Raw genomic sequence first — 453,381 nt, forward strand, 5'->3', positions numbered from 1 at the left:
CCATTTAAAAAGTTACCAGAACGCCACAAAATATCCCCATTTAAGGAATGCATTGTAGGTGCTGGGAGCATGAGAAACAGTAGTATGGAGTCGCACAAACAGAACTACTGTATGCCGCTCTCTAATGTTTCTGATCTTGGTGAGAATAGAAGCCCCCTGCCCGATCCTTGATTGTACTTCTTTCCTAGGTTATTCTCCATAACAAACAATAGGTGGATGCAAGAGGAGGATGTTGCAAGTTTGGAGAGCGCATTAGAACACCAGTAAATGAAGGGGTTGACTGGTTAAAACAGCACGCCTATTTCGCAAAGTATGGAGATTGAAAAGGATGATTTGGGTGCACACTCAAAACTGGCGTCTATGAATCTGGAGGTGACAGCATCATCAGCCTCCTCTGTGCTAGACATAATGTTGATGATTCAAAAAACATTGCAAGGAATTTTTGAGATGACTGTTCTAAATAATGACATCTTAAAATCTTACAAAATGCAGTTGCAGTTCATTGCAACAGAGCAAAAAAATATTAAGGAATGTCGTTCTGAATTAGGAAGGCCAGGAAATGAAAATTCGATTGCCACCCCCCTAGTCGATCAAGGGTCTGTTGAAGGGGGCGCCACAAGGGGAGAGATAACAACAGTTTATATCTCAAAATACCCAATGTTGATTAAAAGAATGGGGGAGTCCACCTTGTATAGGCAATGCATGCCACACACAAGAAGAATAAAGGGGCATATTATCAAAAACGGTGTTAAAATTATCGGCAGTTTAGAAAACTGCCGCTAAAGCGGCGATAATGGGCTTGATAATATGCACTGGAGACTTCCAATAGAAGCCCATGTTCCCACCAGAACATGGACTTCTATTGGAATTCTCAAGAGCATATTATAAAGCCCATTATCGCAGTTTTTTCTGCTGCTAAACCGACGATACTTGTTAATGCCTTTCTTGATAATTTGCCCCAAAATGTGCCCCTAAGAAGAGCAAAAGAAAATATGTAAAGGGAAACGAGAGGGTGAAAGGGCTGAGAAAGGGAAAATATCCTTAAAAGAAGCCTAAAAAATAAAGAGTGAAAATCCACAATATGGAAACAAATAAAAATAAGCAGCAAGTAGAAAATAAGGCCCCAAGTACGCAAAAAAGATTAAGCTAACAGAAGGTTGTTTTACCTTCCAAAAGGAAGAAACCAGGAAATCATGAAAAAGGGGCAAGGAAAGTAGGGAGTGGTAGGGTAGGCAAGCCAACATGGGTAGGGTATAAAATAGAGGAAGGAGAATGGAAGAGGGGGGTAAATGAGGAAAAAGCCATAGATCAACAGGGGTGGAAAGATTGGTAGGTACCCACCTAAGGGTATATCTACAACCCACTCATAGGGCAAGGGGAGGTAAAAGAAGGCAGAAGTTATTTCCCTTAAACCTCCCTGACTAAATGTCCTACCCTAAAAACTTTGGCATCATGGGATATAAGACAAGTAAAATAAATTAATAAAATTAAATCCGGTATTTGTTAAGTGCAAACTAATCACCTCTAAGGGTCTCAAGACGCTTGGGGCCGTTGCGGAGATTAAGTGAGCTATTGCCCAGTGTCACATAGTGCTGAGCAGAGCTGCTGCCAGCGCCGGGGATCGAACCATGAGCCCCACGCTTTGGAGTCAGCCACTCTGGCTGCTGCACCACACCTCTCCCAAAACAAAAGAAGGGAAGGAGGTTAAAAAAGTTTTATTTTATTTGGAAATAGTGAAAGACACATTTGTGAAAACAGAAGAGAAGGTGTTAAGTGAAGAAATTAAATTGGTACCAGAGAATGACATATTAGATGAAGTTCACCCAAACAACCCAATTCTGTAGCAAGCACCATGCAGGATTAGGGAACAACCAAGTAAGCATGGTCGAACAAGGGAATAGGCATAGAAGGTGGGAAAGAAACAGAAAAGACGGAAAACTAAAAGTCACAGTCCCACAGTACTCGTTCGAAGAAGCGAGGAATGGAAAGGGTGCAGGAAATCAATATGCGTTCTTAGCCTCACCTGCCTATAATGAGTCAGGGTGGCTGAGCGAGCTGTACTAGGAAAGAAAGTGGTCGCACAGCCTATACTATCTTGGAATGTGTTGGGTTTAATAAAAAGGCAATGTCTAGTTGTGTTTAAAGAAATTACTGAATTATGTACATCATATTTACAAGGAACATGGCTGTACGTCTAACCTGTTTTGGATGAGTTTTTGCAGATCAATGACAAAACAGAAAAAGGGCGTCAAAGATGCACTCCAGGGGGGCTGCTCACTCTGATCTCAACAAAGATTGCACGAAAAATAACATAACGAATGTAAAAAAGTAAGTGGTCTGCAATCTGCTAAGTGGAGGTGTATAATAAGGAAAAGGGTTATGACGGCCTGATCATAATCAATATATATATTCACTCATGGAGTGCGGAGGATTTTGGGTCAGAGATAAGAATCTTCAAGGAGGATCTAGTATGGGTTAGCACAAATTATTATAAGGATATGATCATATTGTTGGGAGATCTCAATCATAAATTGGATCCGAGGAATAGCGACCCTTGGTCAAAGATACCCTATATGCATATCGTATTAGACCTGCAAGTATCCAAACATGTAAAACTATAATGAGCAAGGCTGCTTTGGTAAAATATCTGGGTCAAATAGGAATGTTCAGTATAAATGGCTGCACTAACTATTCCAAAGTCATCCTGTGCTCTGGGCACCCCCAACTTTTTTGCTGACTGCTACTGATGGTAACTGATTCTGACTGACCCTGGGCCCTGCCAAACCAGGCCCAGGGCCAGTGCTATGCTGAAAGAGACACTTAGAATACAGTGAAAACACCTACATACACTAGGGTACACTATGGGCTAGGGTACCCCTATGATTGACATGACCTCTCCTACAAGGCCGTATTACATAATAGGGCAAGGGTGTTGAAACCACTCCAGTAGTGCTAGTGCCCAAATCTAATCCATAGGGGGACCCAAGGAGTTAAGGTGCTGTGTGGACTACAGACGATTGAATGCAGTCTCACAGACAGATGCTCATCCGGTAGCTAGAGCAGATGAGCTCTTTGATAGGTTAGGGGGTGCTAAGTACCTGAATACTTTTGATTTGACTTCAGGTTACTGGCAGTTTACTCTCACAGATGGAACAGAGGAGAAGTCAGCACTCTCCACCCCAGAGGGATATTATCAGTTCAAGGTAATGCCCTTTGGCTTAAAGAATACTCCTGCCACCTTCCAAAGGTTATTGAACAAGGTCTTGTCTGAGTTGAAATAATTCAGTGCAGCTTATCTGGATGATATATCTGTATACAGTTCTACCTGGTGGACTCACTTAAGCCACCTGAGGGAAGTGTTTCAGGCCATGCAGCAAGCAGGCCTGACTATTAAGGCAAGTAAGTGCCAAATAGGCAGAGTTTTGTGGTATACCTAGGCCACCTGAAAGGCTGAGGCCATGTACAGCCTCTCCAAGCCCATATTCAAACTATTTTGGATTGGACAGCTCCTGTTACCCAGACTAGGGTCAGGGCATGTCTTGGACTGACAGGGTATTGTAGAAGATTTGTTAAAAAGTTTGGGACCGTTGTGGGGCCCCTAACAGAACTCACTTCTAAGAAGAGGCCCTAAAAGGGGGATTGGACCTTAGAGTGGCAGAAGGCCTATTGACACTGAAAGCTGCTGTGTGTTCAGCACCAGTGTTGCTGGCCCCTGACTACACAAAAACATTTGTGGTTCAAACAGATGCTTCAGATCAAGGGATTGGGCAGTGCTGTCCAGCTAAATGTAGAAATCCTTGATCAGCCAGCTGCCTTCATTAGCAGGAGACGTCTTCCCAGAGAGCAGAGGTGGAGTGCCATATAAAGAGAGGCTTTTGCTGCGTTTTGGTCCCTGAAAAAGCTGAGACCATATTTATTTGGGACTCATTTTCTTGTTCAAACTGAGAACAGATGGCTCATGCAGATGAGAGGGGAGAATCCCAAGCTGTTAAGGAGGTCAATATCCTAGAGGGAATGGACTTTACAATGGAACACAGACCTGGGGTTGCCCATGCAAATGCTGATGGACTTCCCAGGTTTTTCCACTTAGCTGATGAGTACTACCAGGCTTTGGATTAGTAACCCATCACCTTTCATTGGGGGGGGGGCTCTCTTGCAAAGTCATCCTGTGCCCTGGGCCCCCCCCAACTGTTTTGCTGACTGGTACTGGTAGTAACTGACTCTGACTGACTCTGGGCTCTGCCTTACCAGGCCCAGTGCTATGCTGAAAGAGACATTTAGAATACAATGAAAACACCTACATACACTAGGGTACACTATGTATTAGGGTATCACTGTGATTGACTTGACCTCTCCATAGGGCCCTAGTACATAATAGGGCAGGGGGGTTGAAACTACCCTGGTATATAATAGAGGCCAGCTGCCCTTTCTGCACTGGCATGTGGGCACTGCTGAAGCCTGAGGTCAATTTAAAAGCAGGCTTGCATTGCAGGACTGCTTTTAAAATGCAAGGTGTGCCCAAAGTCAACTTTGGTGTTTGGGGCACTTAGAAATTGATAAATGACAATATGTGGACATATTAGGTACCCCCAAGGTCTCCCCTAGGCGTCTCAGGGATGGAGAGTCATGTATTCATAAGGAAGGCCCTTAAAAAATTAGTTTTAGATGCCCTAGGTTAAGTGAATCACATTGTGGTAACGTCCTTCCCAAAATTGACCTTTGTGGACAGGAGTACTGTGGAGTGAGTATCTGCAATATTTTTACATATTCAGTACCCCTAAACTCTCTCTCAGGTGTTCCAGGGGTGAGGGTTGGGTAGATATAGGTATTTTTATATGTCCTGGCTTTGGAAAAATGGCTCAAGTCATTTTACCCATTGCAAAACCCCTGCCACATAGGTTAACATGGAAAGAAATTATTAACTAATAATTCCTGCTAGGAGAATGGTATTGATGTATCCAACAATATGGTATTGTTGAATTTCTCCTAAAGTGTACAGGTTAAAAGGTATTAGACTTTTTTGTCTGTAAGTAAAAATTCTGCCTTCCAGTGGTCTGCCCTGATTGGTTACAGTTAAGTGGAGTAGCCTGGATGAGAGCTTCGAGGGACTCCGGAAGAAAAGTTCCAGGAAAGTTTTTAAGTCAGAAGGTAAAAACTTTGACCAAACCTACATTGAGGGGTAGCAACGTACTCTCCATCGTGGTTGGTCTGAATCTTTGACTTTGTTCAGGTCTAGCGCAACCAGATGTCCCAAAAGATGCTATAGGTTTCTATGTGCTTATAGTGCTAAATCATTAAAAATTCATATTTCCAGTTCCCTACATTGGATGTTTTTTGTTTTATTTTCATTTAAAAGATAAAAATATTTCTTAAGTTTATAAATTGGTGTTGTTTTTTATTGTGTGTTGTGTCTTAATTACTTACTAAATTGGTGTTTTTAGATGCTTTACATACCTGTCTTTGAGGTAAGCCTGCCTGCTTGCAGCCAAGCTACCAAGGATTGAGCACGGGAATAATTTTCTAAGACCTGTATTGAGCCCTATATTGTGCTAGTGGCCTTATTGCCAGTGGTAAATGCATATCTGCCACTGCTAATAATCAACTTTCCACCACTAACTTAGACAGTACTGCTAGACAGACCGTGAGGATTGATAAGCAATCGTTTACAATTGATTATATTTTTTTTTACACCTGTTTTTTTTTAAAAGTGCAATATATAGGATAATGGATGGAAGTGACCACTATGCCCTGCACCTGGAAATAATATCAGATGGAACCATCTCTAAAAACAAAAGGTTGTCCCCTTATAGGTAGAATACCCAAAATGATTAACCTTGTGGATTTCAGAAGAGCATCAGCCGGGGCTGCCCAACCTACAACAGAACTACGAGGCGATACAGTGGGAGAATATACCTGAAAACTTCATACCTTGGCATGTGATATAATCCCCCAGGTGGTAGTATGTCTAGAGGTGAAAAAAAGTCTGTAATGGACAAGCAAGAAGGAGCCGGTGTATGTGTACAAAAAAGGAATCTATAGATTCATAGGTAATGTAGAAACCTAAAAAGCCAGATAAGGAAATGGGAGAAGAGCTTGAAGATAAAATGTTATCACAAAATAGGCTCCCAGCTCCTCAGTGCCTAGCGGAGATGTAAAAAACTAATAGTTGATAGGAATAGTTTTTGGGGTTCTTAACATCCTCTTTTTTATATATGGGCCTTATCATTGTGCCCTTTCAGCTGTCTGGGATCTGGCCAGTTGCTAATATTTCTGGAAAACTAAGTCAAAATAATTTAGCCTCCAATCTACCTTCTTTTTGATTATCACAGCTGGCAGGTTATTTGGCCCGCTGTCCTGGTTAGTTGTAGTATCCCTATGGTGTCTTTAATGATCTAGAAGTAGAAATATGTCTTAATTTCCCCTGCTACAACAGCCAATTCCTCTCTTTCTTTTACCTTCTCCTCACATCCAGCTCTATACATATTGTTTAGGTGTTTTACTGAGCCGCTTCTTCTAACGCACACCTCAGTGACCCACGTTCCTTTAATGTACCATTCTGCACCAGCTGCCAGAACTTTCACATATTTTTCATTTTTATTGATTTCTGCATGTTTGCCCAGTAACTCGCCTTAAAAACCCTTTAATAATTACCCTCCTTGACCTATGCGAAAAACAGTTTGTTTAAAAGTGATCTTGGGGAGGCTCAAAGAATGGACAGCTTAAAATATTCCCAATAGGACAGGGAGGGTTCCTGGGCCATTCAACCACAGGGATGTATGACATTACAATGCATGCTTTTACCACGCATGCCTTTACAACGCGGTTTTTACAAGGCATGCCTTCACAACGCATAGTGCTTTGGGGCGCTGGATAGTGAATTGTTTAATTTAATATTCCAACTCCAGTCCCCGTGGATAGTAGGGAAGGTGTTGGATAGTAAATTAAAGCTATTCCCTATCCTAGAGCGCCTCCCAGTGCAATGCATTGTAATGGTTTGCGTTGTAAAAGCTGCGTCGTAAAGGCACTGCGTGGTAAAAGTTGCGTTGTAAATGATGTTTCCCAACCACAGATCACTGCTTTACCTTATGGGCCCTCATACTGACGTCTGTGGCACAAAGGGATAATTTTTCTGCTGCTTGGCATAGTTACTGTTGTAGTATAGTTCCGATATTCCCAATAGGCTCTGCGCATTGGAATAATATATCCTATAGATTTGATGTAGGACTTAGGTCGACTGAGTCTCTATCGAATATATTAGACTTAATTGTGAGTGCCAGCTAGCTCAGAGGTCACTAGAAACTTTCTCGAATTCACAAGAAGGGATTAGTTTCTGACAACCGCATAAACATGACAACTTTGTTTACCCAAGAATAAAACTGATCTTCAGAGTCGTGGAAACAATAGATAGATATTTTACTCAGTCAATCATTCACGCTTTCTTTCATCAGAGGTGCAGAGAAATAGTGAGACGGGCGTTTTCAATAAAAGTATTTATTGAACAGTCTTCTTTCTTCTGCAAGTAAAGTGAACTGCTACAATCGTAATACTGGTTGCAAAGTATAATGCGTACAGTAAGAAGAGTATTATAAAATAATACTGTAAAAGCATTGTATGGCTCCTAGACCATAGATAAATACATACATAAATAGCAAAGGCTAGAAGTATTCAACTGGTGCTTCTAAAATACGCCTACCCCAAATGTACCTGACCTAAGTCTAGTACGAGGGAAGAAGTAAGTGAGGTGTAGCATAGGTTTAGTCTGTTTTTGCCAAGAATCTAACCAAGATTTCTCTTAATGTCGAATCAGCTCCATACCTTGGTTTTAGAATGAAGGAGATCTGGTATCTCTGTCTCAGGACTCAATTTCCCAACACCCCGCAAGGGGAGCTTGGAAACACTGGAGCTGGATTCTCCGCGAAAGAAAGGCAGCCTCTCTGTCAGTGCGTCAGCTGGAGGGTCGTCTTCCTTCGGCACTTGCTATAGCGAGCTGCATCGGGCAAGTTGATAGTCGAGCTGCTCCGAACCACTGTGTCTTTGCTAGGGCAGGTGTAGGCATATTTATACCTTGAAGGGGCCAAGTTTGACGTAAAGTCGGACATAATAACGTCATCAAAGAACCCCAAGGGAATGGTAGTTCTTTGAAAACGCCATGATTTCTAGGACAAATCAATATTCAAGTAAGGGGAGGTCCCTGACTGCTGAAGCCGAGTTTTCCAAGAAATAGTTGTGGCTTTTTGGAACTAGTGGAAGTAGCCATGCCTGTATTTGGACTGGATGGGTTCTGTCTAAATATGGGCAGGATTTCTATGCCTATATAAGGGCAATGTGAATTGTACCTATATAAGGGCATGAATCGGTAATTTACGCTTGATTCTAAAATGCTTCACAACACTGTATGTGGACCATCTTGTCATTATGGATATGACTGAAATAGGCTGTTAGAAATTAGGGGGCTTATTTACAAACCTTTGCTCCACCGGTGCGTCACTTTTTCCCATATTAAAAGTGATGCACCGGTGGCACACAGGGCTTGTAAATACGCCCCTGAGTCTCTGTTTGGCAGAAAATTGCACCCTGTCCAAGTAGGGACCACAATCCAAGTCAGGGTAAGCTAGATACACACTTTAAATTAACCTGTGCTCACCTTCTAGTAGCTTGGCACAGAGCAGGCAGGCTTAACTTAAGAGGCAATGTATAAAATATCTGTGCAACACACACTCACAGTAACATGATAAAAACACCACAAAAAGACTCCACGCAGATTTAGAACAATAGAGAATATTTATCCGAGTAAAACAAGACAAAAACAACAAAAATCCAATCAGCAGAAGTCAAGATATACATTTTTAAAGAATAAATGCAAAAATGGTGCGTAGATGTGGCTAGCGGACATTAGGTTGTTTGGGGTTGTGAGGGACCGGTAGAAATCCAAAGTTCAGGCAGACTGTGATAGAGGACACGACAGCTACAGGACCCAGACAGGTCCCGCTAAAGAAATACATTAGCCGGAGCAAGTGTCGATGTCAAGAGCCTACTGCGTCATCGTCGAGCCGCGCCGACCAGGCTGTGAATCCGCTGTCATCGATCAGACTCTGCGTCTAAGGACGATTCGGCACAATGTCTTATACAGTCTGGATGATGTGTCCGTTTTCGCAGAAATCAGCAGCAGAACCCACGTCTGAGGGGGCTCCTCAGTCAAGGGTAGGACTCACAGTGGCAGAGTCCAGCAGCAACAGCAGGATAGAAGGAAGTCTTATGTGTCCCGAAGACTTCAGAAAACAGGAAGCAAACCAGCAAGCACTTGGAGTCACTCTGAGCTTAAGTGAGATGGATCCGTCCTTGTCCTTAGCGGGGTAGAGATCAGCAGGCAGAGATGCAGTTCCTCAGAACAGTCAGTCAAGGCAAAGTGGCAACCCTTACAGCACAGTGGTAAAGCCTTCCAGCAGGGTTCTTTCCAGGTCCAGTAGTGTACTGATTTGGTAGGGTCAGTGCCCCAGTACTTATACCCAGGAGTGCTTTTGATATAGGGGGTGACTTAAAAGGAGCTCTCTCAACTGGACAAATATTCCTTTCAATCCAGTCCTGTCTGCCAGGCTATCTGTGGGGGGTGAATCAGTGCTTTGTGGGTGGACAGGACATTACCTATCGAGGTGTATCAGCCCCTCCCATTCCTCCCTGCCCAGAAAGACCCATCCAAATGCAGATGAATGCAGATGAGTACTCAGAACGCAGATGAGCCTTAACATCCTGTATGTATGGCTGTCTAGAGGGAATTAACAAAGTGTAGCTGTCACCCAGCCCAGACATGTATTGAGAACAAGCTGCAGGCACACAGAGCAAAGTTAAGAGCAGAGAAACGTCAGCTTTCTAAAAATGGTACAAAAGGGGGTGGTGATGGACGGAGCATCTGAATCAATCAAACACTCACACCCAGTCAAAAGATCTGGGTTTAATCCATCACCCTTCTTTAGCCCACTCTGCCACCCCAGTTCAGACATGGCTATATGCAAATCAGTCTGACCCTGTGCCTCATGGGAACAGTCCAGTCCGAACTGCCAAACCATGTCTTCCCTGGACCAGAAACAAGCTTCCGAGGACCGGTTTCTGGCATTCCAGCCGTCTTCAGCCCGGCTTGCTTGAATCCAGTGCCAAAGTGAGCAAGGGACTCACGTCTGAGCATACCCTGCCACACTTATGGCGGCCAAAAGCGGTACAAAAGGGGGTGGTGATGGACGGATCATCTGAATCAATCAAACACTCACATCCAGTCAAAAGATCTGGGTTTAATCCATCACCGTTCTTTAGCCCACTCTGCCACCCCAGTTCAGACATGGCTATATGCAAATCAGTCTGACCCTGTGCCACATGGCAACAGTCCAGCCCGAACTGCCAAGCCATGTCTTCCCTGGACCGGAAACAAGCCTCCAAGGACCGGTTTCTGGCATTCCAGCAGTCTTCAGCCCGGCTTGCTTGATTCCAGTGGCAAAGTGAGCAAGGGACTCACGTCTGAGCATACCCTGCCACACTTATGGCGGCATGAGACAGGCTTGAAAGGCTACTTGTGTGGGTGGCACAATCAGTGCTGCAGGCCCACTAGTAGCATTTAGATTACAGGCCCTGGATATATGGTATACCACATTACAACAGCGTTATAAGTAAGTTAAATGTGCCAATCTTGGATATACTAATGTCATCATCATGTTTTAGGGGAGAAGCACATGCATGTTAGCACTGGTTAGCAGTGGTAAAGTGCTCAAAAGCCCTAAGGCCAAACAAAAATACAGCAAAAAGTGGAGATAAACTGTCCAAAAATTGTAGGAAGACCACCTAAGGATGACAGGTCCAACATAGGCCTATTGAAGTAATGGGATGTTTTTATGAAATATTGTAACACGAAAAAAAGTGTGGTAAACTTGGATACAATGAAAGTGATGGGGTTTGGAACTATGTGGTCAAATATAAATGCCACCTACATACTAGTAAACGAGAGACAGTTGACAAATATAAATACCTAGGAGTATGGTTTGAAAAGAAACTATTGTGGAAAGAGCTCATAGAATCATTAAAAAACGGAGCTATGGCCTCAGTCAGTGGTTTTAAAAAATGTAACAAAGATTACTGTGGTATGGCTTTAAGACATGTGCTAAAAGCCTTTAAAGCCTTTGGGTTGCCCACAATTCCACCACAGAGTTGAACTGTTCAATCTAAGTGGAAAGTGGGATTGGGAGTGCAAAGAGGGTACAAAAAGCCTGTTGTCCTTACCCATGACAACAATGATACAGGCTATAAGGATGGAAATGGCTTTACCCTCTTGGAGCCTCTTGTCTGATGCAGAGGTGGTGAGATTCTGGCTTTGCCTAACAACAGTTGATAGACAAAAGGCAGCGATACACTGTAAAAATTAGATCACATACAGCAAACTGAATTGGGTCAATGGAGTCAGAGAAAACCTGGGAGACTAGGACTGAGTATAGATAGACAAGATCTGGTTATGAAGACTACGAAGGGGGAAGTTCGCACTTTAACTATGACTGTAACCTGAGAACAAAACATGGGTTATTTTAAGGGTAAGTCATTCACCCAATTCTTATATGACTAGTGACAAAATGAAGAATGGCTCCTGTATGTAGAGACATTACCCAACCCCAAGATTAGATATTAGATACTAAGGTTAAGAACTGGCCTAAATCCCTGCTATGTACGCAACAAGATAATCAGCATTTGCAATGCAATCGGTCTTGCCTTTGGGGCCTTATAAGTATTTAGCTATGCAGCACATTTTTGCAGGAACAGCAACATTTACTGTTGTACTGTGCACTAAGCAGTGAAAGGGCACAGTACCACAGCATGTCACTAGGTGTCCCTTGGGACCTCGTTTGGTGACATATGGTACTGCACCCTGCAACATGAATAGAGAAAGGATATGGTGTAGCGGTGAGAGCTGCCGACTGTGGAGCTGGGGATCCGTGTGTGAGTCTGGTGTCGGCTCAACATAAATTAAAGCTAGCAATTTAAAATAAGGATAAGAAATCAATGCAGCGGTCTCGGAGGTGGGGGCGGGCAAGCAGTGTTCTGCGAGAAGGGTGGAGGGAAGAGATTAAATGAGGGCACTCCACTGCAAATCATGTGAAAATTAACCAAACGGGGTGGAGATAGGAGATTAGCAAAACAAGCAGAGGCCTCAGAGGAATGGTGGGGGGCAGCAAGCAGTGGTATGGGAGGGTGAGGGGGAATCACAGGGATATTAGGGGAGGGCAATCAATTAAATGAATGGCTTTGACAGGATGGAAGACAGAGTTGGCCTAGCCCGGACTCAAACTTGAGAATTACAGACCACTGCTTTGCGCAGCAGTGAGCGTTTAACTCACTAAGTCATGCTGGAGGCTTTGGGTTGTTATGCTAGATCAAACATAATGGCAGTAGATCAAACATAATAACAGTTAATCTCTTTACAGTCTTTACAGTCAGTTTAGTTGCAATTTATATGAACACTTATGTACAAGAAGTGAACCAGATGAGAGTCTGAAGATGTCAGAAGACCAATCTCTACTCTGAAAAAATGCAGCAGAGGCACTATAAATCAAAGCTATATATTTACACTGTGATGTTATTGCTAAATTCAGGAACAAAATCGCATTCCGAAGAATAACATATACAGTGGCTTAAAACTGTAGAATATTCTTTGTCACAATAGTTCAGTGTCACGTTTTACATCATGTTGGTTTCAGACTGTGTACATTATGTATGTATGTACATGTTATTTCTACAGCGTGAAACTTGCCAAAAGGTAGCAAAATATGGCTGGGTACACTGATAAGTAGATGGTGTGATGCCACTGGGAAATCATTTATCTTTTTCTATACGTTGCTTTTACACATCACTGCTTTCTGGGATTTGTAGTTTTGGTTCTTTTTTTAATTATTCCAAATAGACCAGCCCATCTGATAACAATGTTAGATAAAAGCAAAGCCCAGAAATGGAAAAGAGGTATCCCGCTGACATGGTACCAGCGTGTTACCCCGAAAAAAGGGTTTGACAACTCCTAAAAGAGATTGCTTTATCATGAATACTCTCAGAGAACATGCCCCAACAAAAAAACTAAGCCATCTATGGAGTGCTAGAGTAGGTGGGTTATATATTACCAGGGCTGTCTTTAGAGCTGTTGCCACCCGGTGTGACAATGCTTGTTGGCACCACCCCCTTTTGTACCGGCACCACCCAATAACCTTATCCTTCACACAATTCCCTCACTACCACCCTCCAATAGTGCCCTTCATGTCCCCGAAACCACTCTCTCTCACATATTGTTTTATAGCGCTACTTCACCAGAGTAGGGTGTCAGAGGCTTTACATCACACACACATTGTACAGAGACAATGAATCATAGGTGTGTAAATAAGTCTCTAGGAAATGTTAAATACAACAAAGTGGACTAAAAGGTGCAGGCGTCACATGCCGTCCATACTGGTAGGCCGTGTGTGTTAAGAGTGCTTGTTCTGGAGAAGCACAAACTTATGATTTAAAGCCTAATATCGCTGGTAGGAGTTGACTTTACTACTAACGATTGATTTTCACCTAAATTAACCTCTTTTAGCAACATTAGGATAATGAAAGATACAGGAAAAAAATATTAACGCTCTAACCTGCACCCATGTTAGCTGTCAGAAAAAATCGTGTGTCCCGCATCAGCAGCCATCCTGTACGCCACCACTCGCTCTCGCGGCAATACTCCAGGAGCAAGGTCCAGGTAACAACAGGGGAGGTAATTCGAGAGGTACATGTCCTTTTTTATCCAGGCGAGGGAACTCACAAGGACGCTGGAGAACCAGATACCAGCTAAGGTTCAGGGGCAATTTTCATCAACCACAGACCCAACAATATCCTACACCTCAGATCCAACAATACCCTCCACCTCCGAATTACCCTCAAACACACAATGCATACCCCAATCAGGATCAATACCTGGTAACCAGACATGCACAGTACTGGCGAGACTAAGGGAAATGCCTTTTTTCAATTTAAGTAGTAATCCATTAGATCTTCCTACAGAGACTCTATTGATGAAAGGCCTTTCTTTTGTACCGCATAGCAAAATCAACAAATTTGAACTCTTTAAAGATCTTTTGATCTTTTTTAGAAAAATTAGGCTTCAAAATTTCTTTGAAGGTACAAATGAGAATCTGGTAAAACCAGAAAACAGATCTGGCCTTAAGCTACAGTCGACCTTTCTTCCTACCTTAGAACAGGTGGCTCCTGAAATAGCCATCTTTGAGCAGGTTGTTTTTAATAAACTTACAGCGGCAACCAAATATATCCCACCACCTATTTTTAACATCACACGCGAAGAACATCTAGCACTTGAGGCACTTAAACAAAATAACAACGCAATAATGAAATGCCGTGACAAAGGTGGTGGGATAGTTGTCCTTGACAAGGATCAATATATCTTGAAGATGGAGAAATTACTTCACAATGACTTACATTACATGCCTATACACAGAGACCCCACTAAAAGAGTACAAATGAGTATTCTTCAAGCACTCAAAAGGAATCTTATTTGTGAAAAAGAGTGGCAATTCCTCAATATACAACGGCTCAAAATGGCAGCAATATATGGAATCCCCAAGATTCATAAAGACAGTAGTGATCCTCCGCATAGACCAATAGTCACAATAATTGGTTCAGTAACCGAGCCTTTATCGAAGTATGGTGATACCTTCTTAAGACCATTTGTTTCACAGATTCCCTCCCACATCAAGGACACGAGCGAGATCATAAATGTAGTAGAAAATTTGCAATTTAATGCAAATATGCAATTGTTGGTCACTATGGACATAGAGGTCCTTTACTCTAACATTCCTCAGGCAGGAGCAATGGAGGCAGTATCTTGGTTTATGGAAACATACAACATTGACTGCCCCAGATCATTTGTCCTGGACTGCCTACGTATAGTTTTAACTGAGAACACATTTGAATTTAACAGGTCCCTATTCAAACAAACAAAGGGTGTAAGCATGGGTGCTTCCTGTGCGCCAACAGTGGCTAATATATATATGGCCCTCTATGAGTCACAATTTGTGCACAATGAAATTGCTCCGTTCAGTGAGTCTGTGAAATCATGGTCTAGATATATAGACAATGTCCTTTTTATATGGACATCAGATTCAAAATAGCTTTCCACGTTCGTTTCTTGGCTTAACTTATACAACAATAACATCTACAACTACTTCTAGCAATAACAATGTGGAGTTTTTGGATATAATTATCCAAAATAGAGAGAACCGCTTAGAAGTAAACTTATATGTTAAGCCTACAGCTCATAACACTTTGTTACATTTTACTAGCTTTCATCCTGAGACACAAAAAAACAGCATTCTGTTTGGTCAGTTCCTGCCTTTGCGCAGGAATTATACCACAGTACAGGATTTCGACACAAAAGCTGAAGAAATGAAAAATAAATTCCTAGTGCGTGGATACCCAAAACGCCTCCGACGGGATTCGTACAAATGGGCGAGATTTTTCGATAGACAGCACTTACAACTCGTCCCAAAGAGACCAATTCTAGATTGTATTCGAGACTAGACATTCAACCATAAATACAAAGATGCGGAATAAAATTAACATGAATTGGCATATTTAAATGCAACTAGACCGGAAAATAGCGTGTTACAAAAACCTCTATATGCGTAAAGGGAAAATAGGAACCTCAAGGATCTTGTTGTACGTTCCAGGATGCAGACCTAATTGCCAAATTTCATTACCGATCAGGCCTTACCTACTGGAAATTATCAGTGCCTTTCCTGTGTGGCTTGTGAATTTGCTATTGAAGCTAGGCAATTTTCCTTTAACAACGTGAGCCTGCAACCCAAGACCTTAACTAATTGTAGAACAACCAACGTAGTCTATTTTTTGATATGCCCCTGTAATAAAGGCTACATGGGTGAAACAGCACAAATGATGTCAACCAGACTATCGGAACATAGGTCAGCAATCCGCACACAAAAAGTACACGCCCCCTTGGTGAAACACTATATGGAGGCTAAACACAGTGCAGATGACATACGTTGGCTCATTTTGGAGAAAATGCGCACAACCTCTGGCACTATAAGTACAAATCTATGTAAATGTAAAGAGGTATATTGGATTTTTATATTGAACACCTACCTGACCGGGATGAATAATGAAATACCCTGGGATCAGGTATTGAAATAGAACTGTGGATGAACCCTGAATATTGGAAGGTATAGCTTGCACGACAAGGCTTTGTTGGCACTTCGCTATACTGATACACATTTATAAGCTGTTACACAGTTTGACTATCATCAACAAGGTTTGTTGACTATCGAGGAGCTTTTTTATAAGATTTTCTGTACATTAAATATTATTTTTGCACAAAATATGCAGCAGTTACATAATACAGGAGGAGCTCACTCGGCTGAGTGGTATAATTAAAACTGGCTCCCCTGTTGACCCTTTGAGGCCTCCACAATTCAGAGAGTCCTTTTGTATCTTCTTGGCTCCCCTCTGACATATAATCAATGCCTCCTTTTCCACTGCCATTGTACCTGCACTTTGGTAACAGGCATGGGTGTCTCCCATTCTCAAGAAACCAACATTGGACCCATCCAAACTGGAAAATTTCAGGCCTATTTCCCTGCTCCCTTGGGTTGCTAAGGTTGCAGAGGCACATGTTAACAACGTGCTCACTCAACTTCTGAAATCCAATGAGATTCTGGATAGTTCTCAGAACGGGTTCCGCTTGGGACATAGGGGCATATTATGATCGCGGACGGACTTGAGTCCGTCCGCGATCACCGAGGAGGAGGGAACCTCCGCATGGGCATGCAGAGTTCCCTCCTGTCCAATTAGGATGTGACCGCCACCCTGGCGGTCACATCCTGTATTTGTAACATTGCGGCGGGTGCGGCTTCAAGCTGCACCCGCCGCAATGTTACAAAAGCATACATTGCATTTGTATGCAGAAAGCGGCAGGCACCGCGCGGTGCCTGCCGATTTCTGCATACAAATGCAGGGGGTACCATAGGTACCCCCCATGTGCACCCCCCCACCCACCTTCACCCAGTGGGCCCGCTACGGACCCCGAGGTGAAGATCCGCATGCTTTTCCTCGGCGGAGAAGCCGCCGCAGAAAAGCATGTGTACTCAGCCATTCTAATATGTCTGGCGATGTCACCGCCACCATATTAGGCCTTTTCCGCCGCAGTTGTAAGCCAACCGCGGCGGAAAAGTGGCGGACTGAAACCAGGACCCACCAGCCATCCTAATGTGACGGTGGGTCTTTGGTGGGTCCGCAGAGGATTTTCCGCATCCTCCGGGCCGGCGGTGGCTTCCGCCGGCCCGGAGGATGCGGAAAATCCTCCATCCTAATCTGCCACATAGTACGGAGACTGCTCTCCTGGCCACTACTGAGCACCTGCGGTCCATTCTTGATGCCGGTCAAATTGTGGCACTTATTTTGTTAGATCTTAGTGCCGCCTTTGACACGGTATTGCATGACATCCTGCTACAGCGGCTTGCAGGAGCTGGAGTGAGCAGGTCTGTTCTGAAATGGTTCAGATCTTTTCTGACCGGAAGATCCTTCAGAGTGTCCGCACATCCGTTTCTCTCTCAGGCCCACCCCAAGGCTCAGCTCTGAGCCCAGCATTTTTTAACCTTTATGTCCAACCCTTAGCAGCTGTCGACAGGCAATGGGACCTTGTGATGGTCTCATATGCCGACGACACGCAGCTGGTGGTCACGTTGGCGGAAGGGTCGTCTCCTAATGCCTCCAGGTTTCGAAAGGGGATGGCGCTGTGGCCCGTTGAATGGCTTCCAACTGTTTGCAATTCAATGCCAACAAAACTGAGGTTTTGTTGGTTGGGAAGCATGCTCTAGTCTTTGGAACGAGCAGTGGTGGCCAGATATTTTGGGTGTAGTCCCCACGCCTAAGACTCTGGTTAAGAATCTTGGAGTGTGGGTGGACTCATCCCTGAGTTTTAGAGACCACACTAGGAAAGTTGCCGGCACTTGTTTCGGCCTTCTGCGGGGTCTTAGACCCATTTTGAATTTTTTTTACCCTTCCACTCGTCAGCTGGTGATTCAGGCTACTATCCTTTCATGCCTTGATTATGCCAGCTCTCTTCTACTTGGAGCTAATAAGGCCGAAATAGTCCAGATGCAACGTGTCCAAAATGCGTCTGTTAGAGCTTTGGTAGGCCTCCCGCGAGGCAGTTTTGCTGCAGAGACCATATGGAGACTTTACTGGCTTTCCTTTGAGAAACGGATCCAATTTAAGGCTTTGTGCCTTTCTTTCAAAATGGTTAAATCCTCTAGTCCCAGCCTGTTGAGCAACTTGCTCACTTTCTATGTTCCTACACGTAGGCTGCGCTCGGCCGGACAGCAGTTGGTCGTTGTCCCGCGGGTTAAGCGCTGCCGTGCGGGAGGTCGGTCCTTCCGTTACTTGATAGCCAAGCTGTGGAACTCTCTGCCGGCGCAGATCCGTGGTATGGATTGTTTATTTGCTTTTAGGAAAGCTGTCAAAATTTTCCTTTTATCCTTTAGCCTATTCTCTGTTAGTTTTACGGTTCTCGCTTCTGTATACACCACACTCTGTAGATGCAAGCGCCGGGACGCCCCTTCGCTGGGGCAGCTGTGCGCAATACAAGCCACACTAACATAACATATATCATCTATAGTTAATGACTAGTCCTTATATGGTTATATCATTTCCATATGTTCCTGACATATCCACACAATAAACTTCTCAGTCATATAATCCTTATACCTTTGAATTGTAAAAATATTAACCCTTCTTCTTCGTTAAAACCCTTCTTAAGATGGCCACCACGGACGTCTTTCCCCTTTTTTTTCCTATTCTTTTAACATAGTTACCTGGTTCCGGGTCGCGTAGGCTGCATTTCCCCGTTGAGGCGCGCTTTTTTGCCAGCCTCTGGTATATAAATACCGAGGAGCACTTGGCCTCCTATGTTGCTGACCGGAATGCTGCGGGGACTTTTTTGCTTGGTTTGCGTCGCGTTGACCATTTAGGAACGGACCATCTGAACATAAGCGCCAACAGCTTTCAAATAAACGGTAAGCTGCCGTAAACCTAAGACACATCGTTTTTCTCTGTACGCTAGCAGCTTTTCAATCGCCATCTCCGTAAATTTTTGTACATTTTAATTCTTTCCCGGTTTGCCATTCAGGGTCAAGGGCAACTGGGTTCATTACCGGTTTGCATGCGTTTCACCAGTCTGTTCAAAGTATCGTTAAAGATGGCTTAGAACTATGTCTTTGGTAAGTAGTTACCCACAATCGCCATTCTATGTAAGTTCTCATCGTGACACTAATTTTATATACTGATTGGGGCCGTTTTTTGGTTTACAGAGTAATTGACCGACACATTATCTGCATAATTGAACCTGTCTTTGAGCAAAAAAATCTTTTTTTGCATACATCAGGTATGATTTCAATTAGCTTATTATTCCTTTGTGTAAATATTTTAAAGACCTATTTATTGCTACAAAGGTAGTCAGGGTTGGCCTAGATATGAGTATTACTTTAATTTTACACCAACCAGAACATTGAAATCACATAGATGACTATAAGACCACCAAACAGTATCTGAAGTAGATAATGCTCCAGAACTGATATCTTGACAATATTAGTATCGGTTCGTCAATATCAATTACTGATCCCTTCTTTGTTTTAGAGTTTCAACATGCTTCTCTAAGCCCATATGAGCTGAGACACTGAACACTGCTTCATACTGATGAATTTTCTTGGATCATCTAGACAGGTTCCAATAGGATTTTGAGGTAACAAAACATTCCTAGGCAATGTGGTCGTACTATTTAGTGAAAGCATAAGACCATCATCCCACTTTATTCTGTTCTTTGTTAATATAGGTTTGGCATCAATACAGTGGTTGTATAATAACAGTTGGCCCCTTATTTCATTACGTTCGCAGAGCTTTCTGTAATTATGATATGGTACTATTGTTTGTCCTTCTTTTTTATTTCTCTCTTCCTCTTTTTTGACTTTTTCTCATCCGGCTTTCCCTACATTCCCTTGATCCCACTTTAGTCAGAAGCTTAATAGATAGAGGATATTCAGAGTTAATTCATGTGGTGGTGGATTTGTGGTGTTAGTGACTAATTGGCACAGACCCTCCACTTTGAGTCCACCGGCTCTCGCGGCAATACTCCATGGGAATTACATTTTGAGAAAAGGTGCCACATACACCCACCATTAGATATTTGCAGGCTACAATTTTTTAAGGACACATACAAAAGCCAATCTAAAGGGGGGAGGAGTCAGACCACCACAAAGTACCTACTACAAATTGCCTAACAGCACAAGCGCTGTATTGGCTTGATTAAAAACGGCACTGACAGATGCGCGGGGAAACTGCACTTGTGGGTTATCAGTTAAATGTGATTGCCTGCATATCCTTTCGAACTGTCTAAAGGCGCTGTTGATATGAAAACATTTTTTAAAGCCACTCTTTGTAAAGTATGACATTCAGGATTGGATCCAAGCAGCTGGTTTTTAGGGCTCGGGGCGGAGCTCCGAGATCCTATTGTTAAAAAAAAAAAAAAAAAGTTTCTTTAGGGCTCGGGAAAGATACATTCCTTAGTGCGCGAGTTTTTTTGTATTATCTGAATGATGATTGGTCCTCGCGGTGATGTATTTTTAGTAGTCTTGATGCGATTGTGCAGATGTAATTGTCGGCGCCATTTTGGGCATTTTCTGTGCGGTTACGTGCTCGGCAGTGCATTAATTTTAATTAGGAGCTGTCAGGGTGGCCGTGTAATGCATTCCAGATGGTGTGCGCGCGTTCACCATAGAGCAGTGCGTTTGTCGGGCGCGCGTCCTCCTCACTTGCACACAGGCATAGCGAATCAGTGTCTCAAACACTCTTGATTTAACCAGGGGACTCATGATCTCTTTATAGTCAAAATTATTTTATTTTGTCTTTCTCCTTGTTAAATCTCTCCACTCAATACATGTTAAGGAAGAAATTAAATTGCCTCGATGTTATTTACCACATTTCAAAGGTTATCATTTATGAATTTCTTTTCATCTGGTGTTTTCGTAAAGCACTACACATACCTCCCAACAGTGTCCTCAGGCGATGTCTGCATTTCTGCTGCTGATGGTGTTTTTTGGAAGGGGAAATAGCGAAATATAGACATTTTGGGATCACTTGCTGAAAGAGTTGTAATCTGAGTGTGATGGTTTCCTTTTCTTATTGACTTTTTATGGCGGGAGCCAAAAAAGGTATCATTAAATACAGAAAAACAATATATCAAGGCGCGCAAAATGTGCACCTCTGGAGACCCCAGCTTGTTCTCAAACACCCAATATTTATTCAGTATATTGTGCACAGCCCCAGCTCTGTGTGGCACACGTCTCCCAGTCTCCGCAGGCGCTGGGACTTCCTTTTGTTATGAACTCGCTTTCCAATACATCCGGCTGCTAGCCCGAGGCGCTCCTGCGCGAGAGTCACCTGTCAGACAAAATTGCGGCTCAGCTTGCATTTCCAAATGAAAATTATTGGGAACACCTTTATATTAAGGTTTCGGGAAGGAAAGCAAGAACCGGTTTAACATTAATTGCAAACCTTCCCACCCCACTGACCCCGGCCCCCGGCAATGCCCGCACAAACACGATGACATTGGGGCGCGCACACACATGAAATATAGGCACACAGGTACATGCACACATTTTTTTTCGTTTCATATCCCAAATAAATGTAGCTCACCGTTTTCACCCCAACACAGTGGGTCCCTCAAAACATCCCATTTTAAAAATAGATTTTCTCAGATTGACAGGGAACAAAGAGGTCCCTGGGATTTTGCCTTGCGTGGTCAAGTCAAGACATTGTGTTGGAAAGCGCTGTTACTCGGTACGACACAACAATGTGAGTGCAGAGTGAGTGTGCAGAGTAGTGAGTAGTGAGTGCAGAGTGAGTGTGCAGAGTAGTGAGTAGTGAGTGCAGAGTAGTGAGTGCAGAGTAGTGAGTAGTGAGTGCAGAGTAGTGAGTGCAGAGTAGTGAGTAGTGAGTGCAGAGTAGTGAGTGCAGAGTAGTGAGTAGTGAGTGCAGAGTAGTGAGTAGAGTAGTGAGTAGTGAGTGCAGAGTAGTGAGTAGAGTAGTGAGTAGAGTAGTGAGTGCAGATTAGTGAGTAGTGAGTGCAGAGTAGTGAGTAATGAGTAGAGTAGTGAGTAGTGAGTGCAGAGTAGTGAGTAGTGAGTGCAGAGTAGTGAGTAGAGTAGTGAGTAGAGTAGTGAGTAGTGAGTAGAGTAGTGAGTAGAGTAGTGAGTAGTGAGTAGTGAGTAGAGTAGGGAGTAGTGAGTAGAGTAGTGAGTAGAAAGTAGTGAGTAGAGTAGTGAGTAGTGAGTAGAGTAGTGAGTGGAGAGTAGTGAGTAGTGAGTAGAGTAGTGAGTAGTGAGCAGAGTAGTGAGTAGTGAGTGCAGAGTAGTGAGTAGTGAGTAGTGAGTAGAGTAGTGAGTAGTGAGTAGTGAGCAGAGTAGTGAGTAGAGTAGTGAGGTGAGTAGTGAGTAGTGAGTGCAGAGTAGTGAGTAGTGAGTAGAGTAGTGAGTAGTGAGTAGAGTAGTGAGTAGAGTAGTGAGGTGAGTAGAGTAGTGAGTAAAGTAGTGAGTGCAGAGTAGTGAGTAGTGAGTAGTGAGTAGAGTAGTGAGTAGTGAGTAGAGTAGTGAGTAGAAAGTAGTGAGTAGAGTAGTGAGTGGTGAGTAGAGTAGTGAGTGGAGAGTAGTGAGTAGTGAGTAGAGTAGTGAGTAGTGAGCAGAGTAGTGAGTAGTGAGTGCAGAGTAGTGAGTAGTGAGTAGAGTAGTGAGTAGAGTAGTGAGTAGTGAGTAGAGTAGTGAGTAGTGAGTAGTGAGTAGTGAGTAGAGTAGTGAGTAGAGTAGTGAGTAGTGAATAGAGTAGTGAGTAGTAAGTGCAGAGTAGTGAGTAGAGTAGTGAGTAGTGAGTAGAGTAGTGAGTAGAGTAGTGAGGTGAGTAGAGTAGAGTAGTGAGTAGAGTAGTGAGTAGAGTAGTGAGTAGAGTAGTGAGTAGAGTAGTGAGTAGTGAGTGCAGAGTAGTGAGTAGTGAGTAGAGTAGTGAGTAAAGTAGTGAGTAGAGTAGTGAGTAAAGTAGTGAGTAGTGAGTGCAGAGTAGTGAGTAGTGAGTAGAGTAGTGAGTAGAGTAGTGAGTAGAGTAGTGAGTAGAGTAGTGAGTAGAGTAGTGAGTAGTGAGTAGTGAGTAGTGAGTAGAGTAGTGAGTAGAGTAGTGAGTAGTGAGTGTAGAGTAGTGAGTAGTGAGTAGAGTAGTGAGTAGTGAGTAGAGTAGTGAGTAGTGAGCAGAGTAGTGAGTAGAGTAGTGAGGTGAGTAGAGTAGAGTAGTGAGTAAAGTAGTGAGTGCAGAGTAGTGAGTAGAGAAGTGAGTAGTGAGTAGAGTAGTGAGTAGTGAGTAGAGTAGTGAGTTGTGAGTAGAGTAGTGAGTAGAAAGTAGTGAGTAGAGTAGTGAGTAGTGAGTGCAGAGTAGTGAATAGTGAGTAGAGTAGTGAGTAGTGAGTGCAGAGTAGTGAGTAGTGAGTGAGTAGTGAGTAGAGTAGTGAGTAGTGAGTAGAGTAGTGAGTAGAGTAGTGAGTAGTGAGTAGAGTAGTGAGTAGAGTAATGAGTAGTGAGTGCAGAGTAGTGAGTACAGTAGTGAGTAGAGTAGTGAGTAGTGAGTAGAGTAGTGAGTAGAGTAGTGAGGTGAGTAGAGTAGAGTAGTGAGTAAAGTAGTGAGTGCAGAGTAGTGAGTAGAGAAGTGAGTAGAGTAGTGAGTAGTGAGTAGAGTAGTGAGTAGTGAGTAGAGTAGTGAGTAGAAAGTAGTGAGTAGTGAGTAGAGTAGTGAGTGGAGAGTAGTGAGTAGTGAGTAGAGTAGTGAGTAGTGAGCAGAGTAGTGAGTAGTGAGTGCAGAGTAGTGAGTAGTGAGTAGAGTAGTGAGTAGTGAGTAGAGTAGTGAGTAGAGTAGTGAGTAGTGAATAGAGTAGTGAGTAGTAAGTGCAGAGTAGTGAGTAGAGTAGTGAGTAGAGTAGTGAGTAGAGTAGTGAGGTGAGTAGAGTAGAGTAGTGAGTAAAGTAGTGAGTGCAGAGTAGTGAGTAGAGAAGTGAGTAGTGAGTAGAGTAGTGAGTAGTGAGTAGAGTAGTGAGTAGTGAGTAGAGTAGTGAGTAGAAAGTAGTGAGTAGAGTAGTGAGTAGTGAGTAGAGTAGTGAGTGGAGAGTAGTGAGTAGTGAGTAGAGTAGTGAGTAGTGAGCAGAGTAGTGAGTAGTGAGTGCAGAGTAGTGAGTAGTGAGTAGAGTAGTGAGTAGAGTAGTGAGTAGAGTAGTGAGTAGAGTAGTGAGTAGTGAGTAGAGTAGTGAGTAGTGAGTAGAGTAGTGAGTAGTGAGTAGAGTAGTGAGTAGTGTGCAGAGTAGTGGGTAGTGAGTAGAGTAGTGAGTAGAGTAGTGAGTAGTGAGTGCAGAGTAGTGAGTAGAGTAGTGAGTAGAGTAGTGAGTAGAGTAGTGAGTAGTGAGTGCAGAGTAGTGAGTAGAGTAGTGAGTAGAGTAGTGAGTAGGACATCACAGGCAGCAGCTGTGCAAGCTTCTTACACTCACAAGGAGACCACAGGCAGCTGAGGTGCAATCTTCTCCCACTCACAAGAACGACATCACAGGCAGCAGCAGTGCAAGCTTCTTACACTCACAAGGAGACCACAGGCAGCAGAGGTGCAAGCTTCTCACACTCACAAGAAGGACATCACAGGCAGTAACGGTGCAATATTCTCATACTCACAAGGAGATCACTGGCAGTACACACCACATGAACACACTCAATAACACATAGCAACAATACATTGGCATTTACAATGCCATTAACTCAAACTCAAATAAATCCGAGCCCGATTGCATTTCTAATGCTTGTTTAACTGGTAGGAGAATCCTGGATGTGACGTGCACCTTGGGGAGATTTATGGCTGCTGTGAGGGAATTGTTTTCCCAGTCTTATAATGTATATTAAGGTATCCAGGGCTAGTGTTTTTAGTCATACACAGCATTTGAGACACATTCTTATCTATTGTTAAATGAAGTAACATTTCTTACTTTTATAGTATTTTATAAAGTATTTATCAGGTTTGTGATGTGAAGTATTTATGGTGCGTGGGGCATTTCGTCTATCTAATGTAAAACAAATCAGGATTTTATATTTTTATATTCTGTACATTGTTTTTACTGCTGTGGAAGACCATGGTCTAAATAAACATTATTTTTGACTGACTGACAAAACTGTCAACCGGTATTGCTAGGCAAGTAAGGTAGGCAAAATCACTGTTTTCATTTTCAAATACATCATTGGATTCAGTTTCCTAAACCCTTGTTTGTTTTCATTTTTCCTTTAAGTAAAACACCATGCATTGAAGAAAAAAAAAGTTTGCTTTATTAAAAAGCAGTCACAGACATGGTGGTCAGCTCACGCCAGCATGCCACCATCCCTGTAATGCTATCATTCCTAATGGGTCACAAAATGTGACCTGCCTCAATAATATCCATGAGGTAGGTAGATTTGGGACCCATTAGGAATCGTAAACCATCGGTAAGAATGGCAATTATGAAATCACAGTTCCTACATTCCGTAAATGTGGCTCCAAATTCCCCGAATTGTTGTTGTGTTCCTTGAAAAGCGGAAACCCAACCAAAGCCTGAAAAAATGCGTCCTTTAGTGTGTGTGCATATATATTCTCGATTCCTGGGGTAAATCTGTGAACCTTTTCCACTGGCACAGAGCAAGAGGAATATGTCAGTTGGAGAAGGTAAAATGGCATGGGAATGGTATAGTAATCCGGGCGGCACTTTGCGCAACTCCCATGTTGGGCTAGTGGCAGGAGGAGAGGCAAGGAGTGGGTTACACACACACCTTTGCTCTCTGCTATTGGCATGGGACTGGTCTCCAATGGGTTCGGGGAGTGGCGGTCGTTGAATATGGAGTCAGGACAGGCCAAGGTAGAGTGTTGTCTGCTTTTCCTATAGCATGCTCTGGGTGATAGAATTAGAATAGGGATAGAACCCAACACCAGGCTTTGCCATTACCCAGGATTGTCCTTCCTTTGAGGCATGGGAGAAGTATTGAAAGGGGATGCAAAGAAAGGCTTTGCCTAGTTGAAGGGGGATGCAGTCTACTCTGCCTGTGCCGGTGCAAGTGTTGGGTAGGGAGTTTCCATGTCTGTCATGTGCCACAGCCTCTGGCCTGGGGCTCTACACCTGGCCAGGTATACACTTGCACTAGGTCTTGCTGCCTGGGATGAGTAGGGGAGTCTGACCGGTGCTGCAGCTGTCAGATGTGGGCCAGTTTTAGCTCCTGCCCTCAACCCCCCCCCCCCCCCCGCTGTTTAACTGGGTGTGCATGCCCAACCACGGAAACCATTACTGGTGTCTTTGAGCCTGTATTTAATGGATCTGTACTTTGCAGAACTGGTAATTGTGGGCAAAAGACACCAAGCCCTTTGGAGTTACCGCTAAAGGTGGAATTCTGCCTTTCAGGCCCCTAGTCTAGTGTTAAATACAGCCAGGGCTCGAGTCGGCGGTACACGTGGGTGGACGGCGTCCGCCCACTATTTTCACAGTGTGGATGCCGTCCACCCTGCCAAGAAGTTGTGCCCCAATAAATAATATGCTGAATGCGTCCTGGTGTTATTTGCAAACACGGGACACATTCAGCAGCGCCTGCACGTTGTTGTCTTATTCGATCACAAAAATGTGCAGGCTAGGACTGGGCTTTCTTAGTTTCGACTCCTGCTGGGCCCAGATCAAAGGCCCAATTTGAGGGGTCATCAGGTCTCCTTTTGTTGGAGTGTCTTGGCTGGCAGCATTCAGGAGCTTCGAACTTAGAAGTAAAAGCAGCAGAGGGGAAACAAAGGCTCACACCTTGTTAGTACTTCACACATACTTGAGAGGCAGCTTTTCATTTTGTTCAGTCCCTGTTTACAAGATATGCATGTGCTGTAAGAATGTCAGATGCACTGGTCTTTCCCTGTATTTACTCAAAATAAATGTTATTTATATAGTGCTTACTACCCCTGAGGAGGAGTTGAAATAATTTAAGTACCACTATTATTCCTGTAAAGCACAATGGGTAGAGGAATTTGTGCTGACAAAAGGCTACATTGTTTTATGCATAGCGTTCAAAAGTGTAAATCTTCTGCCTCGATCAAGAGGGTTTGCGTGTATACTCGAAATGTGCTCCAATGTACTCATGATAGACCTGCTAAATGTATATTTGAGGGCCCAAGATCTGATGTCACTTCTTATGACTGCGGGTGAATGTTTTGCCATTGTGCAACATTCCGTCCAACAATTGTTGTTTTTGCATTTGTCACCCCGAGTGGAACGGGTATGCTCAGATGTGAGTCCCGTGCTCTCCATGCCACTGGAATCAAACTATCCTGGCTGATGACGGCTGATAGCCAGAAACCGGTCCTAGGATGCTTGATTACGGTCCAGGGAAGACATGGCTTGGCAGTTCGGGCTGGACTGTTCCCATTAGGCACAGGGTCAAGACTGATTTGCATATGGCCATGTCTGAACTGGGGTGGTCTGGTGAGCAAAATAACAATGGATTAAACCCAGATCTGTGACTGGGGGTGAATGTTTTGCCATTGTGCAACATTCCGTCCATCAATTGTTGTTTTTGCACTTATTATGATGCCACTTCCTTTGATGTCACGTGCCGTGATGTCACACGCCGCGATGTCACATGCTGTGATGCCACTTGCTTTCTGATTAACTAGGTTAGTCCCCCCACATCTTTTTTTAGGACTTGTGCCCTGAATACAGCTTAATGCAATAGAACCATGTAACTATTGCAAGCCATTCACCCGGCATGCTGAGATAGGAGAGCCTTGGAACCGTAGACATCAAAAAGGATTAGCTTACATAGTGGTGATCAAGGTCATACGGCATTGTTCTGGGGTACAGGACATTTTCCTTCCTTCCCCTTTTTACTTAATGGCCTCTCCTCCATGAAATATGTGGGAATGAGATGTAAACTATGTGTGCTCCCTCTGGTATGTCCCATGACCATTCAAGATTCACACCTCTTGCTATCTTTTGTCACAGATCTGATACATAAAACATCAATAGCATTCAGATTCCTATTAGCCTCCTCACCTTTCATCACTTATGTTTTTTTTTTTACTGTTTCCCTTCTACCAAAACTGTTTGCCTTTTGAGCTCAGGCTCATACGTCATAAGGTTTGGGTGAAGCTTACCATCTCCTCTTAAAGTGATGAGTAAGTCAATTGCAGAACATGTCTTTTTACCTCTATTGTGCTCTCTGGTGTTGACCAGCATTTTGTGGACTCCTCTTGTGTAGGCGTCACCTGCCATTATAACCCGAGTACCACAAGAAGGCTATAAGACGGTTCTGAGAACTTCAGGCACTCCGCTGCAACTCCTCTGCAATTAATTATTTCAAATAAATGCTGGAGAAAATAAGCGTCTGTCTCAGATGGGCAGCAGGTTGCCTACATAAGCAGGGCAAAGATGATTGGCATCCAGCACCCCGTGGGAACGGAAGGCCATTCCAACAACTGCGTGCATCACGGGCATCTGCGTCACTGTAGGACAGGTTCTGACACTCCCTTCTTTAACTTCTTCTGCAACTTATCCATTATCCTGGTGCCAACATGGAAAAGCCTCAAAACTCAATGAAACACATTCCTGGGTGGAGTAATAGCCCTTTGAGTTTGTTTGTCTGTAAGTGTAATAATGTAATAAAGAAAGCACATGTATTGGATTTGAAAAGGCCCGTCTTACAGATTTATTCAACCCTCTGTTTATGTTTACTGACTTCGAGGAACGTAAAAAGACAGCTGCACTGCTCTTGCCAGAGTTACACAGCTACAGTACTCAAGTGACCTGACATTTGATGATTATTGTCTGTAAAGCTACATCTGGTAGGTAACTCATGTTGAAGAATAACATAATAATCAGACTGAACCTAGACCTAGACCTAGAAGCCAAGGTTAACACCAGAACCTGGGCTTCTATGGGAATTCACATGGGCATATTATCAAGCCCATTATCGCCGCTTTAGCGGCCGTTTCCTGCCGATAAAAGCGGCGATAATGTATCACCCTTTCTTGATAATATGGCCCTACCTCTTTTGGATAAATCTTGGACTATGTTTGGTGGTAATTAACTAGGACTGCATTTTTTAAGCACTGTTCCGGAGTGTGTTCGATCGTTGTGTGAAGTTTTTCCCCGCTCAGCGTCATGGCAATTTGTTATGTTATGCCTGTCATTGCAGATGATTTATCACAATATGTACTGAACAATGTGAACAAACGTATTCATATTATTGTCGGACACACACCATGAAAAAGTTCCATGATGAGAACACTGAGGGGCATATGTAGAAAGAAGTTGCGGAGTGAGGCGTTACCTATGATAGTTTAACGCCTCACTCCGCCGCTTCAGAAATGCGGGGCTACACCATATTTACCAGACTATGGTGCATCCTTGCGTTTCCCCCTGGCTGGCGCTACATTTAGCTGCCTAGCGCCAACACAGGCATCCTTGCACGATAGTGCTAGGGTGTCTGCGTGCAGGCGAAGATTGTTTTTGTTAGGAAGGTGTCCCATTTTACACATAAATAATCCTGAAATTTCATTTTGTCACTTCTATGTGTGCTGTTTAATGCAGCACACATGGGGCCTTATTTATGAAGGACTTGCGCCTCCGGTGCGTCACTTTTTCCCATTTTAAAAGTGACGCACCAGTGGTGCAAGGCCTTCATAAATAAGGCCCCTGGAATTTACAAATGTCATTTTTTCTTAAAGATTGATCATGTGCAGGCAGGGTCACCTTCCTACACATAAACAATCCAAGGCGTTTTGCTTTTTCCATGTGTGCTGCACAAGGGAGCACACATGTAAAAAGCAAAAATGAGGACAAATAAATAATTTCTCCTCGTTTCGCCAAGTTAAGACCAGGTTTTCCCTGGTCTTAATTTTGGCGCTGCCTCCTATTTACGGCAACCCTGTAAATAGGGGGCGCCTCAAAATCAATGGGTGTTGCTGTGGAACTCCCACCACAGCACCCATTGCTCACCCCTTTCACGCTAGGCATAGCATGAAAGGGGTCCTTATTTACAAGGCAGGGTTAAACCACGTTAAGGGGCTTAACGCTGCCTTGTAAATAAGGCGAAGCTCCTATCACCATAGGAACGTCCTGTAAAGTGACGTTCCTGTGACAATAGGGGCTTGTACATATACCCCAATTTTTTTATGCGGTATTTAAAACATATAGGGCCAGATGTAGGTAATTCCTATTTACCGACTCCTAAATACCGACTCATACCAAATCGGTATTTAAGAGTCGGTAAACAGGAGGGAGGCAGATGTAGGTAAAAAATTACCGATTCTGTAAGAGTCGGTATTTACCGATTTGTAAATACCGATTCAGTATTTCACATTGATTCCTATGGGCCTTGAAGCCCATAGGAATCAATGTGAAATACCGATTCAGTATTTACAGATTCGGTAAATACCGAATCCTGCAAGGGTGCAGGGGGTGTCACTTTGACACCCTCTAGCACCCCAAGTACAGGCATGTGTGCCATGCGGCACACATACATGCCCTAAGGGCATGTCTGTGTGTCACATGGCACAGGTGTGCATGCACAGATGTGCATGCACACCTGAATTCGGTATTTTACCACCCAATAGGATTGGGTGGTAAAATACCGACTCTTAAGGGCCTGTGGCACTCTTAGGAGTGTCACCTACATATGGATTTACAGAATCGGTATATTTACCGATTCGGTAAAATACCGAAGTGGTAAATTTACCGAATCGGTAAATATGCCGATTCTGTAAATTCAGACCCACCTACATCTCAAAAGCCAAATACCGGTCGTAACGGCTGAAATCGGACGTTACCGACCGGTATTTGGCGACCTACATCTGGCCCATAGAGGGACAGCAATTTAGAGACATTTCATTGTTTACCCTCGGAGAGAGGTTTTTAGATTTTCAAAGAAATTTGACCAATCATCTAACAAACAACAAGAACATATTCTATTCAAATGGCACACCTTTCTTATCTGAGGTAGTAACCTTTAACCGTGATCAAAACCAACTCTGAAAATAGTGAGAATTTGCATATGGACAATAATAACAATGATGTTACTAAAACAGCCAATCAGACACCAGACAAGGGCCCAAAGTTCCACCAAACAGCCATCCATCAAATGTTAACATAGATGGTGTGGTAATGTGAGCTGATGGAGGAATAAGTACGTTTTTTCCCCGTGGGACATACTTTTGTCATGTCAATGAAACTATATTACATTTTATGTGGAGCTTTTTTAATTAATGTATGTATTCGGGTGTGCTCTAAAAACACCTAATCCATTATTTGTTGTAACTATAAAGTTCCATATGTCATGGACATCTTGAGAATTTGTTGGGCCTGGGGCAATATATATTTGGGGCCCACAAATTGGAATATAAATGTATTTCACCTTTTCGGCTAATTCAAGGCCCCATGTCAATCGATAGTGAATTATATGGTACAGATGAAGTGGCCTGCTATCTGACTGCCAAATAGTACCTAAAGAAGACGAGAGCAAGCATTGATTAAGCCATTTCTGTTGAAGATTGAATCAAGATTTTGCAGCAACATTTTATGTGGAATTCAGTGTCTAATCTGCTTGTTATTCCCATTGTAGGAAAAATATGACTTATTAAATTTGTATTGGACTGGTGAATAATATTGAAATAAAACATATGGACATAGTGCTTGAAATTGTAGCTTTAGTTAGGGAAGATATGTGATCACTTATACCCCCTTCACTACTGTCTTTCTTCCTACAATGGTGAAGATCAAAGTTCTGCTCTGAGGATTTTGTCCATTGCATTGGTTTAAGTTTACCAACTTTCTACTAATTTTCTTTCCCCTGTTTTTTCTATTTGCTGTTTATATGCTCTCTGTCTTTCACACAAACTTCTACAGGACAAAGGCCCCCCCCCGTCCTAAAAAAATTCATAAGGCCCTATAAAGCCTCAAGATCCCTCCGATCCGACCATGAATACCTCATCACGATCCCCAGAGTGAAGAAGGTTCGCACGGGTGGAAGGCGTTTCTCTGTCAACACAGCCCGCCTTTGGAATTCCCTTCCCCGCGATCTCAGGACGGAACCCGACTATCTCCGATTCAGTAAGCGGCTAAAAACTCATCTGTTCCCCTGAGTCACTTTTCCTCCTTATGCCCCTGTTACCCTCTAGCTTGTTAGGATCTTAGTGCTGGGATACTTACGGGTGACTACGCACTTTACAAAACCCAATAATAATAATAATAATATGTGGGCACTTATTGGGCAGGAAATGTATCTGTGACCCTGGTGATTAAGAGAAATGGGACTAGGCAGCATCAAGGTATGACCAGAAAACAGTTTTGTGAGAGACGCAAAGTAGTGGGAGTAGGGGGTAGAGGTAGAGATGATGTTGAAAGATATGTGAGGTAGGGAGGGATGAAAAGTAAATAGAGAAAGGTGTGGAAGCCAAATGCAGAGATAAGGAGAGGTAGAAAAAGTAAGATGTAGGTAGAGAAGTTAAAAATAGGTAAGGTTTTGAAGTGTAGTAGAAATAGATCGAGCTAGGGAGAAGGAAATATAGACAGAGGCATAATAATAATAATATTAATAATGGGAGTCTTATAATGCGCAAAACTTAACCCCGAAGGGCATCAAGGCGCAGGTAACAGACAGAAAATCATAACAAAGTAAGAGGGTGCTATAGTCATAGTTAATTAATTAATAAGCCAGGGAGAAAAGCCATGTCTTCAAAAGTTTACGAAAAATCACCAGTGAGGGTTGGCTAGACAGTTCAGGTGGGAGAGTGTTCCACAGCTTGGGCACCAGTAAGGAGAACGCTCTTCCTCCCCATCTCACCTTATTGAATCTCGGGACGGTGGGCAGGTTTTTAGTGGATGAGCGAAGTGGTCTATTGGGGATATAGGGGCTGACTAAGGATTTAATCCCTTCAGACCCTGGTCCAAATACCGCCCTGTGGGCAAGACTGAGGAGTTTAAAAGAAAGTCTGGCCTGAATTGGCAGCCAATGAAGTTCTTTTCTCATCTTGGTGGCAGATGAACGCCTAGGCAGATAGAGAACCAGTAGCGGCGGCGTTTTGAACCACCTGGAGTCGCTGACTCAATTTCTTATTAATACCACCATACAGTGCGTTACAATAGTCGAGCCTGGAAGATATCAGGGCGACCGTTGACTGCTTACGTGCCTCGGGGGACAAATAGGGGGCGATCTTTTTTAGTGTTCGAATAATAGTACAGCATGTGGCCACTGTTTTATTGACCTGACGGTCGAATGAGAGGGCAGGGTCAATTATGACACCTAGATTCCTGGCTGCCTGTACCGGTTGGGGACATTCCCCTAGAGAGACAGGCCACCAGTCATCATTCCACACTTCATGGCTCCCACCAAAGACCAAGACCTCAGTCTTCTCTCCGTTTAGTTTAAGATGGTAACGTATCATCCATACCGACACCTCTTCCATACATGCTCGAAATTTAGGAGCAGAGTCTTGTGTCGGTCGGGAAGTGGAGACAATGATCTGAGTATCAGCGGCATATGAGAGTACCTGATACCCAAAAGATCTTATAATTTTAGCAAGAGGGGTCAGATAGATGTTGAATAATACAGGGCTCAGAGCCGAGCCCTGTGGGACCCCACGTTGCACCGCCTGGGAGGGGGATAGAAATGTTCCCAATTTTACTCTTTGCCGTCTCTGGTGAAGAAAAGAGGAACGGAGATTCAGAGCGTTGTCCTCGACCCCTATCACCCTCAACCTGTCAACCAAGATTGAAGGGGACAGGGTGTCGAAAGCTGCTGTTAGGTCTAGCAACACCAGCAGAGCGGTTCGACCTTTGTCAACTTCCGCTCTGATGTTGTTGACTACCACCGTGAGGAGTACAGTACTCCAAGCGGTGAGGTAGAGAGAGAGGTGATGTAGAAACAGAGGTGAATTAGAGGAAGGCAACCCAGTGAGAGGTAGACAGAGAGATTTGAAGAAACGCACAGAGATGAAATGTAGGGCAAAATATAGAAGTGTAAAAAATTGGCTCAGGTACAGAGCAGTGGGAGGAAGAGAAAGGTAGAAATAAGAATGAAGGGTAGAAAGCGATATCTGTTGTAGAGCGAAATGAGGAACCTGTGAGACATATCTGAATTAGAGAAAGAGAAGTGAGGTTTACACAAAAGTAGAGTGTTGTGAGAGGAAGAGATGGTGAGGTAGATATATCTATAAAGAAAAAGGTTGAGATAGTTGAGGTAGATGGGCTGAGTTGAAATGGAGAAGAAGGTCTGGAGAGAGACATGTTTGTGTGATAAAGAGAGAGAGAGGAGCTGATAGAGAAAAAGGGTCAGGGATAAGGTAGTAGAGACATTAATAGATAGGTGAAGTAAAGATAGAGATAAGGCTGTGTGAGCAGTTAAGTAGATGAAGGAGAATACAGGGTGGTCTGATAGAAAAAGAACAATGAGCTACAGAGGTATGAGGTTGAGAGAAGGGATATAGAGTGATAGATATAGAAGTTAGGTACAGAGGATGATAGTGTGGCAAGGTCATGAGAGAGAGAGTTGAGGTACACAGAAGTAACATAGAGAGAGCTGAATGAGAGAGAAAGAGAATGAAGATACTTAGAGACGTACCTATGTACCTATAGAGAGAGAGAGTTTAAGAGAGAGGGTTAAGGTAGAAGAGGCAAGTAAGGAGAGAGAAATGACACAAAAAGATTTTTCAATTTAATTGCTGACACTATCGGCCTGAGAGTACCAGTTTTAAGACTGAAACAACAATATGGCAACCCACTATTCCCCAAGGAACTGGGTATACTCAATAACAAAACATAGGTGATCCTTGAGGAATCATTCAATTGTAACTCATTATTTTAGGAGTCGTCAGATAAGATAGAGAGTAATTCATCAGGCATTTTTCCTGAAAGCCGCCCAGATAAATTGACAGAATACCTGCGCTTTTTTTGCCTATTTTAAAATCGCCTTGAACCTTTGATTGAAGAAACCAGACCTGTCAGCACTCCATTGAAAGATAACCATCGGGTTGTCTCTCCCAGATGCCCGGACTGATTGACTCAGGACTTCAATCTATATTCGCCCCTAACTTTTATTGATGTTTTGTCCCCCTCTCTGTGTTACATCATCGTCGCCCTGACGAAGGTGTGGCCCCCCTGGGCCGGACACCGAAACGCTGCGTTGGCGTTTACTCTGTGAGCAACAGGATTGTTATTTTCACCCTCAATCCTACCTGTGTTCCCTGCCCCCACCTTTGCCCTGCTGGATGATCCATTTGTCACCCGGTCATCTATTTCATCTCCTGGCGTTTATGTAATATTGTGACTACATGTGGAGTTGTGAATGAGAGTTGCTGTATGTGTATGAGTGAAGAATGTATCTTTATGAGTGAGATTGAACGGTAGATGTGGGACTGTTTATTTTGATGTATGTGTTTTATATAAAGTGTACATACTGGAATGATTTCAATATCTATTTAATGAAATGACGCATAACATTTTTTTTGTAGCATTTTGCCCTTAATCCTTAACTTTAAGAAAAAAAGGAGAAAAATGAAAAATAAATAATACAAATAATGGTTTATATATCATGTTGTTGGCTTTTTTGACCTACTAGTGGGTTGTTTCGTTTTCTTGTTTAAAACTAAGGACCCTTCATAGGGCCTAATATAAAATAACTTAGGCAGGGCTCTCCTCTGTTTCATTGTTCATGTAGTTTTTCCCCCGCAAACCTGCCTACATTCGTTTTTAGGGGGGCCCCATTCTGCCTGAACATATTAACTTCTGTCTTAGTTCATATAGAATACACAGTAGTATCTAACACCTTTTGTTCTACAGTATGGACAGTACATGAAATCAGCCATACATTGCAATCAATTCATTGTTTATGTTCAGTTCATTATGTTTCCTCAGATAACTATATAAACAAAAAGGTGTAGTAGCGTCGACGTTTCGGTTTATCATTTAAGGTCTATCAAATCCACGAGACCATCCTCAGGATGATAACGTTGCACCATGAATCTAACATAAAACATACAATATCTACATATTCAGAAAACATATTTAGAAAAAACCTTGAGTTCAAAAGAGTATTGTCTGCTTATTACTCAATAGGAAAATAGAGTGCACCCTCTATGTACATAGTCACCACATGCCAGAACGTTTAGCCTCAAGAGCCAACACTGTATATGCTCATGCAGATCACCAAAAGAAGGTGGCCAGTGAGTTGCATAGGTCTTGCGAAGGCGGGATGTTATTGGTGTTGGAGCTGGGGTTGGAGAGTTCCTTCACAATGTTGAAGAGCTCTTTGCTGTTGTGTGCGTTATTATCTAGATGGTCTTTGAATGAGGCCCTCTTGGCGGCTCTGATGAGTTGATGGTGTCTGCGGGTGGCGTTTTTATGGGCTGTGTAGCTGTCCTGTGCTCGTTCGCAGAGCCAGTTCTTCTCCAGTTTTCGGCATGTTCGTTTGGAGGCCTGGAGGTCTTCGGTGAACCAGGTGGCTTTCTTGCAGGTGTGGCTGTTGGAGGATGTCTTGAGCGGGGCAAGGGTGTTGGTGCAGTTGTCGATCCATTGTCTGAGGTTGCGGGCGGCGGTGTCCGGGTCGGTGGAGTCGGCGGGTGGGTTCTGGGCGAGGGTGGTGGTTAGCTGTTCTTCAGTGGCTTTGCTCCAGCGGCGTCGAGGCATCTGTTGGGTGCGTTGGTGCATGGTGGGCTACCTTAAGGTGAAGTGAATGCAGTGGTGGTCGGTCCAGTGGGGTTCGGTGGGGTGGTTGAAGGTGACGTGGGGGCTTGCGGTGAACATGGGGTCAAGCATTTGTCCAGCGGCGTGGGGGGGTGTTGTCACGAGCTGTCTGAGTCCAAGGTTTGTGAGGTTGTCGATCAGGGTGGTGGAGCTGGTGTCGTTGTTGTTCTCGAGGTGGAAGTTTAGGACCCTGAGGAGGATATAGTCCGTGGAGGCAAGGGTGCGCGTACTGATGAAGTCGGCGATGGAGTGGCTGAACTGTGGTCGGGGTTCGGGAGGTCTGTAGACAAGGGTTCCTCTGAGGGTGGTGTTGGGGTCGGTGTGGATCTGAAAGTGCTGGTGTTCGGCGGTGCACCACGCAATCTTTACATGAACTTACAGAGGTGGGTGCGTGCTAACCAGCATAGGATATGTACTGGAAACATACCATTCTAGAGGAATGTGTGAATTGCTTGGAGAAATAAAAACATTGATTCATGTGAGTGCCTGCTTCAAGGAGGCATTATTTTTTAAGCAAGCTCAGTCTGGTTGTATTGCTAAATAAGAGTTTGCATCAAAAGCCATGGGTACTTGCTCTAATCCACTCAAGTTACACACAACTAACAGCCAGTTAATGCAAAGCAGCATAAAACAATAGTTGCACTGAGACACTGATAAAAGGGCATCTTTTCAGCACAAATACGTTTTGGGCTACACATTACATTCCCTTGCAAGAGTATGAGCTTCTTGGCATCAACTTGTGTAACTGTGCCCTGGCCCAAACTCTTAGTAAATATTGCCCTAAGTTTCAGTTAAGCATGCTCAACTGTTAAATTAGAAATAAAAACAGATTTTTGCGAGATTATAGCAGGAAGTGCAATTGTCTCAATCACTTTACGCAGGAGCCCTTTGGAAGATGGGGGTTCTGGACAACTGACCACTTTGCCCATGCCTTAAACCATCTCTGCATGCTATAAGCTAGTTTAATTATGCAGGTGTTAATGAATGGTATAACCTCTGATGAGGATATTGCTTTTATTTCATCCAGATTGCAAATATATACCATGTGCTTTATTGTGTTTTTTTACTTTGCAAAGGCTTTTGATTAAATTGCTTTGTGAAAATATAATGATTTTAGGAGTTATATTGGAGGGATTCACTTTCTGTCAAATTTACAGGCGCATCCCTGGGTTAGGAGCATAGACATTCGAAAAGGAACTCGAGCAAGTTGCATCTTTGCATTGACCCTGTTTAATATAACTCAGTGATTTAAATGCTTTTTTTACTTCTTGCCAGCATAAGATGAATGCATTTAATTATGTTGTTGATGCTTTACTATGCGATCAGGCAGCCATATGCTTACAAAGTAAGTTAGAAGCTCTATGTATGTATTCAAAACTTTTTTTAAATAAATATTTAGAGCAAGAATATAATTTGTGGGAAAATTATATGCAAGGGTTGTTGGAAGATGAATGGGTGCTATTCAACAGAAAATGTAGAAATATATTTGCATTGCTTTCAAGAGAAACTTGACATTGGACAAAGCTATTGCCAGAAAGAAATAGCAAGTGCAGGTTACAGGAAGTGTTTTCTATCATTTCAGTCACAAATTTTAAAGATATTCTGTGCATCCTTTGGTTGATCCGTACCACTCTAAGTCAATCCATAGTGACCCAATGGGGTTTCATCCATCAGTCTATTCATTGACTTACATAAAGGTATACATAATATCATTGCAGTCAAAATCTTACCTGTAGAATAAAATATCAGGTCTCTCAGGGCGGCTAGTTAGGTCTAATAATCACATGGTAAATTTAGTACAAGAGCGTCTAACATTTATCAAGAAATAACTACATGATGTTGTGCCTACTTAAAGCATATTTTTAGTTTTTGGCTGAATTGTTGCAGAGTAAATCTGAAAACTGACCCCTATGATGAGTTTAAAATTAAAACCTCTGCTGCTATAAAGAGTCAATCAATCAATCACAGGTTTGTTAAGTGCGACTACTCACCTGTAAGGGTCTCAAGGCGCTGAGGAGGAGGGGAGGTGCAGGTTCCAGTCCATCAAGGAGGGGGTCTGTTGAAGAGCCAGGTCTTGAGGTTTCTCATGAAGATGGGGAGTGATGTTGTTTCCCTGAGGTGGAGCAGTAGGGCGTTCCATGCTCTGGCTGTGAGGAAGGAGAAGGAGTGGTCTCCTAATCTGGTCTTTCTGCCATGCGGAATCACTGCGTAGGAGAGCTGGGCTAATCGTAGGGTTCTTTGGGGTGCGTGGAAGTTGATTAGGCTGTTGAGGAATGCTGGTCTGGTGTTGTGAAGGGCTTTGTGTGCATGGATGAGGATCTTGAAGGTGATTCTAGCCTCAATGGGGAGCCAGTGGAGTGTGCGCAGGTGTTAGGAGATGTGGCAGTGTCATGGTAGATTGAGAAGCAGTCTTGCAGTGGCGTTCTGGAGGATGTTTTGTAGCTTGAGGGTGAGGTTTTTGTTTATTCTGGCATAGAGTGCATTGCGGTAGTCAAGTCTGCTGGTGACAAGGGCGTGGGTGATGGTTTTTCTGTGCCTGAGGGGGATCCATTTGAAGGTCTTACATAGGAGGTAGAGGATGTGGAAGCAGGAGGATGTGATGGAGTTGATCTGGTGGTCCATTTTGAGCTCGGAGTCTAAGATGATTCCAAGGTTGCGTGCGTGGTCGGTGGGTGTTGGTGGGTTAACGAGGGTGGGGGACCACCAGGTGTCGTTCCAGGCATTGGGGTGTGTGCCCATGATGAGAACTTCTGTTTTGTCTGTGTTGAGTTGTAGGCAGCTGCTTTACATGCATTTGGCAACAGCTTCCATGCCTCCTGGAAAGTTGAGTTTGGCTGTGTTGGCTTCGTTGGATAGGGAGGAGATGAGTTGGGTGTCGTCTGCATATGAAACAATGTTGAGTCTATAGGTTCTGATGATGGGGGAAAGAGGAGCCGTTGAAGAGTGTTGGGCTGAGGGAGGACACCTGGGGGACTCTGCAGGTGGTTGGTGTAGGGTCCGAGAGTTAAGGGGGAGTCTGGCCTGCTGTATTCTGCCAGAGAGAAAAGAGTAGATCTAGTCGAGGCCTTGCCCCGGATACCTGCGTCATGGAGTCTGCGTATTAGGGTGCGGTGGGATACCATGTCAAAGACCGCTGAAAGGTTGAGGAGGATGAGGGCTACTGTTTCTCCTTTGTCCAGTAGGGAGTGGATGTCGTCTGTTGTGGTGAGGAGGGCGGTTTCTGTGCCTCGGTTTTTTTCTGAAGCCAGATTGTGATGGGTCGAGGATGTTGTGCTCCCCGATGAAGGTGGCGATTTGGCTGTTGATGGCTTTCTCAATGACTTTCGCTGGGAACCGGAGCAGGGAGATGGGTATGTAGTTTTTTAGGTCAGTGGGGTCCACCGAGGGCTTTTTCAGGAGGGGGTTGATCTCGGTGTGTTTTCTGTCATCAGGAAAGGAGGCTTTCACCAGGGTGTGGTTGATGGTGTGGCGAAGTATGGGTGCGATGGTGTCGGCGGCTCTGTTGAAGATGTGGTAGGGGCAAGGGTCGGTTGGGGCCCTGGAGTGGATTTACTTCGTCGTCTTCAGTGTGTCTTTGGTGATGAGGGCTGTCCAACTGCAAATCGTAGGCTTCAGGGTGTAGGGTTGGCTGGTGGGGGTTCCGTGTGTTGGTTGTCTTCGTCGAAGTTGTTGTAGATGTTCTTAATTTTGTGGTGGAAGAAGGTGCTGAGTTTGTTGCAGAGGTCTTGTGAGGGGGGAATGTCTGTCGACTCGCTGGTGGGTTGGGTGAACTCCTTGAGGATGTTGAAGAGTACCTTGCTGTTGTGTGCATGTGTGGAGATTCTGTCTTCAATTGCAGTTTTCTCGTGTTTCTGATGAGCTGGTGGTGGTGGCGGCTTTGAAGTTGCTGTAGGCTTCTGTAGATTTGGAGTTCCTCCAGGTCTTCTCGAGGGGGCGGCAGGTGTGCCTGGATTCTCGGAGTTCGGGGGTAAACCATCTGGCCTTCTTGGCGTGTGTGTTAATGTTCTTCTTGAGGGGAGCTATGGTGTTGACGCTTTCGATGATCCATCTGTTTAGAGTTTGAGCAGAGGTGTTGGGGGTGTCGTCTTCCACGGTGGTCAGGGTGGAGTTGCTGAGTGATGAGGTAAGCTGGTCATCAGTGATTTTGGTCCAGTTTCTTCATGGGAGCAAGTGCTGGTGTCTGTTGATGGTGGGTGTTCTGAAGGTGAAGTAGATGCATCGATGGTCTGTCCATGGGAGTTTGGTGGTGTGGCTGAAGTAGATGGAGTATCCTGTTGTGAAGAGGAGGTCGAGGGTGTGTCCTGCTGAGTGCGTGGGTACGGTCATGATCTCGCTAAGTTTAATGTTGTGGAGGTTGTCCAGAAGGGATGTGGTGTTGGGGTCTAGTTGGTTGTCGAGGTGGAAGTTGAGGGCTTCCAGCAGGGTGTAGTTGGGGGATGCAATGGCATGTGGGAAGATGGTGTCCGTGATGGAGTTGGCGAATGGTCCGTGGGGCCCAGGGGGTCGATAGATGAGGGTTCCCCAGAGGGTGGTGGTAGGGCTGACCAGTCTTTTGAAGTGCAGGTGTTCCATCAGGTCTGTGGGCTCGTTGGGGAGTGTGCTCAGACGGAGGGTGGATTTTAGGACAATGGTGATTCCCCCTCCCAGGCAGGTGGGGCGGTTCTTCCTGGAGATCTTGTATCCTTGAGGAATGGCAATAGCGATGTTTGGTCCCAAGGTGGTGTTGGTCCAGGTTTTTGTGAAGAATGCTACGTCTGGGGTGGTGCTGTCGAGGAGGTCCCAGATTTCAGTGGTGTGATTGTGGAGTGATCTGATGTTGAGGAGGATGCATTGTAGGGTCTTCGGTTCGGGTGTTTTCTTGCGGGCTGGTTGTGCTGGGTCCGTGTTTCTGGCGATGCTGCAGGTGTGCTGGCAGCATTGACAGCTGAAGTGGGTCCGTGGGTGATGCAAGCGTGCAGTTGTTTTTGTGGCCTAGGTTGAGTGTGTGGAGTGCCGCTGGGTCATAGCATTGGCATTGCAGAGGTCCAGGGACCCTGGCGCTGGTCGCGGTCGGGTTATAGCCTTCGGCGCACAAGTGTCGCGCCCGCTGCGCACGCCTGCCATTAAGTAGGGGTTGGGGAGGGCTGGACAGCTAGGACCCGGGAGTGAGGAGGGGAACTGGATCAGGCCTGTCACGCTGGTCGTGCTGGGGGTGAGGGGCCACTGGGGCAGCAGTGGCATGGAAAACAGGCAGAAGAGGGAAAAGAGAGGAATAAAGGTGAAATAAAGCAGAAAAGTGAAAGAAAAGTGGAGGAAAGCGATACGAGAGTGAAAGGGAGAGATTGAAATGAGGCTAAAAATGAGTGAATCGGAGAGGAAAATCGAACCGAGAAAAAGGAGACAGAGGTCCACTGACCACCAGGGATGAGGCGCAGGTATAACCTGCGGGTGGATGAGGGCCTCGAACACCAACACTTGAAAGTGCAGGGGCTCAGGGGAGGCCTCACTTAATGGTGAAGCTGCGAGGGTGGGAGAGCAATTTCACTGACAATGAGTCAGAGGTAATGCTCTAAGAAATTTTTTTGGTTAATAATTCAAATACTATTCAGTGGTGTGGTGAGTTTTGTATGGGCAATTGTAACATCTGTTAATATAAATTTCTAAAGTGTTCCACAAAAATTCCAAAACTCTTAAGGATAAGATGAAATCAGTTTCGAATTTTTGAGCTATTTGGATCTTGCAAATGTGCACCTCATAAAATGTATTTGTGAGGACTATGTAATAGAAACAATGAATCACTGAATCAATTGCTAAGAAATTGTGTCATTGAACGAATTTAAAAATATGTGCTTGTTTTTCAATCAAGCAGAAGCAACGTAGAGAATTTCAACTTGATTTTTGAGATGTAATCACAAGAAGGTTCTTGGGTGCTTAATTAATTATTTGGGCACTGCCTTTAACATTTTAAAACTTAAATAATGTGTGTATTTCAAGAGGTTTTATAATCTAAAAAAAAAATATTCACAAAAAAAATAAAAACACTATCACAATGTAAGTCAAGATAGGGGTTTGCATTCAAAATCTAAGTTTCTTCCAAAACATAATTACATTTATTTATATAAAATAATGGTTAAATAAGATTTATAGACTTTGGATTGATTGATCAGATCCACACAAAACAAATTTAGCAATCTCAGTAAGATGTAGGTGGTGACCCTTGAATCAATAAAAGCAAAGCCTAACATATAGGGCCTTTTTTTGATGTTGGGCAGATACAACTATTGCGGATACGGGTCCAACCCACATCCAAATCAGATTGCCGAATTTTGATGCAACTCCAAAAGTCACCTTCCTACAGGCTTTCCATGTCTGAAAGCCCAGCATGGAAACCCTCACAGCAAACCGACATTGTAAAATGCCGTCCATTAGGATTACGTGCCAGTTCGGATGGCAACCTTGAGCCATTCTGAAGCCAGCCTGAATGTCATGAGGGTTTCAAAACCAACAGCCTCCATTGTAATGAGGCTGTGGGTTTCGAAACTGCAATGAGGCTCGGAAAGCCTCCAAACTCAGTTCGGAGGCTTTCCGAGCCTCATCATAATTAGGCCCACAGTCAGTCAGTCAAAGAAAACTGTATTTGGTTATCATAACCATAAAGCAAAATACTGAAGATAAAAATAATTGATTAAAAATATTTACAGCATTTTTTTAAATGGATTACGTATAAAAGCATTTCGAAGAAATTTATTTTTTTACAATTCATGTGTTGACTTCCAACTCGTTTGTAGCCTATCTCAAAGTATTGTCCACTATTCATAGGAGATTGTCAATCCAGGTGAGTAGCTTAACCCCTCGACAGAATAAAATAGTTGATTTCCCCCCCAGACAGCAAGTTACGGTTTGTCTACAAGTACGTATATTAAGTTCTTTTAAAATTGGTTTTAAAAGTCTCATTCTAGCTTCTTTCACTATGGGACAGACACACATCAAGTAACTTAAAGATTCGGTATGATATCCACATAAACGGTAAGTTGAATTTTAGAATTTTCCTTTCCATGATAATCGCAAATCCTTGGTTTCATATTCTCCAAACCGATACAGTATAAAACTCCTTTTTAGGAACAATCGAAAATGTGTCACTAAGTAGGCTTGCGGTTTTGGTTTGACATAAGAGTTCATAACTGAACAGGAGTGTTTGCGTTTTACCAATAATCTTTTGTCTTCAAAAAGGGAGCGATTTTTTGCAGCACTATTACCCTCTTTATTGAATGCCGCCCTTTCCATCTTACTATCCCATGCCTCTTGTATGTCTAGTGCAGCCAATGCTGATCGTAAGTATTCGCCCCATAGTTGCGATTTTCTCAAATCAAACTGTGTTTTTATTTTGGTCCAGCAAAGATTGTTTAGTGAACCAGGATCTGCGGAACGAAGCTTCCAGCATAGTTTTACAAAAACTGATTGACGCTGGAATTCCTGATTTTGTAGACCGAATTTCCAGACAAATCTTTGCTGGTGATGCACTTTTGGAAGGTTGAAAATAGCTTTATACACCTTTACCTGAAGTTCATTTAATACTTCAAATTCCCAGCCATGCCATATTTCCAAACCATATGCGAGTGCGGGAAGTAGTTGTGAGGCCATTACTTTCAAGAGGTGACTGTATGATGGACAATTTTTTGTTTCAATTGTTTATAAGCAAAGATTGATGTTTGGGCCTTTGCTTTTATTGCTCTTTTCTGTATAGTGAAAGACATATCACGGCCCAAATTAATCCCCAAATACTTATATGTACTGACTTCCTCTATTTGTTTGTTTTTGGCAAACCACGTCAATTTTCCTCGATTAGGTCCTGCTAATTGCACAACTTTTGTTTTTTCTTATTTATCTCTAATCCTTGCTAGTCAAAGTATGTAATCAGGTGGTTAATGACTCTTAGTAAGCCGAAGTTTGGCTTAAGACCACAATATCGTCTGCGTATTGCAGATACTGTATGTGGTCTTTTTACAACTTTGGAGGAAGACCATTTATGTTAGACAAATAAACTTGCAAGTTTGCTAGGTACAAATTAAAGAGGCTTGGGGCCAAAACGCAATGTTGTTTCAGCCCATTGTAAATATTTATTTTGGAGGATACAATACTACCATCTCCCAACTTCACCCTAGCCCAGGTTTCGTTGTGGAGGGCTACTATGGCATTGATTAGTTGTTGTGGAAGTCCCCATTCTTTCAGTTTCATCGAGAGTCATTCTCTTGGGACTCTGTCAAAAGCAGATTTAAGATCTATAATACACGCAAAAAGTCTTGTGTTCTTTTGTACTGCTTTTCCCATGAGAATTGCTAACGCGGCTAGATTCATATTTGTGCCCATTCCTTTTCTGAAACCAGTTTGATTTTTGGGGATTATACCTTTTAACTCTGTCCATGCTTGCAGCTCTTTGCCTCCACATCCATCAGGGCAACAAGCCTATAATTAGGCCCACTGTTGTTTAAGAAGCTAAAATGGGCAGAACTGAGGAAATCTTAAAATCTGAAGATTATTATTGGACTGAAGGGATTCTTCAGATATCTAATTTAATCCATTACCAGAATTGCAGAGCAGTATGTCCCTATTTTATTGTTAATGGCATGACAAGGGGCCTTTTAACCAGGATGTGTTCAAGTCTCTTGTGTCACAGGCAGTCATCCCAATTTTTTACATGTAACCAACTTATACAGTTGTCCCTTCTCAACACACTCCATTACCTCAGGTCTATTTTAACCGCTTAACCGTGGTGCGAATTCTGCTGTGGTGGTTTTAATGAGTGGGCGGGGCCGCATCAGCCAATGGACGTGTGCAGCACTACGGAGGTAGTGCTCACAACGGGCTTTGGCTGACGGGAGCACTAAAGGGGTTACCTCATGGAGAAAATAAAAGAAGATTTGTAATTTTGAAGTGCTTCACCTATATGTATTTTTATACTGATTATCAGGGTTATCCTGAATCAGTTAATTGACACTTAATTGGCATAATATGGCAGAATAGAGACTAGGGGGCAGATGTAGCAAACGTTCATGCAGGGCAGTGCAGCAAGCCACCTGCATGAAAGGGAAGGGGCAGGAACGAGCTGTATTAAAAATTATACAATGCATTCCTGTCTGTTCCTTGTGCTCGCTTCCTTTCGGCTGCTTAGCACCAATGCAGGCACCTTTGTGTGGTGGTGCAATGACGCTTGCCTTGTAGGCAGCACAGTTGTTATGCACTGAGGGTTGTGTTGTTGCACAAAAACAATCCTCAGAGGCATATTTCTCCTTGTTGCACCTCCCCTTGGGAGAGGTTGCATTTTGACGCACTCCCATGTGTACCATTGTTGTTAAATCTGGAAATGAGCCAAAATCCATAGGTGGATGCATGGGAACACCCATGCTCCAACCATTGAATGCCTCCCTGTGCCAGAGTAACACAACGCAGCGAGTTGTGCCATGTTGCACTATTTCAGAATTATAAAGTCATGCAGGGCGTGCAAGTTGGTCTTGCTTAGCTTTTTTTATTTTTACTCAGCACCGACATAGGATACAACACATTTGCCATTATCATTTCAACAATACATGTAATCCTTAATATGTCTACAAAGTGCAGATGTGCATAAGCGGAATATTCCAGTATATTTTCAATAAAGTGCGAGAGTGTTAAATTTAGCAGCTGGCTGTTCAAAACATTTGTTCCTTGATATGTCCGGAAGATGCATATGTACTCAAAAAAAGATAAACAAATATACGCTCAATAAAGTGTACTAAAGAAGCTACATAGTATACAAGCCATTCATCATTATCATTTCAACAATACATTAGATCCTGCATATGACTACAAATTGCAGATGTGCATTAGTGAAATTATGCGCTATACTTTCAATAAAGTACAGGAATGTTAAATCTAGCAGCCTTCTGCTCAAAACAATAGATCCTTAATATATTCAGAAAGTGCATATGTGCTCGAAAGTGCCACTGTGCTTTGTTTAGAAGCACATCATAAAGTGCATCTCATTAGGTTTCATTCATGATCTCAGCCAGAGATCATCTTTTTAAGAGTAAATTGTTTACACATTGATCTAATATGGAGACTTCAATATTTCTATATGCTATATGCCTTATTAGCTCATCGAGGATATCAAAAACTACTACGTGGAATCCTGCCCTATTGGTTTTCAATCTCCTTCATAAATTGCCAGGAGGCGCTAAATCTTTTGAGACCACCAACCCTTCTTGCATATCCCTTCTTGAACTTTTGAGTAGGACTCATTTTGTTATACCATTCATGAAAGGTTGGTGCTCTATTTGTCTTCCAGTTTTGCAAAATCAAAGAACAGGCAACTTTAGAGGTAATAGTAATAAATATATCAACGTCTTTTCTCAATACTTGATTTTGCCTTTGTTTTCAGAACCCGAAGAGTAGCACACCTGCATCAGGCTCCTTCCGTGTGTTTAGTCTCCTGCTTAAGGCATCAAATATTTGTTCCAAGAACAGTGTAATCTTGGGACAGGTAAAAAATGTATGCAACCAATGCCCCCTTCCCCCAAGTGCTTACATCGAAAGTATCGATCTTCCAACTCCGGATACAATTTGTGTAGGGCTTTAAGAGTATAATATGGCATCCATCGAGCTAAAAAAGACATTCTGTTGAAGTTCGCATCTCTTAAGGTCTTATTTCCTAATTTTGAAATCACCTGCCATTCCGCCTCAGAAAGGGTTGTCAATGTAATCTTTTCTAAAAAAAGGTTTTGTCAAGTGTCACTCCCCTTGGCTCCATAGTAGCCTATATCAATTTCCTTCCCCCTTCATCCTTGTCCTAAACAGGGCATTCATTATAAGTGAGGAGATGGAACTCATTTGACTATTACATTTTCTTACAAAATGTACTATCTGCAAGTACCCAAAATAAAGAAGCTTGCAGCAGTATCGGCATCTTGCTTGGAGATTCTGCCAAGATATATTATTTCCTCCATCCCTAAAATGTCCTAATTCTTTAAATCCATTTATATACCAATCCCTCATCTGGCTATTTGGTGTTGGTAGACCCAACGCCTGACCTTCATTTAGCTGCAAATACCCATACCCAGTAGTTTGTCCTTTTGAGGCGCAAAATGTTTGAAGTCACCAACAATACCCCTGAAGTGGTTTGCATCTTGCTTTTTTTGGGCCTTTTGCAGTCTTTATAAATACCGGCAACTGTGATTCCCACCTCCGGCACCATCTTCTCCATAAAAAAATAATCCTGAGATCCCTTAGCATGTATAATTCGAACTAATCCATCTAGAAGGGCTGCTTCATAACATGAATACATATTAGGTAATGCTAATACCCCCTGACTAACATTCGGCTGAAGCACTGGAAATTCAACTCTTGGAGCCTTTTTATTCCAAATAAAACACCCAAAAAGTATATTCAATACCTTAAAGTATGCCCTATAAATGTTGATTGAGAAATTAGTGAAAAGAAAAATCAACAAAAGTAGGATAGACATTTTTATCGGATCTACGCGCCCTGTCAACGTAAAAGGGGGAGATATGGCCATCTATCCAATAAATCCTTGATCTTTCTCATCATCATTTCATAATTCAATCTATAAAGTTCTGCAAATTGATTAGCTACTTTTATCCCTAAATAATTAACTGGTTGATTATTATAAGGCCTGTTGCTGAACATTTAAAGGGAGTATACTGAGAGAGGCATTAAATAAAAGCAATTCTGTTTTCTATAAATTATATTGTATCTCCCAACTGCTTGAAAACGATCACATTCTGACAGTATTTCTTTAATATTTTGTCCTTCTGGCTTGAGGTACAGTATTACATCATTCACAAATAGTTTGACCTTTGACATTCCCGGAATTGGTGCCTCAATACCCATATTGGCCCTGATGCTAATGGCCAAAGGTTTGATAAAAAAGGTACATATTACAAGAGAAAGGGGACAACCCTGATGAGTTCCGCGACGTGCGGTCGCAGGCTTTCTGACTCTCATCATAATTAGGCCCTAAATGACTTGCATTATACAGAAGTTCCTGGGAATTATATTGAAGAGCAGTCAATTGAAATACTCTATGACACATTTCTTGTCTTATATAGAATGATACTTAATCGAAGAGAAATCTGAAGCTTCAGTGACATTAACTTAGACAAATTTAAAACAATTGGCTGCCCATTGCTGCATCAGAATTTTGTTTCTTCGGTATTGAAGTACACCTCACTTGGGAACACATGAACAAAACCTTTCATTTTATTGGCAGTTTTATATCTTCAATTATTTTTTTTGTCAATTGTAATACTACCCGTGTGATGGGCATAATTGTTTTTTATACAAATTATCTGTGATGACTGCCTTGTTATGTGGTAGAGTTTTGAAACACTGCAAAGAAAAATGAACGCACATTCTCCTATTCATTATCACACATATCACTCTTGCATTGTGTATTTTATGTTTTTGGTGTTGAGAATATGCCACCAGCCATTAGAGGAGGCAACAGGGTGCTCAAATTTCACCAACTTGGGATTTGTTTGAACACACAACTGTTTTGGAGAATGTAATTTAAATCAAGACAACGAGATGTATGTGTTTTTTATGATTACTATATTTATTTCTCATCTTCAAATAAAAATTAACCATTTATGATTTATTAATAAGCGCTGTGTGAATAGTGTAACAATTATTCATTCATTTTCAATTAACTGTGAATATGGAAACATTTATCATGCCTACCCAAGTGCATTTAAAGCATACATTAACTGAAAAGATGCTGTGAAGAAAGTATAGCGAGATAAAATTTGAATAGACATAATATCACGAGTGTGCAAAATTCCTAGTGGTTTGTTTTAAAAAAATATACAAAATCATTTCCATTATGCAAGATTTGCATTGCCCTTCTACAATTCTGAATTGTTAAGTACCCAAATCTTCATAGCACACGCGATTCTGTTGCAAACCTTTTTATGACATTCTTATGATCTTTGATGCATTGCTCAGAAGTCTAAAGAGATGCACCAATTAATCCCATGCTTTTCAGGACAGGTCTTTCAATAGTTGTCATGTTGATTAAGAAGGTGTTCCATTATGTGTTGTTTATCATTTCACTCACACAGTTGCATAGAAAGTTCTGTTGTAATTTTTCACCTTTGTGTTCTTTAAACATTATGACATCCTGCAAATAAACATTTGACTCTTTGATAGATTAGGAAGCAAAATTGTGATGTTTACGCTGAGAAACAAGGTGTGACATTTTTTGTCTTTTACTAAAGAAGCTTTTTTTTTAAGGAATGTAACTACTATGTATTTCACCAGAGTCTTCATTTAAGATGACTGTTTCATAATGATCTGTGAAATTTAGTCACTGACAAATATCATGTTGAATTCATATTGGTATGATTCTTACTTGTTCTTAAAGGAAATAACTATGTTTTCTTAGCTATTTTAGACTATGTGCCTGAATTGTAAGCAATGTGGCCTTAATTCACAAAAAAGGTATGTATCTATATAAGCTGAAACATCTGCTCCTGTGTCAGATTTATGATTTTCAGGTGATACAGAAAATGTTGTTATATCCTGAAGCTCCATGCCACTTCTTCTGTTTTGGGAGTATGTCTTTGTAAAAATTAAATTTTCCACCATGCAAATTCATCCTATTGCCTGTAGGGTATATAAGGAGCAGTCCATTTGGACTGCATGAGTTTCTATTTTTCTCCACAGTCAGCCTGCAATGCACGAGTGTTTAAAATCTTTTAATGCATAGAGGGCTGGAAGACAGATTCTAATTCTCTATGTCAGATTGTTGCTACTCTCTATTGGCTGTTCATCCCTTCTTGACTTCAACCTAAACTTCAGGTTGCTTTACATACAAAATGCAAAAACCTTTTTAATGTTCTTTACAACACAGGTCATGTATCAAATATCCACTCACTTTATGAATATGTAGTGATCATTGTTGGTATGTACCCTTTGTCCTCTTTAAAAAGACCCAAAACGCTTTTACATTATTATCATAATTTTGATTTCTAAGAAGCACCACAGCTATTTACCACAGTATACTTGATATTCTAATTGATTGCTGCATCATGCCGCTATGCACTTGTTGCCTGATTTGACTGTTGTTTAATACTAATTAGACTCATTTGCTAATGGCTATTTAAAGGAGCCATGAATATCTATAAATGTAGACATGTAAATGTCCAACAGAGATCACATGTGTTATTGCTGCCCAGGTGACCTTAGGGTACAAATAGAAAGGTCTACTCTTTAAAACCTGTTTTGAGTTTACCTGGAGACAATCAATGTTGTTCAGAAACAGTGGAACAAATAAAACTGCAAACTTCATATAGCATCCCAATAGAGGTCGAACAATATTCTCAATAGTAGCAATAAGACATTTTCAATGACATCACTTTGACTTGCTGCCATATAATATCATCAACTTTTAAGATGTGGCAGTGTGAAGACAGGTCGAAATTACGCACAATAGTGTGAGGAAATGACAGATCAAGCTATACAATGTCATCAGTAGACTGTGATGGAATTTGACACAGCCATCACCAGTTAACTAAGAGTTTTGCTGCTGCTTGAAAACTTTGCATGTCACAACATCGTTACATACTTTGCTTAAAGTAGTAGTGAATGATGCAAAACTTTGGAAGCCGATTAGCCATCCTTTTGCTCAAATGGCTACTAATGAAAGCAACCTTGAAAACAATGTTAACAAAATAGTTAAAATACATTATGCTATTAACATTAAAGAAGTGTATCCTCTGAGACAACAAAACACAAAATGATACATTCTACTTAACTTGCAAACATAGCATTGCAACAGATACTCTGCATCCTGTATCTGTCCTATAAACATTTGCCAGCTCTAGCAAACACAACTCCAATGCAATTTTCACAAAGGATTTTCACAAGAATCAAATTAGAAAACAATCCTTTTTTTCTAGCGATCCTAATTAGTTTTCAAACTGATACAAATATGGTACTGAATAGCCCTATTAAGCTAATGAATGTGCACTGAAAACAATAAGAAAAGCTTTGTATTATCAATGTCCATGTCTCCAGTGGGTTTGATCTATCTGATCTACCTCAAGAGGTAATTTCATTCTGTTTGAGAACAACTGTACCCTATGTAAATGCAAATTTCTTATTTGCCATCTTCAATTAGTCTAGTGTTTTATGGCTCAAATACAAATCAAATAACTGCTATTGGAAGTGAAATATACATGTATACAAAACCACCATGAAACCACAGTCAATACATGTTTACATTTCTTTTTTGCAAAGGTGTTTTTTTCAAAGATATAGTTTCAAATCCATCCTCATATCCCCTCCATCCAATGCTCTCTTTCAGCCATCGTGTCCTTCACAGCGAAGAGCTCTCCATGGCTTAAATATTCATCACAAACTACCAGTTTGTGTGGCTGGGGACCCCAAAGGAAAAAATGAAGACAAATGTTCTCCAAATTTTTTCTCCTCATTCAAAGCACTGTTGACGCTTGTCTACAACGTGCAGAAATGTGGATAGGATACAGCCCTTCTGTGGAAAGACAATATGAAAAAAAATCATATGACCGAATATCCAAGACAAGGTGTGCATTTTTAATTTTTTTACATCTGACCAAAGAAAGTCACCTGGTGCTCTATGGATAAACCTACGAAAATGACAATTGGAAGACAACTGATCAACATGACACTTGATACTTCACAAGCTATTATTTAAAAAAAAAAAAAACAATTGGCCTGATTCCGAAAATGTTTTTTGGCATGTTGTGAGAAATTGGGTTACTGGTTGAGGGGGGTAAAACCCTACTGAAATAGCAGTTACAATCCTTGTCAGGGTCAGGCACACATAAATCCCAAATTAACCTGTGCTTAAACCTATGGTAGCTTGGCACAGAGGATTCAGGCTTAACTTAGAGGAAATATGTAAAGTATTTATGCAGCACTTCGAACAGTATTAAAGTGAAAGCACATCACAAGAAAATTCCCACCCCAATTTAGAAAAAAATTAAAACAATTGAAAAAATAAATCTAGGCCAAAATGACAACAGTCCAATCAGTTGAACCAGGGAGATGAATGTTAAAGATTTAAGTAAAAAGAGTGCCAATAAGCCCAAAGCTCCACTTGCAACTATCTGCTCATGTGAGACCAGGAGAAAGTCACAAGTTCAAGCAGACCACGATGGAGCAAGGGCTTTCTTTGGCGCAAGCCTTAGCCAACAAGAAATCCCATTTCTAACAGTGGCTGTCTAGGAAGAATACACAAACTGACAGCTATATCGAGTCATGTGACCAAGAGACAGGCTTCAGGCACTAATTAGCTAAAGGAAGGACAATAAGTGTCAACTTTTTAAAAGTAGCATTTTTTTAATTATAATTGAAAATCCAACTTTACCATAAGAGAGGATTTTTCTTTACAATTCCAAAGACACCAATCATGCTCTGGTTACCTGTTCTAGTTTGAAAGTGGCAACGTATTCAGTGAAATAAGGTAACCACAATGTTATCCTATGGAGGAGGAGGAGGACGGCCTTGCAGCAGTGAAAAACAAATTTAAGAGTTTGACACTACTAGGACATGTACAACTCAAAGGTGCATCTCCAAAATTTTAAATGCACTGCACCCTACCCTCTAGGCTTCCCAGGGCCTACCCTAACGTATATGTATTTAAAAGGAAGGTTTGAGCCTGGAAGTTTAAATCCTGCACACACAGGCTGCAGTGATATGCCTGATACATGTTTAAAGGGGCTACTTAAATAAATGGCACAATCAGTGCTGTAGCATTTCATTAACAGGTACATGTGGTACCACTTTACTGGGGTCTTACAAGTAAATTATATATGCCAATTGGGTGTAAGCCAATTCTACCATGTTTAGATGAGAGAACATATACAATTTACCATTGGCTAGCAGTGGTAAAGTGCACAGAGTCCTAAAACATGATCAGAAATTATGGAGGATGAAGGCAAACGTTTGGAGATGACCCTGCAGAATGGGCCATGTCCACCACACATAAATCATATTGAGAGCAAAAAAAGAAGAAAGTTACAATTCAGATGCTTAAAAGAAGGACCACCTTATCCTGCATGCAGAGTTGCCATTCACAAGCAGTGTTCCCTGCAACGTGCGCGCGTGCGCTCCCGCACACCTCAGTGACCTTGAGCGCGCACTGGCCTTAGTAAGGCGCGCACATACCGGGAGATTATTCGCACTGCCGCTTTTAAAACACGAGCGGCGTGAAAACCAGTAATTTTCAGGTTTTGGGGATGCGGTTCATAGCAAGTGGCTCTTGCCCTTGCTACATTTCTTTCCTAATGGGCCACAGCTGTGGGCTGATTGTGGGCCATTGTGAAAATATGTGCTAATTGCAGCACAGTAGGGTGCTGCAATTAACAAGAATACTTTTGCACGTGCCCACAATCAGTCTTCACTGCGCTCCATTAAGAGAAGATATGGCATCAAGTTAAAAAGCATGACGTGTAAAGCACACGTCGTGCTTTTGGGCTTGCTGCATTTCTCGGCTGAGGGCTGATTATGGGCACTTGTGAAAGTATTCCTGTTAATTCCAGCATCCTACTGCACTGCAATTAACAGGAACATTTTCACAATGGCCCACAATCAGCCCGACGCCTTGCTCTATGTGGCACTCCAGTTAGTGCCACCACAGAGGCTGCTGGACAGTCTCAGCTTGGTGGTGCCTGCTGCCTGATAGGTCATGCCACGTGAGTCCGGGCTGAACATGGCTGCCGGAGTTTATTTACTGCTTGCAGCCTCTCATAATGCTGGCCCCAACAGTACCCAGAGGAAGAGTTTTAAAAGTTTCACCAGTGCTAGTCAGCGCTGCCCAGCCCTGCAACCTTAGCAGTCAGCTTAATCCTCTCAACAGTCTCAATTAAAGTAGGAATTGTTGCCTTATGGCCCATTTAGATCTTCTCAAGGAGCCTTTCAACGTTATTTAACTGCTTGTTAATAATTTCCTCCTAAGATTTGAGGTTCACAAAGAACTGAGAGATCCTGACCATGCAGACCCACAAAACTGAAGCTAATTTCCAAAATCATGTATTAGGCATGCTTATTAAAAGATCCGCCTGCAGAGAAATATCAGCTTTCAAAGAAAAAATAACCTTTTCATAGATTGCCAAAGTGGATTGTGTACTGGCCCAGCAGTGAAAAAGCATTGAGAGTCACACAGAATAATACTAACTACTGTTGACTCAAAGTAAGTTGTGTCATTACAGCTATTTGATCTTTATTCTGCAGTTGACACAGTTCACATCACCCTATGCTTTTACCGACTCTTAACAACATGGGAGTACTAAGAACTGTCCCGAACCAAAATGACTTTCCTCGCTAGTGGCATAAAACAAAATGATGGGGACCCTGCAGAATGTGATGAGTGGTTCCAGAGACTCCCACATCTCACCACTCTTTGTGTGTTTTTAATTGAATGGGGGCCTTTGAAAGGGGGGGCTGCACCACTGGGACTACAGAGGCCTTCATTACACCCCCATTCTTCACTGATGGATCATTGATTTTTTTACTGCCACCCTTTTCCTTGGCACTGTCCTGACATGTTCCCCCTAATGATTGGGGGTTAGCCCGGTGGATCCCCTAAGTCCCTAAAGATAACTGTGACATTCTCAGAGAAAAGGGGGAGTGCTCTTCTGAGTACCCTCTGATCAGGTACATAATACACCTGAGAAAAGATGAGACCACCCCACACTCTAAGAAGCTTCCGGAGGCGCTTCGGCACACTTTCACCCTTATGCCATGCATTGCTTTAACACACACTACAGAAGGGATTCTAAAAGAGTCCTGGGCAAAACCACTAATTCCTTTTGGAGATGTGCTCTCATTAACCCCACGAGTGTCCTCCAGCAAGTTACTGCCCGTACCTCCAAGGGATCAAAGTGAAGTGGTACTCTTGTCCCTTCCTGGGTGTGTCCAGAGATGCTGTCACTCACTCTAGTTCTGCGCGATCACTACATGTCTACAGACTTGCTCGCTTAGTCTCGTGCAGCTAATGTACTCTTTGCTGCAAAAATATTACTAAACCTTGTGCTGGTCGTAAGAGAATAAGGAATAACCCTCACAACCCTCAGCAGTGCCAGCTAAAGAGCTACTCTCACCCTCCTCTTATGCCACCTGCACTAGTAACGACTGAAGGGGTGCTCTCACAGCCCTCACTCGCGACTCCTGACAAGGTGTTCTTACACTCCTGTGCTAGTACCGACTGGAGAGTTGCTCACACGTCCCACGCCTCCCTGACGAGGTGTTCTTACACTACTCCACCCCTGTAGAAATACCGACTGGAGAGTTACATACACACATGCTCCCATTAATGCCCTCCATTGAGGTGGTATATTGTCCACACAGAGATACAATGCCGCCGATGTGCTGCAAGCGGCTACAAATGTGCTACAGGCCTCAAAGCCAAACTGCAGCTTGCTGAAGTGGCTGCTTGATATACCATTCACACTCAAAGGGCGCAACACACCTCGACGAAGCGCATCGCTGGAGGAAACCTTCCCCTGTGCCTAGAATGGAACCTGTAGTCACCGGTAGAAATATGGGACAAAAGGATGCGTGGGCATCACAATATGCTGCTGGAACGACCGCCGATTTGATCCTCTCTCGCAAATGGAAAAACATGCAGAGAAGAAAAAACAAAAAGTATAGTTAAGGGCCTTCGCCGGAGGCCCGGACCCATTGAGGGCGGTTACCCAGCTGGGGAGCGGCAAAAAAGAGAGGCCGTCCTTGCTGCTCACCAGCCTTCTTGTACCCAAGTGTGGGGTAGAGCAACACCGGTTACGACCGGTTTGCCCAAGCACGTGGACAGAAAGCACTAATAAGCAGTTTTAAAAGTGTTCTGGAGGTGATCTATGAGTGACTAACACTTAAAGTAAACATATACAAAAATGACATGTTCCAAAGAATAAATTACATTTTCTATTCAGTCCTATTTATTATCAGATCCAGGCCTTTGCAGATTCTTTGAATAACAACCAATGGCCATTTTTTTTTTACTGGAAAAGGTATCAATCCTTGGGTGAGTTACCTGGCTGCTGCTTTCCACCAGTGCCTAAGAGCAGCTCAGCTTTATCTTCAGTCTTGAGCTGCAGTGTGTTTTGGTGCTTCAGCCAGGGAGGAAGGAAAAAGTCTATAGTTGCAATTTAAAGATGTGTCAGAGCACATGAAGAGCCATAGGCAGTTCTCCTCACGGTTTCTTGCTCTGGCTCACAGCAGTTTTTGCTTCTTACAGGGCCCCTTGCATGCTGTTTTATAGGGGCCCAGCTGCCAACCCAAGCAGCTTCAATTCCTTCTATGGTGATGCTAGTGAAATGAAAACATCCTGCATAGTCTCAGTCACCGACGTTGACAACAATGTGAAGTCCTGTAAGCACGCACACAGTACATTGCCACTGTGCCTGCAGCCAGCACCACAATAAGAAAAACAATGTTTAATTTGCCCAACACTTAGTTCATAGTTGTATCTCAGTTTTTACTGTGGATGACTCTATTCAGTAATTCTGTCAAAGGTGGATGTATTCGGCTAAACGTTAAGATTTGGTGCTAGAATACACACCCGGTAATTCATCAACTCGTGTTCTAAAGTTTACAGTGGCGATAGCAAGTAGGGCATACTACCGTACCCTGTGTATGGCTTAATGATTTGACGTTCCTCAATAGGCAGCTGGGAACTTCCAAAGAAAGAATATCATGCACGTTCCTAAAATTAAATTAATTTGATTGTGACTGGTATACTGTGACTGACAGTGACTGTGTTCGTTCTGTAGTTCTTCTTCTTCTTCCCCTCTGCAGCATGACTCTCCACTTGTGATGACGGGCCCTTTCACTGCTGTCTCTTAACTGCATGATGCAGCAGTGCACTCTCCCTCGCCCAGTGGACTCCAGTCGGCCGCCGAGGGCTGCTTAGAAATAATTTGCTGGTGTGACCAATAATTTAGCTCCTGTGCCACTTGACAGAGCGGGCAGCCTGGACAGGTTTGAGCACCATCACGCTTTACACATTGTGCTTTTGGGCTTTCTGCATTTCTTAAGTAACACATGCTTTAGAAATCTCTGCTGAGCCAAGTGTGCCGCCCAGCTGGTAATTTTCTGCACTTTCCATATCTGCATCTAGATATATAATGCAACAAGTAACATTACACCTACAGCAGTAAAATCTTATGATGGTACCACCACTGGAGTCTCGTGCTTTTTTAGACCCGAAGTGTTCTTGCCTCTGTAACCAATTCATGACATGGCGTGTGTATCCAAATTTCAAACCTGTCTTAAGGCCCTTAGGGCCTCATTAGGATGACGGGCGGACTTTGCCCGCCCGTCATCCCATCGTAAATCGGGCCCCCCCGCCATAAGGTCGGGGGTCCCGGGGTGCTATTAGGATGTGCCTGCCACAGTGGCGGTCCCATTTCCTGGGGCGCTGGCGGGCGGACGAATAGACCCCTACTTTTTTTTGTATGGAAGACATTCCAGCATGAGAGAATCAGTGTCTGAGAAACAGAGGTAAGGGGGATGTTGAGTGAACTGGGGGAATACTCCTGACCTATGGCAGGCACAGCTGGGCTGTTTCCCACACAAAGAACATGTTGCCCCTAAAGGTTGGGACATACAGTGGTTTGTAAACTGCAGCCAAGTGTTTGCATGGGGATCGAACACAGAGATTATGGATGGTGTGCAAGTAGGAGAGCTCAGAAATGGGGCCTTGCCAGAGAGCATGAGGAGCTTACAAGGCAGGAGGTTATCATGGTGGGGCAGGGCACATGCAGTGAACGGAGGCTCAGTAGATGGCTGCCAAGTATTGTCAGATGATCCATTGTACCTTATACCCTCTCACTGCTGCAGGAATAGTTTCCTATCGGCTAACTTTTTGTTGCAACATTTCTGTACAATAATTAAGGGGCATATTAGCAAGAACCTCGTTAAAATTATCGTCATTTTAGCGGCAGGAAACTGCTGCGAAAACGGCAATCATGGGCTTGCTAATATGCGTTATAGAATTCCAATAGAAGCCCAGGTTAGATGTGCAGGACATAGAGTATATTAGCAAGCCCATTATCGCCGTTTTAGCGGCAGTTTCCTGGCGCTAAAACTGTGATAATTTTAATGAGGTTCTTGCTAATATGCCCCAAAGTTCTGACTGTGCAACTTCTCACACTTCTACTGATATGGAGCAGCACATTCTATTGGGAAGACACTTTTGGGTGGGAGACATAAAAAATGTAGATTTCTAGTAGTTCATTAACCGCTTCCGTGCGGCGCGTTAGCGTTGTGCTGGACATTCCAGAACAGGGCGCGGTCGTGACGGAACCGTTCCGTCATCAGCACAGCTCAGCCGTAACTGATGACGGAACGGTTCCGTCACCAGCATCGAAGGGGTTAATATACTGTTCCTGATTAAGTGGTCGATTAGGATGGCGGACAGACTTGCGTCCGTCCGCTACCCCTGAGGTGGAGGGACCGTCCGCACGGGCAGCGGCGTTCCCTCCATGCCAATTAGTACAAGGATCTGGGCCAAAATCAAAAACAAACGATGGATTTAGGCCCAGATCCTTGTACTGGGGTGAATGTATGACATTGTTCTACATTCTGGGAAAGACATGGCTTGGTAGTTCGGACAGGACTGTTCCCATGAGGCACAGGGTCAGAGCTGATTTGCATATAGCCAGTGTCTAACCCAGGGTGGTGTGGAGTGCAAAAAAACGATGGATTTAGGCCCAGATCCTTGTACTGGGGTGAATGTGTGACATTGTTCTACATTCTGTCCATCAACTGTGTTTTTTGCAATTTTCACCCCGAGTGGGCTGGGTATGCTCAGACGTGAGTCCCAGGCTCTCCACACCACTGGAGTCAAGCTATCCAGGCTGATGAAGGCTGATAGCCAGAAACCGGTCCTTGGATGCTTGATTCCGGTCTGGGAAAGACATGGCTTGGTAGTTCGGACTGGACTGTTCCCATGAGGCACAGGGTCAGAGCTGATTTGCATATAGCCAGTGTCTAACCCACGGTGGTGTGGAGTGCAAAAAAACGATGGATTTAGGCCCAGATCCTTGTACTGGGGTGAATGTATGTCATTGTTCTACATTCTGTCCATCAACTGTGTTTTTTTCGTTTATTGAGGGACATAAATATAATGGGGTTGAATAGGATGGCGGTCAGACTTACATCCGACCGCCATACTAGTGGGAAATGGGACCGCCCGACAAGCTATCAGCAGTCCGCCACCTGGAGTGACCTCCTTCAAGGTGGTCCCACAGTGTACATTTTGTATTGCGGTGGGTGCTGCGGGTAGCAGCATATGCCACAGTACAAAATATGCACCCCATGCATATCCCTGGACTATGTGGCAGGCACCATGCGGTGCCTGCCCAATGGTGCAGGGATACCCCATGGACCATGTTGGAGTGCCAGAGAAGAAGGAAGGCCGGATATGGGCCCCCAAGGTCCCTTTCCGCCTGCCGTTTGCCTGCCTTTTCATTGCAAGAAACGGCCGGCGGAAAGTGACATTATAATCCCTATGGCGGTGCCTGGCAGGCACCACAACCGCTGTAGAGATAAAAGTCCCTCCGACAGACCAACGGAACCCATGAGCCTGTAGGATCCATGGCGGTCAGTCTCTTCAACCTCAACCATCAGCTCGCAATCCTAATGTGTCAGGCGTCAATCAGTATTACGATGGCGGTGGGACCGCCACCAACGGGCTGTTGGTGGTGGTCCCACAGTCATTGTAATCAGGCCCGATGTTTCGGTTTATAGGACGTTTTAATAATATTGGCTTCATGTATGACTGAAATGGAAGGTGGAAAAAGGCACAGGTATTACCTCCGAAACTCCAAGGAATCAACTGCATTTAAGGGGGATCTGTCATCACTGTAAACTGCAACATTATCCATCTACAGTTCTGATGCATTTCGCTAATGCCATGTAAAATAGAGAAAAGACATTGATGTTCATTCCCCGACTGATCAGTGTTGTTGCTTCGCTTATGTGATAACACAAATGCGTTATTACACGGGCTGAAGTAACTTAACAGAGGGGAATTATATCACTGGGAGAACAGGCAAAGCATTTGCACCTTTGAAGAAGTACATATATATTGTTAGCAATGAGACTAGAAGATAGAAATGAGTGCCACACCTAAGTCCTCTTTAATTAAGTTGGGGGCCCAGAATGCATACAATTTGATTTGATTTGATTGATTTTGCTTTGATTTATAATTTTATAGAGCGGCGAATGCCCATGGGCGTCTTGGCGCTGTGATAAATCAGAGAGTGAGTTCTGGATCGACAGTACAGAGTCTAGCAGGCAGAAAAGAGCCAGGTTTTCACTGCTTTTCTAAAGGAGAACAGGGATGGGCTGTCTTTAATATGTTTGTTTATGTTTATGTTTTTGAGATTTTTATTGCGCGCAAATACCCGAGGGTGTCTCGGCGCATATCGGACTTCCTGAGATGAAACTACCCTAAAATCATTGATCGAATAACCACGTTTTCAGGAGTTTTCGGAAGATAGTGAGGGTTGGACTGGATTTGATGGGCAGAGGAAGGGAATTCCACAGCCTGGGGGTGGCTACCAAGAAGCGTCTATCTCCCCAGCTGGTAGTTCTGGTACGCGGAACAGCAAGAAGATAGGTGCTGGCAGAACGAAGAGATCTTTGTGGGGCATAGATTCGGAGAGCATCTTTGAGGAACCTTGGTCCAGAGTCATGAATGGCTTTGTAGGCGATACAAAGTGCCTTAAATTTTATACGACTCTTAACTCGTAACCAATGCAGATGGTGTATGGACATGGAGGTGGGGCGGCGACTGGGGATATTAAGCAGAATTCTGGCTGCAACATTTTGCACAGACTGCAATTTAGATAGAATCTGTTCTTGTGCGCCAAGGAAAAGGGCAATACCATAGTCCAATTTTGACAAAACAAGCGTGGTAATCAATGTTTTCCCTGCTCCTGGAGGGAGATATGGCAGTAGTTTTTTGATCTTCCTTAGCATGAAGAAAGATGAGGAGACCACCGCGTTCATGTGGTGTTTAAACAACATCTTCTCATCGAACACAACACCGAGATTTCTGACCTTGGCAACCGGGGGTGGTCCCATGTCACTGGGCCACCAGCTGGAAGACCATTCTGGTGCAAGATTGCCAGAGGTCATAACCTCTGTTTTGTTCGAGTTTAACTTCAAGCAATTGCTTGACATCCATGAACTGATGGTCCTCATTCCATCCTGAAATCTTGCGGCCACAGCTGGTCCATCTTTGTGTATCGCCAACACCAATTGGGTGTCATCCGCATAGGTGGTTAAGCGGAGACCCTGTGCTTTAATGACTCTCGCCAAGTCTGCCACATATATATTAAATAATGTGGGGCTTAGCGAAGAGCCCTGCGGCACCCCACACGGGAGGGTGAAAATTGGCGAGTAAAAGGAGCCCAGTTTTACTGCCTGGGTGCGATTAGCCAGAAAGGAGGCAATGAGGTCCCTGGCACAGTGGGTCACCCCCAGGGATGTGACACAGTCGATCAAGATGGAGTGATCGACCGTGTAAAAGGCGGTGGAGAGATCTAGAAGTACCAGGACCGCTGCCCCGCCATGGTCCAGTATAGTCCTAATCTCATCCGAGGCCTTTATCAATGCCATCTCAGTCCCATGGCCCTTCCTGAAACCAAACTGGGTGTCATCTGGGAGCTGATGGCAATCGATGAAACTCGCCAGCTGTTTATTCATAATGGCTTCGAATATTTTAGCCGGAAAAGGAAGGCAAGCAATCGGTCTATAGTTGACTGAATCTGAAGGGTCCAGGGAAGGCTTCTTTAGCAAGGGCTTGATGACCGCAGTTTTCCAGATTTCAGGGTATATACATGTTTGGAAGATGGAATTACACAGGTCTGTGAGAGGGGAGGTGATAGCCTCATTTAAGGCGCTCAGAATGGAAGGGGGACATGGATCTAAAGGAGACCCCGATTTAATAGAGTTGATTAGCATGCTAATCTGATCTGTCGTAGTCAAATGGAAATTAGGAAAAACGGGAGTGAGAGGAGGGGGCTGAGGAAGAATTTCAGCATGGTCCGGGCCCATTGAAGGGGAGAAGGATGAATAAATGTTCATGACCTTGGTGAGGAAAAAATTTGCCAGTGTGTTACAGAGGTCTTGAGATGGTTCAATTAAAAGCCCTGTCGGGGGATTGGAGAGAGACTCGACGATTTGAAAAAGCCTTCTAGAGGAGTTCTGGGAAGACTCAATCTGATCACAAAAGAAAGCACTTTTGTGCTTAATGATGGCCTTCTTATATAACGCAAGCGCATCTTTATAAGTTTGTTAATCTGGGATGCTATAGGGCTTGCGCCATCGCCTTTCCAAATTCCTACAGTACTGGCGTTGTAGCCGAAGATCATCGGTAAACCATTGGGCGGATGGTTTAGCCCGGTTGGGATTAACGGATTTAGCCGGGGCTACTTTATTGATGGCGTCCAGAATCCAGTCCTAATATCTATTAGACAACAGGATAGAATTTAGTGATGGCTCATAGGAGGAATCATCCAGAATTTTGGACAGAAGAGGAAAATCTATGTTTTTCCAGGCTCTGGTAATGATGGGGGTACGGGAGATTTGTTGCGGGGGATTGGAATTGTGGGCCAGAATGGTAAAGATGATTGACGAATGGTCAGACCATACTACAGGAAGAACTGTGGTCAGTGCGATATTGGGATTGTTGGTGAAGAGGTCATCAAGTGTGTGTCCTGCCTGATGAGTAGGGGTTGCAACCAGCTGCTGTAAACCTACAGACCAGACCGTAAATCTGAAATCAGTTGGGCGGTGTCTTTATCCACAAGGACTTCCAGATGGAAATTGAAGTCCCCCAACATGGTATAGTCCGGATAGCCCAAGGAGAGTTCCGTAAGATCCCCAAGGGTTGACAAAAAACCGATGTGTGGACCAGGGGGGCGATAGATAAGAATTTCCTTAAAGACTTGGTTGTGATTCAGTATGATGGAAAAGGTACAGGCTTCACAATTCATTCTGGGAATGGCTTCGATTTTGATTTGGAAAATCATTCTATAAATGATGGCTAAGCCACCACCTCTCCCCGTGGTTCTGTCCTGTCTTACCGCGCAATAACCCTCGGGACTGGCCGCGCAGAAGTCCGGGCCGGAAGCCTCATCGCCCTAGGTTTCAGTTATAAATAGGATGTCCAGTTCCTGACTCCCGATCAAATCTCGGATGTCTAAACTGTGTTTCGGGAGGGAGCGGGTGTTAAGAAGGGCCAGACGAAAGTTGAGCTTGGGTCTGGAGTAGATACTAAAAGCAGACGGAGTGGGGCGGGGGAGAGTATATTTACAGCCAGGACATGTGACGGGGACAGACATGAGACAACTGAGGGGTGACAAGGTCTGACAGCGCAGATTAGTAGTAGGGGTATTAAATTCTCGTAGCTGAGTTGCGGAAAATCGGATGGAAGTGGTGTGGATATCTATGTGACCAGGGCCAGGGGGGGTGGCCCTGGTCCCGGTCCAGGACGGACGGGCCCAGACGGGCTTGCCTCTGGCGCGCCTGCGGCGCGCCAGAGGCGCGCCCGCTGCGCGGGCGAGGAGAGGTATCCATTTTATGGTGTCCGGGCCCCCAATCGGCCGAACACTAGAGCGCTGTCGTCACCCACAACTAAGATGGCGGCCGCAGTGAATGCCAAAGGGGAACGAGGTCTGTAAAGTCTGTGGAAGCCCTGAATCGGCTCCTCAGACACCCTGATGTTCCGTGCAGGAAGCGCCCAGCAGGTGGGAAATGCGGCGTGGGGAAAGTGATCAAAATTTTAAATAGTTCGAGTAAGCGCTGTTAGGCAAAGAGATGACAGTTAAAAACACAATGTAAGCAAGTAGTCTGCAATATTAAAAATCTAGTTCCCTACTCCCGGCTTCCGCCTCAGGAGTCTCGGTAGTGAATGGGGAATGAAATGACAGACGCTCTTTTATGGTGTCCGGGCCCCCAATCGGCCGAACACTAGAGCGCTGTCGTAGCCCACAACTAAGATGGCGGCCGCAGTGAATGCCAAAGAGGAACGAGGTCTGTAAAGTCTGTGGACGCCCTGAATCGGCTCCTCAGACACCCTGATGTTCCGTGCAGGAAGCGCCCAGCAGGTAGGAAATGCGGCGTGGGGGAAGTGAACAAAATTTTAAATAGTTCGAGTAAGCGCTGTTAAGCAAAGAGATGACAGTTAAAAACACAATGTAAGCAAGTAGTCTGCAATATTAAAAATCTAGTGCCCTACTCCCGGCTTCCGCCTCAGGAGTCTCGATAGTGAATAGATAATAGAGATTGGGAGAAGGTTCAATACCTTTCAACTCATACATGCAATACACTCCTAGGAAAACATGTTTCCTTTAACATGTCTGAAATCAAAACCATTCCATTACTTTACCATTCTAAGATACTTACAAAGACAAAAACCAGTGGGTCAAATAGCCATTGTGGCAATCACATCACAGAACAGACTCCCGTTTGCCCGCTGCCACACTGAGTGAAGTTATTGTTTTTTGCAGGCGCTGTAACTGCCGTGATAAAAGGTCTGGAAAACAAGACAATATACTAATAAACAAACATTCATGTAAGGAAATATACAAGGAAGTACTGTGAAGATATTTTACTAATATAAAATGCTTTCTGCTCTATCACTTCTACTGATAACAAATAAAAATAACTAGAAGTAACACGCCAACAGATGAGCAAATTTAACTTGAAAACAATTTGACTGTTTCAATTACAATTGCAGATGGTCTGCAGGTTAAACCTTATGGTCTAACTGAATAATCCAAGAACAGTTCTCCTGTTGTTCTCGGATCCAAAATGCGAGATTACAAATTGGGTGGAGGGCTATTCACGGGTGGGATTATAACTGATCCAATGTTCCTGCACCCAGACTTCCCAGGTTCAGGAACTTTGAACTCCATTTTACGGGCCGGCCAGATGTAAATACAAATGTAGTATATAGTCTTACACATAAAATTTCATATCATGTTACCCTTAACTCTATGAAAGAGAAGGCCATGAATGTAGTAATATTAACTAATTTGAGCATCTGTTGTTGTTTCATTATGTTACACTTTAGGCATTTTTACTTATTGTTATGAAAAATGTTGCATGGCTGTAGTGCAAGTTGTGGATTGTGTATCCCACCGGACACTCAACGTTCGGTGCTTTTTCAGTTTTAAATCAAAACTCTAACTGTTCTATGTATTTTTTTATTTAATTTCCGAGGTTTTAGAGACATTAAAGTGCTATAAACAAAGCAAACTGCAACTTCTTTTTAGCCTTGTTTTTTCAGTTAATATCAATTTTTTTAATCATATACTACAGTCACCTTCTATGAGAGCATGATGTCCTCCATGGGCATGCATCCCCATCTGTGCTGGACCTTCAGCCATGTTCCAAGTGGGTTGGCGGTAGGGCCTCAACCCGCTTCTGGCTGTAAACCCTGCTGCGCATGGCCTTCAAGAACATGCAGTGGAACAGGCCGTGCAGCCAAACTGCCGTGGGTGGCCACCCTGCACTGTACATGATGGCCTGGGTACAGCCAGGAAATGTGGCCTACACTCCATGGACTGCAAACCCCCACTTCACAGGGACTTCAGCCCATGCAGCAGAGTCGACAGTTGGGCCTGGCTGTTATCCAGGGCCTGTGTGTTTCTCCGGCTGCTGAATGACTAGTTTGTGAGAAAGGATTTCACAACATTTTTATGGAACAAAGCCATTGCAATATAAATATAGGCCAGCACAAGGACCTACTTTTAGTTGTCTTGTTTTCCAAGTTGACTTGCTGAGAACTGTTTCTTTCTTCAGGTGGGTTGTTCTCACAAAGTAGTGTAGCTAAACATTTTAGAATCTTTTACTTTTAGGTTGTTTCCTGTTTTGCTGGATACATAATGTGAGCCATTAGCTACTTGACCACTTGCCCTATTAACTTGCAGAAGAAAGGCAAAATATAAATGGCTAGGGTCTAAAAGAAGTGGCAAACTCCAATGCTGATGTCCTTTAAGGTATAAACACTTAACTGATTGCTTAAAGAACAGTTTATTTTGCAAAAGAGTATCTCATAATTTCACATTGGCTGCAACAGATGGTGTTTCTACTACCTTTGGGGAATAGTATTGTGTTTACATACCTGTCAATTCTTTACAAATATTTGAGCAGATTACTAATATTCAGTATAAAGTTAAGAATGTGAATACTATCAGTCATAAGTTAGAATGATGATACTTTTGGTCTGGATGACAAAGTATATATGGGCAGGGCATTAGGCATTGATGATGTTGAATGCTGTTCTTATGATTCTTGTCATATTTCTCTTTTTATATTATATTATGAGCCTGCAAGGCCACAATTAGACGTTTTACTTTAGGCAAGGAACTGTCTTTTCTGCTGCTAGCACTACTAGATGATAATGTACACAATTTTCAGGGGATAGATGATGGTGAAGGAAAGACGGTGTTTAATGGGATGGATGCTGAATTTTATACATGTATTTTGGGTTGGGCTGTGGATAACAAATTGAGGGATTGTCAGATAAACATGAATTGCACACCCTAATGCATAATTAATTTAACGTAGAATAGCCAAGCTTTCTTTGCAATACTGAAGCCTGTTAATTGGCTGTCCCATCTCATAGCCAAGGTAAGGAGCAGTCTTCCCATCTGAAAGCGTGAGTTTAATGAACCTGTAGCAGTTTCAGAAACTACGGGGCCTATTCACAAATTGCATTTTGTATTATTATTTATTAGTACTTTACTTATACTACTAAAGTGATACAAAATGCTATTCACAAACTTGCAAGTGTAACTCTCCTCCTCCACCTCTCCTATATTTTCTGAGGGACTATCCTCACACATGTAAGTTTAATACCAAGGGGCCGATTCTGATCTCGCTCGGAAGGGCACCGAATGCGATCCGGACGGAAAAAGGTACGAGCCATATGTGTGTTTTCCGCCCGACTCGTGCATCTGTACAAGTGAGCAAGTACGGTGCGTGCAACGTGAAATTAACTGACCGAGTCTTGTCCGGGTCCGAACCGCTCCGTATGTCTCATCCGTAAGTAAACTGTGCCGTGCAATGGATGCGATTTAAGTCCGAGCTAATACGATGCACGCGTCGGACAGCCGGTGCGAGATAAAGTTTCCGGCTCGCAAAAGTCCAGGAAGTTGCCTTTGGGGGTCCGCGTCGGACCCCCTGTCACCCGTAGCCTTACAACTTGCACACAGGGGGAGACCCAAGGGTCTCCCCAACACAGGCTTGTATGGTGCGGAGGGCACCGACGCGTACCCACTATAGGGGGTGCCCTTGTGTGAGACGAACCAATTCAGTCAATGGGAGCCCATATACGCGTCGTACAACTGGCTCCCATTGACTTCTATGGGAGTCCGACTGAACCGAGTCCGGCGGCATTGTACTCGCTCGGTCAGACTGCAGGACTCCGGCTCGGTCGGAAATCACTCCAGATCGGGCTCGGTCGGAGAGCTTTGAGACCCAGATCGGAATCGCCCCCAAAGTAGCAAATGTGAGAGGGACCAGGTAGAGTGGCCGGAATAAAGGAATAAATACTTATTAATAAATGGGAGGGGTTGTGGAACGATCAAGGAGTGGTTTATGGAGGGTTAGCTAGAGGTTTAGTGAGGGACATGCACCCACCCACAAAAGAATAAGACTATTGCTATTAATAAACTGTACTTCTAAAGTTACTGTAGGCAAAAAGAGAACCAAAACAGTAGTAAATTACTCCAGCTCATAGCTGGAGTACGTCCAATTCCCCACTTGGACAACGATTGGTAATGAAACACACTTCATACAAAATAATGGAGATAGGCGCTTAAAAAAACAAAAAAATGTTAAATTAAATTAAAATAGTTACAAATATAATTAAGTATTATTTAATGTTAACAGAAACCCAAAAACAATATTAAATATTTTATTATGAAATATTTCAACAACTCTTTTTAAATAATGCATTATTGTAACATTATTTTGTATTTGAATTAAATTAAATTACTTTGAATAATTATATGCATTACTTTTAATAATTATTAATGTATTAGAAAACATTTCCTGGTTTTACTTTAAATCAGAAATTACATCTCCACTTAAACTTCATTAAAACATTTTTATTTGATTTAATATATTTAACTTATTTAAAGAATTAATTGAACATGTAGTAATTACTGCCTTTTTATGTTGTTCTACGTTTAAAAGAAATAAATACAATTGATTTATATTTATATTTAAAATAACAATATTTTTACATATTTATTTTGAGTTAAATAAACTATTTTACTTTTCCCTATACTTTACCATAGGGGGACTGCGCAGTCAGGGTAGAGAGCTCCCTATAGCAAAGTTTAGGGATTTTTTTTAAACTATTTTATAAATTAGAAAAAAATATATTCATATTAAATACTAATTTAAATTAATGTTATGTATTTATTCTATTTAAAGCACACAATAGAAAATGCTACAGCACAATTAACTTAATTTTGATTTACAACTTAAATTAATATAAATATAATAAATTAGATAAACATTATTTTTCTGAAGTTCAAATTAAGAAATAAACTCTTGCTTTATATAAAAACATTATTGTGCATTAATTAATATTAAAAGTGATGTTTAGAATTAATCCAAAACATAGCAATGTTTTATTACAATTTAATCTTACATTAATTTTTAATAAAAAACATGGTTTTAACTTTTTTAGAATTAAATAATAATTGTTTCATTTTGTACATTTAGATGATTCAATTGTATTGAATGTTGTTTCCTAGTGGGTTTTATTTTAAGTCCATGTCACCATTATTTTCCATGGGAAGGAGTTTCCGTATCAGTTGTTGGCCAGGTGATGAGCTGGACTTACTACAGTTGTATTTTTTTTGTCAGCAGTAACTTACACTAGTAAGTTTGGCTCTGCCCTCTTTTTAGGGGATGGAGACGTGTAAGTCTACACTTTTTTATAACTTTACGCTTGGATTTTGTGGATAGCCAAAAGTATTAAAGTTACTTAAAAGGGTAGAAATAAATTGCACGTGTACATTACTCACTATTGTAAGTTACCTTCATAAATAGCCCTGAAAATAGGCACATTGACACTTGATGAGGCTGTTTGCTTTGCTTTTGAATTCTCTTCCTCCGATAATCTCATCCCAGCTCGTAATTGTTAGGATAGTGAAACATATGTACATGTTATGGATTCAAGGAACTTCAAAAAAGCTCGACTTATGCCTGGAGGTCGCAGGCGGTGTGGCCTGAGCACACCAGAGTAGTATTGCAGTGCTGGAGAGAGGCTAATAAACTCCTAGGATGGGCAGACACACTGAAAGGGAGAACCCCACTGTGGCTAGGTGAGCAACTGCGAGAGGTGACTGCTTTAACAGGTTTCAAGGGGTGGAAGTTAATTGGCATTGAGTACTTAGGTGACGTCTAGATGGGGGATTCCCCCCACTCCTTTGATTACCTCCAAAGGGTATACAACCTACACCAGTCTCAAAGATACGATCATATACGACTCCTACATGCCCTGCGATTTCACATACAAAGTGGTACGTCCATCCCGGAATACTCCCTGATGGAGAATAGATTGTTACTGGACCCCATTATGGAGAAATCCACATCTAACCATCTATCGTAAATTAATAAGCAACATACCCGACCCTCTGACGACTTTTAGAGCAGCTTGGGCCAAGGATCTTGGCAGTCTCGACGATGAGGAATGGCAGGATGCTCTAGAGAGTCCTCGACAAAATTGCAATCCATTCAAGGTTCAGACTGGTGCAGCTAAAAATCCTTCACCGCACCTACTATCCCAGCATGCACCTTTATGCATGGGGCAGGAGTCAATCGGTGTCATGTGTAAGGGGCTGTCAACAGGAGGGCACCTTCTTTCATATATTATGGGAGGGTCTGGAAATCATTCCCATCTGGACGAGGGTCACCGACACCATGACTGAGGTGGTGGGGCAGACTGTTCCGATGGCTTTTATTGATGATTAAAGGGGACACTGACTGGTCTAGGTATGTGGAGATATGGCTGGCCCTGGCAGCGGGGTGGTGAAACAAAATAAAATACTGCCAGGTGGTGCAGATACCCCTGCGATGGGAGGAATGGAAGCGGGAACTTGACTGGTGATAAAGGGCTGAAGAAACTGCATTCAAAAGCAGGGGGTGTACTAACAAATGGAAGAAAGTGTGGGGGCCCTGGCAGAAATACAGAGAATCTGTGGTAGTCATGGAGGGGTGAGGGAGATGGTAATTGTTGATTGTCCTTGCTGCTCCCCAACGATTCTTTTCTTGTGAATTCTTGAGTTATTTCCCAATATGTTATATAGATATTGTTTTGAACTGAGTGGTCTCACGAGTATTGTTAATAAAAAGATTATTAAAAAGCTCGACTCCTTAGCTGAAGCTCGGGGAACCCTGCTCCAATTCTCTGTGATTCGAAGCTTTTAATAAATGTGTTTGCATACTCAACCAACAACTTTTTTTTTTTAGTTTCTTTGATATGGTAAAGGGTTCTTTGTTAATTATAAGTGAGAAAACGGAAATCATTCCATATTTCAAAAATGTCCTATTCCACCATCAGAGTTGATATACAACTGCAATAAATGATTGTTCAAGTAAAAACATTGGACTTGTTTTAGTTATCTCCCAGGTTTCAAGTAAATAATGAAAAAGGCTGAAATTAGAATTGTCTACATACTGTTTTTTGTTGACCTTCTTAAGAAGCCCAGAGTCCGAACAGGATGTGTGCTTCCCCCTCTGGGTTGACTGGCCTGGAGAGCTGCAGTTGCAAAACTCCTCATGAGCCATGCCTTGGTTTGCAGAGGAGTGGATCCCTCCATTGATTTGCACATCCTTATTAGACCCATCCCCAGACGTTCCCTCCTCAATATCAATGCTGGGGGCTTCGTGGCTGCTGTTTATTTGCACAGAGTTCTTTTGTGTGGAGCTGTTCTTAACAGAGTTTTTTGGGGTGGGTACATTATGCACTGGGCTATTTGAAACATTGTCATTTTGTGGAGGGCCATTTTGGCAATTGTCACTTTGGACTGGAGTCACATCAGCAGATCCAGCTTGACCAGGCTTGCTTTGGGAAATGCTCTTGGGGGCACCATCATTTGCAGGAATGTTCGTTTGACCAGTGTTTGGTTGACTGGGGCTCGCTCGTGGAGCATTCCTTTGAAGAATTGTGGCTTCACACATTCCCTTCTGGATGAGGCTGGCTGAAGCAGTACTGCTTTGGACATGATTGTCATTAGCGGTATTTGTTTGGCCGGAGCTGGTTTGAGCAGCACTCTTTGGCACTGGACTGCCACCAGGAGCACTTTTGTTTTCAGTGGAGACCTTTTCAGTCTCACCCCCTTGGCTTGAACTTTTCTGCGAGATATTTGTTGTAAATGAGCTTTTTTGTCCAGCACTGATTGGCGGAAGTTCCTTTTGGAAGCAGGTCTGTTGGGGTGCTTCTTTTTGCACAGAACATGTTCCCATTGTTGTCTTTGGAGGAGTTGCTTGTGTAGGCAACACAGTGGTTTTTGTTGGACTCAACCTGTTGTTTTCCTGACCAGATCTGTCTTCACTGGTGGTATCTGGAGTATTGGGTCTTGTCGCTTCTGACACTTTGATTGTAGGGAATCCATTCTTCACTTCCGCAATAGGTGCGAGACCGTTATTGGAGCTGTTCATGTGGAGCTTTTTCATGTGGTACACTACTGTTGCAGCATTGAAAGCTTGCTGTGAATGGAACAGAATTCTATTAGTAAGAGCCAGCACCTGATCACTCATTGTTTAAAGAAATATTTTTTTCAGACAGATAATTAAGTGAATTAAGATTATATGTGCATTTGAAAGAGCACCAGCCAGATACATAAACCCAGTCTTGTAAAAAAGCATATAGTGCTTCATTTACCGCCATTTAACACATTTCAGGAGGTGCTAATGTGCTGCATTTCCTTTTGAGGAAGGAAGGCACCCCCGTCTCTTAGCAGCGGAAATCAATATTTGTAGTTTGATCATGCAGACCACACTGACTGAAGCTAAATGAAAGGGGGGAAAGCGGGGGGTGTGTGCCTCTTTTCCTGAGGTGCAAAATAGCACTTAAGTGCAAATTAGCACTGTCCGAAAAGGTTAAGGAATCAGTGCTCTGTGGGCTATACTCAATAATTACTTTCAGCTTTCCTTCCCCATTCCTTCCCTCATGGCCTCCTGCCTCACTCCATCCGGCTCTGCCCCTCACTTCCTTTTTCCTTTTTTCTCCACTCCCCTCTGCTTCTCTTCCTTCTTCTTTGCTCACATCCAAAATGCCATTCTTCTTCAATTCTCCTCCTGACTCTTTCCCTCTTTTTTGGCCTCCCTCCCTCCCTTCTTTTCTCTATTAACTTCTCCCTTCTTTGGCAGCCCCAACTCTTCTTCCTCCAGTTACTTCCTTTGATCCTGTTTCTCTATCCGTCTCTCACTATAGGCTACTCACTTCAGGTGACGTGTGTCATTAAGACACAGTTGACAGCAAGCAGCATTGTCCCTGTGAAGAGGGAGTGGTTCACTGTGTATCAATCGGCAGTAATGCTAATGAATAAATAAAAGTACTTTCGACAGGTTATCGCAGAAGATTGTAGATTAGCTAGTACAGTACAGTGAGTGGTAATGGTAAACTGCCACTGGTCATCCTGTGCCAGTGTTCAATTACCACCGGAAAAAGAAACAGCAGAAGCAAACCTAAATAGCTGCTTTCATAATTTGGAAAAGATGTGGCCTAAATTATTGCTCTAATAATTTAGGACTAGAATGATCTCTGGTGTCAGGCAAGCGTGGTGCACTATACTCAAATATTGCTTCCCCTCAGATACTGTTAGATACATTTTTCATGAACTACTTAACTCTGGCATGCTGGTCCTCTTTCTTTCCAAAATCAGGTTTTTCTGCGCATTTCTACTGTCTTACCAGATGAAGACCCGGTCGTAGTTCCACTACAGGTGGTTGAAATTTTGATAAATTAACATCGAGCGACTTTAGAGATGACATTGTTTCATCTTTCTTTTCTCATTGATTGACACATTACTAATGTTCATACAATATAATACAATCTCATAACTCATCATTCTTTTAAACGATGTATATCTGAGCAAATACACAGGCTGCAATTTCACAAGACTGGGTTTATCTTAGGCGATATATATCTGACTTGATCAAGTATGACTAATATGCAATATTACATGCTTCTGAGCTCAAATCACTCTACTATCTCCTGGAGTCCCTACGCTGGAATAGGAGGTGCGATTTTCAGTTCTGGCCAAGCCATGTAAACAGATTGTGTGCAACTACTTTTGATTTATTTATCTGCTCACATTTGGTGCAAAGAATGGAGGTACTTTGAATGAGGCTAAACACTACCAGTAAGAATGTGATAAGAAAATTAAAATAGTGCCCATTAAAGAGTGAATATCACCATGGTCGAGACAATACTCAGCCTCCTGCTCTACTCCCTAAAATGTGATATAGTGGGAATGTTACTGGCCTTGAACCCAGCAGTCCTTTGCAATTCTGGTTTGCCTACGTTCTTATATACTTTGTTTTCGAGCAATCACTTTCTTCAGGTGCATTTTTCCCTTAACTGTTATTATGTGAGAACGTTAAAACAGGCTAAAAATAGGTAATGAACACCAAGGCATTTTCTTTTTTTTCCTTTTTTTTTTTTTAATTTCTGTATTTCTTTATTGTATATAAAAAATATATATGTACAGGGAGCAAGGAATATACATGAGTGGAGGAAGAAAGTAGACGGAAGAAAAAAGGAAAGGGAAGGAAAAAGGGAAAAAAAAGGGAGGGTGCCGGGGGGGGGGGGGAACACCAAGGCATTTTCAACAGGACAAGCACCCAGCGTGTGTTTTCCTTTTTTCTTCATATTCTCATGGCCAGCTGAAGGATAGCTGGCATGTAATGACCACAGGGTGCGCCATTTTCTTTGTAGAAAGAAGCACCGTAACACATGATCTCAGGGTCTGTATTTGCTCGTACATTATGATTACAGTAAACATGTGCATGAATGGTAAACTTCCAACACATCCCAGAGCGGGACAAAATAGATTTAAAATTTTGTGAAGTCACTTGGGGCCATATTATCAAGAAAGGGCGATACATTATTGCTGCTTTTATCGGCAGGAAACTGCCGCTAAAGCGGCGATAATGGGCTTAATAATATGCCCTTGTGAATTCCCATAGAAGCCCAGGTTAACACCAGAACCTGGGCTTCTATGGGAATTCACAAGGGTGTATTACCTAAGCAGAGGCGTTTCACAAAGGGATGTAAATGTGCGTAAAACAGTATTCCTGTAGTATTCCTCCCTATATTCATGAATGCTATTGTGACTCGTCTCCTCAGTCTTCCGGGGCTCTCTGACAATGAACTCAATCTGGCTAAGGTAATGACTTTTGATTTAGGGCCACTTCCCTGTGGGTTCAGGGCCCCTTAACAACGGATTTTCAAATTTCTTGGTACTACTAGACCCGCTCAAGGCAAATGGGTTCTAAAGCCTCTTGTGCAAGAAACATTCTGTGTTGTAGGTCTACCTCCCAACTTTTATGCCAGCAAATGCTAACCCTTCACGCTCTCCTCCCCGTTCAGTGTCAGGGCTGGGAAGTGGTGCTAGTCTGCTGGACATTTACTAGCCAGACCTTTGTTTTACAGGCTCCTGCTTGATGACCTACTTGGGCAGACGAATCTGTCTTTGTCAAGGGATTCACTAGTCAATTAGCCTGTATCATCCAGGGAGGAGAAAAAGTAGGATATTTAGCATCCTGGAAGAGGCGTGGTCAGTGTGTCAGGGGCCCTAGTGCAAGGAAGGAAATTGGCACCCTGGCTACTGTTTTAACTCTGAAATACAACACTAATCAGGGTTTAGTGTGCCACTCAATACTCTGGGCTCCGGTGTCACTGCACCTGCAACACCAATGGAAGCTATGCCCCTGCATCCTGCACCAGAAAAAATGAAAGACTTCTAATGTGGGAAAATTCTGCAGAAATCCGGATGGTTTGTCACCCTAAGCTCCACCGCATATCATCATATTAAATTTGAGTTTTACCACACTACAGTAGGATTTGTGTAATGATACCCCTGTGACAGCCTAAAATAGTTGCTCCATTGGAAGGTTCTCAGAATCCCCCTTAAGCGGGACAAATAAAGCACAATGTACCTTCCATTTGCGTCTTGCATAGTTCTTCTTGATTTGTGCACTGACAGATCTGTAGATGTCGCGATTTAGTGCAGTGTTTCCAGCGATCCTGAAAAGGTTAAAAAACAGGATAATCCAATGAAAAGTTAATCTGGAGGCGGGATGAATGTTAGACATTTATTCTATAAGTGACATCCAGAACTAAATTAATGTCAGAAAGTCATGCTAACACGTTTGTCTCTATTCACACAACCATTTTAAGATTTGGTCTTAATGGTTAATTAATTGACTATACTGCCATATCTATTGCCATTTTAAAAAAAAGATATTGAATGCAGTATTCTCATTGGCCCATCTAGTTATGGCTTTCTGACTTTATGTTGCACCGTAAATGCATCTGGCCATTGCAGGTAGCTTAAGGGCAGATTACTGTTTCCTGTGCTTTGTAAATTTGCTCCATTGGCAGGCACGTTTGGACTTAAAGCTGCAACAAAGTGTTGTTTTGCACTGGTCATTTGGGCCTAATACTGTCTTCACATGTCCGTTGTGTATCAATATCAGGAGTGGGCCCCTTATGACCCCACTATACCTGGGCATGAAACAAACTAAATGTCAATGTGGTATACCATTTGAAAAGATCATATATCAATTAATGCCTAAAAGAATACTTCAATTACCTAACAGCATAAAAGTATGCTTTTAGAGTATATCACTTATTTTACTTATTGGTGGCGTAATAATCTTACCTTTTGGTATTGATACCTGGAGTTTGAGTTAGGATTTACAATTAAACATGAAATGAAACAAAAAATTTGAAAAGGAAAACAATCATCGAAATTTCCACACAAAAAAATTAAGTTAACAGATAGAACCTTGCTTTAAGCTTCCCAATGGTTTGCACAATGCGACTGCGCGTATTATTTGTTATGCTCTCGACATAGGATTGTCAGCACAACATTGCACAAAAAAAAAGTTACCTGCCTTGGGTGCAAACGTGCAGGGTACATGTGCAATTTATGTAATCTGGTACGAAGTATGCTAAACCATCCTGTATGAGAACATGCATTGCATTGTCCAGCTTCTTGCTTGGAAATGTTGTGTGCAATGAACTTGACTCCATTTAAACAAATGTGTGCACTACTATTGTAATTGTGTACTCCTATTAAATATTTAATGCTCATGCCATTCATACCTGGTTTATAGTGTGACTTTCTAACCAAACTTTTACTGATATCAAAAAGACTACAACACTGGATAACTTTTTTACTTCTGTACATATTTAGTTTTAGTATAAAAAAAACATGGGAGTACATCATCATATCAACATATGTCGGTCTATTCAAGTGCCTGATAAGGTCAGGAGCCTTCTTCAGGGTGTTCTCTTGCTGTATATCTCTAGCTTTCTAATATATGAGTTGGATAATTCGAAATAGATGTGAATGGTTTGATGCAACCTTCCCACTCTCATAACAGAGTGATGGTACTGGAAGACCCTACTTAGGGCAGTTAATGGTTTATGAACACCAAGAGGAACACTTCTCTGAAGCACACATTTATCAAGGATGGGTACAGGTAAATTTACCTAACTTTCCTCGTTTTGTGCCTAAACTTCCACAACTGGTCAAGTCCGTTGAGGGGCATTTACCTACCTCGAGGTGAAGGGATACCAATGATAAAAACATGCCACGATAATGTGGGTGAGGAGTCTCCTTCCAATATTTTAATGTTATTTGGATATGCTTGTAAGACCTAAAAGACAGTATATTATTAATTAGGAGCCATGTGCCTATGAGGTTTACTCTGTGACACTATATTCCAATTCCCAAAGTGTTTTTTATCTCTGCTCTATTTTCTCCAAGTGTATATTGATTTTAAATAAGAGTCGGGGATTTTATTGTGGCTATCAAATCAGCAGAGAAAATTATAATCTAATTAGAGCCTTTTCTGTATTTATTCAGTCACAATTGCCTCCAAAGATAGAACTGCATCTCCACATTTTGCATCCTCATGTTGCAGTGTCTTATAGGAAATGTGTACACTGAGTATAGCCAGTATTAAATCCTACCACATACCTACACGCAAACACTATTGTTGGAATTAAAGTTGCTAGAGGCAAATTAGCAAGAACCTCGTTAAAATTATCACAGTTTTAGTGGCAGGAAACTGCCACTAAAACGGTGATAATGGGCTTGCCAATATGCGTTATAGAATTCCAATAGAAGCCCAGGTCAGATGTGCAGGACATCTAACCTGGGCTTCTTTGCTTGAAACGTGCCTACAGGACACCGGGCCGGTCGTGAGAGTCGGTCACAGCTCTCTGCCTCTGTAGCCACTTGTTTCCAGCAGCAATTCACAAAGGCTGGTGAAGTCCACTGGTCCTGGGACTTCGGTCAGGGGGCAAGCTCTCTTCCAAGCCCTTGGAGATCTTTTCACAATATGAAAGAAAAGTCCACAAAGTTTTTTCTCCTCTCTTTAGCAGTCAGGCAACCACTGCAGGCCAATCCCCCAAGCTGCACTTCAGCTTGGGAATAGTCTCTCCTCAGTTCCTTCAGGTACCTTCTCCTCAGCAGAGGTTTTGTCTTGTAAGTCCAGAAGTGATCTAATTTCATGGGATCAGGATCCCAATACTTATATCCCAAAATCCTTTGTTCTCTGAGGTGAGAGGGAACTGTGCCCAGTTCAAGGCAGTTCTGAAGCACTCTGTTTTCCAAACTTCTCCTTACCTTTCTCAGCACAGGGCAGGCACATTAGACGCCCCACAGGAGGTGGAGCCAGCATTGTGGAAGGCAAGTATAGTCCTGGAGCACTTTGTTGACAGTCTTCCTCCTTTTCTTTCAGTGTGCAGGGCAGAGACATCAGACGCACCACAGGAGGTGGAGCCAGCATTGTAGAGGGAAGGCCCAGGTCTATTCAAGTCCCAGGTGCAACTCCTCCCTCCCATCTAGATGCAGATCTCCCTATTCACCACCGAGCAGCCCCAGCCTGTCTCCTGGAATTCCCAGCCCTGTCACACAAAAACCCAGACAAGGAATACACAACCTCGCAGAGGCAGGCTCAAATGGTTAGGCAAGCAAATACCTACTTTCTAAAAGTGGTATTTGCAAACACAGAATGTTTAAATAAACTTCACTAAAAGATGTATTTTATTATTCTGAGTCCAGGCATACTAAACTTAAATTTCTACCATGTTCTCTGTGTCTGCTAGGATTATAAACTTGTAACAATCCAGCAGCCCATTCTGGCCTATGGAGAACAGGTAGCCTTGCAATAGTGAAAAACGAAAATGGCTGTAATTCACTATCAGGAAATACCACACACACCAGGGCTTGTCCTACCTTATACTTACAATGCACCCTGCCCTTGGGCATACCATAGGGGTGACTAATATGAAGGAAAGGGAAGGTTTATGGACTGGCAAGTGGGTGCACTTGCCCAGTCAGCATGACAGTACCAGACTGCATGCAGGCTCTGCAATGGCAGACCTTAGACACATTTTACAAGGCCGCTTCTGTGGGTGGCACAACCAGTGCTGCAAGCCCACTAGCAGCATTTGGATTTACACGCCCTGGGCACACTCAGTGCCCTGTACTAGGGTCTGACAAGTAAACCGAACATCCAATCATGGCACAGCTAATCAATACATCAATTTACAGTAGGGAGTACTCGCACTGTAGCACTGGACAGCAGAGGCACAGTGCCCAAAGCATTTAACACCAGCAAAAACACATGCGGCACAGCAAAAAGTGGAAGGGAGACCAACGCCAATGGCCAGGGCTGCCAAATGTTCAATTATCGCTGGGATTCCAGCGATAATTAAACAACATTTGGCGCTATGTAGTTGATAGGGCAGGGCAGACTTAACCATGATATCCACCTTCCATTGGATATCATGGTCAAGTCAGACTAAAAGCAGGCGTAAAGATAGTAGTGATAACCGCGGTTAGCGCTACTTTTCTTATCGCTATGCTTGTTAGCGTGCCAATTGATAATTGGAGAAATGTCGGTTAGCGACATTTCTCCAATTATTTTGGGGAGGAACGCCCACTTTGCATCTCATTAGATGCAAAGCTGGGCATTGAGGTAAATGGCGTTGAGGCATGGAAACACGCGTTAGCTTGTCCATGCTGATAGGGCATTAAAATTAATGCCGCTTTAGCTGCAAAATTGCCTCTAAAGCGTCGATAATGCCCTTGCTGATATGCCCCTTTGATGGCAGAGGTAGCAGAAACAGAACAGGGAGGATGTCGCGGCATGTTAACTATAAGAGGGGGAGCCCCCAAATGTATTGCCTCATGCCAGGTATCACTGTGTGAGCTGCATCATGAGTTATGAACCAGCACTTCTTGTAAACTGTATTTGTATAGCGCCTACTGTCCCTGATGGGGCACTTTATTTCTAGTGCCCTTCAGTCTGTAGTATTTAAGATCAGTCCATTCCTTCATGATTCCAAATGCTCTCAGTATGCAATCCTTCCTATGTTTTCATCTTGATTCAAGAGGGCTCGGGTCCAAGACTATTCTGTAACCCAGCATGTGGTGCTCGTGCATACATTAGAAGCCGACGCCAGCATGTGTGCTAGAAACAGAGTGCCCACGCAAGGCCATGAGCTAATGCGAGCTGCAGGGTGCTCTGCCAAATATTACTCAATGGCAGGCTTGAAACCATGATCTCGATCAATACATCTGTCTCCCAAGGGAGCCTGACAGAGGGGGCTATTCATAGCTCAGATACAGATAACGCCTCCTGAAAATAAGGCATTACTGCAGCGTGACCCAGGCTTTCTTGCCCACCAGTGTGCCATGGGGAATAACCAGTGTCAGCTTTCTATCGCACTTTAAAACCACAAATCCGCTCTTTCCAATTTGTTTTCTCCTTGTAAATACCTCCAGGTAATACAGGGAGTGACTTCCGTGTGCAAATACCCCAAGCAAATGTTATTCAACTCAGAATCTGAAATCTAGCACAAACAAAATGTGTGCACAAATCTGAATTCTATATGGCACACAGAATGTACACATAAGTGACAAAGGTCCAAATGCATGAAAAATATGGACCAGTCATCAGATTTTAAGGTCTATATGAGTAAAACATGAGGAAGGCTGTTGGAGGGCCATTAGGCTGCCAATCATCTTCCCAAAGCAAGTAACATGTGTCAGGTGTTTTAATTATTAATACAAATGAGGCATAAAACATACCAAGTGTAAGCCTCTCTGTTCTTGAAAGGAGATACAATTGTGAGCAGTTCGTAGTCTTTCTTGTAACACAAACTGTGGAACAGTTCCTGGTCTGGTAGGAAAAACAGTTATCATGCATGCATTTACCACAAATGCCTTTACCATGCATGTAATACAATACATTGACCTCCACCACATGTTGCATTATTTTAGGTGTTGAGCATGCATGATTCCTGGTAATAATATATATATATATATTATATATATATAAATAAACATATATATATATAGGTACGCGTCATGGCGGCACAGCACGAAAAATAAAAGAAAATTTGCGCTGAATAAGAGGAGTCTGTGCCTTTTTTGATTAGGCGCTCAGGGAAACGAACAAGAAAAGGAGGACTGACCAGATCATGTATATATATATATATATATATATATATATATATATATATATATATATATGTATATATATATATATTCACTAACTAACTATAACTTACACTGCTGCAAAGCGTGTATATATATATATATATATACATATATATATATATACACGCATTGCAGCAGTGTAAGTTATAGTTAGTCAGTGAATTTCTAAGGTTTTATAAAATCTACTTCCTATCTATATCGTTCCTGTAACCTTTGGCTTTTTAAGCAAATTACTTTAGTTTTTCAACTAGTAGCTGCATTTGCAGAGTGGTGGAGAAAGGTAGCGGGCCTCCGACCAGCTTTCATTAATCCCATCTGTGAGACTTACTGGAGGTAATATGAGGGGATCTTGGCCCCCAAGGACCCTCAGCATCCAAGGGGACTTCTTTCCCCAACTAGTAATGCACCAGGAGGCACATCTGCAGTGTGGTGGAGAAATGGCGTGCGGCCTCTGAGCAGTTCTCAGCAATCCTGCTGTGTAGGACTTACTGGAGGTAACAGGAAGGTTTCTTGCTTCAGAAGGACTCTCAGTATCCAAAGGGACTTCATCTTCCAGCCAGTAGTGCACCAGAAAGTGTGTTTGCAGAGTGGTGGAGAAAGGGGCGTGGCCCCCAAAGACTTCTCAACAATCACACTGTGTTGGACTTACTGGAGGTAACAAGAGGGGTTCCTGGCGCCCAAGGACCATCAGCATCCAAGGGGACTTCCTCCTGCAACCAGTAGTGCACCAGGGGGCACATTTACAGAGGGGTGGAGAATGGGGCATGGCCCCAGATGACCTCTCAGCAATCCTGCTGGATACTTACTGGAGATAACAAAAGGGCCGTTTGGCCCCCAAGAACACTCAGCAGCCAAGGGGACTTCATTCCCCAAACAGTTGTACTCAAAGAGGCAAGTTTGCCGCGTTGTGGAGAAAGGGGGCGGGGCATCCGATTACCTCTCAGCAATGCCCCTGTGTGGGACTTACTGGAGGTAATAGGAGTAGATTGCCCCCAAGGGCCTTCAAGAGCCAAGGGGACTTCATCTTCCAACTAGTAATGCGCCAAGAGGCACGTTTCAGAGTAGTGGTGAAAGGGTTGGGTCCTTCGGTGACTTGCAGAGCGAGCATTATTTTCAATATTTTTTGTTTTATTAGGGAAAGGGGAGCAGCATGGCCCCCCTTTCCTAAGCCGCTTTCATCCCCAGGAACCCCATCCTTCAGAGCCAGGCCTTTTTGAAATGTGAGATGGGGCAAGGTGGCCGCATCCACCAGGGTCTGGCCTTTTAAAAATGTTGTAATACCTTTAGGGGAGGGGGGCTGAGTGCCCCCCTCCCTGGGCCAATTTTACCCCGGGGTACCCCATACCCTGGGGCTCAGCCTTTCTCAAAAGGAGGAGGAGGAGGACCAGGTGGCTCCCCTCAATGGGCCAATTTCGGCACTAGGATCCCATTGCCCGGGACCCGATCATGTCTGCTGGGTGCCCCCAGGGCACACAGTCACAACTGGTACTGTGGGAGGAGCCTGAAGGGCCCCAAGGTCCCAGATGGCTTCCTGCCTCCTGCAGTAGCTGGCATTGCTGTCACGGACAGCGCTCCAGGAAAGGCTGCTCCTTGTGTGTGAAAGCTCTTCTGCTCCACTTCCAACAACCAAGAGCATTTTAATGCTCTTGCTTGCTGGATGCAGAACGTTTACTGTGGCTTGGCGACAGGAGTAAAACTCCCAACTAGCCACAGCTAACAGCAATGTCCTCGGGGTGGGTACCCCAGGACGTAGCAGGAGCCACCCCAGGAGCTGGTGGTCCCAGGGTCATCTATGGCTCTAGGAAGGGGGGCCAAGCTGTTCCATTCCTTTCTTATTGATAGGGCCTGTGACAGGGAGGTAGCAGACCCAGTGACTGAGAATGGCTGAGAATGGCCTGATAGGGAGCAGCTCAGCCCTTGTCTGACTTTTTTCAAAAGAAGATGGTCCAAAGGAAGTGGTTGTCCCCGGGCGGTCCACCGTTACAAATTAATCATGGCCCCAAGGTGGTGGTGCTCACCGGGGCCAGGAGAATCTTAGAGGCCACCAAAACACTGAATTAGTCCCATGGAAATGGTGATCCCCAGGATACGGGGGTCCAAGAGGCCCGTATTTAAAAACAAATAAGCCACGGGGAGTTGATGGTCCCCAGGGCAGCGTGGTAGGCCGCACAGGCCTTCCCTGAATTCATTTGTACAAAAACCCTGGGAAGGAAGAATACAGTTGATGGGGAAACATGGCGCCCGCTAGCTGAGCGGTGGTGCGTGTTCTAGCTCTGTGCTCCCCCTTCCCTGCTAACATTCCTTTGAGGGTGCTACGAGTGCGCTAGATGGAGCACTGAGTGAGTTCATACCTCTATGGACCTCCGTGGACTTCTGGGGATTGCCGAAGGTTGTCAGATGTGCCGCAGACTTCTCCGCTCCCTCCAAGCCTTCCAGGCTCCTCACTTCTGCCGCGTTGGGCCACCGCTTCCCTGGAGCTGAGACGCGGTCGCAGAGCGGCGGCGCGCGGTCTCCTCCGGGGCACTTCGGGCAGGGGCAGAACAAGCGACATTGGTGAATTCTTCTCGCAGAAAGCAGCTGGAAACAGGAGCTTGGATACAACTTGTGAATGCTCCCCCAGTAAACAAGGGGAGAGCAGCTAAAGACAGGAGGGGAGTCAGAAGTGGAGAAGCAGAGGCTGAAGTAGAAAGTGAAGGTGGTAAGAGCGAGCTCTCTCCATTAAGGAGGAGTCCTTGCGTTTCTATTTTTGTTTCTGAGTCTGAGAGCGACCTCGAGATTAAGCCTGCCACACGCAAGAAAGGCAATACTGCCAAGTATCACGCATCAGCCGTGACGCTCACGCATTTCAGTGCGGTGATCCGCATCACCGCACTGAAATGCATTGTCACGCATTTTGCCACCTGCCAGAGCGTGCCACGGACGGCACCTGGCCACGGGCTCTCTGGTGCTCCGAGAGGCCCGAGAGACTTGCTGCTTGCTCTGGAGGAAGTAGGCAGAACGGCGGGGGACTCATCAGAGTCAGTGGTGTGCAATACAAGACTCGAGTCTCTGATGGCCGGGCCGCGCAAGCCACTGCAGCACCTCACCTGGTAGCTGAGGCGGGTGAATGAGACTATGGCTACAGTAAGTATTTCAAATTGTCCGCCCATCTCTGACGTTCGATGATCGTTCATTTTGGTGATGTAGCCGCTAGTTGTGCCCCACAGATTACTGCCATGAGTTTCAAAGATACGACGTATCTTTAGCTATTTTATCTAAGGGTCCATTGGTGGCTTGTGCTAATATAGAGGCCATGTTTGAGCGGAAATTACGATATTGAATCCTCCATTGTCAGCTTTGAAAATTGCGGTTCGAAGATGCTTTTACAATGGCGTGCTTTGGAGCGACTTTAGAAAGACTTGAGACAACTAATTGTGCTTTTAATAGAACAGACAGCAGAACACCTGAAAAGTAAGCCCGTCTACCCCAGACAGGAATGGGTGCAGACACTGAAAGTCAGTGAGTCAGCTGAGCTCAGCTGGCCAGCGAGACCGGAGTGAGTGGCTGCGCTGGGAGGGGACAGGGGGTGGGGGGCGGCACAGGACGACTCACGAGTGGCCAGCACTGAGCAGGCTGGATGAAGCAGAAGACACAGGCAGAGTGCATATCGTGGCTGGGCAGCAGTGCAGTGAGTGACCAGTCGCGTCGTCACTATCAGTCTCTGCACCCTTCTAAGTAAGCGATTTAAAGTCCACGCCGGTGTCAGTATGTATAGCACATGCATCATGCTTGCACAATTACAGGCACTACACAGCAAGAGATAAAAGTAAATGTGGCAACTAAATGTGGAAACGAAAGACACCCTGTGCTTAATGAGGTAGCACTGACTGACTGATGCAGGTGTAATGTTTAGGTAGCAAAATCTATATTAGCAATTATGAGCAAGGCTGTCAAGATGGTACAAAAATCTCACTCTAAAAAACAGCACGTTCTACAGACTTTGAAACCGGAAGCAAGTAATGTATTAAAGACTAGAGTAAGATGTCTAAGCAACATCACTTTCCATTCTCGCCCGGCCTTCTTAAAGAGTTTCCATCATGCCATCCTTTCTCTTAGTCCTACTCTCAATACGGTACTTCGGCACAGTGACCAAAATCAGTTACGATTGATAAGAGAGGGATTTATTAGCTAGGGTAGGGCACATGGCTCACCTGTGACGTTTACCTATGTTGTTTTTCCTTCTTTTTCTTTTCACATACGTACTTCTTCTGTGTATTCTGGTAGCCTCTTCCTTTATCTCTCAATTTCTTCTCCCTTTATACTGCCCCCACCCCCTTTTTAAACTAATTTATGCTTTTTCCCTTCCGTGTTATAATACCCTCTTCTCTCACACCTCTCCTTTTTTCTCTCATACTCTTGTTCTGTTGCTCTCATTGCCTACTTTAAGGGTAAATGAGGTCATAGATCAAAAAACCTTGGTAGAACAGGTGATGCCGGTTACAACAGTGACAGGGAAAGGTTTCCTTGGTAACTCTGTTCTAGTGGGCTTGGGTTTGCAGTGATAGGCATGGAGCTGGTGTCAGATGTTGAATATTGGATGTTTAGGTGTAGATAGGTTGTGAAAGACTTTGAATTGGTGACCTAAAGCCTGAGCTAGCGTTCAACTCATGAGGGCTTCATGGGTATGCATTAGTTTACAGTACAGTCCGGTTACAGGAGGGAGCAATAGGGTTAGTGTCCTTCCATTTCTGGTGCTCTGCAACAGTTTCAAGAAGTTCTTGGAGTTTCTTGTTGCTCAAATGGCTGTAATTTCTGATATTTAGAAGTTTCACTCATCTTCATTGCATGATTTTTGCTCGTGAGACAGTGTCTCTCATAGGGGTCGATTCCGATTCGGGAAAAAAACCGTCCATACGATTTGTATCCGGAGCCCTCTCCGTACGAATCGTACCCGTCCGTCCGAGTCGCGAAGTACGATCCGTATTCCGTGAATCCGTCCGAATCGTCGCGATCCGTACGTATTGCATGGCTAAAACCGTGAACCGTACGACTCGTACACATACCGTACGACTCGTACACATGCCGTACGACCCGACAGGTACAATCCGGACCGGGGTATGAGGACGCAATTCGTACAGTCCACGTCAGGTAAGGGCGAGTCGTACGGAAAAGCACACAAACACATACACACCGTACGGTCCGTACCCCCCATAATCGCAGGGGTACGCACCGTACCCCTGCGATCATGGGGTGTACGAGCCGTACCCCCATTGTACGATCGGTGTACGAGCCGTACCCCCATTGTTCGATCGGTGTACGAGCCGTACCCCCATTGTACGATCGGTGTATGAGCCGTACCCCATGTACGATCGGTATACAAGCCGTACCCCCATTGTACGATCGGTGTACGAGCCGTACCCCCATTGTACGATCGGTGTACGAGCCGTACACCGATCGTACAAAGGGGTACGGCTCGTACACCGATCGTACAATGGGGGTACAGCTCGTACACCAATCGTACAATGGGGGTACAGCTCGTACACCGATCGTACAGTGGGGGTACGGCTTGTACACCCCATGATCGCAGGGGTACGGTGCATACCCCTGTGATCATGGGGGGTACGCACCGTACCCGGGGGGCTGTTCCGTACCTGTTTCGGCGCGAACTCTGCTTTTACGGCTGTTTTCTGCTCCCGTAGAAAAAGGGTAGTAAGGTGCGTACCCGACACGTATCGTACTTGCTGGGTCGTAAAAACCAGCAGCGAACCGTACAGATGTCGCGTACAGCGGGTTCCGAGGGAGAATCGAACGGAGATTAGAGTCGTACGGTGTCTTGTACGACTCGTACGGAGTACGGCTCCTGGTACGAATCGTACTTCATCGTACGTACGGGACATTTACAGGTACGATTCGTACGGGGGAAAAACGCTCCTTACGACGATTCAGAGCGCTTTTTACCGGATCGGAATCGACCCCATAGTCGTTGAAATGTCACTAAAAATTTCACTAACATTTTTAAAATGTCACTCATGGCAATCTGAAACCTTGGCAGCTATGGAGAGGCGGTAGAGGAGGTAGAAGCAAAGGGAAATCCGATAAGAAATCGGAAAAAAAAGGGCTTGTCGGCCTGGTAGGTGCTTTGGAGCAGGGTAAGGGAGCACAAGGTGATCTAGCTGTTACAGAACTCACAACAGTAAAAGGAGTACAGCATCAGGAAAATCTCCGGGTGGTACATGATACTGCACATGTTACTGCATTTCAAAGTTATCAAGTAAAGGGAAGGTTAGTTAAGGGGGTCAGAAGTAAAGGTGCTGTTAAAGCCCTCTTGAGGGACCCCTCGAAGGTTAAGGTTAACCCTTTCTTACGCTCCTTTTTTAGAGTGCAACTCCAGATTTTGACCGTTACAAGCCAAAAGCCACCTTTGGAACAGCACCGTCTTCCATCTCTGGTGACAAGTCCTGTATCCTCTTAATCCTCTTCCGGTCCGATGCCTAATTTGGTAAACTCTAACACGCCTGAGTCTATTACATCAAACCCTCCTGTAACCGCTATGGCACTACCTGTGCCCCCCTCTTTAGTCCCTTTAAGTGAGGCACATACCCCCGAAATTTCAGCAATATCTGACCCACTTACTGCTTGTTCCTCAGAGGAAGGTATATTAATGGCAGATGGAAGGGGGGATGGCTAAAGCACGATTGGAAACTCGATAAAGCCCTCTTTCTGTCAAAAAATGATATAAAACAGGGGTTCGCAGTCTCCGAGGAGAATCAGTCCGAGATTAGGGCAGTGTGTGACGTACTGGAGAAGAAAGTGGACCTACTGAATTTAAGGACTGAGACTCTGGAGGGCTCCGTTGAGCACCTTAAAGCTAATCTTGGGTCAGCAGAGGCAAAAATACAAGCACCACGCAGAGACGGAGACGTCTTGCGGGAGAGAGTGGAGTCAATAGAGAACAACTCACGCAGAAATAATCTTTGCCTCTTGAAGATTCCGGAGGGGAAAGAAGGAAGTGATATAAAGTCATTCACAGTGACTTTGCTTAAGGACTCTCTGAACCGTGAGAAGTCAGTGGGCTTCTTAGAACAGGATATCCAGAGGATCCATAGAGATCCATTTCGACTGAACCCCGGTAGGGCAAAACCGAGAAAGATTCTTATCAACTTTCTCACCTACACTGTCAAAGAAAAGATCTTGAATTTGGCACTTAAAGCTAAAACATTAAAGGGTTCAGATTTCCTATTTGAGGTGCGGTCAGATTTGTCGAAAGTAACCTTAGAACGCCAGTGGGAATTGGGCCAGAGGATATATACGTTTAGATCTTTGGGGGCCACATTGCAGATGAGATTCCCGGCCTTTCTTAAAATCATGCACAATAACAACATGTATAACATCGGATCCCCGTATGAGGCAGATGAGCTGCTGGAATCTCTAAGGGATGTTTCCCGTGATAAAGATTGATCCCATCGACTGATAATAGGAGTACATTAGCTCATCCTATTCTGCCTCTCTTAGTTCCCTCACAAGTATGAACCTAAATCTAAAACTTTAAAACAAACAGGGAAAAACAACAAAAAAGAAAAAACATATAAAAACATAATCACAATTTAAAAGGAAAAGGGTGGTGGGATTGAAATATACGGCCAGATCTGGTATACACTTAATATTCAGTGTTTCGTTAGCACTTAGTACATATTTAATTCACGCTTTAGCACACCATAATATAGTTTAATGGGTGGGGGGTAGGGGAGTAGTAGCAGAGTAGGGCACAAATTTGACCATACATCAGGTCAAAGGGATGGGTTGCCCAAGGGGTGGGGGGGCACGGGGGGTACTAGAGCAAAAATTCCTCATTTGTTGATATCCAACTAAGTTTTAATATGCATATTATGCATGAAGCTTAAGCTCTATGGGGATATAATCCTAGGATTTCAGGGGTTTGGGCAGATGTTAGTTAAGGGTAAATGGAGCCTAGAAGCAGAGTGTGCCTGTGGGATGACAGTGAAAGTGGCGAGTGTGGTTCCTCCATGACCCAGTTACAGTTTTTGTCCTGGAATGTTAATGGTCTGCGCACAAAGAGTAGAAGAGTTAGAATCTTGCAATATTTAAGGGACTCTCCGGCGCAGATCATAGCTATCCAGGAACAATCACACCTTCTAAAGACGGAGACAGCAGAACTATTAAAAAAACAGAAATGGGTAGATATCTTTTTCTGTACAGACCAATCTGCAAACATTAGAGGAGTGATGTTTTTATTTTTAAAAAATGCAAAGGCGCAATTATGGAAAGTAGGGAGGATTCTAGTGGAAGATGGATCATACTGAAGATGCTATTAGGGGAAATGCGAATTACTTTAGTGGCCTATTATGGCCCTAATCAGGATGACCCATCGTGCCTAAAAATCAGATTGGGCTCTCAGATTTATGGAGGGAACGTGCAGGGGACCAACCAGGGGTCTCGTTTATCAATCTAAAATATAACCATAAATCAAGAATCGACTATGCACTCGTCAGCTATAGCCTTAAGGCTTTGGTTAAACATATTGAATATCTGCCATCACATCTATCGGATCACTCTGCTATAGCTTTCAGTTTATTACCTATTCAGCAACAACAGTCCAGATCATGATCATTTGACCGTACTATTTTATTAGTGGAGGATGAAATTGAGTTCCTTATAAGTGAGACCAAACAGTTTCTTGAGCTGAACTTAAATCCAGCAAATATCTCAGTGGTCTGGGATACACTGAAGGCTTTTTGGAGAGGCTGTATCACAAACATGGCCTCTTACAGAAAAAAGAAATTTAATAATGAGATTAAGAGGCTAGAAGATGAAATGAATAAAATACAACTTAATTTAAGCTTCCAAACAGGTATAGACCCGACGGCTGACTTGGAAAAGTTGGGTTCCCTCAAAAAACAATTGGAAGATATTCTACAAGAGAGAATTGCCCGTAGATTGGAAGTTAGTAAAATCTCCCATTTTGAATTTGGGGAAGTGCCAGTAAGCTGCTTGCTTGGAAAGCAAAATCAGATCAAGCACGTAACCACCTAAAACAGATCATGGTGGAAGGCGAATCATCACCCCGGCTATCTAATCAAGAAATAGGGAAGGTTTTTTGTAACTTTTTCCAGTCTATTTATAGCAACGACACGTGGGAAGACTCAGTATTAAGAAAAGAATGGCTTGATAAGGTTTGCCTCCCCTACCTTACGATCGATCAACAATCTGGTCTGGATAGAGAAATCAGTGAAGAAGAAGTCAGGCAGATAATTGACCTCTCTAAAAGAGGTAAGGCAGGTGGGCCAGATGGCCTCCTAGGTAGTTATATTGTTCACTTAAAGATATAGTTATTCTTGTCTTGGTGAAACTCTTCAAATCTATATTCTTGAAGGGAGAAAATCCTCCAGGATCGTGGAGTGATGCCACAATCGTGCTAATATTAAAACCTGGCAAATCCCCCACTGATTGCGGCTCTTATCGCCCCATTTCTCTACTAAATAATGATTATAAACTCTTCGCCACCATTCTTTCCAAAAGGTTGTGGGGAGTCATGGACAACATCATTCATACAGATCAAAAAGGTTTTATCAAGTGGCGACAACTAGCAGACCTTACTTATGATCTCATAGGAGCAATTGACATCGCATCCACATTTACCCTCCCTCTGGCGGTTTTAACATTAGACGCAACCAAAGCCTTTGATAGGGTTAACTGGACCTATCTGTCTGATGTAATGAAGAAGTTTAATCTAGGAAGAGGATTTTGTTGGGTGATTGAATTGCTGTATAAATCCCTGACGGCTAGACTACTTGTTAACTGGTCACTGACAGATTCTTTTATCATTACCAGGGGAACCCGGCAGGGCTGCCCCCTCTCCTGTTTAACCTATACATAGAGCCGTTTCCACAGGTTCTTAGAGAAGACCGTAACATTTTCTCTTTTAAATTTGGAGAGTGGGAGAGGAGAGTGGACCTGTATGCGGACGATGTCCTACTATTTACAGCTGACTTAGACTCAGCTTTCTCGGCGGTCATTTCACGTGCGGAAGAATTTGGCAACATTTCGGGATACGAAATAAATGCCAATAAGACTGAGGTAATGGCATGGAATATGAATATAACACATCACCATATAACTTCCACTATGAGATATTTAGGAATCACAATAACTCAGGACATTGGGAAGATCCCCGAACTTAATCTTGATCGTATGTTCAAAATCTGCCCAAAAAAAAATGAAATCCTGGGCTCACCTGCCTTTATCAATCTTGGGCAGGATAAACCTAATTAAAATGTCAATTTTGCCCAAGATAACATTTCTTTTTAATTCCATCCCACTTACGTTTGATATGAAACAACTAGCGAAATGTCAAGGGGAATTAAATTCATTTGTATGGAAATATAGAACTTCCAGGTTAGCTTGGAAAAAGCGTAGGCGGAAGAGGGAGAAAGGAGGATTGGCATTGCCTGACCTGCAATACTATGCATGGGCATTCCAATTGTCCCACTCCAGAATGCTGCTCAAAATGCCCAACACTACATCTGTGAGAAAAAATGTTTAGGACCATGCTAAGAGGAGTGGGATTGCCGGAAGTGGGCTATATGTTTAAGTTTGGGGACCAGAAATTCTTTAAAAAAGTTAAACTGAAGGTCCTCCAGTCGATAGCCCGAAGTTGGTCAGCAATAAGAAGAAGAGTAGGGTTGGGATCCTTCTCAAAGGGTGCACCTTTACGGGATTCTCTGGGCACTCCTGCATGTCTCCAAGATAGTTTGAGTACCCCTCTGAAGGATGCTGGGATCCTAACATGGGGGGACCTGTTGGAGGGGGCCACTTTGCCCTCATGGGAAGTTCTCCGAGACAAAGTGGGGCCCGGTCTCTCTAAGTTCAAGTACTATCAAATGAACAGCTGGATACAATCACAGGCCAAGCGAGATACATCATTAGAGAAGGTGAGCCACTTAGAAGAACAACTAGTGGAAAAACCGGCAGGCAAAAAGGAGATCTCAAATTGGTATTGGGAGATTGAGGAGGAAGCAGATGGAGAATTCAGTCTTGCCGATGAATTGTGGGGAGAGAAGATGAATAAGCAATGCGAGTCGATCTGGATGGACTCTTTCAACACACTCAACAGAATAGTTAAACCTGCCTGGCATAGGCGTAACCACATCTTTACAGCTCATAGAGCATATCTCTCCCCACTTAAGTTATCGAAATATCCGACGGGTAGAGTATGTAATAAATGTGGTGTTCCAGGAGCATCGGACATACATATGTTCAAAGACTGCCCTCCCATTAGCCACTTTTGGGACTCTGTTTTTAAAACCTTGGAATCTATCCTGAAGGTCTCACTGTCTATCAGTTTGTCATTAATCATCTTCGGACTTGATGATAACATCATGGGCTCCTCAAGATCTTTACTCTTTTATGCAATGTTGCTTGCAAGAAGGCAAATTTGTATACACTGGGTTGATTCAATCGCACCGACCCACTCAGAATGGCTGACCTCTTTGTATGAAGTATTTAAGGTCGATCTGGCTAGATCCTGCAATAATAACAAACTTGCATTTTGGGATCTATTGAGGCAGTGGAGATAGGTGTCCGGGGTTTTTGTTTTACTCCCCCGGGTCCGATGATTATGCCTTCGATGCGCCACAGACTATCGAAAAAGGGTCTCCCACTATATTGTATTGGTCCGGCTGGTTGGCAAAACCTAGATGGAGCAAAAAAAACTTCTCCCCCACGTTCTTCTTTTTTTTTTCCTTTTTCTCTTCAGTGGGGTTAAGGCAAATGAGGACAAAAAAAAAACCCTGGGAAGGTGGTGGTCCCCAAGGCATTAATAAGCTCCAGGACAAGGGGCACATGCTCCCCCCTCCTTTACTACCAACATGCCCCAGGTACCTGGCCCACCCGGGAGCTGATTACTACAGAAACACTAAAGCCTGTGCCTCTTTTTTTAAACCAAATCCTGCAAATTCATGAATTTTGTGATATTTTTGTGGTATTTGTGGGTTTCAGCTCAAGCCGAGTCCCAAGATGGCTGTCAACCCTACCTGGTTAAAGTGTTGTCATCCAATCACAGCTCTGCATTTCCCTGCACAAGATTGTCTTTTTCACTAAATATCTTTGAACACAGATATAACAAACTTTTTTTTAGTTTCTCAAAAACTACTGAATACATTTATACCAAATAACAAAAAGCACAATCTGTGTAACCAAATCTACATTTCTACTAACCTAAGAGTAATTCTGTTTAGTGGTTATGGCTGGAGTCGTTTTGACAGGTCCTATAGGACTTAACATTTCAAACACACCCTCTTTTGAATCCCTTTTTTCTCAACTCCTGCTTCACAAATCACCCAGAAACTTTCCATATGCAACAAATGTCACAAGAGCACTTTTTAAGGAAGATTTTGTGAAGATTCGTCAAACGGCGCCAAATATACAGGCAAGTCAAACAACACTTTTCCGATGGAAACATGGTTATAATTATGACTCTCTACTGGTGACTGCCAGTAGGTGATATATATATATATTTAGATATATTTATAAAAAATAAATATGTATAAATGAATGTATTCATATATATTTATATATATATATCTATCTATCTTATATATATATAAATATTTACTTAAAAAACAAATGTTACATGGTCGTTATAGTTAGGAAATAGCATTTAAAAAACATTACTAATTAACTGAAAAAAACCTAAGGTTATAAGGACGTTATAGTTCAGAAATAGAATAAAGAAACCTTAGAGATTCACAGAAAAACTAAAGTTAAAGGGATGTTATAGTTAGACTCACATTTAACTCGTAAAAAAATAGAAGCTTTTAGCAGTTATAGTTACCTGATTTGCGCTGCGGCCCTACCAAACATATTATGAGTTTCCTCTCTGCCACACTTTTTATGGCGGTACGACCACCATGAAACTACAGCGGTCCATGCCGTGCAGGTGCTGCCTTTGACGTTCCCTTTGCATTGGCTATTTCATAGGCGCTGTGCTGGTAATGCCAAAGAACTGCCCGCCAGACCAGGAGAAAAATCCAGATCTGGCGGGCGGTTCCTACATGGGTTTTGCGGGGTGGGAGTCCCTGCTCCCTCACTGCCATACACATAATAAGGCCATATATGCCTGTATGACAGGATTTGTGAGTGGCTATATTGGCGAGCGAGTGGGCTGTATCGGTGAGTTAGTGGGTGTGTGAGTGGCAGTATGAGTGAGTGGATGTGTGAGTGGCTCCATGGATGAGTGATTGGTTGAGTACAGGCATGGGTCTGTGAATGGGTATTTGAAGGTTTGAATGGGAGTGGGTGTATGAGAGGTTCTCTGGGGTGTGAGTGTTTTTGTGAGTGATTCTGTGGGTGATATTATCAGTGATGTCATTTGAGATGTCAGTGATGTCATAAGTGATGGCACTGACCGTGTCATTAACTATGTAATATGTGAGGTCATAGGCAGTGCATTGTGGGGGCGTACGTTATTCTTAGCTCAGATAACTATAACTGCTGAATTTCTCTGTTTTTGTATGAGTGAAATGTGAGCCTCACTCCAACATCCCTGTAACCTTTGTTTTTTTCAGTACATTTCTAAGGCTTTTTTTATTCTATTTCCTAATTATAACGTTCTTGTTACCTTTGATATTTTCAGTGAATTCTGAAAGTTTTTACATTTTATTTCCTAACTATAACATCCCTGTACCCTTTGTTTGTTCAGTGAATTCCTAAGGTTTTCAAATTGTATTTCCTAAGCGAAACCTGTAACCTTTAATAGTGAGTGCTTGAGTGAGAGCATGACTGTCTAAGTGGGTGTGTGAGTGAGTGCATGAGTGAGTGTCGCAAAGGGTGTGTGAGTCTGTGAATGGGTCTTTGAGTGAGTACATGAGTCTCTGAGTGGGTCAGTAAGCGAGTGCATGAATTTATGAGTGGGTCTGTGAGTGAGTGCATGAGTCTCTGAGTAGGTCTGTGAGTGGGTGTGTGAGTGTTTAAGTGGATCTGTGAGTGGGTACATGAGTGTGTCAGTGGGTCTGTCAGTGACTGCATGAGTCGCTGAGTGGGTCTGTGAGTGAATGCATGGTTCTGAGTGGGTCTGTGAGTGGGTACGTGAGTGTCAAAGTGAGTCTGTGAGTGGGTGCATGAGTGTGTCATTGGGTCTGTGAGTGGGTGCGTGAGTCTCTGAGTGGGTCTGTGAGTGGGTGTGTGAGTGTCTGAGTCCTCTATGCTTTGCCCTCTTCTGCTCTGTTTTGCCTTTTCTACCTATTTTTTTGTCCTCTGTTTTGCCTTTCCTGTTCATTTGTTCTGCCTTTGGTTTGCCCTCTTCTGCTCTGTTTTGCCTTTCCTGCTCGTGTTTCTATCCTCTGTTTTGTCTTTTCTTCTAGTTTTTCTGCCCTCAGTTTTGCCTACCCCACTCATTTTTCTGCCCCTGTTTTATCTTTCCTGCTCGTTTTTCTGCCCTCTGTTTTTCCACTTAAAAGCCCCAGGGATCACCACCTTCCTGGGGCTTTACTGATATTAAGGAGGGGGGCCGTGGGGAATCCCTCCATTTATCTCCAGGAGACCAGGGGACTGCCTCCTCCCATAGACCCCGCCATTGGGGTTTTTATATGCTCCAGGGACCACCACCTCACCGGGGCTAACTTAATATTATGTTGCGGCTGTTAGGACGCCCTGAGGCTTCAGGGGCCATCTGCAAGGGCCAAATGCGTTCATTAAAGTGGAGGGGGCACACGGCCCTCCTCCCTGGGTTGATTTGGGCCCTGGAACCCCATCCCCTGGGTCCAGGCATTAAAAAGTATTTTTTTTAAAGATGAAGGGTAGCCATTTGGCCCCTCTTCCCAGGATGATTTCGGGCCCGCTGACACCATTGCCAGGCAGCACACCAACACCAACGTGTTTCGACTACAATGTCTTGTTCACGGTTAGGTGGGTACTTTTTTGGTGCAATCAAGTTTAGACAGTACAAGAGAGATAGTAGCTTGGACCTAGTGTGGAAATCTTAGGTGGGGGAAGATGCGCCACAGAGTTTTCATAGTATCGAAGCTTGATCTTGCTAGCTTGTCTACTTGGGCATTCATTGATAATTTGGTGTTCACAGTAATTTTATGGTTTTGTACTTCCTTAGTCCCAGATCATCAGGCCAAGTGCAGAGTGGGGAATAATTTCTCCAATCACCACATTTGAGTATTTCAGTTTGGGAAGCTCTCTAATCAGCCGTGGCCCATAGAGGGAGTTCCGTGGGGCAGACAGGCGGGGCGAGGGAGGGGCAGGGTGGCGGATGGTAAACACCGGAATATGGATGATTGCAGGTAAGTAAACAGTAAAATTAATAAAACAAATTTTGTAGCGCGCCCTGCGTTGGAAAATGTGATGCAGGACGCGCTATTCAATTCGTTTTTATTAATTTAATTGTTTACTTACCTGCAGCAATCATCCATATTCCGGTGTTTACCAATCCCCCACCCTGCCCCTCCCTGCCCTGACTGTCTGCCCCACAGAACTCCCTCCACGGGCCGCGACTGTCTCTATTTGAGATAGCTCTGACTACCCACTGATCAATGTCTCTTCGGCAACTGAAGATTTTTGAGTTTCCAATGTCTTTGGGGCTATCAGAGTATTTGTGTGCTATCTGCATAGTGAGCTGAAGTTCATTGATCGTTGCCAGTAATGGTTTCACATAGATATTGAAAAGCATGAGTGAGATAATAGATCCTTAAACGACCCCTGCATTTGTGAAGTATGGATTGGATGAGAAAAGGGGACTATTGCGGATTTGTGTTCTATTTTGAAGGTAGGATGTGATCAAGTTGAGAGTAGTCCCCTCATGCTTCATACAGTCTTTGGATTAGATATGTGTGGGCATTTAAATGATTAACTATTATTGGCATCTTCTTGTCACTTTGTGGAAACAGAAAAAGTGAGCTTTTCAAAGATAATAATTAATGCGAATAGCTCACTTGGTTCAATTCCCTTTAGAACATACTAGTCTCATTTAACACTACCCACTTCTAGGATGCAGCATTTCTCTGAAACTAGCTTTGTCACAGTTCAGCATCTTAGCAACCTATTCACAATGTCCAAAAACCTCTTTATCCTATTGAACTTTTAACTGCTCACCTACAATGCTTAAGTGGATCTGCAAAGGATTCTTGGAGGGTGTGGGGGTGATAATGAGTTTCCAATGCACGCTCGGGCATTTGAATAAATTACTAACTGAGCGTTTGTTTAAAGTTATCAAATCTTGGCTCAATCATTTAGAAGGCAATTTTCCTACAACGCCAGAGCATTATAAATAAACAAGCGACTGCAATTTAGGACCAATTGCCTCTGCGAAAGGACTCCTTATCTTTTCATGGCTTCACTGGTACAGTCAGAAAGAAGCTTCAATGTTTCCGGCATAAATGCACACTTTGTCCCGAAAACATGAAGCCAGTGACAGGAAAATTGTTCCAGTGTTCTAGCGAGCTAATTTGTTCCATATTTGCTTGGTAGCTGTTAGTGCTGCTCGAATGCTCTGGCTGATTTTAAATGCTATCAAATTGTGCCTACAATTGATTTCTACAGCACTGTTTTCCACATCTTCTCACAGATACAAGTTTTTTTTGTTCTTAGATTTGCTCTTTTTGACTTTGAGAGAAGTGGTGATGTCATGCGTAAGGTAAACACTCATGAACTTGCTCCTTTAATGCTCTTGCTGTGGCCCCAGGGCAGTGATCAGGGCAGCGAACTTGGAGATTGTTTATGTGCAGGCAGGGTCACCTTCCTGAACATGAATAATCCATGGCATTTTGCTTTTACCATGTGTGCTGCACAAGGCAGCACACATGAAAAAAGCAAAAATGAGGAGAAATATCTTACTTCGCCAAGTTAAGACCAGGTTTTCCCTGGTCTTAATTTTGGCGCTGCCTCCTATTTACACTGCCCTTGTAAATAGGGGGCAGCATCCAAAACAATCGGTGTTGTGGTGGAATGCCCACCGCAATACCCACTGCCCACCCCTTTCACACTAAGCATAGCATGAAAGGGGGCCTTATTTACAAGGTAGCGTTAAGCCACTTACCATGGCCTTGTAAATAAGGTGAGGCCCCTATCACAATCACAACATCACTGAAAGTGGCATTGTGATGGTGATCAGAGCTTGTATATATGCCCCTTGGTTTGACTCATCACTCTTAGGTACCAAACCATGCCCCTTATTACCATGCCCCATATCAAGAAGATGGAACTATGGGAGTTTATATCCTAAGACCGGGTTTGCATTTTAAGGTGGATTAGTAGTGAGATGGAGAGCTGTATGTGCAATATCAGGCTGTTTAGTGTGGTTATAAATAAGGTGAGGCAGTGAAATTCAACTCTAGTGCTCTAGCGGAGTTGGATTTAATTCAATGCGATATATGAAAAAGTATCTATGTTACAAAATATCAATGTTTGTGCTTCCATTGTTTTTATTTTATTCTTTGTGGAGATTGGCTTCTCTTTCTATATGTAATATTATATTATGCAGATTTGTAGTGCGAACCCTAGAGGGTATGCTGGCACTGAGGAGGCGTGAGGTTAGGCACATCTAGGGCCTAGTAGGGCTGTTCGAAAAGTCAGGTCTTCTGCTTCTTGCAGAATTAAAAAAAAGTGAAGAAGAGGCTCTTTTGTGTTGCAGCAGGTCATTCTGAACGATGTAGGAGAAGATATGGAGGACTTGCTCATACCTCTCATTCACGCTGATGGCTGCTGTTTGCACTGTGGATGAACCTTTCTGGTGAAGTGGAAAACTGACAGAGTACAGCCTGAAGGATGTACCTATGCATCTACACAGGGTTGACAATGTGCTCAAATGTGCCAATTACTTATTTAATTGAAATCTAGTGTTTACTTGCACTGATCAGCATCATGTGCCCTTTCTGCAGTGTCAACTGCTTCTCCTAACTTCCATCTTTTGTTATTTGCCAAATTTATGAACTCACTCACTGTCCTTGATCCCCACTCACTGCCTTTACATCATTCACCCAGTCGTGCGCTCATTCTTTATTCTGGTCATCCATCCATGACAAAATGATTCAACCATTACTTCCTCTTCCCCAAATACTGCCACTTTCCCCATACTGCTCCGCTCACTGACCCTCACCAGCATAAACCTGCATGCAACTGCCATATCTATTTCACCCATACGTGTATTCTTATACCCTCAAAAAACTATCCTTCTTCATCCCTCTAGGCACTCAATCTCTCACTTATTCACCTACCCATGCAATGGGGCCAATTCATAAAAGCTTTTAACTGCTCCTGGCTATAGCAAGTGTAAAGTGAGTCAGAAATGAATGACACGCCTTCTCATATTTGGCGGCTAAGCTATGGAACAGCCTGTCCTTGGAGCTTAGGAAACTGGACTCTGAATCTGGGTTTAAAAAGGACCTGAAGACTTTCCTTTTTAAGCTAGATGAATTGGGAGTCAACCATTACCCTACTGTTTAGGGCCGGGATGCCTCTTTGAAGCAGCTGTTCACGCTATCGAAGTAGTATTTCATTCATTCAAGGGAAGTAGTAATACAGGAGTACTTTTGTATGTACTCTTACAGACCTTTGTGACTCTGCGCCAAAATGTCCTGTACCTTATTAGTAAAATGGCAAAGAGGGAACATCTTTTTCTATTTGTACTAATTGTATGTGAATATTCCCTGCATTTTCCCATAATATTCCTATTTATATGTTTGCATGTAATTCACAAAATATGTCAGAATAGGTAAAAGAATGTGTTACAGGAATACTTCACATGCTCATAAATGTCTTGTTCCTTAGATGTCCTAAATGTCAGTTAATCCAACCATAAACTTTAATGTGGGCTAATTAACATGTGAATGGGACTTAAAACAACCACTAGCTGACGGAACTGATATATTGCCTCTGTTTCTGTGTATAGATGGTAAAATTGTGCAGCCAGTGCACGCCACAGCTCAACATCACCAAACGTTGAGGTGTTTCCTAGGCACCAGTTTGTCCATGAGAATCACATGCTGTTGTTCTCACACATATGCACTTGCAGAAGCACAAAGTCCTGCAGCTTGCGCAATTTAAGTGTGCTTTGGGGATGCTGCAGTGATGACTTCATACCTTCAGATGAGTAGTGGAGTGTTGACCCCAACTATTCTTAAGCTAGGTACCAGTGGAGCCTGTGCTATGATTGATATTGCATGTCCATTCAAATGTTATAGAGCCATTGATAAATTAGGTTACAAATAAAAGAGCCCAACATTTAGAATGCCATTGGACTCTGCATTACTCATTCACCCAGCCATGCACTTCATCAATCAATCAATAAGGAGTTCGGCCAATCATCCGATAGGGTATCCAGGTGCTTGCAGGTTTGGAGGCTTATTTGAACAGCCAGGTCTCGAGGGCCATTTGGAATTATGAAAGTGAGTTGATGGTTCAGAGTTGCGTGGGGAGGCTGTTCCAAGTCTTTGCTGCAATGTGCGAGAAGGAGCTTCCTCCATTTCTGCTTCAGTAGAGGCGGGTAGCATGGGCAAGAGAGAGGGAGGCAGAGAGTAGTTTTCTCAGTGAATGGTGGAAGTTCAGTCAGTGGTTAATGTAGGTGGGTCCTTGGTTGTGTAGAGCCTTAGGTGTGAGGGCCAGCAGCTTGAATTAGCATCTCTTCAGTATGGGGGGCCAGTGGAGTTGCCTGAGGTGAGGTGAGGTGTGATGTTAGTTCATTTGGGAAGGCCGAGGATGAGTCTGGCTGCTGCAATCTGTATGGTCTTAAGTCTCTGTAGGAGGTGTGTGGTGATTCCTACTGAGAGGGTGCTGCTATAGTCCAGTCGGCTGGCGATAAGGGCCTGTGTCGCTGTGCATCTCATGTATAGAGGTGGTGAAGATCTTACGTAGCATGTGCAGACTGAGGAAGCAGGCGGAGGACATGGCGGTCTTCTGTCATTTCAATTTCATGGTGAGCTTTCTGTAAATGATGATTCTAAGGTTTCTGGTGTGGTTGGAGGGAGTGGGTGCGGGTCCTAGGTCTGATGGCAAACAGGAGTCATTCCATGTGTTGCTGCTGTTACTGAAGTTCAGTACTTCTGTCTTGTCTGTATTCAGCTGCAGGCAGCTATTCTTCATCCAGTCAGCAATGCTTGTGATGCATCTGTGGAAGTTGGTTCTGGTGGTGGTGGGGTTATCAGTAAGTGAGAGAATGAGCTGGGTGTCATCTGCGTAGAAAATTATGTTGAGACATTGCAATCTGATGATGTTGGCCAGTGGGGTCATATATGCCCTGGGGGACACTGCAGGTGATCTCCTTGTGTGTGGAGGTGAAAGGTAGGAGGCAAATCCTCTGGGTTCTTCTGGTGAGGAAGGATGTGATCCATCTGAGTGCAGCCCCTTGGATGCAAATGTGATGATCCTTGTAGTGGGATACAGTGTTGAAGGCTGTGAGAGGTCGAGGAGGATCAGAGCTGCTGTTTCTCCTCAGTTGAGGAGGGTTTGGATGTCAACGATGGCTATGATCAGGGTGGTTTTGGTGCTGTGATTGCTGCAGAAGCTGGATTAGAAGGCATCAAGTAGCTGGTTCTGCTCCGTAAGTTGGTTGTTGATTTTCTTTTCCAGTACCTTCATTAGGAATGGAAACTGGGAGATTGGACAGTAGTTTTTGAATTTACTGGGGTCGGTGGAGGGTTTTGTGAGCAGTTGTCTGATTTTGGCATGTTTCCAGGTGTCTGGAAATGTTCCGGTGGGGATAAAGGTGTTGAGCAGGGGTGTAGTAGAGGTTTAAAAAAGTCTTGAAGCCTGCCCTGTCAGAGTTGTCCTCGCTGACCCGCCATCTCCTCTCCAGCTGTTTGCTGTCTCGTTTTGCTGTTCTGAGTCCTTGGTTGTACCAGCTGGCTCTTCTGGAGGATTTTCTCTGGATGTTGCTCTTGATAGGGATGATGCTGTTCGCGCAATTGGTGATCAAAGCATTGAAGTTCTTCACTCCCTCTTCGGCGTTGGGGGTGGTAGTAGGGTTGAAGGTGTTGAGCGCGTCCATCCAGCTGGTCTCCAAGATTTTGCCCCAACTCCGGTGGAGGCGCTGGTCATCTTGGGGGCAGCTTTTTGGGGCTAGAGATGATGGTGTGAATAATGGAGTAATCAGCCCATGTAAGTACTGTGATGTGCCTGTATTTGATTTGGTTTCTGGAGGTGAAAATGGGGGTCCAGTATGTGTCCTGCAATGTATGTAGGGTTGTGGCTAGATTGGGTCAATCCAAGGCTGCTAATATTTTCGATAAGTTGTGCAGTGTTATTGTTGTTGGGCTCATTGATATGGAAATCGACTAAGTCCTTGGAGTCTAAGGCAAGGGGTGCAATGAAGTCTGCAATGGTGTTGTAGAAGATAGAGTGTGGCCCTGGGTGTTGGTATGCGAGGCTGTCTTGCACTGTATGGTCGATTTGTGTATGATGGCTGTTCCTTTTCCTGGCTTGTTGGTGCGGTCCTGATGAGTGATCACTGTGGCAATGTCTGTGGCGGATGAGGGGCTGAGCGAGGTCTCGGTGAGGAAGACGATGCAGAATGCGAGGGTGTAGATGACGTCCCATAATTCGGTGGAATGTTTACATAGTGAGCGTGTGTTGAGAAGGGCACATGCGAGTAGATGTTTTTGTTCAGGTGGTGTCTGGGGTGTGTTTAGGTTGGGGCTGGTCGGTAGGCTGGTGTGTGTGCTGTGGAAGATGAAGTGACAGTGGGTGCAGGTGAAAGATCCTACTGTGGAGGGTGGGTCAGCGATGGGTGTGTTTGTCCAGGGTCGAGCTTGTAGAACTCAGCAATAGTGTATCTTCGGGGGGGGGGGCAGTGGGCAAGGGGTCATGGCACCTGACCTGGCATGGTGCAGGCACAGATGGGTGTATATGAGCTTGCCTTTGGTGGCGAGCAGTCCGCCCACTGCAGAGATCCACTGCAGGGTCACGTTGTGGCCTGTATTAAGTAGGTCATGGGTTAGACGGGAAGAATTATGTTAATGCTATTTATGTGAAATTATTTTATAATTCATTTTTTTCTCTTTGGTCATGTAGTTGTAGATTCTTTTCTTTGTTTTATTTGAGTTTATTTATTGTGGGTTGTTGGTTTTGTAGGAGGTTAGGGTTGGAAGAATTTTTGTAATTTCTATTTTATCATTTTTAATAGCTTATTTTATAAATTGAATTTAATTATTTAATTAATTGTGTACATTTTTTTATTTATAAATAGTGAAATAGATCGATAGTAAATAAGAACTGAATTGTTTCACCTGTTAATTAGATTGCTGAATATGCAAATTAATTAATTTTTAAAAAATGAGCCTTATATTCTTTAAATGAATTATGCTTTGATATTTTATATAATATTTATTTTGTATTTTTTATTAATTGTGTGCTAATCATTTTTTGTCAAGGATTTTTTTTCTTTTTTGTGGGTTTTTGGAGCAAGGTAGTAGGGTGGAAAGTGTTTTAAATATAAAGATATATGGATATATATATATATACTTCAATGTTTTAATTTTAAATAATTTTTCATTCTTTTAATTCAATCTTAATTTTCAAATAATTATCTCAATTATCTAAAGTTAAAAAGAATATATATATTTAGTATATTTGTTGAAATTGGAAATTTAGGAGTGGGAATAATAAATCTGACCCTTACTGTTGGAGTTGGCCATTTCTGCAGGGTCATACCTAAGCTTTCCGTTTTACCCTTCGGCTTTCTGAACCTGTTTTTGTTAGCTTTTAGGGCTCTGAGCACTTCACCACTGCTAACCAGTGCTAAAGTGCTTGTGCTCTTTCCTCTAAACATGGTAGAATTGACATACACCCAATTGGCCCAATGAATTTACATGCACTTTCTTGGTAAACTACATGTGCCCAGGGCTTATAAATGAAATGCTACTAGTGAACCTGTAGAACTGATTGTGCTACACATTTAAGGTGCCCGTTAAACATGTCTCAGGTCTGCCATTACATTCTGTGAATGCAGTTTTAAACTGTGATCCCTACCTGGCAAAATAAAACTTCTGCCAGGCCCAAACCTTCCTTTTTAACACATATAAGTGAGACCTAGGGTAGGCACTGAACAGCTCAGAGGGCAGGTGTGAAAAACTCTTCAGTTTGTTACAAAGACCCTGCCTGAGCACTCTCACAAAGGGGGTTGGCATTAGCCTATTGTGACCAAAGGCAATCTGGGGCCAGGGAAGGGAGGCAGGAAAACCCCAACTCTTCAGTACACTTCTGCACCTGTTGTAGACTCTGCCATGAAGGACTGTTGTGCTGCTGAAAGGGCTGCTATTCTGCTGGAATGCTGCCCTAAAGCATTGTTTTCCCTGGTCTTCATTTTGGGCTGCCCCATATTTATGCCAACCTTGTAAATATGGTGCAGCATCAAAATCAATGTTTGTTGCAGCAGAACACCCACCGCAACACCCAACGGTCCACCCCTATCACGCTAAGTATAGCGTGAAATGGGACCTTATTTGCAAGGCAGCGTTAAGCCACCTTTAGTGGCTTAATGCTGCCTTGCAAATAAGGTGAAGCCTGTATCGCCACCACAGCATAAAAAAGTGATGTTATGGTGGTGACAGGGGCTTGTAAATATATCACCAAAATACAGAAGGGCGCACATGGATGGGACCTCACCAGCTCCTCTGAATAATGTTTTTCCAGGATGTCAGTGCAGTCTCCATCTTCTCCGAATATCTATGAAATCTAATTCTTTTGTTAACGTTCTTTAGCTCCGTTTCCCTTTCTCCTACTCTCTTCCTCCGCATCCCATGGGTTTCACCTCAGGTGAGGAGAAGGGGGGGGTGTGTGTTCAGGGGCCGGTCACTGCTCTAAAGTAATCTAAAGTAAGCAACCAGAACCTGACCGGTAAACCCTAAAGAGCCCCTCACCCTGATGATCAATGGGAGGCTCGGGACAAGACATTGAGGAGAAGGGTCCTGCGAAATTTAGATCTGCCCAAGTGACTTACTGTCTGATGAAAGGCTGGTCCTGTGTCTGAGACATGGAGGGGTTTAGTGTGAATGGACTCCTATTGAACACTAGTGTTGTTTGCAATTGTGTTTATTGGCAGTGTTATAAATTACATGGAGAAGAATGGCATGTAAATGCAGCATTATGTAAAATGGTATGTAGAGATGACATCATAATAAATTAGGAGATTTTGAAATTCAACTCAAGTGCTATATAAGTTGGCTTTACATCTAGCAATATAATATGATATATTAACCCCATTACTGGGAGATAAAAGAGTGTTTTCATACCTGGGCTCTCGTATTTAATCTCACTTTTGTAACAGATGGATTGTAAAATCCATGCTATTTTAAGAAGGTGCATGCATATTACTGAATCTCTATCTAGTGTGTGAACTAGCACTGACGTTTCAAAATGGCAGAGAACATTATTTCACTGAACTTATCATTACTGCTTACGCAAAGGGGATGCCAGGTGTTAACAATTAATCATTTAATGCCAACGTAAGTAGTGAAGGGGATTGCATATAAGTGGCATAGCCCGTGATGTCCCAGACAGGAGATTTATTTTCTAATAAGTTTCCCAAATTGGGAACATTGTTATTGTTCTCCTCTGCCTCTGCTTTTACTGATCTAGAAAATTGGTCATTTTTACCATCAGTCTGAAAACAATTAAAAACTATTATTATACAGTATATTAAAGGACTGGACGATTAAGTAACTGAGTTTGTGATGCCCTCACTCAGTCACTCAAAGGCACCTTGGCACACACAGGAATATCTCCCAGGGACCTGTACACACTGCTCTTTTGTGAGAGGTGAGCCAGGGGACATGGCGAGTGTCTGCACGAACATGCATTTCATCAACAAGTGTGGGCTCCCCGGCTCGCCATTGCTCCTCTTACCAGGGGTGCTTCAGGGCCTTCTCACAGGTGAACCTTTTCTTTGGGTCTTTTGCCAGCAGATTACTGATGAAGTCCTTAGCTGCAAACATAAAAAAGGACAACAAATATGAATGTTTATTGATGTTAATGTTCTTACAGATACATCTATGATTACAAATCACAATTTAAGTGGAAAAATAACAAGCATTTGAAAAGTGAATAGGGCTGCCTGCGTTGGTCTCAAGCCTTTTGGCTTTGTCATCGCTTGTTTTATATTGTTATGGATTTTGCAAAACTTTACTGTTGACGAAGCTGTAAATCAAAGCCAAAGGAAATGATGGACGAAGTGTTGACAATACAAGCACTCACCCCCAGTCAACTGATCTGGGTTTAATCCATCACCACTCTTTAGCCCACTCTGCCACCCCAGTTCAGACATGGCTATATGCAAATCAGTCTGACCCTGTGCCTCGTGGGAACAGTCCAGCCCGAACTGCCAAGCCATGCCTTCCCTGGACCGGAAACAAGCTTACGAGGACAGGTTTCTGGCATCACAGCCGTCTTTAGCCCGGCTTGCTTGAATCCAGTGGCAAAGTGAGCAAGGGACTCACGTCTGAGCATACCCTGCCAACTTAGGGTGTACAAAGAAAAAACGGTCCTGGGAAGCTTGATTCCGGTCCAGGGAAGACATGGCTTGGCAATACGGGCTGGACTGTTCCCATGAGGCACAGGGTCAGACTGATTTGCATATGGCCATGTCTGAACTGGGGTGGCGGAGTGAGCTAAAGAACAGTAATGGATTATACCCAGATCAGTTGACTGGGGGTGAGTGTTTATATTGTCAACGCTCCGTCCATCACCACCTTTGGTTTTTCTTTGACGAAGCTGTAAATCCCAAAAATACATTGTTTAAATAGAAAAATATTTTTGGTCTCAAAATCACAAATTACCAAAGTAGTCTGCCACTTATGGGAACTACTTTGTGTATGTATGGAATGGCTAAATGCCTTCACTCCCAGCGAAGATAGCCAATTGCTGAAGTGGGCTGACCCACTGCCCATGCTGTATGCTGTAATGGGCAGAAGAAAAATGACATGCGTGGGGCTCGATGTGTCACAATGTTGTATTCCAGTTCATCATTTTAGAACCGTAGAACTCAGCAGTAATGCCACTTAGAATGTGTGTGGGCATCAATCAAATGGCCATTATCCTCCCAACGTCTACCTTGTAAAAGCATAGACTGTCTCTAGAATCCAGAGAGGGCATCTTCTAGTGTTGGACACATTTTTTGATTTCCCCAAACAAAGCCAATAGGTGATGATTCTGGAATGATTTCACTTGAGTATGAGAGAACACTCAAGAAAGAATTTGAATTTGAATTTGAATTTTAAAATATTTATAGAGCGCTCTTATACCGGGTCGGTTTCATGGCGCTGGATAGCCGAGGGTCAGTGAGAGGCGGGCTAAACTACAGCGGATCTGGAGAACAGCAAGGTCTTCAATTGCTTACGGAATTCCAAATAAGAGGGAGACATCCTGAGAGCGAGTGGAAGTGAGTTCCAAAAAGATGGAGCCAGCACTGCAAATCTCGCTCCCCCGGCCTTTTGTTTCCTGAAGCGTGGAACTGACAGGAGGGCCAGATGAGAAGAGCGAAGTTCTCTGGACGGGAGATAAGGGGAGATGGCTTCGCACAAGAAGGCGGGGGCGGTCCCAGCTCTAGCCTGGTAGGTGATGCATCCCAGCTTGAAGAGCGCCCGCTCCCTCACGGGAAGCCAGTGGAGGGACTGCAGCAAAGGGGTCGTATGATTGAACCTGGAAAGCCCAAAAATCAGGCGGGCCGCCTGATTTTGAATCAGTTGGAGTCGGCGGATGAGATAAGCCGGTGCACCGTTCAAGATAACGTTCCCATAGTCAAGGCGCGAGAGCACCATGGCCATGAGAATGAGTTTGAGTGCGGAGGCAGAAAAAAAACGTGAAACCCTCCGGATAATACGGAGGGAGAAAAAACAAGCAGACACAACAGAACTGGTCTGAGTATGGAGGGTGAGCAATGGGTTGATGAAAATACCCAGAGTTTTGACTTTGGGAGCTGGGAGAGGGGGAGGACCAAGTGAATGGGGCCAGAAGAAAGGGGGCCAGGGACTGCAACCACCCCCCGTCAGGACCAGTTCGGTCTTGTCCGGGTTTAATTTGAGGTGGTTGCAGTTCATTCACCCTTGGATAAAAAGCATAACCTTCTGGAAATTGGAAGACGAGGCAGGGGAAGACGAAAGGTTAAAAATGAGTTGGAGGTCATCGGCGTAATTAAACACCGAGACCTCCATCTGCTGTAAAGAAAAAATGAGGGGTGAGATGTATAAATTAAATAGTAAAGGGGATAGGGAGGAGCCTTGTGGGACTCCACAGGTCACCCTCCTTGGAGGGGCCGTGAAGTTAGCAAGATGTACGGCCTGCTCCCTGTCGGTCAGAAAGGAGCGGAGCCAGGCGAAGGCCGTGCCCCCAATGCCCGCCGCTTGGACACGGGTTAACAAGATGTCGTGGTCCACTGTGTCGAACGCGGCGGACAGATCTAACAGGACTAGGGCCTGTGGTCGGCCGGTGTCAATCCCCTCCCTTAATTGATCCATCACCGACACCACTACCTTCTCGGTCGAATGCAGCGGGCGAAAGCCCGCCTGACGGGCGGAGAGGCAGCCCGTAGATTCGACAAAGGAACTGAGAGACCTGGTGACATGAGCCTCTGAGACCTTCGCGAGGAAAGGGAGAAGGGAGATAGGGCGGTAGTTGGAGGGCAGGGAGGGGTCCGCCCCTACCTTTTTCAAGATAGGGATGATGACTGCCGACTTGTGAGCAAGGGGGACAGTGCCAGTGCTGAGGGAGTGGTTAATGAGAGTAAGGGGAGGAGAATGACAGTAGGAGAAGAGCTTTTTTAGAGCGAATGCAGGGCCAATGTCCTGAGGGGAGCCCGATTTGATCCGGGCCAGGAGGGGGAGTAGGGAATCTCGGGTGAGGAGGGGAAACTGAGTGAGTGCGGGAATAGGGAGATTAGGGGAGGCGAAGGGAGGTGTCGGAGGCAAGGGGGGGATATTGGCCTTGATAAGGGCAATCTTCTCGAAAAAATAAGAATTGAGGGAGTTACAAAGGGTTTGAGATGGGGGGATTTTAGGGGTCGCCCTGTCGGAAGCGGCAAGCTCATGAACAGTGGCGAAGATCTCCTTTGATTGGTTATCTGCTGTCAGGATTCTACCGGAAAAATACTCCATTTTGGCTTTTAGTATATCTGCGAGTGGCGAGCTTTTTGTCCCTTAAGGCAGGGGTAAACCATCGATTGGCCGCATGGGCCCGTTTAATGGCCACTCTCTTAAGGGGGACGGTGGAGTTGCACGCCTTAAGCAGCCAGTTGTTTATGGCAGAGAGCTGAGTAGGCAGGGAAAGGTCGTTTAGCTCCGGACTGGTTGCCGCGAGAGAGGAGCAGACCGCGGGGAGGACCGCCTTATCCCACTTTCTGGCCCAGATGTTTTTGGGCAGGGGGGGTTTGGGCGGCCGTCCGAGGTCGGCGGTAAAGGAAATGAGGGAGTGGTCTGACCAGGAACACGGAGAAATGATTGGGAGATCCATGGGAATGTTGAAGGACCAGATTTGGTCAAGTTGGTGACCTTTGATGTGAGTGGCCGTACTGAGCTGAGGGAGGAAGTTTAGGCTGGTGAGCAAAGCCGTAAACTCCTTGGATCTTAAGTCTTCAGCTTGGTCGTTCGGCCAATAGTTCAGATCTCCGAGTAATAGAATAGCGGAGTTGTTCACCATGAGAGTGGCCAAAAGGTCCTCAATAGCAGGTAAGAAGTCAGGGGTGGGCTGAGGCGGACGGTAAAGGAGTACACAAGTTAAAGGTACCCCAAAAGAAATAGAGCGGACTACTAAGCAGTCCACAGCCGGGATCACAGGGGACGGAAGGGTTTGGAAGAGGAAGTCCGTCCGGGTGATTAGGGCCACCCCCCCCCCAGTCTTCCCCCCTATGCGGTCCCTCCTGATGGCCGAGTAAGTAGGAGGCAGAATGGACAACAGGCTGGGTAGCGAATCGTCCCTGAACCATGTTTCCGTAATGAATAACAGGTCAGGCTGGCGTGAGTCGAGCAGATGGAATAGCTCGAGTTGATGCCCAACCGCAGACCTGGTGTTGAGGAGGATCGCAGAGGTGCCGGATTTAGGGTTGTCAGGGGTGCAAAGGGAGGTGTTGTCAGGGCTGGAAGGTGGGCTACTAAGGGTGGAAGGGGAGTGAAAAAGCTGTGGGGAAGGGGAGCAGGGGCACGGAGGAACAGGGTCGGAATTACGTAAGCCAAGTGAGGCGATGCGTACCAATGCAGGGGTAGGCGGGGAGCGGGGATGCCAGAGAGAGTGAAGCATCGCCGAAGAGTACCTAATGGGAAAATGGGCATGGAGACCGGGCCCGGGCCCCGGCCAGCCGCGGACGGGCGCAGACGGGCTTAACTCTGGCGCGACTCCGGCGCGCCTACGTCGCGCCCGCTGCGCTCGTCCGCTGCGCTGACGCGTGGTGGCCATTTAAGTAGTGATGGGATCAGGGGGGAGTGGCTGAGATGTTCGAGGCCAACTGCCCAACCCAAAATGGCGCCCACAGTCGCCGGGGGTCGCCGTTAAGCGGCCAGCCCTCGGTGGATTGCTGGCTTTAGGGAGGTTATCGGGAAGCGAGTGGCGGCTAATAATCAGCAGGGCCACTGAAAAGATTAAAAAAAGCAAATACCGCTGCTCGTGATCAGCAGGGCGGAAGGGGAGTGAAGATGCAGCTAAGATGCTCGTATTCAGCAAGGTGAGTCAAGTATTAAAATAAAATGCTCGCGCTCCAGCAGATGCGCGTTAACCCGCTGCCACCGGGCTACTAGCTATCGCTGGTGCAAGGGTAGGGCGGATCCTAAGTAGTGATGGGATCAGGGGGGAGTGGCTGAGATGTTCGAGGCCAACTGCCCAACCCAAAATGGCGCCCACAGTCGCCGGGGGTCGCCGTTAAGCGGCCAGCCCTCGGTGGATTGCTGGCTTTAGGGAGGTTATCGGAAAGCGAGTGGCGGCTAATAATCAGCAGGGCCACTGAAAAGATTAAAAAAAGCAATTACCACTGCTCGTGATCAGCAGGGCGGAAGGGGAGTGAAGATGCAGCTAAGATGCTCGTATTCAGCAAGGTGAGTCAAGTATTAAAATAAAATGCTCGCGCTCCAGCAGATGCGCGTTAACCCGCTGCCACCGGGCTACTAGCTATCGCTGGTGCAAGGGTAGGGCGGATCCTAAGTAGTGATGGGATCAGGGGGGAGTGGCTGAGATGTTCGAGGCCAACTGCCCAACCCAAAATGGCGCCCACAGTCGCCGGGGGTCGCCGTTAAGCGGCCAGCCCTCGGTGGATTGCTGGCTTTAGGGAGGTTATCGGGAAGCGAGTGGCGGCTAATAATCAGCAGGGCCACTGAAAAGATTAAAAAAAGCAATTACCGCTGCTCGTGATCAGCAGGGCGGAAGGGGAGTGAAGATGCAGCTAAGATGCTCGTATTCAGCAAGGTGAGTCAAGTATTAAAATAAAATGCTCGCGCTCCAGCAGATGCGCGTTAACCCGCTGCCACCGGGCTACTAGCTATCGCTGGTGCAAGGGTAGGGCGGATCCTAAGTAGTGATGGGATCAGGGGGGAGTGGCTGAGATGTTCGAGGCCAACTGCCCAACCCAAAATGGCGCCCACAGTCGCCGGGGGTCGCCGTTAAGCGGCCAGCCCTCGGTGGATTGCTGGCTTTAGGGAGGTTATCGGGAAGCGAGTGGCGGCTAATAATCAGCAGGGCCACTGAAAAGATTAAAAAAAGCAATTACCGCTGCTCGTGATCAGCAGGGCGGAAGGGGAGTGAAGATGCAGCTAAGATGCTCGTATTCAGCAAGGTGAGTCAAGTATTAAAATAAAATGCTCGCGCTCCAGCAGATGCGCGTTAACCCGCTGCCACCGGGCTACTAGCTATCGCTGGTGCAAGGGTAGGGCGGATCCTAAGTAGTGATGGGATCAGGGGGGAGTGGCTGAGATGTTCGAGGCCAACTGCCCAACCCAAAATGGCGCCCACAGTCGCCGGGGGTCGCCGTTAAGCGGCCAGCCCTCGGTGGATTGCTGGCTTTAGGGAGGTTATCGGGAAGCGAGTGGCGGCTAATAATCAGCAGGGCCACTGAAAAGATTAAAAAAAGCAATTACCGCTGCTCGTGATCAGCAGGGCGGAAGGGGAGTGAAGATGCAGCTAAGATGCTCGTATTCAGCAAGGTGAGTCAAGTATTAAAATAAAATGCTCGCGCTCCAGCAGATGCGCGTTAACCCGCTGCCACCGGGCTACTAGCTATCGCTGGTGCAAGGGTAGGGCGGATCCTAAGTAGTGATGGGATCAGGGGGGAGTGGCTGAGATGTTCGAGGCCAACTGCCCAACCCAAAATGGCGCCCACAGTCGCCGGGGGTCGCCGTTAAGCGGCCAGCCCTCGGTGGATTGCTGGCTTTAGGGAGGTTATCGGGAAGCGAGTGGCGGCTAATAATCAGCAGGGCCACTGAAAAGATTAAAAAAAGCAATTACCGCTGCTCGTGATCAGCAGGGCGGAAGGGGAGTGAAGATGCAGCTAAGATGCTCGTATTCAGCAAGGTGAGTCAAGTATTAAAATAAAATGCTCGCGCTCCAGCAGATGCGCGTTAACCCGCTGCCACCGGGCTACTAGCTATAGAAAGCACACATCACTGAAATGTATCCTCCAGAAGCTCTGTGTTAATATGACCCTCTTGGCCTCGAACAAAACATGTGCTAAGACCTCTAATAATCTCATATATTAGGGGAGTTTAGTAAACTGTCACGTAAGCAGGTAAGGGGAAACGATGAATGTGCACTGGATGCATGCATACCATCCCTGAAGGTATAAGTAGGGCATGCGATCATGAACCCTCCGTAGGGCATAATGCATCACATTGATACGACGGCTGCTGAGAAACCATACAGTCATGAGAAAGGCCACAATATTGCAGAAATGCACACTCCATACAAACAACACCGCAGCGTGGCATACCAATGACAGGTGTGTGCTATCCAAATGCAGGTTGTGTATTTATAACATGATATAAAAGTGCTGCCAATACTAAAAGCCCATAAGCTCTACTAAAGCAGGAGATTTCCGCTCCTTGAGGACGAGGTAAATTGACCTTAATGTATGCAAGTATGACTGGCTTATGTTGTGTGAACCATGCTACAAAGCAGCACGGTGCTATGCGGAAAAGAATGAGGAAGGGGGTGAATTAAAATGTGTTTAAGATAATTGGACATGCATCTCCACCCTTGCTGGTGGTGAATCAAGAACGGGTAAACAAGTTAACCTGTTTCTTTTATACTATCTTTCCTCAAAGTTAATCTTCCATTAAGATTCTTTACAAATTGGGGATAGTCAAAGTTGTACTTTAGAAACAGTCGGTCTCGTTGGGTCAGTGTCCCTCAGGCAGGGCCACTAGAATTCTGTGGCAGGAGAGGGACACATTACGTGGCAGGGTTAAGTAAACTATGTGGCGTAAGGCAGCACATTTTTTGATAGCATAACTTCATTATTTTGTACTTTTTACATTTGTTCACACTGTCTGGGCATTTGGTGCACCTCCTTTGTACCAGTTGAACACCCAAATATAGCAACATGCAACAAAAATTGACCAGTCAACCTTTGCAAAGGGCCTTCCACTGTGCGGAAACACGTCACTGTGTCTAGTAACCTTTGAGCCGTTTGAGCTAGAAACAACATTCTTTTTTAGGTCTCGCCTGTCGATGCGCATGCGCATCGAGCAAGCGAGACTATAGGGGCTCATCGACTCTTTATCTAACTTGCAAGGAATCGTGGCGATTCCTTGCAGTGCCCGTGACTTTTAAGCTCAATGCGCATGTGCATTGAGCTTAAAAGCGCGTGCACAGCCGCCCGCATTCCTCCGACACCTTTGAAGTGAAGCTTAGCTTCACTTCAAAGGCCCGGCTTCTTCACACCCACATGCCGCTCTGCCCCGCTCCGCCCCCTCCCCTGAGTCAGCACTGCAGAGAAAGCCGCCTCACGCTTTGAAGCCTGTGCATCGGCCATTATCTTTCGCCTTCCTTCTCGCTCACTTAAAATGGCTTTCCAGTCACCACGGGTGGCGGCAACACGAAGCGCAAGTCTTTTGTTGCTTCGAACGAGATATGCAAGTAGCCAGCCTGAACGCCTCACCCCGGATTCCTCTGTTTGTACACGCTTGATATATTTTATTCCTGCAGTATTTGTTAGGCTTCGGTGGGAGAAATGACACTCATTTCGCGTACACAAATGTTTTTTTGAATCTGAGCATATTTATACAGAAGCCCTTGTGTTGTATGGAAATGAGATTAAACGTGTATTACCACCTCCGAACCTTATTGTTTTTATTCTTTTCTATTTGCCTCGTACAACGCATTTTGCACCTTCAATACAAGAACTATCGCATATGGCTACACGTCTAGGCAGGAGGAGTACATGATTTCGAGAATGCCCTATTAAACTGCATTATTTTGGCGTATACCATAAAATCGGTGCAACTCCCACGGTCTGACTACCAGTTACAGTCCCCAGGGGGTTATTTCTCCATAAGACCCTAGTACTGTTCGTGGTCTTTGCAGTTGTGTCGCACGTGCATTCGGCTTCTGTGTACGACTCCGGCCTCAGTCTCTACCTGGGGGAGGGGGTGGGCTGGGCAGCTCGGTTCTCCTGCCTGTGAGCGTCGCACGAACTATGCTTGTCGCAGCTCTACACAATGCTTGTCGCAGCTCTACACATTTCACGCACCGGGCGCCACGTGTTTGAGTATATCTCACGCACCCTGAATCTCGTACAGGCATGGTACCGGTGTTCACCTCACACACTTTGTTTTTGAGAGTCACACACAACACGCTTATGTTTCCGAGTATCTCACACTATTCCTGCGTCTGTGAGCATCTTCCATGTTATTTTTTTCATTTATTTTATTTAATGCGATTTTATATAGCGCGAATATTATCCAAGGTGTCAGAGCGCTTTACAGGGGCATCACAGGCACACACCAGGCGTCTCGAGAGCGTCGGACTCGCCCATACTCGGCGTCTATCTCACACCCGTGTGTGTGAGCCTCTCGCGCTCTGAGCGGTTCACACGCACTGTACACGCTCGTATTCTCACACCAGGGTTACCCTGTGTGGTAAAATCACACACAGGGCTCGTTTGTTGGCACCTCACACCAGTTTCCCATGTTAAACGATCTTTTCCCACCTCACACTTCTGTGTTTCTATTCCTTCTCCACCTTCCCGTGTGTGAGGAGCCCCACGCATTACATACAAAATGCTTCATGTGTTTGTCTCCCACATACTTGAGTTTGTTGTGCTTGTGTTGTGAGCATCTCATGCACTGCTCTTTTGTGACCTCGTGCGGTGTACTCGCTTGGAAATGTTTCTCACAGTTTTCAAGTATCTCCCTCGGGCTCTCGTGCTGTGTTCATCGCAAACACCACACTTCTGAGTACCACCCACACACAGCCACCTCGTTCTGTATATCAAACTATGCTCATCATTGTGCATTTCCCGCTCCACATCAGGGCTTCTCGCGCGTGTACCTGTATCTCACACACGCCCGCGCATCCTAGCATCTGGCATGCTGCAAGCTTTTCATATTTGTAAGGTTCTCGCACCGTGCGTCTCCTTTTGCACCTCACTATGATACAGGCGTGAGGCGTCTCATAACTCACTCACCCTCACTCACACTCACTCACACTCAGTCACTCTCACTCACACTCAGTCACCCTCACTCACCCTCACTCACCCTCACTCACCCTCAACCCCTCACTCACCCTCACTCATCCTCACTCACCCTCAACACCTCACCCTCACCCTCACCCACCCTCAACCCCTCACCCTAACTCACAATAACCCTCCCTCACCCTCACCCTCACTCACTCTCACTCTCACTCACCCTCAACACCTCACTCACCCTCAACACCTCACTCACACTCAACTCCTCACTCACCCCCACCCTCACTCACCCTCAACACCTCACCCTCACACAGTGCAATAGGTCTCACAGGATTTTTAGTTAAAGCTTTTACAAATGTTTATTGCTTTTTTGATTTGTAATTCTTTAGCATTGGCTACAAAAAATAAAAATGCAAAAGATTTACAACAAAAAACCCATAAACAATTCTAAATGCACTAACTCTAATGCTGCGAGACCTATTGCATTTCCAATGCTTGTTGTTAAAACCTGCAGGTTATGCAGCAGGTGATGGATTGTTTGGCAAATGCAGCAAATCTATAATTATGCGAAAATCGCCACAGCTGCACTATCCCGTAATTTCAGGCACCCCGCCCTCCGGGTACCTTTTTCGCCCTTTAACTAAGGAAAATATTCCCAGATCAGTCCAATATTGGAAGAAGAATTTATAGATGTTAACTGGGCTCTTCAAACAGCCCTGTGGCTTGTTATTAAGTAGATAGTTGAGACTCTGTTACACACTCTCGCCAAATGTGTTAATACATCACCCAGAAGAGAGTTTATGCAAGCCTTTTAAAAGCATGGCTGTAATCTACAATTTACTTTCCATCCTGGTATGTGTATGTAAACATCCTTAAGTATTGCGCATAGGTAAATCTTTGAGGAGTTAGAGTGTGGTGATCTGTCAGGGCTTGCTGAAGAAGTGTTGCTCCCTTCCTTTCCAATATAATAAGGTGTGTTGCCTTTGACCGCTATGAATCGAAGAGATGTCGTATCACCTGCAGTGTGCGTAGAGGGTTATGTTGCCCTCCCATTATGGCTATTTTGAATGTGCATCGGCTGCTTCAACTTCAGGCACTACAGTTCTACCTATGTATGAATATAATACATAGGTGATTTTGATCTAATATTAGAAAAACATCATATGGTGCAAGGTGAGATACAGTTGTGGATAAGATTCATTTTTTCAGTTTCAATGACACGCAAACCGAGTATCTGCTCTACTCAAACCCATACAAACTGGGTCAGTAAGAGTTACCCATTTATCCAACCCATCAAACATATTGATAGATTCATGTCCAAAGTCAAGACTCTGGGGAACTCATTTATGAGGCCTTGCGTCAGTTTTGCGCTTCCGATGCGTCACTTTTTGTGACGCATCGGCGGCGTAAAACATGCCTCCTGTTGCGCAATATTTACAAAGTGACGCATCTAAGCAGATGCGTCACTTTGTAAACCCCTGTGCTACATTATACCTGCATCAGGTATAATGTATGCAGAGGGGGCGTTCCCCCACAAAAAGCCTCGTAATAGTGACGCAGTGAAATCTATGAGATTTCACTGCGTCACTTTTAGGACGCTGTTGCGTCAAAATCTTGCGCCTGCCTCACAGCAGGCGTAAGACTGACGCAAGCCCTTTCACATGGGGCTTTCCCCATGTGAAAGGACGCATTGCTGGAGTTGCGTCACTTTTGTGACACACCCCAGCAATGCGTGACTTTTGCGCTTACAGATACGTCAGAAATACTGACGTATCTGTAACTCCTTGCGACATGATGCGTCATACTGTAAATATGATGCATCAATCATGTCGCAAGGAGTGCGCACTGAGAAGTGACGCATCGCTGCTTTCCCGCAGCGATGCGTTATTTCTCATAAATGAGGCCCTGGGTATTTACTTGGAATGCATCCTGTCTATGAATGTGCAGGCCAATGCTGTATTTTACTAACTCCATAGTTTACCATCTCAAGCGGTTCACTTGATCCTAAGATTATTTAGCAAAGAGGATGTGGGAAGGATGTCCCGCGGTGGCCAGCGCTGGGGACTCGGGAGCTGGGGTCTCGGGTTCGGGTCTTGGCATTGGTGTAACATCCTGTGATTGTGGTCAAATCCCGTGATTTCCCCGTGCCCATTGACAGTGCCTTAATACTCTCAACCATTTATGTGCGTTTGTCGGCCAACGGCTGTCGCAAGCACTACCTCGGTGGTGCTGCGCACGTCCATTGGCTGACGCAGCTCCGCCCACTTAATGGAATGCCGCCGTGGTTAAGGCATTATGGGTGATAAGCCGCGCTATATAAATCTATAAACAAACAAATACAGCTGGAGCAGTAGCAAGTACCAAGACCGACTATTTCAATGGCTTGCCAGAATGATGATCCAAAATCAGGTGGCTATGATTGTCCTTCAATGCCCATAAAAAACAGCAGTTTTGTGTAAGCTCTTTTTGGGCTATAAGATGTCTAATTTTAACTGTAAGGTTTTGTCCATGCCCTGTGCATATATCGTGATTTGCAGGTCATAAATGGTGATGGCTGTTTGGCCAGTTTCTCCTCTTAGTCACCAATGTTTGGTTAACCTGTCAGCCAAACAGAGGAAAAAGGTAATGAGGTTTTAGTCATATAGTCTTTTCACCTTTACACTGTTTTTTCACAGTTTATACACCTTCCAAGACATGGAGTGCTTAAGGATTGCAATTGATTTAGATTTTGGAGTGGTTGAAGAAGGGAATATCCACTCGTCCGGCTAGGGCTCAAAATATCTTTTTGGCAAGTTTTACTTCTCATCTGGCTGAGAGTTAACTTCTATTGTCAGTTGGCTCTCATACAGTGCATAGTTCCTTTCCATGTTCCACAGGAGCACAGATTGAAATGACAATGTGTGCTCCTTGCTTTCAATATACTTCTTCCTCCACATCCTGGCTGTTCTCTGGATGAACCACCAAAGTCTTCCCTGGAAACACCCCAGATTATAGCGCAAAAAGGCTTCTCTAATCCTAGCCATATTCCTTCATTCACCAGCTCTTTAATCCAAAGAGGGACCATGGCACTGATTGAATGACTGATCATCTGTTAGCAAAGCTTAAAGTTGACCAGGCAGGGTTAAAGAAATAAAAGAAAATAGAGGCACAACAGATAATAAAAACATTCTTTTGTTTATACTGCTTCATATTGTTGTAAATGACAGGTGTTACTAAATGGCTTCATGTCTCCCAGAAAAAAGACTAATTTCCACATCTTCTAAACTTATCTTACAAAACACTCTAACCTGGGTCCCTAGTAGACTAAAGTGCATGGAAAAGGAGCTCCCAGAATGGTTTTGTTGAAAAATAAAAGCTGCCTACTCCTCGTGGCATCCCCAGAGCCTCTGAGTAATCTAGTACCCCAAGACTAGGCCAGGGGCACCCAAGACTTCCAAAACACCACTATTCAACACAGAAACATTATCTAAACCAAGCAATTGCTGCATCCTTTCATCATTTCACAATTGTTCCACTAACTAAGCACTCTGATGTTTGTGTAATATAGCATGATTTTTTTATTTTTTATTTTACAGAGTTTTAAGTAGCGCAAACTTGACCCGAATCGGGTCTCAGAGCGCTTTACATAGCACCAGTTGCATTACATGTGGACAAATTCGTTTTTTGTTAGGCACAGGGAGATTAAGTGATTTGCCCAGAATCACAGGATGTTCAGCGTCATTGCCAAGACTCTAACCCAGTTCCCCAGATTCGAAGTTGACCGCTCTAGCCGTTAGGCCAACTCCTCTCCCAATGGCACCAATAAATTAAAGATTGGATGGACATTGGAAAATGGGGGCAAGGAAAGCAAAATTATGTCAGAATTATCTTTGAATGATTACTGGAAACACTTTGTTAAAAACTGAGATGCAACGTGTTTCAGTTTCTTCAAAAGCAGTTGTGCGTACTTGCGTACACAGAGCAAGTTAAACAACTTAGCCAAGCCTACTGTCAGGTTTTCAATTGGAGATCTTGACTCACCTTAGTACAAATATTGGTGTGCAACTTGGTAAATTCTCTCTTCAAACATAGTAACGTTTTTTTAAAAAGAAAAGGTGAATAAAAATTACACACAAACGGTTTACTGGACGAAATCTTGCAAGAACTCAGCTTTTTTTAATGGAAAACCTGCAAAAAGAAATTATGGGAGTAGTTTCCTCAAAAAGAAAAAAAATGTCAGACAATTAGCCACAGATTGAGCTTTGTGAAGGTAAGACGCCTCAAACTAAACATTTGGCAGCAAAATGAAACTTGAACAGGTCTCTAAAGGTACAGTTGTCATATGGCCTTCCTTTCCCTAGCAATCTAAATGGTAAATGGTATTAGCAAAGTACCCAACCTGCCATTAGCATTAATGCAATGGAACTAGGATCTTCAGCTTTCGTGCATTATCTCCGCGAGTGAGAGGTTTGATGGACATGTTGGCAGGTAGTATGCTGAGTGTCTGATTTGACAGTGTGTGGGACCATGCTTTCCAGTGTTGATGGCAGGAAAGCTTTTCTTCATGTTCAAGAACCAGTTGCTGATGTCTCCGTCCGTGTCACTAACGGGCAGTGTCTCCATGTTACTGTGCCCTTGTGTCTGTACCACTGTCCTGTCATGTGTCAGTTTCTTGATGTTTGTCCACTTATGTCACAGAGTACATGTTCCATGTATAAGGCTATAAGTTTCATTCTGTGGCAATAGGGTGCTCTTGGAGACTCCCGATGGCAGGGAAAGTCTGATGTCCTGGGTGCAGTTATTGGAAGAAAATTGCTACAGGGGTTTGAAGCCATGGGGTATAGAACAGGAATGTTCTTTGTTCCAGGTGTAGTTTATATGTGGGACACAACTGAGGAGATGGGTAAGGAGTAAATGGCGTAAGCGAAGCGGAGGCGAGGTGGAGAGACATTTCTCAAGGAGTGGAGGTGCTTGCCTGGGTTTTTAGGATGACATTGAAGACGATAAGCATCACCAAGACTTTATGTTCAACCACCTTGCACGGTGCTAGTCGAGGCCCAAAAGCTGACCACAGGAAAGGGCATAGTACTCTCCGTTCCCACATAATGTTATTTCGTTTTTTTTTGGTTCAATTTTAAGTGTTTGAGGGTCTCAATGAACCTTTATGTTCCCATATCCATGCCCCGTTGTCCCTGTGAGCCAATTACCATATTCTTTCCGGTTTTCGAGGTCATTAAACTTTTTTTATGTCAGTGAAAAAAGACTCGACCTATCACTAGAACTATGGAACAACACAACGCACCTCGGTCTTGGGCTCCGAAATATTAGCAGTCATCTTGCCTCAGCACAATTCAAACAAAAAGTGCATAATACCTATATTTTTCAAATGATGTCTGTTGCGTGTCTGGGGGAGGATTTTTGATTTGTGGTGAGAGAACATCTGGGCGAAACCAGACTTGGCCACACTCCACCCACTAATTAGCGCAGCACTGCTGATCAATTAAAAAACCCATTGTCGAGCAGCGACCGCTGGCATTTACGGGAATGATAATATTTAAAAACCAATTGCGCCGCCATTAGTGGAAATGATCAGCTACTGTTAATTGCCATTTTAGGAGAGTGAAGATTGCAGTCAGTGCGACTGGCAGTCACGTGGTGCACGTGGTACTGTCGGCGAAGCACAAGGCTGCTCACAGCAATAAGCAACACATTAAAGAACTGAGACGTGTTAATAACAAACAAGTCATTCGACTGGAACATCAATAAATTGCCCCGTGAGCAATGGCTGGCGCGCATTCAGATTTTTGTAGAGCTATTTTGCCGACAGCACCACTAGTACACATTGCAAAATGATTATCAATGTTTCTGTGAGTCTTTCGAATAAAATTTGAACGCCATTTCAGGCTCTGCTTTTTCTTAGGTTGTAAGCTTGTCGCGGGACGAAAGACTTTTGTTACGAAATAGCTTCCTTTATGGTGCTTGCAACTTACAAAAGTGTAAATCGATGTCGGGAGTGGACACCCAGAGCCAGCACATTTCCATTCCCTTGACTGCTGTTGATAGGGCAGAGTTTTCCTGCTCACAGGCTAAACTCTGGCCCATTCAAACGAATATTCTTCGGTTTCTGTAGCAGTATTTTTAACTTCTTTGCCGTTCTGGGAATCACTACTCATTCATTTTCCATTAATTTCATATGTCTTTATTTCGAATATTTCATCATAAAAGACGCTCCCATAATAAAATGCATCATAAAAACACACATCAATTTAAAAAAAGAACATACAAATAAGTTGTATATGCACTTAATAGCATAATATACTAACATTGCAAAATGAATTTTCTACTCCTTACAGTACAATCAAATCGGGGCTACATAAAACCAATCCATTGCTTACTGTTTGGCCCTGATGATCCACACCCATCCTAAGAATTTTGCTACAGTGATTACAAGAGGTTCACTCGTATCGGTCCTAATGATCCTTAAAGCTTCAAACCCTACCCTTGTACCCATGTTACTGCAAATAGGTTTAAGCCATTTTAAAATATGTGGCCGATAGACTCCTTACGGTCAATGCACCAGCGACAGATTTCAGCCTCCTGGCCCTTCCATTTATTTTGTAAACATTCTAGTTGGGAGAGAGCCAACCCTTAACTGGTGGTATAGTTTCCTATCGCTGGACCTGGTGATGGAATCCCAATAGTCTTCTAGAGAATGATCGATTTTATGCTCCAGAAACAAACCGGACAAGGAGGTGGCTGAAAGTTGTCCAATAGGTTTCTGGCGGACTGTTATCCAATATAGGCTTTTAAAAGATTTTTTTGATGGGAAAGGATTGTTGGCGGGATCAGTCCACAGATTACCCAAACCCATGGTCTCTAAGAGCAGTCTAACTTTTTTGAACCATAGAATGTTACCCGAACCCATGACAGATCTAACGTCCATAATTGCTTTAGCAAATAGGGCCAGTTCGGGGGTGGTCCAGATCCTCCTCCATAGGGCCGCTGGCTTAAAGGGAGCAATGTAATCAATTGAGTGGCAGCCCAGATCCATCAATAGCGGCTTCATGGGACTAGAGCGGGAAAGGCCTGTTAAGTTCCGTAAGAATTTGTTCTGGACTTTGACCAGCGAGGAGAGGTCCGCAAAACCCCAGAGGTCCGCACCGTACAGGATCGCTGAACCTATCCTGGAATGATAGATCTTAAGAGCTGGGCCTATCCTTTTGGTCTGAGACGATCTCTGTTCTTTGACCAGGCACCCCAAGAGCTGGGCAAACTTGAGGGATAGAGTATCAATCTAGGGCTTCCAACTTAGTTTGCTCTCTAAAACAATCCCCAGATAGATGACATTAGTCTGCTCTAACTTTGTATTGTTCATCATGACATGGCCAATCACTGGTCTACTTTTTCTAAGGATCATGAATTTAGTTTTGGTTACGTTGACCTGCAGATCGTGATCATGGCAAAATTCCTCAAATTTGTTCAGGGCCGCCTGCAGGCCCACCTGTGTCTGCGATAAAAGAAGGGTGTCATCCGCAAACATAAGTAGCGGAAACTTGGTGCCACCCAAATGCTGAGTAATATTGCACAACCCTGTTGATAAGTAACAAAAACAAGGTTGGCGCTAGAACGCACCCTTTCCTGACACCCGAGACACTGCAAATCTATTTGTAACCTGCCCTTGCTTAACCCAGCGGACTTGTGCAAAATTTGCCTCATTTAACTTAATTACAACATTCAGAAGCTCCTGGGGAATCCCCATATTTCTTAAGGCCCCCCACAATTTCTCCCTGGGTGGGACACCCCCGCGCCGCACGGCCACCAGCTGATGCGTGTGCCCCTCCGCTGTGCGCTGCCTCGCTGCCTGTTTTGACTGCATTTGTGCTTGCTTTGATTTCTCTTGTCTTTGCCCTTGTTTTGCGCTACTTGTAATTTGTGCTTGTATTTTTTATCCCCTAGTCTTTTTTGGCCCGTGTTTAGCGTCTTTTGTTTGGAATTTGTGCCTGTTTCGCCGTCCCCTGTCCTGTTTCCCGCCTCCCTCGCCGCCCCCGCTTCCCGCCACCACTTGCGACCCCGCCCCTTTTTTCCTTGTGTTCCCTCCCCGCTCCCGCCTCCCAGCTGACCCGCCCACCCGCGCACTTGGCCTTAAAAGGCGACCGTGCGGCACAGGTAAGTGTGACCCACTTGTGGGACACCCCCGCGCCGCACGGCCACCAGCTGATGCGTGTGCCCCTCCGCTGTGCGCTGCCTCGCTGCCTGTTTTGACTGCATTTGTGCTTGCTTTGATTTCTCTTGTCTTTGCCCTTGTTTTGCGCTACTTGTAATTTGTGCTTGTATTTTTTATCCCCTAGTCTTTTTTGGCCCGTGTTTAGCGTCTTTTGTTTGGAATTTGTGCCTGTTTCGCCGTCCCCTGTCCTGTTTCCCGCCTCCCTCGCCGCCCCCGCTTCCCGCCACCACTTGCGACCCCGCCCCTTTTTTCCTTGTGTTCCCTCCCCGCTCCCGCCTCCCAGCTGACCCGCCCACCCGCGCACCTCGCCTTAAATGGCGACCGTGCGAACGCGCAGCGGTCACGCGCAGCGGGCGCGCCGATTGTGCGCCGAAGGCGCGCCAAAGGTAAGCCCGTCTGCGCCCGTCCGCGACCGGATCGCGACCAGCGCCAGGACCCCTGGCCCCCACCGACGGAAGCCGACCCGACGAACCTACAGCGCCGCCGACCTCATCGCACTCAACACCGGCCGAATCCCAGGATGTCACCGAGCCGCCCCGAAGCACACCCACGGACCCTTCAGCTGCCACGCCTGCAAGTTCACCTGCATCCGGACCTTCCCTGCACCCGCCAAGCCGAACTCCAGCAGCACCCACCTCAAGTGTATCCTGCTCAACACCCGCTCCGTCCACAGACACGCCGTAGAACTCTGGAACCTGCTCGACACCACCACCCCCGACGTTGCCTTCATCACCGAGACCTGGATGAACGCCTCCTCAGCCCCAGACATCGCCATCGCCATCCCAGAGGGCTACAAGATCACCCGGAGGGACCGAAACGCCAACCAGACGGGAGGAGGCATCGCCATCATCCACAGAGACACCATCCGCATCACTACCAACACCGATGACACCCTCACCACCGCTGAACACCTGCACTTCCAGATCCACACCAACCCGAAGACCACCCTCAGAGGCACCCTGATCTACCGACCCCCGGGACCACGCACACGATTCAGCGAGGACATCGCCGACTTCATCAGCCCGCACGCTCTCCCCTCCGCCGACTACATCCTCCTGGGGGACCTCAACTTCCACCTGGAGAACAACAACGACCGCAACACCATCAGCCTGCTCGACAACCTCGACAACCTCGGACTCAAGCAACTGGTGACCACCCCCACCCACCTCGCCGGACACACACTCGACGCCGTCTTCTCATCCAGCAAAGACGTCACCTTCAGCCACGCAACAGGACTCCACTGGACGGACCACAGCTGCGTCCACTTCACCTTCAGAAGAACGACGATCCACCACCACCAGCAACAGGTTGCTCGAAGAAGCTGGAACAAGATCACAGCCGACCAGCTCACCGCTTCCCTGAGCCAGCACCCTCCCGCCAACTCAGCGAACCCCAGCCAGGCCGCCGACAACCTCACGAAATGGATCAACGACTGCGCGGACGAACTCGCCCCTCTGAGAACCCCACCCAGCAGATCCTGCAGCAGAAAAACACCATGGTTCACCGACGAACTCAAGAGCTCCAAGAAGAACTGTCGAGCCCTCGAGAAAGCCTGGAGAAGGGAACCAACGACGGACAACATGACCACCCTCAAGCTCGCCACCCGGAAACACCACCAACTGATCCGCGCCACCAAGAAAAATGCATACAAGGACCGGCTGGACAACAACGCACACAACTGCAAGGAACTCTTCAACATCGTGAAAGAGCTATCCAACCCCAACGCCGGAAACAACGACATCACCCCGTCGCAAGAACTCTGCAACTCCCTCGCGTCCTACTTCCACAACAAGATCACGGACATACACAACAGCTTCAACAACCAACCAACGCAAGCCACAACCGCAACGACGCCACCCACCACCACCCTCCGCACCTGGACCCCGATCAGCACCGAAGACACCATCCGCACCATGAACTCCATCCATTCCGGATCTCCGACTGACCCCTGCCCTCACCACGTCTTCAACAAAGCCGACGCTGTCCTCGCACCCCACCTGCGGGACATCATCAACACCTCCTTCGACTCCGCCACCTTCCCTGAGAGCTGGAAGCACGCCGAACTCAGCGCTCTCCTCAAGAAACCCACAGCAGACCCCACCGACCTCAAGAACTACCGTCCCATCTCGCTCCTCCCGTTCCCGGCCAAAGTCATCGAGAAGACCGTCAACAAACAGCTGGCCGCCTTCCTCGAGACGAATGGATCCCTCGACCCCTCACAGTCCGGCTTCCGAGCAAACCACAGCACCGAGACCGCCCTCATCGCCGCCACCGACGACCTTCGAACTCTGATGGACAACGGAGAAACAGCGGCCCTCATCCTCCTGGACCTCTCCGCGGCTTTCGACACTGTCTGCCACCGCACCCTAATACAGCGCCTCAGCAACAACGGAATCCAGGAGAAGGCACTGGAATGGATCACCTCCTTCCTCGACGGAAGAACACAAAGAGTCCGCCTACCACCGTACAAGTCAGAGGCCACCGAAGTCATCTGCGGCGTCCCTCAAGGATCCTCACTGAGCCCCACCCTCTTCAACGTCTACATGAGCCCCCTCGCGGCCATCGCACGCCAACACAACCTCAACATAATCTCCTACGCCGACGACACCCAGCTGATCCTCTCCCTGACCAACGACCCCGCCACCGCCAGAGCCAACCTGCACGAAGGGATGAGAGACGTGGCCGAATGGATGACGACCAGCCGCCTGAAACTGAACTCAGACAAGACGGAGGTCCTCATCCTGGGCTCCACGCCCTCCGCCTGGGACGACTCCTGGTGGCCCCCCGCCCTGGGCACCGCACCCAAACCGACAGACCACGCACGCAACCTGGGCTTCATCCTGGACTCCTCCCTCTCCATGACCAGACAAGTCAACGCCGTCTCCTCGTCATGCTTCAACATCCTGCGCATGCTACGTAAGATCTTCCAGTGGATCCCCACCGAGACGAGGAAGACGGTCACCCAAGCCCTCGTCACCAGCCGACTGGACTACGGCAACGCCCTCTACGCCGGAACCACTGCAAAACTCCAGAAGAGACTCCAGCGGATCCAGAACGCCTCGGCGAGACTCATCCTCGACATCCCCCGACGCAGCCACATCTCCGGACACCTGAGAGATCTGCACTGGCTCCCGGTCAACAAGAGAATCACCTTCCGACTCCTCACCCACGCACACAAAGCCCTACACAACCAAGGCCCGAGCTACCTCAACAACCGGATCAACTTCTACACTCCCAAGCGCCTCCTCAGATCAACCAACCACGCCCTCGCCGCCGTCCCCCACATCCGAAGAGCGACAGCAGGAGGAAGATCCTTCTCCCACCTGGCCGCCAAGACCTGGAACTCACTTCCGACCAACCTGCGCCTGACCCAAGACCACCTCTCCTTCAGGAAGAAGCTCAAGACCTGGCTGTTCGAGCAGTAGCGGCACCCCCCCCCCCTCCCAGCGCCTTGAGACCCTACGGGTGAGTAGTGCGCTCTACAAATGACCTGATTGATTGATTGATTGATAGGTCAAATGCTGACTTAAGGTCAACAAAAACGGCATAGATAGTGCCACCTCCCAAACTGACTACTTTCCAGTAAATCAATAGGAACCTGAAGACCTGCTCGATGGTGCTTATGCAAGATCTGAAACCAGCCTGTAGGGGCGACAATATATCCTCAAGCTCAATCCAGCTCTGAATTCTTGCCAGGACCATCCTGGCAACAATTTTCTGATGTACGTTGTTACAACGCATGCTTTTAGCACGCATGCTGTAACAACGCGGTTTTTATAACGCATTCTTTTACAACGCATAACAGAAAGGGTGTTGGATAGTGAATATTTTAATTTACTATTCCAACACCAGTCCCCGTTGACACTAGGGAAGGTGTTGGATAGTAAATTAAAAGTTTTCCCTATCCTTGAGCGCCCCCCAGAGTCATGCGTTGTAATAGAATGCGATTTAAAAACCGCGTTGTAATAGCACTGCGTGCTAAAAGTTGCGTCGTTAACGACGTTCCCCACAATTTTCTGTATGAAGTCGATCAAGCTGATCGGTCGATAGTTCCCTGGAATGGAGCGATCCCCCTTCTTGTGTATTGGCAGGATCTCAGCTCCTCGCCATGAATCCGGGATGCCTGCCCCCTTTACAATTGCATTTCCCAGGAATACAATGTAGGGGACCCAATTTTTTAGATCATGCTTGAAGAGATCTGCTGGGATACAATCCATTCCAGGGGCCTTTCCACAGGGAAAGTTTTTCAGGGCTTCCTCAACTTCTCTACAGTCAAATGTTATGGCTTTCGTGGTGGGCATAGGACAGAGGTCATAGGGGAGGTGATAATTGTTCAAGTCCAGCCCAGAGAACTGGGACTCAAAATGCTCAACCCAGACCTCGATGGGGACATGGTTTGTGGGAACTTGAGAATGGTGGGTATTTCCCCATTTAACTATATGCCAGAACTTAGTCAAATTTTTCAGCTTGCTGGCAACAAGAAGTTCTTGCCAATGTTGATTGTCCCAATCTTGTTTGGCCCGGTTCCGTACTTTACGATAGTTAAGCATGGCCTTCCTAATATCAGGCATAATTTTGGACCTGATGGCTAACGCCAATATACCATAAGATTCCCGGTATGATTTGTTATACCATGACTTACTCATAGGTTGGCCAGTAAATTTTTGGGGTTTGCTAGGTTTGGAAAAGTGGGATTTATGTTCATTAAATAGATCTTCATGTAGTGAAGTTATTTTCCCATTAGTGTCTTCCTGGGTTGGAAGTGAGCGCAAAACTCCCAGAGTCTGTGTTACCTTTAGCCTAATCTCTTCCAAAGCCCCCGGGGTCAATAGCGATCCTCGCCCAACGCACCCTGCGTAAATCATTAGTAAGTAGGGCGTCAGCGGTGGCTATCTCAGTTTGATTGTTACGCTTAGAGCCTCCATTTAGTTGTAAACTCACTACAAGAGGATTGTGGTCGCTCTCAGGGCGATCCAAAATCACCATGTCCTCCAATATGAACCAATACTCTATCTTAATGAGGATGTAGTCTATTCGACTTTTATGTAAGCCATTGTCAAAGGTTGCCCTTCCAATTTTATCTGAGATAGACCGTCCATTTGCCGCCCTAAAGCCACGCTCTAAGCAGAGACCCATCCACTGGAGGGCGGATTCAGTCCATTTCTTGTTGGGCTTAAGGTCAAGGAGAGGAATATTCCACCGGACATCCTCCTCTATCAGGAGAGTTTCCCCTTCATGATTTAAAGGCTCAAACGAGCAGTTGAAATCCCCTGCAATTATTATGTTGCTGTCAGGCCTAACAGAATCCAAAAATGTATCCAGATCCAAAAAGGTGCCAGAGCCACGCCCGCCAGGCTGTCCTCTAATATACACGTTTACAATGAGGATATCTTGTAGGTCTGGCCGATGCAGGTTTATAACTAGAAGATCCGGGCGGTCTACTGCAAGTTCTGAAGGTCTAAAATGAATAGTTTGCCTAACACAGATAGTTAAACTCTCTGAGGGTCTGCCTTTTGTCCCTCTGACTGCCGCTTTGTGAAAATTAAGGTACCCTGGGCGATAGATAGGATCCACTGCCCAATTCTCCTGGAAGACCAATATATCATGTTTTTCCACCAGATCTGACCACTCTACTATAGATGTTTTGCACTTCAAGTCTGCAATGTTCCAGGAGACCAAAGTAAGTGTATGTGTATCACTCGCTAAGCAAGGCTGTGGGGAAGTCGTGGCCTGTTGGGGGTCCATGTTATTGATTTTGCCCAAACTGGAGCACCCATGCTCATAGAGCCTAAAGGCCGTATTCTTATGCTCTCCTTTTTTCATCTTGGCTACCCCTGCTATCGCCTCTACCAGGTTTGACCTGGAATTTATACAGGGCGGATTTAGCACATGGGAACCCTCCGGTGTGTCATATCCAGGTGAAGCACCGATACTTTTTGAAATCTGGGGAGGGACTTTATTTGGAACCTCACAGCCTATACCAAGTGTCGCCCTGTTAGTGCTACTACTGATTGGTAACTCAGCCCAGTCATTATTTCCGTTCGCCTTATACCAGTCAGCGCTATTTCCCCTGTGGCTTGGACCCAGTCAGTCCACCCCTTCCAAGCCACATATTGACTCAAATCGATTAATCAGGGGGAGGTGGAACTCCTGTCTACATGCAGTAAATGGGCGTCTTGATATCGTTTCATACCTATTATACTGAGTAGAGGTCAGACCACAAAATGAACTGGGATAGAAATAGTTCAAATCAAGGGTATGTATTCCACTAGCACATTTTCGGAAGTGCTATTGGCTTTTGTGTGGTACTCTTCTGCCACTAGTGCTGAGAGCTGCATAGACGAGATGGTTCTGTAGGGCCCTGAGATTCCCAGCATGTAGGAAACCTATTAGCGAGGCCACCCTGTCTCATTGTAAGTGGCCAATGGTTCTAAGCCCAGAATCAGCATCTCACTGTGTAGCAGTGCTCGTTCCAGTACCTCTTTGTTTCTGTCCCTATGTCTCCCTGTGCCAGTGTTAGTGTCGCCCTGGCCATGAGTCAGTCAAAGTGAAATCCTGCCTCAGTGTCCAGAGTCATCACTGTCTCACATGACTTACAATATATATTCATCAGCCACATCAGGAAGACCGGTCAAAGCCTTCTACTGGGATGCGTAGGCCTTCAAACGGTATTCAGCTGCATTTCCTATTATGGATCTCAATATCTTTACCACCTATGTTTACATTGACTGTATATATGAGTTTAGATTTCAGAATTTCCCCTCAATGAGTTTCATTTAGTTTGTTGGTAGTATTTCACCTGTGAAGAGCTATGAATATATTTTCCTATTTATTTTCCAAAGAAAAGAGAACTGCATCTGTGGGTGAGTTTTCATTTTGTTGCCTGACTAGTCTACTATTATAAAATGTGTTGTGTACTACTGCTGTTTTGGATTGCAGACAGAGGTATGGCACCAGTGAATATGTCCTTTGCCTTTTTTTCTCTGCAAGTAACAATGGAAACACTGTGGATTACTGTGTATGCTGATCATCTATAAAGTGCATATCACACACACCATTATTCTTTAGTTCTTACATTTCTCGAGCAATTTTTACCACCACAACAATATGCAATTTATAAACTTCTCAATGTTATTATACCGATTCAGCTCTCTCTTATCATATTTAAACATGCATTCTGCAGGTTTGATGGTTGAAACATATCTAGGCAATAGAGTCTCAAACCACTAAGCTCCAATGCCATCTATAATAAGCACAGGCGGAAAACTCACAGACTCTATCCTATGATAATGCGTTTTACATGTCTCAAAGGTAGTGGTACAACTTTCTTCCTTTTTCATCTGTGACTTCCCGAATTAGATTTTATATTCCTTCCATCTTGTCTCCTCTGTTTCTGCCGCAACTATAATTCTGAAGCAGGAAAGATTCCACTTACCTGACTTGGAGATATCATCCCAGAAAGGAGATTCAAATTCATAGGATCCATCTCGGATCTTCTCAAAGAGTTTTGACTCTGTTTCTTCATAGAATGGGGGATAACCACACAATCTGGGGAGGTCAAGCAGATGACAGAGGATCAGTTAAGAAATACGGCTTCACTAAATAATTACAGTCCAAGACAGTAGAAGACTGGGATAAGTTGGAGTTGGGATCAACTGCGGAACAAAGATAAGAACAAAAAAGTTGCTGGCCTGTGGGCTTTCCAATTTGGAAATTTCAATTAAGTTACATTTATCTTAACCAATTTGGCAACATTAAACTCATGTCAAGTTTTTGCCATGGATTACAGCAAGCTTCAGATTGTATCTTCTTGAAGCAATTTGCAGAGGATACCAATTAGAATATTGCCCATCCTTCTTGAGGAAAGAAATAGGGGAATAAAAATAATTTGGATGGCAGCGGCTGATACTTACAAGATGTAGGTTATGACTCCAATGGACCAGCAATCCACAGCCTTGCTATAGGGCTTTTGGGCCAGCACCTCTGGAGCTAAATCAGAAACAGAAAGGAGACATTAAGCCAGCTACAGCTAAGGGAGGTCTAGTATATACGTGAAAATGAGCTTGTGTGGGGAGGGCTGGCGGTAGAATCAGATAACTTAACATAATGTAGAATCAGATAACTTAACATAATTGAGCTGTTAATGAAAGTAAAACATAGAAAAATAGAGAAGTACTGCATCTTTTGATGGACAAGTTGAAGAAAATAGAAGTCTCCCTAACCTCTCCAGACAATCCATGAAAGCTGTGACACCTTCGAGAAATTCAAGACCTCTTGATCATCTCTCAGCATTGTGACCTAATCAAAAACACTCATCGCCATTCTGAAAGCAAAACCATGATCTCATTCACTTGATCCAATTCCGTCAACTCTTCTCAAAGAGAAAGGTGTACGTACTAGACACACCTGATTACCAATTTCCTATCACATTGCACAGTCCAAGACTGTCTAGAAATAAGGCAGAATAGAACCCTTTAGATCCAAACAATATCAGCTAGGTTTCCAACTTATGCTTCCTTGAGAATGCCCTGGAAAGAAAACTGGAGGTTCAGCTCAGTCTCTGCATAGCCAATAATGACCCACCTGATGAGCTTCAATCGGAGTTCATTTCGAAATGCAGCACAGAACCCGCAAATCTAAAGGCAGTCACCAATGCAGTTGGCAACACAGACAAAGGAATGACTGTCTCCTCAAACTGCTGCACCACTTGACAGCATTCAATACAACAGATCACTCTACTCTACATGAAATTTCCCAGGATAGAATAAGGTCGAGGGGATCAGTTCTCAAATGGTTATCACCAGACCCCAAGAACAGACCTAAACCTGCAAAGCTGGCAACTCTGTCCAACCCTTCATCATTCCAACAAGGTGCCCTACAAGGCTCCATTTTCTTTCCCACTCTTTGCAATTTATATATGATACCACCGGTCTCTTTCCTGAAACACTCAAATATCAAGAACCACAATAATGTGGATGAATTGCAGCTTTATTTCCAAATTTAATTTGCAATTGATACTGAAAAACACAGCCCAAGATCTAGATGACATACAGTTATGGATGAGGAAACACCACACAATTTGAAATAGAGTTACTTTTGAAGGCTTCCTCATCCAAGGCAAATTTAATGTATGCTCTGTGCTGAACTGCCACTATACAATTGTGGAATGTGCCAGATCACTAGTGTTCTTCATGGACAAGAGTTTGAATTTGAAACCAGCCTTTCACTAAAGGAGGCCACAACTAGAATATTGGCATGGTGACATGGCTGGGCCATAGCAGCCCGTTTTGCTCAGAAAGCAGCACCATAGCCCCCAGCTTTAAGGTGACTCCCACGGGGTGCAGGGCCTCGGCCTGCAACCAGACGCCGTGCACCCAAGGTGGACTTGTTGGGGGCCCCCAAAGATGCTTTCCGGGGTAAACAGTCATAATATCGATTCCAAAATATAGAATGGACATAATATCGAAGTAAAAATATAGAATGGACAAAATATCGAATGGACACAATATAGTGGTTAAAAATATCGAATTTAAGGTAAGTAATATCGATTTTCAAAATATAGAAGTCAAAATATCGAAGTATACCATATAGGCATTAAATATATCGATTTTTTAAAAATATCAATTTTTTTAAAGTGTTTTGTATGTTAGTATATGTGTGAAAAGTGTATATTAATTTTTGTAATGTATGTTTAATGTATTTTAAGTAATGAATTTTATATTATTTAATTTTTGCGGGTTGTGGGTTTATGGGGAATAGGGTGGGAAGTAATTTAATTATAATTAATTAAAAATTAATTTTTAGCAATTATTATTAATTTTTAATTACATTTTGCTTTCTAGTTCTGTAGCGGGTTGTGGGTTTATAGAGGAATAGGGTGGGAAGTAATTTAATTGGAATTAATTAAATATTTTTATTTATTTATTGGTATTCATTTTGAATTTATTGTTATTTTTTAATTGGTAATTAATTTTTATTAATTGCCAATTAATTTGTATTAATTGATTAATTGTTAATTATGTTAATTTTCTAAATTTATTTTCTGTAGCCGGTTGTGAATTTATAGGGGAATAGGGTGGGAAGTAATTTAATTGTAATTAAGTAAATAATTTTTTTCATTTATTGGTATTGATTTTAAATTTATTGTTAATTAATTTTTAATTGGTAATTAATTTCTATTAATTGGCAATTCATTTTTATTATATGGTAATTATTTTGTATTAATTAAATATTTGATAATTATGATAATTGTATTAATGTATTTTCTGTAGTGGGATGTGGGTTTATAGGGGAATAGGGTGGGAAGTAATGTAATTGTAATTAATTACATATTAAAAATACTTTTTGTGTATTGATAATTAATTTACTGTTAATTTTTAATTGGTATTACTTTTTATTATTAATTAGTTTTTGTTATTGAAAATTAATTAGTTGTTAAATAATTATGAATAGGTTATTAATTTTTAATAACTAATATGTAGTTGTATTTCTAATTAATTATTACATAATATTAAATTGGTTATTAATTTCAAATAATGTTTTATTGGTATTGATATTTAATTAATTTTTAATAATATATTAAATCATTACTTTCCCTACTGTTAAACTCACTGGAGTGGGAATAGTAATTTTCACCCTCCCGCTATCCAACGCTTTCCCTACTGTTGCACTCTCTGGAGTGGGAATAGTATTTTTTACCCCTACGCTATCCAACGCTTTCCCTACTGTTGCACTCTCTGGAGTGGGAATAGTAATTTTTACCCCTACGCTATCCAAAGCTTTCCCTACTGTTGCACTATCTGGAGGGGGAATAGTAATTTTCACACTCCCGCTATCCAACGCTTTCCCTACTGTTGCACTCTCTGGAGTGGGAATAGTATTTGTTACCCCTACGCTATCCAACGCTTTCCCTACTGTTGCACTCTCTGGAGTGGGAATAGTAATTTTTACCCCTACGCTATCTAATGCTTTCCCTACTGTTGTACTCTCTGGAGTGGAAATAGTAATTTTTATCCTTCCAATATCCAACGCTTTCCCTACTGTTGCACTCTCTGGAGTGGGAATAGTAATTTTTACCCCTACGCTATCCAACGCTTTCCCTACTGTTGCACGCTCTGGAATTGGAATAGTAATTTTTACCCTCCCGCTATCCAACGCTTTCCCTACTGTTGCACTCTCTGGGGTGGGAATAGTAATTTTTACCCTTACGCTATCCAACGCTTTCCCTACTGTTGCACTCACTGGAGTGGGAATAGTATTTTTTACCCCTACGCTATCCAACGCTTTCCCTACTGTTGCACTCTCTGGAGTGGGAATAGTAATTTTTTCCCCTAGGCTATACAAAGCTTTCCCTACTGTTGCACTCTCTGGAGTGGGAATAGTATCTTTTACCCCTACGCTATCCAACGCTTTCCCTACTGTTGCACTCACTGGAGTGGGAATAGTATTTTTTACCCCTACGCTATCCAACGCTTTCCCTACTGTTGCACTCACTGGAGTGGTAATATTAAATGTTACCCTCCTCCTACGGTAAAATATTGTAAATTTTTTATTATTAACTTAAATTAATTATATCTTAATTTTAAGGTTATTGGAGTATTTTTAAGTATGTTTTAGTTAATTATATTTATTATTTCATTAATTTTAAATTACTTTAAGACATTTTAAAAAATCGATATTTTGACTGGCTATAGTTTTTACAGACTATATTTTGGATTCGATATTTTTGTACTTACCTGTTTGTAGATAGGAATTCGATATTTTGGCATTCTATATTTTGGTGACTATATTTTGGTAAGTCTATATTTTGTCATTCTATATTATGTCAGTGATCCACTTTTCGACATGGTTTCTATGTCAGACGGACCAACATGGAAACCATGTCGGAAACCGTCATAGTAATCTCAAGGGCAGCAAGGCCGGTCCTTGAGATCACCTGATGCACTTCGACTGGCGGACGAGCTCGCGCCAATCCAAAGCCAGCTGGAATGACCAGTTGCATTTCTTTCCCACCCTCCATCAAAATGAGGAGGTCGGAATTCGACCAGCACGATGAACCACATCGTAATCAGACCCCAAATGTTCTCATTTACCTATAGATCAGTCAGCCTAGGTTTGTGACATGCAGGAATGCTACAAAGTTTATTTTCTGAGCGTTTACGTTTTAATGTTCTTTCCATGAGTCACTTACCAACATATCCAGGAGTGCCGCATGCTGTGGACATGATTCCATTTCCTTCCATTTTTGATAACCCAAAGTCAGTGATCATTATCTTGGAATTTTCTTCTGGCGTAAGGTAAAGCAGATTTTCTGGCTGTGTGAGAAAGTGAATTGGACTTAAAGCAAAGCACAAAATAGTGGTCACTGCATTCAGCTACCTGCAGGGAAAATGAGGCCATCTCTAGAAATAGGAGCCGTATCCCAAGTGTCATTGTCCCAAATTGAAAGCGAGAAAGTTCCCTACAGGTGGCATAACCTAACAAACGACAGGGTTTTTTCCAGGCTTAGAGCTCTTTCAGTAGGAAAGGCCTCTTGTAGAGTGAGTTTTTTTACTGCATTTCAGTGGGATATAGTTTTGATTTGGGGGTCTACTTCTGCAAATAATGGTACAATAGCACCTTAAGCCATTTACAATGCTACAAACATTATAATGCATGAACATGTCCCACTCCTGTAAAATATGCTCTTCAAGCAGGGGTTCAAAAAGGGGGGGTGGTGATGGACAGGGTATCTGAATTAAGCAGAACACTCCTACCCAGTCAAAAGATCAGGGCTTGATCCATCACCGTTTTTTAGCTCACTGCACCATCCCAGTTCAGAACCTGGCTACATGCAAATTAGTCTGTCCCTGGCCCAGTGCATCATGGGAACAGGGCAGACCAAACTACCAAGCCAATTCTTTACTGGAAACCGGCCCCTGGAAGCTTGTTTCCTTTCCAGTGAAGAATTGGCTTGGTAGTTTGGTCTGCCCTGTTCCCATGATGCACTGGGCCAGGGACAGACTAATTTGCATATAGCCAGGTTCTGAACTGGGATGGTGCAGTGAGCTAAAAAACGGTGATGGATCAAGCCCTGATCTGTTGACTGGGTAGGAGTGTTCTGATTAACTCAGATACTCTGTCCATCACCACCCTCTTTTTGAAATTCTTCAAGCAGGGGTGGCTCTTCCGCAATGGCAGAGGAGCGTCACCCCACTGCCTGGCTCAGGGTCAGCAAACTTAAAATAAAATGATATTCTAGCATCTTTTTATTTTTCATTTGCCAGCTCTGAGCCAGTTTGTGCAGGGAGGGGTGGGGCAGGGGGGAGTGCTATGTGCACTCCCTAAGTGTGCATAAGTGTTTGTCTGGCCGTCTCAGGTTGACCAAAACACACATGTGAACTTAGGTTTCTCCAGCCCGGCTGCATTGAACAGCAGGGCTGGAGAACCCCCACAGACTCCCTGGCCTGAGCAGAGCGTCATTTCAGCCTGCTCAGGCCAATCCGGTGCTTCTGTACTAGCAGGAGAGCAGCACAGGGATTGGAAAGGAGTCTGTGATATGGTGGTCCCAGTACCTGCTGGGACGAGGAAGAGAAGAGGAAGCGCGATGCGGGTGGCGGCCGGCACCTTACAGTAAGTTTAAAAAAAGTATTCTATGTGTCCCGCCACACTCCATCTCCCGCGTTCCATACTCCTGCCTCACTGTGCTTTCTTTATAGCGGCTGCCACTGTCTTCAAGTGGCTAAGAGTCATCTGTTTCCCCTACCTTTTGGTGAATCTCCAGATATCAAAATCCATCTGTGTATTACAGGACATATGCCATTTATGAATGGAATGCCACTTTTCTTTCATAAACATCATAAAATCAGAAAATGAAATATTTTCCTCGAGAGAGACCATTCAGATAAAACATTGGAAGGAAAACGTCTTCGTACATTTTGTTTTCATTTCTATTCCTCTGTTCATCATGTGTTCACCAATTCCACAGACTCTCAGTACTGTTTGCTTCATTATTGCCAGTTGTTTAACCATTTTTAGATTTAGCTACTTATATATTTAGATATGGCTCCAGTCATTAACACCAAAACATACAGACAGAGGAATTTGAGTCAGCTCCATTCAGCCACTAGTGTTTAGGGCAGAGGTCTTCAAACTTTTGAAGGTTGAGCCCCCCCCAGCTGAATTTTTAAAATGTCGCCCCCCCCCCCCACCACCTGACAGAAATTTCTGGAATCTGGTACACTACATAATCGACCGCCACCTGCATATCCCGGGCCATATTCAGCAAATAATGTTCAAAACAATGAGTGTCTCCTCCTTCTCCATGAATTCCCTCACTACCACTCACCGACAATGCACCTCATCTCTCTATGGCACCTTTCTGGTAAACATATCATTTTTTTTATAGTACTACTCTTATTTCCATCATACTCAGGGGCATGTGTACAACCCCCTATAGAAACCACACCTTCACTTTTTACGACGTGGTGGCGATAGGGGCATTGCCCTATTTACAAGGCAAAGTTAAGCCACTTAACTTGGCTTAACGCTGCCTTGTAAATAAGGCCCCCTTTCATGCTATGCTTAGCATGAAAGGGTGGGCAGTGGGTGTTGCAGTGCGCGTTCCACTGCAACAGGCACTGATTTTGATGCTGCGCCCTATTTACAAGGGAAGCGTAAAAGGGAGGCAGCGTTTAAATTAAGAAGAGGGAAACCCTGGTCTTAAGCTGGTGAAACTAGGAAAAATGCATTATTTCTCCTCATTTTTGCTCCATCCATGTGTGCTGCCTTGCGCAGCACACATGGAAAAAGCAAAATGCCTTGTATTTGTAATCTTAAAAAAAAAAATGTGATTTCCATGTGTGCTGCATTAAGCAGAACACATGGCAGTGTGACAAATGGCATTTAAAGATTGTTTATGTACAGGAAAGTCCCCCTTCTGTACATAAACAATCTTTCCCCTGCATGCAGACACCCTTGCACTATGGTGCAATGGTGTCTGCATGGGCGCTACACTACTAAGTGTAGCGCCAGCGCAGGGGAAACGCAAGGCTGCACCGTATTGTTGTAAATAGGGTGCAGCCTTCCGTTTCTGAAGTGACGGAGAGAGGCCTTAACCCATGACTGTTAACGCCTCACTCCGCAACTTCCTTGAACTTATGCCCCTCAGTTCTTTGATCTGCATGGTACACCTTCTTTGTAGCAGGCACATTAACCCTCTGTGCTGTAAGGGTGGCAGGAATGCTCATGTGAGTGCACAGTGAGGTATGCGACAGTGTGAGAGTAGGGTAAGTGGAGTGACTGCAGGGTAAGTGAGGTGACCATATGAATTTTGGTGTGCATGTTAGTGCAGAGTGGGACTAATGAATGCATGGTTAGTGATGGGCTTGTTTAAATGAGATTGCAGATTGAGCAGTGAGGGGGACAGGTGAGTGAAGTGTCACATGAGTGCAGGGTGGGTAGTGTGCTTGTGTGGCTGCAGGTTGAGGTACAGGGAAAAGCGCGCAAGTGCATTGTGAGAGGAGTGATCACTGAATGCAGGGTGAATGGTGTGAGTGCATGGGGGTCAGTGTGAGGGAATTGCGATCACTTTGAGTGCAGAGTGAGCATGAAAGTGAAGGGCGAGAATGAGGAATGAGGAGTGAGTGTAATTATGAGTGACATTTCAACAACTATGAGTGACACCTCGCGCGCAAAATCAAGCAAAGAGGAGAAGGGAAACATATAAATATCAGAAATTACACCCATTTAAGCAATGAGAAACTGTAAGAACATCTCAAAATGGTGCAAAGCACCAGAAATGGAAGGGCAACAGTCCGCTGATTTTGGGACTCAATAGTCAGCCCACGCAGGGCACTGGGCAAGACTCAGAAGAGTGAAGACTAGATGCCAAGTTTTGAGATTGCTTATATGAGACATTTTCATGGTTTCAGTGTACTTGTCACATTCTACTACTAAATTCGTGATACTGAGTGACACTTTCTCACAAGTAAAACTAAGGAATTAAGTCCAAGTAAAGAGCTAAAGTGTCGTAAGTGTGAACATCTAATCAATACCCTTCACATGCATTTCTACCTTGGAAACACTCATACGAATGGGGACAAGCACGTTGAATTTATGATCTTGGAAGTGACATCTTCAGAATGTAAACATTCTCTTTTTAATTTGGGTTGACATGTGTGTTCAGTGCCCAGTTTCTATGTACATAAATCACACGTGCTAAGGGTTTTTGGACATTGTTGCTACCTGCCATCCTTTTTTTTCTGTTTAATATGGCCCACTTCAGAAATCAGTATGATCTCTCTGCGCTACTTTATTAGCGAGAAAACTGCCACTAAACTAACAGCCTGATTCATGTAGGTAAATTGCACTCGAAAAGGGCCAGATTCTGAGAATCTGGCCCTTTGCGAGTGCGATTTTTGCATTTGGTATTCATGATACCAAATGCAAAAATCGCTATTTAAGAAGTCGCATATTTGCGTGGAATGGCATTTAAGGAATCTCTAATAGAGATTCCTCAAATGCTATTCATGACACAAAACAAAATAGCGATTTTGGACTTTTGGGGCCGCTATTTACCGACAGGTCAGACCTGTCGGTAAATAGCAAAAACTCAGAAAAATGCTTTTAAAAGCATTTTTCAAAGTTGCATGTAGCACACACACATGTCCTTTGGACATGTGTGTGCGCAACACTTGTCCAAAAGTGCATTTTAGGGGTGCTACAGGGCGTCCTTTGGACACCCCTGGCACCCTTAAAATCGCTATCTTAGTTGCGAGTAGCAAATTGCTACTCGCAATTCCCCATTCATTCCTATGGGCCTCTTGGCCCATAGGAATGAATGGGGAGTATTTGCGAGGAGCAAATTGCTACTCGCAAATAAAGAACATGTAGGAATCGCTATTTAAGTAGCAATTCCTACATGAATGCCGTTTTGCGTGTCCTCAATAGCGAATCGCTATGATTCGCTATTAGGGACACGCAAAACGGCATGTACATGAATCAGGCTGATAATGCTGATCTCTGCCACAAAAAACATTATTCACTAGAATTAGCTTGGCATTTGTATTGTCTGAAAACGTCTGGAAAACAAGGAATTCAGCCTCACTGTCCAGTGGTTTTAAACCCATGTTATTTATACAAAAGTACAAGTTCCACAAGTAAAAAAAAAACGATCTCTGTGAGAAAAGTAACTCACAGGTATCATCAAACCTCATAAAATACAGTTTGCGAATATTATTATATTATATTAACATAAACATTTATGGGACTCATAGGGCTTCAGCTTCTCCCCCCCGCCCCCCTTTTCCCATTGTGTGTGTCAGCCCGGGCTCAGACACCTTCCCGGGCGCGCACACAGCCCCACCCGAGCTCTTCACAGTCTTTTAAAGACCATTCACTTGTTCACGAGGCTTTGATGGTTTTCACCCCTTCTTAGGGCCCCTGCCACTCCACTCTGCTGTTTGCTTGAAGAATCAGCCCCCTGACATTTGACTCTAGGTTGGTGCCCCTCTGCCAGCTGTGAAGCAGAATTGAGGACAAAGGTGAGATTCCAAGGTGGAGTGCGCGCCCCCCCTGAGACGGTGTCGCGCCCCCCCAGTGGGGCGCGCCCCACAGATTGAAGAACTCTGGTTTTAGGGCAACTCTATACACTTGCTTCAAAAAAATGGCATTCACATTTTGCATGAGGCCAGAGGTGTATTTCAAACTCACTATCAGCTATTGACTAAAAAGTGCTTCCGAATGCAGAGCATGGACAGTTCAGCAAAAGTCAATACAATGAAAAGAAGGCACACCTGTGCTCTAAAATGTGTTTCCTCATGCTTGTTCATGCTGCAACCAACTACATTTGCACCAGATGTTGATTTTTCAATTAAATGTGGTTTTGTTGCTAATGTGATTTGTGCTCCTTAAACGTTTGGACAGTCTTGCCTACGATGCACCAATGACACTTTTGCACCATGCAATTTTTACAACCCTTAATGTGATTTTAAAGATAAATGTAAGTTTGCACCTATATGTGATGTTGTTCTTACCGCAATACTGCTTACTTTGCAACAAGGATGATGTCATACCAAAAAGTAATTTTCACCTCAGGCTGATTTTTACCCTAGCTCCTAAATATAATTTTTGTATATAAAAGTGATTGTGAGTTACAAAAGAGTTACACCGTGCATTGCAATTTTGAACCTTCAAGTGTTGTCAAATTAATGTGAGGTCATATTAATTTGCACCTTTTATACATAATGTGATAGCTTATTACCACATTGTATTTATGTACTGATGCCCCCAAAATTTAAATTGTGGTTGTGCCATACTGAATCTGCTTCTAAAGATTAATAGCGCACATGTTTTTCGTATGGTCTTATTATGGGAACCAAACCTACAAAAGACCTTCAAATTAGACATTATAGTGCATGTTAGACCTGGCACCACTGGCATGGGTCTCCCTTCCATTTTTGCTGTTGCCTCCTGTGTTTTGGCTGTGTGTTGGACTCCATTTTGCTGGTCTAGATGCTTTGGGTACTTTGCCACTGTTGTTCGGCGCCATAGTGCAAGTGTTCCCATTGTAAATTACTGATATGGATTGGTGTTTCCATGATTGGCTATTTGATATACTAGTCAGCCCCTAGTATAATGCACTGTGTGTGCCCAGGGCCTTTAAATCAAATGCTGCTAGTGGGCTGCAGCACTTATTGTGCAACCCACAGAGCCAGCTTGTAAAATGTAACTCTAGCCTGACATTGCAGAGCCTGTGTGAAGTCTGGGACTTCCATGTCTACTTGGCAAGTGAACACACTTGCCAGTCCCTTAACTTTCCCTTTTCTACATGTTATCCACCCTTGAGTTAGGCCCAAAGTACCCCTGTGGACAGGGTGCAATGTATGTAAAAGGTAGGACAGTCCTGGTGTGTGTGTGGCATGTCCTGATAGTGTACTACTGCCAATTTTGTTTTGCCTGTTCACATAGGACAGAATGGGGAGATTGTTTATAACATCTTTTAAACATAACTGGCCCAAGGAACAAGGTGGAAAAATAAAGTTTCGTATGCCTGAACTCAGAATGTTAAAATTCATCTTTTAGTAAAGGTGATTTTTACATTCCGTGTTTGAAAATACTACTTTAAAAAGTAGGTATTTTCTTGCCTAACCATCCAGTGTGCCTCTGCTAGGTATGTGTATTGCATGTCTGGCTTTTGGATGACAGGGGCTGGAGAGGGGTTGTGGCTCCAGAAGTCTGATGAGTCAGGGCTGGGATGAATGGACCTGGGCTGCATTTAGAATGGGGGGAGGAGATTTCCTTTTCACCTGAATGGGCATGGTCTGCCTTCAACAATGCTGTCTCCACCTCCTGCCAGGAAGCTGCATCAGTGAGGACAGAACTGGTTTTGGCCGGGTACAGACACTCTCTGCCTTCAAAGAACAAATAATGTTCGGTGGAGCAAAAGAGGCTCCCAGACCCCAGACTTTTAAATCACTTCTGGGAAATAAAGAGGAACCTTAGCCAAGGAGAAGAGCCAGATAAGCTGAGGAGGAATACTGCCCCTGTGCTATTTGCTGTCTGGGGCTGGCCTGCAGTGGCAGCGTGCTTCCAAGGAAAGGTGAAAAAGGACTTTGCAGTTTGCTTTGTCACCTGCTTGAAGAAAAGATCTCCAAGGGCTTGAAACTGAGTTTGCCTCCTGTTCTGAAATCTCAGGGACACAAAGACGTAACCACCAGATCCCCTGAAATTCCTAGCTGGGAATCCCAACTTGCAAAGTGTGCCTGCTGCTGTTTAGGACTAAGTATGGGCGAAATTTGTGAATTCGCGGTCCGCGAATTCGTGCGAAATTGCAAAAAAAGTCTGCGAGTTCGGGAATTTTTCCGCGAACTCGGGATTTTTGTGCCATTTGCACAAATATGTGACCACGTGTTCCTGTAACTTTGCCAGCGTGCCAAAAGGCGCCGAGATCCCTTGAGTGAGCTGGCCATTATAGTGGGGACCGGCGGAAAGACGTTTTATACCGCTAGTGTGTGGTGGATGGGGCCAAACGGGCGGGGTTTCTATGCGAGTTCACATGCATCTTGTTTATAAAGGGTCAGAGACTGAGCAGAGCAGCAGATGAGGAGAAAGCAGCCTCCTGGTCACAGGAGCTACACGGGGATGGTGCTCGGGAAACTCATGGATGCAAAAATACGTTTGGCACAGGACCCCAGAATCCTTCAGATGTCCAAGATAGCTCTGCTGCGCGTGTTGGTAAAAAGCCATTCTGATTCTGCTCAGTGGGTTCAGGCGCATGCAGCTGCTGCTGCTGGACAATGTCCCATCTCATACTAAACTGCTCCGTACAGGCATATGCTGGCGCTGGGCAGTGGCATGGGGGTGCTCCAAGCCTGTTACATGCGCATACCGTTGCCAGGGGGGACACGTGTTTATTGGTGCTGTGTAGCAAGTTATGACTTCACATTTTGACTGCACCAGACAGTGGTACCACCTAAACGGATCAGGAGCATCCAGGCACCAGACTTCATGGTGCAAGAGCATAATGGTGCTGTGCGGCACGGGTATATATGTACTGGAGGCAGGGGGACACTTAGCACAATGTGTGCTCACACTCAGAAGGCTCCCAGGCAATTGAGCACAAATGATTCTCACACTGAGAGGGCTCCGGGGCAGTTCAGCAGCACGGGGGCTCACACCCACTGAGCCCCGGGGCAGTTCAGTAGCGCGTGGGCTCACAACCCCTGGGCAGCTCAGCAGCGCTGGGGCTCACACCCACAGGGCTCCCGGGCAGTTTAGCAGCGCCACCCTATGGTTCATCACTGCCACCCTCTGGTTGAGCACCGCCACGTTCTGGTTCACCACTGCCACCCTCTGGTTCATCACTGCCACCCTCTGATTCACCACTGCCACCCTCTGGTTCACCACTGTCACCCTGTGGTTCATCACTGTCACCCTCTGGTTCATCACAGCACCCTCTGGTTCACCACTGCCACCCTCTGGTTCATCACTGTCACCCTCTGGTTCATCACTGCCACCCTCTGGTTCATCACAGCACCCTCTGGTTCACCACTGCCACCCTCTGGTTCATCACTGCCACCCTCTGGTTCATCACTGTCACCCTCTGGTTCATCACTGCCACCCGCTAGTTCACCACTGCCACCCTCTGGTTCACCACTGCCACCCTGTGGTTCATCACTGTCACCCTCTGGTTCATCACTGCCACCCCCTGGTTCACCACTGCCACCCTCTGGTTCATCACTGTCACCCTCTGGTTCATCACTGCCACCCTCTGGTTCATCACAACACCCTCTGGTTCACCACTGCCACCCTCTGGTTCATCACTGCCACCCTCTGGTTCATTACTGCCACCCTCTGGTTCGCCACAGCCACCCTCTAGATCATCACTGCCACCCTCTGGTTCATCACTGCCACCCTCTGGTTTGCCACTGCCACCCTCTGGATCATCACTGTCACCCTCTGGTTCATCACTGCCACCCTCTGGTTCATCACAGGACCCTCTGGTTCACCAGTGCCACCCTCTGGTTCATCACTGCCACACTCTGGTTCATCAGTGTCACCCTCTGGTTCACGACTGCCACCCTCTGATTGATCACTGCCATCCTCTGGTTCATCACAGCACCCTCTGGTGTCACCGCTGCCACCCTCTGGTTCATCACTGCCACCCTCTGGTTCATCACAGCTCCCTCTGGTTCACCACTGCCACCCTCTGGTTCATCACTGCCACCCTCTGGTTCACCACTGCCACCCTCTAGTTCACCACTGCCACCCTCTGGTTCATTACTGCCAACCTCTGGTTCATCACTGTCACCCTCTGGTTCACCACTGCCACCCTCTGGTTCATCACTGCCACCCTCTGGTTCACCACTGCCACCCTCTAGTTCATCACTGTCACCCTCTGGTGCATCACTGCCATCCTCTGGTTCATCACAGCACCCTCTGGTTCACCACTGCCACCCTCTGGTTCACCACTGACACCCTCTGGTTCATCACTGCCACCCTCGGGATCACCACTGCCACCCTCTGGTTCTTCACTGTCACCCTCTGGTTCATCACTGCCACCCTCTGGTTCATCACTGGCACCCTCTGGTTCATCACAGCAGCCTCTGGTTCACCACTGCCACCCTCTGGTTCACCATTGCCACCCTCTGGTTCATCACAGCACCCTCTGGTTCACAACTGCACCTTCTGGATCATCACAGCACCCTCTGGTTCACCACTGTAGATTATGGGCAGAAAGCACACCTGCCCAGCCTCAACTGGGGGCTGGTTAATGTGTCACTGAATTTGAGCTTCAAGTCCGGCACCTGCTTCCTTATCTGTAAGTGCTTCCTGTTGTGGTTTAATTTTTGTGACAGCCTGGAGCATTGTGCCATACTTGTAACTTTTCTCTGACCCTGGTTCGAGGGTCAGAGCAGGGTCAGAGAATAGTTGCAAGTAGGCAACAACTCTGGAGGCGCCGCTCAGGAAGCACTTACAGGGTTACAGCAGGTGCCCAAGTTGAAGGGAATTTCTTTGTAACCATTTTGTAAATGGTTACAAAGAAATTAGCTTCAACTTGGGCACCTGCTGTAACCCTGTAAGTGCTTCATGTACTTCAGTTTTTGAAAATCCGTCCCGAAGGCGATTTTGCAGATTTTTCTGCAATTTCTCGAGATTCGTGGACCACGAAATTGCAGAAAATCCTCAAATTCCGCGAACGGAACGGATTGTACGCCCATGCTTATTTAGGACCTCTGGAGACTGTTTGTCGCTGGGAGCTGGAAAATCAACGCAACATCGAAGAAGCATGATGCACCCGTACCTGTTTCTGATGCATCACCGAAGAAACCGTCGCAGCGCCTGCCGCGGCTTGAGAAATCTCTGCAAGATGCATCGGGTGTAACGATCTCCGAAGTCTGAGATCGCCGCACTGATTCCGATGCAAGCCTGCTGTGCGGCAGCACGAAACCACACATCGTACCATATCAACGCTTTGCATCGAGGCATCAAGGCTGTTGCATCATTGGGGGCCGCAGTAAGAAACAGACGCATCAACTCCCCATGCAGTAAGAAATCGATGCATCACCTCCCATGCGCTGCAGTAAGGAACCGACGCATCACCTCCCCTTCGTGCAAGGAACCGACGCATCACCTTCCCTGCTGCCATTTTGTTTGTTTTGCGTTACGTATCTAAGGTACTTTTGAGAAAAGTGCCACATTTACAACTTGCATTGAACTGAACTATTTCTACCATTTGAAAGCCTTATTTTTAATACTGCATTGTGGATTTTTGTCGTTTGGTCTTGTTTTGGTTTAGATACAGATTACTTATTTTTCTAAACAGTGTGGTGTCCATTTGTGGTGTTTTCACTGTATTACTGTATGTGTTCACACATGCTTTACACACTGCCTCTGAGATAAGCCTGTCTGCTCGTGGCAAGCTACCAAGGGGGTGAGCAGGGGTTATTTTAGGAGTGTATCCTCCTTACCTTGACTAGAAGCAAGGGTCCCTATTTGGACAAAGGTACAAACCATTGCCAACTAGATCCCAATTTCTAACAGTGCATATAACAAAACCGTACAGGTCCTTGTCTGCTCTGGTCTGCCCAAAACTGCCCTTTAGTACCACAAGCATGCCTCCCAATAGCCAACTTGGAAGCCTTAATTAGTGACAAATACCATACTCTCAGAAAAGGATCCTTTAAAAATGACCTTCCTTTTCTTTTAACTAAGGGCATAACCTCCTGGGTACACTGGCTGCTTTTTTCTTAGACTTAAAGAACACCTCTGTTTTCCCTTATGGGAGAACCACTGATAACTCTGCCTAAGTTCTCTATGATTTCAACACCACACGTTCTCCGTCCTCTATTCCCTCATATCCCCACAACCACCCATAGACATCAGCAAATAAAACCAGACAGAAAAATGCCAGCAAAAATAAAGGTAGTCAGTACCATCACTTGGAAAAAAAAACTATAATGACGCAAGCCAGAAAAGTGTAAAAGAACAAAGCCACAGACTTCCTGGTACCCATCACCACCCCTTGTTACAGGCTGCCTCTGTCAACAACTCTCAATCAAGTCAAGCTACACCAAAAAACCAGTGTGCATACTTACTGTCCACATAAGGACTTGGCTACCCATAGGCATGATTCAGATAAGAGCCATTTGTCACCTCATAACAGCCACATGCTACCGACCAGAGAACAAATCTCTTATCGACTCACCAAAATCAGTTCCTTTACATCAAATCAAAGTTGTATGAGTTGATACCAAGTCTGCAAATCTAAACACTCTCCCACAAGCACCCTTCTCCTAGGACTGTTCCACTAAACCATCCTGTTACACTTAACTCAACATACCTACTTCTGATGAAATCAGCATTCACACCAACCCCAATACTTCAGAGCATTCCTAAACATACCACATACTCGAATACTTTGTGATCACAGTTCCCACGAGACATCCTACCTCCAGAGCTAGACATCCTAACAAAATATAGGATCACTTTGTCTAATGAAGGATGAGGGTCTCTGGTTTCTAATGCTTCTTTCATTACTGCCATGCTGCTGTGTTACTACTAGGATAAAACATTGTCTACCACAACATAACAGAATAAACTAGTAGTTGGTTGCCTCTATCCACATGCAGCCTCTTAAATATTAAACGCAAAGTGATTAACTAAATGAACTCCTCCACATTCCAATATCTCACTGTGCAGATCCCAACATGAACCCGACATTTCTGTGCAGAACAAAATAAGTTGTATTGCTAGTTTCCTTGTCTATAGCACTGATTACCTTTCTTCTTCTTCTGTTCAGATTTGCCTGAGAAATTCCAAATGAGAATGGAAAAAAGACAAAGCCACCAACACATGCTTTCTCATGTTCATCATGTTGAACAACTACCTATTACAACATTTCATCTTCAGAGCCCACAGTAATTTTCCTACCCTGGTTCTCATTTTATAACGTAATATCACATACAAAACACAAAATCTCTCATATTGGTTTGGTAAAACTACTTCTTCATTATTTTTTAAATCCTCTCTATGTAGAACCAGAAATCGAAATTGTAGACTCCAAAGACTTCAAACACATTGACAATAACATATTGCACAACCAGTGGCATTTATGCATGCCTATGTGTGCATGTGTTAGCACATTAAATCCAACACGCTTGGCTTTGCCAATGCTTGTCTATAATATCTTAGTTTAGCAATTGAGCCAAAATTAACATTTTCAACTACATGTTATGCAAATCGAAGTGCCATGATCCCTTTTAAAAAATAAGATATTGATCATTTGCTCAATACTAGTCTTGGGACACTGGAGTATTTTTGTGTGACTTACCTTTAAATCTCGGTGAACTATCCCACTGTCATGAAGGTATTTTACTGCATCTAGCACTTGGCGGATGACATCACTGGCATCCTTCTCTGTGTAAACTCCACGTTCCAAAATCCGGTCAAAAAGTTCTCCCCCTGAAACTCTAGAGACAGAAAAGACTAGGATAAAACCTTTCGAAATGAATGCCTGTGTCAAGCTTCTCAACCTCTTTTTGACTAGTCCCATGCCTTTATTTTACAACTATTTGTTCTTTACTGCGTTGTGGAATTGCTTACTCTTAGCAAATCAGCATGATAAACTGAGATATGTATGTATGTGTGTATGTATGTTTGTATGCTTTATTCGTATAAGAAAAATCTAGCATACAGGCAGTGCGGCCAAATAGGAAAGAAACAGTCAAGAAGTGATTGAAGTAGAAACTGGGTATTGAGACTGCCAAACTGTTACTTTCCTGTCATGTAACGTAGAGCCGTATTTTCAGTTCTTTTCTAAACTAGATCAGGCTTGGGGTGGTCGTAAGAAATGCAGGGTTATTGTTACAGATCCAAATTATAGGGTAGAGTTGACTAGATTATGCCGCAAGAAAATGCAAATTATGCTGCATGATGAGTCACATTCTGTAGCAGTATTATTTTGCCTATTTAATACATATTAATACTGTATGGGAAATAGTTGAACCCCTTTGGTACCAGTTTAAGACCAGAATACAAAAATCAGCATCTGAAAGGTTTTAAGTGAACTTTTTCTAAGGGGCTTCCACTTTATGGAAGCCATGTGTGGCACTTTATAAGTAACGTTAGATCCATTTAAGCTATAAACATGTTTGGTGAAATCTTCAATTCATGCAACAGATTGTAGACTATGAGGTAAGTGTGGAAAATCTAGAATTATTCTGAAAACTCAGTGGTCCTGCTTATAATGCTGTATTCGCTTGATACCGTCAACATTTACAAAGTTCTCCACTCAACACATTCTGACTAAATACACAGCGGACAGGCAAGAATCTGAGAGAACTTTGTGACCTTTGAACACAAGTCACTTTTGGGGTGATGTGGCAATTGCATAAGAAGGCTACCCCAATATTTCCAACCCATTGCTGCTGCTGGATTTCCACTTTGACACTGACAGTGACAAATGTGTTCACTGAAGTTGCCTGCCACGCCCTGAGTCATGGACCATGTCATTGCCACATCCACAGGGCTTCGCATTAAATGAGAGAATCTTTGTCTATTGCAGATGTTAGCTGTGAACATCTCTACCCGTGGACATTTGGTGTTCCTGTGGAGGTTGACCTGATGTTGAACAACTTTTTAAAGAGTGGATTGTTACATGTAAAGGATCTAGGGGTAGACACCGATGGTTGCCACTAGCTCTACCAGTATAGACGTGTGCATACTATCCACCTTCACACTGTATGCAGAAATGACACTTCAGGTACTCACAGTTGCATGACGAGGTAGTAGTGGCTCGAGCTCTCGTAGATGTCCTCCAGAGACACAATGTTTTCATGTTTGACTCTGTGAATCAAGAAACAAACACACGGAAGTTATTTAGCACCTCCTACCCCAAGCTTACGCCCTTGCATTGCCTCATTTTGCCCTTGCTGTCCATGGTCTCAGCAGTCATGCAGTACAGGCAGAATTATAAAGTTAACACGGTTTTGTAAGTCCTGTTTACTCTCTGTAGGCTTCACTACTTGCACTTCTCTTAGTACACCCGTAAATACGAGACTTCTGAACTAGGAAGGTGTAATGGGTCAATTCTGTGATCTCATTGGGGGGGGGGATCAAAAGGTAAGTGATGTGTCTTGTGCTACCCTTGGCATTTTGGTGAAGCTTTGTGGCCAGATGTGAAACCTCTCTTATTCGTAGAGACGCTGCACGTTACATACAGAAATTAGACAAATTGACAAGCTAAGATGGAATTTTCTATGTTATGGAGAAATCCTTCCTGTGTCATCAATGGTGTGTCGCTTTCTAAGTACAATGTACTGGTACTGGTACATACAGTACAGAACCCTCCCAAAAAGCCCAACGTGTAATAAATAAACTTGGACTGTGCGATTGGTGGTCTCTTCTGGATGCATTTCAGTCTGCAGGCATTAAATTACTTTTTGCACGGCTAAAAATCAATATTAATTTCAGAGTTTAACAGAGATGCTACAGACCGCTTAACGCAAGTGTGGCTTTTTAATTTAACAAAGAACCTCTCTGCTCCTTAGAATTTTGAATTACCATAATCCACTCTCACAGCCTCTTCTCCATTGAAACATACAGGGCTTAGCTATCAATAGTGCAGCGGGTGCAGTGACACTGGGGCCCAGAGGTGTGAGGGGCCCTCTGCACCTTATTCACACTGCAGGGCAGAGCCATAGCTACAAAGATATAGTGCTGCTGCTCTCTTCCTCAGCGCTGGCGTTCATTGAGCCTGGCTTGCACCACTCGTGTGGTGTGAAAGATTGCAAGCACTGATATTATCTCTGACGTATCCAATTGCCTGTGCCTTCTCTACACATATAGCATGGCAGCTGACGTCCCACCCCATTCACCCACGCTCGCCCCCACTGCTGTTCACACTCACTTCTTGAGCACTGCAATCTCGTTCTCCAGGCTGGTGTCTCGCATGTTATGAGACTTCTTGATGCACTTGAGAGCAAAGAGCTGTCCAGTGGTCCTCTCCTTCACGAGGTACACTTCCGAGAAGGCCCCGCTGTGAGAAGGAGAACAACAAAAATGATAAATCTCTCCAATCTCCATTGTATCGTTGACATAACACAATGATGCACTAAAACAGCGGTTCCTTTTAACACCACATTGAACTGTACTATGTTTATCTCAGATCTCTGTTTACATTCAAAAGTAATGCATTTGCTGTCAACAAATCTCAGCAATAAATGAGGAAAAGATAGCAGAAACAAATGATCAGCGTTTTGATAAGGAACCACACATTGCTGATTCAATAGCATCCCAGAACTATCAGCTCCCAGGCTCCGTGTGTGCCTAGCTTACCCTGTCCTATTTTTTTTTTTTTTGCATTCTGCGATAATCAGGATTTCCAGAATGCAAGGAGAAACCTGGACTGGCTGAGCAAATCATGAAGATGCCTGAGAAAGCTGAGAACTCTGGAAGTGAGCTAAATTTCAGCAAATGTATGTGACTATCTCATTTAAAGACTGATGGATTTCAACATTCCACAAGCACATAACTATATAGGCTTTAAAAATCATGACATTCTGAAGTTGTCAGTCCATATTTTAACAGGATACTGTACTCACAGAAGTTGTGTTTTTGTGTACAAGCTAAAATCGGAAATTAATACATAATGACTCGGGTGCTATTGTGGCATAGGCTCTGGACTAAAGAAGAGGCAAAATTGAACAGAGATATTCTCTTGGATACTTTGAAATTAGAAGGGGCTTTGAGGATCCCATAGATAAGATATGTCTGCAATTGTTTAAAAGATATGGGCTATCTAGAGTATTTTACTAGCCCTAGTACCATTCGGTCAATAACTAGGAAGGAATTAAGAAAAGAGGGTATCTTGCTGTTGGGCTCTATTAGAAAATCAATCGAGATATTAAACCCAACAGTAGTCCTGCACAACCAATTGGTTTTAGCTTCTTTTAATATCCAACCCTATTTAACTTTTGTACCAGATGCTCATGACAGGTTTCTATTAACCCGATTCAGGTTGGGGTTTTTTCACAGATTAGTTGCCCTACCTAAAATGAATGTCTGGGCTCAAGACCTCCAACCATGTCCCTGAGATAACACTTCTGCCCAATCCACGATTCACGTTGTCCTTTTTTGTAAATTTTATTACCACGTGAGGACTAAGGGGCAGATTTATGTCAGACTTGCGCCACGTTTACGCCGCCGTTGCGTCACGCAACGGCGCGGAAACATGGCGCATCCCTGCGGCCTATTTACAACGTGACGCATCTAGGCAGATGCGTCACGTTGTAAAGCCCTGCGCCACATGAAACCTGCGTTAGGTTTCATGTGGGCGTTCTGTCGCAGGGTGGGCGTTCCCTCGTAGGAAAGCCCCGTAAAACTGACGCAGTGAAATCTACAAGATTTCACTGAGTCAGTTTTTCGACGCTGCTGGGTCAAATCCTTACGCCTGCTTGAAGCAGGCGTAAGGAGTGACGCACCACGTTATGTATGGGTGGCCTCTGTACATTGCAGGAGTTGCGTCGCACTTGCGACGCTACTCCAGCAATGCGCCGCCCGTACACCACAAGATGCGTCACGCATCTGCCCTTCCTTGCACCATGGTGCGCCGCATTGTAAATGCGGCGCATCTGTGGTGCCGCAAGGAGGGAATTGCGTGACGCATCAGTTCTGGCGCATCGCTGCTGATTTGCAGAGATGCGCCAGAACTCATAAATCTGCCCCTAAATATTTAAACCCGTTTTAAAGTAGTTCGGACTTCGACAGTGCCAACCTGGCATTACAACATCTAGACAATGAGCATAGTGTTTTAGGATAGCAATCTTCTTGAGGAAAGTGATGACCCAAAGGAAATGTATGCTTACTTAACTGTTTTATATGAAAGAGGGCTATGCTGGTTTAACTCCATTCTAATTAATATTTTAACAGAATTTTTATTGCATGTAATGAAAACTTTATTTTTTCTATTTGTAATTTGCTTTTATGATTGTCTGCTATGAGGAAAGTGATGAGCCAGAGGAAATATATGTTCACTTAACTGTCTTATATGAAAGAAGGCTATGTTAGTTTAATACAGTTTTAACAAATATTTTAATTGAATTTGTACTGTTGGGACAAATTTATTTTCTCTTTTTGTAACGTGCTTTTATGATTGTCTGACAAAACAACCGAATAAAGACTTCTTTTGATTTGATTTGACTCAGGTGATGGAGTTTTTGAGGTGGTTAGTGGAGATTATTCTGGAATAAAGAACTCTTTGTGTTACCAAAAATGCAAACATTTAAACAATGGGAAGTAATTGGCTGTGAAATATATATAAACAGGTACTACGTGTGAGATAAAAAGAATGAATACATATGGAAATGAGACACTGGACTGTATGAGACTCAGGAGTGCATTTATAATGAGTTATTAAACAGCATGTGAAAGCACTCATTCTGAGCTCCGTTAAATTCTATTTATTTATTTATTTATTTATTAGGCTTCTAAAGCGCGACAGCTACCCAAAAAGGGTTTCCCGGCGCTGAAAAGATACTATATTCGTAAGCAGATTGTACAACCCTGAGGAGGAGCAGGAGCAATTTACTGATTAAAGAGCCATGTTTTAATGGCTCTACGGAAGTGGATATAGCGGGTTTCCAAACGTAAGTTCAGTGGGAGAGCATTCCAGAGTTTGGGGCCCAACAGGGAGAATGATCTTCCTCCAATCTTCGCTCTACGCACTTTTGGCACGCAAAATAGACATTGAGATGCAGACCTAAGGCAGCGAGCCGGCATATAAGCCTGCACAAGGGATTGTAGATATCTTGGGGCATTTCCCCATTTAATTCGGTGCATAAGGCTCAGTGTCTTGAATTTGACACGGTTTTCAATTTTCAGCCAGTGGAGTGCCTTGAGATGACCGGATATACGTTCCCTTTTGGGACACTTACGAAGTAGTCTAGCAGCGGCATTTAGGACAAGTTGGAGGCGTCTCATAACTGCTTGTGATGATCCCAGATATAGGACATTTCCGTAATCTGAACGGGAGGTGATCAGTGCGTTGACCACTGTCTTCTGAGTGTCTTCCGGCAACATCCAGATGATTTTTCTGAGCCACCTCAGAATGGTAAAACAGGTGGCAGTTAAAGTGGTAACTTGGGGCTCCATGGTTAGACCATTATAAATGATAATGCCCAAGTTGTGTACTTGGTTTGACGGGGTAGGTAGTGACCCCATTTCTGAGGGCCAGTGTCTTGGGTTCCAAAGGTTTGAATTAGGACCCAGTATTAAAACCTCTAGAATTCTAGGCGCAGATTGTGCAGGTAGTTCCTAGAAGATTGTTTAACACTGAGGGCCCTGTGGGCCATGGGAGAAGTCTCGAACTGGGATCTCTTGAAGCAACATACAGCAACCATACGTTTAGAGTTTAAGCACACGTTTCCTCTTGAGATGTGGCGTCTGAAGCAGTGCTTAATTTATGCTTTGCTGGTGGGCCCCACTTTCTCATATTTCTCGGTCCGACGCTCTAACACGTTTCAAGTGCCTGATCAGTTCTTTTCTAGGGTGTTCCAGAAAAGCCTGTGTGTCAGTGGCTTCACGTGACCAGGGCCAGACTGGCCATAGCGGGCACCGGGCAATCCCCCGGTGCGCCGCACGACTGGGGGGCGGTTCTGGGCCCGTTTTTGTTACAGGGCTGTTATTGCAGCATAGCTGCAAAATCGGCCCTGTATCAAAATCGGCCAAAAACCTGCCCGGCAAAGAGCTCGGCGGTACCTCCACGCCACCCACTCCCCCCCCCCCCCAGTGGGGAGGAGGGGGGGCCAGCTGAGGACTTTGCCAGGGCCGGTTGTGGTTTCCAGTCCGGCCCTGCGCGTTACTCGCCCACCAAGATCTGTTTTCATAAATCTGCGGTGCCGTCTGTCACGCAACCGAGGCAAGAGAGGGCAAGAGTGGCAGGTGTTGTCCCTTTGTGCTGTTTTTGTCAGCAAGAGCCCACAAGCCCTCCTCACACCCTGAAGGAGAAACGGAGGTCTCAGTTCGAAGAAAAAGTACTGGATCTCACGGTGAGCACTTTAAAGAGAGGTGTGTGAGGGAGAGAGGAGGACAAGATGGAGGAGCGAGGTGGCCCAGAGAGGTACCAAGGCAGTGACCATAGGGAGTGATAGAAAATAAAGTACGTGGGAGGAAGAGGAGCAGGAAGGCGAGAGAAAACATAAGTGTAGGAGGGAACTGAGTGCATCTACACAGGAAGTGGAAGGTAGGAGATGGGCGGAGTAAGATTGGGAGCAGTGGCAGAAGGTAATTTGGAGAAGTAGTGGGGCAGACACATGTGCTCACTCAGTTCCCGTGATCCACAAGCACACACAATCACAGCCATCCATTCATCACCAGACACATACATGCAAACGTACACCCACTCATTCAAAGGCACTCGCACACCTATACTCACAGCTTTCCATTCACAAACAAACATGCGCAAACACATACACCCACCTACTCACATACACACACACACACATTCTTGCACAGAACCATTCACAGCACACACACACACACACAAATAAACATACATTCATACATACACACATTCAGAAATTCAATAAAGAACTTGCTGGGTCAAAGGGGTAAAGTTAGGACCATTGAGGGCAGAAGGGAGATGCACGATGCCCCAGGAAAGAGCCGGGAAGCTTCAGAGAGGGAACAAAAACAAAAAAGATCTTGTCACCGTCTCTCATTGGTTAACCTTGTCATGGGTAAGCCAGTGAGGGATGGACCTTCCCTTACTCATCACAGAGTGGGGTAGAGTCTGTAAGACTTGCAAATCTCACCCCACTCTGTGAGGAAGTGGGAATGGGTGGAATATGGCGTCATTGATAGACAGTCAGCCCTGGGCACTTCAGTGTTTATACTTGTACGGGTATTTATAGAGCGCACAGCTACTTCCCTGAGGTAGTGTCCCGGCGCTGTCCGTATACCGCTTAGGAACCCTTCCTGATTTTCCCTGTGAGTGTCCACTTCTGGGCACCCCCAGGGTGAAACCAGGCATCCCAGCGCTTTTGTGGCCGTTGTGGAGATTAAGCAAGCTATTGCCCAGAGTCGCAGAGTGGGACCCATGATTAGAATAGGCACCGAGGCGAGAATTATCAGGTCCGAGGAAATTGAGCCCAAGACCCACCGAGGCGGGTATTGAACCCTGGTCCCGGGCCAGACCTCTGCATCAGGGTCTGCCGCTCTAACTATTGAGCCACACTTCTCCACACTCTATACTTGAAGAGCCAATGGCTGACTCTATTAGTGACGCTTCCCTGCATCATCAAGGGGAGACTCTCATAGAGCTTTGCTGGGCTGATGATATCACTGCCCTCAGTTCTGTGAGAATTTCATCCCAGCAAACCTTGGCTCAAGTTGCCAGGCACTTGCGTATTAGCGCATGTAATGCCCCTGACTGCCTAATGCTGACATGAGTGTCTATCAGGCTGACCTTTGCTCTGCCACCAGGCAGTCATCATGCTTTGGAAAAGAGGTGAGTGCGGTGCCTGTTCTCACAATGATGGGCCGCCACTGAAAGGGAGAGAATTATGCGGAAGAGATGGGGGTGTATAAGAGGCGAGGGGAGACAGGGAAGAAAATGAATGTAGGAGGAAGAGTGTTGAGGGGGAAAAAGGGAATGAGAGTGACTAGTTTAAGAGAGCGATAGTTCAGTGGGTTAGGCACCCTTTAAGTTACAAGTCTGAATCTCAGCTATTTATTTCCTCAAGTTTAATCAAATGAGTACGATACCGGGTAGATGAGAGAGACAGTCGAAAACAAAGCAGGAATAAAACATGCATAGGTGGAAGAATAGTGAGAAAAAGCTAGGGTATAAGGGAGAGACAAAATAGCATTGGTAATGGGAGAAGTTAATAAAACGGGTAGATGGTGAGACAGCAACAAAACATGGATAGGGTCAACATCAGTGGTGAAAGGGGCAATGGCCCTGGTGGAAGTGGGGGGTGGCATCCTTGGAACAGTAAGACTAGCGCTTATTTCTTAATTAGATATTTTACAAATGAAGCACTGATATAAAACGTTCTTGTAAACAAATCATTTCGGTGTTATAGAAAATGTTATGCGTAAGGCACAGAGCCTTGAAGTTGAATTGTAATTTGAGGGACATGATGATATCATTTGAGGTGGGAGCTTTGTGGATATTCTGAATCTTCTCCAGCTTATCTGGGTTTATTTCAGGCAGATAAAGATATAGGATGTCACAGTCATCAATCCTGGACGAAATATATGCAGAGACGCCATGAGCTTGGTTTTTATGTAGCAGAAATGGAAGAAATGCTCCTAGGCATCTTAGTTTGTAGATAAACACCGAAGCAACACCGTATTTTAAGAGAAAGCTTCTTTTCAAGTATGCATTTTTGCCCACGTGCTGTTATGCCAATCAGAGGGATTTCCGTGTGCTGGCATTTACTTTGAGAACATTTAGGAATATCCAAGCCTCGACTCCCTGAAAAAATTCCATCAACTTTGATGATGATTTGAGGGTAGGTGGACCAAGGTGTTTAATAATTAAGAGTCTTCAATATAATACGAATCCAATTAGTGAGAACAATTAAGAATCAGAGGGTCCCGGGCAGTCAGACGTTAATAGGCACAAAATCTATATGAGCTGAGAGGTGGAAATACCTGTAGGGACACCCTCTAAATACCTTGCAAGTTACAGAGAGTACTGAACAAAGGTAGCTCTCAGAGGACATGAAACACTATAAATATACTCTGGCCACTCTTTAGCTGGAGGCATCTCCAACGGTTTGTACACCAGCAGATGCAACCCCCAAAAAACAAATCCTCCTCTCGTTGAGCCTAATACAGCATGAGAGGACAGCAATACAAATGCAGGCATACTGGCTTTATTAGCGTGTCATTATATTAATCAATGGCAGGGCATGATCCCTCAATCACATTGCATTTCAATAGTGTAAAACATTTCCAATGTTACTAAAATATACACTAAATGCACTTTTCCTTCATTGCAGAAACATGCGGCAATGTTAACTTTCAGTGGCACATGTAACATCTATTACAACAAACCAGTAAATATTTTAGGAGCCAGCTTCTTATTTCTACACTTACTCAACTTCAAAACACATGGATGCTTTTTTAATATAGTTCTCTTTTTATCACGCTGATCATTTGGTGGATTGGCATCAGATTCCGAGCTTAGGTTAGAGTCTGAATCACTCTCCGGTTCTTCTGCTGCGTCTAGTTCGTCTGTATCACCAGACCAGCTGATGTCTTCTGATAAAGAGTAAAAGTCCGTTATGTCTTTGTCAGTCTCTAATGCCTCTATAGCATCCACGAGGTGTTCATTTATTGAAAAGCTAGATTGTGGCATTTCTGTATCTAGTTTTGCTGCTTCTGAGGTCTCTACAGTCTCTCGTATATGAGTTACTAAACTCTCCAGTGAGGGGTTTGCGGTAAAACTTGGATTAGTGTGCTTGTTACCAGTAATACCAGTGTTACCAGTGTCACCAGTATTGCTGTCGGGCAATGTTGTAGGAAGACTTGTAGACCCATGTCTATCAAAATGATGATTAGTATTTGCAAAAGCATTTTCATTGGTTGCATTAGTTGGATAACGATTCTCCACTCGGCTTGCTGGATAGTTATTAACCGCCATCTCTCCGTTGGTAATATCAGCCCCCCCCTGATTAGTTATATCAGGCCTGACGAGTGCCGAACCAGAACCAGAACCAGAAGAGGTACAGTGGCTTACCTGATCGGCAGTAGACACAGGTCCAGATCTGTTGTCAGTCTCCGCCTCAGGTTCAGACCCTTGTCTTTGCTCCCGCTCCTGCTGTAGCTCTGGTACTCTCTGTGCCCCTATTAGATCGGTTGCACCATTGTTTCCCACCAATATTGGCATTGAGGGGCCCATCTGCCCTGCTGCTCTCATTCCACCAATGTCGCTCACTACGCCCCCCGCATTTACTAACATTGGATCGGGCGCTTGCTGCTTTTCCATGCTCTGCTGTGTCTCTCTTGACACTGTTCTCTGGTTAGCAGCGCGGAACATTGTTACCACTGTAGTGACGTTTGTTGGTGTATTCTTACCGGGTTGGGTAGCTAGCGATACTTTACTAGCGGTCCCCCTCCGAACCGGTGTTTTTTCCACTGCTTTTACTTTTGCTGCAATCTCTGCGGGCACTGCTTGCGCCCCCCCATGCTGCTGCTGCCTACTCGTCTCCTGATCACGTAGTACTTGTCTTGCAGCCCTTGTCTTAGCTGCTGCTGCGGCCGCCGCCGCCGCGTTTTTCGGGGCCATAGATGATGATGTCAATTTCTGCACGTTATGCGCTGCTGCTGCTGCTGCTATTCTCCCGTATTCCGTCTCTCTCGCGGAATTCAAGATCTCTGCAGCACTCTTCAGACTCTTCAGACTTGCTAGCCGTAGCCACCAAAAGGAGCGCAGTTCAGTTACTGATCGGTGATTGCCGATCAGCAGGCGGAGAACAGCAAACCCGACTGCAGAGGCGAGAAGTGACAGCGGCGTCCTCGTTGGAGGTGAGCGCTCGGACGGAACAAACTCAGCTTCGCCGGGCTGCATTGGTCTTTTCAATTTCTCCCTCTAGGCGTTAGTACATCACCGCATCACCGCATGTCACCGCATATCAGTCTCCGGTATTGATATGGTACACTCCACTGTCCTGATCAGAGCTGCTACCGGCGTCTAGCCTGACGCCGCCATCTTGCCCCCCTGTACTTCCGATTTGCTTTCTAGAGGAAAACTGGACACCACGGTGCTAACGAATTAACATGGGACTACACTCCTACAGTTCTGGCATTGAATCAGAGTCATACTCCTGATCCTAGAAATCAGAGGCCACCCTCAGATCAAAATCTAAATAAAGAACCTTTCGAGGCGTCAGGAACCACCTTAACACAAGTCATGGAGACAATCCTGCAAGCTATAGCATCACACCGAGAGGAAACCTCAAAAGATAGTCGCAAAGCCCGAGCTGGGCTACAAAAGGTTCAAGGAGTGGTTCGTAAACTTTCAAAAACCATGGGCGCTTTTACAGAGAGATTAAATGACATCGAGGATCGCATCATGGTCAATGAAACAGAAGCCGTAGCCACAAACGAACGAGTCGAAGCTACTGAATCACAGGTTGAGGACATGAGATGGAAGCTTGAAGATTACGAAAATAGGCTTCGAAGGAACAACCTACGAGTGTTAGGAATTCCGGAAAAAACAGAGGGTGAGGACTGTCGCACCTTCATTATACAACTATTACGAGATACCCTTCCTGAATTTAATACCTGGGATTGGGAATATGAGGTGCAAAGAGCTCATCGAGTTCCATTATCCTTAAAACCCAAGGCATCTGCAAGTAAATACCCACGAGCAATACTAGTGTACTTCGGCAACTTCCTGCTTCGACAAGCCATTGCGGAAAAAGTCACTCCTGATAAACATCGCAAAAAAGACTCAATATCGTATTTTGTACGCCCTGATTTTTGCCACTGGACTGTCGAAAGGAGGTGGCGACTGAGGCAACTCATCAAACCATTTATGGAGAAGAAGGCAGTAGTATATCTGAACAATCCTGCAAAACTGAAAGTAATATATAAGGGACAAACCAAATTTTTCACTTCCGAGGTCAAAGCTAAGGAATATCTAGAGAGTATATGATAAAAACAAGTGAAAATATATGAGAAAATATATGGATTCTACAGTCTTTAATTATTAACTTTCCTACCTTTTCATGCCGTTTTATGCTCTTTAATCACATTTCCTCTCTCACTCCGGTAATGTTTATTCTATTTTTTTTGTACACTTAAGGATGTATGCTTCGTTAGTCCTGATTGGAACATGCTAACGCATCACTACAGACTCTTATGGAGTCTCAATGCCCTGTCTGGGTGGTCAAGGGGAGGGGGGGATGGAGAGGAGAGAGAGGGGTGGGGGGTGGGAGTCAGGGTGCACGGGGGGCACGGGGTGCACTTGGTGCAGGGGCTGGGGGAGTAAAAAAATATAAAATGAGCAAAAATGATACTACTAAAGGAACGATGATGGATGAAAGCCACTCAAAAACTAATATTTATAAATGGGCAGGTTAAACATAGGATGTTGGAATGTGGCTGGTCTAAACGACAGAGGAAAAAGGGCCCAATTTTGCCAAATAATAGCTCATAGTTCCTGGGACATCATTTGCATACAAGAAACCCATATTCCAATAGGAGAGATCAACCAACTGAAAGTACCTGGTTATCATATATTAATTGCAACAACACAAACCACAAGAACTAGGGGGGTCACAATTTTAGCAAGAACAAGATTAGGTCTCCCGGTACGTAAAAAAGCTGACGATCACGGACGATGGGCCATTGTCCAATTAGATCTGGGAATTACAATTTGCTCCATTTATGGCCCTAATCTTGACGACCCTATACTTTATAATGATTTGGAATCGGAATTAGCGTTATGGCCAAGTACTCTGATTCTCTGTGGAGACTTTAATTTAACATTTGATCAAACCCGGTCTCTCCAGAACCATTATACGTACACCGGGCGGAAGCCCAGAGTGTTCAGAGCTGTATTAAATCTGATTCAGACCCATAATCTTCACGATATATGGTTGTTAAAAAACAGTAAGGATCCAGGATACACATATTTCTCCTACCCTCACAGGAAATATGTTCGTATAGATTACATCTTTGCAACTCCAGATATCGCTCTGAACGCTCTGGTCTTTAAGGACCCGAAGACAATCTCCGACCATAATTCTATATATACTACATTGGAAGTATCTGGCTACAACCGGGTCCACACACAATGGACATTCGATAGGAAACTATTAGTTAGTCAAGAATATATATCATACATAGCCCAATGGACCAAAGAATTTTTTGATGTTAATCAATATAGTGCTTCACGCTGCAGCGTTTGGGATAGTTTTAAGGCTGCATTAAGGGGGGAGACTGCTGCATTTGTTGCTAGTCGCAAGAAAGAGCGGATGAAAATTCATAACCAATTGATAAACGAATTAGTACAGCTAGAGTATAAACATGCCAACCAAATACACCATGGTAAAGAGGCTGAGGATACCCTAACAAAAATCCTAGTACTTAAAGCAGAGATAAATAATGAGCTTACGATTAAAGCCGCAGAAACTATCCAAGCTCATCGAAATAAAACATACTAGATAGGTGAAAACGTTGGGAGACATCTTGCCTTAAAAACACGACAGACACAATCTCACAACACTATACAAAGTATTGATTATAACGGGCGCAAATATAATACCCAGGAAGAAATAGCCAACTGCTTTAAAGAATATTATCAAAAATTATATCAGAACGAAGATAAGCAAACGGCTGATGAAACTAAGGAGTTTTTAGTCAGCTGGCTCAGCGAGACCAATATGTTACAAACTGTGGATGATGACACAAGGAAAGAATTGGAGAAAGAAATTACTAGAACAGAGGTGGAGCTGGCAATAGCGGAATTAGCCACAGGGAAAGCAGCGGGACCCGATAGGATACCACTAGACCTATATAAAATACTAGGTAAAATAATAATCCCATTCCTCCATGATCTATTCCTAGGCGTCCAATGGCATGGAAAACCTCCAGAGTCATGGAAACAAACTAATATAGCAGTTTTCAAGAAAAAGGATAAACCCCCTGATTTAACAACATCATACAGACCGATTTCGCTGATCAATGCAGATTCTAAAACTTATGCGAAAATTTTCTCAAACCGGCTTTCTAAGTGTATAATACAACTAGTCTCTCCCTGGCAGCATGGGTTTATACCAGGCAAAAGCACCACGGACCACATACGTCGAGTAATAACACTTTTCGATATTATGAAAATCGAGAAAGGCCAGATGTCCCTTATATTACTAGATGCCGAAAAGGCTTTTGACCGGGTCTCCTGGCAGTTTCTCTGGCAGTTACTAGCTCTAAATAACATCGGCCCTGGGTTTATAAAGTCAGTAAAAGCCTTATATGTAGAACCTAAAGCCAACGTCTTGACAGGTGGTAGCGAATCCGAAAGTATAAACATCCAAAGAGGCACGCGACAAGGGTGTCCGTGCTCTCCACTTTTATTCGCACTCTATATTAACCCCTTAATCATTAAATTACTAACATCACCGGCGATAACACCGATAAAAACCGGTACATATAATACTAAAATTCTTGCCTACGCCGATGATGTAGCGATATTAACAACTAATCCTACTGAGGCACTAGTTGAAATAGAAGCAGTCACTAAAATATATGGTCACTATTCAGGGTATTCACTGAATCAAGACAAAACGATGGTAGTCTGTACCGACAACACACCATATACAAGCCAATATAGAGTGGAGAACGCGAAATACCTAGGAGTTAACATCTCACCTAATATCAATAACATTATCACGTTAAATTATGATCCCTTAATCGCAAGAATTAAAAAAGACCTTCTTAGAGTCAATAACCTTAGGTTATCTATAATTGGCAGAAGCAATTACATAAAAATGACAATATTTCCAAAACTACTATACCTATTTCGTGCAATTCCCATTCTAATCGACAATACTTATATGAAGAAGATAGACCAAACAATAACATCATTTATCTGGAATTATGGGAAGACAAGAAGGGCCATATCCAAGCTAACGCTACCGATAGCCCGCGGTGGACTAGCAGTTCCTAATTTAACATATTATATGTGGGCTGCTATTCTACAACAAATATTCTTCCTAATTACACCTAAAGGTCCAGATCAAAATACATCACTGCATATCATCCCTTCTATCTATGAATTGACATTAGGAAAAACAGCTCGAGGACTATTACTACGACAAATCGAGCCCTCATACTATAAAAAAATTAAATTTAAAATAATTACGGATGCCTTTAAAATTTGGACTAGAGTCACTAAATTATTATCAATACCCAAATATACAAAATATACACCTCTATGGCACAGTTCTATAATCCCCCATTATCTCAATGATAATATTACTAAACGATGGGAAGATTCGGGTATTATTACTATTGGCGATTTTCTAAATTCAGATGGTAGAATAACCTTTAACGAGTTATGCCTTAAACATCAAATCCACCAAGCGGACTATCTAAAATTTATCCAAATCTTCACAACATTAAGACAAAGTGCTATAAATATGGAGATACAGTCGATACCACTCCTAGACTTGATATCAAAATTAACAGCTAGAATCAGCGATATCTACGGGATTCTTTTAAACAACCACCCGGATGATTTGGAAAAAATAGAAAAAAGCTGGGCGGATAAACTAAACAATCCCAACGTTGACATAGATATGGTGCTGCAACTATCTTCTAAAGTTTTACTAGCAAGTAACCTAAAAGCCCAAATCTATAAAACGATCTGCAATGTATATTACACACCATCTAAGCTATTCTCATGGGGCAAGATCAGCCAGGATAAGTGTCCTAGATGTGCACTTGGTCCTGCAGACCTAGTACATATGTTTTACGAATGCCCCAAGCTGAAACAACTAAAGGATAGTATAGTCAAATATTGGATCGAGATTTTCAGCCGTGAGATTCAAACTTCATCAACATTATTCTTATTAGGTTTTGACAGCTCCCTAGAACTTAGCAACCCAGAAATTTACACGACCTATATATGTACAGCCATATACAGAATTATTTTAGCAGCTCGCTGGAAGGATACTGAGGCCCCTACATTTCAGGGATGGGTTAATAGACTTTTAGCAACATTTAAACAAGAAAAAGCCATATATGAAACTAGAGGGAAAAAATCTAGAGCTAGAGGGGAATTGATTTGGTCCCTGGTGGCTAATTGGTACGAACTGCAAAGGGTTTGAGGCTAGAACTAGTCATAGTGGCGTAATAGGGAAGTCAATACTATATACTGTTTAGAAGAATAGAGGTTTGAAATGGAAAAAATGAGTATATATTGTGTAATGCCTGCTCCTGTTTGCTTTCTTTGTTAACTGTTTGCTTTATTCGTTTTTTCTTGTAGTTTTAGTTGTAGAAATTTATTGCTTAGCCATTATTACTATACTTCCCACATCCTTTAAAAGGAACTCATATCAATATTTACATCTAAACTATGTTTTCATCCTACGTGCGCTCCTACATGATGAAAAATGTGTTTCTTTTCTATGTATCATAATGTGCATACTATAACACATATTCAACTGTTTATCACAAATGCTCAATAAAAATTAAAAAAAAAAAAAAAAAAAAAAAAAACACATGGATGCACGCACCCCGTTTCTGTAGTGAAAAGTAGGGGTGCGGAGGTTGAGTAATTCCTCCCGATGGGGTGGCACGTTTAAGAAAGCAGCCCTAGCCATACTTTGATGGATTTTTTCCGGAACCTCGGTCACAGGTTAAGTTCTAGAACCTGGCGTAGGGGTCTGTCCAGGGAGCAGAACGTCAATATGATTATTCGGGGTATCAAGAGCTCTTAAAGACGCTCTAGACTCTTTAGTTAGAATGCCAGTATGGGAATTGCCATGAAAGAAGAAAGGTTGGGTTAGGTATGTGCCACTAGCAGTATGTGGTAGGGCAATACTGTTGACCTTCCCGTACAGCCTTGGCATGGATGGGCACAGAGGGAGGTGGCTCTTGGCTCAGCTGCAGCACATCAGTCGCGTGGTCCCACTGTCATCACCCTTAAATACCACTCTAATGCCCAGCACATACCCAGAAGATTTGGAAGCTAGACCGTTCCCTCATCAAAATTCTAGATGCGTGCAACGTAATTTCCCAAAAATATTGGCAGGCTACAATGACGGCGAATTAATGGGACACAAGAATTTTCCAAGCATATATTTATACATTTACAACATACCAGAGAAAATAATGCATGGAACTAAAGTTAAAAAGCCAAAATATGATAATCAGAAACTCGCCAAAATATTCGGTGGTATTTTTTGGACCACAGATTGCTTTCAAAACTTTTTCCCAGGTTTTACCTGGTGAAAAGTTTTATCTCTTAAAAATTATACAGGCATATACTTGCTGGATGCAGATTAGCACCTAAATCAGAATCCTGATTCTGTTTCAAGATAGAGTTTCTGCACGAATCAGTATTTGAGCGGGCAGAAGAATGAGGGCCTACAGTAGGAAATTCTAAAACCCATGGCATCTGATGACAATATTATTGCTCCTCTTTTAAAATCTTTAAGGATGCTCTGTTAGGGATGCTATATTGCATCTATCCTCTGTCCCCTCTCTCACGTCAAAAGCACTACCCACTGTAAAACCCAAATTTACATACATTTTTCATGATATTATTACATTCACTTTAATATTGCAAGAAATTAGGTTGGTGGTTGACTGGGGTGTGGTAATGCAGCAACTGCAATCACTGTCAAGGAAGGCACAAGCAAACCCCAAATTAAACTGTGTTCAACACTTTGGTAGTTTTGCACAGAGCAGTCAGGCTTAACTTAGAGTCAATGTTTAAAGTATCTGTGCAACACTTCAAAGAGTAAAACAGTGAAAACATTACACAATAAGATCCCATGCTAGGTTAGACAAATAGAGCTTAATTTAATAAATAAAACAAGACCTAAAAGACAGAAATCCAGACAGCAGAACAGGAATTATGATTTATTTTCAAGAATAAAAGAAAAATAGTACTGAAAAAGCATAAAGCGACAACTGGGGATATTTGGTCGCGCTGGACTGGGTCAAAGTCAATAGATCAGGCCGTCGGTAGGTCAGATACAATCCCAGATTAGTCAGGCTGAAGTTTTACCATCTCAAGTTTTGTCCCAAGAGTCACGTTTGTGTTGGAAGGAGTCACAGGGAGCGTCTCTGGTGGTGGTCAGGTTTCGCAAAGAGCAGGCTGGGTGTCATGGATGGGCCGACTGGAGCTTCGCATTGGCAGTCCTCCACGGCAATTGATGCGTGCTGTGCTAAAAGACGGGCTGGCGGCTGCTCTGGCTTATTTTCAGTGAGAGCAGTGTAGTTCCTGTTAGAATGGGCACAGTTGCGAAAAACCCAAAAGCAACATTTTAAAAGCTTGAAAGTCACATCAAAGTTCAAGGACTTGAGAGGTACCCCTTGGAGGTTAGGACCTCACTGAAGACAGACCCAGGAGCTGTTGGTGGAGCCTTTTATATTCCTGAGACTCAGATCAGCAGACTAGCCCTATGATTCACTATGGGATCCTGGGTTCAAGATGGTATGCAGGTCCAGGTGTCCCCCGCACCCCCAAGCAAGAGGGCAGCAGGTCAGGACAACAGGCCAATAGCTCCTTCAGAGTAGCAGTCCAGCCAAGTGGCAATCCTTTCAGCAGCACACCAGTTCTTCTTCCTGGTAGAGTATCTACAGGTCCAGAAGTGTACTGATGAGTTGGTATCTAAGGTCTCCTATTTATACCCTGGTGTCCTGGTTCTTGAAGGTGGGAGACTCTTCCAGACAGTGCCTTTTGGGTGCATTGAATTCCCTAGTTCCCCTGCCTTGCCTATAAGCTGGCTGATGTGACAATGCAGGGTCGTTAGGCCCTTTGTGTGGAGACAGGACACAGCCTATTCAGGTGTAAGTGAGGCTGGGCCCAGCTTCTCCCTCCCATCATGCCTGTGATGGCCAATCCAATCTCACCTAAGCTCCTCTTGTTTGTGGCTGTCTAGGTGGAATACACAAAGCCCAGCTGTCACCGAACCCAGACAGGTTATCAGAGATAGACAGCAGGCACCAAATGGCTAAAGTAAGAAAATGCCAACTTTTCTGAAAGTAGCATTTTTAGAATCGCAATTCAAATTCTAACTTCATCATAAGTTAGGATTTTAAATTGTAATTCCAGAGACGCCAAACATGAACTAGTTAACTATTCCCATTTAGAAATTGCACTTATAAAATGTAATAAGGCGACTCAAACGTTAATCTATGGAAGAGAGAAGCCTTGCAATAGCAAAAAAACGCATTTAAGAGTTTTTCACTCTCAGTAGACGTAAAACTTAAAAGTACATGTCCTACTCTTTAAATACATTGCTTCCTGCCCTCTGGGCTGTCCAGGGCCTCCCCCCTAGGGGTGACTTATATGTCATAAAAAGGAAGGTTTGGGCCTGGCAAAAGATTATATTTGCCAGGTGGAAATGCCAGCTTAAACTACAAACACAGGCTTTTCAATGGCGGGCATGAGACATGTTTAAAGGGCTACCTAAGTGGGTGGCACAATCAGTGCTGCTTGCCCACCAGTATAATTTCATTTACAGGCTCTAGGCACATGTAGCGCCACTGTATTAGGTACTTACAAGTAAATTGAATATGCCAATTTGGTATAAGCCAGTTCCTCCATGTTTAAAGTACAGAGCACAAGCAATTTAGCACTAGTTAGCATTGGGCAAGGGCGGCACAGAGTCCTAAGGCCAACAAAAACAAATTTAACAAAACATAGGAGGAGAAAGTCAAAAAGTTTGGGGATGACCCTGTAGAAAGGGCCATATCCAACAGATATTAATGGGCAAAGATGTAAAAGTTCCAATATTCAATAAAATAAATAAAAAAAACACTCAGTGAACTGCTTATAAACCATTAACTGTATTACAAAATCTAATGCTCCGAAATGATAATAACTTAAATAGTTTAAGAAAGGTAGAGGAAGATAGATATTTTTATTTCTAATCAATCTCTAAGATGATGCCCATTCTTGCAATAACCTAATTATAAGGGATTACACCGTAGTGAAAAAATCCTAGGTAAAAGCAATGTGAAAAATGTGTTAACGCACAGTGTAGTACACGACTATGGTGACTAACTGAATAAGTCTGTTTCAAATTAACATCTTTTCATCAATATTTTCACTTGCATATTCTAGCAATGTAAAAAGTTATGTTTTTTTAAAACTTTAAAGACATTAATGTGAAGTTTCACAACTTTGTAAAGTTCGCTTTTGCACACCCAAGTGAAATTTTTTTTTTTACAACAATTTATGTTATCCATATCCTTTTTAACATAAAATATAGTTCTGCATGTGATATGATTCAGAAAAAACAAGCAGTGCCTGTTAATAGGTTTAGTGTTACATTTCTGGTACTTATGTTAACAGGAGTTTGCACAGACATAGACATTATCTGTAAATACCATGCACATGTTACTCTGGTCAAATATGTCAAAACTTTATTGCGGGACAATGTGCAAAAAAATAATGCCTGTTAAATTGGGAACTACATGACAAGAATTCCACATGTAGTCCCCCATTTTGTCCTGGTCAAACTCAGAACACAATGGGGCTTATTTATGAACCCTTGCGTCAGTTTTGCGTCGCCGGTCCGTTACTTTTCGCGACTCAACAGCAGGGTAAAAAATACGCCATGTTGCGTCATATTTACAAAGTGAGGCATCTAGGTAGATGTGTCACTTTTTAAACCCCTGCTCCACATTATACCTGCGCCAGGTATCATGTATGAAGGGTTAGCGTTTTGACGCAGGTAAGCCTTGTAGAAGTGACGCAGTGAAATCTATGAGATTTCACTGCGTCACTTCTAGGACGCAAATGCATCAATATCTTATGCCTGCCTCACAGCAGGCGTAAAACTGACACAGGTACATTTGAAATGGGACTTGCCCATGTATAATGACCCATTGATGGAGTTGCGTCACTTTCGTGACACACTCCAGCAATGCGTACGTTTTGCGCCTACAGATACGCAAGAAATACGGACGTATCTGTAACTCCTTGCGACATGATGCATCATACTGTAAATATGAGAAATCCAGCATGACGCAAGGAGGGCACAATGAAAAGTGACGCATCACTGTTTTCACGCAGCGATGCGTTCCTTTTCATAAATGAGGCCCAATGTATTTACCAATTTTCTTAAATATTACAGCTGGGGTTATTGGTATTTACCAGATGTTATAAATACCTCACCCTTTACTGAGACACTTGCAATCAAGTATTTAGTATTCTTCCTCTACAAAATGTATGAGTGCCTAGACAAGCCCTGCAAAAGAAAAAGTTAAGGAGTTACATTCTGCATACATTTATCTAAGTTAAATGGGTTTAAGTAAAATGAAAGTGCTGAAATAACATTTGGAAAGCACACTGGGAAACATTGCAATTTTTAGAAACGATTAAAAAAAACGTAGCAAAACCTTTACTAGAAAAAAACAGTACATTTATAGCCCTATAGATTCAGTTAGTATTGATAGCTCATGACTTGCATGCTTCTAGTACATGTATTGCATTCTCATTAATAATTAGTTCTATTGTAAATAGATGCTTTTGTCTATTCATTTATCATACAAGAATCGCATTGAAAATATATTTTAATATTTGCATTTTAAATTCATGAATTTATCGACTCTTTTGGAAAATTATAAATGTTAATAATTTTATTCTTACATCGTACTTATTGAATATATTGCATTTCTTGCTTTTGTTTTAAAATGTATAACTCAAAACAATAATAAAGTAACACTTTTTATCTACACCAAAATGCATATTTAACCATATATAATTAGAATGTAATTATAACCGTAGAACTGTATAAGCTTGAAGGTCCTGGAATGTGGAGGATACCTTAAGCTCGATTCACAAAGGTAAACTTACACTTTTGTCTAAGTTGACTCTTTTTCAGTATTCACAAACAAACAATTTAATAGTAACTTTACGATTGTAGAGACTTCTCAGTCAGGGTAGAGAACTCCACATATAAAAATAGGACATCCAATAAAAAGATAGGCCTGTCCTATCTTTTCATATGTGGAGTTCTCTGCCCTAACTGCAGAGTTTCCACAGTCGTAAAGTTATTATTAAACTGTTTGTTTGTGTGTAAATTTACCTTTGTGAATAGCACCCCTTATTCTGTAGAATATGCCAAAACATCATGCAACAGAGACTGTTATTTCTTTAAAATCTACTGTTGTTTATTTCTTAATACAGGGTTGTTCTGGTGTCATAATGTGCCAGTAAGAAGAAAAATATGTCATTGCTGATTTGTAAAAAGTTATTAAAGGCAACTGTAGCATAATACTGCTCCATCTGCTGTGGTATCAGATAGCAGAATTTTTTTTCTGCAGAAGCTGTGAATCAGGAAAGTGCACATCACCTTAGCAAATTCCCTTTCAGAGGATAGACACTGTTCTACAGCGTCAGAATGCCATTCACTCATAAATTCTATAACCTCACACCACGGCAAGACCTGTCTTTATTAGGGCCCACTTTGCTTCTCAAGAAGAACAGCTCAGAACTTCCTTGCACTAACAGAATATAGCAGATATGTAATGATAGGAGCTGCTGCTTTATAGAGAATTATTGCTAATGTCATACTTTATTTAAGCATCTTCTAAAAAACCTACTGGGATTTGGAATTATTATTTGTTCATGTTGCATTGGAGTTCCCTGAATTGTGAAGGCCTTCATCTTGTGACCCCTTGCTGCTCTATGGTCACAGAACATCTAAGAATCTTTCAAGGTTCGGGTTACTGCATCACATCTACCTCAATGTTCAATAGTCATATTCAAGCCTGTGTCTTCCATTTAGATCTTGTCTAAATGCAGCCTTTTCTGTTTTTGAAAGACCTATTGTGCGCAATACCAATACTTAGGGGTCGATTATGATGCAGTTCGGAAGGGCTCTGTATCAGATTCAGGTTTGACTAATCCGATTCGAAACCCTTGTTTCCGAACAAATTGTACACAGTTAGTTCCCAACGACCGATTATGATGCTGAGAAAACCATTAGGGCTGTTTGAATCAGGTCCGAAAGGCATTCGGACAGGTCGAGTTTTTCGGAGCCGAACTGTACAGCTCTATGGACTCAGTTTCCTAGCGAGCGATTATGATGACCGATTCAGACAGCCGTTCCGATTTTTTTTTACCTTAACAAAATGACTGTCGGAATCTGTCTTAGGGGGCCTGTAGCAGGCCCCCCTTCACCCGAGGCCTTCTGAATGGGGCCTGTGGGTGTACCCAAGGGACTTCCATTTTCAACCATGCTCGGTATGGCAGGCACTATGGGGTACCTGCCACAGGGTTTGCAATTCTCCCGAGCCACCCCTTTCTTTAATGGGCGCTTGTGTTCTCGTTCGGAACACAGGTTCCCATTTAAGTCAAAGGGAGTCCAACCGATATTTATCCGGAAGCATCCGGATGCATCAAAATCGCTCGGTCGGACTTTACCAATCCGAGTCATTCAGAAAGGATTCCGGAACTAAATCGGTCTGAATGCTTTCCTAACTACATCATAATCGATTCCAAAGAGTGGGCTTCCAGTCACCCAATTGTTTATCTTTAGTTGGCTTTTTTTTCAATCTCATTTGTTTGCTTCTTATTTGATGACTTTCTATTCTCTTCCAGTGTTGGTTCCTCAACTGCAGCTTAGTTGTATTATAGTGCATCTAAATGGATGACTTGTATCCTTCCACTGGTTTTCTTTTTCCACTGCTTTCATTTTTATTTCAGCATTCCATGGTGGTGCATGCTTTTATTTCCCTTGTGTGCTTGTTTTGTTTTACTTTTATAATGTTACTCTTCTGTTTGTAGTATGCCATGAAAGAGTGTCTTTCATTGCTCCTCTCATCACTGTTTGCTCACTGTCCTCACAATCTCATTCCTGCCTCTCACCTCTGCTCGTTCATTGCTCCTCTTCCCCGCCCCACTTTGTTTTTTATTTTCTTGTTTTCCCAAAAACTATTACCTTTTTCCCATGGCCACCTGACCCTGTCCCCTCAATTCCCTTCACATTCCCACTCCTCCGTCTGACCTTTGCTTATCTGCTGATCCTCATCACTCCTCTTCTTGATGTAACTTTTTTTTAAATGACTTTCTAAAAATCCCGGTATCTGAAAGCTGCTGCAAGGCCACTCATTTCTTTCCTTTTTGTGCTTTAGAGTAATTTTTACATTTAATTTACTGACTGAAAATGACTCTGGCACTCTTGGAATGCTAAATAAAACTTAAAAGCAAAAATCCATATTGACCACTGTTGCGTTATGACTGGTACACATGTTGTGTTATGTCATAATGCATTCACATTCATTGCCAGCAATCTTGAAATACTTATGTTTGCGAAAAGGCAGTGTAAAAGGTGTCCGTGAACGTTCAAATGTTGTGATGCGCAGGCAGCCATTTTGAAACATATTTTCACAAATCAAAAGCTTTCCATTTCAGCCACAGATGCATGTGTATGCATCGTCATGTACCGGCGGCCATTTCGCAATGTTTACTATTTCTTTTTCTAACAATGCTTTACAAACAACCAACAGATAGGCACTACTATTCTAAAAGTATGTCCTATTTATTTGACAATATTTCTTTACATCTTCTATTTATCCATGTAACTTTTTTATTTCCTGTGTCCTATTCTTAATATTTAGAAGAACCTTTCAAGAGCAAAAACAGAATTGCTTTGTTACCAAGATATGTCCCCGTATTGCATTTTACTGTTCACTGTATAAATAAACAACAACTTGAGGCATATTAGTGATATATACTATATAAGTGGACATTACTATAAATGTAAATGTTATTTGGGAGATGAAGCAGTTGCGGTTAATTTAAGAGCTGCTTTTTCTCTGTTGGTGGTGTGCAGTGCTTCTTAAGCAAGAAAAGGGATTTGCTGCATCATTCATATGATGTAGATTTGACAGGACCATACAAAACTAAGTAGTAAGCGAGCGATTGCTTATCATTTCATGCAGCATGTTATACCTTTAACCTATGGATGCTCACAAACATTTTCCCTGGGACCAAAATGTATGCTGTGTTGTGTGACCAAAGGCTGCATTGATTCAGCAGGGCAGGGTCTGGGGAGGACAGATGAGGACAGGGGTCAGAACATGTGCATAATCGAAACCAAGCATGTAAAGTTTGTACAGTGAGTCATGGAGTTATTTTGAGTATTTCATTCCATACTGCCCTCTAAATTAATCACTCGGGCCATATTATCAAGAAAGGCGTTAAAATTATTGCTGCTTTAGCGGCAGAAAACATCTGCTAAAGCGGCGATAATGGGCTTTATAATATGCTCTTGTGAATTCCCATAGAAGCCCAGAGAACCTGGGCTTCTATGGGAATTCACAAGGGTATATTATCAAGCCCATTCTCGACGCTTTAGCGGCAGTTTCCTGCCGCTAAAGCGGCGATAATTTTAACCCTGTTCTTGATAATATGCCCCTAAATCTCATAGAATTTACAATACTATTTTATGCTGTATCTGAGCCACCGTCCCTTTATGTCACTCTGAGGTAAGTCTCCTCTGCTTGCTATTACTACCTTGCCCATGAAGTGTAAAAACGAGGCAACTACATTATTGAATTGGAGTGACAAGGAATCTTAAGTCTCATGGTCTCTCAAATGCCTTTAGTCTCTTATCTGTTAAAGTAGCAAGTACTAAAAAGAAATCGATGACAAACACCCAGTAGCGGTCGGCAGTAGGTGTTTCTGTAGGGCGGTGACGTGGGCAGGGGGAGGGGCAGGGTGGGGGGTAGTAAGTAATGTATGGATTACGGAGTTTTACAGGTAAGTAAACATTTAAATAAATAAAACGAATTTCGTTGCACGCACTGCATCACATTTTGTTATGCAGTGCGCGCAACAACATTTGTTTTATTTATTTAAATGTTTGCTTACCTGTAAAACTCCGTAATCCATACATTACTACCCCCCACCCTGCCCCTCCCCCTGCCCACGTCACCGCCCTACAGAAACACCTACTGCCGACTGCTACTGCAAACACCTTCCCAACAAGGTGTGCACTTCATTGAGTTGAGCAGACACAAACATACAACCTCCACCGCTAGGGATGGGACAGTGGGAAAGGTTTATCTATGTCACTATGAGACTTGGCATTTAATCCTGGCTTTTTATCACTTTATTAAAATATGCTAGATATGAAACTTGTTTTTAAAGTCTGAGCAGGTTCCAGTGGCATATCTTTGGTGAGAGTAGTCCCTGAGTCTCATAATCAGAATCCCTCCTACCATAGCTGTTGTTTTGTAATGAGCAAAATGGGCACCATAGAACCAGAAAGCATTTTGTATTAAACCCGGCCTCCCCTTGTGACAAAGTGTGCACTCTAGGGCAATCACTTACTAAACATATTTCTCAACTCCTTTTTCTTTTAGAGAGAAAAAACTTAAATTAAGCTAAACAGTGGTAGCCAGTATGTGACGAGAAAATGGAGCTGGAACTCAACAATCATTTTATTTAATACATTATGTGGAGAACACCCAGTCCCATAGTCCACTAATTACAATATGGTGTAGTGAGAATGTGATGAAAGAGACCTGCACTGTGGTGTTGGTACTCCTTCTTCACCAGTTTGTTTCATGACAGTCGAGTCATATCCTTCCTATGCCTTTGACCCCTTAATTGCCATCATGTCACAGAGGTGGGTGAGACACTGAAGGCTCGAGCCAAGCCTGAGCCAAATGCCTGACTCTGCTCACGGTTTTCTTGGACCCTCAAGCCCAAAATGAACATAACCTAGTGTCTGCCATTTGCACTCTAACCTCATGCACCAAGATTTAACCCCTTCGACGCTCATGACGAGCTGGGCTCGTCATGGCGTAGCCTCCTCGCACGCTCATGACGAGCCCAGCTTGTCACGTAAAGTGCGGTTTCGCAAAACCCAGCGTACGGGCGGAATTCCGCCCGCACGCATGCGGTTAAAGACCAAGCATTAACTATTGATGCGAAACATGAGCAGGAAAGAGATACCCCTATAGTGGCTGAATTGCACCAAAAAACCTGGGATCAATCCCATCTTCTCCCCTTGGCAAAATTGTGTGACCCTAAGCAAGTGATTTATCACATTTGTGCCTCCTTTTTTCTTCATTATCACATATGAGAGAGACTTGAAATATAAGAGTTCAGGATGTGTACTTTACAAAACATCTAGCGTTTTATTTAATTAACTGTAATGCTGTTCCATGTATAATATTAGCTAGGCCACATAGAGGGTCCACAAGAAAATGGCCCTCACTTTTGGTTCACTTATGGCATTGTTTTCACGGCAGGGAACGAATGAATGTTTCTAAGATCATAGTGGAGAAATATCACTTTTAATAAATGCTTTTCAATGCAGTGATAATATCTGATGCAATAAGGTGAAATGCTCTCGCATGTTCATAAAACACACTTTTTGAAATGTTTGTTACACACGTCTATAAAAATTAAGGTTTTCCACATATAAGAGGCTCAGGACATTTTCTTTGTTTCTTTTCCTTTTACTTCAGCTAACATGAAACAAAAACGTGCCCATTTAATAACTTTCTGTATGTCAATGCTCAGGATGGTTAACAGCAGCCCGGGGCTCCACATGTTAAGGCCAGGAGGGCCTCAAGCTCCCCTTGGGTGTACTTTGAGTATCCCTAGTTTTAGGCAGCACAAAAGGTATGCTTATTTGTTCTTTGCTGGGAGGACCGTACTTAGAAAGGGTAAAGAATGCACAGTGCTCTGATTTACAAAGATAGCATAGCTGCAGGTGTCCTTCGTTAAAAACGCCACATTGGAGCACTTCAATTACCATTACAGGAGATAGAACCATTGATTGCCTGTTGCTATAGGGACCTATATGTCAAAACTCGGCAAAGCCAATTCTGCCTGCTCAGGTGCCAAAATACAGCATTGTTTATTCTGCGCGCTACGTATATGGTGACTATTATTGCATATTATTATTGGTACATTACCACGTGGGAGTCAAACCATTCAAACCAGATTGCAAATACATTTTGCGCACACTTTGATGCAACCAGCAAAAAAATGAGAACTGCTGACATCTGCTTCAGAAGTCAGAAATCACTGAAATATGGTGCTCCTTGGGCGCTGCCGTCATTTGCCCCTATTGCATTCTAGTCACGTTGGGAAGATCTGAGCTCTCTGTGCCGGCGCCATTCATATAAAACATCTGCTTCGTCCTCCTTTGAATGGCGCGTGGGGAGCGTGATGCAGGCCGAGATTTGTAGGCTATTGTTAGTGTCCTTGTGGTGAAATGTCTGAGTATAAGCTGTTGAAGCCAGCCTCGTCCATTCATGAACAGACACCTAAGCAAATAGGCTTCCCAGAAGGGTACTATTAGGGTCTTTGTAGGAGTACATAGGAGGCCAGACATACAGAGCCATTTTGTGATCGCAAGCCCTGTGATTCTGTTTGAGACCAGATAATGGCTTAATATGCATTAACTCAATTTAGCAAGCCAAAAAATTAAATGCGGTGGCAAACGTTTAAACGGGTACGGCACCTCAAAGAAGGGACAGTAGCGGCCCGTGGTGGGAGTGCTGCTGGGTGCTGAAGTGGGGCGGGGGAGGGGCAGGGTGAGGGGTAGTAAACGACGGATTAGAGGTAAGTAAACATATAAATAAATACAACGAATTTCGTTGCACGCGCTGCATCGTCCAATATTTATACCTGATGCCAGTCCTTGAAGTGGTGGTATTCCCTAAGCTACGCCCGCACCTGGTTCTGGAAAGATCGTCCCTCCCTCTGTTAAAGCTCCAAGAAGTCTGGAGTGACAAAAGGCTTGTGTCAGGTTTGTTTGTGTGTGTAGGAGGCAATGCCTTTTGAAATGTACAGCCCTGCCCCCAGCCATCCTGCCTACACCTATGACCCTTTGTGTCACTATCTGGAAGGAATACACAACTCTAAAAGCTGAGATATTCATAGCAATGTAACTAAAGATACTGGGCTGGCAGAAGGCAGAACTGGTTAGGACAAGAAAATGCCACCTTTCGAAAAACCCACAAGAATTGTTTGGGTTGCTCCTTACCTTGCCACCTTTCTAAAAGTGGCAATTTCCAAATTGTGACTTAAAATACAACATAACCATTAACAATGATTTTAAATTATGATTCATTTGAGTGCAAAGTCCATATCTGCGAGAAATTAGGTTGTTGGTTGAAGTGGGGGTGCCCATCTCAAGCAACAACCACAATCCTTGCCTGAGTGAATCACAAAAAGGCCCTAAATTAAACTGTGTTAGGTCAAAATGGTAGTTTAAAACTGCACTCACAGCCTGAAACATGTTTAAAAGGGCTACTTAAATGGTTGGCACAATATGTGCTGCAGGTACAGTCTTGCCTTTAATTTACACGTCTGTAGTACCACTTTACCTGGTCATGTAAGTAAATTAAATGTTCCAATTGGGTGTAAGATAATTTTACTGTGATTAAAGGGGAGAGCACAAGCACTTTCGCACTAGTTAGTATAAAGTCCTTAAAGTCAACAAAAAAGGGTTCAGAAAACAGGAGGGGTGAAGGTAAAAAGTTTAGGGGTGACTGCAGAGAGGGACAGGCCCAACAATATCTTTTTTCTGCTCCCAATCAAAAATAAAAGTTAGCTCATATTAAATATGATAAGGTTACACAGTGTAAGTCAATGGAAGAGATAGGCCTTACAAGAGTGAACATGCTTTGACAAAGCAAATAGGTCTGGCTTACGTTTCGAGTTCTATTTTTTTATAGCTTGTCACAGTGAAAAACAAAAGAAAATAAATATTGTTTTCCATGGCTAATGCATTTATGGGATACCAAATATAATGTGTGAGGATTTTGTGTGGTTTTGAGATGGTAAACAGTCCATCGTGCATTGCAATGCAAGCACTGCATAAGGTGGAATGATACACCACTTAGCCAGCAGTGTGAGGTGCCAGGATAATTATGTTGGGTGGAGACAAAGGCCAATGGTAATATGTAACAATAGGCCTTGAACATGGCTGCATTGTTAATCCAGAGATAAAATAAAAACGACAATTCCCAGAATGCACTGTCCATTGGCTAAGCAGCATGACAACAATGGGAGAGGTAGGGAGAATCAAGGACACTCTCTCAGTCCCCGGTTAAGTGCAAATAAACAAAAACAGAGAGGTCAAATCAGTTTCAAAAACCACAAAGCGGAGTCAAATGAGGAACATACACCCAATTTGGGTGGGAAAGAAAGCCCTCACACACCGACCTAGTCAGTGTCATGCTTCATCATCGGGCCCCACCAAAGAGGCCGAGTGCCTCTTTGGTGTGCTGCGACGCCAGAAAGACTGCGGAGCTGGTTTAGTGAGAAGGGCGTGCTGTGAAGTAAAATTAAAATTAGCAGTGCCTAAAAAGGTATCAGAAAAATACATTTTAATTAGTGATCCTTAAGGCACAGAGAAAAAGTATTATGTGTATGAATTTAGCTGCCAAGGTATTAGGATTGGTTAAATTCATAAATACATTACATCAGTCAACATGTTTCTGCCATATGGGTGGTTTCAATTTACCAAGGCATTCATCAGGACTAAACCCCGGCGGTATGGACTCTCTAATCGTCCACCCTAACCTGGGGACGTGAAAGTGAAAATCTAATAAAAAGGTGAAAAAATGCTGAAAAAAGGAGAGCGGGTTGCTCAATCCAAAAAATAACTCCAAATTGTGGAGTGAATCAGCACCTGTAAAGTGAAAAACACAAACAAACATACATATAATCAGTATCAGTCTTCATGTTTGATCATGGTGCTCCATAATATGTGGCATACAAGGTGTTCCCAAAGTAGGCACTAAGTTTTAACACCATCCGAATAGCCCTGTGGGGATGATAGCGTTAACTCTGGGAAGTGCAGTGCTAAAGGGGTCTTTAAAATACGACGATAAATGGGGGTTAAAATCACGATCTGTGTACTCCTTATGAAGGGATCAATGGACCGAACGGTCTGTGACCCCTTATGATGGTAATACGAAAATATCTCACTTTAAAACAGGGCGCTACTTGCACCATGGGTCTCGGGAGGGGGGTAGGAGCGTGCCTGGCACATCCTGTGAAAAAAGGAAGGTTAGACTGAAACCTCCGTGTGAACGGATTACCACTTAGCTCATTCTCGTAGGGTAGCAGCGTTCCTGTAGAAGTGGTCCACTTACGCCCTCAGCGCTCACAACCCTCTGTCCAACCTAGGAGTTGCCTCAATACCGGACCCCGACGATGGGGAGCGGGGCCGGTTATTCTGTGTTAAAGGCGCCGGTGTTCCGTGTCGCGCCCTTCCGGGTGGGCGTGTCCAACCACAACGAGGTTTGGAACAAGCCCGCCCCCTCGGGAGAGGCGCGGCCGGAATCCAGGGAGAGGCTTGGAGTTATGGGCCAATCGGCTTAGCTTCAAAGTTGGTACCGGTTCATTAGTACAAAATCTATGTCTCATTAATCAGTAAATCTATCCGGTTGGATAAATTATAGCGCTGTTCAATAATATAAGCCAATTTCAGAGAATGAATTACCAAATCGCCTCTGCAGTTCATGAAGGCAATATAGAGTGTGGTTGAAAAGTGGCACAGTTAGGTTGTATCAGACATTACCACAGGATAGATTGCTAAATCGCTTTGTATAACCTGGGGCAACAACGAAGGGGAACAAATCATCAGGGTGTTGATTACAGAAAAGCACTATGAAAAAACCTTTGTGGGGATTCATATTAGGTTTGTTGGAAAATCAATAAATGGGGAAATATGCCAATTATTTCAAAGGGTGTGATTCACAACAGATATTATTCAGGATAGCACAGAGTTCCACGGGATGTCGTCGTACAGGCCGTTATTATTGGTCCCCAAACGATATACCCAGCGTTGCTCTTTCTCAAAGAGTCTCTTAGTAATGTTCGTGGTTCCCCTCACCATCTCAATTACAGTCCACCTCATGTCATTTGGTGTGTGGTTATTCTCCAGGTAATGACGACTTAGCTTTGTTGTTACCTTTTAACATCTTATATTGCTACGGTGTTCGCATATACGCTGTTTAACCTTGCGTGTGGTCATCCCGACATAGCGGAGTTGGCAAGGGCAGGTAATCAGGTAGACAACATTGATTGTGTTACAATTGGTATGTTCTCTCTGTGTCCATACCTTTCCTGCTTCCAGTGACAGTGTTTTAGTTGCTTCTGTTAGGTGACAGACGCTGCAGTCAGAGCAGGGGTAGTGCCCAAAGACTTTCGGCAAACCCCATGCCGCAGTTACTGTTGGTATCACAACGGGTGGCTTCTCTTTTGGGCGAGTGTGCACCAAGGCATCTTTGAGACTTCGACCTTTTTTGAAAGAGAAGAGGGGTTTCTCCCAGTTCTCTTTGCTTGATGTCAAGATACTCCAGTGTCTGTTGATTGTTTTTTTCATCACATTTGAGAGACTGTTGTATGTGGTTACACACGTGAGGGGTATTGTGTCAGAGTCATTGATCTTTTCTTCCAAAAGCGCTTCTCTTGGTTGATTCCTTGCTCTCTTAAATCCTTTGTTTAGGATAGGTGCTGGATAGCCTCTATCTTTCAGTTTTTCTGTGAGATTTAAGGACTGTTCTTTAAAGTCAGAGAGAGTGCTGCAATTTCTCCTTAGTCTGAGAAACTGTCCATAAGGAAGATTCTCTTTTAAAGGACGAGGGTGGAAACTACTGAACTCCAAGAGGTTGTTTTTTGCTGTAGGCTTGTGGTGGGTTTTGGTTGTTATTTCAGTTCCATTCACTGAGATTACAACGTCAAGGAAGACAATGTCTGTTCTGCTTTTGGTATGTGTAAACCTCAGGTTGTGGTCTAGGGTGTTTATCCATGTCAGAAAAGTATCCAGATCACTGTCATTCCCTGCAGAATATCGTCTATGTAGCGCTTCCATAAGAGCATCGACGATGAGAAAGCTGCTGTAGGTGGTAGGATGTATTTACCCTCGAAATCAGCAACATATAGCCCGGCCACACTAGGGGAAAAAATACTGCCCATAGAGGTACCTGAGCATTGGAGAAATAACTTGTCTTTGAAAGAGAAGAAATTCTCTTTTAGGGCTATGGTGGCACACTCGAGGATAAAAGACTTGGGTGTCTGATAATCCCATTCAATGGAATCCATAGATTTTTCCAGGACTCTAATGGTGTCGTCCTGTGGGATGCTCGTGTAGAGGCTTTCTACATCTAAAGTCACTAGAGTGACCGAGTTTTCTGTGAACGTCACTTCCGATAATATACGTAAGAGGCTCTTGGTGTCTTTGAGATAAGTGGGAGTTGATTGTACTAGGGATTTCAGGAAATAGTCACAGAACTGTGACAGGGGCTCGAGCAGAGACCCAATACCTGACACGATGGGACGCCCGGGGGTGGCAATCGGTTTTTATGCATTTTGGGCAGTGTATAGAAGTATGGTATAACACTGCTTGTGTTCATCAAAAACGCGGCTTCATTTTTAGATAAGTGACCCCGTTCTTCTGCATGTTGGACCAAAGTTGTGATTTTTCTGGTCAGTTCTGCAGTAGGGTCTGTTGTGAGTGGGATATCATTTCTAATATTCCCAAGCATATCAATGCAGGTTTTCTCATAGTCCGTCGTGTCTTGAATGACAATGCCTCCTCCTTTGTCCGCCGGCTTGATGGTTATTAAGGAGTCATTCTGCAGTTGTTGTAGTGCTTGGTATTCAGCGGTGCTGAAATTCCCAAATGTTTTAGGATTGTCGCAGGATTCCAGATCTTTGTATACAGCCTGCTCAAAGGCTATGATGGCCGCAGGTACGGTATGTAGAAGCGGGGTGAAAGTGGAACTCGGTCTGAGTCCTGTGTCACCTTTCCTGGTTGCCTCATTTGGGTCGTCTTTTCCTTCAAAGAAAGCTTTTAATTTAAGTTTTCTCCAATGCTCAGGTACCTCTATGGGCAGTATTTTTGCCCCTAGTGTGGCCGGGCTATATGTTGCTGATTTCGAGGGTAAATACATCCTACCACCTACAGCAGCTTTCTCATCGTCGATGCTCTTATGGAAGCGCTACATAGACGATATTCTGCTTCTCTGGACAGGGAATGACAGTGATCTGGATATTTTTCTGACATGAATAAACACCCTAGACCACAACCTGAGGTTTACACATACCAAAAGCAGAACAGACATTGTCTTCCTTGACGTTGTAATCTCAGTGAATGGAACTGAAATAACAACCAAAACCCACCACAAGCCTACAGCAAAAAACAACCTCTTGGAGTTCAGTAGTTTCCACCCTCGTCCTTTAAAAGAGAATCTTCCTTATGGACAGTTTCTCAGACTAAGGAGAAATTGCAGCACTCTCTCTGACTTTAAAGAACAGTCCTTAAATCTCACAGAAAAACTGAAAGATAGAGGCTATCCAGCACCTATCCTAAACAAAGGATTTAAGAGAGCAAGGAATCAACCAAGAGAAGCGCTTTTGGAAGAAAAGATCAATGACTCTGACACAATACCCCTCACGTGTGTAACCACATACAATAGTCTCTCAAATGTGATGAAAAAAACAATCATCAGACACTGGAGTATATTGACATCAAGCAAAGAGAACTGGGAGAAACCCCTCTTCTCTTTCAAAAAAGGTCGAAGTCTCAAAGATGCCTTGGTGCACACTCGCCCAAAAGAGAAGCCACCCGTTGTGATACCAACAGTAACTGTGGCATGGGGTTTGCCGAAAGTCTTTGGGCACTACCCCTGCTCTGACTGCAGCGTCTGTCACCTAACAGAAGCAACTAAAACACTGTCACTAGAAGCAGGAAAGGTATGGACACAGAGAGAACATACCAATTGTAACACAATCAATGTTGTCTACCTGATTACCTGCCCTTGCCAACTCCGCTATGTCGGGATGACCACACGCAAGGTTAAACAGCGTATATGCGAACACCGTAGCAATATAAGATGTAAAAAGGTAACAACAAAGCTAAGTCGTCATTACCTGGAGAATAACCACACACCAAATGACATGAGGTGGACTGTAATTGAGATGGTGAGGGGAACCACGAACATTACTAAGAGACTCTTTGAGAAAGAGCAACGCTGGGTATATCGTTTGGGGACCAATAATAACGGCCTTAACGACGACAGCCCGTGGAACTCTGTGCTATCCTGAATACTATCTGTTGTGAATCACACCCTTTGAAATAACTGGCATATTTCCCCATTTATTGATTTTCCAACAAACCTAATATGAATCCCCACAAAGGTTTTTTCATAGTGCTTTTCTGTAATCAACACCCTGGAGATTTGTTCCCCTTCGTTGTTGCCCCAGGTTATACAAAGCGATTTAGCAATCTATCCTGTGGTAATGTCTGATACAACCTAACTGTGCCACTTTTCAACCACACTCTATATTGCCTTCATGAACTGCAGAGGCGATTTGGTAATTCATTCTCTGAAATTGGCTTATATTATTGAACAGCGCTATAATTTATCCAACCGGATAGATTTACTGATTAATGAGACATAGATTTTGTACTAATGAACCGGTACCAACTTTGAAGCTAAGCCGATTGGCCCATAACTCCAAGCCTCTCCCTGGATTCCGGCCGCGCCTCTCCCGAGGGGGCGGGCTTGTTCCAAACCTCGTTGTGGTTGGACACGCCCACCCGGAAGGGCGCGACACGGAACACCGGCGCCTTTAACAGAGAGTAACCGGCCCCGCTCCCCATCGTCGGGGTCCGGTATTGAGGCAACTCCTAGGTTGGACAGAGGGTTGTGAGCGCTGAGGGCATAAGTGGACCACTTCTACAGGAACGCTGCTACCCTACGAGAATGAGCTAAGTGGTAATCCGTTCACACGGAGGTTTCAGTCTAACCTTCCTTTTTTCACAGGATGTGCCAGGCACGCTCCTACCCCCCTCCCGAGACCCATGGTGCAAGTAGCGCCCTGTTTTAAAGTGAGATATTTTCGTATTACCATCATAAGGGGTCACAGACCGTTCGGTCCATTGATCCCTTCATAAGGAGTACACAGATCGTGATTTTAACCCCCATTTATCGTCGTATTTTAAAGACACCTTTAGCACTGCACTTCCCAGAGTTAACGCTATCATCCCCACACGGCTATTCGGATGGTGTTAAAACTTAGTGCCTACTTTGGGAACACCTTGTATGCCACATATTATGGAGCACCATGATCAAACATGAAGACTGATACTGATTATATGTATGTTTGTCTATGTTTGTTTGTGTTTTTCACTTTACAGGTGCTGATTCACTCCACAATTTGGAGTTGTTTTTTGGATTGAGCAACCCGCTCTCCTTTTTTCAGCATTTTTTCACCTTTTTATTAGATTTTCACTTTCACGTCCCCAGGTTAGGGTGGACGATTAGAGAGTCCATACCACCGGGGTTTAGTCCTGATGAATGCCTTGGTAAATTGAAATCACCCATATGGCAGAAACATGTTGACTGATGTAATGTATTTATGAATTTAACCAATCCTAATACCTTGGAAGCTAAATTCATACACATAATACTTTTTCTCTGTGCCTTAAGGATCACTAATTAAAATTTATTTTTCTGATACCTTTTTAGGCACTGCTAATTTTAATTTTACCTCACAGCACGCCCTTCTCACTAAACCAGCTCCGCAGTCTTTCTGGCGTCGCAGCACACCAAAGAGGCACTCGGCCTCTTTGGTGGGGCCCGATGATGAAGCATGACACTGACTAGGTCGGTGTGTGAGGGCTTTCTTTCCCACCCAAATTGGGTGTATGTTCCTCATTTGACATTGGCTAAGCAGTCCATACTGGCTCAAGGAGCCAGACAGGCCATGGGGCACCTTTGCTGCAATGATTAAGTTAATGATCACCCTAGAATACCTCAGCATGTAAAAAGTGTCAAAACTTACAGTGAGAGCTGCACAGCAACCAGAAAAGTAGCACATGACAATGACGGGAAAAAAGTTGATAGGGATTTTTTGCATTTTGCTTTCACAGTTTACGTTATGCCACGCACACATGCATAAGGGTTTCCAGGACATCATCTCTCGTTCAACCGCTTCTACAAAATCAGTCAACACAATCCTATTCCTTTCAACAATGCAGACAAAATAAATAATTATCTCGTAGAGCGGATATCGCACGCATTAGTGCCGACTTGGGAAGGGTGGAACCAGGTTTGAATCTCGGAGTCACTCAACATCCTTTGATTCTGGTCAAGTCACTGAATGTCCATATTCCTTAAAAAATGAATGTGACCTTGTGTAATGTAACTGGTGCTCACTTAAAGAGCTCTACTCTAAAGGTTGTTAAAGAGGAGCCGAACAACAAGTGACGTCTCTTTTGTTTCCTAAAGTTGTGTAAGGTCTTATGAACATCTTTATTTTTCTAATTTCTTCAGCTTTGTTGTTTTGTAAACTGCCTACAAAAAAATGCAGCATATATCTCTCTAACCCTTGAAATTAAAACAATCAGCAGCGGTCTGTGTTTTTTATATTCAAACAAAATCTAAATTATATTTGTTGTTTAACAAGCAGTGCTTCATCAAGAAAGTTAAATAAGATTGGAATTAGCAAATTCGGAATGTGTCTTGTGCAACAAGGATGCTAGAAATGTAATAACTGTGTGGCACAAACAGGAACCGGTCACTTTTCTTGTTCAGTGTTCATGGTCTACTGTTGTGCATTACAGTCAATCCTACAGTTTCCATCCAGAGGATGTGGCTGCCCAAAAAGTATAATACTGTGACTATCGCACATTTCTCGGAAGCTTGGTTGAAGCCACTGAGAGTGTTGTGTTATGGGCAGAGCTGCCACCTTTGGAACTGGGGAACTAGCTTTGAGTCTCGTCATCGGCTCAACACTCCCTGTCCAAAAAGAAAACATAAATAGGACCCTGTGTAATGTGATAGGTGCTCATGTAAAGCAAGCCTAAAAACTGCAAAATATTAGGAAAAAAAACAAAGTTCCATTCCTAAGAAGAGAAAACAGCCCCATGAACCAAGGAAAATGAAACAAGGGTTTCCCTTGCATGCCACGAAGTCATCAAGTTTTAACATGAGGGCCATATTAGATGAAGGGAAACACTCCAACAGCCAACTAAAGTACAAATATGACCACTCTTTCCAAGGAAGTACATAACATCTTCCCAATCATATTGTGCAAAAATGGCTCCCAACATGTGGGTAGAGCCAAAGCCCCTTTCTTCTGGTGATGCTCACATCCTTGTCTGGCAACAGCTGCCCTATTACGTCAGACCATAAAAACGACATTAGGAATTTTGCACGGCCAACATGTGAAACTTGAGCTCACATGTCTTGCTTTTTAATACCATGCACCCTGCCCAATGAGCACTTAGGGCCTAACTTAGAGGTGACTTATAATTATTAAAAGGGAAGGTTCCAGCCTGGCAAAAGGTTTATCTTGCCAGGTTAAAATGGCAGTTTAAAACTGGAGCACAGGCTGCAGTGGCAGACTTGAGATATGTTTTATAAGGCTACCACAAGAAGCACAGTACCAAATGATAGGTTAACCCAATAATCCCCCAGGGAACTGGGTGCCAATATATGCATTTTACTCCCTGAAGGAGAAGATTTTTTGATTTGGTTATTCTTGACATAGAGTTTGGTGTTAAACAGCATCCAATCAACATGTGAACTAATTTAAAACAAAGCTTAATTCATACATCAATGTTGTATCCATGTACCATTTATCTACAGGACAATGAATCAGAATTAAAATACAATGTAGAACCCTTTTTTACAATAATATAAGGAATAAATTCCAAGAGAGAGGCATATACCTTAAATAGAGATTATATATGCCGGTCTCTTGGGTTACATTCCTTGTATTATTGTAAATAAGGGTTCTACAATGTATTTTAATTCTGACACATTGTCCTGAAGATGGTCTTTAGTGATTTTTAGAAAAAAAGGAATTGGAAGCTTCAATGGATTAACCACCACAATTGCTTGTAGATGGACTTACTTGTCCAAACTCTCTTTGAAGGAAAAGAACTTTAATGACAATTAATGAGCAGTTGTGTGGTTGCCCTGTCCGTCTCAGATCACTTCTTGTTAATGGCATAATTTTTTGTGTGATCATTGTGTAACATAGGGTTTTTGCTGTGAATCTGACCCTGAACAGTTATTTGGGGAATATTGTGAATTAAAAATAAATATGATTATATAGAAGCATGCCTGATATTAATGATACATTTATGCAGCATTGATGAATGAATATATTTTTGTTCTGAATTAGTTCATGTGTTGTTTAAATGTTGTTTAACACCAAAATTCTTGTCAAGAACACAACATTATAAATAAAAAAACTATTCCTTTAAGAGGCAATTTGTGATGACAGACCGACTAGCAGATTTAATTTACAGGCCCTGCTTTCACATAGTACCTTATAGTAGGGGAGTACAAGTAAATTAAATGTACCAATCTAGTAGATGCCAATTGTGCCATGCCTTAAGAAGAGGCTTGGAAAAGTCAGAACATGTGCTCATTTTATAAAAATACGATTTGTTTTATCATGTTGTATGTTGCACAAAATTGTGTTCGATATTCAATATATTTCATGTGTGATGACAGGAGTTTTTGGTACATGTTGATGCGAGAGGTCTATTTAAATAGTGTTATGTACGTGCTGTGTATGATTTTATGATTATGAGAATTAGATGCATAGATTGAGAAATGTAATTTGAGAAAAAGTTGATGATTTAGAATAAAATTCTGAAACTAAACGGTGATCATATGTATTTGGTTGAGTGATCACAGATTAACCAGGTTTGTTGAATAGAAGTCAGTATTGACATTTGTGATGCTGAGTACATAGATTTGTGGCCCAGCCTTACTGCCTAGGGCCCAACCCCTAGCAGGCTGTGTGTTACACACTTTACCACTGGTTAGCAGAGCAAACGTGCACAGAGTCCTCCTACCAATAAAAACAGGTTTAGCAACAGAAGGCAAAAATCTGGTGGAAGCCCTGCAAAAATTGCAGGGTCCAACACCCATATCCATACGACCTAAAGGTTTTCACGTTTAACAATAGCTGGAATATGGTGTTTGAATGATCAGCCAATATGGAACACAGTAAACAGTTGTTCTGCTTAAATTGCCAAGCCAATAGGTTTGCTGTGCAGAGGTAAATCCGCTATGTAATATATTCCTGCACTAAGCAGAAACTAAAGGCCTAACTCCTTTTCTTGCAGATCTGCCAACAAATAAGCGGTGTGGTGGAAGTGCGGCATCTCCCAAATAAGTGGCAAACATGCTGACACACTTTGTGCTGCCTGTCAGCGAAATGGACATTGATGTCTCAAAATGTCCTATTACTTACCGGTAATCTTCATTACTCCGGGTCCCGTAGCCCTTGACACCTTCATACTTACAAGTGGAGATGCCCATCTCCCGACAGAAAAAAAAAACAAGAGGAATGCTGGGACACTAATACTGCCCCTCCCCCCGGGAGTACATAAGCAGTACTTACCCAGCAGCCCTCCTGTACTAAACAAGCCCGGACAGGAAGGCCGCCTGGGAGGGAGGGAGGGGCGTATGAAGGTGTCGAGGACTACGGGACCCGGAGTAATGAAGATTACCGGTAAGTAATAGGACATTACCCCCAGGTCCCTCCGTCCTCGACACCTTCATACTTACAAGTGGAGAATACCAAAGCAGAAAACCCGGCCTTCCGCATGCACAAGCACACCCAGGAAACCGCAACAAAAGCAGCCACCCAAGGGAGCACCGAGAAGGAGGAAGGAAGACCGCAGGAAACAGCCAGCCCGCAACCCAGAACAGGACAGCAGGGACAAGGACCGGAGATAAAAAAAAAGGCCAGGGCACAAAGGAAAAGGAGGCCGCTAACCCGAGAAGCTGGCAACCGGGACCCGGAGCAGGACACCAAGACCAGCCGAAACCAACCCACCGGAGAAGACCACCAAGGCCAGAACCAGCAGGAAGGCACACACGGCCAGGCAGACCCACCAGGAAGACGAGACAACCCGGAAGAAAGCCAAAGAAAGAAACGGCCAACAGAGCGTAGGCACAAACACCCAGCCTAAAAAGGAAGGAGAAGCACAGGCCAGAAACACGGCCAAACACCCAAAAAGAAAGGACTCGAGCCCAAGAGACCCGAGGAGGAAACCCGGCCGAGGAGGCCCAGGAAGCAGCAAGCACCCAGGAGCCGAACAGGACCGAGGACCCGACCCAAAAGACAGGGACAGGGAAGAAACCCAGAACCCAGCCGAAAGCCCACCAAACAAGGAGTGGCCCACAAGACCGGAAACCAGCAACAAAGAAAAACTCAACCAGGTCGGGAACAGAGAAACCGACCACAAGCCCAGAAAACCCCAACACCAAAGGGCTGGAACACAAGGCAGGAGGGGAGCACAGAGCAACCGGCAAACCTCAGCAGCCGCCCAATGAGGCACAGAGGGCAGCACAAAGAAGGCGCCCAAAGACACAGGACCGCCCAGGAACCCCACACCCAGGCCAGGCAAGCAGCAAGGGCAGGAGCAGCGGGAAAAGAAAAGCCCAGGGAGCACCCAGACCACAACCACAAGGCCCCAATCCAGCAACGCCGGAGAGGAGCCAAGCAACCGCAAAAAAGAGGCCAACAAACACCAACAGAACCAGGAAGCCAGGACCAGAGCCAAGCAACCCGAACCCACAGGAGGAAAGCAGGCCCAAGCAAACCCAGAAGGAGAGCAGAGGACCAAGTAGCAGGAAACCACAGACAACCCGCAGTCAGGAGGGAGGGACCCGCAGAGGCATGAGCACCACAGAACAGCACCCCAACCAGAGAGGGAGGGGCACCCAAACAGACCCACACCGGGAACAAAGCCCGGGAAAGCAAGGGAGGAAGGAGCGAGCCAGGACCACAGAACCAGGAAAGAACACGGAAAAGGCGGCAACAAACACCCAGAGCAGGCCAAAAAGGGACAGCACAGCACGAAAACCCAGGAGGCACAGCCCGAGGCCACACACAACCAGCAAGAAGCCGGCAGAACCGGAGCCACAGAACTCCACAGAGGCCCACAACACCGGGTAAACAAGCACGGGAAGAGAACCAACAGCAAGAGAAGGCCCAGAAGGAACCACCAGAAGCGGCCCCAACTGCAGAACACCCCGCCAGGATCCAAAGAGAGACCAAAAAGGAAGCAGAGCCCAAAAAGGAGCCCTACAAGCAGGAGCGGGAAGCAGCAGCAGAAACCTCAGCCAGGCACCCACCAAGGGAACCAGACGAGACCAGAACAACCCAGGGAGCAAACACCCCCAACAGTAGACGGACCAGGAAGCCAACAGCACCCAGCAGCCCCAGAAGGGCAGGCAGAGACCAACCCGGCTCGACCAAGCACAACACCGAGCAGACAGCAGAGCACGGGGACAGCACACCAACCCGGAGAACAGGAGGCAGGACAGGAACCGGCAGCAGTCAGGAGGCCCCAGCCAGGAACAAACCAGGCAGGCACCACGGCAGAAACAGGAGGGGCAGACAGGAAACACCAGAAGCAAGCCAAAGGCCAGCCCAGGGGGAGCCGGTGCAGAAGCAGCCAGGCCAAGCACACAGAAAGGCCCCCGGACAACACCAGAAGCCCCAGGCCGGAGCAAAGGGAAGCCCACACCAACAGGAAGACCCAGGCAGGCACCCAAACAGGCACCAAGCAGGGAACAGACGAGAACAGGTGCAGGCAGGGCTGAAGCAGAACAGCCGCACCCAAGGCAGCACAAGCCACCCAAGCGCAGGCAGAGGGGACAGAGCACCCCAAAGAGCCCCCGGCATGACACAGGCAAGCACCCACGAGAGGAACCAGGCACAGCCCAAGGGACGGGAGGAACAGGAGCAGGAACCAGGAGCCCCAAAGGCGACCAACCACACAGAAGCCAGGAAGCGAAGAACCAGGACACCCAAGCGGAGCAGAGACCACAACAGCCAGCCCGCACCGGAGGCAAGGCCACAGAGGGAGAACAGCACGGCAGGCCAACCGGAACCAGGGGAGCCCACAGGACCCCACCCCCGCATCGGCCCCAGGAGCAGGAACACCGACCTACCACCAGGCGGGGCAGGTAGCCCGAAGCAGAGGGGGAACAGAACGCACCCCCCACAGGCTGTCGCCGAAGAAGAGAGGAACGCCATGCAGCAGAGAGCAAGGCGCAAGCAAGCACGCAGGAAAACCTCAACAACACAGGGAACCCCAGGAGCAAGCAAAGGTAGAGTGAGCGAAAAAAAGGAACCAGCCACCACAGAGGCGACCGGAACACACGCCAACCCGAGGCAAGCCACAAACAGAAAGAGCGAACGCCCACAGAGCCGCGCCAAGAGCATGGGCACTTCCAGAAGAAGAGTACCAAAGGGAGCAGACCCTCGGAACGCCCACCATTCAATAACAGCAAGACCCGGGGCGGGCCAGCGGCAAGGCCGTAGACCAGGAACAAGCCACACAGGAGGCAAGCAGCGTGGACTCCAGAGACAGCAGCAGGACACCCCAAAAAGCAAAACGGGACGTAGCACAGCGCTGAACACAAGCCCCCAACAAACCCCGGCACCCCCAGGAGGCACCGACCCAGGGACAAGACACACGCCAGAAGGCACACCCGTCAACACCCTAGGACCGGCACCAGCAGGCGAACAGAGGACCCACCAACACCGGACATCAGGATAGCAGCGGCCGGACTCGAACCCACGGCCATGAGCGCCAGCGACACCAGAGGCACAAGAAGGACCACGGAGCCCAGCGCCTCGCAGCACCTAGAAGAAAAAAAGTGTGGGTGAAAACAGCCAGAGCGGGGGCCAACAACACAACAAGGCCCCCACCGTAAATGTGACACAAAAACACATACACAACCAGCAAAGGAACAAGACACCCCAGCGCCCCATGCCACATAAGCATGCCACATAAGCAAGTCAAAAAACAGAAGGCATACCACGGTCGCAAATCCCCGAACACCCACCCCCCTCCACGGCCGAGCACAGAAAGCTCAGGGAAAGGCGGAGGCACCGCGCCCAGGACACCCAAGGCAAAGGAGAGGTATAGGGGCAGCCAAGGCACCAGTCGCGATACATGAGGACACATGAACACGCGTAAGGCAATGGGTCAATAAGTGACCCGCCCAGAATCAAAGGATGCTGCGTGTCACCACCGAGACCCGAACCCGGCACTCAAGATATGAGGTGGACCGCACCAGCCGGGAGGCCAACTCCTCACCCCACAGCAGATGACACAGGTGGGCCAGCAAAAGGAAAGACCAAAATACAGCAAGAATGGCGCCAACATCGTCCTGAAGGCACCGGAACAGGGGGCAGGGAACTGGAACATACTCAATGTGCAGCAGCAAACGAGAGGACCAACACACAGCAAGAATGGCGCCAACACCCCTCAATGCATCGGAACAAAAGGCAAAGGAACGTCCCACACACAGTGCCCATGTTTCCACAGGGACGGAAGAAACACAGCCCCGGACATCTGGCATAAACCCTTCCAATGAGACATCAGGAACGAAGCAGAGGACCCCAGAGACGGCCCCCGAACTGGACATCAGAGGCCCCCGCATGCCTTGAACAGGAAAAACTCGGCGCTGGGAGCCCACACTGTAAACCTTATCAGCTGCCGAGCGGGGGTCCCTGCAGCCCCCCTTCCTCCGGGGCAGGTAGAGTAGTGTCTCGAGCAGAGTGCCATAGAAGCGAGGCTAGGCACCTGCTGCTGCCAGTGCCGGCCTCTGAAACTGAAAAAAAACGGGCAGGAACCACACACAGGCAGTCAGCAGCAGAAAAACAGCCCAATAAGAGCGCCAGGCAGAAGAAAAAAAGGATCCCGAAATCGGGACTCACCAAGAGTGGGGGCCAACCCCAGGAACAAGGCCCCCACATCATCGTCGTGCAGGAGCCCATCCAGCGAGGCACGGCTCCCCGGCCAGGCTCGGGAAGCCGAGCCCGTGACCCAGAAGCAACCAGGAACACCAGCACCAGCCACAAAGGGCCGGTAGGTGCAAGCAACACACAGCAAAGCCGGGAACTCCTCAATGCAAACACCGGCTCCAGAGAAAGACCGACTCCAAGCAAGCCCGGCAGGCCAGGAGGCAGTCCAGGGAACCCCGCGCCCACACAGCCAGGCAGCTGGGCGGGGGGAGAAGAGAAGCACCGCCACTCAAGCCCAGCAGGAGCAGCACCAGCACACCAAACAGCCTGTCGACAGACAGAAAAAAAGAACAGGGAGGGCTGCTGGGTAAGTACTGCTTATGTACTCCCGGGGGGACGGGCAGTATTAGTGTCCCAGCATTCCTCATTTTTTTTTTTTTTTCTGTCGGGAGATGGGCATCTCCACTTGTAAGTATGAAGGTGTCGAGGACGGAGGGACTGGGGGTAATGGCTTCCACCATGTTTTTCACTGAAAACAGCAATTCGTAGGTAGGCCTATCATGCTATAGAGTAATGGCTGAACTGTTGCATATGTGATTTTAGTCGAGCATGGTGGATCTAGAAAGGTGGAAGGGGCAAGGCATCAGTTTCAGAGGTGCTCCAATGCTTGGCCTTTGATGGGCCAATCACCATGTACTTATGGTTGATTACTTCAAGCCATAAACGTATTGTCTTTTTTTATGCAGCTGTGCTCTGAGCACATGCTGCCTGGCCCGAGTATGAGAGCACAAACAGGAGACAGCACATGCGCTTTATTCTTTTTAGGTCTGGTGTTAGCCAATACCTTTTGATTTGACCAAAATTAGTTGCATAATTTAGTTACATAAAGGGGCTTTCAGAGCAATTCTCTTCTTCCATTGAGCTGTTCTTCTTTCATTCACATTTTCCTTCCGCCATCTAAAATATACAGAAGGGGGCAGTGGGTCAGCCTACTTCAGCCACTGGTAACTTCACTATAAGTGACTGCATTTAGCCCTTTCACAAAGAGCTTATCCACACACAAGGTAGTTCCCTTTGGTGCCAATGTTTTTGTTTTTACTTTATTATTACTTTAGTGTTGCCTTTGTTTGTAGGGCCTGATGTGACAGCAGTAGGCTTTCTACCAGATGGGAGCTCAGGACACATCACAGCTTTATCAGTTCCTGTCTCCTGACAATGTTTTTGTAAATTTGTAAATGTCTTTTGTTTAGCTGACTGCTACATTTTCACACCACAACAACAGCTCATATGAACTTTGAAGATAAGCTCATAAGGGAGCTCTCACTTTGGAGCCCTGTCATACATTCTTCCTTTATTCTTTTTTCTTTCTTTCATTTTTCCTTCTTTATTCTTTCTTTCTTTTCTTGTTTTCTTTAATTCTTTCCTCTTCCTTCCCTTTGTCCTTTCTTTCTTTTCTTCCTTTTTTTCATTTTTTCTTCTTGCCTTCCTCTTTCTTTATCTTGCTTTATTTTCTGATTCCTTCCTTATGACAGTCCTTTTCGTTTCTTCTTCCAGTTCTTTTCATCTTTATTTTCTTCATTGTTTCTTTCTCTCTCTCTCTCTCCTTCCCTTTCTTCTTTATTTCTTGTTTTCTATCTTTTTTCCTTTCCTCCTTGCCTTCCTCTTTCTTACCTTCTTTTGTTTTTCTTTCTTGCCCTTGTTCTTTCCTTGTTCCTTTTTTCTTTCTTGACTACTTTGTTTTTTCCTCTTTTTCTTTTTGAATTCCTCTCTCATTCTTCCATTTTCTTTCTTTCTTTCTTCCTTTCTTTCACTCCCTCCCTCCCTTTTCTTTCTTTCTATTTTCCTACAGGTAAGGAGCTGGTAGCCAATGTCAAACCGACTGGCTTTTTTAGGACTGGCATAGGCAAGACCTTATAATTTTACTACAATTGTGTGTATAATGTAGTTACCTGTAGGGGTTTTCAACCAGACTATGGCCATTAGCCTGTGGTTCTGCCATTCACATTTTCTTCTACCTGCTCCAGTATGCAACAAAGGGCAATGTGTCAGCCCACATTGGCTGACTTTATTATGAGTTACAGCTTGCTGTCCTTTCACAAGGAGCACATCTGCACACAAGTAGTTCCTTTCAGTACCAGGGAGTACTATGACAATGTGTGCCTTTTTAAGTCTAAAACAACATTTTTACCTTTAGCCGATGTATTTATTTTGATTGATGAGGCCCTGCAGTTTCCTGAACAGTACAATTTTTTAAAAACCATGACAAAACAAGAATCGGCCAAAGACTGGCAGCCAACACCAGACATTTTGACTTTGCCAGTGCTAGTTATCTCTGGACCAGCTTCAGGCTATGCTTCCATGGAATTGACACAGGTCCAAGGCTGACATTATGTTGCTGAGTTTGTGAGATGTGCCATGTCGTGGAAAAGTATGGTACTGGAATAGTTGTCAGAATATAATCTGATATAACTATTGTACCTTAAATATCATTTATGAAAATATCACGCCTTTGGAGTTAATGATAGAAAATCTACATCCGATTCAATGTTTTTTATGGTATTATTTAGGGAGCGATACAAGCAGCTCCCTGTTACAAACAGCCCAAGCTAGAAGACTATATAACATGTGATACTTGCAAAATGTACATACTGAGATATATAAAACTACAAGACCCATCAAACTAAAGATGTTAGCTGAAGAGGCTGGGAAATCTGAAGGGGACTTACATGATGTAAAGCCACTTGACAGCCTCTGCATGCAGGTTAACTGTAAGCATGAGAAGCCTTGTTGATTGTCTGTTTAGGTGCCTGGAAATGAACATGAACAGTAAAGGAGACGTGGGTAATCCATGAAACTGGCGACATCAGCTTTGTCGTGTTCTATAAATACCTACCTTAAAGACTCTCCTGAATGCCTTTTGTACGGTTTTTGGAACCACTGAGCGACGCTACATAAAGACTAGTGAGCGATCATGACTTTGCACTTTCCTAGAGGGTAAATATTTATAACTTTTTTAATCCCTCAATCTTATTAGCAGCTTTTCTGCCGAGTGATCATCACATGGCGTCCTGTGCGACTGTGTTCGCTAACCGGAGGACGCACGAGCCTCAGCCACCTGCAAGAGTATTACATCATTATGCCAGGCTGGAGGTAGGCCTGGTGGATGCAGAGCCACGCGCCAGAGATGGAACAGACCTTATATGTTTGGCTGAGAATGGGTGGACTAAATAGAGCTCCCACTCCAGCCTTTAATTCAAGCCCATTGTAAACAGTGAGACTCCACTGCGGCGTTATTTCCCATAAGGAATGCAAGTACGTAAAGGGGCACACTTACCATGGACTAATTTAAGAAAAAGTATTTGCCCCATAAAGTACCTAAGAATGGATAAAAAAAGACTGAAATCTGAGCAGAAGGAGATGCATTTGGGGAGTGTGAAACAATCTTACAGTACAAACATGACTAAAGACTTGTTAAAATAGGACCTGGCGCCCACATGGTGTGGGACCAGAATACTGTATGCAGACATTTGTGTACTAAATATTACCTGCTAACATAGTTCTGTATTAGAGTTAATAATAAAAAATCTAAACTTAGTGGGGCAGTATATTTGCAAATGATAATGTATGGCACAATGTTTATGTCAGGCGATATTTCTTTATATGAAAGTCTGATTACATCAGTAACACGCCCTTTGGGGCTACAAGAGGAGGCTGGGGCTATAGAATATTGAGAATTTTTGTGTGATGGAAATGTTGCTTTTAGGCATCCCATTGAAATCCCTAAAACATGGGGCATAAACTGAATAAATAAATAATAGGCTGCCAATGGTTTTCTGGGCAATGATCCATTTGAATATACATGACAATAAATATTCAAGGGCTATTTGTTAGACTTGTCAGCCTTAGGGTGGTCTTCTCCCAAACTCTTTACCTTACTTCTCCATTTTTGCTCATCTAATTTTTTGTTGGGCTTAGGACTCTGTGTCTGTGCCCTTTATCACTGCTAATCAGTACTAAAGTGCTTGTGCTCTTGCATTTAAATATTGTGAAATTGGCTTACACCCATATGGCACATAGATCAATGATAAAGGTGGCATGACAAATTCAGATTTTCACCTCACCAAAACGCACATTGGTGCAACTTTTTTGGTTCTATAGTTGTTAAAAACTAATCATTTACGTCATTGGTCTATGAGGATGATATGTATTAAAAGATACTAGTATAGACATATATTGTACACATTTTGTTGAATGTAATCGATATCTGGAATATATACAATGCATTGAAGCAATGCCAATATGGGATTCTAAGCATTGTTTTTAGAGAGTAGATTGGATGTTTGTCTTTTTGAATGAACGTGTTTAGATTTCTTGATGTTTGAGTATGGTTTTTAGATCTTTGTAGTATGGAAGGGAGCCCATAACAAACAAGAATTTAAGTTGATGAATAACACAAGCCAAATATATATCACGTAATAAATATAATTTGAATAATTTTCCAAAGGTCAAAATAACACCTGACCTAAAAAGCCCATCAATTATGTATTGGTTACCAGCCTCTTGCCAGTGCTAATGTTTTTTTGTAATATTTTTATAAATCTTTATTGCAAAAAGAAAGAGAAGTTTGATAAGATATATAAATAGGGAGGCTGGCAAAATAGAGGCGTTCATGAAGGCAGAGAGGGTTGGACAGACAGATAAACAGCAAGACAGACAGGTCAAATTCAATTAGCAAGATAATAGTTAAATATCTATGTAAGAACGACATACAATCGCACTGAAAGCAAACAAGAAAGACATAGAAGCAGGACATACAGATTCAACTGGTTTACAAATATAGTTGTATTCTTCCAGGAGTGCCGTTATACATGCATTTCAATGCATGCATGCATTTTAAGAAGCACATTTCTTTGCAAAGAGTATATTTAAATGGCAACAATCTGATATACTCTGAAAAAGCAGCTGTCAGATAAAAAAAGGTTACCCTAAAAGAAATGGGGAGAGGATGCAGCCTTGCGGCTAGAGGTGTCGACCTCTAAGCTGGGGAACGGGGTTCGTGTCTCGGCAACTACGCTCAACATCCTGTGATTCTGGGCAAAACACTTTATCTCCACGTGCCTACAAAAAATGAATGTGTCCTCATGTAACGATAACTGGTGCTCAAGTAAAGAGTTCTGATACCCGATGTTTCGGGTCTACCGTGCGCTATATAAAACTCAAAAAAAAAAAAATAGAAACAAATGTATATCATCATTAATAGGAGACAGGAACTGATAAGGCTGGAATGTGTCCTGTGCTATGAAGAGCTGGTAGAAATGCCCTGCTATCACACCAGGCTCTACAAACAAAGGCAGCACAGAATAATAAAGCAAAAACCAAAACAATGGTCCTGAAGGAAACCACCTTTTGTGTGGATGTGCTCCTTGCGAAAGAGCAAAGTGCAGTCACTCAAAGTAAAGTCTGACAGTGGCTCAAGTACCCTGACCAACTGACCCTTGTTTATTCTGTGATGGGCATACACAAAGGGAATGACACAACAACAGACCAATGGCTAAAGGGAGTTGGCTCAAAGCTGTTTAAGTAAGTATGTTATGCATATACTTTTTATAAAATCAAAAGGTCTTGGCTAACACCAGAACTAAAAAGGATGTGTTTTTAACTAATAGCTAACTGTTATTAGTTCAACTCAAAGTTTGATTTACTTCTTCCCACCAACCATAAGAACATAGCTAGAAGGAGCAAAAATGTACGATTAACTCTGAAACTAAAATTAGAAAGAATGAAGGTGCGAAAGGCTGAGTGACTTTGGTGCTGTTCTTACTCTGAGGATTCACACTGGGCCTTCTGCCAGCAGCTGAAGTAATATAAATAATGTCTTAGCAGTGTTAAAATATATATTTTGGAGGAATTCCGAAATCTAGGCATAACCCTAATCAAAAGACTTATTCTAAAAATTGTCATAACTTACTGTTATATTTAACCTATGTCTCTTTTCTCTGCATGGGATTTTCCTTGTGACTCACATGATGTCACCACTAGATTGCTTGGTGACATCATGGAATGTTGGGGGCTTAGCCTGTGTCTCTACTGGCAGTTGGCACCAGGCAGGCAGAGTGACAGGGTGATCACTCCTGGTGGGGTTTCTCTTATTTACATCTTAATGACTTGACCTGCAACCCAACCTGAATAAAGTAACCTGATAATACACCTGGCTCAAGGACTTCTATTTACAACACTTACCTATCCGAACAGCACTGAAATAAATATTTCCTCTTCCTAGTCATTGTGTGATCATTTTCGTCTTGTTGATCTACAATAAGTTAAGGCTATTTGCAACAGTATCTTGCAAGACCTTGATGTCTCTATACCTTGACGTCATGAGTAGATATATTAGAGACTGATTAACATGTTGGCAGTGTGCATATGCACCACCAACATAATGGTCGCCCTGCACTATTTAATTGTGGGCAGACAATATGTTTGGCTACAGCAGTGACTACTCCATCACCGCCAAAGTCAAACCTCTCGACACCCAATGGAGTAAGGGCTGTGAGAGAAATAACTACATGTCTGCCCACCCAATTTAGATGTGGGGACATGCAGCCATTGTTTTACTGTCCGTCACCGCTAGGTACACCCTGGCGGTGAGGGAAAGTAAAATGTAAATAATGCTTCCCCACCATAGAAGATAACTCCCAAGCTGAGGGGAGCATTCTTTTTTTTACTTTGAAAAAGAAAATGCAGTTTTGGTACTTTCTTTTTCAAAATAAAAAAAACCTGTTTGCTGGTGGGTTGCATCATGCCGGTGCAACCCAGCACCAAACAGCAATGTGCATTGACAGGAACTGGCGTGACGACAGTTCCTGCCAATGTTTTATAAATGACCAGCGGTTTGGCAGTCATATATAAATTTGACCTGCGGTCCCACCATCAGGGGAGAGAGAAATCTAATCTGCCCCCCCCCGGAAGAACAATGGGCCATCTGCCAACATATAAATCACCCCTTACTCTCTAATTTTAGTCTTTCCTTTAGAAACTCGCCTTGATTTCTAAAGAAGACGTGAGGATGTGCTTTTATTATTTACCTCTTTGACATCAGGTTTCCTGGTTTATATTTGTATAGTATGGTTTTGCAGTCTTTAGCCCATGTTGTTACTTCTCTGCTTATGGATGGCCATTCTCAAATTTCTTTTTTGCATTTGGAATAGTACCCCATAGTTGGAAGGTGGCTGTTGTCAAGCCCTTGAGTAAAAAATCCGATCTGGATCAGTTAATCATATCTAACTAAAGGTCAATATCTCTTCTTGCAATAACACAAAAATATGAGACGTTTCTTGGACGTTGGTTGGTCAGTTACCCAGAAGGTCATCAGTTATTATATTTAAGCGAGCTGGCTTTTAGACCAGATCTAGGTATTGAGAATGCTTTGGTTATGGTGTTGAATGACCTGAGAATGGGTATGTATGTGGGCAGGCCTCCTGGCCTCGTTACATTTGGCCAATGCTTTGCATTTGATTCACTAGATCATTATATCTTGGTCAAGAGTATTGAGGAGGTGGACTTACAAGAAAGTGCTGCATAATGGAGTGCCTTAATTTTTCCAAACATTCTTGCCATAGAATGTGGTGCCACTCAGGGTTCATCACTTTCCCACTTGTTTAATATCTACATACTTCCCCTTGCTAACATCATCAAAGCCTTTGACTTTAGAGTAATCGCCTAAGAAGATAACACCAAGGTCAATTTAAGGATTAATAAATCTATCTCAGAACTTTAAGGCATTATGAAACGGTGTCTTTCTAGTTTTATACTGGAGAAACAATAACGTCTTGAAATCTGGGGGGATATTAACAAGGGCTTTATCTCCGCTTTTTTGGCTTTAAAAGCCAAAGAAGCATAGATAAAAATATTGCCCTATCAACAACAAGGTGCTAACTTGCAAAATCGCATGTTAGCACTCTTTTTCACTAGGCTTCCCTTTGCATCTCTAATGAGATGCAAAATGGGTGTTCCATTGCAAAATAATAGGAGAAATGTCGCTAAGTGATATTTCTCCTATTATCAAGCTTCACACTAACCCTGTTAGAGACAAAAAAAGCAGCGCTAACCACGGTTAACACTGCTTTTTTACGTCTGCTAATTTTCAGATTTAGCCATGTAATCCAATGGGAGGTGAATTACATGGCTAAGTCGACCATGGGCTATCAACAAGGATATCCTTATCCTCGTAGTTTTATTGTTGCATTACCAGCGATAACCTCCCAAAATGCCGCTATTGCTGGATTTTTTATCGCCTAGGCAGTTAGCGCTGTTAATAACGCGATAACCAGGCGATATTATCCAGCGATTGCGGGCGTTAAAAAAATTATCTGACACAATTATTTACATTGTTATTAGAATTACTGCATTCAAATGTCAACTAATTACAGAATAATCCCCATCAGTTTGTGAAAGTTCATTTGTACTGTGATAACTAAGCAATGAAGATGAATTTAGATGCTACCAGCACTGTCATCTTGTTCTCGACTGTGTCGCTGTTTTCTATATTTACAGGGTATTATCATTTATACTGTGATTACTAAGTAATGAAGAAGAATTTAGATGCTACCAGCACTGTCATCTTGTTCTCGACTGTGTCGCTGTTTTCTATATTTTTACTCTCCTTTTTCTTTTACTGATTACAAAGGCATATCCACTCTTTGGTCTACTACAAAACATAGATTTCATGTATTGCTAAACTGCTGTTATAATTGTTATTTTTCATTATGTTCCATATTTATACTCTCACTCACGTCACGTCACCCACCCTGTCAATTTTTGATTCCTACTTTGGCCTAACTAGAGCTTCCATCTTTTTGCCGCAATCATTAATCAGTATTTTTCCTCATAAGCCTCAGTTTTGTTTCTCCGTCCTTGCATATTTAGGATTTGAAATTCTTTTCTTCCCACCGCCAATTCATGTTTTTTGCTTTTGACCCTATTATAGATTTAAAAAACGCCATCCACATACACATTGGTTTTATTCTTTCATTAAATTTGGAGTCACTTTACAATGTCTTTTTCCACCTTGTTTTTTGGTTTCCACTCACAGGAGGTGCATTTCTCATCACCCCGCATTTAAGGCTGTGTGTTGATACTCCTGGACACAACCATTATTGTACCATCTCTTTTGTATCACCCCCAGCCCTGAAGAGTCACGGGTAACCACCCGGTTTGACGAAACACGTGTCGGCTGGTTTCATGTTCTCTGGATCTCCTCTGCAAGGAGAACCACACTCACTTATAAGGCAAAAAGAAAACCAACTTTTGTGAATGATCTTATTTCTTTTACACCTATGATTACTTCTCAAAGAACTCTTTGCGTGTGCTCTGGACCTTGTTTGTAAATCCCCATCAGTTTAGTGACAAGAATTCTCCATAGCTATGGCAATGAGATCCACGTGCTAGGAACATTGGATTTAACATTATCAATTAATCTGTTGACATTTAAAAGAGTATTTTCTAATTAAATGTGTTTCGCATTCTCTTGAAAATTGGCTCCAACACCTATTTCCACTCAAGCACCCAAGGTCTTCCATATGCAACCAAATATCGTATAGTTTAATCAACCTCTTCTGAAACCCTTTTGGATCGTTTTGTGATTGCACATAAAGGAAGCAGTCAATAATAGGGAAGGGACAGAAAGTAGGACTTTACTGAAGGGTAAATATTTATATCTTTTCAATCCCTCAATCCCATTAGGAGCTCTGTCTTAGGCCGCTCCTCACATGTACCCTTGCCGGTGCCACAGAGTCGGCTTCCGTGCACAGCCGACTGCAGCATTAACTGCTCATGTATGATGGACCGGTTGGAAGATGCTCTGTCGTACAGTGATGCTACATAACATGAGCTCAGATGATGGAGAGAAACCTAGCTGGGTGAAATCAAATGCTTTCATTTTCATATCATGGTCCTGTCTCTCATGCACAGCACAGTCTCCGTTGTATGCCCATGATACAGATCAGATTAGATCTCTTCCAAGAAAATCAAAGTTTATTTGGGTTATTTCTTTTTTGCATATCTTTTTGCTCATTTAAGTATTTTCTAAATACTTTTCTTTTTTTCCAAATGTAATCTAAAATGTGTTTTACTTTCTAAAATGTATTCGTTTTGTTCTGAAAGATTTCTCTTTAAATTTTTTGCAGGAACAGGTTTGGCAGTAGTTCTTTGCTTTAAGTCAGGGGTACCTTTTCATTGAAAGTGGGTCGGAACACACTACTTGCATGTAACAGCGCCATTACCCCATACCTTTTCATAACTGAGAGAAAGAGCATTTCATCTGGGCTCCCGGGTCAGCAGACCATGCCCTTCCCGAGGGGGAGATTAACACTGTTGAAAAGGAAGCATTACACTATGGAAATTGCCCTTAGTTATTTCAGTGCTGGAGATGTACAGTAAGTATTCCAGGAAGAACTCTGCTGTAGAACGGTATTCCGTCTAATGCACAAAACACTCTTATTAAGTGGTCTTGCTGTGTCCTCTACAATGACATGAATACAGCCAGAACACAATGAAAGCCCTGAATTTTTCTGTAGCTCATTTGCTGGCCCTTCATTTAAAACTCTCCTAATTTATTCAGGGGTAGAAAGAACAGTTGGATCTGGGCACTACTGTGGCACTCGTTTGTCTTGCATTCTATATTCTTTAACTACTGCTTCTGTGCTGTGAAGCAAGAGGTGTTATTTTTAAAAACAGTTCTTCTAACTTGGGATTGACCTTTATGGCTTTCTATTACAGTATCATGCCACATCTTCTGCAATAGTGCTGAGTTAGTCCCACAAAAAGAAAATGATAATAAAACAATAATATAATTATATTTGTCTGTGACTGGCTCTGGCTGAGGCATCCCTGTGTAGGGCGGGTGGCCAATGACAGGGAGGAGTGGCGGGCACTTAGAAGTGTGCATATCAGTTTTGCTTATGTCAGCCAAACAGACATGCACACTTCTATTTCTCCAATGCAACTGCCTTGCACAGCCAGGTTGGAGAAATACCATCGCTCTGAGGCACTGTCTAGTGGCATACCAAGCCGCTCAGACCAATCCTGGAGATGTTCTCATGCTAGGCATAGCATGCGAGCAGCGTCTGGATTGTGGATGGAGCCTGTGCTTTCCTCGCGCCTGCCAAGAGGAAAGCTCCGATGTGAGCGGCAGCAACAGCAAAAGGCAAGTATTTCCAAAACATTATTTTCCCCTAAACTCCGTGTCTACCCTCTCACCCCCCCCCCCCCACACACACACACACACACTTTTGTTTCGCGGCAGCTGCCACTGTCAAAGGCAGTCTTGACTGTTACAACTGCCATTCCTACAACTGCAGAAAGTTAACAAGAGTCTTGTATACGCACTTCTGATTTGTGCAATAACAAGCTGAGGTCGCAAATCCCTCGATAAGCAAATTAACAGCGTTTGCCACCCAAAATGTTGTTTTGACATATTATAAACTGATTTTGTGAATTATGAAAGCATTTCCAAATCACAATATGCGTTTAGTGAATGAATGCCCTAGGGTATTTTGGTGTTTAAAGAATTGAGTATCGCTGCAGATGCCCAAAGGCGAGGATCTATCTTAAATGGAAAACGAAAAGCCATGTTTTATGGTTCTTCTGAAACGAAAATGGCATTTATGTTACTCCATACACCTCATTTTAATTCTAAATGTAAGGATGTGTATTTATATTTGCCTTTGATTTTAAACACAATATAAATCTTGTATAATTTTACATTAATTACAGCCCTGAAGAAGTTCCTCTGAGAAAAGGAACAAAACATATTAGCTGTTTTTATTAACTGATTGAATAAGGAGCAGCAAAATGTTATGGTACCTATTGAAGATTCATGAGTTCCTCTTTGGAACTGATTAACTGAGTGCAAGTCAGTTTAAACGATCTTGGATGTTGGTCTTCTGTTCCTAGCTGGCCATCGTCCCTTTGTTTATATAGCCAAATTAATATTCCTTAGGTAGATGATTCCTTCACGCTCCTGTGATGAAAATTATTTTGATAGAACTTTTTTGTACATACCTTGCATCACAAAATTAAAGAGTGATCTCAAATATTAGAGGCCAATTTGCCAGTGGCGGCTGGTGACATTTGAAAGTGGTGAAGCGTTAAATAATTGCCGTACTGCACTGTGGCGAGCGAGCATAGCGAGCGAGCACGAACAACCTACAGTGGGTTCGGGGGGGGGGGTCTCCACCCCTAGAAAATTTTGAGAAAAGAGTGGACAAATGGTGCATTTTCAAGCAAATTTGAGAACAAAGTGCTGTGCCTGACCTGCACAATGACGCCGTCAGAACAGGCATTCTGTCTTCTGTGGTTTTACTGCCCCCATAAGAACAACATTTCAAGTAGTCAATGACAAAGGCCTGCCAGAAACGCTCCAAATTAAGTTCATTGTAGGACACTGGAGGGCACCACATTGCAACAAATGGCCTACACAGTCTTTTTGCTGGGAAAAAGGAAGTAAAACGGTAAAATAAACATGTTGCTTGGAATTCCGAAACTATTTGGGCTGGAGCCTAAGAGGTCCCTTCCATTTGCTGACAATGAATACTGGTATGTCCTATCGTGGACAGGGGAGTATGGTTGGGGAAAGTACAAGTTAAGGACAAAATGTGGGACTCCACCAAATATGTGTCTGAAAGCCCCACAGAAGTCTAATACAGCCCAGTGTGTTGATGAACGTTACGGTATTTCTTGGTGAAAGAGCCTCAAACTGCCCTCCACTTTCTGAATGCGACATCTGCATATTACGACCCAATTACATATTTGGGTACAAAAGAGTATTTTGGATTATGCAATCACAATAGATGTGCTATAAACCTGGTTTGCTGAGTCAGGGCCAGTGCGTGTAGAGCAGACATAAGGTACGGACTTGTGCAAAGCCAGACCTCGTGAAATATAGCACGATGACCTCTTGCACTACTCTATGAATGTGGAGAAGTTAGCCCTATAACAATAAAAAACACCTCTGAGGCAACCAGAGCGAGATTTCCATAATACAACTAAAAATCAGTGCATAAATAAATAATTTGATTAATGAATGATTACAAAGTTTGTGGGTGCCACGTGAACACATTTGGAAAAACTATTCCACACGCTGAATGAATGACCTACCACTCAACCGTTCATCTTGATTTGTTCAGCTGTATATTTATTGCGCCATGTACGAGCAAGGGCAGCATCACAGCACTTGACTACAAAACACATCACATGCAAACCTCATAAAAACACACAGCATTCGATGGCTACACCAAGACCTTATGAATGGGGCATTAAAGAGACACCCTTTTCGCAAGGCCTGTAATCAGGCCGTTTCACCACAGAGCTAAGGCACAATGCAACAGATAGCCTGAGTGTCTGTGCAGCTGGGGGTGGGGTGAGGTTGCCAGGAGTCAGAGAGGTCCTGAACTATGAAGGGCTGCGTGGACACTTTATCTTGAAAATGTGTATGGTGCACCATACAGCAAAGAAGCAGATACATGATAGACAGACAGACAGATAGCTACACAAAAAGTCTTGTTTCTATATGACGACTCTATTTGTGGGTTCATGCACTGTAAATGCTGGGGTTTGCACTGACCAAGGGCCGGGATGCTAAATGTAAAGCGTTTGGCGATTAGGACCCTAGGTAGGTACTTTAGTCTGTCGAGCTGCAGTGTTGTGAGTTTGGAGACAATCAAATGATGCCCAAGTTTGCCTGCAGCACCAGGAGGCAAACTGGAGTAGCTTGAGTGGTATGATGAAGAGATCTTGTATCCTCACATGGACAGTACACAGGAATGTGCAGATGAGAAATACACTGCTACATAGGAAGGCACGTGGCTTGTCTGGGCTGTGTATACACAGAGGCACGGCAGGTGTCGGTGCTCAGCTAGATGTATGGGGTTTACTTGCTGAGGAATGACAGAAGTGGCGAATCATTATCGTCCGTAAAGGCCGTAATATCTGATGTGCTATTCAGGGCACAGTCGCAGTGGGCATTGGAGGGACGGGGACTGGAAAACCACTGTTGCAGCACCCGACTTCAGCGTGTTCAGACCCAGAACAAAGACCTGGGTGCCTGTAGGCTAAAGCCACGTCTGTCATGCACGTCAGGTATAGGTGTATGTTCCTACGTGAAGAAAAGTGGTGTGCTTTATTTCTTCATGTAAACTATGGAGAGCAAATGTACAGATCAAGCAGCAGGGGGTACCAGAAGGTACGACAGGTGTTCCGTAAAACATCTGCTTAACAAGAAATCGCAAAGCACCTATTTGCTTTGATGCCAAGTTTAGAAAAGCACATGCAGGGCCGGAAATGACACAGATGCGATCTCACACGAGTGCACCGACAAGCATGCACTAGTGCATCCTTAGTTTGTCGTAAATCGCTCCATACTATTGCCAGCGGGCCCTGGATAGACATGTCTGTAGACCTCAGACGACACCCACAGCTGCACTATTTTAGGAAAAGGCTATCGACTGTATAATTCGAATAACCGCGACCCTTCATCAAAAGTTGGCAGCGCATATCCGCCAACTGGGTTTTCTGCTCGCTGTATAGGAGGTTGTTGTTTCCGTATTGATGCATGCTGTGCTCAAACCATAGTTTTCTGTTCACACTCTTATGTTTTATCTTTGCTGGCGTGCTTCTCCCCGAATTGCGTAATTTGTTCATGTTTCGTTGCTTTACATGAATAAACAGCTCAGTGGAAGTATGAAAACACCATTCGTGGCCGGCATGACGTGGGGTGAGGGACGCGTGGGTTCGTGGAAGTGGTCCGGTAATTTAAAAAAAGTACCTTCCCCCGGGTCCCGCGTTTTCCTGCTGCTGCAGCTCTCCAGTCCTCAGGAAGCTGCCACCCAGAGGCAGCCTCCCTCCCCTTCGCCAATCACAATGCTTCAATGGCAGTGCTGTGATTGGTGCGATGGAGGCACACAGCGCCCCAGCCGGGAGCCTAATCAGAGGCACTTTCTACATTGAGAAAAGGGAGAGTGCGCATGACTGCTTTGGCCGACCCTAGGCCGACCAAAGCAGTCAGGGCCCAAAGCAGTGCGCTAGCCACTCCCCCCTGCCCTCAAGTGGAATCACCCACCCGTCCTCCGACAACCAGGCACTCCAGACACTTCTGCTTTCTCGCAGCCCCCACGCCCCAATGGATGAGCCGCCACTGCAATTTGCTACCATGTTTTGCAGCCAGTCTATACATGTATCTGGCTTCTGGTGTCCAGAATCCTGAAATGCTAGGGAGGGTATGCAGCATCAACATTACAACTGAATGGCGTGCCTTACAACTAACAGGAATTGTGTCTGTCGGGGTAAAAATGAATTAGCTCACAGTTACTGAATGCATTGTCCTAGAAAGAGCAAAAGACTGAGCGAGTGAAGTTGTGATTTGAACATGTGACTCGCACATGTATAGTGTATTAGCAGAAAGTGGATTAACCCACTTAGTAGCCACACTGGTGATAGTGTTACTGCCCTCATTTCCATTTAAAAATATAACCTTTTTCTATTGGAATGACATTGAAGGTTCTTGCAAACCAAGACACACAAGATGAAACTTCCATTCTTCCCATTGCAGCTCGACGTAACATCTATTTGGCACACACAATGTGTATCATTTGCATAGATTTTTCAGAAATAACACATTTGATTTTTAATTGAATTCAACACTGAAGATCATCATTTTGTAGGAAGAAAAATGCAACAAAAAAAATCATACTTAGAGCCAAGACATTTATGGTTCTGGGGTGTGAATTATTCATGATATCTCATCCTTTCAAGGAAGTATGTGACTAAGTTATATTGCACAAATTATATCCTATTAGGGTGCTGTAAAAAAGGGTGCATATGCAGCGAAAGGTAGGGGGGCGATAAGTGATAAAGGAAGGCAGTTAGCAAGGAGTTTCTTGTATCCTTTGTAATATGGTTCCCCGTTTCCATTCCAATTTTAGGGTGACAAGCCCCAGAATGCAAATGGCTTATATGTAAAAAGCTGTGGCTTACAGACTTCTCAGTTTGACACATGGCCCATGCCTTCTATTAAAAATATTGACCATAGATGCATCCCTCATAAGATTAAACGTCAAACACGTGCATGATCTACTTTCTCCTTTGTTACCAGTGCTTTAAATGGCCTGGTACTGTGCAGTACGGAGTACTGGCACTTTTTTATTTTGAGAGGGAGAGTATTTGCACTTCTCAAGAAAAACGTAATACTTTCAATTGGAGAGTGCCAGCACTTCTCAGAAACAAGAAGGTACTCTGGCACCGGGGATCTGCGCTTCTATTTTTCCATTTCAAGCACTGTTAGTTAACTGGTGGAAATCTCACCGGCTGCCTCCTTGGTTGCCACAAGCCCTTGTCAGAACATTAAAAGTTCCTTCTGTGTTTGATGGGTGTTGGGTGTGGTGTAAGCCAGCCCTCAGGGAGTGGCTGGTACAACAAAAAGCCTAGACCAGTGACCAGCAGGTCACGACATCCCTCCCAAACTTTATTCAAAACTGGAACAACAAAGTCCACTCTGTGGGAGAGAATAAAACAATAATAGAAACTTCCACTGAGTCTGTTTAGCTGCTTGCAGAAAACAAGACTGATGGTACAACTGCAGCTAGGATCACCAGTTCTGCTTGGCACAGTTTAGTGGTGCCCTGCGGGTCCGGTCCCCCTCAGACTCAAAGCGTGGAAGTGGATACTAAAGTCTCTCTATGTGCAGTTCTCTATGACGGAACAGAGTGAATCTGGTAGATGTCATATTTTCACCAATCAGTCCTGGCTGTTGTTGCATCTTTACAAAGGCAGCAGTGCTTCTTGCTACAGAATAACGGAGTAGTTACAAACATCCCTCTCTCACCAGGATGCCCCTCTCGTGGGTGTTCCCCTCTCACAGGATGTCCCGGAGGCCCTCTTCACTAGGCTTCCACTGTACTGGGTGTACTTCGTCGTGTCACTCCAACGCCCTCCTCTAGATACGTGGAGGAAGTGCTACGAGTCCCACTTTCAAGTCCTTCGCTCCACCTGTAAGGTAGTTGTTTCCGGATATGGTTACTTCTGCTACTTAGCACGTGATATTTGTCTTCTTGTGTCCTGGAGAAGAGCGACTATGGACTCATCTCTCGTGGCGGAACCTGCTCTCACTGGCATCCCTGAGGCATATTCCCCTGGGTCATCATGGTCTAGTGTGCAGTGGTTGGATCCTCTTCTTCAGGATGTCCGAGCAGTCTCACCGTCCAGTCTCCTGTGCTACCCCAAAGGTGGATGTCACAAATGGTCCAGCTTGCTTGCCTCTGCTGTCACCAGGTTTGCTTGGTGTTATGATGACTCCTGGATAGCTAGCGTCTCCTGGTGCCACCGATGTTGCCATGGTACTGTGCTCCATTCCAGGTGTTCCTGCACTCGGCCGTCTTCTTTGCCTTCTGGCATGTGAGTTGGCTGATCATACACTCCTCTCTTCTTTTCTCTTTAAATTTCTTCTACGGCGGCGGCATCCCACACTATTTCCTCTTTCTAGTTCTTTCACTTCAAAACACGGTCTAGTCCCATCAGGTCTTGCACTTCTTCTCTGACCAGGCCTCTCCATGTGACGTGCACTTCACATGGGTCTCCCTGGCCCTGTCCTACCCCAAGGTAAATGCATTCTCTTTGCTCAGTAACCAGACCTGTTGTCGCGACTTTCTTCCTTTCACGACTCGTCCTCGGTCTTCATTCTTTGATTTCAGGTCTTTCTTCTCTGACCTTTCTTTGGTCCTCTTCACGGACCTCTCCTTGGTCATCTTGTCAGACCGCTCCTTGGTCATCTTCTCAGACCTCTCTCAGGTCGCCATTTCTCTGACCTCTTCTCAGGTCACTGCTTCTCTGACCTCTTCTCAGGTCACCACTTCTCTGACCTCTGGCAGGTCATTCTCTTCGACCTCTGGCAGGTCGTCCTCTCTGACTTCTGGCAGGTCATCTTCGCCGACCTCTGGCAGGTCATCTTCATTGACCTCTTGCAGGTCATCTTTGACGACCTCTTGCAGGTCATCTTCGCTGACCTCTTGCAGGTCCTCTTCTCGCTCTTAAGCTCCAGCCCGTACCGTCAGGATCTAGAGTATGATCTTCGGCACAGCTTCTCTCCTTGTGCTCTCCATCCTTTGTCTAATGGTACTCGCAGCATGTGCTCTTCCTTCTCCCACTTGCGGTGGCGTCCTTTCACCACTGTGCATGCATGCAGCGCCCATTCTTCAGTCCTTCAGGGACATGCTGCCTCGGGCCTCTTGCACTGTACCATACCTGCTGTCCAAGTGCAATACTCACTGGTGTCCTTACTGCTGCAGTGACCACCTGTGGCCACTAGGTGTCACTGCTTTCTCCTCACCAGTCCAGGCAGCCTTTTCCTTCCAAGCTCCTGTTTAGCCAGTGCCTTCACTTTACAGGGGGGTCGCAGCAGCTGTTCCCATGCTGAGGTCTACTTTCCTCACATGGCAGGCCATGCTGCCTCTCTTGATCAGCAATGTATCTTCCTTTTGCTACTCACATGGCATGAGCCAGTCTTGGGGGGTAGGGTGTGTCTGCCACTTCAGCCAAACCCTATGCCCTTTCCTCAACTTCAATTTAGGGCTGCGACAGCTGTACTGTGCTGCAGTTGTTTCCTTGGTCATCGTTCTTCACCAATACTTTTACTATTTTTTCTGGCGCAGTTGCTGACTTTGCTTCACCCTTCACAGCGTGGGTCGCTGCAGCTTTCCACACCCTGCGGCCTCTCGTTGAAAACACTAAGAGTACCAAGTGCCCTCACTCTCGATCCCCAGCCGGGTGCTCTTGCGCTACGCTCTTCACTCCCCTCGCGGAGTGGCTCACAGGATAGGCATACGGTTTATGGTTCCGGCATCACGTCTCCTTAAAGTTTCTCCAGATGCCGCTGGTCCCTCAATGCGCCAATGGCCTCACTCAGTGCCTCGCCAGGATATGTCCCTTTCCTTGTTCAATTTGTTCCTCTTTTTTTCTGACTGAATTTACTGTCCATGCTGAGGTAAGCATCTGGCTGCCTGTCCAGGGTGCAAAGCACTCACTACTTCCACGGCAGGGGTCACAGCAGCACTTTTCCTGAGGCATGTTGCCTCTCAAGCACATGCCTCACGGCAAACAGCCGCAACGTTGCCATCTGCACTGCGGCCATCTCACACGTCATCCATGCTGCGCAGGGGAGGAAACATACACTGCTGGCATGCTCTGCTGGAGGCCCCCCGCACCGTCTCTGTCAGCTGCATGCAGGCGGTGCTGTTTCCAACGCTGCTGCTTGACATCCACTTCGGCCTACCCATTCACTTTGAGGCACCAGCCGACTCCCACCTATCAGGTTTCAGCTTTCGCTGACTCAGCAGCAGGCGCTTTGCTCCACCTACTCTTTCATCGGAGCACCGGTATGTAGTGTCGCAGTATGCGGGCGCAACCACTGTGGCCCGTGTCTAGAGCTGCGGTAATACTCCGCCCCCCCCCCACAAGCGTGGGGTAGTTGGTTTAGCCCGACGTGGACATGAAGGGCACGTGCAGTAATCAATAAAAGGCCCAGGACCCTGGGCGTGGCAGGCATTGTACTGACCACTAACAAAGTGCTGTGTGGTCTCCAATCTATCACCGCTAGGCCCAGACCAGAATACGACACTGGCGACGAGGTGGTCTCGCCACCCCATCGCGTGCCACGCACCGCTGCTCTGCCTCTCACGGGCCTACGTCTGCTGCCCCTGCAGTTGGCCCCACACAGCGTGCTCTGTGCACCCCACCGGCGAAGTTTGTCCCGGCGTGCAAGCGGGAGGCCTCACCTGTCGGCGGCCCAGCCGCGCTGCTCCTGCGTCCCCTGCCTTTGGGACCCTCGACGTCTCCCGACGCTCCGGCGACCAAGTGCCTCCTGCTACAGGTACCCCGCCTGTCTGTGGCCCCGCCGCTCGACCCTCGCTATCGGCCGGGTGGCCTCAGGTGCGTGCTTTGCTGCCCTGACACCTCCGCCGCACTCCCCCACAAGCCGCACCCGCCTCCAGTGGAGCGCCGGCCCTCTGCGCTGCGGAAGCTGTCACGTGCGCCTGGCGTGCATTTCCTCATGCTTCCCGCGTGCAACGCGACGGCCCTGCCATTTCCCACGCATCTCGCGTGCGGAGACCCTGCCGTTTCTCATGCATCCCGCGTGCTACGCTGCTGGAACTTTCCACGGACCTGAGCTGCTGCCCCCAGCGTGCTCCTGTGCTCCAGACCCCCAGGTGACCAAGCGCGCCTGGCTGACGACCTCCCCCGATGGCCATGGCCTCCGTGCCCCCGCTGGAGCCTTTCGCTGTCACGGGCACGCCGCCGTCACAGGCTGCCCGGTGGAGGAAATGGGTGGAACGCCTGGAAAATTATTTCGTAGCAGCGGACATCGCGGTTGAGCGACGGCGCGCAATGCTTCTGCACCTGGGAGGTGAGGCGATCCACGACATTTCGAAGGATGTGGCTGAAGGAGGCCCGCCCCGGAACTACGCCACGCTGCGCGACGCCATAACGGAGTACTTCGAACCATTCGCCAGCGCGGATTATGAGAGATTCCTGCTCCGCCAAGCCCGCCAGCCCCCAGAAGAATCGGTGGACGTCTTCTATGCGAGATTGAAAAAACTGGCCAGCACGTGCACCCTCCCAGACGCCGACGACGAGATCCGCGCCCAGTTCATTCAGGGCTGTGCTTCCTCAAAACTGCGAGAAAGAGTCCTGGAAACGGACAACATGGCCATGCGCGACATAGTAGCGTTACGGCGGTCCAAAGAACTGTCGAAAGCAAGGGCTGCACACATGGAGCCAAAACCCGCAGTCGCAGTCAAGGTGGAGCCGGTGTGCGCCATCAAGACAGGTGCCACCGAAACACGCACGAGACAACCCCGGCGAGGGAGACCAGGCCCAACTCCTTCCTCCCACGACCGCGCCTGTGCATGGTGCGGAGGAGCAACGCCCCACAACGGTGCATGCCCAGCTCAAGGAAAGATCTGCAGCGCCTGTGGAGAGGCCAACCACTTTGCAAGTGTGTGTCTGTCAACACAGAAGAAAAGGCCTAGTGGCTCGCCCCGGAGAGTGAGACAACTGGAACCACTGCCAAACGCCTCCACCAACAGCGACATGGACGATGACGATGCAGACGCAGCCTCCGTCCACGTGGTGCGAATGCTCAACACCCTGGCAGCTACACCCTCTGCAGAACCCATGTGCACAGTAACCGTGCAGGAACAAGCGGTGGCGGCCCTAAGTGACACCGGAGCGACGATAAATCTAATGGCAGCCAGCGTATACCGGACATTAGACACTCCACCAGTGCTCCACCCCACGAGAATACAAGTATATGCCTACGGCACCAGTCGCCCACTACGCCTGTGTGGAGTCTTCCGGACGGCATTATCACACGCCTCCAATCACCTGCACACCAAGATCTATGTGTCACAAGAGGGATCCGGATTCCTACTCGGCTGCAGAATGGCCCAAGACCTGGGACTGAAACACTTCGCACTCACCGTCCAAGCCCACAGCCTCGACCATCTCGTGCTGGAACACACGTCACTGTTCGAAGGGATTGGCTGTTTGAAGGGACCCGCCATTCGCCTCCAAATAGACCAGTCAGTTGCCCCAGTAGCCCTCCGGCACCGACGCATCGCTTTCCACCTACAACCCAAAGTGGAAGCGGAACTGCGAGTACTCGAGAAAGCCGGAATCATTGAGAGGGTAAGCGGGCCCACCCCTTGGGTGTCACCCATCGTAGTGGCCAAGAAACCTAAGCAACCCGACGCTGTGCGGATCTGCGTTGACATGCGCGTCCCCAACCTCGCTATCAAGCGAGAGCGCCATCTGACACCAACCATAGACGACATCATTGGAGAACTATCAGGCTCAAAGTGGTTTTCGAAGATGGACCTGAGGTCAGGGTACCACCAAATCCCACTGCACCCGGACTCACGCCCGATAACAACTTTCTCCACCCACGCAGGCCTGTGGAGATATACCCGGCTCAACTTTGGGATATCAAGCACAGCCGAAGTGTTTCAAAACATTATTCAAAATGTCCTGCAAGGGCTAGACGGCGTGCTAAATGTGAGCGACGACATTTTAGTCCATGCGCCGACCCTGGATGAACACATCCGGCGCCTCCAAGCCGTTTTTGCCAGACTACAAGAACGGGGTCTAACCCTCCACAGAGAAAAGTGCGAGTTCCTGCAAAAAGACATCAGCTTCTTCGGCTACAAATTCTCTGACCAGGGTGTAGGACCTGACCCTGACAAGGTCAAAGACATCCATGACGCCCCGGCCCCGACATCTGTGACTGCTGTCTGCAGTTTTCTTGGGATGGTCACATACTGCGGGCGTTTCATCAAAGATCTGTCAGACCTCACCGGCCCTCTCCGCGAGATCACAAAATCCACAGCCACATGGGAGTGGGGGCCAGCGCAGCAGGAGTCCTTCCAAACGACCAAAGCAGCACTCTCGGCAGATACGACCCTGGCCTACTTCGACCCTCACAACGAATCACAGCTCGTGGTGGATGCAAGCCCGACGGGCCTGGGTGCCGTCCTGACTCAACAACAAGCATGCGGGGAATGGGCCCCCGTCGCGTATGCGAGCAGAACCCTCACAGCAACGGAGCAGCGATACTCGCAGATCGAACGGGAGGCCATCGCCATCTTGTGGGGGTGCAGGCACTTCCACATCTACCTGTACGGGCACCCGTTTGTGGTAATAACAGACCACAAACCCCTTGTCCCGCTTTTCCAAGGTTCGTCTTCACGGCCCCCTCCTCGCATCGAGAAGTGGGTACTCCAGCTCCAGGAATTCCAGTTCACCGTGGAGTATCGGCCAGGCACCCGAAACCCTGCCGACTACCTGTCGAGGCATGCCCGCCCGGTCACCGAAGCAGAAGCCGCGGAAGCCGACGCCACGGAGGAATACGTCAGACTAATCGTGGAGCGGTCCAGACCCCTGCCGATCTCCCTGGAAGACGTGTCGCAAGCCACCAAGGACGATGACTGCATACAAATTGCTATCCAGGCCATCAAGTCAGGTAACTGAAAACCACTCCAGAGCCCAGCGTCTTTCCGCACTTTGGATGCCCAGGCGACGTTAAGAGCACTCCACCAGGTCCGGAATGAGCTGTCCGTCTCCCCGGAAGGGTGTCTCCTGAGAGGCCCTCGCCTGGTACTGCCCGACAGTCTCACGCAGCAGGCAGCCCTCTTGGCCCATGGCGCACACCAGGGCATTGTCAAATCAAAGAACCGCCTTAGGAGCAAACTCTGGTTCCCTGGCCTCGACAAGAGAGTCGAAGAGGTCATCCAACGATGTCCTGTGTGTCTGGCGACCGGCCTGCCCAACCCACCAGCGCCTGTGATCAAGGAAGAGGGACCGACGTCTCCGTGGGTGCGCGCTAGCGCAGATTTTGGCAGCCTCCCCGGCGGGAAGTACATGTTTGTGGTAGTAGATGACTTCTCAAGGTACCCTGAGATTGAGATCCTGCCCTCCACCGCAGCCTCTGAAGTGATTCCCAAGCTGAAGAAGATAATCGCAACTCATGGCCTACTGCAAGAACTGCTCACAGACAATGGCCCCCCTTCAACGGTGGGGAACTCGCAGAATACCTACAGTCACACTGCATCAAGCACCGCAAGATAACCCCGAGATGGCCACAAGCCAATGGAGAAGTTGAGAGACTGACGAGAACTCTAAACAAAACTATCCAAATTGCGATGGCAGACGGTCAGAACCTGGAGCTAGCCCTGTACCAGTTCTTACGGGAGTACAGGCTAACACCCCACTGCACTACAGGAGTTCCCCCAAGCCGTCTATGTTTCAATAGGGCTGTCATGGACACTATCCCACACCAACCCCTGTGGGCATCGTCTCCGACTCCTGACAACCGATCCACGGAACAGCGAACAAAGTCTAACAAAGAGGCATCTCGGAGAAGAAGAGCTGTGGACAGTACCATTCAAGCAGGCGACCGAGTCCTCGTGAGAGACCGCCATCCAGGCGGAAAATTCCGTCTCCCATTCGAATTAGATCCTTGGACTGTCACCAACATCAATGGCACCATGATCACGGCGGCAAGAGGTAGAGAAAGAGTCACAAGAAACGTGTCATTTTTCAAGAAAATTACGAGAGGAGAAGATGATGATTTCCCCGACTCGGCGGAGCCCTACCTAGGACCAACCCAAGACCTCAGAGAAGTAGTGGAAGAAGACGCCCCAAGCGAGTTAGAAGGCCCAGAAACAGACTCGGACACATCAGTCCAAAGCAGACCCGAGTCGCAGGTGGCCCAAAGCTATCCAGGAGCTGCCGAGGAGAATGACTCGGAAGAGCTGTCCCAACCTTCGGCAAGCAGGCGCAGCCAAAGCAAGTATGATCTGCGCCCCTGCCCGAGACCGTCTCAGAGGTACCGAGACTTTGTGGCCCGATGCAGATGTTGAAGAAAGCCGGCTGCTCGTCTGCCTATGCTAAAGTAAGACTGTTCCTTTGTGCACTTTTGCTGTTTTCCAGAGACTATGTTCTAACGTTTTTGATAAGCCATGTTATGTTTATCCTGTTTCTTAGTTTGGGGTAAAGGAGGAATGTAGTGTTGCAGTATGCGGGCGCAACCACTGTGGCCCGCGTCTAGAGCTGCGGTAATACTCCGCCCCCCCCACAAGCGTGGGGTAGTTGGTTTAGCCCGACGTGGACACGAAGGGCACGTGCAGTAATCAATAAAAGGCCCAGGACCCTGGGCGTGGCAGGCATTGTACTGACCACTAACAAAGTGCTGTGTGGTCTCCAATCTATCACCGCTAGGCCCAGACCAGAATACGACACGGTACAGCTCCACAGATTTCCCTGCACCCCGCGGGCACACCGCACACCCTGCGGGTCATCTGGCACTCCACCTGTTAGTGGTTGAGGTTGTGACAGGCAGCCCCCACAGCCAACTTTCCTCTCCATATTTCTGGGGTTAATCTTGGTGCACTGGCACCGTCTGAATTGGTGTTAGTCAGGGGCGCCCACGATACGGCTAATGCTTTCGCCCCTTCAGCCACCAACAGCAAGATGGCTGCACACGCGGCTCCAACCCATTCGTTGCCAATGTAATGATGTGGAGCCCTAGGTCCCATGCATATATAGTAAGGACAAACACACTTAGATAGTGGGTAGAACTGGCCCAGGGCACGTGCACCTGACCTCTTTTATTAACAGGGTCACATGTCCTGTGATGTCTGTGTTGGAGGGGTGTGGGGTGGGGTGGGGTGTAAGCCAGCCCTCGGGGAGTGGCAGGTACAACTAAAAGACTAGACCAGTGACCAGCAAGTCACTACACCTTCAATGATGATTAATGTAAGAACAGTTCCCCAAACCCACACAGGCATCAACAGAGGGTGTGATGAAATACATCTTGGACGACTACTAATGATAGAGCAGAGGGTGATACAACGGGATATGTGTCTATTTACAGAATGCCCACTTTAAGGTAAGGGACATTGTGACTTCCTCCTCATTTGGAAATGTACTCTTTTGTCAGTAGAAATGCGTGAAGTCTGAAAGACGGAGCAGCGGCTGCAGTCTTGCGCTGTGTTTCGGCAGACGTCTGCCGCGGTGCTAATCCCCTGTATTATTTCCTTAACAGGTCATTTTTGTTTTACATCACCTCAACGGAGATATCTTTTAAAGGTCACTGCCAGCATGTTCAATCATGTTGAACGCTTTATTCCAAAGCCGTTGGAACAAATTGGAAGCAAATGACAGGCGCAGTTTTTTTGTTACATTTCTCTCCTGCAGTCAGTGTATATTACTTTTCTGCAGAGCACTGCTCCCAGTGGCGGTATAAAAATACCTTTAAAATGAGTCTGCCTCACAGAGCCTGTCTCTTGCTTTACTAAACTGGAAGCCCAGCGTGCGAGCTTCTTGGTAAATTTCACAATACACCCCCTATTAAAAGTGCGCATTCAATAGAGAGACTACGGGTGAGGAGTTTATAGCAGGGCTCTTCCTTAACAATAAACAAACATTGGCAAAGTCGTAGGTCTGGCCTCGGTATCCTGATGTGATGGCTATGTTTTTATATTTGAAAAAAAGCATGCTACCGCCTAAACGTTGCTATATGATTTCAATAAATAAATGAATGTAAGTAAAAATATTAAACATCACATGTAGTTTTGAAAAAAGAGTATCAATGCTTCCTAGCTTGCAGGAACCCTTAGACCAGGTATAGTTTTGTTTAAATGCATATGATAAGAAAATATAGTGCAAAAAAATTAACTATTGCTTTACAAATGCCTTAACCAAAATACATAGGCCTTTAGCGGCATGCCCGGCGTCATACTTCTCGAGGCTATTCTTACACTCCTATTGACTCCGAGTCCGGGGTTACCTGGTCCGCAGACGCCAGACCAGATAATTCTAGACCTGGCTCCACCAAATCCATACTTTAGAGCAGGGTCGGAGAGGGGGGGGGGGGAGAGAGAGAGGGGTCGGCGGGCCTTCCCGCGTTCTCAAGGTTGCATTCGTGGATGAGTAAACACTCTTTGATCACAAGCCCCCCCCTCACCACCCAAGCAGAGGTATGTGTGTGGCTCTTGGCCAATTATTTCTAATTATTATTTTATTTTGACATTATTATTTGTGTTAAGGGGAAAAGGAAACGGGTTTGGCCTAGTCTGATTGCCCATTCCCGGGAAATAACTTGCAATTTAGGTGCAGAATGCCAGCCAGTTTCAGAGATTCCAAATCTCCTGCATCCATGAATTAGACATCCCTACGCTCCTGTTTCTGTGCACATAAATCTGTGAACATTTTAATGTGGAGTATAGAAAAATACACTAGGAAGACTAAAAAAGTATAAAGAATGGAAAGAAAAAAGCCTTGGCAAAGAACAATCCCTCGCGTCGTGGTACGTAAGTGCAATTTTGTTTTTTTAATGGATGTATGCACGTGATCAGAAAGAAATACTGGCACTCACAGTGCAAGAGCCCAATGGCTGAAGTGGGCTGACCCATTGCCATGTGCAGTCTAGTGTGATGGGCAGAACAAAATATTAACTATAATTGAAGAAATCAATGGAGGGAGAGCGCTGACACAAAACCTATGTATGTATATATGTATCTATTTTTTATTTATGATTTTTTTCATCAGCTGAAGCTGGTGATGCAACTAAATAAGTCTCTAGTCCAGCCCTAAAATAAGAGCTTGTATGTTTTTGCTTTTATGAGTATTCGTTCTTCAGTGCAGTAGATCATTTCTGTGAGCTGAAAATCAGCTGTTTACTAATTCCACGTTCAGAGGGTTGGTCGGTATACAAAACATAATCTCTCAAAAACTGTTTGGACTCATTAAGAGATGCCATAAAACAGCAGTTCCTAATGTAGCTATTACAAGAAAAGAGGATGGGTCATAAGAGGGCTGTCCATAGAATCTGACAACGGTATGTTCAGTTGTTAGGTCTAGCCTGGGCAAGCATGCGCTGCTCTGCGAGGCATGCTGTATTCAGTTAGGGACTTAAAGCTCCACCCACTCTCCGCCCATAATTTTTATTGGCTTGTGTCATTGTCCACTGTAAACTGTGGCTGTTCGTTGGTCAACAGGCTTAGTAGTCCCTCCTTAATACCGCCTTGTCTGATTTTGCAACCTCCCATGGCAACACCCCCTGTTACGTGCGATGTTACTCAGTAGGCTTTAGTTATTTCCTCCAAGCACTATTTTGTCAAATATCATTGTCCTGCCTGCAGTTGCAGGCAGGACACACTCTCTCTTAATGGTTTTTAAAAAGATTCATAGCACAGGCGTCGAACGCATTTGCAATGTAATAGGTCTTGTATTTGGGAGAGTTTAAGCTATTGGCATTGTAAATAACAATGCCTTATATTTATCTGTTTTAAAAAAACACATAAATAAAATGCATTATAATTGAGAGAGCGCAAACTGACCTAAATGTATGAGTACATCACACTTACCTGTAGTAAGCACAAATCATGAGGAGAAATGCCATGAGTGCTAATAGTATCTGTAATTATATTCTGAATGTATAGCTAATGTAGAGATTTAAGTAGAAGTGGAACTAATACAGAAATGTGTGACACTATATGATTTTAGTAGATGTGATTATTTCTGAATTCATGTCGTGTAGCTGTTAAAATGTAAGATGGTATGTGGTTAAACGCAGAATGTGGTAGGCCTCAGGGCCAGAGCTAAAAGGGAAGGTGTTTCTTTTCACGACATAGATTGTATTAATGTTTTGGTCATTGCATTAAATGGGCCATGATTTTTAGAGATGTTTACTGAATAATAGAATAAGAGTATTAACATGCTTTAATTAATGAAGAAGTTGAATGCTATAATCATGATGAGAAATATTGTAGGCCTGAAATGTTTTAACATTGATTTACACGTACATGTCTGGGCCAAGAAATGTTGCAAGCCTTTTTGGAAGTCTATGAGAGTTGGGTTCTTGGCTGCAGATGTCTGTCTGCAAGGAAAGGGGGGATCCAATTATAAATGAATGAATAGAGGTCTGTTCAGTAGACGGCCCAGACATGGAGGAGGGTTCCGGAATGTTTAAGGGGTATCAGCGGGCCGGAGAAGAGTCTGAGAAGCAAGGTCAACTCTAACGTATGAGGCCCAATACAAAGCATCATGGAAAAAGCCAGAAGCTACACCACGTGAGGGGCGTCTCGCAAGGGGCGTCTCAAATGTTGTTGACTGTTTTGTATTAGGGACAGCACCCCTGGGTGGGGTTAGAGCAGATACCTGAGGACCCTTTAGAGAGCGGATGGGTAGGCAGAGAGGGGTCATGACTGGAGAACTATAGGTTTTCACCAAGAGACTTAGAGTGAGTGACTTCCCTTGGGGGTTATTCACTGCTGACACCTTTGTTAGGTTGGGACTTGGTTAAGTAGGGATACCATCTAGAGCAGGGTAGGGACAGCCTAACCTGTGCGTTTTCCTCCAACTTAAATGAAGGAGAGATATGCGTCAATGCTGATAGCTTTATTATTCTTAGAACTTGTGTTAGTAATTTCCGTTGCTCGTCTGAGGGCTTTCCGAGAGCACATGTATGTAATTGGACCTGTGTATCTCGTGAATCTCATTCTGAGATGCCTGTATTTGCAGCTTATCATATCTTTACAATAAACTTTTGAAAGCTAGAAGTTGTTTGTGATCTTTGGGAGCAGAGTCCTTTATTGGGTGAACTGGTTTGGCACAGGGGCACTTTCTTCCTCCAAGACAGGCAACAAAGGTTCAGTCGACCAGATCGAGGTTTGGATCAATAGTGATGAGGTATCGATCAAAATCTCGCCCTTCCAGTTGGTAGCTATAGAGGATGGTTGCCTTCTTGAGGACGGTGACCTAGGCCAGGTTAGCTTACCCCAAGGCCCCTAGAGATCGATGATCGGAAGAACAGCCCGCTGAAGAAGATCCGGATGACGTGAGACAGAAAAGGCAGCAGTATCGGTCGAGAGTGAGTATAAAGGGTTATGCGTGTTAGATTGCGGTGTTTTGTATTGTATCTATGTTGTAATGTCTGGCGGAGTTGAATGTCTGTAGAGTGACTGTGGAACAGGTTGTGAGCGCGCGCAACCGGTGGAAATCTTAAGTTCAAGGAGAGCTTAGGTGGTTCGGGTGTATCGGACACCCAGAGTAATTGTCAACTAGTGTGAAGGGGGTCATGAGGTACCATTGATCACCCGAAAGACCGAGATAGGGGGACCGTAAGAGTGAGTGCGTGAGTAACGGACGCTGGTCGGAAGTTACTGTGTGTGTAAGCAACCTATCAGAGAGACGATAGACATTTCGTCAGTTGTGTTGACAATTACATATAGACTGTGGACGTACAGTCGAGAGAAGTGACCGCTTGGTCGGAAGTAGTCATTTTTCGGTGTATGAATGGGACGCATGCATAACCGGGAGACGAGTTGAGAAAGGAGGGGTGCTGCTGCGAAGCGGAGAAAAGTGACGTCAGAAAGTGTCGCGACGTGATTGGCCGACCGAAGAAAGACCGCGCCGTGATAGGCCAGCTAGAAAAGACGTCAGAAAGGGTCGCGACGTGATTGGCCGACCGGAGAAAGACCGCGCTGCGATAGGCCAAGTTAGCAAAGCCGCGACAGGATTGGTGGATTGTCATCAGGAAGTAAACAGAGTAGCGAGGCTGGATATTGTGCGCATAATTATGAAGTGTTTTAAATGGCTGAGAGCGGTGTTTAAAAAAGAGAAGAGGGGATCGTATGAAGGGGAAGAAGCCCCGCCGGAGGGTACGCCAGCTCGTTACATGGCAGTGAATGTTGGGCTGCATACGATCCTTTGGATATCAGAGTGGAGTAAGATTACTGAAGGAAATAAGGAACTGACGTTCCCGAAGTACGGGACGTTCAGATTAGAGGTGTTACATCGATTAAAATCAGTCATGACCTCAATGAGACCCTTGCCTAGACCGACCCAGTTTGAAGCTCTTGATGCATGGATTAGGGCAGCGCATGAAAAGAATATGAACAGACGACAAGAAAGGGTGAAACGATCGGTAAGGGCAGTACAGGATGCCAGGTGGGATGCGGATGCTAAAAGATGGAGAGTGCATAACATGGAAGTAAATAAACTGTATCCAGTGTTAGAGGTGCCCGTAAATAAAAGCCCCCTAGAAGAAGATGATGAGAGCGAAACAGAGGACAGCCTGATAAACAGATTATTGACAGACAGGCCACCCCCGTATAATAGAGCAGGGGGAGAGGTCGAGCATACAGAAGGAGAAAAGGGGGGCAATGCAGGAGAGCATAGACCGCTTCCCAGTTCAGAGTGGGATCCTGAGGCAAAGAAAGAGCTGTCCCAGCCTAGTCAGGTGCAACAGGTAGTCGGGAGGTTTGTGGTACAAAGAGCGCCGGAAACGGAAAGCGCCACATCCTACGCATTACCAGATGCACTACAGGTACCTGTTACCATAGGTCCTATAATATCGATATATGACCAAGAGAGAGCAAGAGGGGAAGAACGGGTACGGAAGGACAGAGAAAGAGCAGAGAAGGCAAGAAGGAACGATACGATCAATTCCCCAAGTCAGATGCCGATACCGAGAGAGTGGAGCACCCCGATGCACACAGCAGGGGACCCAGGAGGAGATCCTGGGGGCCCTAGATGGCCAGTGGATCTGAGGGGATCTGGACGAAAATCCTTTCAAGAGCTAAATGAGTACATGAAGCAGTGGGATGAGGCAGTGAAGGCTCAAAAGAGCATCATAGCTGCGGAAGCTGAAAGGGAAAGTCAGGACAGCCGAGCTCGGACTCACTGCGGGGCTGGGGAGAGCAGCCCGGAGTGGGACTGTAGAGAGAGAGATAGTAGGGGAGTCACCCATTGGGCCCGGAGTGGGAATAGAATAGATTTGGAAAACGGGGGCCCCGGGAGTGGAGGGGTGGCGTGCCCAATACTCAGTGAAGGGGAGAGGAGAGCGCAAGAGTACAGAAACAGCTTTAAGTGTCCACACTGTGTGCCCGGCACCAGAGAACTGAATGGGAGTTGTGAGAGGTCGCACCATAGTCCCTGTGATGACGGAAATGAGCGCAGCCCAGGGAATATGGGGAACCAGGAAGGATCGTATCAGATACTGAGCGATACTAGGCAAAGAGAGAGTAGAGACCAGAGGGAAAATAACAGAGAGGTGTGCGGTGAGAGGAGAGAAGAAGAAACGAGTGGGCAGAGCAAGAGTAGGGGTAACAGGCCCGTGTTCCATCACCTTCCAAGATCGGATGGCCGAGCATGGGACCTGGAGAGATGGGAGCAAGGGAGGGCACCCATTAACTCTCCCGAGCCCAAACGTAGAGCTCGAAGTTGGGATGGTAGGGAGACCAGTGAGCCCCCTTCGAAAGACATATTGCGAGCTGAGATAAAAGCCAAGAGACTCGATGTCGCCAGTTTAAGGTCAGACCTGGATGACATGGTAGATGGTACCCTGCCTTTAGAAAGAATGGAAATGTATGAACAGGATGAAATACTGTATATGGCAAAGGACATTACTCGAAAAGCGAGAGCAGTCCATGAGAAGTTAGTCGAACTAGCAGGCAAATATATGGTGGACTTGTCAAGAACCAAAGCATTACAGGGTAACCACAGGCTACATTATACAGATCGAGACCTAGATGAGAGGAGAACGATTGGGCTGAAAACGCACATAAGGGAACTGATCGCTGGAATAAGGACATGGAGGGCACTAGATAAGTGGGAAGAGAGGTGGTCCAAGAAAGGGACCGGCAGGAGAAGCACGCTTGGTATGACACCAGGAGGACAGCAGGGAATAGAAGCTTACCCTTTGCGTGAAGTCGCAAATGGGAACTATGTACATGTCCCTTGGAGTAGGGGAGATTTAGCTGCTTTTACCACCTCCTTCCCCAAATTACGGGAAAACCCAGTGGAGTGGTACAAGCAAGTGGAGAGATTTGTAAAAATCTCAAAGGTCCTATGGATAGATCTGAACACGCTGTTTGACATTGTAGTACCAGGAGATCTGTGGACAGCATGCAAGGTTAGCGCTGAGTGGCCCACAACGGAGCCAGAGAGAGATGCTAAGACTAATGGGCCGTCCGAGATTGTGATGGCAAAATTCGAGAGAGTGATGACTTGGCTGAAAGAGAAAGTGCCAATGCAAGACATAGATTGGGTCAGAATAGACCGAACAAGACAGGAACCCAAAGAGACAGTCCACGAATATTACGAGAGATTGCTGAAGGCGTTTAAACAGTATAGCGGCTTGGATGTAATGGATCCAAAAGACATAGGGCAATTCGTGTCCAAGTTCGTCCTGGGACTGAGACCGGATATTAGTTTAATGATTCAGCAACACTCGATTTGTTGGCAAAGTAAACCCCTAGACGAAATACTGAGATATGCCAGGTACTGCTGTGATGAGATAGACTCCAAGGCTAAGAAACTAAAAGAAAAGTTGATGGTGGTACAGATGCAGGCAGCAGGAAAGGGGGGACAGCAGCAACAGCAGCAAGGGACAGGTACAGGAGGAAAGAAGCAGTACAGTCAGAACAAGGGTAATGAGGAGAGTTCCACCTTTAGACCCAGAACAGACATAGCTGCCTTGAAGAAAACGACTAGGTGCCACCAGTGTAACGAGGTGGGGCATTGGAAACGCGAGTGCCCCTACAATGTAGAGATAGGAGAGCAAGAGATAGAGGAGGAAGAGGTCCAGAGCGCGCCTACAAGAGGGGTGACGCCATACCAAGGAAAGGTGCTCAAAGGGGGGGCTCCTCCCCGAGCCCAGTTCCCGCAACCTCCTCGAGTAGGGACTATGGGTAAGACCTATAGACAAATGCCCCTGTTTGTAGAAGGGGAAGAGTGCTATTATGTGGACCCATTAACCGGACAGAGAGTGGAAAGAGAAGACTGCACCCTCGGGGCAGCCTTGGAGGTGGACCAGAGGGGACCCTATGTGGAAGCAGAAGTAGCAGGGTGCCCTACGACATTTCTGGTGGACACAGGAGCCACTAGATCCACGATCAGATCAGCTGCAGTTCCAGACCTGCCCATGTCTGGAGAGACCATACAGGTGGTGGGGGTCGCAAACAGGAGAATAACCAGCCAATTGACAGAACCGGTACAGGTGAAAATAGGGAAGTACAGCGATGAGCACCAGTTTGTGGTTTGCGATTCAAGTCCTGTGTGTCTGCTAGGAAGAGACCTGTTGTGTAAATTGAATTGTACTATATATTGTACACCTCAGGGAGTGGAGGTATTGACCAATGATGATGATGCAGACTTCAAAGTTGCAAACTCAAGAATATGCGTGGAGCTGTATCCTACTTTAACAGTAGATGAGCTCCCCTGGGACTTGAGAGAGACAGTGGCACCAGAAGTATGGGATTTCACTGGGGAAGAGATAGGATTGGTCAAAGGGGTGGACCCAGTGAAAATTGTAGTGAAACCGCATGCTGAGTTCCCAAGAACACCCCAATATAAATTGACTCCAGAAACGATTGCAGGCATAAAACCCGTGATCGAGTCCATGATTAAACAGGGAATACTGAAAGAAATCGTGGGTAGTCCATGCAACTCCCCGATTATGGGTCTGCAGAAACCAAATGGGAAATTTCGGATAGTACAGGACCTTCGAAAGATTAATAACATAGTCGTTTCGTGTTGTCCAGTGGTACCGAATCCATCAGTGATACTGTTTCAGATTCCATTCCAAGCTGAGTGGTTCACTGTGATCGATCTTTGTCAGGCTTTCTTTTCGATCCCTCTGGACGAAGAAAGCCATTTTCTTTTCGCATTTAAGCTGGAAAATCGCGTCCTAACATGGTGTCGTATCCCTCAGGGGTATACAGAGAGCCCATCGATCTTTAACCAGCTTTTGAAGAAAAATCTTGAAAGTCTAGTGCTGCCCCAGAAGTCAGTTCTGGTCCAATACATAGACGACCTCCTCGTGGCGTCAGAAACAGAAGAAGCTTGCAGGGAGGACTCCATTGCTTTGTTAAATCACCTAGCTGCCAATGGGCACAAGGTGTCCCCGGGAAAATTGCAGTACTGCCTGACAGAGGTGCAGTACTTGGGACACAGAATAGAGAAAGGCAAACGAAAGGTGTCACCAGACAGGATAGAGGCGATCATGAAAATGAATGCGCCTAAGACACAGAGAGAGGTCAGGATGTTCCTAGGGATGGTGGGTTATTGCCGACAGTGGATCGTGAACTTTTCACTGAAAGCAAAGCCCTTGCAAAAACTGACGCACAAGGAGGTGAGCGATCCGGTACCATGGGACAAAGACTGTTTGATGGCATTCCTACAGCTGCGAGAGGACCTGTGTCGTGCTCCGGCATTGGGAATGCCTGATTACAATAAACCATTTTTTCTTTACTGTTGTGAGAGAGAAGGTTGCGCGTTGTCTGTGTTAGTCCAAATCCATGGGAATGCCCGTAGACCAGTTGCTTATTTCTCGGCTACTTTAGACCCAGTAGCCGCAGCGTTGCCCGGATGTCTCAAATCCGTTGCTGCAACGGGTGTCAGCATTGAGAGATGTGAAAATATCGTCATGGGGCACCCGTTAGAGGTGTGCGTGCCCCATTCTGTTGAACTGTTGATGACCAGGACCAAAACACAGCATCTGACCAACAGCAGGCTCACGCGATATGAGCAAGTTATTCTTGCTGCAGAGAATGTGACCCTCAAGAGATGCTCTGTTTTGAACCCTGCTACCTTGATGCCACTCCCAAATGATATCGAGGATGATGATGAATGTACAGACCATGACTGCCTCGATGTGACTGAACTATGCACCAAACCCAGACCCGACATCGTAGATGAGCCACTGACCGACCCAGACGAAATTTTCTTTGTCGATGGCTCATGTGTAAGAGACGAAGTTGGGCAGTTGAGAGCAGCTTATGCTGTTTGTACAATTGCTGGAGTTGTGGAAGCTGGGTGCCTGGAAGGAGTACACTCCGCTCAGGTAGCCGAGATTGTTGCCTTGACACGTGCTTGCTTGGCAAGCAATCAAATTCGAGTCACCATATACACCGACAGCCAATATGGTTATGGGGTAGTTCATGATTACGGGCAGTTATGGTCTCAAAGAGGGTTCATGACCTCTTCAGGCTCTCCCATTCGCAATGGAGAGTTTGTGCGCCTGTTGTTAGAGGCGTTGCAGTGCCCAGCAGGTATCGCAGTTGTAAAGTGCACCGCACATACCAGAAATGAGGACTTCGTTTCGAAAGGCAATAGATATGCTGATGAAGTTGCGCGGTATTGCGCGGAACAAGGGTACTCTTTCACAGAGGTGGAAGTGGGTGGAATAAATGTAAGGACTGAATTAGCCATGATACTGGAAACTGTTGATACTTGGGATGAACTGTCAAACATGCAAGAAAATGCTCCTGATATTGAAAAAGAAACATGGGAAAAGGCAGGATGTGTAATGGGTGAGTCCCATTTTTGGGTCTCAGCAGACGGCAGAGCAGTGTTGCCCAATGAGATGGTGAGTCCAATGGCTAGACTCATACATGGTCCCGTACACTTAGGGAGAGATGCTATGCTGAGAGTGTTTAGACAGACTTGGTACAATCCTAAGTTTAGAATAGCAGCAGAAGCAGTGTGCCAGCGTTGTGTGACCTGCCAGCAGCTGAACGTAGGAAAAAGAACACCAGTTGCACTGAGCCACATAGGAAGGTCTGGAGGTCCATTCAATAGAATGCAGATAGATTTCATTGAAATGCCAAGGTGCAACCGCCTCCGCTATGTCCTGGTGGTTGTTTGTGTGTTCTCCAGATGGGTTGAGGCATACCCTACACGTAGGTGCGACACCCTCACAGTGGCCAAGTTACTGCTTAGGGAACTCATTCCGCGCTTCGGGGTGCCGGCCTTTTTGGAATCAGATAGGGGAACACATTTTAACAGCGAGCTTGTGAAAATGATTTGTGCAGCTCTGAATATCGATCAGAAGTTGCATTGCAGTTACCGACCAGAAGCCTCAGGAATTGTGGAGCAGATCAATGGCACGATCAAGGCCAGAATAGCCAAAGTTTGTTCCTCAACGACCCTGAGTTGGCCTGACGCCCTGCCATTGGTTCTCATGAGCCTTCGTAGTACCCCAGACAGAAGAACGGGGTTATCACCACATGAGGTGTTAATGGGGAGAGCAATGAGGCTGCCATCTGTCCCAACTACTGCACTGTTAAATATCACAGATGATATGATCCTGGACTATTGTAAGGGGCTGTCTGACGCCATTCGTTCTGTGTCCCTTCAGGTGCAGGCTGCCGAGGTTCCATCGTGCCAGGGCCCGTGCCATGACCTGTACCCTGGGGACTGGGTCCTGGTGAAAAAACATGTGAGAAGAAGCTGCTTGGATATTCGTTGGCGTGGGCCCTTCCAGATCATCCTGATCACGAACACAGCTGTGAAGGTGGGAGGCCTGCCCAATTGGATCCACGCGTCACATACGCGAAGGGTTCCAGCACCTCGGGAAGAAACAGCTCCTCTCTCGGATAGACGTCCAGAAGAGGACCGAGAAGCCATAGAGGGGGCTAGCCAAGCTGTAGAGGTGCCAGCGGAAGCAGGGAACGAGTCTGACCAAGCTGAGGACGGTCAGTACAACAGCGAAACGGAAGACGCTACAGAAGGAGAAAGTAGCTGGGAGTACGAGTCAGACACTGACAGGTCTGACAGAGAGCGAGAACAGACAAGAAGGAGAAGGAGTAGAAGGGCACGTGGAGAAGCTAATTGGCCGCAAAGAAGGAGCTCTAGCCTGAGGTCAACTCCAGAGGTAACCCTTCCTCCGATATCAGAAGACTCAGACCCGGAAGAAGGTGCTCAGGGCGCTGAAGCACCCGACCGAAGAAGGTCAAGAAGAGTGCGTGTGCCTAACAGAAGATACTCCACACCTGAGTGGACATATCTGGCGACAAATGTCTGTGAAACCGGAGACAGGGAGGATCCGAGCGGTGGTGGTGTCCAGTTCTGAGCCCATTGTCACCGTGGAAATACGACTGTTGGTACCCGGAGTCGAACAAGAAGGGTCACTAACATTCATGCTCCCCAGACCTCCCCGCCTCAGCAAGTTAAAACACATGTTTCTTTCAGAATTGCAATTCCCCGACTTTGGTACAACGATAACAGCACATGAAGAGCACAATCTTCGTTTGGAAATACTGAACTTTGCTATCGAAGCTGCAGGAACAGGCTTGATAGTAGACTGTTAAAGGACTTTGTAAATAAAGTGAACAGAAAAAGAAGATTACCTAGCGCCCAGGAAGCAGAGAATTTTAGGGAACGTCCCTTGAGTTGATGGAGAAGGGCTAGGGTTGTCTTTATTGAACTGTTAAAGGACTTTTGCGAAGAAGGTTGTCAGCTTCCAGTTGTGTGGATTCTAAAGACAAAAGGATTAAAAGGAGACTGTAAAGGAACGAGAGGAAAAGAACTTTTTGCTAAGATAAGAGAGAGCCATATTGTCTGACGAAATGGAGGCCGGCACCCAGAACCGCAGAGCTAAATGTATAATAGGTACACTAATAGTAGGAGTGATAATATTAATAGCTTTAGTGGTAACAATTTCTTATGTAAAGGGACATGAGGAAGAGGCAGAGGTAACTGATGTGAATTCTGTAGAAACGCTTACACCTACTGTTGCTGGTGAGAAAAGGGAAAACACTCAAGGGAAAGCGTTATTAGCTGCAGAAGCCCGCAGGTTACACGTAGATGAGTCCCAAGGAGACTTTAGGTCAAATGCTTATGCTAAACTCTTATATGAATACGTGGATGCCATGGAGGTTAAGGATTGTTACGTCTGCATGCAGTTGCCGGCGTCTGTAGATGAAGGCATTCGATACCATCACCTCCCGCTGACATATGGCATTACATGTAGCTTATTGCTTAGTATATTTTATGAGAGAGATAGTTTCGAATACTATTTCTCCAATTATGATTCAGTGTTGCCAGAAGTCCCAAATTATAAGCAGATGAATAAATGGGACTACTGGAAGAGTGAAGACAGATTGGCCAAGTTCTTCATTCCTTGGATTACCTTAGATACTTCACATGCCCGTAGAAATAACCTGACATGCAAGGTGTCAGAAGTCGAGAAGAAGTTCATAGGGCAGGTGGATGATCGTTACAGGAGACAAAAGATTTTGAAAAAATCAGGACAATGGAAAACAGATTGGACCGAGGAAGAGAAGGCACACAAGAGAAAGGGTAGTAGTGGTCCAATAGCTTTAGATAAAACGCAGAGAGGAAAGCTATGTCTTCACCGAGCCAAAACGTATTATGAAAATGTATACGTGGGAGAAGTCGACTGTGAACATGCTTTCAATATAGAGTACTATACTAAAGATTTCCTGAAGGGAATGCAAGTGATTCCAAATGTGTATTTTGTATGTGGAAGAAATGCCTACGTGAGACTACCTGACAACTGGTATGGATCATGTTACTTAGCAATTGTCTTCCCCAAAATATATCATGCACAAGACTTAGTGATCATTGAGGGCAAGACATCTTCGAGGGGAAGGAGAGATGTAGGAGATGCAGAAATGGTTGGAGATGTCTTTGGAGCTATGTTCCCTCTTTTGGGAGTAATCCTTAATGATGTTAAAATTAGACGACTGGCAACAGTTGTCGACAGGTTGTCTGCCAGCACTGCTCAGTCCTTAATGCTGGTAGAAGGAGAGATGCAATCGATAAGGGCTATGGTTCTTCAGAACCGTCTTGCGTTAGATGTCCTACTAGCAAAAGAGGGCGGAGTCTGTAAGGCTTTGAAGGTCCAGGAATGTTGTACTTACATTCCAGACAATTCGAAGCCCCTTGGGAAAGTTATTAGGAACATAACTAATATTCACAAGGAGATCGAAGACTTGAGTAGAGAAAATGTCTGGGAAAAGGTGGGCCACGGAATGAGTGAAGTTGGAGGGTGGATTTCCACCTTAGGCAAAAGCTTTGTGTGGTATATACTAAAACCTATCATCATAATATTGATCTGTGGGATTATATTGTGGGGATTGGTGAGGGTATTCAAATGGTACAGAGCAAGAAGGTCAGAAAGGGCCCAAAGAGAACAGCTGCAGAGATTGGCTGCCATACAAGATAATCAGTACAGGAGCCTGAGGGCTCTGGAAGCGCAGAGACAAATCATGCCAGCAATAACTGCAGTTTAAATGTTAGTGATGACCCCGAGAGGTCATCAAAGGGGGGAACTGAGAGAGCGCAAACTGACCTAAATGTATGAGTACATCACACTTACCTGTAGTAAGCACAAATCATGAGGAGAAATGCCATGAGTGCTAATAGTATCTGTAATTATATTCTGAATGTATAGCTAATGTAGAGATTTAAGTAGAAGTGGAACTAATACAGAAATGTGTGACACTATATGATTTTAGTAGATGTGATTATTTCTGAATTCATGTCGTGTAGCTGTTAAAATGTAAGATGGTATGTGGTTAAACGCAGAATGTGGTAGGCCTCAGGGCCAGAGCTAAAAGGGAAGGTGTTTCTTTTCACGACATAGATTGTATTAATGTTTTGGTCATTGCATTAAATGGGCCATGATTTTTAGAGATGTTTACTGAATAATAGAATAAGAGTATTAACATGCTTTAATTAATGAAGAAGTTGAATGCTATAATCATGATGAGAAATATTGTAGGCCTGAAATGTTTTAACATTGATTTACACGTACATGTCTGGGCCAAGAAATGTTGCAAGCCTTTTTGGAAGTCTATGAGAGTTGGGTTCTTGGCTGCAGATGTCTGTCTGCAAGGAAAGGGGGGATCCAATTATAAATGAATGAATAGAGGTCTGTTCAGTAGACGGCCCAGACATGGAGGAGGGTTCCGGAATGTTTAAGGGGTATCAGCGGGCCGGAGAAGAGTCTGAGAAGCAAGGTCAACTCTAACGTATGAGGCCCAATACAAAGCATCATGGAAAAAGCCAGAAGCTACACCACGTGAGGGGCGTCTCGCAAGGGGCGTCTCAAATGTTGTTGACTGTTTTGTATTAGGGACAGCACCCCTGGGTGGGGTTAGAGCAGATACCTGAGGACCCTTTAGAGAGCGGATGGGTAGGCAGAGAGGGGTCATGACTGGAGAACTATAGGTTTTCACCAAGAGACTTAGAGTGAGTGACTTCCCTTGGGGGTTATTCACTGCTGACACCTTTGTTAGGTTGGGACTTGGTTAAGTAGGGATACCATCTAGAGCAGGGTAGGGACAGCCTAACCTGTGCGTTTTCCTCCAACTTAAATGAAGGAGAGATATGCGTCAATGCTGATAGCTTTATTATTCTTAGAACTTGTGTTAGTAATTTCCGTTGCTCGTCTGAGGGCTTTCCGAGAGCACATGTATGTAATTGGACCTGTGTATCTCGTGAATCTCATTCTGAGATGCCTGTATTTGCAGCTTATCATATCTTTACAATAAACTTTTGAAAGCTAGAAGTTGTTTGTGATCTTTGGGAGCAGAGTCCTTTATTGGGTGAACTGGTTTGGTACAGGGGCACTTTCTTCCTCCAAGACAGGCAACAAAGGTTCAGTCGACCAGATCGAGGTTTGGATCAATAGTGATGAGGTATCGATCAAAATCTCGCCCTTCCATAATTTACAATGCCAATAGCTCAAACTCTCTTAAATGCGAGACCTATTACATTGCAAATGCTTGTTTAAAGAGTAGCTCCTGTGTGCAGCAGCTCTTCTGTGAGACTTGCAATTCAACAGCCATTTCATGATTTGCTATGTAGAGTGGGACACAAACTCATACAATGTACGAAAGCTGAGCCAGCAGCCAACACAGATATTAGATTGAATTAGAAAATCCATTCATTTACATATAAACTAGCAGTCTCATTCTTCTCAGCTGCTGTTCATCTCCATGCTGCAATCTTCAGCCAGTAATACCATACATACATCAGGCCCTATCTCTTCTGAAAGTGACATCTCTTCCTTGAATGTATGTAGCATCTTCATGTACCTATGTCACAATTCTGTGTAAAACCCACTAAAGTAGAGGACCCCTAGGCTGTAAAATTCCTCAGCTGTTCTCCCACCTGCTGTAGTGTCCTGTATGTGACCTGGGTGTCACAGTTCCTAATGCACACAGCGCTGACTCAGCCTTTCACCCTTGGAAGGTTGGTTTGCACTGGAAGCCCCAGGGTGAGATATCCCGGAGGTACTGCGAGGATTTGTAGCTTTGCTCTCTTCTGCGTGACACACTGGTAAGAATACATTGAGGAGGGAATAACGCTATATTGTGTAGACCAACATTACGAAAATACTTGCAGTGCTACAGGTTGCCTCAGGCAGTTGAGAATGTTTTGTGGCTTGGAGTGGTGCTCTGCCTCCACGTAACTCTCTCCGAGGAAACAGGTTATTTCTGTCATCAGGAAGTGAATATTTCTAAGGAAAGCTTGGCAAAGGTGTTCTGTGAATCAGGAAAGATGAAATGTTTGGCTGGCTGCACTGGTTCTGCATCTCCCAAACCTTGAGTAATGCCAACAATGGGACTTTACAAGGGTTCCTTGAAAGCAACGGAACAAAGACACCAAATCAAACATTCACGTTAAACTAACTGGCCTTAGTAAACTCGGCAGATCAGCCGAGGAGGGCTGCATGGCTGTGCTGGCCTACTGAGCGCTTTAAAGTTTGTGAGAATTGTAAGCCACGGAGCAGCTTCTATCCCAGAAAATAGCGAAGCAAATTAGTTTACATGCAGGTCTTTAGAGATGGAGGTGACGCCATATGCACCTCCTGAAAATGACAACATTGCTCATATTTACTAAGGGTTTATGCTGGCCCTTGACTAACACACAACATTGGCACAAACAGCAGTGAACGGATTAACTTTTACACACCAAAGTAACTTTGCGATGTAAGTTAACTTTCGCAGGGCCCAAACCCCTCAGCTTAAGCGGGGATGGAGTTCGCACATAATTATGTACTAGCCTTGTCTTCCTGCACCTCTGCAGACAGAAGCTCTTAAAAACACAGTGTAAAGGAAACGGAAACTGAGGTCCAGGGTGCAAATCCAATCAGGAAAAGAGTTTACAAAGGCGTAGCTTTCATAGGTGCAGCCGGTGCAGTCCGTTGAGGCCATGAGGCTTAATGGGCCCACTGAACAGCTGATTCTTGCTGTATTTTAATTAAATGCCTGCTAGGGGGGCACTAAGGCCCACAATACACTGGCTACACTACTCAGATTGTGAGAGTCAGAGAGCTGAAAGGAAGAGTGAAATGAATGGCATATTAAAAGAAGAAAGAAACTGACAAGAAGGAAGGGCAATACACATGAAAAGATGCATGCAAGGATGAAAGGTCTAATAGTAGTTGAAAATAATATTTGCATGAGTGAGTGAAAGAATGACTGAAATTATGAAAGGCTGGAACAATGAGCGAATGGGCGAATGAAAGGCTGCATGGATGGGTCAACTGATAAAAGGAGGGTGAAATAATGGATGGATGAGAAAAATGGATGTATGGATGGGATGATGGATGAATGAGTGGAAGGACAGTATGATTGATGGAAGAGTGTAGTGATGAAAGAACAGATAGAATTGTAAATGAAGGATGGAATGGTGAAAGGATGGTTGGATGGAGACACAAAAAGATGGATAGATGGATGGGTGCATGACATTTTTAAAGGTAGGAGGGATAGATGGAAGGAAGGTGGGATGAAAGGACCTCATCTTGGCACGGCTTTCATACCTGCCAACTCACACTGTGCCATTGTGAGAGACACAATATCAGCTCCCATTATACAGCCTTCTGATGAGGTGCCGATATCACGCGGTGGCAGGGTAAATTAGTTGAAAAACACTGTAAATAGTGGTTTTCCAGCTCTTTTTCCGAGGCTTTGAACTGCCGACATCCATTAAAACACCCCAGGACATTGACACCAGCCCCAGCAAGCTTTTTTTGGGGGGGGGTTCAGAAGTGCCTTGTAGGTAGTTCTTGCACGACGACCAACCCGTTAGTAGGCTCCGCCCCTCCTTACACAGTGAGATTGTTCTTCAAGTTGGCAGGTATGGGCTTATTTGGTTCTCTGATTTATTGGCATTCAAGGTAAGGATCAAAGTGGGGGGTATTTTTTATTTTCTGGCTACTCCCTTGCCTGTAGAGCCACATCACTAAAGAGCTAAAGATCTGCAACCTCATCTATGCATGACCAGGCACTGCAGCCTCTGCAGTGGAGACTGGGCAAGCACACTGCCGAATGTGGCCCATGCCCAGCCCCATTGAACACTGAAGGACATGGTAGTTCCCAATAGCTCTTCTGGAGCATGTGGGAGGACCTTCCTGGTACACAGCAGAATCAGAAAGGTCTCTGAGGTACAGCTTATCCCAAGCACAGTTAAGATATCTCAAAGAGAGAGTGCATTTCAACTGTGTTTGCGAAATCATTGAGCTTGAATATAATTCACACTACTGATAACTCTACACAGTGAATTCCAAATCATGGGCCGGGAGGGTCTAGCACTTACACTAGATAACTCCCAGTATCACTGACTTGTGTGTACTCACTGAAATGGTTAGTATTTAGTACAGCTGTGTGAATAAAGTGCCGGGACTCCGGGACGCCCCTTTGCTGGGGCAGCTGTTGCGCTATACAAATGGCAGTAACATAACATAACATAACATAAAGTACTTTAATGCTTGCAAAGATAAGTAATGTACTGGACATGAACATTAGTTTGTCTGTTGGTTCATTGTTGAGTGCTGAGCTCAAGCATCCCCACACCACCCCTTGAGAAACCTCTGACTGCTTGACCTCACAACTCTGAGAGTCAAGTGTGAAATTGGTTATACTTGATCCAGCCTGCAGGGTCAAGTATGACTGGCCCTGAGTCATCAGCGGCAAACACCTCAACCCCAATGACTGAGGCCGAGTGAACCTTGACTGTCCATGACATCTCAAATCGGGCTTCACACAAATCGTTGCCAGTGACAGCAGTGGAACCATCTGGAGGATCCAGAGTTTCGTCACTCTAGGAACTCTTATACAGGGGTGTCACATCTGCACTGCTTCCCTACATCCATAATGGTGGCTCTGAGAAGGTACATACGCCTGAAAGGGACAGAGTTGTCTCAATGTCCTGTGACACTAGCCTGCAAGTAGAATAATTGTATATGCAGTAACAGGGAAAAGCAGATGGTTTGGGTGTCAATCTCACACCTCGTGTCTGAATGTGTGTGGTCTGCATTCTAATAGCACCAAGAAGGCCTGACCTCTGCATAAGAACGGCATGCCATACACTTAACCTATATCTCAGAACTGGGACCTGTGACCACCAAAGTGAATAACAGATCAGGATGAAGTAGAGGCCAGATAGGAGGTCCGCATCAACTGATGAAAAGAGTAGTTGCTAGGAAACTTGAGCAACAAGGTGAAGAAGAACAAGGTGGAACAATGTCTAAAATGAGGGAAGCTAGGTCTGCCATATCAGAAAGTATTGCTTACCTGGAGAATAGTCTCACCAGAGAGACCAGGAACAGAACTGGCATAGTCAGCGACTGAACAAAGGGCTTACAGTGTGGAAAGACTCTGGCAGAGCAATGGTTCATTGGTGCTTCTTGTGGAGGGCAGGTAGGACCCTGGCCCAAAGGAAGATTGGGCCCTAGCAATTGCCCACTTTGCCCATGCCTTCAATGGCTCTTCAGCCGAGCCACGGCCAAACCTTGGCCCAGCTCATCCCTGAGAGGCACAACACTAGCAGTGCCTTCAACATTTGTGAATGTGCAACAAATAATGTAAAAGGTAATAAGGTGCCTCTCTTTAACATATGGAAATGTTTCAATGTAATACTTGATCTCACATCACTGCATTGATATTTATTTAAAAAGACGGTTTATAAAGATGAATTTAGAAACCTTTATGCATATTCTTTTCATGAAAAGGATGACATGAGTGAATCAAGTGAACCAACCGTTAGGGGTCCTTTAAACCATGGACAATATTATTGTTATAGATGGAGCAAAATGACAGGCTATTATAGCATATCTGAGATTGTTTTTTGTATAGGGCCCATCCTGAGAATAATTATTTGAAAGTGCTCTCAAATGTTATGATCAAGTAAATTAGACACAGTGAAGTAAAGCGACTTGAACAAGATAACACAATTTGGTCAAGCAGGAAAGCCAGGATTTCATCCCTGGTTTCATAGTACACACAGTCAGGGCCGGCTCTAGGGTGATGGGACCGGTGCCACGCCACCGCACTGGTGCTGGCTTTCAGATGGTGCGGTGCTTGCAAGTTTATTGTTATTTGTAAGCACCTGCTGCTGCCACGCTCGTTTCCTCCAGCAATTTCCAGGGCAACAAAAATATGTCAGGATACATTTTGTGATTAATGTTCTTCCTGAAAAGAGGTCAGAGTTTTGTTTATTTGGGGTTTTGACCCACTATAAAGTAGTGCAGAGGGTTAATATGCCTGTTGCAGAAAACAAGTACCGAGCAGATTACAAAGTGCATACAATTTAAGTAGGTCAGTGGGTTACTCATTTTAAGAGACATAATTTTGTTACTTGCAATTTATAGCTTAAAGTCCTAATATAGGATTTGAATTTATAAATTGCAGCAAACAAAATGATGTCTCTTTTAAAAGCAGTAACCCATTGACCTATTTACATTCTATGCAGTAATCGTACTGAACTTTTAACTTTTATTAAAGAACTGCATGCACCCTGCAAAGTATAGATTTTAGCAAAGATTAATGTTGCAAAAAGGATTAATTTAGGCAGAAATCTTTTCTCATTTTTAAAGAGATCCCCAAACTAGGGGGTTCCGCTTTCAATTCTGAGGCTGTGCTTCTGCAGACCAAGTAGTCTTAAACTATACCGCCTACCAGTATGGATGACATGTCACTCCTACACCTTGTAGTCCTCCGGCTCCTTTACTCTGATATATGCAGGTGTTATTGATTGTCTTTGTGTAATGTGTGTGCGATGCAAAGTGCTCTGACACCCTACATTGGTATGGGTGGTGCTATATATGTATCTGAGCGAGTATGCTATATATGCATCTGAGAGAGAGTGGTTATGGCAACTTGGCCACTGTTAAAGGGTGGTGCTGAGGGAATCCGAGGCGGAGATGGTCATTGGGGGCACCAACAAACATTGTCGCACCAGGCACCACCAGCTCTAACGCCGACCCTGCACACAGTGCAATTAAGCCACTGGCAAGATTGACAGTTTCCCTCTAAACCCATTTAACGCCAGAGGGCAGTGTTTTGTACGGTTCTGTCAGGAGCTAACTAGTCCACTGTGTCCGTCCTATCATAGTGATTCATCAGGAAAGGCATTAACGTGTATTAGTATTGTGCTGGAAAATAACATTAAAAGAAAGCAGACAATTTGCTTACCTGCCTTAGTCATTTAACCCCTTCCATGCTCATGACGAGCTGAGCTCGTCATGAGTTGCGCCGCTTGCATGCTCATGATGAGCTCAGCTCGTCATGTAACGCGGTGTTTTTAAAAACGCCGCACAGCGCAAAGAAAGCCGCCGCACGCATGAGGTTAATGTCTGAAGTCAACATTATTGACTCTAGCACCCTACCCCTGGAGTGAACTCAGAGTGTCCAGTCAGGTCAGCCTAGCTCTGCAGCGCACTAGCAATGCAGAGCTGAATCTCAGTCCCAGAAAAGCTCAGGTACACAACAGTCTCGAATCACGCCAAGCTTTCGGAAAGGCTCACATTAGGGCCATAGGGCTTGATTGTTATTTTGTTGTTTTATTAACGCGCTACAGAGAACAGTTGCACTACTTGAAGACCAGGACCCCGCATGGCACACGGGCCCGCCCACCCGGTACCTGCACTCAGGCAGCCTCCCCAAGCTTCAACTCAGTCCATCCGTTGTGGGTTAGGGCAGAAGAGTCCAGGACCACCAGCAGGACAGTCCCCCCTTCCGCCGACCCTCTGCACACGTGGATCCTACCCCCTCCTAGGGCCATCCAGTCGCTGCACCGCCTGCTCTGCCTTTGCACTTGCTCTCTTGTCGGGTGGGTGGGTGGTCGACGACGCGGCCCTGCAGCTTGCAGGAGGTCCGAAGGGACAAAGAGGCCGAGAATTCCAGGGCGTGGACTTAAATACATTTCCAGCGTCTCTGCTGACATCACCTCGTCCAGCCCCCTTTTTGGCCCCGAAGAAGCCCCGTCCCGTGGCGCTACTAAGGACGACCCTCCTCTAGGCGCGGGGGGTGCCTGTCATTACATGAGCACCCGCTACCTTACACAAGGACACGTTCGTTTTTAGCAATTACGTTTTTTGCCCAGAATCACAGAATGTTCAGCCAACAAGGAGACTCAAACTTGGTTCCCCAGCTCCAAAGTCGGCAGCTCTGTCCGTTATGCCACAGCCTCTCCGGAGAGTCGGCGTAAATAACGGACTGGGGGTCACACACGTACGTAACATGCTGAAAGCATATGAAATCTTTTGTGGTCAGAAGTTTACATTCTAGCATTATGGGGTCTGTATCCATCAACTATTTGCCTTTTGCGAAGAAGGTGCAGGGCGGGAGAGGGGGACATCATTGTCGAGATTAGCAGATATCGTCAGGTGGAGTGTTGAATGTCAGCAGGAGTGTGGTGACAGATGACAGGTAGGGAGTTTGCAACAATAAGGGTGAGGGGGATGTTACTGTATTTCGGGAAGAAGGAGCGGAAAACATAGGGGGGCAATGGGGTATTTTTAAAGTCCGCAGATAAGTAATAAGCGGCGACATATGAAGCGTTAAACGGAAGTGACACAGCTTTGAGCGCACACACTGTCATTTGCTTTTTTTCCACAATGACGTCTGTTGTGAATGCCTGCTCTTTTTCAATCGTAGGCGAGCTGAGGGCTCAGTAGGTCACCGTGCGGTTCTGCGCACATCACCCGAACGCATGACCCACTAACCTCGCGTGGGATGAAGCTAAATCGAAAACCGGAACCCCGGCCAGCCAGTGCTTGCGAACGGAGATTCAGGGGCGTTCAGAGGTCATTGAGACTGGAACGTGCTTGATTTTTGAAACAAACATTGAGCATTTGCGGCGTTGTCGTAGAGACAGCGGAAAGAGGGTCTCTGCTGCACAATGCATGTTGAGTAGGCTTTGCTTCACCATGGCAACGCAGTGTTTTGTACCTTAGCGAGGGTATCTGTTTTGTATCACAGGAAAGAGGGGGAGTAAACGGGTTACCTCCTGCTGAATGCAAGGACATTTTTTTATGATGCCCCACATCGGTTAACTGATGCTCTTGTACGTTCCTTCTAGTGGGCAGAGGCCATTAAAAAGTGATTCCTTTAAACACTGATGTCTGGTGAGTGCAATAGATGTTAAGATGTAAAACGAAAATACGCAGTAGGAGATATACAACAGTCAAAAATTAGAAAACAGAAACAAAATTATTGTTTTGGAAGGTCTCATGACCTAGATTTGACTTTACTTTTTCTCATCTCGTCTCTTCTCCCTCTTGTTTTCTTGAGACCAGGTGTACGTTGTCTAATTTTACTTTATCAGAGTACTACGTTATAGGGCTTCGTCAAGGCCTGTGCTGTTTGCATACATATTTTTGCAGCCTGTGTGCAGGGGCATAGCTTCTAGGGGATGTTACATCCCCCCTAATACATGTATTATTTAATAAATAGTTGGATACCGAAGCTTTCCGTTGGGTAAAATAAGGTGTCTGTCAGATTTTACCTGGAATTTTTAAATACTCACTCAGACAAAAATATACACCCAAATACTCTTGTCTTTGTTTTGAAGGTCTTAAAACATGGCTATATTTAAAATACTGTATTTCAAGGTCCGCTCACAATCTGCACTCCTTTTGCTTTCTGCTGAATTATAAGCCCCCCCCCCCCTTAGGTGCTGCTTCTCATATCAATTTTCAAAGTGAACACAAGGAGATGATGGACGGAGCGCTGAAACTTTTCAGACACTCACCCCCAGTCTCAAATCTGGGTTGAATCCATCATCGTTCTTTAGCTCACTTCTCCACCCCAGTTTAGACACAGCTATATGCAAATCTGTCTTGACCCTGTGCCTCATGGTAACAGTCCAGTCCAAACTGCCAAGCCATGTCTTCCCTGGACCGGAAACAAGCATCCTGGCACCGGTTTCGGGCTAACAGTCCTCATCTGCCAGGCTAGCTTGAATCTAATGGCAAAGTGAGCAAGGGTCCCACGTCTGGGCATACCCCCTATTTGGTAGAAGATTTGTCTACTCATGCATAGGGAATGCTGATAGAGTGATACACAAGTGCACCCCAGGGCCAGGGGATAGTCTTACATAGCATGTACATGTGATGGCAATGGCAATTATACATCAGCATCAGTGGTCCAGAAGCCCACCTTTTCAAACTTGACTTATCCTTTTGTGGAATCCAAGCATCATAATTCATCCATAAATAATACACCATAATCCTCAATGTCAGTCTCTTTTTTGCCCACCTGATTTTAATGTATTTTTATGGCCATGTGAGCTAATGCCCAGGGTAACATAGATGGTAGCCAGCTTAAAAAAATAGAAATAATAATGAGAACTAATTAATGGGATCAAATGCAAATTAAATGGATTGCCCAGTTAATGTAACATCCACAAATTTCAGATAAATGCGTTAATGAGTTAGAGTGAATAAAGCAAAAATTAATCAGATCTAGTTACTGGAACTGAAAACCATTTACAGTTTCCTGTTGATCTTACTGTTTTCTGCTGATATCTTTGACATTATCTCGCCCATTTTGTCTCACAACATCATTCTTACAATGCTTGACACCAGAGTGGTCAATATAATATAAATGTGCAAGACTGGACGTTCAAGTCAAGTGCCCTCCAAATTGAATTAGACATAGCCATTGACAACTGACAGTGAACATTACATTTAGATGCATATTAAATGATGTTTTTGCTCAGCCCTTGCTACAGACATATGTGACCTTGGTACAGACATGTATGCCATTTCCGAGCATCTCTGCAAGAGAAACCTACCTTTTGGCCAAGTAAAAGAAAGATGGATAAGCAGCACAACTCAGAGTGTTAGAGTTGATTGTCTGCCAGAGATGTAGATATTTATGAATAATACATAGCACTTTTAGGGCAGCCTGCCAAGGTTAGGTGTGTCATGTAAATAAATGTTGTCCTATTTAGGGGCCGATTCTGATCTCGGTTGAAATCGGGTGCGGCATTAGCGGATCCGATTCGGAGGCTGAATTTCCGTCCGAGTCGTACACGGGTCCGGACGTCGAAGTACGATGCAAACAAGCGTGAAATCTCCGTCCGAATCGTTTCTGGGTTCGAACGGCTCCGTATAACTCAGTCACAAGCAAACTGGGGCGCGCAATGGAGACGTTTCACGACCGAGCAAGTACGATGCTCGATTCGGACAGCTGGATCAAGATGGAGCGTCCGGCTTGCAATAGCTTCCGGACTTGGACTTTGGGGGTCCGCGTTGGACTGCCTGTTACCCGCAGCCTTACGACTCGGACACAGGGAGAGACCCATGGGTCTCCCCAACACAGGCATATACGGTGCAAAGTCCAACTCCGGGAGCTATTGTTAGCAGGATGCTCTGACTCGATCCGGCTGTCCGAATCGAGCATCGTACTAGCTCGGTCGTGAAACGTCTCCATTGCGCGCCAGGGGTTGCTTGTGACCGAGTCGAACGGAGCGGTTCGGACCCTGAAATGATTCGGACGGAGATTTTGCTCTTGTTCGCATAGTGTTTCGATGTCCGGACCCATCTACGATTCGGACGGGAATTCAGCCTGCAAATTGGATCCGCTAATGCCGAACCCGGTTTGGTTCCCTTCCGACCGAGATTTGAATAGGCCCTTAAGTCTGTACTTAGCCTAGAAAAATATCTCTGTACTCTAATATATACAGGGAATGAAATTCCTCTATTTCTGTATAAAGGCAAAGGAAGTCACATTTCACAGAGAACAGCCAGTGACCGAGCTACTTACTCTTGGTTTTCATTCTTCATAGGAGCAGATCCAAATAGACACTTAAGGAGTTGAATTACAGAAGAGAGGGCATGCTCCATGCACCTGCATTTGAATATTACCTCTCTCCTTCTTCTATAATCCATACATCTTCTTCCATATCTCTACTCAATTCAAGGACAGACTCTGGAATTTGGTCCTGGCCATCATAATCCAATTTCCCAAGAGTACTAACACATTTTGCAAGTTTTTGAGTTGGGTATGACCAGTAAAATATTTTTTTTTCGCGCCTCAATATCATAAACATTTTGCTCACCCATTACTAGAATGCAGTCATGTTGGAAGGTGGAAAATTAGTAGGGGTAAGTATGCACTTACCATTAGCAATAAGGCCACCAACACAATATAAGGCCTAGTCAAATTCTAAATAAATTATTCCCTTGCTCAACCCTTGGTAGTTGGCTTGGAGCAGGCAGGCTTAACTTAGGAGACAATAGGTATGAAAAGCATTTAAAAATCCATCACCAATTTATAAAAAAACATATATACTTTATAGTGCCTAAAAATGATAAGTGCCAACGTGGGACATCTGGTCACGCCAGACCAGATGTCAAAGTTTAATGCAGACCACGATGGAGCACAGATCAGTTGCACTGAGCGATAAGGCCCATTCTAGTTTTTACCTTCACACTTAGTTCTTTTTCTGGAGTTTTTTCTTTCGTCGTCGTTCGAGGCACTTCGTCAGTCTGGGATTTGTATCGACGACAGTGGCTTGGATGTGAGCGAGACCTTGGTGAAATACTGGAAGTCTTGAACTCTGGAGCTTTCAGCAGGACGAATCTGAAATCCTGTCAGAGTTGCGGTTCATCGTCTACGGCGTTCCTCTCGTCGATGGATCAACCACTTATGCAGCTTTTTCACAAAAGTTCTCCAAAGTTCAGGAGGTACTTCCTGAAGTTCCTTTTGGGTGTTAAAAGTTGCCACAAACAAAATCCAAGGTTCCAAAGTCTCTGAGTTGCTACTCAGAAGTTCAGACTACAGTTCTCACAATGCAGCTGGCCAAATCCTTTAAAGTCCAGTTGATAGTGGTCAACTAGGTTCTTCTTTCTGGAGATGATGCAGGATGAGCTTTTTTAACCTGTTGCTTGCAGGGACTCCACTCCGCTTTTTGAAGCAAGACAAAGTCCTTTGGGCTGTAGTTCCTTAGGGTGTAGCAGGTGCAGTCATTCAGAATGCGGTTCTCTTGGTGCAGGCCAGGGTTCCAGCAGGGCAGTCCTTCTTCTTCTTGTAGTTTCAGGCAGAGGATCTGAGTTGCTATGCAGCTCTCCCATATTTATCCAGTGTTCTGGGGCAATAAGCGGGGGGCCCTAACCAATGGGGTGCAGAGTGGCATCCAAAAGTGTGACATCTTCCTCCAAACTGTGGCATATTCTTGTCCCACAAAGCACTGTACTTCAAAATTCAAGATGAAGAAACTTTCTCCTTGGGTAAAGGAACTGGATAAGCCAACCTAATGGTGTGGCTCATTTCCCTTAACACTTCCCTTTCACATCTCCTGCAAAATTCATTCCTGGGGTTTCCTTCTGGCTGGGGGGGAGGGGGTACAGGAACAGGGGGTAGGCCTGGCTTGCATCCCCACTGTCCTGCTCCCTATGAAAACCAATTTACCCTGTCCCCTTCCTGGCCTGATCTTTGCAGCTGCAGATCTTGCACCCACCAGATAACCTTTGTTTCTGTGCAGGCCACTTATCACCTCATTAACCGCATCGCTGCGGCGGTTATTCCGCCGCAGCGCTAAGGGGGTGGGGCGGCCACATGCTGGTGACGGAACCGCTCCATCTTCAGCCGCGGTTGGGCTGTGCTCATGACGGAGCGGTTCCGTCATGGCCCCGCCCGCTCAATAGAATGCGCCGCTCAGGCGCGGCGGCCGGGCCATGACGGAACCGCTCCGTCATCAGCACAGCCCAACCGCAGGTGATGACGGAGCGGTTCCGTCATCAGCATCGAACGGGTTAAAGCAGTTTGGCTCAGACTGTCAAAACTGGTTCAATCAGGAGAGGCTGCTGGAAGGCTGGATTTTGGCTCAGACAAAAGAAAGTCCTCTTACTTCTCTACTGTATTATTTATGATAGATTCAACAGTGGCAAGTTGTTGGATTCATCATTACCAATCTTCTAAGTCCTTGAAATATTATGTTAGCTCACTCCTGTCAATAGTTATACTTTATTATAGTATTCCCATGTTAGCCTATGGAGCTAAAATGCTACAGTGTGGAAAAACGAAATTGGTAGTTGTTCCCTCACCAGGGCATATAAAACATCTTTTAAAATATCCATGCTTATTTTTGCATGACACCCTACCCTGGGGGCACCCGCGGTGGACCTAATGGTGACTTATGTGTACATACTTGGGAGTACCTTTAAATTCAAAGTCACATTTGCATATATTTCAATATTAAAAGCAGCTTGCATTGCAGGGCTGACTGTTCACATGACAGAATGCAACACAGCAGTGCACACTTATGTGCATTAAATCTGCTGAACCGCTAAACCTACATACTCTTGCATATACTAGGGACTTACACATAGGTTTGTCTTTATCAACTATAATGTTACCTAATTCCCATTTACATTTTTAACCAGAGCACTGGCCCTGTACCTGGTTAGTAGAGCCCAGGGAACATTGAGAGTCAGTTGCCACCAGAATGCTTCAAAAGGGGGAGGGATCAGGGCAAAAAGGATGACTTTCTCACAAGCCATTTTGCACATTCATTAGAATAATATAAAGCGTCCAAAAGTGTTTCCTGATGTGCCTTTTTGGCTACGTTGGAGTGCCATTCTGAATGAGGAAGTAGTGCTGGCCCTCACATGTCAAAGAACCAAGGGTTTAATGGAACCACTGTTGACAGGCTCCTAATCCCAATAGACATCTGTTCAGGCAGATTCTATTAGACAGAGGTGTAGTCATAGGACAAATGGGTAAATGCTTCTCACAACGATCACAATCCGAGATTTATTTTGGAAAGCCATTCCATTGAATCTGTCCCACAACAGAAAACTGTGCCTGCCTTTAATATCCAACTGAAATGATGAGCATATTTCAATTATGTCACATTGAGAGTCTATTGTACTGCTAAAGTAATTCCCTTTGTATTTTTAGATTACTCCATCTGTAAGGTGGTATACAATTTATTCAACCAATAAAAAGAGATGTTGAATTGTAAGCTACAAAATAATATACAAATAACAATTGTGAGTGGAGCGAGCTATAAATCAACTGGTTCCTGTGTGCTAACAGAGATGTTGCCTTTGCAAGGGGTTGGCAGAACATTCAGTGAGGGCCAGATTCACAAAACTAACTGAAGACAAAATCCTAAACTTACTACTTTTGGTATTCACAGAATGCACTTACTACTTTTGGTATTCACAGAATGCACTTACTACTTTTGGTATTCTCAGAATGGATTTACGGCTTTATGTCCGCATTTGGGCCGGAGATTCCGACCCGGAGGTGGAGCTTCCGGCCAAGAGGTGGAGATTTTGGCCATGGCTAAATCTCTGCCACCGGCCGCAATCCCCGCCTCCGGGCCGGAAGCTCCGCCTCTGGGCCGTAATCGCCAGCCCGGGTGCGGACGTAAAGTTAGTAGTCGTAAATCCATTCTATGAATAACAAAAGTAGTAAGTGCATTTTATGAATACTAAAAGTAGTAAGCGCATTCTGGGAATACCAAAAGTAGTACGTTTAGGATTTTGTCTTAAGTTAATTCCGTGAATCGGGCCCTGAGAGAGTAACTTTCAGAAGTTGAGGGAATTACTGCCACCACAAACCCCACTTCCTCCCTGAACTAAATACTCGTAGGGTTCTATCATTAAAGCAGCAGCAAGAGTGCAAGCAGGACACAGAGATGTAAGCAGTCCACTGTACCCCAATCACAACTCTATTTTACAACTTTGCAACCATCTCACCCAATGCAAGACCGCATAGAGCTTTTCAGTTTAAGCAATGTCAAACAATCAGAGTGGCTGTAATATAAAACCCTAGCAAAAATGGTGAACTCCGTGACTTGCCAATATTTTTGGTGCTTGTTGGGTGGACCAAAAGAGGGAAGGATAAGGGTACTCTTGCTAAGCAGGAAAAATAATTTGTGGTGGCAGAAGGCTACCACCATGGAGTAAAATAAACTACCTTTTCTTTTGTCATCCTCTTCCCACTCCTTGCGGGGTGAGAAGTTATCTGCAACACAGAAATTGTTTACCTTTCTAAGTTAAAACAAAATACCATCAATATGGCTAACTTCCTCTCCCTGTCTGGAGAGTATACTGAGGAAGCAAACCGCACCAACCCCTGTGATTTTCATTTCTTTGTGACTGGTTTACTGTCACAAGCAGTATGATTCAGCTATTTTTTATTTGTAATTTTGGTTAGTTTTGCTGTAGCAAGCTCAGTTCTGTCTATATATGACTCTTAACCCAATTAATGTAGGTGCTATTGAGTGGGCCAGTCTGACTGTAGTAGTGACCCATGTAGACTCATTTGAATAGCAGCGGTCCAGTGATGGGGCAGAATTCTTGAATGTGCTTTAACAGTCATGTGGAATGCAGTAGCTTCCCTTCTACCACACACTTTATTGTTTGTTGGTTGAGCTGCGCAGTGGCGTTGCTTTTTACTCATAGGTTAAACAAGAGTTGCTACGGAATTAGATACCTACTTAGCAGGCAAAGCATCAAGTGGAACATGGCCTGCAGTCAGGATTATTTGAAGCACAAACTTTGACCAGTTGCCATTCCTGTGCTGGTCTCAGGTCATTATGGAGGGCAAGGTTGCATCTGAGACACCACTTGAAGCCAGTTATTGAGGCAGAAACTAAGCCTGACTCTAGTGATAAAATAACCATGGAATCAATATAACAAATGACCCAGAATGAAGCAGAAGTGGTCTTTGTAACAAGAGAGGGCCCAAAGAAAGATCTCACTGCCTGATGACATCATATTAGAGGATAATTAGAAAGAGGAGTTCCTACAACATGCAAGTGATAATCTCTTTTTTTAGGAACCTCGGAGACAAAAAATGGAACCTGAGAGTCTACAACTTCATTCTGCATTTAGAAAGGTCCTACTTCATGAAAGTAGTGATTTTAAGAAACGAAAATTGATGAGATTTCTCTCTAAATGTTACACCCTGTGTAAGTTCTCGGATCAGTTTCCCCCTGTGATGAAGGTGGATACATTTATGGTGCGGTTGTCCTCTCAGGGAGTGAGCATCTCTAGGATGCAACCCCATCAAAGGTGGTAGATGAAGGTTGAGGCAGCTGTCAAGAGAGCATATGCAGAGCCAAACCTCTCATTCAGGAGCAGCATGTATTCAAAATATGCAATCCATTCCTTGTTGAAGGACTAGATTAATTAGGGTGTGGATTTTCTTAAGCATTGTCCATTATGGAACAAAAAGTGAGGTTCCTTTGAGACATTTCTTTTGATGCTCTGGGATCTGCATCGGCTGCATCAGGAGTGTCTATTGCAACCAGAAGCTTAAAAGGCAGATGAACCTCTGAAGGACATGCTTACGCATCTTCTGTAGCATGTTCCCAGCTTTTTGGCCATCAGCTGATGGAGATGGTTAAAAAGTCTGCTGGTGATAGGAAACTCCTGACTCTAGTGAAGGCTGCAGCAAAAGGACGGAGGGTTTTGATTCAAAAGAGTATTCCGCCAGTTTCAACATCAAAAAATTTTCATCTCTTAAATTACCTGGCCCGGTCATCTCAAGAGCACAATCACCTGGTTCCTCTTCCAACCCAGATTACTCAGGTGCTCCAATGATGGCTTTAGTTACAGCTGTTAAATGATTGTTCTTCCTCCCTCCCTGAAGGTGCCTGCAACGAAAGCCTGTGAAAAAGGGGGCAGAGCAATCTTTGAGAAAAAACAGGTTCAGGGCAGCTGGGAGCTCTAAATGCTCTCAAGATCCTCCAGTTGGAAGGAATGAAGGCTGTACTGCTGGCCCTGTTGCACTTTGCCGCACAATTATTCTGTCAGGTGGTAATGATTTGTTCAGACAATTAGATATTCAGACCCTAATTGAATTACCTGGGAAGGATAGGCTCTGCTGACCTGCATTTGGGCAGTGAGTAGTTTACTCAATCTCTCTGCAGTCTATCTTCTGGGTAGGGAGATTATTTTGATCAATTCAGTCACACCTTTCCATTTGAAGGCTGCCTAGTTCTTCACTCAGGGTATTTCTCCAAATAGTACATGCTTGTACCCTTTTACTGCAAAAGGAAACACTCAGCTGCCCAGGTTTTTTAGTTGAATTACAACCCAGGAGTTTAGTCAGTGGATGCATTATGCTTTTCTTTCAATTATTTGAATCCAGGGATTCTACAGAAGATCCAGTTAAGTAAAGTCGAGGATGTGTTAGTGGTGTAATGTTAATTCTGGTGGACTTGGTTTTTTTCCTTCTTTTCCATTTGTCAGTAACCCCTCATGGAGTACTCTCCTTTGAGCCTTCCTGTCTGTTATCTCCACACCTGAGCAGGACATCTTTGCCTCGCCTGCAGTTGGAGATCTGGTGCTCAAAAGGATGAATCTTCAAGCTTTAGGCTGCTCGTCAGAGGTTGCTGCCTCAATACAGTAATAGATCCAGCAGTAGACCTCAAACCATGATTTAATGGGAAGCTCTGTTGATGCTTGTTTGTACTCCGTTGGGGGCCCAAGCAGAGAGGAGGCCAGAGACCGGGATCAGGAGCCGGGTAGTGCAGGACTACACTCCCCAGCATCCCCTGTGCCAGGAGGTACCCTCAAAGACTCCCAGGGGCTCCCGCAGCGTGGGACGTGGGTGGGGGTGCCCGGACCAACGGCGGGCCTGTCTGGTCCGTCAAAGCCAGGATAAGGTTGGGCTGTGCTGGGCCCCCCCCTAAGTACTGCAGGAGAGTACCTGGATATCCATTCTGAATTCCCTGTCTGATGTACTGTGCTTTCATTTATCTAAATGTTTTGAGAACAGTGTGCTTTATTTTGATGTAAAGAATGCCTGCCTATCCAGTGCACTCCAACTTTGCGTCTGAGCTATCTATGCCTAACTTACATTATCTTTTTAGTAAAGCCACACAAATGACCAGGCTCCAAGCATGTCTAGCATGTTACCACCTCCCCGCATGTGCTCAATAATTACTTAACTCGAACCATGGATATGGTGTCAAGTGAGATCTGGCTGGTTGAACGTTGCCTTTCTCTTACGACTGAAGAGGCCAACCATCCTCACATTGATCAGAGTTGCAACGAGCCTTTACCAACACAGAGTGCTGTTGGGATAATAAGTCCACCTAAGGAAACTAAGGACTTTGACCTCTACTGTGATGGAGCCTTATAGGGAGGGTATAGGCCCAGCAAGCGTGGGAGCTGCACTTGGAAGGGAGCATGTGCCTGGCTCAACAAGTACTAATGGCGTTGATCAGCCCTGTGTCTCCGAAGGGGAAAGTGGTCCTAGATCTAAGAGGAGGAAAATCGCTAAATCTACTAAGTCGAGAAGTTCTGTAAAAGTTCTGTCAAAATTAGCAATCTTCCCTCACAAAACAAATCTGCAGATGGTGTTTTATCTGGGGGGCTGGTGGAGCCCATGGAGAATACATGGGGTGCTCTGAACAAATGCCTAAGTGATCTCTTGGACTCCAAGTTACTCAAAGTTACGCCCCATTCTTGATCGACTGGACAAAATTTAATCCAACATGGAAAAGTCAACGGATTCCCAGTCCTCAATTTCCACTAGCACCCAGTATTCAGCCTGTGATTTTACCTCTACTTCCACTGACCAAAGCAAGGGTGCTTCCCATCCACTTGAAATTTTGCCATCATCTCTACCTGCTGCTTGTCCTGCAGCATTCCCTACAGACATGGCTATTCTTCCTGTGATAGATGTTCCACCAGCATCGGCTCCATATGTTGTCGTATTGACTAACATGTCTAGACTCACAGAAACTAATGTGGAAACTACTACAGGACTAATGAATACATCCATTCATTGGTTGAATAACAACGTTACTGGTAGCTGGGACATTTGAAGAGACATTTTGATGGCCAGGCGGGTGAGAGAGGATGTATGACGTTACAACGCATACTTTTACTCCGCATACCATTACAACGCGGTATTTACAACGAATACCGTTACAACGCATAGCGCTTTGGGGTGCTGGATAGTGGTAAGTATAATTTACTATTCTAACTCCAGTCCCCGTGGACCCTAGGGAAGGTGTTGGATAGTAAATTAAACTTACCTCTTATCCTAGAGCGCCCCCCAGCGCAATGCGTTGTAATGTCATGCGTTGTAATGCCCGCGTTGTAATGGTAGTGCGGAGTAAAAGTTGCGTCGTAACGGGTGTATACCGTGAGAGACATTGGGGGTAGGGGCTTGTGGAAAAATTGACATGTTATTGTGGTAAACTATCATTCGCCAAAGGTAGTGCAAGAAATACTGTACAAAGCTAGAATGGGAATGGTTAAAGATAGTTTCATCAAGATAGTCCCCCTTGGCTTCTTTTTTCAGCACTTGGTGAGTCACCCAGGTACCTCTGGTAGTTTTCTTTCCAGAGACTCTGCACTGTTCGCCCCCCCTTCACTATCACTCCACCTATCCAATAGATTTGCCCCACTCGTTGGCTTGGAAGAAATCAACTGACGGTTTGGGGAGGTGTCCGCCTACACGGTCTACCAGGAGGCGGACAGGTCACTTGCAAGCCCAGTTCTTGTTACCCAAACACCATCCCCACCCAACTTAATCCCACACTCTTGGTGTCAGGTATAGAGGAGGTGGGCAGGGTTTCTTGTGATCCCAGTCCTACTGTATTAACAAATTATATTCTACTGCATGACTATCCATGGGGAGAACCTTGTACCGGGAACAGCCTGGTGGATTCTGCTAATTTAACTTCAGTTTATCATTTGCCCCTCAGTTCCCTATTGCTTCCCCCCACTATGGTAAGCTCAAGTTTAGGCAACGATAAAGGTCATATAGATAATGTCTGTTTGAAAATCCTAAATTGGAATATAGAGTGTATAGCCTGAAAGATCGTACTGGAGGGATGGCATTTTTTTATCATGACCTATGATATAGTCTTTATGAAAGAAACGTGAGAGTGTAAGGATATTGTTTTTGATGGATTTCTTATTTTAGACTGCCCGCTATTCCTTCTATATCAGGAAGAGCTAAGCGGGGCTTGTCTGCCTAGTTCAAAGTGGAATTTGCTGGCATGATTGTTTAGTTATTTCAGGGGCAGGCGCAGGCGCAGGCTTTTTGTCTTTCCTGGAAAGAAACTTTTAAGCTGTACCTGGTACATTTTTATGATAATAATTTTACATCTAAGGGTAATTTAAAAGGACTTTTTGTGTTGATTAACATGCTCGCGGAGAGAGAGGCTCGTGGGGATCGTCCTTTTAAATTGGTGGTGGTGGGGTATTTTAATGCCAAACAAGGACTTCGATTAGCCTAAAAAATTCATCTCCAGCTATGTCGCCCTAAGGGCATGTGTGTGCGCAACATGAAGCTTTGAAAAATGCAAAAAAGTGTTTTTTTCAAAGTTTTAGCAAATTACCATGAAGTCCAACTTCATGGTAATTTGCTCCCCCTCTTAGCGAATTCGCTATTTTTTTTACTTTCCTGCATTGCATTTAAGGAATCTCAATTTGGGATTCCTTAAATGCAATCGCAATTTAAGGAATCTCAATTTAGAGATTCCTTAAATTGCGATTTTTGCATTTGGGATGATGCAACCCAAATGCAAAAATACCAGGAGCAAAAGTGCAGATTCTGCCCATTTGCTCCCGGTATTTACTTTGATGCATCAGCCAGCAAATACTTTTATAAAGCATTAGCTTCTTCAGATGGGAGGTAGTTAGTGGGTTTTTGATGTATTGCACCCGTGCATCCTCCCGCTATAGGGCCATAGTCCTGGGCACATGTCGTGAGGATATAAAGGAGTTGCGGTAGTCTTTACTGGTAAAGTATTTTGAGGTCGACACCAGTGTGTTCTTGAGCGATATTTAATGGGAAAAAATCATATGGAATCAAACAATCAGCCGACACGTGTTTCGTCACAATGCATGGGCTTGTGACTCTTCAGGGCTGAGGGGGATACAAAACATAGGATCAGGGGAGTATGGAAAATAGTGCATTGACTCAATAGATTGGAAAAAACCGTTGTGGGTTCTTGACTCACAATAACAACGGGGGTTAATGGGTAGTTCCCCCGACCTGGCGGCACCGTTTACACCGACAGCACACATAACCCAGAAACGCATATCAGTCTGAGCGCCAATCTTCCTGAACATACCTAAAAGCCCAGCAGCCTAGTTATGACTTACTGGTGTTCCCTAGGACCTTGCCCCATTCTCACCTTATGTCGAGGATATTGGTCTCGTAAGTCGCTGTGCTCTACCTGAAAGCTGTACTTGTTTTTCGTCCCATAGGATAACATTGCAGCTTCTAAAAAATTTACAGTGTCAACTTTTTAAATGTAAGGTATTTCTCTTGCAAATTGTACTTACCTGATCATATTGATTGTGCTGCTTAAACATATATAGAGATAGGCGTTATTTTTTATAAATTGATGTGGATCTCCTTAGTGAGCCGTGTGCATAATTTATTGGCTGTGTGTTGATTTTTCAGATATATAACACTCCTCTCTGATAAGTCTAAGGCTGCTCAATCCCACTACCCCCTAGAAGAGCACCTTGGGTTTGCTAGATCAAGCCCCTGTCCACCCGTAAGGGAATAAATGGACTCTTTGAACGAAATATCTCATTTTGGTATGTCATATAAAGAGCCAGCTTCCTACAGTAGATAAACCATTTCTGTGTTATAGATGACATCTCAGCCAGTAAGGATGGTGAAGAGGAAGATCTGAAGTTGGAGAAATGAAGAAAACCAGTAAGGAACTTAGCCAGCCAGGTATTCAGTCTGGCCTAGCGATAAGCCAGATGGTAGGAGACCCAATACCCACAGATATATGTAGTTGTCATAGCTGCCAAGGTTTCATATTGCTGTGTGTGACATTTTCATAATTTAGTGTAATTATGAGTGACATTTGAACGACTGTGAGTGACACTTTCTCTCGAGCAAAATCAAGCAATGAAGACAAGGGAAACATATAAATATCAGAAATGACCCCCATCTGAGCAATGAGAAATTCAAAGATGTTAACTGCTGCAAAGTACCAGAAATGGAAAGGCACTAACCTAGTGCCCTTGTAACCTGAAGTGACATTTGAGGAGCTCAGTGGAACGAAGTGGTGATTGCTTGCCTATTGTGCAATTAGAGAAGGACTCCAAACAGCAGGAAGCCATCATTTAGAGATGGCAGTTAATGGGTCACCTGCCGAAAACTGATGGCTATAAAATCTGTCTACCTCTCAGTACCCCTCAGTCCCGCCCCTCCTCATTCAGAGGATGGGTACATTGGTGTGTTCGATGCTGAATCTACAGTAGCTACACTGTCATAGAAGCCTTGCGGGAGGGATGTGAGGCTTCACCTGCTAGAATTCGGTATGGCATTACATAAGAAGGCAAACCAAATCTGAGGTGGTTTTTTTCTGCATTCACGATACAGAACATGGTTGTGCTGGTCATGGAAAAATGATCAATTGTTGCTGACTTTGGCAAGGGGAGCCAGGTTCGAGTCTCGGTGAAGCCGGCTCAAAATCCTGTGATTCTTGGCAAATCAGTTTCCACATGCCCAACAAAAACGAATGTGTCCTTGTAATATAACTGATGAAAGTAAAGCCCTTCAATACCATCGGCTCATGTTCACACAATAAAAAAAACTGCAAAAGAAAGCGCGCCCTGGGAGAAAAGTCCCAGTGTGTTTGGAACACTGACTCTAAAGCGCCAACTAAATAAGGCAAAGCTTGAAACCTCCTTTGCTCTGGGGGTCCCGCGAAAAAGCCAACCGAATCTCCACTGCGACCGCCGTGGCACAGTAGTTTGGGGAACACTGTAATATGGCAATGAAAGTATGTCGTTTGATAGATGAAGTCTAAGTTGGGCACGAGGCTGCAGGGTCAGCGATGACAGCTCCTTAACACCCCAGTAGCTTGGCAACTCGGTAGCTGAAGTCTGAATGAGGCCGTAATTGCTTTATTATTTAGAAAGGGTCAAGCTGGCTGCAATAAGTTTGGCGGGGGTAAATTAACAGCTGGGCTACAGGCACAGCGACAGCCTGAGTCGAGGTGCCTGCAGCACAGCAGCGTTGTGAACGGCGCCATCATTCAATTTGCAGCGCCACCAACAAAACGGGCAGCCATGAGGCGCACCTTATTCAAAACTCCCCGCTCCAGCAGCAGGATGTGACGTCCCCAGCGGCACCGCAATGTAGCATGACCTGACTGGGCTCAGCATTCTAGTCATTGGATCATGACGCCAGGCTATCGGTCAGTGCCGCCCCGTATGGGAATGATCACAATAATAAATCATTACACGTTTGAAGCACTAATGCAGTTGAGTGTGTTGTGAGGCTGCCGGTAGTTCCTTACCTATCAGTGCGAGCCCCAAGCCTGCGGGAGCACAGCGCACTCAGTGCACGAAACTGGGGGCGCAGCACGCTTGTAGCTGCCACACTTTGTGTTTTCAGTGACAGCTGAAACACAAGTCACAATACCTATGTTTGACAATGCATTTCTGTACGCCGGGCCGTTTCTAGGTCTTTTGCCGCCCTAGGCAAGAATTGAAAAATGCCACCCCTCCTTTACTACCATCACTCTCTCCCCCATCATCCAGGCTAGAAGAAAGACACATCAAACATTAAATACCACTGAAATTCACAACAAAAATAAAACACTGAAAACTGGACAGGCTGATGAATGGCTCAGCTTGTGCTCTGACTCTCAACCAGACTCTGCATTGCCTATCCTCATTAATTTTCTGACCCCTCTCACCCAAGACTGAATTGCAAATGGCTGGAGTGGCTTAGTGGGTGTAAAAAAGGATGAATTTGGATGATGCACTATTTAGTTATAAGTGGCTGAATTTAATAGAAAGATCTCACCCGTGCCTTTTTTATTTTTCCCTGTGAGATGTTCTGAGTATGATGGGTATTCCCAGAACTAGAACTCGTGCTCTGGTTGCAGTATGACTTAAGCTGCTTCTCACTGAGGAAGGAGGACCTTTAAGGACGACACCAGTTCGGGGTTACTTGTGTTCTCATATAGGTGGGATCTGACCTATTAGTTCAGACTGGACTGCTCCTATTAGCACATGATAATGTATATTTTGAATATGTCCAGCCTCCATCTGTATAGGCATTTTGGGCTATTTCATCAATTGGTTTGAAACTCAGATTTGTTTCCAGCGGCTGAGAATAATTCAAAAATTTCAATCAAAACTTTTTCTTTAATGATGTCTTGGCTATGATGAAATAAATATAGTCTTGAAAACTGGGTAACGTTTCTGCTGGAAGCAGAATTGCTTTGTTGGATGTCTATATTTTTTAAGGCATTATTAGTACTGTGGGGAGTGAAAAGTTGTTACCTGAGGAAATTATCTTTATAAAGACAGTGCAGAAAACATGTTCCTTTTAGTTCTTGCACCTTGAGGCCTAAACAACCACCAAGGTACATCGAATCAGAATACAGATTGTCACTTCCACACACGCCTTCCAGTCTACCTTAATGAGATTATAAGAGAAAGGTTTCAAAGACATGTTTTTTCTCTTTTACTAGACAAAAGGGAATAATTGACCCAGTTTGGTATTTAAGCGATTTGTGTTCACTTTTTTCATACACTTACGAATTTATCAAATGCAATAACTTGTAAAAGCAAATTTGTACTCAGAATGATGCCCAAGTCAGAAATGCTTTCACAGGCGTGGTCATTTAATATACTCGCTGTTGTTTATTTTCGTTTTCATTTTTAGATTGATATTATATATTTTTTTAAATGTGAATTATGGAAGCATTTTCAACAGAAAATGCCACGTCTACCTTATCTAGAGTCAATAAAAGACCAGAAGAACATCACACTCCCTGTGACCCCAATAGCATCACTGGGTTGATTTCTTGTCCAACTCTTCACCCCTCAGCAGCTTCCTATTGGCTACAGAGGGGCTAAGGTAATTGCAATGGCTGGAAACTATAGAAAGTAAACAAGATTCTTGGGGCGGCATTAGTAGTGTTCATTCGAAAGGGGCTTGCAATTCCTGTTACAGTCAAGTCCACTGGGAGGTCCTTTGTGCATCAGGATTGGTTGGCTACTAGTCGAGTCAGGGGTGCCTGAAGGTACCCCTGACTCGGCAGGCTATTAAAGCTCAGAGTTAGTACCACAGAGGCCTGATACACGGAAGGTGACAGGGAAAGGTCAGGTGGAAGGAGACTTTAAATAATTAGTTTGAAAGTTATGTCCAGCCCATCTCCAGCTCACAAGAACTTCTGTATATTACGTGCTAAATAGTCCATAAGTTCTGCATGTTCAAAAAGCACCCTTGCTTATGAATTAAACAGATATTAAAATTATTGTATGCTGTTTGTCCCTCACAGCAGTTTTTAAGACCTGTACTTTTGCAGAACGATATTGCTGCCCCTTTAACACTGCCATCATGAATTAGATTGAGAGCTTGCTTTAATGGATTTCATCTAAAGATAAACGTTTTTTTAAGCCGTGCACATTTATTATAGAGTAGTTGGTGATTTGATGCTGTCGATCTAGTCCTTCTTATTTCAACATGCAGTCCTGACTCTCCATTATAAGCAAACCCATGAGCTGACTGTATCAAGTAAAACAGTTGTACAATCTGCCGGCTTGAGAGCAATTAGCGGCGCATGCTGAAGTAGGGAAACGTTAATGCCTGCAGGAACACATAGGTGACGGGGTCATGTTTAATCTGTGACGGTATTCAGTTGCCAGGGTATCTCAGTTAATTAAAAAAGTAATGGTGACAAGATTGCGCGTTTTTTTCTTGAACTGTAGATTAACTCCACTTGTTGAATGTACTGGGGATTCCCAAATTCGTGTTTTTGCCGCCCTCCCCCTTTTGCCGCCCTAGGCAGCCGCCTAGTCCTGCCTAATGGTAGAAACGGCCCTGTCTGTACGGAAATGTGGATTACCACACTGAAATGCGTAAGTGTAACGCCTGATGCATGGTATTTGGCAGGAATGTGTTGTTATATCATAATAGCACAAAGATTTAGTACATAAGGCACTCAAATTACAGTGGCTTTTGCACAGCACTACCATCAGAAAAGGCTTAATGATATGCTTCAATTCACCACTGCGTGACCAACCACCTCCGATCTGTGACTTGTGTACTTACGATCCCAGCACCTCCATAAAGATGAATGTGTCCCGTATGTTGTTTGTTTGCTTCTTCCAGGCACTTCCATCTTCCTCTTCCTTACGGCCCATTTTCTCCAGAGTTGATTTTGGAAATTCTACCAATGAAACAAAACAAAGAAACATGAACAAACTCTTTGCTGTGAGCCACCCGCAGAAAACTAGTAATGATTAGTGTAACAAATCTTATCAGAGTAAGTGCTACCCTGAGGCCGCTGAATAGAGCCGCCGTAATAATGGACCATGTCCTCACTGTCTATCCTCTAAAGTGAATTTCTAGAGCGCAAAGATTTCACAAATTACTCGTATGCTAAGACTAGAAATTATTTGGGTCCAGATGCAGGTAATCTTAATTTACCTATTCTTAAATACCGAATTTTACCGATTCGGTATTTAAGAATGGGTAAATGGGATGTAGATAATTTTTCGGTAAAAATTACCGAATAGGTAAGATTCGGTAATTAAGAATCGGTATTTACCGAATCGGTATATACCGATTCAGTAATTCCCATTCATTCCTATGGTCCTGGAGGGCCATAGGAATGAATGGGAATTACCGATTCGGTAAATACCGATTCGGTAAATACCGAATCAGTAAATACCGAAACAGAAATAGGGGGAACCCGTTCAAGGGTGGCAGGGTGTCCCATTGACATCCTTAGCACCCCTGAATAGTGCATGGGTGTACATGTGGCAGACATACATGCCCTAAGGGCATGTATGTCTGCCACATGGCACTGAATAAAAAGCAAAAAATTGCTTTTTAAAAGGAATTTGTTATTTACCACCAACTAATAGTTGGTGGTAAATAACGAATCCTTAAATGTAAGAAGCACTCACTTGAGTGCTCCCTACATTACAGATTCGGTAATTTACCGAATCGGTATTTTAAGAATTCGGTAATTTACCGATTTCTTATATTGCCGATTCGGTAAATTACGGAATCCTGAAATGTGGCCTGCTACATCTGAAAAGCCTAATACCAGTCGGTAACGGTCGAAATTCGGTAATTTCGGCCATTACCGACCGGTATTAGGCTTCCTACATCTGGCCCAAAATGTTTACATGGCAGTCCTGCAAAGGCAGGTGTTATTACTATGTAATTTAATGGACCTCGGTTTATCATCACCAAAAGGAGTAACAGCTGAATTGACCCTGCTGGGCAAACAAAATGTTTGCAGTGAGTGCTTTACTTGTTGAGCCATCCTGGCAATGTTAGATAATGATGGCAGTCTTCTAGGAATCTGTACATGTAGAAACAATATCCACAATACTAAATAAAAAACAGTTTTCTCCGGGTAAGATGAATTTAACCTTTACCGACTTCCAACACTACCTCTGTCTTGGCTAAAAAAATAAATCAGATATCATTTGGGGATTTCGTGCATGCTATATCTTCTTCCTTTGTAGGTAATGCAATCACAGGCTTGGGATTTTAAAGATTAGCATGGGTCTGTTGCCCAATGAATGACTGGACCTTTGGTGGTTACCATATAAGAATAAGAAGGAGAAACCTTCAAAATAGATTCATTGCTAGACCCTCCTTGTTCAGCGCACTGGTTAGTAATGCAGTACTTTGGGTTATGCTTGCCAACTCTCTCAGTGGGTAAGATCCTAGGACGACATTGGAAGTGCTCAGAAGCTGCCTTTTGGGACTTTAAGTGTCTACAACTTGGAGGGACTATTTATTTTAATCCCTAAATTGGGCTGCAGAGTTGTGGCGACCGCTATTTACCGGGGGTGGCAGGGCGGGGGGATGGGCAGGGTTGTAAATGAAAAAAACTAAAACATTTACCTCAGCTTGCTGCCACTTCATGCTCCCGGAAGCAGGAACAGGAAGCACCCAGTCTCCTGACTCCCCTAGCCAATCACAACGTTGCAATGCAGCACTGTGATTAGTCTGAGCACTGTGGAGCGGCGCTCAGACAGGGAATGGGAGCCTCAGCCTGGAGCATGTTCTGCACTGCATTATAGCCTGGGTGCAGAACATGCAAAGTGCGATGACGGTTTGGCCGGCCCAAAAGGACCGGTTGAAGCGTCATTGCGCACCTTGGAGTGGCCAAACCACTCTTTCCCCGCCCTGCTCTGGCAGTCCAGCCTGCAGCACACCAGTAAAGGTTAACTAAAATCATAACAACTAGCGTTAATATCATTTTAGTTTTCTTTTTCTTTAACTACTGCTCACAGAGCAATTAGGCGACGCTCCTCCGCCTTAGCGAAGGAGCCGCCACTGCTGCAAGGATTCTGGCAGCTGCTTGGATCATGAGCCCATCCCTACCACAGTGTCTGCCACAAAGTGCTGATCTGTGCACTACAGCGTGCAACAGATTGGCCTTTGCAGTAGTTTGGTCAATAAAGATTGACTTAGTGTGGAGCCCTAATCAGTGCTTTGTGGACTTTGACTGGGGCCTCCCTCATAAAAAGCAAGTATGGATTACTCATAATTAGGAAGTGTCTGGTCCTTCCTGGGATTGCACTGTTACACAGCCTTACTCTGAAGGGTTTCCAGTCTGTAGGTGACGACCACCGGGCTGACACACACAACGGGGGGCGGGGGAGGCTGTAGCCCTTTGAGCCCAATGGGCGTTGCGTGCCTGGTGACGATCCTTACTAGTGGAGAAACATGAGAAGATAAAAACTTCTAAAAGGGTGCGAACAGTCTGGAGGCGGAACATTTGCATGTTTAATGTCATGAGTTGACTGCAGCTCCTATTCTTTTGGTTCGATTGGGTCTGTGGTGGGAACTGGAATGATATTTTTCTGATTTTATAGGTGTGCGAAGAGGGTGTTCAAGTGGTTAAGATATAAGCTTTGACACCCGAGTCTTGTGGTCTAATCCCACTTCCCTCTTTATTTTTTGCTTTGTTTTTGAGCACTTTGGGCTGTACATTGAGGGTGCCTTGAAACTACGAACTTATTTCTAAAGTGCTGTGTATTTTTAGACATTTACATATATTTACATTTTCCATGTAAGTCATTTCTTCGTGTGTCCCTGGGGATGAGCAGGTAATATGAATCCATCCTGTTTCCTAAAGCCAGAAGCACTAGAGCCTTTCATGAGGATTCTGGGCTCGTAACTCTCTCTCTCCCTCTTGCTATCTCGCCTGAACCTGACTTTCACACTGCATGGTGGGAAAATGTAATTTTTCGCTTGAGTGGAAGTTTGAAGATGACTTCTTCTCAGATTTAATATGAAATAATAACTAGCTGTGTCAATGGGAACATGACAGGTGTGCTGGGGTTTAGCCTGCACAGCTGTGTCCCACAAACCCTCATCACATCCCAAAATCCTTTTCCTTCTATAGCTTTTTAACATCTGAGCCACTTAAAAATGCACTGTGACTTCAATGCAAAGCAGAAAGTTTTTTTCAGCCTGATCATGAATAATTAATGTACAAGTTTTTCTTTGAAGCTTAGATTGCCCATTTCTTTATTAAAATCAATGTTTTTCTAATTGCTAAAACGCTAGCCTGTGGAAATGAGGATCCAGGGTCCTACAGTTCATTCACTTTCTTTGAATGCGAAGAGGGATACAAACGTGAATCACTTATAGTTGAATAATCTTTAACTTTAATGTACTCTGATCTGTTTCAAAGAGATGAAAAATACCACATTCCGTAAGCAACTTTGATGTGTCTATAGAGACTTGAGTTGTGTAATCAGAAGAAGAATTACTGTTGCAGAGTGGTAATGAGATCTTGGACATTTGGCACACAATTATAAGAATCACTTGCCACCTAAGCTTTTTTCCTTTGAGTATATTTTGTGATTCTTAGTGGATTACCATTGGCTTCTTAATGGCACACCAGAGCATTTCAAGTGAACGACAGGAATAGTGTGTACTAGATTGCATGTAAAATAGTCAAATAGGGTTTTTGTGAGAGTTCCTTGTTGAAAGTGTAATCAATTCGCATAATTTGCTTTTGCATAATAACACACATTCTTGAAAAATTATGCAACATCCTTCCTTTAGTACTATATTTTAGCCTGCAAGTTGTCTCTGCATCAATTTTTGACACACTCAGTTACACATTTCGCTTTAAAAGATGGTACGAAAAGCACAATTGCCGTGAACAGCAGGTACTCGCGCACTGCTTGTTCATGCTTTTCTTGTGCTCAAGCGATGTAAATTTGCTGCGGATGGTGCCGTAATTATGTGTCGCATAATGCCATAAATTTGAAAATTATGTTTGACATAGGTATCACAAAATGTCCTAAATTACACATATTAAACTGCCATTATTTACATTTCACTCATGCTTAGTAATCAGCAATGATAAGACAATAGAATGTGAAGAGAATGTAAAATAAATAGTGCAAAAGTGTGTGCGTGATGTCAATCATAGGTATTGTACTGGAAGGATCCTTGACTGTAATGCTGGTTTTATGCTACTTAAATACATAGCATCCATTTATCCGGGTAAAAGGTTACAGCTTTGTGCCATATAACCAGGGCATAAAATCATTTTTTCTAATTACAACTATGTTTGTCCTAGCAACATACTAGATTACTAACTGGGCGGAAACCTTCCCTCAAATTAATAATCAGAATCTCTCAAAAATCTTTCAATAATGTTTCGAGATTTGGAAATGTTTTAAATAATTCTTGCATAAATTTGTGAAAGTGAACCTCACATCTTCACAGGCTCCACGCAACACATACACTAAAAAATCCTCAAGCAGAAAGACATTTAGATTGGTGGCCCCTAGGAAAGCGCACAAATATTTCATGTGCTTTGTACAAAATTTGAGCTTTCTCAAAGGAATTGCTTCACAGAAGTATGTATGGTACCGTGCCAGGGAATAAACAAAAGACTCAAAGCCTGATGTACGAATTGTCCATTCTCAAAAAGTGGTTACAAAATAAGCACTGACTTTCTGTGAACGGAAAGGAATTTTGTGAACTGACCTATTTACTAATAAATTTGGTTCACACAATTCTGAATCATATTGGTTCACAATTCGAGCTTCCTCAAGAATGTGCTTTAGGCAGGTCGCAAATTGCAAACCACAATAGCTAGCTAGAGCCACGGACATGATGGCCGGATGGGGTCAGCAGACTAGCATGTCTTTGACTAATTTTAAATAAAGCATTTTTCAAATGCAGCCTGTTTTCCTAAAAGTTAAACAGGATGTGTTTAAAAAAATGAAAAGTTAAACAAACCTTTTTTAGGAGTAGGCAGTACCATGGACCATTGCCTACTTCTAAAAATCTTTTTTATTAACATTCTCAAACGAAGGGGCTTCCTGGGGCACCCCATCTTGTTTGCGAATGGCATTCGATCAAATTTGAATTGGTGGTAAAATGTTAATACTGTGCGACCGGATTTTGGTCACAAAACAGTACATACTATAAAGAATCGGTATTTGGAAGTGACGCCCTAAACTTGACCCTTCTAAATAGCAATAACTAAATGTTTACTAACTCAAATAATGATTCAGAAAAACTTTTCCAAGGTTTAGTGATTACAAAAAGTAATTTATCAAATATGAGGGTTTGTACCCATTAAAACACTTTGTGCATCAGGCCCAAAATACTTGCATTACGTCCAGGGCACAAGTCCTGAAAAAAGAAGTGGGGGGACTAACCTAATTAATCAGTATGTGAGTGGCATCACAGCATGTGACATCACTGTGTGTGACATCGCGGCGAGTGATATCACATTGTGTGACATCACAATGTGTGATATCACAGGAAGTGGCATAAGATCTTAAGCCCTCACATATATGTGTAGCAGGTCTATCATGAGTACATTTGAGCACATTTTGAGTATACTTGCAAACCCTCCTGATTTAGGCAGAAGATTCACACTTTTGTAAGCTTCACATAAACCAATGTTGCCTTTTTTCAGCGTAAAGCTTCCTCTACCCATAGTGAATTGAAAGAAAAAATAGTGATATTTAAATTATTACAAATCCTCCTCAGGGGTAGTAAGAGTTATGTAAATGCTATTTATTTTGTGTAAATACTGGGAAAGACCAACACATCTGACATTCTTACAGTGGATAAATATCTCCTAAACAGAGCTTGAACAAAGTGAAAAGCTGCCTCTCAAGTATCTGTGAAGTGCTAACAAGGTGTGAGCCTTTGTTTCCCTCACTGCTGCATTTGCTTCTAGGTGTGAGGCTCCTGGCTGCTGCCAGTCAGGAGACACAAACAAAAGGAGGCCTGATGACCTCTCAAATTTGGGCCCATCAGGAGTCAGAAGTAAGAGAGACCCATCCCCTCCTGCACGTTGTTGCGACTGAAAGCAGATAACAACGTGTATGAGCTGCTGAAAGTGTCCCGGTGTTTGGAAATTACACCGGGACAAATTCAGCATCTTTTCCAGTGGGGCCCAACTTCTTGGCAGGGTGGATGGCGCCCACCCTGTGAAAAAAGTAGGTGGACGCCGTCCTCCTGCGTGTACCCCTGACTCCTGCCCTGATTACATCACTGGTTCTCATTTTAAAGTAATCGGCCTTTAAAATAGTCTGAGCTTTTGCTTGGGACCACTGAAAACAAAATGTCGGTGTTCAACTATGACAATTTCCAGACTAAAACATCTGGATGGACCTTGTTTTGGGGATGAAGTCCATAACATAAGCATCCAGAGAAGATTGTGCAGATTATCCTTTTCACTACACACTAGAGCTGACTTCTACCCTTTTCATTTGTGCATTGTATCATTAGATCATTGAATAAGGTTAACCTAAGCAAAAGAATAGTTGAGGACAGGGCCACACTGGCCAGAGCGGGAATCAGGTGCTTCCCCAGGAGGCTGGAAGGGGGGGGGATGGGGAGTTTTGCGGAGGTGGGGGTCAGGTTTTGCAGCGATGCTGCAACATCATCCCCAAGTAACAAAAGCAGCAAGCAAGCGTTTCTAGCCTCCCAGGCCCAGGCAATGCTTCCCGGGGCTGGTCTGAGAAAATTGCCAGGGATGCCTTGGGTTCCCAGTCCTGCCCTGGTTGAGGAATTGAATAAAGGGTTTCCAACAAGACCTCCAGGTTGAAAAGTAGCGGTCCAAACCCGCTGCTCTGTGGTCACTGCAATCCTGGAGTGTCTCATGTAGCAGTTAAAGAGCCACTTCCATCCGAGCACCTCCTGTGCCTTCATTAAATAGAAGTTGCATCTTTGAAATGGGCAAAGTAATGAAGGATCACAACATATGGACCAGGAGACGGGGAAAGATGAGCAGTGAGGGCAAGAATGCAGGTCAGAGATTGGCTTGGAGGTGGAAACAGAGGGGGCACATGGAGCATGGCGGCAGGATGAAGGCACATGCATTGCGTTAGTGAAGGCAGAAAGAGGGGCACGTCATCTATGGGGGCAGAATGAACGGAGGTATTTAAAGCCACTTGTTTTGTTGATCTCCCTTGGAGTAGGGAGATATGCTTTAAATCAGTGCTGCTAATTCTATGACCACTCAGATGTGCCCCACAGGTAATTCCTTGTGATCTTTTCACGGAGTTCAGCAATGTTTTCTGAAAAAGAGAGCATCCAAGCAAAACAAGTGGAGTTGCATACCTACATGGTATTCTATATATTTATCAGTTTCACTATCATTAGGCATAGTTATTTATCCACATCCATCATGTTGGCATACACGACTTCTATTAGTAGATACCAGAATATGGCCCCTACTTGACATTTTGGTGACCTTTGAACCCAGGTCATCATTTTAACTTCCAATGTGATACATTACCTTGTGGAGTAGTGACATGATGGTTGTGCGAATTATAGTGTTCAATTTAATGTATGAATATCCCCAACCTTTACTCCATGGTACAGAGTGCCAAGAATGAAAGAAACTCACAACATTGTCTGGGAGGCGAAGAACACACAACAATAGTGAAGAGGGAATCGGAGGCCAAGGTCCTTGATAGAACAAAAGTAATGGATGTCTTAAATTTGAGGTTAAGTTTCTCGTCTTGTACATGAAAGGACTATACATAAAACTATATCCATCCAATTTGGCAGAAGTTATCTGCTGTTAATGTAATATGTTAAAATAATATAATATCTCCATCATGTATATCCTTTAAATCTCAGATAGGAGCTGGTGCTATTCTTTCTGTGATTATGATAGTTGGCAAGCTATTCTTGCGCGATACATGTATCACGTATGGTCTAAGTATCTGGGATTCGGTAAGGACTTTTTATCAGACAAAAGACGAGAGAAACCCTTCATGGAATGCAGCTTTGTCTCCCTTTTGTTCAAAGTGAATTCCCAAATTCATTTTTCACAGGTGTTTGCTCTAATGCGAATTCCATTTTTGATGCATTCCACTTTCATTAAAGCATTTTGTGTGAGTTCTCTAAGTCGCTATGCCTTAAGGGTTCTTTGTCTCCCAGGCATTGAAAAGAGAAGTTGCTAGTTCATCCCACGCAAAGATCAGGAAACAGACTCCGAGAGATCTCTCGCGGACAGCAGTGGGTGGGAAAAGGAAAACCTGCCTACTTTTGCCTTATATTAAAGTCTGAACTGGTTCAATATAGTCTCTTGACAGCGTCATTGGTTTTTCTTTACAAAGAAGCACCACAAAGCAAGGAGGTTAGATTAAAAGACGTGAACAGCAGCACTTTCAAAGCTAGCCTTGAAGATGCCTCCCAGGTCAATCTTTCAATTCAAAGCACTTCCCGCCTGAATCACATTGGCTGCGGAGGAGGCAACTTGTCTCTCTCCGCAGAGGGAAGAGTGACTCACCGAAAGAGAAGAAATGAGGCTGTGTGCAATCCTGAGAAGGCAGACACCTCACCTCTTCCACATTTAGAGCAGTCACAACCATAACTTCTCTGAATAACCACAACGACACTCGAACTAAGCTTTTTGGTGCTAAAAATGTATTGTTCATGACTATGGGCTTTTTTTGCAATAATTTGTCTGAGGGACGCCAAAGACAGCGCTTTGTTAAGATCCATCATGTTTAGAAGGTCTCGAGAAGAGGTGCACTTGTCGATATTTAAAAAAAGACCCATTCAAAGCACAGATAAGTATATCTGGCCAAGTGAACTTGAGTAACTGTTGAGTTGTGTACAGTAATTAATTTGTAAAAAAAAATACGTGCCAGGTCTCTAGTCAGCAGGCAGGTTTCACCAGTCGATTTCTCCTGTTAACGTCTGTCCAGTCTATAACAGAATAAATAGGCTTACAGACCAACATCCTTGGTTTGAAGTCTGACCGCCATATTACAATGATGATGGTTGGAGTTCAAACCAGATGGTCAATCCAACTGTCTTCCAACGGACTCAGTGAGCCCGTCGACCAGTCAGAACCACCACATAATCCCTTAAGGATGGTGTTTCTACCGTCGGACTTATGATGTTGGTTTCCGACAGGCTTTCCATGCCGGGCTTTCCGACATGGAAAGCCTGTCAGAAAGTGACTTTGGGGGCCCCCCAGCAGGCTCACCTTCCCTCCGCAGACTACAATTGTGGGCCGGGAAATCCCTACACCGTGTGGCAGGTAGGTAACAGTACCTGCCACACGGTGCAGGGATTTACAGTAACTCCCATTTCTCTATGAGAGCTTGCTCTGTGGCCGGTTTCCGACCACCGCACAAGCTCCAGTAGGGAAAAGGGAGTTTGCGACCGCATCATGTGTGGTATCATCACAAATACAGTTTTGGACAGCTGACCCGAGCTTGGTTGCTTCCGAAAGCGCAGAGATGTCAGTCTGAGGCAACTCCGACCGACATAATAATCAGGCCCTTAATCTCCCTGTGTCTACCATAACTGAATGTGTCTTTAACTGGTGCTCATGAAAAGCACCGGTGTTGATGATTAAGTGCTGGTGCCTGAAACCACCAACTCAAATTAAGCACTGGTTGCTCAGGGAATTAAGAGAAATGCTTCATTTGAACTGTGCAATCAGTTTATAAGAAACTACCTCCAGTGTTCCTATTGAACTGCATGAGGAACTATTCTACTACTGAAAAGAACACTTAATCTCATTGCACTGTTTGCAGCATACAAAGATTTGTCTCCTAAATGCTATCTATACACACAAAAACGGAGGATATGTACAAGCAAGTGGAAAAGAGAGGCGTTAGCCTTCCTGGCTTAACGCCTCTCTCCTCCACTTCTGAAACACGAGGCTGCACCATATTTACAAGAATGTGGTGCAGCCTTGCATTTCCTCCCTGCGATGGGGCTAAGTTTAGCAAGTTAGCGCCAACGCAGGCACCCTTGCACCAGAGTGCAAGGTTGTCTGCGTGTAGGGGATGGTTTATGTGTAGGAAGGTGTCCCTTCCTCCACATTAGGAGGGTGGGCAGATGGGTGGCAGTCGGAGAGACCGACCACCACGAATCTGACTGTCAGAACTTCAATCCCTAAAATGGTGGCAGTGTCTGCCAGGCACTGCTGTAGGGATTATGATGTCCCTCCCCACCCGCTGTTTCATGGCGCGTTACCCACCATGAAAAGGATGGAAAGGGACATTGGGGATCCGTAGCGGGACCCCCTTCCTCCTGGCCCTTAGCTTCGGGGGGCACCGCAACAATGTGGCAGGCATCACATGGTCTCTATTTTTTGTACTGCGGCGTGTGCCACAGCCCGCAGCACCCACCGCAGTACAACATATAGACATTGCAACCGCCGTGGTGGCTGTCGACTACCAGTTGAGCGGTCCAATTTACAAAAGTATGGCGGTCGGACGAAAGTCCAACTGCCTTCATAATGAAGCCCTTAGTCACCAGTGATCCTCTTTACAAATTACAATGATGACGCAAAACACCTTCATATCATGGCAATAGCTTCAAACACATTTTTTTTAATTCTCCGTCTGCATTATGCTAGCATCCAGCACATCAAAAGAGATCTTCACGGTTACTGTAAAGTTGGCACCCCTCCCAACAAACAATAGCCATTTTAGGTATTTACAATCTCGGTTTATCAAACTGTCAGAGTTATTTGCCATCAAGATGAATTACATTCAATACCAGATTGATGAAAAAGCCTCCCTTAATACCACTGCTTCGCTTTCCTTTGTATTAGGGCAAAACAAAAAAAACTCATCCGCTTTGCAAAGATCTCAGCTGTGCAAGCAGTTATTAATCTCTCCCCTACAAGACATTCATACTCACTGTTGCATAGCTACCAAGCTTCCATAATAAAACAGCCGGATCCACTCCTCATCTTAAATATAGTAATTCTGTTTAATCATTTCCTAAATCAAGGTATTGTCCAGTTAGAGTGGGAGGCAGAAGCAGTCAAACCTCTTTTATAAAAAGTTGTCCTTCCAGAAAAGGCCCCTAAAACATCTCTCCAATATCCCTGTTATCTTATCTTAGAATATATTTAGGAAAAGTGGCATTTACACAGTAATACGCCTTTTTAGAGATGAGAAATATTTGACATTTCCATCAGGTAGGCTTCAGATCTGGTCACAACGCAGAAATGGTATTGAATTCAAGCTGACTAACCATGGCTTAGAAGTGGCTCTGATGCTTTCTAGAATGAAGAATGTTGGTCTCAATATTCTTGCTCTAAGATGGACCCACTCTTTTTCGATAGATCACACCAAATTTTTTTCTGTCACTTTTCAAGTCGGTGCCAGGTCAAGTTAAATGTGGAGTGCCAGGGGATTCTGCGCTTTCCCCTCTATTTTTTAAATTGTACATATTACTAATTGATACAGTAGGCTAAGGAAGTAAAGTTTTACATCTACTCTGATGATACCCAATACTTGTTTAAACTATCAGCTCTTCAAGCTTCTCCTTACACTTCATGAAGAGTTAATTGATACCATAATCAGTGTAGGTCAAAGGATAGCCTCTAATATTCTCAAATTGAATCCATTAAACACTAAACTGTTGTTCAGAAAAATTGCCACTCACAAATGGAAACCACCTTGATGTCCCGCAGGGAAAGGGCCTCCCTCTCTTCCATCGGTATTTGAACAAAATGTTGAGACGGACAAATTGTGATCCAAAAATGTTGTAAAGTAGAAATATCCTTGCCATGAATATTGTGCTTTCAGGTAAGTAATATTGTTGTTAAGAATATCGTTAAAAATATTGTTTTCAATAATACAGTTGTAAATAATATAGTTTTTGAATTAATGTAATGTGTTTTAGTTTACATATTAATTTTATGTGTTAGTATTGTTTGTATAATTATTATTATTTTTTTCAAACTATAGCTTGTAATTATAAGGGATTTTGAATTTTTTATTTAATTGTTAATTGTGATTCATAGTGTTGTAGCCGGTTGTTGGGTTTGTAGCGGGATAGGGTGGGAAGTTAATTAAGTAGTAAATAATTATTCATTAATTAATACTTTTTAAGTAAGTATGTGATTGATATTTATTATGTATAACATGTGATACTGATTTATCATACTTTTATTTTAGATGCAAGTTGCAATGCTTAACCCCTTCCATGCGGGGCTGTTTCCCCCGCTGTGCTGGGGGGCGGGGGGCGCGCACAGCGCCCCCATGCTCATGACGAGGTCAGCTCGTCATGAGCTACGGCGCTCCGGTGCTCATGACTAGCTGAGCTTGTCATGGCCACACCCGTTCCAATGGAACGCTCAGCACTGCAGGGGAATCAGCCCAGCATGCGAGCGTTCCACGGAACGGGCGCGGTCATGACGAGCTCAGCTCGTCATGAGCACCGGAGCGCCGTAGCTCATGACGACCTGAACTCGTCATGAGCGCTGAAGGGGTTAAAGGGGTATAGGGTGGGAATGTAATTATGTAATTTTTTATTAACAATTCATTTATAAGTATTTAATTGATTATTTATTATGTAAATTTAGTTTTAATTTAGATGTGGGCTGCTTGTTTTACAGGGGTATTTGGTGGGGAATTAATTGAGTAATACCAAACAATTAACTGTTGCTATTTAATTATGTAATTGTTTATACATTATGTAAATTGTATTATGCTTTTTCATTTTCATTACATTTTACATGTGGGTTAATATACTTGTAGCAGTATAGGGTGGAAAGGTAATTAAGTAGTAATTAAATAAGAATTATTTTTTAATTGAATATTAATTATTACACTGTTTATGAATTTTGTAATTGGATAATTGCTTCTTTTAATGCTTATATATATTTTATGTTAAGTAATAATGTTTATATTTCGAGTTTTTTTCATTTTTTCTAAATTAATAGGGTTATTCAAATTTGTAATGTGCTTGAAGTGAAGCTGTTGACCTATGGTTCACCTATTGTCGCTTAGACTGTAGTGGGAATAGTAAATCTAACCTCTCTGATGTCCAATGCTTTCTCTACTGTTGCACAGACTGGAGTGGGAATAGCAAATCTTACCCCTCCGAAGTTCAACGCTTTCCCTACTGTTCCACAAATTTGAGCGTGAATAGTAAAGTTTACCCCTCAGAAGCCCAATGCTTATCCCCATTTATTGCACAGACTGGAGTGGGAATATTATATTTAACCTCTCTAAAGTCCTACAATTTCTCTACAGTTGCATATTCCGCAGTGGGAATAGTATATATATTATTCCCAGACTCAAATACATTTCCTAATATTGGTTAAAAAATATTTTCAATATTTGTTTATAAATGTGAATATCTTAGTATTTGTTTATATTTGTATTTGTTTAAAATATATATATATATATATTTTGTAAATATGTTTTTTAATTTTTTTTTAATGTTTTCTGTTTGGCAATTTATTTAATGGCTTGAAATTGAACTGTCAATATTTTTTCTGTTCTGTGTAAAATATATATATATATATATATTCACTGAAAAAACCATAGGTTTCAGGTCATATATAGTTAGGAATTAGTATTTAAAAAACCATTGAAATTTCTCCTATATAGTTAGTTGTACTAACTATATTTCGCGCACCCGCAATCCACTGCTGATGATGTCACATATTACATCATTCATGACATGGTCAGTGACATCACGGATGACATCACTGATGACATCTCAAATGACATCACTGATGACATCATTGATGACATCTCAATTTACATAACTGATCACATCACTGATGATATCATTCATGTGATAATACGATGCACTTCTTCACACTCTAATATAACCTTTGATACACCCAGTGTTAAACACAGACTACCATTCTTGAAGCCATTGACACACCAATACCAGTTACTACATACGCACACACTGATTGCTAGATCTATACACACATCCAATCATTTACCCATAGAATCACTCATACATACAGCCACTCATCAATACAACACTATCATCTGCACTCAAACACCTATACAGACACTCACACTCTGCCACTCATCCATGGAGTTACTCACACATCTAGTCAGTCATGCAAAGAATCAATCACACTTTCATTTCCTTAACTATACAGTTATACACACAAAACCTTACTTATTCAAACATATACTAACACATACTTACTTTGTTATACAATTACTGATACAAGTACACAATGATCCATTCAGCCACTCGCACAATCAGTGGCTCTTATGTATAGTCATTTATATATGCCAGCTACCCACACACACACTCAGTCTCCCAGACAAATACTTGGGAAAACAATAAATAACACATATAGCCACTCATATAGCTACTGATCAACACATGCCGTTGCTTACACAACAACAGACATACTGATGCACACATTCAGACAGTTTAGTCACTAACCCATGCATTCAGTAAGACACATTTAATCACTCACTCATACATTCAGTCATGTAGCTACTAAATCTTTCATCCAGACACTTATACATCCACTCATTCTTCAATATGTAAAACATATTTAAACTTTATAGAAACACACAGTCACTGGATGATGTCATCAGTGATGTCATTTGAGATGTCATCAGTGATGTCATCAGTGATGTCACTGACCATGTAATGAATGATGTAATATGTGACATCATCAGCAGTGGATTGCGGGTGCGCGAAATATAGTTAGTACAACTAACTAGATAGGAGCAATTTCAATGGTTTTTTAAATGCTAATTCCTTACTATATATGACCTGAAACCTATGGTTTTTTGCAGTGAATTTGCAAGGTTTTTTAAATGCTAATTCCTAACTATATAAGGACTGAAACCTATGTTTTTTTCAGTAAATTTCAAAGGTTTTTTAAATGCTAATTCCTAACTATATAAGGCCTGAAACCTACAGTTTTTTCAGTGAATTTGCAAGGTTTTTTAAATGCTAATTCCTAACTAAATAAGGCCTGAAACCTATGTTTTTTTCAGTGAATTTGCAAGGTTTTTAAAATGCTAATTCTATTAGCGGATAACGTTTAAATATGTTAATATCCTTGTGGGACCACCTGAGCAGCCCTAGGGATCCGATTTTTGGACCGGAGCAAGATGCTCTCTGATTGTGCCGTATTTCTTGCCTTCTGCCCCCCTGATTGTGCCGTATTTCTTGCTTCTGCCCCCCTGATTGTGCCATATTTCTTGGCTTCTACCCCCCTGATTGTGCCGTATTTCTTGCCTTCTGCAACCTGATTGTGCCATATTTCTTGCCTTCTGCACCCTGATTGTGCCGTATTTCTTGCCTTCTGCTCCCTGATTGTGCCGAATTTGTTGCCTTCTGCCCACTAATTGTGCCGTTTTTTCTTGCCTTCTGCCCCCTGATTGTGCCGTTTGTCGGGCCTTCTGTCCCCTGATTGTGCCGTTTTTCGTGCCCCTGCCCCCCTGATTGTATTATCTTTACCAGTGTTTGTTCGCTGCTGGTATTGCCTTTGCCTGTGTTTCTTTGCTGCCGTTATTGTCTTTGCCAGTGTTTCTTTGCTGCCGTTATTGTCTTTGCCAGTGTTTGTTTGCTGCCGTTATTGTCTTTGCCAGTGCTTGTTCGCTGCTGGTATTATCTTTGCCAGAGCTGTGTGGGCTGTGTGGGATGTGAGAGCTGTGTGAGCTGTGAGAGCTGTGTGGGCTGTGAGAGCTGTGTGGGCTGTGAGAGTGTGAGCTGTGTGGGCTGTGAGAGCTGTGAGAGGTGTGTGGGCTGTGAGGGCTGTGAGAGCTGTGTGGGCTGTGTGGGCTGTGTGGGCTGTGAGAGCTGTGTGGGCTGTGAGAGCTGTGTGGGCTGTGAGGGCTGTAAGGGCTGTTTGGGCTGTGAGGGCTGTGAGGCCTGTGAGAGCTGTGTGGGCTGTGCGAGCTGTGTGGGCTGTGAGAGCTGTGTGGGCTGTGAGAGATGTGTGGGCTGTGAGAGCTGTATGGGCTGTGAGAGCTGTGAGAGCTGTATGGGATGTGAGCTGTGTGGCCTGTGAGGGCTGTGTGAGCTGTGAGAGCTGTGTGGGCAGTGAGAGCTGTGTGGGCTGTGTGGGCTGTGAGAGAGCTGTGAGAGCTGTGTGGGCTGTGAGAGCTGTGTGGGCTGTGAGCTGTGTGGGCTGTGAGAGCTGTGAGAGCTGTTTGGGATGTGAGCTGTGTGGGCTGTGAGGGCTGTGTGAGCTGTGAGAGCTGTGTGGGCTGTGAGAGCTGTGCGGGCTGTGAGAGCTGTGAGAGCTGTGTGGGCTGTGAGAGCTGTGTGGGCTGTGAGAGCTGTGAGAGCTGTATGGGATGTGAGCTGTGTGGGCTGTGAGGGCTGTGTGAGCTGTGAGAGCTGTGTGGGCAGTGAGAGCTGTGTGGGCTCTGTGGGCTATAAGAGCTGTGTGGGCTGTGAGAGCTGTGTGGGCTGTGAGCTGTATGGGCTGTGAGAGCTGTGAGAGCTGTGTGGGATGTGAGCTGTGTGGCCTGTGAGGGCTGTGTGAGCTGTGAGAGCTGTGTGGGCTGTGAGAGCTGTGTGGGCTGTGAGAGCTGTGTGGGCTGTGGGAGTTGTGTGAGCTGTGAGAGCTGTGTGGGCTGTGAGAGCTGTGTGGGCTGCGAGAGCTGTGTGGGCTGTGAGAGCTGTGTGGGCTGTGTGGGCTGTGAGAGCTGTGTGGGCTGTGAGAGCTGTGTGGGCTGTGAGGGCTGTGAGGCCTGTGAGAGCTGTGTGGGCTGTGAGAGCTGTAGGGGCTGTGAGAGCTGTGAGAGCTGTGTGGGCTGTGAGAGCTGTGTGGGCTGTGTGGGCTTTGAGAGCTGTGTGGGCTGTGAGAGCTGTGAGAGCTGTGTGGGCTGTGAGAGCTGTGCGGGCTGTGAGAGCTGTGTGGGCTGTGAGAGCTGTGTGGGCCGTGAGAGCTGTGTGGGCTGTGTGGGCTGTGAGAGCTTTGTGGGTTGTGAGAGCTGTGTGGGAAGTGAGCTGTGTGGGCTGTGAGGGCTGTGTGGGCTGTGAGAGCTGTGTGGGCTGTGAGAGCTGTGTGGGCTGTGAGAGCTGTGAGAGTTGTGTAGGCTGTGAGAGCTGTGTGGGCTGTGTGGGCTGTGAGAGCTGTGTGGGCTGTGTGGGCTGTGAGAGCTGTGTGGGCTGTGAGAGCTGTGTGGGCTGTGAGGGCTGTGAGAGCTGTGTGGGCTGTGAGCGCTGTGAGGGCTGTGAGGTCTGTGAGAGCTGTGTGGGATGTGAGAGCTGTGTGGGCTGTGAGAGCTGTGTGAGCTGTGAGAGCTGTGTGGGCTGTGAGAGCTGTGTGGGCTGTGAGAGCTGTGAGAGCTGTGTGGGCTGTGAGAGCTGTGTGGGCTGTGAGAGCTGTGTGGGCTATGTGGGCTGTGAGAGCTGTGTGGGCTGTGAGAGCTGTGTGGGCTGTGAGGGCTGCGAGGGCTGTGAGGTCTGTGAGAGCTGTGTGGGATGTGAGAGCTGTGTGGGCTGTGAGAGCTGTGTGAGCTGTGAGAGCTGTGTGGGCTGTGAGAGCTGTGTGGGCTGTGAGAGCTGTGAGAGCTGTGTGGGCTGTGAGAGCTGTGTGGGCTGTGAGAGCTGTGTGGGCTATGTGGGCTGTGAGAGCTGTGTGGGCTGTGAGAGCTGTGTGGGCTATGTGGGCTGTGAGAGCTGAGTGGGCTGTGAGAGCTGTGTGGGCTGTGAGAGCTGTATGGGCTGTGAGAGCTGTGAGAGCTGTGTGGGCTGTGAGAGCTGTGTGGGCTGTGGGGGCTGTGAGAGCTGTGTGGGCTGTGTGGGCTGTGAGAGCTGTGAGAGCTGTGTGGGCTGTGAGAGCTGTGCGGGCTGTGAGAGCTGTGTGGGCTGTGAGAGCTGTGTGGGCCGTGAGAGCTGTGTGGGCTGTGTGGGCTGCGAGAACTTTGTGGGCTGTGAGAGCTGTGTGGGAAGTGAGCTGTGTGGGCTGTGAGGGCTGTGTGAGCTGTGAGCTGTGTGGGCTGTGAGAGCTGTGTGGGCTGTTAGAGCTGTGAGAGCTGTGTAGGCTGTGTGGGCTGTGTGGGATGTGAGAGCTGTGTGGGCTGTGTGGGCTGTGAGAGCTGTGTGGGCTGTGAGAGCTGTGTGGGCTGTGAGGGCTGTGAGAGCTGTGTGGGCTGTGAGGGCTGTGAGGGCTGTGAGGTCTGTGAGAGCTGTGTGGGATGTGAGAGCTGTGTGGGCTGTGAGAGCTGTGTGAGCTGTGAGAGCTGTGTGGGCTGTGAGAGCTGTGTGGGCTGTGAGAGCTGTGAGAGCTGTGTGGGCTGTGAGAGCTGTGTGGGCTGTGAGAGCTGTGTGGGCTATGTGGGCTGTGAGAGCTGTGTGGGCTGTGAGAGCTGTGTGGGCTGTGAGGGCTGTGAGGCCTGTGAGAGCTGTGTGGGCTGTGAGAGCAGTGTGGGCTGTAAGAGCTGTGTGGGCTGTGAGAGCTGAATGGGCTGTGAGAGCTGTGAGAGCTGTGTGGGCTGTGAGAGCTGTGCAGGCTGTGAGAGCTGTGTGGGCTGTGAGAGTGTGGGCTGTGTGGGCTGTGTGAGCTGTGAGAGCTGTGAGAGCTGTGTGGGCTGTGAGAGCTGTGTGGGCTGTGAGAGCTGTGTGGGCTGTGAGAGCTGTGTGGGCTGTGTGGGCTGTGAGAGCTGTGTGGGCTGTGAGAGCTGTGTGGGCTGTGAGGGCTGTGAGGGCTGCGAGGGCTGTGAGGCCTTTGAGAGCTGTGTGGGCTGTGAGAGCTGTGTGTGCTGTGAGAGCTGTGTGGGCTGTGAGAGCTGTATGGGCTGTCAGAGCTGTGAGAGCTCTGTGTGATGTGAGCGGTGTGTGTTTTGAGGGCTGTGTGAGCTGTGAGGGCTTTCTGGGCTGTGAGAGCTGTGTGGGCTGTGAGAGCTGTGTGGGCTGTGAGAGCTGTGTGGGCTGTGTGGGCTGTGTGGGCTGTGAGAGCTGTGTGGGCTGTGAGAGGTCTGTGGGCTGTGAGGGCTGTGTGAGCTGTGTGGGCTGTGAGAGCTGTGTGGGCTGTGTGGGCTGTGAGAGCTGTGAGAGCTGTGTGGGCTGTGAGAGCTGTGTGGGCTGTGAGAGCTGTGTGGGCTGTGTGAGCTGTGTGGGCTGTGAGAGCTATATGGGCTGTGAGAGCTGTATGGGCTGTTAGAGCTGTGAGAGCTGTGTGGGATGTGAGCTGTGTGGGCTGTGAGGGCTGTGTGAGCTTTGAGAGCTGTGTGGGCTGTGAGAGCTGTGTGGGCTGTGGGAGTGTGGGCTGTGTGGGCTGTGAGAGCTGTGAGAGCTATGTGGGCTGTGAGAGTGTGGGCTGTGAGGGCTGTGAGAGCTGTGTGGGCTGTGAGAGCTGTGTGGGCTGTGAGAGCTGTGTGGGCTGTGAGAGCTGTATGGGCTGTGAGAGCTGTGAGAGCTGTGTGGGATGTGAGCTGTGTGGGCTGTGAGGGCTGTGTGGGCTGTGTGGGCTGTGAGGGCTGTGTGGGCTGTGAGAGCTGTGTGGGCTGTGCCAGCTGTATGGGCTGTGAGGGCTGTGTGAGCTGTGAGGGCTGTGTGGGCTGTGAGAGCTGTGTGGGCTGTGAGAGCTGTGTGGGCTGTGAGAGCTGTGTGGGCTGTGAGAGCTGTGTGGGCTGTGAGAGTGTGGGCTATGTGGGCTGTGAGAGCTGTGAGAGCTGTGTGGGCTGTGAGAGCTGTGTGGGCTGTGAGAGCTGTGTGGGCTGTGTGAGCTGTGAGAGCTGTGTGGGCTGTGAGAGCTGTGTGGGCTGTGAGGGCTGTGAGGGCTGTGAGAGCTGTGTTGGCTGTGAGAGATGTGTGGGCTGTTAGAGCTGTGTGGGCTGTGAGAGCTGTGTGGGCTGTGGGAGTTGTGTGGGCTATGAGCTCTGCATCTTTTGTGTCTCGGTCTACCTAGCACAAGATAAATGCCAACACTTCCTGGTTAGAAGTGTTGACAGCCAATGAGCATGCTGCTTTCCTGTGAAATGCATGCTGATTGGCTGCCACTGTCTGTCAACACTCCAAACCAGGAGGTGTTAGCATTCATCTTGTGCTAGGTAGACCGAGACACAAACGAAGCAGAGCTCACAGCCCACACAGCTCTCACAGCCCACACAGCTCTCACAGCCCACACAGCTCTCACAGCCAACACAGCTCTAACAGCCCACACAGCTCTCACAGCCCTCACAGCCCTCACAGCCCACACAGCCCTCACAGCCCTCACAGTCCACAGCCCCCACGGAAAAATCACTGCTTCTTTTGTGTCTCGGTCTACCTAGCACAAGATAAATTCCAGCACTTCCTGGTTAGAAATGTTGACAGCCAATGAGCATGCTGCTTTCCTGTGAAATGCATGCTGATTGGCTGCCATTGTCTGTCAACACTCCAAACCAGGAATTGTTAGCATTCATCTTGTGCTAGGTAGACCGAGACACAAACGAAGCAGAGCTCACAGCCCACACAGCTCTCACAGCCCACACAGCTCTCACAGCCCACAGAGCTCTCACAGCCAACACAGCTCTCACAGCCAACACAGCTCTCACAGCCCACACAGCTCTCACAGCCCTCACAGCCCTCACAGCCCTCACAGCCCACACAGCCCTCACAGCCCACAGCCCCCACGGAAAAATCACGAGGGTATGTGCACCGTACAGAGTACAGTAAGCTTACGGTAAGCTTTCTGTAAGCTTACTGTACTCTGTACCCCGCGATTTTCCGAATTAAATATTTTTTTGGGGCCTTGGGGGACCCCCTGAGCAGGCCTAGGGGGTCAGGGTGCTTCTACCCTGCCTCCTTTTTGAGTTCTACAAGTTTTGTTTTCTGCTTTCCTGTGCCTCAGTCTACCGAGGCACAAGATGGCTGCCAACAATTTCTGTTTTGGAATGTTCACAGACAGTAGCAGTCAATCAGCATGCAGCTCGTACTCTGGAAGGTACAGAGTACAGTAAGCTTACAGTGCACTCACGTGTGCCACATATAGATATATAATTTTAACAAATTGGATTTTCTCAACAACTACTGGAGGGACTTTCACAAAATATACAAAAGGCACTTCTGCATACCAGGCTCTACCTTTTTGCCAAGTTTGGTGTAATTCCATTCAGCCGTTCGGGCTGTAGCCGTGTCTAAAGGTCCTATGGAAAATTGCATTGGACTCAATTTCACACTAAATTTTCTCAAAAACTACTGGAGGGATTTACACCAAACATACAAAAGGCACTGCCACATACCAGTCCCTACCATTTTGCCAAATCTGGTGTAATTCCGTTCAGCCGTTCGAGCTGTAGCCTTGTCAGAATGTCCCTATGAAAATTAACATGGGGAAAACATGTTTTGGGACCCCCCTTTTTTCTCGGCCCCCGCTTGACGAAACCCCCCGAAACTTTCAGGGAAGGAGCGGAGCGCAGCGAGGCAAATTTAAGGAAAATTACAGGCAGATCCCTCAATCGGCGCCAAAGTTATTTCCAATAGAATGTTTGGAATTTCCTATGGTAACTAGGTCCTAACTATATATACCTACTGGCGATCGCCAGTAGGTAATATATATATATATATATATAGATATATATATATATATATATATATATATATATATATATATATATATATATATATATATATATATATATATATATTCACTGAAAAAACCATAGGTTATAGACCATATATAGTTAGGAATTAGCATTTAAAAAAACTTATTTTACTCACACAAAACCATTGAAATTCCATATATAGTTAGTTGCACTAACTATATATCGCGCACCCGCAATCCACTGCTGATGATGTCACATATTACATCATTCATGACATGGTCAGTGACATCACTGATAACAACATCCAGTGATTTTTTGTTTCTATAAAGTTTAAATATGTCTTACATATTGAAGAATGAGTGGATGTGTAAGTGTCTGGACGAAGGATTTAGTAGGTGCATGACTGACTGTATGAGTGAGTGATTAAATGTGTCTCACTGACTGCATGGGTTAGTGACTAAACTGTCTTAATTTGTGCATCATTATGTCTGTTGTTCTGTAAACTGCTGCATGTGTTGATCAGTAGCTATATGAGTAACTATATGGGTTATTGATTGATTGCCCAAGTATTTGTATGGGAGACTGAGTGTGTGTGTGGCTAGCTGGGAGGTGTGTGACTCTGTGCAGATCAATCTGTACTTGTATCAATGATTGTATAAGAAGGTAAGTATGTGTTAGTATATGTTTGAAAATGTAAGGTGCTCTATGTTTAACTGTATAGACAAGAAAATGGAAGTGTCATTGATTCTTTACAGGACTGACTAGGTGTGTGAGTAACTCCATGGATGCGTGGCAGACTGTGAGTGTCTGTATAGGTGTATGAGTGCATATGATAGTGTTGTAAAGATGAGTGATTGTATGTATGAATGATTGTATGGGTGAATGAGTGAAGGTGTGTGTAGACGTAGCAATCAGTGAGTGCGTATGTAGTAACTAGTATTGGTGTGTCAATGGTTTCAAAAATTATACTCTCTTTTTAACACTGGGTGAAACAGAGGTTATATTAAAATGTGAGGAGATGCATTGTATTGTCACATGAATGATATCATCAGTGATGTGGTCATTGATGTCAAATGAGATGTCATCAGTGATGTCATCAGTGATGTCATTTGAGATGTCATCAGTGATGTCATCAGTGATGTCACTGACCATGTCATGAATGATGTAATATGTGACATCATCAGCAGTGGATTGCGGGTGCGCGATATATAGTTAGTGCAACTAACTATATATGGAATTTCAATGGTTTTGTGTGAGTAAAATAAGTTTTTTTAAATGCTAATTCCTAACTATATATGGTCTATAACCTATGGTTTTTTCAGTGAATTTTCAAGGTTTTGTAAATGCTAATTCCTAACTATATATGGTCTATAACCTATGGTTTTTTCAGTGAATTTCATTGGTTTTTTAACAGCTAATATCTGTAGCTGTAAAATTTATTCTTCTTTAAATCCAAAAATATATTTTATATGTTTATGAATAATTATTTTTTTAAATATTTTTTTTTCTTCGTTCCCGCTTCGCGAATCGGGAACCTTACAGTAAAAAAATGTTCAGAAAAATAAAAAAAAAAGTTCTTTTCAGAACTACCTCCCCGTTATTAAAAAATTGGTACAATATTTGGAACTGTGCCAACCTCTATTTCTCTTAGTTCGCTTCCTAGTTCGCTCGCTGGTACGCGAACTGGAAGCGAACCAAAAACAGTAAGTATAAGGGAAGGAAACACACACTTATGTTAAAAGAAAGACAGCTATAGGGGAGTAAACTAGAGATACTATTACCCATAATCCACTACTGATGATGTCACATATTACATCATTCATGACATGCTCAGTGACATCATCAGCAGAGGATTGCGGGTTTTTTGGCAACATGCCTTATCGACGGTTTAATAACGCTGCCTTTTGCTTTATATAAGTTTTCAAATTGTATGAAATATATACCAATAGGTCTTTATGAACCTTTAGGTAGTGCTTTTGTTCATGAGGTCTGGTCGCTTCCATACACATACAGATGTTTCAAAGATGATCAAGAAGTTTATCTGAATGGAGAGGAATGCACTGAGACGCCAGATCATTCACTAATGTGTAGGCACATACAGTTACACGATTCATGCAACAAACACCGACCAAATATGGCTTGCGTGATGCAAGGCACGCCAGTTCCTGCTATCATCCCCACGTTCAAGTTGTTGGAAAATGGTAGTTATTTGATGCTCAATAATGAAGATTGTTCTGAGTTAATTAAAAGTATTCCTTTTATCGTAACAGTAAGTGAACGGGTTATTTGCTGCAGAAATGTTCTATTTCCTCCCACACATGAACATAGGGAGTTTTCAATCTGGCCACAAATACCAACCTTGGGACACGTTTCAACGGCATGACAAGAATAAGAGCTCTTTTGTCTCAGAGAGAGGTGGCCTTGAGTTCGGCCCGTGAAACTTTCGTACTTCACATAGCGAACACCCGTACACAGGTTTGCCTTTCAATTTCAGCAACATGTTTCCGACTATCTTTAACGCATCCTCCACAAAATCCCTGGCACACTTTTTTAAAGTTGTTACCAGTGGTCTCGTGACTTCATTTGAGAAAATCTTTGGAGTCATCCCTGCTCCCTTTCATTCCATTTTCTCCACTCTGGTTCGTGGATTGCATTTTTACTTGCATTACCAGCGGACGCTCTTGTGCTTTTTTACATTTTTAAATATGGATGTCCCTCCTATGCAACCTCCGACCCTGCAGCTGCTGACACTGTTCCGCAATCGCATGCTAGAATATTATGGCACAATGCCGTTGGCGATATTAAGCACGGCATATGGATTATCTTTTCGGTTCTCCTACTTCACCTGTGTCCAGCCTGTATTTCACTGCCTGACCTGTGATTTCGATTGGGCCATTGATTTGTGTCTCTGCAGACCGGTTTCTCCTGACGTCGACTTTAATCAGCTGATGACTCCTATCATTACTCACGAGTTGATTTGTCCTGGCGAAAGGATTATGGCTGTGGCATTGATGCATGGACTACTTGGTCCCTGGAATTTACTGGCGGCAGCACAGTCTTTCTTGGAACACAGCTTTCTTGAAAACCCACCGAGCTGTCCTCTGATGGTGATAGAGGATCCGGTGCTGGGAGAGCACGTATGTTCTTTTCCGCTTTTAAATTGGATGGCTGAACTGTTTTCGGATGAAGACGGTGACTTCCTGTTGGAGGCTGTTGCAGCTTATTTTGCATACACAGTTATGTCATAGACCTTTTTCATGTTTCATATGCTGAGTACTAGCATTTCATTGACAATTCATTGACTTAATTGTCAAGTTTTTATTATTTACCTTGCCTATTGGCTTAAGACTCGATAAAGTACTTGGCTGTTTTATTTTTCTTTAGCATTGAATTTTCCTAGTTTTTAATGCTTTACCTTGCGGACCGTCCACATATAAACTTGCAATCTGCTCTCATGAGATGGCACTTCTATTATCTTATTCAGTTCGTTTCCGGATCATGAGGAGGTGTCATCTAGGTCCTGGATATCTTTACACCGTGTTAAGTTAGCATGGGCTCATTACCGGTTTAAACGCCATTTTTCCTTTTTTGCAACTTCTGCACACGACATTTAGTTGTTGCTTTAGCTTTCCACCTAGTAGTTCATCGTGGTTTACATGAGAATAATATGTTATTGGTCTACTATCTGCTTTACTTGTTAAACTATATCTGTACAGCGAGTGCTAAAGTTTCAAGAACAACACGGTACAGAATTGTTATGAGGTCTGATCTCCACGACTTCATACTCATAACATAAGTGCAACTTCTGCCAATTCTGGGCATGAGGCGGGTTTTATATTGCTTTGCCGAACACACATACACAACAGTTGATGCGGTTCACATGAAGAGAGAGCTGGTGTATGCTGATGTGATTCCTTCAAATCTAAGACACTAAAGTATGGGCACGCCCTAAACCAACACAAAGAGACCTTCTTAGCAAATAATATAATATGTGTATTAGGGAGGGTGAGATATAAGCAGCCGCGGGCCGTGGAGGGAGTTACGGTGAGGCAGGGAGGCGGGGAGGGGGAGAAGCAGGGTGGAGCCCTCTCTACCTTGCCCCTCCCCCTCCCCGCCTCCCTGCCCCACCGTAACTCCCTCCACGGCCCGCGGCTGCTTATAAGTGTTGCTAACTCTTATTCATTTACAGCATGTTAACATACTGTCACCATTCGCTTTTTATGTACTAGTAACTATGCTGGTAATTTTGCTACTGATAATATGTGTACTTGTATTCTCCACCCTGCTTCTCCCCCTCCCCGCCTCCCTGCCTCACCGTAACTCCCTCCACGGCCCGCGGCTGCTTATAAGTGTTGCTAACTCTTATTCATTTACAGCATGTTAACATACTATCACCATTCACTTTTTATGTACTAGTAACTATGCTGGTAATTTTGCTACTGATAATATGTGTACTTTTATTATCTAAGGTACTACGCCTGAGAAGACGGCATTAGTAAATAAACATTTCAAATACACATGTGTTCTTCTTAACTCCATGTTCTGGTTTCTAAGAAATATATAACGACCGACTGTTCATGAGTTCCACGTATCCTGAGGTACTATAAGTTCATATTCTGGATTGTCTAAACATTGAGAGTTTGTTATATCCAATGTGACACTGTACCTAGCTTGCTAAATAGTTTTTGATTACTAACGTGAGTTTTGGGACACCCTAATTCGCCGAGGTTCCAATCCTCTGTCCACAGTTCTGTGTGAGAACAGAAACCCTGCGACAGGGGCACCCCCGACCCTTGCTGGACCTTCATCACACTTGCGATACAACTCCAGCAATGCGCCACCTTTACGGCACAGATACATCACGCATCTGTGCTGTTTTTGCCCCGTGATGCGCCGCATTGTAAATGCAGCACACCATAGGTGACGGAACAGCGGCACAGAATGACTAACACATCCCTGGTGATGCGCCAGTCATCATAAATCTATCCCTATGCTTCTTATCTTGTTAGAGATGAACCGCCATATGTATCATCAAAGTTATTTGCATTTCCTAAATAGCGAACTTTAAGGAATAAATAGCGATTCTTTACCATTCCTAGTTTGCGATGAGCTATTTGCTAATTAGCCGAATGTAGCCCAATGAAGCCCAATGTAGCCCAATGTAGCCCAAAGATGGCCGCCAGACACACAAAAAAACAAATGTAGCCCAAATATCAGCCAGATGTAGCCCAACTATAGCCCAGTGACAGAATGACCAATCAGCTTCGCAAACCTCCGTTACGCGAAGCGGAGCGCTGTTACAGATATATATCTTTTTTTGAACGTTAATTTCTCAAAATCCACTGGAGCACATATATTGAGACCTAGCAAAGGCACATCGGGCTACCAGTCCCTAATATTTTGCCAAGTTTCGTGCAAATCCATTCAGCCGTTCAATTATTATTTTTATTATTTTTTTTTGCCCCGCGGGGCCCTTTTAAAACCTCCACATCAAACCTAGGGGGTCAGCGAGGATCTACTATGCCCCCTTATAGTTATTTCCCCCTTTGTTTTGACCTCCTCTTGTCTCTCGATCCTACCGAGAGACAAGATGGCGGCCGCTACGGACTGTTTGGAATGTTGACAGACGCCGGAGAACCAATCAGCTTCGCTTCACAAAGCTCCGTTGCGCGAAAAGTCCGCGAACCAGAGCGCTAACCGGTCCGCTGTTACAGATATATATCTTTTTTTAAACGTTAATTTCTCAAAATCCACTGGAGCACATATATTGAGACCTACAAAAGGCACATCGGGCTACCAGTCCCTACAATTTTGCCAAGTTTCGTGCAAATCCATTCAGCCGTTCGGGCTAAAAGTGAGGCCAACCGCCCTATGGAAAACTCAATGTTAAAAACACGTTTTGGGACCCCCCTTTTTTCTCGGCCCCCACTGGACGAACCCCCCCCAAATTTTCAAGGGCTGCTCAGAAACAAAATGTGCCATTTTCCTGAAAATTTCAGCCAATTCCGTCCACAAACGCCAAAGTTATTAGACATAGAATTTTCAAAAAACCCATAGAGAAAAAATCCTAACTATATATACCTACTGGCGACCGCCAGTAGGTAATTACCTACTGGCGGTCGCCAGTAGGTATATATAGTTAGGATTTTTTCTCTATGGGTTTTTTGAAAATTCTATGTCTAATAACTTTGGCGTTTGTGGACGGAATCGGCTGAAATTTTCAGGAAAATGGCACATTTTGTTTCCTGCTCAGAAACAAAATGTGCCATTTTCCTGAAAATTTCAGCCAATTCCGTCCACAAACGCCAAAGTTATTAGACATAGAATTTTCAAAAAACCCATAGAGAAAAAATCCTAACTATATATACCTACTGGCGACCGCCAGTAGGTAATTACCTACTGGCGGTCGCCAGTAGGTATATATAGTTAGGATTTTTTCTCTATGGGTTTTTTGAAAATTCTATGTCTAATAACTTTGGCGTTTGTGGACGGAATCGGCTGAAATTTTCAGGAAAATGGCACATTTTGTTTCTGAGCAGCCCTTGAAAATTTGGGGGGGGTTCGTCCAGTGGGGGCCGAGAAAAAAGGGGGGTCCCAAAACGTGTTTTTAACATTGAGTTTTCCATAGGGCGGTTGGCCTCACTTTTAGCCCGAACGGCTGAATGGATTTGCACGAAACTTGGCAAAATTGTAGGGACTGGTAGCCCGATGTGCCTTTTGTAGGTCTCAATATATGTGCTCCAGTGGATTTTGAGAAATTAACGTTTAAAAAAAGATATATATCTGTAACAGCGGACCGGTTAGCGCTCTGGTTCGCGGACTTTTCGCGCAACGGAGCTTTGTGAAGCGAAGCTGATTGGTTCTCCGGCGTCTGTCAACATTCCAAACAGTCCGTAGCGGCCGCCATCTTGTCTCTCGGTAGGATCGAGAGACAAGAGGAGGTCAAAACAAAGGGGGAAATAACTATAAGGGGGCATAGTAGATCCTCGCTGACCCCCTAGGTTTGATGTGGAGGTTTTAAAAGGGCCCCGCGGGGCAAAAAAAAATAATAAAAATAATAATTGAACGGCTGAATGGATTTGCACGAAACTTGGCAAAATATTAGGGACTGGTAGCCCGATGTGCCTTTGCTAGGTCTCAATATATGTGCTCCAGTGGATTTTGAGAAATTAACGTTCAAAAAAAGATATATATCTGTAACAGCGCTCCGCTTCGCGTAACGGAGGTTTGCGAAGCTGATTGGTCATTCTGTCACTGGGCTATAGTTGGGCTACATCTGGCTGATATTTGGGCTACATTTGTTTTTTTGTGTGTCTGGCGGCCATCTTTGGGCTACATTGGGCTACATTGGGCTTCATTGGGCTACATTCGGCTAATTAGCAAATAGCTCATCGCAAACTAGGAATGGTAAAGAATCGCTATTTATTCCTTAAAGTTCGCTATTTAGGAAATGCAAATAACTTTGATGATACATATGGCGGTTCATCTCTAACAAGATAAGAAGCATAGGGATAGATTTATGATGACTGGCGCATCACCAGGGATGTGTTAGTCATTCTGTGCCGCTGTTCCGTCACCTATGGTGTGCTGCATTTACAATGCGGCGCATCACGGGGCAAAAACAGCACAGATGCGTGATGTATCTGTGCCGTAAAGGTGGCGCATTGCTGGAGTTGTATCGCAAGTGTGATGAAGGTCCAGCAAGGGTCGGGGGTGCCCCTGTCGCAGGGTTTCTGTTCTCACACAGAACTGTGGACAGAGGATTGGAACCTCGGCGAATTAGGGTGTCCCAAAACTCACGTTAGTAATCAAAAACTATTTAGCAAGCTAGGTACAGTGTCACATTGGATATAACAAACTCTCAATGTTTAGACAATCCAGAATATGAACTTATAGTACCTCAGGATACGTGGAACTCATGAACAGTCGGTCGTTATATATTTCTTAGAAACCAGAACATGGAGTTAAGAAGAACACATGTGTATTTGAAATGTTTATTTACTAATGCCGTCTTCTCAGGCGTAGTACCTTAGATAATAAAAGTACACATATTATCAATAGCAAAATTACCAGCATAGTCAGTAGTACATAAAAAGTGAATGGTGATAGTATGTTAACATGCTGTAAATGAATAAGAGTTAGCAACACTTATAAGCAGCCGCGGGCCGTGGAGGGAGTTACGGTGAGGCAGGGAGGCGGGGAGGGGGAGAAGCAGGGTGGAGAATACAAGTACACATATTATCAGTAGCAAAATTACCAGCATAGTTACTAGTACATAAAAAGCGAATGGTGACAGTATGTTAACATGCTGTAAATGAATAAGAGTTAGCAACACTTATAAGCAGCCGCGGGCCGTGGAGGGAGTTACGGTGGGGCAGGGAGGCGGGGAGGGGGAGGGGCAAGGTAGAGAGGGCTCCACCCTGCTTCTCCCCCTCTCCGCCTCCCTGCCTCACCGTAACTCCCTCCACGGCCCGCGGCTGCTTATATCTCACCCTCCCTAATACACATATTATATTATTTGCTAAGAAGGTCTCTTTGTGTTGGTTTAGGGCGTGCCCATACTTTAGTGTCTTAGATTTGAAGGAATCACATCAGCATACACCAGCTCTCTCTTCATGTGAACCGCATCAACTGTTGTGTATGTGTGTTCGGCAAAGCAATATAAAACCCGCCTCATGCCCAGAATTGGCAGAAGTTGCACTTATGTTATGAGTATGAAGTCGTGGAGATCAGACCTCATAACAATTCTGTATCGTGTTGTTCTTGAAACTTTAGCACTCGCTGTACAGATATAGTTTAACAAGTAAAGCAGATAGTAGACCAATAACATATTATTCTCATGTAAACCACGATGAACTACTAGGTGGAAAGCTAAAGCAACAACTAAATGTCGTGTGCAGAAGTTGCAAAAAAGGAAAAATGGCGTTTAAACCGGTAATGAGCCCATGCTAACTTAACACGGTGTAAAGATATCCAGGACCTAGATGACACCTCCCCATGATCCGGAAACGAACTGAATAAGATAATAGAAGTGCCATCTCATGAGAGCAGATTGCAAGTTTATATGTGGACGGTCCGCAAGGTAAAGCATTAAAAACTAGGAAAATTCAATGCTAAAGAAAAATAAAACAGCCAAGTACTTTATCGAGTCTTAAGCCAATAGGCAAGGTAAATAATAAAAACTTGACAATTAAGTCAATGAATTGTCAATGAAATGCTAGTACTCAGCATATGAAACATGAAAAAGGTCTATGACATAAGTGTGTATGCAAAATAAGCTGCAACAGCCTCCAACAGGAAGTCACCGTCTTCATCCGAAAACAGTTCAGCCATCCAATTTAAAAGCGGAAAAGAACATACGTGCTCTCCCAGCACCGGATCCTCTATCACCATCAGAGGACAGCTCGGTGGGTTTTCAAGAAAGCTGTGTTCCAAGAAAGACTGTGCTGCCGCCAGTAAATTCCAGGGACCAAGTAGTCCATGCATCAATGCCACAGCCATAATCCTTTCGCCAGGACAAACCAACTCGTGAGTAATGATAGGAGTCATCAGCTGATTAAAGTCGACGTCAGGAGAAACCGGTCCGCAGAGACACAAATCAATGGCCCAATCGAAATCACAGGTCAGGCAGTGAAATACAGGCTGGACACAGGTGAAGTAGGAGAACCGAAAAGATAATCCATATGCCGTGCTTAATATCGCCAACGGCATTGTGCCATAATATTCTAGCATGCGATTGCGGAACAGTGTCAGCAGCTGCAGGGTCGGAGGTTGCATAGGAGGGACATCCATATTTAAAAATGTAAAAAAGCACAAGAGCGTCCGCTGGTAATGCAAGTAAAAATGCAATCCACGAACCAGAGTGGAGAAAATGGAATGAAAGGGAGCAGGGATGACTCCAAAGATTTTCTCAAATGAAGTCACGAGACCACTGGTAACAACTTTAAAAAAGTGTGCCAGGGATTTTGTGGAGGATGCGTTAAAGATAGTCGGAAACATGTTGCTGAAATTGAAAGGCAAAGCTGTGTACGGGTGTTCGCTATGTGAAGTACGAAAGTTTCACGGGCCGAACTCAAGGCCACCTCTCTCTGAGACAAAAGAGCTCTTATTCTTGTCATGCCGTTGAAACGTGTCCCAAGGTTGGTATTTGTGGCCAGATTGAAAACTCCCTATGTTCATGTGTGGGAGGAAATAGAACATTTCTGCAGCAAATAACCCGTTCACTTACTGTTACGATAAAAGGAATACTTTTAATTAACTCAGAACAATCTTCATTATTGAGCATCAAATAACTACCATTTTCCAACAACTTGAACGTGGGGATGATAGCAGGAACTGGCGTGCCTTGCAACACGCAAGCCATATTTGGTCGGTGTTTGTTGCATGAATCGTGTAACTGTATGTGCCTACACATTAGTGAATGATCTGGCGTCTCAGTGCATTCCTCTCCATTCAGATAAACTTCTTGATCATCTTTGAAACATCTGTATGTGTATGGAAGCGACCAGACCTCATGAACAAAAGCACTACCTAAAGGTTCATAAAGACCTATTGGTATATATTTCATACAATTTGAAAACTTATATAAAGCAAAAGGCAGCGTTATTAAACCGTGGATAAGGCATGTTGCCAAAAAACCCGCAATCCTCTGCTGATGATGTCACTGAGCATGTCATGAATGATGTAATATGTGACATCATCAGTAGTGGATTATGGGTAATAGTATCTCTAGTTTACTCCCCTATAGCTGTCTTTCTTTTAACATAAGTGTGTGTTTCCTTCCCTTATACTTACTGTTTTTGGTTCGCTTCCAGTTCGCGTACCAGCGAGCGAACTAGGAAGCGAACTAAGAGAAATAGAGGTTGGCACAGTTCCAAATATTGTACCAATTTTTTAATAACGGGGAGGTAGTTCTGAAAAGAACTTTTTTTTTTATTTTTCTGAACATTTTTTTAATGTTTTTGAATTTTTCGGAACAGTTTTATATTTTTTTGGGTTTTTCTTGGAGGGGGCAATGAAAACGATTCATTGTAAAGGGCTCAACAGGAGCAACAAAACAAAAAAAAGAAGTATTTATTATTTTGGGCGTTTCGGACAAACTTGCATATGATAGTCAATAGCTCTGTTGATCAGAGTGATGCTTCTTTCTCCGTAGGAAATGAATCCATCGCAAAATACGCAGGTGTGTTTTACTTCACCAAATCTCATTTGTATATTTGGCACCATCTCCCTGCCCTCTGGTCCCGTTACTTCCGGTACAACAGATCTTCTGGCCATAATAGGGAGATTATCTAGGTCGTTCCGAAACTGTGCAGCACTGTAGTTGTTAGGATGCCACCTAGTCATATGGCGATGCATTGTGTAGTTTCCGAAACTGTATTTTTTGTCGGTCCCTCTGGACAGTCTATCTTGACATATAAGGCAAGTTACGTATCTTGCATTTACTTTTTTCTGACCTTTGGGAATTTTAAAAAATTGCCAAATGAAGTTTTCTTTCCGGTGAGACGTCTTGGGCTGCTCAGGCAAAAACTGCCTCTCTTCGTGCTCGTCCTCCTGTTCCTCTTCTTCTTCTTGTTGAATTACAACTTGAGCAGGTGGTCCTCTCTTCCTTGGAGGTGGTGGAGGTGGTGGGGAAGCACCAGCTGAAGCTACTAAAGAAGCCATTGCTCAGTGATCACAAAGGGTCTTTCTCTCACAATGATGAAAGTCAGAGTGAGGAAAGAAGGAGGGATTTTCATCATTTGGGAAAAACAAGAGTTCTCAACCAATCAAAAGTGTTCATTTTAGATTATATGACCTAGTCTTACATCATTAGGAAACCAAAAGTGAAATGAACCAATGAAAAGTGTTATTACCAAGTCACATGACTTGCTGTGTTTACGTTAAGCGCTTTGCAGGGCCTCCCGGTTTGCTTCCAGAAACCTGCGCTTTGGCACTCGCTTCGCGTACCAGTTCGCTAACGTAGCACGTCATATGACGTATCACGCGACAACGTGAAACGTCATGCGGACGGGAGGCGTCACGATGTTGTTTTCTAACGCGGCACTTGCGGTAAAGAAACGTTTACCGGCTCGCGGTCTATTTCGCGGCATCAAGGTCAGCTAACGGGAAGCTTCCCGATTCGCGAAGCGGGAACGAAGAAAAAAAATATTTAAAAAAAAAATTATTCATAAACATATAAAATATATTTTTGGATTTAAAGAAGAATACATTTTACAGCTACAGATATTAGCTGTTAAAAAACCAATGAAATTCACAGAAAAAACCATAGGTTATAGACCATATATAGTTAGGAATTAGCATTTACAAAACCTTGAAAATTCACTGAAAAAACCATAGGTTATAGACCATATATAGTTAGGAATTAGCATTTAGAAAACCTTATTTTACTCACACAAAACCATTGAAATTCCATATATAGTTAGTTGCACTAACTATATATCCCGCACCCGCAATCCACTGCTGATGATGTCACATATTACATCATTCATGACATGGTCAGTGACATCACTGATGACATCACTGATGACATCTCAAATGACATCACTGATGACAACATCCAGTGACTGTATGTTTCTGTAAAGTTAAAATATGTCTTAGATATTGAAGAATGAGTGGATGTATAAGTGTCTGGATGAAGGATTTAGTAGGTGCGTGACTGACTGTATGAGTGAGTGATTAAATGTGTCTCACTGAATGCATGGGTTAGTGACTAAACTGTCTTAATTTGTGCATCATTATGTCTGTTGTGATGTAAACTGCTGCATGTGTTGATCATTAGCTATACGAGAGGCTATATGTGTTATTAATTGGTTGCCCAAGTATTTCTATGGGAGATTGAGTTTGTGTGGGGGTGGCTGGGAGGTGTGTGACTCTGTGCATAGATGTGTGAGCAGTTGATTCACTAGGTGTATGAGTTCAAGAGTGCATGTGGAAAAAGCTACATGGGCGGTTGACTGTGTGCATGAGTGTATTGATGAGTGAATGGATATCTCAATGCTACATGTCATAGTAAGTACATATGTAAAACACAGTACATGTGAGAGTTGGCATATATAAATAACTGTGCATGAGAGCCACTGAATGTGTGAGTGGCTGTATGGATCATTGTGAACTTGTATCAGGGATTGTATAAGAGAGTAAATATGTGTTAGTATATGTTTGAATAAGTAAGGTGTGTATAACTGTATAGTTGAGGAAATGGAGGTGAGATTGTTTCTTTGCATGACTGACTAGGTGTGTGAGTAACTCCATGGATGAGTGACAGTGTGTGAGTGTCTGTATACACTGAGTGTATCTAAGGTTATATTAGAGTCTGAAGAGGTTTATCGTATTAGCACAAGAATGATGTCAAATGAGATGTCATCAGTGATGTCATCAGTGATGTCATTTGAGATGTCATCAGTGATGTCATCAGTGATGTCACTGACCATGTCATGAATGATGTAATATGTGACATCATCAGCAGTGGATTGCGGGTGCGCGATATATAGTTAGTGCAACTAACTATATATGGAATTTCAATGGTTTTGTGTGAGTAAAATAAGGTTTTCTAAATGCTAATTCCTAACTATATATGGTCTATAACCTATGGTTTTTTCAGTGAATTTTCAAGGTTTTGTAAATGCTAATTCCTAACTATATATGGTCTATAACCTATGGTTTTTTCTGTGAATATATATATACATATATCTATATATATATATATATATATATTACCTACTGGCGGTCGCCAGTAGGTATATATAGTTAGGATTTTTTCTCTATGGGATTTTTGAAAATTCTATGTCAAATAACTTTGGCGTTTGTGGACGGAATTGGCTGAAATTTTCAGGAAAATGGCACATTTTGTTTCTGAGCAGCCCCTGAAAATTGGGGGGGGGGGTTCGTCCACGGGGGGTCGAGAAAAAAGGGGGGTCCCAAAACGTGTTTTTAACATTGAGTTTTCCATAGGGCGGTTGGCCTCACTTTTAGCCCGAACGGCTGAATGGATTTGCACGAAACTTGGCAAAATTGTAGGGACTGGTAGCCCGATGTGCCTTTTGTAGGTCTCAATATATGTGCTACAGTGGATTTTGAGAAATTAACGTTTAAAAAAAGATATATATCTGTAACAGCGGACCGGGCAGCGCTCCAGTACGCGTACTTTTCGCGCAACGGAGCTTTGTGAAGCGAAGCTGATTGGTTCTCCGGCGTCTGTAAACATTCCAAACAGTCCGTAGCGGCCGCCATCTTGTCTCTCGGTAGGATCGAGAGACAAGAGGAGGCCAAAGCGAAGGGGCAAATGACCATAAGGGGGCATAGTAGATCCTCGCTGACCCCCTAGGTTTGATGTGGAGGTTTTAAAAGGGCCCCGCGGGGCAAAAAAAAAAAATAATAATAATAATCGAACGGCTGAATGGATTTGCACGAAACTTGGTAAAATATTAGGGACTGGTAGCCCGATGTGCCTTTGCTAGGTCTCAATATATGTGCTCCAGTGGATTTTGAGAAATTAACGTTCAAAAAAAGATATATATCTGTAACAGCGCTCCGCTTCGCGTAACGGAGGTTTGCGAAGCTGATTGGTCATTCTGTCACTGGGCTATAGTTGGGCTACATCTGGCTGATATTTGGGCTACATTTGTTTTTTTTGTCTCTGGCGGCCATCTTTGGGCTACATTGGGCTACATTGGGCTTCATTGGGCTACATTGGGCTACATTTGGGCTCCAACATATATATAGGCCAATGTAGCCCAATATATATTTTTCAAAGTTAATTTTCGTAAAAACCACTGGAGCATATATCTTGAGACATAGCAAAGGCACATCGGGCTACCAGTCCCTACAATTTTGCCAAGTTTCGTGGAAATCCATTCAGCCGTTCGAGCTAAAAGTGAGTCCAACCGCCCTATGGAAATGAAGGAAATGAATGGGTAATTTGTAATTAGCAAATAGCTCATCGCAAACTAGGAATGGTAAAGAATCGCTATTTATTCCTTAACCCCTTCAGCGCTAATGACAAGGGTAACTCGTCATGGAGTTTCCATTGATTTCAATGGAAAGTCAATGGAGGTCGATGAACACCCTTAGCAGCCAAGTGGTTAAAGTTCGCTATTTAGGAAATGCAAAAAACTTTGATGATACATATGGCGGTTCATCTCTAACAAGATAAGAAGCATAGGGATAGATTTATAATGACTGGCGCATCACCAGGGATGTGTTAGTCATTCTGTGCCGCTGTTCAGTCACCTATGGTGTGCTGCATTTACAATGCGGCGCATCATGGGGCAAAAACAGCACAGATGCGTGATGTATCTGTGCCGTAAAGGTGGCGCATTGCTGGAGTTGTATCGCAAGTGTGATGAAGCTCCAGCAAGGGTCGGGGGTGCCCCTGTCGCAGGGTTTCTGTTCTCACACAGAACTGTGGACAGAGGATTGGAACCTCGGCGAATTAGGGTGCCCCAAAACTCACCTTAGTAATCAAAAACCCTTTAGCAAGCTAGGTACAGTGTCACATTGGTTATAACAAACTCTCAATGTTTAGACAATCCAGAATATGAACTTATAGTACCTCAGGATACGTGGAACTCATGAACAGTCGGTCGTTATATATTTCTTAGAAACCAGAACATGGAGTTAAGAAGAACACATGTGTATTTGAAATGTTTATTTACTAATGCCGTCTTCTAAGGCGTAGTATCTTAGATAATACAAGTACACATATTATCAGTAGCAAAATTACCAGCATAGTTACTAGTACATAAAAAGCGAATGGTGACAGTATGTTAACATGCTGTAAATGAATAAGAGTTAGCAACACTTATAAGCAGCCACGGGCCGTGGAGGGAGTTACGGTGGGGCAGGGAGGCGGGGAGGGGGAGGGGCAGGGTGGAGAGGGCTCCACCCTGCCCCTCCCCCTCCCCGCCTCCCTGCCCCACCGTAACTCCCTCCACGGCCCGCGGCTGCTTATATCTCACCCTCCCTAATACACATATTATATTATTTGCTAAGAAGGTCTGTTTGTGTTGGTTTAGGGCGTGCCCATACTTTAGTGTCTTAGATTTGAAGGAATCACATCAGCATACACCAGCTCTCTCTTCATGTGAACCGCATCAACTGTTGTGTATGTGTGTTCGGCAAAGCAATATAAAACCCGCCTCATGCCCAGAATTGGCAGAAGCTGCACTTATGTTATGAGTATGAAGTCGTGGAGATCAGACCTCATAACAATTCTGTATCGTGTTGTTCTTGAAACTTCAGCACTCGCTGTACAGATATAGTTTAACAAGCAAAGCAGATAGTAGAGCAATAACATATTATTCTCATGTAAACCACGATGAACTACTAGGTTGAAAGCTAAAGCAACAACTAAGTGTCGTGTGCAGAAGTTGCAAAAAAGGAAAAATGGCGTTTAAACCGGTAATGAGCCCATGCTAACTTAACACGCTGTAAAGATATCCAGGACCTAGATGACACCTCCCCATGATCCGGAAACGAACTGAATAAGATAATAGAAGTGCCATCTCATGAGAGCAGATTGCAACTTTATATGTGGACGGTCCGCAAGGTAAAACATTAAAAACTAGGAAAATTTAATGCTAAAGAAAAATAAAACAGCCAAGTACTTTATCGAGTCTTAAGCCAATAGGCAAGCTAAATAATAAAAACTTGACAAATAAGTCAATGAATTGTCAATGAAATGCTAGTACTCAGCATGAAAAAGGTCTATGACATAACTGTGTATGCAAAATAAGCTGCAACAGCCTCCAATAGGAAGTCACCGTCTTCATCCGAAAAGAGTTCAGCCATCCAATTTAAAAGCGGAAAAGAACATACGTGCTCTCCCAGCACCGGATCCTCTATCACCATCAGAGGACAGCTCGGTGGGTTTTCAAGAAAGCTCTGTTCCAAGAAAGACTGTGTTGCCGCCAGTAAATTCCAGGGACCAATTAGTCCATGCATCAATGCCACAGCCATAATCCTTTCGCCAGGACAAACCAACTCGTGAGTAATGATAGGAGTCATCAGCTGATTAAAGTCGACGTCAGGAGAAACCGGTCCGCAGAGACACAAATCAATGGCCCAATCGAAATCACAGGTCAGGCAGTGAAATACAGGCTGGACACAGGTGAAGTAGGAGAATCGAAAAGATAATCCATATGCCGTGCTTAATATCGCCAACGGCATTGTGCCATAATATTCTAGCATGCGATTGCGGAACAGTGTCAGCAGCTGCAGGGCGGGAGCTTGCACAGGAGGGACATCCATATTTAAAAATGTAAAAAAGCACAAGAGCGTCCGCTGGTAATGCAAGTAAAAATGGGAATCCACGAAGCACAGTGGAAAAAAATAGAATGAAAGAAAGCAGGGAAAGATTTTCTCAAATGAAGTCACGAGACCACTGGTAACAACTTTAAAAAAGTGCGCCAGGCCCTTTGTGGAGGACGCGTTAAAGATAGTCCGAACCATCTTGCTGAAATGGAAAGGCGAATCTGTATTGAAAAGGGTCTGCACCTCTGTACGGGTGTTCGCTATGTGAAGCACGAAAGTTTCACGGGCCGAACTCAAGGCCACCTCTCTCTGAGACAAAAGAGCTCTTATTCTTGCCATGCCGTTGAAATCTGCTCCCAAGGTTGGTATTTGTGGCCAGATTGAAAACTCCCTATGTTCATGTGTGGGAGGAAATAGAACATTTCTGCAGCAAATAACCCGTTCACTTACTGTTACGATAAAAGGAATACTTTTAATTAACCCAGAACAATCTTCATTATTGAGCATCAAATAACTACCATTTTCCAACAACTTGAACGTGGGGATGATAGCAGGAACTGGCGTGCCTTGCAACACGCAAGCCATATTTGGTCGGTGTTTGTTGCATGAACCGTGTAACTGTATGTGCCTACACATTAGTGAATGATCTGGCGTCTCAGTGCATTCCTCTCCATTCAGATAAACTTCTTGATCATCTTTGAAACATCTGTATGTGTATGGAAGCGACCAGACCTCATGAAGAAAAGCACTACCTAAAGGTTCATAACGACCTATTGGTATATATTTCATACAATTTGAAAACTTATATAAAGCAAAAGGCAGCGTTATTAAACCGTGGATAAGGCACGTTGCCAAAAAACCCGCAATCCTCTGCTGATGATGTCACTGAGCATGTCATGAATGATGTAATATGTGACATCATCAGCAGTGGATTACGGGTAATAGTATCTCTAGTTTACTCCCCTATAGCTGTCTTTCTTTTAACATAAGTGTCTGTTTCCTTCCCTTATACTTACTGTTCTTTTTTTTTTAAAAAAGTTTTGGTCCACTTCCGGTTCGCGTACCGGCGAGCGAACTGGGAAGCGAACTACGAGAAATAGAGGTTGGCACAGTTCCAAATATTGTACCAATTTTTTAATAACGGGGAGGTAGTTCTGAAAAGAACTTTTTTTTATTGTTTTTGTTGTTTTATATTTTTTTTATTATTTTTCTGAATTTTTTTTTACTTTTTTTGAATTTTTCTGAACAGTTTTATATTTTTTTGGGTTTTTCTTGCAGGGGGCAATGAAAACGATTCATTGTAAAGGGCTCAACAGGAGCAACAAAACAAAAAAAAAGTATTTATTATTTGGGGCGTTTCGTACAAACTTGCATATGATAGTCAATAGCTCTGTTGATCAGAGTGATGCTTCTTTCTCCGTAGCAAATGAATCCATTGCAATATACGCAGACGTGTTTTACTTCATGAAATCTCGTTTGAATATTTGGCACCATCTCCCTGCCCTCTGGTCCCGTTACTTCCGGTACAACAGATCTTCTGGCCATAATAGGGAGATTATCTAGGTCGTTACGAAACTGTGCAGCACTGTAGTTGTTAGGATGCCACCTAGTCATATGGCGATGCATTGTGTAGTTTCCGAAACTGTATTTTTTGTCGGTCCCTCTGGACAGTCTATCTTGACATATAAGGCAAGTTACGTATCTTGCATTTACTTTTTTCTGACCTTTGGGAATTTTAAAAAATTGCCAAATGAAGTTTTCTTTCCGGTGAGACGTCCTGGGCTCCTCAGGCAAAAAGTGCCTCTCTTCGTGCTCGTCGTCCTGTTCCTCTTCTTCCTCTTCTTGCTGAATTATAACTTGAGCAGGTGGTCCACTCTTCCTTGGATGTGGTGGAGGTGGTGGGGAAGCACCAGCTGAAGCTACTAAAGAAGCCATTGCTCACTGGTAACAAAGGGTCTTTCTCTCACAATGATGAAAGTCAGAGTGAGGAAAGAAGGAGGGATTTTCATCATTTGGGAAAAACAATAGTTCTCAACCAATGAAAAGTGTTCATTTTAGATTATATGACCTAGTCTTACATCATTAGGAAACCAAAAGTGAAATGAACCAATGAAAAGTGTTATTACCAAGTCACATGACCTGCTGTGTTTACGTTAAGCGCTTTGCAGGGCCTCCCGGTTTGCTTCCAGAAACCTGTGCTTTGCGACTCGGTAAGCGTACCAGTTCGCTAACGTAGCACGTCATATGACGTATCACGCGACAACGCGAAACGTCATGCGGACGGGAGGCGTCACGATGTTGTTTTCTAACGCGGCAGTTGCGGTAAAGAAACGTTTACCGGCTCGCGGTCTATTTCGCGGCATCAAGGTCAGCTAACGGGAAGCTTCCCGATTCGCGAAGCGGGAACGAAGAAAAAAAAATATTTAAAAAAAAAGTTATTAATAAACATATAAAATATATTTTTGGATTTAAAGAAGAATACATTTTACAGCTACAGATATTAGCTGTTAAAAAACCAATGAAATTCACTGAAAAAACCATAGGTTATAGACCATATATAGTTAGGAATTAGCATTTACAAAACCTTGAAAATTCACTGAAAAAACCATAGGTTATAGACCATATATAGTTAGGAATTAGCATTTAGAAAACCTTATTTTACTCACACAAAACCATTGAAATTCCATATATAGTTAGTTGCACTAACTATATATCGCGCACCCGCAATCCACTGCTGATGATGTCACATATTACATCATTCATGACATGGTCAGTGACATCACTGATGACATCACTGATGACATCTCAAATGACATCACTGATGACATCACTGATGACATCTCAAATGACATCACTGATGACATCATGACACACCAATACCAGTTACTACATACGCACTCACTGATTCCTACGTCTACACACACATTCACTCATTCACCCATACAATCACTCATACATACAGTCACTCATTATTACAACACTATCATATGCACTCATACACCTATGCAGACAGTCACACACTGCCACTCATCCATGGAGTTACTCACACACCAAGTCAGTCCTGTAAAGAATCAATCACACTTCCATTTCTTCATCTATACAGTTAAACACAGAACACCATACTTCAGTGACATCACTGATGACATCACTAATGACATCTGAAATGACATCACTGATGACATCTCAAATGACATCACTGATGACATCATGACACACCAATACCAGTTACTACATACGCACTCACTGATTCGTACGTCTACACACACATTCACTCATTCACCCATACAATTACTCATACATACAGTCAGTTATTATTAGAACACTATCATATGCACTCATACACCTAGTCAGTCCTGTGAAGAATCAATCACACTTCGATTTCCTCATCTATAGTTAAACACAGAACACCATACTTTTCACACATATACTAACACATACTTACTCTCTTATACAATCACTGATACAAGTACACATTGATATGCACAGCGTCACACACCTCCCAGCCAGCCACACACACACTCAGTCTTCCATCCATCCAGTCATTCTTCAATATGTAAAACGTATTTAAACTTTACAAAAACACACAGACACTAGATGATGTCATCAGTGATGTCATCAGTGATGTCACTGACCATGTCATGAATGATGTAATATGTGACATCATCAGCAGTGGATTGCGGGTGCGCGATATATAGTTAGTGCAACTAAATATATATGGAATTTCAATGGTTTTGTGTGAGTAAAATAAGGTTTTCTAAATGCTAATTCCTAACTATATATGGTCTATAACCTATGGTTTTTTCAGTGAATTTTCAAGGTTTTGTAAATGCTAATTCCTAACTATACATGGTCTATAACCTATGGTTTTTTCAGTGAATATATATATATATATATATATATATATATATATATATATATATATATATATATATATATATATGTATGTATACATATATATATATTACCTACTGGCGGTCGCCAGTAGGTATATATAGTTAGGATTTTTTCTCTATGGGATTTTTGAAAATTCTATGTCTAATAACTTTGGCGTTTGTGGACGGAATTGGCTGAAATTTTCAGGAAAATGGCACATTTTGTTTCTGAGCAGCCCCTGAAAATTGGGGGGGGGTTTGTCCAGGGGGGGTCGAGAAAAAAGGGGGGTCCTAAAACGTGTTTTTAACATTGAGTTTTCCATAGGGCGGTTGGCCTCACTTTTAGCCCGAACGGCTGAATGGATTTGCACGAAACTTGGCAAAATTGTAGGGACTGGTAGCCCGATGTGCCTTTTGTAGGTCTCAATATATGTGCTTCAGTGGATTTTGAGAAATTACCGTTTAAAAAAAGATATATATCTGTAACAGCGGACCGGGCAGCGCTCCGGTTCGCGGACTTTTCGCGCAACGGAGCTTTGTGAAGCGAAGCTGATTGGTTCTCCGGCGTCTGTCAACATTCCAAACAGTCCGTAGCGGCCGCCATCTTGTCTCTCGGTAGGATCGAGAGACAAGAGGAGGCGAAAGCGAAGGGGCAAATGACCATAAGGGGGCATAGTAGATCCTCCCTGACCTCTTAGGTTTGATGTACCATTTTGCCAAGTTTGGTGTAATTCCGTTCAGCCATTCAGGCTGTAGACGTATCTAAATGTCAATAATCGAACGGCTGAATGGATTTGCACGAAACTTGGCAAAATATTAGGGACTGGTAGCCCGATGTGCCTTTGCTAGGTCTCAATATATGTGCTCCAGTGGATTTTGAGAAATTAACGTTCAAAAAAAGATATATATCTGTAACAGCGCTCCGCTTCGCGTACTTTTCGCGTTACGGAGCTTTGCGAAGCTGATTGGTTCTCCGGCGTCTGTCAACATTCCAAACAGTCCGTAGCGGCCGCCATCTTGTCTCTCGGTAGGATCGAGAGACAAGAGGAGGCCAAAGCGAAGGGGCAAATGACCATAAGGGGGCATAGTAGATCCTTCCTGACCTCTTAGGTTTGATGTACCATTTTGCCAAGTTTGGTGTAATTCCGTTCAGCCATTCAGGCTGTAGACGTATGTAAATGTCCTATGGAAAATTGCATGGGGAAAACACATTTGAAAGTGTTGAAATTTAGAACCAATTAAAATGTTACTTTGGTTTTGTATTTGTGTGTGATGAAAGTTAATTGGTTATGTATATATGTCAAATGAGAGGAAACCACAGCCATTTTGTGATACTACTGTCTGAGGTACATTTGTGAGGAATTTTTGGTGGTGAATTTCTGGTGTTTGATTTACACAGTACTAACACTTCTCCTACTTTTAAAAAGGTGAGTTGTTAATTTGTAAGGGGAACTATGTTGTACACTTGAAGATAATTTGAAAAATGTTTTCTGTTATTTATTTGCAGTCCTTCTGTTATACTAAATACTTGATAAAGTTAGTTTTATATTATGTATTACTAAAAACGATAAATGAAAGTGATTATTTTTTTCTGCAATTTACAGCAAGCAATTTCAAAATAAAATGGCTCACAATGAAGAGACCGTGGCAATTTCTTTTGAATTGTCCACTACATTGATTGAAATTGAGAGCACCAATAATGAAATATTGTCACAAGGAGGAGATGACGTGTATGATTTCATTAGATTGATTGAAATTGACAGCACCAATAATGAAATATTGTCACAAGGAGGAGATGACTTGAATGATTCCACTACATTGATTGAAATTGAGAGCACCAATAATGAAATATTGTCACGAGGAGATGACTTGAATGATTCCACTACATTGATTGAAATTGACAGCACCAATAATGAAATATTGTCACAAGGAGGAGATGACTTGAATGATTCCACTACATTGATTGAAATTGACAGCACCAATAATGAAATATTGTCACAAGGAGGAGATGACTTGAATGATTTTTTTGATCAATCTGTTGATGGCGAATTTATCGAATGTTTGGAGACCATAGAGTTACAAGAATCATCATTGCAGACTTTTCATGAGGAAATTGCTGATGAGGACATGTTACTAGTTCTTTCAAATTTAGAAAATTCTGAAGAATAAATTTATATTTAGAAATCAAAAATTGTTTGAGACATTATTCATTTTTATTTTTAATTTATGAGGTTGTAGCGAAGTGATTGTAGTATAAAATGAGACTTATAGTATAGAGTGCAACATTTTTATGTTACATGGTAAGTTTACTCATATTTACTTCCCTTCTGCCACTATATTATCTCCAATGTGTATTTGACATCTCTTCTTCATCTCCGGCCTCCTTTCTCTCACTGTGTGTCTCCGATGCATCTTATCGCTGCTATTTCGTGTAATTACAGAAGAGAGTAAAATAAAATAGTTCGGAACGTGAAAAGGGGGCAAAGTAGAGTACCCCTCACCCCCTAGGCCTTTTCAGGCGGTCCCAAAAGGATCAGTTTCTGCTTTCCTGAGAGATTATGGTATGAGTTCCATATACCACAATAATTTGCATTACAACATGCAAGATATCTATCTCCTATTACCAACTTTTGGAGATATTCGCGCTAAGCGCGAATATCTCCAAAAAGTAACACCTGCCCTGAGCAGTTCTTAGCCATGTTATCCAATGGGAGGTGGATAACATGGCTAAGAGCATTAGCTCGGTAATGCATGAATATCGCTGACTTTTTAGCGATATTCATGCATTGCGGCCGTTTATTATCGCATTTGCGATAAACCTTGATAATAGCAAGGTTTATCTTCGATAATTTCTGACGATGCTTAGCGGTAAAAAATTCGTTGGTAAGCATCGTTAGCGATAAATATCGCTTAACTTTGGTAATATGCACCAACGTCTGTTAACGTTCGATTCTAAGGAAATGAGGAAGTGTTGAAAAACATTGTTTGCGCCATCTTGCCTTTTTTGAATGCCACACTTTTGTCGTGCACGGCAGCCATTTTAGATGCCTTGACCAGACCCACTCTCTGCACGCTGTCGATTCGTAGCATGGCTCCCCACCCTCGCAAGCATCTTCCCCAGGCACTGGTCACCCCCGCTCTCTGTCTTATGCATGGGCAATAAACCTCCCCCCATCTGCGCTGCTCTTCCCTGAGAATCACACTCTGTGCCCGCCCGACACCTCCCTTTCGCCCTATTCACTACCGCACCCTCTGACACTCCTCTTCCTCTGTGTCCGATTGTCCAGGCTATCAGCTAGCCCTGCAGATGTAGTTTATGGCTCCAGCTGTAAAGAATCACCCCTCTTCAAAGGAGTTATAGTAGATCAAGGCCCACACCCGATGAGATCCGTCACACCACACGTGTTCCTACTATCTGAAAACCATCCTGTATTGTGATTGGGGAGGGGACCGAGCCTGAAGCGGAAGATTCCAGGAATGACTCTTTGTACATCAAAGTTTTTACAATTATGTGTCACATTAAAAATATATAGCACTCCAACAAAGTAGTAGGAATATAAAACTTTAATAACATATAAATATATACAACAAAACAAAAACAGTAAAAACATTTAAACAACGAAGAGACCGTGGCAATTTCTTTTGAATTCCTGATGAGGACATGTTACTAGTTCTTTCAAATTATGAGGCAGCAGAACGCGCTGAAATCTAGATGGCACGAAAGTGATGTCTAGTAAGTTGCCGCCCAGCAAATAACGGCGTGGGGCGCCGCGGGGGTGAGTGAGTCCAGTAGGCACCACAGCTATTCTTACCGGCATTGCAGAATTACTGCTGGGGACAATGCCTGTGCTGTAGCAGGGTCACAGCAGAAACAAAAAGGATTCTGTTGAAGATGTTGTTGGTTTTCAATTTGAAAACAGTTCTGGTGTCAACTGCTATGCTAATGTAGTGGTTAATGTTTTGTTTTCTCTAGAAAATGTAAAAGAGGGGGAGGCAGTCCAAAGTTCCGTTAAAAGGGCAAAGGAAAGGATCGGTGGTTTGAACTATCAGTCAAAAAGGGGAGGGGATGCAACAATTTTTCCTACCGGGTCACACTGTGCTTTCACCGGAACTGAGGTCTGCAGGATTCTAGTAATTCAAAGTGAGCATGGGAGCGCCGACGTCCCGCGGATACAGTTTCGTCACTCCACGGGCGATCATGGCAGTCATTCCCCCTCGGGGGTCGGAGACTCCCGCGGTTCCTCTAGAATATTCAAGGTCGTGGAGGACTACGGTGGTGGAGTCAACCAGTGACCGGGCCATTTCTTTATGCTGGGCCCGCTCTTGCCAGGTCGACCGCCATTTTGAGAGTTCGGTAGCTACTGGCGATCGCGGGGTCAAATGAGCGGACGGGCTCCACCCTGCCGGGCGAGACGTTGCAGCATGGCCACAGTGGAAGAACCCTTTTCCGGGCGCCTGGAGCGCTGAGGGTGCAGCTGGGAAGCCTCCACCTGGGGAGGCGGGAGAGGCCTGTTCGCACCGTCTCTCCCTCCCAGTGCACCCCACGGCGTCTCGCTTTAGATTTGTTATGGCCGGACCAGGCGATGAGGACGAGGGGGGGGGGTCGGAGGCATGTGCAAGACATCCCCCCCAGTGTTGTCAAAGCCATTTTTGAAGAAAGAAGAAGTGTCCCGTCCGACTTCGGGCCGGGCTTCCGGTGGATGTCGGCCGGACGCCCCTGGCTCTGGCCCCATGAACGGGTTCCTTGGTTTATCGGCTGCAGCCGGATCCCGTCGGCCTCGGCCCCCCGACCGTTGGTGGCCGGACCGGAAGAGCATGTGGCGGGACTACCTGAAACTCTCAAGGGCCACCGCGGCCGGACTGGGAGAGAGAGGGGAGGGTCGAGGAGATATTCCCCCCCCTGCAACTCTTCAGCGTTGTAAAGGCAATCCCCTGGCCGGGTCCCGCTGGCCTCGGCCTCTCCTCCGGCTACACCCTTCGTTAGGATCTCCTGGCCGAGGCGTGGCAGCAGGACCCGCCTTATATGGGCTGCTCCCGGCTGGGCGTAGCCGCAACCCTGCCCCACCTTGGAAGTTTCCAGAGTGGGGGCGGATGTTCTACTGACTTGCATTTTCCCTAGTCTATCTATTTTTTTGGCGTGGCAGGCGGTGGGACAGCGAGGGGTGATTTGGTTTCTCTTACTGTTTTTCTGGTCTCTCACCACTGGCATATTTTAACGTTTTCTTGTTTCTAGGACATTAATAGGTTTTATCATTACGTTATGTTATCGTTTCTTTGTTCGTTGTTTAATAAAAGTTCATGTTCATCAGTGGCCTACTGATTTTCGTTTTCCTATTCTTTTCTTTCCAGGTTGTTTCATGCTAAAGTTTCTGTTAACAGGATACAGTGATCACTTCGTTATTATTGCATATGTCCTTTTCACTAGGGGTGCTCTCTGGTCGGGCCAGATGACGTATCTCTAGTAAATGGTCCGGGTGAAACAGGTGCATCAATCAGTGGGGAGTAGATAGGCATGACAGATTACAACGGGGGAGAAAGGTCCGCATTACGTACCCTTTCACTATTTGCAAAGATTTTCCTACGCATATTTGCAAACAGGGAATACCTCCAAAAAGAACCAATTCCCAAACAGTCAATGTTTGGGGAAACAATCAATCAATGAGGAACGAAATAGGCACGACGTGTTAAAGGTTTGCGTTACCTACCCTTCACTATCTGCAAAGGGAGAGAGAATATTCCTATTCTTCCTCGTTTGCAGGCAGAGAAGATTCTTAAGAGAACCAACTTCGAACAATTCAATGCTCGATTCAAACAATCAACAAGGGGTACTGTGAACACAAATGAACGCCGCTTATGTACATACACATTGGTATTATCAACAGGTTGTTCCTAATGTTTCTATTTTAGGGAGGTCAAAAAGAGATCCCATTAGTGGCCTACTGATTTTGCTCGATTCCTTTTGTTTTTTTACACGATTTTTCGCTATCTGCAAAGACTAAACAGAGTATTGCGACTCTGTGCTTGTTTGTAAATAGAGAATGAACCAAAGAGAATAATCAATCAAATGGAGAGAGAAGCAGGCAAGACGGATTACAACGGGGGCAAAGGCCTGCGTTAACTACCCTTCACTATCTGCAAAGAGAGAGTACTCCTAATAGAAATGAGGGGTGGGGGGCAGCATTCAAAGCAGATCAGTGTGCATAAACACGAAAATGTTTTTACTTACCACGTACTTGACATTCGACAGCTTATGATATTTGCTATTAAAAAACCATTGAAATTCACTGAAAAAACCATAGGTTATAGACCATATATAGTTAGGAATTAGCATTTAAAAAACCTTATTTTACTCACACAAAACCATTGAAATTCCATATATAGTTAGTTGCACTAACTATATATCGCGCACCCGCAATCCACTGCTGATCATGTCACATATTACATCATTCATGACATGGTCAGTGACATCACTGATGACATCACTGATGACATCTCAAATGACATCACTGATGACATCACTGATGACATCTCATTTGACATCATTCTTGTGCTAATACGATAAACCTCTTCAGACTCTAATATAACCTTAGATACACTCAGTGTATACAGACACTCACACACTGCCACTCATCCATGGAGTTACTCACACACCCAGTCAGTCATGCAAAGAAACAATCTCACCTCCATTTCTTCAACTATACAGTTAAACACACCTTACTTATTGAAACATATACTAACACATATTTACTCTCTTATACAATCCCTGATACAAGTTCACAATGATCGATACAACCACTCACTCATTCAGTGGCTCTCATGCACAGTTATTTATATATGCCAACTCTCACATGTACTGTGTTTTACATATGTACTTACTATGACATGTAGCATTGAGATATCCATTCACTCATCAATACACTCATGCACACAGTCAACTGCCCATGTAGCTGTTTCCACATGCACTCTTGAACTCATACACCTAGTGAATAAACTGCTCACACATCTATGCATAGAGTCACACACCTTCCAGCCACCCCCACACAAACTCAATCTCCCATAGAAATACTTGGGCAACCAATTAATAACACATATAGCCTCTCGTATAGCTAATGATCAACACATGCAGCAGTTTACATCACAACAGACATAATGATGCACAAATTAAGACAGTTTAGTCACTAACCCATGCATTCAGTGAGACACATTTAATCACTCACTCATACAGTCAGTCACGCACCTACTAAATCCTTCATCCAGACACTTATACATCCACTCATTCTTCAATATGTAAGACATATTTTAACTTTACAGAAACATACAGTCACTGGATGTTGTCATCAGTGATGTCATCAGTGATGTCATTTGAGATGTCATCAGTGATGTCATCAGTGATGTCACTGACCATGTCATGAATGATGTAATATGTGACATGATCAGCAGTGGATTGCGGGTGCGCGATATATAGTTAGTGCAACTAACTATATATGGAATTTCAATGGTTTTGTGTGAGTAAAATAAGGTTTTTTAAATGCTAATTCCTAACTATATATGGTCTATAACCTATGGTTTTTTCAGTGAATATATATATATATATATATATATATATATATATATATATATATATATATATATATATATATATATATATATATATATATGTATATATATATATGTGTATATATATATGCACAGTGCACTGCTGATGCACTTAAGAGTGCGTGTTCAGTAGTGTGTGAACTCGAGTTTCCCTACTTTATTTTTCCTTGCAATATTATATAGCGCGAACTCGACAACATGGCATGAGCACAATTTACATTACAGAAGAACACATTCATTTGTGGTAGGCACGGGGAGACAAAGCGATTTGCCTGGAATCACAGGATGTTGAGCTGATGCCGAGATTCGAACGTAGCTCCCCAGCTCTAAAGTTCGCAATTCTAGAACTTGTGGTGGGAGGTGTGTCTAAAAGTGTATGTCGGTGCTGGCCATCAATGAGAGAGACCTGTACAGTTTTTCAAAAGGGTGATGAAAAAATATGAGTATGTTGCTGGAGATGTGGGCCGCCGAGCCACCAATGTACTTACCGGGGGAGGGTAAACACCCATTATTCCGCAACTTTCTTTACGAAAGTACCATGACTCCGCAATGCCATTATAACGCATGGCATTACATTTTATATGCTTTTACCACGCATACATTTACAACGCAATTTGTTGTAAATGCATGAATGGTAAAAGCATGTTTTTTTTATGTTTGGATAAGGTAAGTATGGGTATAGGGGTATATGTTTTGGGGTACTGAGGTATATGTTTTGGGGTGTTTGGGTATTTTAAGGGTTCAGATATAGTTTTGGGTTATGGGGTACAGGGGTAGTTTTAGGGTTTAGGGATAGGTATGGGTTTTGGGGTACAGGGTATATTTATAGGGTTAAGATGGGTTAGTGTTTAAGGGTGTTGGGGTATTTTAAGGAGTAAGGGTGGGTTATGATTATGGGGTGCAGGGGTATTTAAAGGGAGCAGGGTGGGATTAGCACACGATATGAAACATGGCATGAAGGGCGGAGCGTACCACACGCCCCCAGTGTTTGCCACACCCCCAGCACACGCCCACAGCACAACGCAGACATGCCCACAAGGGACTACTTTGCTGGCACGGTTCTTTTACCTTCTAAATGTATATGGTGGGCGTCTGCATAGCCTATGTACTTCTGCTGCAACTGCCCTTTCCAACGCTGTATTGGGTGTTGTGATTGGTGCTGTGGTTCCTGAGATTACCCGCCTCTAAGGTTTGAGCTCTCTCTTTATTATATTAGTATAGATATATCCCAAAGCCGTACCATTATTCAACAGACGTACGCGGACACCACAGGTTGCTCGTGCAAAGTATATTTATTAATGGCCGGAAACATCGCGCTTCACCTTTCGGCGTGATCAAGCCGAAAGGTGAAACGCGTTGTTTCCTGCCATTAAAAAACTTTGCACGAGCAAACTGTGGTGTCCGAGTACGTCTGTTGAATAACGGTACGGATTTGGGATATTTTGGGCTGCCGCTAGACCCAACTCAGACCGCCCGTGATTCAGCCAGGCATTATCCTTTAAACCGGAGTTGCTGTAAATAGATATATATATATATATATATATATATATATATATATATATATATATATATATATATATATATATATATATATATATATATATAAGAACAATCTCCAAATCTCTCGGCAGGAGCCCAATCGCTGGATACCATGCGCAGACAAACAGAGGCGACCCAAGGTGCAGGTGAGCAGTAGGTTTATTCAGTAACGTGGAGGGCCCACCTCGACATAACGTTTCGGCCTGCACAGAGGCCTTGATCACATGACGCTGGGGGGAGGGAAGGCAAAATTTAAAGTGCAAGTGCAATGTGCCTAAACCCATGATTGGTTATCTACATCACATGGTTACGAGGTAAAATGATAGACATAGAAGTCATATCACTAGGCTATAAAGTGCATATCGGGATAATCCCCATCAACAATATATGATATATGTATCATGGCATCGAAGAATCTTCATATGCAAAACCATCATTGTTTGTGCAAATTTGGCATATCTTAATAGAGGTTTGTTACCTATGTACATATATTTACAAACTCAAAATCAATAGTGTATATACACACAGAATTAACTTGTGTTCTGTGAAGGAATGAGTATTAAGGCAAGTGCAATACATTCAAACCACAATAAATATACAGTAAATGAAATTCATAAATATGTACAGGTTAAATGAATTGAACATACTAAGTTTAAAAAGCATGAACGCCATGAGGTGCCATGAGACCAATATCATTTGCACATAAGGTCGTGATTGCAATGTTGATTTTGGAGGAGATAATGGCTGGTAAAATACCTTATCGCAGCCCCCAAACTTTAAACAAGATACAGTCTAGAGTTGCCTAGCAAGCCTATACATCAACATGCGATGGTGTAACCAACCATGACAGTGAGATAAAGTACTTAATTTCATATCATAATAGTTTTTATAGAAGTATTTTTTTATATATCGATTCATTATTTTTTATATTTATATATGTACAAATCCTAGCCTAATCCTAGACTAGGATAGAATAGATTGTGTCTTCAGCTAGCTATTTAGATGTAAGATTATTAATATATAGCCATAATCAAGTTCTCAGATTTACTAATCCAAACCAGTACATTATCTGCCATAAATAAGTCATTAGAAGGAAGAACGAAGGGAGAAACCAGAGACAGGGAGCAAACTGCAATTGGGCAGCTAGATCAGTGTGTCATGTAGATGGATTTTACAGGCAAGTATAAAGATCTTCCGTGGAATTGAGACCCCCTGGGGCTTTGCTGTCCAATTCCAAAATATATCTGGTTTCCAATTTTCTTAATAACCCCTCTCTGTCTCCTCCTCTTCTCAAGGGACCAACCGAGTTGATAGCATAGTATTTCAAAAGAGCACTGTTGTTGTTGTGACTCTCTTTGAAATGGCGTGCTACTGGATAAGCAGCGTCATTGGTATTAATGGCCCGTATGTGCTGGAGTATCCTCTTGTGCACCTGCAGTTTAGTGCTACCAACATAGCGCAGGCCGCAAGGACACTCCAGCACATATACCACATGGTCATTTTTACAAGTCAATTGTTTACTGATCTTGCGTGTGGTAGTTGAAAAAGGAACCATATATTCCGTTTTATTGACGCCATGGAGGCAGGCTTTACAGCTGGAACATTTTCTGAAGCCTTTACTTTTGTCCAGCCAGTTGTTGCGAGTTACCACCTCAGGACTTGGCTTTACCAAAGCGTCCTGCATAGAATATGCTTTTCTAAAGGTGATGAGCGGTTTGGCCGGCATTTTCTCTCCAATGATGGGATCGCATTTAATGAGGTCCCAATACTTGGTAACGATTTTCCTGAGCACGCCATGCTGCCTATTGTAGGCCCAGATCAGTCTCACTGGCTGTGTTTTAGTTTCCATTGAGCTGGATTTTTTCTTTCGTTCCAGTATCTGATTCCGGGGCAAAGCATTGGCCTTACAGATTGCCCTATCAATCTCGGTTCTCTTATATCCCCTAGCCAGGAACCTGGTCTTGCTCGCCTCCTGTGCTAGGTGGCACTGTACATCAGTGCTACACAGCCTCCTCATCCGCAGCATCTCTCCATAAGGTATGCTGCGAATGAGGTGGGCAGGATGGTGACACTGGGCATGAAGCACAGTGTTACCTGCTGTGGGCTTTCTGAAGAGCTTGGTCTGTAATTTCCCCTGGCAAGATTCAATAGTGATGTCCAAGAAATGTACCTGGTCCTGGCTAATGTCTGATGTAAATGCCAGATTAAAGTTGTTACAATTGAGAGTGTTAATGAATTGTTCAGCCTCTAGCCGAGTGCCACTCCAAATCAAAAACACATCGTCAATATAACGATACCAATGTACAATCGACCTGGCCGCAATGTCAGAGTGTTCACCATAGAGGACCTGCCTCTCCCAGTAGCCCATATGCAAACAGGCATAACTGGGAGAGAAACAGGCCCCCATGGCAACACCCCTGACTTGCTGGTAATACCTATTGTTGAACATGAAAAAGTTATGGTTCAAACAAAAAGTAATCATAGATATAAGCATACGATTGTGTTCAGCCATCAACAAAGGTCTCTGACCCAAATAGAAATCCACAGCTCTAATACCATCTAAATGGATGATGCTGGTGTATAAGGATGTAACATCCAGTGTGATCAACCACCAGCTTGGATCCCAATCAATGTCTTCAATTTTACGAAGAAAATCATTCGAGTCCTGAACAAAAGATGGTAGATTTTGCACATGTTCTTGCAAGAATGAATCGATATAGACAGTTGTTTTTTCCAGTAACCCACCACATGCTGCAATAATGGGTCTTCCCGGGGGCTTAGCCGGATTTTTATGGATCTTGGGGATCAGGTATAGAACTGGCATAATGGGGTGGTCATTTTTTAAAAATTTCAATTCATCCATACTGATGAGTCCAAATGACCGCCATCCCATCAGTAAAGAATAGAAGTCAGCTTGGGCTTTCTTTATCACATCGATGTCACAGTGTCTATAGCAGTCTGAGTTCTTTAGTTGTGAGAGGGCTTCTTCCAAATATAGTTTTCTCGGCCATAAAACTATATTGCCTCCCTTATCGACCTGCCTGACAATAATGTTGCCATTTTGCTGAATCTTGCTTATAAGTTTTTGGCATTGGTCGTTTTGTTGGTATTGGTGTTGTTTGGTTTTTAACGCTTTGGAGTAAAGCAACTTGATCTCTTTAGTGGCCTGCTCGTGGAAAATGTCTATATTGTCATAAAGCAACACCGGAGTGTAAGTGGAACAAGCTTTGAAGTTGGTGAGGCCCCCCACATTGCTGTTGGATTGAGCAGAAGAACCCTGTGATCCTTCATGATCTGAATCAAGTGATTCCATATCGTTCAGTAAGGGAGCATCTCTTGCCAAGAGCCCTTGACCATGGGGTAAAGGACGTGTACAATTTGCCTTGATTTTATTGCCTGCAAATTGTTTTTGCAATTTCAACTTGCCCTATATAGGGCTTTTTATAGTGGTAAATGTAAATAATTAACCAAAAAAATAACAATGTAAAATATACATTTTTAAGAATTGTGTTACATCATATATGTATAAATATATATATAGACCGTGAACAAGATCTCAGTAAGAGATTGAAACGCGTTGGTGTTTGGAGTGTTTGGAGTTTTTTGAAAAATAAATACCTTGGATTTACTTTAAAGGACTATTGGCATGCGACCCAACTTCTTTTCCTTTGAAGAGAGATTACTGGATATATATATTACCTTACTTTGAAAAATATATATTGGGCTACATTGGGCTATATATATGTTAGAGCCCAAATGTAGCCCAATGTAGCCCAATGTAGCCCAATGTAGCCCAAAGATGGCCACCAGAGACAAAAAAAAACAAATGTAGCCCAAATATCAGCCAGATGTAGCCCAACTATAGCCCAGTGACAGAGTGTCCCAGAGTGTTCTAAAGAACAACTAGAGCGCTAACAGTCTTACTTATGACAAAAGTATGGCACACCTGAAGTCATCTTGATTGGAATAAAGTGTTAACACTTAAAACATTTAATTTGCAAAGGAACAAAATGAGGGGGTTCATTTTGCCATAGAAATTATGATTAGTGCTGAAGAAAGAAAAATTAGGGCACATTTTGAGTGACTTCTCAAATCCTCTTATATTTCATTAAAAAAATTCTGATATGCAGTCTCCCAAGATGGCCACCAGAGACAAAAGAGCCCAAATGTAGCCCAAATATCAGGCAGATGTAGCCCAACTATAGCCCAATGACAGAATGTCCCAGAGTGTTCTAAAGAACAACTAGAACGCTAACAGTCTTACTTATGACAAAAGTATGGCACACCTGAAGTCATCTTGATTGGAATAAAGTGGTAACACTTAATACATTTAATTTGAAAAGGAACAGAATGAGGGGTTTCATTTTGCCATAGAAATGTTATATATATATATATATATATATATTACCTACTGGCAGTCGCCAGTAGGTATATATAGTTAGGATTTTTTTGAATAGGGATTTCTGAAAATTCTATGTTGAATAACTTTGGCGTTGATGGACGGAATTGGCTGAAGTTTTCAGGAAAATGGCACATTTTGTTTCTGAGCGTCCCCTGATAGTTTGGGGGGGTTTCGTCAAGCGGGGGCCGAGAAAAAAGGGGGTCCCAAAACGTGTTTTTAACATTGAGTTTTCCATAGGGCGGTTGGACTCACTTTTAGCTCGAACGGCTGAATGGATTTCTATGAAACTTGGCAAAATTGTAGAGACTGTTTGCCCGATGTGCCTTTGCTAGGTCTCAAGATATGTGCTCCAGTGGATTTTGAGAAATTAACGTTCAAAAAAATATATATATCTGTGACAGCGTCCCGGTTAGCGCCCCGGTTCGCGTACCAGACGCGTAACGGAACTTCGCGAGGAGAGGCGGATTGGCTCTCCAGTGACTTTCAACATTCTAAACAGTCTGGAGCGGCCGCCATCTTGTCTCTCGGTAGGATCGAGAGACAAGAGGTGGAAATAAACAAAGGGGGAAATGAATGAAAGGGGGCAAGGTAGACCCCTCCTGACCCCCTAGGATTGATGTGGGGGCTATTAAAGGGCCCCGCGGGGCAAAAAAATAAAAATAAATTGTTTTCGATTTTTCGCGGTGGAAGCGCTACCCGGTACGCAAACCGGGTAGCTCACCGGTAGCGTAACGGGAGTCCGCCATCTTGTGTTTCGGACGAATTTAGTCACAAGATGGAGGATAAACAATGTTGGGAATGGGTATAAGGGGGCACGGGGGACATATCCTGACCCCCTAGGTTTTCTGAGGGTGGCTGAGGAGGCCCATATATGTAAAAAACCCCACATTTTTTTTTCAAATTTTCGCACGGTTAGCGCCCGGTCCGCGCACCGGGTAGCGTTCCGGAAAGCGTAACAAGGGGAAAACCAAGGGAAATAGTACAATAATATTTTAGAGTGCTTTGAGGTAGGGTAGCTCTGAATAGAGCTGTTGTGTTGTGTGGCTGATGTAAGTACCAACATGTATTCACATTCAATGTACACCGTCTCCTCTGTAGATATTTTGTATGTTCTAATATGGGTTATGTAAATGTAAATGTGTGGAAAAGTACTTCATGCTTTAAAGCAATTGTATTTTTGAACTGATTGTTCTTTCCTCTTAGTCCTCCTCTTTGTTTTTTTCCCCCACACTCTTCTTCAGCATGATAGTTGATAAATTCGTTCCCTCAAAAAATGTATATACATAAAAAAATTATATTAAATACATATAAAATATATTTTTCCTTTAAAAGAAGAATACATTTTACAGCTTTTGATATTTGCTATTAAAAAACCATTGAAATTCACTGAAAAAACCATAGGTTATAGACCATATATAGTTAGGAATTAGCATTTACAAAACCTTATTTTACTCACACAAAACCATTGAAATTCGCATATATAGTTAGTTGCACTAACTATATATCGCGCACCCGCAATCCACTGCTGATCATGTCACATATTACATCATTCATGACATGGTCAGTGACATCACTGATGACATCACTGATGACATCTCAAATGACATCACTGATGACATCACTGATGACAACATCCAGTGACTGTATGTTTCTGTAAAGTTAAAATATGTCTTACATATTGAAGAATGAGTGGATGTATAAGTGTCTGGATGAAGGATTTAGTAGGTGCATGACTGACTGTATGAGTGAGTGATTAAATGTGTCTCACTGAGTGCATGGGTTAGTGACTAAACTGTCTTAATTTGTGCATCATTATGTCTGTTGTTCTGTAAACTGCTGCATGTGTTGATCAGTAGCTATATGAGTAACTATATGGGTTATTGATTGGTTGCCCAAGTATTTTTATGGGAGACTGAGTTAGTGTGTGGGTGGCTGGGAGGTGAATGACTCTGTGCATAGATGTGTGAGCAGTTGATTCACTAGATGTATGGGTTCAAAAGTGCAGGTGGAAACAGCTGTATGGGCGGTTGACTGTGTGCATGAGTGTATTGGTGAGTGAATGGATATCTCAGTGCTACATGTCAAAGTAAGTACATATGTAAAACACAGTACATGTGAGAGTTGACATATATAAATAACTGTGCATAAGAGCCAGTGAATGTGTGAGTGGCTGTATGGATCATTGTGAACTTGTATCAGGGATTGTATAAGAGAGTAAATATGTGTTAGTATATGTTTGAATAAGTAAGGTGTGTATAACTGTATAGTTGAGGAAATAGAGGTGTGATTGATTCTTTGCATGACGGACTAGGTGTGTGAGTAACTCCATGGATGAGTGACAGTCTGTGAGTGTCTGTTTACACTGAGTGTATCTAAGGTTATATTAGAGTCTGAAGAGGTTCATCGTATTATCACATGAATGATGTCAACAGTGATGTGATCAGTAATGTCAAATGAGATGTCATCAGTGATGTGATCAGTAATGTCAAATGAGATGTCATCAGTGATGTCATCAGTGATGTCATTTGAGATGTCATCAGTGATGTCATCAGTGATGTCATTTGAGATGTCATCAGTGATGTCATCAGTGATGTCATTTGAGATGTCATCAGTGATGTCATCAGTGATGTCACTGACCATGTCATGAATGATGTAATATGTGACATGATCAGCAGTGGATTGCGGGTGCACGATATATAGTTAGTGCAACTAACTATATATGCGAATTTCAATGGTTTTGTGTGAGTAAAATAAGGTTTTGTAAATGCTAAATCCTAACTATATATGGTCTATAACCTATGGTTTTTTCAGTGAATATATATATATATATATATATATATATATATATGTATATATATATATATACATACATATATATATATATATATATATATATATATATATATATATATATATATATATATATATATATGTACCTACCCTCCCTTTCTGTATAATAAAATCCAGACCAAATAGATTTTAGATTAGCGAATATTTGCACACTATAGGCAGATTTTGCACAAATCTTTGTCAAAAGTGATATTAATGAATTCAATGTATTACATATTGGTATTCAGGCTTTTTGATAAATATGAAAATGTGTATATATAATGAAATATTGTTGTATAATTTTTATCATTAATAACATGGAGGTTACTCAATGTTTTATAATTCAGCAACTTTGCACATATTTATATATATTTAATATATATTTTATCTATTGATTTGGAATTTTGCACACAGGTCTGGAGCTACAGTAATAAGGAGGTTGTAAAAAATGTAATCATGTGAAAAACTAATGCAACATCATACAGCACATAGATTACCTTCAAAAGCTGTGGATTAGGCTGAAGTATGTTGTTTATGTCTATAGGCTCGGGATCATGTGACCATTACCTGTACTTTAAAATCACGAGGTGAAAACGACCATGTCATGTGATCAAGGGCTCCAGGGCCCAAAACGCGTCATGGCGGACGAGAGGTTGCACGAATAAAATACGCGCTAAATATACCTGGTTGGGTCCGGTTCGTTTTTTACTTCCAGTTTCCTGGTGTAGCAACGAAGTTCTTGGCATATATATATATATATATATATATATATATATATATATATATCTTCACATAATCGCTGCTTGAGCGGTCTCCCTTCCCACGACACGTTGGTGCCAGCCAGTGGCACTCCAGGAAACTGCACAATAGATTTATTGTGCACCATAACTTTAGTCTAAACCCCTCTGGAATATGGGTATCCCCCTCCATTTTAAAGAAGCATCACTAGTTACCAGTCAAGAACAGGGGATGTTTAAACCTCTCATGGTACACAGGGTAATCATCGTTTTCAGATTTCTAGCAGTTTTTGGGACTGGAGATTGCTGCCTCTTTGAATCTTTTGTTATACAGGGAGTTGTCATAGGACACCCTGCTGTTCATTTATACTTACAGGAGGGATGTGATAACATCACCTTCCATCCCTGATGATTTTTCACCTGCACCAGGATCCTAAAAATTACATTAACGAGGAAGGATACATTGAGCAAAGGATGCGCACCCATGTGGCGACTTAAAAAGGTCCTTTCAAGTTGTGGGCTCTTGGGAGGGCCTAGCCTACGTTCCATCATTGTGAACTGAGAACCAATACTTGGATACTAGTAACATGGGGGCATATCAGCAAGGGCCGGCGATAATTATCGCTAAGCGCACTTAGCGCTAGGATAATTATTGCCGGCCAACTCTGAATTTTATCGCGGAGATAGCGTGCTATCAGCAACGCTTATCTCCAAAGCGATAAAATTCAGGGCGCAAGCTGCCAACTGTGCAATTACCACAGAAAATCCAGCGATAATCGCACAACTTTTGGCGATAGCTTGCTGATAGGGCTACACATACTTAGCCATGATATCCACCTTCCATAGGATATCATGGCTAAGTCAGTTTCAAAGCAGGCGTAAGGAAAGTAGCGATAACAGAGGTAATCGCTACTTTTCTTGTCACTATGCTTCTGTGCGTGAGGCTTTCTAATAGTAGAAATGTTGCTTAGCGACATTTCTCCCGTTATCCCGGGGAGGAACGACCACTTTGCATCTCATTAGAGATGCAAAGCTGGGCGTTAAGGGAAAGGGCGAAGGAGCATGGATTCACACGTTAGCATGTCCTTGCTGATAGGGCGTTAAAATGATCGCCGCTTTTCGTCTGAAAACGGATGCTAATGCGGCGATTATTTTAATTCCGGCCCTTGCTGAAATGCCACATGTTCTTACAGCGCCTTGACACACAAGAAGTGCACGTTAGAAAAACCGATGTATACAGGTCACAAGTCCTAAAAAAAAAAACTGGGGGACGCCGTCACCGGAAATGACATCACGAAAGGTGGCTTGCACCATCGGGTTCCTTGCCTCCCCTCGCTCATCCCTTAGATGCGATTGCATCTGCGAAGCCAGCGCGTGTGCAGCGCGCTGTGTGCGCTCCGATCTCGCCCCAGAGAGGCCAAGGAGTGAAGTCCAGCTGTTTGGCAGGGGGGACGGCGTCCAACCAGTAAAATAAGTGGGGGGATGCCGTCCACCCGTATGGCACACCGACTCGAGCCCAGGATGTATATAAAAACAAGACGACATTAAATAAGGAAAGACTCTGGGCTCCTGCCACACTCCAAACTTCACTAAAATGCTCTCATATATCTTTACAGTAAATCAACAGGTTGAGAAATGTGTTTAGGAGTGAAAATATTATTATTTAAACCCCCGGGACCTACCCTTTAAACCCACGATCGTTCTGAAACTGATTTTCCAAGCATGTGCGGGTGTGCGCGCACAACATACCATTACGATAGGAGCTAAAGGCAGCTACCATGGAAACACACTTGTGATCCCTGACAAGGCGTCGACAACAGCTTCATTACCCTATAGACAGCCACGCTGATGGAAAATGCTCGTTACGAGACGTGGAACCACACCGACCACAATTAGTATTCTGGGGCAGCCCAGCATGTCCGGCTATCTTAAGCTGATCTCCGACGCTGGGCCGTGTTCGCCCTGCCAGTCAACCTCCTTTCCGTGAACGAATGCTGAAATTCATTCACAAAAGTGTTGTCGCGCCGCCACCGCGCCGTTGTTATGGCAGCAGATAAGCGATTGGCTGTCGTTCATAGAGATCCGAGATGATTGCCTTCATTGAATACTAATGGAATCTTCTAAGGCAGATATAGTATCCTTTTATCACCACAGTGTATAATGGATGGTACTGGCCTTATGACTGCTAATTTTCACGATGAATCAGGGCCACGAGAAAGATTTATCACGGCAATGAGCGTGGAATAATAAAGAATTCTACAATTTGTGGAAGAAATATTCTTCCAAGGGAAATTCATGAAGACAGAGAATTCTGAATTATTCTGCACCAGAAAATGTATCCTTTCATCCACAAATCTGGGGTTTCCTGTTACTCCGCAGTTCTATGGCAGGTTGTATGACTTTCGGGGAAAAACGCAGTGTGTGATCTCAGGCAACTTGATTTAGACACGAGCCTAAAGAAGCATTGGCAAAGCCAAAAGATCTGACATTGTCCTCCATCTTTTTGGCAATTCGGGTTTTGTTTTGTGGTGAATGTTTTTGCAAAACTTTGTACTATAGTACACCTTGGCGAGGAAGAGAACTACTTTATGTATGGGTGTGCTCATTAAGAAAGGAAATAAGAAAAGATGGAATGAAAGAGAGCAAGGAAGAACGAAAGAAAAAATGAAAAGATGAAAGCAAAGAAGGCAAGAGAGAAAGAAAGCAAGAAAGAAGGTAAGAAAGAAACAGAGAGAAGTAAGAAGGAGAGAATAAAACAAACAAAGAAACAAAGATGGAAGAAGGAAATAAAAAAGTTATAAGTGCGGCAAATTAAACACGTTAAAGGCTGAGTTTCTACCTGGCCAAAGGTTATTAAAGAACCATAGGTGAAATCGAGTCCAAAAGAAATGTGTTCTGGAGAATTGTCAGCTTATGAAATTGCATGCATAATACTGAAGATTTTGGTTTGCGTACTTCATGCACAGCAAAAAAGAGAATAACTTTGCACTGAACAGTTTCAACTGGACGCAATGTTTTGTGCTGTGAAGCATATACAGTCAGATGAACAAAGAACACTTCACAAGGAATTTACAACACTGGCAGGAAAAAGGAACTGATAAAGCGTGGAAAGTACCCTGCACTTTCGTCTGCTAGTCAGTGACCTGCTATCACACCATGCTCTAAATACAATGCAACACTAAAGTAACTCTAAAGTTAGAACAAAATATGGGTACTGAATGGAATTACCTTGTGTGAGGATTGGTTCATTGTGAAAGAGCAAAATGCAGTCACTCCAAGTGAAGTTAGCCTGCGGCTAAAGCAGGCTAATCCCTTTGCCCCATGCTGTATGTAGTGGTGGGAGGAAGCAAAATGTGAATCTCATAACAGGCCAATGGATGAAGAGAGGTGGCTGACATATAATTTTAGTAAAATCTAAAGTTCTTGGCTAACATCAGACCTAAAAAGTCTTTTAAGCTCTGATCATAGAGGATTTTATTATCTTATTCATATAAGCAAAAGTGTTTCTGTCTTCTAATTTTTAGATTATGCTGTCACTCATTAATGTATATTTTAAGGATTTTTTCTTAAAAGGGTGCAACCCCCTCGCCCACACTAGGTGGCATGATTCATCATAAGAGCTCTCATTCGCCAGCACCAGATGGTACTAGACAGACTCATCCAGAGCTCTTATAAGAGGGTGGTTTTGGGGGTGGGTAAGGGGAGGATGCTATGAATGGCTCTGGCAGGGAAATGACTGGATACAAATATATGGCTGCTTGTGTTTAGGGTTCTGACAAATAGTCACCACTTTGCTCCTAGCTTGGTTTTGCAGATGTATTTTAATTTAATCTGCTTCGCCCTCAATACCATATTTCTCGCACATCCATGGTAATAGCTACAGAACTCCCACTCCTCCCCAGTGGAAAAAAATAGGAAACTCAAATATACCGGCTCATCTTCTGGCTACATCCTCAGGTGGCCAACGAGTACAATTATTTGGAATAGGCATTTTTGTTTACTGTGCTATTGATTTGGCACTGTAAACTAGTCTTATTGTTAGCTTCTGAACCTCCCCACAGATCTTGAACCTAAAAGTTGTTTTGGGCTTCATTTTGAATCTGCAGAAATCATACTATGGCCGCAAACTGTTTTTGGCGTCGGAAACAGGATTGCAAGTAGTGCATAACTAGTGATATGTTAACTATAGAATTCTTTTTTCAGGTGAATCCTGGCAGAATTTGCCCTGCAAAAATACCACAAATTCAGAGTATAATCGAATGGAGAAAACAGGTTACATTACCGTATTACATTACCGTATTATCTCTCATGCTGAAGTGGGAACTTAGAATCGGTCGGAGATATCGAGTGCTTTGAATGGGCAGGTACTGTCCTGTACTGAGTACCTGTCCTTCTTTAGGTTCAAAGGGACAGTACCTGCTCATCTCAGCACTGCTGCAATATGTTTAATGAAAGAGTGCCAGCATCTCTCAGGAGTAGACAGGTACTCTGATAGTGAATACCTGCATTTCTATATTTTCCATTTAAAACACTGTAAATACCCCATGCTAGCGTATCAGTATTTACTGGTATTACTATCCCAAATACCAGAGACATTCGTAATGAGGTCCTTTGCTTTAAAATCTGTTCCCTATGAGTGCTCCTGCAGATTAATTGTTCCTGCTTGGAATAACTCAACATGCATCTCAGTCAATTCAGCATATGTAACATTTTGTACGATTTTTGTACAGCTGCAAGGCAGACTGAAAAATATCCTTCTTACCCATGCGTACGGTGTCTTAGAACTCGAGCTGAATCATTTCAATTCAGACACCTTAAGGGCGAGTGAACACAGTGGGTGTGTGGGAGTGGAAACTTTGTTCAATACAAGTGACGTTTTCCAATCTAAAGTATGTTCCTCTTTAAAACGATTTAGGGATGTACATGGGCTTTAATCCATTTACTTTCAAATGAATTGTCAAAGGTGTAGGGAAGGACTGTAGTACAAGTGTCAAATTGATCACCTGTCCCTTCCTGCACAGCAGATTGCAAACCGATGGTTTGCTCAATATTTACAAAGCTTTAGTTTTGCTCTATCAATTTATATACAGTGTATCTGTGACATTCATCAGAACAGACTAAATACATTCAACTTGTCAATGTTTATTTTCTTGTATCTACATTCTTATTCTTTTTTTTTACATGAAAACAATGTTTAACATTTAATGAATCTCATGAAATAAAACAATAACTGAACATTAAATTCGTCGAGAATCCCAATGCATTTCGGGATCGAAAGATCCCTTCTTCAGGGGAACTGGTAATGAACTTGACTCGACCAATTCGAAAAATGTCGTACAAACAATGTCCAAAAAAAGAATGCCTGCAACACCTTAAGTGCCACCGACTACCTCCGTCAAAAAGGTATAGGGAAGGACATCTTGATAGTCCTGCTAGAAATACGTATGCATGTATATGTACAATTTTACCTGAAAAGGAATATATTACCGTGTTTTTTATGACTGGGATAAGTCGTGGTCGCTTTCTTTTCCTTGCAGATACTTGCTCAAAGTAGTGATCATGAATAATATGTACCGGATTTTATACGACCCATTAGAATTATTTATGATGTACTATCTTTTGTAGCTATTGACGTCTATAAACAACTATTGTATCAAGTGCGCTTTTTGAATATTTACATGCACTGTTTATTTTGTTTAACAACAGAATTTTATTAGCAAATAAAGCTAGCAATGGAGTCACTTTTATGCTTCCAAGTGATTTTCCCTGAGAGTAAGTTATAAACAAATGAAACCATGCCATATAATAACATAAATCTGTGTTATATAACACATTTTGCATCACAGGGTTTGGTCAATATATGAGCATGGAGTATGGGAGATGTATCAAAGAATTACTTTTTAGATGCTACATCACAATTATAATGTATTTGTGTTCAGGGCATGGTTTTAAACAGCTGTCTTCTGTCCCGTCTTATTTAGCATCTTTTTTCTGGTCGGAACAGAAATAAGATGTCATACAAGCACAACAAATAACTATACATCTATACATAAACACATACACCTACAACAAAGGAAAGTTCGTGGCTCCGTTTAGGGACAGTGATCCCTTCCCATTGGTCTTGAGAATCTAAAGTGGAAAAAGTGGGGGTATTAATATGGCATTTACAAACTAGTTTTGATGAACGGTATTAAAAGGTTATTATCCTTAACCTGGAGATTTTAAATAGTTTGAAGATGACTCGGTGAGTAAAGTTCTTGCTGCAAAATCTGTTCGTAGTCTAAAGGGCTCTAGGTTGAATCTTGGCAGGGCTGACTGATCCTTTCATCCGCATGGAGTTGTTAGAATCCTATAAAGTTGGATAACTGAAGATTCTGCTAAACATAGGGGCAGATTTATGATAACTGGCGCATCCCCATGGATGCGCCAGTTATTTTGCGCCGCTGCTCCGCCACCCATGGTGAGCCGCATTTACAATGCGGCGCACCATGGGGCAAAAACGGCACAGATGCGTGACGCATCTGTGCCGTAAAGGTGGCGCATTGCTGGAGTTGCGTCACAAGCGCGACGCAGCTCCAGCTAGGCTCGGGGGTGCCCCATCTTTACAATGCTGCGTCAAGACCCACGCCTGCTTCAAGCAGGCGCAGGGTTTTGACGCAGCATTGGCCTGAAAGTGACTGAGTGAAATCTTATAGATTTCACTCAGCCACTTTTGCGAGGTGCACCTGCCCCGGAACGCCCACCCTGCGCCAGAACGCCCACAAGTGGCGCAGGGCTTTACAACGTGACGCATCTGCCTAGATGCGTCACGTTGTAAATGGGTTGTAGGGATGCGCCACGTTTACGCCGCAGTTGCGTGACGCAAACGTGGCGCATTCCCAACATAGATCTGCCCCATAGGGTTCAATAACTGCAACACTATGATCTAAACTATGACACGAAAAGCAATTTGCTTTCCAAATATTCACATCAAAATGTTATTTCTAATCTTGTGCTGGTTAGATCGCGACACTGTCAGCCTTGCGTTCTCTTACCTTAGACTGGGACAGTCCTGTGACTGCGGTTAGACGGCCTCTCGCTGCTGCATTGAGCCAGGTCATTGGGAGGCATTGCTTGCAGCACTGTGGTGTGGTCGGCTGTCCCTGACAGACATGGGTGACTTCAAGGGCTGTTGATCTCTGTCTTTGAAGGACAAGAGTTAGGATGTCCCTAGACTGCTGTGCAAGATGAAAGATCAGGTGGGTAGACAAAGTATAGGACGTCTATCAAGAACAAATAATGCAGTCTTCTGCCACTGACAGATCAGGTAAAGTAGTTCTCTCCGTCACAGAAAGATGAGTTACAATCTTTTTTCTCTGTTTGACGAGATATATGTTTTTCTCTGGCTGGTGGTCAGGATATGTGGTCTGCTGTCACTGATGGATAAGATTAGTTGTCTTCTCCCTCTAGTGGGTAGGATTTGTGGCCTTGAGTCACTAACAGGACACATGGCCTTCTTACAACAATGTATAGGATTTGCAGTATTCTGTTGCTGATGGATAGGAACCGGTGGTCTTCTCTGACTGGTAACTAGGATTTGTGGTCAACTATCGCTGATGGATAGGATGAGTGGTCTTGCCTCATTGATGAGTAATAGCAGAGATTGTCATGCAATATGGAGAAGAGCTAATTTCTGCTGCCAGCTAAAGAGGTATTGTCTTCTGCTGCCAGCAATGAGAGGTGTCGTTGACTGGATGATAGGATGTTTAGCTCCTCTCTCACTAGAAAGAAGAGTGCCTCGCTGTCACTTGTGCTCATGCAATAGACATGGCGTCTTGCCACAGACCGAGTGCAGGTGTGGCTTTAAAATGACTGATTCAGCATGTCACCAGAGATCAGTACAGCCTGCCAACATTTTAATGTCTTAATCCCTTATGAAAGTCGTCTTGAATGGCACGAAGATGACCAAGCAGGGATAGGATTGCTTGCTTCGGATAAGGTTGTTGTTATCTTTGTCTCTTTATCTGTCTGAGCCACACCTATGAATATGCATGTGATGGTTCCAAAAGGGGGCCACATTTTTCTTATATCTTGTGTGTTGTGTAAGTGTAACTCTTCCTTCTCCATGGAAAACACATCATAACAACCTCCGACCTAACAATCTATCGCCTAACATCTTCATAATTACATTGCAAGGGCTAGCCTATATATTGGAGATCTATAAATAATGACAACGAGTCACTTAGGCCAGTCCAATCTGTCTCATAACCAGCAACATCCGGTTTTCAGTTTCCATCTCTCAGGTGGGGTGTTAAATAATTTGAACTGCTCTCAGAGGAACCCTTGCATGGAAGACGGCTGCAATGCCAGAAACCGGTCCCCGGAAGCTTGTTTCCTTTCCAGTAAAGAATTGGCTTGGTGGTTTGGTCTGCCCTGTTCCCATGATGCACTGGGCCAGGGACAGACCAATTTGCATGTAGCCAGGTTCTGAACTGGGATGGTGCAGTGAGCTAAAAAACGGTGATGGATCAAGCCCTGATCTTTTGACTGGGTATGAGTGTTCTGTTTAATGCAGATGCTCTGTCCATCACCACCCCCTTTTCTGAATGGAATGCTCATCAGCAGCTTGTCATTCTCATCAAAGCATTCTTGTCTGCCCGCTATTGAATTGGAGCGGATGGTTTTAATCACAGCTAAACATCAATCACTTAATAAGAAGTCAATTTGTTTAGGATTTGTATCCCTAGAACTAGTAGTGAATAATGTTTGTGAGAAAGGGGCGATGGAGAGATGAGGGCCCCTTTTGCCAGGGGAGAGATATAGCATCTGAGGAGGGCAACAAAAAAGATTGTCGCAACGGGTGCCCCCAATGCTAATGCTTACGCTAATTTCAAACTATCTACTACTCTGATTTCCCATCTTCAATTAATTCTAAGGTGCATATTTAGAGGAAAAGTAGCAAAGTGTGTTGTTAAGTCTAGAAGGCTAACAAAATGCTCCGTCACTTTTGAAACACAGGGCTATTTACAAGAATATGGTGCAGCCCTACGTTTCCCCCTGCGCTGGTGCTAAATGTAGCTGCCTAGCGCCAACACAGGCACCCTTGCACCATAGTGCATATGTGAATGCATTGAGGGGAGTGATTGTTTATGTGCAGGAAGGTGTCTTTTCCTGCACATAAACAATCTTTAAATGGTGTTTTGTAACTTCTATGTGTGTTGCTTAATGCCGCACACATAGAACTTGCAAAACATCATTTTTTTAAATGACTGTTTATGTGGATTAAGGGACACTTTCCTGCACTAAAATAATCATTGGCGTTTTGCTTTTTCCATGTGTGTGGCACAACGCAGCACACATGGAAACAGCAAAAACAAGGAGAAATTAAACATTTCTCCTCACAGCACCACAGTAAGACCAGGTTTTCCCTGGTCTTAATTTTGGTGCGGCCCAATATTTATGCTACCCTTGTAAATAAGGGGCAGCGTCAAAATTAATGGGTGTTGCTGTGGAATGCCCATATCAACACCCATTGGCCTACCCTTTCACACTAACTATAGCATGAAAGGGGCCTTATTTGCAAGGCAGCATTAAGCCACCTGAAGCACCTATCACCCTCACAACATTGTGGAAAGTTGTGGTGGTGATAGGGGCTTAAAAATATGCCCCTAACTCTTTAAGATTAAGAATTCAATGAAAAATGCATGACTTTTTAGAAGCTACACATTGGCTAAGTTTACTTGAAGCTTGCTTCTGCCTCGTAAGAGTCACAGAATCCATGTTAATGTTAATTTTCTGTAACGTACATCCTCTGCCTGTTACTTGATGGAGCCTGACCATAACCCAATTTGGGTCGGTCCATTCTGTACATACAAGGTACCTCATTTTTAGGTTGCAGAGTGCTAGGTTCACCTGGAGTAACCAACCACTGTGTAGATAGTGGAGTATTCCTGGTCCTGAAGAATTGCCACGGTATTTCCTACACATAATGCGAGAAACATGTCGACCATTCAGTTCAGTTCAGTTCATAAACTTTATTCGGTTTTTTTGGGTAAACCATAAAAGTCACATGCACAAAAAAAGTACAAGATATTTAAAATACATGAAAGACATAAAACTAACCGAAAGCAACTGGCCAACATACCATTCATAAAAGAAACATTATCAATTTTCACCTGCAACAGGGCAAGTTTCCTATTTAGGATACAGCACCAGACCCCAGCTGTAGGACAAATATTTTTAAAAGTGCATGGTGTCGACCATTCATATTTAGCCACTTCTGACCATTATATCAGCGGTGACACCTCGGATGTTTTTAATTGAGACCAGTGGGCTCTCAGATTAAATAAATGTTGGAGTACCACTGTGCCTCATTTCATCTCAACACATATGACGTCACCACACACTGTATCCACATCTACACTACGAGGCCCCACAACCGCACTTTACCTAACGGCTTGGGAAAAGATCTCTGTCAAAGAGCCCCTCATAGTGTACCTGTCAGGCATTGCAGCACCGGCTTGACGAGGTGAAAGCCTTATGATGAAGCATGACACCTAACCGGGTGTGTGAGGGCCCCACTTCCCAAATTGGGAAACACCCCGTCTCCACTGTAGAGTAGGTGTGTTGACCGACCCACTCCCCTTTCCCCTCCTCAACAGGAATTGCATACCTCTTCTTCTCAAGGGTGTGTGTGTGTCCATATTTGCTTAGAATGTTTAAAGTTGACCTTGTATGTTTATATATCTCAATATGTATGTATAGGTATATAAACACTAGACGATAAAGGATCAAAAGGAAACAGCCAGGGCAAAAATCCGTATCCCACAGGATAGAATTTCACAAGGAAATGAAATAACCAGGAAAGAAGTTACTCAAACAGATATACTCAAAAGAAAAAAAAAACACATGTACTAAAGCACTTACCTGCTGCCTAGTGTATAACCCAAATCAGTAAGCAAGTATCAGTAGGATTAATCACCAAAATCTTAATAGATTGTTTCTACTCTTGTGATTCCCCTAAAAGTCAGAAATCTGCTCAAAACATAGAAATATATTAATGATGGCTAGCTCTTCGACTTTGTAAAATATGTTGGTGTATCGGCCCCAGAGATCTCAATTTGTTCCATGTGAAGTAGAATATCTAGCCATTAATGGCTTTTTATTTTACAGCACTGTTAATCTCATTAACGGATGTATAGTCAAGGAAATATAAGACGGTAATGGCTTTAGCTCATAACTGTGCTTCTCTTCTTATACCTGATCCTATCCAATAATAGCTCAAGGTGCCTCTGAGCTCACAGCGCATAATAAGCTCTTACACGATACATAACAAATATTTCAGAGTTTCTGCTTCTGAATGGTTATGAATCTCACTTAGACTGCTTTACAATAGGAGAATTGCATTCCAGCTACTAGCCATGAATCCGAATTGTCCTAAAGCTTTTCCAAATGTTAGACTGCTTATGTCCTAAAAAACCCAATAAGAACTAATTAACAAAATATGTTGTATATCTTTATTGTGCACAAATATTTCACATTATGTAGAACCAATGAGATATCACATAGTTTTGGAAATGCTGCACTCAAAAGATAAAAGAGAAAATAAGGGTCTCGTCTACAAACCTCTTTTGAGGTCACAAAAGCACAGATTTTGTGAATGCAAAAGAGTAGTCTATTATGCACCACTTACTTACTGACTCACCAAAGGGACTTTGTGAACTATATGACTCCCAAAAAGGAAAGTTTGTCAAATTGGTGTTCTCTTCCTGCTTTGGCGTCACAATAATATGGACAAATATTTCCAGCTGCAATTGGGGTCACACACCATTGATTAGATTTGACAACGGACTAAGGGCCAGATGTAGGTAGCCAAATACCGGTCGGTAACAGCCGATTTCGGCCGTTACCGACCGGTATTTGGCTTTTGACATGTAGGTGGCTCGGAACTTACAGAATTGGTATATTTACCGATTCACAAGCCTGCAATTGGGGTGCTACAGGGTGTCAAAGTGACACCCCGTTCCCCCTGCCAGGATTCGGTATTTACCGATTCTGTAAATACACAATCGGTATTTCCCATTGATTCCTATGGGCTTCAAGGCCCACAGGAATCAATGGGAAATACCGATTCGGTATTTACAGAATCGGTAAATACCGAATCTTACAGATTCGGTAATTGTGAAATTAAAATTACCTACATCTGCCTACTTCCAATTTACCTACTCTTAAATAGCGAATCGGTATGATTCGGCATTTAAGAGTAGGTAAATCGGAATTACCTACATCTGGCCCTTAGGGTGGTATCTGATTACAAAGTTGAAGCTGACCTCTGTGATAGCCTTCCCTGGTGAATAACTGCTACTAACCTAGAGGAGAGCAGATAGTGGTACAGGTGATTAGCCCTAATGGGAAGACTTTTTAAAACTATATAAATCAGCCTCTTTCACTTTAGGGGATATGGGTTGCTTAAAGAAAATATTTTCAGTCAGAAATGGCCTCTGGCCTCTCCTAATAAGGTCTGCAATCTCAGCCAAGTACAACCCTCTTCACGTTTAACACTTGGGGAAGTGAGGGCAACCACTCCAAGTCTCCTCAAGGTTATAGTATTGGCGGCAAGACCTCAGAACTCAACAATCAACCAATGGGCATAAAATACCTCGTTGCATTCTTCAGGTGGTGACACACACTCATGCTCTGGTGTCCTCTCCCCACAAAGGTGATAGCTAAGTCTGTGTCTATGTATGAGATTTATAGAGCACAACTGTTACTCTGAAGATTGTCCTGGCACACTGTAGCAGGACCATCAGCAAAAAGAAAAAAGGACATGGCAGGGGAAGGAAAAGAGCCAGGTCTTAAGTTTTCCCCAGAACACAGGTAATGCCTTAATGCACTCGGGAACACCAGGGACCTCACAAAGCTCGTTTCTGAGGGGTGGAATCATACCTCCCAGGCCGGTTACCGGTTGAAGGGTATCATTCCACAATGTTTGATACCAAACACAATAGGGTTACTTTTTTTAGAGTTGGTCATTACGCGGTCGCATAATGCCACTCTATATGTCGTAAATGGCTGATTCACTGACAACCCGGGAGAAGGGGAAGGAACCCTTAGATATGGGAAACCCATATCTAAAGTAAGAGGTGCATGCACCATCTGACACTGGCTGCAATGGCAGGCCTCTATTCGTTTATACTCTAGCTTTAAGTTTTTTAAGGCCTCGGTGTACAAAGGACTAGGCAATTTAAGTCAACGTTGCTGAGTCTTCCTTACTGAAGCAAGAGCTAGGATGGCGTTCTCCACCTATCATTGCGGATCACATCTTTGTCTATATTGCTGGAAAGAGTGGGTTTATACTCTTCTAGCTTACAACATATGTCTTACTGTTAAATTTTATGGCAGGCTCTTGCCATACAGGATAAGTTGTCATTCCTAGCAGGGGGCCTCTGAGCTTTGCCCATTTGAACCAAAGCATGATATGGTCGGACCAGATCAAAGGGATCGGGGTTTCAGCTTACAGAGGACGGGAAGTGAAAATGTCATCAAGAGTAGGACCAGCAAGGGGCAAAAATAGATTGGGCAAGGCCCATACCAGCCATATTCTCCAGAAGCAAAGAACATTCTCTTGCATCTGCACATTCCATGTGAAGGATAAAATCTCCCAACACAATGCAATGCACATACTTAAGGTTTAAAGAGGTCTTGACATTGAATAAAGAGGATATAAACCCTCTGGTAGGACCAGGAGGCCTATAAATAAGTGCCCCAGATACAGATTGCTTGGGTGAGAGGAAGAGAGTGAAACCCAAAATCTCCGCATCTACTAGATCCATTGGGGTTAAAGGGCCCAGAGTGTACCATTCCATATAAATAATTGCATGTCCTCTACCCTTATCACAATCTTTCCTCAGAATCTTAAAGTCTTTGGGGACAGATGTCCAAATATCCGGGCCAGAGGATTCTGAAAGCCATATTTCAGTTAAAAACAAAACATCAAGACACTCATCACACAGAAGAACATGTATATTATCTGCATGTTTTGAAAGAGAGGGGACATTGATCAAGCTCACAACAAAAGAGGGACTGGGGCCTAATTTTGCCCTTATCGATTGGACCATAGTGTTAGTACAGAAATCACACAATTGGCATTTTGTCTGAGCGAGACCAAGGGTGTAGGGATTAAGAGGACTACACGTGGAGGATAGGGCCAAATCCCGATGTTGTGAAGGGGCTATAAGAGAGACACTGACGGGCGCAGACGGGCTTGCCTTTGGCACGCCGTCGATGTGCCAGCAGCACACCTGCTGCGTGTGTCTGCAGTGCGTCCATGCAGCATCCTAGACTAAATACATGGGGAGGCCAAGTAAGTTTGAGCACGCAATCCAGAAATGGCTGCTCTGGTGGTCCCCAAGGAGGAGAAATGGCAGCTACACACTGGTGCCTCGGCCCGGCGAGAGGCACCAGCTGTTCCCTCCCCCACAATCGCAGGGATAACAGGAATTCCCAACTGCTCAAGGTCAGTTACCAACAAGTCAAATTCAACTTTTACACAATTTTAAAAACAGGGCAATGGAGTAAGATAAATACCTAAAGTGCTAAGAGATAATTAAAAATCAGGAAGGAGGAAATAAAACTCAGGAAACATTTACAAGCCTACAAAAACACATACAAGACAGGCTAAGTGAGAAAAGACCCACCGATGACCTTACTACAGTTACGCCCGTGCAGCGCCCCCGACTAAATACAGGGGAAGGCCAAGTAAGCTAGAGCGTGCACTCCAGAAATGGCCCCTCTAATAGTACCCAAGGAGGAGAAATGGCCGCCAAGCACCAGCGCCTTGGCACGGCGAGAGGCACCAGCTGTTCCCTCCCCCCCAATTGCAGGAATAAACCAATTATGCTCAAGGACAGTTAACAACAAGTCAAATTCAACTTTTACACAATTTTAAAAACAAGGTGATTTTAGGACAGTAGGATCTGCATCTTATGGTTACCCCCACATTTTGTTTCATGTGATACTGTTTTTGACTAGTCTGACAGAGGTCCTGCTAATCAGGACCCCAGTCTATCTGCTGTCTACCTAAACTGTTATGCCATGTACTTAGGTACAATTCAGATTGGATACTGGGGTACCATTGTCAGTACCTAATATTTCGTAGCCATGTACCCAGGGCATAGGTACACCAGCGGCCTCCCATAGGCTGAAGCATGTATTATGCCACCCATGAGAGGCCATGTGTTAGATCTGGGGGTCTCTAGTTGGCAATGGTTTTCACCTTTGTCCAAATAGAGACCCTTACTTCTAAGTCAGGATAAGGGGATTACACTCCTTAATAACCCCTGCTCACCCCCCTTGGTAGCTTGGCACGAGCAGACAGGCTTATCTCAGAGGCAGTATGTTAAGAATTTGTGAATATACACAGTAATACAGTGAAAACACTACAGATGGACACAACACAGATTTAATAAAAATAAGTATTCTTTATATAGACTTAAACACAAGACCACAAAGGACAAAAATCCACAATACTACACTTAAGATTGCTTAAAAGATGATTAAAATTGCTTAGTTCAAGTTGATGATAAATGAGACAAAGTTCTCAACAAAGTACCTGGATGCGTAACACAAAATAAACAAAAGGCTTGCAAGAGGGGAGATGCGTTGGTACCGTGATCCGGGGGAGATGATGCATCGTGCCTCAATGCTTGCGCAGAGTAGGGGATGCGTCGTGATCCTTACCGGTGCAGAGGTGATGCGTAGATTCTCGGCCTGCGGGCCCGTTGCGATGCGCAAGATGGCACCTTGATGCGATGCGATGATCCGGTTACGATGCGAGAAGATGGCGCCCTTGATGCGGTGATGCGATGACGATGACGATGACGATGCGATGACACCCTGGCAGCCTTGCGACGACTCTGTACTTTGGAGCAGCGACAGGCCCTGCGACACGCTTCTCCGGTGATGTGATGGCGACTCTCACGATAGCCTCATGCTTCTCCGGTGATGCGACAGTAGGCAGCTTCGATGAAAACACGCTTCCAGGGAGATGCGGCGAAGGCTCGCTTCTCCGGCAATGCGATGATTTCAGCTGCGGCAGCGACACGCTTCTTCTCGATGCGTCGCGCTTCCAGCTCCCAGTGGCACGCAAGTGTCTGGAGTCAGAATTCCCAGCAAGGAAATTCAGTGGGGAGCTGGAGGTGAAGTCTTTTGTCCCTGAGACTTCAGCAGGAGGCAAGCACAGTTCAAGCCGTTGGAGAATATTCTGTAGATGAAAGTCCTTACAAAGTTCCTTCTCCTTTCCCTTGGCAATGAAGCTACCACTGCAGGCCAACCCAGGAAACAGCACACTGGCAGAGGGGCAGTACAACTCCTGCAGCTTCCTTGGTTCTTCTCCTTGGCAGAAAGGTTTCTTGTCCAGAAGTGATCTAATCTCTTGGGATCAGGGTCCCAATATTTATACCCCAAAATCCTTTGTTCTCTAACCAAACCAGTTCCTGAGCACTTTGTTTACATAACTCTCTTCTTCCTTTCACTGTGCAGGGCAGAGACACCAGCCGCCCCACAGGAGGTGGCGCCAGCACAGGGGAGGGAAGATACAGCTCTGGAGCACTCTGTTGACATGATTCCTCCTTTCCTTTCACAGTGCAGGGCAGAGACATCAGACAAGCCACAGGGGATGGAGCCAGCATTGTAAAGGGAAGGCCCAACCCTATTCAGGTCCCAGGTGCAACTCCTCCCTCCCATCTAGATGCAGATCTTTCTATTCACCACCGGGCTGCCCCAGCCTGTCTCCTGGAATCCCCCAGCCCTATCACTCACAAACCCAGACAAGGAATACACAACCCAGCAGAGGCAGGCCTGGATAGTTAGGCAATTTCAAACACAGAATATTAAAACCAACTTTACTAAAAGATGTATTTTATTATTCTGAGTTCAGGCATACTAAATTCGAATTTCTACCATGTTCCCTGAGTCTGTTAGGGTTACAAGAATGTAATAATCTAACTGCCCATTCTGGCCTATGAGAACAGGTAGCCTTCAATAGTGAAACACGAAAATGGCTGTAATTCACTATTAGAACATGCTACACACATCAGAGCATGTCCTACCTTATACTTACAATGCACCCTGCCCTTGGTCCTACCATAGGGGTGTCTAATATGAAGTAAAAGGAAGGTTTAGGGACTGGCACTTGCCCAAGTCAACATGGCAGTGCTAGACTGCACACAGGCCTTGCAATGGCAGGCACTTACAAGCTGCTTTTGTGGGTGGCACAACCAGTGCTGCAAGCCCACTAGCAGCATTTGATTTACAAGCCCTGGGCACACGGTGCACTGTACTAGGGGCTGAGAGATAAATCAAATAACCCAATCGTGGAATTACCAATTAGTACATCAATTTAACATAGGGAGCACTTGCACTGTGGCACTGATCAGCAGTGGCACAGTAACCAAATCATAAAACCAGCAAAAACATATCAAAACAGAGGAGGCAACCATCAAAATGGAAGGGAGACTCACGGCAATGATGCCAGGTCTAACACCATGCATAATGGAACTTCGGGTCTGTCATTGCAGACTGTGTAAGATGGTGCATGCACCTCTTACTTTAGATATATGATTTCCAATATCTAAGGGTCACTGCACTTAAAACTTATAATTCACCCCTATAGCAGGCCTAAACAATCCTGAAGGAAGGGTGATTGGTTCTAAGTGAGAGGGTGCCCCCGTCTGAGCAGGAAACCCCTGCAGCCTACCGAGTCCATTCTCCCGGATTGTCAGTGTATCAGCCATTTACGACATATAGAGTGGTATTATGCGACTGAGTAATGACCAACTCTAAAACGGCTGAAATTAACCCTATTGTGTTTGGTATTAAGCATTGTGGAATCATTCCCCCCCTACACCGATAACCGGTGTGGGAGGTTTGATTCCACTTCTCAGAAAACACGCTTTGTGAGGTCCTCTGTGTTCCCGGGACCAGCGTTCTAGTCCCGGGCTGCCCAAAATGGTTGTTGCCGACCAGAGACACATTTCTGTCCTCCTGCTACTGAGCCAAGCTTGAGCAGGGGATGGCAGAACAATAGGCATCCTGTCACAGGGGGGTGAATAAGGCCTGGGAGGGTGCGCTTGCCAGTGACCGAAAGTCTGCATGAGGGGCATATTTGGTGTCCCTGTGCATAGTCCAACTCAATCCAGTCCTAGGAGCTGCTGGCTCCTGCTCTGGCGTGAAACTGGACAAAGGACATGGGAGTAACCTCCCCACTGTCCTGACCCTCCTCTGGGAGGGTCCCCTGAATCTGTCCAACCCGCTCCTGTGGGTACAAATGGGGTTACCTGGCTGTAGCCCGAACCGCCAAGCCATGCCTTCCCTGGACTGGAAACAAGCTTCCGAGGACCATGTCTGAACTGGGGTGGCAGAGTGGGCTAAAGAACGGTGATGGATTAAACCCAGATCTGTTGACTGGGTGTGAGTGATTGATTGGTCCAGATGCTCCGTCCATCACCACCCCCTTTTGTACCACCTAGATTCAATGTGGACAAGATTCCGAACTAGAAACCACTGAACTTCGACTGTTTGGATACTCTGGACTTCGCTGGACTTGGTTTGGGCCCAACTTCACCTCTCTCTAAGTCTGAAGCATCGTCTGTGCCTGTGCACCCTATAGGCTCCTTGCAGGCCCGGTGGAGCATCAAGGACAACTGAAGATATCTCCCTTGGAGTAAATGAGCCATTCCCCTGCAACCACAGGCCCCACATCCCAATTGACTAGTCTGCTGCACCTGAGCTCCTATAGACTTCCATGCCTCCAGCAACACAGGAGGTGGGTTTCCAAGTTTCTTGAGGTCCAAGCTGCCATCTTACCAAGTTTGAGGTCAGAATCCCTCGTGGGGGCTGCAATACCTGTACCCATATGTACTTTGTACTTTTGCAAGTGCATATGCTTGTTGGTCTTTCTAAAACAAGTGCTCTAGGCTCTGAGTAGCCCCAAGCTCTGGCATCATTCCTGCCAAAGAACTCTGGCCTCCTTGCACCGAGTGGTCTGTGGGCTGCTGCTTTGTGAAACTGCTTGAGGTCCCCTTATGACTCCAGTGGCTCCGTCCTGTGGGTCCTCTATAGGGTCACAACAGCTTTTCTTGGGCTCCCCTGGTTGCTCCAGGCTTAACCTGATGCATCTGTGGTTGGTGAGTCTCCTGGTCCTTGTTGGTCCGAACCGTAACCTTTCTTGAACTTTTACGGGGGTTGCTGCTGCCAAGGCTTGCTGGTGCTCCTGTCGGACACTGACCCCTCAGCACTTGACATCCTTCATGGGACAGCTCGTATCTGGCTCCTGGTTGTCCTCTACATCTCCTAGTCCCTGTGGCTGCAGAGTCAAGAACCCCCTCTTCGCACCTGAAACACCCGACATCGGTGGGCATTCCTCTACCGAGCCCCTGCTCACTCCTGAGTGTCCCAGACTCTGCCCCCTCTGCTTTCAGGTACTCTTCATCAAGAACCCACCTTTGGATTCCAACTGACACTTTTCTTCTTCCTAGCAGTGGCTCTTCTTCGAAGTCCTCCATAGAGATTGACAATGGTTTTCTTTGCCACTTCAGACCTATGCACCGGCTTCCCTGAGGTAGGTAACTCTGGTACGACAGTATCCACAGGTGGGGTGGATCTCCAACCTTCTAACCTCCACAGGGTTTCTTTGAAGTCCACTTAGAAGGGTCCTTAAACTTTAAAACTGCAACAGCGACTCTCCCATAGAATTGTATGGCGCACACTGCCGTGTTTCCATACTGCACCCATCCTCCGTGGGGTCCCTACTTACTCACCTTGGATGTTTCCTTGGGGTCCCAACGATTCTACATCCTCTAGACACTGTCTTGACTCGAGTCGTGGTTCTTATAAAACTATTTTAGTATATGGTTTGGTCTCCCCCTGGAGCCCACTGTGTATTAGTGCTACTTACGATTGTTTCTGGTATACAGTATTGTGTGCTTTGTGTTTATCTTCATGTAGCAGATACTGTGAAGTATTTAGAGTGTGTTATAGTAATAAATACATACTTTTATATCTACTGTGTGGTTCTCTTTGATTTAACCAATACAATAAGATTGCATTCTGGTAAAACAAGCTGCTTAACATTCCTTCAAGACTAAGCCTGAAGGCTGCTCTCCACTGCTACCACTTGGATAGCTTTCTAAGGTTATCTTTGACCTCTTAAATCACCAAAAGGGTTGTTTGGATTGGTACAAGGTACCCACTTGAATTAGTGGAAAGCTTATACCAGGCAACTTCTCACAGTGATGAATTAAGATAAATTTCTAAAGTACTAAAATAGAATTAAAAATAAGGAAGGAGGCATTAAAACTCAGGAAACATTTACAAGCGAATAAAAACACATACAAGATGGGTTAAGTGAGTTAAGACCCACTGACGTCTTTACTAAGTGCTATGGGTTCAGAGGTTAATCAGGTTCACAGTGGATAAATGAATGGCAACTACAAATGATCATGGTGGCAATGGACAATATATAAGGTTACGTCTGAGAAATTCTTTGCAGCAGGTTTATAGTTTAGAGAAAAATTCTTGGGAGCCAGCACAAGATGTTCATGCCCCTCAGGCTATATAGAAATTTGATAAAAATAACTCTGAAAAACCTAAGGAAGACTCTAAAGAGGGGGTACTGTTATGATTACATGCTATAGCAGGGTTAATAATGGTTGAGTTACAAGAAATAAGAAGTCCAAATGGTGTTTGTTAAATGCTTATCACAGTTGGAGTTCAAGACATGAGGATGTTCAGGATCAGAGAAAAGTTGACATGCTGCAGTGAACACCATATATGGAAAACAACAGTGGTCCCTGACAACAAGACAATTAATTACAAATAAATATAGACTCAGTCAGTTCTATATTGTAGAAGACATGCCCAGCCGGGCAGAGGTCCTCAAAATATGTATTTAAATCAGAAAATGTTTTCAAAACACAATAACACCTTCAACAATTCACGTGCGTGGGGCACAACCTGTACCCAGCCGCAACATTACACGAACAACATACAGAAAGGGCTTGTAAGGCAAAATCAACAACCTCTGAAAAGTTGAAATTTAGACAGAGAATATCTTATAGGTACCATTACACATTTTTTGTAACTAATAGTATCACAGGTATATGGTACACACTAGGTCGACGACGTTTCGGACCCCTTGCTAAATGATGGGGTCCATCATCAGGACAAAGCAATGGTTGCCTTTTGAGTTTAAAAAGCCTCTTTTGCCTAAGAAGAAAGAGGGACAAGAAAATTACATTAAGTTCTAATACACATAATCATGGTGACTATCAGGCCGAATTACCAGCATCCAGGTGGAAAAAACGAGTGACATTGGTAGTAGTGTCCCCAAGTTTGTGGCTAAGTGAGGAGGCACATTTTCTGGTGCATAGTACGGTGAGTGGGGGCACGTGAGTGAAATTAATACTAAGGCTCCGAGTGGCAAGCAGGCTCCGATCAGATAACATACGGCGCGGTGATACCAAGGAACATCAAGGAGAAAGTGCAACAATATATTTATAATTTTTTAGAGAACATGTCAATAAAACGGTATACAAATTAAAAACCGGCGCAGTGATACGAGGTGAGTTGTGAGGATGTGGCTACAATGAGGTAGAGGTAAAAGGCTTACCAGAGGGGTAAAGGTACTGGAGCTCAGTTAGACCCGGGATCCCTTTAATTAAAAGTGGTAATCCGCTAGAACTGGTATATCTAGATGAAGGGAGGGATTGGCGTTTTAGGGCTGTGGCCAAACATCTAGCAAGGTAATTTACCATAAACTAGAAGCGCCTTACCAATGCTACAGATTATAGGTTATTGAATTAAGAGCTCGCGCTGATCAAAACCAACCGACACCTAGGCCTTGGGGTCGCTTTAACAGAAGGAACACGGTGGTTGGGTTCACCGACTCATCAGCTGACTCCTCAGATAATTCAGACGGGGGGGAAGGCCCTAGTGGCGGGCCACAAAGACACCAAAACCATTTTTTAGCCAGAGGCCAGCAAGAACCCCCCAAAAGAGGTCGGGTGAAACAACAGGCACGATGGCAGAACCCCCCGGGAGAGCGACAGACCCGGAACAAATCTTACCAATGGTAAGAGAGTCTGTAAATGCGGAACCTACTATCCCCTTGTTTAATCTGTCAAATCATATATTGTCTTCCCATGAAATTTCTATCCTTAGTAAGGGGCTTTCTTTTGTCCCTACCACTTACCCAAACTTCCTTGACCTCCAGTCCGAACTTATGACATTCTTTCGGAAAGTTAGGCTGCGGGCCTATTTTGAACTTAACCCAAGTGACCCTAAACCAGTGTCCACACCCTTCAGACCACCCTCCAGATTTTCCCCAGTTGCCGGGATGATTCCCAAGGAAATCTTAACATTTGAGAAAGTGGTTCTTAAGGAAACCACCGATCTGGCCAAATCTCACATTTTTGTACCTTATAATATTTCTGTGGATGAGAAATCTGCTATTTCAACACTTAAGAACAATCCCAGCCTAATCATCAAGCCAGCTGATAAGGGTGGTGGGATTGTGCTGCAAGACATTGACAACTACAAAAGTGAGCTTTTACGCCAAGTATCCAACACGGACCACTACTGTAGGCTCCCTACAAACCCTACCAAAGAAATTCAAGGCCTAATCAGAGTGATCACTACTGAAGCTCGTGATAATGGATACTTGAGTAAACATGAGTATGATTTCCTTAACACACCTAACCCAAGAACACCGGTAATTTACACCCTGCCTAAAGTACATAAGAGCCCTGACCAGCCTCCAGGCCGCCCGATTGTATCGGGTTGTGGCTCGGTTTTGGAACCTTTGGGCCACTACGTGAATTTTTTCTTAAAGGACTTTGTCCCTACGACCAGATGCTATATAAAAGACAGCACTCACATGATTAACCTTGTTGAGAATTACCCATTTAACCAGAATATTGAGACCCTCTGTACCCTCGATGTTGAATCATTATATACGAACATCCCCCAGAGAGAATCCCTATTGGTAATGGAGACCATCCTTGATCAGAGAACTCGTCCCCACAGGGTTCCTACACTTTTCATAATTCAGCTTCTTGAAATTTGTCTCACGCAAAATTTCTTCATATATGATAACCAGTATTTCCAACAGGTCCGTGGAACCAGCATGGGAGCTATTTTTGCTCCAACGTTAGCCATTCTGTATATGGACTGGTTGGAATGCAACACAATCCTAGTAGACAGTAACCCATTTCATCAGGGCATTCTTACATGGAGACGTTATATAGATGATGTCTTCATGATTTGGGGTAATGACATCGAAGCCTTCCCAGCACTACTCCATTGGCTTAACAATAATTGCAGTGGACTCACTTTTACACTTACTCATAGTAAAACGTCTATCCCTTTCTTGGACTTGAACATCCAGCATGAAAATGGCCTACTTTACACTTCCTTATACCACAAACCTACAGAGAAAAACACGCTCTTAAGTTATAATAGTTGCCACCCTAGGGCCTTAAAAGATAGCTTGCCCTATTCACAGTTCCTCCGGCTGAGAAGGAACAATTTCCACAAAGAAGACTACTTCCATGAAGCAAGTCTCTTAGCGACCAAGCTGAGACATAGAGGCTACCCGCGCCGCCTCATAAAAACCTCTATGAAGCGCGCATGGTATTGCCCACGCGAGTGTCTCCTGGTCAATAAACCCAAACCTACCACAGACAAATTGGTATGTGTCACCACTTTCTCCAGCATTTCCCATAAAGTCACGAAATCCATCAAGAAAAATTGGCACATTCTAAATTCGGGTCAATTGAACTGGGAGCGCCCATTGTTTGCATTTAGAAAAAACAAAAATATCAAAGATCATTTAGTGAGGGCAGCTTTACCATCACCTACCCCACTTAAAAGAACGATTAATGATCACTGGGCCATGACACCTCTTAGGGGTCATGCAAAATGTGGAACATGTGTGGTATGTGATTTCACTGTTGAGACTAAAGAATTTGTTTACAAGGAAACCAAGAATGTGTTGAAGACATTTACAAACTGCAATAGTTCTAACGTTGTATATGCAATCTTATGTCCATGTGATCTTATCTATGTTGGACAAACCAAGCAGAAAGTCAAGTTACGGATTTCCCAACATCGGAGCAGAATACGTTGTAAGACACCCAACGCCCCTTTGGTCGAACATTTCACTTCTAAGGAGCACACGGAAAATGATATCCGCTGGACAGTCATAAACCAAGTGACATTACCACCGAGAGGAGGTGACCTAAATCTTCTGCTCAATAAAGAGGAGTTAAAATGGATCATAAGGACAGACAGCCTGAACTCTGGTCTTAACCAGCAAGAGGACTGGACCACATTAATCTGAATATGATCTCTAATTAAGAAGAGAAAAGTGAAACTTCCTGGCCTTGCAGATTCTGTAAATAATGTACTCTATTTTTAATGTTATTGTAATTGTCACAAAATGTTTTGTCTCACAAAGATGTCACCACGGTGCACTATCCCCCCTTTCACACTGTTCTCACCTATCTATAGTGTTCACTCACTGCCCTAAGATGGCCTCCAAGCTCTGGTCCGTCCTTTATTTTTATGCCCACTATTCAGCCAATGACTGAATACGATAAAACTGTCGGGCTCACGTGACCCGCCCAACCAGGAAATCGCGGCTGCCGACTGATCCGGTAAGCAGCAGACAAGCCTCCTGCTAATCCCGCGCTACACCCAATCCTTTTATCTATCTATTCCCATGTCCGCTAACTCCCTCCCTTTACCGGCAGGCCCCCTGGTTCCAGGATCCCAGCGCGACGCGGCGCTCCCGGTATTGCCCGGCTTACAAGGTAAGCACTGCTCGCTTCACGAGTAATTGTCGAGTCTGCTGGCCCATGACTTGATCCACTTACAACATTGTCTGTACATAGGTACATGTGGATTCAAGACTTCTTAACCTCCGGACCCTCAAGCTAGCGTATTTGATCCATGGGTAAGCCGCCTTTGAACAACCTTGTTACCGCCTGAATAAAATGTGTCCCCCTCCCTAAGCATGTGTAATCTTATTTCTTTTAGATGACACGACCCAGTGGATAATATCTCCCGTTTTGGGCCTTCTCAGCGCGAGCTCTTAATTCAATAACCTATAATCTGTAGCATTGGTAAGGCGCTTCTAGTTTATGGTAAATTACCTTGCTAGATGTTTGGCCACAGCCCTAAAACGCCAATCCCTCCCTTCATCTAGATATACCAGTTCTAGCGGATTACCACTTTTAATTAAAGGGATCCCGGGTCTAACTGAGCTCCAGTACCTTTACCCCTCTGGTAAGCCTTTTACCTCTACCTCATTGTAGCCACATCCTCACAACTCACCTCGTATCACTGCGCCGGTTTTTAATTTGTATACCGTTTTATTGACATGTTCTCTAAAAAATTATAAATATATTGTTGCACTTTCTCCTTGATGTTCCTTGGTATCACCGCGCCGTATGTTATCTGATCGGAGCCTGCTTGCCACTCGGAGCCTTAGTATTAATTTCACTCACGTGCCCCCACTCACCGTACTATGCACCAGAAAATGTGCCTCCTCACTTAGCCACAAACTTGGGGACACTACTACCAATGTCACTCGTTTTTTCCACCTGGATGCTGGTAATTCGGCCTGATAGTCACCATGATTATGTGTATTAGAACTTAATGTAATTTTCTTGTCCCTCTTTCTTCTTAGGCAAAAGAGGCTTTTTAAACTCAAAAGGCAACCATTGCTTTGTCCTGATGATGGACCCCATCATTTAGCAAGGGGTCCGAAACGTCGTCGACCTAGTGTGTACCATATACCTGTGATACTATTAGTTACAAAAAATGTGTAATGGTACCTATAAGATATTCTCTGTCTAAATTTCAACTTTTCAGAGGTTGTTGATTTTGCCTTACAAGCCCTTTCTGTATGTTGTTCGTGTAATGTTGCGGCTGGGTACAGGTTGTGCCCCACGCACGTGAATTGTTGAAGGTGTTATTGTGTTTTGAAAACATTTTCTGATTTAAATACATATTTTGAGGACCTCTGCCCGGCTGGGCATGTCTTCTACAATATAGAACTGACTGAGTCTATATTTATTTGTAATTAATTGTCTTGTTGTCAGGGACCACTGTTGTTTTCCATATAACTTAGCTCCCCGAGGTCCCTCGCTGATACTAATTGGGGCCCCCTTGTTGTTTGAAATAGCAGTGAACACCATGACAAAAACTAAACTTTCAGAGGAAGCGGGATTTCAGATCCTGCTTCAATCTTGCATTGTGATTGAATAAAAGAAAAGTGAAGTTAGAGTCTCCTCGCTTCCCAAAGCAATTCTTGTTTGCCAGACATTGCCAGACATTGCAGGATAATCTGGGAGCAAGTGTTTTGCGGTAGGAGTGTCGGGCTAGACCTTTGACTTTCGAATTTTGCACTATCTTGCATACTCCGATTAATCTCACAATCATTACCAGTTTCAAGCCTTGTATATTTGTATGTTTTTGGTTTTTTGGCACAATCTTATTTTGCACTTTATGTCCTTCCTGTTCTCATTATCAACATTGTACATATTGTCATTTTTACTGGATTTAAATGACTGGAATTCGTTTTGAATTTATGTGCATTGAACTCTGCAGTCATTCCATAAGAATAATACACAAAAGAGGACAAATAATAACAATTGTTTTCTTTCATTTTCGGTGAGAGAACTATATTAAGTTTTAAAGAAGAAAGGGTTGAGTTGGAGGACTGGTTACTTGAGGTAAGTAGGGAAAGTGATTGTATATGATTTGAATGTTACAAGGTTCTTCTCTAATCTCGCATTGATTCCATAAGCAGTTTCGGATGAAGTCTGACAAGCCTCGAATCAGTGTGTTCTCTCTCTTATCCCGACCCTTTCCCTCTCTATATGATCCGCTGTGATGTCTGTTACATTTAAAAGTCATGCGGGCATATTATCAAGGGTGGCGATAGGGAATTTACGCCGCTTTAGTGCCCGTTTTCGGCCGGTAAGCGGCGATAATTCTATCGCCCTATTAGCAAGCTGTCGCTGACAGCAGTTAGCGACACCTTTTAGGTGATAGCGAGCGGTTTGGGGCCCGCTTTGCATGTTAGCGATATTTATCGCTAATGACATGCAAAGTGGGCATACCCAAACTGTTAGCGACTGAAAACAGTCGCTAACATCGCTATCACCTATTAGCAAAACAGGCGTAGCGATGCAAATATTCGCGCTAAGCGTGAATATCTCCAAATACTAACACCTGCCCAGACCAGTTCTTAGCCATGTTATCCAACGGGAGGTGGATAGCATGGCTAAGAGCATTTTGTCGCTAATGCGTGAATATCGCAGTATTCTCAGCGATATTCATGCATTTCGCCGCTATCGCCGGAAAATGTATCGCTTTGGAGATAAACGTTGCTAATAGCACGTTATCTCAGCGATAAATTCCGGCGATGCTCAGCGATAAAAAAATCGCCGCTAAGCCTATTTAGCGATAAATATCGCTACTTGTTGGTAATATGCCCCATGGTCTCTCTGTGGGGACGAATAGGATTAGCTTCATAGCATTCCTGCAGACTGGTAACGCAAATCCATGAACTATGACAGTGTTACATTGTCTCATGGACAATGGTGGAGACCTCCTTGAGACTCCTGCCGTTTTCTTAATTTAAGTTACCATTACCCAATTTGTTTTTAGGTAGCCCTTATCCTTAATCTATTTATATAACTTCCCTCTGATAGTGATGTGGTGGTCAGGTGATGTGGCAGAGAGGTATCTATTAGTTAGCAAATGCTAGACAGGGTATTGTTTTCTGAATATGAGCAGTCCTGGTGCATTTTGGGGGATTTCACGGCACACTCTGTTGTAGCGCTATGTGTAAGGGCAGACGTCCTTGATACACTGTGCAGGCATGCCATGCCTTTCATGCTATTTTTCATTTTTAGGTCTCGCCTGTCGATGCGCATGCGCATCGAGCTTGCGAGACTATTGGGGCTTAAACAGTCTTTAACCAACTTGCAAGGAATCGTGGCGATTCCTTGCAGTGCCCGTGAAATTCAAGCTTAATGCGCATGTGCATTGAGCGTAAAAGCGCGTGCACATGCCCCCAGCCGCCTGCTTGCATGTATTTTCCCTCAGCCGCACTCCTCCCACACCCCCGCTCCGCCCCCTCCCCTGCCTGCCGTGTCGCATTTCTTCAGTTCCCTTAGCGGCACTCCAGGCCCCTGCTGCTTTCACACACTCATGCCGCTCTCCCCGCTCCGCCCCCTCCCCTGCCCGCCGTGTCGCATTCATCCCCCCTCCCCTTCTCTGCCTTTCCTCCGTCTTCTCCCCCACAGGCAACAAGAGGCTAGTTCACGACGCGCGTCCACATCACAGCCTTCAGCCTCCCTCCCGCGGGCAGCTTGGCCTCAGGTATTCACCCCAGCGCGACTTCTCCTCCCCCCTAATTACTTGCCTGCTGTTTACTTCTTTCACGGCAGCTCTCTCGCACATCAAAGGCTGCCCCCCACGCCTCGCAACAGACTTCATTGGAATGCGCTCCATGCATTCTCCCCTCCCTTTCAGCCTCTTTCCCAGCTCCAAGCCGGACCCTCCTTTCTCACCTCCTCTTTCTTTATTTACAGGGAGAACTTGTATTTTTCCCCGAGGCAACCAGTTCTGACACACACCAACTTAGAGCTTGACTTGTACTGACGCTGTCACCCCAGCAGACATGCAAGCATCAGACATCCACAAGCATCAGACATATATATTCACCCACTCTGCTTCAGTCACCCACTCTGCTTCAGTCACCCACTCTGCTTCAGTCACCCACTCTGCTTCAGTCACCCACTCTGCTTCAGTCACCCACTCTGCTTCAGTCACCCACTCTGCTTCATTCACCCACTCTGCTTCAGTCACCCACTCTAAATCTTTCACCCACTCTAAATCTTTCAACCACTCTAAATCTTTCACCCACTCTAAATCTTTCACCCACTCTGCACCTTTCACCCACTCTGTACCTTTCACCCACTCTGTACCTTTCACCCACTCTGTACCTTTCACCCACTCTGTACCTTTCACCCACTCTGTACCTTTCACCTTCTCTGTACCTTTCACCCACTCTGTACCTTTCACCCACTCTGTACCTTTCACCCACTCTGTACCTTTCACCCACTCTGCACTTTTCACCCACTCTCTACCTTTCACCCACTCTGTACCTTTCATCCACTCAGCACCTTTCACCCACTCCGTAACTTTCACCCACTCCGTACCTTTCACCCACTCCATACCTTTCACCCACTCCGTACCTTTCACCCACTCTGTACCTTTCACCCACTCTGCACTTTTAACCCACTCTGTACCTTTCACCCACTCAGTACCTTTCACACACACTGTACCTTTCACACACTCTGTACCTTTCACACACTCTGTACCTTTCACACACTCTGTACCTTTCACACACTCTGTACCTTTCACACACTCTGTACCTTTCACCCACTCTGTACCTTTCACCCACTCTGTACCTTTCGCCCGCTCTGTAGCTTTCAGCCAGTCTGTACCTTTCATCCACTCAGCACCTTTCACCCACTCCGTAACTTTCACCCACTCCGTACCTTTCACCCACTCCATACCTTTCACCCACTCCGTACCTTTCACCCACTCTGTACCTTTCACCCACTCTGCACTTTTAACCCACTCTGTACCTTTCACCCACTCAGTACCTTTCACACACACTGTACCTTTCACACACTCTGTACCTTTCACACACTCTGTACCTTTCACACACTCTGTACCTTTCACACACTCTGTACCTTTCACACACTCTGTACCTTTCACCCACTCTGTACCTTTCACCCACTCTGTACCTTTCGCCCGCTCTGTAGCTTTCAGCCAGTCTGTACCTTTCACCCACTCCGTACCTTTCACCCACTCTGTACCTTTCACACACTCTGTACCTTTCACCCACTCTGTACCTTTCACCCACTCTGTACCTTTCGCCCGCTCTGTAGCTTTCAGCCAGTCTGTACCTTTCACCCACTCTGTACCTTTCACCCTCTCTGTACCTTTCACCCACTCTGTACCTTTCACCCACTCTGTACCTTTCACCCACTCTGTACCTTTCACGCACTCTGTACCTTTCACCCACTCTGCACTTTTAACCCACTCTGTACCTTTCACCCACTCAGTACCTTTCACACACACTGTACCTTTCACACACTCTGTACCTTTCACACACTCTGTACCTTTCACACACTCTGTACCTTTCACCCACTCTGTACCTTTCACCCACTCTGTACCTTTTACCCACTCTGTACCTTTCACCCACTCTGTACCTTTCACCCACTCTGTACCTTTCACCCACTCTGTACCTTTCACCCACTCTGTACTCTGTAACCACTCACACCCACGCAAGCCCACTATCACCCACGCAACGCCACTCACCCACGCAACGCCACTCACCCACGCAACGCCACTCACCCACGTAACAACACTCACACATGCAACGCCACTCACCCACGTAACTGCAAAAAACAACAAGTGATGGACTGAATGTGGATCAATGTCACACACTCCCCCAGTCAAAAGATCTGGGCCCAAATCCATCGTTTTTTTGCACTCCACACCACCCTGGGTCAGATAATGGCTTTATGCAAATCAGCTCTGACCCTGTTGCCCCATGGGAACAGTCCAGTCCGAACTACAACAGCCATATCTTTCCCAGACCGGAATCAAGCATCCGAGGACCGGACCGGTTTCGAGGCAACACCTCTCCTCAGCCCGGCTAGCTTGACTCCAAGTGGTGTGGAGTGCCTGGGACCCACGTCTGGGCATCCCCAGCGCACTTAGGGCGGCAATTGCAAAAAACAACAAGTGATGGACTGAATGTGGATCAATGTCACACACTCCCCCAGTCAAAAGATCTGGGCCCAAATCCATCGTTTTTTTGCACTCCACACCACCCTGGGTCAGATAATGGCTTTATGCAAATCAGCTCTGACCCTGTTGCCCCATGGGAACAGTCCAGTCCGAACTACAACAGCCATATCTTTCCCAGACCGGAATCAAGCATCCGAGGACCGGACCGGTTTCGAGGCAACACCTCTCCTCAGCCCGGCTAGCTTGACTCCAAGTGGTGTGGAGTGCCTGGGACCCACGTCTGGGCATCCCCAGCGCACTTAGGGCGGCAATTGCAAAAAACAACAAGTGATGGACTGAATGTGGATCAATGTCACACACTCCCCCAGTCAAAAGATCTGGGCCCAAATCCATCGTTTTTTTGCACTCCACACCACCCTGGGTCAGATAATGGCTTTATGCAAATCAGCTCTGACCCTGTTGCCCCATGGGAACAGTCCAGTCCGAACTACAACAGCCATATCTTTCCCAGACCGGAATCAAGCATCCGAGGACCGGACCGGTTTCGAGGCAACACCTCTCCTCAGCCCGGCTAGCTTGACTCCAAGTGGTGTGGAGTGCCTGGGACCCACGTCTGGGCATCCCCAGCGCACTTAGGGCGGCAATTGCAAAAAACAACAAGTGATGGACTGAATGTGGATCAATGTCACACACTCCCCCAGTCAAAAGATCTGGGCCCAAATCCATCGTTTTTTTGCACTCCACACCACCCTGGGTCAGATAATGGCTTTATGCAAATCAGCTCTGACCCTGTTGCCCCATGGGAACAGTCCAGTCCGAACTACAACAGCCATATCTTTCCCAGACCGGAATCAAGCATCCGAGGACCGGACCGGTTTCGAGGCAACACCTCTCCTCAGCCCGGCTAGCTTGACTCCAAGTGGTGTGGAGTGCCTGGGACCCACGTCTGGGCATCCCCAGCGCACTTAGGGCGGCAATTGCAAAAAACAACAAGTGATGGACTGAATGTGGATCAATGTCACACACTCCCCCAGTCAAAAGATCTGGGCCCAAATCCATCGTTTTTTTGCACTCCACACCACCCTGGGTCAGATAATGGCTTTATGCAAATCAGCTCTGACCCTGTTGCCCCATGGGAACAGTCCAGTCCGAACTACAACAGCCATATCTTTCCCAGACCGGAATCAAGCATCCGAGGACCGGACCGGTTTCGAGGCAACACCTCTCCTCAGCCCGGCTAGCTTGACTCCAAGTGGTGTGGAGTGCCTGGGACCCACGTCTGGGCATCCCCAGCGCACTTAGGGCGGCAATTGCAAAAAACAACAAGTGATGGACTGAATGTGGATCAATGTCACACACTCCCCCAGTCAAAAGATCTGGGCCCAAATCCATCGTTTTTTTGCACTCCACACCACCCTGGGTCAGATAATGGCTTTATGCAAATCAGCTCTGACCCTGTTGCCCCATGGGAACAGTCCAGTCCGAACTACAACAGCCATATCTTTCCCAGACCGGAATCAAGCATCCGAGGACCGGACCGGTTTCGAGGCAACACCTCTCCTCAGCCCGGCTAGCTTGACTCCAAGTGGTGTGGAGTGCCTGGGACCCACGTCTGGGCATCCCCAGCGCACTTAGGGCGGCAATTGCAAAAAACAACAAGTGATGGACTGAATGTGGATCAATGTCACACACTCCCCCAGTCAAAAGATCTGGGCCCAAATCCATCGTTTTTTTGCACTCCACACCACCCTGGGTCAGATAATGGCTTTATGCAAATCAGCTCTGACCCTGTTGCCCCATGGGAACAGTCCAGTCCGAACTACAACAGCCATATCTTTCCCAGACCGGAATCAAGCATCCGAGGACCGGACCGGTTTCGAGGCAACACCTCTCCTCAGCCCGGCTAGCTTGACTCCAAGTGGTGTGGAGTGCCTGGGACCCACGTCTGGGCATCCCCAGCGCACTTAGGGCGGCAATTGCAAAAAACAACAAGTGATGGACTGAATGTGGATCAATGTCACACACTCCCCCAGTCAAAAGATCTGGGCCCAAATCCATCGTTTTTTTGCACTCCACACCACCCTGGGTCAGATAATGGCTTTATGCAAATCAGCTCTGACCCTGTTGCCCCATGGGAACAGTCCAGTCCGAACTACAACAGCCATATCTTTCCCAGACCGGAATCAAGCATCCGAGGACCGGACCGGTTTCGAGGCAACACCTCTCCTCAGCCCGGCTAGCTTGACTCCAAGTGGTGTGGAGTGCCTGGGACCCACGTCTGGGCATCCCCAGCGCACTTAGGGCGGCAATTGCAAAAAACAACAAGTGATGGACTGAATGTGGATCAATGTCACACACTCCCCCAGTCAAAAGATCTGGGCCCAAATCCATCGTTTTTTTGCACTCCACACCACCCTGGGTCAGATAATGGCTTTATGCAAATCAGCTCTGACCCTGTTGCCCCATGGGAACAGTCCAGTCCGAACTACAACAGCCATATCTTTCCCAGACCGGAATCAAGCATCCGAGGACCGGACCGGTTTCGAGGCAACACCTCTCCTCAGCCCGGCTAGCTTGACTCCAAGTGGTGTGGAGTGCCTGGGACCCACGTCTGGGCATCCCCAGCGCACTTAGGGCGGCAATTGCAAAAAACAACAAGTGATGGACTGAATGTGGATCAATGTCACACACTCCCCCAGTCAAAAGATCTGGGCCCAAATCCATCGTTTTTTTGCACTCCACACCACCCTGGGTCAGATAATGGCTTTATGCAAATCAGCTCTGACCCTGTTGCCCCATGGGAACAGTCCAGTCCGAACTACAACAGCCATATCTTTCCCAGACCGGAATCAAGCATCCGAGGACCGGACCGGTTTCGAGGCAACACCTCTCCTCAGCCCGGCTAGCTTGACTCCAAGTGGTGTGGAGTCCCAGGCTCTCCACACCACTGGAGTCAAGCTATCCAGGCTGATGAAGGCTGATAGCCAGAAACCTGTCCTTGGATGCTTGATTCCGGTCTGGGAAAGACATGGCTTGGTAGTTCGGACTGGACTGTTCCCATGAGGCACAGGGTCAGAGCTGATTTGCATATAGCCAGTGTCTAACCCAGGGTGGTGTGGAGTGCAAAAAAACGATGGATTTAGGCCCAGATCCTTGTACTGGGGTGAATGTATGACATTGTTCTACATTCTGTCCATCAACTGTGTTTTTTGCAATTTTCACCCCGAGTGGGCTGGGTATGCTCAGACGTGAGTCCCAGGCTCTCCACACCACTGGAGTCAAGCTATCCAGGCTGATGAAGGCTGATAGCCAGAAACCGGTCCTTGGATGCTTGATTCCGGTCTGGGAAAGACATGGCTTGGTAGTTCGGACTGGACTGTTCCCATGAGGCACAGGGTAAGAGCTGATTTGCATATAGCCAGTGTCTAACCCAGGGTGGTGTGGAGTGCAAAAAAACGATGGATTTAGGCCCAGATCCTTGTACTGGGGTGAATGTATGACATTGTTCTACATTCTGTCCATCAACTGTGTTTTTTGCAATTTTCACCCCGAGTGGGCTGGGTATGCTCAGACGTGAGTCCCAGGCTCTCCACACCACTGGAGTCAAGCTATCCAGGCTGATGAAGGCTGATAGCCAGAAACCGATCCTTGGATGCTTGATTCCGGTCTGGGAAAGACATGGCTTGGTAGTTCGGACTGGACTGTTCCCATGAGGCACAGGGTCAGAGCTGATTTGCATATAGCCAGTGTCTAACCCAGGGTGGTGTGGAGTGCAAAAAAACGATGGATTTAGGCCCAGATCCTTGTACTGGGGTGAATGTATGACATTGTTCTACATTCTGTCCATCAACTGTGTTTTTTGCAATTTTCACCCCGAGTGGGCTGGGTATGCTCAGACGTGAGTCCCAGGCTCTCCACACCACTGGAGTCAAGCTATCCAGGCTGATGAAGGCTGATAGCCAGAAACCGGTCCTTGGATGCTTGATTCCGGTCTGGGAAAGACATGGCTTGGTAGTTCGGACTGGACTGTTCCCATGAGGCACAGGGTCAGAGCTGATTTGCATATAGCCAGTGTCTAACCCAGGGTGGTGTGGAGTGCAAAAAAACGATGGATTTAGGCCTAGATCCTTGTACTGGGGTGAATGTATGACATTGTTCTACATTCTGTCCATCAACTGTGTTTTTTGCAATTTTCACCCCGAGTGGGCTGGGTATGCTCAGACATGAGTCCCAGGCTCTCCACACCACTGGAGTCAAGCTATCCAGGCTGATGAAGGCTGATAGCCAGAAACCGGTCCTTGGATGCTTGATTCCGGTCTGGGAAAGACATGGCTTGGTAGTTCGGACTGGACTGTTCCCATGAGGCACAGGGTCAGAGCTGATTTGCATATAGCCAGTGTCTAACCCAGGGTGGTGTGGAGTGCAAAAAAACGATGGATTTAGGCCCAGATCCTTGTACTGGGGTGAATGTATGACATTGTTCTACATTCTGTCCATCAACTGTGTTTTTTGCAATTTTCACCCCGAGTGGGCTGGGTATGCTCAGACGTGAGTCCCAGGCTCTCCACACCACTGGAGTCAAGCTATCCAGGCTGATGAAGGCTGATAGCCAGAAACCGGTCCTTGGATGCTTGATTCCGGTCTGGGAAAGACATGGCTTGGTAGTTCGGACTGGACTGTTCCCATGAGGCACAGGGTCAGAGCTGATTTGCATATAGCCAGCGTCTAACCCAGGGTGGTGTGGAGTGCAAAAAAACGATGGATTTAGGCCCAGATCCTTGTACTGGGGTGAATGTATGACATTGTTCTACATTCTGTCCATCAACTGTGTTTTTTGCAATTTTCACCCCGAGTGGGCTGGGTATGCTCAGACGTGAGTCCCAGGCTCTCCACACCACTGGAGTCAAGCTATCCAGGCTGATGAAGGCTGATAGCCAGAAACCGGTCCTTGGATGCTTGATTCCGGTCTGGGAAAGACATGGCTTGGTAGTTCGGACTGGACTGTTCCCATGAGGCACAGGGTCAGAGCTGATTTGCATATAGCCAGTGTCTAACCCAGGGTGGTGTGGAGTGCAAAACAACGATGGATTTAGGCCCAGATCCTTGTACTGGGGTGAATGTATGACATTGTTCTACATTCTGTCCATCAACTGTGTTTTTTGCAATTTTCACCCCGAGTGGGCTGGGTATGCTCAGACGTGAGTCCCAGGCTCTCCACACCACTGGAGTCAAGCTATCCAGGCTGATGAAGGCTGATAGCCAGAAACCGGTCCTTGGATGCTTGATTCCGGTCTGGGAAAGACATGGCTTGGTAGTTCGTACTGGACTGTTCCCATGAGGCACAGGGTCAGAGCTGATTTGCATATAGCCAGTGTCTAACCCAGGGTGGTGTGGAGTGCAAAAAAACGATGGATTTAGGCCCAGATCCTTGTACTGGGGTGAATGTATGACATTGTTCTACATTCTGTCCATCAACTGTGTTTTTTGCAATTTTCACCCCGAGTGGGCTGGGTATGCTCAGACGTGAGTCCCAGGCTCTCCACACCACTGGAGTCAAGCTATCCAGGCTGATGAAGGCTGATAGCCAGAAACCGGTCCTTGGATGCTTGATTCCGGTCTGGGAAAGTCATGGCTTGGTAGTTCGGACTGGACTGTTCCCATGAGGCACAGGGTCAGAGCTGATTTGCATATAGCCAGTGTCTATCCCAGGGTGGTGTGGAGTGCAAAAAAACGATGGATTTAGGCCCAGATCCTTGTACTGGGGTGAATGTATGACATTGTTCTACATTCTGTCCATCAACTGTGTTTTTTGCAATTTTCACCCCGAGTGGGCTGAGTATGCTCAGACGTGAGTCCCAGGCTCTCCACACCACTGGAGTCAAGCTATCCAGGCTGATGAAGGCTGATAGCCAGAAACCGGTCCTTGGATGCTTGATTCCGGTCTGGGAAAGACATGGCTTGGTAGTTCGGACTGGACTGTTCCCATGAGGCACAGGGTCAGAGCTGATTTGCATATAGCCAGTGTCTAACCCAGGGTGGTGTGGAGTGCAAAAAAACGATGGATTTAGGCCCAGATCCTTGTACTGGGGTGAATGTATGACATTGTTCTACATTCTGTCCATCAACTGTGTTTTTTGCAATTTTCACCCCGAGTGGGCTGGGTATGCTCAGACGTGAGTCCCAGGCTCTCCACACCACTGGAGTCAAGCTATCCAGGCTGATGAAGGCTGATAGCCAGAAACCGGTCCTTGGATGCTTGATTCCGGTCTGGGAAAGACATGGCTTGGTAGTTCGGACTGGACTGTTCCCATGAGGCACAGGGTCAGAGCTGATTTGCATATAGCCAGTGTCTAACCCAGGGTGGTGTGGAGTGCAAAAAAACGATGGATTTAGGCCCAGATCCTTGTACTGGGGTGAATGTATGACATTGTTCTACATTCTGTCCATCAACTGTGTTTTTTGCAATTTTCACCCCGAGTGGGCTGGGTATGCTCAGACGTGAGTCCCAGGCTCTCCACACCACTGGAGTCAAGCTATCCAGGCTGATGAAGGCTGATAGCCAGAAACCGGTCCTTGGATGCTTGATTCCGGTCTGGGAAAGACATGGCTTGGTAGTTCGGACTGGACTGTTCCCATGAGGCACAGGGTCAGAGCTGATTTGCATATAGCCAGTGTCTAACCCAGGGTGGTGTGGAGTGCAAAAAAACGATGGATTTAGGCCCAGATCCTTGTACTGGGGTGAATGTATGACATTGTTCTACATTCTGTCCATCAACTGTGTTTTTTGCAATTTTCACCCCGAGTGGGCTGGGTATGCTCAGACGTGAGTCCCAGGCTCTCCACACCACTGGAGTCAAGCTATCCAGGCTGATGAAGGCTGATAGCCAGAAACCGGTCCTTGGATGCTTGATTCCGGTCTGGGAAAGTCATGGCTTGGTAGTTCGGACTGGACTGTTCCCATGAGGCACAGGGTCAGAGCTGATTTGCATATAGCCAGTGTCTATCCCAGGGTGGTGTGGAGTGCAAAAAAACGATGGATTTAGGCCCAGATCCTTGTACTGGGGTGAATGTATGACATTGTTCTACATTCTGTCCATCAACTGTGTTTTTTGCAATTTTCACCCCGAGTGGGCTGAGTATGCTCAGACGTGAGTCCCAGGCTCTCCACACCACTGGAGTCAAGCTATCCAGGCTGATGAAGGCTGATAGCCAGAAACCGGTCCTTGGATGCTTGATTCCGGTCTGGGAAAGACATGGCTTGGTAGTTCGGACTGGACTGTTCCCATGAGGCACAGGGTCAGAGCTGATTTGCATATAGCCAGTGTCTAACCCAGGGTGGTGTGGAGTGCAAAAAAACGATGGATTTAGGCCCAGATCCTTGTACTGGGGTGAATGTATGACATTGTTCTACATTCTGTCCATCAACTGTGTTTTTTGCAATTTTCACCCCGAGTGGGCTGGGTATGCTCAGACGTGAGTCCCAGGCTCTCCACACCACTGGAGTCAAGCTATCCAGGCTGATGAAGGCTGATAGCCAGAAACCGGTCCTTGGATGCTTGATTCCGGTCTGGGAAAGACATGGCTTGGTAGTTCGGACTGGACTGTTCCCATGAGGCACAGGGTCAGAGCTGATTTGCATATAGCCAGTGTCTAACCCAGGGTGGTGTGGAGTGCAAAAAAACGATGGATTTAGGCCCAGATCCTTGTACTGGGGTGAATGTATGACATTGTTCTACATTCTGTCCATCAACTGTGTTTTTTGCAATTTTCACCCCGAGTGGGCTGGGTATGCTCAGACGTGAGTCCCAGGCTCTCCACACCACTGGAGTCAAGCTATCCAGGCTGATGAAGGCTGATAGCCAGAAACCGGTCCTTGGATGCTTGATTCCGGTCTGGGAAAGACATGGCTTGGTAGTTCGGACTGGACTGTTCCCATGAGGCACAGGGTCAGAGCTGATTTGCATATAGCCAGTGTCTAACCCAGGGTGGTGTGGAGTGCAAAAAAACGATGGATTTAGGCCCAGATCCTTGTACTGGGGTGAATGTATGACATTGTTCTACATTCTGTCCATCAACTGTGTTTTTTGCAATTTTCACCCCGAGTGGGCTGGGTATGCTCAGACGTGAGTCCCAGGCTCTCCACACCACTGGAGTCAAGCTATCCAGGCTGATGAAGGCTGATAGCCAGAAACCGGTCCTTGGATGCTTGATTCCGGTCTGGGAAAGACATGGCTTGGTAGTTCGGACTGGACTGTTCCCATGAGGCACAGGGTCAGAGCTGATTTGCATATAGCCAGTGTCTAACCCAGGGTGGTGTGGAGTGCAAAAAAACGATGGATTTAGGCCCAGATCCTTGTACTGGGGTGAATGTATGACATTGTTCTACATTCTGTCCATCAACTGTGTTTTTTGCAATTTTCACCCCGAGTGGGCTGGGTATGCTCAGACGTGAGTCCCAGGCTCTCCACACCACTGGAGTCAAGCTATCCAGGCTGATGAAGGCTGATAGCCAGAAACCGGTCCTTGGATGCTTGATTCCAGTCTGGGAAAGACATGGCTTGGTAGTTCGGACTGGACTGTTCCCATGAGGCACAGGGTCAGAGCTGATTTGCATATAGCCAGTGTCTAACCCAGGGTGGTGTGGAGTGCAAAAAAACGATGGATTTAGGCCCAGATCCTTGTACTGGGGTGAATGTATGACATTGTTCTACATTCTGTCCATCAACTGTGTTTTTTGCAATACTCACCCACGTAACAACACTCATACATGCAATGCCACTCACCCACGCAACGCCACTCACTCAAAGCAACGCCACTCACACACGCAACGCCACTCACACACGCAACGCCACTCACACACGCAATGCCACTCACACACGCAACGCCACTCACACACGCAACGCCACTCACACACAAGCCGAATATGTGCATGCAGCTTTCCAATATAGAAAACAAATTGGACTTTATTCGCAAAAAAATATATACTACAATTGGACTCCTTGGGTTCACTCACATGCAAACCTCAAGTGACTCCAACTATTAAATCTTCATTAACACAAACAAAGATACTTGGCACAAAACCACCCAATAGGCATACTGCCAATAACACCATGCTCAAATCAGGCCAGAAAGTTAGTCTCGTTTTGCCATCAAGGAACAATGAATTTACAATAAACATGGCCATTGAAAATGTATTCTTAAAAATGAGGATTGGAATAATATGGCCATTAAGTTATTAACTATTTTGCAGATGAAAAGAAACCGTAAGTCCGTAACTGACACACTAGTTAGAATTCTTTAGATAAGTACTGAGCTCTGACATCGATGTACAACCTTCAGGCCATAAATGTAAACCCCGTCAGGACTGAATCCGACCTTCATCCTTCTGAGGTGGATACACGGAGTACCACTGAGTGATCAACAGACACACCTTTTACGAACAGCGCTATATATAACAGCAAAACTAACGAAGCAAGGGAGGGTTAAAACAAGAACATGCTTTATTAATAGGGAAATTCAAAAGTGGGGCTGCGACGTGATAAAATAAAATGGAAAGTAATGATTGACGCCATTGACAGCACATGTGAACATATCATCCACGAGCTGATCACGTAAATATCGTTCCGGCGTTTCTTCCGCCGATTACTTTCAAGATTCATCTGGCAATGCATAAGTCTTAAAAACACCTTTGTAAATCAAACCAATGCACATGAAAACATTTTCGGCCATATTGGAAAAAACATAGACTATTTGAAAAAAAAACGAGCCAAAACACTTCACAAACGATCACAGGCTAAAGCAAAATAAGCCGCAAGTACAAAAACATATTTACTGCAAACACCAAGTAACACTAGTTTAAACGTTGAAGGTTGTTGCATACCAATAGTGTCTAAATTCATCTCAGCCTTAAATATTAATCAAAATCATTCACAACACAAAAGAATAATACTGCAAAAGAAAGACACTCTGATTACAATACAACAGTACAATCGCAATCGCACATTGTCAACAAAAAAAATATTTCCCAAAAAATGTCTGAAGTACAGTACATAAAATAACTACATCGAAAGATATTTACTAAAAACAACATTTATACATAGCACATAAAAATTTTGAAACTTTCAATAGCTAGACACGATGTGCAAAAGAAAAGTCAAATTCAGTCGGAATATGTCGTACGTACATCACAAAAAATTCCAACATTGCCATATATTCATTACAAACAACATTAACCCCTTAATTGCTGCCGTCGGCCAACGGTCGTCACGGCCACTACCTCCCCAGTGCTGCGCACGACCGTTGGACGTCCATTCAGCACTAGTTCCAATGGACAGCGCAGCACTGGGGAGGTCTATTTACAACGCTTTAAAGGGGTTAATACATAGCAGATAAAAATTTGCAAACGTTCAATAGCTGTACACAAACAGCATACAAAAAGTCAAATTCAGTTGGAATATGTCGGAACTACGTCCCATAAAATTAAGACATTTGCAATATATTCATTAAAATCAACATTTATACATAGCACATCAACATTTTAAAACGTCACATAACTATACACTAAGTACATGCGCAAAACGAAATACAGTCTGAATACGCAAACGTCATAAACAATACAAAACATTAATAATATTAAAATTCAAACTTACCTGTCAAACGACGCAGCAACAACACAAGAAGCACAACGCGCCTTTCACACGTGACGGTTCTCGAAGATATGGGAATTTCCCCGTTGACGCACGTCAAACGCAACGCTACGTCACAAAACGTAGCGCTGCGATTGGCTAGAAATTACGTCACACTAAACATTACATCAAAATAAAAAAAAGACTAGAACGCTAATCTCCCTTACGTAACAAACGTAAAGGGAATACAAAGCGTACGACATTTTTACATAATAAAAATAAAACACACTTTAAAAACATTCACTAAACACTTATAATCCCAATACAAATACACGAATACACACACACATTACATTAAAAATATAAATTAACACATGCAAAACACTCACATATGCCAATCACACATGCAACCCCACTCACACATGCAACGCCACTCACACATGCAACGCCACTCACACATGCAACGCCACTCACACACGCAATGCCACTCACACACGCAACGCCACTCACACACGCAACGCCACTCACACATGCAACGCCACTCACACATGCAACGCCACTCAACCACGCAACGCAACTCAACCACGCAACGCCACTCAACCACGCAACGCCACTCAACCACGCAACGCCACTCAACCACGCAACGCCACTCACACACGCAACGCCACTCACAGACGCAATGCCACTCACACACGCAACGCCACTCACACAGACAACGCCACTCACCCACGCAACACCACTCACACATGCAACGCCACTCAACAACGCAACGCCACTCAACCACGCAACGCCACTCACACATGCAACGCCACTCACACACGCAACGCCACTGAAACAACAGCGCCACTCAAACAACAGCGCCACTCACACACGCAATGCCACTCACACACGCAATGCCACTCACACACGCAACGCCACTCACACACGCAACGCCACTCACACAAACAACGCCACTCACACAAACAACGCCACTCACACACACAACGCCACTCAACCACGCAACGCCACTCACCCACGCAACGCCACTTACCCACGCAATGCCACTCAGCCACGCAACGCCACTCACCCACGTAACGCCACTCACACACGCAATGCCACTCACACACGCAATGCCACTCACACACGCAACGCCACTCACACACGCAACCCCACTCACACAGGCAACGCCACTCATCCACGCAACACCACTCACACACGCAACGCCACTCACACTCGCAACGCCACTCACACACGCAACGCCACTCACACATGCAACGCCACTCACACATGCAACGCCACTCACCCATGCAACGCCACTCACCCACGCAGCACCACTCACCCACGCAGCGCCACTCACCCACGCAACGCCACTCACCCACGCAACACCACTCACCCACGCAACGCCACTCACACATGCAACGCCACTCAACGTCACTCAACAACGCAACGTCACTCAACAACGCAACGCAAATCAACAACGCAACGTCACTCACACATGCAACGCCACTCACACACGCAACGCCACTCACACACGCAACGCCACTCATCCACGCAACGCCACTCATCCAGGCAACGCCACTCATCCGCGCAACGCCACTCATCCACGCAACGCCACTCATCCATTTGCAAAACGAAAAATGTCAAACTCTTCTATTGCGAGACCTATTGCATTTTCAATGCTTGTTTACAGAAAGCACCCATGCATCTTTCTTTTTCAAACAATTGCAGAGAGCCCTGATCCTGCAGGACCCCTCAAACTGCAAATGCGGTGCCGCTTAGGGAATGGCACTTGTTAGCCCTGAGATGGCAAGACCACCCATGAGAGTGCACGTGTTTTTAGCCCTCTCCCTTGGATTGTAACCCCATCAAATATCCCCTGCTCTCCCTGTGCTCCATGCTGCCCCTCATCCCTCTCCACAAGCTCATCCAGTGCTTTCACGCCCTCACTGGCGTTTTATTAGCTTTCCCGCCTCCTCTGGGCTGAGCCTCAAGCCTCTGTTACTCTTTCGTCCGCCCACCCACACTGAAGTCCTAACTTTCCAGTTTGTTTCCTAAACAGATCATGAGATGGAATGCACCTGTACTCAGTTATGACTTAGATGCAATGCACAGTGTTATCCTAAGCACATCACATATCATTAATTTTCCCGCACTATAAAGAAACCAACACAACTTAAACCCATCAATTTCGTTATTCTCATTGCTTTCTATGGGGGAAAAGAAAATGACAAATCGGACGAATGAAGGCACAGTTCATAAATAACTCGAGTAATGCACAAACAGAAACAAAAGAGATGCAGCTATGGCAGCTCAGAGAGACACCTAATTTCCACTCACTTGGTAGCTAGAAATGCATTCCTTCCAGCAAAGAACACATACACTCACAATAGCTATGACCTATTGGTTTAGCCAGTGCTTGTTTTCTATATGGATTGGGTACAACTAAATTAGTGCACTGAAAAAGATTTACAGATTGCCACACAGTCTTCCATAGTCTGCACCTGCACACCTTTTCCTCCCCTCCACTCCTAGAAGAAACATTGGCTTCAGAAAGCTCAGCCACAACAAAGAACGTGCTCTATAGTCTTTTATTGATATCACCATGTACATATACATTGATTTAATTTCCTGAATTAATAAACATAAGGCACAACTCCGCTTTTGGCGTATGGTTATGGCGAAACCTGTGGTGGGACTTTTATGTTTATGGTCTTCTTTGCTTGCATTGTAAGATTACACCTACGTTGTAAGGTGTTGCAAAGCAACGCTGGGAAACGAATAAAAGAAGGCTGGAGGAAGTGATGTGTTCATTTATTGCGTGCCTTTTCCAGGTAGTTCAGCTCTGTTTTCACGAAGGTATTTTGACTCTATACTCCAGTTCCATGTACAAGACGGTTTACAGCTAATGTTATATGAAGACGGGGTGAACCTTTGAGGAGGGTTTTAGGATCAGTGTTCAATTAGAGCAGGAGGGAGGCATTTAACTGGGGTTCTATTTAAGACACACTTTACTGTCTGTCCTATATTAGGAAGGGACAGATTCGGATTTAACTTCAGGCGCTGTTATGCGACTTAGAAACCGATCTAATAAGGGCAGGGTAGAGGTCCCCACTGTGGTGCTATTTGGAATAGGGTTTAAAGCTTACGTTTCAAAAATAGAATGATTGTGCTATTTACCTCCCGTGCTATTTAATGTGGGATTTCGCGCTGGAATTATAACAAGATCTGGTACTTAACTCCCGGGCTGTTTCAGGTAAGATTAATGGGATGTGTTATAACAGAAGGGAGCAAGTCTGACTTCATTCCTGTGCTATTTAGGGTGTCGTCGGTTAGAGTCAGTGTTATGTAAAAGGGTCTGAAATATTTGTGTTTGTCTGAGAAGCAGAAGACTGACTGCCACAGAAATGGTTCGATAGCTTATGAAGGAATCATTTAACATATGGTTACTTTCAAGTTTCCCTGTGACAGCTTATTGACTGGCATGAACATCTACAGTTGCAGGACTCAGAGAATCAACAATAATTTGGTGGGAAAATCTGCACCTGTGTGCCAGCAGCGGAGTCAGAGGGGATAAAGGGGCCAGAGCCACTGGACAAGGAGAGAACCATCCTAGTCCTGACAGTTAGCTAGCATCAAAATCCCAAAGTCCATTCTTGAAGGGCCTCGAGTGCCATCTCCCTCCAGCTGGGCATCCTTTCCCTGTTGTCTCTCCAAGGTCTAGTGACTTCTCATCTGTCTCTCTCTTGTGCTTTGTTGTTTAAGTGGAGGTGTTAAATTCTAGAAGTGAGGCACCCCTGGTTAATCCAAGGACGAATTATCATCACTTCATCCCTGCCCCAACCATTCTACACAGCAATATAGAACAATCCAGTATGGTGACTTCAACTTGTCTGTGCAAACAGCTCCCCTGAAAACCTCTTCTCTGCCCCTTGCTGACACAGCTGATTGATCCCTTTAGATCAACATTTCAAAGGTGAGCCCCTCCTGTGCTGCCTCCAAAGGAGTTTCCTCTTGACCCCTTTCTTTCCCAGGATCTTCATCAAGCAAAGTAGTTTGCTCTATTGTGTAGAGGGAGGCCATATATATCTCTCCTGGAAGAAGAGTAGTTAACTTGGCCTGGTAGGTGGGTCAAAGACACATAATCTGACTCTCAGTTGAGCCAGGGAAATATTACAAATCATATCATATCGTGCCACATTGGGAATAGATATAATATTAGAAACGTCTTTGTAAGTATACACCTGTGATGCATGTTTACCCTTAACTTAGATCCTTGCTGGACCCTGTAGGACTAAGTGGAGAGAAAATAGTTTTGTGCGGATTTCCACTATAATGTGTAATTTGTCGTAAACACTACATATCTTAAGTAAGCTCTATTGACTTACACTATAATTGCCCAATCACACTAAAAGGCCTACCTCAGGTCTGTACAATCATTTAAGAGGAGCCCCTTCTGTGACAGGTTAGCTGTGTGCAGATTCCATGCTGCGCAAAACAGTACTTATGTATTTATTCAGTTAGTATTTGAAGAGTTTTATATAGTGCTGACTAGACCCGGAAGTATCAGAGCGCTTTACATGAGAACAGTTGTCCGAAGTAACATCAGTTACCATAGCATAAAATAATAAGATATGAGACACTTGGAGCATGGGGTTAGGAGGGATCAGAGGGGTTGAGAGAAGGGTGTAGGAAAAAAAAGCCAGATAAAGTCAGGCAGGGCTGGAAGGAGAGGCAGCTGCAGGATCACAGAGGGAGGAGGTGGGGGAGGGAAAGGAGACACAGCGGAGAGACGAGGAACAAACAATGTCCAATGTCCGGCTGGGTAGGTGACAGCCAAAGGGGTGAAACTAAAGCCAATGTCCCCTACAGCTACATAAACAGCTCCACCGGGCATCGGCCATATTGCATGATCAGCGCAGTCAGTATAAAATATAAGAATTCCGCCCAGCGGGCATCGTCATAGATCGATCAGCTGCACCAGTTCCGGTGTTACTGGGAGGCACCGACTGCCTCAACCTCCATCTCTCCTCAGCTGGTTGAAGCTCACTCGGCGCACAGGGTAAACAGACTCCGGTCAACGTTTCAGGGCCATATCCCTGATTGAAGGTGCTTAAAACTGAGCCATGGGCGCCATTTTAGAGACAGGCACTGCTTTAAAAAAGATTGTCATGGTGAAGAAGTCAGCTATTACAATGTAGCGCTCCTTATTATCACCAGGTATTGCATTAGCAATAGAATAGTGACAGTCATGAAACAGTTACAGACAAGCATATCACTCATTAAGTGCGCCTGGTTCTAAAACATAGGCGCCATCTTAAGGTCAGGCTCAGCACTCATGAGAATTTCAGTGTTGATGAGAACGACTTTACAATAGCACACACCTTAAGAATATCAGGCACAATATCAGAAAATCTTGCTCAAGATTGTAAGATCCTACCATGCATCCCCGCAGGGGAAGGTGAAGCGCTCCCTGAACTTCTTATATGGTCGCCATCTTAAGGTCAGGCAGCATTAAACAATGATCACCGGAATGGCAAGATCGTTATGCATATCAGCAGCGAAACATTGTACCTTTGCGAATAAAAGGGAGGTCGAATTGATCCTCAAGCAACATCACACATAATGGCAGTCAGGATCACCGCAGCTTCATCGGTAATGTCGTAGTCAATGTTGGTCATTCATCAGTCATTTATTTTCCCCCGCATTTCTCCGATCGGTGGGATTACGGGGAGCAACAAGCCTCTTTATCATGTCCAATTGGGCGATTAAGGCACCCAAAACGAGCGGAGCTCAATCAGAAACAAGAGACCGATGCTCCGATCCGAAGATGGTCCCAGAAACTCCAGAAAAATTCAAGCACCCAAGACAATGCGCTCGACGGAGGGACGGGAAGAAACAAACTGCAATCGGCTCTGTAATGGGGCTGTTCACCGTCAACACACAGTCGGAGGCGGTAGCTAGGCCAAGGCAGAGAATCGTGGAGTTGCAGCCTACCGATCCCCAGGGGTGGTGGAGCCCAGAAGGGCCTCTCTCAGGGATAAATCACTAAAAAGGCGATCCCTAATCAGGAAGTTCCCGGTCGGAGCTCCTCAGCCGTCAGCCATCTTGGATCAGTGTCAGTAGTGTGACATGAGAAGCCTGCACATGTGCACACAAGCAAGTGCTCACGTATGCATGTTTAACCAGCCTAGTGACTCTTAGCCTAACTGCACAGCAGCCTTATCGTTAAAGATAGACACTGGCAGTTAGCACTCTCAGAGCAATTTACCTGGAATTTACTGTCAGTGGGACTGAGGTGGTGAGACTCACTCACAGTAAAAGTTCAAAAATGGGTAGTCAAATGAGAAACATCCTTGGGGACTAAATGGATGGAGCCCATTTGCTACAGGTCTGAGCCTTTTTTTAAAAAAAGACTCCTTCTTCTACAATATTGGTTTTGGATGGATTGTCACAAAAAAAGATCTCTGGACGTAGATCTGCCCTTTAGCCAGGCTTTTCGGTTAACAAGCCTCCCAAAAGAGCCCTATGGGTATGGTCATTTGCCGTGCCCTATTTGCTTGGTGTGCAGGTCATACTATCAAGTCCAGCACTTAACCCCTTCCCTGCTGCTGTCGTCCGTTGGCCGTCGCGAGCACTACCTCGCTGGTGCTACGAACGTCCAGCGGCCAAATTTGCCCCGCCCATTTCGCGGAACCGCCGCACTGCCGTGAAATCGCGGCAGCCGCTACGGTGTTAACACCATCAATGCTACAGCATTTCCCCCTCAGCGCTCGCACTCATTTTTTCCCATTGTTCATGACGAGCTCAGCTCGTCATCAGCACACGAGCAGTGTACTGCATGACGAGATGAGCTCGTCATGAGTATGGAAGGAGTTAAGCAAGCTTCCAGTGGCTCACTGTATCTGGGCTTTGACTGTGTCTGCTATATTCTGTGCGCAGGATGAGCACCCTATGCCCATAGCATAGTTTAATTGATGGTATTGATGATGCTATTTCTGGTGAAATCTATGTTTTAATGTGTAGGTCATGAGCATTGAATTGGTCGAGTTATGGTTGTGTTGCTCTCAATTAATGCCAAATGTGTATTTATTTTAGGTGAAACAATACCATAATGCCTTTCGACTGGAATTCTTTGAATACAAATCTTATTTTCACTTCTTTGTAAACATGCATAACTTCCATTTGGTATATGTGTTTTAAGTGAGAAATAGATGCATAGATCAGCCGTTGGCAATGCTTGGTATCCACAACCAATCCTGTGGTGCCCACTGTGAATGATTACAAGTGCAGAACCTGTCTTATTTTTATGCTTGCACAGTGAATTCCAAGGGTGTTGGAATCACACATGGCCGGAGGCCTCATCCTGCACCCACAGCTTGATGTGCACGGTCAAAGACTGTGTGCATGGGTTTGTAATACGGCAGATGGAATATCCGTCACATTTTGATGAAGTATCCGTCCTGCCAAAGCATAAATAAGGCTTACTTAATGGATGTTTAATCCCAAAAGTGGCACATGCTCAAAGCTTAATTTGTAAAAGATTGAATGCCAGTGCCCGCTCTGCTCAGAAGCCTGCAGCTGATACAATTACATGTTTGAATGCCAATGCCAAAGTTGCATAATCTTTATTCCACCTGTGCTTCTTGAACATATTACGAGACACTCCCTTCCCATTTATCTCACTCTTGAATATTTTGCATTGTTCCCTTATGACTGTGTTTCCTTATTTCTCTCCCTCCATTTTTCCATTTTGTTTCCATCTCTTGCTCTGAGAAAATGTCTGATGCAGAAAAATAAGTGCTGATCCCCCAAAATGAGTGCTGATGGCCCTCACTGGCAACCACTGGCCCAATGTAAGCACTGCAGATGCCCCATCTGCCATATTACAAGTGCATTATAGTTTATGGAACCTGTGATATTGAAAGTCCATCATATTTTGACAGAGCAACTCATCCATCAAACACTAAATAAAGCCCTGAATGATTATGGCTTTCAGAATATTGAAATCCAACATAATCAGATGATTTCTAAAGTGGATGAGAGACAACTGCCACAAACTCAACTCCGACAAAACAGAAGTACTGATCTTCGGGAAGATCACCTCCCTATGGGACCACAGCTGGTGGCAAGCAGTTCTCAGACCAACACCCACACCGACAGACAATGAATGCAACCTGGGCCTCATCCTCGACAGCCAACGAACCATGAAACAACAAGTCAGCGCAGTCACCTCCTCCTGCCTCATCCTTCACTTGCTCCACAGAATTTTCCGATCAACACCAGGATGTGGTTAAACAGGTCCTCGTTTCCAGCCACCTCAGTTATGGCAATGACCTCTATGGTGGAATCTCCACCACGTACCTCAGAAAAATCCAGACCATACAGCACACCAAGGCCAGACTCATAATGGACCTCCCCAAATAGATCCACATCACCTCAGAATCCTTCACCTACAACAACTATCAACTGAATTTTTACCTGCCCGCAGGACACCTGCGCTCTTCCTCACTCGCCCTTGGACACACCACTAGCATCCACCGCATCTGGTGCCGCTCCTTCTCCTACACCGCCGCCAAGTCCTGGAATGACCTACCTCTCCACCTCCGATGGAATCCTTACTGGTGGACATTGTTCATTAAAAGACATCAACTGTCCACAAAGAAGGGGGCACAGCTTGCCTAGCCTGAAGATGGCCCCTGTTTAGGCAAGCTCCTTTGGCCACTTTTATTATCCTCCATCTTGCAGACCAAAGCATACCAAAACAAAAAGCTGCGCTGTGGTTTTGAATTAGGCGGGGGGCTATTAGATGGGATACTTTCCCCACTTTTTTCTTGTTTTTCTCCTTCTCCTTGTGCTTTAATAACCGTACAAAGAATACAACATCCTTGAACCCCATGGTATGTATCTTGAGGATTGCAAAATGTGCTAATGTTAAAATGATTATGGCGCCACAATATGCAATGACTTACTGGTGAACGAATACATATGTACATATGTACACTTTCGTTTTGTATTGAAGAAAAGGAAAAATAAAAATAAAAATAAATATTCGTCCGGGCGGCGGCCTGACGTTCCATGCTGACCTGTGAGCCACAGGCCTGTCGCATACGCCTGCATGCTAGGGATTCATCTGCCACCTCTGAAAGGAGACCCCAGTGCCTGCTTGGGGACTCTGCAACAAAGCAGTGCAGCCTGCTACTGGACATAAAAAATCCTGAGGCCAGTGCCCATTTGCCTGCTATGGAGTGCAGTGGCTGGCCTGCTTTTTCTGAGGCTGGTGGCACCCGACTGCGTTCCGCTGGGTCGCCTGCCAGCTCCGGACTGGTGGATACACCCTGGACCTCCACGCAACTGCCAGTGGCCTGCTGTGAGTTTTGTACTACCTGAGGTGGCCTGAGGATAGCAGACTGTGAGCACAGTCCTGCTGTAAGACGTGGGGCCCACTGGTTGAGAGAGGAGCAACAGCGCCCTTGGGGCCTGCTCGACCGCGGTCCCCCCTTGTATCTGCTTGGAGCCCCCTTGACGCCTGGAGAGGGACACTGCTGTGCTGCTAAGGCGTGCTGGTCCCTAATCGGCGACCACACTGCCTTTGGCGGTCCGTCTGCTGCAGCAGGCCAAGATATTCAAGGCAGAAATAGGCCTGGTTGCAGTTTGAATCAGCTACCCTGAGGTGAGGAGGTGAGTGAATGAGCAGGAGCCTCCCTGTGGAACACTGGATACCGGCGCTGGCCTGCCTTGCTGTGTGAAGCCTGCTGTGATCTCTGAGGCCTGGGCTGTGTCTGTGAGAGGACGACCTCATTGGCACTATACCGTGGACCAGTTGTGGAGCAGCGAGATAGGGAACAGGAAACAAACACCTGTACAGAGGGCAGCGCCTATGGGTTATCAATATAAAGATCCCTGACTTTGGAAGCCAGAGTTTGGGTCCCTTAATTAGACTGGCTTCGAATTGCTGTTTTTGGGGGGGGCGCTGTGCTGGCTGCCGGCCACAGGTCCACGCTGTGAGAGGAGGCCCATATCAGCTATGATTTATATCATTGCACTTGGGGCTCACACTGAGTTGTTGATAACACTATTAGCTCCCTGATGAGAGACGTTAACTATGGGTTTCCTAGAGACACTGTTGACAGCCCCACAGTACTACCTGGTGCACTGCACAGATGCTGTCTTAACACTAACCGCGTTCCTGGTATTATCAGGCATAAAGGACAAGACCAACTAGACTCAGTCCAAGCTATAATTTGACCTGAGGAAACCTCCTTGATCCGGGAAAGAAAGTGCAGTGGTGCCCAAGGTGGGACCAGACCCCCCAGGGCTGGAGCTGGAAGGCAAACTTTCAGACCCTGACGGCCATGCAACTTAATCTTACTAAGATTGATGGGAAGATTGATGGCCTCTCCTACCATTTAGACAGGGTGTCAGAATGTGTCAACAAGCAGCCGGAGCATCTAGACATGGTGCAGAGAATGGTGTTGGAGACGATGAGCAGGTCTCATTTACACGAACAAATAAACAACTGAAGAAGACACTATCAGTGCAGCAAGCTAAGTCGGAAGACCTAGAAGCCTGCTCCTGGTGAAATAACGTAGGCATAGTTGTTCTGGCAGAATCAACCAATGTTGGAAATATGGAGACCTTCATAGAATGCCTGCTCGTGGAGCTGCTGGAAAGAGAAACTTTTGCAGACATGTTTGTTGCGGAGTGAGCCCATCAATCTCTCATTCCACTGCTGGTGCCGTGGGCCAGGCTCCACCCAATCATCGCTAAGCTTCTCAAATCACTGTGATATCGATGGGGCGCTCGCTGAACCCAAGAACTATGGACCCTTCATTATGAAGGCACAGAACTTTCCATTTTTCTAGACTTTACATCTCATGTTCAAGAGGCGTGGAGACAGTTCCTACCTGCCAAACGAAGGCTACAAGAGTTGAAACTCAGCTATGCCATGCTCTACCCAGCTCATTTGTGAGTGACTGCAGATGGGAAAACCAATATTTTCAGTGACCCTAAACTCCTGCAGCAGTGCCTTAAACAACGAGAGATGGCGAATGGGAAATGACGATCTCCAAGACCGGAATACATCAAGCTGGAGGCCTCTCAGGATCAAGAGGACCTGGACTGAAGCCTTGGGAGCTTTACACATTGACAGAGTAATTTGTTATTGAGGTTTAAATTATACATTGTTTTTATTAGTGTTGGTATGTTAGCTCCTGCGGATGTGTGCCATGTGTCGAAAGACTGGTGACTTTGTACTGTGGGGTGTGCCACTGGGATGAGCTGAAGATGCTGGTGGATGTGGGGGTGCCTGGTGACCGGCCTTGGATGTTCACACAAGGCTGAGTATGGAATGCGAGCGGAGATTGCGGTGGCACTAGCTTGTGGGCAAGCAACAAGAGTTCTACATATTGAAGTGGAGTGTTAATATGTAGTTCTGTCTGCTCGCTGCATGATAGATATTTTAAACACTTTTGATTCGACCGCCTGTGACTTGCTGTTGCACGGGTGCTTGGCAGACAACATCTGTCTCCATGTGTGCACCACACTGTTCTTCTGGGGGCTCTCTAATGGAACTAGTAGATAGGAATAGGTGGGACGAGCACTGCTGTGCAAACTGTTGAGTACTCCTGTACCAGCACTTGGGGGGCATAGCAGGGGTAGGGGAGGAGTAAGCCATGTTAGACACGTTATATGGCACGTACGAGGACTGATAAGATTGCATGGCTGACAGCGACAACACTGGTTGACCATTACTAGGCATGGGGGTACCTGATGGTGAGACGGACTCGACCTCTGATGGGGAGCGGCTAGCCCTTTGGCTTTTCTCACGTGGAATGTATAGGACTTAATGATTGCAGAAAAATCCGTACAGTGGTATTGTATTTGCAGTGTCATAAGATAGATGTTGCCATATTGTAGGACACAAAGCTGCCCCGTAGAAGCAAGTTGCTAACACAGCAGCATATGAATGAGACTTGCCATGCTGCGGGCTTCACTCTTCATGTGTGAGGTATGCTGATTTGGACTAGACGAGGCTCAGGCATTAGAATGCAGGAAGATCAAGTAGACCTCGGGGGTCGATATGTAGTTACACACTGTTAAAAGGAGCACTTTTCTATACTGGATGGGGGTATATGGCACAAAATATGATGACCCACAATTTTTCCACACACTGCACACTAAGCTAGCGAACTATGGCAACTTACCCCAGATATGGGGTGGGGATTTCATTTGTGCCTCGTCCCCCGAACTCTATTGCTCCCAGGGCTTGCATAGATTGCTCTTTGCTGCAGCTCACACTGTCACTGCAGTGGTGGAGGGTTGTGGCTTGAACGATGTGTAGCATTATCTCTCCCCAAATGGCAGGCAAAATACACATTACTTGTCAGTACACAATGTACATACAAGAATCGACAACTGGTTTATATCTCACAGTTTGTTGTCCAAAGTTTGGCTCTGTAGCCACCTGCCACACACATACTCAGACCACTCCCCTGTGATGTTGACCCTGGGGGAGCGGAACAATGCCTGAGTGCTTTTCCTGGCACTTTCTACAGTACTCCCTGATGGATCCTGCGCTTTGAAAGGAACTGGTTCAAGCAATCGAAAAATATTTACGTAAAAATATGGGGTCGGAGGAGAAATTTGCCACTGTCTAGGAGACATTCAAGATCTACATTCAAGGAGTCATGCTTCGTTCAAGACACGGCTGGGTGGCATGCGCGGAGGCCAAGTTGGTGAACCTGGAATGCATCCTTGGGGGGACGGCAAAGCAGATCCTATTGGGCACTATTACAGCCAAACCTGAGTAATATAATGAGCTGGCACAAAGCGAGGTCACACACTTAGGCATCTATGCCACAGCACAGATCTATGGCGAGGGTGACCGGCCAGGCATCACTCCGGTGTCCCTTTTCCAGCCCAGCCACGAGGACAGCGAAGTGCTAGAAGTGCTAGATCAGCAGAGGATCCCTCTCTATATCTTTGAACAGGTAGTAAATCAATTGCGCCACTACTACTCAGACCTTTACACCTCCAGAATTGCATACGATGAGCATTCAAAAACTGATTATTTATCTCACATCACCTTGCAATGGCTTACAAATGATCACAGGGAATGGCTCATGGCACCACTTCACCCTACTGAAGTCATTGCAGTGCTGAAAGACACGCTGGGAGGGAAGGCAACAGGCACGGGTGTGCTAACAGTGGCCTTCTACAAGGCTTATCAAGACAAACTCGTGCCACACCTGCTCAGCCTGTTCGAGGAGATGGAGTGGGATGGCCATATGGTGTCCACCATGTATGAGGCCCTCATAGTTTCCCTTGCTAAGCTGGGTAATTCGTCCAAGCACTGCTCGACATATTGGTCATAGTCACTTCTAAAAATGGCAAAAAAAATATTTGCAAAGGTTTTGTCTAATTGCTTGGCACGGTTGCTTCCTGGCATTGTGGGCCCTGAACAGTCTGGCATTTTACCTGGCCAGTCGCTCATATATATTCTGCTTATCCTCTTTGGAGCGATTTCCTCAAGTTGATCCTGAAGTCCATGCAGCAGAGATTTTTTTAAATGCAGAAAAGCATTTGACTCTGTGAAGTGGGGGTTTATGCTGGCTGTGTTGTGTCTCGTTGGGGTGGGTGATATTTTCCTGAAACTTATCCATGTACTTAACGCAGAGTCGATGGCCAGAATTTGCATCAATGTGTGAATGTCAGCCTCATGCACTATCACTAGAGGCATGCACCAGTGGGTCACCTTTTCCTCACTTTTGTATGCACTAGTAGCAGAGCGATTGGGACGCACGCTACTAGAGTATCATGTGCACTGCAGCATTCGCTTCCCCAATTGTAGACTGACTAATTTGCCTATGTCAATGATACTCTTTTGCTTGTTTGGGAACCTGAACATAATCTATCTCCAGTCATTAATAAGGTTGTCCTATTTGGGGGCAATCTGGACTGCACATAAACTGGGACAAGTCCTTTATTTTCCTTGTCACTGCTGCCACGGCACAGGTGCAATTGGACTACCCACTGAAGCGGACGACGGACCGAGTGCCATATTGGGCATACAGGTACATACTGACCCAGAGGTAGTGATAAGTGAGAATTATGGCAAAGTGATATACCGTCTAACAGAGGTGAAAGATCATTAGATTCATTGTGACTCTCTCCTTCATTGGCTGTATAGCCATCATAAAGATGGTGGTACTACCTAGATTTTTGGTCCTGTTTGTAAACATTCCAGTGTTTCTACCTAGGTGGGTCTTTAGGACCCTGTGCAACTGGTTAGTGTGCTTAGCATTGGCTGGCAAGCAACCGAGTGTGAGATGGAACATGCTCACTATCCCGTACGCGATGGGGGGACTAACTGCCCCCAATCTAGAGATTTATTCCAGAGCTGCACAGATTATGTTTGCACACTTCTGGCTTCATGGACAGGTGGGCTTGCCACATCTATGGCTGGAACAGGATGCTGCAATGCCCAAGTCACTCCCTTAATTCTTATTCAGTAGGCCTATGCAGCAGTTCCATATCATATACCTCATAGGTCCCGCACAAAAACTTTTGACATCTCAGCAAATCAGTTCCTTGCTTTGTTCCCTGCAACTCCCGCTGGAGTGGTGTGCGTGGTTCCCCTCAGGGCAGGATTCAATGTATAGGCGACTTCTTTGAGAGCAGGACTCTCCACACCTGGGCCCTGGTCAGTGCCCAGTGTACAGAGCCGACTACACTTGAGCAGTTTCATTACTATCAGGCGTATCACGCGATGCAGACATTTTTGGATGACTCACTAGCGGAACCATTAGAGATACCAGACCTGACATACTTTTTGCAGGCAGCGTTCCACATCAGGCAATTGCTACAATGTATGCCTTCTCATAGGAAACCTGGGGACCGGTCATGAACAAGGCTTGTAGTGACTGTCAAGTAGACGTAGACATAATCATCAGTGGACCTATTGTTTTTCGGTTGTCTGTAATATATCTATGAATAGCAGCCATCGACTATTGCACTTCAAATACCTTATCCGGGTGTATTACACCTGGGCTCAGTTTTGTCGGTATGGACTCCATGATTATTCCCTTTGTCCGCGCTGTGACATTGAAGATGCTGGCTTTGCATATATCTAGTGGCATGCAAAAACAATTGGTTCAGTGGGGGGAAATATTTCTTCTATAAAACCATAGTCAATATGTGCAATAGTCAAACCAAAGAAATTTTTTTGTCAATATCAAATATTTCTCAGTAGATCAGCGCAGTAGACCAATTTGCACCCCAATGAGAAAAATTAATATAAGAACTTAGATACAACACCAAAAGGAGATTTAACATATAAAATATATTGGACAGGGGGAGCTGCATGTTAGCAGCTCCCTCTGTTTAAAACCAATGCTGGCTTCCTCTGGAGAGGCCAGGCCACAGGGGATGCAGCTCCCCTGACCTAAAAACAATTATTAAATTGAAAAAACAAAACTCCGGCAAGTCACCAGAGTCCACGCCCCCTTCACCACCACTCTGAAAATGCACCTCATGGTGTAATGGTGGTTGAGGAATGTAATCCCCTTTAATGCTGAGGTTCTTTGGAGGCCAAAAAGCCCTCTTGTTACCTCCAGTAAGTCCCAGACAGCAGGATTGCAGAGAGGACTTAAAGGCCATGCCTCCTTTCTCCACCACTTTGCAAACGCTCCTCCTGTCACACTTCTGGTTGGAGAATTAATTCCATCTTATTCCCGAGGGCCTAAGGACTAAAGTGGACTACTTCCGCCAAACCAGTAGTGCATCAAGATGCATATTTGCAGAGTGGTGGAGAAAGGGGGTATGGCCTCTGGCAACCTCTCAGCAATCCAGTTGTGTGGGTGTTACTGGAAGTGGCAGGAGGGGTAGTTGGTCCCCAAGATCCTTCAAGATCCATGGGGACTTCATCCCCCTACTAGTAGTGCGCCAGGAGCAGTGTTTGCAGCACAGTGGTGGAGAAAGGGGGCGTGACGTCTGTCAACCTCTCAGCAGTCCTGCTGTGTGGGACTTACTGGAGCTAACAGGAGGGATAGCTGGCCTCCAAGGACGTGCTTGAGGGCCAACTACTTCTCCTTTTACCTCCTGTAAGTCCACACAGCTGGATTGCTGAGAGGTGTTTGGAGACCATGTCCCTTTTGTACACCACTCTGTAAACGCGGCTCAGCTCTTGGTGTACTACTGGTTGGGGGATGAAGTCCACTTTACTCCTGAGGGACTTTAGGGGCCAAGAAGTCTTCCTGCTACCTCCTGTAAGTCCTCAACAGCAGAATTCATGAGAGCTGGTTGGAGGCCCAGCCCCCTTCCTCCACCACTCTCCAAACATAATTACTAGTTAAAAAAAATCAATAGAAATTCACTGAGAAAACCAAAGGTTACAGGGACGTTTTAGTTAAGAATTCGCTTTTATAAAACTTTAGAAAGTCACTGAAAAAATCCAAAGGGTACATGGATGTTGTAGTTAGCAAACAGAATTTAAAAAACCTTAGAAATTCACTGACAAAACAAAGGTTACAGAGACTTTATAATTATGAAATAGATGTTAAAAAAAAACTTAAAAATTCACTGAAAAAATAAAGATTACAGGGACGTCATAGTTAGGCTGACATTTTACTTGTACAAAACAAGAGAAATTTAGCAGTTAGCAGTTATAGTAGTTAACTGAGCTAACTATAACTTGCGCCCCGCAATGCATTGCTTATGATCTCACATATTACATCAATCATGACATGGTCAGTGAACTATAAAGTCTCTGTAACCTTTGTTTTTTTCAGTGAATATACATGCAAATATATATGTACATATATACCAAAACTGAGACAGGACAGATTTATACCTTATTCATTGTCAGCCTTTAGTCTTTTTTCTACTTCTATGTCTGGCCGGTCAACATTTTTGCTTCTCATAATCTGGTCACTCAAGATGTCAGTCAAGTGACTACCTATGCCACAGTGCATGAAGCCCCATAGAGACGTCAGCCTGATAGCCTAATATGTGACTGACTTTCCCCCGCACGTGAAGCCCCATGGAGACATTAGGCTGGCATGTGACTGACTATGTTGTAATCAAAAAGAGAGAGGAGAACTAGAGAGGCTAGTCCATTTCCCCAGTTTATATGTTAGCAATCAATGAGAACTAGCAATGGTTTAAATTGTTTGTATGTCTGCGGGTGGAGGAAAACCATTAGGTTTTATGAAGGCCCTCACCCACCAACCTAGTTAGTGGCATGCTTCATCATCGGGCCCCACCCGAGATACCGAGTGTACCTCAGGTGTGCTTCGACACCAGATTTCTGCGGAGTGGGTTAATTGGTTCGTGAGGGTGCTGTGAGTGTGCTCTGAGTGAGGTTTAAAATACTGTCCTGTGTGTCCCAAAGACTGTTTTAATGGTGGGCCCCAGGCAGGCAATAAAAACAAAGGCTTTCGGACGTGCACTGTAGGCTTATGGCCTCCGACATCCTGTGCGGTCAACTAGTTTCAGCCAGGCCTTTTCTTCTACTGGCTTTCGTCAGGACCTTATATGTGTAGGGTGTTACAGGGGTTTTTATGAGTTTGTCAGTGCCCTGTGTGTAAAGGACACGCTACGGTGCTTATATGTGCAAGAGGTATTTCCTCTCGAGTTGTACCTGTGGGGGGTAAAAAAGGACAGACATAACATTTAAGTCAAGGCTCCTTATAGCGGGCTAAAAGCATTCAGTGAGGCCGCGCTGGGTGCCTAGTGGTGACCACGGACACGGCGATAGTGTTGGCGTCAGTGGCGGGCAGTGACAGTGTGGCCGGTCTCACAATATGCGTAATTATATGTGAAATTAGGCCTAAGTACCCTAACCGGAGTTGGCGTAAACAGTGGTGAAGGAATAAAAAAACATTAAAATGGAGTTGCTTACACCTGATTTTAGCGAACAACTAAGCATGGAGCTCAGCCGGGGGCCTGTCCTAATAGTGAATTACAGCCATTTTCGTTTTTCACTATTGAAGGCTACGTGTTCTCCATAGGCCAGAATGGGCAGTTAGGTTATTACATTCTTATAATCCTAACTGACTCAGGAAACATGGTAGAAATCCAAATTTAGTATGCCTGAACTCAAAGAATGATAAAATACATATTTTAGTAAAGTTGTTTTTAATATTCTGCGTTTGAAAATACTACTTTTAGAAAGTAGGTATTTTCTTGCCTAACTGTCCAGGCCTGCCTCTGCTAGGTTGTGTATTCCTTGTCTGGGTTTGTGAGTGACGGGCTGGTGGATTCCAGGAGACAGGCTGGGGCAGCCCAGTAATGAATAGAGAGATCTGCATCTAGATGGGAGAGAGGAGTTGCACCTGGGACCTGAATAGGGCTGGCCTTCCCTCCACTGTGCTGGCTCCACCTCCTGTGGGACGGCTGATGTCTCTGCCCTGCACAGTGAAAGGAAGGAGAGAGTCATGTAAACAAAGTGCTCAGGAACTGGTTTGGACTAGGCAGAGGCCTCTCTGCCTTCAAAGAACAAAGGATTTTGGGGTATAAATATTGGGACCCTGATCCCAAGAAATTAAATCACTTCTGGAACAAGAAGCCTTTTGCCAAGGAGAAGAACCAAGGAAGCTGCAGGAGTTTGACTGCCCCTCTGCCAGTGTGCTGTTTGCTGGGTTGGCCTACAGTGGTTGCTTCATTGCCAAGGAAAGGAAAAGGAACTTTTTAAGGACTTTCATCATCTACAGAATATTCTCCAAGGGCTTGAACTGTGCTTGCCTCCTGCTGAAGTCTCAGGGACAAAAGACTTCATCTCCAGCTCCCCTCTGAATTTCCTTGCTGGGAATTCTATCTACAGACATTTGTGTGTCGCTGGGAGCTGGAAGCGCGACGCATCGAGAAGAAGCGTGTCGCCGCCGCAGCTGAAATCGTAGCATCGCCGGAGAAGCGAACCTTCGCCGCATCTCCCTGGAAGCTTGTGTTCATTGAAGCTGCCTGCTGTCGCATCACCGGAGAAGCATGACTCCATCGAGAGAGTCGCCATCGCATCACCAGAGAAGTGTGTCGCAGGGCCTGTCGGGCCTCCAAAGTACAAAGTCGTCGCAAGGCTGCCAGGGTGCCTACGCATCATCATCGCAGCGTTCTGGCAACGTCGCATCAAGGGCAACATCTTCTCGCATCACAACCGGATCATCGCATCACAGCACCATCTTGCGTACCGCAACGGGCCCGCAGGCCGAGAATCTACGCATCTCCCCCGCACCGGTAAGGATTACGACGCATCCCCTACTCTGCACAAGCATTGAGGCACGGCGCATCATTTCCCCCGGATCACAGAACCGACGCATCTCCCCTTTTGCAAGCCTTTTATCACTTTGCGTTACGCATCCAGGTACTTTGTTGAGAACTTTGTCGCATTTATCATCAACATGAACTAAGTAACTTTTATCAACTTTAAAGCAATCTTAAGTGTAGTATTGTGGATTTTTGTCATTTTTGGTCTTGTGTTAGGTCCATATAAAGAATACTTATTTTTATAAAACCTGTGTTGTGTCCATCTGTAGTTTTTTCACTGTATTACTGTGTATATTCACAAATGCTTAACACACTGCCTCTGAGATAAGCCAGTCTGCTCGTGTCAAGCTACCAAGGGGGTGAGAAGGGGTTATTAAGGAGGGTAACCCCGTTATCCTGATTTAGAAGTAAGGGTCCCTATTTGGACAAAGGTGAATACCATTTCCAACTAGAGACCCCCAGATCTAACACACAGGCTCTGTTAACAGTAATAAACAGAAAGTGCAAGCAGGGCTGTGCTTGGGATGGTAGATGGTGTTTGTTTCTTTTGCGATGTGCCACAGGGCAGAGAGAGAGGGAGAGAGAGAGAGAGAGAGAGAGAGAGAGAGAGAGAGAGAGCAGCCTGGGACTTTACCTCAGAATTTACCCTTTAAATAAATAAATAAATACCCAATGAAGAAATAACATTAACTGTACAGTACATTAACTGTAGATGAAGAGGATTATATGTGGTGAGCAGGCTTATTTGAAATTTAAAAAAAACCACAACAAATACATGCAATGGCATTAAACTCCTATTGTGAGAGAGACAGGAACAAAAGACATGGGGTCTGGTGACACGTGAGGTTTGGGGTGGGCTGCTGGGGTGTTTTTGGTCATCTGAGGGTCGATACAGTTTCCCAGCATTAACAGTAACTACGGGCAGCTAAAACATGTGTCTTCTTAGGTGGAGAACTTCGAGTAAAGCTAAGAGAGGAGTGTTTTTTTTTTTACAGTGAAGCATCATTCTTGCTGCACATGTCAGTTGAATTCCAAGTAAGAACCACTATTTCCAGCTGGCGTTATACCACAGTGAAATCTTTTAGTGAAGGATTCCTCCTACAGCTAATCTAAGAAGACATCCGAAATAATTAAATAATGTCCTTCCCTGTGATACAATTGACAGGGTATCACTTCATGACAAAATATAGTTTACTTCCTTTATCCTCCTGTTGTGTTGTACATATATCCAATCACTATTCAGTCCTGAAGAAGGTTGTTATAAAATCTTAAATACTACCAAAACGTACGTCGACTATTAATGTGCCCAGTCCGGTGCCGTTACACCAGGAAGAGCGAATTATAGAGTTCCAGCTGGTGTACTTTAGGAAGTTGTGTTTGGTTCTCCGGATTGGTGTATGGTGAGTGAATGTTATGTAGTGTGAGTGGGATGCTAGTCAAGAGTGTGACATAGGAGGTGAAGTGGAGGAGTGTTGTTTTGTAGTTTGAGCATTTTACATTAATTGATGAATTTGTAAAATGTTAAAATTGACAAATGGACAATTCTGTGTATGCAATGAAGAAATGAATATACATCTGTTTCTAAATAAATACTAAATAATGGATTTTTTGTAAAGAATGAAAAAAGTATAAAAAAAATAAATAATTAGTACAATGCAAAGTAACACGCTATCTTAAAAACATACTGTGGTCTTGTTCTGTTGGATTTATTCTCTGGTGAAAGCAATAGAGGTAGGTAGGACCCCTTTTCTAAAGGCAGTTTCCCAGCACCACCTTACGTCAAGGGAAAAGTACATGTAGTCATCAAAGAACTAACCACCTGCGTATCTTCCCACACCTTTACCTCTGCATTTCCATCAATGTCAGCAAAATGCTCTTTTATTTACTCAGCAGTCTGTGTGGTAGGCATAATCACATGTTTTACCAAACAAACAACGGACTGCATCTGAATACTGTGCCTTTCCCACCTAGAAAGGAGGCTGAGGCAACCCAACTTGGGGTTCCAACCAATTATGTACGTGCTAAACAGGGGCTCATCCCACTCAATTACCCTTTCCATCCTACATAAAACCGCACCTGGTGGGGAACAATCCGCATATCCCTCTGCCTCACAGCGCTACACTGCTACCCCTCTCTCGACACTCACCAATGACTGTGGATCCTACCCATTGGCCAGCGTGAATGCGGACCAGGAAATTATTGTAGGTGTGCCGTTAGAGCTTGAGGCCTGCATTTTTTTTTATCAGTGGGAAGGCGGAGGGGAGGCTCGCCTGTTGTCCAATCTCGTTATGTTAAGTGCGGTACAGTATTCAGACACGACGAGATTGCATCTCTATGCTCAATTGGCTGGCTTGTCTTAGCATTCTTTAACAGTGGAGAGTATTTGGCTTTCTGTGAGGAAAACAAACAGCAACAGTTTTATTTTTTCGCTGTTCTCTTTCAGGGCGACGTTTCCTTAATTTGCGTTTTAATTATGCGTGGACTCAGTGCCAGAACGAAAACACAGTCATCTTTTCAGCTTTACCCGCAGGCCAATGCGCCAGAATCCCCAAGAGTTGTCTATTTGTAAAGCCTGGCCACTGCCTTTCAGTCTTCCACATTTCATTTCAGGTTTATCCACGTGCCATTCAAGGACTAGATATCTAGCGATATGTGTTCATTTTCAAAGTGTCTGCTTGACACATTCCATTTCCTCGTGTTTTCTATTATCGAATCTTCTCTGCTCTGAGCTATTCCCCTGCGTGATATTTTAAATCACTGTTATTACATTTGAATCCACTTTGACCATTTCTCCGAGAGGCGCCCACTTCCTAACGGATCATTTTCATCTCTCCCCATGTAGTTTCGCCTTCTCGCTCTCTTTTCCCTTCCATTCCTCTTATAAGAAACGATTTACAATCCATCATATTTCGTTACGAGAGAGTACCCACCTTCTTTCTCTCCCACCTCTCTTTCCCCATCTCATTCATCGCCCTTTATCTTCACTTCCCGGTGCCCCACTTGTTATGTATCTCTTATGTTCCACTCTGTGATCTCTCTCTCTCCTTATCTTTCGCCTTCTTCTGTCTCTTTCGCTCGATGCCCCTCTGTCTCAAGGTGCATTTTATATCTCTCCTCTCTTGCGGTCTCGCTTTTGAAATTCCTCTCTTTAAACTACCCTCTTCTTTTCCTACTCTCTCTACCTTTCTCAGTCCACGCACATTCCTTACACTCTCCCTCGTTTTCTGTGCTGGCTCTGTTTTCATCTCTCTTTCGGTTTCCATGGTGCCACATTCTGTTTACCCCCCCCCCCCCCCAGCTAATATGCCCCACCGTTCTTTCTGACTTTCTTAATTTTGTATTAATTTTCCTCTTTTGTTCCTACTCCAGGAAGCAAGTTTATGTCCTCCGTACTTCATTCATAAAGAGCTCTCCATCCACCTTTGAAAAGGGGGGGCCCTCGGCCCCCCCGCACGCATGGCGGCGCGGCGACCGTCTCCCCCCCTTTTCCCCTCGTGTCCTTCGACGGTGGGGGCGTGCCCTGGGGGCGCGGCCCACCGCCGAATGGCCGGCGCCCCCTCCTGACCCGGATTCAATGGAGTGGTTCCGGGTCGGGGGGGGCGGGCGATAGGAGGGGCCACCCGGCCCCTCGGGAATAAGAAGTAGGGAGCGCCCAGGAGACCCCCTTGTCCCTGGACGCTCCCTCGCTGAACGTTGTGCCCATTATCGGTGAGCACATATTTGAGGTCTGAGGGGGCGGGCATCATCCTATGGAGGTTCCCGCCCGGGGGGAGGGGCCTGCGGGCCACTCCCAGTACTCCAGGGGCAAGGTAATATGCAAAGGAGCGCGGGTAGGAGTAGTTCACGTTTTCCTTAGGCTGGTAGCCACCCCGCGCGCGTGGACTCATGACGCCACCGGCGCAGAGTAAGGGCCCTCCTTTAGTGGGTAAATGGAGTTTAGGGCGTAGACCGGGCAACTCCCGGGGTAACACTGCGCATGCGCACTTCTAGGGGGGAGGCGCAGCTTGTAGGACCTGACACCGGTAGTGACCCTGCCATATGGCCAGAAATGTACAAAAATCAAGTGTAGGATGTTTAGTTTAAGCTAGGAACAACATGTATTAGAGTTTTGTTAAGGTCAGGCTCTCAAACTTGTTGATAACAATTGTATAACTGAATGTCCTGCTGATTTTTGTATTCATTGTTGATTATGCAATTAAAACCTTTTTAATTTCATACTTTAATAAATACGGCCGGGCGACTAGCGCCCGCCTTCCAAAAAGTAAAACACGTCTCGTGTCCACGTTCCTGGGTGTTGGGTGCCGGATTGGGGGGGAGGCGGCAGCTAGTCGCTGACCATGTGTAAAATGGCCGGGTGCGTGAAGCTTTCCTAGCGAGTGAATCAATGTAAGTGTCATTTATTTGACCTCGGTGCCTGCCTCTTCTGTCCTATCTAGTACCACAAACAAAATACATTCAGGCAGAGTCGCAGGCGCTTAAACGTGTGCACACTCATACACACACTTCCATGTTCTGACGTGCACTCTCTCATGTACACGCACTTGTTTGTCCCCTTACCCTCGCACACAGTGGCGTTTCCCCAAAGACAACACACACATAGACATATATGAACACACAAACACACTTTTTTTCAAACACCTGCGCAAGTACTCGCTGCAATGCACGCGACACCCGCACAAATACACATTCTTTCACATTCACACGTGCTTACACGTGAGTCTACTCTTGTTTCCCCATGCATGCATATAGACTCACAATTGCACACATCCTCCCTTTTGTACTCATACACATTAATATTCATTTTGCCTTTCACATACACATAAATTCACCTATTCATGCGTGCCAGTTGCACACCCTTTAGCGCCTAATCTTTTTGTCAGTGCTGTCGTATTTGTAACATTCTACAAGTTAATTAGTTGTTGTCAAAATCATTGGTTCTTACCTCATCTACTGGCATCTGTAACTAGGATACCAGTGCATCTTTATGAGCACAAGATAACATTCGTGCTCTTGAGATGCTTGTCTTAAAGCACGTATCCCTCTGCTTGCTCACTCCTTTCCGCATATAAATGAGAATGGCTGAATCGTGCGCCTCGAAGGGTGCGCCTGGTAGCACCGCTCAGGTGCATGAATGTGCTCGCCCTCGGGCACTGGAAGGTGATGTTCTTGTTCTCGCCAAGCTGGGCAAGGAGAACAGTACTCTCAGTGACAGTGAGGAGACGCTTGGATGCGCAGTTAGATACAAACTGTCTATTTTCTAACAAACAAACTCACACAAATGCCCCTCCCCAAACAGCCAGTGTGCCCATCCACTGTTTCAGACAAGAAGTGGCGCGTTGGAGTGAATGATTTTGGTAGTCGCTACAAGTTTGTTAGCTTGGCTCTGCTGTTGGTCGGTTCGTCCGTTCATTCATACATACATTCATTCGTTTCTGCGTTCATTTATTGACTGTGGAGCAGACTCAGCCATCCCAATAAACGGTGCTTGATGCTTCAAGTTACAAATCGTGAAATGGTTTTGTTTCCAACATCTAGAAGCATCAGCCTTAGGAAACAAACACAGCGATGCTGCCACGAGACCGTAAGTGGGTCTCTTTCATGTTATACTGCCCGCTCACTAAATTTCACACCAAGCATTAAACTAGCAACAGTATTCCGAAACGGAAGCTTGCGCACAATTATCTCATCAAAGTCATTTGGGCATCCGGCTGGCAGCCCCCCTTTCAAAATCACAAACGCAGTTTTATCATTTCAGAGTTAATGTCTGAAAAATGCTTACTTACCTAACCAAGAGAGCAGAAAAGGGGGTGCTTGCTGGTCCCCGGGTCCTCGTCGGCATCAACAGGTCTGCAAGGATTAGCAGCTCGTCAGGGATGAGAGTGTGCGGAGATTAAAGGGAAGGAGAGAGCCGAGCCCCCCCCCTCCCTGCTAGGAGCCCGTGCCTAGGTAGCATTTAAAGGGGAGTGCACGCGCAGGCTGTCGAGGACATATCTGCTGGCAGCTGCATTGATTTTGCAATGTTTGAATGGCCCCGGAATAGCATCTGTTTTATTGACAACATTTGAGAAAATGACACTAAGCAACCGGGGAGGTAATTATTGTTTAGGGAGGAGGTTGTCACAGAGATCAGAAGAAAATGGTTTTAAATGCCTAGGGTGTCTTGTCCTTCAATCTGACAAGTAGCAGTATTATTTCTCATTTATGTTAAGACCAAACAAGCACTGGCAAAGCCAATTGATCTGCATTTTAGTTTTTGCTTGGGCTGTGCTTATGAAATCTATTGTTCATACAAATCTTAAATTGGGCGTACATCCCACCCTTGCTTTCCAACAGTTCCTGTGCTTGACACTGACTTTTCTTCTATTTCTAATGGCTGTAGCATACTATTCTTTATCGTATGTGTGTCTTATCAGTAACCCTGGGCAAAGCACTACGCTACGCTCGCGTAGTTTGCGAAGTTTGCGTCACTTCGCACTATGCAAACTGCACGTAGCACAGTGCAAACATGTGTAGCATAGTGCAAAGGTCATTTTTTGCTTGCTCCCCGTCCTCAACGTCAAGTTGGCGACCGCGAGCAAGCAAGATGACATCCCGGCGAGACTTTTTCCTTGTTCACGATCAGCAACAACAAGTTGCCGATCGCGAGAGTCTAAAATAAACCTACCGGCGAGATTCTCAATGCGGGGGAGGGGACAGGTTTCTCATTGCGAGTGGTCACGTATGCTCGCAACCGCTCGTGATGAGAAACTATCAGTCCGCGTGGAGAAAGCTGCCACTCGAGTAAAAATCTACTCGAGCGGCAGAAAACTACAGCTCGCACTGTGCAAGATGCCGTTTTCAATGATTGTACAGTGTCGGATTCTTGTCCGCACTGTGTAATCATTGAAAACGGCATCTTGCACAGTGCGAGCTGTAGTTTTCTGCCGCTCGAGTAGATTTTGCACAGTGCGAACAGGGTACTACGCAGTTCGCATAGTGCTATGCATAGCTCGCATAGTGCTACGCCTTGCTCGCGTAGTGCGAAGTGCACTTCGCATAGCTACGCATAGCACTACTTCGCAAACTACGCCCAGTCCTACTTATCAGTCTCCCTTCACCGAAGTACTGTTTTCATCTGCTTTAGAAGCAGAATTTTGTTTGATATTTTCCTTGCAAAGCGCTTGGGAGCATAGCTGAGTGCTCTCAGCGCAGTCCCGATCTCATGTCTCTATGAGGTGCATGCATTCTGATGCATCAGTTTCATGTCAGCTCTTCTTTTTCCTGCTCTCACTCAGACTTTGCAGCAGAACAATGAGGTTCGCAAAGACTGTTTTCGCGTTAGTCTTTCTTTAAATGTCTCTCTGGCATGAGTGCATTCCAAATGATGCTTGAAATTTTACTTTTAAACTATTAAAATGAAGGAACACGCATCTATTTAAAATATAAAGTAAGATTTTGCAAGTTAATTCATTGTTAATGTTAAAGAGAGAGTGGTCACCAGCAAATGCTGCCCTCAGGGTGATACTGAAGACTAGAAGTAGGAATGCCATTTTCTAGAAAAGTAGGAATGCCATTTTACAACTGTGGCCTTAGTTGCATCACTCTGAGGAAACATCTTCTGCAGTCCTTGCTCCATGTTTACATCTATCTTGGATGGCTGGTGCGGGCATGTTCTTCTGTGGGAGATAAGAGTAGCAGCTGACAGTAAACATTCTACAGATGCTGCCATATCAGCCTCTCTGCATTGCCTGAAACCCCATTCCCACTAAGGCACGAAAATGACTCTACCAACAGTTACGGTAGCTACAATTTCTCCCAGTGAAGCCCAGCTTTTCTTAGCACTTCGGGCTTGCCTCTTCTTGTACTCTGCAGAGACCTACCTCTCTTGGGGTTAATGTTAATGTTAAAAGGATTTATAGAGCGCATGGCTACCCGAAGGCTTCCCAACGCTAGGCAGATGAACTGATGGATTGATCGCGAGCATGGAAGGGCTTAGTTACAGTTTATAAACATCCAAGTTTTAAAGTTTTTTCTAAATGTTGCCTCAGCAACTGTGAATTTAATCTCCTGCAGGAGTGAAATCCACAACTTGGGTGCGAGGTCGCAGCTGATCCCCCCTGATCAAGAGTCATTTTTAATTCTTCTTTTACTACTAGTACGGCGAATTCCGTACTGTACTGTGGGCGAAATCCCAACTGTGTAAGATGTAACCGGAGATGGTCTTCCAAGAATTGAGACAAGGTTTTGTTGACATGCTTCTCCAAACTTTTGCTGATAAATGGGAGCAATGAAGTTGGATTAAAGTTCTCTGGTAGTGCTGCATCCAAGTTAGATGTCTTTAACAACAGCTTAACTATTGCCTGTTTCCAGGCAGCAGGGACTCTGCCTGTTTGGAAGGAGAGATTTAGCATGTCTACTATTGAAGGCAAAAGGACCTCCATGACCTTTGCCAGAATGTATGGGGGGGCCTGGATCTAGAGGGAGCCTGATCTAATTCCCTTGATGATTAATTGGGCCATGGCAATGTCCAAATCTGGAAAGTAGGAAAGGGCAGGAGTTATGGCCACCTGCTGAACCAATTCTGGTGTAGCTGGATTGTTCCGCTTCCTCTGCATGGAGATGTGAATGTCTACTACCTTTTTATGAAAATAGGTCACTAGCATATTACACTTCTCCTTTGAGGCTTGGTGGTAACAGGTATCTAGAGTGATTGAGGTTAGCGATTTTACCACTCTGAATAACTTTTTAGAGGAGTTCTATGCGTATATGATCTTTTTCTCAAATAACTCTGCTTGAGCCTCCCTGATTTTCATTTGGTAGGTTCTTAATGCTTGTCTATATTTCTCTTTGAGTCGGGGGTCAAAGTCCTTTCCCTAGTCCCTTTCCAGTTTTTTTTACAACCTTTCTTCAGGGATGCTAACTGGCCATTAAACTAGAGAGACTTTTTTGCACGGGGGAGGGGGGAGTTTGAAATTCTTGAAGGGGATGGCCTCCTCCAGTGACCGGAGGACCCACCTACCCCAATTACCATATGTTTCGTCGATACCTCCACAAACATTGAAGCCAGATGATTGCAAGACTTCAACCCAGACTTATGGTCTCAGTTTAACCCAGTTTCTCAGTTGGGGTGCTGAGTCCGACTTGATAGATCAGGTTTGAGACTTTTCGACTTCCCTCTTCTCCAGGGTGATAGTGATTAGATGGTGATCTGACCACTGTACATGGGTCTAGAGGCGTATTGATATTTTAGGGTTCATTGGTTATCACTGGGTCTAGTATGTGCCCTTTATAGTGTGTGGTCGATGTTATGATCTGAGAGAGGGCTGGACTCTCTAGTTCCTGCTCCAGCCATACAACATTAGGGCCGCTATGGTCACCAAAATGCAAATTCAGGTCTCCTAAAATAGTGATGAATGCTTTCTTCATCAAAAGGCTGGAGCTTGTCTCTATAAATCCCTCTAAAAACTCTGCCTTGGGCCCGGGGACCTGTAAATTAACAGCCAAGAGAAAGTATGGGTTGGTGAGAAGGTGATGGAGAATTGCCTGCATTCACAGTCGGGGATGGGGAGAGGTTGAAAGCTACATTTAATCTCTTCCCTATTCACCATTGCAAGTCCTCCTCCCACCTTTCCCGTTTGGTTGAGATTGTGGGTTAAGGTGCATTCTTGCCCCTGGCTGTGACAGTCAGGGCATGTGGCACAGTAGGATGGGAGTAGGGACAACTGCATTTCACCAGTCACATTGCCCAAGATATTTGCTAGGAACCCCTACTTATGAATAGGGTAATTTCACTGCTATCATCAATGTGAGTGCACGATCCCCAGGCTGCTGCGACTTGCCCACCTTTTTACAGTTCCAGTGAGTCTCTGCACCAATGCCGTTTACAGATCTACTTATATCTACGATTACATCGCTACTTAAGTGTGCTCTCCGCAGCCAAAACACACAAATCTCTAATCACTAGGCCTACATTTTGTCATAGAGTCAGTTCTCTGCTCTCATTATTTTGAAGTTTTTGCCTTTGTACAGCAATTTACGCATAACGCATTGCTGACATCAGTTTCACTTTCTGTATGTATAAAGCAACTGTTAGAAGGCTATAAAAGGGAGGATAAACGTGTGTGTTTGTATGTGGGGCTGTTCTTAAAGAGGCATGGCCAGACTTTCCCAAAGGCGTGTGTTCAGTAATAAATCCGAGAAAACGTAAATCTTTAGTGAAGTTATTTATTCAGAACATCAGTGCATCGACGGAGCTTCCTTTCTCCAGTCCTTCTCTCCGTACCGCTGCATGAAAGAATGCAGTTCGTCCAGGGAGAACAACTGAAGCTTAGAATGCCCCATCAAATAATAACATATGACAAGTACATGCCACGAGCGTACAAGAAACACATATCTTAAAGAAACATGACATAACACATCTTCCTCCTAATACAGAATAAAAAAAAACATTAATTAGACAATTCATCACAAACAACATCTTTTAACCAGAAAGGTTTTGTGCGGGTACGCACTGAACGATTAGTAGGAGTATCGTCACTTTGAGAGATGTTGGAATCCAAAGTAACACCAGAATTAACATCAGTAGTAAGAGTATTGTTACTTTGAGAGATGTTGGAATCTAAAGTAACACCAGAATTAACATCAGTACCAGGTGCAGCAGTGTCTAATAAACCTGTGTCAGATGTTCTTAAATCTACACTTTCAGATGTTTTAGATGTTCCAGCACAAACACTCGTATCATCAGTGTTGCCCCTCATAGAAGCAGAAATAGCAATATGATTTAGATCAGAATTAACACTAGAAGTACAACTCGCATCATGAGAACTTGAACATCTTGGAGAATGTACCCGTGCGTTACTTTTTTAATAAGGTCGTCATCAATGATACATTTTTGAGACATCTTCCTTGACAAACCTGAGTCTTCATTTTTTTCATACAAATGAATATGACTTTACAGAATTGCAATACGCTTTAAGTTCCATACCTTTCTATCACTCAATAGTACCGCGTTCCTGAACATTTTCTCAACTTTCATGGGCTCAGAAAACTGGCTTTCACCTTTTTTTACCTTCCAAGGTTTCTTGACTTTAACCCAGGACCCCACACTAATGTTACAAAATTTTACATTATGTTTCAAATCATAATTATCCTTACTTTTTGAATGCTTATCCTTAATCCTATCTCTCAATTCATCCAGTGGAGTGGTGAGTTTCAAATTATTAGCCATCCAATCCGGATTGCATTTTGTTCGAACTGCTCTCCCTCTCATAACTTCGAACAGAGATGTGCCTAAAACATCATGAGGTGAAGTTCTATACGTCCAGACAGTCTAGAACAGTTGTAATTCCCAATCACGATTATTGCTAACAGCAGATTGTATGGCATACTTCAAAACCCTATTGAAACGCTCAATCATGCCATTGCCACTTGGGTTGTAAAGAGATGTTTACAGTGTCTTAAACCAACCTTGTCAAAATAATCCGTAGCAACCTTTAATGTGAACTGTACACCATTGTCACTAATTAGTAAAGCCGGTAACCCTTCACCTGAAAACACACAATCTAAGAATTTAATTACCTCTTCAGAACTCACTTTCTCCCCAATTTTTAAAACAGGCCACCTAGAAAAAAGATCAATCACAGCTAAAACATATTTGTTTTCAGAACCAATAGGCCCCATTATACCAATTGCAACAGTGTGCCAAGGAGATTTGGGACTAATAGGTTCAGCCATTGGTCACAAGAGTCTTATCTGAATTTGCACACCAAACACAACTCCTAACAATTCTTTCAATAAATAAATCCATACCTGGCCACCAATACCATTGTTTCACTCTTTGTTTAGTTTTGACTATTCCACCATGACCTTCATGACACATGTTAACAATGACTTCTCTAAGGTTGGTAGGAGGAATGACCCTGTCATTGCGCATGATTTTACCATTTAACATAGAAAGTTCATTGCGAACTTCCCACAACTGCTTGAAGTCATCTGATAAACTGCACTTAGGAGGCCAACCTTTAGTGATGAAAGAAGATAATTCTAACAAAACCTTGTCTCTTTTGTAAGACAGCACCCACTCATCTTTTCCAATACTGGGTAACCCCTGATCATGCACTAAAGCTACCTGAATATTTTCCCATTCATGATCAGAACTGTCAGATAAATTAATAGGCATACGTGAAAGAAAGTCAGCTATGACATTTTCCTTTCCTGGAACATAGAGCACTTTATAAATATAATCTTGTAACCTCAAAGACATTCTTGCAATCCTTGGGGAAGCATTAAATAAACCTTCCGTAGTTAATAACTTTACCAAGGGTTTATGATCAGTCCTCAGAGTGCATGGTTTTCCCCAAACATAAGCTCTAAAATGCTCGAGGGACCAAATGCAAGCTAAAGACTCTTTCTCTATCACCGAAAACCTCTCCTCTGTAGGTGACAAAGAACGCGAGGCATAAGCAATAATAAACTCCCTTCCATCTTGAACCACAGTTATCACGTTGTCAAGGTTAGGATCAAATGCACTCAGAGCTGGTGCCTTAGCAATTTCACATTTAATATTCTTAAATTCACTATTGCATTCTGTTGACCACAAAAATTTGGATTTATTCTTCAGTAGCTGGCGGATGTTAAAAATGTTGCTAGAAAAATTTCTCATGAATTTCAAGTAAAATACAACCAATCCAACAAATGATCTTACCTCATCCTTGTTTTTTGGGTGTGGTGCATTCAAAACAGAATCAACAAGAGAAAGTTTAGTAGAAACTCCTTCACCGCTGATGACGTGTCCCAGATAAGTGATAGATCTCACAGCAAATTTACATTTAGTGTGTTCCACCGTTAAACCATTTTGTTCTAAAATTTTTAAAAAATCTTTTAAAATTGCATCATGTGTTTGTTTATTTTTCCCAAAAACAAGGACATCATCCTGAAAACATCTAACGTTGCTAAATTCCTTAAAAAGTTGATGCATCAATCTTTGACTACCGGGTACACAGAGGAATAGTTGACCAGGGACACACACGTCCGAAGAGAGCAAAGAACCTCCATAAGTATTTCCTTTACCTGGGATCACTCACCTCCTACGTGCTTATCCGCACCATCAATACTTGACTTGGGTTCATATTATCGACGTAAATTGTACAAAGTATTCGGCTGCACTTTTATATCCTGGCGCTTCAGCCGTACTTGCAAGATTTACATTCAACTACACTACCTTCGCCCATAAGTCCTGGGCCCAGTCGGGTTGGAAGTATCACCAATAGAGCGACTTCCCATTCTTGCCCATAGCTTTCATAGCCCTGAGGAGTCACGGGAAGATTGTCCCATAACGCGACGAAACACGTGTCGGCTGGTTCATCTGTTATGAACATTAAAGACACCACCTACCACAGAAAGACTTTAACTTTTATTACTATCTATTGTTCCATTGTTAAGCTTTGTCAGTGCTCACCAATATTCAACTACTTTTGACTGTTTACAATTACCAAGAGTGTGCAGGGGTATTCCAGTTTTTTCTATATGCAGTATTAACCCAGGTTGATACTTCTTAGAGGGGTATAGGGTTTCCCCCTCAGCCCCCTTTTTCACCTCACATCCAACAGTGAATCAACTGAATCGATTACGTTCAATTACTAAGCAGTGCGCCCCTTCCAAATAAATAACCCTTTCCTAGCCCATGTCATCAATCTTTGAAAGATTGCAGCCGCAGATGCAAGACCAAACGGTAACCGCTTGTATTGGAAGCAACCTGACGGTGTAATGAAAGCGGTTAAAGGTTTACTCTCATCAGTAAGTGAAATCTGATGGTATGCGGCTGACAAATCTATAGTAGAAAACCAAATAGCATCCTTAACCAAACTTAAAATTTCAGAGATTTTCGGCAAAGGAAACTTATCAACAATAATATTGTTATTCAAATGCCTCCAATCTATGCACAATCCTAATTTGCCATTTCTTAGGCGTGCAACAACAATGGGAGAAATCAATTGTGACGATTCAATTGGCTCGATAATATCAGCACTAACAAGTTTTTCTAGTTCAAAATCTACCTCTTTTCTCAAAACAATAGGAATATTCCTAACTTTATGGATTCTTGGACAGGCATCAGGTTTTAACACGATTTGGTGTTTGAAATCATTCAACTTACCAATTTCCTTACTGAAGACTTTGGGATATAAGTCTAAAATTTATTTGCAAAAATCTGAATTATCATCAATAAGCATTACAGGGTCTTCGCTATTGAGATTAAGGATTATTCCAAGGTTGCCCTGATCCATCCACCCCAAAACTGATGGACCTTTCCTTAAAACATATAACTTCCCAAATGCTTCTCTTCCTTTAAACCGGAATAAAAGAGACCTAAAGCCCACCATATCAATTTTTTCTCCTGAAAAACCTTCCGGCCGGATATCAGGAGGTAACAACTCATTCCCAAGTTTTTTAACAAACTTACTGTTCCATACTTCTTCATTTACTATTGTATAGGGAGACCCTGAATCCGCATAAATTTGGATATTGACACCACCTAGGAATATTAAGCATAAAGGTTTCTTTTTGTTGTTCTTTTTGTCAACAATATTGAGTAAAAATAATTCTTTCCTGTTACTGTCATTAGTGGTTTCATCATCTAAGACAGTGTGAAAAGATTTTTTTTAACAGAATTATCATCATCATCAGAACCAGTTTTATTTTCATCATCCACACATTTCACTTTTACAGATTTCTTTCTATAACATACTTTAGCGAAATGTCCAATCAAATTACAATTCGAACACTTCTGCTTTAAAGCAGGATAAAGTTTGTTATTTGCTAGATGCGAACTACTCCCACAACGGAAGCACTTTAAATTCTCATTCTTCTTTGATGAATCATAGTTTGAAGATCTAGCATTGGATTTCTTACTCTTTACCATAGATTTGTCTCTGATCTTACTGAAAGTGGTTTCATTCTTTTCATCAACTTTAATATCATTTTCTAACGCTTTGGCACTGCGACTAGAGAGTTCTGCCTTCCTTACTAGCGCCAAAATGTCTTTTAATTCAGAATCACCGTTAATCCATAACGGTCTTGAATAGATGAATCACTGGCGTGCATAACAACTTGATCCCTTATGAATTAATCTTCAAGGTGATCAAATTTGCAATCCTCAGCAATAAGTCTTAAAGCTGAAACATACTCATCAATAGTCTCATTGGTTTCTTGCTTTCTATGAAAACATGTATATCGTGTGATTCCAATACACACCTTGGGAGCATAATGATTGTCAAAATCTTTCAACACAGCCAAAAATTCATCAGCATCTCCACTAATAGTACCCTTTTGCATACGTTCATAAGTCTTCAGACCAGCAGGGCCAAGACTCTGGCTTCTTCTTTCAGAGAGCAGGGCATAGACATCAGACGCTCCACAGGGGGTGGAGCCAGCATTGTGGTGGCAGAGCACAGCCCTATTCAGAGTCAAGGGGCACCTCTCCCACCTATCCAGGTGTAATCTCTCTATTCACCACCTGGCAGCCCAGACGGTATCCTGGAATCCCCCAGCCTTGTCACTCACAGAAGCCAGACAGCAGATACAGATCCTAGCAGAGGCGGGCTGAAATGGTCAGGCAAGCAAATGATAACTTTCTAAAAGTAGCATTTGCAAACACAGGATATTAAAATAAACTATACTAAAAGAAATATTTTATTATTCTGAGTTCAGGCATACTAAACTTGACTTTCTACCATTCCCTGAGCCTGCTGGGATTATAGGGTGTAATAATTCCAGCAGCCCATTCTGGCCTATGAGAACAGGTAGCCTTACAATAGTGAAAAACGAAAATGGCTGTAATTCACTATTAGGACATGCCACACACATCAGGGCACCCTGCCCTTGGGCCTACCCTAGGGGTGACTAATGTTAAGTTAAGGGAAGGTCTTAGGGACTGCAAGTAGGTGCACTTGCGCAGTCAGCATGACAGTACCAGATTGCACGCAGGTTCTGCAATGGCAGACCTAGACACATTTTAAAAGGCTGCTTCTGTGGGTGGCACAACCACTGCTGCCGGCCCACCAGCAGCATTTGTATTTACAAGCCCTGGCACTCCTGGTTCACTTTACTGGGGACTGACAGTAAATCAAATAAGCCAATCATGGAAACCAATCACATGTAGCAATTTACAGTAGGGAGAGCATATGCAATTTAGCACTGGTCAGCAGTGGTAAAGTGCCCAGAATCAGTAAACCAACATAAACAGGTCAGAGAAAATATTGGAGGAAGGCAAAAAGTTCAGGGATGATCCTGCCAAGAGGGCCAAGACCAACACAATCCCCTTCCAGCCAAAACGTAGGGTAGACCAATCACTACCGTGCTGGGCTTCCCTGCTTAGGACGATAGAACATGGACCTGGCCCGCAACAGCAGGGGCATATTCCAGTTCTACGCCAATCTGAGCCCATTTCAAATCCTCTGTCCATACTCTCAGGGTCCCCCAAGCCAATCCATAGGGCACCCTTCTCTTCATCTGTGGACACCACCTGTGCAGCATCTAACCTTAACCAGCTCATAGGTGTGTCCCAACAGACAGACAACAAGTCACAGTGGCCACTGACAGTAGTCAGGGATGATACCCACGCCTCATACCTCTCATGGCTCTCAAACCTCTGTGGCCTCAGAGAGCGGGGGGCAGTAGCCCCAGGTGCTGGGCACCCTTTGTCCACTCTCCCTCCTGTCAGGTCAGGTATGACATCTTGGCACTGACCCACCAGCCCCAGGCCTGTACCCGGCGGCTGGACCAAAAACTGGAGTGGGCTGTCCCACACACGGTCCTCCTCCTTGGGGCTCTGTACCCTCCCACCTTGAGTGAGACCCTCTTCCAGAATTGTCAGGGCACCTGTGGCAGGTGACCTGCACAATTCGCCCACCAGTTCAGCTATCCTGCAACTGGGGTGCCAGGTCAGGAGGGACACCCTGCACCTGGCCCTCTAACCAAGGGTCTAAACGTAGAGAAGTGTGGCTCAATGGTTAGAGTGGCAGACCCTGATGCAGAGGTCTGGCCCGGGACCAGGGTTCAATTCCTGCCTTGGCTGGTCTCGGCGGATCTTGGGCTCATAATTCCTCGGACCTGATTTCTCGCCTCAGTGCCTACTCTATGCATGGGTCCCACGCTGCAACTCTGGGCAATAGCTTGCTTAGTCTCCACAACGGCCCCCTACAGCGCTAGGGATGCCTGGTTGCACCCTGGGGATGCCCAGGAGTGGAAATTTCACGGGGAAAAACCAGGAAGGGTTCCCTGGCGGTATGAGTACAGCGCCAGGACACTCAGGAGTATCAGTGCGCTTTACAAGTACGGCTACATTTACATTTACATTTAAACCCTCAAGCTGCACCAGGGCCAGAGGCAAGGACTCCCTCCCTCTGCACCCCCTTCCAGAGTACTGCCCACTCCCAACTTGAGTGGTACCCCTAGAAGTAACATTGGTCAGGACACTTATTACAGTGGTCCCACCCTCCAGGTCAGACAGCCTCCGAACCTGGCTTCCCAACTCAGGGACCCAACCCTGCAGTTGAACACTTGCCTGGAACACCAGGACTTCCTTGGGATCATGCATGCCCCCCCTGAGGGTAACACATAACTCCTGTGTTGTGTGACAGTCTGCCTGGCGCAGATCTCCCGTCCCCTGTCCATCTGACAGTGCGCGAAGATCCCCCAGGACAGAAGTTGTGTCACCATGGTCATTCCCTGGGGACGCTGCCCTTCTGGCTGGCCTCTGACCCACTGGTTCTTCCACTGGGGACTCTTTCCCCCTCTCACCCCTCCGCCTGGACTTCCGCACCCTCCCAACTGGAGCGGTACTGCCAGATACCAGAACTACTAGAGCTCTGCTTACAGAGTATCCACGTTCTCTAGCTACTGGGGGATCCTCCTCAAATGGCCTACAAGTACAGCCTAGGCCCTCGACCTGATGTTCCCATAAGAAATCATCCAGGCCCTGAGACTGGATTTCAGGTACCTTGGGACAGAACCCACACTCACTCCTCCTCCTTTGAGACAGGACGCGAGCCCCTACACCCCTCCCATAACACTGAGACCTAGCTGAGCTACACTGCACATCGTCGATCACACAGGACTGGAAGTTACCTGAGCCACTCTTGTTGGAATCACTCCCCAATGCTTCTTCAGACCCTCAGGAATCCACCAAAGAGTCAGCCTCCAATGTGAGATCCCTGGGGTCAGAGAACTCACTCTCAAACAGGTGTTGGCATAGCTCTGGAAAACAGGGACATAAAATATGCTCTTCCAGAATTGGATCACACAGCCCCCTACAAGGGTCAACCAAACTATCCTTCACCTCACCATCCAGTGCCTCACACACATACTCCACACCACTCTCCTGAGATTGGCAAGACAGTCTCTGTCCCACAACCCACACTCTTCTGGGCAGTCTCCATACTCACATTACAGGACTTCAACTATGGGGGAATCCCTCCCACCACTAGGACTGTGAACCCCTGCGCCAGTTACCCTATTCCCTTTCGGGACGCTGCGTACTACTGGAGCTACCTCATGCCCTTGAACCTCCTGGTGTATGTTAACCCCCTCCAAGTCAGGTGTCACAACTCTGGGTGTGTGTACTACTCTCCCTGCTCTAGATACCTGAATGTTGCTGCCACCATCTGAGCTGGACTCCACCTTCAACTCAGCAAAGCTCAATCTCTGAGCTACACACATTTCTTGTTGCTGGGCTGAGACCCTCATGGCCTCAAGCCCTTCGAGCTCCAAATCAAGTTTCCTCATTCTCAAGTCATGTGCAAGCTGCATTTTCTTTTTTTCCAGGGCTAACTTCCTAGCTTCTAGCTCCAGCTGCCCATTTATTTCCAGTTTTGCCATCTCTATTTCGTGATCCCGGGTTGCCTGTCTGTCTGCCAGCTCCTCTGGCGACAGACATCAGGCAGAAACACTGCTACCCAACGGGGAGGTTGCACCCCTCCCTCCTGGACCCAGTGGTCCCTCTAGCTGCTGCTCTGCATCCTCAAATTCAATATCCTTTCCAGGGGCATTCCTTGCCTTGACCCAGGCCATCAGCGCCTTTTGGAACTGCTCCCTTCTGGAGAGTCCAGTCATGGAAATGTTCAAATTTTTGCAGAAGCTCCTGAGCTGTTTCTTGGTGTAATTTTCTAGTGTCTCCCAATCACAGTCAATAGATGAAATGGGTGCTGCCTTTTCCATTCTCACTGAACCAGGCATGACTTTTCACAAAAACATAGAGATCTATTGGCAAAACAAAAAATTAAAAAGAGTATGTGGCTGAGTTACTGGACTGTACTCACTATGCAATGGTCAACAATCACTGTCCGCTATATGTATCAACAAACCATTTTGCATTTCCTAAATAGCGAATTTTAAGGAATCGCTATTTAGGAAATGCAAAATGGTATGTATGTACAAAATCGCTTTTCAATAGCGATTCCTTAGCATTCCTAATTTGCGATTAGCAATTTGCTAATCGCAAATTACCCATTCATTTCCATGGGCCAGGAGGCCCATAGGAATGAAAGTGCAATTTGCATTAGCAATTAGCTAATCGCAAATTAGGAATTTTTTCAAGGGTGCAGGGGTGTCTCAAGAACACCCTGCTGCACCCCTGAAAAAGACATTTGGGGGCATATGGCGCACATACATGCCCTAAGGGCATGTATGGGCGTCATATGGCACCTGTGTTTTTTTTCAAAAAAGCTTTTTGATAAGAATTCGCAAATTACCACCAACTAGAAGTTGGTGGTAATTTGCTAATCCTTAATGGCATTTTTTCCATAATCTTTGTTTGATACATTGCATTTAAGGAATCGCAAAATTTGCAATTCCTTAAGTGCAATCGCAAAATAAGGATTAGCAAATTTTGCTAATCCTTATTTTGCATCAAACTTGTTTGATACATTCCATTTGTCTATTTAGCATTCGCAAAGGCCGAAATTCGCAGAATTTCGGCCTTTGCGAATGCTAAATAGCTTGATACATATAGCGGTGTATATATAGCACAAATGCAAATTCGTGATCCTCACCGCTGCCACCAATGTTAGAATTGGGGGTCTCTGGTTGGCACAGGTATGCACTTGTGAGAAGCAGGGACCCTCTCCTCTAGTCAGGGCAAAGGACTACTCCTAGAAATAACCCCTACTCACCCTCTAGGCAGCGTCACGCGAGCAGACAAGGCTAATCTCTAGAGTACATATGGTAAAGCATTTGTTGTAATACACACAGTAACCTATCAACCCACCACACAGAGACACAAGACTGTTGTTCTGTAAAAATATATCCTTTATATAAAAACTCTCAGCAGACTTCAGATTGCAGGCTTAGTATTTAAAAAATGGCTCCATTAACTTTTAAAAATGATGCCACAATGTTCAAATCAAGATGTAGGCCTTAGTTGCCATGTTCAGTACTTGGAAGGGGTTAAATACTTTTAAAAACGGCTTCACTGCTCTTCAGGGATGTATGACGTTACAACGCATACTTTTACAACGCATACCGTTACAACGCCTTTTTTACAACGCAAAAACTTTTACAACGCATACCATTACAACGCATGTTTTTACAACGCAAGTACTTTTACAACGCATGCCATTACAACGTAAGTATTGGTAAGTATATAATATATATTTTTTAAATTAATTGTAATTAATATAATTTAATTTAATTTAATTTATTTAATTTAATTTTTTTTACCCTGTACCCCAAAAACCCAAATTAACCCAGAAACCTAAAAATACCCCTGTACCCCAAAAACCCAAAACTGTTCCTGAACCCTAAAAATACCACTGTACCCCATAAACCCAAAACTGTCCCTGAACCCTAAAAATACCCCTGTACCCAAAAACTGAAAACTGACCCTGAACCCTAAAAATACCCCTGTACCCAAAAACTGAAAACTGTCCCTGAACCCTAAAAATACCCCTGTACCCAAAAACTGAAAACTGACCCTGAACCCTAAAAATACCCCTTTACCCAAAAACTGAAAACTGACCCTGAACCCTAAAAATACCCCTTTACCCAAAAACTGAAAACTGACCCTGAACCCTAAAAATACCCCTGTACCCAAAAACTGAAAACTGACCCTGAACCCTAAAAATACCCCTTTACCCAAAAACTGAAAACTGACCCTGAACCCTAAAAATACCCCTTTACCCAAAAACTGAAAACTGACCCTGAACCCTAAAAATACCCCTTTACCCAAAAACTGAAAACTGACCCTAAACCCTAAAAATACCCCTTTACCCAAAAACTGAAAACTGACCCTGAACCCTAAAAATACCCCTTTACCCAAAAACTGAAAACTGACCCTAAACCCTAAAAATACCCCTTTACCCAAAAACTGAAAACTGACCCTGAACCCTAAAAATACCCCTTTACCCAAAAACTGAAAACTGACCCTGAACCCTAAAAATACCCCTTTACCCATAAACTGAAAACTGACCCTAAACCCTAAAAATACCCCTTTACCCAAAAACTGAAAACGTAAAAAAAAAACAAACATATAAAATATTAAATATAATTATATACTTACCAATACTTACGTTGTAATGGCATGCGTTGTAAAAGTACTTGCGTTGTAAAAACATGCGTTGTAATGGTATGCGTTGTAAAAGTTTTTGCGTTGTAAAAGTTTCGTTGTAATGGTAGTGCGTTGTAAAAGTTGCGTTGTAAAGGTTGTTTACCCTCTTCAGGCACTGTCTATATCGTTGTGGCACTGTTCGTTAGGCTTGTGCGCTTCGTAGCGCCCCTGTGCGCTTCGTACGATTAAAGGGAAAAGGCCTCGCTACACCTCACGCGCTTCGCGTGAGATGCGTACGACGTAGTCGATGCAAACAAGGGGTATGAGTCGTACCAGACTGGTGCAGCTCGTACCGCGGTGAGGGAACACAAGCGTTCAACTGAGAGCGGGGCACATCGCACAATTCGAGGCGTTCAAAGTACACGCGCCGCGCGGACACAGCAGTCCGGAGCGCGGTGTACGATCCAGACGTACTCGGGGCAGGTTCAAAAGAGAGGCGGTGCGAGTCGTTGTTGGGAGCGAGACTCGCTCGGCGCACAGTTCGGGGCTCAGGAGGCACAGCACCTTTCTTGGTTGTTCGGTGCGGACGGAGAGAAGTCGGTCTGACGTTCCACGCAGCGGTGCCTTCCTCTGTTGACGCGAGCTACAGCTCAATGGCTCAGCAGGCTCTGGTCGTTGAGGGCAGCGATGCGTTGTGGGGCAGGCGCTCGATCTCGGCGTACGCTCCAGTCCTGGAGGGGGCTGCAGCGACTTGATGCGATGTCAGCGGCGAGGCGCTTCCAGCAGGGTGTTGCACGGGGGCGCGCTTAGGCGAAGTCCGGCTTTACTTTGTACCCTACGTCTCGGGGGCCACAGGGTCACGATGCTTAGACCGGACAGGTCCTTTGCTTGGCGTTGTGAGCTGCGGCTCGGCGGCAGAAGTCACGGTGCGTTGGCAGGACAGGGGGGTTGACCCAGACTCTTCAGAGTGCGTAATGGCGGCGCACAGCACACTCCGTTTTCCGTGGGCAGCACTGCAAAGACAAGCAGCACGGTCACCAGCTCTTCCTTCAGGGGGGAAGTGCCCAATGTTCCTGGGGTGCAGTTCAGGGGGCAAGTTCACCAGCAAGCCCTTGGAGATTGTTCACAAAAATGCACAAGTTGAAATAAAGTTTTTCTCAGTCTTTGTCTTCTCTCCTTCTTGCAGCAAGGCACCCACCACAGGCCAGTCTCTCAGGCTAGAGACAGTAGTCCTCCATGCAGCTTTCCCAGGTCCTTCTCTTCGGGCAGAGTTTCTTCTTGGTGTAAACAGGATCTCATTTCTTAGGAGCAGGGCTCCTACATTTATACTGAAAATCCTTTGTTCTTGTAGGCCAGGGGGCCTGAGCCTGGTTCAGCCCAGTTTTGGAGCACTTTGTTTTGGTGACTCTGGCTTTTTCTTTCAGTGAGCAGGGCAGAGACATCAGACGCTCCGCAGGGATGGGGTCAGCATTGTGGTGGCAGAGCACAGCCCTATTCAGAGTCAAGGGGCACCCCTCCCACCTATCCTGGTGTAATCTCTCTATTCACCACCTGGCAGCCCAGTCTGTCTCCTGGAATCCCCCAGCCCTGTTACTCACAGAAGCCAGACAGCAGATACACATCCTAGCAGATGCGGGCTGAAATGGTCAGGCAAGCAAATGCTAACTTTCTAAAAGTAGCATTTGCAAACACAGGATATTACAATAAACTTTACTAAAAGATGTATTTTATTATTCTGAGTCCAGGCATACTAAACTTGACTTTCTACCATGTTCCCTGAGCCTGCTGGGATTATAGGGTATAATAATTCCAGCTGCCCATTCTGGCCTATGAGAACAGGTAGCCTTACAATAGTGAAAAACTAAAATGGCTGTAATTCACTATTAGGACATGCCACACACATCAGGGCTTGTCCTACCTTATACTTACAATGCACCCTGCCCTTGGGCATACCATAGGGTGACTAATATGAAGTTAAAGGAAGGTCTTAGGGACTGGCAAGTGGGTGCACTTGCGCAGTCAGCATGACAGTACCAAACTGCACGCAGGTTCTGCAATGGCAGACCTAGACACATTTAAAAGGCTGATTCTGTGGGTGCACAACCAGTGCTGCAGGCCCACCAGCAGCATTTGTATTTACAAGCCCTGGCACTCCTGGTGCACTTTACTGGGGACTGACAGTAAATCAAATAGGCCAATCATGGAAACCAATCACATGTAGCAATTTACAGTAGGGAGAGCATATGCACTTTAGCACTGGTCAGCAGTGGTAAAGTGCCCAGAGTCAGTAAACCAACAAAAACAGGTCAGAGAGAATTTTGGAGGAAGGCAAAAAGTTCAGGGATGACCCTGCCAAGAGGGCCAAGTCCAACAGAGCCCAACTAAAGGCTAGCTGGTACACAAAGAAAACTCAGGCTAATGAAAAGCCCCCTGCAAGGAACTGGAGCACAAATGGACAAAAAGTTAAGACACCACATATAACGACATCTTCAAATCTGCCCTAAGACACTACCACCAGAAGATACAGGACATCAAGTGCACAGCTCTTGCAGATCACATAGATGCTGGTGCACGCAGCAGCAAGGAACCCCTCAGCCTCCTCTTGCCTCCATCACCATCATCCCCCTCATAAGACTTTTGAAACAACCTCTCAGAATCTTCTGTAACAAAACCAACTCCTTAGATGGCAACTCCAACCCTTAACCGTACCCCATCTCCTTTGCAACTCAACCATCATGGCGGAAAAACAAACCTTGACCCTATGGCTTGTCCCCCTAACAGTTGTAGCTGCCAATACCATGAAGACCATCCACTCGGGGGCCCCATCTGACTCTTGCCCCCACCATGCCTTCACCAAAGGATTCCTACTGATAAGCGAAGCACTAACATGCATCCCCAATGCCTCGATCAACTCAGTCATATTCCCAGACATGTGGAAATATGCCACCTTCATGCCCCTGCTCAAGAAATTGTCTGATGACCCAGCCATGCTCTCCAACCACAGACCCATCACCCTCCTACTAAACCAGGTTAAGCTTTCACAGATCATAATCCACAGATGCCAAATGAACCACTTCAGCAACCACCAGCTCCTTGACGTCATGCATTCTGGATTCAGGCCTGACCACAGTACACAAACAGCACTTATAACCGCCTCAGGCGGCATCCACATGATCTTTGACAGAGGAGACACGGCATCCCTCATTCTTCTAGACCTCTCTGCAGCATTTGATTTGGCCTCACACCCCATTCTCATCAGGCCCCTGCAAGAGATCAGCATCCAAAGACCAGTTCTCTGCTAGATCTACGTCTTTTTTATTTTTTTATTTATTTTTATTGCAAAGTTATATAGCATTATCATCACAGCACAAAGAAATGCCTACAACCCTGAGGCCGGCTTGCAGCATGGGGTAAAGATAATCAGAGCAGAGACCTTGTAGCCTTGTCCGGTCGCAAAGACGGCATCATTCGGCAGGATGATCAATCGTGTGGAACGCATGTAATTTACAATGAAAATACAATTTGCTTTTTAAATTTTTTTTGTTTCTGTTTCCATTTTAAACTTAAACCAAAAAATAGAACAAGACAAAACTGCACACATGAATCAGTACGGTAATGGGTACTCTTAGCACGTTATCTAGCATCGAAGGTGTCCTGTAAGGGACCAATTGTGCGAACCTCTCAAAGTCACATCCCACCCGCGCCTCCCTCTTCCATCAAGTCCCACCGCTATGTGGTCAGCCCCTCCCCGTGCATGTAGAGTGTCCACCACTGGTCTCGACCCCTAATCAGTGTCTTCCTCGTCATCAGAACCTTCAAGGTCCTCACCCGCCAATGGCTCACAGATATCTCCCCTGTATGAGTTCCACGGTTGCCAAACCCCATTCCATTTGCGCGGGTTATTTCTCAGTTTATAGACTGCCCTTTCTGTCAACATAAGCATATCCATGTTCTTGATCCACTGTGCCAGCGTGGGGAGATCCGCCGTCCCCCATTTCTGTGCGATATCCCGTTTGGCCGTAGTAAGTCCTATCGTGGTCCACGCCCTCTCATAGAAAGTAAGATCTGTAGGCCCCCATATATTCAGTAAACATAACCTTGGGTCCAGTGTATGTGAGGTGTGGAGTGTTTGTGCAATAGTGCGTATTATCCGCTGCCAAAAACAAACAATGCGTGGGCATTCCCAAAGCGTGTGTATGAACGTGCCCTCTTCCCCGCAGCCCCTAAGACAGTACGGATGATCCGCTCTCTGCAGTTTGTGGAGTGTTGTGCGGGTGTAGTAAATCCTATGTAAAATTTTAAGTTGCACCAAGCGGAATTTAGATGATATACCGCTCTCACGTGGAGACGCCATGGCTGCGTTCCAGTCGGACTCGTCTAGGTCTCCGACGTCGGTCACCCATTTGTTTTTTAGCTTCTGCAGCGGGTCAGGTACATTGTTGAGTATTTTACGATATGTTAATGAGGTTGCGCCGTCCTGCATGAAATCTGTAAGCAGACGGTCCTCTAGCGGGGAGGATTCAGGTGGAGATGTATCCGGTGGGACTGCCGCCTGTAGGGCGTGTCTAATCTGTATGTATCTATATAGCTCGCTATCCCTCAGTTCGTATTGTTCTTGAAGGGTCGCGAACGCGATCACTCCCTCCCCAGTCCACATATCTCCCACGGTCGATATCCCAATGTTGTCCCACTGAGTGAAGCCCTTAGTGCGCCGTAGATGACCCAGCGCTTTGGTGTCCCACAGAGGCGTGAGCCTTGTGATGGTCCCTCCCCATTGTAACTTCGCTTGTGCCTTGTACCACAGTTGAACGGATTGTTTGGTGGGACCTATGAGTTTCGCCGCGATGCCCCGGTGGTACAGAGGTGCCAGTAGGCTATTTGTACCCAGTTGTACCCTGTCTGCTTTGAATGCTGGGTCCTCCTGCGGGGCATGCAGCCACTGGTTTAGGATCTTAAGTTGGGCCGCCCAATAGTAGAATTGCATATTGGGCAGTGCAATGCCTCCATCATACCATCCCCTATTCAGCTTTGCGTGCGAGATCCGAGCTGGCCGGTTTCCCCAGAGCAGACTCGAGATCTGCTCTGTCACTTTCTGTAGTAAACCGGCAGGTATCAAATGTGGGGCATTTTCAAGGACGTATAAAAAACGCAGCAAAGCCATCATTTTAAATAACGCTGCCCTGCCCAGCAATGTCAGTGGGAGTTCTTTCCTGTGTTGCACATCGCTACGGAGCCGGGACAAGGGAGGCAACAAGTTAAGCCTTGCGAACTCCGTTTCGTCACGAGTGATGTGGATTCCCAGATATTTAAAGGAAGAGGGAGCCACCTCCAGCGGAAAGGAGTCAGGCAGCGGCGGGAGTGGCCCCTTGAGCTCAAAAAGTATCGACTTCGCCCAATTGATGGTATAGCCTGATACTCGCCCATGTGAGTTGCAAATTGCTAGGAGGTTGGGAAGACTATTTTCTAGGTCTGTGAGGTATATTAACATATCGTCCGCGTAAAGGGACACTCTGTCTTCCCATTGTGATTCCCATCGTATCCCCTCAGAAGTTGCGTAGTACGGATAGTGACTGCCAGCGGTTCTAGGACCAGAGCAAAAAGGAGGGGTGAGAGTGGGCATCCCTGTCGTGTACCACGTCCTAAACATATGGTCCGAGAAATGTGGCCATTCGCTACTACCCTGGCCATAGGATCCTTATAAAGCATCCTTATCCAGGAAATAAAGACAGGGCCAAAGCCCATCCGTGCCAGCACCGCGAAGAGGTAGCCCCACTCCACCAAATTGAACGCCATTTTGGCGTCCAGCGATAGTACCGCTGCCGGTTCTTGCAACATTGAGAGTCGTGCCACAACTCCGTGTACCCTGCGAAGGTTAAGGGCCGTGCTTCTATGCGGCATGAAGCCGGACTGATCTGGGTGAATCAGCTGACTTAAGCATGGCAGAAGTCTGTTCGCCAGCACTTTCGCTATAATTTTGGCCTCCGGGTTCAAGAGGGAAATAGGCCTGTACGATTTACAGTCGTTGGGCGGCTTACCCGGTTTCGGGATAGCGACGATAGTCGCCATCCGTTGGTCTGCGGGCAGAATTCCCCTCGACCTACACTCTTCATACATGTGAAGAAGGGGCGTACTCAGGGACTCAGACATGGTTTTAAACCATTCAATGGGCACCCCATTGGGGCCCAGAGCCTTACCCGAGTGGAGGGAGTCAATGGCCGATTGAATTTCGTCAATTGTTAAAGGGGCATCGATATCCTTCGCCGCCTCACTCGTCAATGACGGGAGAGGCACATGTTCGAGGGCGTCTCGGGCCTCGTCTTCTGTCACCACTATCGTTGGAGTGTATACTTCCTGGAAGTGATCAGCCAGTGCTTCCACGATATCTTCCGGTCGGGTGTGTACGTTGCCAGAAGAGTCCGTAATTTGTAGTATGTTCCTACCCCCCCCTTGTGTCCTGTCCAGCCATGCCAGGAGTTTACTAGCTTTATCCCCTATGTCTAGGCTGTCCGGAATTCGGTTAAAACCGATTGTCCACGACAGTACACTACCGGCTGAAAATTAGCTGACTCGGTTTAAACCGAGTATCCCTGATTTTTTACATTGGTTGCATTTACAGTTATTGCACTGTTTGGCCACTTGAGGGCGCCAAAGCAGTACGAAAAAACGATCCAAGCTACCATCTGTAATTGCAATAAACCGTCCGCCCTCCTCCCGCTGTTCATGGTGTTGTTTTGGTCCCTTCCTCCTGCTATCTGTGGCCTTGCTTTCCTGTCCCGCCCTCTTCCCAGTGTCCATGGCTTTGCTGCTCACCATCCCGCTACCCTGCTGTGCTGACTGTTGACCTATGGAAAAAGAAGTTATGCTTTCCCTGCCGAGATCGAACCCGCCGGCTGGACACGGATCACTGCAGCAGGCGCCTTGATCACAATTTGGCTGAGCTCTGCTATCTGGTAGGGTAATTCGAGTGCTCCTAGCTGTGCAGTCGTCTCCACATCTCCTCTGCCCCCAGTTTCTTTTGTTGCTGATTGCTCGCCGTCAGTTGTTACTAAAGGCACCATACACAGCCCAATGGCTTTGGTTCAGTTGATCACCCTGGACAGAGGCGCAACTAGAGTCAAATTCGGGGGGGGGATGGGCTGGGGGCTAAGAAAAAAATTCGTAGGAGGGCTGATTGTTCCAACAAAAGGCAGAGTGGAGCTGCAGGGGCTCAAAGTAGGGGGGACATTAATGCCACATTAACAAGCAAAGGTCTTTAAAAGACCTGTTAAGTGCTCGGCTGTGTGTGTGCCCAGGAGCCGTGTGAGCCCGGGGGCTGGGGGGGCTGAAGCCCTTGGAATTCCATGGGCGTTGCACGCCTGACTCTGGACATTTATTCGAATCGAGGCTCATGTTACACCAACAGACCGAATTTTTAGGAGCGCAACCTTATGTGCAAGTGACCAGGCCATTAAGTTAATCAGATAAGTCCCTGAGGAAGCCAGAAAGCAAGACTGGTGATTGCTTTCAATATAAAAGTTACACGAAAATGTGAAACTTGAAAAAAAAATTGTTTATCTAGAGGGCAATGTTACCACTTGTTCAAGGTCTCATTTAGCAAAATGTGTTTATGAATGCCAATATTAAAAAATATAAACAATGGAGAATCTGTGAGGAGCCATACACGGAACAAGAAAATAAATCATGGGCTGAATTCCTAAAGTAAGTTACGTTTTACCGGCTGGCATACGCCCTTGCATATGGTGCAGGTTTACACCTTTCGTGCATTCTCAGGGTTTTATAGAAGTAGACCGGGAACCCTAACTCTAACCGAAATTTTGTGAATTCGATATTTGCATGAGGAGATATACATGCGTACATTTGCATATGAACCCTTTTGCTCACTGATGTGGAAAGAGATTTCAGACGATTTGCAAAATAGCCTTAAAGATGTATGTTTGAGGGTGTGCATCCCGGACTAACACAAACGACGGGGGCATGGGGGGGGGGGAGAGGGGGTTGCGCTGAAGCCCTTGAGTCCAATGTGCGCCTGACTCTGGACATTTATTGAAATTGGGGCTCATGTTACACCAACAGAGCGAATTTTTAGGAGCGCAACCTTATGTGCACGTGACCAGGCCATTAAGTTCATCTAATCACTTAAGGAAGCCCTTGCCTCACACACCAGGATACTTCTTTTGGCCGTTGGCTCGAGGCAAAGACAGCTGTTGCACGAATGAGCATTGTGGGAGGTGCAATGTGATTAAATGGTGAAAACGGACGCAGCATTTCAGCTGCTTATGCTCGTCTTGCATGAAGGATGGGGCCTTTTAGTTGTTCTACATCTTCCAGGAAGGGAAGCATGTTTTAGTTGGTAATGGTTAGCAGCATTTCATGAATTCAATGTACGTCTTACAGGAAGGAGGGCTTAATGTGTTTCAGTTAGTACTGGCGCTCAGCATTTCAACTTTCTTTGCATGTCTTTTCCCCCTGCCACTCATAAAAATGAATTTCACTATAAACCTCGCCTGTTAATGCCGCGTGAATAAGAACAGAGATTAGGAAATATTAATAACATGCGCAGGCAGGACTTTGGGTGCATTTAAGGTGACATCAGTGCATTCTATAGCACCTGCAGGCAGCCTCAGGCCACATCAAACACCATACAGGTAGCCACATTGTCCTTAGAGTATACACGCAAACCGGGGACATATTAGAAAGTGCAAACACAGCAGAGAAGCAAATCTCTATTTAAAAAAAATAATATAAAAGCAAGTCAAAAGATAGGGGTCCAGTACAATATATTAACTAGTCACTAAGGGAGCATTGCAGCATTGAGGCACATCACAAAAAGGGGTACCTTACAATGTACATGCAAGAAACAAGTGAAGGTTTAGTTGTGAAATATGGGCAGCACAAAAGAGGAGTGCTGAACAATGTGCTTGAACCCCAAAAGAAGAGTTTTATAACTCACAAGTACAGCGCAAAACGTGCTGCTTTATTCCTCAAGAGAACTACAAAAGCGGCACATTCTATATAGGGGCACATAATTTTTTTTTACATTTGAATATATATATATATATATATATATATATATATATATATATATATATATATATATATATATATATATATATATATATATATATTACCTACTGGCGGTCGCCAGTAGGTATATATAGTTAGGATTTTTTCCCTATGGGATTTTTGAAAATTCTATGTCTAATAACTTTGGCGTTTGTGGACGGAATTGGCTGAAATTTTCTGGAAAATGGAACATTTTGTTTCTGAGCAGCCCCTGAAAATTTGGGGGGGGTTCGTCCAGGGGGGGCCGAGAAAAAAGGGGGGTCCCAAAACGTGTTTTTAACATTGAGTTTTCCATAGGGCGGTTGGCCTCACTTTTAGCCCGAACGGCTGAATGGATTTGCACGAAACTTGGCAAAATTGTAGGGACTGGTAGCCCGATGTGCCTTTTGTAGGTCTCAATATATGTGCTCCAGTGGATTTTGAGAAATTAACGTTTAAAAAAAGATATATATCTGTAACAGCGGACCGGGCAGCTCCCCGGTTCGCGGACCGGGGCGCGTACCAGAACTTCGCGTAGCGAAGCTGATTGGCTCTCCGGTGTCTGTCAACATTCTAAACAGTCCGGAGCGGCCGCCATCTTGTCTCTCGGTAGGATTGAGAGACAAGAGGAGGCCAAAACAAAGGGGGAAATAACCATAAGGGGGCATAGTAGATCCTCCCTGACCCCCTAGGTTTAATGTGGAGGCTTTAAAAGGGCCCCGCGGGGCAAAAAAAAAATATTTTTTTTTTGTTTTTTTTCGTGGGTAGCGCCCGGTCCGCGAACCGGGAAGCGTTCTGGGCAGCGTACTGCAATGAAAAATGAATGAGAGACTTTTCAAATGCAGTATGTTAATTGATTGTTGGTTTTGTTGATTATTTTTTATTTGTTTTAGTTTTTTAAGCAATTATTTATTATTGTGATTGTGGTTGAAAATTTAATAACATTTCTAACATTTAACTAGTTTATTAATTACATATAAAAATGATTAAAGACTCAAAAATTTTTTAATATTACATACAATTTTATTTTTCGGATTGTTTTTCAAAATTTAATAGAACGTCTAGCATTTGACTGTCCGATATGTCCTCTTGTTGAGTGAACATAAGTTCCCACATTTGACCGTCATCATAATGAAGTAAATGATCCACAGATTCTACACATTGAACTAATTCATGGTCCCGTGATTCATCCATGAAATCTGAGTCATCATTGTCCTCAATATCTTTTTCTGTGTTGTTCTCCAGAACAATTTCAAAGGAAACATTCTGCTCACCTTCCATTTTCTTGCTGTAATTTGCATAAAAAATAAATATATCAGTAGAGATAGGGCACTGTTGGGTTTAAGTTCAGACAGGTACTTGTGAGTTTATAACAGAGAAGTAATCTATGGGCACTGTATGGTTTCAGGTGTGAAGTAGTACTATTAAAAAGTGCCTGTGAAGAAGCCTAAGTAAATTCATAATTATACCACAGAAACCTAAATCAATCCATAATTATAATAAAGAAGCCTTTCTCAATGTCTAACTCTTACAGAGGGATAGTATATAACTATCTGAAAATGTTTTCAAATTTATAAAATAATATCTCACCTTCTAAAAACAAGTTTAAGTTGTGAGTGAAAATGATCTTGCAATGTAGTTCAGGAAGTAGTAGTCAAAATGGCTGTGTTTCTCTCTCTTCCTTTATATATATTCAGGTACATAACCAATCAAATGTCAGGTAAAAAAAGTAGAAAATGAAAGTAACATTTTCATTGGTTGTCAATTCCAACACTTCAGATGTGTTTTGTGAAGTAATTTACCTCAGGGTATTTAGAGAGGTCTACAGGCTAAATGACTAAATGGAATTCCAATCAAATTTGTGAAAATGGTAGGGATTGGTATGTAGTATGAGCTAATCTATATTTGGTGAAATTGTCTCCAGTGGCTTTTCTGTGAACTACTTTCCCACCTTTTTTGATGGTGCGCTTCCAAGGGAGCTACCCGGTACGCGAACCGTTGAGCGCCTCGGTTCGCGGACCTTAAGCGTTCCGGGAGTCCACCATTTTATGTTTCGGTCGAATTAAGATACAAGATGGAGGGCAAATAATGTTCAGAATGGGTAGAAGGGGGCACGGTTTTGTGAGGGTGGCTGAGGAGGCCCATATGTGCGAAAAAAAACATTTTTTAAAAAAATTTCGCGAGGTTAGCTCCCGGTTCGCGTACCGGGTAGCGCCCCAGGGAGCGTACTTTGTTGAAAATTAGTGAAAAATTTTAGAGTACAATAATAATTGTGAGTGATCAGATGTAGGGTAGCTCTGAGAAGAGCTTTTGGGTTTATGGTACATTTAGGTACTTATAAGTAGGTACCAATGCACATTCTTAAATTCAGAGTGAAAATTCTGTTGCCCTCATCTGAGAAGTGAACTCCATCTCCTCTGTAGATATCTTGCATGTAGTAACGCAAGTTATTGTTGTACAGGGAGCCCATTCCATGGTCTCTCATGTAAGCTGAAACAGATTTGTTTACATGCTTCCTCGACTTCTCAATTTGTGGACAAAATTGGTTTGACCACCTCCATTTCTGTCTTTGGCATATATTTGAATATACCAAGGCAGTCTGAGGAAAAAGTGCCATTAATTGCTCAAAGGTGTCCTTTAAAAGCATTTCCAGACCTACACCAGTCAAAGTGCCCAAGTCATTACCTCCACAGTGCACAATTAACAGGTCAGGTTTGGGCAAATGCATAAAGGTTTTCACCAATGGTATCAATTGGTGACATTTTAATCCTCTGTGGCCAAACCACTTAATTTCCACATCTTGTAAATTGAGGTTAGGTAATTTCCTGTTTTCAACGTACCTTTGAGCCCAGTGAATATAACTATGTCCAACAATCCAGACAGAAAACATGGTGAGAGAAGGTTCTCCTGCAGTCAGATGAAGTGTGGCAATGAAATGGCAGTTGAAAAAATGAGAGTTTAAAATGAAAAAAAATGTGGAGTTTCTGTGTTCATGAAGCAGTAACAGTGATTGGTGGATTTTGATTGCTGAAAACAGAAAGTTAGGGTGCACGGATGAGTTATTTGAAAGATGTATTTTGAGTGGTCAATAAAAAATCATTAAATGAAAGAATGCACTGGATATGCAGGTGCACTGAGAGTTCAGAGTTCAATTGCAACAAAGTTGTGTGAACTTGCAAACACTAGAAGTCTTCCAAGAGGTGGTTGCCATGCAGAAAAGACAGAAAGGGCAGAGGGGGGAAGGGTTTTCATTTGAAAAAAAGTGAGGGAAGAGTTTTGATTGGGTGACATGAGAAATATGTGTGAAGAATTACAGCATTTCTGTGCTTTTGATAGCTGCAGACTCTGGAGTGCATACCTTTTGCTCTGCTGAAGACAAATTGGTGTGTTTCTGAGACTGTTTTCAAACTCAAAGTATTTGCTAAGGTGAGAAAATATTTCTTTAATTTAGATAGAGAATAGTGTGCTTTAAGGAGAAAATTATGAATTATGTGGCGCAAATTGCTTGTAAATATGCTCCCACATGTGCATGGAAAATTTTGATTTTGAATGTTTGTGTTACATAGCCATGTTAAAAGTGATAAAAACATGCAGGAAAGGCAATGAAAAAATGCTTTTATGTGTCTTAAGGACATTTTAAGTAATTTTGCCATGTGCAGTGTTTTGAAATTATGATTTGAAAATCGTTTTTGGGGAAAAGGAATTGATTTAAATTTATGACAAGGACATAATGGTGTATGCTTCTTTATACGGCAATTGACTGTCCCTGATGTTATTTTTCCCATTTTAATGTAAGACCTTTCTCTGTGGCGCAAGTTGCTTGTAAATATGCTCCGACCTGTGCATGGGAAATTTAGATTTTAAATGTTTGTGTTACATAGCCATGTTAACAGTGACCCAACCATGCTGGAAAGGCAATCAAAAAACGCTTTCATGTGTCTTAATGACATTTTAAGTCATTTTCCCATGTGCAGTGTTTTGAAATTATGATTTGAAAATCGTTTTTGGGGAAAAGGAATTGTTTTTAAATTCATGACAAGGACATAATGGTGTATGCTTCTTTATAAGGCAATTGACTGTCCCTGATGTTATTTTTCTCATTTTAGTGTAAGACCTTTCTCTGTGGCGCAAATTGCTTGTAAATATGCTCCCACATGTGCATGGAAAATTTAGATTTTGAATGTTTGTGTTACATAGCCATGTTAAAAGTGACCCAACCATGCAGGAAAGGCAATCAAAAAACGCTTTTATGTGTCTTAAGGACATTTTAAGTAATTTTCCCATGTGTAGTGTTTTGAAATTATGATTTGAAAATCGTTTTTGAGGTAAAGGAATGTTGTTAAAATTTATGTGCGCCATATGCCCCCAAATTTCTTTTTCAGGGGTGCAGCAGGGTGTTATTGAGACACCCCTGCAGCTTTGGAAAAATTCCTAATTTGTGATGAGCAAATTGTTAATCGCAAATTGCACCTTCATTTATATGAGCCTCCTAGCCCATGGAAATGAATGGGTAATTTGCAATTAGCAATTTTCTCATCGCAAATTTGGAATGGTAAAGAATCGCTATTTATTCCTTAAAATTCGCTTTTTTGGAAATGCAAAATAGTTATATGATACATATGGCGGTTGATGTCTAACAAGATAAGAAGCTTAGGGATACATTTATGATGACTGGCGCAATGAAGTAGAAATCACTTACTTCATTGGTAGAGCTTTACATGTATTATCTCCTCTGTATTCTTCATCAAGCGTAACTTTAATCTGCAATCCTGAGTAGGCCTCACTTTAAACAAACCTCTGGATAGGCCACATCTTATTGTTATCCTGAATTAATCATTTAAAATGCTAGGGACAGATTTATGATAGGTGTATGCCTCTTTTGCGCCACTTAGAAAACATTGTCCATGGGGAAATGACTTAAAATGTCCTTAAGACACATGAATGTGTTTTTTTAAAACGTTTGCAATTTTTTTGGGTCACTTTTAACATGGCTATGTGACTCAAACAGTCAAAATCTAAATTCGCCATGCACAGGTGGGAGCATATTTACAAGGAATGTGCTCCATGGGGAAAGGTCTTATAATGTAATATGGGAAAAATGACATCAGAGACACTGAAATGCCTTATAGAGAAGCATACACCATTATGTCCTTGTCATAAATTTGCAAACCATTACTTTTCCCCAAAAACGATTTTCAAATCATAATTTGAAAACACTGCACATGTGGAAATGACTTAAAATGTCCTTAATTCAAAATTTGCGATTCCTTAAATGCAATGTATCAAACAAAAAATATGTAAAAAATGATATTAAGGATTTGGAAACTACCACCAACTTCTAGTTTGTGGTAAATTGCGAATTCTTTTCAAAAAGCATTTTTTTCCAAAAAACAAAAGGTCCCATATGACGCCCATACATGCCCTTAGGGCATGTAGGTGTGCCATATGCCCCCAAATTTATTTTTCAGGGGTGCAGCAGGGTGTTCTTGAGATACCCCTGCACGCTTGAAAAAATTCCTATTTTGTGATGAGCTAATTGCTAATCGCAAATTGCAACCTTCATTCCTATGAGCCTCCTAGCCCATGGAAATGAATGGGTAATTTGCAATTAGCAATTTGCTCATTGCAAATTAGGAATAGTAAAGAATTGCTATTTATTCCTTAAAATTTGCTATTTAGGAAATGCAAAATAGTTTGATGGTACATATGGTGGTTCATCTGTAACAAGATAAGAAGCTTAGGGATACATTTATGATGACTGGCGCAATAAAGTGCACATTACTTACTTCATTGGTAGGCCTTTACATGTATTATCTCCTCTGTATTCTTCATCAAGCGTAACTTTAATCTGCAATCCTGAGTAGGCCTCACCTTAAACAAACCTCTGGATAGGCCACACTTTATCGTCATCCTGGATTAATCATTTAAAATGCTAGGGACAGATTTATGATAGGTGTATGCCTCTTTTGTGCCACTGTGCGTCACTTTTATGATGCAGCGGTGGTGCAAAAGATTTGCTATGAGGCGACAACATTACAAATTGATGCATTTAGGCAGATATGTCATGGTGTAAAAAAAACGTACCACATGAAACCGATGCAGCAGTGATGCAAAAGATGCACCATGTCGTAAGACAGGCCTCACTTGGGGCCATATGTATCAAGCTAATTAGCATTCGCAAAGATCAAAATTCTACGAATTTTGGCCTTTGCGAATGTTAATTAGACAAATGGTATGTATCAAACAAGTTTGATGCAAAATAAGGAGTAGCAAAATTTGCTATTCCTTATTTTGCAATTGCACTGAAGGATTTGCAAATTTTGTGACTACTTAAATGCAATGTATCAAACAAAAAATATGTAAAAAATGACATTAAGGATTTGGAAACTATTGTGGTAAATTGGTGGTAATTTGTGAATTCTTTTCAAAAAGCTTTTTTTAAAAAAAACAAAAGGTCCCATATGACGCCAACATATGCCCTTAGGGCATGTATGTGTGCCATATGCCCCCAAATTTCTTTTTCAGGGGTGCAGCAGGGTGTTCTTGAGACACCCCTGCACCCTTGGAAAAATTCCTAATTTGTGATGAGCAAATTGCTAATCGCAAATTAAACCTTCATTCCTATGAGCCTCCTAGCCCATGGAAATGAATGGGTAACTTGCAATTAGCAATTTGCTCATCGCAAATTAGGAATGGTAAAGAATCGCTATTTATTCCTTAAAATTCGCTATTTAGGAAATGCAAAATATTTTGATGATACATATGGCAGTTCATCTCTAACAAGATAAGAAGCTTAGGGATAGATTTATGATGACTGGCGCATCACCAGGGATGTGCCAGTCATCTTGCGCCGCTGTTCCGCCACCCATGGTGTGCTGCATTTACAATGCGGCACAGCATGGGGCAAAAACGGCACAGATGCTTGACGCATCTGTGCCGTTAAGGTGGCGCATTGCTGGAGTTGTATCGCAAGTGCGATGCAGCTCCAGCAAGGCTCAGGGGTGCACCATCTCCACAATGTTGCGTCAAGACCTATGCCTGCTTCAAGCAGGCGCAGGGTTTTGACGCAGGTTTCTCCTATCTGATTGTAAATGCGGCACACCATGGGTGGCAGAGCAGTGGTACACGTTAACTGGTGCATGCCTGGGGATGTGCCATTTAACATAAATCTGCCCCTTTACATTTAAGTATGTGCAGGGGACACAGAGTCGGTGAGGCTTATCCAAGGTTAAGAAGAGATGAGTCCTGTTCAGTGAAAGATTAGACATAGGCTTCACCTGCTCAGCATCGCTGGACATGGCTAAATAATAGCTGCAAAATGTTACTCTTGTTAAACAATTTTACTATTATAATCTGTGAGATTTGTCTCTTACTCTGCAACATCTCATTGTTGTTATCTTTCTTTAAAGATAAAGACAACCTCAACATGAGCGACAATCTGCAATCAGTTGATTTTGACCTCATCATTGAACTTGTAATTGAAACATCAGTGGATGTTGATCCCTTGGATGATTTAAATCCTGAGGATGAAGAAGAGCGTGATGAGGATGCAGATTTGTCCGAATTATATGATATAGGATGGGAAGCTGACCTGCTTGAGCCTTTGGAACTATAAACATTTATTTTTAAAATTTATAATTAATAAAAAGTAAAAAGGTAAACCGTTTAATTTAAAAATAAAGACACCTTCAAAAGCAGGTTATGTGTAGTGTCTTCAATAAAATATTAAAATATGCTCATAAAATTAGATCAGATTCACATATAAAATAGCATAGGTAACATAAATATAAATGTCATTTCTTTTCTGGTATTTCTGTATTGTAAATTTGCCAACGACTAAAAAATCTTCTAATTAAAATGTCAAGTAGTGTGTTAAGTTTTTGATCACTGTTACTGATTTACTGTTTGGTAATAATGGTTAATAACATTTTTTATTATATTTTTCCACAGATTCAACTGCAGATCATTTCAAGATTTCACCATGCCTACAATAGAAAGACAGATAAAGGCTGCAAAACGTCAAAGACAGCAGGTGAAAAAAAATACGCAGCAGTCCTCTAACAAAAAGATTTGTCAAGTCACGAAGAAAGCACCGGGTAAGAGCACAAAAGAATTTATAAGAAATATGTGTAGTAAAAAAAATATTACTACAGAAAATGTTTCAGTCCATAAAACGAGAAGGAAATCAAATGGAAAGGAAAGGCCAATGAAAAATGTTACTGCTAGAGCAAGAGATAACTCTGTGCATGATAGTAGAAGGAAACAACAGTTTAGGGAGATTCGTAAACGAATGTTCCGGAACAGGATAATTGGCAATTTGTTAAAAAATATTAAGAAAGGTCAACAGAAACTGGTTTTTTATAAGACAAAAAAAAAAGTTGAGAAAGTTATTGATCAGGCATTTGAAATTAAACGTAAGTTATTTATTTTGATAATCAATAGAATTAGGAAGCTAAACAAGGCAATTTTTGATTTCAAAAGAAATAGTAGATGGAAGAGAATAGTTAATCGTAGTAATTTTTGTGAAGTTTTTTCTGGAGAATGGATGCATAGTTCAAGCTGTGAGGCATTTTTTAATGAGGAGAGTTATTTCCAGGATAATGATTTGGTGCATGCAGTTGACACCAGTGGTCGTGCTTATGAAGTGAAAGATGGTTGTCCAGTTGAAAAAGAAAAACTTGTGACAACAGAGGCAGAAGAGGTGTTAGGTAATGAGGTTTTAGGAAGACGTGCTAAGGGTCCTGTGTACACCTGGAAGTGTAGTAGTATTTGCAGTGTGCGACAGGATTCCATCAATTTGCTTTGTGATTTTGTACGGTCATTTAATAAGAAAAGTTTGAAGCAGAAAATGATGTTGTTGCAAGAATTAGATCCTTGCAGAGTAAGAGAAGTGACAGGTTTGCATGGACATTCACTGGCTTGTCTTTCCAGGAGAGTATTCCAGAGTGTTTTTCATCATTTCAGGATGCTAGCAGTGCATCATAACAAAGTGAGGAAATTAGTTAGAATGTTGTATTATGCTAAGAGTCCAGCAATTATGCTTAAACAATTATGCGCTGCTCTTTTGCATGGTTCTGAAATAGATGTGAAGAATATATGTGAAGAAATTGAGTTTTGTTACTTTGGAAGTAAAGAGGAGAATGTTGAAATTGAGCAAGAAGAAGAGGGTCATGTGGAAGATAGTGTACAGGTTTCCAGTACAGATAATTTCCAGAGGGAAATTGCGACGTTTGAGGTGAAATCAAGTGAGAGGCCTAATTTCACTTGTGTGTGTTGTCGACGCACTTATTATAAGAATCAGACTAAGTTAGTGGATTTATATGCAAAAAGTGAAAGGGAAAATAATAGTGAATGGAAGGATTTTGCAACATACTTGATGGTAGAAAATTGTTTTGATTTGGGATTGGATCAACGTGTGTGTACTTATTGTTCTTGCAAATTAAATCAAAACCAGATGCCTGCTAGAGCAGTTCATAATAATCTGGAATTGGTTGAGATTCCTTCTGAATTGAAGGATTTAAATACTTATGAATCTATTTTGATTCAAAGTATCCATCCCTTTCAGGCTATTGTAAGAATGGAGCTAAAGACAGGGAAATTGCCTCCATCAGATTTACAGAGAGGATTAAAGGGAAGAGTTGTTTATTTGCCTCTAGATTTGAAGAAAAACATTAACACAATTGGAGTAGAAAAAGTGGAAGAGGAACCTCTGGTTATCTTAGTTAATGGGGTTCCGACAAAGAATAAGAAAATATGGCAAGATTTAGTAGATGTTAGGAAAGTTAAAAAGGCAACATTGTATTTGAAAAAAAATAATAAATACTATAAGAATGTATATGTTGCAGAAGAGGAAGTAAGTGAGGAAGAGGATAGCGATTTGTGTGCTGGTCAAATTGAGAAAGTAGAACCCTCTACTAGTGAAGAAATATATGAACATTATAGTGTTCATCCTTTGCATTCCAAGGAAGTCATGGGGAATGCTATTGAGTTGTTTCAAATGAAACAAGCCAAAGGGAGTCCCATTAGTGTTTGGGAGGAAAGTTTGGAAGCTCTGTGTTTCCCACAGCTTTTTCCAACAGGTCAGGGAGGAAGATATGATGAGCGACCTCATCAAATTCCTGCTTCTGAATACCGGACTTTGCGATTGTATGCAGGAGATGCTAGGTTTCGACAATGCATTCCTTATTTGTTTCATCTCCTGTTTGAAAGCGATCTGTCTGGACTTTCATATGCAGTGAACCACATCTTGAAAAGTGGTATACACATGCAAAACATCTCGGCAAGTGACTTTATGGATAAAGTCAATGTCCAAGATAGTATTTTGGATTCTCACCTGATTAATCTCATGGCGTGTCAGCGTGGTACTAATGAGTACTGGTACCGTCGTCATGGTGATTTAAAATGTATGCTGAGGAACTTAGGTACTCCCACATGGTTCCTCACTCTGAGCTGTGCCGAGTATGGTTGGGAAGACTTACTTGAATTTCTACGAGAGGCAAATGCTAACGTAGATAACATCGAATTCAAGACACCCGGAGAACTGTGCTCTTTGGATCCAGTCAATGTATGTAGGTACTTCAATCATAGATTTGAAGCTATGATGTCTTTCATCATGAATAAGAAGAATCCACCTATTGGAGAGGTGTTGGATTTCTTCTGGAGAAAGGAGTACCAAGCAAGAGGTGCTCCTCATATACATATGTTGCTGTGGATCAAGGATGCACCTAAATTTGGAATGGATCCAGAAGACTCAGTGATGAGTTTCATCCAACAGTATTCTACGTGTGCTGTTCCAAACGCAAAGGAGAAGAAAAGCCTAAGAGAAAAAGTTCTGCGTTTCCAAAGCCATCGATGTGGAAAGTACTGCCGTCGTAAATTCCGAAACAAGGACAAGTTCTACACTAAATGTCGTTTCGGCTTTCCACGACCGGTGATTTATAAAGGAAGAGTAAACAGTTTGATGTCTTCGCTGCGACACAATGTCATGAAGAAATCACCTAAAAACACTTACAATTTGAAGAGGAACGAAGAGTCCAAGTACATCAACGACTACAACCCGGTGATTTTGTCCATGTGGAATGCTAACATGGATATACAGTTTGTGGCTGATAACTGTATGGCTGTGGCTCGGTATGTGACATCTTACATCACCAAAAGAGAGAAGACAGAATTGAAGGATATGTGGGAGGACATTTCCCATGAAAAGAGCCTCAGCAAGAAGTTGTACAGTTTCAGTCTGAAGATGTTGTCGCATCGAGAAATCGGAGCGTACGAATGTTCTGACCGGTTGTCTTCAGCAAGTCTCTATGACAAGTCCAGGAGTATCGTTTGGGCGAGTCTTGGTCTTGCTGCAACGCGTAATCGAGTTCTCAAACCTGTGCGGGAAATTGAGTATTTGGCGGAAAAGGAGCCAAACAGTACCGACATTTTGAAGACCAACATGTTGGATACATATTATCCAAATCGAAGCATTCACCTCGAGAATGTTTGTCTGTATGAGGTTCTTCAAAATTACATATTCAAGAGGAACATCAAAGAAGATACTGAGAAAGGAGTGTATGCTGTAATAGGAAGTGAGGGATGTCTGGTCAAGCAAAGAAAATGCCACTTGGTAAACCATCGAAAATTGAGTGGCGAATCTCCTGAAAAAAAGGAGTTTTTCTATTTAGCACTTTTGCAACTTTTCAAGCCTTGGCGTGCAGAAGAGGAACTGCTTGGAGATTTCCTCTGTTACGAAGACTCTTTCAATGCTGCCAAGGAGACCATAGAATGTCCTGCTTTTCCCAAATATGTAGAAATGTTGAATGCGGAAATTGAGCAGGAAGCAACGATTGCAGCCGAGATTGCCAGAGACAGTTCTCAGGACAGTCAGAGTTCTGCTTCATTGAGTCAGGATCCACTAGGAGGACCTGTTATCGAAAATGAAGCTGCCACTGCTATGAATGAAGTGGAAAGAGCCATGGCACATGCTCAAGAGGATGCGGTTAACTTAGAAGAGTTGGAAAGACAACTCAACGTTGAGCAGAGGAAAATATATGACGAAGTTACCATGCAAATTGATCATGGATTAAGTCATGATAAGAAAGAGTGCTCATGTACATCGTTGAAGCCTGTCCGACTGTACGTGAGTGGAGAAGCGGGAACTGGAAAAAGTTTCCTCATTAAAGCAATTTCATGCTATTTGCAGTAAAGGACAGAGTCATCGCTGTCTTGTGTTGTCACTGCTCCAACTGGACTGGCAGCACATAATATTAAAGGGATTACTTTACATCGTTTACTGATGCTGCCAGTGGAGCATGACAACAAATTACAATATCACAAGCTATCTGGAGATGCTTGTTTTGAAGTTTCAAGAATCTTGAGAAAAATGAAACTTCTTATCATTGACGAAGTAAGCATGGTTTCCAATGTCATGCTTGCCTTTGTGCATTTGAGGATGCAAGAAGTTCTCAAAACAGAGTATGATGTGTTATTTGGTGGCAAACACATCATTGTTTTCGGAGATCTTCTGCAGCTGACACCAGTGAAAGGGCAACCTGTGTTCAAAATGCTCACGCATGGAGATACCAGGAAGTGCCTAGGCAGCATTGGCAACGTCAATATATGGTTAAACTTCAATTATGCTGAACTGCATGAAAATATGCGTCAGGCGAAGGATGAAGTTTACAAGACTATTCTACAAGATGTTAGAATTGGAAAAGTGACCGAGCATAGGAAAGAAGCTTTACATGCACGATTACTGTCAAATTTATATCCAGAACAAGATGTTGTGCCTGAGAATATTTTTCAGAAAATTACTGAGAAGAAATCTGGAATATGTTTGATGCCAACTCTTGCAGAATGTGCCAAATTTAACAACAAAATGTTGCATTTAGAAAAGCAAGAGATTGTGAAACTGGAAGCTATTGACAGAGTAGAGCATATGGGATAAACAATTATTTTGTATGAGAATCTGAAAACAAAATTGGATTCATTAGAGAAGAGTATATCTAAAACTGCAGGTTTTGAAAAGACTCTGAATGTGTGCTTGAACTGCCGTATAATTTTAAGAAGGAATTTACATGTTGAAAGAGGTCTGGTAAATGGATCAATGGGTAATGTTGTTGATTTTGTGAAATACAGAAATAGAGATGGAATTGAATTTTTAAAAATAAAATTTGATGGCATTGAGGAAGTACAGCTAATTGCTCGTTGTTCTGCTAGATTTTTGCTTGTAAAAGACTTATATGTTCGCCGTAAGCAGTTTCCTGTTTGCTTGGCATATGCGGTGACAATCCATAAATCGCAAGGTTTAAGTGTAGACAGTGCATTGGTGAATATTGGCAGTTCTGTGTTCAAGGAGGGTATGGCATATGTGGCATTGTCACGAGTTAGAACTTTATCGGGATTGTACTTGATTGAGTGTGATGTCACAAACATTTGTGCAGATCTAGAATGTGTTATGGAATACAATAGGTTAAGAAGAGAGTATGCGCCACATTTGCCTCAGTATCCTTTGTTTCAGAAACGTGTGGTAGGCCGGAAACAAAGAAATGTGACCAATACTGGGGAGGTTGTAGCAAAAAGACAAAAAGTCAATGAACCTAAAATTACAAGCAGAAACAAAAAGGATTCTGTTGAAGATGTTGTTGGTTTTCAATTTGAAAACAGTTCTGGTGTCAACTGCTATGCTAATGTAGTGGTTAATGTTTTGTTTTCTCTAGAAAATGTAAAAGAAGAGATTGTGGTCAATTCTGATCAAAGATTTTGCAGTTTGTTAAATTCTGTGTTAGAGAAATGTAGCACTGATAGAAGAAACATTGAAAGTGTGTCTGAAATTCGAAATCTGTTAGACAGATGTTCAGGCCAAACACAATTCTCTCAAAATATTCAGCAAGATTGTCAGGAGTTTTTAATGTACATGCTTGATGTATTACATGCTGAAGGTGTAGATGTAGATCAGCTGTTTGGGCTTTCTTATCAATGGCAGCATGACTGCGAGAACTGTATGGTATCAAGTACTACTAGTGTAGACTCAGAAAGATTTATATATTTAACTTTGCCAGACAGTAAATCAGTCTCCTTTAATAAGCTAGTAAAAGCAGCTGATCACAACATGGAGTGTAGCCAATGTAAATCTGAAATGATGTCCACATTATTTATACGAACATATGGCCAGTATGTCATTTTAATGTTCCAACGATGTAGGGCTGATGGAACAAAATTGACAACTTTAATTAAAAATTTTGTGGCTTCGCAGTTGTCAATATCAGGAAGGACTTTTGTAACTGTAGCAATTATATATCATGATGGTCCTTCAATAACATCAGGACATTATACAGCTTATTTAAAGTGTAGAAATGGCTGGTCATTCTGCAATGATTCTGTTTTAATTTTCAAAAAAAAATTGCCGTATGACCTTAAAAACTCTTACCTGGTGTTTTTAAAACCAACATTTTAGGGAAAGAATCTCGGGATGTGCTCTGAGGAATTTCAAGAAGTTCTAATGGCTCCTACACGATTTGGCCTTGAGGATAAGTGTAGTTCAGAGACATAACTTCTAACCATAAGACTGGACATCATGGAGAAATAAGTGCACTTTGAATGAGTTCAGAAAAACTATTTCTTTTTATAAGCTAATTGAAGCAGCCAATCAAAACATAGAGTAGAGGGAATGTAAGTCTGCAATGCTGTCTACTGTTTTACATTGCTTTGTGATTAAAAGTGATGTAGAGAATTAAATAATTGTAGTAGTCATAGAGGTAGTGTAAGTCTGCTTCATAGTAAGCAGTATCAGTGTCATAGGAAATGTAGAACATGACTGAGCAAGAAGGGGAAGATATTACTATTCCAGGATTGTGAAAATGATCTTCAACATTTTAATTCTGAAAGTTGCGGAAATTCCAAATGACGGGATTGGCTTACAAGAAATCCAAGAGTTATAAATGGCTCTGACCAGATTTGGCCTTGAGGAAACTTGTGGTAGAGAGCAAGAAGTCATTTATTGCATGTAACGTGTTTTTAAAAACGATGGAGATTTTCTTTCAGAAAGTGGCGGGCTGAAAGTAATAACAGCACAAAAGAGTGTAAGCTGTTCATAGGACATCCTTGGACGTCATGGAAAGTAAGTTAACTTTAAGGAGTTCTGAATTTTGATTTCTGATGTTGTATGGGTTTTTTAAACACAATCATTTTGATTGTGTTTTTTTTCCCCGCTGTTACATGATGAATACCTTCAAGTCACTGTTTTTAGTGAAATTTGATACATTCTGAGAACAGCAAAAATAAACCATTTAACATGTATAATTAATTCTGTACTGTTTGCATTTATGATGTATATGTAGAACTGTGTAGGAGGCATGGAGAAGGTGAGGCTTCTGTAAGTGTCAAAGTTGTTGCATGCAGTGCTGCACTTCTGCGTATTCTTTCATATGCTAGACTACATCTGCACAATGAGATACCTAAGCAAAGGAAACACAAGTGATGTGATTGTGAAATGAGCAAAATAAATTGCACGTATTTCAATTACATCACCTGTGTTTCCTATCATTACGAATCACATTGTGCAGATCAAGTTTAGGTCTGTCCAGGGAAACATAGGAGGTTTGTACTTTGTTGAAGAGTGCAGTGGACATGACTCACTTCATTGGTAGACTTTCACAGATATTATCTCCTCTGTACACTTTAACAAGTGTAAATCTCATCTGCAACCCTGAGTAGGCCTCACCTCAAACAAACTTCTGGATAGTAGACATCTTATTGGCATCCTGAAGCAATTATTTAAAATTTTAGTGTCTTGCGACACTTTTCTGAAACAACAGCAATGCAAAATATGCACCATGTTTTAAGATAGGCCTCACTTCATCTGCATCAAGATACTGTTAGTTTAAAATGTATATCTTTAGGACTGTGTAGGGGGCCTGGAGAAGCAGAAGCTTCTGTAAGTGTCAAAGTTGTTGAAAAACTGTTTGTCCTTCAATCTTTGCCCTTGTCTTTTGTAATTTTTAAATACATGTTTTAATATTTTTCAAATGTTTGTTCTCTCTTTCACAGATTGAAAGTATAAAAACAAAAAGTGAGTAATTTAACGACAATTATAAGGTAAATATTTTGTACTCTTTTCGTTACATTTCTATCACATTGAACTACTATTAGTTCCACTGCTTCATTTCTTTAATCCTCAGTTTCCTACCTTTGCTACTTCCCTCATTCCTTTCTCTATTACCTACTTACTCAACTCCTTCCACTCTTTTTCTCAGTCCCTCTCTTCTCATAGTTCCTCACTCTTGTTCACTCACTCCGTCTCTATTACTCTTAGTGTCTTTGACTGATCACTGTATCACTATTTGTTCATAATGCTTTCTCTGTGTAGTTGAAGCACACTAAGGGGCATATTATGAACACAGCCAATAAAATTATTGCTGTTTTTATTGGCAGAAAACTGGTGCAAAAGTAGTTTTAGTGGCAGTTTTCTGCCGCAAAAGCAGCTTTAGCGACACATTTCTGCCAATAAAAGCTGCAAAACTTTTATTGCCTATGTTGATGATATGGCTCTATGTTACTTACATTTCTTTGCTGTTTCAATTAATCTTTTTCTGTTATTTTTTGTTTTCTGTTTTCTATTTTTTCTCTCTGTTATTCCCCATGTTTTAATCTTATTTTAAACATTCACTCACATTCTCTAAGAAACTCTTCTTTGTTAATGTTATACTCTCTTTTTTAGGTCGAGCGACCTATCTCAATGCGCATGTGCGCATTGAGAGCGGGAGCTCGATCTATTGCAGCTTAAACAGAGCTTACCGAGATCAGGCGATTACCAGGCGATTTCTTCCAGTGCACCTGAAAGCGCGTGCACAATGCCACCAGCCGCTTGCCTCGCATTACCACATCAAAGGCAAGGCGGCCTCGTCTCAGGCCCCTGCTGCTTCACACCCTCATGCCGCTCTCCCCGCTCCGCCCCCTCCCCTGCCCGCCGTGTCGCATTTCTCCTCCGCCGGCCGTACTTTCACTTTGACGGCCGCAGGCCATCTCTCGTGTTTCTCCTTGTTATTGTTCGAGTGTTTCCCTGGCTCAGCGTGGTGCCCGATTCATGGACATTTACAGACGCTCTGGTCTCTGTTATTGTATTTCCAGGACATGGTGCCATTCTGCCGCAGCAGCATTAGGGCTGTACATAAAATGCCATGCGATAATTCACTCTAGTTTTACTTAGGCTCTCACAATGTTTTTAAGTAACGTGACAGCTGCAACATATTTAAGTGCCCAGACAGCTACACCCACACTTGTGAACAGCATTTCTTACCCCGCTCGGTAGGCGGGGTCATGACTTCACTCAAATGGTGAACAATGGCATGGGAGTCAAGAACATCGCAGAGTAGGGTTATAAGCTGGCCGGTGCTTGTTCTACATTGGCATGCAGCTCTCCCTTTGAAGACTAGATTCCTGTTTGTATTCCCCAGTCTAATATAAACAAGCATTTTTTATACTGCAATCAAAATAAAATAAAGCGGAACAGGACCGTAAATTACGTGTGACGTACATTGCATACAAACTGAGGATTCACGTGTGTTTGTCTATACACTCCAGCACCCGCTTACACATACAGTGGTACCTACACAGCAGCACACACACACTAACAAACATAGATAGATACACAGCACAGCGTGGGACACGCACACAAACACAGTGGCTCACACACGCACACTCACAGTAGGCCACATACAGTAACTCGCTGTACACACACGCGCACACACACGCAGTACATCACGCTCCACATACACAGGCACTCAAGGTTAAATGCACACGCATAAAGTGGCACAGACACAGAGTGAGTCACACACAACTGCAAGGTCAGTAATTGTCAGGTACAAACCCACTCGCAAACAGCGTGACTCACAAGCGCAGTAGTGCATACCCTCACACTGTTACATGCTTAAAGTGGCACACAGTCTAAGATGCAGTGACACATAGACTATTACTATGAAGCACACACACTTAGATAGACATACCTAGGCACGTGCACACGAGCACTCCTAATTTCAGATTTGGACGTAGCATTCGCTGCGTTTTGTAGTCTGAGAGGCATTTGAAACACACAACCACCTGCCTTTAGCTCATACACTCAGAAGGTGCCAGCACAGGGCTCCCTCCTATATCCGCCTTAATGCGCTCTTGTTCTGCCAATTAATTAGCCTCCGAGGGTGGGAGCGGTCGCTCTTGTGATCCCCCCGCCTGCCGGGAGGCTCGGGCACATTACAGACGGAATAGCAGTGGTCCCCACGCCACCAGCTGCCTAATAACTGAGCTGCCTGCAGCCCGGCAGAGCACAGCTGGGACCTGCCCCACCAGGCTCGGCACCAACAGCTCCCCTAATCAGCTGGGCCAGCCGGCCACTGCGAGCCGCTCTTTAGTGGGCAGATGGTGTGACTTTGGACACTTTTACCTGCGTTAAAGTATTGCATGCCTCCCTCGCCCCCCCCCTCACTCCCCTCAAACTATACACCCCTGCTTTCAAGTGGAGGCTGGAGGGCATCTTACTCATTCTAGAGACTAATTACAACTCTGATTTCTAGTGTTTATTTGGAAAGGGCACAGAAGTTGCAATTGTGTGTTGCATTATTTCTTATCAAGCACGTAGCAGCAAACACCTGGGTAGGTCAAATGCATGAGAGTATTTTTCTAGGGTTTATCCCAAGCTCAAGCATTTAAAAGTACTTTGAGATGTGATAAATGTCCAAGATCACACAGGGTGTGCCTGCAATGACACTGTAATTGTGCCCAGCTATCAGGTTTTACAATTTGCACTTCAGCCGCTGGATGGTAGGTAGGATTTGTAAAGTGTGCCCAGGATCACACAGTGTGGTCATGCAGCAGTTTAATTGTCTACTGGACCAATAAAACTAACATTGTCCAGTATACCAATCAAAATTGCTCTCCAAAGACACCAGGCAAAGCAGACGCTTCCTCAAACAGATCACCAAGCGCAATTTACCCTACTTACAGCCTAGCCTGTTCTCTGTCGAGACTTTAGCAATCTTTAGAGCACAAGATAAGATCTTTTCACATGGAAGAGTCAGACGTATTGCAACACTACTTAAGAAACAAGCACTGGCATAGACAATAGGTCTCGCCTTTGGGACCTTATACGTGTTTAGCCATGCAACAGTTGATGTTGCTGCACCAAGGATATTATGCTGCATAACTAAATACTTAGAAGGTCCCAAAGGCGAGACCTATTCGCTATGCCAATGCTTGTTTTTCTTTCACTTCGTTATCTATTTTGGTTTTCACAATTATACCCTCTTCTGTCTTTTCTTCGGTAAATAGATCTATTAAACAGTATCTCTTCTTTACTCCCTATAGCTGTCTTTCTTTTAACATCACTCTCTGTTTACTTTCCTTATACTTACACTTTTTAAAAAAAAAAAAATTTTTTGGGTTAGCTCCCGGTCCGCGTACCGGGAAGCTAACCCGGGAGCGAACCAAAAGAAATAGAGCTTGCCAGAGTGCTAAACATTGTAGCAATTTTTTTTGAAAGGGAAGGTAGTTCTGAAAAGAACTTTTTTTAAATATTTTTGTTGTTTTATATTTTTTTTTATTTTTTGAACATTTTTTGTTTTTTTTGTATTTTTTGAACGATTTTATATTTTTTTTGGTTTTTTTTGGGGGGGGGAAACAACAAAAAACAGGCGTTGAAAAGGGCTCAACAGGAGCAAAAAAAAATTACTGGGGGCGGTTAGGGCAATCATGGTGTTCATATGCAAGGTTGAGTGCATTGATGCTCATGTTGCCACAAGCTAATAATGCACGACAGTGCATACATAAATGTATCATATGCCCAAAATTTTGTTGGATATTTGGCACAGTTTCCCGTGCCTCCTCTGGTGTTAAAGAAACCGGTATTGTTGGTCTGGCCACAGGAGTTGGTCTAGGATTGTCCAGCATATCCCTTAATTCCGCCCGGCTGTAATTTAGGGGATGTTTCCTCGTCATGTGCCTATGCATGGTGTGATTACCATAACTGTATTTTTTGTCCGTCCCTCTGGACAATTGTTCCTTGCATATGAGGCAGGTGACATACCTCGCGTTGACTTTTTTTGTCCACGAGGCATCGAAAAAAACTGCCAGATGAAACTGGCTTTCTTTCTGGAAACCCGGGGCAACTCTTCCAGGAATTGTGGTTCTTCTCCCTCCTCATCCATTTCTTCATCTTCCTCCTCAGTGTTGGTAATCACCTGGGGAGGTGGTCCTCTCTTCCCATGAGGAGGTGGAGGTGGTGGTGGGGGTCCACCAGCTGAAGCAACCAATGAAGCCATTTTCACACAAGCAAAATAGGTCTTCCAACAAGCAAAATAGGTCTTCCTCTCACAATGATGAAAGTCAGAGTGAGGAAAGAAGGAGGGGTTTTCATCATTTGGAAAAAACAATACTTCTCAACCAATGAAAAGTGTTATTTTTAGGTCACCTGACCTAGCCTTCCATAATTATGAAACTAAAAGTGAAATGAACCAATGAACCTCTCACGCTCATGTTACGCGCTGCGGAACGCTCCCCGGTTAGCTTCCGGGTCGCTCCGCTTCGCGCCTCGGTCCGCGCCCCGGGACACTTCCGGGTGCGCTAACGCGATACGTCACAAGACGCATTTCGCGGCAACGCGATACGTCGCGCTTTCGCGCCGCGGAACGCTTCCGGGGAGCTGCGTTTCGCGCCTCGGTCCGCGCCCCGGGGCACTTCCGGGTGCGCTAACGCAGTACATCATAAGACGCATTACGCGGCAACGAGATACCGTCACTATGTTGATTTCTTACCGGTTCGCGGACCGGATCGCGGAATCAAATTGAGCTAACGGGAAGCTTCCCGGTTCGCGGACCGGGAGCGAAACAAAAAAAAATATTTAAAAAAAATTATTAATAAACATATAAAATATATTTTTGGATTTAAAGAAGAATACATTTTACAGCTATAGATATTAGCTTTTAAAAAACCATTGAAATTCACTAAAAAAACCATAGGTTATAGACCATATATAGTTAGGAATTAGCATTTACAAAACCTTGAAAATTCACTGAAAAAACCATAGGTTATAGACCATATATAGTTAGGAATTAGCATTTAAAAAACCTTATTTTACTCACACAAAACCAATGAAATTCCATATATAGTTAGTTGTACTAACTATATATCGCGCACCCGCAATCCACTGCTGATCATGTCACATATTACATCATTCATGACATGGTCAGTGACATCACTGATGACATCACTGATGACATCTCAAATGACATCACTGATGACATCACTGATGACATCTCAAATGACATCACTGATGACATCACTGATGACAACATCCAGTGACTGTATTTTTCTGTAAAGTTAAAATATGTCTTACATATTTAAGAATGAGTGGATGTATAAGTGTCTGGACGAAGGATTTAGTAGGTGCATGACTGACTGTATGAGTGAGTGGTTAAATGTGTCTCACTGAGTGCATGGGTTAGTGACTAAACTGTCTTAATTTGTGCATCATTATGTCTGTTGTTCTGTAAACTGCTGCATGTGTTGATCAGTAGCTATATGAGTAACTATATGGGTTATTGATTGGTTGCCCAAGCATTTGTATGGGAGACTGAGTGTGTGTGTGGGTGGCTGGGAGGTGTATGACTCTGTGCATAGATGTATGGGTTCAAAAGTGCATGTGGAAACAGCTGTATGGGCGGTTGACTGTGTGCATGACTGTATTGGTGAGTGAATAGATATCTCAGTGCTACATGTCAAAGTAAGTACATATGTAAAATACCGTACATGTGAGACTTGACATATATAAATAACTGTCCATAAGAGCCAGTGAATGTGTGAGTGGCTGTATGCATCATTGTGCACTTGTATCCAGGATTGTATAAGTGAGTAAATATGTTTTAGTATATGTTTGAATAAGTAAGGTGTGTATAACTGTATAGTTGTGAAAATGGAGCTGTGATTGATTCTTTGCATGACTGACTAGGTGTGTAAGTAACTCCATGGATGAGTGACAGTCTGTGAGTGTCTGTTTACACTGAGTGTATATAAGGTTATATTAGAGTCTGAAGAGGTTCATCGTATTATCACATGAATGATGTCATCAGTGATGTGATCAGTAATGTCATTTGAGATGTCATCAGTGATGTCATCAGTGATGTCATTTGAGATGTCATCAGTGATGTCATTTGAGATGTCATCAGTGATGTCATCAGTGATGTCATTTGAGATGTCATCAGTGATGTCATCAGTGATGTCATTTGAGATGTCATCAGTGATGTCATCAGTGATGTCACTGACCATGTCATGAATGATGTAATATGTGACATGATCAGCAGTGGATTGCGGGTGCGCGATATATAGTTAGTACAACTAACTATATATGGAATTTCATTGGTTTTGTGTGAGTAAAATAAGGTTTTTTAAATGCTAATTCCTAACTATATATGGTCTATAACCTACGGTTTTTTCAGTGAATTTTCAAGGTTTTGTAAATGCTAATTCCTAACTATATATGGTCTATAACCTATGGTTTTTCAGTGAATATATATATATATATATATATATATATATATATATATATATATATATATATATATATATATATATATATCAGTCTTGTGATCGAAATAAAAGAGGAGAGGAAAATAGCACAGATTTTAACTTTAAATAATGAGATTGAAGCATGAGCACAAATAGCCAAACCGTCTGACAGTTTCAGTCGGCACCTTTATATCAGCCAGTTTTCCACCAGTCACTGAAACGTGTGTGCACTCTGAAACATGTGTGCAGATCGCATTTATAATTGTTTCACCTGATCACTGGGCATTTACAGGTTATAATCTGATGCAAGAGTTGCATTATTTACAGACAAATAAATGCAGAGCAGTATTTCCCAAAATATTGGGATAGCAGAGGCACCTCGGTGATCATGATCCTGGAGTTTAAAGTGCTTGTTATCCATCACAAGCACAATTTGCTTACCTCTCATCCAGTTACTGAGGACTCTTAGGCTAGCTGCCATAGGGCAGCATGGTTCCTACAGACACCAACCTAGAACCTACAGTCTTGTCCAAAAAGGAAAAGGAAGGCACGCGCTGCAGGGTTAGGGCTGCTCCTGGTGTGAGGAGGATGACTCTGCGGGAATGGTATGGATGAGCGTCAGGAGAGTCAGAAGAAAGAGACAAGTCCTACCCCTTCTAAATAGAACCAAAAGGGACCATGGGATAGGGTTGACCAGCACACAAAAGGGCGACGACTACTCGTGAGATGGAGCTGGAAGGTAAGGACAATGCCTTTGAGCACAGGATTGCAAATAACAATGCCTATTATTTTTGTTTTTGTTTTTAAAACATAAATAAAAGGCTTTGTCTTTTACAATGCCAATAGCTTAAACTCGCATAAATGCGAGAACTATTGCATTGCAAATGCTTGTTAAATCTGAGCTGTAGAATCAAATAACAATGGAAAGTATTTAATGACTTTATTGAGCTTCTGAAATGTAGAGCAGTATACAATTTCTGAAAAAAAAATTGAAAAAGCAATCATAAAAGCAAAGTGTTCCATAAACACCGGCAAAACACCGTTTCAGTTGTTTTTTACGGCGCGAAAATGAGTAAACACTGAAAAGCACTGGTTTTTTGAGGTATGGAAATAACTGGAAAACACTGAAAAAACACCACCAGAATTTACCAGAAATAGAAACTGAAAACAGGAAAGCCTACCTATGTCATAGACCCTGTGTTTGGTCGCGGCAATGTCCGCCATCGTCACACGCCTCAAGTGATCGCTGAGGCGGCGCTGGTGTATCTGTAGGTCATGAAGTGTGTCTTCCGATGGGTCTGCCATATGGGCAGTGTTGGCCCTCTCGAGGCCCAGCTCCAATTCTAATCCTTCCTTCCTGTGTGCTTTTTTGTGATTCGTTATCGCCGCAATAGCCTGACCCCTGAACACCGTTTTGTAGGCTTCCCACAATATTGAGGGGGAGTCCACCGAGGACTGGGTCTCTTCAAAGTAAAGCCAGGTTGCTTTCTTCAGGTCTTTACAGACCTGTGGAGCTTTGAGATATCCCGGAAAGATCGGATACACTCTCTTGCGTTTGACGCCTGTACAAGTTACGGTCAGAGTGACTGGCGAGTGATCCGAGATGCCTCTCAGCTGTATCGTCGCCTCGCTAATGCTGAGGAAACCGTTACTCAATGTGAAAAAGTAATCTATCCTTGAAAGACTATTGTGGGTCGCTGAGTAATAGGAGTATTGTTGCTGATCTGGGTGTAGTGCACGCCATACATCCACCAAACCCTGTGCTTCTAGAAAGTTCTGTAGCTTGCTAGGGCCAGCTGCCTGTGGACGCGTGGGGACCGATCGAGGGTGTCTGTGAGTGTCATGTTAAAGTCTCCGCCCACAAGCAAGTCCCCTTCAGGGAGTTCCAAGAGGAATTTGCTGAGGTCCGGCAGGGCCACTGATTGTAACGCTGGCGGAATATAAACGGAGACCACATTTAGCAGTCTACCCTCCCATTGACCATGTACTTCCGCGAAGCGGCCCTGATCATCTATTTTTGTGGATTTCACTATGTATTGGGAGGAGTTCCTCAGCAATATGCCTGTGCCCCGAGACCCTGAGGTAAATTCAGCGTGAGCTATCATACGGTATCTCCGCCTATCCAATGCCCGCGTGGCCACCCCCAACAAGTGTGTCTCCTGTAAGAGAATCAGGGTGGGTCCCCGCCTCTAATGCCTTGCAGTACCAGGCCCCTCTTGATCTTGTCGCCCAATCCCCTAACGTTCCATGACATGATGTGCAGCGGGGCCGGTGTGGTGTGGTTATCAATCCTGGCCATAGGAAGATTCGGTGGGTGGACCCGGGGGAGCCCGTTGGATACACTCCCCTACCATTGTAGCGGAGGGAGCACTATAGACCGCGGCGCCTTCGCCCCATGAATGAGGTAGTGTGTGGAGACGAGTGTGAGGCAGATGTGACTTCTCCCAACGTCCCGCCATGTGACTGTCCCAGTGACATACGTTGCCTCCCATGTGTTGTGTCATACCAATGAACATGTGTGTGTACAGAACTAGAACACGCAGGACCAAGTGGTCCCAAACTTTAACCATTCTTGTACCTCCACCCACCCCCCTCCCTGCCCCCCTGCTACACGGACTCCAAACTGCCCGCCCCCCCAACTGAGCAGAGTGCATATCCCAACCCCAGAACAGTATACTTGCGCGTTGGGGTGAGGGACTCTCCGCTGCCAGCGGTCTCTCAGTCACACCCTCGGAGGTCCATCACCCAGTGTCCAATGGCGGGAAGAGCGTATGCAGCACCATAAGTCCAATAAAATAGAGAAGTCTGGAGATTACTGTTCCTCAGTTTCTTCTAGTCCGCCTTCTGCTCCCAGGGACGCGATGCTTTCTGTGTCTCCTCCCGCCATCCGGGAGTACGGATGTTTTCCCGCATTGTGGCCCTTTGGTGATCGGTTGGGTCGTCGAGGGTGTCGTCCCGGTCTCCACCCCTCCAGCCATTCTTGCACCGCCTCTGGGTTGTCAAAGAACCAAGTTTTGTTTTCTGCTACTACCCTAAGCCTCGCAGGGAAGAGCATGGAGTACTGTAGTTCTCGTGTCCTCAGTTCCTTCTTGACCTCAAAAAAGGTTCGTCGCCTGCGTGCGACGTCCGCCGTATAGTCAGGGAAGAAGGCAACGGTAGAGTTCTGGAGTTTAATAGGAGGGGATGTCCTAGCTGCCTGTAAGACGGCGTCCCGGTCGCGGAAATTGAACAGGCGGGCTACAATGGGCCGCGGGGCTGCCCCCGGCTTCGGTTGTCCTCCCGGCACTCGGTGGGCCCTTTCCACGGAGAAAAAGGTGGACAATCCTTTCGGTCTAAGTTCGCCCGTGATTAAGCTCTCCACAAACAGGTCCATTGCTCTTGTGCCCTCCGACTCCGGCACGCCAATAATACGGATGTTGTTCCGCCTAGAACGCCCTTCCTGCTCATCAAGCTTCCCACGCAGCAGTTTCTTGTCCTGCGCCAGCTTCCCCATTGCCTGTTGAAGTTCGGAGACATCTTCCACTAGGGATTTCGTGACCACCTCCATGTCCTTGACCTTCTCCGACATTTTGTGGAGGTCGGCTCTAAGCAAAGTGACATCCGCAGAGATTGACCCCACCGTCGTCTGTAGCAGGGCCAGTGCATGCATCACGTCTTCCAACGTCGCCCTCTTACCTCCCGGGATATCTGCAGTTTTGCCCCCCATTTCTTTCCCCGCCACTGGGGAGGTGGAAGGTTTGTCGGACGTGTATCGTTCCATGCGGGTCTGTGTGGCACTGCCCTTAGATCCTTTCCCTGCCATGCCTTTAGGTTTCGTGCTTTTCGGGCCTCTCAGCTCCAGTTTGTCCGGAGCGTCCCGCCCACGTCGGCCACAAAATGTTGGTAGACTCTTCCACGCGGGAGCCCGGCCAGGGCGTCTTCCAAGCGTCCGCCGATATGAACCAGTTGTCTCTCCCCGTGCACTCGGGGGATCGTAGTGGGGCCCTGAACCGGGTGAAGACTTTTGCTGGGCACAAGCCCTCGAATCAGGCACCTGTAGGGTGTTCCGCAGGGTGAAGTATGTCGATGGCCAACACGTGCGCGGCGACGTCCCTGGCCCAGAAGATGGTGGCCGCCCCTCACCTTCCCAGGCTCCCCCTCAGTTGTGGCCGCCGGTCGGCGGTCGTGCCGGAAGCACCGGTCACAGTGCAACCGGCCAGTCACCTCTTTCCGGACCGTAGGCGGCGCTCCGTCAGGCTGTGCCACTTTCGGGTTGTCGGCCGGCCTACGCGGCTTGCGGGCACTTCCGGTCCTGGTCCCCCGGATCAGCCGCACTTCCTGCCGGGCCACTCTTTCAGGGAAGGTCCCGGTTCAAGCGATGGAGGCAGGCCAAGCCTTAGCTGCGACGTAACTCGGTCCCCGGGCTCCGGATTTGAACGCCGCTTCTCGCTACTTGCTCCGCCCGGTCCTGGGTTCCGATACCTTCCTGTAGGGCTTGAAAAGTGTGGCGGATTATGGGTCGGATAGTCGAAGAGCCCGCTTCAGCTGCGGAGCTCGTCCCTTATGCTGCCGCCATGATCGGCTGCTAGCCACGCCCCCCAGATCTACGTCTTTGTAACTGATAGAACACAAGCTGTCAGCCTGGCACCTTACTCCTCGGAAGTCCGCAAACTCCTCTGTGGAGTGCCTCAAGTTTCATCGTTCAGCCCCATCCTCTTCTACAGATACATGATTCCTCTGTCCAACATCATCCACACGTACATGTTCACTGTCTGCATGACCAAAGTCGCTAACCCAATGAAAGCCAACTGTTTCAATATCAACACTGACAAAATGTAAGTAGTGATTTTTTTGCAAGAACACCTTGCCATGTGACTCCAACTGGTGGCCAGCCAAACTCAGACCCACACCTGCACCCAGCACCCTCACCAGAAACCTTGGAATCATTATAGACAGAAAGAGGACATGACCACACAAGTCAGCATCACCACTGCATCCTGCTTGCACACACTGAAAATTCTGAGGAAGATCTCCATGTGGCTCCCAAGCAAGACCAGAAAAACCATCACTTACACCCTGATCACCAGCAAGTCGAACTACGGGAACACCCTCTATGCTTGGATCACCAAGCAATTTGGCAGAAGACTACCGACCATCCAGAACTCAGCAGCCACACTCATCCTCAACCTCCCACACATAACTCACATAACACCACAACTCAGGGAGCTCTGTGGTGGCTCTATATAAACAAATATTTAAAATTCCTCACAAATGCATTCAACGCACTACACAACTTAGGCCCCACCGACCTGGACAGTGACATCTCCTTCCACCACAACAAACAAAAGGACACTGTTCCTGAGGCGGGGTGCAAAGTATCACCAAGACGGCCTAAAAAATAAGAAGTGGGGAAGAGAGACAAGAAGAGGGAAAGAACCTAGGCCAGTAGGGGCCCACAGAGAAAGTGGAAGCACAAATATTGCCTCCAGTTGCCCTCACACACCCCGAAGGGGGTCATGCTTTATCAAGCCCCCACATAATGTACAGAACAAGCTGTGTTTAATGGAATTACGAAGTACCAATTATAGCAATGAACAGTCTCATCCACCTCCCTATAAGCGCTTGGTCTTTTTCACCCATTTACCATTTGCTCCAGAACTGTTCCTCTGGCCTTATGTGAACAGCTCCCCAGCTGTTTCTAGCTACTGCTGCTCTGGCTTATGCCTGTTCCAGTGTAACAATTCTGAAATCCCTTTAACCCCTTTGTATGTGTGCACCCATTATCGGCATGTGCACAAAGAACATATGCACAGTATAGTGAGCCTGACAGGAGAAGCTTGATGGCCACCAGGAAGGAACTCTACATTGTACGTCCTAAAGACTCGTACATGCACCAAAAATGCTATACTTAAGCACAGGGGTGACTCCTCCCCAATGGCAGATGCGCATCGTCCCACTGGCTCAGTCAGCAGCTGAAAAAGAAAACAATATTTTAATATTGTTATATTTTTCATCTGCTGGCTGAGCCAGCGTATGAATGGAAGGGCGGGACCGGGCCATGGCAGGGAGGAGGAGTAGTGGTAGATGTGCACTTTTAAATGTGCATGTCAGTTTGGCCGGCCGTCTTAGGCCGGCCAAACTGACATGCGTACTTTAATTTCTCCAACCCGGTTGTATTGCACAGCCATGTTGGAGAAACAGCACAGACTCCCTGTGCCTGAGCAAGCGTTGATCTAGCCCGCTCAGGCCTATGACCATGCTGCCCTCATTCTTGGGAGCAGCGTAGGGATTAGATGGGGAGTCCGTGATGATGCTCAGGGACTGCTGGGACCAGGAATTGAAAGCAGAAGAGCGGAAGGTGGCTGGGAGCACCAGGTAAGTTTATTTTTTTTAAATTGTTAACCTCCCCAAGTGCTCCCCCATGTGCTCCCCCAGCTACCACCCCACGCCCCCTCTATCCGTCCTACCACTCTAAATCGGTGTCTGCTGCCACTGCTTTCACACTAGTTAAACCTGTATAGCACAGTATTGACTCAATGCACTGCTGTCATTGACCACTTAGATAGAGGAGAAGCAGCTGTGAGGGGAACCTGGTAGCATAACATTATCACAACTGGGAAAAGGCAAGGAGCACACCACAGCGACTTGGCCTTTTGTATATTTACTGAAAAATGTACCACCTAAGAACCCACTTCCTACACCTCCACATCATTATGTTTAGATGTGGCAACCATTCCATATTGTAACAGACTTTCTGGTAGATGTGACATACCACACTATTGCTGTGTTTTCAGCATTAACCAGAAAAACAGCTATTTGACCTTTCAGTGTTGCTGCAGGGGGCACTTGGGAAGGTGATAGGAGCGGGGTTGGATTCTTCTGAGTCAGTGGTAGGTACCCTTTGCAATCATGGTTTATTAGGCTCAAATTGTAAAAAGAGAAGTTTTTTTTACCTCTGGTATCCTGAGCTCACTTTACTGTTGGACCCAAGATGGTCTGAACATACATCCCATTAACAAGACATTCAGCATTACCAGGCAGAGTAGTCCCATATTTACACTGCGAGGGGTGCAGTATAGAAATCCAGAAATGTACAACACACTCAGTAACAATGCATCATTGTCCAGTCAGTGATATAGCTCTAAAAAGAAAATGTAGTTTAATTCACACACAACCAAATACAAAATGACACATTTATACAGTGAAATCCAGACCTTTCTAGGTTCTCCTGAACTAGGAATCTGTATAAGAAGGTCTCCCTTTGTTTTTTTTTGTTGTTTTTTTTATTAAACTTTTATTAACGTGCAGGTTCAGTATATTGTAATGTCGATACATTCAAGCTGGCATTTTCATACATGTTTGGTTCATTCTTCAAATCTTACATGACATTATCTAGTACGTTTTCATTGCTTATTCCTTTCCTTTTATAGTCTATATATGCTCTTCCGTATTTTCTTACCTAGATTAATAGAATATATCAATAACTTCCCGTCAATTGTTGCTTAACTCAGTGTCTCTCATAGAACTCCAAGAGACATTTCCCCCCCCTCATCCCCAAACTTAGGTCATCACTTTTATGTATGTTTCATACTCCCTCTCCTATCATCAGGTCCCTCTGTCCCATTGTCTTCTCATAGGCAAGTTATTTCAATACGTTGCTGCGTGTAGCACAGGTAAGCGGACTTCCTCAACCCCACTCGCTACTCCTCTTCCCCCTCAGAGTCCAGGTCGTCTCCCTCTGGTAATGGCTCGCATATCTCACCCCTGTAGACATTCCACGCTGTCCACACCTTATTCCATTTGCGGGGGGAAGCCCGACTGACATACACAGACCTCTCCGTGACCATCAGGACATCCATGTTTTTAGCCCATCTGCTCGCCGTGGGTAAATCCGGCGCCCCCCATTTCTGCGCGATATCGCGCTTAGCTACTATCATGGCTAGCGTAGTCCAAATTAATCCATACCTATCTAGGTCATTTGGGTCCCATATGTTCAAGAGGCACTTACGTGGTTCTGGTAAAATGGAAATCTTGAGTGTTTGGGAGATTGTGCGCATGATTTGCCTCCAGAATTCCTGTATGCGTGGGCAGTCCCATAGTGTATGAAATAGTGTTCCCTCCTCCCCGCAGCCTCTCAAGCAAAAGGGATGGGGCGCTCTATGGATCTTGTGGAGTAATGTCCTGGTGTAATATATGCGGTGTAAAATTTTTAATTGCACCAGCCTGAACTTTGCCGAGATGCCTACTTCTCTCGGGGAGGCCAAAGCTTCGTTCCATTCCGATTCATCCATCACACCTATGTCTCCCTCCCACCTGCCTTTAAGTTTCAGTGTGGGGTCCTCTAAGTTGTTGATCAGTTTTTTGTATGTGAGGGAGGTCGCGCTCTGTTGCATGAAGTCTGTCAATAGTCTGTCCTCAAGTGGAGAGGATTCCGGCGGATCAGAGCCCGCTGGGATTGCCCGGAGTAGTGCGTGTCTAATTTGTATGTACCTGAATGTTTCCGTGGGTCCGAGGTCGTATTGCTGCTGGAGTTGTGGGAACGGTATTACTGTGTTACTGTCCCAGAGGTCCCCCACTGTAGAGATACCTATATAGTCCCACTGTGTAAATCCTGCACACCCTCTAAGGTTTCCCAGTGATCTCGTGTCCCATAATGGTGTCATTTTGGTGATTCTTCCTTTCCAGCCCAGTCGTGCCTGTACTATATGCCAGAGGGCCACCGTGTGCTGTGTCGGACCCCGCAGATGTGTGAGTTGCGTTTTATTATACAGTGCCGAGAGCATGCAGTCCGTCCCTAATTGTGACCAGTCTGCCTTGTATGCTGGGTCGTCTCTCGGGGTGTGGAGCCATTGGTTAAATATTTTGAGCTGGGCTGCCCAGTAATATAGCTGAATATTGGATAGCGCTATCCCCCCCTCGTACCAACTTTTCACCAATTTGTCATATGCTATACGCGCCGGGCCATTGCTCCAGAGTAGGTTGGAGACTAACGCAGCAATTTGTTTGAAGTATCGCGGTGGGACAGGATACGGGGTGTTTTCCAATATGTATAGAAACCGTGGAAGAGCCATCATCTTATATAAGGCTGCCCTTCCCAGGAGGGTGAGGGGCAAGGTCGCCCAGTGCTTAACGTCTGTGCGTAAGCGATCCAGAGGTGGTTTGAGGTTGTGAGCGAAGAAATCCGCTTCTGAATGCATGATGACAATGCCTAGGTATTTGAAGGAGGTCGTCGGCGCCGCCAGGGGGCAGTCGTCTCGCAATCTCGGTGCCGGACCTTTTAATTTATATACCACCGATTTTGACCAGTTGAGGGTATAGCCCGAGAATTTCCCATGTGTATTGCATAGTTCCAACAGGGCTGGAATGCTGTCCTCAGGGTCTACCATGTATATGAGCATGTCATCCGCATATAGGGAAATTTTGTCTCCCCATCCCTCTTCCCATTTAATACCTCTAAATAGGGGCGTTGTCCTGATCAAGATCGCTAAGGGTTCGAGTACTAATGCAAAGAGTAGGGGTGACAAAGGGCATCCCTGTCTGGTCCCTCTGCCCAATGGGAACACCGGGGAGATGTGTCCATTAGCCACTACCTGTGCCATTGGTTTTGTGTAGAGTAGTCGTACCCAGGCTATAAATTTCAGCCCAAAGCCCATACGTGTCAGCACCTCGAAGATGTATGCCCATTCGACCAGGTCAAAAGCCATTTTCGCGTCAAGGGAGAGAATCACAGCCTGTTCTGGGAGGAGGTGTGAACAGGCCAGTACTCCATGAACCCTCCGGAGATTTAGCGCCGTACTTCGATGGGGCATAAAGCCCGATTGGTCGGGGTGGATCAGGGTTCCCAGGTGTGGCATCAGACGGTTGGCCAGAAGTTTAGCCAGTACCTTGGCTTCCACATTAAGTAACGATATCGGGCGATATGAGGTGCATTCGGTTGGGGGTTTGCCCGGCTTAGGTATGGCTACTATTGTGGCCGTACGTTGATCCAGCGCTAGTTCCGCCTTCTCCCTACTCTCCATATACATGTTCAGTAGGGGTCTACTGAGATCTAATGCCATTGATTTATACCTTTTCAGAAAAACAAGGGAACCCAAAAAGTACCAAGGACCTTGGGCAAATGACTATTAAGGAAAACAGTGGTCCTTAGAGTAAAAGATTACTAACAATTCAAATGGCATATAGACTCCAATCAGTACTATATCTGAGAGTTTTTTCAGTACCCAGCCGGGCCTGAATTTTTATTCAAGTATAGGTATAAATACAGCGACCAAACAAGAGGTCTGATTTAGAATTTGATAGGGTACAAGCCTGCACCTATCCAGAGCACACTCGAACAAGGTTCGGGGGTAGGGAATTAGGAAGAGAAAAGCGGGGGTAAAGAATTTCAGACAAAAAGAACATGGGAGCCAATTGTCCCTTGCATCAATAATACAGTTTCAAAGCAAGTTAAGACAAACAATAACTGCAACAAAAATAACATAATAGACAGGTTACAGAATTGTAAAAAGTGTCGACGGCGTTTCGATCCCCGGGCTCCTATTGAACTGGGATCATCATCAGGACTTTCTAATTTTTTGCCTGTAAGTACTTTTGTCATAAGCCTGTTTACAGTGGAAAAAGTGGGAGGAAAAAAGAAGAAAGAGATTCCTTTTATATATACAGCACTTGTGTCAGGAACTTTACACACGCAGACAAATGTATTTCTTCCTTCTTATGCCATAGTCCTTACACAACAGAGCACACCATTCATGACGACACCCTGTTTAAAATGTGTTTCAACCTCATGCACTCACGACGTGTGTCCACAGATTTATAAATCGCATCAATCAAAAGAGTTTTAAAAGATAAAGTTATCGCAAGATCGCGTCATTGTGACCGGAGTGATGGTGTCAGTTATGGATCCAGGAATGCTACCGCGTGTGCATGCAGACCGTGAAGCGACCGCGGAGAGCTCGAGCTGGACTGCCGTGTGCCACGTGAAAATTGTCTAAGTGCTTATTGTTATACAATGCTATGCGGGAGCAGGACCAACCTTTCAGAGCCTTGATTACTCTGTTCCAACGAGTCAAAATGATGGAAGTGGGCGATGCCTAAAAATTGGGAAAGCGGGTCAGTTCCGAAGTGTACCATTTCTGGCATGCCGGGCAACCTCGTTTTCCACAGAGTGTGCCAAAATTGAAAATCCGCCCTCGTGAGACCGGAACTAACTCGCATAATTGCGGCACGGAAGAATCCCTAAAAGACTGGTGACATTATCATGTCTACCAAGTAGGAACCGAGGTAATTATAAGCACTGAAAACTCATTGCCCGGCACGCCAGAAATGGTACACTTCGGAACTGACCCGCTTTCCCAATTTTTAGGCATCGCCCACTTCCATCATTTTGACTCGTTGGAACAGAGTAATCAAGGCTCTGAAAGGTTGGTCCTGCTCCCGCATAGCATTGTATAACAATAAGCACTTAGACAATTTTCACGTGGCACACGGCAGTCCAGCCCGAGCTCTCCGCGGTCGCTTCACGGTCTGCATGCACACGCGGTAGCATTCCTGGATCCATAACTGACACCATCACTCCGGTCACAATGACGCGATCTTGCGATAACTTTATCTTTTAAAACTCTTTTGATTGATGCGATTTATAAATCTGTGGACACACGTCGTGAGTGCATGAGGTTGAAACACATTTTAAACAGGGTGTCGTCATGAATGGTGTGCTCTGTTGTGTAAGGACTATGGCATGAGAAGGAAGAAATACATTTGTCTGCGTGTGTAAAGTTCCTGACACAAGTGCTGTATATATAAAAGGAATCTCTTTCTTCTTTTTTCCTCCCACTTTTTCCACTGTAAACAGGCTTATGACAAAAGTACTTACAGGCAAAAAATTAGAAAGTCCTGATGATGATCCCAGTTCAATAGGAGCCCGGGGATCGAAACGCCGTCGACACTTTTTACAATTCTGTAACCTGTCTATTATGTTATTTTTGTTGCAGTTATTGTTTGTCTTAACTTGCTTTGAAACTGTATTAATGATGCAAGGGACAATTGGCTCCCACGTTCTTTTTGCCTGAAATTCTTTACCCCCGCTTTTCTCTTCCTAATTCCCTACCCCCGAACCTTGTTCGAGTGTGCTCTGGATAGGTGCAGGCTTGTACCCTATCAAATTCAAAATCAGACCTCTTGTTTGGTCGCTGTATTTATACCTATACTTGAATAAAAATTCAGGCCCGGCTGGGTACTGAAAAAACTCTCAGGTATAGTACTGATTGGAGTCTATATGCCATTTGAATTGTTAGTAATCTTTTACTCTAAGGACCACTGTTTTCCTTAATATTGATTTATACCATTCCACCGGCAGTCCATTAGGACCCAATGCTTTGCCTGATTGTAGTGATTGTATCGCTAGTTGAATTTCATCCTCTGACGGATCTGCCTCTAAGTCTTGCATCGTCTCTGGCGTTATGCTGGGAATGGTAATGTCTGCCATTGAGAGTGCCGCCATTGGTGCTGTGACGATGCGGTCCGGGGTGTAAATGTTCTGAAAATGGGTTGCTAGAGTACGTACAATGTCTTCCGGGTGCGTTAGTTCTCGGCCGTCTGCAGTATGTAGTCTCTGAATCTCTCTTGCGCCTCCCCCTCTCTTATCCAACCATGCCAGCATTTTTCCTGCTTTGTCACCCACATCATAAATTCTATGTGTTTTGCTTGCGATGTAGCCCCGCACCATCGTTTTGAGGTGGGCTTGGTACTGTTGTTGCCGTAGTTGTAGTGTGTGTGTCGCAGCTGGGGAGGGGTCCACCCCATGTGTAGTGTTTGCGTCGTGGAGTATTAATTCCAGTTCTGTAAGCTCCTTCTGGGAGTCTCGTTTGTGTCCCGTAATGGCCGCTATTGCTGTCCCCCTAAGGACGGTCTTGTAAGCTTCCCAGAGGATTGACGGTGAAGCCACCGTCCCAGTGTTTTCAGCGAAATAGTGTGTCGTCGCTAGTTTCAATTTCTTTCTTATTTTAGGGATTTTTAAATAATTGGGGTAAACTGGGTAGATCCTAGCGCATTTTCGTTCTCTAGTGGTGAGAGTGAGAACAATCGGCGAGTGGTCAGATATACCCCTGAGTAGAATGTGAATGTCATCTATCGAGCCCATTCCCCCCCCCAGGAACAAAAAGTAGTCTATACGAGATAGGCTGTTGTGCACGGCGGAGTAAAAAGTGTATTGAGTCGTTGCCGGGTGTAGATGTCGCCATATATCCACAATGCCCAAGGCTTCTAAGAAGTCAGGGAGTGACGCAGTCCCTCTTGAGCTGGTTCTGACGGGAAAGGCGTCCAGTGCAGGGTCTATTATTGCATTTAGGTCACCCCCTATGATTGTGTCACCCTCAGGGAGATCTATAAGGAATTTACCCAGTGCAGGTAGCGCCACGGAGTGAAGTGCAGGGGGGATGTATACTGATACTATATTAAGCGGCCTGCCTTCCCATTGGCCATGTATCGCTGCGAAGCGTCCCTGGTCATCCATCGCGCGATGTGTGAGTATAAAGGGCGATGTTTTTCTTAGCAGTATCCCCGTCCCCCTGGACCCAGAGGTGAAGTCTGCATGCGTCGCCATAAAAGGGGGCACCCCCACCGTTACCGGGGTAGCCTCAGTGGGTGTGGCTTGGAGTGGGTCGGCCATGGAGTCGTCGGGACCGTGTCATAAGCAATGTGTCGATAGGTGCTGTGCAGTTACAAAAAAGGTGGTCGATTACAAAACATATTCTAGTGTAAATTTCATCATTAGATTATAAAGGTACACACACGAATCAAGTAACATTGAAACTGAATTTAATTCAGCTGTGGGCAATGATTTCCAGTAGTTTCACAGGTATTATATTTCATTTCATACAATACAGTGCAATTTCTAAAGTCTTCAATCAAAACAGTGCTCGGTGATTGTCAGAGGAAAAGGGGGGGTTTCAGTAGGATAGGGTGTGGTTGCAAAAGATTGAGGGACAAAGAAAAGGAATTGTGTCCTGTAAACAATTCTATCTCAATCTGAGAAAATTTCTAGTCCATAATAGATCAAAATGGTTCCCTATATACACTATACACGGGGGCCATATATGGCAAATTTTGCTGCGGCGTGTATGTGTAGGTGGTGTTGTCGACGTTTCGACCCCTATGGTAAGGGCGGGTGATTCCTCAGTTTAGGGTCTTCATCAGGACAATAAAAACAGTGACAGTGAGCACCTATGGAAACAGAGATGTATATCACTCAGTAAGATGAATTAAAATTGGGTCAAAAAAGGGCAACACTCAATGTCCCAAAAGCACGGTGTACCTACATATATAAACAGGCGTTTTGATGCTGTCCCACCTCAGTTAAGACTAGCGCCTTTGGGGTATTCTGTGGGAAAGTAAATTAGCATTAGGAAGGCTTGCGTGAGGCAGGTAGGGATGGAGTAGCCCAAAGTGGGAATGGACCAACTTACTAGGTTCTTCAATCAACAGGAGCCATAAGTCAATAAGTGGAGTCCCAGATGACGGGGTATGTGAAATCTGTGGGTACAAAAAGTAACCATGTCTCCATATTCAGGTATAGGGATTAAGCAGCAAATGAGACTCAATATTGAGGGAAGTAGCATTAGGATGCACCAGACTTACTTGAAAAACCTTCCGATTAAGTCAATGCGTGGGTGTGAGAAAGGTCCTACATCCACTAGAAGAATTATTCAAGGGTGAGGTGTAGGTTTCTTACACCATCTGAAAAAACAGAGAGATTCTGTATTCTAGACACTCTCCGAACTCAGCGTCGTATTAATCAATAGTACTATTCAGTAAGATAAATGATTAGTCCCAGCCCAAAGTTCTGCTATTAAATAAACAGAGACGGCTGATTGTGGATTGGTAGAGTCCCCTTAAGTTAAAAAGGATCTAGAGGTATGTTAAATACCGCGCGCGCTGTAATGTAACAAGAACCACCCGTGTGCGTGGCATCTATGGTGCTTAATAGGCCGTGACTTGCTATATACCTGAATCTCTGTGGACTAGGTGTAGTATAAATCAACAGTCCTATTCAGTGGTATTAATGAGTCCATCAAGTCTACATATCGGTCTTTTTAATGAAGGGAGGGGTGATTATAGATTAGTCGAGTCCCATTATAAAAAACGGGATGTTTGGGATAACGCGCACTATTATGTTAAAATGGGCGCTACTAACAAAAGTAAAGAATAGTCCGTGTGCGCGGCATCAATGGCGCTTCAAAACGCTGTTTTAACATGCAGAGTGGAGCCTCTCAAACAGACGTACCTGTGTTACTGCTGGCTTGCGTCTCCAGAGTAACCGCCGGCATCCACTGGGTGTCTGAGACATAGACCCGGCTAGGTAGGGGGCGTGTCTGGGGGGGTGTATCGGCACCTCGCGGTGCCGCCGCTGACTGCTGGTGCCAAGAGAGTCTCCGTGGGGCGCATGCGCGCTACCAGAGACACTATCTGCTACGGGGGAGCGAGTGGCAGAAAGCGCATCATTTGCAAATAGCCTAGATATGCGCGAGATAAGCCGATTTCGGAGGTATATTTCTAAGAGACTAGTGAAAGTCACCGGCACGTTAGTATACACATTTTTAACACACTTAGAACATTGTGGCACCGCAATGGCTTAGAGGGAGACAGACATGATACTGTCGCTAATGGCTTATACAAAGTGCAACCGAGGTAAAGACAAGAGCAAACTCCTCTCGGAGCCACATAGCGATATTGCGAAACATTCATACCTTGTCTTAATGACTGACATTGTTACATATATTAGTACAGTTTTATTAGTGCTGGTTTTCATATGCATATCCTAGCACACCTCTTCGTTAGGGAAAACTTTACAGAAAATGACATAAAATAAGGTTGTTACAACGTTCTCACACATTGTTCTTTGAGTATGATTATTCATGTGTTAACACCTTATCTGTTTCGCCTTGACCCTGCATAGCTCAATGATAGACATTTATGTAAGTTTGAACAATTTTGTAAAACTTTGTCTTTGATCTCATGCACAATGTAATCTCAAACCTTAGGGGTCGGATACAAGTCCAGCTAATTGCGAGTAGGTCGCATCAAGTTCATTAAGACCATTGTCCACAGTGTCCAATGTGTACATCCATTTGCACTCCCTCATGTTTAGTAGTGAGTTCAGATCCCCCCCTCTTGGTCCGACCACAATTTTCTCAACCACCAACCATTTAAAAGATTCAGGAGTATGAGCTTTGGACATAAAATGTTCCACCAAGGGGGAGCCTGGTGTTTGGCACCTTATCCGGCTACAATGCTGGAGAATACGTTTCTTGACATGTTGTTTTGTCTGTCCAATATATACTAAGTCGCAAGGACATATAATGGCATAGATCACGTCACTTGTATTACAGTTTGTCATCGATTTCAGAGTCACCGTGTGGTTACGATAATTCCAAATCTTAGTTTCCAATGTCTGTGGGCATGCTTTGCACTTAGTACATTTGAAATGGCCCACCACTTGGGGAAGATTCCAGATGCTTTGTAGGGTGGGGGGAGCTGGAGTTTCTAGATAGGAGCACACCACTTTATCCCTGACATTTTTGGCTTTTTTGAATGCGTGCATTGGCGGTTGTTCATGGTTAATGACATCAGATACCATATTCCAATGTTTATTTACTGCCTTCTTAATCAGATTACTTTTTGTGCAGAATGTAGTGACACAGATAATCCTGTCTGGATCAGCGAGGCGTTCTCTAGGTTTGAGCAGATCTTCCCTCGGGCTGAACCATGCCCTCTTTCTCGCCCTTGTCACTAGTCGTCTCGGGTATCCTCTTTCCATCAGTCTCCTGATCAGGAGGTCTGACTCCAAGAAATAGTCTTCTTTAAGCGAGCAATTTCTCCTTACTCGGAGGAACTGGCCAAACGGTAGATTGTCGCGTAGACTTCTCGTATGATGGCTCGAGTACCGTAAGAGGCTGTTTCTTTCAGTGGGTTTCCGAAAGAGAGTGGTGTGAAGGTGGCCATTCAGGACTTTAATGCTAATGTCTAAAAAGTCAATAGAGGTCCTGCTCATGCTCATAGTGAATTGGATGTCTTGAGATTGAGTATTCAGCCATGTGAAGAATGTGTTCAGTTCCACTTCATTTCCAGTCCATAGCATCAGCACATCATCGATATACCGTCTCCACATCCAAATGTTGCTTTCATATGGATTTCTAGTTGTTAGGATGTAGTCCCGTTCATATTCTGCCATATACAGTATGGCTAGGTCAGGAGCAAAGGCTGCCCCCATTGCTACTCCCTTGCTCTGGAAAAAGAATTCATCCTGAAAAATGAAAAAGTTTTTCTTCATTGCCACCTCCAAGAGCTCAATGATGAAGTCCGTTGGTACCTGAGTTGGTTGGATTCTTCTATCTAGTGCCTTTCTCATTATTTCCAGTGCCGGGTCTTGGGGGATGCTCGTATATAGTGACACTATATCAAGCGTTACCAGCAGTTGTTTGTCTTGGTCAAATGCAATATCATCTACTTGATTGATGATTTGCATGGTATCCCGGACATAGGTGGAGGTCCCAGCTGCTAACGGTTTCAGAAAGGTGTCTATGTATTTACATAGGGGTTCCAACAGGGAGCCACAACCCGATACAATGGGGCGTCCAGGCGGTTTTGTCATGTTCTTTGTATCTTAGGTAGCGTGTAAATTGTTGGAATTCTTGGCTGCGCTACATTCAAGTATTCATATTCCTTTGGACTCAGGAAGCCCGAATCTTTGCTTTTCCTGTGATCTCTTGAATCTGTCTTCTGATCTCCCTCATGGGGTTGGTGTGACTTACAGTATAGCTCACCCCATCTCGAAGTTGTGAATAGATTTCTTCTTTGTAGTGTTGAACATCTTGTAGGACTATTGCCCCACCCTTGTCTGCAGGTTTAATCACCAGCAGCTTATTGTTCCTCAGGTTGTCCAGGGCTAATCTTTCGCCTTGAGTGATGTTATGTTTTACATAGGAGCGTGTGGCTGCAGATCTTCATCACATCTCGCAATCACCATTTTTCATATGCAAGGATCCTATGTGGTGTCAGGTGAGCTTTGGGAGTGGACTGTTGAAGGGGGTCGTA

The 453,381-nt window shown here is 44.4% G+C and overlaps 1 protein-coding gene across 1 annotated transcript; it reads right to left on the reverse strand.

The window, feature by feature from the left end:
* Positions 1-49,438: 49,438 nt before the first annotated feature.
* LOC144753662 (calcium/calmodulin-dependent protein kinase type 1G-like) lies at positions 49,439-388,092 on the reverse strand. Its single transcript, XM_078641277.1, has 13 exons — positions 388,001-388,092; positions 261,594-261,711; positions 152,347-152,475; positions 151,209-151,283; positions 149,770-149,908; positions 136,648-136,771; positions 132,371-132,446; positions 131,893-132,005; positions 106,507-106,585; positions 76,088-76,175; positions 71,601-72,631; positions 65,303-65,432; positions 49,439-52,394 (listed from the first exon to the last, which is right to left on the reverse strand). Exons 2-12 carry the CDS (start codon positions 261,683-261,685, stop codon positions 65,342-65,344), a joined length of 2,037 nt encoding a protein of 678 aa, XP_078497403.1. The 5' UTR covers positions 261,686-261,711; positions 388,001-388,092; the 3' UTR covers positions 49,439-52,394; positions 65,303-65,341.
* Between the last annotated feature and the right edge of the window lie 65,289 nt (positions 388,093-453,381).

The sequence above is a fragment of the Lissotriton helveticus genome, chromosome 5_1, assembly GCF_964261635.1.
Source record: "Lissotriton helveticus chromosome 5_1, aLisHel1.1, whole genome shotgun sequence".
In the NCBI taxonomy this organism is placed as follows: Eukaryota; Metazoa; Chordata; class Amphibia; order Caudata; family Salamandridae; genus Lissotriton; species Lissotriton helveticus.

Excerpts from the sequence above, each read along its gene's own strand:
- LOC144753662 (XM_078641277.1), bottom strand. The coding sequence starts at position 261,685 with ATGGGCCGTAAGGAAGAGGAAGATGGAAGTGCCTGGAAGAAGCAAACA. Across the intron at positions 136,772-149,769 it reads TAGTTCACCGAGATTTAAAG|CCAGAAAATCTGCTTTACCT; the intron begins GTAAGTCACACA and ends TTTCTCACACAG. Across the intron at positions 76,176-106,506 it reads AAGGCCCTGAAGCACCCCTG|GATCGCTGGAAACACTGCAC; the intron begins GTAAGAGGAGCA and ends TAACCTTTTCAG.